The following is a 576,716-nucleotide window of genomic DNA, read 5'->3' on the forward strand; positions in this document are numbered from 1 at the left end:
AAGGAATGAAATATGTCCAGTAATACCTGAATGTTTTCTACCTCTGAGATGGCACTCTTTCTGAAGCATTTTGCCAATTCCCTTCAAAATCCTGTGGTTGGCCTCTGATGGTCGACCTAGGATGTTCACATCTTAGAATGATAAGTGATGTGCTTGCAACCATCTCTGGGAATTTTGTAGTGTGGTTGATAGGCTCTGATCTCCCCCATCACTGAGTCCTGGAGAGAGACCCTGATGGTCCTTAGACAGGTGATAAGATAGTGTGATCATTTTAAGAAGAGACCAAAGTCGTTAAAGCATGTGGTCCTCATTTTTTCTTTACCATAAATTTCATTTTCTGGGACCTGCCTGGGTCTGCATGTCAGTCAGAAGCACACACATGCATCAATCAGCATCACAGGAGCGTGAGCGCAGAGATCAGACCATCACTCTCTCTCTAGTTAGCACGATTACTCTGTACCCCTTGGATTCATTTCTATCATTCTTCTTTCGGTAAAGGAACATCAGTGCCTAATTTCCCCATTAATATTGATGTGTTCAAGTCCTTGAAGCCAATTACTTTAGACAGTTAAAGCATTTAACCAATGCTTAGAGAAAGCTCAAGGACGTGAGCATGAAGATCTGTGAGAGTGATTGCAGGATGCATGGTGTGAGGGTCTTGTTCATTTACCAACTAGAAGGAGAGCGATGGGTCATCTATTATTATTACACTTTGAGGAAATTGATTCAAGAAATGTCATCTGAGTTTATATGGCATGAAGACCCACAAACACGCAAATAGTACTGTCTCCCTTTCAAGATAAGGGTCAGTGACTGGATCTGTTTTTGTCCTGCACAACATCTGCTTCAACCAGGCTGTTCTGAATGCACTCAATTACTAAGTCGCTCGGATCTCACTTAGTAACGACTCGTATATCTTGGCTCCATATCAGCGCTTCATTTCTATTACCTCTATCCTCATCCAGCCTACATTACTTTTCACCTAATATTAGCAACAACTTTACAGCTAACTTCTTATCTTCAGTCTAGATCCACATCAAGCATTCCCTACAGAAAGTCAAAGAACTAGCATGCATTCTTCCCTTGCCTAGAGTCCTTCAATAACTTTTCATTTTAGTGGGGAAAATATGAGTCTTGCACAGCTGCCCTTCCTTCTACTCCATTCTTATCCTGTCACTGTTCATACTGCCTTTACTGCTCAGCAGAAAATCAATGCTTAAGATAAAATCAAGGCGAACGTTTGGTATAATCTCACCATTAGAAAATATAGCTGTGCTAGCCACTGTCACTCAATTTGTTGAGCATTGAGTATTGTCCCATGCACCGAGAGGTCACTGGTTTGATTCCCAATCTGGGCACATGCCCAGGCTGAAGTTCATTTCCCATAAGGAGGCATGCAGGAGGCATGTAATCTATGGTTATCTCTCATAGATGTTCCTCTCCCTCTCCCTTCCTTTTTCTCCTTCTCCCTACCTCTCTCTTTAAAAATAATTTTTTAAAAAAACTTTTTAAAAAGAGAGAGAGGAAAAAAGAAATGTAGCTAAATTGTAGAGGTATGTTCAGGCTGAGAGAGCAGCTTAGATCCTGAAACAGCAGAACATCTTCAGGAAACAAGAAGAGATTTTGTGGTACTGTGGAATGATGACAGAGGAAGTGAGGAGTAAAGCCAGAGACTTAACTTGGTAAAAATGATGAATTGTTTTAGAGGGCATATGAAGGCATATGTGATAAGGTAGGGTGATCACTGAAATGATTGTTCTGCATAACCATTCCATGCCTGTAAACCAATTCCAAGAGAAGACCTATCATTATCAGAAACCTCCTTGGTATGCTTGGGATCAGGACACAGGCTGTTGGTTGCATCAGACTCTCAGAATGGTATCTTAAATCTCCACTAGGAGACAGGTCTGCAGCCTGGACTCCACAACTTACTCCTCTGGAACTCCATGCATCATATGTTGGCCCATTCTTCCCTTAGATACAATGATACAATTTATGCTTCAGGAGCACTTGTCAAGCCAAACCAGCAAAACATATCTTAAAAAATAATTTTAAAATCAGCTGTTTTATGGGCGAATGTTCCTTAGTTCTCCCCTAAAAATGTTTCCTGAAATAATGTGACCTGATATTATGTTAAAGTGAGCCCCTTTTTCATGTACAACCTTCCTACTCTCATGTCAATATGTCACTCAGTCCTTGCCACCCCACAGGGATAGATTCCCTGTAATGATTGAGGGAAGGGTAAGACATCAGCATTCTGATAGTTAAAAAAAAATAATGTAGAATATAAACTAACCGGTGGAGAAAATGGCAGAATAGATACCTCTAGACAGCTCCTGATGGATTGCTATGTGAGTGGCAGTGACAATAATTAAAATAGGACTTAGCAGGGGTCAGAGAAAGCTTTCAAAAGGGGGGTGGGAGATTGGAGGTGGGTGTGAAAATACAAGCAGACAGAAAAGAGGGGACATTCTTGTAAGTGGAGCTGTGCACTGACCTAGTTTAAGCAGATGGTAAATTACATCTAATATACAATGAGATTTTCCCTCCACCAAATTATGCAGCCCATCCTACCAATGGGACTTCCCTGGATGTCAGGGGGATTCCACACACTGAATGAGTGATGGGCAGATTAGAGGAGACAATGGTGAGAAGTGAGAGGCCCGTTCTCTTGTTAAACTCAAGAAAGGCATCAGGCTGGAAATTGTCAAGGGGAAGATGTCATTAGAAGAGGGATAAGCTATGTATGAGGCTGCCTGACATGGTCTTCTCACTTCCCACATTCATTTAGTGTGTAGCAAATACTTACCAAGTAACTACTCTGTGCTAAATTGGGGCATCCTTCTTCAGTGCATCTGAACATCCTCTGTATCCTTAGTACCGAACATAGACATGTTTTCTTACATCACGTTCAAGTAGGTTTTTAATCTTAATTGAAGCACAATGAGAAAGAATAAAAGCAAAGTATTTGTAAATAGTTGTTGACTTGAATCCTAGCCTTTCCTCTATTGCCTATGTTACCGCTATCAATTTTTTGTCACCTCTCTGAATTTGTTTCCTCATGTCTAAAACAGAAATTATATTAAAAACAAAACTAATTTCAGTCATCCTACCAACAACTCTGATATGTAAGGAGGGTCCTCAACCTTCTCAATCATGAGTGTACATAACAATGCCTGAGTAATTAAAAAAAAAAAAAGACATAGGCTCACATCCCATCTTTAGAGATTCTAACTGAATTTAACTGAATGGGTATTGAGCATTGGTACTTTTGATATTTTATCCAGGTGGTTGGAATTTTTCACCAGAGATGAGGATTGAGATGAAGGATTGAGTGCAGTGCTTGAGCACGGGACCTTAGGAAATGTTAGCGCCTCTTACTTTTCCTTTGGTTTTGATATAATGACTAGGAAAAAAGAGAACATTTGAAGGATATTTATTCATAAAAGAGTTGTACATCTGGACTGTATAAACAATACTTATAATTCAGTGAGGCAAACATCCTAATTGAAAATGGTTAAATATTTGAATAGTTATAAGGACATGGATATGAAAACAAAATATATGGATAGAAGGCAAATGCAATGAATGCACAAAGTGATGGGCAATTACAGAAATGGAAGGTAAAACCACTATGCACTGTCTGAAGTGGCTGAAATTAAGACAACTGACCATTCTGACTGTTGATGAGAATAGGGAACAATGGAAACTCTCACACACAGTTGGTTGGAATGTATAATGGAACAACTATTTTGGCAGTTTCTCAAACTGTTAACCATTTATCTACTAAATAACTTAGCTGCTTTAATTCTAGGTATTTACCCAAAACTAACAAAAGTATATGTTTACATAAAGAAATGATAACACTGGAGTGGTCATTTGGAGATTTTTCTTAGAGAAAGAGGAGAGCACACAGGGAATCCCAACTATTCCAGTTTCAGTCATTGTGTCATTCTGGACCAGCAGCACATATGTTGGTGAGAAAGTCTTCTGATGGTCCCCTCCCTAATCCCCACCCCAGCCGTGTAGCTGACATGGCTGATGTCTAATAGAGAAGAGATGAACTATCTCTGCTAACTCTGGTCCCAATTAGAGATTATTGAGCAAAAAAATAATGGATTCTATTTTAAGCCACCACATCTCATGGTAATTCATTACACAACAGCAGGTAACAGGTAGATATTTGGGTACCTGGCAGCAGGATGTCACCAAAACAAAACTTACAACGTGTGGTTTGGGAACTAGATGGTGAGTAGAAGCTAAAGGAACCTTGAGGAAGCATAGGGGATATATAAAAGGCCTAGAAAATACTGTTAGTTGATTTCTGAAGGCGTGTTAAAAGGCCTAGGAATGGAACAAAGAACATTCATTAGGTCAAGAGCTGCATACTAGCATGTGCCCATGTACTCCAGATTGGATCAATTAATAATAGACCTTAATTGGGGTTACAGATTTTATTCTTAAGTTCCACGTGAAGCCAATCACTAGTTTAATTAATAACTGATGGGGGGGGGAGAGGATGTGGTATAAGTCATATTCTAGAAGGAGTACACTGGCTTTTATGTGGAGAATAGATTTCATTAATTCAGATTGAAAGAGACCTTGTTAGGAGACTATTGTGGTATTCCAGGTGAGCCCTGATGGAGCTTTGACTAAGGTGGCATTAAAGAGAACACAAAGGGACTGGACACCCATCAGGATGTATTTTGAAGACAGAGATAGCAGTTAGGACTCGATGATAAAATGAACGTGGAGCAAAGAAAAGCACTCACTTTTATCTGAGCGAATCTTAAGAAGGTCAAATGAAATAATGGGTGTATAAACGCTTTATAAATATAAAGCTTTTCAAACCTCGTCATGAAATTTCATGCCTATTGATATATCAAGAGCGCCAAGCAAATTTGCTTGACTCTGCTCCCAACTCTGTCCTCCACAGCACAATGCATCTTGTTCAACGGCATTAACGCATGCATGAATACCGTACAGCGCTTGCCCCACTTTATGGATGAATACTGACTCTATCTAAATGGTATCTAGATTTCCTTTGAGTACTGCAAACTGGTATTTGATCATTTCATTTTCCTACAGAAGATGAAACATTATGATTTTCAATAATCCATAAAGACCGACATTTGTTTCCTTTGTGAAACGGTACCCTTCGATGATTATGCCTCACATTAATCATAGTAAAAGCAATGCTTAAGGTAATCTCTTTCTTTCTGCCGATAATAAATGTCTGCTGTTGACAGCCCGAGTGTGGGAAGATGAAAGGCAGGGTGAGCTCTGTGTGTGTGTATGAGATAAACAACCGCCAGCCTCTCCTAAGAGTGTTGTGATCCTGGGAGGCCAAAGTTGCCTCTTTATCGAACAAGGACATTTAAACTAATTTTCCTCTGACTGGTGATTCAAAAGATTTCACTGAGGATAGCTACACTCTCATTTCTGTCCAGAAACCTAACTTTATTAAATGCCTGTAATTTCATATTTTATATTGTTACTCACTGAAGACATTAGCATCTGGAATTGCCTTTGTAGCTACTCTCCTTAAAATCCTTAGTGTGTCCTAGCTGGTCTGGCTCAGTGGATGGAACATCGGCCTGTGGACCAAAGGGTCCCACATTTGATCATGGTCAAGGGCATGTACAGTGGTTGAAAGGCTCCTCCTCGGCCCGGGCCCTGGCTGGGACACGTGCAGGAGGCAACCAATCAAGATCTTTCTCTCACATCAATGTTTCTCTCTGTCTTTCCCTCTCTTTCCCACTTTCTCTACAAGATCAATAGGAAAATATCCTTAGGTGAGGAACATCATGCTGAGTGAAACAAGCCAGTCAATGAAAGAGAGACACCACATGACCTCACTTATTTATGGATGATAAAGCACATTATAAACTGAAGAACCAAAAGATAGATATAGAGACAGTAAAGCAACAAGCAGACTGTCAAATTACAGCGGAGAGGTTGGGGAGATCTGGGGGAGATAAGAGATCAACCAAAGGACTTGTATACATGCATATAAGTACAACCAATGGACACAAAACTCTGGGGAGGGAGGGTATGTACAGGAGGGGGGGCATTGGTATATGTACAAAAATAATAATTTAATAAAAAATATATTATTTAAAAAATCACAATGGAAAAAAGAAATATATAAATAAATAAATAATCCATGGTAGTATATTGGTTCACCGACATCTCAGATAACTCAGTAGTTTATTTACCAGAAACTATCAAGACCTTAACTAAATGTGAGATCTTGAATGTGAGCTTAACCTGGGATGCAAAAGGCCAATGATCCATTTGAGTAAGAAAATAGGTGTTTTCCAGTTACCTTCTTGGAGACACACCTGAATGGCTCTGTAGCAATAAATTCCACTTGGTACTGCTTGCAAGCAATGAGGAGAAGGGGACTGACATTTATTTCATGCTCATTTTGACATTGAACTTCATGAATGGTTTCTGTGGGTTGCCTCATTTAATTCCAATAAAAGCTAAGCTAGTTAGGTGTCATTACAGAGCTTTTCATCTGATTTTTAAAATGAGCTTTAGATGAGGACATGTGATTCACTTAGGTCATGAAAGTTCTGGATCTTATGAATGTTGCCATTATTAAAAACAGATATGTATTTTTTAAAATATATATACTTTATTGATTTTTTTACAGAGAGGAAGGGAGAGGGATAGAGAGTTAGAAACATTGATGAGAAAGAAACATTGATCAGCTGCCTCCTGCACACCTCCTTCTGGGGATGTGCCTGCAACCAAGGTACATGCCCTTGACCGAAATCGAACCCAGGAACCCAGTCCATAGGCCAATGCTCTATCCACTGAGCCAAACCAGTTAGGGCCAGATATGTCTTTTTTTTAAAATATGTTTTTATTCATGTCAGAGAGGAAGAAAGAGGGAAAAGGCATAGAAACCTCAGTGATGAGAGAGAATCATTGATCTGCTGCCTCCTGCATGCCCCACAATGAGGATTGAGCCTGTAACCTGGGGACTTTTATTATTGCTGACAAATTTGCAATGAAAGGGGAAGAGATGAGGAAAAAAAAGCTTATGATCTCTATGCTCTCATGAAGCAGCTCTCAGCAAGCGATCATACCAGATTGATCAGTCTTTAACACTAACTTATGTTTCCCATTATATGTCCACTGATAGCCATTGGCTGGGAAGTTATACATTTGGGCATAGCCATGTCCTTTGCTTCTTTTATTTTTTAAATACTTTATGGTAAATACACCTGGTTGCTTGCTCAGGGATTTGAGTGTGTTTGCTGCTTTAGGTTTGGGTTTGATTGTGCCCCTACAATCAATAGTTTTCTTGAAGTAGGGCACTTTTAGGTTGAATTCTTAGAACTTGGTGGATGGAGATGTAGGAGGTAGCTTTCAACTGTCACACTTTATGAAACATCCAGGGATATTAATTAAAACTCTCACACATTATACTTCATTTTGTGTAAAATATACAAATGTTCTTTACAACTTTGACATTTTAGTAATCACTTAGAAAAAAAAATTCTTGGGCAAATCATACGGGAAGATAGTTATCTCCCATCCTTAACAAATCTGACTGCTTTGGAAATAATCAACTCATAAATATTTAGCTAATATACACCCAGAGCAATGGATTGTGCAAAATTAAATGCCTCATTGAAACAATTAATTTCAAATGCTGTGATTTATTAAGCATACTTTACTGGAAATTTAATAGAAATATGGACTCAAAGTAATTTGAGCAGAGGATGTTTGCTCTGTCTTTGGTTTCTGGCCAACACACATTCTTATTCACCATGCAGGTGAAGCTCCAAAAAAAAGCACAAACTTCCAGTAAATCTCTCTAATTGAATGCGTAGGTCAGAGTTTGATGGGAGGAGGCGCTGGTCAGAGGTTGTTTAAAAAAAAAAAAAGACTAAATAAATAATAAACAAAGTGAAGTAATCCCTCATATTTCACATACCTCCTGCACTTAAGCCCTCGGGGAAGGAAATGCCACTTCAGTAAAAGCTTGTTGTCATCATCAGTCTATTTCCAAAGAATACAGCTCATGCTCCTCTGAGCATCAATAACCAAACATCCCCCAGGCATCTTGGAAATACTCAGTCCTGCAATTTCCAGTAAGTGGTCTCTGCTTGGGCTTGAAGCTAGCGTTGCATAGGGCAGTGGAGGCAGAATGAGTCATCCTGGGGGAAACTTGATGGACAGGTGAAAGGGTGAGGATGGAGTGGGGGTGAGGGGGCAGCAGAGGGTGATGTGGAGGAGACTATTAGTGTCTGGAGTCAGTCCAGCTTATTTGGTGTAACAGAATAAGTGGGATTCTGCAGACCTGAGTCCTAGTCCCTATCTAGCTACCGTTGACCTTGAGAAAGTCACTCTGTTAGACTTGTGTTTTGACCTCACAGGGTGACCTGATTATGAATTCTTAACTGGGAAGGTCATGGCCCCAGGCCTATAACTTCTTTAGTGAAAGGTTTTAAACCAGCCCTGTCCATTGTCCTTGTGCATCTAGGTCAGTGGTCGGCAAACTCATTAGTCCACAGAGCCAAATATCAACAACAATGATTGAAATTTCTTTTGGGAGCCAAATATTTTAATTTTATTTTATTAATTTTTTACAGAGAGGAAGAGAGAGGGATTAGAGAACTAGAAATATTGATGAGAGAGAAACATCAATCAGCTGCCTCCTGCACACCTCCTACTGGGGTTATGCCCACAACCAAGGTTCATGCCCTTGACCGGAATCGAACCTTGAACCCTTCAGTCTGAAGGCCGACTCTCTATCCACTGAGCCAAACCAGTTTTGGCAAGCCTTGATTTCTTAGCCTCCCCCACTCCGCCAATAAAGCATTCTTGAGTGAGGGCTTTGTTTTATGTATTGTAGATTATTCTTTGAGAAGTGATTCAAAGGAACAACAGCAGAGAACAAAAATGAGCTGAAAATGAAGGAAGAAAATCTAATGCAAAGATGTGTTATAAGTTGGTCCACACTGTTTGCAACAAGGGCTCAATTTTGAAGGGTAAGCTCTGAGAAACAGAGCAGAATATGCCTCAGAATTGTCAGCTCAAGAGATAGAAAACAGGAGTTTAACCTAATGGCACCTATTCTCTATTACTCAAGGTCCTCCAAGGTTTATTTATTTATTTATTTATTTATTGGTACTTTTAGATTGGGCTACTGGCCATATCCAAGGCTGGAATGGAGTTCACTGGTAGGATGAGAGTCAGGCACAAGAAGCGTTCAACACATTGGATCTTAAATGACCTCAAGTTTATGCTCAAAAAGCATTCATTATTTTTATTAGCCAGAAACTATGTTCTGAATTTTAATGATGTTCTGAGGACTGAGCATTATTATTCCCATTTTACAGATCATAATCCTGAGGCAAAAATATAGGTAAGGAGGAGGAGGAAAGGGAGAAGATAGATGATGAGTCATAAAATTAGTAAGCAGTGGAATCAAGCCTTCTGATCCACAGCTCGCCTGCTTACTCACAGCACTGCCTATGGAAGAAAACATGGCTGACAGTCAGAAGTGTGTGTTGCTGTGTTGCATCTTGGATAAGGCATAAGCCATTAAACTAGAAAGTAGATACATGTTATGACTCCAGGACTTGTCTATATTTTTGATCAACTCATTTAAGCTCTCACAATACAGTCTTAATTCTTATGTCATGTTCCTTCAGAGGCACTCAAATCATTTTATTCAATAAGTATTGTCTTCATGTCTATTTTGTGTAATACAAAAACCACAGTTTTCCACCTCAGAACTCTTGACATTCAGGGCCAGGTGATTGTGTGGCTGGGGGCTATCTTGTGCACTGTAGAATGCTGAACACCATCCCTGGTTTCTGTCTACTCGATGCCAATAGAACTCCCATCTTTAGTTGTGACAACCAAAAATATCTTTAGAAATTGCCTTGTGTCTCCAGGAGGCAAATACCATCCTCCCATTCTCATTAAGAACTGCTAACCATTGAGCTAGGTGATACTCAAGACACAACTTTCACTTACATATTTCTCATGAAGTTTGCTCTTAGGAAAATTAGTATTTTGGGAAGGAAGTCTACAACCAGAGTTTTGGATGAAAGTTTATCTTATAAAATAGTAAAAATTAAACAGCTTTCCAGAGGTCACTTAACACTAAGTATTGATTAGGCACAAACATGAATTTGCTTTGCTGCATTCAGATCTTTGGAATTTGATTACTTAGTTTTCCCACCCAAAGCTGCATGAGTTTGAGCCTGTCATTTTACTTTCATGACTAAACAAGTGGAGAAAATAATATTTTTTTCAATTGCCTATCATGACAAAACCCATCAAAGAAAATCCTTAACTCTGTGAAGAACACACTGCTCAATAAGCTATGACCATTGTCAATAATAATTACTATGCTTCTTAAGAGAATAATATATGATTGTGAAAGCAATGTCTTTATATAAGAACTAGAGGCCTGGAGCACAAATTCATGTACCAGTGGGGTCCCTCAGCCTGGCCTGCAGGATCTGGCCAAAACTGGCTCTCCAACATTCCCCAAGAGGTCACAGACAACAAGAGGGTGTAGGCCACACTGAGGGACTTCCACTAGTGCCCGATCATGGCAGGGAGGGATGCAAGAGGTTGGCCAGCTAGGCAGGGACCTCAGGAGGGCTTCAGGGTGTGTCTGGCCCAATTGACCAGACCCCAGCAGCAAGTTAACCTACCAGTCGGAGCATCTGCCCCCTGGTGGTCAGTGAACATCACAATGAGCAGTTGAATGGCCTTAGCATATCGTTAGCATATTACACTGTGATTGGTTGAACAGCTGACAAGACAACCAGACACTTAGCATACTAGGCTTTTATTATATAGGATTTTAGATATCTTCTACCTCCTCTAGAATGTTGATGGCATGCTTGCAATTTGCTTTTATTCCAGAATAAACTCAAGCAAAGTCAATTTGATTTGATACAACAAGTAATCATTAGTTGCTTTCTGTTGTAAAGATTAAATGAGCTTGTGTCAGGCACTAAGTAAATCTTGACAAATCATAGCAGTGATTTTTTTACCCGCTTCTTCTCCTTTTCCTTCCACCCCACGGCGAGGCACTTTGCTAGGCATTTTAGGACATTCACAGCTGAATAATACCTGGATGTTTATGTAAAGGAGTTCATAGTATAGTAATGCAATTCTTCTCAAGTTAGAATTTGCATAGGAATCAACTAGGATCTTAATAAAATGTAGATTCAGATATAGTAGGTCTGAGGTAGGGACTGAGATTACATTTCCAAGTGAAACCAATGATGCTGGTGTAAGGATAACCATCAATATTAGGATCAGGTGATATATTGCAAAGATACATGATTTAGAGATGGGGAAAGGCTAAAGAACCAAACTAAAGAAATGGATTTTGGAGAGATCAAATGCAAACATTAGCCCAAATCCAGGAAGATGGAAGTGAAATCAGAGAAAGGCTGAAAATAATTGATCGTGATTAAAACAAAAAATTGATACAGAATGGCCAAGAGAGGAGGACTCTTCCTGACCTTCAAGGGACCTTAAGTTGTTGAAGGACAACAGTAGGCACTGTAATACCCACCTCAGATGTCAGGATTTTCTCTCTATGTCAAATTTGTCACCAAAGAACTCAATGAATTCTCTATTGACGGACAATAAAATACTGTTATTGTATTGTTAAGTGTAAATGGGGGCTTTTTGTTGTTCAATTTTGAATAATGTCTTTAATAAAAGCTTAAGACAAGAGAGTGCTAATATTTAAATTATTCACACACATAAACACAAAAGGCCTCCCAAACTCAGCAGATGGCTGGAGTGGCTATTTTCCAAAGAGCTAGTGAGGAGAGAGGGAGGAAAGGTCTAGGGATGGTGGAGTGGAAGGAGCCCCATTTCAAGTAATAGAAACACAGAGGGGTAGCCCCAGGTCTGCCTTGTCTGTGACTTGGGTGAGATGATTTCCTGGCTTTCAGCTTCTGTTTCCTTTCATTACAATGCAGGCCCATCCTTTTCTGCCAAGCCTCGGTGTTGAATACAATGACCCTGGAGAGAGTTATTTTAAGATTGCAAAGGCCTGGGGACAGTTTTATTGACAAAACTATCTGAAACCAATCTTGCCTTTTTCCCTCCCCTAGCTCTTCAGTTCTCTGATCCTCTGGGTTTTTTCCAAAAGTGCATAACAGCCATTCAGAAATGCACACTTATTATCATTTTCTTTTGCAGTTATTCCCTCTGAAATAGCTAATTTTACTCAAAGATTTTAGGCCACTGCAATCATTAATATTATCAGATAAAATGTAAAATCTCTATCCGTCTGGGAGAAAGGTATGACTTATTGATGAAACTGCAGGCTCGATTTGATTTTGTCTTATTTATTTAAATATCCTGTGCCTTTATTATGTATTGATAAGTAAATAAAAGAGCAAGCATTGCTAACTTTATTACATAATATTTGCCTTAAAAGAAGACACTGAAATTCCATTTCTTAATTTACAGTAGAAATAAATGATTTCTTATAAAAAGCCAATTTGATGAATGCCTACTGTGTGCACTTACTTACATTTATTGAAATATTTCTCCAAACTCACTAGATGGTTGACACAGGCACTTTCCAAATAGCTTGACCGATTAAATCATCCAGGTGCTTTGCCTGGATTATTTTATCTCTTCCTCATAGCACTACTAAGCACTCCTCTGATCCCATTTCTGAAGAAGAGTTTGAGCTTAGAAGTATTCAAGCACTCCCGCACTCAGTTGTCTGACTCCAGAGCTCTTACTCTTATCCCTACCCTATGATCTATATGGAATTAATTTTATTATGACTCCTGTTTATCAGTATTTGTTGCTTTCTTTCTATAGAATGATCCTTGTTTTCTCCAGAATTCAGCAGACTTAGTTCCTAATATTCAGTAGGGATTCAGTAAATGAGTATTGAATAGAAGTATTAAGTGCCTATGACTGTCTCTGGATTCAAGGGGAGTGACAAATTAAGAAACAGAAAATGTGAGATGATTTCTATGATAGAGAGTAGTACTCTAGAATCACAATGAAAAAAAAATTGATTATGGGAGAAAGCATAAACTTCCCATTCTCTTCATAGTTTGGCCCAGAAAAATAAGAGACTTGATATTAAATAATTCAATGCCAACACAAAAATATGATCCTTCACTCAATTAGCATACATCTGAGTTTTTTTTTATTACATATATTTTTTTTATTGATTTCAGAGAGGAAGGGAAAGGGAGAGAGAGATAGAAACATCAATGATGAGAGGATCATGGATTGACTGCCTCCTGACGCCCCCTTCTGGGGATTGAGCCTGTAACCTGGGTATGTGCCCTGACCAAGAATAAAACCTTATCCTCTTGGTTCATACGTCGAGGCTCCACTGGGCCACATTGGCCAGGCTACATCTGAGTTTTAAATGATGGGTTAGAGTTAAATAGGAAAGGGAAGAGAAGGTCTAAGCAGACACTTGGAAGTTCTTGATACTTTGAGAATTTCATCTAACAGTCTGGTTTGGTGAGTGATGGGGGGAAAAGTGAAGCATGAGATTGCAGGGGAAGCAGGAAGATGTTGCCTGTCATTGGTAAAGAATTTGGACTGTATTCTAGAGATGAAGTGTGCCGGGAGAGGAATGACAAGCTCATCATTTGGATGTGTGAAAAATCACTCTGGTGTCTGCGTGCAGAATGGATGGAAGAGGCTACCTTCCACATGTAGAATATGAGGAGAAGGCTATTGATTGAACTCAGGTGAGATATGACAAAGTTGGAATTAAGGCAGCAGCATCAGTGAGAATGGAGAGAAAGGGTAGAAGTGAAAAGGACAAATACATATTTTAGTAAAGGTATTATCTCATGTCCAGAGGTAGAGTAGAAGGAAAATGGTTGACCAAAGTGTAAGAGATATCCCCCAAGATGCTAACTAAGCCCAGTCGAAGATTCATTGGCTTGACTCCAAATTACATTGTGTAGTCTCTTTTATTGCCTTGTTAATTGTCCCTACTCTCTTTTAGCAGCATAAGGCAGAATGAATTTCAAAATCCAGATGTGTGGAAGAAGTATCGCTAACTAGAGCTCCAACAAGTATTAAACTCCTACTAAACATATTTAATTTAGAATTAATAAGGTGGTGGTATGGAAATTAAATCCCCCGTGATTGTCGGGGAAGAACACCTATTGAGGTACAAATATATGAAAGATAAATCTACTTGCAGTGTAATTAATTCAAATCTGCAGAACCAATAAGTGTGTGACGATGTTCCTATTATTACATTACACTTGTGAGGAATGCTCAGGAATTTAATTAGCATTTACCCATACAACTAAAGAAAATGAGATATTAAGCATGCTATCTAATTAACTAGCTATAGATTGCCTGTTAAATAAATATTAAATGTATAAACACTTGAGATCAGGCTGACAATATGGCAGTTACCCATTTTCTCACGAGTCTTTTTCTTTTTTTAACAAGTGTAGTTAATTCCAAGAACAAAAAATAAATACGGGGATCTGTTTGCTCTGTTCCCATGGTTATTTTTTATTTTTAGCTCAATTAGACCTTGCTCTCACCTCTACCTCCAAAATTAGACTAGAACTTGAACTATGAGATCACATGCATTGTCAACACTCTGGTCAATTATGCTAGGATGCCAGTATCCCCATTTTACAGATAGAGCCACTGCAATATAGACATGTTAATTTGTCCAACATCACACAGCAAGGAATGGTACATGCATTGTCATTGCATCATTGCTAAATATCCTTTGCTCCAACAAAGCAACCATGATGATCTTTCTGTAAATCATATGCCACTCCTCTCTTCAAAATTCCCCAATTAGTTCCCATACCATCAGGGCATTTGCTCATACTGCTTTATCTCTCCTTCTGTTCCTTATATGTCTACTAGAGGCCCAGTGCCTGGAATTCATGTATGTGGGGAGGGTTCCCTCAGCCCAGTCTGCACCCTCTCTAATCCAGGACCCTTTGGAGGATGTGTAGCTGTTGGACATCCCTCTCGCAATCCAAGACCTGTGGTTCCTAACCACTCACTTGCCAGCCTGCCTGCCTGATCACCCCTAACCACTTTTTCTGCCTGCCTGATTTCCTAACCATCTCTGCCTGCTGGCCTGGTCGCCCCTAACTGCTCTCCCTTGTCAGCCTGATCACCCCTAACTGCCTCTGCCTTGGCCCCTACCACTTTGCCTTTGCCCAGAAGGATGTCCAAATAGATGTCCAGAAGACATGTGGTCTAATTAGCATATTACCATTTTATTGTATAGATATATCTGTATAAATGTTACTGTATCAATGAGGGCTTCCCTAATCACTCTTTACAAAAGAGTGGTCTCATTCCCACCACTCCCCATCACCTTGAGCATGCATGGGTGAACATACACTACACACACAGACACATACACAGGTGGGTTTTGGTTACTGTTTAGGCTGATAAAACTCACAAGCCACACACACACACACTCACACTCTGATTTCTTGTGGTGTGAAGTTAAGATCTTTTATTCACAATAATGATGTATAAGGTAGAGGACTGAGGTCAGAGATGAAAGTTTATTTCATTATTGAGTAACATGACCACTATTGCCACCCATTTTGGGACTATTAATGGCACTTACATTGATGTGGCCTACATATTTACAGGCTGTCCATGCTATACCAGAATTATTGATAGGGTCTCTGTTGTGTTCCATTCCACCTGTATTTAGTGGTGGTGCTAAATGTTTGACACTTATTATCTCATTTAATTGTGACATTTAATGATAAGAATGTGCATCTGTCTAGTTATTATTATCACCACTTGATGATAAGTATGCATCAGACCAAATACATTGAACACCTTGCTTAAGACTGAGGAGGTAGTAACTGTTGGGATAGGAACTCAAACTCAGGTCTGCCTTCCTCACATGTGACCTATGTGTGACTGCAGAGGCTGTGGGATAGCCCCCTGTCCCTGAGAGGCCCTCCACACTGGGGCATTGCTACATCAATGAAGCAAGCATTCCACCAGGCCACTCATGCTGCCCGCTCTCAGTGTCAGCCCCCTCAGGACTGGAGGACTCCAGCAAGGCTGAGGGGACTGGGAGCCGCCATCTTGTGGCTATGGGCACCATCATCTTTGTGATGGAGTGATGGTTAATTTGCATATTACCCTTTTATTAGATAGCATGTCTTACCATGTGGGTCCCCTATTGGATTGAAGGTTCTAACAGAATATTTGTTCACCACATGAGCCTAATGCCTAATGTGATGCCCCAAACAGAGAATGCACTCAGTAAGTAAATCCTTGTATGATTTGGAAGGATTATCACAAGGAAGTACATAGAGTTGAAATTTTTAGAGATGACATAGTAGTGATGGATCTTCACTTGCTGTGGGGCAGTGGGAAAAGCTTATCAAAGCAGGCGGCATTGGAAATGAGCCTTTGAAGAACGGATAACGACAACAACAGTAATTTGTAATGGAAGGTGAAAAGGTGGTTTGATGGAAGAGAAGTAGCCTACATTGCAAAGGGCATTCCTGGGCCCATTTGAACCAACAGGCAAACAAAAATACGCTCTCAATGCTGAATGTACCAGGATATCCGTTCCCTGACTTCAGGTCTTTGCAAGTTAGTGTTTCTAAAATGTAAAGCTGGAAATCAGAGAGCTGTCAGGAGTGAGGCAGAGAAGCAGTGACATCTCTCCTGACCCAGCCTACACGGGAGCACGCAGATGGGACCAGGGACATGCTGGCTGTTGGCTTGAATGGTGTGCAGTGAGCCAGACAAAAGGACTCAGCGTGCCGGCCTGGAAGGTGTCAGAATGGATTAGGGACTCAGGTCAAAGGTGGCTACAGAGCGTCGCTCTAGCTGACAGATCCAGAGCGCAAGTCCAGTGGGACAGCCTCAGGAGACGCAGGGAAGGCAGTGGGCACCACAGGCTGGCCTGTCACTGCTGGAGCAGATGGGGATGCCCTGGCAGCATAGTCCCAAATAGGCCTGGTGTGTCTGCCTGAGGACAGAGGCATTTTATTATCAGAGGTCTTTTTTATTTTGTTTTTAAGAAGGCGGGATATCAGGTATTCTAATTAACTAGACCTATTTACACTTTTCTAAGTCGTGAAGCTAGACTCCTAATAAGAAAACCTGGTGCCTTTTCGATTGCCTTTTTAAATGTCATTCACAGTTTCCAATACTCATCATCTCACTTTTTAAGCTGTTTATAAAGGGGGGGGGTTGAGAAAGGGTGCTGGAGGAGGACATGAGAATATTAGCAAATTCTGGGGGCAGCAAATGGTGCCTTTGGGTTGAATGCTATCTTGTACCCTGTCTCCATGTGGCTACTCCCCAGGGAATCATTTTCAGCATATTTGCATGGGCCCTCCTCCTTCCTTCCCTCCAGCATCCCTAGGTACCATGCTTCCCTCCACCTTCTGCAAGGGATGCAGAATTTATGGAGTTATTAATGCTCGTTGGGCTTCTTTTTCTGAGCCAGTGAGGGTCGGGATTTGCAAAATCAAGAAAACAAAAATGAAGCAGCCACCAAAACAAAGAGTATAGAGGAGTATGCCTCCTCACACAGGAAGCCTGAACCCCCAGGAAGACGTGGTACCTCAGCCTCATGGGTTCTCGGTGACACGTGGCCACAGACAAGTGTCAGGCTCTGCCCTTCCTGCCTAATGCAGTTTGGTCACAGCAGTAGCTATAATATGTCAGAGGACTTTTGCCTTGATGGCTCCTATTTTTGTAGAATGTCTATTTTTTGTTTGTTGTTCTCTTTGCTGTGTGTGTGTGTGTGTGTGTGTGTGTGTGTGTGTGTGTGTGTTGTTTTGTTTTTTCTTTGTTTGTTTTTAACAAGGAAGAAAGGAGAACAGACACTCAATCTGACGATTAAGTATGGAAGACCTCCACTGTTAAGCACTGTGTTTTTATGTAGACGCTGTCTGATTTGTGTGACCTGGTTCTGGTACTGCACTACAGATGAGTTGCATAAAATGTTTTATGTGAGTAGTGGATTAAACAATGCAATGTCAAGATCATACACCTCCATAACTATTTAGACTTTTTGCATTGCCCATGTATATACAACTTGGCCATGTTGTGGGCCATTTGGCCACTCATGATGCCAAGCATTTGACTTAATAATCATCTTTGACAGAGCTCTTTATCTACCTGTGTTGCACGTTCATGTGTAAACAAAATGAGAATTGTGCAACTTAAGGCAACTGGTAGTCTAAAACGAAAGCCCCAAACTTTCAAGGCATGCATTTTTGGTTTGCAGTGATAATGGAGTTAGGATATAGGCAAACAATCACAGCAACGGCATTTGTGGAAGTGAGAACAGGGAGATGGGAAATAGAGGGGTGAACCCTCTGAGCATTCACATCTGAGTCAGGTGCCATGGGCTCTTACCATATTAGTGTTTTCTTTAAAAAAAATGTTCTTATTGATTTTAGAGACAGAGGAAAGGAGAGGGATAGAGAGATAAGAAACATTATCAGCTGTTTCCTGCAGGCCCCATACTAGTGATCACACCCACAACCCGGGCATGTGCACTGATGTGGAATCAATCCAACCAGTGACCTCTGGGTTCATGGGTTGATGCTCAGCCCCTGAGACACACCAGCTGGGCCATATTTGTTTTTTCTAATCTTCATCATGTCTCCGTTTTCATATGTTTCTTATACACAAACATTCTGAAACTTGGGGATTTACACTAACTTGACCACACCCCAAGTTTGTAGTTAATTCAAATCGCTATATTTGTGGCCTACGGGTCAGTATCATGTGATTATTCACCCAGGCCATCGTTCTAGTCATTGCCAAAGTACTTGGGATACTATGCTAGTGAGAATTAGTCCTTGTCCCTGAGAATTGTAATATTTATCACCCTGTCGCAGCAATCGTTGATACGTGCTTCTCTTATGAGACCTGGGCAGGGAAAGTTCAAGGAACATTCAAATAACATAGGAATCACTTTGGGGGGAAGAGATCCATGTGAAGAGGCAATGAACTTGGTGAGAGCGACAGATGGCATGAAGACATCCCCAGGGACAGAGCATAGAGCCTTCTGCCTTGGCCGTGGAGTCATATTTCTGTGGATTCGCTAACTCACGGGAGAGGACGAGAGAGTTATTTTTCTCACATGACGTGGCATCTCTTCTTTCTCATTCTGCCAAACTCTAACGAAATAATTAAGCCCTCAGAGCCCTACAGTGTGTTACACAGGCATCCCTTCCGACAGGATAGAGAGTGTTGCATTCCAGGGAGCCAGTGGCTCTGGACTCAAGGAAAAGGGTCTCTGTTGTGTTGCCTTGAGCACAGAAAAAGGCCCAGCACAATGCACACCCTGGTGTATAATGGATTCTGTTACATATATCAAATTACGGAATGCACAATTCTTTTTCAATTTCTTTAAAGGGCGCCCTCTTATCATTTGTAATGCATTTGCGGGCGAGGGTAGATATACATTTATCATTTGCAATTCAAATAGTTACAGTCATAAAGCTGCTGACTTGGAGAAACAGGAAATTCAGCATCTATCAGGATCTGAACGCTACGCATGATTTGCTGAACATTTATGATCATTTCAATAAATTATTGAATTAGCTCTGTAATTTTACAAATAGGCCTGAAAAATGTTCAAATGATTACGGCCAGGAATAACGCCTTTTCTGTCTTTTGCCCTACTTGAGAAAAAAATTTCAGCTGACAGGCAAGTTTGAGACACAGAATTCACTCATCAAAGAACAATAAAATCCCATTATTTAAATTTTGCAAGATCCACATGGAAAAAATGAATTTAAAGTCTTATTACCAATCTGGCTCTTATCGCTCTTCAGTATTCAAAGTGTTTATTGATTTCAGCATTTTTCCACCCCTCAAAAAATCTTTAACATTAAATCTAAAGTTCATGCAAAATAGTTCAGGCAGATAGAATTTTAAAGGATTTAATTATGACCAGACCCGGGATTCTAGTGACACTGCAATAGAACTGCATGTCAGAGATGATATAATATTTTGCTGACATCTGCATCATCCATTGGTTCTATTAATGTAAATATGGACCAGTTGGATCAGAACACAAAGATGATTTGAATCTGTCAGTTCCCTCTCATCTTAATGTGTAAGCAATGTGCTAGCTTTTGCTAACACTTCTGTGTTTGGAAGACTCGGGAGCCTCAAATTGACTGATTTTGTTTTCTAAATTACTGTCCTTTAGTAGAAATGCTGACTTAATTCAGCATATCTGGTTCAGAAACCACTATTTTTTCACTTTGTCTACAGGCTTGAATACACCAGGTAACTGCTAAAGCCACATCATGGAATAACTATCTCCCATGATCTCTCTTAGGTGATGCATTTATTTTTTCACCGATATGACTGCACATCACAGAACAAACTCCTACAAAGCACCTCCTCTGAGCAAGAAACTTTGTTACAAATCAGAGATAGTTGGACCTGTCATTACCCCCTTTAGACTCCTTGGCACTTGCTATAGCTAAAGAGTATTTTCCCAGCCTCATCTTTATCCTTTTATACATTTTGATGCATCTAAGAATAATATGTGAGTGAATGATGTGGAAACATTTATCCCAATTAAATGGAAGGTTATATCAGCTGGACAAAGAATGTCATACTCAAGAGCAAGCATTATTTAAGGTGTTATTTAATGCAATGGTTTGCTTTAAATCTTTTCAAAGTGGTTGACAATGCCACGGACATGACTGTTGAAAGTTGATCCATTACTTAATCTGTGAGGTAGGCAACAATTATTTGTCTCCTTTATTTAGTTGAAGACATCTTAGTCCAGGAATTTTCTCAAACTCCCATTTGGCAAACAAAAACAGAGGATGCCCATTTAAGATTAAATTTCAGGTAATAATAAGTTATTTCTTATATAATCCTGTCCCATACCGTATTTTAAATATTCTTATACAAAAACAAAGAAAAAATGCTATCTAATGTTTATTGAAGGTTGAAATTTAATTGGGATTTTGTATTGTATCAGGAAATTATACACATAGTCAAAGTAGAGTGATAAAATTTCAAATCCATAATAATTTCTACAATACCATACTAGCTTAAGATGGTTACCTTAAGCCATTTCCACCCACAAAGTTATAGCAACTGAATATCTATAATTTAGATAATTAGCAAAGCGGAGGCCATTGGCATAGTTACCCAACCAATACTACCTGTGTCCAATGAAGAAGAATTATAAACATTCAGAGCAGACTCACATTCAATATTGCTTCCAGCCATAATCAGATTATATTTTTCATCTCTTTTGATCTTGAGTATATATAATACTCCATTGTTATTAACTAATTCAGTTTATTAAATTAGTGCTGGATTTGACTAAAAGACATTACAATTTTGGGGGGTGGAGGAGGGGACAATAGCCTTGAACCCGCAATGTGTTGATCATTAATTTATTATGATATATAATATAATCCATTCATTTTTAAGAAACCATGTTCTCTCCTGAAATAAGATATTGTATCCCTGACTATTCAGCCAAAGTATTCTCTTCTATTAACATGCTATTTTAAAGATACTTTACCACTATTTCTCATTTGTGAAGGAAAAAAAAAGTATAATTTTTTCCACAAATATTCAATGCCCTGTTAATGGCATACAATTTTGATTATGTAGTAAAGCCTTCTGCTTCATCTTGTATAAAGCTTCCTCATCTTTATCTGTCATTAACTTTAATATCAAGTCCTAACCCATTGTATCCTTAAAACATTCCTGGATAAGAAACATCAGCACTTCATATGTGTCAGTATTGTTGAGTGATTAAGATAATGGCTGATAAGTCAAACTCCTTGGCAAATCTATGTCCCTTTGATTTCTCATTGTGTGCCTTTGGGAAGTTATTTAGCTTCTCATAACCTTAGATGCTTCATTTGTGAATTAGATGTAAAGACACTACTTAAGCCAGGTTATACCTTACAGTCCTTGCGAACAACCCTAATGGGAAAGTACCTATCACATAGTGAGTGCTAGGATTGTGGTTTTTACTACCTACACGCTACACAACTGGGTTCATTCTTTTTCCTGGAACTCCTCTGTCAAATTCACTCATGAACAGAACACTTTTATTTATCCTTTCATGTTACTGACATAGTTTCCTCTTGGTTTTATTTTTTTTATTACTTTCTCTGTTCTGACTTTACCCTTGCTAATTAATAATAATAAATAATAATAACCAGACATAGTAAGCAGGGTTTTGTGTTGGGGATTAGGAAAAGTAAAACTATTAATATTTTATTATTTTTTTTAAATCCTCCCTCAAAGATATTTTTCCATTGAGTTTTAGAGAGAGAGGGAAAGACAGAGAGAAATATCAATGTGAGAGAAGCACACCAGTTGGTTGCCTCCTACAGATGCCCTGATCAGGACCCGGGCTGGGGAGGAGCCTGCAACTGAGGTAGGTGCCCTTGACTGGAATCGAACCCAGGACCCTTTGCTCCACAGGCCGACATTCTATCCACTAAGCTAACCTGGCTAGGCCAGAAAAACGTGTCCTTAGAACAACCGATTGTCTTTGACTTTGGGACATTTATCTGAATCCTTGTGTTCATTTTGTAGACAGAGAAATGATATGTTATCTGAAAGAGCTGATGTGAGAACTGGAGATAAAGTCTCCAGGACTAGTGAGGTACCAATGACTTACAGCTATTACCCCGCTCAGAGACAAGAGAAGTCTGTGTTAAAGGGCAGCCTGGGGATCACAGCCCTCCCACTAACTTTCCTCAAGGCCCTTCCCAACAGCAGTCACTCAATATGCTACACCCCCAAGTACCCATTTTGGTAAAGCTCCCTTAGCAGCTAAACCAAATTACATATAGGAAGGCAAATTGGGCCCCTCATAACCCAAGTAGAATTTATAGGTATTCTTTGAAATTGCAATTTTTAAGGGGTTCTCAGGCCTTGAAAAGAAGTAAATGATCAATGAGTTTTGCATTAGGACAAATAAGTTGACCACTTCTTATCATCTCTTAAAGGGAAAGAAGGAAAATAAAACTTGCCTTGAGTACACATGTATGTTGGCACAGTGTGGTGCACTGTTAACATTTCACAGGACCCAGGAAAATAGTAATAAATGGGGTTATTTCTTCCCACCTTAGAGATGAGTCATTTAAACTTAAATCAGTCCTTACATGGAAAAGTGACTCTCTCATTGGGACAAGGTAGTGAAGTAAACCTCACAAACTTTGTCAGGCGGATATTAAATAAACTAATGTATCATGAGTACCAAGAGCACATAGAAAGGGACTCAAAAAATACCAGTTCCAACCCAAGATACTTTCCAAATTCATAACATGCACAATCTGCATGGGATGACTTTCTCCAAAAGGGTGCCCGTGGCTGCAAATCAGGGGAACAGGCTCCCAATGACACAAATCAGCAGCAGATGGGGGCGGGGGTGGGGGCTCAGGAAGCAGAGGCGGTGCACAGAGTGTGTGCACAGTAGAAGCCTACAGCCTGGCAGTGACAACAATCACTCCCGCATTGGCATTCAGAGAGAAAAGTGCTTGTCAAGATCAAAATGCTAATCAGGGCTTGCTGGGAAAGTTAGTCGTTCCCAGCTGCTGCCCAGGCAGCAGGTTGCTCGAAGCAGCTGTACAGCCTATTAGCACCTCGTCTTAACTGGATTGTCTGTGTGATCAGAAAAACGGTCAGAAATAAAACCAAGGACATAGGTGTTCACAGCCCTCGGAACCACCGCTGTTAGCTGTGGAGGAGCCTACATTCCCAGCAGGCTAAAGGGTGTCATGGAAAGAATTATAATAGGAGCCAGACTGGGTGGGGCTGGCATGAATCTCAATCATAGTTTTGCCTCTGTGGGTCTCACTCACTTCTGTACAATGGGAATGTTCATATCTCTAACGGACTTTTATGAGCATACAATGAATGCATTCATGTGTATTAGAAATTTACTGCTGCTTAGCAAATGATTCCAAGACATAGTTGTTGAAACAGCTGCAAACATTTATTTCATCTTGTGTCAGAAATCCAGGACTTGCTTAGATGAGCGATTCTGGTTCAGGATCACTTATGAAGTTGGGGGTAAGCTGTGGGTGGTGGTTACAATTGTCTTAGGACTGAGAGTCCTCTGTACATTTGTGGCTGTTGGCAAGACACCTTACCTTGCTGACTGTTAGAATCCAAACCCAGATTTTCCTCAGATGGATTTCACCAGAGAGCAGCTCACAACAGGGCCACTCATTTCTTCCAGAGTGAATAATCCAAAGGAGGAAGGTGGGCCCAAAGAGTGAGGAAGGGCATGCATGGAGCGCCCTCAGTAGAAGAAACTGTCTTCATATACTACACTGAGTGGCCAGATTATTATGATCCCTGAATGCATAATAATCTGGCCACTCAGTGTGTGTGTGTGTGTGTGTGTGTGTGTGTGTGTGTGTGTGTGCGTGCGTATGAGGCCTGGTGCATGAATTTGTGCATGGGTGGGGTCCAGCCAGCCTGGCCAGGGGGAGGGGACATGGGTGGTTGGCCAGCCTGCCTGCTGGTCAAACTCTGGATCGAGGGGGCAATTTGCATATTAGCCTTTTATTATATATGATATCCACTGATTGGAGAGATTATTATGCATTCATAGATCATAATAATCTGCCCACTCAGTATAGTAACCCAATCTCAGGTTTGATATAACACCACTTCCTCTATATTCAATTCACTGGAACAATCACTAACTCTGGGTCCCACTCATGGGGAGACCACAGAGAGCATGCATTCCATAGGGATGGGGATTACTGTTCTATTTCAGAGGCTGCCTATCATAGCACATAAAATACCCAACAGGAAAAACATAACAAATGTCAGTTAAACTCTGAAAGCACTTTAAAAATGGTTTCTACAGTTTTGTTTAAATGTGTAAAATGAGCATAATAATTTTTAGTAAGTGCTTTTTGAATTTAGGTGAGTTTTCTGTATGATATTGAAGATCTACAGGGGTACCTAATAAATATTAGCTGTCCTTCATCTTCTCCCCCTTGCATTTCAATATCTCCTTGATCATGAAATATTTTATAATGCATTTGTTAGATTTTCCACCCATCTTTCCAACAGACTAAACAAACCCACTCATTCTCTACAGCCAAAGGGAAAAATATTTCTTTATTTTAAATGATAAGAAAGAAGTCAATTTTATTCTAATGCACAGGTTTAAGTTCCAAAGAATGAGTATTATTTCAATGGTGATTATTTCAGCTCACATTTATTTTAATCTATAAATAAATCCTTACCTTACTACATACTAGTAGATTCTTTTGATCCATGAAAAATAGTGTTATGTAATGAACTCTACAATCATAAGATTCAATTCTAGATAGATGTCTCTGTCCAGTATGATTCCTTTGTGGGAGAGTTGTGGGTATGGGAAACAGGGTCCCAGGATGTTGATGCTAAAGACCTCAATGGCATCACCTTGTCAGCACACTGGCTCTTCGTTCCAAAAACAACCCACCCCAACCATGTATTTCTCACCTCAAGGAACCACAGTACATTTTGCTGAGTCACTCCAACCAGGCCAGAGCTTTATACAGGGGTCTTCAAACTATGGCCCACGGGCCACATGCGGCTCGCAGAGGAGTCTGATCCGGCCCGCCAGGTTTTTTGGGCAGTGAGCGCAGCCGAGGTGTTACAGTAGGAATTAGTAGTTCATATAGTCTGGCCCTCCAGCTCTCTGAGGGACCGTGATCTGGCCCCCACTTTAAAAAGTTTGAGGACCCCTGATCTAGGACTTCTCTCTTGTTTTTATTCTTATAACCAATCACATCAAGCTCTGCTGATGTTACTTTCTGCAGATTCCTTAAACCCATTTATTTTTACTGCCCATCTCCATTATTTCTTCCCCAGGAAAGTAATGGTAGAGTGAATTATATGCAAGCAATCTGTAATGATTCCTTCTTTCTCTAACTCCTTTACTCTTTAACCCAGCCTCCACAGAGCTGCCTATTAGACCATTCTGTTGAATAAAATCTCTATCTTCATTAATATACTTTTCTAGCCCAAACTAAACTAAGCTCCAGGATATGGCATAGGAAACATTACAAAATAAGGACCTAGATGGTTTCTCCAGCTTTATATTCCTCTATTCTACACTGTGCATACACACACACACACACACACACTCCTGCCCATTTTGTTATAGCAAAACTAAACTGCTCTTTGTTTGCTGATTTCACCTCACTGCCATTTATGCTTTAATTCATTTGTATATGCAGTTTACTTTGCTGTCTCCCTAGTAAACTTATATTCTTTCTTCAAAACCTAATATGTGGCTATTCTTGTTAAGCATTCTGGACAGCCTTCCCAAAGCTGAGAGAGTAAACAGCTCCTTCCTCCCTCTCACTCTACACCTTTAAACATTACATTGCTGTTCTTATAAGTCTACTCAATGGTAATGTAATGGCTGAAATAGAATCTTTTATATAAAAAATAAGCATCTTGAAATTAATAGCACATTTAGCCTGCTTTCAATATTTGACTGTAATAGATGGCTGTACATGTTACCAATAATTCTTTGAACCATATACAATTATTGTGTTTGAAAGTGAAAAGGTCAATTGGCAACTTCATATGACTTAAAATATTTGAGAGACCCTTTTCTTCTGCACTGGGGGTGTAGTCTAAAGCCCAAGAGGAACATCGGTTGGTAAAGAGTTAAGAGGTGTTGTTAGCATCTAATGTATCATTTTGTGGAAGAAAACTTAACTTCTTTTAAAATTGAAAAATGAACCACTAAGATCAATAGACATGGGTTATATAAAGATAGATTTTTGCTAAATATATATAAGTTGAAGTCTTCAAAGGAAATTAATAGAACAACTGAAGATATGGGATGTGTGTGTGTGTGTGTGTGTGTGTGTGTGTGTGTGTGTGTGTTGCATTGATGGAAGTGTGTCTTGTGATTAAGAAGAGATTAGGCCAGGTGGTGTAGCTCAGTGGTTGAGTGTCTACCCATAAACCAGGATGTCACAGTTCAATTCTCGGTCATAGCACATGCTCAGGTTGTGGGCTTAATCCCCAATAGAGGGGGTGCTGGAGGCAGCCAATTGATGATTCTTTGTCATCACTGATGTTTCTATCTCTCTCTCCCTCTCCCTTCCTCTAAGAAGAGATTAATTAGTTAGGTACATGAAAGGCATATTTAAGGACTATAACAAGTAAAGGTTACCATGAATTGTAATATTTATGCTCTAAAAAGGTATTAAACATTTATGTAAGATGCCTCTTCAGAATGCTTATTTTATGGACTGCATATATCCATTATTCATATGATATCCGTATTGAAAACTCCAAATGATTCTAGCAAACTCCAGTGTATGTATATCACTGGTCTACAGATAGCCTATAATATCAATATCATATTTATAGCTATACCAATCTACATCTATATTTATAATTGAATCAATATATTCAATGTAATTCTAGTCTTAGCATGCATACCTTTTCCATTCAGTAATCAAGTCTGGTAAACCAAGCTCCTGGACAGCAGCCCGGCCCTGTCACGTGGGTGGGAAACTTTACTTGAGGTGAGGAGGTGGGTGGCCACAGAACTATCCCTTCTTATCTCATCAAACCATTTCACTGCCCATCTATTCATACTCTGCCTAACGACATCATCCAACAAACGTCATCTCCTCCCCGTTTCCCTTCCTGAGGTGACTCTCATGCTGATCAAAAGTCTTCCCAAAGCTCCCCCTACTGCTGGGATGCCCCCACTTGGCCAGGGATTCTAATCAATTTGCCTTTTTGCTTAATCCTTCTGGGGAGATAGCATACCAGGAGCACCTTCCTTGATGCGTGAAATTTATCCAAATTTGTGACCCAGATTCAATATTCCTGAAAGTGCAGCATGTGTTTCGGCCACAGTGGATTTGAGCTGTTCATTTCCTGTCAAGAGGTTTCTTGGGTTGCTTCTGGCTCAAGATTCCCTTTGAAGTTGATGGATCATGCTTTTGTTTACTTAATAAACATTGAGCTCCTAATACGTTTATGGAACGGCACTAGAAGCTGTGGGCAATAAAAAAAAAGAATGAGTTAGATGTGCTCCATGACCTTAAGGAGCTTAGAAGCTCCTATGGGTAAACCATTGCTTATTGGTAACTCCAAGGCTTAATAACATATGAATCTTACACATAGTAGGCATTCAATAACTATTGAATAATTTAACGAGTACTAGAATGGAGCTGTCATCATACTATTGTAGAGAATTAGAGAAAGTCTAATTTTCATGTGCGTGATAGAACACACCTCTCTTCCATTTCTCTAAAGGTTGACATTTAACATTCCCTTTCAGGCTCACCTTAACCATAACTGTGGGAACAAATAATCTAAGCAGAAGGTTTTGCCTGGATAAAGTAGAGAAGTGGAAATGTGTATAATATATTTGGGGAATGATGAGTAGATTGTGAAATTAAGGGTGTGGGGACCTTCAGGCAGAGTTAGTCCAAACATAGGATCATCAGATAAATCAAGTTGGGGAGGATAGTTTGTGACAGAAAAAAAACATCTCCCAAGAACAACAACAACAACCCTCCCCCCCAAAAAAACAAAACAAACAAACAAACAAAAAAATGAGAGAGAGAAAGAGAGAGAGAGAGAGTGAGTACTACCAGCACCTTCATTTCTTCTCCAGCATGTGTTTGCTCTCCATTGCTCTGGCTGCCTCCTGTGGCCCTTGCATGTTTTTGCAAAGTTTGAGGCATTACCTTTGTGACCTTATAAAGCTAAAGCTCCCTTAGGAGAAAAGGTAGCAGAATTTATTTCTGTTTCTAACTCGCCTGGTCAGACCATCTGTTTCTTCTTCCACCTGTGGCCAGTTCCGTCCTATGTCATGTTAGAGTTTGATGGACCAATGAAATTGCCTTTTTCTCTTTAGAATGTAGTCCTTAAAGAAGGATGGCTTGTTTAGTGAATAGGGATGGCTTGTTAATAAATCAAGCCAATGGTATAAAAATGAACTCCCTTCATTCATAAAATCATCAGAGAGTGAAAACTGAACATTCAGCAGCTTAGGTGAGTGGGTCTTTGTATTATGCATGTGAAAATTAGATCTATAAGTCATTCATTATTTCACAACATGTTTATGTTCTCCTTAGAAAACATTTTGGGTCTTCTTGCTGTATCTTATATGTATAAATGGTGAAACATGGGTATTTTTTGTATTAAAACTATTTAAGTATATCTTATAGTCTATCTACTGAGCTTGGTTATCACAGTTGTGGCTATAAACTAACACATATAAAGTTTTCTGTGACTCAAAAAGGTGAAGTTGCTGATCCAACAAATTAGAGTTTTTAGTACATAACCATATAGAAGGAAGCCTTTATGAGGAGAGAGTCCTATAGAAAATGTCAACCAATTTCTCATCTTGTATTGTTAGCCCTACGGTGTTGTCCATATCATAGTTCTCATTAGGACCTCAACATTCAACTTACTCTTGTGAATAAGCTTCATGATCAACTTGGCTGGGCTTCAATTGTTCAACTCAGGATACATCTGGGTCAAGTATGTGAAAGGAGGAGCCATGTAGGTATGACATAGACAGATGAAATAAAAGCTACGTGTAAACAATTCATGTCAAGGAGATATTAACATTTGTTCTATTTCTACTTCCTTAGCAATGGCCAGATTTAATGTTTCATCAAGTTTCCAACAGCTGCATTGGGTAGGGAGCCAGGGAACTTGCTTTGTACTGGCACTTATTAAACATGTAGAGTGCTAAATGCTGTCTAAGAACCTTCCTCATCTATAAAACAAAGGTGTTATTTTTATTTTATTTATTGTTTTAAAATATATTTTATTGATTTATTTTACAGAGAGGAATAGAGAGTTAGAAACATCAATGAGACAGAAACATCGATCAACTCCTCCTGCACACCCCCTACTGGAGAAGTACCCACAACCAAGGTACCTGTCCTTGACCATAATGGAATTGAGTCTCTTCAGTATGCAGGCCAATGCTCTATCCACTGAGCCAAACCAGTTAGGGCAAGATGCTATTTTTTTCTTTATTTTTAATTGATTAGGGTATTACATGTGTCCATATCTCTCTATTGCCCCCACCCTACTCCCATACATGTCCTCACCACCACCACCCCCAGTGTCTTGCATCCATTAGTTTTGCTCATATACATGCATACAAGTCCTTTGGTTGATCTCTTACCTCCTTTAACCCTGTCAGAAGAAAATTATGAGAATAATCTAATGCATCTACCATTTTTAGTGGCTGAGAGAGGTATTCTGCATTTAAAATTTCATCATTTAAAATGAGAATTTACTAGGCAATTGAGGTTTTCACATAGAATAAAAGATTCAGGAACTCTGCTTTTATTGGGATTAGACTATAGTGGATAAAGACAAACAATAATTATGAAAATAAGAGAATAATCAAAATTAACAAGTTAATTGTAATGCCTATATAAAGAAAATCTTGTCAGAATGTAAGAAAGGGGTCATGCGAGGTCTTCCAGGAGAAATTAACCCTAATTTAATATATATGAATGAACACAAGAAGTAAATGATAAAGACCACAGAGAGCAAGAGCATTCATGGTAATGGGAGTGTCTAGGCAAAAACACTTAGTGTTGGAGCATTCAAAGACCAGAAAGAAGCCATTGTAGCTTACAAGTAATAAGATGTGGGGGTGTGGAGTGTTTGAATGAAGTGGTAGGAGGTAAGAAAGATATATATGGCCGAAACTGATTTGGCTCAGTGGATAGAGCATCAACCTGCAGACTGAAAGGTCCCGGGTTCGATTCCTGTCAAGGGCATGTACCTTGGTTGCGAGCACATCCCCAGTAGGGATTGTGCAAGAGGCAGCTGATCGATATTTCTCTCTCATTGATGTTTATAGCTCTCTATCCCTCTCTCTTCCACTCTGTAAAAAATCAATAAAAATATATATTTTTAAAAAAGAGAAAGAAAGATGTATATGAACCATGTTATGTGAGGTTTCATAGGCCATTGTAATAAGCACGGATTTTATTCTGATTTAAAGACTCTGGGAGAGGGTAGCGTGGTAGGACTTAAATTTGAAAATGCTGTCCCTGGCTTCTGAGTAAAGAAGAAATTATAGCAGAGCAAAGTGGAGGAAGAAAGGTTGGTGTCTTCCTCCCACCCAAAGATGGGGTTGAATTAGAATGTCAGTAATGGACATAAAAAAAAAAGATGATGATCAATAGAACTTTCTTGGACTACAGAAAGGTTCCATATCTGAGCACTTGAAATGTGACTCAACTGTCTGTGGATCTCACTTTCAGATTTTTCTTTTCATTAATTTACCTTTAAATAACCATCCATGCCAGCAGTTTCTCCAGTGAGCAGTGAAGCTCTGGAAAGGGATCCCTTAGAATCCGACTCATGCACCTTCAAAAGTCCATGCTCTTAATCACTGCCCCATGGGCCATCCTTTAAATGCTGGGAGGCAGTGATTTCTGAGCTGCTCCATTTGTAACTTCTCCTGTGCTCTCTGACACGGCCAGGGCTATTACCAGCACAGAAGGAGCTCAGATAGCATCACCCAGCCCTTTCCCAGTGTGAGTGCCGCTGCCCGGGCCACGCTGCCTGGCAATCCCTGCTTTGATACTGGTGTGTAGTGGGGAGTGGGGAGGAAAGTGACGTTTACTTTCCAAGAATACTCAGTTGTCCCAGTAATGTGTTTGGGACCAAAGACTGTGAAGAGGTTGCATTTAAAACTGTCTCTTTCCAGTTGATGGATAATTTATGGCATCATTACTAGGGACAACAAATAGCTTCTCTGGGATGACAGAAATGCAATTAGATTGTCACGGGCTGTCACTGGTTGTATTTGGGTGTAATTTTTTTAATGCTTTCTTTATATAAGCCTCTGCTGATAATACTAACAGAAACAGAACTCTTAAGAAAGGGGTGGAGGATGAGAAGGAAATTAGGAGCACATTCTGTTATATTCAGAGTAAGAGTTGCCGAAAGGGAGTAGCAGGGAATATTGGGGTTTGCAAGATTCTCCTTGCTTAACACCCACACTTAGTAAGAGCTCAATAAATTTTTTTTTAAAAAAATGAATAATGTAATAAAATAAAGGCCTTTGAAAATAAAATTCCAGAATGTATATATCCAACTTGTGCTCCTTTTCTCAAGTAACCCCATTGGTTGGTGTATACTTATTTCAGTATCTCTCCTGAAACGTGCTTAATCTACTTTTGGAAATGTCCCAGTGTCTTCTAGATGGTTAGGGAAGGGCAGACACAATTGCTCACCCAGAGGAGGTTCATAGGAGCTCTGGAAACTTAGAACATCAGAACTGGGAGACCTCAGACTGTCCATGGGTATAAATCACTCCTGTGCAGGTGAGCAAAATGAGTGTCATAAGGATCAGTGCAAATGTCTTTGGAGTACCATACCATATTCAGTGGTTGGCAAACTGCGGCTCACGAGCCACATGTGGCTCTTTGGCCCCTTGAGTGTGGCTCTTCCACAAAATACCACTGCCTGGGCAAGTCTATTGTGAAGAAGCGGCGTTAGAAAAAGTTTAAGTTTAAAAAATGTGGCTCTCAAAAAAAATGTCAATTGTTGTACAATTGATATTTGGCTCTGTGGACTAATGAATTTGCCGACCACTACCCTATCTTAACAGTCGTCCTCTCTGATGATCAGAAGTAACTTCTGGAAACAGCACAAACCTAGCTCCATCATGTGGGTAAATAGTGTAGTTGATCAAATTTGGATTTTTTTGATCAAATGTGCAAAAGGGTTATAAACACATACAAGAAGCTCATAAACTGGAATAACAGGAGATTCTCCATGTATCCTCTGATTCTGTACTAAATTAGTGGTCGGCAAACTCATTAGTCAACAGAGCCAAATATCAGCAGTACAACGATTGAAATTTATTTTGAGAGCCAAATTTTTTAAACTTCTTCTAACGCTACTTCTTCGAAATAGACTCGCCCAGGCCATGATATTTTGTGGAAGAGCCACACTAAAGGGGCCAAAGAGCCGCATGTGGCTCATGAGCCACAATTTGCAGACCACTGGACTACAGAACATCTATTGGAAAATACTCAAAAGGGGGAAAATACCTTTGGTTTCTGAAAATGAATCACATTGAGGAAATGGAAACATCTTGGAGAAACTCAGCAGTAACCAGCAATATTTCAGTCTTCTGAGGAGGTACATGCTAACAGAAGCCAAGTCCACTCAGTGCTTCTTTTCATATTTTTGTTGATTTATGGATTTCAGAGAGGAAAGGAGAGGGAGAGACATCAATGATGAGAGAGTATTATTGATTGGTTGCCTCCTGCACACCGCCCACTGAGGATCCAGTCTGCAACCTGGGCATGTGCCCTGCCTGGGAATTGACCCATGGCCTCCTGGTTCATAGGTCAATGTTCAGCTACTGAGCCATGCCAGCCTGGCTCCACTCAGTGCTTCTTTTCTTAGTTATTTTCAGGAACCTCTACCTCCTCAGTCCAGGCTTTAGGTGATATTAGGGTATAACCAGCAATGTCCATCTTATTGATTTATTTTACAGACCCTTGGATGTTACTTCAAATCAGGAGGATGAGAAATACATAATTTAATTTATTTAGGCTTTGACACCAAATTTTTCTAAAGACAAAGGGAGAAACTTGATGGTTCGAATATCACTCTCTGAGTAGCCTGCCTTCATATAACTTATCCCATGAATACGCTGAACAGCTATGAGGCTCCAGGTTCTGAGCCAGGCCTTGATATAGCATCAGTGCCTTGGAGAGATGTAGTACTCACCCACATATAGATTTTAATAGATATATTGCTTGTAAGGGGAAATTCTACTTCATATTCAATATTGTCCCTGGAAAGTATTGCACTAAAAACGTCTGTTGTCTATAAATAATCCAGTATTTATTAAGCACGCAGGACTCATCACACACTGAATTCTACCCCTACAGGTGCCAATAGTCAGGTAACACTGACTACCAAGAAATGTGTTTTTCTCTCGTAAACATGAAACATCTCCAAGTCCTGAATCTCTGATGCCTGCCTCCTTTCCTGAACTTCACACTTATATATCCAGTAAGAAGCTGAACATAAAATAGTTATCTCAAAATTAATATCACTACAATAATATTTGATTTCTATTCTCCAAGACTCATCTTCCTACAGTCTTCGCCCAATATACGCTGTTGCCACTTGTTCAGTTGCTCATCACAATGCCCTAGCGTTATTCCAATGTCCTTTTCTTTTGCCCTCCATTTCTGAATTTTTATCTCTTTGCTGCAACCACATTTTGAAGCATCTAGTCTGCTGCATCTTCATTGCTACTACCCTCGTTCAAACTGCCACTGTCACCAATCTGAATCACTGCAATAGGCAACTTGCTGGTCTATCTCTTCCAATGTTCTCACCAGAAGCCATTCACCACATGGTAGGTAGAAGGATGCTACTAAAAGCCAACTTCTCAGAAAAAAACAATCATTTAATTACCACCTATTGGATTTTCATTTAAATTTCCACTTCAAACCCTGAAGTGATCATCTCTCATCTGATTAGCAAGTACACAAAGCTCTTTCTGACCTCAGTGAACTTGTAAGTCTCCGGTGGTAACCCTGTCTCTGGCTTCAAAGATGATTGCCTGGTTTCTTAATAACATTGACATTTCTTCAGCAAAATCTTAATTGACTAACCCTTTCAAACCTAAAAAGCCCTCAGTAAAATAAGCCAGTTACAGAAGGGCAGAGAGTCTATGGTTTCACTTATATGAGGTTCCTAAAAAAAAATAAAAGGTCAAACTCATAGAAAGTGATATCAGGTTGGTGGTTACCAGGGACTAGAGAGAGGAAAAAATGGGAAATTGATGTTCAATGGTATACACTTTCAGTTATGCAAGATGAATATGTTCTAGAGACCTATCATACAATATTGTGCCTTTGGTTAGCAATACTGTAGTACTTAGTTTATATTTTGTTGATGGTAGATTTCATATTAAGTGTTCTTTGCACCATCCATAATAATAAAATCATAATATACTAATTAGATCAGACAACCGAACAACCTTCTAGACATCCTTCCAGACAACCTTTCAGATGAAACTAGGGCTGCGAGGGCCAAACCCCTTGCACGAATTTCATGCATCAGGCCTCTAGTAAAAATTAAAAAGGAATAGAACTTTCCACATTACTCGGTTGCATTACCTGTTGATTTCCTTCTTTGCAATTCTCACTATCAAAGATTATTGTATTCACTTGAATATCTATGAAAATACAGATTCATGAGATATTTTGATTCTGCTCTTTTCCCAGAGTCAGGCATATGAGTCAGCACATGAAGGATACATACTAAGTATTTATTAAAGGAATCAATGAGGAATCTTGGACTCTGCCTGTGAAAACCACGTTAGGACCACTCTGAATTACCACTGAGGATGTGCCATTATTCCTCAGGGACCTTCTCACTTCTTTTTGTGATGGAATCCCACTAGGAGGCAGTCCTCACTTCGGAAATTGGCCCATCCCAGCTGCTGAGATTTCAGACACACCTCGTCTCAACAGAGTGCCTTCTGTTCAGTGATTTTTCAAACCAGCTCTCCTGAGGGCGTTCAAAGGCCTTCACTCCAACTAATCACCTCACAAATTAATTTGCTAGTTCTCAATCTTTATTAATGCAAATTGACTCAATGCTGCCAACATATGCAAAACTCAGGTTTCCCCTCATTCTCTCTGCACACTGAGGCAGGGTTAACAGAAAGCTTTGCAAATACACACAACTTCAATAAAGAAGACAGTTGAGCCCTCAGTGGCAGGCTGCACAATTTCCCTTTGCTAAGGGAATCTCACACTGGCTTTAAAAGGTGATGTGATAATACCCTTCATACATTTGCCCCGCACGAAGACAGAAATGGACATGATATTCTGGCGACAAGAAACTTTGGAATAATCTGGCCTTAGCAATGATCAGCCTTGGGAAACGTGGTAGTCAAGTTGTGTAGTGTCAGCTGCTGGCAAATGTAAACACTCCCACCTTCTCGCGGTTCTCTTTGGGTGAAATACACACAGTACTTCCTAGTTTGGGGTGTCTGATTGGAAGGCAAACTAGGGACAAAGACAGAAGGGTGAACACATTTTCTTGGTCTCCAAACTGTGGAACACATCTCTTACAGAAATAATCTGCTCATTTGCATAGCATCGTGCATGTCCAAAAGAGTTTCCCATGGCATCTTATTAAATCCTCACAATGAATGCGTCTAGCCATGTGTCAGGAGAAAGTCTCATTCTTTTTTTAAAATATATTTTACTTAAAATATATTAAAATATATATTTTATTGATTTTTATTTTTACAGAGAGGAAGGGAGGGGATAGAGAGTTAGAAACACCAATGAGAGAGATGCTGATCCAGCTGCCTCATGCACATTCCCTACTAGGGATGTGCCCACAACCAAGGTACATGCCCTTGACTGGAATTGAACCTGGGACCCTTCACTCCACAGGCTGACTCTCTATCCACTGAGCCAAACCGGTTAGGGCTCCTCTTATTGTTTATATTTATAAACAAGTATAGGTTTATTTTTCACATTATCTACACTCAAGATGCATTCATTTTGTCCATAAATATTTCCTTTAGTAAAACACAAAGTATTTTCTTTACTAATTGGCTACAAGGCTCTTAATGACAGTCAGCAGCCAGCAGAACTTGCAATGACTTCATTCCAAGAGCCCAGAATCATCAAGGGTATAGTTTCCCAGTGAATGCGGCCAAGGTAAATCCCTGTTCAAGTGTTCTCTGTAATTACATGCATGGTGCAGCCTGCACAGCACAGCCAGACTGGAGGAGCCTGAGGCCGTGGCCACAAAATCTGGCTCCCAGGTAATTTTTCTATCGTTTTCCCAGTTTCATGCCTGTACATACCACAGGGACATCCTAAGTGTCAGCTCCCCTGGGGAAGCTACGTCTAAAACTCTCTGAATTGGACCTTGATGCTTTAGGATATTTCCCCCACATGAAGACAAACATAATCCTTTTAACTTAAAATGCAAAAGTGGTCCAGGTCAATTTCAGCAAGAACAGACCCAAGAAGGGTTAAGAATGTCTTTTTGTTGCTAGATAAAATGAATCTTTATGCTTTTTATTTTTTTTGGAAAAAAGATTCAAGGCAAAGAAAAAAAAAAACACCTTCAAAAGCAGAATAAAAGGAAATGTGGGGCTTTCTATGGGAGATACGAGAAGGAATTTTTTAATCTAAATGGATAAAATATATTTCAAATAGAAAAAGTATAGATTTCCCTGAGCATTTGTGCCAGAAAATTGAAAGAGTAAATGAGGAGTCAAAGTCATCACAAATAAGCAGAAGATATTTCGCTTGAAAAAATATTAACGGAAGAAAATATATGGAATATATCAGAAATTGGCAAGCAGACAGACAGAAAGAATCCACAAAAAGATAGGCAGGTGCCTTTTAAGGTTTCAAACATTGAAAGCATTGGAAAAAGAACCTATTAGGGGACCGAGATGCTTTTCAATGAAGTTAAAATGAAAGCATCCAAGAGGCACTTACAATGCAAAAATCTCTTCTATTTTTTCGCAGTAGAAAAGTATTTTATCAATACAGAGTTTGTTTGGACAGTTGGCTTCTGAATCCTCAAGCCTTCAGGATCTATGCATGCCTCTCTAATCTAAGATTGAAATTGTTTTAGATCATTCCTGCTAACCAGTATACCCACCTCTATGTTTGGTCATTGCAAATGTTTCTAAAGCATCTACTATGTGTCAGTTGTTAGGCTGGCTCTGAAAATATAGTGATCAGTGGAAGACAATCTTGTCTTTCTTTATAGAGTCTGTAAGAAAAATCTCTTCCTAAGACTGCCAGGATTGCTTCCTTAGTAATTACTGGTAGGATGATCTGAAGACATGCACAATGATTGTCGTGTGGTCAAGTGCTGAGGTTTAGAGACCTCCCCAAGAAGGCAGACATGGAGTGGAGGCTGGAAGTATGACAAGAATTAACCAGGCAGTCCCGACTGGTTTGGCTCAGTGGACAGAGCGTCGGTCTGTGGACTGAAAGGTCCTGGGTTCGATCCCAGTCAAGGGCATGTACCTTGTTTGCAGGCAGCGAATCTATGTTTCTTTCTCATCGATGTTCCTAACTCTCTATCCCTTTCCCTTTCTCTCTGTAAAAAAAAATCAACTATATACATATATATATATATATATATATATATATATATATATATATATATATATATATATAAAAGATTTAACCAGGCAAAGAGAGAATGTGGGATTACAGGATGCTTTTAGGGTAAAAAAAGCAGTACACGTGAAAACCCTGAATCAAGAATAAATGGGAATTTTGTAGGGATTCAAAGAAATGTTTGTGAATAAAAAGAAGACAAGAAGGAAGGGGAGGCAAAAGGGGATAGAGGGCTGTGCTATCAAACCATAGGTAAGGATTATACTTTTTATGCCATGGACAATGAAATCAGAATGATTAAACCTGTTTCTGAAAAACAAAGGGCAAAGAGGTCTATCATTTTATAATAACTGATCATTGTTGAGCATTTAAATTTTTTGCATATATCTCAGTAAGCTGATGACTCATTAAACTGACTAGAATAAACTGTGACAATATCTTTGGGGTATAAGACTTGAACACTTAGTCCTACAAAGCTTTGATTAATGTGAAGTGATTCCTATGTGTATCTCATCTCTTTCCTCTTGGATGTTCACAAGGTATATTACTGTATTACAAATTCTGAGAAGCTCCTGTAAACTCTTTAACTTTGTTAGTCCAATGTCTCCCAAATATGGATTTGACATTCGGAGAAACAGTCTTTCTTTGTTTTATTCTTATTTCAATGCTTTCAAGATTGATTTTATTGTTCAAAGTTTCGATAGCTATTCTTTTTTAAAATTTAAATTTTTTATTGTTTAAAGTATTGTATATGTCTTCCTTTTGCCCCATTGGCCTCTTTCCCTACAATCTCACCCTCAGTGCATGCCTTCACCCTACTATTATCTGTGTCCATGGGTTATGCTTATATGCAAGAGTGCAAGACCTTTGGTTGATCTCTGAGAAATATTCTGTCTGAAGTGGTGAGTTTATAAGAAATCCTAAAAATATCTGCCTCAAATATTATATAGGCTGTCCCCAGACCGATAGCTTATAAAGAAACTTTGACAATGTTGAGAGGATGACTGGATGCAAATGATTGACCCGGTTAAAATACAGTATTATTATAGGCAACAGGGATTCTTGAAAACACAACTAAAATGCCACACTCTGCAATCCAAGGTTTTAGAAGCACCATCCTTCCTTTCCTCTAAACATCAGATTAAGAAGTCTTAAACAAAACTCTGGTCTCTGCATGACAGATTCTATATTTATGTCAAATCACTTATTCATGTAATCTCACCAGTGGTGGAAATGAGGATCCATTTCCAATCCCTCTTGACACGTGGTAGGGGGCTCATTCATCTGCCCAGGCTCTGGCCACAGGCCCTGGAGCTTATTAGTTCCAGAAGCCTCTTGGGAGAAAGAGCCTTCCCCCTTCTGCCAAAACGCAGCTCGTTGTTGGAGAATCTGCAAGCACACATGGCTACTAGCCTTATTTCCACAGCGGACCCATTTGAGGAGTGAAATTCATGGCCCCTCAGGGAACGCCATAGAACACTAACTCATTGTGGTTCCTCGGGCTCCCGGTATGCCCCAGATTCTCATGAGTGAGCACCTTAAATTATGTCATGAAGGGACGTGTGATTAAATGAAGGAGCCCCCGAGTTGGACAACAGTAAATCAGCAAATAATCACAGGCACGGGGAGATATATGAATGCAATTTCACAATGTCTCATATATCTGCATTCGCCTTGGCAGGCTCCGACACTCCCTACATTGGGCTGGAAGGCAACTTTTCTATCTGAGTCATGAGAACAGGAATGTTTACTTTTGTTTATTCATGTACCCACTTGCGCCATAGGACCCCCAACTTTCTATGTCAGATGCTTCTGATGTGCTCTGAGAGCCCTAAGTATATAATTGGTATAAGGTTCTATTCTATGTCATTTTATCTGAAATTTTAATACTTAGATAATATTTTTCAGATACTATAAAATATCATGTTATATATATATGTAATTTCAGAGAAGAAGGGAACAAGAGACAGAAACATCAATGATGAGAGAGAATCGTTGATCGGCTGCCTCCCTACTGGGGATCAAGCCCGCAACCTGGGCATGTGCCCTTGCTCGGAATCAAACCCGGGACCCTTCAGTCTGCAAGCTGATGCTCTATCTTCTGAGCCAAACCAGCTGGGGCCCATGTAATATTTTTTTCAGTAACTATGTGAATTTTAATAAAACAAATGTATGCAAGCAGGACAATCAACCATGTAAATATATATGGTTTTCCATTGATTTTTAGGGAGAGTTGAAGAGAGAGGGAAAGACAGAAACATCGATGTGAAAGAAATACATCAATTGGTTGCCTTCTGCAGGAGCCCTGACTAGGGCCCTGGCGGGGAAGAGACTGCAACAAAGTTACGTGCCTTGAGCGGAATCAAACCAGGGACCCTTTGGTCCGCTGGCCAACTGAGCCAAACCGGCTAGGGCACTAACTACCATTTTATACAAATTTAGGCCTAAGTTATATGTGAAGGATGCCATTGCCATGAGGATGGTTTCTGCAAATGACATCACTTCAATTTTCCATAACTGTACTTAATTGTGATATTTTATTTAACCATGACAAAAAGATTTACAACATGTGCTAACATATGAGCAATGGACTAGTTCGCCAACAATAACTAGTTCCCACTGCTTCCAGGAGCATCTCTGATCATAAACTCACAGATACGCTCATGTGTCATTCACCCAACTTGAATAAACAGAATTCAAACAGATTCCAAATTCAGGCTGCACCTCTCAGAAGTTGTTTGAGAATATTACCAAGGTGTGTTTTCTCTTTCACTTCTGTCCCGAGCAATGGGCCAGGAAGCCTGCTCACCTCGCTGACACATCCTTCTAGAGTCAATGTTATTCAGACAAGTTAATGAGAAAATCGCAGACCATGGTTTTAGTCATGCTATGCTCTTTAATAAGCTTGCTGCTGTCCTCCAAGAATTCCTGAAACTGCATTTATTCTTCATATCAAGAGATATTCTTTGAAGGCTTTTAACACTATTTTGCAGTTTATAGATATATATTTTTCTCCTCTGTAATGCCACTCCTAAAAATATATTTTCTTCTATAGACTTGATTATGTTTCTAGACAAATGGTCACCATGAACACCTTCAGATATCTGACATCATAGGAGGCTTAAAAATAACTAAACAGCCGAAACCTGTATGGCTCAGTGGATAGAGCATCAGCCTGTGGACTGAAAGGTCCCAGGTTCGATTCCAGTCAAGGGCATGTACCTTGGTTGCAGGCACATCCCCAGTAGGGGGTGTGCAAGAGGCAGCTGATCAATGATTCTCTCTCATCTATGTTTCTTGTTTGTTGTTGTCTTGTTTTTATTGTTGTCTCTTTATTTCAGCTGGAATACTTACTATTTGTTACTATTCATGATGTCAAATTTAATTTTAAATTTATAAAGGTGTAATTTTATTCTGTAACTTATTTATTTCTCAAAAATGTTTTGAGTGGGTACAAAGTGCACTGAGGATGCTACAGAGGTGAGGCAGGTGTAATTATAATATGAAATAGGAGACCTAAAATCCTTACTTTCAAGGAGCTTCATGAGATTAGCAGAAAAAAGACTAGCCACAGCCTGACCAGTGTGGCTCAGTGGATGAGCATCAACCTATGGACCAGGAGGTCACAGTTCCATTCGCAGTCAGTGCCCAGGTTGCAGGCTCCAATCCCCAGTGTGGGGCGTGCAGGAGGCACCGATCAGTGATTCTCTCATCATTGATGTTTCTCTCTCTTTTCCACTCCCTTCCTCTCTGAAATCAAAAAAATATGTTTGTTTGTTTTTTAAATCTTAGTTGTCCCTTTTTAATGTTTTGAGGCAGGAGAGGGTTGATGGAGGTCAGAGAGGGGATAAGGCGGGGGGGGGGGGGAATAAACGGTGATGAAAAAAGAGCTTAGAGTTGTCATTTCTGTCCTTACAGCAAGAAAAAGAAGGTCATATTGAAAAGCAAGAATTTCTTCACCAACCAGAGCCCCGACAATGCCAGTCAAGCTGCCCAGTGGAAACCTAAAGAGACAGGTGGACCCAGAGACACCCCAAGAGACCTGTTTACCCTGAGCCGAAGTCAGGGGGCCATACACCGGTAGGTGCACTGCAATGCTGCCTTTTGACAAACTGCTGCAGGAGCTTGAGGATGAGAAACACTTGGGGTCACAGTCTTAGGAGTTTCCACCTTTTTATAGCTTTTATGTTCGGGAAGCTCACCAGCTTCTCCCGGTGAAGAGCCAAGGAAGAGCCCTGGTGACTGCAATGATGGGAGGGATGGAAGGGATGGGAGTAGAGGTGGAGGTAGCGGGGAGGACAAGGGACAAGAAAATTATAGAGATATATGTTGAGACCCTTCTTCACATCGAAGCTTTACTGTCCAGGGGAAAATGAAGCAAAACAAAAGTTGGCCACAGCCTTTTTGAAATGAGAATGAAAGGGCTTCTGACTCCACTGCAGCCAGCACTGTGCTATTCATCGTAGGGTGTAAGAGGAAAAATAAAGCATAATCAGCCCAGTCGGCATGGCTCAGTGGTTGAGCATTGACCTATGAATCAGGAGGTCACAGTTCGATTCTTGATCAAGGCATATACCCGGGTTGCGTGCTCTATCCTCAATGTAGAGGCAGCTGATGAGTGATTCTCTCTCATCATTGATGTTTCTCCCTTCTTCTCCTCCTCCTCCTCCTCCTCCTCCTCCTCCTCCTCCTCCTCCTCCTCCTCTTCCTCTTCCTCCTCTGAGATCAATAAAAATGTATTTAAAAAACCATAATCAATAGGAGTAAGGAAGTAAAACAAACAAACAAATAGATAGATAGATAGGGAATGCTGCATCCAGGAAAGGGATTAAAAGTCAGAAGAAAAACAAAAAGCTTTGCTAACATGGAAACACTGAAGGTCACAACCTTGAGACACAGGTCTGCTGAAAGAAAGGGATTTAATTAGACAAGGATGGAGCGCTCCCCTCCCCAGCACCTTCCAGCTACAGCAGCAGAGATCCAGCATTAACAGCGGATTGAAGAAGAAAGGTCTGCAAGACATGGGCTTTCTCTGAGGAGAAGTCCATAGGGGAGCCCAGAACTAACAGAAGAAACCAACAAACAAAACCCCAAGTCATTAGAGGACCTTGAGGCCTCTGGCCCTGACAGCTACAGAACTCATTCTCACCCCAGTTTCCGGCCAGAAGAACAGCAAAATACTAACGGTCCATGTGCCTCATTTCCAATTACTTGAGACAACATGTCATCTTGGAACAGAACCATTTAAAGAGAGGCTAAAGGAATGAAAGAAAAAGAAAATCTGACCAGACATAGCCATTATCATAAGCAGGCTTCCCTATGATACAATGTTGGGAGTTATCAGAGAAGGAACTGAAAATGTCTTTACAATGTTAAGAGTGCTAATGAATACAATAAACTCTTAAAACTCAAAAATAAGAAAACAAACACTCATGTTTTTAGAAGGGGGAAACTCAGAAAAGGCATCTTACTGAAGAGAATACAAAGGTTGCAAATAAGCATGAAAAAGATGCTCCAGTTTCATATTTCAGCAGAGAATTTTGCAAATGAGCCCGGCCCAATGGCTCAGTGGTTGAGCCTCAACCCATGAACCAAGAGGTCACAATTCCCTTCCCAGTCAGGGCATATGCCCCATTTATGGGCTTGATCCCCAGGAGTGGGTGTGCAGGAGACAGCCTGTCCCTTCTTCTCTCTGAAATCAACTCCAACATTTTCTTTAAATGGCAGTGCCAATTGCTGAGGGTGTGAGCGACAGGAGCTCTCGTTCATTCCTGGTGGAAATACAAAATGGCACAGTCACTTTGGGACACAGCGTGGTAGCTTTCTGCCAAATTGGGCCTGGTTTTCACACCCTTGAGTCTTTCCTCGTCTATGTGAAAAGTTATGTTCATGTGAAATCTACATGTGGATATTTTCCCATCATCTCCAGAAAGTGGAAGCCATAAGAAATCTGTGAATAGGTGAATGGATGGACAAAACTTCGGTGCACCCAGACAATGCAACAATATCCAAGGGTAAAAAGAAAAGGGCTTCGGTCCACGTCAAGACAAGAATGATCTGAATTGCACGCTGCCCTTGCAAAAGAAGTCAGTCTGAAAAGGCAGCCAGCTGCAGAACCTCGTTATCTTTAATATTCCAGGAAAAGTGGCACTTTAGAGACAGTAAACAAATTGCTGGTGCAATAGGTTTGGGGAGTTTGTTGAATTTGTGATGCACAGGTGACTGTTAGGGTATTGAAATATTTTATGCTATGGTACAGGTGGAAACATAACACATTATGGTGTGTTTTTTGTTTTTTTTTTTAAATCAAAACTCATAGAACTTCCTAGTACAAAAGTTGATCCTGGATGTATGCAAATTTTTAAAAAATCATTTAAGAGGTACAGGTCTCCTGATTAGGTCCAAATGAAAATATCTGGGGGATAAAAAATCATCATGTTTATCTACACTAATAAAAGAGTAACATGCTAGTTGACCATACCTTTGTGATGCCGAACAGCCAATAAGGAGTGAGTATGCCAATTAACCCAACAAAGATAGTGGGTTAATTTGCATACCCCAGCCACTCTGGACCTCTGAGCAGCTTGGGAAGGTGGAAAGGCAGCTCTGGGCCAGAGAAAAGGTGGCTCCTGCCTGAGAGAAGGCAGTGCTGGCAGTCAGGGGAAGGAAGGTCTATTCTTGTACAAATCTTCATGCATTGGGCCTCTAGTGTAATAATAATAATGTGTCAATGTTGCTCCATTAATTATGACAAATGTACCATGTTAATATAAGATGTTAACCAACAAAGAAATGGGGTGTCAGGTATATGGGAAATCTCTCTTTACAGTCTTCTCAAATTTCCTCTAATTTTTTAAAAGATTTTTTAAATTGGCTTTTGAGAGAGAGAGAGAGAGAGAGAGGTGAGACTGAATCAGCAATTGGCTGCCTCCTGTACATCCCCTACCAGAGATCAAGCCTGTAACCCAGGCATGTGCCCTGACTGAGAATTGAACAGGCACACAGGACAAAGCCCAACTAACGGAGCAATTTTTCTCTAAATTCAGAACTATTGTAAAATAAAAAAGAGACATAAAGTGAAGCAGAGTTTATAAAATTAGAAAAAAAAATTCTAGAAAGTACAGAGGAGAAAACATTGAAGGAAAAGGTAAGCAACTGCGTCAAACACTGCAGAAGAATGAGTACTGCTTTGGGCAACATCACTGATAAAAAATCAACAGCAAGCAAGCAGAGAAAACCTTGTTCCTGTGGAACTTCGGAATGGCTGGGGACCAGGTCCGTTTTCCTGGAGAGCAAACCACTCCGTGGGAGCTGCTTAAATACATGAATACCCCTTCCATCCAATATGTTGCTTTTAACTATTTTCAACACATTGCATTATTGATTTCTTGCAACCCAGGCGAGGTTCATTTGTGGGAGTTTGTCGGGGAGTCCAATCATGGAGCTGGTTTTATCACTCGGGGGAAAGCAATAAGACAGCACACCCATGGTGTCCAGCTGGCAGCATCCTCAGGAACAGAGGGAGAGCATTGCTGGCAGTGGCCATGGGCAGCCCCTGCCAAGTCTTTGGTGGCACCATTGAAAGCTCCATGTGCTTCCCGTCACACAGCAATATTTTCACACCTCTCATGTCGTTAATTAAGTTCTCTTTATCCTCCTGGATTCATGAAAGAGACCCACGTCCCTGGATGTGGAGATCTATTTTTAATGGGGGCGAGCCATGAGATGGATTTGATCTTGGCCGCTGTTCCCATCTCCATGTTTGCGCAGTGTTGCTGAGTGAGGCTTGAAGCACCATATATATTTGCTGTGGCAATTGATCTTGTCACGGAATGGGACCATTTGGGAATAATCATTCAGACCATCTGTCGGAGATGGGGTCATAAATTGCGTGTTTTTCTCCATAGATTTTTATTCGGGAGCATTAGTATGCATTGAATAGTTATTAGCGGACTGTGACTTGAATAAATGAGTGCTACGCCATGTCAACAGCACTGGGGGAATTTCAAAAATGATAGCATGGGTAGGGTTTCGTATAATGGTTTAATTTATGTCCAAAAGGGGCATGGTCTGTAATCATCCTCACAGTAAGTTGCCTGGTCAGAGGGTCACAAATAACAAGGAGGCTTTGTTTTAAATATTTTTTTGCTTTATTATTTGTTGCTCTTTCTGAAATGAGTATTTTTGTATGGTTTTTAACTTCTTGTTTTGGAATAATTATTGATTTATGGAAAATCATAAGAAAATGCACAAGAGATCTCAGGTACTCTTTACCCAGGGGAAGCGGATCTTAGTATTGTGATACAGTATCAAACTCAGGAAATAATTATTAGTACAGTTCAGGAAACGTGTTCAGATTTCACCAGTTTTGCTTGTATGTGTGTGTGAGAAAGAGAAAGAGAGAGAGATAAATGGCTTGTCCATATTTCTACACAATTTTATTTAACTGTTAAATCTTTTATTGTTGATAGTATTACAGATATGTCCTATTTTCACCCCCTTCTTCTAATACCTTACCCCACCCCCAAGGTCTTCACTACACTATTGCCCATTTCCATGGTCTATGCATATGGTATTTAAATTCTTCAGTTTATCTCTTCTCATCTCCACAACCACACATCAAGGTATGTCATTCTGTTCTATGCCTCTATGCTTAGGGTCTTATTTTGTTGGTCAAATCATTTTGTTCATTAGATGTTCACAAATAAGTGAGATAATGTGATATTTGTCTCTCTCAGATTGGCTTAGTTCACTTAGCATATTTTCCAAGTCCATCCATGCTATCCCAAAGGAAAAGAGATCCCTCTTTTTCACAGCTGCATAGTATCCCATAGTGTTATTTAACTTTTAATTTTGATTTTTTATTGAATTTATTGGGGGTGCCCTTGATTCACAAAACCATACAATTTCATCCCACATGTTGATTCATGTCAAAACAATCCATATGCAGAACTATTCCCTTACCAGTTGGTGCCAGAAATACCCTATATGTATAATCATTAGGTGCCAGAGATACCCTATATGTAAAATCATTAGAGTGTATACATCATGAGTCAGGGACAATATCAATTTTATAACACAAATCCAGCCTAGAGACTATCACCTGTGCCTGAAACATACAGAGTGCTAATAACATGTCAAATACACAACACTCTAGTTTAGGGGTGTCGAACTCAATCAGAGAAGGGGCCAAAATCTAAAATCCAGCCTAAATTGCGGGCCGAATGGTTTACTGAACAGTCATAAACTGACAATGTCATAAACTGACAGCGGAGTGCAGTGATGACAGCGCGGTGCGGGCCACATTGCAAGGCCTGGCGGGCTGGATTTGGCCCGCGGGCCTTGTGTTTGACACATGTGCTCTAGTTAGTCATTATCTCCATTTTAGGGTAGAGGGACAAAATATTACCATATGAAACAATATCACAGTTTCTAGTCATGAACTAAATGTAGAATGGAGAGATTGAGAACTTGATCCTGATATATTCAGAAATTGATCAGTGACTGTGCATCTGAGTGGTTTCCTTAGCTATCCTCCAGACTCATTTGAAATCCATAAAGAGCAAGCAGAGGGTTTGGAAATGCTGTTGGTACAGTTATTACAGTTGTCACCAAATTCAAGACATGTGGTATTTAGAGAAATACTGGAATAGCTTTCAAGAACATTGTCTGTGCATGGCTTACTAGAATAATGGGGGTTATTTAAAAAACAAAGTACTTCTTATACTTTTTGGTAACCTTACTAATTCATACACGGTCTGGCATGTAGTAGATTATAAATCAGAGCGCTGTCCCAAATTGTTCTAAGCAGAGCCAATCATGGGGATCTGATGGGAATGGCCTTTAACACCACATCAAATAAATTAAAGGTGTTCTTTGTAGGGAGCCGATATTTTTGTTGTTGCTGTATTAAGTGTTTTCTTAAGTAACATGATCAAAGGCGGTAACTTCACTGATCTATCTTCCTCCTTCATACTGGGACTTGATACTGGGGCAGCCTTAAAGATCTTTCCAGAGAACCACTTTTCCATTAATTATGTACCAATCCTATATCAGGAAATCAAAACTCAAATCTATTTGTATGGATATCTGTTCATTATCCCCATCCCCATCCCCAGCGTTACAAATTAGAAAAGTGGTAGGAGTCTGGACTCAAATTCTTGTAGTACTAGTGACAATGTTTTCCTATACACTAGAGAGATAAAATGTTTTATGTTTAGGTGTCTTAGCCACTGTCGTTCCCACTAAAATTATAACTGCTATTTTCTTGACTAAGGGGCAAATACTCATTAACATACTGAAATATTTTTGAGTGATTATTTAATGAAATTATAGATGGTTATAAGAATATAAATGCCATGTTAAAGAGAGGGGGCTAATTGTTATGAAGAGGAACATGAATGCAAGGAGAATTTTAATATCAGGGAGGCTACAGAGACCTCTACTAACCAAATCCCTCACAGATACCACCTAATAAACATCCTAACAACTTCCACTGCTCTTTATGAGCATATGAGTGCATAATTGGATGAGACCACTTCCTTGCACATTAATTTTCTTTCTTTTTCATTGAATTTATTTGGGTGACATTGATTAACATCATTATACAGGTTTAAGGTGCACAATTCAGCAATACACTGTATTGTGTGTTCATCACCCTAAGTCAAGTCTCCTTCCATAACCATTTATCCCCCCTTTACTCTCCTCCACTTCCCCCTCTCCATTCATTAAAATGGAATTTTGAATAGAGAAATATTTTTTTAGCCATTGTATAATGCATAGCATAGCCCATGAATCCAAAATAGCAAAGCTTATGTTATTCCTCCTCGAGGAATTAATAAAGAATTTTAACTTAAGATTTTAGTTAGTAACTTGGCATCCATCCCTGCACCCAGGCATATTTTTTTAAGGCAGAAACCATGTATATTTTTGTCTTTTCAAAAGCACTTTTGAAGACAAGGGCAAAATGAAATGGATTCATTATTTAAGAGATCACAAGTGAGTTCTTTATGATTAGTCATTTTGTAGTATGAAGGAAAACTCATCCAGTTGATGTTGAAGATTATTGATCTAATTCCTTAGGGGGGAAAAAGGTAAGAGAAGTCCACAAGTCATCTTTAGTAAATAGTACTTAAGGGAGGACGAGTTTGTAGCAGTTACACGTGAAAGAGGACCAGTGGATTGATCGTGTAAGATTCTCCAAATAAAAAGTCCGGAACCTAATCTATGCATGAATAATAGATGAGCTGCATTACCCAGTGAGGCTGGGGATGGCAAGGGGTCAGTTCTGTTAGGTCTGAGTCAGATGTTAACATTCTGCTATCACAAGCTGGGGGCCTCCATTTAATTGGACGCTTCGTGTTCAGAAAAGAGCACTGCATGTTGGCTTTTGGCCATAACTGTCAAGTTCCTAGATGAAAAAATTGAAAGGTATTGGTTTTATTCATGAATAGTGTGGTACCTAGTAAATAAGTCCTCCCGCCCATCTCTGATTCTCCACACTTGAAAATAAAAGGCATATTGGTCTCTACAAAATAATCCTATTTCTCCCTACACTTTCCGTAGGAGATTCTCCCTGTTTCTCCAACTCATTTAGGTAGTAATACCGAGGAATTTGTTCTCATTCTACCTCCAACCCATCTTGATGCTTGCAAGCATCTTCTCATGTGAGCATGAGTAGGGTAGGTGAAAATGATACTGATAAGGGATTTGCAAGGACCTGGTTCACTTTGCCCTATGTTTTCCTCCTTTCATGAGTTCTCTCCTCATCCTCCCAGGTGAATGCAATTTTCTTGCTTTATTCCTAAAAATAATATGATAATACTGTTATATCCAATGGTGGGAAATAAGTTCTATGATTATGTCAATGCATTCTCAGTCTCTAGCATAGGACCTTGACCACAGCATTAAAATATAAGATGACTCATGTGAAATCAAGCATTTATGGTGTGTTTTCTTAGATTGATTTAAATTTTACATCATCCTTTTGTGTTCTTCCAGATGCCAAAATTGGAAATGTGGAGATTTGGATATTTAAGAGTGTTTATTTATGTATATGAAGGGAATTATTTTATTCTGCTTGTCTTTGCTTTTCTAGCTAAAATATCTTCTATGTCTCATTAGCAATATTAGCTCAAATACAAAGGTTTAAGAAATGTTAACTCCAGGTCATGTCCTGTCTTCAGCATCTTTTTATGCTTTATTTTGCTTAATCTTTAAAAAATCCATAAAATAAGTGTGATTATTATTGACCTTTCTAAGTAGTAGATTGTTTGCAAACATGGTCACAATAAGCCCTTCCCCTCCCCCCTTACATCTTCAACTGTTGGAAATGATTCACATTACTCATCACTTTCCCCTTCTTTTTAGTGAGTCCTCACTGCATCAAGAGGTAGACTTAATTAAGAGAACCTAAAAACAAACAAACAAAATAACCATTGTGTTTGCTAAGTAAATTTCTTTTTCTTTTTTTCAATATATTTTATTGATTTTGTACAGAGAGGAAGGGAGAGAAATAGAGAGTTAGAAACATCGATGAGAGAGAATCATCGATCAGCTGCCTCTTGCACACCCCCTACTGGGGATATGCCTGCAACCAAGGTACATGCCCTTGACCGGAATCGAACCCGGACCCTTCAGTCCCCAAGCTGACGCTCTATCCATTGAGCCAAACTGGTTTCAGCCTAAGTAAATTTCTAATTAGAGCATTTCAGACATGAAACTGTGGGACCATGATGACATACTTGAGTTTGTGGATCTCTTTTTGAGCTTGAACCCCAGAGCCCCCAATCCTGGCTTCTGCTTGCACAGCTCCGGGTCACTTCACCCTCCCTCTGCTGGAGCACAAGGTGGGTGGCTCCATGGGGAATGTTGTGCTTTGGCCCTTTAAGAGGATGTCTGAATTTTCGGCCATCACTCCTTGGAAGACAGCAACCCTGCTGCTTTTCCCAGCCAGATGTCTTGTGGGTACCCTTCTCCATTGTGGTGTTTGTTGGCGGCCCAGCTTGAAGATTAGACCACAGAGTTCTCAGTGGCAAACACCCACAGCTGAGATATCGCTACACAACTTCAGTTGCTGTGAGTGGGCACTTGGCCAGCCCTTTCACGTCTCCACCCCTCCTTCCAGCCTCTATGTGGTCTCCACTTTCAGACCTCAAGTGTCAGGGTTCTCTCCTGAGAGATTTCCATTGATTATTTGGGAAGTTTTTCTGTTTTTTAGTTGTAATTATAGTTTGTTCCTGGGAGAGTGTCCATGACTGAGAATTGAACCAGCATCCACTGCCATTTCTTGAGTTTGTGGATCTCAACTCAAAGAACCCGAGGATGTCAAGAGTTCAAATATCATTTCCTCACAATATAAAGGCATAATAGGTGATGCACCATCATGCATATGAATATAAAGTATTATTGTTTTATATGATCTCAAGGTGGCTCATGGATTTCTGTTAGCCTTTTGATGGCTGTGGTAGTATAGAAAGGAAAGCTCTGTGAAGGCAGGGAAAAGTCCTGAAGAGCTTTGCTCTAAAACCCACAGCACAGAGACAAATAGGTATGTAATGCATACTCAATAAATACAGATGGGTGAATTAATAAGTCACTTGTTTTTTTAGCTAGATTTGATTGAAGCCCAGTGACAAAAAATTTAATCCTCAAAATTGTCCCATTTGGTAATACACTCACTCTATAAATGAGATAATTGTCAAGTTGAAGAGGCATCATTTGAACAGTTGCTTCTATCTCTAAAGCATGTTATAAAAACCTTCAATTCAACTAGACCATATTCATTATACTGTACTATGCTTAGACTATCCAAAAGCTTACCATTCATTCATTCATATGAATCTGTTGCATAATCAGAATGTGCTTTGTTTCTTGATAATTGCTGAAACACATTGGTGAGTAGAAATAGACATAGTCTAATGGGGGAGATATTTTAATCAAATAGTCACACAACATACAAAGTTATCATTCTGACCGCTTCAAATGAGGTACACATAGATATCAGAGGTTAATAATAAGAAATCTGGAATTCTATAAGTGGTCAAAGGTGATTTTTACTTTGAAAGGATGAGTAAAACGACTCAGGTCAGGGATTTCCAGGCAAAAGCAGCATTAATACAAATGCCCTATGGCCAAAGGAGTGCTGTTGTGAATGAGGGACTGGAAGAATCTGTAACGAGAAGGCAGAGAGAGAGCATTAATGTAGAGAGATAAGCGGGGACTAGACTAGGCAGAGCCTTCGATGGTAACTAAGCATTTTCAATTTCATCTTTGGTGCAATGGCAACACATTCCAATGGTGTAAGCAAAGGAAAAACATGAGCAGTTACATGCTTTGAAAAGAAAATAATGGGCCTGGAAGGTGTGGCTAGGAGGTTGAAAGTTGACCTATGAACCAGTAGGTCATGGTTTGATTCCTGGTTAAGACACATACCCAGGTTTTGGGCTTGATCCCCAGCAGGAGGCAGCCATGATTCACATCATTGATGTTTCTCTCTCCCTCTCTCTCTCTCTCTCTCTCTCTCTCTCTCTCTCTCTCTCTCTCTCTCTCTCTCTCTCTCTTTCTCTCTCTCTTCTTTATCTGAAATAAATAAAGAAAAAAATTTTTTAAAAGAAAGAAAACAAGGGTTGTCAGTCCCTCCTCTCAGATATCAGATATAAACTTACTTAGTAGAGGCATCTAATTAACGGTTAGGAACACTCTTAGACTGTAATTATCTTTGTTCTCTCTTTTATCCATCAGAGGAGGAAGGAATAGAGAATTATCTTCACTGATGCTTTAATCACTGGAGAAGTATTCCACTTGATCAATGCACAGAGTTCTTTGAATACTATCTACTTTACAATAACTGAAAATCCCCCAAGGGTCACTTTTGTGCTGTGGGTACAAATTTCATAACTATTAACCAACAACAAAATCCAATCCAGAGTTTGTTTCCCAAAACTGAAAGTTGCTTTAAAAATACTTTAACAACATGGAGTTATCAATGGAATCATTAATTAAATTACCTGATGACAAAATTTAGGAATCAATTACAAAAATAATTAAAGTAATGAGACTAACACCATTTAAAAGATAGTATAAGGAGAGTAATTCTGTGAAATGGCAATTGTCCCTGGACACATTTAATAATTACAAACACTTAAATGCATTATTGGTTCCCAAATGGCCCCATGTGGGGTACAGAGGAGAGGAAATAGTTATTCTCCAGATACTAATCTGAATTCCTTTCCAGAAATAAGTTATGTGTATTAATTTATATTAAAGTTGGAACATTCAGATAAACTTTTTTTATTGAAATTAGGGAGAGAAGAGAGAGAGAGAGAGAGAGAGAGAGAGAGAGAGAGAGAGAGAGAGAGAGAGAGGAACAAAGATGTGAGAGAGCTACATTGATCAATTGCCTTCTGTTGAACCTGCTACCCGGTCATGTGCCTGCCTGAGAATTGAACCAGTGACCTTTTGGTGCATGGGACAACACTCAACCTACTGAACTGCACCAGCCAGCATGATAAACTTGTTATTTTTAAAATGTAAAAGAGTTTTGAAACAAAGGCAGGTAATTTCTTGGTCTTTGAACTTACCTTTAAACTGTGTCTACTCACTGGATTGGTTTAAAAAAATCTCCAACCTTTCAAATCACCTTTTTTCCTTATGAGTAAAGATGAGTATTTTTTAAACTTGGACACATGGGAGTGTGTAAAGTCCTTAAACTTTGGCATGACCTATGCTTAGGTTCAAATTTCAGCTCTGCACACTCAGATAGAAGGTGACCGTAGGTAAAATCCTTTACTTCACCTTTAAAAGTGGTGCTATCCTCCACATCTGTCACGGAACCTTATTTGAGAATTAAATGGAATAATACATGGAAGGTGCCTAGACCATAAAAATCATGATCGATGCTTATTAGTGTATTAAGTACTTTTTGATATGCAAAAAGGGTATTTTTAAAGTTTCTATAGTGTATTGTTTGATAAGGTATTTTTTACCTTGGAATTCGTTTTTTAAAATAATTCAAAGTTTAAAAGTGTCTCCATCTAGCCCTAGCTGGTTGTTTTCTCAGTGGTTAGAGCATTGGCCCTCAGACTGAAGGGCTGAAGAGTCACTGGTTTAATGCCTGTCAAGGGCATCACATAGGTTGGTTGTAGGCTTGATCCCTGGCCCCATGTGCTGGAGGCAACCAATTGATGTGTCTCTCTTGCATTGTGGTTTCTCTTTCTCTGTCTCTTCCTGTCCCTTCCACTCTTTCTCTCTCTCTCTATCTCAAAAAAAAATAATAATAATAATTATATATATATATATATATATATATATATATATATATATATATATATTCCAAATATATATATATTTGGATAAAGAGTAACAACAACAACAAAAGTGGCTCCAATTATTCCCTTTCTTTCAGGACAAAAGCTCCAGGTAACATGATGTTTCCCTTTTCAGTCTTACTGGCCAGTGGCCTCAAGGCCATGTATGCCACATCCGAGCTACCATACTTAGTCTTTTCCCCTTTAGCATTGGAATCCTCCTGCTTCCAGGGCTGGAAATGAATGAGGTCTATAGTTTGATTCTCATTTTGAATATATTTCATTACTATTTCCAGAAAGATTTTTATATGGAGTAAAATGACATACATAAATACAAGCAGACATATCCTCCCAGAGCGATAATTCTCAGCTGTATCTATTGATTTTTTACAGAGAGGAAGGGAGAGAGATAGAGAGCTAGAAACGTCAATGAGAGAGAAACATCGACCAGCTGCCTCCTGCACACCCCCCACTGGGGATGTGCCCGCAACCAAGGTACATGCCCTTGACCGGAATTGAACCCGGGACCTTTCAGTCCGTAGTCCAACGCTCTACCACTGAGCCAAACCGGTTTCGGCCTCAGCTGTATCTTTAAATGCCTCTTGGTATAATCTACTCCAGCGGCCATAAAGTCTGTATAAATATGTGTGAGATCCTGGAGGCCCTGGTCATTTCAATGGTCAGCTCTCTTGCCAGTCTGGGATGGACACACTTGTTATCACTGGTCCTTCCTAAAATGTGGTAACTGATTTCAAGCAATCTTACCTGTTTGCACTGAAAACTAGTTGTTTTCACTTCTCTGAGTTGGGTATCTCTGTAGTTGACCTGGGCTTACCGATGGGAAGTAGGCTTACCTTAAATGAGGGTAACTTGTACGTGAGTCAACCCATCACTTCTGCACATTGAATTCTGAAAGAGTTCCATGTCAAGCTCAGGGGCTAGCCACCTGCTGCATGGAGTTATCTGTCTCTTCTTATTCTTGCCCATCATGTAGTCAGAACAGACACTCGTCTACATTGATGTTTTACAGAATGAGAGTCCTGAAAAGTTGAAAAATCATTTCCCATTTCTACCACCCACCAGTTAACTCTTTTGGGTATTATAAACTCCATAATTTAGAATGCTCAGATAATAGAAATCTATCCCAATACCAGAGTCACCCAGTTATTTGGAAAGACAAAAGGGATGCAATCCGTAAATAAAGATGTGACAGGATTGGCAACCAATGGGGAGCAGAAATGTGAGGGGGAAATTTTATTTTTTCCCTTTCAGTTAGCAATTAGACAGCTATATTTTGGACAAGCTAAAATGGATACCAGAGATATTGTGCTCAAGTTGCTTGAGCAAAAATAGAATGAAATATAAGCTTACGAGGAAACATCTCTTTCTGAAAGTCCATTAAGACTATTTCACCCATGTCTGGCCTGTGTTTCTAGATTCATGACTAAGTGAATTTTTTTCCCTTTTGCTTATCTACTTTCTCTATTCTTCCTTCCTCTCTCTCTCTCTCTCTCTCTCTCTCTCTCTCTCTCTCTCTCTCTCTCTCCCTCCCTCCCTCCCTCCCCCCTCTTCCCACCCTCCCTATCTCTTTTTCTTCTTTCCTTCCTTTCTTTATCTTTATTTTTGTCTTCAACAAGATAAAATGTCAACAATAGCTAAAAAGAAAACCTAACAGTAAATACTAAAAGCAATAAAAATAATGAGTAGAGAAATGAATTGGGGAAAGTGAGGTGCACAATTAAAATCTGGAATCTTCTCATATCTATGGAGCCATCCATCCATCTACCGAACTTCTTATCATGTATGTATCCATTTTCTCTATATAAAACAAATACAAACTAATTTGACGGAAATAATAGCCCTTTTAACACATTGAAGTAGTCTAGCTCATGCTTTACAAACTCCATTGAAAGAACATATTTATTTATTTTTGGAATTAATTAGTAAAATACAGAAATGTTTGTGGCAGGCTACTGGAGCTAACACTTGATGTTACTCTCTGCTCAGAAACAGGTATCCGGGCCATTTTATTTAACCCATGTAGTGCCTATTTAGAAAAGTAAAGGATAATTATGAGTGCTTAGCCTATTGTCTGCCTTTCATTTCATGAAAGGCTTTTAAAAAGGAATGAATGAGTAGAGAAATAATGGCATCTTCTGCCTTCTGATGTGGCTCATATTTAGGGGAAAGCTGAGACTAATGAGAGAACTGGGGGTCCGTATCATGCATTAATACAAAACCACTCTTTCTAATATCCCACAGGAAAAAAAAAATACACAGCATGTTGCATGAAAAATTTCCATTAGCATTTTATTGTACTAATTATATTGCAATTACTCCTATGTTCACAGTCCTTTGAGTCACTCCATTTTGAGTGAGATCTTAATAATATATGTAAGAGCGTTCTACCTGTGTTCGTAGTGTTATTGATCTGACACCATTTATGTCTGCAGCATTTTGAAGACCCATTACCCGCTGTATAGTAGCCCTGCCTGGCAAAAGCACACCGCTTTCTCCTTTAAAGTTTGTCAGACAACAACACACAAAGAAGCAATTTTACCTGCTCCAGTACATGTCTGACTGCCTGATAATGTCAATCAATAAGGGAATTCACTTCCCTTGTTCTCTGGTAAATAAGATGTCTGCCCCAGTTCAGATGCAAACAAAGAGAAAGGAGCCAAGATATGGGTAGATCAAAACAAAGTGTTTTGGATGATATTGAATGGGCATTTGGAGAAGATTGGGGCTTTAGGGGTAGAGACACTGAAAATTATATCCCCCACAGAAAACACTGACTGAATAACCCCCGTCAACAGCAGGATAGTGGCCTGGAGAAACGTTTGGACAGATATAGGTCCCTTCCTTCCTTCCTTCCTTCCTCCCTCCCTCCCTCCCTCCCTCCCTCTCTCCCTCTCTCCCTCCCTTCCTTTCTTCCTTCCTTCCTCCCTTTCTTTCTTTCCTCCCTCCCTCCTTCCCTCCCTCCCTTTCTCTCTCTCTCTCTCTCTCTCTCTCTCTCTCTCTCTCTCTCTCTCTCTCTCTCTCTCTCTTAAAGATATGTTTTTATTGATTTTAGGGAGAGGAAGAGCAAGGGAGAAAGAGATAGAAACATCAGTGATGATAGAGAATCATTGATGAGCCACCTCCTGCATGGCTCACACTGGGGATTGAGCCCAAACCATGCATGTGTCCTGACTGGGAATCGAACTGTGACCTCCTGGTTTATGGGTCATCCCTCAATCACTGAGTGACACAGCAGGCTCATTTTTTTCTTCATAGTGTTGTGATAGAAAGCCATTTGAACTGAGTTAAATTTTAAAATAGGGAACAATACACCATGTTATCATAATCTTATTTATCTTACTATCTAATAAGCTTGGTAGCTAAATATGGAATATTTATGGAATATTTTTGTCTATCTGTTATCTAAATTTCTATTTCTACCTGCATAATGGGGTAGGGGAATTATAAAGACAGTTACTACTCTATATAATAAAAGGATAATATGCATATTGTCTTCTTGGGAGTTCGACTGACCAGGAGTTCGACTGCTCACTATGACGTGTGCTGACCATGTGGGAGGTGTGGAATGAAGGAAGGCCCTGGCCAGCAGCCAACAGCTAGGGTAAGGAAGGCTCTGATTGGCCATGATCGCCAGCCAGGCCTAGGGACCCTACCTGTGCACGATTTTGTGCCCAGGGCCTCTAGTTCTTTAATAAGCCTTTGGATGATTTAGGGCACTTCAAAAGGAGCTCAAAGATATGGAAAGCATTTTAATAGTGAGCCAGGGAGTTACATGTGTAGTTAAACCTCACTGGTCACGTTCACTAGGTTGGCCTCTGAACAGACAGTGCTTAGCTCATGATAAGTCCCTGGTCAGATCCCTAGTTGAATGTTGATATGGATCAAGAGGAAATGTAGGCTTGGGGTCAAACTGTTCCAATAGTGCATGTTTATGAGAGTCATACATATATATTAGTCACACCAATCACCTGAGCTGCCCTGAGATCAATATCTCTGCCTAGTTTTTTAAAGACAAATGCTCTTCCCTGATTTCTTTCTTACTAGGTTGTATGTATTACACAAATCGAGGCCTCTGTTTTGTTCTTATTGTTTTTCTAATGATGTCATGTATCTGATATACTCCCCCTTCTTTAAAAAAAATAGCAATATAAATCATTAGAAAACAAAGAAATATAAGGTTATGTTCATAAAAGTCAGAGTACTTTTTTGTACTGAAGTTATTGTGTTTGCTATAATAATATATCCTAACATCTTTTAGGTATTAGTATAGGATGGGCACTTTGGAGTCTTGCCAGGGAAAGAGATGAAAAAGGTTTACAAAGAAATTATTTCCAAAATAAAAATAATTTAAAGAGTTGAAAGAACCTCCCTAACTGGTTTGGCTCAGTGGATAGAGCGTCGGCCTGCAGACTCAAGAGTCCCAAGTTCCATTCCAGCCAAGGGCATGTACCTTGCTTGCAGGCACATCCCCAGTACGGGGTGTGCATGAGGCAGCTGATCGATGTTTCTCTCTCATCGATGTTTCTAACTCTCTATCCCTCTCGCTTCCTCTCTGTAAAAAAATTAATAAAATATATTTTAAAAAAAGAATTGAAGGAACCAAGAAGGGATGATGAGGCAGTGAGAAGTCCTTCACCCCTGCAAAGTCTGGGAAGCAAAGGAGAGACTCAGGCCAGTGAGAGCTGGAACAGTGGGGAAGGACTTCTGGTGTGAGCCAGCCTTGGAGGAATTCAGGCATCACCACCAGGAAAACAAGGAAAAACCTGATCTCACTTTCCTTCTCTCCTACAAACCTGTGTAAGTGATTCTATTAACATAACAAGAAGCCAATTGACATGTGCAGGGAAGGTAGGCTACTGGAAGCATAGAGGTCAACTGCTGGAGAAATTCTTGCATAATGCTTTACCTCAGTTAAGTCCCACCACAGCCTTAAAATTATCCCATGTTTAAGTTCAGAAAATCCAAAGTCAAGTGTGGGACTTGGGTTCAACTGGGGATCAACTAGTGTTGCTCAGGTTCATGTCCAGCACTGCCTTTCACCCCCCCTCCCAAGACACACACACACACACACACACACACACACACACACACACACACAGTCTTTGAAAAAAGATTAAAAAGGAACAACAACAAAAAAAAGATTGGGATACTACCAGTTGAACAAAAACCATTCATAAGTTTTGGGCAAGCTTTGAAATAAAGAATCTTGCAGTTCATAAACACTTTGAGCAGTATTGCAATTGATTTTCACAGCCTTATATTTATTGTTAGGCATGGAAAGGAGATTTATTCCCACACGTGGACAAAGGAAATTAAACTCAAGGAGGCCACGTAGTTTTTTTCCAATCATGGGCTGAATGTTAGGCCTTGCATTCTGATTCAGATAGCCTGAACTTTACTCCCACATCTTTCAACATATCCCATCTCTCAATATGGCTTATGCATCAAAAGAGGGAGCATTTTATTTATTTTTAAAAATATATTTGTATTGATTTCAGAGGAAGGGAGAGGAGAAAAATAGAAACATCAATGATGAGAGAGTCATTGATTGGCTGCTTCCTGCACACTCCACACTGGGGATCAAGCCCAAAACCCAGGCATATGCTCTGACCGGGAATCAAACTGTGACTTTCTGGTTCATAGGTCAATGCTCAATCACTGAGCCATGCTGTCCAAGCAAGGCAGCATTTTATACTCATATATTTATTCTCCAGTAGTTACTGGCAGGCAAAAAAAAAAAAATCTATGAGTTGCTTCACGTAGCTGTAAACTCCATTTTCATAATGTTTATGCGTTATGATTTATGGATAATTCCTTGGCCTACAAAGCAAATATGAGTATATTATTAGTTGATCCCATAGTACAACTAATGATGACCTTTTCAAGAACTGAGATAAGCTAATGAGAGCAACCCCATGCAAAATAATAAAGGTCACTAAGATTTTATCATTTAATTTTCATAATGCAGATGTCAAATAAAGCCTACTTAATAAAGTATATATTTTGAAAAAGAGAAGATGACACCACCACAAATTATATTAGTTTTACTGCCACAACAAATTTTTGTAAATATCCCCTACATTATACAAAGTCTGAGAATTATTTAGAGAGAGAGAGAGAGAGAGAGAAAGAGAGAGAGAGAGAGAGAGAGGGAGAGAGAAAGTGTTTTAGTAAAGAAAATTGGCCATCAGGGTCTCAGATTCCATATGGGAAATGCCTCTGTTCCCATCCTTACTCCCATCCTGCATCTGACCCAGCTGCACCCTGAAGTCTGAAGGGCTCCACTGTCTCTGTTATTTATTGCTTCACACTAAATCAGAATAACGATGCTTTCTTAATTCTCTTAATTCTCTAGGTTGGCTGAATCCAGATAGATTTTTCCATTTTGTTTGCACTACACTTGGGGGGCTTCATCCATCTGTGAACTTGGCAAGGGCTCTACTGTCCAAGATAGCCTCACTCACATGGCTGAGACTCAGGTGCTGACAGCCACCTGGAGAGCTGTACCTGTTGTCCATGTGACCTCTCTCACCCCCTTTGCACATGGCCTCATCATTCAGTGGACTGCCTGGTGATTGCTTCCAAGAGAGCAAAATAGGAAGCTCCCGAACTCAGATGGGCTGGGACAGAATTGGGGCAATGCTAGTTACTGTGGCCATACTCTACTGGTCAACAACTGATAAAGCCAGACATAGATTCCACCCCTTGAAGAATACAGTGGAGTGCCCATACACGGATGGGAGGACTGTTGGTGGTTGTCTTGGGAGATCAACTTCTGTATTTATTCTCGCCTAAATCCCAGGTGTAGACAAATTATAGAGCTTCTAACAGAGCTCACATTCTGAGAAACAAATCTTTTTGGCAAAAGAATAAGAAATCGTGTTGTCCAGGGCAAAATTTCGTGTGATTGGAGAAAGATGTAGGGAGATGCCAAGATCAGATTTGCAAGATGACACATGACTTGAGATATTCTGGTCTCTTTGACCTTGATATCTTTGAGTCAGAAAAGGGATTGATCATGTTCTGCCTGATATTTTTATTAACTACTTATGACTTATGTTTCTCATCCTTATCTACTCAAGTATTTGTACCCTAGAAGAGAGGAACGGCTATTCATTTATTGTACTGCTATTTTATATCAGGGAATTTCATATATATTAACTCATGTAACTATCATGACAACACAATAAAGTAGATAGCAATCCTATGCTTCATTTGTTACTATTTTTTATAAAGACTTTCATATGTTCTGGGCATTATTGGGGCCATGAAGATAGTGTAGGTAACAAAATAGGTACACACTTTATTCTCAAGCTCACCTAGTGGTGAAGAGCGATGTTCACTTTTGTTTGTTCATTGTCTATTTATTGGCAATAAGTTCTGTGAAGAAAATTAAAACATTGGAAGAGGCTAGAGATTTGCTATTTTAGGTGGATCAGAGAAAACTTTCAAATAATGTAACATTTTATTATCATTTTAATCAATACAGTCAAATGCCTGCAGATTACCCATGTATCCTCTTTGCCCAATATTTATTCTTTTTTTGAGAGATAAGTAGATCATTAGTGTCTCATTATGTCTCTGAAATAGTTATTTAATATTTATGTAGAAGCTACTAAGATTAGTAACCCAATTTAAAAAAAAAAAGTTAGAATACTACATGCTAGGGACCTTTCTATATTAGTACCCATATCATACAGAAATGTTCCTCACTATTTTAAACAAATATGTAGTGTGCCATGGTATGTCTCATGAATACTTTCACTGGCTGATAAAGTTACTTTTTCAAATGAAACTAAGGAAGTGAGAGAACACACTATGTGGATGTCTGAGGGATAGCAATAAACAAGAGAAACAGCAACTGCAATGCTCTGAGTCAGGATTATGCCTGATGGTAATAAGACTACCAAGCAGATCCATGGGGCTAATACAGAACATTATGGAAGGGCCCATAGGATATGTGATTATAGAAGAAACTAGAAGAAGAACTGGCAGATAATAACTCATATAAATAATAACCTAATTAAAAACGGGCAATAGGATAAAATAGACATTTTATTCCCAAGGAAGGTATACAAATGGCCAACAGGTATATGAAAATATACGTAATATTAATCATCAGAAAAAAATGCAAATCAACCATAAAAAGGTACCACCTCAAACCTCTTAGGATGCTCATGATCAATAATAATAATGAACAACAATAATAATAAGTATTGGTGAGGATGTGGAAATAATGGAACCCTTGTTGCCTGTGGGTTAGAATGTAAAATTGTACCATTGCTATGGAAACAGTATGGAGATCCTTCAAAAAATTAAAAATAAAAGTACCATAATATCCAGCATCCTACTTCTGAGTATCTAAAATAATTTCACTCAGAATCTTAGATATTTGCACTATTGTGTTCATTGCAGCTTTATTTACAGTAACTCAGGTGGAAATAATCTCAATGCATATATATATATATATATATATATATATATATATATATATATATATATATATAATGGGATGTTGTTTATACATAAAAAAATAAGGAAATCCTGTCACATATTACAACATGGGCAAAGCTTGAGAACATTATGTCAAGTGAAATAAGCCAGTCACTGCAGTACAAATACTGCAGGGTTCCACTGTTATGAGGTATCTAAAATAGTGAAATTCATAGAAACAGGAAGTAGAATACTGGTAGCCAAGAGCTGGAGGAAGGGAGAAGAGGGAGGAGGGAGAGTTGTTTTTCAAGGTGTACAATGTTTGTCATGTAAAAGAAAAGGAGAGATCTGTTGTATTACTTGTTTTTATAATTAAAACCACTCTACTATACACTAAAAAATTAAGATACTCCATATCATGTTATGTGCTTTCATCATAACAAAAAATAAGTTATTATTTACTATTATTATTGGTGGGGGTGTGATGTGTGGTAGGGTCTTTTCAGTTTCATATGCCTTTCTCTCTGTTAATCGTCACATCAGCACCAAGAAACTAGAGATGAGAAATTAATCTTAGAAAGGTTAGTATGTTGTTGTTTTGAAGTTAGAGATGTAATCAGAAAACAATTCATCTGCCCCAATTCTTTACAACAGTGTTCTGTTGTGCCAGCCATATTTTCCAATATGGAAGTAGAGTATGTTCCTTTGAAAATGAAAGAAATAGTACATTCACTGAGCATGTGGCTCAGTCAGGACTTTATCTGGAGCAGGGGTCCTCAAACTTTTTAAAGTGGGGGCCAGATCACCGTCCCTCAGAGAGCTGGAGGGCCGGACTATATGAACTACTAATTCCTACTGTAACACCTTGGCTGCGCTCACTGCCCAAAAAACCTGGCGGGCAGGATCAGACTCCCCTGGGGGCTGCATGTGGCCCGCGGGCCGTAGTTTGAAGACCCCTGATCTGGAGCATACTTCCGGAGCCTTGATCTCAATTTACTGTTACCTTGGTGACTGGTGTTTACAGGTGGTTGATTTGCGTGTTGTTTTCCTCAACTAGATGTTAAGGTTACAAGAGCACAGCTTTAGCTATTTTATCCCTATGTTCCTAGTACCTAACCAAGTGTCACTCACTGGTCAGAACTTGAGAAGCTTCTTACCACCCTATATTGATCAAGAATTCCTGATTATAAGACCACATGTCTGATCTGGTCATCTAATTTCTAAACCAGTTCTGGGAAGACAGAGCTCTTGCCAAGTATCTGACTGCAGTAGGCACAGACATAGAAGCCCTCTTGCTCAACCTCAACTCAATGTCTGGTGCCCTGCTATTTGGGATAAACTTTCTAGAGACTCAAAACCTACATGCTGCAGTCTCAATATTTTAAACTCTGTTATTCCCCATTGGTGCAATTTATAAACCTATTGAATCTAAGATAATTCTCAGTGCTTCTCTAAAATTTGACTTGGACACAGTGTCATATATTAAAATCTTTCGTTAAACTTAATTTGTTGAAAAGACTACCGAGATGGTAAATGGTGAAAATGGATTTGAATGAGCAAAGCAAGAAGAGGTAGGCACTTGTAATGGGCATGAATGGTTTAAGCATCTTTGGTCAAGATAACATTAACTTAAACATCTACTGCATGTTGGGGGAAATGCTGTTATATTCACTAATCTTTTATAACAAGTATTAGGTATTCAAGGGAATGTTGATTCCCATGTATTTTATTAAATATTTAAACCACAATGTTGTATGAATATGTTTACCCCATAAGAAAATTATTGTAAATCAACTAAACTAGGGAATTACTTTATATATAAGTCTTAGATGATTTAAGGACATTTATTTACATCAGATTCAACTCTCATTTTGGGAAAGTCTGTAAGTACCTAACTATTTACCCAAACATTAATTCAAGCTCTGTAATAAATATTCTATATCAATATTCTGAAATAATACTGTAGTTGGTTGTTCTATGAGTTTTTTGTTTTGTTATTAAGAAATTTTGGTTTTAGAAAATAAGCTCATATATAGATCTTTCCTTAGAAATGCAGATGATTCCTTCTTGAATCCAAAGTGTGAGAGAAAGAGAGGGGGAGGGAGAGAACATGTCTAAGTATTTTAATTGATATCACATTGTGTTTAACTAGTGTGTTTATAATGAGCAATAGTCACAACTCAGAGTCAAAATGAGAGAAATAAATCCACTGGCATATTTTGATAGACAGTTGCTTCAGGATGACAACATCCTCATATTTCTAATATTAGCTTATTAGTCTTGGATGAGAATAGATTGAACCAATATAACAATAATATCTATGTCTCTCTCTCTTTTTTTTTCCTTTTCTTTGTGTGTTTCTGTCCCTCTCTCCTCTTCCAACACTTCTGAACTACTTGTTGCACCTAAAAAATAAAACTTGACTATTAACTTTATCCGTGACTATAGTTTCCCTTGACATAGCTAAGGTGTTTCTAAGTCACAGATCAATATGCTCCCCCTAATCAAATACTCTTTACTTTTATAACTGCAAGTCAGCAAACACAGATGCTCCTACCTGGTGCCTTATTATTTTCAATAAGATACTGATCACTACTTTTTAAACACATTAGTCAAAGAGCATTTTTTTTCGTTTAATTGTGAAATATCAAGTCAACAGGAAGGGCTTATATTAAAACATTAGCGCCGAAACCGGTTTGGCTCAGTGGATAGAGCGTCGGCCTGTGGACTGAAAGGTCCCAGGTTCGATTCCGGTCAAGGGCATGTACCTTGTTTGCAGGCACATTCCCAGTAGGCAGTGTGCAAAAGGCAACTGATCGATGATTCTCTCTCATTGATGTTTCTAACTCTCTATCCCTCTCTCTTCCACTCTGTAAAAAAAAAATCAATAAAACATATATTTAAAAAAAAAAATTTAGACAAAACATTAGCATGGACTCTAAACTTCTCAAGGAGATGACCACTCAGAGCCATTAAAGAGAAAGTGCCCCCATCAATTAGAACGACAATAATAGCTTGGCACATCCATTAGTGCATTAATAGTACATGAATCCATTACATTATTTCCACATATTTTTAATACCCTGCATTCACATATCTATTAATATAACTTAGTGATAATATGGAAAGCATTCAATATTTTCAAAACCTTAAAAAAGAGGACATTGAAAAAGGATTATATTTGAGAGATGACATGGTATTTTTTGCCTCTTTTCCTGTCCAATAACAATAAAAAGATTTTAACATAGAATTACCATCTTACAGATACACATAATGATTTTCTGCACAATCCAGAAAATGTCCTGGAAGATGAGCTGATAAAATGATTTCCCTAGGATTAAAGTTTTAGTTTTAGCAAATCAACATTTGAGTTAGATTTGTATACAGTCGCAATCCCTTATTTTCCATTGTGACCCAAGTTAAGTCACTTCAAAAACTCCTTGAGCTATCATTTCTTCACTTATAAAATGAGGATGTTAACATCTACCTCACGGAGTAATTATTTCCATGGTCAACACCATTTCGGAGTTAGCACATTTCTGGGAACACTGGAAGCTCTTCTTAAATATCAGCTCTTTGAAGTATTATCATCTCTCAAATCCTCACAATGATCTCCCCTGAGACAGACTTAGCTCCATGTTTCAGAAAAAATACAAAACAAAACAAAACTGAATTTGGCCCATGAATACACAAGCAATGAGGGCTGGGTTTTACAAAGGGTGGGTATCTAGGAGTTGACATATTGTGGGAGTTAAGTGCAAAGCGTAGCACCTGACAGTATAAACACACAGCAACTTCAACACCAATAAAAATAGCATCGTATTTTCCTGTCAACGTGTCTTTTCTTCCTCTGACTCCTCCCTTTCGTAATGGTTGTGTCAGACCATATAGAAAGGCAGCCAGCAAGACTAGTAAAGTTATCAAAGGCGCTGTAGCCAGGGCACATATACCATGTGGCTGGGATGTGACAATGTTTGACTTTCGCATTTCAGTTGTATCCGGGATGTTAAAGCTGAAGAAGCCATGCTAGGTAGCAGACCTGTGAGGTACTTCTGTTGCTTTAAATCTAGAGTATGATCATCTCTCTCTCATTAGTTATTGATTTCATTAAGTGGATAAATACAAGAATGTAGGACTTTTCCTTTGTGCTCAATTTTGCCTCTTGTTCTTTTGTTGTTGTTGTTAATCCTCAACAGAGGATATTTTTTTCCATTGATTTTTAGAGAGAAACATCGATGTAAGAGAGACATGGATAGTTTGTCCCCCCCACACACACACATATGCGCTCCAACCAGGGCAGGGATCTGGCCACCCAAGTATGTGCCCTTGACTGGGAATGGAACCTCATACCTCTTGGTCCAAGGGCTGGTGCTCTAACCACTGAAGCCACACCAGTCAGAGGTTGGCTCTCATTCTTGACTCTGGCCCCTGCTACATACCCCACTGCAGTCTTAAAATTATTCCACTCTGATACTCAAGAGCATGGAAGGGCACATGGAGACTGAAGACCTTGTAAGTCACTCCAAGATAAAAGGGCATTTTGGCTACTGCTGCTGTAGTATCATCCTATTACAGGTGACTAGTTTTGATTTTTCTGTCTTACCCCAGAGCCAGTGTCCAGAAGTCAGTCTTTTTATTCATAACATGCTTTGACAAATGTCTCACAGTATTACATTCAACCAGAAATTGTTTATTTTACACAGACACACACACACATACACACACACACACAGCTTAAAATGCCTGAAGCTCATCTACGTGATTTATTTTCAAATCTAAAAAGGCTTAAAACAAATTAGAAACAAAATCATTATTCATTGCCACTGATAGTGGTTGACTTCATTAGGTATATTTTTTTCATTTTTAAGAAAAACATGTACATAATGTGATTCAGCAGGTGGCCTTAAAATTTAAAGAGTCAATATTGTTAAGGCATCTCCCCGTACAGTTAATATGTGGTAACTGACCTCTTAAATCGTGAGCTTTCCCATATTTATGAGGTACATACTGTATACTATATTAAGCTCTTTGGCACAAGACTTAAGGGAGAGTTTTGTGACATAATTGGATATCAATGTGAATGACAGGCATTATTTTTTCATACTTGCAATTTAAATGGATGGCTAGAAGCTGGTGATTTTTAGTTGTAAAGAGACTGTCTGGTGTCTTTCTGGCTTAGATGTGAACATGACCCCCGACCCTCCCCACGCTTTGGCAAGAATCCTTACTCTCTTATATGTCACCCTCTGGAGTGACATAAGAAGAAAATTCAGAGGAAAGGTCATAGTCTGGGCGGACAGCTTGTCTCTGTCTAAAAGGAAACCTCATTTGTTTCTGCTTTATGCTGTTTTATTTGAAAAGGGGTGTTTAGGTGATTTTTGCTTGCTTCTTGTTCTACTTCTGAGAAAAATTGCATACCACAGACAAACGTGTTGGTGGGAAGTCTCAGGAATTTGGAAATAGTTTCCAAGTCTGTTATTTAAAAACATTGCAAGGCACTTCCGTTGTTTTCGATGAAAAATTATGTATTGATAAAATTATTAAATCAATGCTTCAATTTGATTTTTTAAAGAAAGCTACCACTCTTCTACTTTTCCCAATGAAGCCAACAAATATGATAGGCGGAAGGTGGTTGGTATTTAATATCTAGTGTTGAAGCAGATATGCTGAAATGTACATTTTCGTACATCATTGCTGATGATGTCTCTTTATTCAATTTTTCAGAGGCTAATTGAGGAATAGGCATTAAACTTTTAGGGCACACAGCCTTTTTTTGCGAGTAAATCTTCAAATACAATTTTATCTTCCAGCATCTCTGCCCATTTCTGACAGTGTATGTTCTAACATTCATTGTTTGTAATTGTTACATATTGATAGACATTTCTATTGTGGTCAAGTTTTTCTCCTCTAAAAATATGGTACTTTATAAAATAGTGTAGTCTGCCCACTGTAGATCAGTGGTTGAGTGTCAACCTGTGAACCAGAAGGTCATGGTTAGATTCCCAGTCAGGGTGCATGCTCAGGTTTCAGACTCAATCCCCAGGGGGCATGTAGGAGGCAACCGATCAATGATTCTCATCAGGGATGTTTCTTTTCCTCTCTCCCTCTCCCTTTGTCTCTGAAATCAATAAAAACACCCACATATTTATAAATAACAGTATAATATAGCCTATAATAAATGAAGTCCTTGTGCTTTGACAGATTATTGCCTGCTCATAAAACTCATGAAAAGAAACTCATATAGGCTAATGTCTATGAGGGCAGTCCATTGAATTAAGCTTTTGAGGTCTAATGCTAGCTCCGTTTACTCAGTGTGTGATCATGTACAAGTTACCCAATGTCTTTGAACATCCGATTTCAGCTATGTCAATGTAACCCTCATAATGGTCACCCTATGTGGTTTTTATATATATTAAAAGAATTAATTCTGGTGTGTGGAAGGGTAAATGAAAGGAAATTTACTTTTTACTTATAGAACCATTAAAATATTAAATTATCACGGAATTGTAAAATGATGTTTATTATCCAAAACAAAACTTGCAAAAGGAATTCTCTGTAGCAGACATCAGTATTTGTCAAGTAAAATGTAATGAATGAATGAATGGATGAACCGCATTTCTAATGGCTTAGAACTGTGGTCAGCAAACTGCAGCTCTCGAGTCACAAGCAGCTCTTTGGCCCCTTGAGTGTTGCTCTTTCATAAAAATACCATGGCCTGGGAGCATCTATTTTGAAGAAGTGGCATTATAAGAAGTTTAGGTTTAAGAAATTTGGCTCTCAAAAGAACTTTCAATCGGTGTACTGTTGATATTTGGCTCTGTTGACTAATGAGTTTGCTGACCACTTGCTTAGAGCATCATATAGCTTCCATGTTCCAAGGACTGCATTTGGTGCTGAGGATACTAAGTGTAAAGCTCATACCAGATTTTTTTTCCTTTGAGGTTAAGAACTTGTTACTTTTTTTTTTTTTTAATAAATATGCTGGTTTCTCTCAACCCATTTAGTGCAGACTCTAGATGCCTGTAGGTAAATAAAAGTGAAAAATTTATAAAGGACAGAAGACATTTTATTTATTTTTTTAAATGACAAACTATGCTAATAAAAATAATGAGCTGGAAAACTTATCAACATGTTTTAACTAAAGTACTTTCCTCATTAGATCCTTACTAGTTTACACACAGGAAATCTTGTATTAAGTCACACAAATATCTGTACCCACCTGCATAAGGGTTGAATCTAGGCCTTCCATACTTTACTTGTGAGCTTCTACAGTTTTCCAGTGGTTTTTCTTACTCCGGTAGTTTATTCCAGTTAAATAACTCTGAATATTCGTTCTAAAAGAGTTATCTGTGTACCTAAATCCATATGTTGTGACATTTTTCCAAAGAAATTATTACATCTTTATAATTCAACATGTCTTACAGGCCAAGATTAAAACCACATTTAGGTAACCAGTAATAATAATGACCAAAAAAAAAAATGATGCATCCAACGTCAACACCAAACTTTACCTGCTAAAAATATACATATAACCTTAACTGGTCTGGCTCAGTGGATAAAGTGTCCGCCTGTGGATTGAAGGTCCTGGGTTCAATTCCAGTCAATGGTACATGCCCGGGTTGTGGCCTCAATCTCTAGTAGGGGGCATGCAGGAGGCAGCTGATCATTGATTCTCTCTCAACACTGATGTTTCTCTTTCCCTTTATTTTCCTCTTTAAAATCTATCTATTTCTATCTATCTATCTATCTATCTATCTATCTATCTATCTATCACTGCTTTTATCCAGTTGGAAGTTTGTAGCAATAATTGAAACCACCCTAATTTTAATTTCCTTTACATACATGCAGGCAGAAGGCATTTTCCCCTCCCCTATCATCTCCATCCCAACTTCAGGAAAGGGTATAACAAGCTAGTGTAATAAAAATGGAGGGAAAAGGTATTGTCATCATCTTTGAATTGCATTAGTAAACTTTAAATACAAACAAACAAACAAACAAACAGTTGTGGTTGTGATCCCTAATTGGAAAGGTTCATCTTTGTTTTGTTAAAGTTTCCACAGCATTTAATTCTTTATTTAATTCTTTATTAACACCTCTCACCTATTCATCCAGCTTGGTGCTTAACGGAAGAAAGCTGAAGAGAGAAAAGAGGAGAGGAGATAATGATATGAGAGAGAATGAGGAAAGGGAGAGACTCATTTCCTTTGGTTCAAGATGGTGGGGTTAGTAGTGGTCAACTAGTGATAAAGGCCCGAGAGAGTGACACAGTCTTGGTAAAAGAACACATGTCTATTGAGAAGATGAGGATCGATTGAATGTTAGAATGGAAACTTCTGTTCTTCCCTCATACAACATACTGTGAACCTATTCTAAAAAGGAGCATGCTAGACTCTTCTACATTCTGATGTTTTTCAATGTGTGCATGTGCTTGGGCACAAATGTGATTACTGAAAGTAAGACTCTGACTCCCATTAATAACAGTGTCATATTGGTGTTACATTTAAAATAGCTATATGGCCCTCACTGGTTTGGCTCAGTGGATAGAGCATCGGCCTGTGGACTGAAAGGTCCCGACACATCCCCAGTAAGAGGTGTGTGGGAGGCAGCTGATCAATGATTCTCTCTCATCATTGATGTTTCTATCTCTCTCTTCCTCTCTGTAAAAAATCATAAAATATATTTTAAAAAATAAAATAGCTATAATGTCGCCTGGCTGGCATGGCTCAGTGGTTGAGCATCAACCTAGGAACCAGGAGGTTACAGTTCAATTCCTCGTCAGAGCACATGGCCAGGTTGCAGGTTTGATCCCCGGTGTGGGGTATGCAGGAGGCAGCCAATCAATGATTCTCTCTCGTCATTGATGTTTCTCTCTCTCTCCTTCCTTCCTCTCTGAAATCAATAAAAAAATTAGTTATGTTAAAACAACCACGTTAGATGATATTTTTTTTTCAAATGTTAAGTAAGATAAAATATGCACTGCCTTTGTTAGGAACTGGTACCTACCAGCTACGTATGAAATATTAGGTTCTAAGTGGGCAGTAAGGAAAATAAACAAGTTCTTTTCTGTCCTCCCATAAACACATCTAATTGAACTTGGTCCATGTGCAAGCATTTTTAAGCCCTGAAGTCACAAATTAGTAACAGATGTCAAGCTATACTCTCTCACACACACACAGATACCCTTGTGAGACCAGAAAGCACGTTCATCTGATTTAAAGGGCAAACATTCTGCTTTAAGGAAAGGGCACTTAGGTGTAGAAACCACATTCTCTGGGTTTCTCCTAGCGGGGAAGGAGGGGGGCCTCTCGCACTGGCTCTTTAAAACACTTGAATGATGATGAAATTCAATATAGATATCTGACATGTCATTAAGATATCGACTTTGTGTTGAGACAGAGCTGAACTCAAATACCAGCTTCATCAATCATTAGTGTGTCACCGTGGGCAAGTCAATTAACATTTCTGAGTCAGCCGCCCCATCTATTGCATAAGTGCTTTTATTCTTACCATCTGGTGGGAAGTTGGAGATTGTGTTTATTCCTGTGCTCAGAGGCTTACATAGGTAATCATGGAATCGTTATCATGTTCCTCTTCGTTACAGCAGCTAGCCACATGTCATCTTCTGCAGCGTGTTTCCATGTGAGGACTGCATGAGCTAACGTGTGGGGCTAAAGCTCAGATTGGAAAGAAGGTCTGTCTGACCTGCCCGACAGCCTTAGTAATGACTTAGCAATTCAGTGACGAATGTTCCGCCTGCCTGACTCATGTTCCTGATGAAAACATCTCAGATAGCATTCCCCGCTGGCACTACTCTCTTGACTGCAGGTCTCATCACTGATATCCATGGCCATCCGAGCTCACTTTGGGACAGGGACTAAGTCAGAACCCACTCAAACAATCTTCCCGATGGCTGATTACCCAGGTCAGAGGGTGCAGCTAGGTCGGTATGAAGGGCAGGTGCAGCCCGTTCCACAAAAGGTAATTATGAAGAGAACCTGTAGCAGAGTTAGCACAGCTTCTGTTTTGAAGAGAAAGAAAACAACTTTCCATGTTGTTGAGATATAATTGACATATTACAAGTAAAGCTGCATAGTGTGATGCATTGATACACACATCTTGTGAAATGACACCCACAGTAGGGGTAAACACCTTCCACTCACTAACACAGGGGTCTTCAAACTACGGCCCTCGGGCCACATGCGGCCCGCAGAGGAGTCTGATCCTGCCCCCCAGGTTTTTTGGGCAGTGAGTGCAGCCGAGGTGTTACAGTAGGAATTAGTAGTTCATATAGTCCGGCCCTCAGCTCTCTGAGGGACCGTGATCTGGCCCCCAGTTTAAAAAGTTTGCAGAATTACAATTGCTTTTTCTTAAATATGTTTTGATTGATTTCAGAGAGGGATAGAGAGAGAGAAACATTCATGAGAGAGAAACACCATTGATCAGAGCTGCCTCCTGCACGCCCCCCACAGGGGATGGAGCTTGCAACTTGGGGATGTGCCCTGACCAGGAATCAAACCTGCAGCCTCTTTGTCCCTGGGTGGATGCTCAACCGCTGAGCTACACAGGCCAGGCTACAATTTCTTTTCTAGGGAAAGAACATTGAAGATCTACTCTCTTAGCAACTTTTTAGTGTATGACACAGTCTTGTTAACCATAATCACATTATTTCCCAGAACTTACCCATCTTGGAACTGGAAGCTTGTAACCTTGACCCATATCTCTTCTCTCTCCCCCTGAAAATAAGGCCTGGCAACTACCATTGTACTTGTTTCTATGAGTTTGGGTTTTGTAAATTTGACATAGAAAGGTGTCGTACATTATTAATCTTATTCTGACCTATTTCACTTAGGATAATGTTCTCAAGGTCTATCTATGTTGCAAAAGGGCAGGATTTTCTTCTTTCTCAAGGCTGAATACTATTATGAGTAGGGAAATATATAAATTTACATATTCAGTTATTTTGTTAATAGTGTGCAGAAGGCGATGCATTAGGCTGTATTCTGCAATGCACTAGACTAGGCTGAAGGCTGCTGGCGTCCTTTCTGCTTTCCAAGTGTGAAGCTAATCAACAGGTTTGAGCTCTGCCCCTGGCCCACAGATTGGGGCCAGCTTTCTGCATGCTCACTGGCCACGCCCCAAATCTCGCGATCACTGACGTGGGGAAGCACTTAAGGAGCTGGCCACAGGCTGTGGGTTGTGTGGGCGAGGTGAGGCGGAGGGAGTGCAGAGGTGCCAGTGGGCCAGTTAGAGGGATCAGTAGGCCAGATGTCCGGTGGAGTAGGTTCCATGCGCCTTTAATGCCCTCTAGGGGCCCTGTTGGCCACCTTTCCAGCCTCATCCTGCCCCCAATCAACGCCCCTGGGCCTCAGTACTTGGATGGGGCAGGAGGGAAGCCAGCCTCTTGGGCGGCATCCACGCAGCTGCCAGGTGCACGCTGTTAAGGCTCTTACTTCCCCTGGAGCAGCCGCCTGGCCCAGGAGTTCCCTCTCAGCGGCAGCGAGATGCGGGTAAGCCACGCGGCTCCTCTTACCTTCCCCACTGGGTCCAGCTTGTGTTTTGTTGGTTTGAACAGAAGTGTCTCCACTGGGGGCTTGGACGCCCACACAGGAGCTGTTCTCTGTAATTGTTTAAGATGCTCGCAGGGAGGGGAGGGTTGCACTGATGCCCACACAGGTGCCGTCCTCTGTGGCTAACTGTTTAAGATGCTCTCAGGGGAGGCCTGGACCCCCTCACAGGCGCCGTCCTCTTTGGGTAATTGTCTAAGATGCTCTCAGGGGTGCCAGACGCCCACATAGGTGCTGTCATCCGTGGGTAATTGTCTTAAGATGTTCTCTAGAGGCACCTGGACCCCCACACAGGCGCCATCCTCTGTGGGTAATTGTCAAGAGTTCTGGACTGCAGCCTGGAGTGGCTGTAGCTGGCATAGGGAGCTGGATCCCACAGTTCCCACAAATTTACTTTTGTCTGCGGATGGATGCCAAGTCGTTGTCAATTGGGGGATACAAGCGAGAGATGTCTTCTTTGGCCATCCTACTGATGTCACTCCGTTCAAAGAAAAGCATTTTATTGTTGAATAAGCATTACACGAAGATGTGACACATGCTTAAGAGATTGCTTAGACAGAAAGGAGATGTGTAGTCACAGAGATACAGCCGTTTTACATACCTGTTCTCAAGAGAACTTGAGGCCACCATTTATTACACAAAGTGTTGCCTAAATTCACCTGGTAATTGGGATGACCATCTGTATTAGCTAATTGGCTTTATCCAAAGGAGAAAGAAACTACATACATGTTTATGGCATGCGGTGGTTTTGCAACTTGGGTGGAGGGGACCACCAAAGGCAGGCTCCTACCCTTCCCCGGAAACTGGAGATCAAGAGGCTATCTTCCTTGATTAGATTTCAATTTTTTAAAAAATTGATAGAGAGCACCCATCTGTTGTTGTACTTATGTATGTGTTCATTGGTTGCTTTTTGTTTGTGCCCTCACTGGGGATTGAACCGGCAACCTTGGTGTATTGGGTTGATGCTCTAACTAACCGAGCTGTCTGACCAGGGCTGATGAGTACATTTCAAAGAAATTCTACCCACGTTCTTGAGAAAGGCATTTCTCGGTCATAAAGCTGAATTATCTTTTGATAATTTAGGGGTTTTTTTGGAATATTTATAGACATTTTAAAAATTTGCTATAGTAAATGCTCTTTTCAACCAAGAGAATTAATTTTTTTTCATTTGTACCCTATAATACACACACACACACACACACACACACACACACACACATTTTATTCTGAATCATTTGAAAGTAAATTTCAGATATCTATCTACATTTACTAATTTGCTTAATCTTAGAGTTTATAGAAAGTAGTGCCAGCCCTAACTGGTTTGGCTCATTGGGTAGAGCATCAGCCTGCTGACTAAAGGGTCCCAGGTTGGATTCTGGTCAAGGGCACATGCTCAGCTAGTGCCATCTTTCTCCCCTCCTTCTCTCCCCTTCTCCCTTCCTCTCTGAAATCAATAAAAAGATATATATTTTTAAAAAGTAATGTCAGAACTATTTACCTATATCACCGTGAAATAAGAAACGTAACTAGGATTTCCTATTTGTTTATAATTCTATTCTGTTTCCCCCTTTCAGTGTGGCTGTTATTTATTTGAATTATGGTTTGATTCACTTGGTCTTGTGATCTTAGGGTTTGCACCCAAACTTGTTGATACTGTGAAAATGCATTATCCTTGAGTGTGTATATCATTAACATGATACTAAAAGCTACAACTGGACAAGAGATCTATGCAGAGAAGTGCCTTTATTTCTTCCCCTACCCCACCCCCGGCATTTCTTCTACCATCTTCACTTTGTTCTCACCAACTTCCTTCCTGTAGGTCAGCAACCTCACCAGTCTCTCTTTATATTTCTTAATTTTTTATAAAAATAAGGATATACCTGTATATTTTTCTATTTCTTTTTCTTGAAAAGATACTCTTACATGCTTTGCTTCTTTACTCAACAATATAGCCTAGCAAGCTCTACATACTGGTTCATACGATCTCAATTACATAGTAGTGCCTTGTATGAATGTACCAACATTTTGTCAACTACTTCTGTGTGTGTGTGTGTGTGTGTGTGTGTGTGTGTGTGTGTGTTTGGTGGAGGATGCAGGTATTGGTGTCAACCATTTCTTAATATAAGGGTCTATACAGGATTATAAGCAATTCCAAATCCTGCTGCGATGAATTACTTTGTGGGCATATAGCATATAGCGCCCTATGGTTGGACATGATGTTCAGAGTAAATTTCTCCTTTTATAGCAAAAGTAAGCAAGCATGTTACTTGCACAGAGCAAGATCAGGTGCAGGGAAGGACCTCATAGTGCATTCCTGCTCTTGCAGAATGTACAGCTCCATAATGAATCCTGAGCACTGGTCTGAGTGAAAGAACCTGTGGGCTCAGGGCCTTCCAGTTTTGACATACTCGGCAAGATCTGTAGGCATGCCCAAGGTTCACTGGGACCCATCTCCCATCTCTTCTCTGTCAATACTCCATGGCTCTTTATAAGGCTTGGTTAGACCTCCTCTTCTGTTCCAATTCTCCCATCAAAACACTTGATATTCTGCATTATGATCTTTGAGTTTCTTGTCAGTCTCTCCTTCCATAAGAGAAGTAAGTACATCTTAGTGAACGCCTAACAAATGCCTGCAGCTGTCTTGTATGCTCAGGGGTACAGAGATCAGTAAGTGCAGGTGAGAGGACAGGTGACCTGCCCCTTCTTTGTCTGAGTTTTACTATCTCTGAACCAAGAAGCGTAATGCAAAGTGGTACGTGTTGAAATCCAAATCATTCCTCCCTTCTCCTCCCTGGATTTAAGGATGGTTATAATCTCCTTATTACCTATTCATCCAAGAGAATCTGAAACACATAGTTCAGAAACCTCATGTAGAGGCTGGTTTTCACCTACAGATTTCACCTTTCCATATCTTAAACTACACATTATAATAAGAAATATGTAAAGAGATCTTGAGGGTAGAAGCAAGATTTCTTGATATGGTTCTTATGGAAGGTTCGTCGATTGTGATATTATAGGTATCATTGATATCATCATTACATGAAAGAGCCAGCCAAACAAACCTCCATGGACTATATTAGAAAAAGAAATACATTGTAAATTCCAACTGCTTACGGATATAAAATATGTAGCCTTTGTTTTTAGAGGCAGTTTAAGCAAAATGTGGTTTACTGAGTAGAGACTCTACTGGGTTGGCGATTTGCATAATTTTTTCCAGACTGCCAATCACAGTGCCACCTGTGGTTGTAAGTGTAAACGAGTGACTTGGCAGATATGGTAACTTCTGTGTCCACAAATATTGATCTGGTGTGGTGAACAAGACAAGAGCAGTACTCTTCCAAATATACATTCTGCTAAATCTAGAAGGCAAGTTCCAAGAACCAGTGAAACTCAGTGCTGTTTTTGCTCATCTTCCAAACTACATGAATAAGGTCTGCTTATGAATGAATTCTACACAGAAGAAAGACCCCCCAACCCAAGAAATATAGAAGGGGGTGTGGAACTCTGAAACTTCATTAGAGAACTTGGGTCCAACTGAGCTGGTAGCAAACTATCCCTTAACGGTTGAGTTATATAAGACAATATATCTCCCACCCTCTTAGTTCTATTTTATTCTACATACCTTTCTAAATTTAGTACTCTTTAATTCATTATAGAAAGACATCTTATTTAAACTATCTAAAGCAAAATGAGTAAAAATTGAGGCTTTCCTTTGCTAGTTATAAACTTTTTCTAGCACTCTGACCTACTCTCCTAGATTTTCTACTAAGACTTTTTGAGAAAGAATAGATGTATAGAAGTAAGGTTAAAGAAGCAAATGGATATAATGTTAGAGAGTATTTGGGTCATGAATGAAGAGGCAAAGGGACAAAGTAATCGTGAGAAAAACTGTCTGAGGAGCAGAAGACATAGGTTTTAATTCTGGCTCTGCTCTAATTTGCCTTGTGGTATTTGGTGAAAATGAGATTTATTTACTCAAATAGAGGGTCAACCAGCCATTGGTTCCAAATTAATTTCCAGAATTCCTTTAGAAACAAACAAAAACATTATCTATAAAGATAATAACGTTTTTACTCTATTTTAAAAAATGGGTTTTCAGGCCTGGCCAATGTGGCTCAGTGGTTGAGCATTGACCCATGAACTGGAGGACAGGGTTCAATTCCCTATCAGGGACCATGCCCAGGTTGCAGGCTCCATTCCCAGTGGGGATTGTACAAAAGGCAGCAGATCAATGATTCTCTCTGATTGTTGATGTTTCTATCTCTCCCTCTCCCTTTTTTTCTGAAATCAATAAAAAATATATTTTTTTAAAAATTGATTTTCAGAATGATAGATGTAATTGGGAAAAATTCCTTCCCAAGCCAAAGCCTCCTCATATTTTTGTTAATATGGGTGTTCTTATTTGAAATACTAAGCCTGATAACTTTGGCTATGTCATGTCAACAAAAAGGTTATTATTTGTGGGTTGTGTATGCTTTTGATTAATAATACATTGGTAGCCAATTATTATTTAATAAACTCCGTGGGTTTGGAAGAGCAGAGCCAGATGGTCCTGTGGTTCCTGACCTTTATTTCCCCAACAAGGACCCTTTCATTATTTTCTTCTCTCGTCTGAAATAGTTTAAAACCACCTCAGAAAAAGTGTGTGCTGTGGTGACCTAGAGATTGAAGTTCTGCTTCTCTCTTTAGAAATAACCAGGTGAGTGTTCCTTTAAACCTTAGTTTTCTCACCTTTCAAATGGGGTTGTTGGTAACTACAGCACAGAATTGCTCTAAAGAACAAAGATTTCTCCTCAGTCCATGGTTGGTGTTGAATACATCTTAGCTTTTGCTCCAGCGCTAAGATTTTTTTTTTTTTTTGATATTTCATTTCTGCTTTGACTGTAATGCATTGCATATCATGAGAAGCCATGGGCAGCCACAGGACTCAAGAAAGAGTGCTGATTTATTGGAAAACGGGTTAATCAAAACTTGGGCAGATTTAGTAAAGAACCACTAATGGAATTTGAAATGCATCACAGACATGCTAGAAGACTAAGACACATCATTCACAGAACAAGTACACTGGAAGAGAATGTCATGGATTAAGTAGTGCTAAAATACCGAGCTGTCACAAAATGTCTAGGATGAGAACCTTAATTAAATGCCCTTTAATGAAGTGTTCACATGTGAAATTCAAGAAAGCAAAGAGGGTCGGATCTAGTTAAAACCTTCAGCATGTATAGCTAATCTGAAGTGGAAATTGCACAAGTGAAAGAGAGCTATGCTGTGAGTCTTCCTCCCCCCCACCCCACCCCCTAACCCTGTGAGGCCACCTGTATCAAAGTAAGACTTTTTCAGGGAGGGACAAGGAAAAATAGGGTTTTCTGAAAGGGAGATCCAATGGATGCTTCTTCTAAGATCTTAACAAGATGAAAAACATATTATCACCACCCTACACCTATGACTTTCCTTGAAATATGTCAGTCTTTGTATGTTTCACAAATTATTCATAAAACATAAAAATTTGCCCTAACTGGTTTGGCTCAGTGGATAGAGCATCATCCTATGGACTGACGGGTCCCAGGTTCGATTCCAGTCAAGGGCATGTACCTTGGTTGCAGGCACATCCTCAGTAGCGGGTGTGCAGGAGGCAGCTAATGTTTCTAACTCTCTATCCCTCTCCATTCCTCTCTGTAAAAAATCAATAAAATATATGTTAAAAAAAAAAAAGCTTTTGCAGCAAAATTTGAAAATGACTAAAAAGTCCCAAAAGGTAAACATTGGGCACTTTGCCTATATTGGTGGCTTGCAACCAGGGATGAAGTTGATGTTGCCTTCCAAACAGATGGACGCCTGTCAATGATATTGTTGTTTGCTATAATTAGGAGGAGAATGCTACTGATACCTAGTGTTTACACAGGGAAGCTGCTGAACAAATTAAGATGCATAGGATAGCCCTATCTGGTTTGGTTCAGTGGATAGAGCATCAGTCCAGTGGATAGAGCATCAGCCTACGGACTGAAAGGCCCCAGGTTTGATTTCAGTCAAGGACATGTACCTCAGTTGCAGGTTCCTCTCCGGCCCTGATCAGGCAACTGGTGGGAGGCAACCAATCGATGTGTTTCTTTCGCATTGATATTTCTCTCTGCCTTTTTCTCTCTTCTACTCTCTCTAAAAATCAATGGGAAAATATCTTTGAATGAAGACTTAAAAAATGCACAGGATAGCCTCTGACAACAAATAATTTTCTAGCTCCAAATGTTAATAATGGCCATTTTGCAAGACCCCATTGAGTGTTCATTATTTTCTGAAGATTGAGGGTGTCGGTATCTCCTTATGTCTGAAATGGGCATGCTAATTAAATCACTTAGATTGAAAACAAAAAGACAGGCTAAAATTCTCTACAAGGTCATTCTCACTGTGTACAGAGCTCCTCGTTTTTAGCTTTTTCTGTGTCTCATCTTACACGTCATAAAATGCATTTTATGAGCACAGCTTTCATCGTTCTGGGAGTTAATCTCTTGGTTCTGCCTTCCTACCACCAACCTCTCATCATCAAATTTTGAAACCTCCCCAACTCAGCCTACCTTTGTGCATACGTTTTGTTTTACATGTGGACTGAGGATTTAGTTTCTATGGTAGAATGGGGCCTTGCAGTGTCTTTTTGAATCCAGCGCTGAAGAAACCCCAGCTTTAATTAAAATGATAGTATCACCATTTAACGGCTCAAATACCTACCAGGACACAAGTAATAACCACCCTGTTTTATGTGGCTTAGCGGGCTGTTTTATTGCAAGAATGCCTCTTATGCACTCGGTTCGCTTGGAGAAAGAGGAACGCAGATTTTTCTAAAGATATGGATTCTGGATCTGACTGCTTCTGTGAAGAATAGTCAAAGAAGGTTAGGCACCTCTGGCTGGAAAAAAAAGAAATCACTTTGTGTTAAAAGTTTCAGAGAAGCATCGATTAGATGCTCAAACCTCAGAGGGAAGGTAAGGGAGGGTGGGGGTAAGGGGGAGAGATCAACCAAAAGACTTGTATGCATGCATATAAGCATAACCAATGGGCAGAGACAACAGGGGGGGGGGATGGCAGTTGGGGGATATGGACACATATGTAATATGTTAACCAATAAAAAAAATAGTTTCATAGTATGACTGCAATGTAAGTTCAATTGAGTTTTCCTGAGCAAACATCCAAATGCTTGCATCCTATGAGGAATGCAGATACCCATACCTAGAGCTGCAACAGGAACAGGGTAGGCAGGGTTTGCTGTGCATCCTGGGAAGTGTGGCCTGGGGGAGCTTGGACAAAGAAAGAGGGTTGGAAGCAAAACTCTAGGTGACCTCCCTAACCCTCATTCCCTGCTAATAATCTTGCTTCCTATGTCACCAGGAATGTGTATTTGTCTCTGGTTAAAGTCTGCATCCTCTCCTTCTAATTCGATTAATGCTCTTGCTTCACATAAGTCAATCCTCCCATCAATGTGTTAGATTCTCACCTTTCCCTTTTCTAGTTTTCATCATTGAAGTAAATCCCCAAACCAGCACCCCTCTCTGCTCTAGTGGATTTTCTCCAAGCTCACAGAATCACAATTTTAATTTCCCCACAATAAAAAACCCAAAACTTTTATTGCATCCCCTCCCCATCATATCTCCCACTTCATTTCTTTGTGGCCCATTGGTCAAAATCTTAAGAGTAAATGAGCCTGTTAAAGATGTAAGTGAAATCATGTAACTCCACTGTCCCATTGATTCTCCAAAGTCTTCTTTTTGTTTCAGAGTAAAAGCAATGCATTGGAAACGATCAAAGCCTGCCCCCCCACCCCCCTGCTGCTTTCTGACCTTCTTCTCCCACGCTTCCTCCTGGTCCCTTACCCACTTCTACTCATTGACACTTTTTCCCCATTTGCCAGAAATGTGCAAGCTTTTTCCCACCTCGGGGTCTCTGCATTGGCTGTTCCCTCTGCTTGAGACATTCTTTCTGCAACCTGTGAGCATAATGACTCCCTCCCTTTTTCAGTTCACTCTTTTTTTATGTTTTATTGATTTTTTATTTTATTATTATTATTTTATTTTTACAGAGAGGAAGAGAGAGGAATAGAGTTAGAAACATTGAGAGAGAATCATCAATCATCTGCCTCTTGCACACCCCCCACTGGGGATTTGCCCGCAACCAAGGTACATGCCCTTGACTGGAATCGAACCTGGGACCTTTCAGTCTGCAGGCCTATGCTCTATCCACTGAACCAAACTGGTTTCAGCTCAGTTTACTCTTAAAGTGCTCTCCTCACCCCCATTGGTGAAGTCTTCCTTGATGGCTAATGGCCCCTTGTCCCTCAGTGTTCTTAGAAGTATGTCATTGTTCTTGCTCTCCATTGTGTGTATTTCCAGGGACTGCCCAGAAATTCCTGGAACATGGACACCGCCCTCTTGGCCTGGCTTGAAAAGATGGGGACAGTCTTTGTCCACACAAACTTGACAAAGGCTGCCAGCACTCCCTCAAAAGAGGTCCAGCCTCACCCTCAGTAACACCATCATAAGCCAGACACCAATGCAGAAGCTTAGACCCTACATAGTCCATGACCCTGTGCAGAGAAACCTCCCTCATGCCATTCCCATTGATTTCTTCTTAGGCGTGTATCTTTTTTAAAATGCATGCATCCGTTATACTTCCCACAATAAATAATGAAAGGGATGGAATAGATAAATTCCTAATCAAAATTCTGCTGGAGGAAGGGATTATCAGAAAAAAGGGTCCGGGAGGACGCTGTGGGGGCCTTTGCCTTAGCAACAGTGACACCTCAGGGACTGGAGGGGAGGAGACGGTTCCCCCTGCGCTGGTGAGTGGCAGGAATATTCCTGGCATCCATCTCCGCAGACAGTGATTTTCTGTAAAAGGATGCTCCCTTCTCCCTCCTGGCTCCCCGAAGAGGGGCGACTTCTCCCGGTACACTTTGTTCCCTGTCTCCAAGTCACAGTTGCTGAAAATCTCTATTGAACGTGACATTTCTCCTCCCAATACTTCTGGGAACGCCTGCTATCTATAGACCTGATTATGAATCTACACCTTTGATGTGGGTCCCTTTCTTCACAAAAATGCATGAGGAGGAGGAGGCATGGAGGCCATAGACTCTTTTCTCACTGAAAGTGGGAATGCATGCCAAGAGGGGTGTGTGTGTGTGTGTGTGTGTGTGTGTGTGTGTGTATGTTTGTGTGTGTTTAAATGGAGAACTAGAACTAAAAGTTACTTCTGTTTATGTTTCCTTTTCTGACACTAGAAGCTTCTGTTTCCCTTTCTGCTGGCCGCCACCTGTCCCCTGCAGACGTCTTGTGTATTAATCCTTCCACAGTGACAGTTGCCAGTTCATTCCTGAGTGCTCAGGGTTCATAGCAGGAGAACTTCCCCCCTTCTTCCCTCCTTCCTTCCTTTTCTGCCATGTTAGCTCCTTTGGTGTAACCATTTTCCTTCCACAGACTACATTTTTATTTATTTTATTTATTAAAATGAGTTGGGGGGGGGCCATTGGTAAACATGAACATGTAGGTTTCAGGTGTGGGTTTCTGTTACAAGATCTGTCTATGGCACCTTGTGCCCACCACCCAGAGTCACGTCTTCTCCTGTCACCTCCTATTAGTATCCTTTCCCCCTCCACCCTCTTCCTCTGGCAAACACCATGCTGTGCTTTGTGTTCCTATGTTTCAGTTTGATGTCCCACATCTGAGTGAAGTCATATGGTTCTTAGCGCTTTTTCACAGACTACATTAGTGGGAGAGAAGAGGATTTCAAACTCTTGGGTAATCTGCACAGTTGGTTTACATGCTCGCAGGAAACACTGCCTCCTCTGTGATTGGTTTTCTGGCCTGGGGAAAAATAGAAAAATTGTTTGACAAAAGAAATGAGCTCAACTTTCCCTTTCATTCATGGGGGGAAAGGGGTAAGGAGACAAGTAAGAAAACTAAACTTGCTTATGTCCTATTATATTAAAATACATTTGCCTTTGTCATGACTTTTTCCAAGTGACATTGATTCCATGAAATAATCTCTGATCACCCCTCCTCCTTTTTGTCTGTCTTGGAAAATCGATGGTGTGATCATAAGAGCAAGAGAGTCTGTGCCAGGCTTCTATGAGAAAACTCTCCCTGTGTCCCCATGTCGCCAAGAAGGAATAGTCACCCCTAGATCAGCGATGTTCAACCTTTCCATCTCATGGCAGACATAAACTAATTGCTAAATTTTGGTGGCACATCCAAAATATATTTTGTGCCAATCTTACAAAAAAAAAGGTATACTTTTGATTCATTCCCATTGGATGGCTAATGTTATGTTGGCTGTAGTCATTTTTTTCTTTGACAATCTAAGGGAAAAGAGGTCAGTGCCCTGACTAAGTCAGGTTTGCATGCTTGAGAAATTCTTGTGGCACACCAATTGGAATTCTCTGCCCTAGGTGGAAGGCACTGGGAACCTGTGTCTATTTCTGAATTTGAAAATGCAAGAGAATCCTCACTACAACTCTTGAACCCAGTTCAGCTTCATTAACATATGACCTTGAGCTAATTCCTTAACTTCTCTGAATCTTACATTTCTAATTTAGAAAATGGAAACAAGTAATAATACACCTCTCAGGATTGCCTGAGATTTAGAAAGGTACATTAGGTCAAAGGTATCTTCATGCATAGTCTACATATAATATGTCCTCAGTGAGCTTTAGATCCTGTGTTCCCATATTTTAACACAGTATTGGTGCCTTTCTCTAAAGGTGGCTCTTGATTCAAAGGAACTCTCTGGACTTATTTCATTATGTCCTGTTTTGTTTTGAGAATTTGCCAAAGTAACAAAATTCCTGACGTAGGCTGTTTTCAATAAGAGACAGTTATTATATGTCATTTTCTTATTATATTTCCTTATATAGCCACACTGGTCACTCCTCTCCTGGATAAGCCTGTTTGAAGGGCCAAGTTTCCTTTTGGATTAGTGCATCCTTCAGGGAATGGAACTTCCAGTGTCACCATAGGAAGGTTAGGCCTATGAATGGCAGAAAATAGGAAATAGTTCATTGGCAGGAAGACAGGGAAAGTCAATTATGGAAATCAAAATTTGCCCCAATTTTCCTATCACAATCTCTATAGCTCATTGGGAACATTCTTGAAAGCCTGGTGTGAAATGCACAGATATTCTGCCTTTTCATTGAATTTCTGCTTAATTTTAGGCAGGGACTAACCATTTTTTCTTAAGTTATTTTTATTACAGTTTATACAAAGAAGAGCTCTTTTGAGTAATTACTTCATAAAACTTGAGGGAATAAATCACATAACTTCAGGGTTAATGGAAAGGAATGGTGTGAACTTTTCTTATGTGAAATTGGCATGATAAACAGGGACCCAAGTACAGTGAAATAATATCTTTTTCCCAGATGCCGTGTTTTGTCTCCTGGAAACACTGAACCCCAAATAAATGAAGTGAGCTACCAAGCCCACAGCTGATATAACTTATAAACATGTGTCATTCTTAGCACCAACTCTTCACAAAACCTCAATATAAATATCATTAGACTGCCAAAACCGGTTTGGCTCAGTGGATAGAGCGTCAGCCTGTGGACTGAAAGGTCCCAGGTTCGATTCTGGTCAAGGGCATGTACCTTGGTTGCGGGCATATCCCCAATAGGGGGTGTGCAAGAGGCAGCTGATCGATGATTCTCTCTCATTGATGTTTCTAACTCTCTATCCCTCTCTCTTTCTCTCTGTAAAAAATCAATAAAATATATTTAATATATTAAATATCATTAGACTCTGGGAATGGAAGTTCTGTAATGGAAGTTCTTGCCAATGGAGTGCAGTAGTCATTTGCTAACACGGAAGTAAAGATATAAAAGTAAGAAGAATAATGACAGTGATAAATATTAAATGATAACATTTATGCCCAACATTGTAGTATGTATGTTGAAAGCATTTTTTTATTATTTTATTTTTAACCACTGAAGGACCATTTCCTCTGCCTTCCTCCCCAAAGCATCAAAATACACCAGAATGAGAAGAGAAAGGCAGGGAGGGTCATAGTCATTAGATGCGAGCTCAGATACTTAGATTGACCCCTTGGGGAAACCAGGAAGAAGCAGGCAGTTGTTAGCTTATCTTGCCTGTTAAAACATGTTTTCTCCCGTTCAACATTTAGGATTTAGCTCTGTCTCTTGAGAGACTGGTGTTTCCCTTCTAAGATAATTTCCCTCAGGCATACGTGGGGGAAAGGAGTTTTTGAAAAGGCGTATCAGCTCAGTTATACATACTAGAGAATAAGTATTTGTCAAAAATAACTGAACTGTCAATACACTCGACAAGAGGGCTTTTAGGAATCAGAATACAAAGTTACATAGGTTGTCAAAAGCACAATAAATTGCACAGTAAACCTGATCGAATTTACTTAGGAGACCTTCCCACTTGGAGGACTCAACTTTTCTAGGTTAAAAAGGCAAAAGAACAATTAAAATATTTAGCCTAATAGGCCCTTCAAGTTGATCCAGTTCAGTATTAATTAAGCTCTACAGAGTTGGGCAAACGTAGGTTGACAGTTGGAAGTTTGCAAAAGTTTATTCTTGTATTATTTATTAGTTATTATATTATTTTCCATACCAACAACTGGAAACCTATATTTGTCCCACCCTGTATATTTACTAATACACAGAGACGTGATTCCCAGAGGTCTTATTTACTGGTTCAGGAATGATTAGAATGCATATCTTATCATCCTAAATCCAGTGGTACTTTCACCAAGCCATACTGTCTTGCAAGCTGCATGCATTTTTAAAAAATGGAACTTTAAAGAATGCCAATATTTAAGGATGTAATACCAGGATATAAGCAAGAAAAAAGATTAAGAACCAATTTCAGTTGTATATGGAAATTAGGAAGAAACTATGAAGTCAAGAGATCTAAGGGTAGTCAACTTTAGAAGAGGGACTAATGAATAATACTGAATTTTAATTTTATTAAACTTATGGGGTAGCATTGGTTTCAGGTTTACAATTCTAGAATGCATGGGTTGACCTGGAAAACATTATGCTAAGTGTCATAAGCTACTCAGAGAAAGATAAGTCTCTTATAATTTCATTTATATATGGAATCTAATGAGCAAAATAAACAAACAAAATAGAAGCAGATTTATAGATACAGAGAATAGACTGGCAGCTATCAGAGAAGTGGAGGTTTGTGGGGCTAGATGAAAAAGGTGAAGCATTAAGAAAAGACAAAAAAAAATCATAGGCATAGACAACAGTCTGATGAACAAGAATGTAATAGTAAAGGAAATTTTATATATAAAAGGCTAATATGCTTATGCTAAATGTCTGACCACCCAATCAGTTGCTATGACACACACTGACTACCAGGGGACAGATGCTCAATGTAGGAGCTGCCATGATGTGCACTGGCCATTTACAGAGAAACAGCACTGTGAACCTGGCACCAACAAAGCAGCTTTTCCCCAAGTGGGACACAAGCCCTGCCACCACCCTGGAGTGACACCCCACCAAATTGCAGCCGATGCTGTTGAGATCCCCATGGCACAAAATGTGGCCCACAGCCCAGCCCAACCTGGAAACAGTGGCTGTGGGTGCTGGACAATGACATTCCATAGCAATGCCCAGCTTCCTCTCCCTAGAGACTAGCCTCCTTGGAGTTTCTTCAGCCCAGGAACACAATTTGCTTTATAGCCAAGTGGAAACATTTTACACTTTAGACAAATGTCTGTGAAGCGTTTTCCAATGCCTCATCTCATTTGATCCTCACAGGAATCCTGGAGTAGATAGATAGGAGACTCGGTGGGAATCCTATTTTCTTTTCATTAGCTGTAAAGTGGAAATTTAGAAAGCTTAGAAACTTAACTTGATTTAAATGAAGTAAAAAAAAATTGGTGGACCTTGAAAATGACTTCAGGTTTTCTCACTGAGCAGAATATAGTCAAACACTGCTTCAGTTAAATATTTTACCCTTTGTTATCCCTGTGTGATCTACAATAATAATCTGCTTTGTGTTGATATTTACTGCTGTGTTGCTGATGATTACCTAAAAGAGAAGTGGGGGTGCTTCACTGGACTGGAAAAAGTGTGGCTAAATCAGAAAGCAGGTCTAATTAAGCAAGTTTATTCTATATATATAAAAGGCTATATGTATAAAAGGTAAGTTGACTCTCACATGCATGATACATATAAAGCTCTTGCTGGCGCCAGTTGCACATGTGTGTTTTGATCTGTCACTGTCAATCGTGAATTTGGCTGACATCTCTATTATAGAGAAAGTGAAAATAGCAGTATTAAAATATTTCTTCTAATTAGTTTCCTTTCAATGTGCACAGATTCATGCACCAGGCCACTCATAATAGAATAGACTGAAGAAGATATATTGAATAGAAGGTTGTCTTAATTTCTACTCATCATCAACCTATGAACCAGGAGGTCATGGTTTGACTCCAGGTCAGAGCACATGCCTGGGTTGCAGGTATAATCCCCAATGTGGGGCATACAGGAGAGAGCTGGTCAGTGATTCTCTCTCTTCATTGATATTTCTATACCTCTTGCCTTCTCCCTTCCTCTCTGAAATAAAATATATATTTAAGTTTGGAGAAGGTGGTAAGAAACGGATGGAAACCTACCTGGGTTGGGAAGTGGGTATGTATAATTATTTTAGAAGATTCGTGGCCTAAAGGTAGAAGGCAGTCACTTAGGCACAGCCAATTGTGTACAGAGATGCTGGCCTAGTTGCCAGGTTGTCTGATTTTTATTGAGAAACAAAGTATGTATTGTTTTGTGATATATTTTATTTTCTCTAGAAGCACATATGGATTTAAACACACACACACCCTTTTATTTGTGGATTCAGCTTGCAAGTGACTAGTTCAAGCACTTTGTGCACTATTGTCAGCAGGTGGCAGTTTACAATGGAATCTCCAAATAGTCCATAGACCAGATGATCTCTCCCTTCCCCATGTTTTTTCAGAAAGGACTTCCAGATAAGGACAGAGAGTCAAGGATGGAAACTTGGCCAACACTAATAGCAGGCTAAAGAGAGACATCTAAAAGAAAACAAAACAAGTGGTGAGAGAGAGAAAAAAAAAGACTCAGGCAGAGTAGAGTGCAGACTAGGGCACTTCAATAAAAGGGTAGATCCAACTGCATTAAATTCACCCAGCTATTCACAAAAGCAGGCATTGGAAATAACTATTGGGCTTGTCAATCTTTAGGTTACTGATAGGCTCTATGCTGGTAGTGTGGCATTAACAAAATGAGAAGCCTTGACTCATGAATATTGTCAAGGAGAAAGACTCTGGCCTTTTAATAAATTATTTTGGTCAGAGCAAAGATCACATCAAAGAGACTAGAAGGAGACAAGGGAGGGAAAGCAACTAACATTAGCCAGCAGAAGAATTTAAATGCTGTGCTCCAAACCCCAAACTTATCATGTTAACAAGTTTTTACTGAGCAGCCTGCATGTATTATTCATCCTGTGAACACTTGACACAAATCACTTCTAATTCTCACAGTGATACAGAGCTTCTTATTACCTTTACAATGGGTATAACATGAAGATCCACTGTAGCAGCCACATTTGATCATCTGCGCCACATTTCTCAAGCCAATCTCTGAATTCAAGTCACAACCATGGCAGATAGACCCAGGGACGACAAGAAAGCTGCATCAGAAGCTTCTGTCATCTCTTTCTGGTGTTCTGCTTTGTAATGTTTGCCTGTACTTCTTGGGAGCTTGCTCAACAGACTGAACATATAAGGAAACTGGCATGCTGAGTGGTCAGGCTCTACCAGTGGAAAATAGGAATCATGATGAAACAACTCTTATTACCGCATCCTTCTGAATGACCTACTCCTCATGGTACCTCAGAGGCAGCCAGTAGGATTGGGCCCCAGTTGTCTACAATGAGACCTAAGTCCCGGTTTTAGACTCTACTTTCAGAAAGGGTTCCAAGGCATCTGAGATAATTTTCTTTGTTCTTAGATTCATTAGATAAAATTACATCCAACCTTCAGGACTTACTCAGAGTTCTGTCTTCTTTGCACCACACCATCATCTCTTCACCCAAAGGCAAGGGAAGATTTTTAAGAAAGACAAGCTGAGGCTTTCTGACTTTTCATAGAAGAAATCACTGGCAGAATAGCCTGGAAACAGGGGTGGGGACTGGGGGGGGGGGGTGGCTAGAAGCAGGGACATTGTCACAAGACAGTGTGTTCTGGGAGTGTATTGTTTTTCACCACACCTGAGAAATCTGTAGACCTCACATGGAGGAGATGGCTTTCTAACTTTTGCCCTTTCAAAATTTCCTTCCCTCCTTACAGGAAAAGCAGGCTCCAAGGTCCTTCGGCTTCCTGTGTTTTTTTTTCCCAAGGTAGTCATTGTTTCCTTTGCGATTTCAGCAGGATTTTTGATGGCTTTGACAGCCGAATTTGCCTGACATTGCTAAAGCAGTACACGGCTGAGTGTTGGATTTTATAAGTGTTTTCAAAGCAAAGAAAGGCATTCTCTTCCAGCTTTGTCATTCCTTTTCTTAATGAGCCTTAAATTGATAGATTAACCAAGCCAAACTTGAGAGATTTTGCTGTTAAACTCAATAAAGGTTTTACAAATGGATTTGACATAGCATTGGAATGCCCATTGAAAGCACTGAATCATTTGAGATCAGGGAATAGGCTTATTAAAAGAAACACGGGGGCACTGCAGGGCAAAATACCTTTGGTAAATGATTTGAAAACAAAAACATTTAAATAATGAGTCACACAAAAGTGTACCTGCTGGAAACATGACCCGCATATAATGTGAGGAAGAGATCTGGGCAAAGAGGGACTCGTATGACAAAAAACGCTAAGTCAGCCGAAACCAGTTTGGCTCAGCGGTAGAGCATCGGTCTGCTGTCTGAAAGGTCCCAGGTTCGATTCTGGTCAAGGGCATGTACATTGGTTGTGGGCACATCCCAAGTAGGGGGTGTGCAAGAGGCAGCTGGTCGATGTTTCTCTCTAATCGATGTTTCTAGCTCTCTATCTCTCTCCCTTCCTCTCTGTAAAAAATCAATAAAATATATTTTTTTTTAAAAAAAAAAAAAAGCTAAGTCAAACACTGGATATGATAGAGAAGTTAAATGCAGTCAAGTCTGTAACTATGGTCAGTATCACAGACTCTATTTTCATTCTGTAACTTCCTTGTCTGTCCTTTTCCTATGAATGGGATGCTTTGGCCAGGAAGAAATTCCAGACTAACAACAGCTTTAACCAGTCCACGTTCATGGTTTTCTAGAAGTGGATCATATAACAATGCAAACAAGGAATATACACTTATTTGATCTTACAATTTAAAAAGAGAGGAGGGGATGGAGGGGGGAAGGAAGAGAGTTGATGGATACAGGAAAGAACATTACCCTGCTTGTCTTCTCATGCTCATGTGTGTGTGTGTGTGTGTGTGTGTGTGTGTGTGTGTGTGTGTGTGTGACAGAAAGAAGCATGGTAGACAGAAAGAAGACCTAATTAATTTACTGGTAATACTGAGATCCTCAAAATTTGATAATACCAACGTTTGTAAAATCCAAACATCATTAATCACTTGAATTGAACATCATGTTTAAAAGCATGCATGGGATGAAAGGTGAAAGAAATGAACTAGACACACGTGAGAGGCCAACAATGCAAACGCATCTATCAAGCACTGGGCCTTTTTGAAAGTAAAGAATGTGTTATGAACCTCATTTGTTAGATGAAAATATTGAGGCTTAGGTTTGTTCAGAAACTCTCTTGTGGAAAAGCTCAAGTAGTATTTGTGGCATTTACATGAATACATAGAAGTCTTCATTGCCTTGGATGAAACCCAACTGCTGCATAAGGCATTATGAAAATTGAGAGGAGTGACATCGCCATGAGTTATTTTTATAGATATTATGAGATGGGGTATAGTGTAATATCACTGACTTGTCCATGGCTGGTTTTTAATTCCTCTCAAAATGCCACAGGGAATTCTAGAACAATATTTGGAAGTGAGCTACCAACACAAAAGTTCAAATCTAAATTACTGAAGAAAATTAATCAATAAGACTCAGATTCTCTGTATATTCTCACAATTGCATCCAAATCTGTCTCTCTTGCCTTTGTCCTTATTCAACTAGAGCGATGCCATGATCATTTGAGAAGGTATCAATCATTCCTGTCTCTGGGTGATGGTGGCGTTGAATCCCAGTGTTTGATTTAAAAGTGGTGTCTAAATAATTAGGACAAGCACCGAACAGATTGAGGTGTGAATTTCAGCCCTTGAGAAGGCTCTCAACACCATGTTTTCCCCATTATCAGAGTTAATAAAGCCAATTTACATAGAGCAAAAGGCATCCTAGTGTGTGAAGGTAGACTATTAGGACATTTAGTCACCTCTCAAATTAGTAACTGTTTTTTGTTGTTTTTTTTTTCAGTTTTCTACATAACACCCATACCACTTTGTCCTTACAGTGGAGGTAGTTATTGCTTTTACACCCTGCTCCTGGGAGTGTAAATTGGCACATCCCTTCTGGGGGTGAGTTAGAAACATGAATTAAAGGCCTATGAAATGTTTGTACATCTTGACCTAGTATTGTAATTCTTCTCTTAACAATTTTTTTCCCCTGAGGGGAAAATCAGAATTATCAAACAACATTTATGTACAGTGGTATCATTACATCATGGTGGCTAGACAATCATATTCTTCACAGAGTGATCCCCCAATATTTCTTTTTTTATATATATATTTTATTGATTTTGTACAGTGAGGAAGGGAGAGAGATAGTTAGAAACATCGATGAGAGAATCATCGATCAGCTGCCTCTTGCACACCCCCTACTGGGGATATGCCCGCAACCAAGGTACATGCCCTTGACCGGAATCGAACCCGGGACCTTTCAGTCCCCAAGCCGACGCTCTATCCATTGCTCCAAACCGGTTTTGGCTGATCCCCCAATATTTCAAGTACCCACCTTGCCCCAAACATAGGAATTACTTTATTCCCTGCACTGTACTTTACATCTCTGTGACTATTCTATAACCAGTGGAGGATTATCAGGATGATCAGATCCAATATACTTTTTGCTTCCGTGGAAAGAGACTTATGAGGGCAGGAGCAGAGCCAGAGTCTTCAGTTAGGTACTGGCTTACCATCCAAAGCTAGAGAAAGATGTGTTCTTATATGAATTAGGAAGTCACACCTCCTTATGGGACTTAGAGAACACAGAGTTTGGCCTTGCTTCACTTTGGGAGTCAGGAAATCAATATTCATGAGTTAAGTATTTCTATAATTCTGTCCACGAGTAGAGGGGACTGGCAGTTGTATAACACATAACGAGGCTTAGGAAAATATTTGCCATAATTGACTATGCCGTCTTGTTCCTCCTGTTGGCATACCTCTTCGGTACAGAAATTCATATTTGACCATTTCCATTTGGAAAACAATTGGAATCAGTACCCTAAGGTATATTGTCTTTTTTCACCTTCATGAATTTCTCATGAATTCCATGCTGTGTTGGGGGGGGTGAGGCTGTGGGCTACAGCTGAGGGACAACTTGGGAGAGAAACTGAATTAGAGACCCCTGAAAACAAAACCTATATGGAGCTCCTGATTTCTTTTTTTTAGTTATTTTTTTTTCCAAGCTCAGCACAGATATGATTTAAAAAACACAGTATATGATTTACATATCTTTGGACAAAACTAATTCTAAAATCAAGCTCTGACATTTAAGCGTAAGTCAGCTTTGGAGGGACCTTCAAGAGAAGAATATCAGGGCTATTTTGGATTTCAAATCCCAGCTTCAATTGTCTTTTAAGCAATGTGTGCAGTAAGCCATGTCTTTCATCAGTCACTGCAGAATATTGACAAAACAACACGGGCATAGGAGGCAGTCAGGTTATTTGTAATCCTAGCTGTCATTCTTGAGCTTTATGAATTTAGATAATCTACTTAAACTGGCAGAGTCTTACTTTACTCACCTTAGTAATGAATGATGTACCTCCCTCTCAGAGTAGGTATCAACATTCTTTTCCCATGTTCCTCCTCCCTTCACTTTCTATGTGCAGGTATGTAGGAAAAGTTTGTGCTTATGAGATATGCATGAGAGATGTGCAAAGAGTTTTCCAAATATTCAGTTTTCAGTTGCCTCATGGAGAAGGCACCAAAAAGAAAGATCTTCAAGGACCTCACCAGGCAGGTGCTCATGGGATGAATTTGAGATGGGTCTAGAGATAGGATTGTAATGTTGATCCTGCCATCACTTCAACCTCAGAGGTGTCCATTCCCTTAGTTGGGGCCAAGTCCCTCTGGCTGTGAAACTGACCTTGGAAATCACTGACTCAGCTGAGATGTTTATATAAAAACTAGAGGCCCAGTGCACAAAATATGTGCACTTGGCATGGTGGGGGAGGGTCCCTTAGCCCGGCCTGTGCCCTCTTGCAGTCTGGGAGCCCTGCGAGGAATAGGCCTAAATGGTCAGTCGGACATCCTTAGCGCTGCTGCGGAGGTGGGAGAGGCTCCAAACATGGCCCCTGTGCTGTCCAGAGGGAGCATGCTGACCACCAGGGGGCAGCTCTTGCATTGACCATCTCCCCCCTGGTAGTCAATGAGCATCATAGCAACCTGTCATTTTGCCATTTGGTCAATTTGCATATTAGCCCTTTATTATATAGGATTGATTTGTATTGTATTCTCTCAGATTGCCTGCTATCAACTATCTCCTTCTTCCACAAATTCAGTTGCTTTGAAGAGAAGCCAGGAAATTAATCAATGAGAAAGAAACATCAACCTGCTGTCTCTTGCACACCCCCTATTGGGGATGTACCTACAACCAAAATACATGCCCTTGACTGGAATCGAACCTGGGACCCTTCAGTCTACAGCAGGGGTCCTCAAACTTTTTAAAGTGGGGGCCAGATCACGGTCCCTTAGAGAGCTGGAGGGCCAGACTATATGAACTACTAATTCCTACTGTAACACCTCAGCTACGCTCACTGCCCAAAAAACCTGGCGGGCCAGATCAGACTCCTCTGCAGGCCGCATGTGGCCCGGGGGCCGTAGTTTGAAGACCCCTGGTCTACAGGCTGACACTCTGTCCACTGAGTCAAACCGGTTAGGGCTCATCTGTGTGTGTGTTTTTGTTTTTTTGTGGGTTTTTTTTTATATATATATTTTATTGATTTTACACAGAGAGGAATTGAGAGGGATAGAGAGCTAGAAACGTCGATGAGAGAGAAACATCAACCAGCTGCCTCTTGCACACCTCCTACTGGGGATGTGCCCGCAACCAAGGTACATGCCCTTGACCGGAATCGAACCCAGGACCTTTCAGTCTGCAGGTTGATGCTCTATCCACTGAGCGAAACTGGTCTCGGCTCATCTGTGTTTTATGATTTGTATTTTGGTTTTGGTTTTGCTTAATCCCTTCATCTTTTCCCCAGTCCCCTCCCTTCTCTTTGTATTTTGTTAGTTTCTTTCGTTTATTAGAGTCCACTTTAAGTGAAATCATATGGTACTTGTCTTTCTTTGCTTTACACTTAGCATTTTGGTTATGCTGTCTCTTTTACTGTGGTAAATGCATGTAACACTTTTTATTGGAGAAAAAGTTGAGAACATTTGTATCAGTGAGTGTGGTAAGGATAAGGGTGCCTAATACATACTCTATCCACAGACTCCCCACCCCCCCATTCTCCATCCAATAAGGCAGGAATCTTTTATTTGTTTAGTGTTGTTGTTTTTATTAAGTATATTAGTTTTCTCGAGCATCTTACATCCTATTAATTAAAGACAGAAGAATGAATATTTTAGTAGCCTCTACTATGAGATAATATGGGCAACAATGCGGGAGGGGGAAGAGAATCAATCTATACCCAAGAGGAATTCAAAATTATTAATTTAAGATACAGTGCACTGTGGTGGGGAAAAAATGGAAGATTTATAGTTAGGTATGCCTTAAAATTTTATAAGTACTGAATTAGATAAAATTTGAGTATCTGTCTATTGACAAGACTCAAAGTAAATATAATTTATCCTCAGCACGGGAAAAAACCCACTATATCTTAAAGAAATTAAATAATGTGTCTATATTGCTCCTCCAGGGATCCCACTTGGAGAAGAAGGTTTGTGGGTACTCAGTGAGGATTGCTCTTTCCTCTTCTTTCAGATTTGAAACTTTTCTAGTATTTTGCCCCAAATGGTACTCAATGTTTCCTGATGATAAAACCAAAAGTCAGATCAGCTTTCATAATGTATACAGATGTAGATCATTAATTATTTCATCAGCATGGCAGGTGATGAACAATGCTCCCCAAGCCCCCATCCTATTAAACAGCATTGATTTTATTTACAGGGGGCTTACATATTTGATTCACAACCATAGACATGCGCCCTGCTCTGCGGACTTGGCCGGAGGTGAAGATGCATCAGAAATTTTATCCTCTGTCTCTTTAAGATCCCAGATAAAGACTTAAGCTGAGAAAGTTTTAACAACTCTTTTTGTCTTTGCAACACGTGTTTGTTTACGGTCGCCTCGCAGACCGAGTTGATGGGGAAAAATAAGGAACTAAAAATACACAAGGCCTTTCCTTCGCCGGGGTAATGCACATACATAAGTCAAAGTGGCAGGTCATATGAAACCTTCTGTGATTCTTTGAGGTTCCTGTCTTATTTCACTGGCTCGCAAACGGCGGAGCAGTAGGATATATATTTTTCAATTAGGTTGTCAATATTTTGACCAAACAACCTATTTGTAACATTCAGGATTACTGTTCTGTTCTTGGGAACCACTAGAAGTTGCTGTGTGCTGCAGGTCAGCCCAGATATGTGAGGCCACGTGACTGAGGAGATGCTAACTTGCTTCCCAGATTTCATCTGCCCATCAGTTACGCAGGCGTAAAACACTCTTCATTGTGTCTGGTTATTGTGAGAAAACATCCACCTCTTATTTATTATTAATTTTTTAAACTTTATTTTTATTGATTTCAGAGAAGAGGGGGGAGAGAGAGATAGAAACATCAATGATGAGAGAATCATTGATCGGCTGCCTCTTGCACACCCCCTACTGGGGATTGAGCCTTTGAACCTTGACCTCTTGGTTTATGGATCAATGCTTAACCACTGTGAGGCACACTGGCTGGGCAAAACACCCACCTTTTAATATCCATTTATCATGACAATAATAAGCATAGTAATAGGAATAAAGACAGTCAAGACAAAAATTAAGAGACCCGAGTCTATTTGAAATAAATATTTCTTGATGGAACAATCAAATCAGAGAACTACAAGTACAATGGATTAACTGTTTTAATGCAAAACAGCAATTTACTTTTTTCCAGAGTGGAAGGAGAGGAATTGGTTCACTGACCACTGTTTTTGGTCTCATAGAACCCTGATTTTCCTATGATTTGGGGGAAAAGAATGTGGACTTTGAGATCCTGCAGACATAGACTCAAATCCCTGCTCTCTCATTTGCTAACCACATGACCTTGGGCTAATTCTTTTAACTTCTGAACCTTATTTTCTTTGCCTGTAAAATGAATACATGGATAGCTAACACAGATTATAGCAGAGAATCAGGTGAGTGAATAGAAACAAATGCAAATTGTTAACCAAAACAACACTATGCAAATGTTGTTACTGATGTTGAAGGTCAATAATCTGCCATGTTACAATCACAAAGAGAGACACGGATATAAAGGAAAATATATCCAAGTGAAATTTTAGTGCCCAATAATATTTTTAAAATATATTTTGTTAGTATTTTTACAGAGAGAAAGGGAGAGGGATAGAAAATTAGAAACATCGATGAGAAAAAAGCATTGATCAGAAGCCTCCTGCACATCCCCCACCGGGGATGCACCCGCAACCAAGGTACATGCCCTTGACTGGAATCGAACCTGGGATCCTTCAGTCCCCAGGCTGATGCTCTATCCACTGAGCCAAACCGGTCAAGGGCAATATTAATAGCTTTAATGTGCTTAAACTACTCCTAGGATACACTTAAAAACTGAATAAAAATGTAAGAGGGGTAAATAAAAGGGAAAAGGGAAATCCATTGTTTCATAGATGTATAATTCAAGGAAACATTTTATTAGAGAATTGTTTTCTATTAAAAATCATCTTCTCAGTTACTAGACAGAGATCCTTACCCGCTTAATAATTCTGTTGCTTTGTTTTCATGCGATCCCAGTGGAGACAATTATATCCAAAAGTGCAATTATCCAGTGTAATGAAACTGCCTTTGTTCAACTGGGCTCTGCTTATATTAAATCCCTATCCAGAGAAGGGAGATATTAAATGTCAATAATCAATTGACCCAAATCATAGAGGCTCCTGGGAAACACGCACATGTCAAGCAGGAAAAGAGAACCTTGAGTTTGGTTCCAAGGAATCTCATTTTGATTGTGTAGCATGCATTTTTAGAGATGCAAAGGAGAGATCAATCCATACTTGGACTATTTAAAATGTAAATAGAATAACTTAGAAGAAATGTATGAAGAAGCAATATTATAATGGAAGAGGAAGCCAGTTTGGCTCAGTGGATAGAGTGTCAGCCTGGGGACTGAAGGGTTCCAGGTTCGATTCCAGCCAAGGGTATATGCCCAGGTTGTAGGCTCGATCCCCAGTAGGGGGTGTGTGGGAGGTAGCCAATCAATGATTCTCTCTCATAGTTGATGTTTCTCTCTGTACCTCTTTCCCTTCCTCTCTGAAATCAGTAAAAAATAAAATAAAATGGAAGAGTGCTACAAAACACAAACTGATCACAAGAACCTTCAAAAAAGATATTCTTTTAAAAAATATATATTTCTCTCTCTCTCTCTCTCTCTCTCTCTGTCTCTCTCTCTCTCTCTCTTTTTTTGCTTTAAAATTTTATTTCATCTGGCACAGTGCCTGGAGGTTACTGCCACACCTTCCTCTACCCATCACTTTACCCCCCTTTAAATAAATTTGGCTTGTCCACAACAACACAGACCCTACCTACCCTGTCTAAACATCTGCTGGAGCCATCGGAACGCCACTGACAAAACTCCACCAGTGGACCTGTTACTACAGCTCAGCCCTCCTGGTGCTTCTGTTGCTCTGCCTCCCCTGGAGCCCTTGCTACTATGTCCCTCACGTTGGATCAGGGCCCTATTTTAGTTCTTAGGAACAGAAACAATTCTCATAAGCTCCCTCAGATAAAGACATGCATGGAGAAGTTAGGGCACGTGAAGGAAGATGCTCTAGCTGAGGAAATCTCAGTGCACGTGTTTCTGCTGTGTTCACTTCCACCAAATGGTTGTCTTGTAAATGCCTTCTGCAACTGTGTTCTCCATCCAGATCTGCATTCCTAGGAGAGAAAATATGATTAAACTAACTAGTTAGATTAAACTAACTAGTCTGACAGGCTCACAGAGAGCCACTTACTGGGCCAAGAGGCCGGAGCCTCCATTCCCCCAAAGGCGTAGTAGGCATATGCAGCCAAACACAGCCCAATGTCATTACCACTCCTCACTCATCTAGTCCCCTTCACTGGTGATATATCAAATGGCGCACTTCTAGGATGTACCTTACACACCTACTCCAGTAATGTCATCAATATTTGACTATTCAGTATTTGCTAGGCATGATTAACCCTTGAACGCCAAATGCTTAGAAGATAGTAACATTTTCTGTTTTCAGAGATTGCTTTCTAGTGAAACAAAATATCATGATTTAAAAAAAAAAAAAAAAAGCATCTTTTGCCCTAGCTGACTTGGCTCAGCAGATAGAGCTTTGGACTGAGGACTGAAAGGTCCCAGGTTCCATTCTGGTCAAGAGCACATGCCTGGGTTGCGAGCTTGACCTCCCTTTTTTCCTCCCTATCACCCTCCCTTTCTCAAAATATGTCCTTGGGTAATGAGGATTTTAAAAATAATAATCACTTTTTAAAAAGCATTTGTGAAGCCTAGTTGGTGTAGCTCAGTGGTTGAGTGTCCACCTATGATCCAGGAGGTCTCGTTTTGATGCCCAATCAGGGCATATGCCTGGGTTGCAGGCTCAATCCCCAGTGTGAGGCGTATAGGAGTATAGGAGGCAGGCAGCCAATCAGTGACTCTCTCTCAATCTCTATCTCATATAGGTTTGTGAAGTTCTCAGGCACAGAATGCTCTCCTGAAAAGAAAATAATCAAAGCAAAATGTATTTTTATTCAAATAGCATTATTGATTGATTAACAATATAAAACACTGTAAAGTTAAAGAAATATTTTCTTAAAACAGTATTGGTTCCTTTGGAATCAGAACTTGAAAAATCCATTCAACATGTTTAATATGAGAGGAGGGGCATAGATAGTGAGGGCAGGTGGCTTAAGTGAACCCTAATAGAAGCTGATTAAAAGCATAGTTCCTAATATTAATCAGAATTGGACTGGGATCTGAGATTGGCAACTTCTAGAATCTGTGACCCTGGGGCAAGTAATTTAATCTTTCTTAATTTGTTTTCTTGTTTGGAAAATCAAATTAAATATGGTGCCTACATCATAAAATCGTAATGAGGATTAAATGTGACAACCGGAATGAGGGCTCATGCAAGTATTCAATATATTTTAGTGATTGTTGCTGTTACTGATTTCTAAATGGTACATAATGGCTATGAAACAGCCGCCCGGAGTGACTGAGGACAGGAATCCCGAGGCAGACTGTTGGGTTGACTGTTGGTTCCACCTTGGGATACCGCTGTAACATACACCCTAGATTTTCCTCCCTCTTCAGACTTCCAAGTACCAACTTCTGGGCAAAAACTCTTATTCCCTCTCATTCCCCTTTCTATTCCAAATTTCTAACCCAAAGTTATTTTTCCTGATTGTAATAGGGTGTCAGTGTAATCATGCTTGTTAGCTTCTTTTCTTCTCCTCTCATTAATTTTCAAAGTCTTTCAGCATTGTCTGTATTTTTGGTACTTGACACAATATCTGGCACATAATAGTAGCTCAATACGTGTTTGTTAATGAATGAAATACCAATTAAATGAACCTTTCAAACATGTAATGGCAGCAAACCTCCACTCTGATGTGGGATCATCATATTGCAACAGCCTGGGGTTCGCATGTATCTTGAAATTTTCTCCTCCTCTCTTCCCCCTCCTCTCCCATCCTGTGTCCATGTTGTGTTTTGGCATGAGAGAAAGAAGGGTTGGAGGTGCATTGCATTGTGGAAGCATCCTAAGACTGAATTGTAGTGTGTCTTTTCTCAATTCATTAGTGTCTTCAGCCTTGGCCAACTCAGCTGTATCTCTGTGTGTCTTTGCACTCTTTGAAATTTCTACTCCTCAGTGAAAATCCCATTGCTTAACAAATATTGTACATGTTCTAGTGCAGTAGGAAGGATTATATTTTCCTATAAACTTGGGGCTTGATGTTGATGTTGCATTAAAGCATGGGGTCCAATCCTGCCCAGACTGAGGGCAGAGTTTTTTCCAGAACATGACAAAACCTTTTAGCAGCACATTCTCTCCTGCATGACTAATGTGTCGTTTGCCAGACTCTTCGCCTTCATCTTTCCCCAGAGCTATCGCTCCTCTCTTGGATGGCATCAGTGAAGAGGTTTGCAACGTGTTTCTACACAAAAATAGACAAAGCAAAATGACACATCTGCGTTTCTGAAACTATTTACTCTAATCCTGACACTTTAAAGGACAGGAAATTGAGACTTAGAGGGGAAATTGATTTGTGCACCGCCAAATGGGAATGGGGAATCAGTAGTCATTGGAATCTAAGAACTGTCTAAGCAAATTAGTCCCTGTTAGGGTGCAAGACCAGATATCTTAGAAATCACTCTATCTTTGAGTTCGGCTTTGCTAAAGCTGAACAAATACATCTCTCAATTAAAAGAAGTAAGTAAATATTGATTAAACTCTCACTAAAAATATTTACGTTCTACCTTCAAAAGAAAATACCACCGATGCACATAAGCTTTGCCGCAAAACACATACCTTCTATCTGCCAGTGAATGTTCTAGAATGTTCGATTGGCTTAAAATATTGTGTTTTTTTAATGTCATTTTCCTTTACCATCAATCAGGGAGCAGAAGGAAATGTGTAGCTCAACCACTGTAAATAACAATTGTAATTGTTTTTCTATATTCTTTCAGATTGTCTGTTATGTATTATGTAAACACACATTCGCACCTTATATTTTTATATTGAATTTTAAGTAAAAACTTTGACCTCTCTTAACACAACAAGAATCGCTGTTTATTTTTACTCAGCACCATCAAAGGCCAGACACGCTGCTAAATATTTTATGAATCATTTTACTATATAGTCTGAGACAACATTTCAGGTATTACAGTTAACTTTAAATTAAAAAGAAATTAAACCACTTGAACTCATAATTTAAGAAACGGACTCAAGAGCATATACCTAATAGTGGCCTGAGTGGGACATAAATTTATTTCAATCCATTTGTCTTTTTTTTTTTAAATATATTTTATTGATTTTTTACAGAGAGGAAGGGAGAGGGATAGAGAGCTAGAAACGTCAATGAGAGAGAAACATCGACCAGCTGCCTCTTGCACACCCCCTACCGGGGATGTGCCCGCAACCAAGGTACATGCCTTTGACCGGAATCGAACCTGGGACCTTTCAGTCCGCAGACCGACGCTCTACCACTGAGCCAAACCGGTTTTGGACATTTGTCTTTTTTTTAGTGTTTATCTCTGTGTCATAATTTTTTTCATCCAAACATTCATCACCTTCTCTCTCTTCCAAAATGACGTATTCCTCAGCCGTGTTCATAGCCTTTCTCAGGATGGGCAATCATCTTTATTCTCCTTCCAAGTTTGAGGTTTGGAAGACAAAAATAATTGAGCTTAGAATGTTGCTGACTGAAACGACCCACCTATCCATCTCATCAGCAGATGGAACCTTAAACTTCAGGCTGCCCAGAATTTTCCCTTCAATCACCAAACCTAAACTAAAAGCTATTTTTTTTTAGAGAAGAGCCCACACTACTGATTGGGGTCTGCCCTGTGCCTCCATTGACTAAGGCCACGAAGATGGATAGACTTTGTTCATGCAAGAGCATTCAAGCTACTTGGGTTTGAGTTTGCTCTGTTATGAACTGTGGCGCCTTAGACATGATCATTCAGGGAACTGAGGTGATAATACCTAGGACACAGTGTTGCTATCAGAGTGATAGAGCATGTTCACAGACTATTGATTAAGCTGAAAAGGGAGTTCTTTTGATTCACTTGTCTTTTCTCAAGTCTACATGAGAGACTTACTCTCCACCCTCTCATAAGCCTACATGATGCTTGAGTTTCTATTTGGTGTAGAGCTAACATGACCAATTGTCCTGATTTGCCCAGAACTGAGGGTATTCTTAGGACACAGGGCATTCACTAGCAAACTGGGAAAATCCCAGTGAACCAGGGCAAGTCACTCCTTCTATTTGGAGCTTAATGACTTGATAGCTACATTGATAGCCTCCTTCCTATGATGTTAAACTTTTTTAAAACAAATTTTTATTGATTTCAGACAGGAAGGGAGAGGGAAAGAGAGAAACATCGATAATGAGAGAGAATGATTGATAGGCCGCCTACTGCACACCCCGTACTGGGGATTAAGCCCCCAACCTAGGCATGTGTCCTGACAGGGAATCGAACCCGGACTCTTCATTCCACGGGCCAATGCTTTATCCACTGAGCCAAACCAGCTAGGGCTATAATGTTAAACTTTAAGCTACGCATGCCTAGCTCTTCTGTGACACCTGATGGCTCAGTGCTTGTCTTATCAATGTGTCAAGAAGCATCATTCATGGTCATTTCCCCTTACAGTCAAACAACAGTACACATTGTGGGGAAATCTAAGTGAAATTTACTTATTCTTCTCTCACCAGCACTCTTGGAAGTAGTGAAAAGGAGTTGGTCTCTTCTATCAGCATTCTCAAATGAATTTTGACAGGCTATCTGAACACTGTATATTTTAAAGCATACAAAATAGTTGTCTTCTCCCTTGAGAAAAATGTAAAAAGAAAACTGGAGGAGAAACCAGTTAGAATCATAAACTGAATACTGAAGAGGCTTTCACATCATGTTCCAAGTATTGACAGATATCAGTGTTAAGAGCTGGGGTTTTTTTGAAAATCAACAAAGGGTAAGCATTTGAAATTCCCAGAATGCTCAAGAGCTTCTGAATTCATATTAGATCTGAATAATAATCAAGATGATACAATATTTTTTATAAAACCCTAATTTTCCATTTTCAGATGACAATTCTACCAAGTTATTCTATTCGACATCATTAAATTGTCAAGAGGCAATTTTCTGCTTATTATATTTGAGACACTTTAGAAATTAGTAATTGTGTTTTCCATTATATTCTTCAATGGAACATCAGATCTCTTTCTTTGCCCCCTTTCCTCTTTTCAGTTCTCAGTTCAGAGAATATGCACTACCTGGAATCTAGTCCACATCAAAAGTACAAAGAAGTACATCATGTTAGTTTCCAGGAATTCTAAAAATGGGAGAGAAATTGATGTTTTAGGACAGACATTTTACAACAAAAAAAATCTACCTTGGGGCATTTAATCATCAATTGTCAAATAGCATGGTCGCTGCAGAGAGAAGGAAAATAGGAGTGACATGTTCTTTAAGGAAACAGATAGATATATTCATGCCAGTACCATGCAGTGTTAATGAATGTAATTGTATTCCAAAATGCCCAATGATGGAGAAGTGAATAAGAAACATGTTGCATACACACAATAAGATATTACGCAGCCTTAAAAGAAGAAAGAAATCTGACACATGCTATAGCATGGATGAACCTTGAAGACATGGTGCTAAGTGAAATAAGCCAAACACCTACAGATTAACACTGCATGGTTTCACTACCATGAGGTATCTGAAAGAGTCCAAGTCATAGGAGCATAGAGTAGAAAGGTGGTTGCTTAGGGACAGAGGCAGTTGCTATTCAATGGTAAAGTTTCAGTTTTATAAAACTAGAGGCTCAGTATGCAAAACTCTAGTTTAACAGGTAGGTTATAGGATATCCTTATGAATTAATAAGTTAATGATAAAGGGAACACTACATGCAAATAAAGATATTCTGAAGCATATCTTCATGCATTACCAGAATCCCATGTTGCTGCTACATTTTTCAGAGAGCAGTTTGTTATTTTTATGAAATTGGGGGGAGGGGAAGTGTCTATATATTCACCCTAAAACTCTCATCTGCTGCTGGAGAATTCTTAGAAACACCCGAATTGCTCAGAATAAGGGGCACTGCCATGAGCATCTTCATCAAAAAAGAAAGGGAATAAACAAGGTTTCCTTCCAACATTCTTATTAGCGGTACATTTGTGACACATTAACCGCATTGAAAATCATACTATACCGATAAAAACGCTAGTAATGGAGATTATAAATCAAATAGAAACAGATTATTATCTATAAGAGAACAATTTATGATAAAAAGTATTTGATTACAATATTGTTAGAACGGGAATAATGAAATGAAGTGAAAAACGTAGAAACATAATTTATTAGAATGGTGCACTTGGGAACTAATATTTATCCCTGAGTTTCATTAGCATCTTTTCAGAATCACATTTAATTGAAAATTGTGATTGTTTCTGTATATATGAGAGAGAGAAATGGGGGTCTTGGTGGCAGACAGACCATTTAGACCATATTGTTCAAGATTTTAGTAAGAGCTGACAAGAATCCATATCAGAACAATGGCCATGAAGATGAGAAGAATAAGTGTGCCTCTTATTGGCCTATTTATCATATTTATCATGTTTTAGTGTCACTGGTATTCTTGTATTTCTGAGCTTTAGCACAGGCCAAGCATTATCTTCAGATGATACACTTCAACAACAAACTGACCAGTACCAGCCTAAAGGTCCCTTTAAATATAATCATTCTCACATCATTACCATGGTGACTTGGCTTCCTTCCAGTTGTCTTGTTGGGTCAAGGGCTCGTTTTCTGTTTTACTTATAAGGCTAGGAATGGCTTCCCTGTGGTTCTGCGATTTTGAGTTATGAAATATCTGTCTCTGGGTGTCATCTTCGCTGTCACAACATTCTCTGCCACACTGTACCTATGAGGTGTATAGCTTCTCCTTTGAATGGGCAGAGTCAGCTCCTGCCAGGGGCCTCAAATAGAAATAATATTTTCTTGCATTGGGCCATGACACTCAGGTGTCACACAATTAATTAACTTATTTGCAAAATAAGTTACCGGTGTAAATTAATTAACTTATTTGCAAAATAACTTACCGGTGTAAAATTACGTATTTCTCTTACATTTAAGTCATTTTATAATGCCAAATGAACACAAATCTGTTAGGTACTTGGAGACAAATCCATTCTGTTCTACAAAAACATTTTATACATTAAAAATCCTAGCCATTCTCGTTTTATTGCTAGAAGTTTTCAATAACCATCATTCAATTTAAAGAGGGGGAAAGATCTGCTTTTTCTTCTAGGATCAATTACAAAGATCTGACTGTGTGAGAAAAGATTTGATCAAAAAATAATTTGAGCGCTAGCTGCTTTGGCTCGATGGATAGAGTGTCAGCCTGTGGACTGAAGAGTCTTGGGTTTGATCCTGGTCAAGGGCATAGGCCAGGATTGAGGGCTCAATCCCCATTGTGGGGCGTGCAGAAGGAAATTTGGTATTTTATAAACTATATTATTTATTTTGAGGAATAGGCTAAGGCTTTCTCAATTATGCTTTCTGATCCTTTGTATGAATGGAACATAGGAAAATATGTCAAGTATAATGAGCAAACATCTAGACCATGTACATTTTATGTAAGTAGGTAAAATCAGATTCTGGAGCTTGGTCAGATAAGGTTTATTTCCTTTAAAATGCTGCTGCTTTACAAAATTTCAGGATGTGCCCTATCTCTTTATCAAATGCCTCACAACTTGCATCATGGATGTGCAATTTAAACATTCAGACTAAGATGAAGGAAGAGCAGTTGACATAATCGATCACCTTGCTCAAGTATAAAATTTGATTTTCATTACACTAATTAGAAAATAGGCTTTAAAAACTGTGCAAAAATTACTACAGGGTAGCAACATAACTTTTTTATGTTTCATAATCAGTGGCAGGGCTGTGAAATTCCCCATTGGTATCATTGCTAATTCATAAGCCTCATACTTAGAAATGTATGTTAGCTCTTATTTTAAAAAATGCACGCTTGCCTTTCTTTGCACTATAGAGATTAAGGGATGAGTGTTCAAATAGATTCTACCAGTCTGTGTTCACTCTGTAATGTGGCAGTGAGTCCACAAAACATGGGGTGTTGGAGAATACGACTACCTGTCTTTTCAGTATGATTACATATTGAGTCAAATCCACTTCTATAGAAAGTCTTTATAATATATATATATATAATATATATGTATATATATAATATGTATATATATTATTTATATATATATAGATAGATAGATAGATATAGATAGATAGATAGATTTTAGAGATGAAGGGAGAGGGAGCGAGAAACATCAATGAGAGAGAAATAAAATAAAATGTCATGTTGCTCACATCAATTGTTAGTTGACGTGTTTTGTTGTTTTCCCCCCCCCCCAAGTTATGAAACTCATCCAGAATTATCTTATTAATGTATTATAAAATATCTTATGCATTTATTAGTATTAAAATATCTTATGAAATTCAGGAGCAGGAATGTAGACAGGATAAGAATCAGAAACTAGAAATCATATGAATTTCTTCCTAACTCTGCCCACAAGAAAGAATATTTCACAAATAAAACCTGAGCTTTGATTGTCCAGGAGAATTCATAGTGTAATATCTCATAGCCCCAAATCTTAATATGTAGCTATAAAAATATCTTGGATCAGATATAAGTTGTCTAGAGCTTGTGTGTTAGGTTTCACATACAGTATGGCTAAGGAGACTCATTGACCGAGATGGAGAACATTGGTGAGAGAGAATGAAGTATTTCTATAGTCTGGGTATAGTCCTACAGTATTCATTACACAAAGTGTCACTAAAAGAATAACCTGCCACATGACCCAATTAATACTCTCATCTACTTGTCCAAGTGTTAATCCTTGTCTTTGTCTCCTACTGAGGGTGTTTCCTGCACAGGTGTGAGCTGCGGTATCAATTCTTTTTATTTTCTTTGGGCTGGTTCTTTTGAACTGTCCCCAGTCTGGTTCATACTACAGACCACTTACATTTGCAGGTACATTTCTGTACAGAACATTGAAATGTAATTCAAGATGAATCCAAGAGATTCTGGATATGGGTGTGACATAGCAGTGAGCATCTTTGTGTGACAGGGATGTTTGAAGCCAGACCCATGGCAGGCTGGCTGGCTGGGTGCAAGCAGGATCCCAGTCAGTGGCTGAAGATTTCAGGGACACGCCCTGGCTCTCAGAGAAACTGACAAGGCAAGCTGAGGTTCAAAATTAAGACTTCACCCCAGGGACACATGGAGTGGGCACTGTGCTATGGAGAAGCTGACCGGTGGATCATGCTGTCCACCTGAGCAAAATGCTGCCCACCTTGATAAGGAAGTGCTCACTGTAGAGCTGCCCCAGGCCTGGGACTTTCCAGCACCTAGCACCATGGCTAATGCTTAGTAGGGTCCGGTGGACATCTGTCAGTGAATGTGGGATTGGAGGCTGTGTCTGAGAGATGAACAGTTTCTGCCTCTCACTTTGGGCAACCAGAAGAGCTTAGACTCGCAGGGGTCCTCAAACTTTTTAAAGTAGGGGCCAGATCACGGTCCCTCAGAGAGCTGGAGGGCCGGACTATATGAACTACTAATTCCTACTGTAACACCTCGGCTGCGCTCACTGCCCAAAAAACCTGGCGGGCCGGATCAGACTCCTCTGCGGGCCGCATGTGGCCCATGGGCTGTAGTTTGAAGACCCCTGGAGCATCCGCTACCTTTGTCAGAAGCACACCCTCGCTTTGCATCTTGGTCTCTCTGGACCATAATGGATGGTTCCTAGGGTGACATTCTGGCATGACAGGAGTCACAAGAATGGGATGTTTCTTTATCTGTCATCAAATGAGCTGATTTAAGACAATCCTATCCTTTTCTGGCCTCTGGCTCCTCATTGTTGACTGCTTTAATGTGTCCCAAAGAGGAAACCCAAATTGTTTTCATGTGACCTTCTCCCATCGACTCAAGCAGTTACTCTGCAGGACCTCTTGAACCTGTTCAACTGGGCACACTTTTTTGTCTCAACTCTTCTTATTGTGCTCCCTTTCCATGGAGAAAAGTCTTCGCTATGTCAGGTATAAGATCGGGTATTGATTATGTGTCTTACTGGCTGTGTGGCCTTGGAAAAGTATTGTACACTCTTAAGGCTCAGATACCGTATCTGTGACATGGGCATGACAGTATCTATATTGTAGAGTTAAAGTAAAGATTAAATGAAATTATCCGTGTAAAAGAATCCATTTGGTGCCTGGTAGAACTGAGTCACCTCCCTCTCCCTCCCATGGATGTTAGCTGCTGCCACTGCTACTAATAATAGCACCATTACTATCATCGCCTCCACAGATGATGTTGCTACCACTATTGACTCTACTGGCTTATGATAATGTAAGAAACATTCAAACCTGTGGATATTTTGTGAGTTTATTCGAGCCAAACTGTCAACAATTGCCAGGAAGCAGAATCTCGGCAGACTGAGATAATGCTCTGGAGAAGGGCAGTTTTTCACCTTGTTTTATACGTTACAAGTGAAAGAGGAGAAGAAAGTGGGTTACATGAAATCCATTGGTGACAGATTAGCCAGATGGAAGAAAGCAAAGCGGGAAACCTCTGGGAATGGATGAAAAGTAAAATGGTAGGCATCTGCTTCTTTTATTTAAGTGGGTGCATGATAGTTAACAGTCAACAATTAATTCGGTAACAATGAGGAGATCTATGGTCTCTGTAGAGTTGTACCTGTGCTTGGAGGGCTCCAGAAAAAGGAAAATTACTTGGACATTCCAATGACATGTTATCATAGATGCAAAATAAAACAATAGACAGGCTCAGTTAAGGTCAAGATTGACCTTTGTCAGGGAAGATACCTACATAGGACATGACTACCCACCATAAACTGCTTTTAGTTAAAGCATTAATTTCAGACCATCCTTTGTGGTGACTTCAGGTCTCTGAGTTTGCAAGGCCACCATGCAGGCCTTCCCTAAACTGGTCAGGTTAGCATGTGGCCCTTTTCATCCACTTGAAAACTCTGATGATGTCCACTCTGGGAGTGAACTTTGATCACCCCGCCAGATTTTGATGGACATGAGACAGTCTACCTAAGAACTCAGTATCCCTGGTTAAGTGCATAGGGTTTTCCCCATCTACTATATTCTGATCTTTGGGAAATGGGAAGATAATTTGAATAACTATAAGCAAACACTAGCTGAAACCAGTTTGGCTCAGTGGATAGAGCGTCGGCCTGTGGGCTGAAAGGTCCCAGGTTCGATTCCGGTCAAGGGCATGTTCCTTGATTGCGGGCACATCCCCAGTAAGGATGTGCAAGAGGCAGCTGATTGAGGATTCTCTCTCATTGATGTTTCTAACCCTCTATCCCTCTCTCTTCCTCTCTGTGGAAAATCAATGTGTTTTTTTTTTTTTTTTAAAGAAGAAAAACTATAAACCTACTTTTAAAAAAAATATGCAAACACTAAAGTAAATGCCTAATTTTAAGTTTTCTTCAAGCAGAGCCTTTTGTTGGTCACTATGCACAAAAAGAGGGGAGCTGTTGCTGGGTCCCCAGTGTATGGACTCCCCTCTATGGGGGCGGCCCCTTGCTGACACTGATGGGCCTCTGTTACAGGAGGAAGGCCCGCCTCAATCTATTCCTTTAATTGGGAAGAACATGGTGCTGTGTATATTGTGAGAGGCAGAAGCCCGGGTGCCATAGTACTTCCTTTGGCTTTTGAAAGTCAGACTCTCTGGACAAACCCAGAGGGAAATTAGTTGTTCATTCCGTGCTTTATGAAAGTAACAATTGCCAAAACCAGTTTTGCTCAGTGGATAGAGCGCATCGGTCTGCAGACTGAAAGGTCCCAGGTTTGATTCTGGTCAAGAGCATGTACCTTGATTGCGGGCGCATCCCCAATAGGGGGCGTGCAGAAGGCAGCTGATCAATGATTCTCTCTCATTGATGTTTCTAACCTTCTATCCCTCTCTTTCTCTCTGTAAAAAATTAATAAAATATATTTTTTAAAAAGTAACAATGATCTGTCGATAATTCCTCAGTTTAACCACAGACAAGGTATTTTATGCACATAATCACATCCTGTTAGTTCCAAACCTCTGGTTTAACTGAAAAACTAATGTAACAGTACCAAGGACTTTTTAATTTTGATTTTTACTCCCAAGCCAGGGCAATTTTTATTCCATCATGCTAAAGAACAGTCAAGTTCTCATTTGTACGCAGTGAATTTAGGTTCACCATTTAAACTTATTACTAAGTATTAAAACAACAAAAATGTGTACCTATCCATAAAGTGCTAGACTAAAATTCAAACATTCCTTTTTATTTTTATTGTTTTAATCCTCACCTGAGGATATTTTTCCATTGATTTTTAGAGAGTGGAAGACAAAAGGAAAGACAAAAATATCCATGTGAGAGAAACACATTGATTGGTTACCTCCTAGACAGGCCCCAGCCAGGGTCCAGGCCAGAGAGGAGCCTAAAACCAAGGTACATGCCCTTGACAGGAATTGAAACTGGGACCCTTTGGTCCGCAGGCTGATGTTCTATCCATTGGGCCAAACATTCCTTTTAAAAAGAGTCACATATTGCCAAAACCGGTTTAGCTCAATGGATAGAGCATCGGCCTGCAGACTGAAGGGTCCCGGGTTCCATTCGGTCAGAGGCATGTACCTTGGTTGTGGGCACATCCCCAGTAGGGGGCATGCAGGAGGCAGCTGATCGATGACTCTCTCATCAATGTTTCTAACTCTATCTCTCTCCCTTCCTCTCTGTAAAAAAAAAAAAAAAACAATCAATAAAATATATTTAAAAATAAAAATAAAAAGAGTCACATATAAAAATGGATGGGACAGCCAAAACTACTGGTTTGGCTCAGTGGACTGAAAGGTCCCAGGTTCAATTTCAGTCAAGGGCATGTACCTTGGTTACAGGCATATCCCCAGTAGGGGGTGTGCAGGAGGCAGCTGGTCAATGTTTCTCTCTCATCAATGTTTCTAGCTCTCTATCCCTCTCCCTTAATCAAAAAAAATGTATTTTTTTAAAATGGATGGGACAATGACATAGCCCTCCGAGCAACAGAAACTACCTTGGTATTTTGTTTTGATGAAAATGAAGGGCATTTGCAGGTAGTTCTGCATAAATACCCGGAGTCTGTTGTCTACTCCAGTCTTTGTTTTAATTATCATGACTAAAGAGAAACATTGCATATATTAGGAATAATTTCTAACTGCAGAGAATGTTACCTTAAATTCCACAGTTAGCATAAGCTGAATTACTGGTTCAGCTCAAGGGAGGATATATTTAGGGTTGTTTGTAAAATGGAAATTAGAGTAAGTGTTAAGGTGTCATAAATTAGTTGGATTACCTGTCTTGGAATCTGACAGCAGCTCCTCTTCTGAATAATTAAGAAATCTAGTTAAAAAGTATGTGAGTGTGTGTGTGTGTGTATGTATGAATCTGTCATTCTGCATACATAAGCATCAATGTATGTGTACAGATGTACATGTTTAATAAATTCAAGCTTGCCCAGGTGATGTGGCTCAGTGGTTGAGCATTGACTTATGAATCAGGAGATCACAATTCCATTCCCAGTCAGGGTACATGCCTGTGTTGAGGGCCTACTCCCCAGTAGGGGGCATGCAGGAGGCAGATCAATGAATCCCTCTGATCATTGATGTTTCTCTCTCTCCCTCTCCAAAACCAATAAAAATATAGTAGTTTTAAAAATAAATAAATTGAAGCTTTAACTTCTTAAGGCCTCTTGAGATAATCTGATCTATCAGTCTTTCCTGATTATGATAGAATAATAATTAATAATAAACCCTCTTTCACCTTGTGAGCCTAGGAGGGGAAGGCAATTAGCACTAATTATAGTTATTTTTAAATAGACCTATTCCTATTAATTAGCATTGTTTCTGTAGGTAGTCATTTTTATGGAATGGAATTAGGGTACTTGAGAAGGAAAAGTAAAGGAAGGGAGTGACCTGATTCAAGCTCTATAACCTGCTGGTGCCTAGGAGTGGCGGTAGTGTTGCTGATAGCTGACAAGTGTCCTATGAAGAGTGCCATCTTTGAGCAACTTCTCTACATGGCTCATCGTCTTGCTTTCAAAGATCTTTATCTTGTGTGATTTCATCACAGATGAAAACTTGTCTCTTTAGCATCAGTAATTATTGAAAGAGTGTATGAAGTAATCTAGAGGATGTTCCAGCCATTTCTACAGGAAGCATGTTATAGAAATTCCTGCTTGCTTTTTCCACTGTGCCTGATTTGTATCACACCTGCCACTGGTTGACCCTCCAGCCCACCCATCGCCTTCCCATTCGGGAGGCAATTGCACCAGGGATTTTCCTGAGAACGGTGCCAGATGTCCCAGTTGCTCCTGTGCTGGAATGAATGAACATTTTGGGTACTAAGTAGTGGAAACATACAAATATCATCTGTAGTATCTGATTTGTAGCAAGACAATTAAATAGATATCCTCTACTTCAGTGTTTCCCAAACTTTTGACATATGTGTACCCCTTCTATAATTTTCGTAACACTGAGTATCCCTCGTACTCATGAGAAAGTAGAATTAGGCGCAGCTAAGCCTGGTGCAACGCGTATCCCCACCAAACTCTTCCCGTACCCCTGGAAGTACACGTACCACACTTTGGGAAATACTGCAAGGAAGTAGACTCAACATTTGCCAAGCGCCCAACCAGTTTGGCTCAGTGGTTGATCGTTGGCTTGTGAACACCATTGGTTCAATTCCTAGTCAGGGTACATAGCTGGGTTGTGGGCTCAATCCCCAGTAGGAGGCATGCAGGAGGCAGCCAATCAATGACTCATCATTGATCTTTCTATATCGTTCTCCCTCCTCCCTCTCCCTTCCTCTTTTTTTTGAGGGGAGGGGGGAGGAGGAATTTGGGCAAGCTAAGAAAAGTGTTGTGGGCCTAAGGCCAGCCTGAAGTGAACAGTTTGATGGTGTTCAATGGTTGTAACACCTGGAAAGCAGCCTTGGTTGTTGTGTCTCTGAATTCACTGGAAATGCAACATCCACACAAGTTGGTGAGCCCATTTTCTAGCTGAGAAGTGTCTTGACTTTTTGGTGATTGGAGCGCTCAACTCTGATAAAGTTTTGCTAAGTTCACCAACAGTTTGATATCTTGTTTAATGAACTACCTTTTAAGCATATTAGCTGAGAATCCAAAGTCAGTTAAAATGGTATCTTATAAAAAGGGCATGGGAGTTTAGAGCGAATTCAAATCATTGTGATGACACATGTGCTGATATGCAATATCTGCATCTTTAAAATCGTGGATAACACCAGGATTTCTTTTTTTTTCTTCTAGCCTTTTGGTATCACTTGTGTATGATCACTGCATCTGTGTGGTTAAAATCCTAAGTCAATGCACATTTTTTTAGTCTGTCCACTGAATGAAGGCTTTGGAAGGAGTATCTTACATTATTTCATTTTCTTTCCTGAAAGAAAATGAGTCCAAGATGGAGGCACAGGGAATCACAAGGAAAATGCTCTAATAGGTGCTGCCTGTAGTGAAAATGTTAAAAAAAAAAAAAAGAAAGAAAAGAAAAAAGGAAGCGTGTGTGTGTGTGTGTGTGTGTGTGTGTGTGTTGATAATATAGAAAGTGACATTCAAGCCTTCTAAGCCATCTCCCTCCTGTGCCCACAGCTAGAGGCCTACCTTCGTGCCGTACCTTGAAGGCCAGATTATTAAACAAATGGATTTCTTCTTTGTTGTTTACGTTGGTGTCAATCCCTGGGTCTCTTCCTTACAAATCTATCTGGAACTCCCATACTTAACACGGCATCCCAACACTAGTAAATACTCAACTGGAATACAGTCTTCCAACTCTCAGTCTAGCTAGCTTCCTATTTGATCATTCCACCTTGGGATTTAAAAAAAAAAAAAAAAAATATATATATATATATATATATATATATATATATATATATATATATATATTACCTATTTACAAATACTGAAGTGTGACCTTAAGGTACATTTAGGCCTCTTACTTATGTGTCAAAATTGTGTGTGTTTTTTTTAAATCAACGTAATATTGAGAAAACAACTTTTGAATTGCTAACTGAAAAAAACTCAACTGCAAAATATGTTGTCATATTAAGACTAAAGGATAAAAACGAATCATTGAAAGACAGTACCTAGAATTTGTGAGCTATTGATTTATGTTCCTCTTTCTCTCATGACCCTTTGCTCTATGATTTTATTGGTTGCCTGGCTTTAAATTAAACTGGAGAAGCAGCAGGCACAACGAGTGATTGAGAGTGATAAGCATTTGCCCTTATAAAACTGAAATGAAGCCCAGAGTCCACTCGCTGCCCAGAGCCAACTGGAGAAATCCTAGTCCCAGTAACATTTTGGAATTGGCACTTTCTGTTGATCTATTGAGCTAAATGTTTACTTTGAAACATTAATGAAAAATGTAAGCACTCAATAAAAATATATGTAGTTAGACTATAATAATGCTATCATTACATCAGATTTAATTTCATATCTGTTCTAACAAGTGTCAAAACATGAATACTCAAAAATTATGATACATAAAATCCCTTTCAATCAAAAGTCTTAATATTGTCTTCTACCTAATATTTGATCATAATTGCCATAGGATTGTAAAACAAAACAAGTGTGATCTCTTTTACCCATTTTTCTGTCTTCATGTAGGCACAGTACATATATTAGGTACTTGGAAATACAGATATGGTCCAAGTAGATATTCCAAAATACTTAATATACAGTTTCTTCATTGTTAGAGTTTTAGTAAGTCACAACTAGCAATTACACAATGAGCTATATGAATATTTGAGGAAATATATACAGAACACTATAGAAATGTATCGAATACATGGTTTTCACTAAGTAAAAGTGCTTGAGGTACATTATAGAGGGGTTGGTAATAGACAGATGATTATATATTTTAAATATGGAGATAGACATGCCTTATGCAAATGAGGAGCGAATAATTAGAATCCACTTGGAGGAAATTGAGTTCAGCAGCTGTGGCCAGACTCCAGGAGAAGTCGGGGTTAAGGTTGTGGATGGAAGTGGAGGGCAGAGCATGGGAGATACTGAATACCGGGCAGACTTGGCCATAATTGTGCTGGAAATAGAAATGACACTGAAGGGTCACCAAGAAAGGAATGACACGATTTAACCTGTGCCTCTTGGAAGAAATCAATTTAAGCAGAAGTACCTGAAGGGGACTTGAGGCAGGGAAACCTCAGAAGCCGTGCTCCTACCCAGGTGGGAAACAGTGAAAGCTCAGACCAAAGCATAGGCCGTGAAGCTGAGAGGAAGAGACAGCCTCAAAAGACACTCGGCCTCTCAACGACAGGATATTGAAACGGATGCTCTGTCCCTGGAGAGAAGGAAATTGATGATGGCTCTTGGGTTCTAAAATTATATGGCAGGACGATCGTACAGTTAACAGGCAGGGAAATAGCTAAGGCGTTTGGACCAGATGGGTCAACTCCAATAATAAGAGAGGGGCTTTCTGAGCCACTCTGAGGAGGATTGTGTGGTCGGATCTAAACCCTCAGGGAAGGAGTGCCATGATGGGTTAGTTTTGCCTGCAATGGGCATAGGGATGAGATTACATTTGTTGGTTCTCAGGTGCTTTCATCCTTGATGTCTTACATGGGGGCGGGGGGGGGGGGGGGGGAGGGAAGAAGAAACAGGCAGGACCTGATAGAGGATTTTCCTTGTGATTCCCTGTGCCCCCTCAACTATATATTAGAGGCCTGCTGCACGAAATTCATGCACAGAGGGTGGGGAGTGGGCGGGACCTCAGCCCAGCCTTGTTTATTCAATTTATTTCTAACTGGTTTAGTTCTCACTTTTTTTTTCTTTCTGGGTTGTTGTTATTTCAGAATAGAGTGCAGGAGCAAAGATGTTAAAATCCTAATGTACTCACTGGATAAGTAGGGTGCAGGCTTCAGTTGAAGGATCATTCAGTTACCAAAAAGAAAGTTGTATTTTCGTGTGTGTGTGTGTGTATGTGTGTGTGGTGTGTGTATGTGTGTGTGTTTTGAGTAAAACAAGTCCATATATGTAGCTCCAGAGTTCACCACATTGACTTTGCTTCATGAACCATATTTGCATTTTTGGGGACACTATACAGATCTAAGCAGGTAATACGTGGCAGCTGACACATATGTAAAAGGACACAGCTCATTCTCTGGCAAATGTATCCTTTATTAACACAATGTGTGCTCACAGTAACCCAGTGAACTTAGAGTTTAGTAGTATCACCAGCCCCATTTTGTTGATGAGGTAACTGAGGCAAGAGATGTTGAAAAGTTTGCTCATGCTCGCACAACAAGCAAGTAGTCCAACTCCCAAGCCCACGTTCATGGCCACTGACATACACTATGGTGCACCATATGCACAAGCATTGTGTGTGGAAAGGCACAGCGAGTCTTCTCGAAGGAACACCCCTGTGACAGGAGTTGTTAATAGGAAGCCTGCGGGAATATGAAATGTCAGTGAGCGACAAGTAACTGAAATGAATGGAGCGGGCTGGGAACAGAGGGGGATTGGGTCACGCATTTCCTGTCTAAAGGGAGTGGCTGCATCTCAACGGCGGCAATGCTGGCCCACGGTTGACAGTCCTCATTCATCTTCGTGAGACCAGAAATCCAGAATTTTATGGGCCATTTATCTATTTCCCAGTAATGGGGAGCAAAGAAAACTAGTTTAAAGACAGCTTGGGGCAACACAAACACAAACACAAACACACACACACACACACACACACACAGCAGAAACAAACGCGTAGTTGGACACGTTGACACACAGGTTTGTAATTGATCAGCTTTTGCTCTAGGCCTAGAGCTACTGACTGATAGATTAAACACTGCAGTCCAATGGCATCTGTGCTAGACATGAGGCTGGGCTTAGGCCGCGATGTGTCTTCTTATTAATCACACCATCAAACCAGATCCGAGGGACTTGAGATCTATTCAGTCATATAATTAGTGGTGTGACCCTGGGGACAACGCCTTTCATTCTCTCAGCCTTTGATCATTAGTGACATTTTTTAAGGGGAAAGGAAGATGTTTGAGAGTGTCTTAAGAGTCCTCAGGGTATTTCCAAGACTAGAGTTCTCCCTGCCACTCCCTACACACACACACACACACACACTCATTTTTTTTAGTTTTTCAAATTTTTTTTTGCATTTTTTTTCCCCTTGGAAATGCGATCGTAGGAGTGTTTCTTACTTTTCCAAACCATCCTGTTATCTGTGGGTGTAGACCCAGCAGGAATCAAAGGGCCTATTGCTGGGGGATGGATGGTCTAGATTTTCCAAAACTTCCCTTAGATTTTTTTAGATCCTGGCTACCCTGAAGATGGGGCTCCTAGCAACTTGGTTCTCTGATCTGGCCTTTGAGCATCTGTCAGAGCTTTTGAGCATTCACAATGGTCACAGGATGTTAGGTGACAGGACGGCCCTTTGAACCTATAGTCAAAGGCCTTCCTGCAAAGGGTGTGTATTCGGGAGTTTTGTTTAGGACATGACAAGGCTGCAGTGGGCAATAAATAAATAAACACATGAGTTCTGTGGGTTGAAAAAAAAAAGTCCTTGCAATCAATGACCAAAAATGACAGAAGGGAATCTCTGGATCCAATATTCCAGGAACAGAAGTCCCTTCTGTTTTGTGCTCAAGTGTCTACACTATGTATGTCTCTCCCCTTGTCCCCCACCTCCCTCCCCTGGGTTTCTATCGCCTCCTGTGGACTCTCCAAAAACCCAGGCATTTTTACAGGTGCAGTATTAAATTTTGTACACCCGGAATTTGGGACCCGAGAAAGTGTCAGATGGGGACATGGAGAACTTCTAGATCAGTCAAATCTATTTTCATATCAGAACTACAAACTCGCTGTAGCTCGCTCAATTATAAATGTGAGAATGTGGTTTCAGGGCAGAGCATGTTCTGTAGGACCAGCTACGACCCGGCTTTACAGGGACCAGACCCAGTCACTCAGTTAGCTCTCATTTTCCTCCTGTGTGACTGCCGGGGGAGGAGGGAGAACCCCTTCTCTCCTCCTCCCTCCCCACTGCTCAGCTGGTTTCTCTGTGTTCACACTGTCCACCCAGGGCCCAGGGCGGCAGACAGCCTTTGGTCTGTTTCAACACTTTCATCTCTTTCTCTCGTTTCTGATCCTGGTAAACTCTTTGTAAAGAGCAATTTTAATTCTCAAATAAGAGACACAGATTTTCTTAACCGAACCTCCTGAATTTTCTATGTGAGATGGTGGGGCTGGGTGGTAGCCGGAAGTTGTTTCAGCTCAATTATTCTTTAGTTTGTTGTTAATACCCCATCTGTCACCTGCTATTTGCTTGTGTCTATTTTTTAAAGAAAGCTTATGTTTTTATTCTGCTTTCTGGTGTGACCTGTTTATTTTTAACATAGAAAAACATACATATAGACACGCATATATCTGTACCCTTTTTATTGATTTCAGCGAGAGAAAAGAAGGGGAAAATAGAAACAATGAGATTGGCGGCCTCCTGCACGCCCCCTACTGGAGATTAATCCCGAAACCCGGCCATGTGCCCTGACCAGGTACCGAACCTGTGACCTCTGGTACATAGGACAAGGCACAACCATTTAACCCACACCAGGCAGGGCTATATGTACCCCTTCTTAAAGTTAAAGTATCTTTATTAAACTTTTTGGTGAAAACGTAATATTCTGTCCAAGAAATGAAGTATGTGAAGAACATTAGCCTCAGACAATAGTCTAAAACAATTCCACATATTTCTTTATATTTTATATATCACCACTGCATGCATTTAAAACAGACACAGATTGCTCTGAAAATAGGTATTCTGAAGGACTATTACAAAAAGAATGGCTATAAAAGCATAATTGCTCAGTCCTTTCTGTAAGACATGTCACAAATAGAGGAAGAGAGAGCTCAAACAGGGGGCGGGGGAAGATTGACCTCACTTATTTATTTAGTTTCAAGCCTTTTACCTTACTAGGTCTGTATTTTTACAAATCACTATTTTAGGTCAACACTTTTCCATTTAAAAAACAAAATGGTTGCTCTAGCTCAGTGGTCAGGAAACTCATTAGCCAACAGAGCCAAATATCAACATTACAACAATTGAAATTTCTTTGGAGAGCCACATTTTTTAAACTTAAACTTCTTCTAACACCACTTCTTCAAAATAGACTGCCCAGGCCCTGGTATTTTGTGGAAGAGCCACACTCAAGGGGCCAAAGAACCGCAGTTTGCGGACCATGGCCCTAGCTGGTTTGACTAGGTGACTAGAACATCAGCCTGCAGATGAAGGGTCCCAGGTGCAATTCTGGCCAAGGGCACATTCCCAGGGTTGTAGTGATGGGCTTGATTCCCAGTGGGAAATGTGCAGGAAGCTGCCAATTGATAGTTCCTAGCTCTCTGAAATAATTATTTTTTAATGAAGTGGTTAAAAGGTTTATCTCTCAGGGAACACAGAGACTATAGAAATCTCTAATCCTGTTCACTTTTTAACATTTATTGTTGAAAGTATTACAGATGTCACCTTTTTTCTCCCTTGACCCCTCCTAGCAAACACCCACCCCAGCCTTCACCACACTATTGTCTGGGTCCATGGGTTATGCATACAAGTTCTTTAGTTGCTCTCTTCCCACCCACCTACTCTTTCCCTCCCTCCCCCCATACACTCCTTCCCTCTGAGATTCAACCTTCTATGTCTTTGGATCTATTTTGTTCCATCAGACTCCATATATGAGTGAGATCATGTGATATCTTCCTCTGACTGGCTTATTGTGCTTAGCATAATACTCTCCAGCTCCCATTGCCTTCCACCATATTCCAACATAACACTTCTTATCCATCTGGGTCTGTTTCTTTTCTCAGAGAAGATCATGAATATCCCTGGTGGCATCAAAATGAGAACTTGACTATACAAATGTGTATTTTTTTAGGGGTGGGGGGCGGTCTCTCCAGATCTACTCTCTGACCTTCTCAAACCTTATTCTGTGCCTCAGCAAGCTCATCTGTACAGACTGTATTGGCTGGGCTGCCCAGCCCTCCATTCTTCAGTTGGTTCGGATAATGGAGATTGGTTTGGGGGTGAAGAGAGGACTCAGGCTCCTTCGTTGCATGTTGGTCTTGCTGTCCTCTACTCAAAGACCTGTGACAGGCTATACCCTCACCGAGGCTGACACACAGGAGGGCATGGATATGCACAACAATCAATCCTATTCAACTCTAGATACGTGTGCCGCAGGCTCTGGCAGACATGCTGGTGCCTTTAAAAGAGGTGATGGGCCCTGACTGTTTTGGCTTGTGATAGAACATCAGCCTGCGGACTGAAGGGTCCCAGGTTTGATTCCGGTTGAGGGCATGTACCTTGGTTGTGGGCACATCCAGTAGGAGGTGTGTAGGAGGCAGCTGATTGATGTTTCTAACTCTATCCTTCTCCCTTCCTCTCTGTAAAAAATTAATAAAATCTATTTTTTAAAAATTTAAAAGGTGATGGAAGAGAGTTTGATACAGCATCTGCCTGTTCCAGGAGCAGGACCAATACATGGGCATGTTATGTAGTTTCAAACAAATGTCCCTTGTTTCTTGTGCATGTCTGTACGTCCTGCATTTCAACCTTGGTCAGAAGTTGGTGGGAAAAGAGATTCCACTGGAAGAACAACGAATCTGTGCAATTTCCTTGCAGGCCAGTTCAAAAATAACTATTCAAAAGAAAAATGCACATACAATGCTTTGGGAGCAGAAACATTTGAATTTATTCTACAGATGTATTGTACAGGAGTTTCATACCTTTACACATAGTTGTAAGTAAAGGAAGATTTGCAACACGTTGGTAAGAGCTTAGCTGGCTGAACTAAGTTAAATACCCAGCACTAGAAGCCTGTTAAATAAAGCAGGAAAGGCTAATACAATAGAATATGTCTTATTTATAGAAAAAGAAGGGTGCCGCCCTAGTCAGCTTGACTCAGTGGGAAGAGTATCTGCCTGTGGACTGAAGGGTCCCAGGTTCAATTCCGGTCAAGGGCACATACTAGGCTGAGGGCTCAATCTCCCTATGTGAGATGTGCAGGAGGCAGCCAAGCAATGATTCTCTCTCATCATTGGTGTTTCTAGGTCTCTCCTTCTCCATTCCTCTCTGAAATCAATAAAAATATTTTTTAAAAGGGGTACCCATCTTCTGTAAAGGGGTGGTGGTGGTAAAAATCAAGTTTCTCTATGCTTGGAATAGGAATATAAAACATAGCAGTTAAGTCTAAAAGGAAACACTGGGTTTCTATTTGGGAAAACAGACTTTTGTAGTTCTTTTCATGTTTATTTGGGCATGTTTTCCTTCTGTTCTTTTTAAGAGCTCCTTGAAATGCATGGAAATAAGCTAGAAAGCACTAAGTGGGAGGTGGGTGTGCACTGTGACTGTTGAGGTGGCAGTGTTGGGTACCTAGCTCGGCCCCATAGAGCATGGTGAATTCTCTCCAGCTCATAGCAATTTCATTTCACTGGTAGGGCATCAACTTGATTCAAACTGGCTCTCTGTTATGCATCTTGAAGCCACATCCCTAAGTAGGAACGGTGACTAAGTGGATGCGTGTGAAAGATTTTCTATGTTCTCATGAGGAAGCGCTTACTGAAGCACCTTGGACACACAGTACACTTTTCTATCAAGAATTTGGCCATGTTCAGTCTTAAGTGCCAGATTCTCTATGGAAATGGAACTCTACTGTGACTCAAAGTCCTAGTTGGCATGTAAACTTCTCCCTTTCGTCTGCAATGAACATTAAAATTTCATCTACTGACCACTAAATCCATATTAGGTGTTCAACAATTCCTTCCAGAATGAATAATACCTCTTTTTTTTTTACAGTAGTTATTATTGTTTGTATTCATTTTGTTGTGCATATATTTATTACCTAGTTCTAAGGAGCCATTAATATGTTACTTCAAATTCTACCAGGCCTTTTGAGCACTTATATTTACAAACTAATGCGCCAGACATTAGGAGGATATAAAGATAAATAAGACACATTCCACTGTCATGAAATTTATGACCAGTATTGAGAGGATGGGAGAGACTGTAAAATCAAAGTGGCCAATGTTATAGAGTTCCTGGATTCTTTTAGTGCCTGGCATAGGATTGTGCTTATGAAATAAAAAAGGTCCTACAAAATCGTCTATAGCTTTTAAGTTAAAATTTTATATCAATGTTAAATGTAAGCAAATTTGAGATAATTCTGTATAACTTAGACCTTTTTTACTCTTAACATCTTACATTACTGTGACAAATTTGTCACAATTAATCAACCTAGATATATTATTACCAACCATAGTCCATAATTTATTCAAATTTGAATAATTTTTACTTAATGTTCTTTTTCAGTTCCAGCATCCTATTCAGGGCACCAGATTCCATTTATCAGGTCTCCTTAGGCTCCTCTGGGCTGCAAGTTTCTGAGATTTTTCCTATTTTTTAGAACCTTGAAAGCTTTGAGGAGAACTAAGCAGGTACTTTGTAGAATGTTCTAAGGCCAGAATCTCTCTTATTTCTTATCAATAAACTAAAGGCTGACTCGATGGAGGAGAATCATAGTGGTAAATTGAGTCTCATATCAAATACATGTACTAACATGTCTCATCATGGCTGATGTTGCATTGGTCCACCTGGCTGATGTAGTGCTTCTCAGGTATATCCAATGTAAAGTTACCATTTCCACATTGTCCTTTTTGGGTGGAGGGGAAAGGCATTAGGCAAAGTGGGCATTATGTTTTGTTCCCTTGGGGTTGAGATATCACTTATTAAGAATATTTCTACAGGAGAAGCTATTCTATGCTCTCCCATTTATTAATCTTTCTATCTTTTATTTATGAACTCCTGGATACTTATTTTATAGTTGGCTTATAATCCAAAACTTTTTACTTTGTTCAAAGTATTCCATTGTTGCCACTGGGAGCTCTTTGAGCTGGCTCCCAAGTTCCTTAAACATCCATCATCCTGCAGATCTTGTTTTGAGCACTTCCTTTCTGGCGCTACAAGATTCTTCAAGTTCATCTCGTGTATTTCCCTCCCTAGTCTTAGAATCAGCCATCTCCCCATGGGTGCTCTGGTTCCTCTTTTGGAAAATATATTAGAAACAAAGTTCTGTACACTAACCCTCATATATACACGTATCAACAACTATGTATATATCTTTCTTAAACTAGCCAGGAGTTTAGGCTGATGTCTCCAGTTCTAATCTCTTCCACCATGGATCATTGTAGCCTGCTTCCCTGGCTTATTGTAACCTCCACTTCCAATAGTCAGAAACCTGGATCTTACCATTCACCAGCCACTAATTGAATGGTTCAATCCAGTGTGAGTTCATGGTCTTTTCAGAAATATTAACTGGTACCACTGAAGAGTACAGTGCTCATGCTTGCCTTTAGTCTAACAGGCTACTATCTCTGAAGGTACTCAGGCTGGAATCCTTTCCCTCACTCCTTTAATGAAAGTGTTCAATACATTTCTACCACAGTTGCATTCTACCCGCATGTCCCCCAACCTCCTAATAGTTTTTGTTTTAATCTCATACATTAAAATATACCACAGATTTTACAAATACATTGTCATCTATTAACAATAAAGCATCAACCCTGTGGGTGTGACTCAGTGGTTGAGTGTCAGCCTAGGAACCAGGAGGTCACTGTTTGATTCCCAATCAGGGCACATGCCCAGGTTGAGGATCAATCCCCAGTAGGCAGTATGCAGGAGGTAGCTAAATTTAGAATTTGAAAAGCATTTACCTGATGATGATTCTATCTCATCATTGCTGTCTCTCTCTTCCTATCTTAAATCAATAAAAATTATTTTTAAAGAAAAACAGCATCATCTAGAATAGTTTCTCCACCCTACAAAAATTCCCCATGTGTTTCACCTAGGCCTATGGTCAGCAAACCGTGGCTCTCGAACCACATGCAACTCTGGCCCCTTGAGTGTGGCTCTTCCACAAAATACCATGGCCTGGTATTAGAAGTGGCATTAGGAGAAGTTTAAAAATGTTTGGTTCTCAAAAGAAATTTCAATCATTATACTGTTGATATTTGTTTGGCTCTGTTAACTAATGAGTTTGCTGACTACTGACCTATGTAATCTCTTCTTCCTCCTAATCCTTAGCAACTACTGATTAGTAGATCATCTTTACAACTGTGCCTTTTTCAGAATGCCATATCAATGGAATCATATAATCTGTAGCCTTTTCAGCCTTGCTTCTTTCACTTAGTTTTACGCAGCTAAGAGTCATTCATGGCTCTTTATCACTGAATAGGGTTCTGTTGACTGCATGGGTCAACGTTTGTTTTATACACATACCTACAAAAGGCATCTTCTTTGCTTCCATTTTTTTGGTGATCACAAATAGACCTTTGATCAATATTTGCATAGAGGGTTTTTTTTTTTTTTGTGTGTGTGTGTGTGTGTGTGTGTGTGTGGACATTGTTTGACTACTTCTTGTTCTTTTTATGCCTAAGGAAAACCTTGAACTTTAAGACATTTTCTTGGAATTTCATTGTATTTTACATTCTAATCCAGGGGAAATACATAAAAGTACATTTTAAATGCTTACCTGTCTGGCTACAAATGCATTTCAAATGCCAAATTCATCCTTCAGACGTGGTTGTTCTAATCCAATTCTTTCATCTGATCCCCCATTGGATGATAATTACCTTCTTTACTGTCTGTCAGTCAGTTTTATATAGACGGACACTGGGAGCTTCCATCAGACAGGATGCTTCTAATTTCTCTCTATTAGATTTCCCTGCCCAACTCTTTTGAATGGTTTACTAAACTCTAAATTAATTACACCTTCTGAATTGGTTTCCAGCTATAACAAGAGTCAAGGATGGCTATCAGTTGTGTCTGACATGCTTAAGTTTTATCATCGAATACTATGAGTCAGCATGCAGACACTTTGTCTCCAGAGAGAGTCCTAGGTACATTCACTGAGACAACCATGAACATTGATGTGTCCTTAGTAAAAGGATCATTTTTTAAATTTGTCTGGACAAACATTTGGGTATGAGTAATGCTGGCTTTATCTTCTCTCTTCTATGAAGAAGATTCTGGCTTTATATATCTATCATGTTTATTCTCATCCCCACTCTCGGCAAAGTATTTTGCCAGTTGTTTCTTGTTGGCATTTTGGCATAATTTGGAGACAGAGCAGATGTAGGAAGAGAAGAAATGTGATGGTGAGAGGGGCATGAACATGTGAGTTGTGCTGTGGATTGAAGGATGAAAAATTGTGATTTCTTTAAAAAATGTTTTTATTGATTTTAGAGCGAGAGAAATATGGATGAGAGAGAAACATTGATCAGCTGTCTCCTAAATGCCCCCTACTGGGACCCAGCCCAAAATCTGGGCCTATGTCCTGACAGGAAAGAAAACTGATGACCTCTTGGTACATGGGATGATGCTCAACCAAGTGAGCCATACTGGCCAGGGCCCAAGAGGTGATTTTTAAAAAGAATTCTCTACATCAGTGGTCAGCAAACTCATTAGTCAACAGAGCCAAATATCAACAGTACAATGATTGAAGTTTCTTTTGAGATCCAAATTTTTTTAACTTCAACTTCTTCTAATGCCACTTCTTCAAAATAGACTCGCCCAGACCCTGGTATTTTGTGGAAGAGCCACACTCAAGGGGCCAAAGAGCCACATGTGGCTCTCGAGCCTCAGTTTGCTGACCATGGCTCTACATCATACTCAAGAAATGCAAATAAAACACTGGAGTTAACTTACCACTTCTGCCTTTCTGGTTGTGTTTTCTAGAACATGGCTGTGCTGAGTGTGGATCAGGAGGTCTGCAGCTTCAAGGAGATGATGTAAGTGTGTCTATAGCTCATTCAATCAGGGCATGGACAAATGAGAACACACACACACACACACCAGTAGCCACAGCACAGACAACCATGACAGGGTCAACCTAGGTGAGTGTAAAATTCAAGTTCAATGAGCTAGAACACCGAGATATTTTCTGAGTGATTTGATTTAAGCACTAACAATCAAAGCAAAAATACTAGCAGCCTTAGCAATTTAATGTTTCCCTTTTCCTGAGATAACTCTTCATTTCCTCCCAAATATTTAAAGCACTGAAATCCCGAGCTGAGCTTTTACAGCACTTTAAGTAATTGTTCAGCTTCCTGCTTCCTATTGTCTTTTATGACAGTCTTTGGATTTCCTAATTATTGCATTTTGTCTTTCTCTGGAGCTCAGATAATAAAACTGGTGCATCTGGCTCCCCATCCTCCAGACAAGACAGAAAAGAGCAAAAGCTCACTGCGTTATTTTGTGACACTGCCACGTCACCATTTCTCTCTGTCTTTGGAAATAAATTGTTGGCTGATCGGCAATTTCTTCTGTCTGCTCCTTGGAACCCATGGCAACATGTCACCTGTTCCAGCAGATTTTGATATTCAGGGCACAATTCCGAAAGCAGGAAGAATTCTTCCCTGATTTCCTCCAGTCATTAATCACTGCCTCCTGCCTCACGACGAGGGAGCCATCTCAGTCTACACACGTGCTGTCAAAGAAGGGCTGATTGTTTACTGTATGGATTATCCAACTCTGTTTTGGTTTGGATTTTTTTCTCTGCATTCCTCCCCATTCCTTAGACCCTAATGCATTTTTTCATTTTTTTTTTTTTTCAAGACAGGAAAATGGGGAATGGAAAAGGCAAAGAAAAAATAAAGTCAGTAAATCTACTCAAAAATTTAGAACTGATCCAATTTGTTTGGTAATGAATAGATTACATAATTATGGCATTTTCCTGTTTGTCCTCCTAATTTCTGAGAAAAATGTATAGAGGAGTGGGAAAGTACAATAACCTGAGAGACACCTTGGCTTTGGATCCTGGCTCTCACATAGTCGTTGGGGGCTTAGCCACATAGCTGAGATTCAGTTTATGCGTCTGTGAAATCAATGAATGCCATGCCTTCTTGCCTGAGTCAAAGAAATACTGGTGGGTTGTAATGAGATCTGATTTGAAAGCTTTATGATATACATAAAAGAATGTTACTATATAGATTCACACAAGCTTCGCGGCATTAGCTTACTGTGCTACCCCAAAATCTATATTGCCACCCAAAAGTCTACCCCAAAGCTCCATCTCTTAACCATCATACATTATGGCTCGCTGGGCATGGCTAGAGAGGCGTGGCTAGTCTGAGCCTTGCTGGTGGCTCTAGTCCAGTGGTCGGCAAAGTCATTAGCCAACAGAGCCAAATGTCAACAGTACAATGATTGAAATTTCTTTTGAGAGCCACATTTTTTAAACTTAAACGTCTAACGCCACTTCTTCAAAATAGACTCGCCTAGGCCATGAGCCACACTCAAGGGGCCAAAAAGCCGCATGTGGCTCTCGAGCTGCAGTTTGCCGACCCCTGCTCTAGTCCTTGCATGTTTTTTCAGTGGCCCAGACTAAAGGGGCAGGAGCTAGTCTAAGAAAAGGCTTCTCATAATGATGGCAGAAGTCAAGAGGCCCCAAGTACCAAGTAAAACAGGGAAATACATCCTAGCTTTGGAGGGGGAGGGACTGCAAAACATTATAGCAAAGAGCATGGGTGCAGGGGAGAGTGAAGTACTGGGATAGCACTGTCTATTTTACTTCTAATTACTGACCCCGGATTTTGTCTATCCTTCGCAGCCTTCTTTCCCTGACCATCTACTATGCCACTCACACTTGAATGTTTTCCATCTGGGAGGACACTTATACTTTATTGGAATCTTCAGTCTATAATTTGAAGGTGAGCCTTATAAGTTACATATTACATAGAGTCACACATGAAATAATAATTAGGCCAGTCATTTTATATAAAATATCCAAAATCATGTCTGATTTTTCCTTGCCATTTAGACAGATATAACTTCCTATAACTTAATGGTCTATATAACAGGGCTATACGATTAAACAGACTTGAGGGGAAAATAGTACTTTTGCTTATAAATATTTCTAGAGTTATGGCATACTTATTTGTTTTCTTATATGTAGGACAACTCATAGGCACATATCTGAACTTTTTTGACTAAACCAAGTTAAATGCTGGACATTGTATATGCAAATATTCTAAAAAAAAGTTTAATAATTGTGGGTGCTAACATGTTTTTCTAGGGGGAGCTGATCATTTGTTTCTAGCTAGCAATTGGCCTGTGGATTCTAGTAATCCTGTTATTCTAATCCAATTAAGACTGTAGGTGACAAATCTGGTTGTCACATGTTTCCCAAACTGGTTTATCCCCATTGTCTTTTATGGTCAGGGTCCCCTTGAGTGGCCCAACTGCCATCATGATGGCACTGCCAGGCCCTCAACCTGATTCTTTCCCACCCATGCGAGGCTGGTGACAGCCTATCTTAGCTTAGCCTCTCAGCTGATGTTTGGAAATCCTCAGCACCCCAGTAAACAAAATGCTAGCCTTAGCTTTCAAGACCTGCTCTCCCATCTCAAAGTTGATTCCTTCCTTTCCCGACTTGGTATTTTCCCAATGACTTTGTTTAATTCAATTTGTCCAGTTACTGAGTGAAAGGGTTAGTCAGAATCACCTAGACCCACTGCCTTGAGCCTTTAAACCCTACCTTCCTCTACAAAATGTGGAGGAAGAAAAAAAATAATAATAGTTCCTCTCACACCACCACCCCATTTTGCCTACGGCTCAGAAGTAATCGAGTCTTAATAGGGAACAAATTAGGTGAATTATTTGTTCCTTGCCCAGGAGATAATGCTGAGTATTTTTCAAGGCTTGTTATACTGTTGAAGGCTATATAGGGTTTTAATTATGACTTCAGTTCAGTCTTAACAAAAACAACCACAGGCTTAATCACATTACTTTTGGCCTTTAGACCCTGCTGGACTTGACTGATCTAAATATTGAGAACGGGTGGCATCACTTATTCAACACAAAAGGAAGGAGAGACGTCATCACCCTGTGAGAAACATAAGCAAGTTAACATTTGGCTTTATTTTTGTAAGCTGATATACAGGTAGTAAAACTACCTATATGATATTGATTTCCTTTGGGATGGTCCATGGAATATAACCCTATTATTTTGATAGGGATTACTTCCACTTCCTCTTTGGGGAAATGTAAATTTCCCCTCTTCCCAGCAAAAGAATGAATGGTTCATGCTTCATTCAGCACTGTACCTGGAGTACTGGTATGTTTCTCTTTTTATTCTCCTCATCGAAGAATATATTGTTATAAAAATTGCTTCATTTCTGTTCTCTCTCACACATACTCTTTTTTTAATCCCCACATATTTTCAGGTAAATGGAAGATAATAAAATGTAATTTAATGGACACTGTATTTCCATTTGTTGAGATGTTGGAAAAATCAAGGAGAAACAATTAGCCAACTATTGAAGATCTTAAGCACTCACTAAAATAAGTCTTATGAATTTTAATTGCATCTTAGAGGCTATGTATTCTCATAGAACTTTTTGATTTCACTGTTGCCAGGGTTGTTTGCCTATAAACATTAACCTGGCAGAAGGAGAACCGAGAAGAAAGTGAAACATAAACCAATAGTGAGTATTACTTTCTTTGATATTTTCTAGTGGAAAACATTGACTTGCCACCTAAGGGGAAATTTTATCAGGTGCCTAAGACCCCAAGACAATTAAATGTGATGTTGGATCTGAAAAATATTTTTTCTATAAATATCATGCTCTTATAAAAGCTGGCGGCTAATGAGGTGATTGACTTAAATGTCATCTCAGTTGCTTCCTAATGTTTGCTCAAGCTTATTAGTTTGTAAGAGATAATTTGTCCGTGAATTTGAATGCTACATGGTCTGTTGACATAAATTCCAGGTGGAGACATAAACATGAGTCAGTCTTTCAGACAGTGTTGGATTTTATGGGCATACAATGTAAGAGGAGTGATTACGGCCCGTGTTGAATTACTGTTGTAGTCAAAAGACCAACAGCCCTCAGGTGGATATATAACACTTCAGCATGCTTTTAAGGGAAACTTTCAAAATATACTGGGATCCTGATAGTGCCCTTTTATAATGCCAATTACCAAGAGTTGGCATACACATGTTGTATTCTAATTAGAACACATAGTATGGAGTTGGAAAAAAAGAAAAAGTATGAGATTTTTTTAAGAGAAGATAGGACTTTCAAACATATTCATTTTATACTTATTTAGCTATTCATTCTAGATATGTGTATTGTCTCTACATGTTACATGTATAGTATCAGGTACAGGGAATCTCAAGATGAAATAGGCAGTTGCTGCCTTATTATAAGGGTTGTCAGCCTTACTGTAGGACTAATTGAGCACACAAAATGACAATCCACAAGGTGGCCTTTTCTTTTTTTCTTTTTTTTTTTTAATAAGTGTCCTACATTTTTATGTGATATATTATGGACTAAACACAGAGCAGGATTTCTTTGATATGAGACTTCAGGTTAGAATCATCTTATCTACAGAACCCTGTACCTCAGGATATAAAAAAGCATATATGATGGTTCCAAAATATTACAAAAGCCTGTATATGAGCAATAGAGACATGCAGGATATAGGGCTATGCAATAACTGAAAATGAAGAGCCATTGAAATTTAGACAGGAATACATAGCATGCCTGTAAATTGTCTCTATATTTTTGTTGGGTCCGAACCCCTCTGCCAGGGACTGGACCACCTTGAGAGAGAACTTGTGAGTATCCAAGAAAGTCTTGATTACAAGTCCAAGTAGTCACTGCTAACAAGGAGCTATAAGCTATTAAACAAAAAGGTTCTTTAAAGTGCCATACACTGGCTGGATAACAATACATCTTTTCTACAAAGCAGCAGCAGCCTATAATATAATAGGAGCTATCCTTAGAGCTACAGCCTTATATAACAGCATCCTCAAACTAAGCAGTCCAGCCTTATATAGGAACAGCCTCTTCCAACTAGTGGTCACATACTTATAAATACAAGCTCAGACAAAAGAGGCTTTCTGCCCAATAGTGACCTCAATACTTGCGTTATAGAAAGGTACATTTTTTGCCGTGTATAGCTTGTTGCATCCTTGCTTTACACCTGCAAATAGCAACTTAGCCTTGAACACTTTGATTATGAGTCCCACACTCAGAGTGGCCTTGAACATCCAGCGTACTCTAGACAGGGCCCCACATCTTTCCAACCTATTATCTCTCCTTTTATTGTTCTGTTCTCTTATTCAGGTAACTACATTTTCCAGAATCCTCTTTTCTCTGGCTTCTAGTATTCTTCATTCCATAGACACCTTGGTAGAAGTTTGACAGGGAAAGAGAGATTATGTATTTCTTATACCCATTAGGGAGCCCTTCCTTCTAGGATTGCTTTTCACACTGAAAATCCCCACCATTGCTCTAGCTGATTCTGCATTTTCTCACTATTCTGTTTAGATTTTCATTTTTTTTTACTACTCATGTGAACAAGTATCTATCATATAGACAGGGTGGGGCAAAATAGGTTTACAGTTGTTTGTATGGAACATAATACAATGATTACAAATAATAATACAAGAATAAACTTTCCTATACTAACAAATGTAAACCTACTTTTGCCCCACCCTATAAAATTTAAGTATCTATATATAATTAAATTTGTCTACAGTTTTCTATTTTTGTGCCTGAAATGCCACTGACATCTCTAAATCAGAATCTGTAGCAGCAGGCATACACGACATATCCTCTTTCATACTTATCCTCTTCCATACTTTGAAAGCCAAAAAAAAGTCTTCAAATATAGGTACAATATATCCAAATACTTTTTTTTTTTTCAAATGGTCAGATCTTTATATCTTAGGATGGACATTTAAACAATTATTGACTGCTCTGGCAAGTTTGTTGGAGTATTGTCCTGTACACCAAAGGGAGACAAGTTCGATTCCTGGTGAGGGCACATACCCAGATTGTGGAGCATAAGAGAGGCAACCAATCAATGAATGTTTCTCACACATTAATAGATTTCTTTCTAAAGTCAATTTTAACCTCAGGTGAGGATACAAAAAAAAATTGTAGGCAGACTGATGAGACCTCCAAAGTCAATGGTTCTGTCTAATGTGTTTGCTTTGCTGTTTTAAAATATATATTTTTATTGATTTCAGAAAGGAAGTAAGAGGTGGAAACTCAATAATGAGAGGCAATTTTTTATGGCTGCCTCCATACCCTCTACTGGGTATTGAGCCCATATTTCAGGCATGTGCCCTGACCGGGAATCGAATGGTGACCTCTTGGTTTATAGGTTCGTGCTCAACCACAGAGCCACCCCAGCTAGGCTCCTGCTTTTTGTTTTTAAATCCAGGATGTAGTTTCTTGAAAGCTAAGACAATTATAGTCTTCTCACCCCTATGGAGAATGACATTTGTTTAGGTTTCCTCTACTAGTTACATCATAATGATCCTTCCTCTGTGGACACGGATGTCTCAAAAGTGATTCAACTGCCAAATTTCAACTCCAGTTTCCTTTCTAAGTGCTTACAGTTTTGCTCAGAAGTAATCTCATTACATACAAGTATACACCTGCTCTATGAGAGGGTGAAGACCTCTCTTGATACATCTGTAGTCAGGGTCAGTGGAGCGATGGTCCCCCGTTAATACTTAGAGGGGATTAATTATAGTAATTATAGAGTACAAAATTAATGGTGTTTTTCATCTTATTTTCATAACGGTAAAATGAAGAGCTTTTGTAGTCATTCTAAATATGGCCTATCTATTTCACATTAGCCAGCAAATAACAGCAAAAATAAAGAGAAACAGTATTTATTAAGCACGTGCAACGTGCCAGATGTGAAACAATGTAAATACAATATTTCTAATTCTTCTTGTTTAATCTAAAGAACTGATGCTCAAGGGATTGAATCCATTTTCTTAAAGAAACATATGAATTCAGCTATCCTACATTTCAAAACCTGCACTTTCTTCTCTGAATACATATGGACTTTGTCTCATATTGAAATTGCTCTAAAATATTTGTTAAAGCTCTAAGTGAATATAGCCTAAAGCTTAGCCCCTTAAACCCTATACTTGCTAAACCCTTAGTGTCATCAAACCAGTCACATAAATTTTCTCAGTAACAGTGCTATACCTAACCTATGACCTACATAAGAATATATAGCTTAATTGAGAATAGAAAGAAGGACAATTCCTGAAAGAAATGGTCATATGGCCAGTCACATTGAAACCATAAACTCATTTCTTCATTCAGGAACAGTAGAGTAGATTATTAGGCCAATTAGGGAGTTAAATTTGTGTAGATTGGCTTCCAGCATTGGTTCTTACTACAATGCATATGAATGACAGGAAATTATGATGATTGAATACCTATATCTCAAGCACTGTACAAAGTGTGTGTTATAAATTACCTTTACTTAATCCATTGAGACAGTTGTTCTCAACCTTTCTAATGCTGTGACCCTTTATAATACAGTCCCTTATATTGTGGTGACCCCCAACCATAAAATTATTTTTGTTGTTACTTCATGACTGTAATATTGCTAGTGTTATGAATTGTAATGTAAATATGTTTTCCGATGGTCTTGGGCAACCCTGCTAGGGGTTCTTAACCTGTGACCCTGCTGTAGAGCCTAAGACCATTGGAAAACAGATATTAACATTGATTCATTAACAGTAGCAAAATTAGTTATGACGTAGCAACGAAAATAGTTTTATGGTTGGGGGTCACCAAAACATAAGGAGCTGTATTAAAGGGTCGCAGCATTAGAAAGGTTGAGAACCACTGCACTAAGAGCTATAAAATATCACCCTATTTCATAGATGAAACTAGGAGTCATAGTGATGTGTTCTAGGTCCCACTTCTAATGCCATAACTAGCGCATGCATTCTGATTTCCAAATATAAGCTCTCTCCATAATAGGATGTTCCTTAGCTAGGATAAGAACATAGGCAGCAGGGAGCTGTGCTGATGGTTGAATCAATCTAACCAACCTCCCCCCCCAAGGTTGGAAATTGGTTGCAGGCACCAGAGGAATAGAAAAAGACCATGATCAAGATAATTAGGAATTCTCTGATGAATGTTGATTCCAGAACTCTGGAAACATAGCAGTGTGAACCACCCCCCTTGCCTCAATGCATAGATTTATAGCATTTTTACTTAGAGAGACACAATATCAGTAGGGTATGGCAACAATAATAGAATAACACAATAAAATTCAAATCTTATTAAATCATCAAATAGTTACAACGCCCAATAAGTTGGAAATAGATGAAACTATGCACAAATATATAAACAGAATGTATCAGGTTCTAAGATTAGTAAAAAGATGGAGGAAGAGGGGGCATATATATAAGGCATCGGCAGCACCTGTTTTGTGTCTTCTTTGCCTTGTCCACATGAAAGTCTTGGAAATATCTTGTCTTCATGTCAGATATCCTCCCTTGGAGGAGAGAACACAGACTGTCTTACCCTGATATCTCTGAATAATCAATTCCTATAACTAACTCTTCTGGTTCAGAGTGCATGCCCATCAAGGAACAGTCTTATTACATTTTTAATTGAATATATTAAGCTAATAGGAAGGGGATGTGCAAGTTCTTTCAATGAACTTTCCAAAAAGCCAAAGGGACTATTTGTTGTCTGATTAATCATCACTCCCATGAGCCTATCTTAACAGATCCCAGAAATAGTAGGCAAGGGTCCAAGGCACGGAGACTGCAGTGTTGAAGTTCATCCCCTGGAGGAGGATGACCTAATAAATGGATGTCTCCCAGGGGAGACAGCCTGGCAGCTATTAAGAATACCCCTAAACGGGGCCAGAGATGCCCTGTGGTTGCATTTTGGTTTTGTTTTGTTTGTTTTTTTCTTCTCACAAAACAACATTAATAGATGTGACTCTCATTCTTAACTCCCAGTTCATAATACTTTTCATAACCTAGCCTTCATCTCCTTCATCTCCTCAATGACACAAAATGTTGTCTAGCATCCGTAACAATATTTTTGTAACCATATTTTAAAAGCTCCTTTGAGAAGCCCTGCATTAAAACAATGCGTGTGTCTAATTAAAACAGAGACAACATTTTCTCCTATCCATCCAGGCCTCTCATTTGCTAAAGGAGCTGGCCTATTTTTTTTCTGTAAGGACTTAATCTTAGGTTCCACTAAGGATTGACCCACAACTAGAGCCAAAAAAAAAAACAAACCAGAAATGCAAACTCTCAGGGTCCAAGTTGTGGAGACCACTGTTAGTTAGGGGCACCAACTAAATTGTCAAGTAAAAACAAATGATAACAGATAACAGTTCACACAACACTAATCATCCAGTGTGAATGAACCCAAATCATAACCTATCTTTTTAATAAGATTGCCAAAATTTTACTAAATTTATGTGTACCGTGAGATGGGAAAGGTTGAAAATCACTACCTGGGTCGTGTTAGAGTTCCCTTGGATAGAGATCAGAGAGAAAAATAAACGAGTGAACTTATTTCTACCAATTGGTGTCTTGTGACTTACTGCTCATTTGATCAATAATGCCAAATCCCAAAAAGGCTTGTGTGTGTAGAGAGGATATAACCCTAATTAGGGGAACTTTCTCTAAGTGTATAAGCCAAGATCCAATCAAGAAAATAACACTATACATTTCTCAAACAGAAAGAACAGAGGAAAGGACTCAGTTGGTGATCACGTGGAAAGCCAAACTGCTAACCATAAGGCACAACAGGTATTAGCAATAGAAGGAAGCTTCTACCATCACTAGCTTTAAAAGGAAAATGCCGTGTTACCTTATTTCAGAGGAGAAGGGAGACAGGTGTGTCATTCATGGGCCACTAGAGCGGAGGAGGAAACAGGCTTCTCTGGAGAGGCCTCCTGAGGAGGGCAGATAAGCATCCCGATGTTGCATTATTTTGGATAATTTTAGATTTACAGGAAAAAAGATCCAAGATGGCAGGTAGGGCTTTCTGCCCTACCAAGAAAACTTCACCAGTTTTCCCCTGAGGTTAATATAAGATTACCACTAACCCGTCTCCAGCTTTTGTTTGGGTCTCACCCTAAAGTCCTCTCCGGGGCCCAGAGTCCAATGGGAGATGACATATTGCCTTTGATTTTTGCCTTCCTTTTGTTTGTTGGGCCAGGATATTGTTTCCTTTCCTTTTTTTTTTTTAAGAGTGGGAGGTGTGTGGGGGAGGGGGGAGGAGAGAAAGATCCCTTAGTTGTCTCTTGCAAGTGTCCTGATCAGGGCATAGGGACTGAACTCCCAACCCAGGTGCATACCCTTGACCAAGAATTGAGCCCACGTCCCTTTGGTGTGCAGCCCGACACTCTAACCACTGAGTCACACCAACCAGGGGCATGTTTCCACTGCTTTTCATAGAGGTTTCTAAAGACTAAAATGGGGCTGAGGCCAACCCGTGGAGGAGAAAGGGAGGCTGTGGGGTAGGTCTGCCTGCAATGCAGAGCAGGGAAGAGTTTCATCGAGCTGGGAGGCCAGACAGCCGCCAGACTAGCACATGAAATTATACCCTCTCCTTTTATTCACCAATTCTTTAAAGTGTCAGGTATGCTGTATGCTGATCACTACATTAAAGCCTTGCATTATGAATTGTCTGTGCAGGAGCCCTAACAGTTAGATACCCCTGTCCTCACATCACGGAGCCACTAATAAAATAGTGAGAATGTAAACCCAAGTTTATCGGGCAATTTTCAGTTGCTGCATTGAAGCTCTGAAGTCTGCCATCACCTCTTGACACTGTACCCAGATATCAAGAGTCCACAGGCGAAATACTTTCCTGCTTTATAAATGTAATAGATTGGGCACTTCTCTTTGATTCCAAGTGAGAACGTGAATCTACAAAATGGGAGGAACATCATACGATCTGAAAGATCTCAGAGGTAAACCCAGTCCTAATTGTGTGTCTTTTGACAGTGTCCGAAGTCCAGCTAGGAACTGACCTACCACCTTCATTCATCCCTGCTGATTGATTATGGGCCAAGTTCAGACTGGGAATTAGTTTTAATGGCACAGTTTGGTCCTTCAAGGTGAAAACAACAAAACCCTTCTTCCTCCTCCAAGGAAGAGACAAAACTATAAACAGGTTCATGAAGCTGGATTTCTATGTAAAATCATTAAAACAAACAAACCAGCTGGCCTCCCATGGATGCTCTACATTCAATGGTCAGCTCCTGACTTGAGCTAACAGAGCAGCGATGGTCGAGAAGTTTGATGTCACCAGAGCTAAGCAGAAGGGACTGCACTGTCTATGGTCAATCACATACTGTAATTTGCTGCTCCATATCTATTTTTGTTGAATCCAATAAAGTTTTCCTTTTATGTGAACAAGCTTTGGACTTGTTATGTTTGCAGCAAACCACGAAGCATTGAAGTCAATTCACACAGCCTGAGAGGCATGACATTTTCATGTACGGATTTCTGAAATGTTTAATGGGCCAAGGTGGTGACTTAGAATTTCATAACCACATGCCCCTCCCCTCACACTTCCCTGTAAACCCTTGCTTGTAACCATCATGTGGAATGGAGAAAAACCACTGAGGAGAAAAATCCTAATGAAGGAGGCTAAATTACATGCGTGCAATTGCTATCTCTGTTTCTCTAGTTTCCATATATGCCATACTAGCATTAGACGCTCCACTTCATGAGTGTCAAAAGAATCGTTGATTCTACAATACACTGTCTGCTGCTTTCCCCCTTATTATAAAATCCCGTTACCCCCAAATATCTTCCCTCCCCCAAGAAGCCCCGCCTTTCTCTAAGGAACTTCACCTTGATTGGTTGAAGTCAATTATCACATTCTGACTTGTTTTGCCAATGATTGGTTCAATAACAAAGTTGTGCCACTCTCTCCAATGAGAAAAGATGCCAGAGCTTCCTTCCTGAGAAATACTTTATCCAGGGCAAGACTGCTTTTCCTGGATGCGACATTTAACATCCCTGCATTCTTAAAACCATGAAAGCAGCCAGCCCCAAATCAAGTCCACACTGAGTGTGGCAGACAGGAAAACCTTAAAAAGACTGCATCCTCACTCATGCTCAGAACAGGTAATTGCATATATTAAGTGCCCTGGAATTGGGTTTCTTAATTAGCAAACGGTGGGACACATAATGGGTGGTGGGCACACAGTGCCACATACAGATCTGGTAACATAGAAACCCACAGCTGAAACCTAAATGATCATATGAACCAGTGACACCCCAATAAATTAAATAACAAAAGCCCTAAAAGGGCTTTTAATAACAATAAAAGCCCCGCCCCAAAAGAGTTGGATAAAGGTGAATAAATACCTTTCATCTTTGTTTAAGCCTACATTCCAGGATTTGGAATCTCCTGTTGGTGGGGATTGATAAGATAAACAGATGACACCAGGAGCAGCATCTAGTACAGTGGCTGCTGCATGATGGGATTTAAGTAAGCCTTGGTTTTCTTTGCTATTTCCCCCCACGGAACATATGGGGACGGGACGCAAAGGCAAGTTGTATCATTGCAAGACCTAGGAGGGTGTGTCTGAATAAATTACCTGGGGATTTGTATTGCAGATACAAAAGAAACGAAACATGCATTTTAAAGGAGCTTTGTTCCTTCCTGCGGGGGGAAGGGGGTTACAGTTTCCAGGAGTGACTGTCTCTGTGAGCCTTCCCTGGGAAGGACAAGAGGGAAAATAAGACACATCTCAAAAAGCTCCAAAGGAGGCGATGACAAAGAGAAAGGGCACACCAGCCCACGGAGAGTGACAATCCCGAGCATCTATTATAGGCAATTACCTGTTCCCTGCTTACAAACACCGCCCCGAGAGCATCTTCATTTACTGCCACTTACTGATGTCAAAACTGTAATTTTCACTCATCGTCTTCTCTCCCTTCATGAATGACCCTTTTGGCCCAGCTGCTGGCTTCCTTCCCTCTGTTGTTCCACTAATGGCATTCTCTGGAATATCTTGACAGGGATACCTGGCATGACTCACAGGCTGGTAGATGCATTGTGATTTCCAGGCTCTTCTAGCAATTTTCTCCTCGGCTTTCTGGTGACACAATCCACCAAGGTCAACACTTACTGCTTTGCTGCTGTTTATTTGCCCGCTGTCATTACTGGAATTGGGTGTGTAATCTGGATGGTGGATCAGAATGGTCTGCCATAAGCAAGTACCCTCTTTCCTGGGAGAGCCCACTTTGTTGATAACGTATTCACCAGGGCAATTGTAAAGCAGGTAAGATCATCCCAAGCTTGCTTCCCCATGAGAATGTTAACTATGTCCTAGCACAGATACAGGAATGTGTGGTGGTTTTGATGTGAAACATGATGGAAATTAGTAAAAACTCCATTAGAACAGTATGACATTGTGTATTGAGAATCCTAAGCCTGGCCAGCTTGGTTCAATGGTTGAGCATCGATCTGTGAACCAAAAGGTCAGGGTTCCATTCCTGATCAGGGCATGATTGTGGGCTCCATCCCCAGTAGGGAGAATGTAGGAGCCATCCATTCAAGGATTCTCTCTCATTGATGTTTCTATCTCTCCCTCTTCCTGCCTCTCTCTGAAATCAACAAAGACATAATTTAAAGGGGGAGAGGGGAGGGAGAGAGAGAAGGAAGAGAAAGTATTTAGGACCCACAAGGGTGTGTTTGAACAAATTACCTGGCAACTTATATTGTGGGGAAGGTAAGTGCTGTGCTAGAGAATGCTGCCACAGAGAATCTGATGGCTAACAGCACTATGCTTCATTTATGATCTAAGAAAGGAGAGATTATAAGAGGGTGGGGGAATCCCCCTTATTTATCCGTGACAAATGTTGTGGTTAATGAGACTTTGGTTATTATTATATTTTGTTTGGGAAATAGAACATCTTTTGAAATAAGCGTGGAGGCCCAGAAGAACCTTGGTTTAAAAATAGGATTTCTGCTCCCTGGGCCATTTCTTATCTTTTACTCATCGTATGAAGCACAAGCAGCAAAATGCCTGCTGCGGCTCACTCTGAGGGCTGCTTTGCAAAGAAAATTAAATTATGGATGTGCGTTTCTGAAGTGTCAAGTGTCCCTAAGGCTGGGTTTTTCTGGACACCCCGATGCATAGCCTGTTTTAAGGGTGTGAAGATGAGGCCCCGTCATAGCAAAGAGTTGACAGAAACCTTTGTTCAGAAGGGGGCCTCCCAAGACCACAGAGAGGTTTCTAAAGGGGGTTTGAAGTTGCCCAATTACAGCCTTTCAGATGAATCAAAGGCAGGGCCTGGCCACCCCGGGGCCTGGACGGAGGCTCTCCTGCAGGAAGGCAAGAACAAAGAGCAACTGTTTCTCTTTATGCATTATTGAGTGCGCGGTGCAACCACCACATCACAGGCATGATGGCGGAGCTCTGCTCAGCCCCGTCTTCTGTTGTTGTGTGTTTTTCTCAAATGAATCCAGAAAATACACCAAGGCTTTGACTTCAAGGGAGTTGAAATCATGTCCTTTTTCTCTTTGTTGCATGTTGGCCTTTGTTCAATGGACAATCAAAGAGGAGAGAGAGAGAGAGAATGTGTGTGTGTGTGTGTGTGTGTGTGTGTGTGTGTTAGAGTTCATCTCTGTAAATTAATTAGTAAAAATGGAAACCTCTCAACATATGTCTAAGGAAGCTCACTTTCATTTTGTGCATGTGGTTGTAAATTCCAAGTATCTGTTTTAACAGCTTCAATTTATGGACAAACTCTCTCCAACTCCACAACAACAACAACAAAATGGGCAGCTTGTAAGCCATACCTCCAGTGTTGTAACTACCTGCTAAATTAGAAGGCCCACACAATTAACATACACACAAAGATTGGCTATCTGCTCACTCTCAGCCAGATCTCACATAAAATTTGTCTCCCAAAAAGGGTCACAAGTCCAGCAGAAGTGGCCTTACCCTCTGCTGGCGATCCCCATGGTCTGTCTGCTTCCCACTGAACCTCTCATCTGTTACTGGACCCAGAGCACAAATAACTATGATTTACTATCCATTCCTGAGACTCATAAGAAAAATAAGGATGAAATAAAGAGTATTGCTTCAGCATACATTCTCTGGTCCTCTTAATATATCTTCTTTTAATTCTCTTAAGACATGCATATCCTCTGAACTGTCAGACAACTCCTGAGGGTTTTATCACCCTCTTTTCAGCCATAACAACACCTTAGGATCACAGAATTCCACTCACACAAGATCACATAACTAATAGGTGACAAAGTTGGGATTCTGACCTAATGCTGTCTTCACCCACACCAATGACAGCAACCATGTGACTGAAAATGGAAGCCATGTCATATATTCTCAGACCAAATCACCCACATGCCAGCTCTGCCAGGATCTTTGCATCAGAAGAGGAAGGGTACCAGAGGAGGAGACATCCATACACTGAAAGCCACTAAAGAGGAGGATACTGGAAGACACACACATCAAGGTTAAGTGCATTGAAAGTCAACGAGCAAAAGCTGCACCATCCAATTTAAATAACGCTTCTTTCATCCAATAACTTAGTAAATCACTTTGAAAAATATTGTTGCTATTTGCTTTTTTTTTTTTTTTTTTTTTTTTTTTTAATGGTCCTTATCTTGTGTCCTACTGGGCAAAACTATGGCATAGTACAGCGAGCCAATGAGCTCAGGGTTTGCGGTACAGTTGATTTAGGTTGCAGGAAATCAGTCTCACACTTCATGTATTTTTGCAAAACTATTGTATCTTTTTTTGTTATTCATCTCATCTTTGTCATGAGAATAACTGCTTCAAATGAGAAATGAATGTGATAATGTACAGGGTGTGGCAAAAGTAGGTTTACAGTTATGAGTCTACAAAACCCAATGTTTATTCTTGTATTATCATTTATTAATGTATTATTTTTCATATTTTTCATATGAAAAATAATACATTCATTAATAAATGATAATACAAGAATAAACGTATTTATTGTGCTCAATAAATTTAAGTTTTTTCGTATTTATAAATTATGCTCAATAAAATTTTTTTCATATTTATAAATTATAAGGACAATATGTATTCACTGTAAGAAATATATAAAAATTCTAGTCTGTTTATTCTCAAATAAAATTTTCCCCTTTCAGTTTAAAAAAATTGTGTCTTGTACACCTCATTGCCTTTTACAATAAATATCACAGGAGACTTATTCAGTTATTACTAAGTACATTCAATAACTCTAGACTTCATTCAATATGGTCACAAAAGAGGAAATTTTTGAGATAATGCCTGTATTGTTACCAAAATAATTGCTTCCATTCTACATTCATTTTCTCCCTTCTACTTAGACAAATCCATGCTGGGGTCCATATCTATCTGAGTTTCCTGAAATTTAGGGGATTTGTCTCAGGTCAGATTTCCCTGAAGCACACCCAGAAATAAGGATCATTTAGAAAAACAGGTAAAATGGTGTGGGAAGCAGGACAAGAGAAGGAGAGGGAGGAATTTTGGCACATTCAGTGCACATGATGGAGGAAGGAAGAAGTGTTAGAGATTTGATAGCAAGGTCTGATCTATGATAGCACAGGCTAAGAGGAGCCCCAGGCAAAACCAGTTTGGGTGACCTTAAAGAACAAAACAACAACAACAAAACTTAACAATTGTAAATACACACAAAAACAGAATTTCAGGAACTCAAGTGCAATTATCAAAATAAGACCACTAATGTTTGATCAATGCACAAAAGCCTAAACAATGCTAAGATCCAAGACATCTTATCCATGTGTCTGTAAACTCTTCAATATTTATCTAAGAGATAACACCCTACCCCTTAATAAGATTTTCATCTCTTGAAATTGGGACACAGATTAGCCTAATTTTTTTTTTTTTTTTTTAAGAGTAGAACCTGGGGGTAACTTTTTCCTTCTCTCACCTGCGGACACACAGGACATCCAGGAACACATGATACATGACGTGTTTCACCTTCACATGAAAGAATTTTAAATCAGTATGCAAATCTCACATTCAAATTGTAATGATGGGGCCAGGAGAGATACATAGGAATTTACGTAGATATTTTTTTTCAGAATAATTTCAAAGGTTTTACAGAGCAAGCTTTTTCAGAAGTGAAAAATTAACCACAGTATATTGCCTTAAAATTGAAAACAAAATAAAACAAATTTTCAGTTCTCAAGACTGTTAGATTTCCTTCAGTCCAATATCACAAGCAGGATATTGCCTTTCTCACGGCTGGAAAATTAAAGTGGGTGAGGAGGAGGGACCTGTGGGGAGGTTAGCAGGGAAGAAGTAAAACTCAATAATGACTACCAGGCATTTAGCTCTGATTTTATTGATGACAGAGCAGATGTGGACAGAGGGCAACCCCGCGAAACATGGAACAGTGTCATTTTTCTGCCTACTTATGATAGGTCTACTTGGGAACAATTGAAACAGTTCTGAGAAATCATAGACATTATGTTGGCAATTCTCATAATCATTCTGGGGAACCCATTAACATTTTCTGCAGAACTGTAGAACATTAGAGTGTTTTTGTTTTTTTTTCATATTTGAAAATACATCTTTCATGACCAATTTAATAGTGACTGAGTGGATAGCTGCTGCCTTTTTACTGAGTTGAAATGTTCAACCTTCCATGGAGGGGCTGGTTGTACGATGCACAGTGTGTCCCTGCAGGACTTGAATGCCAATGAGACACGAATCCATTCTCCCTGATATCCATGAGAGAAGATGAACCTTCTTACATAGAACCGCCATTGTTGAGAACTACTACATGTGCCACCTCACTTATCCCATTCAACCCCAGGAGGTGGATTAAAAAAAAAAAATTAAAAAAAATATATATATATACATATATATATTTTTTTATTGTATAGAAATTTTATAGAAGAAGGGAGAGGGGTAGAAATATAGAAACATCAATGGTGATGCCGAGACCGGTTTGGCTCAATGGATAGAGCATCAGCTTGGGGACTGAAGGGTCCCGGGTTCGATTCCAGTCAAGGTCATGTACCTTGGTTGCGGGCATATCCCCAGTAGGGGGTGTGCAAGAGGCAGCTGATCGATGACTCTCTCTCATTGATGTTTCTAACTATCTCTCTCCCTTCCTCTCTGTACAAAATCAATAAAATATATTAAAAAAAAGAAAAAAAGAAAAAAAAGAAAGAAACATCAATGGTGAGAGAGAATCATTCATTGGCTGCCTTCTGCATACCCCCTACTGGAGATGGAGCCCACAACCTGGGACCTAGGTTCATGGGGCAATGCTCAACCACTGAGCCACACCAGCAAGGTGGATTTTGACTATATAATGGCAGAGGTGAAAACACAGGCCAAGGTGTATAATACTGTATATACAGACACAGACACAGACACAGACACACATACATACACACACACACACACACACACACACACACGTATATGTATTTTAAATCCTTATTGTTGAAATTGTTACATATGTTCCTTTTTTTCTTCATTGACCTCTTCTAGTCCACCCCCATCCCCTGCCCTGGGCCTTCACTACCCTATTGTCTGTGTCCATGGGTTAAGCATATCCGTATACAACTTCTTTGGTTGGTCTCTTCCCATTCATCTACTCTCTCCACCCTTCCTTTTGAGATTCTATAATCTGTGCCACACTTCTATGTCTCTGGATCTATTTTGCTCATCAGTTTATTTTGTTCATTAGACTCCACATATGGTATAATACCATATCCCATAGCGAATGCTGACTTCACGTCTCCACGGAACTTCCTCTCTTGCTCTAAATTTGGTGTTCCTTCAATATGTCAACATTGTTTGTTATTCTTTCTGGGGGGATGAGCTCTTGCTGCCTTAATAAAGCCTACTCCCCGGTCAGGTATGGATTAACTTTCATATTATTTCTTTTGAGAATGTTTCCTGGCTTCCCTCCCCCAGTCTCTTAGGCATACACTTTCATATTCTTAGTAATTTTATTTATAAATGTTCATGTGAAACAGTATAATTCCTATAATCCTCTTCTAATTAAACCAAAATATTGGTTTAACCGACACTATACATTTCCTGGGTGAAAACAGAGACACACAGCCAATAGGCTTCGCTACTGTTTGTTTATTCAGATGCGTGTGTTTCCAACCAGGTTGATTCCATTGGTGCTTTCCGTTACAATTATGTCTTGTGTTTGTGTGATGTTTATTTAGAGTGCAGAAAGAAAGAATGGCATTTATGAAAAAACAGACAGAATATTTTATAAAGAAGATAAAGAGCGTTGAAAAATAAAGCCTTCCTACTTAGGTGAGCGAGAAGCCATGGAAAAGAGTGGGAGGAATTTCAAATGGCTGCTCTGCTTACTTCACAAGAGTAACTTCTCATCTCCCTTTGATGAAATTGAAATCAGAAATTGGACAGGATGCATGAGATGAGAGACTCATGCGATGAAGGCAAGCTTCAATTCTAGTCAATGAGCACCTCGTCTGAGAAATAGATTCCCCTTCCATTGAAAGACTGAGGAGGGTCAATTTCCATGTTTAAATTAAAATTGCTGTTTAAGTTTGGACACTCATTTGATGCCCAGTTTAACTGTAGCATCCAGGTTCACCAGATGGAACAGTGGGATGATTTCACCCATAGGAGTTTCATGAGGGAAAATTTGAAGAGGTACAAGCCAGTTTAAGGAAACAAAACAATGGATGTGAAACTGCTCACTTCCTGAGGCTGGAGGGAATTCCCGCCCTCAGACCTAAAGAGGAAAAGGATGAAGGGATGTCACTAGAGTCAGTCTGCGGGAAACCAATCATTGAACCAGGAATAGAGATGTGGACAGGGAACCTGGAAGGCTGGTCAACCTTGAAGCCACTCCCTATCTAATTCAGACAATGGTAACTGAGACAACTTCCCCACCAAATAATCATGTAAATCCTTACTGATAAGATAATCTGCCTATTACTGAAATTACCTGCCTAAGGGCAATGGGTGTATCCCAAACCTGAATAGAAGGGATGGCAAGGCAGTAGTACCACCATTAGAGGTGGGCCTCTACCTGGCCCCCAATATTCCCAAATTAATACTTTTCCAATCTCTTTCATTTGTGTGCAGCCTTCTCCAGAACCTGACCCCTGAACCACTTGGGATGTGAAATGAGTTCCCACACCACGCACAGTCTGGAACCTTGAAAGAGAATTTGCTTCAGAGGAGCTATGGTTGTAAATTCGGTCCTTGGCAGAATAGCCAGGGAAGAAAAGAGATGAGAAAGAAATACCCTGAGACTTCTCTTTTTCTTGTCTCTCCAATCTCTGGCTGGTGCCTTCCATTTCCCCACACTCAGTTGGTATCCAAAGGAGCCTGGATACTGCACTCCAACAGTCATCACCTCCTACCCTTACCCGGGGTACACAGCAAGGCACAAAAAGGATACAAATGGTGGTGGGTGGTAGAATAATCTACCCACTGAACAAGTACAGTTCCTATCATGATGAGCAATGAGCAAGTGAGTTCTCCCTGATTCACCTACCATGTGCCTTCCCTATTAGCTTGTAAGTTCTGTAGAAGGAATAGCATGCCCACTTATGTGTGATAATCATTAGTAAATGCCTACACAGTATAGACTATGTTCATTACCATACGGGATGATTTAGAGCACATGTGTCAAACACAAGGCCCGCGGGCCAAATCCAGCCTGCCAGGCCTTGCAATGTGGCCCGCACCGCGCTGTCAACACTGCACTCCGCTGTCAGTTTATGACATTGTCAGTTTATGACTGTTCAGTAAACCATTTGGCCCGCGATTTAGGCTGGATTTTAGATTTTGGCCCCTTCTCTGATTGAGTTCGACACCCCTAATTTAGAGGAAAGAGAAGGTCAAGATTAAGATTGAGTTGACTTTCCTGTTTGGACTAAAAAAAAGGCCTCTATTTCCCTATGATAAGCTTTCCTAAGTTAAGTGAGGTGCCCGGTAATTAAACCCCAAGATTGTTAGCTCCTCAGATTTAAACATCCCCTCACTTCAAATTGCAAGACTTAGCCAGTTTGGCTCAGTGGAAGGATGTCGGCCTGTGGATGGAAGGATCCCAGTCAAGGGCATGTACCTCAGTTTCAGGCTCTTCCCTGGCCCAGCGGAGGCAACCAAACAATGTGTTTCTCTCACATCAATGCTTCTGTCTTTCCCTCTCTCTTCCACTCTTTTTTTTTTTTTTTTTTTTTTTTTTAGAAAGAGTCAATGGAAAAACTTTGTGAGGATTAATATAAACAAACAAACAAACTGCAAGCAGATAAGCTCCTCTCAAGGCCACATTCTTGCATCTCCCTCCTCCCTGGTGTTGTTACAACTCGGGGATAATTTGCACCAAGGACTCTCTAGTTCAAGGGTCTTCAAACTACAGCCCGCGGGCCACATGCAGCCCCCAGGGGAGTCTGATCCGGCCCGCCAGGTTTTTTGGGCAGTGAGCGCAGCCAAGGTGTTACAGTAGGAATTAGTAGTTCATATAGTCCGGCCCTCCAGCTCTCTGAGGGACCGTGATCTGGCCCCCACTTTAAAAAGTTTGAGGACCCCTGCTCTAGTTAATAGGACTGTTCCCTTCCCTAAACCCCTCCCTTCAAAGAAGCCTCTTTTGAACCCACAGCCTTAGCTCTTAGCTTGTCAGACAGGCTTGGAAAAAATACTGATGAGACACTTCTCTAGGACATCTGCCTGGACTGTCTCCTGAAAAACAAACTCCACTTCAGCTCCAATCCTGCTCCTTCCTGATCACCTAGCAACAGCAGCCATTACTCTTTAAAGGGGAAACCTCCTTTTGTTTCTTGCTCTGTACTGATTAGCCCCTTTCACTTTTTGGAAAATAAAATCAACTCTCTCTCTCTGCGTCTATCTTCTCTCAGTTGTGAATTCTTTCAGAGCCTCCATCACCGTCAAAGTCTAACATTTCCCTCTGGATTATTATTATTACTATTATTATTATTTTAATGAAAAGGCCAGTGTATAAATTGGTGACAGGCCCTGGCTTAAGAGATTAAAGTTTGCCCATGGATTTAGTTTCTGCAAACAGTGGAAGAGTGATCTTCTAGAATTGGTTTTGGTTGCTAGCAGCAAGTGCTGGATTTGTACCAGTTACCCAGATGGAAGAACTACAGCCAAGGAGCTCAGCTGTATGGTCCCTTTAGGAGGGAAGCTAACTTAATTAGTTTTCAAAACAACACTACATTTTTTATTGTTCATCCTCTTTTTTATTTCCTCTTCTACAACCTTATGCTAATTTTTTTCCTCCACACTCACAAAATAGCTTCAAAAGTAAATTATATACTCTCACTGTGCAGTTGATTTATAGTGCTTTTCTAAAAGAAAACAACTCATGTAAAACTCTGAGAATTAGATATGTCTATGTAGTCTCTCTCAATTTATTTGATTTTCTCCCCTCTGTAATAGCACTTTGCCCATTCACCTCCATATCTCTTTAAGCATTAAGAGTTAGGAGAGGTATTTTTTGTGTTTTTTTTTTTTTTTTTTACCCTCACCTGAGGATATTTTTTCCATTGATTTTTAGAGGAAGTGAGAGGGAGGGAGGACAGAGAGGAGAGAGAGAGAAACTTCAATGTGAGAGAGAGACATGCATACACTAGTTGCCTCCCACATGTTCCCCAACCAGGGCTGAAGACGGAACCTGCAACCCAGGTATATAACTTTGATTAGAAATCTAACCTGTGACCTTTTGGTCCTCAGACTGATGCTCTAACCATTGAATCACCCGCCATAAATTAAGTAGAAAGTTAACATGTCTGATAAATATGTCAGAAAAAAAAAATAGAACTGATTGGGAGACAGATTATAGTAGACATAGACTGTTAGACCTTAACATTATAGTCAAGTGTTATTTCCACAAAATTAAATAAGTCAAATTAATCATGGCTTCACTGAAAACAAATCCATTGTTTTTAAATGGAGTTTCTGAAGCCCAAAAAGGGGAATTAAATTGCTTATGAGGCCCTGGCCAGTTTAGCTCTGTAGATAAAGTGTCAGCTTGTGGACTGTAGGGTCCCAGGTTCAATTCCGGTCAAGGGCACATGCCCAGGTTGTGGGCTGGACCCCCAGTAGGGAGTGTGCAGGAAGCAGCCAATCAATGATTCTCTCTCATAATTGATGTTTCTCTCTCTCTCTCTCCCTCTCTCCCTTCCTCTCTGAGATCAATAAAAATATATATATTTAAAATTGCTTATGAGAACACAGAATTCATTCTCTCTCTGGCATATTCAATGGGCAGAATTTCCAAGTGTAGTCTTTCTATTTGGCCCCTTACATTTCCGGATCCAACTCCCAGGACACTAACCAAGCTCCTAGGGTAGGACTGCATTTGGCAACATGTTATCAGTCACATGAAAATTTAAAAGTCTTCGTTCCAGCCCTGAATTATTGTAAACACATCTTTCTGCATCCTCTTTCACTTCACATCTCCTATTTGAGTACCATTTATAATCTCCATGGGAGACTGTCTTTCTAATAAGCAGGGGTTGTAACATTCCATCTCAACAGCAGGCAAAGTACTTAGCACCAGGCACCAGATACATAGTCCTTTATGGGGGGAAAAAAACAACAACATACAAAAAACCAAAACCATATATTCTGGTTCCTTACCCAAGGCTCTTTTCACTATTTCACTGACTTGGTTTTCTGTTTGTTTTGTTTAGAGAGAGTGGAAGGGAGGGAGAGAGACAGAGAGAAACATCAATATGAGAGAGACACTTCGACCAGTTGCCTCCCCAAGAGTCCAGAACAGGGCTGGGGATCAAACCTGCAATGTGTCTTGTCCTTGACCAGAATCGAACCCGGGACCTTCAGTGCACAGGCCAATGTTCTAGCCACTAAACCAAACCAACTAGGGCCTTAGTTTTATTTTACACATCTTTCTACAAATTAATTGCTGTTTCACATCACATACTCTGAAGGAAAATACCGAAAACCGATATAAAGTCATTGTGTTCCCATCACTTAGTCTGTGCATTATTAAATGAGGAAAACGTTCAATCAATCAGCACATGGAAAATAAAACCTCAGTCACATCGCACTCAAGGGTTAGTTTCACCAATTTGAATGAGTCAAACTAGTCATGATTTCTTTACAATTCCAAAGATTAGCTAGGGGAATTCTGACTCCCCTTTGTTCCCCCACATTGTATTCAGAGCCACCGAAACATGTGTTTACAGATTGTTCTTTTGTGTTTCCTACTTATCTCAACACTCTCCTACTCCCCACCTCTGCCAAACACACACACACACACATACACACACACACACACACACACACACACACACACACACACACACACACACGGGAGTTTGAGCAAAAGAACTACAGGAAACCAACCTATTCTGGCAATTGAGCAGGCAGCCTCATTAGCTTGAAGGGAAGGCCTTTGAATGCAGTAAGGCAGTGTTTCTCAAAGTGTGGTACGGTTACCCCCAGGGGTACGGGAAGGGTTTGGTGGGGGTACGCGTTGCACCAGAGTTTGGTGGGGATATGCACTGCACTGTGCTTAGCTGCGCCTAATTCTACGTTCTCCTGAGTATGAGGGGTACTCGGTGTTACGAAAATTATAGAAGCGGTACACCTATGTCAAAAGTTTGGGAAACACTGCAGTAAGGGAAGAAGAGGCTGTTGCTATCACTGGTAACAGTCCTGAGTAGGGGGTGGTCATATAACAGAGAAAACTCAAGCAGACACCTTCATTCTAGGATGGATAAGGATAGGGTATGGCTGTGGGAGGTCAAGGGCCTCAACAGGAGATACCTGAATCCAGAGGAGTAGTATTTGTTATGGGGAGAACAGGTGAGGGTGAGTGGGGGCTGGGGAAGATCATTAGAGACCAAACTTCCCTATCTGAAGCTGTAAAAGGAATCAAGGTTCTCACCTGTGGCATTGGATTCTAGATAAATAACCGCTTAGAAGAGTTCACATACCAAGGTATTTTTTTTTCTTCATCATAATGCTGATGTGTTCTTAATTGAGGTGGTGTATGAGAGAAAGACAGTTCCCACAGAGATGGTTATTGAACACACTGCTTGGGTATCCTGCCTTCTGGCCTATGGTCTGAAAGGCTGGAAACACCTTTGTGATGAATTGGATGAGGGAAGGAGAATATATCTTTTTTTTTTTTTTTAAATATAGTTTTATTGATTTCAGAGAGAAAGGGAAAGGGAGAGAGAGAAACATCAATGATGAGAGAGAATCATGCTGCCTCCGCACGCCCCTTACCAGGGATCAAGCCTGCAACCTGGGTGTGTGCCTTGATCGGGAATCTAACCTTGAGCTCTTGATTCACAGGTCTATGCTCAATCTTTGAGCAACACCAGCTGAGCACAATGTATCTTAATAGAATCCAAGACAAATATTCGCCAGATGCAAAAATAAGACTAATAACCCCTTCCCCAACTACCGCACGGTATGCTAAGTGAAATAAGCCAGTCAGAGAAAGACAAATACCATATGATTTCACTTATATGTGGAGTCTCAAGAACAAAATAAGTAAACAAAACAGAAACAGACTCAGAGACACGGAGAACAGATTGATGGTGGCCAGAGGAGAGAGGCTTTGGGGGACTGGATGGAAAAGATGGAGGGACTGAGAAGTACAGATTGGTAGTTACAGAACAGTCATGGGGGCATCATGTACAGCAGAGGCAATATAGTCAATGATACTGTGATAACTATGCATGGTGCCATCTGGAAACACCACAGAGAACACTTTACATGTTCCATTGATTGGTTTTAGAGAGAAAGAAAGAGGTAGGGGAGAGATTTGTTGTTCCACCTACTTATGCATTCATTGGTTGATTCATGTATGTGACCAGGACCTTGTATTTGCCTTGTCATATCGAGGTGATGCTCTGTGAGCAACCTTGCTGGGGCAGGGAGAGCACTTTGAAGAATATGATTGAGCCGAAACCGGTTTGGCTCAGTGGAAAGAGCGTCGGCATGCAGAATGAGGGGTCCCAGGTTCGATTCCGGGCAAGGGCATGTGCCTTGGTTGTGGGCACATCCCCAGCAGGGGATGTGCAGGAGGAGGCTGATCAATGTTTCTCTCTCATTGATGTTTCTAACTCTGTCCCTTTCCCTTCCTCTCTGTAAAAAAAAAAAAATCAATAAAATATGTTAAAAAAAAGAATATGATTGACTAACCAATGTGTTGAGGGAGAGAGGGAGGGAAGAAGGGAGAGAGGAAAAGAGAGAAAGAAACATCAACACGAGAGACACACATAGATTAGATCCCTCCCAAATGCACCCTGACCAGGCTGGGGATTGAGGTCTGCACCCTTGATCAGGAATCAAACTGTCAACCCTTTGGTCAAGGGCCAATGCTCTAACCACTGAGCAAGACAGCCAGGGCGATGTTTACTTTTCTTTTTCATTGTTTCCAGATGGAAAGAAAGAGGATGGCAGAGTGGCATGGCCATTGAAAATGTACCTGGTTAGTATTAGCAAAAAAAGAAAGAAAGAGACAGGGGAGATAGGAACCTTCCCATCACAGGTTACAGCAATTTTAGTGTAATTATATTATCGAGATTATTTTTAGAGAACTGAGTGGGAGATTCTGGCCCCTAAACTGCAAGCTAATGCATCTACTTCCCCTATATCTCCTTTTAGTAAACATCTAGGGAACATAAACAACTTAAAACCTAAAAAATAAAATAAATAAATTGAGGGATGTTCTATTGCACATGAAAATCCTTTTATTAATAATTGGCTTATTTTGTGCTAAGATCATTAATGATAAGATATGGCTCCACTCATGGGAGACCCATGGGCTCACTGAACACCTTCAGCTTGCCCAAGGAGCTTTTATTTGCTGTCTTGCTCTCAGGCCTGCTCGAAGCTCTCTGTGTGAAGCACTTTGAGACCCTAAGGTAGGAAACGCAGGAGCAAACAGAAATCTCATTAGTGAAAGCTCTGTGCTTTGTTAAGATTTGGAAAATGTCAAGGTTTTTTTTTCTTCATCATAATGCTGATGTGTTCTTAATTGAGGTGGTGTATGAGAGAAAGACAGTTCTCATAGAGATTGTTACTGAACACACTGCTCGGGTATCCTGCCTTCTGGTCTATGGTCTGAAAGGCTGGAGGCACCTTTCTGATTAATTGGACGTATCTTTTTTTTTTTTTTTAATATAGTTTTATTGATTTCAGAGAGGAAGAGAAAAGGAGAGATAGAAACATCAATGATGAGAATCACGCTGCCTCTGCACGCCCCCTACTGGGCATCGAGCCTGCAACCTGGGTATGTGCCTTGACTGGGAATCTAACCTTGACCTCTTGGTTTATAGGTTGATGCTCAATCATTGAGCAAGGCCAGCTGAGCAGAATGTATCTTAATAGAACCCAAGGCAAATATTTGCCAGATGCAAAAATAAGGGATTAATACGTAACCCCTTCCCCAACCACCACAATGGGTGAAGTGAAGTTTGGCTGATTTGATAAAGGAAATGGAGATAATCACGATTCTAGGTACTTCCAAATATAAAAAAGTTCTCATTTCTTTTAAGAAATACCTGCGACACTTTCAAGCAAAAGTATAGTAAAGACTCAATTTTGCCTGGTATATTGTACCTTCTCGATAAATGGTGGTTATATAGGTGACCTCCTCATTCATAGGTGGGATGCTCAGCCACTGAGCCACACCGGCTGGCCTCCGCAGCTGTTTGAATGCCTGCCTGCCCATGTTCCCATCTGCGCTAAGCCCCGCCCCAGCCACGTGCAGTGTTTACTGGTGGTGATTGATAGTTATCAATCCTACATTATAAAATACATAAAAATACATAAAAGATGTATTTCCTAAGCCTTGAATACACTGATTTCCTGGATCTCTTCAATATAAACTTAAAATCACAGTCATACATGGAAAAAAACCTTTCTGTGAAATTAAAACTTTCCATTACATGCTTCATTTTAATTGCACAAAGGTGTCTACATAAGTAAACACAGGTAATCGAATTTGTTAATTTTTTTTAACATACCCATTTGGAAAACTTACTTTATTATAGAGGACTTGCACCTTTAAGGGACACTCCCCCTCCCCCACCCAAGTCAGTTGCTTATATTGAGGTTTTTAATGAGGTCACTTTGAATCACAGACAGGGAGGGAGAGAGGGAGAGAAAAAGAGCCTGAGAGATATTTAGCCAGTAAGCCTTCCTGTGAACCTGCGGAGGTATCTAGCCAGTCCTAAATTAGTAATAATTTCTATTAGACATTAATTCCCCTTTAACCAGCCTAAGGCACCTAGAAGAATTTTAGTATCTCACTCCCCTGTGTTTCACCGAGATGCCTGTGAATTCATTCTGCCTTATTATGGATAATATGTATGCCAGAGGGAGTTTATTTGCTTACTGTGGCTGGTCTCCCTTTGAAAATTATGAAGCCTTTCTGATTTTATGGGCCATGAAATATAGCTTCCACAGCCATCTCCTGCCTCTCTCAGCCTCTCACTTCTGGTCCATATTCTCTTGTGGATATGAAAAAGGATAGTTCTAAGCCATGAGTTTACCTTCTCTTAGATTTTTGAGAGAAAATGTTTAAAAAGATGTATTTCCTAAGCCTTGATTGCACACATCTTTCCTCCCTATTGTCCACGTATACAACTACCATTTATCGAAAACTTACACTATACCAGGCAGCATGCTGAATGTTTACCAAGTTATCTCTTTTTTGAAATATAGTTTTATCATTTTCAGAGAGGAAAGGAGATGGAGAGAGAGATAGGAACATCAATGATGAGAGAGAATCATTGGTTGGCTCCCTCCTGCACCTCCCACACTGGGGATCAAACTGGCAACCTGGGCATGTTACCTGACCAGGAATCAAACTGTGACCTCCTGGTTCATAGATTGATGCTCAACCACTGAGCCACGCTGACCAGGCCAAAGTCTCTCTTTAAATTGGTACATGTTAGGGCAAGTTATCAACCTTACATTATAAACAAGGAAGAAACCACGGGTGGGAGAATTAGAAGAGATAGGAAGTGGCAGATACTGGCTTCTACTTCAGGTCTGTCTTCACTTCCTTAACCTCCTCACTAAACTGCTTTCTCTTACAATCAACTCCCTTCTCTCTAGACTCCACAGTTTGAGAACAGCAGCTGTAGAGCCTAAGACCATGGAAAAACACAGATATTTCCATTACAATTCATTAACAGTAACAACATTACAGTATGAAGCAACAAAAATAATTTTATGGTTGGGAGTCACCACAACATGAGGAACTGTGTCAAAGGATCGCGGCATTAGAAAGGTTGAGAACCATTGCTCTAGAGTTTTAAAGGCAGATTTCTCAGTTGATCTAGATTTATGGTTACTGGAACTTAAGCTCAAAGACTTTCCTAAAAGAATGACCAAAGTAAAATTTTACATAAATGTATCTGTGTCTACAGAAGAATAATCAGTACTGAAAAGGTTCCCTGTAGACTGCAATCCACATAACCACCCATGAATTCTCTTTCTAATTAATGTAAAAATGCACTGTTACTGTTAATGGATGTAATTGCATACTGTAAGTAAGTGTCAACTCTATCGTTATACTAATGAAATGGAAAACATCCCTGAAGGAACCAGGAGCTCTGCAAGCAGCCCCGACATCAGGGTGCAGTATTTCACCAGGTACCCGAAACCAGAGTAATACTTGTCATATATTAGAGAGCAAGTTTTACAAAACAGACAGGCGATTTTTAAAATATTAAGATTATTGAAATGGAGTCTATCACACAGAGATTTACTCAAAATGCTCAGGAAAACAAAAACAAAAGGCATATTGGGGAATCTAAGGTCAAGAGTATGGGGCAGTAGTGGGCAAACTCTTTAGTCAACAGAGCCAAATATCAACAGGACAATGATTGAAATTTCTTTTGAGAGCCACATTTTTTAAACTTAAACTTCTTCTAATGCCACTTCAAAATAGTCTCACCCAGGCCATGGTATTTTGTGGAAGAGCTACACTCAAGGGACCAAAGAGTCACATGTGGCTCGAGAGCCACAGTTTGCCGACCATGGGTCTGGGGGGGATGGAGGCTGCGAGTAGATTTCTTCCTTAAATAAGCAGACACCAGAGTCTCCTTTAAAATGATGTTAAGCCCCAATGAGCTGTAACAGCAACTTTCCCTGCAGGAGTACAGACATGCCTTTGTTTCTGAATAGCATACTTGGGCTTACATCTCTATCATCTCCTTTCTTCCACATTTTTCCTTCCGATTTTGGCTCAGTTGACACTCTCACTCAGGTCTCTGAATGCCACCTCCTCAGAGAAGCTCCTTCCCCCTCCCCGCCATTGCTCTATCTAAACTCAGCTGTTTTGTCCCTCTTACTCCATTGAACCTGCCCCCCCCCTTTTTTTTGTCTTTAATATGTGTCATTTATCATTGTGTTGTCTATGTAGGGGAAGAAACATAATTTCCCCTCTGCTTGTCTAGGTTTGCCCATAAAAAGAGACATCCCAACCTGTAGAGATTTTTTATGAGTTCATTGAGCCCAACTGATGACATATCCCAGGGGGCAAGATCCCAAAGGCTCCAGAGCATAACCATCTGGAAGCTTCTCTTATGCATTTGAAATTGAGGGAACGTAAGGAAGATTATTTCTTATAAACATTCTCCACATGAATGTTGGGTTTCTTATATTGACAGTTTAATAGCATGTGTACCTCCAAACACATGGGAGACGCCCAGGAAAATTGAGTAACACCCCAAATGGCCCAAGCCATCATTTAAGTGCCATTTCAGCTAAAGACAAAAGAGGGGAGCAATGGGGTTACCAGGAAAAGCACAGGAAACAAGAATCTGGTTGTTATGCACATTTCCTCCATGCCTTCTCCACTGATAAGAGTTTCTAGAGATTTAGTCAATTTCTTCTCTTGGCACTAAGAGGAAGACAACCTTTGAGATCCCCTAATTAATGCAAATGTCTCTTCAAAATGGTACCTTGTATTCAGTTTTTAGAGCCTTTTTGGCTTCTGCTACAGCCTCACAAAATCCTCTTCCAAAGAGCCCTATTTTGGGGGTCAGGATCTGTTCCCCTTCACCTGCCTCCTGAGCTGAATAAAAGCTCCAGGAAGCAGTGCACACGTGGGTCTTGCTGACCTATGCATGCTCAGCATCCAGCACAGTGGCTATAACCGTAGTAAGATTTTAACAAATCCTTTTCTTTTTAGAATGAATGAATGCATAGGTCCTTGTGTTTCCTCTTACTTCAAATGAGAAAATGGTCAATGGAAAGTAGACCTCAGGACTTGATTCTGGCTTTAGAAAAATTCACTTTTTTTCCTTCAAAATATATTCCATTCCTTATACCACCCAATTTCTTTCCAATTGAATCTGAAATTTTAACTCTTAGAAACGTCAATTTCCAATAATAACAAAAACAAAACAAAACAAAACAAAAACAAAAAACTAACATTTCTTAGGTTGACTTTTAGGGACACATTTTAAACACTCACTTTCAAGAAACACACCTTCAACAAAGCACAATACATTGCATCAGCAGCTCCAGATCTATTTTCTAGCTTTTTGGTATTATAAGGCCCAAAGTAGGTAAGCTTAACACTTGCCTAGCAATCAATGTTTAACAGCTGAAGTGAGTTAACTGGATCTGCTCACATGGTTAAGATTTTTTTTTTTTTTCCTTGCAAGAAGGGTTACCTCCCAGAAGCTTGCATTTTAAAAGATGGCCTATGTTGTCAGTGGTCGGCAAACTCATTAGTCCACAGAGCCAAATATCAACAACGATTGAAATTTCTTTGGAGAGCCAATATTTTAAACTTAAACTTCTTTTAACGCCACTTCTTCAAAATAGACTCGCCCAGGCCATGGTATTTTGTGGAAGAGCCACACTCAAGGTCCCAAAGAGCTGCATGTGGCTTGAGAGCCGCAGTTTGCCAACCATGGGTCTAGGGTCTCTCCCTCCTTAACTCTTAGCTCCACCTTGAAGATTTCAGAAAAACTCCAAGAAAGGCCATCTGAATTTCACTCCAGGCACAAAGGAAGAGAGATTGCATCCTCCCGGGCAAAGGGCAAGGCTCTCTCCCTCAGCAGGAACTAATAACCAGGCAGAGGACAGCTGGGGGGAAGGGGAGAGCCTGGTGAGATTTTATAACGGGTGCAGGGACATTGTCTTGCAGTCGGAGGGGTGCCCAATGCCAATGTCCAGGTCCATGACTGACTCATTCTGCCCCAGGAGGAGTCTTCTAGAGGCAAGCACTTTAATGACTTCTATTTTTTATCTTTATTGTTGAAATATTACACATTCTCTTCTCCCCCTACCCCCATTGACTCCCTCCAACCCGCCCTGTCCCCTGTACCAGGCCTCCACCCTATTGTCTGTGTCCATGGGTTATGCATATATATATATACATACAAGGTCTTTGGTTGATCTCTTCCCACCCACCATCCCCCACCTTCCCTCCCAGATTCCACACTCTGTTCCCAGCTTTTAAATGCTCCACAGGTGCATTACAGCAATCCGAAGGTGGGAGGGAAAGAGAAAGAGAGCCCCATGGCTGCAGGAAAAGATGCAGGGAGAAAAGAGAACACAGTCACGTCCTTCAAGCCAAGGTGGTGAGGACAGCTGGCTTACCTGTGATGAAACAATCCTAGGAACAATCCTGGTCCTGGCACCATGACGTTGTAGGTGGCGGGAAGGGCACCAGGCGTCTGACGGACTGGGTAGGGCCGGACCAAACCTGGGGTCAGCAAGCTCGGTCCTTGAGTTCTGGCTAGGAAAGGATTTAGAGCCAAGACCCAAACTGGAAGACAACACTCACTTGGTAAATCTTATGCATAGAAAAAGTCATTCCTAAAAGAAACGGGCTTAGGAAACAAGTTCTACTGGGAAAGGGCCCTCGGAGCTAGGGAGTGGCTGGTGGGGAGGCAGATTTGGGCCCTGCATCCTATAGGTTTTAAGGGTGGAGATTTAGGGGCGGTGCCAGGTAATCTCAATAGAATATTCAGCAGCTTCCCAAGTGTGTCCTTTCAGGGTGGTGATCTGCACTGATTGAGTGGCCAGCACCAGGGCTGAGGTCGTTATTCAATGCAGCTGATGCTGAGGTCAGCCCTGGCTGCTTCTGTTGTTTATCTGGCTTTATGCAGGCCAGGAGCTGAAATGCCACTGAGGCCTGGATGTTATCTCCAGGGAGGAAAGGTCACCCCAAGACCAGGTCCCACCCTACAATTGATTGTCCTTTGCTAGACACCCGGGACTCTCCACCCTGGTGGCCCTTAGCTGGCTCCTTGTCCTTGACCTTGCTCTGCTCCTGTCGGCCTCAGTGCCTACCACACTTAAGCATAATATGCATCGGCATGCTAGCTGTGGGTGAATATGAGGAAGAAGTCTGTTCTGAGAAAACCCTATCCGGCAATGCAGTAACCCTGGGTTCCCAAAGCCACCTCTGTGAATTCGACCTCAACATCCATAAACCATCTGATGTGGATTTCAGCCTTCTCAGATAGGAAACATAAAATGGGTTAGATATGCCCCAGCTGGTTTGGCTCAATGGATAGAGTGTCGGCCTACAGGCCAAAGGATCCCAGGTTAGATTCCATCTTTGTTGCAGGCTCTGGCCCAGGCCCTGGTCGGGGATCCTGTAGGAGGCAACCAATTGATGTGTTTCTTTCACATTGATGTTTCTCTCCGTATTTCTGTCTCTCATCCACTCTCCTAAAAATCAGTGGAAAATATCCTCAGGTGAGGATTAACAACAAAAAAATAAAAAAACAAATAAATAAAATGGGTTAGATCCTGCAGCATCTGCTTGCCCAGAAAGCATAAGAACCTCCTTGTTGAAGGCAAATCTGAAACAATAGATCTAAGGCATGGAGACTCAAGCCTCACCTGCTATACTGATACAGAGACCCCAGGGCTGCATCCCCAAAGACAGGAATCATTCAATTATCATCGAAAATAAGAAACAATTGGTCTTTTTCTGTAACATGGCCTGGTCCCAATATAAACTAGAAGATGGGAACCATGTACATGACACTTCCGGAAATAATGGAGCAGAAGCACACACACACACACACACACACACACACACACACACACACTCACAGTGTCTTACCTTGATGGGGAACTGGAAGATCAGAGTTCAATTTCTGTCTCTCCCGTGTAAGGGATGTGTAATTGAACTCTGAAAAATTCCTTAAGACATCACTGAACATTACTATTGGTTTTCATCCACAAAACATGCTACAATTTAGGCAAACCTAGATGAGACATGGGAGTACCCATTTTCTAGTTCTTTCTGATGACTTGAAAAGGTGTCATTCATCTCTCTAAAGATTTTGCCTTTTCTCAGTTTCCTCTCTCAGTGTTGGTTGTTTGCCAAGCTCAGATTCCTATTGCACCCGTTCCTCGGTTCCCATCTTTGATGAAAATTCCATAAAGGCTTCTTGGGTCTTGGGTCTTTCCACTTAAAATCACTTACTTCCTCCTCAGTTCTGCATCACTGTGGACAATTGAGCTTCTAGCTTACCATGACAAACTTCACATCATAATTACAGAGCGTGTTCTGTTCTCACAAGCTATGGGGCTTTTAGATCAGGCCACTGTAAGTTTAAACCAAATTGGAATGCTATTTATTTAAGACCATTGATGAAGAATGTTTCAACGATTTGTTTTAGATAAAATATATTATCTCCATTTTGTAAATAAAGGAAATAGGTTTGGAGGTGTCATCCTACTGACTCTTTCTATATGACTCAGCTGGTGAATGCTCAATATATGTAGGAAACACAACTATTTCCTTTTAGATAATCCATCAAGTTGGGAAGGGGATTAAATTGCAATGAGCCCAAAATATAATAGTAGGATTGGGTCAAAAATATTTGAACTAATGTATCTTTAATAATCGAGTGTATTCATGTAAAAACCAGTATATCATGTGATATATAAATGTGTGTTGACTAAGAAGAAAATAATAAAAATTAACGTCTGGCTATGATAGAATCTCTGTCTTCTACAATCATAAAGAACAATGATTGCGCTGACAATATATGCAACACTGTGTGGCCAAATGAGTCACTTTGCTAAGAAACTTTTTACACAAATAAAACAGTACTATAATTGAGGAAAATAAAAATATTATGAAAACTATTTCCTACAAGATACATTCTACAATTATTTTCTCCAGAAAAAAAACAAAAAAACAAAAAAACAAAAAAACAACAACATCAGAAGGACATACAAACATCTAAGTCCTGTTTCACAATGTGATACATTTAATTCTAATCCCAGGTAACATGAACCACGATTTTGTTCTCAAATAGAAACCTGCATTAAAAACCCTCTACCCTCAATCCAATGGCTTTCAAATTCAAGGTTACAGCCAGAAAAATAAAAAGCCACCATTCCAGGTTTGGGATGGTGTATGAGATTGTGAGACAAAAAAAAAAAACAAAAAAAAAAAAACTACAAATTAATCCCTGGTAACTTAATTGAGTATATGTATATATATAAAGAGGGGTGTGTGTGTGTGTGTGTGTGTGTGTGTGTACACACACACACACACACACATATATTCAATGCAGATATTCCTGTTTAAATTGTGCATTTATATAGCTTTTATAGCGATGCCCACTGTTACCTTATCTTTTTGACTGACAATAATGGGATTTCAGTCATGCTCAGCCTTTCCTACAGTGCCAGTGATGGGAATTTTTGAAATCTTATTACTGCTTGCACTGTCCTGATCTCAGATGGAACTTTCAATCAAAAAGGCAATCAGAAGGTTATACATTCGTGAGATCCCCTGCAAAGCCCGTGATCGCATAATACAACTTGTTGGAAGGGCCCACTTGCCTCCAGTCCTTATGTGGCTATAAAGAGTAATTGGCTACTTAGCTCTCAGCACCCGCATTTCCTTCTCCAAAATGTAGCCCGGCCCAGAACTCCATTGAGACTCAGTGTGAAATCTGGCTGCTCCTAGGAGATTTCTAGGTCTCTCGCAGAGACCTGTCTTATTTTAAGCATCTGATTAAACAAACTCTCCCAAAGACACATTTGGCTCTTTCTCCTTTCACTGGTGATGCCAGTGAATCTACGTTTTCTTTTATTTTCTATGCACACAAACACTTACCCACACATTTTTCTCTCAGAACATTTTCATTGTTCATCATCTAGAAATCACAATTCTGTGTAGCAAGGTTAACACCCGAATTTAATTTATAGCATCGTTTAACCATCTGATGATAAATTATTTCTAATCTTAAAATAGCTATACTCATCCAAGATTATAGTAAAGAATGGGCCCTTAATACTCTAGACCAGTGGTTCTCAACCTTTCTAATGCCATGACCCTTTAATACAGTTCCTCATGTTGTGGTAACCACCAACCATAAAATTATTTTCGTTGCTACTTCATTACTGTAATTTTGCTACTGTTATGAATCATATTGTAAATATCTGTGTTTACTGATGGTCATAGGCGACTCTGCTAGCGCTTCTCAATCTGTGGGTAGAGAACCACTGCTCTAGACTGTACATGTATGGGTGGGTGTTTAAAAGATACTTTTGTAATTTTATTTGATCAATTAGTGGACAGGGTGGAGGCTGAATGGATCCATGTGATGTCCAATCACCCAGGGATGCAACATCTCCCCACATAGGTGCCTGGAATTGTGAGACAGGTAGAGGGAGATGATTTTGTCTCACTTGGCACCAAGACATTGGTTCTTCTCCATTTGGTGGAAGAATGGGAAAGGACTAGTGGTTGGGCCCAATAGACACATTAAAATGCCTATGCAACAGAAAGCGCACAGTGACAACAACAGTCACTTGGATAAAGTTAAAAATGAGTATTATTTAAAGCACATGTGTCAAACACAAGGCCCGCGGGCCAAATCCAGCCCGCCAGGCCTTGCAATGTGGCCCGCACAGCACTGTCATCACTGCACTCCGCTGTCAGTTTATGACATTGTCAGTTTACAACTGTTCAGTAAACCATTCGGCCCAAGATTTAGGCTGGATTTTAGATTTTGGCCCCTACTCTGATTGAGTTCGACACTCTTTAAATTTTAAAGAGTTGAGCATGGGGTTCTCAAATTCTAAAAGTTTTGGAACCCTCATGCCCTCTCTTGGTTAAAGAAATCCTGGCAAGTCCACTGATAAGTTAAAAGTAGTTAAGTCTAGGTGTGTGTGTGTTTGTGTGTGTGTGTGTGTGTGTGTGTGTGTGTGTGTGTGAGAGAGAGAGAGAGAGAGAGAGAGAGAGAGAGAGAGAGAGAGAGAGAGAGAGAAAATGCATGTGTGTTCCTTGGACCTTTATTTAAATTCAGAGTACACTAAAAATATAGTTCAGTCCTAGTAATAAACATACTTGATTCCATATTATAAAAACTTAAATGGGTTTATACTTGATTTCATATTGTAACAACTTAAATGGGTTTTTAAGCACAACTTGCTAGCATGGTGAGAGCAACAACAAAAAATCAGCAAGAGATCCACACTTTCATGCTGTTTCTATGGGCAAAGTGAATTTTTCAGTAGGCTTTGGGCAACTGGTATATCAGACATTATCTCCTGCTCATGGAAACCATCATATGGTGATTATCCTATTGATTCCTAAGATTGGAGGTATGGATTTTATATTCCTAAAATTAACATGACTTTTGTCAAACAGGTTTATAAATCTGTACTTTATGGCACTTCACTGAGAAATATGCTAGAAATGAGTCCAGTATGCAAGAGATAAATAAAGTAATCATCTCTCCTTAGTTTAGAATGTGTAAGGTAGTCAGAATAGTATTAGTGAATATTATTAGTAATACTACTATTAATAATTTACACTCACTAAATATTTGTGTCAGACACTGTTCCAAATCTTAGTATATTTTGAAATCATTTTGGGCACTCATTTTGATCTCCAAAAACACATTCAACAGCCATCATGATACACGTAAAGGACAAACTGGGTGATTCTCAGGCAACAAAAACTCAGAAAGGCCTCAGTTAAGTCACTGGTGAGTTGTCAAGTCTAAGGATAATATTTAAATATTTTGTTTCTATCATAGTAGAAGTAGCCTCCAAAAATTGGTACCTTCATTGTTCTAGCCCAAGTCATGTTCTTTTCAGGCAGCCCAAGCCAGTGCCTGAGGTGGTGTGATCAAGCCATTTCACATCCTTGGTTCTTTATATAAAAGCTCTTACAGACAAAGGTGATTCTTGCAATAATTTAGTTGCATGTTCTAGAATTCTAGTTAGACTCTCGCAGTAGGTCTTCATCTGATTGGGGAAAAGAAAAGTGAAGACAACAAAGGTATTTATAAAAATATATTTCACAAAGTAGGAAACAATACAGGAGTTTTCTCTGAATACAATACATGGAGTAAATAAACAATATTGCCTTAAAGCAAAGTAGAAAAGTAAAATGATCTGCATGTCGTCGTAGTTCGGTTGTATCATACATTTCTCTACTCCTAAACAGTCAGGTTGGTATTACAAATTGAATATGCTCACATCTGCTAGGGCTGTTGTCTTTTGGACTCTAAGATGTTCTGGGTCTCACCAGGAGGATCGGGGAGAGAAGTGCTGAAAACAGAAGCAGTAAAATTATGTACAAATCGGTTCCTGCTCTAAAACATTGTGGGGCGACTTGAAGCATGTCTCCTGGGTCATGTATGTAGGTATCTAAAAGTCTAGAGTTTAAATATTCACACGGATCGATATACTTTCAGATGTTTGTGCTTGTAGTAAAAACACCAAATACTAGGAGTATGAACAAAATAGAAAACAGTCTAAAAGTTTCTCTGGGAAAAAAAAGCTGTTCCTGCCATCACCAGTCACAATAACACTTTCTACACTAAAGAGACTATTTGCTCCCTGGTCAAGATATTGCCTGCCATACTCATCTCATCAAAATGTACATGTATTAAACATTCATTGTGTGTGTGTGTGTGTGTGTGTATATATATATATATATATATATATATTTATATAAAACAATCTAAAGGATTATTAATGGATATAATTTATCTTTTTTTCCCTCCATATAGTCCCTTTCCTCTATAGGTTACCAACCTTAATAAATAAACACATGAATGGACATCAATAAAATATTTATTTTGAGGCTTAAACAAATAAAACCATCTGTCCCTCACGTCGTCCATTGCATGACATAGTCTACCTCTGTGTCCTTGTGGAACGAGATGAAGTGGAGGGAAGGAGTAATCCTGCTTCTTAAAAGCAAGCCTGTTCCGTGGGATTTCTCGCCTCCCACCACTGCGCTGGCAAGCCCCACCTTGGAATGGATTCGGAACATGTGACTATTTTAAGGCTCGACACACTATTTAAAGATGCTATTCCGTCTCTGATGGGCGGGGCCAACCGTTATGTACATGTGTGGTCTCTGTACCATCTTAGGAGGCCTTCCCAAACTCCCAAAAGTCAGGATGTACAGCCGACCAAGTATTGCTTTAGTGTATGTGGCGGGATCCTTATTGGTGAAGGGGGGAAAAAACCATTCCCATTTATAAAAATCCTTGCAAGAAGACACATCTCAGCAGCAAATTCCTTGCAGGTCCATTTTGTCTAAGAAAGCACCTTTTTAATTTTGATATATATTTTTCCCCCCCTCTCTGAAAACTTTCCCTAAGCTTGAGGCAGGATCCCCATCTTTGTGGTGGTCACGTACATAGCAACTATCCAACGACTTCTAGACACTCCACATGGTTTAATTTACACTCCACAAGATGCATCACCTCCTAACATAGACTTTTTTATTATCCATTATTTTTTTTTTGGTTCCACATTAAAATGTAGTTGAAGTTTATAGATGATTGGTGCTACACTTGCCTCTAAAACAAATAGCCGCATTGGCCGCATCTAAGGGGAGTGGCCCTAGCATATTACAGAATGCTCAGTTCCCGTGAGTGGAGGGATCATCCACTGTCAAGTTTCTTTGTCACTTTCACCAACAGAGTACAGTTCGCCCAGTCTCTTAAAGCGGGGACCCCAGTCACTGAGGTAGTCAAAATTCTGGTCTGAGTCTGAGGTGGCCGACTCCAAGGAGCTGAGGGAGCCTGCCACGGAGCCCCGGCCTTCGTAGCCATAGATCTGAATGGAGTCATAGGGCGGGGCCGTGGGGTCATTATCTGCCTCGTGGAGCCGCACGTTTATAAACTCATCCACGTCCACACCATTGGGAACCGGCGCCAGCCCTTGCCTTGGCATAAATTGCAAATCTGGTTTAATATCCTTACGGGGTAGGAATCCATTAATCCCATCCGGGTTCTGCAGAGTGGCGATGTCAAAGGCCTCCGTGTCCTCCTCCCCGCCTCCTTCGTCATCGTAGCGAATGATGTTCTCTCGGACATCTTCATCGTCTTTGATGATCAATGGCTCGTTTTTGTGTCGCCGCAGGGTGACAAACAGCACCACGATGACTGTAGGAAAAACAAAACAATAAAACAAAACATGAAATAACAGCCAACTAGAGTATACTCTTATTAGCAACATACACACCTTGTAGGTTCAGAGGGAGGATCATTATTCTAAAACGTATGAGCCTAATGCTTTGATAATATTGCCTTGTGAATTAAGCAAAACACCTTTATGAAGGATGGGCTCTCGATCCTGAGAGAATGCTGTTTGATTTTAATATCAAGAAAAAGATCTCAGGAAGACAATGCAATCTTGAAGAAAAAAAATATATATATATTCTACTTTTTTGTTTGCTTATTTTTTTTCTTTTTATCTCACCAAACTTTGTGATCAGATGGACTCAGCAACCCAATTTATAAACTGTTTGGATAACAGAATGTTTGGGACACATATTTGTTGCAGCAAATGGGTGTGCATTAGATCTGGAGGTCTTATTTATAATTGACTAGAGGCCTGGTGCACAAAATTCATGCACGGGGTGGGAGGGTGTCCCTCAGCCTGGCGTGCACCCTCTCCAATTTGGGATCCCTTGGGGGACGTCTGACTGCTGGTTTAGGCTGGATCCCTCAGTTGGACATCCCTCTCACAATCCAAGACTGCTGTCTCCTACCCACTCGCCTATCTGTCTAATTGCCCCCAACTGCCCTCCCCTGCGGGCCTGATCTTGCCCCTAACTGCCTCTGCCCAACTCCCGCCACCCACCGTGGCTTTGTCTGGAATGAAGTAGGATGTCCGGAAGATGTCTGGTCAACCTGGTCTAATTAGCGTATTACTCTTTTATTAGTATAGATGCTTTTATAACCACATAAGGCCTATTCCCAGTTCCCCCAGCATTCAGCTTAGTCTATATTTTCACTGGTGATGGCACTGAAAAAGGCACCAAATAGTCATCTCCAATTGGACATTTACTATTTTTTTTTTTTTTACCATTGATTTTTGGAGTTGAAAGGGACAGAGAGAGACAGAGAGAGAAACATCAATGTGAGAGAGACACATCAATTGATTGCCTCCCACATGCCTGGACAGGGCCAACTGACTAGGGTCAAACATTTACCATCACAACCCTTTTTCTCCTCACCTCCTCTTAGTGATCTCAGAGCCAGGAGAAGTCCAAAAGACTTCCTCTTTCCAAAAGCATGCTGGATACCTGGCTTGGTCAGGGTTTGCTGTCCTTATGTACAGTCATTGATGAACCAGAAAAATGGGTACCATGAGGCTATGAAGGAAATACATACCTAGCAGCAAAATGATGCACGCTAATATGGCGATTAGGGCGCCCATACTGAGTCCAATCGGAAGGACGTAAGCTTCCACATTGCAGGACTGGACAACACCATCACTGCTGCAGCCACAGACCCGGATGGTCAGCGTGCTGGTGCTGCTCAGAGGAGGGTTCCCACTGTCACTGATGACAATTGGCAGAAGGTAGACTTCTTGCTTCTGGCGGTTGAATCCATTATGCTTGGCCAAAATGCTGAGGGAATTATCTGGAAAAGGTGGAAATCACAATCGTGTGCATCATTTCAAAAATGGCTGCCCAGGCAACACTTGTTTTTCTAGTTCATAAATCCTCTGCGAGCCTCCAGGCTACCCGACTCCACTGGACCACTCAGGTTCTTTGTCCCTCTCCTCTTCTAATGTTTTAAAGTATGTTTTCTTAAATTGATTTTTAGATAGAAAAGAAAGGAGAGGGAAAGAGAGAAAGACATAGATGAGAGTGATACATCAATCAGTTGCCTCCTGCACGCTCCCTTCTGGGGATCAAGCCCACAACCCGGGCATGTACCCTAATTGGGAATCAAACCTGGGACTTCCTGGTCCATGGGAAGATGCTCAACCCACTGAGCAATACCAGCTGGGTCTCTTCCCATTTTCCCAACTGCCATGGACCACAATATCCATACCCAAACAAGTCCAAAGAATGGGGCCCCATGATAAACTAATGGAGTTTTATCATCTTGTAGATGCAAACTATTTCTTTAATTTAAGAAAAAGTGTCCTTGCAGAAGATACAAATTATCCCAAGTCCCACCAATAAGCTTAATTTTCTCTCACTTATCCTGCAAAATTGGCGGGACAGAATCTCACAACAGTTGAAAGACATGTTTGAGAAGCTCTGGGTTAAAAATAGACTATGTGACACTATGGTATACAAAAGAATGCAATTTATTGACTCTCACAGGTAACTAAGAGGTTGTGCATGCATGGTCAAGTCCTATGTACTGCCAATTGGAGGAGATGGGCCACATATATTTAAAATGTGTAGAGAAGATCTGCAGTGATTACACAGGTAAGAATAAAATGAAAAGTCATAGGAAAAAGTGTTCCATTTCACATGTATCAATTAATTATCTAGAGATCCATATTGGTTATCTGAGTCAACACTTAAGGACATGTAGGCAACATTTAAAGACATCAGTTCAAAATAAAACTGGTCAATGAATAGGAATTGGTCCTACAGTTCTCAAAATTTCACCCCCCTAGATGATATTTTTTTTTGTCTTCATCCCTATCTCATGAACTATAATCATATTAGATATATTCATTATTAATATATTTTCTCATTTTGACTAATGAAAGAACTATCTATTCAAATTAGGAATACTTATTATCTCAGACTGGTTTTCCCGCCAAAAGCAAATGAACTTAATTTTAGTAAATGTGTGCTGTGTTTTCTGGGTAAAATGATGATTTCAGTTGGAATTTCTTTTCAGATATTGGCAAGTTTGGAAACATTTGGCTACCTCATTGTTGCATATTAAGGCAGGGATTCCAAACCATTGCTGTCCAACTCCTGGTCATCAGTGTCGTATTGTTTACAGAACAATCAAATACATGAACAAATAGTGCATGCATATGACTTCAAGTAACTATGTTAAATCTTTTGTACCACATAGTTCTATAACCAGATTCCAAAAAATGAGAGCCATTCCCTAAAACAGATGCATTAATTACACTTATTTTTTCTTTGTTTAGCAGGGGTGGGGAACCTTTTTGCTGCCAAGGGCCATTTGGACCATAATATCATTTGCAGGCCATATAGAATTCAAATTCTCACTTAAAAATTAGCATGCTATATTTAGTCAAGCATTTCACTAATTCACCCCTAATGCCTTGGCAGGGCCTAACCAAATGATTTTAAGGTCTTTATATGGCCCAGATGTTCCCTGTCCCTGATTTAAGCAGGCCCATAATGCCTTACTATTAAGCAGTCAGACAGAAAAAGACATTCTTAGTTAACTTTTTCCCCCTAAATTTCTTCTGGTTGTGCTTCATTGTCTAGTAATTTTAAGAGCCAAAAAACCCTACAATGTCTCTAATGGAGTTAAACAGTGATATAGAAAATGATCCAGTAATCTTCATTTCCATGACCTAGAAGGAAGTACCACTAAGCTAAAAGCAGGAGAGCATTATCTCACAACCCGATATACACTTAGTGGCCAGATTCTTATGATCTCTGAATGCATAATAATCTGGCCACTCAGTGTATATCCTATATATTAAAAGGCTAATATGCAAATCGTCCCCTCAACCAGGAGTTTGACCAACAGGCAGGCAGGCCAACTGCCCATGTCCCCTCCCCCTGGCCAGGCTGGCTGGACCCCACCCATGCATGAATTCATGTACTGGGCCTCTAATATATATATTAGGGGCCCAGTACATGAATATATATATATATATATATATATATATATATATATATATATATATTCATGTACGAATATATATATATATATATATATATATATATATATATATATATATATCCGGATTATTATGCATTCAGAGATCATAAGAATCTGGCCACTCAGTGTAGAATATAGAGCTGTGTGAAATTTTCAGAAAGTGTGTGACAAGTCTGAGTCCAGTTAATTAGTGCAAGGAACATTTGTAGATGGTTTCATATACCATTGTTCAAAACAGAAGATGGGAATTGCTCTTCAAGATGCAATTAATGAAATTACAAGGAGGCCTTTCTCCTTTTGCGGTTGACATTATTTATATAAGAAACCATCTTTGTATATTCTCTCTCTAAAACAATCTATAATGAAATTTAGAAAGTGCAGCAGGAATATTATTCTTACAAAGCCAAAGGCCTATCCTTTATTGCACAGAAAAAAAAGCATGGGTAGGTCTAACACTAAGCTCACAACCATATAATTTACTACTTCTGACATTTGTTCCCCTACATATAGAAAATTATTGACTGCTTAAAGGTAGTCTATGAGTCATTTTTACTAAATTTTACCTGCTACTCCCAGGCTATGACAATTTCTTATTTGCCAACTCACTTAAAAAAAAAAAAGTTATTTTGGTCCTAGCCAGTTTTTCTCAGTGGATAGAGAATCAGCCTGTGGAACAAAGGGTCCTGAGTTTGATTCTAGTCAAGGGCATATGCCCAGGTTGTGGGCTCAATTTCCAGTAGGGGGTGTGCAGGAGGTAGCCTAACAATGATTCTTTCTCACCACTGAGGTTTCTATCTTTCTCCCTTCCTTTCTGAAATCAATAAAAACATATAAAAAATAAATATTTTTTTAAAAAAATCATTTTTACTTGAGTTGGTTTGGCTCAGTGGATAGAGCATGGGCCCCGTGAACTGAAGGGTTCCTGGTTCAATTCGGGTCAAGGGTATACACCTTGGTTGCAGACTCAATCCCCAGCCATGGTTAGGGTACATGCAGGAAAGCAACCAATAGATGTGTCTCTCACATCAATGTTTCTGTTTCTTCCTCTCCTTTACTCTTTAAAAATCAATGGGGAAATATCCTCAGGTGAGGATTAACAGCAACAACAACAAAATTATTTTCCCTGGCCAATGTGGCTCAGTTGGTTGAGTGTTGTCTCTGTTGACTGGTGCCATTCCCAGTCAGGGCACATACCCTGGTTTCAGGCTCTATCCCCAGTAGGAGGTGTGCAGAAAACAGCCAGCCAACATCTCTCTCTCTCTCTCTCTCTCCCTCTCTCCCCCTCCCTCTCTTCCTCCCTTCCTCTCTCTATAAAAATCAACAAAAACAGTTTTTTAAAAAAAATTATTTTGATTGGTGTTTATATTTATTAATAATTGTGTTAAGTTATTTTATTAGACCAAATAAAACTGCCATTAACATAAAAACTCCATACACATAAAAATCATCGTGTATCAGCACATTTCCAATTTGTGTATTTAAAATACTTCTTTTTAAATCTACATGCCAGAAATATCTTTTATGAAGTTCTGGTTTGTTTCTTTAAAACATCCTCTTAGGGACTCTCTGTTATGACATAATGCTCTGTTTTTCTAATGGTGCATCGATACCATGCTTTTTATGTATATAAACTTGATAATGAACCTGGATGTTTTCCACTAGCCTGTTCTTCAAGAGCATCTTGGCTATTCTTGCTTGTTTACTAATCTCTAACAAATATAGAATCCGATTACCAAGTTTTGTGAAAATTCCCATAAGAACTTAAGTCGAAATCATATTACAATATAAATGAATTTTGAGAGAATTGATTTCTTTATGGTCTTTAGCCTTCTATATTAAGATTGTAGTTTTATTATTTTCTTTAATATACATCAACACAATGTTTTAATTTTAGCTGCAGGAGATTTTTACCTCTTCCATTAGATTTATTATTGGTGTGTACAATTTTTTGCTCTGGTAAATATAACCTGTTTGAAATTATATTTTCAAGTCATTGTTGCTGGTGGATGAAATGAAATTGTTTTAGACATCAATTTTAATTCCGGTAATCTTCTAAACCGTTCTTTTAACTTATGAAAATATCTCTCCTCACAAAGTTCCACTTCAGCATGATAGTTTGAGGAGCACTACGAATTGTTCCCCAGTGAAACTGGTGAACATTATAAAAGGAAAACATGTATCATCTCAGCAGCAAATGAAGAAACATTTACTCAAGGAAATCCACCAGCGCTTGGTAAGAATGGGGAGACTGGTGTGTGAGTCAGAACGCACTTCTTCATCCCTCCTTCCAGCTCTGTTAGATTGAAACTCCACTCCAAACCGAGTCAGCCAAGATCCCAGGGCTTCCACTCCTCCCAGCTAGCAGTTGGAGGGCTAGCTCTTTTAAAATATATTTTTACTGATTTCAGAGAGGAAGGGAGGGGAGAGAGATAGAAACACCAATGATGAGAGAGAATCATTGAGCAGCTGCCTCCTGCACATGCCCTACTGGGGACCAAGCCTGCAACCCGGGTATGTCCCCTGACCAGGAATCAAACTGTGATTTCCTGGTTCATGGGTGGATGCTCAACCATTGAATCACACCATCCTGGCTGTTTTTTCTTCTTCCTGATATCTCTCTATCCCTCTTTAGTCTAAATTTGAAATGTTCAGACACATGCATTCTTTATATCTTTGCTTAATATTGCTTCTTTGTGGCTAATTTCCTTCACTGGTTGTCCCTGATCTCCCCAGATACATTAGTTATGTATTCTTCTAAAATCCTTTCTTTTTCATTGCAGTTTTTATTACAAAGAAATAAAATATGGCAGTGGGGATAGGAGAGACACCAGGGACATGGAAATCAAGTAGGGAACTTCTAAGTAACAAAGAACCAATTGCAGATGCATAATGAGTACTCAGCCAATATTTGCCGAATAAATGACTACATCATCCATATTTTGTGGCACTCCTACTTATATCTCTTATGTTATTCTGTCATAGAGAATTATATGTGGTTCAAAATAAGTCATTGAGGAAGTTCAATTTCAAGCGATTGGAAACAACATACAGCCTAAAAAATATTGATAGTTTCCGAGTGTCTCCCCAGGCATGCCTCATATCATGTAACATAAGCAATAAACTGAGGATGATTAGATTCAAATAGAGAGGACTCAGAGAGGAAAAAAAATGTTCTAAAATAACTGCAAATGCCATCATATTCAGGAGGTGCACACTAGGATTCTCTGGAGCTGAAACTGAATGACTTACATTCAGAGGGCGGGAAGATAGAGTGTGAATAAGTCCCTCATATGGTTAGTCGAGGAGGAATTTCTTCTTTAATTATTGATATTCAGGTTTTTAATTCATTTAGAGTGGCAAATCAACATACAACATTCTTTCATACAACATTAATATCTTTTTTTAATAATATATTTTACTGATTTTTTACAGAGAGGAAGGGAAAGGGATAGAGAGCTAGAAACATCGATGAGAGAGAAACATCAACCAGATGCCTCCTGCATACCCCCTACCGGGGATGTGCCTGCAACCAATGAACATGCCCTTGACCGGAATCAAACCTGGGACCTTTCAGTCCACAGACCGATGCTCTATCCACTGAGCCAAACCAGTTTCGGCCAACATTAATATCTTTAATTAGAATGCTATTTGTACCCTGCCCCCCATTCCTCCCTTCCTCACATTTTCCTTCCTTCCTTTCTTCCTTCCTTCCTTCCCTCCCTTCCTCTCTCCCCGCCCTCCCTTCATTCCTCCCTTCCCTTCTTCTCTCTTTTCCTCTCTCCCTTTCCTCCTATTATTTGCTCTGTATTTTTAATGAAAAATAATTATCATTATTATTGTTATTATTGAAGTATCCCATGTTCTTTCCACATTGTCATTTTTTTTTCCCAGGTAAAAGAAAGCGGATTATGGCTGGCATGTTAAGCATCAACCTCTGAACCAGGAGATCACAGTTTGATTCCCCATCAGGGCATATGCCCAGGTTGTGGGCTTCATCCCCAGTGTGGGGTGTGCAGAAGGCCACCAATCAATGATTTTCTCTCATCAGTGATGTATTCATCCCTCTCTCCCTATCCCTTCTGCTCTGCTATCAATATATATATTGATATATTTATAATTAATATATTGATAATATATTTATTATCCTATATAATAAAACCCTAATATGCAAATTAACTGAACAGTAGAACCACAAGTTGCTATGATGTTCACTGACCACTAGGGGGCAGATGCTCAAGGCAAAAGCTGCCTGTTGGTGGTCAGTGCGCTCCCACTGGGGAGTACCATTCAGCCAGTAGCCAGGCTCACAGCTGGCAAGCACAGCAGCAGTGGCAGGAGCCTTTCCCCACCTCTGATACAGACACTTCTTAGGACCTCTCGGGGTGCCAGACTGTGAAAGGGTGCAGTCTGGGCTGAAGGACACCACTCCCCTGCAGTGCATGAATTTCTGCGTGGTCATCTGCACCATTGCCCTGCTGCAGAACCTTTCCTTTAGTCTCCATCCCATTTATTGGAAATCCTGGAGCTCTGGCTTTTGTTTAGCCTTTCAGATGGAAGCAGCAGCAACAAGGAGCCAGAGTTAATGAAGGCGGTTGGCAGACAAATATTTATGACAGAAAAAGAACAGATGAAGAGAAGATCAGTAGATAGTATGCCTTTTTTTTTTTTAGAAATGTCTTCTGGCATTTGACTTGCAAATTTAATTCAAATATTCTGGATCGATTCAAATGCAATGAACATGGCAAGGAGGTCAAAATAAAGGGAAAATGGCTCTCTGTTCAGTGGGCAAGAGATTTAATTAAGTTCTTATCATTGTTGTGTCTGTTGTTTATTTATAAAAAAAAAACTGGCAAGGCAACACAGATACTAACATCCAAGAGCTTTCTGCATATTGGAAACATGTATACACAGTATCCAATATCTACGGTATAAATATGAAGCCAAGTTCTTAACATCAACACTTTATTTATATATATATATATAATATCTATTACCATAGACACTAAGTCTTATCGGAAATAATCAGGCTGTAATGAATTAATAAAAATGAAGACTCGGCAAAGTTAGTTTCCTCCAGTGCCATTATAACTTCCTACATAATTCACTGGAAGTGTATTAACACTAAACCTGCAGCAAGTGACTGTCTATGCAGAGCCACCTAATTAGGCCATTTGTCACTCTTCCCTTTTTCCTCATGAGATTGTCCACCATACCGCCTGATGTCAAGAAGTGCAATGTTTACCTGAGTGTTGTCTCATTACCATATTGAATGTTTAATTAAAAAGTATAGCTAGCCATAAAATATTGACCAACGTTTACTTTGGCTTTAAAAAACATTATTGTGAATTCCTTCGGCAGTGTTTAGACTGACATCTGACTTCAGGTTTAGTCCAGCATTTATAAATACCCAAAATGAATTAGCATATTTTTAACACAAAACGTTATTTCACTATAGCCATGTCACACAGTAGTTCTATAAATATCTCAGTGATGGTCACTTGGTAGAAGAAATACACAGAGGGTAGGCTGTGCTTTTTAGTTTATGAAACTTAGGACTCATCTGTAAACTATGAAACATAAGCATTTTCTAACATTATTTAAGGAGCTACATATATCCTTACTAAGTTGATACTATAAAATAGAGTTGTTTTTTTTAAAAAATATATATTTTATTGATTTTTTTACAGAGAGGAAAGGAGAGGGATAGAGAGTCAGAAACATCGATGAGAGAGAAACATCAATCAGCTGCCTCCTGCACACCCCCCACTAGGGATGTGCCCATAACCAAGGTACATGCCCTTGACTGGAATCAAACCTGGGACCCTTCAGTCCTCAGGCTGACACTCTAGCCACTGAGCCAAACCATTTTTGGCTAAAATAGAGTTTTAAAAAATATTTAAAAATATGTTTTTATTGATGTCAAAGAGGAAGGGAGAGGGGGAAAGATACAGAAGCATCACTGATGAGAGAGAATCATTGATCAGCTGCCTCCTGCATGCCCCTCCCTGGGGATTGAGCCCACAACCTGGGCATGTGCCCTGATTGACCTTAGATCAAATGGTGACCTTCTGGTTCGTAGGTCGATGCTCACCCCTGAGCCAAGCAGGTTGGGCAAAATACATTTATTTTTAGAGCATATAAAAATAACATTTAGTGAAGTGATCTGAATGGTGACTGCCAAAAAGACATGTCCACCTCCTACTCATGAGAACCTGTGAAGGCTACCTTACATGGAAAGGGTCTTGCAGATGGAATTCAATTAAGAACCTAGAGATGAGGAGTTCATCTGAGAGTACCTGGTGGACCCTAAATGCAATAACAGGCGTCCTTGTGAGAGTGAAGCAGAGGGAGAGTGGACACAGGGTAAAGAAAAAGGAAATGGCCCTGATTGGTTTGGCTCAGTGGATAGAGCATAGGCCTTTGGAATCAAGGGTCCCAGGTTTCATTCTGATCAAGGGCATGTACATTGGTTGCGGGCACATCCCCAGTAGCAGGTGTGCAGGAGGCAGCTGATCGATGATTCTCTCTCATCGATGTTTCTAACTCTCTATTCCTCTCCCTTCTTCTCTGTAAAAAAAAATCAATAAAATATATATAATTTTAAAAAGAAAAGGAAATGTAACCACAGAGGCAGACCCTGGCATGATGTGACCATGCTATGATTGGCATGGGATGCCCACGGCCAACAGGAAGGGGAAGAGACAGAGAATGAACTCCCCTTTAGAGTCCCTGCAGGGGTGTGGTCCTGCCCACACCTGGATATCTGGCCTCCAGCACTGTGAGAGAATAGACTTGGATGGGTTTAAGCCTCCCAGTTTGTGATAATTTGTTATGGCAGCTCTAAGACCCTAAGACCGTCAGCAAATCTAGTGAGGTATGATTTGCAGAGGCAAGGAGGGCATCCTCACTCTCATTTACACGTGAGGAGCAGGGTGTGTGAAAGATAACGTGACTTGTTAGCTAGGAATGACAAGGAACTCTAAGGTATTTCCTATACTCTCTCCATCCTCTTTCAAAGGTCATCTCAGGAAACAAGGGAAAGTAAGCTCCAAAAGATTATTTTAAAACTCAAAGATAAGATAAACAAGAGGAAGGGTATGGAGGGAGTCTTTCCCAGTCTCTGACACTTTCTCAGAGGCAAGAGGAAAGCAAGGGAGGTTCAATTCCCAGTTGTTCAGGGCACATGGCTGGGTTGTAGGCTTGATCCAATGTGGGGTGCATATGAGACAGTTGATCAATGTTTCTCTCATTGCTGTTTCCATCTCTCCATCCATCTCCCTTCCTCTCTCTCTAAAATCAACAAAATAAGCCCAGCTTGAGTGGCTCAGTGCTTGAGCACTGACCTATGGACCAGGAGGTCAAGGTTCGATTCCTGGGCAGAGCACATGCCCAGGTTTCAGGCTTGATCCCCAATGTAGGATGTGTAGGAGGCAGCTGATCAATAATGCTCTCTCATCATTGATGTTTCTCTCTCTCTCTCCTTCTCCCTTCCTCTCTGAAATCAATAAAAATATTTAAAATAAAATAAAAACACACAACATAAAAAATATAGAAAAATATTCCTGGATTCTAGTCTATTCCATTACTTCCCTGAGGTGTTCACAGTGGTTAATGGCTTGGCCCAAGCCCTCAGAGGCACCCCTGGGACAGCTATTATGTTCTGGGTTCTGTAATCCAGCAGGGGTAGCAACTGATAGCAATTTTCCTGCATAATTCCTTCTCTTCTGGTTTAGTGGTAAAACAGGCGCCAAGAATAAAACATAAAAAAAAAGAGGGAAATGATGCAAGACTATGAGGCACCCTACAGCGAGCTGAAGTCCAGTGTTTGCCCTGGCATCATTTTAAAGTGTAATATGTTATATTAAAACAGCTTGGCTAAACATATATCTTCGGGCAAAAGTCTTACTCTACCTCGAAGGCAAGAGGATGGGAGGCATCTGTGTAGATAAAATTGTCATCCGAGCAGTGGCCGCATTGTCATTTGTCCCAGGTAGCTGAGAATGGCACATGCTTTTGAAACTTAAACCCCACATTTTTTTTCTTCTTTTTTAAAAAAAAAATATATATATTTGTATTCATTTAAGAGAAGAAGGGAGAGTGAGAGAAAGATAAAAACATCAAAGATGAGAGAACCATTGATTGGTGGCCTCCTGCATGCCCCCTACTGGGGATTGAGCCCACAATCCGGGCACGTGACCTTGACCGGAATCGAACCTGGGACCCTTCGGTTTGCAGGCCAACGCTCTATCCACTGAGCCAAACCAGCTAGGGCAAAAACCACATCTTTTTTTTTTTTTTTTTTTTTTTTTTTTAATATATTTTTATTGAGTTTTTACAGAGAGGAAAAGAGAGGGATAGAAAGCTAGAAACATCGACGAGAGAGAAACATCGATTAGCTGCCTCTTGCACACCCCCTACTCAGGATGTGCCTGCAAGCAAGGTACATGCCCTTGACTGGAATCGAACCTGGGACCTTTCAGTCCACAGGCAGACACTCTATCCAGTGAGCCAAACCGATTTCAACAAAACCCACATTCTTGATCACATTGGAAATAGTCCTGTTCTGATCATACAAAAAGGACTTAACATTGAAGGTCAAACTGGCTTGCTTTTCCTCCCATTCACCCACCTATTAACAGGTTAACATACAGATGGAGCGAGTAGACCTAAAATGCTCGAAGGAAAACATACCTGTGTGGGTCACCCTTACGATTGAAATAGCAATCACATCCACATCATTTAAACTCTTTTCTTACCGAAAATGTAATCTGATAAAACTCCCTATTGTTACACACTGTAGAGAAATCGGAATAAATTTTGAAGTCACGCATGATTTCACTTTAATACTTTCCTTTAAAATAAAAAAAGGATTCTTTTGATGAGTCTTTTAAAATAGTCTCAAGATAATATTTGATTTTCCAAGCTTGCCATTCCCCCTTGACAAGGAAAGTGCAGGGCTTCCCAGCAGGGGATGGGGACATAAAGAACCCTGCCACCCAAGTCTCCACATTTTGGAATCATTAGAGAGAAGTTTAGGGGAAGGTGTTCCCCTTTTCCCACATTGTAATTTCGGAATAGCTTATAGCAGGTGTAATTTCTTCACAATGTATGATTCAGAGTGCATCTGAATAGGATGTCAATGCATGTGCAGGCTCTGGGTCACCCCTAATTGTGTTTGCATCCCAATGTCATTACTTGGTGCATTTTCAAATAATTCCCTCAAGGTCATAGCAGGCATTCTTATTGTGCCAAATTACTCATTAGGGAACTGCGTGTCAGAAGGTGTTTGAGGAGTAACTATGTTTTTCCACCTCAAGTGTATTTTCAGGGTCTGTGATGTGCAAACTGTTCAATAGACTTAAAATAATAGTGATTATTATTAATTTGTGTAAACTTATCAGTTGCTTTAGCTTTGAAATAAAGCAGGGAGGGAGCTGTAATCTTTTTTGTTGTTATTGTTAATCCTCACCTGAGGATATTTTTTTTCCATTAATTTATTAGGGAGAATGGAAGGGAGGGGAGAGAGAGAGAGAGAGAGAGAGACAGAGAGAGAGAGAGAGAGAGAAAGAGAGAGAAAGAGACCTACAGATTGGTTGACTCTTGCACCCACCAGGACCAGGGCCCAAGACAGAGCCAGTGACCGGAAGTATGTGACCTTGACCAGAATCGATCCTGTGACCCTCCAATCCAAGGCTGACACTCTAACTACTGAACCAAATTGGCTAGGGCCAGAGAGAGCTGCAGTGTTTTATGAGTATTTGGATTTCATCCTTTCAGACTTTACAATGAATTTCTATTTGAAAGACTCAGGATTGAAATAATAAAAAGTAAATTATAAAGTTAAATATACAGGAGGAACTAAGAAAATATATGTTAACTATAATAAGACTCTGCAAGATGAATGCTGAGGAAGTTTGCAGAATGGAATATGAGGTTTTATAGTATCCACAAGCAATATACAGTGAATGCCAAGAAAATATTGTATCTAGGTCACTGTCAATCCATCAGTCAATGGTTTTGGGAATTCAGATCTTGATTTAAAACTTTATTTTTAATCAAAGGCAAGCTCATGGGAGCTTCTCGCTTCCTACATCCTCTAAGGAAAAGCCACGACCCACCATTCCAACTAAGCCAGGTTCAGAACCTCTCCATAAACATGCTGATGTATGTGCACATCTTCACATCTCCGGCGAATAATATTAGATTAGTGCACACAGCATGTAACGTTAAATTATCTAGACTTTCCATCCAACTTAGGGTAAGAGAGTAGAGAACTGGGTCCAAGAGAGTGAAAATTATTACAAAGGAAAATGAAGCAGGTGTGGGAATCGGAGGAGAAAAGGAGAGGACAGCCCACTCAGTGGAGGTCTGGCTGGACCATGTGAGCAGATTTGAGGCAGGTCCTGCATGAGTCAGTCTTGCAGACTGGGAGTGAGGGGACAGGAGAGTGTGGCGTAGTAGCTCAAAGGCCTTGAGGTGGGGATGCCTGTGATGAGTTCAATGAGCTCAACAAGAAAGAAGCCAGTGTGATGGGGGGGAGAAGAGAGAAGGGGTGCGGAGGAGGCAGGGGGCAGCCAGAGGGAAGTGGTTACGAAGCCAGCAAAAGGAGGTGAAGTCAAAGAGATAAAGAAGAGACCAGCCATCACAGAAAGACGAGTACCATATGATTTCATAATATGTAGACTCACATGAACAAAATAGACTAACAAACAAAATAGAAACAGACTCTATCTAAATCATAGATACAGAGAACAGACTGACAACTGTCAGAGGGCTGGGAAGCTGGGTGGAAAAAGTGAAGGGACTAAGCAAAGTACCCTCCTCCCCCCAAAGAAAATCACAGACACACACAAGAGTATGGCAATGACCAGAGGGAAAGAAGGGTGGGGGGAGGTAGAAGAGGTTAAAGGGGGGATAAATGGGGCTAAAAGAAGATCTGGGGTGGTGAGCACACGATGCAATATACGGATGATATATTATAGAATTGTCCACCTGAAATCTATACAATTTTATTAACCAATATCACCCCAATGAGTTCAATTAAAAAAAAAAACAACCAAAAAATGGTTTTATCTTTAGTTTTACATAGTTTTCATAAGACTATTTAGAACATTGAAACTGTTAGCACCGGCTAACAGTAAGGATGATATGATATAATGTATATATACTAAGTGGTTAACACAGGCCAGGCACATGGTAACGATGCAATATTTATTATTATTATTATTATTATTATTATTATTACTGCTTTTTTAGTGTTTTCTTTTTCATCAATAAAGAGAATGAGTTTGTCTCATTTCACATAGACATGGAAGATGACCGTTGGCTTTTAGGGCAGAATCAGTGGCTCTAAACCAAAGCTCAACTTGCTCTCTCACCTGACAGTGAAACTAACTTAATTAATTACTCCTGTATTCACTGGAGTTCAATGGTAACCTCCTCTGAGGGCAGGGGTCGTGCCTTGGATGACTTGACTGCTTCTGGAATGAAAGATGAATGTTTCAGTCTGCCCGGGCTGTCTGATCTGGGGAAATTGAAGTTGCCAGCCTTCCTTCATACATACTAGCAACCGAAACAAAACATCTTCTTTTTTTTTTCTTTTTTTTTTAAAATACATTTTATTGATTTCTTACAGAGAAGAAGGGAGAGAGATAGAGAGCTAGAAACGTCGATGAGAGAGAATCATCGATCAGCTGCCTCCTGCACACCCCCTACCGGGGACGCGCCCGCAACCAATGTACATGCCCCTGACTGGAATCGAACCCGGGACCTTTCAGTCCGCAGACCGACGCTCTACCACTGAGCCAAACCGGTTTCGGCACATCTTCTTCATATTCACGATATTTCTGCGTCAGCGAATCTGAATTCTCAAAACCACAGTGAAGCCACATCGACAAACAACAGAGATAATCTGGGTGTTTGGACAATTATTCAAATAATGATCAACCTTCATGGGAGAATGCTTCCCTTCTGTGTACTCCATTGCCTCGACAGGAGGGAAAAAAAAAAAAAATTCTTTGCCTGAATACTCATTTTTTTCAAATGTCTTAGTCACAACTCAGTGCAAGGCGCTGTCCATAGTACTTATTGCCTCAACTATCCCTTTGCTTCCCACCAGGGAAAACAAAGCCAAAGAGAGATGGCAAATCCACTTTCTCCTTGCAATAACCTTATTTTAAAAAAATCAGCAGGCGGGTTGTCTTCAAGTGTTGGCTTTTGTAAGTGCCCCTCATCTGGCCCCTTTCACTGTGGTCCACTCTCTGAATACATTCAGACCATTAGCTCTGCCCGCTCTGGAACCTTCCACCTACCTACCTCGGTCCGTCCCTGTCGCCCGGCTGTTAAGCTTGCTGCAGAAAGGTCAAATCCTCTAATGGTATTCAAGATGCTGCAGTGAAATGGTTATCTATGCTGGAGACGTTATTCGGGCAAAGCCAAGGAGAGGCTTCTAATGGGAAGTCGTACAGCTGGAAACCTTGACCGGGTGGGGGTCTGTGTGTCTCCACAGGCATTGGCATTAACGCACCGGAGGTTAGGTGGTGTGTGTTTGGAAACTACAAGGATGTTGCTATATCTTGGATGTGTCCTGTTGAGGTCAGAAGGTAGAATTCATGCCTAATCAAATGGCTGTGGAAACCAGGAGAAATACAGTTTTCCTAACAGTCACTAGGCGGTCTTGAAGAGAGCAGTGACTGGGTTTTAGGAAGGGTCCCATAGACCCACTCCCCAGCTTCCTAACCATAGAATTGTATGCAGATTACAAAATTTTTTTTCTCTCAGTTCCATAAGCTGATTTCAAATGGTACTGGCACTTTCCTCAAAGGCCGGCATAGATTAAATGAACCATTGAACAGTATGTCTGCACAATGTTGTTTGTTTTTTTTTAAATTATATATATTATCGCATAAAGGTTGATCATTATTTGAATAATTGTCTAAACACTCAAATATATATATTGGTTTCAGAGAGGAGGGGAGAGGGAGATGAGAGAGAATCTTTGATTGGCTGCCTCCTGCATACCCCCTCCTGGGGATCAAGTCTGTAACCTGGGCATGTGCCCTGACCAGGAATCGAACTGTGACCTCCTGGTTCATAGGTAGATGCTCAACCCCTGAGCAACACAGGCCCACGCAGTCTGCCCACTGTTTTGGCTTGTGTATTCTAGAATCAGGCTGCTTGGGTTTGACTCTGGCTTTGCCTTTATTAACTAAGTGCATGGAGCAAGTTAACCCCTTCATGCTTCAGTTTGTATCATCTGCAACAGGGAGAAAAGAACAGTACTTAGCCTAAGTAAATTCTATTGATTTTTATTGAAGATATGTAATCAATGCGGCTGTAGTGGGCTCTTTCTGGGTTTCCTCTCATTCAGTTATTATCACACTTGTGTTTGCTGTTTATCTCCATTATCCCAACCTCTCTGCTGGAGAAGCTCATCTGTATCTTGTTCATTCAGGCCAGACGCCAGCCAAGGATGTCATTACTGTCTATGTGCCCTTGAAAACTCTGATGAAAGACCCCGGCTTTCTTTAAACACACACACACTCTCTCTCTCACACACACACACACTCACACACACACTCACACAAACACACACACTCATACACACACTCTCACACTTACATACACACTCTCACACTCACATACACACACACAAAACAAAGTCATTTTATTTGGTTTTATTTTTATGAGTCTCTTGTAATCTAGAATAGTCTCCAACATACCTGTATTTTATTTTTGTTAATTCTCACCCAAGAACATGTTTTCCATTGATTTTTTTATTTTATTTATTTATTAATTTAGAGAGAGGGAGGAGGGAGGAGGGAAGAGAGAGAAAGCAAAAGAGAGAGGGAGGGAGGGAGAGAGAGAGAAAGCAAAAGAGAGAGGGAGGGAGGGAGGGAGAGAGAGAGAGAGAGAGAGAGAGAGAGAGAGAGAGAGAGAGAGAGAGAGAGACATCAATGTGAGAGAGACACACCCACTGGTGGCCTCTCACACAGGCCCCAACCAGGGGGCCAGGACCAAGCCTGCAACTAAAGTAGGTGCCCTTGACTGGAATCAAACCCAAGACCCTTTAGTCTCTGGGCCGATGCTCTAAAGACTGAGCCAAACCAGCTAGGTTTGACCCCAGCTTTCCTTACCTCTGAATCTAAGGACTCAAGTCATGTTCAGCAGAAACTCCCTCTGTGCCCCTGACCTCCTGCAGGGCGGGCTCAAGCGTCTCTGCAAAGCAGTTTGTTTTCAGAGGAGTTTCAAAAGGATGGATTTTGCTCCATTGCCAAGTGCTTCCTTTGTCATGCTGCTGGTGGGCCATGGGGCAGTGGGAGGAGAGATGCACTCACTGTCTGGGATAACCCCATACAGAGCACCCTGAGGTCTGAAGGTCACTGCTGCTCTCCCCTCGTGGCTTGGGCTTCTGCAGAATTATCCCGGAGATGACCGTGGGGATATGAAGATTTGATGGTACGAATTCCCTTCCATTCTCACTGGCTGGGGAATACTTTGTCCTGAGGGGCCTGGGGTTGATTGGCAGAGGAAATGAAACCTATTTTTGAAAAAGCATTTTCTCTCTTTCTGCCTTTGGTGGATGAGCCACCCTGAACATCAATTCGAATGGTCCTTATCATCTTCAAAGTGCAGTTTTCAAAGGCGTAAGAAGTCCCAAACCCATTCTATGCCTAAACATTTTTTTAAAATATACTTTCATTGATTTCAGAGAGGAAGGGGGAGGGGGAGAGAGATAGAAACATCAATGATGAGAATCATTGATTGGCTGCCTTTGGAAAGCCTCCTACTGGGGATCAAGCCCGCAACCCAGGCCTGGGCCCTGACCCTGACCAGGAATCAAACTGTGACCTGGTTCATAGGTTGATGCTCAACCCCTGAGCCACCAGCCAGGCTACACCTAAACATTTTTCAGCCAAAGTCCTGCAGTGGGTTTGGATGGGTTAAATGAGCAGGAGAACTGCTTTCTGTGAGCTTATGTTCACTTCTATAATAATTCTAAGTGTTGCCTGCAAGCCACACACTTGAAATGTCTGTAATATGTAACAGTCTAAAGCACAGAAACATATTGAGAGGTGGCAGGGGTGGTGGGGGGAAGTCTGATGGGGATGAAAGGAGTTTCATTGCCCAAAATATACAGGTATGGTCTTATGTACTATTCTACAGTTTAAGGAACCAGAATGCTCTCTGTTACCAAAACAAGATTTTACAATGAAATACTAAGGGCTTTCCATTCAAAGTAATTGGGGTACGAATCTTAGCTCTTCTCTGATTTGATGAAGCCCCTTCAAATGACTCAACTTAAATTTCTACATATGTAAAATGGAGCAAGTACTACCTCCCTTTTAGGACTGCCACGAGGCTAAAATGAAACAAGACCCATCAATGGTCCAGGTCTGTAAAGAGGCACACAACCTCTACCCCAAAAATCATTTTCTCCCTCAAACTCTCCCCTGCCCCCAATACCCACACTAGGAATTTCCACTTATTAGCTTTGTGATTTAGGGCAATCACTCAGTGTCAGGGCCACCTTGCCCAGCCTTAGATTCCACAGCTCTGAAATAAGGATCACAGTAATATCTCCTCGTGGATCTTTAAGGGAAAAACCAGTGAGGCAGAAAATGTGAAATCGGTGCTTTGGAAGCCAAGAAGCAATACTTATCGCGTGTTTACTATAACTGCAGATTCATTTTTGCTTCAATGATTATACTAATAGACAGGAATTTTTATAGAGAAAACATGTATAGAGTCCTTCAGAGGATTTTTATAGACACAAATCACAATTTGATGAATAAGGTTTCCCTAATATGCTTTTTCTTTTTTGAGATACAGTTTTAGAGCATTTAACTTGCTCAAGTTCACACCACTAATATATGTTATAGGCCAGTGGTCTGCAAACCCATTAGTCAACAGAGCCAAATACCAACAGTACAACAATTGAAATTTCTTTTGAGAGACAAATTTTTTAAACTTCAACTTCTTCTAATGCCACTTCTTCAAAATAGACTCACCCAGGACGTGGTATTTTGTGGAAAAGCCACACTCAAAGGGCCAAAGAGCCACATGTGGCTTGCGAGCTGCAGTTTGCTGGTTATAGGTTAACCGTGTCCTAGAAGCCACTGATCAACACTACCTTCCACTTTCTAGGAACTTGAATTTCATGTGTTATCCACCTAAACTGCAGCTGTCTATAAAGTTGACATTCTTCAGGATATATAGGAGCAAGGAAATGTGATGAATATATGCTGAATAAATAATGCATCAGCCCTGGCTGGTATAGCTCAGTGGTAGAGCATTGGCCCGTGGACCAAAAGGTCATGGGTTCAATTCCCAGTCAAGATCATGCAACTGGGTTGCAAGTTTGTTCCATGACCACAGATGGGGCACATGAAGGGGACAAGCAATTGATGTCTATCTCACATTTATGTTTCTACCTCTCTCTCTTTCTTTCTTTCCCTCCCTCCCTTCCACTCTCTCTGAGGATCAATGGAAAAAATATTATTGGTAAGGATTAATAAGAACAATAATAATACATCATAGGGGGCTTATACTGACATTTTGGCAGTACAATATCCATATTTTACTTTATTTATTATTTTTAAAATATATTTTATTGATTGTTTATAGAGAGGAAGGAAGAGGAATAGAGAGCTAGAAACACTGATGAGAGAGAAACATCAATCAGCTGCCTCCTGCACACCCCCCACTGGGGATGTGCCCACAACCAAGGCACATGCCCCTGACCAGAATTGAACCTAGGACCCTTCAACCCACATGCTGACATTCTATCCACTGAGCCAAACCGGTTTTGGCAGTACAATATCCATATTTTAAAGATGATCAAGTTGCCTGGGTCAGGAGAGTCTCTGACCTAACTACCTAACTCTTAGGGGCATCATTGAGAAGGAGCAATGAAGACGGATTGTCAAGGTTAATAATACTTCTCCCTCTTGTCTTGAACGTTGGATACTTTATTGATCCTTGCAATCCTGTCACTATCGGCTTTCTGAAACCTTGGAATAATTTGGCACAATGCGGCAGATTGCTAAATGAGTTTTCTCACACTGAGGTGATCCTAAAATGGTCTCTCTCATCTATATAAGCTCTCCTATTTCATAGGGGCAGAATGAGGTTTGGAAGAATGCCATCCCCATCAATATGGACGATATATTCTTCAGGGTTTGGTCTGTGTTTGCAGGAATGGGAATTGTGAAACACTTATGCTCCTTCTATAAGCGCATACACCTTTACAATTTATTGATTAAATGTTTGAAGTAAATCTCTCAGCTTTCTCATCTTTTTATTTTTATTTTTTATTTTTTGCCAGTTATAAAGGGGCCAACCAAGCTATACAATAACAAAAAAATATTTATAGCAACATAAAGATTTGTTTTAAGCCCTGAATTGATTTGTCAACTTTGGTGGGATATTTTCCAGGCAAAATGGTGGAAGTATCAATTGGCTTCTTGGAGTGGCATGGGATAAGGCAGAGGAAGAAAGAGATGAGCTAAAACAAAGCAATAACAACATAAATATTTATTTTATAAGCACAACTTAATGGAATTTTGGATATGGAGCTTACCGGGCTGGAAAATAAAAGTGTTTCTCAATTCCTGCCTCTCAAGTAGTAGAAGAGCCTCAGAGTAGAAAATGACCTAGAGTGGAAGTCAACAAACCATGACCTTGGACCACATCCAGCCTGCTCCTGTTTTGGTAAACAGTTTTATTGGAAATAGCCATGTCCATTGCTTTATGTATTGTTTATTTGATGATTTACCAATAGAAAGGCAAAGGCAACTAGATGTGCAAAGAGTTTATGATCCACAAAGTATTTTCTGCTCCTCTATAGGAAAAGCTTGCCAACCCCTCTCACGGTGTTAAGTTCAAATAAAGGATGTGACTGCCCTTTGTTAACATCTGAAGATTTAAGATGCTACTTCATAAAGCACCTTGACTAGGAAAACAAAATCTTTAGATCTTTAGGGCACTGTCTTAAAGGAGGCTGACAAACTGAAAGCAGAAGGAGATATTTCTCAAAATGAATAATAGATGTGGTGTTTTGAATTATGGACTGGATCTGAATTGGACTCACATGAAACCTATAAAGTATTAAAAGCATCATCAACATGACCAAAATTAACTGAAAAAAAAATTTGTTGTTAATCCTTACCCAAAGATATTTTTCTATTGATTTTTAGAGAGAGTGAAAGGGAGGGAGAGAGACACAGAGAAAGAAATAATGAGAGAGATATATTGATTGGTTGCCTCCCACACCAGGGATCCAGCCTGCAAATGAGGTGTGTTCCCTTGACTGGAGTAGAAACCATGACCCTTCCATCCAAGGGCCAATGCTCCATCCCCTGAGCCAAACTTGCTAGGGATGAAATAGTTTTAATTTAAAAAGAAATCTCAGACACCTGGCAGATGAAAATACTCATCTGACAACATGGAATATTTCTTGTATAAAACAAAGGATTTTGAAGGGATGGCCCAAGAACACAGAGGACAGAGTCAGGAGCCATAGGAAACAATGAACTTGAAGCCATACTCAGAGAGTAGAACCTGGCTCATTCCATTCCTTTGAAATAGGATTTGACAACAAGTAACTAGGTAGATTTTGAACCAGTGACCTCTATACACTGAGTGGCCAGATTATTAGGGTGTGTGTGTGTGTGTATGTGTGTGTGTGTGTGTGTGTGTGTGTGTGTGTGTATTGGAGGCCTGGTGCATGAATTTGTGCATGGGTGGTCCAGCCAGCCTGGCCAGTGGGAGGGGACATGGGCAGTTGGCTGGCCTGCCTGCTGGTTGAATTCCTGGTCGAGGGGACAATTTGCATATTAGCCTTTTATTATATAGTATATACACTGAATGGTCAGACTATTATGGATTCAGAGATCATAATAATCTGGCAACTCAGTGTATATCTCACATTCCTCCCCTATTAAAATGGGGATCTCTAGTCCAATTATCCATTTTGATTTTCACCATTTGCTTACCTTAGTTCAGTCATCCATTAAAGTAGAGACTGCAGCCAGGAAGTCAAACAAGAGAAGGCTGAGATTTGGAAGGCAGAAATTGAAGAATTGGGAAAAGATCAGCAAGAGCAAAGATGTGTCATTAGAGACTAATGGTAGGACCATTCACTCTGTCATATTGCCAATTACTCTGTACAGATATGAAAGCTAGACAGTGAAGAGGGATAAAAATTGATTCATTCGAAATATGGTGTTGCTGGAGGAGAGCTCCACAGATTCCCTGGCCCACCAGACAAGTGGGTCTTAGAGCCAATTAAACCTGAACCATCACTAGAGGCAAAAACGACAAAACTAAAGCTGTCCTACTTTGGGCAGGTCATGAGAAGGCATGTTTCTTTGGTAAAGACAATAATGTTGGAAAGATAGAAGGCAGCAGGGAAAGAGGAAGATGCCATTTGAGGTCAGTTGACTCCATGATAGAAGTGACAGGAGCTGAACAGGGCTGCTGAGGACATTGCTCATTCATAGGGTCACCAGAAGTTGATGCTAACTCAGTAACAGGTAACATATATGGGGACAGTTACAGTGTCTTTTCAGTTCACAGTCTCCTGATTGAGAGAAGCTAAACCTGAGAAATCTCATCTGCATTCAGACCTGTTTCAGAGTTTAATAAACTAATACCATGATTACAAGAGGCTCAGGAGGAATCCAGGGATAGGGTGAGCATATGCAAAAGATGAAAAGAATAAGGAGGTTTGTAGAGAGAAAGTAGGCAGTGGTAGGCTAGAGAAAATGGATATGAATATACACTGAGTAGCCAGATTATTATGATCTCTGAATGCATGATAATCTGGCCACTCCATGTATATCCTATATAATAAAAGGCTAATATGCAAATTGTCCCCTCAACTAGGAGTTTGACCAGCAGGCAGACCAGCCAACTGCCCTTGTCCCCTCCTGGCCAGGCTGGCTGGACCCCACCCATGCACAAATTCATGAAGTGGGCCTATAATACATATACCGAGTGGCCATATTGATATGCATTCAGAGATCATAAAAATCTGGCAACTCAGTGTATATTGCTCTTTCTATCAAAGGGTGGAGTCCTTTTCCCCCTTCCCTTATGTGGCCTGGCCTCATGGCTTGCTTGGACCAAAACAATGTGCTGAAAGAGACCATGTGAAAGGGAACATGTGATTCATAGGAATCACGAGAACCTGAAGAATTTGCTCTCAGTTGGGAAATTGAGTCCCATTTGAGTTCGGGTTAACTTTCCAGTGGAGGAGAAACGCTTTTGAAGTGAGGTCCCCGCTGTCTCTGCCAAAAGCCCACTCAGGAGAGTGAACCAAGGTACGTATAGCTGAGTCTAGCCCAGACCACAGCTACAAAGCTAAGCACAGAAGCACAACTTGAGGATACAGAGGATTGTGACTAAGTTAAAAGGGTTGTTGTTTTATGCCATCACAGGGTCTCATGAAGAGACATTCCACGAGGTATCCCTCAGTGACAAAGTTCTGAGCAGATGGCCTTGACCTGCATCTTGGATTCCTAAGTCCGATTTAGCTGAATATTTAAATAATATATTACCACAGCCTATCTTGAGGATGGGTGACTGGAAGTAATGAGCTCTAGATTTATTAAGTTTACTTTAGACCAGGTAATGACCATATATGGACCCATTCACTTAAATAATGACCTCTCGAATCAGAATCAATGCCAAGATACTAGACAGAATGATCTTGGTGTTTAATTGACATCCGCTGAGATCATAACCTCCCCCTGCCTCTGTCTCTCCATCTGAAAAATTGAGATACTCCCTGTAAAGAAATGCTAGACATTCAGATAGTGTTATTACTATGATGTTATGTGTAAGTTAAAATGTATTGAGTGTGTCCTGACCAGTTTGGCTAAGTGGTTAGAGTGTTGACCTATGGACTCAAGAGTCCCAGGTTAGATTCTGGTCAAGGGCATGTACCTTGGTTGTGGGCACATCTCCAGCAGGGAGTGTGCAGGAGGCAGTTGATCGATGTTTCTCTCTCATCGATATTTCTAACTCTCAATCCCTCTCCTTTTCTCTCTGTAAAAAAAAATCAATAAAAATATTTAAAAAATGTATTGGGTGTCAAAGCTGGACCATGAGGTCCCAAGAATAGACTAGAGATTCTGTGCCATAAAAACGGAAGAAAGAAAGATATGATGCAAGTAAGAAAATTAAACCACCTCCATTTTATAGATATTCCCAGGACTCTTTCTGGATGATAGTTCTAGCTGAGTAGTAACAGTCGCTACTATAGATACAGTATCATCTACACACATTATCTGTAATTCTTACAGTTACAGTGGCAAGCAGTCAATAAATGATAGCTATTATTAGGCATCACACTCTGTGGTAAATGCTTTCCATCATTATCACATTGAATCCTTAAAATCATTTCTAGATGAGGCATTATTAACCCAGCCTCTCACACACACACAAAAGGCCACAGAAGCCCCAAGACCTTAAATCAGGGGCCCACAGATTTAGTAAGTGGCACAGCAAGGAGTCCTACTTGGTTCTATCATAATCTAAAGCCTGTGTTCTTTTTGCCGGTACCCCTCTGTATCTTGGCAGATGGAAATCCTAGACAGAGAGAGTGCTTTGTCAGGTGCACACACTGACAATAGATTGCTGTCGGCTTTGTTCTTAAAGTGTCTTTATGCAAGCCAAGGGGAAGGTTGAAGAAGCTGTCCACACACCATAGCGGGTTCTATGTTGAACAATATTGAGTCTCCAATGTTTTCTCCTGGCAAAACCCATAATATCAAGGGAATTTATCCTGGAGAAAGCCTTTGGCATCATTGCTTTTTAAGGTATATCTTGGGTTCTCTCATAGTGGGAGTGATGGGGCCATAGGGAGTGGGCAGAGTTTTTGGTGCTAAGACAGTCAATAAATGATAGCATAATCACAGAAGCTTCATGTCATATATTATTAGAATTCACTGAAAACTATAGCTTCATAAGAGGATTCTTCTATTAAAAAAAAACACGCAAGTTGAATACTTTTGCTGTATGCAAATACTTTTGCTGTATGCAAATTCCTATAGTGTAGATGAGGCCATCATTTTCCAAAGGTCCTCAAAGACAAACGTACCCTAGAAATACAATTAGACCCCAGAAATCCTAAATCCTGATTTTGTCTTCTTGTTGGACCTGCAGTGTGGCTGTTAGTAGACTGAGTTTCCCATGGATTGTGATGTGCAAAGAGATTTGGGTAAGTGTCTCTAAGTCCAATTTAGCTGAATATTTAAATAACGTTTTACCATAGCCTGTTTGGATGATGGATGAATGGAAGTAACCAGCTCTAGATTTATTAAAAGTTTACTTGGACCACCTTTAGACCAGGTCATGAGCATATGTGGACCAATTCACTTAAAACAATGACCTCTGGAATCAGAGTTAATGCCAAGATACTAGACAGAATGATCTGTGGATACTCTCCTGCACAACACCCCTGTCCTTCACCCACCAGATGCCAGAAATACCCTGCCCCTTCCCCAGTGTGACATCCCCAGACATTGCTACCTATCTCCTGGACTGAAAAACCACCCTTTGTTATAACCACTGGTCTGATCTTGGAACTAAAGTTATTTATTTGATCATGAATTCTTAATTCTATCCAAAAACAAACTAAACTCACAATCTAAATTTTAAAAACGTATTTCTATTGATTTCATAAAGAGAGAGAGAGAGAGAGAGAGAGAGAGAGAGAGAGAGAGAGAGAGAGAGAGAGATCAATGATATCAATGATGAGAGAAAATCATTGATTGCCTCTTATACATCCCAACTGGCAATCAAGCTCCAAACCCAGGCATGTACCCTGTCTGGGAGTCAAACTGTGATGTCCTAGTTCATAAATGAATGCTCAACCACTGAGCCATGATGGCTGGGCTAAACTCACAATCTAAAAAACAATCACACTCATCTTAGAAAGGAAAAAGAATAGAGTTTGAGTTCAGATGCAGCTTTTAGAATGTTTGTTTTGTGTGTTGTCGTGTTCTTTTTTTTTTTTTTCCTTAAAAACTGATTTATGGTAATTGAGTTGTGCAGGCACTGAAGTGTTTGTGGATGTTTCAAAATGACCTGCTTTTCATGAACATCAAATTCTTGATCTATTTTCAGGAGAAAAAAAAGGATTGATAGCTGCTATCAAATTTGATAGCAGATTCTAGATATATATAAAAAAGTCTTCTTGCTGTAAAATTTTAGCTGCCTGTCACTTACATTATATTATGTCACAGCTCACAATGACATATTGCAATGTAATGCAATGTAAGTCACATAATAGACAACTACAATTCATAACTTTCTGAACTGAGAGAGTCATTCTTTACTGAGCAGCTTCCCCAGGGAAATAAAGGAATTCCTCTGCTTGAGGTCATTCCCAGCATTGATGTGACTGGCCTGTTTGTAGCTCATCTCATTCTGTCCATTCTCTATGTTTCCAACCCGCCTTCCTTCTACAACTAGCCTTCCTCCACTTCTTCTGATTGGGATAAAACTGTCAATCACATGGCTTGCCTCCATTGAGAGGACCATTTTATATTAACTGTGACAGACACCTCTACGCATCAACATGTGTCTTGTTTCTGCAAAACTGTATTCAAGCTCTACTTGGAGAGATCCTTCTGATAAATCAAAACTGAATCCAGTAATTAAATATCTTCCCAACATCCTTATATGTCATGTTCTTAATGGAAGCTTGAAGACATAAACAAGGCTTGCAAATCCTCAACAAATGGAACCACAAGTCCTATGTTCATTGAGTTTTTTTGGCGTGTAAGAATAATTTGTTTATTTTATATGTCCAGAATTCTGCTCAAATATACTAAGAAAGATAACCTATAATATTGTAGAAACATGCCCTTTAAAAAAACACATATGTTTTGATTGATTTCAGAGACAGGAAGGGATAGTGGGAGAGAGAGAGAAACATCAATGCATCAATGCGGAGAGATTCATTGATCAGCTGTCTCCTGCACGCCCTTTACTGGGGATTGATCCTGCAATCCAGACCTGTGTCCTGATTGGGAATTGAATAGTGACCACCTGGCTCACGATCTATTTGTAGCCACACTAGCTGGGATAAAAGCATATTTTTTAATATTACCAAATATTTTAATTTGGATGAGATTTTGGCACGATAATATCTAGTGTTCTGATCCCTCCCATAGGAATTATTTCCTTCAAAGATTGATAAAGAAGACAAAGTACATAGTGTGTCCTGTAACTTCCAGGTACTGCCTCTGGCATGCATCCTACCTTCTCGCCTTTGTTCATCACAGCAATTTTGTTTTCACATTGTCAAACACACTCTGTCCTAGACAGTTCAAAGCCTTGCCCAAAGTCACATCTTTATTAATCAGTGGGTGCAGGACTTGTCTGATTTCAAAGTCTGGGATTTTTCTCCGAATACCTCATGTTTGCCCACTCACTATGTCAGAATAGACGAGTTCTTATATCCCCAGCATGAACTCATTCATTTTGTACAAGAGGAAACTGAAGTCCAAGGGGAAGTCAATCACAGCATGACCTTGATGGAATTAGCAATGAATGTCTGGCCAAGGGAAAGCGTGAAACTTGGGGAAGGATGATTACACTCAGCATACCAGATACAGTATCACCTTCTTTCCCCAGACTGCCCTAAGATAAACAGCCTTCAAAAAGGCTGAGAATGTTATACTCAAGCAATAAAGGAAGAAAATTCTAGTAGGCAATCTTCTAGGATGAAAGCAAGGCAATGAGTATCCCAGAAAGGTCCAAGGACATCAATTACTACCTTCATCTGTAAAAGGACACCAGCACATTCATTCTGGTGGCACCTTAGACAACACTGAGAATAGAAATAGAATAGAAAACACTGAGAAAATGAACCCGCTGTCATGTCCAGACATCAGCATTCTCTATTTGCCAGGGACCCTCGGCAAACATTATACATTGAAAGTTAGCTAAAACCTGTTCCTTGACAGGTATCAGAGCCAAGGAAGCTTAGGGAATGGAAACAACATGAACTGTGTATAGTGAGACTTGAATAAAAATAATAATGGATCACCAGCCGCAGGTGCTGGGCAGTGCGAAAGCCCCAATGACTGAAATGTCTATGAATCTCTGTGAATCTAGACCTGTATTCAGAAATATGTTGAAGTGTATGGTTCAACATAGTTCGTCTAGCTTGGTTGGTATGGCTCAATTGGTTGAGTGTTGTCTTATGCACCAGGATGTAACCAATTCAATTCCCAGTCACGGCATGTGTCAAGGTTACAGGATCAATTCCCCAGTTGGGGCCATGCAGGAAGCAGCCAATAGATGATTCTCTATCATCATTGATGTTTCTATTTCTCTCTCCCTCTCCCTTGCTCTCTCCAAAATCAATAAAAATATATTAAAACTAGAGGCCTGAGGCATGAATAAGTGTATGGGTGGGGTCCCTAGGCCTGGACAGCAATCAAGGCCTATCAGAGAGCCAGCCAGCCAGGGGAAGGGACCTCAGGAAATTGGCCAGCCAGGGGGAAGGGCCTCAGGAAATTGGCCAGCCAGGGGGAGGGGCCTCAGGAGGTTGGCTGGCAGGGAGTGTGGGGCCATGGCAATTTGGCTGGCTGGTCCCCAGATGGGGGCCCATTAGGGGGCTGGCTGGAGGAAGAGACTGCGGGAGATTGACTGTGGGAGCATACTGACCACCCGAGGGCAGCTCCTGCATTGAGCATCTGCCCCCTGATGGTCAGTGTGTATCATAGTGACTGGTTGACCAGTCATTCTGGACATTCCACTGTTCAGTTGCTGAGCTTTTATAGATAGATAGATAGATAGATAGATAGATAGATAGATAGATAATTTGAAAAAACACGGTTTGTCTAAGCTCAGGCATAATGAGGACACCGATCTGAAACTCACACAAAGACTTTGTTGGCCATGACGCAATGTATATCACCACCCAGACCAGCCAAATGCTTTGTCAGAGCAGGAGCTATGAAACCCATGCAAGCCAGCTCTTTACACAGGACCAGTTTCACAAGCAAGGTCCAAGAGGAAACTGTTGCTAACAGTGTAGATGCCAGAATATATAATCATTCCAAAAATCATAGTTCTTTGCAGGCCAGCTTGTGAAGTTCTCCACTGTATAACCGAAACCCATTCTAAATTATAGCACTCTTCTTTGCAAATTCAAATTAGAACTGAGTCCCAGGAGAATAAAAATACACTGTACATGAGGGTATATATGTACACTGTCTGTTTGATTCACTGTTTTATTCCCAGTGTTCAGGGTATTGCCTGTCACATGATAGACACTATAAAAATATAGATGAGGAATGGTTGAATAGAGATACAACGTGTTACTAATAACCTCAAAGGACAGTGGAGGAGACATTCCTTGTGTCACGTGCCTGAATTAGCAGGTAGCATACTGTCCTGCAGGGCAAAGCAAAGCAAACAAATTAAACAGCATCTGATCAGCACTCTCCTGCTCTGCTCACCGATGAGGGGAACCTGACTTACTTTGAATGACAGTCAATTAGCTAGGTTGAAAAGGGTGGTAGAGGAGGATGTATATTCTAGACAAAGGAAGAGGAGGGGAGATTTAAAAAGCATTATTGGGTCCGGCTGGTGTGGGTCAGTGGTTGAGCATCAACCCATGAACCAGGAAGTCATGGTTCAGTACCCGGTTTGGGACACATGTCCAGGTTCAAACACCAGTAGGGGGCATGCAGGAGGCAGTTAGTCAATGATTCTCTGTCATCACTGAGGTTTCTATCTCTTTCTCCCTTTTCCTTCCTCTCATTATCATTGGTTTTGCATGTTCAAGCCAGAGGTTGCATAAGGAGCATATAAGAGGCTAACGAGGTATAAGGGAGAGAGTGATGGAAAATAATTTTGGGGAGAGAGACAGGCATCATCATTGCCCTTTTTAAAGTACATTGGCACTGGCTGCTTGTTTGTTTTTAATCTGTTTGAAATTCTGTATTCAGCATCGATGATCTTCATAACATGGCTATTTACCATGAGCAACTAGATCCTATCATTTTATCAACCCTTCAATATCCCATTTGTCAATAGACAGAAAGCTGAATGCAATAGGATCTAGATACAGAAAACCTCGTCTTATGGAACCTGTAATTTTTAGACACTATTTTACTCTTTGATCATACGATAATGAAGGTTACAATAAAAGAATGACTTAGATACACAGGTACTCTTCCTTCTCCTGTCTCCTTTCTCAGTGATTGGAGGCATATTCAATCATCACCCACTCAGGTAAGGCACCCAAGGAGCATATTGTTGGTTATTGCCCAAATGCCTTGTTTTAGATTCCTTATTACTATTTTTGTTTATTGAATTGGGTAGATGAGAGAGATTCTGAAGGCTCACAAAACTGTAGAAGAAAGATAAGGAGAGAGGAAAGAAACTAACATTTATTGGGTACCTTCAACTTACTAGAAACTGAGCTTAGCACGTGTTTATTTTTTAACTTCAATTAATCTTTTCTTATTAAAAACAACAGTATTTCTATTTTACAGATAAAGAGTCAAGATTATTCAGTTGTGTGTGCAAGCTCTCATAGATCATAATCAGAAGAGCGAGGACTCAAATCGAAATATTGCTACCGATGTAATCTGTGCAGTCCTCTATTGCATAGAGTTCTCTTTTATCACTCATTCTAATTCATCCCAAGTCAACCTTTTAAAATATATATATATATATATTTCAGGGATATATATATATATATATATATATATATATATATATATATATATTTCAGGGGGAGAGAGATAGAAGCATAGCCCCTACTGGGATCGAGCCCACAACTTAGGCATGTGACCTGACCAAGAATCAAATCATGACCTCTTGGTTCATAAGTTGATGCTCAACTACTGAGTCACACCCAGCTGAGCTGTAAAGGAAATTCTTAACTTCTGAAGGTACTCTTGAACTATCACTTTAAAAAGAATAAGACAGATACAGAAACTATTCAAAATAACAAGACTTTTGCAAAAAACAAAGAAAATCTGGTGTTCTGGACCAAACTGTACCATCAGAGGCAACTTGGGAAGGAGAAATAAAGATCTGTTATATGTTTTTATTAGCTTGCATGTCGTCCTTAATTACAATTTAGATGACAAAATGAAACATAAATGGTTTTTTATCAACAGAACATCGCTGGAAGCATAAACAATAAATTATGAATTACTGAAGCAGAAACTTTTTTGGACTGTGGATGCACAGTGCTATTCTGCATATTCAGGATCCCAGGTGGGTCTCCTGCTTCATGCACATGAATATTACCTCTTAGGATTCAACCTTGAGATCAAGCGCCTTGCTTCATATTCGTAAGTGCTGACACCTTAGATAAAAAAGGCCTCTGGTCACTGTTTGGTGCTTTGTATGGTGTGTGAAAAAGCCCACATGTGAGCAGAGTAGACGGCGTCAGCATGACTAGAAACATACATACATAGGTGTTCATTATCACAGGCATGCAAGCACACCGTGTTCACTTGTTGCTTGGGTATGGTTGCCTGGGAAACCCAGCAATAACGAATCTGCTTAGCTGAAGGATGGAGGCTTTTGTAAAGGCCACTGGGGGAAAGAAATGCTCTTTCAGCAAGTCCTCTGTTTGCTCCAAAGCACCCTGAGTGATGAGAGAACTCAAGGAGGTCCGAAGTGGCCAGAGAGAGGGCTAGGGGCTTACCAAGGTGGCCCTTTCAGCTTCAGTTCAGCCCAGATGGGGCACAGCTGGCTTTAGGTGAACACGAGAGGGACTCTGCCTATACCCCTACATGTTGAGCACGGGAGAGGTGCGCCTGAGGCTCAACCTGAGAGAGATGGAAGACGGAGGGGGCCAACTCCGGCTGGGTTGGAATCAGGGAAGCCCACCTGCATTACCAGGCAGCAAGTTTTAGTTTTGTGACAAGAGAACTCTGACATAAGCTGACATGATTCAAAAGAGCAAAGAAAGACCTGTCTAATTTCTCAGCTTATGCAAAAGAATTCCCACAGAGTATGTGTGTTGGAAGGTTGATATGCTAGAATGGAAAGTAACCTTAACCATGGGAAGTGGGGGTTAGCCCTGGTGTGAAGCAAGCCAAGCTTCATTTTGGCAAAGGAGAAAAAGAGAAAAAGAAAAAGCTTTCGTATTCAATCAGACCCAGAAACCCTGCAGCTATTTCCGTGACTGGCAAATATTGTCATTATTTCCCCACCTTCTCTTCCTCTTCCTTTTTTGTTTTTCCTTTTATCTTTCTATGATGAAACCCTTATGACGGCAGCACATCACTAAGCAGATTTCTTGCAATGCAACCTAGTGAGGACCTGAGTTTTCACTATCACCAGTGAGCCCACTTTCAGGGCATCCCAATGTCAATGGTGTTACAGCTGCCAAGAGACCTGGTTGTGGATAATAAGCTAGAGAAGATGGGCCATAGAATGGGAATCTAGGAATGAATGGTTTCATACCATGAACATCGTGTCCCATTTACTGATGTGTGCTCTTCTATATGCCAGGCATTGTGCTGAGGGCTATCTGAGCCCTGGGTTATGCATGCCCATGGCAGCATAGGCATACCCATGCATACCTAGGGGGCAGATTGGCATTGTTAGTACAGATGAGGAAACTGAGGCTTAAAATAACTCGCCTGTAGCCAGTGCTCTTACAAGGATGCTTCCAGAGGATAAAAAGACATAAAACACATATTTCTTGAAGTTGGCCAATCGGTTGAAATAGGAATCCTACAAAATCAAGCATGAATTGTATCTTCAAAAGGTGATCATATTATGGACATTGAGACAATCCAAGGTGTGTTTATTCCAATGCTCTGATCAACATTTATATTATTCAGACCAATGGCCATGATTACCTTTATAGTGAAATGTTTATCAATAGAATTTTGAAGAAGAAGAAGAAGAAGAAGAAGAAGAAGAAGAAGAAGAAGAAGAAGAAGAAGAAGAAGAAGAAGAGGAGGAGGAGGAGGAGGAGGAGGAGGAGGAGAAGGAGGAGGAGGAAACAGCCATTGAGAAGAGAGAAAAAAATTACTGTCATCAAGCACTCTAGTCCCCCTGCTGTTCTTTCTTAAGCCTAACCACCTATAATAAAGGCCAAGTACAACATCTACTTCTTTTCTTCCCATAGGTCCCTCCTTAGCAAGCAGAGCTTTCTCTACGTACCTGATTCAAATACTTCAGTATAAAACATGAAGACTCTACTTTCATTACTGCTTTCTGGCAATTCCAGTCAAGTCTTTTACCTACAATGTGCAGGATGGATAAGATCAGGTTTCTGCAGACCTCAAATTTTCAGCAAGATATTCCTGGGAAAATGTAAATGGTCCTGGAACTGCCCAGTGCGTTATATTTAATTGTTGACTATCTTCCATTTTCATGGTTGGAATGGGAACAAATTCTGAAATGTGGTCAGCAAAATTCCTTTTGTTTATATATACTCCCAACTGGAGAACGGATTTTGGGGTCATCTAACTTAGACAATTCAGGCGATATGATGGTTTGGTATGTACATGTAATAGAAATGACTCAACACATTTTGATCTTTGCTTTCACCTTTATTCCTATTAAAGGCTGCTTTCCTGTTCTGGCAGATATATGATTCTCATAAATTCAGAAAGAGAATTCTATGTGAAATCACTCAACTGTGTAGGAGATAAGAGACAGCTAATTTCTATCTCATTTCATCTTTGATTCTGAATTAGTCGGCTGAAAATTGCAGTAGGACCAATCTAGATGAGAGAAGGAGATCACAGTGGCTTCAAGTTAAAAGACACAGCTGTGAGTTTCTTAGAAAATTCCAAGTACTGCAACCATTTCCTTTAAAGATCTCATTTAAAAGGGGGGCCGCCACCCATCAATGATGAATTTGAAAACTTTGACTATCGCAAAATCTTAACCTTCATCAAGTGGGAAGGGTCTTGTAAATTATGATGTGCTCAATAGAGAAACATCAGCTATTGGTCACTTTAAAGTCTATCATGAAAAGAATAATTCTCACCATATTATACCATTTGATTCCTGCCATGTTTTAAACAGAAAATATGCCATAGTTTTAACATAAATAATGTCTATTATTTGGACTTTTGGTTGATTTTGTGTGTGTGTGTTCTCCCATCATTAATAACAAGGAATGAGTAATAAGTTCACAAGCTATCTATTTAGCTATGTGTCTCCAACATTTTAAATCTGACAATTTCTTTCTATTACTTTGTTTCTACATGTTAAGAAGAGACGGATTGCTTTTCTATTTCACAGTAACTATTCAGATACCAAGAAGAGTGGTCTATGGAGAAAAATTTATGAATTTCTAGTACAGAAAAATGGAGATATTCCAGAGACCTGTGGGTTCATAGCTTATTCTATGGAGATGTTACATATTTGGATCCTAAATCCATAATCGCAGTGAACATATGTCCCGGTTTCTACAAGATAGTCCTGGTTTATGGTTTTTACAGGCACTAATATAAATGCAAATAGCAACCCCTTTCACTTAAAAAAAAAGTCCCAGTTGAAATAATAACTTATATGGCCATTCTTTGCAAAATAAATAAACAATTTAAAAGACACAATTGTGGCACAAAGAGTGTTCTTTCTGTCCTGAGTAATTTTGCAGTAGCTGACATCATTTCCCCCCAATTATTTCACACACACACACACACACACACACACACCTCTGTAGTTTCCATTTTCTAGTTTCAAAATAAAACAGATAATCCATATGCCTTTAAATATTCTATTTCAGGGTTTGTTGATATGTCTGATGGAACTAAACTATGGGTATCTAAGTATAAAATCTTTTACTTCTACTAGTTCAAAAAATTAGAGAAAACATATGACATTCATTCATGGTAGGACTGAGGTATCCTCTTTCAAAGGTTTAGGGGATAATGAATACAGTACAAATCTATGCTTTCACGGATACTCAATAACAACCTCTCATCCATTCAAATATCTATTTAGTGCCTTCCATGGGCCCTACCTATAATGGGCATGTCTCTTGAAAGTACATGAAGCACAGAAAACTTCAGAAACTCAGAACCTTTGAGATAAAAAACAAAAAACAACAACAAAACAACAACAAAATTCTCCACAGGGAATTTTTTAATGTAGGACATTTTCTATGCAAAATTAATGGCTGGTACCTATTAGCTCACAATCAAAGTAAGTATGGAGTTCTAGCTGGTTTGCTTAGTGGTTAGAGTCAGCCTGGGACTAAAGGGTCCCAGGTTGGATTTTGGTCAGGGCCACATGCCTCAGTTGCAGGCTCAATCCCCAGCTTGGTTAGGGTGAGCGCAGGAGGCAAGAAATCCATGCCTCTCTCTCACATTGATGTTTCCCTCTCTCTGTCTCTCTTCCTCCCACCTTTCTACCTTCTCTAAAAACCAATGGAACACACTGCGAAAGCTCAGAGGGAAAGCAGGGAAGGGTGGGTGGGAAGAGACCAACCAATGAACTTGTATGCATATATGCATAACCCAGGGACACAGACAATAGGGTGGTGAAGGCCTGGTATGGGGGGAGGGGGTGGATTAGAAGGGATCAGTGGGGGGGAAAGAGGGACATATGTAATACTTTCAACAATAAAGATTAAAAAATAAAAATAAATCAATGGAAAAAACATCCTTGGGTGAGGATTAACAAAACAAACAAACTAAATAAGCATGGGTCCTTGGGCATAGACTTCCACCTCCGTTTGAAATTTCTGAGGGGATTTTCATGTTAGCCATATTTACATGGCTTCCAGAAAAAAAGAAGTCTTGGCAGTATTAACTAAAAAACAAAGGTGATGTACTTGGACTGGAGTTCTTAATTAGGGTAGTCCAACAAATGAGTGCTCTGTGACTGAGGAGAAAGCAGGATTTCGTGTCTGTAGAGTTTAGAATCATGGAAGCCAGATAAATGAGTAATAACTTTATAATGACTTCCTCATTTCCTTGTCTGTGATGCGCCCACATTTATCAAAGCGTGCCCAATGATAGCAATATGTTCAAAAATAAGGCCATACTATATTTAACAGGAGCCTAAAATGTTATTTTCTTTCATAAAGGAACTGTGCCAACATTCACTACCTCCTTGAAATAGGGACCTAGTGGATAATCCAAAAGATTGCCATGAACCAAATTTTACTCTTCTGATTGAGCACAGCTTTTACATAGACCATTCATAAATCTAAACAACAGCCTATCGTTAAGTCAGAAGACAGCCTGAGACAATACATTTATTTTGTTACTTATTCTAGAAGAGCTGAAATTTAGACTTAAACACATCCAAGTCAAAAGAAGCAGTTAAAAACTGCTTGTTAAATAGACAGCGGCTAGGGCAACAAAAATGTACAGAAAAATAGACTTTTTCTCCAGTACCCACCTGGCACCATATATAGTTACGACAATATTATTGATTTCATTCTCTATGCTGTACTTTACATCCCTGTGCGTATTTGCTAACTGCAAGTCAGTACCTCTCAATCCCTCCACCTTTCCCACCCCATCCCCCAAACCGCCTCCCCTCAGAGACTTTTTATAGTGATCTATGACCTTTATATGTAACAGGCAATCGTTAAGGGAAACACTTAATCCAAACTTGGTTCTCAGCAACTAATGACACACAGAGTGTCCCCCAAAAATGTATACATATTTTAACAGCTGCTAGCTCCATTTTGAAAATGAAGTACATTTTAATAAACACTGTCTTTATCATTATTCAAAGTGGGCATTTTTGGGGGGGGACATCCTATCCATTAAATGTCTTCTGTCAGTGAAAGACTTATAAATAAAATCGGATCATATTAGCTCCAAAATAACACTGATAAGGAGTGTCATTCAAGCAGGATTTTCTGTTGTAATTTCTATTATCAACATTGGTATACAGGTTTAAAACAAATGCCTCTAATGTGTACTCACAAACCAGGCACCATTGGAATAATAGACTTTCCCTAAAGCTTTTGTAAGAAACGATGGTATATTTCTTTCTGATGTGAGTGTATATAGTATGTTCAATTACATCTTAACAACTGAAAAGTATATGCCAGATCCTCCCCTAACACTCATGTCAGTATCTCAAAATTCCTGGAACTTCCATAAGGGTTAAAACTTACAGTGCATTTTCAAAAAGAAAGTGATTGAGGTATAAGCTGGGATGAAATTAACATGCACATGAATAATTTGCTTATCTACTGTTTCAATATTGGAAAGAGGAAGTGATGTAATTACCATGCCATGAGGCTAATAAGCTGGAGTTTTGACTGCTCAAAACTTACTGTATTGATATGTTCAGTCATAGTATGAACTCACACCTTATTTTCCAAGTTATAGGGCACCTCCTTCCGAAATGCTAATATATTTACCTTCATTTTTCTTGATGGTAAAATTCGGGTTGTTGACCATTTCTGGAAGAAGACTGTATAAGAAATAATGTCCGTTTTTGGGATCGTCTTTGTCCATGGCACTCACCGTTTGAATGACCTGAAACATAAAAGCTGACGTCAGCATTTCTGATGACATCGGTGCTTTTCTGATGACATAGATGGTTTGAACCACCTTTAATCCTTTTCAATTTTCTAAATGGTCATGGATGGCTTGAGCCAAGAATAAGGAAAAACACTCATCACTTTAAAACCTCAGCTTTGATGAGTTGATGAAAATTGAGGTCATTACCTTTGTGTCCATTGGGTGTCTGGGGCTGGAAATAGCATAGTTAAGGGTATTTGCAAATTTCCATTGGGCAGTTATATGTTTCTTTCCAATCTGAGAATATACAGGCATCTAGAATGAGATTTGGAATTGTCACAGCGATTGTAGTGTGGCCTTTGAGATGACGGTCTTGGAAGTAAAGGTCTTACATATTTTTTAAATTTCTTTATTGATTAAGGTATTACATATGTGTCTTTATCCCCCCATTGTCCCCCACCCCCACGCCTCCTCTCATGCCCTCACCTCCCTGTTGTCTGTATCCATTCGTTAGGCTTATATGCATGCATACAAGTCCTTTGGTTGATCTCTCCCTCTTACCCCCACCCTCCCCTGCCTTCCTTCTGAGGACTTAAATCTTGAATCCTCACAATGCTTCTTTAATATTTCTCATCAGGTTGCATGTGTTTGCCAACTAGAATGTTCCTTGGCACAAATGTCATTGCAACAAAGCTTTCTGAAGACTTGCATCTGTTCTCACCCAACAATGAATACTGTTGTCAAAGCCAGTGGCTAAGACATGCAAACAGCGCTTGGGAGTGTGTCCTGAGATGAATAAATTACAGGGATTAGAAGAATTACCACTACACAGAGAACTGTTTGCACAGATACGCGGACTCGGGTGCCGCTTGAATGTGCTCATTGCATTTGCAAAGCTGCATTAACTTTGGGTGAAGTTATTTCTCGGGATGTCAGAGAATTAGCTTAATAATCCTCATTTATGGTTCTGTGATATTAATCACTTCGATCGGAAACCCTGGGCAAACGCTACTGTAGAAAACAAATGGTAGCTTATGCTTCATGATGAATAACTACAACACTGTTTCTACAAGGGATGACTGTGCAGCATGACTGTCAAGATATCAGATTCGCCATCCAACATTTAACAGGGAAATGTTCTCACGTGGATGAAGTTTAGAGACCGCAATGATGATGCTTAAAATGTTATGTCTGTTAGAACAATCACACCCCATTCAACTCTGCCAATGTCACTAACGAGGGAAAAAAATAGATGGCTTCTTTTTAAGAAAGTCACATCGTTGCCTTGGAACTTCTCATCTAGACCAGAGGTTGGCAAACTGCCGCTCTGTTGACTAATGAGTTTGCAGACCACTGACCTAGACTCCCGATTCCAATAATTACAGGCTGTTGTTGTTCCTTGTGATTAAGCCCCTATCCCTGTGGTCTGCAAACTCATTAGTCAACAGAGCAGCAAACCGCGGCTCACAAGCTGCATGTGGCTCGTGAGCAGCAGTTTGCAGACCACTAATCTAGACAATTTGAGAAGCACACTTCAATTTGAGAAGCACACTTTCAGATCACTCTTAGCAGCTGCAGAAATTTGCATTGTGTGTGGCGCATGCTATGTGAAAAGCAATGCAGTACGGTTATCTGAGGCATAAGTGAAATAATCTCTCTATTCTACTTCTCTATTATTAAAATGGAACATATCTGACTTGGTAGATGTTTTACTTCTGTTAAGGACCTCATGCAATGTCAATAACAACCAAAAGTAGCCCAAGATCTAACTCAGGTTTCAGAAAGAGACACAGTCATTAAGGACATGGACTCTGAAATAAAGCCGTTTTGATAGAAGTCATCATTTCGCCTTTTGCTCATTGCCTGACACCAAACTCTGAGACTCAGTTTTTCTGCTTTCCTAAATGAAAAATCTGCTAGGGTTGCTTTGATTACTGATGTGAATTCCTGTCAGATGCTCAATGAAATTTAGTCACCATCATTATTATTGTTTTTGATTTTAGGGTCACTATTGGTTTTTGAATGGCATAGCACCTTGATAAGTGTTATCTAAGGAGGTCCCCAATCTCATCATACTAGAAGAAAATGCCATATGTCTGCTATATATAGTTGCCTAGCACCATGGTTGGCAAACTCATTCATCCACAGAGCCAAATATCAACAATACAACGATTGAAATTTCTTTTGAGAGCCAATTTTTTAATACTTAAACTTCTTCTAATGCCACTTCTTCAAAATAGACTTGCCCAGGCCATGGTATTTTGTGGAAGAGCCACACTCAAGGGGCCAAAGAGCCGCATGTGGCTCTAGAGCCGCAGTTTGCCGACCATGGGCCTAGCACATTGACATGTGTGGAGACATGCCCTGGGATTCATTCCACTTTTATAAAAATGAACAAATAAAAGGTACCAGGGGAGAAGCTGTGAAACACTCGTAACTATTTTTTTAATTGATTTTTTACAGAGAGGAAGAGAGAGGAATAGAGAGTTACAAACATCAATGAGAGAGAAACATCGACCAGCTGCCTCCTGCACACCCCCCACTGGGGATCTGCTGGCAACCAGGGTACATGCCCTCCACTGGAATCAAACCTGGGACCCTTCAGTCCTCAGGCTGATGCTCTATCCACTGAGCCAAACTGGCTAAAGCCACAGGTAACTCTTTTGGGGACAGCCTGCATATGCAAATATTGATCAGGAGAATGTGACAAGAGCCTTCTTTTAGGCAGCAGAGCGGGAAGGAGTTACTGGTGAGCAGGTGTGGCATCCCTTTACCCAATTTTGCTTCCAAAGGACTTCTATTCCTGGCTGCACTTTCCGAAGAAGCAACTCTGAAGCATGTGAGCACATATGAAGAATACAGGCAAATAGCCCTGGCTGGTGTGGCTCAGTTGGTTGGATGTCGTCCCATGGACTAAAAGGTTGCTGGTTTGAGTCCCAGTCAGGACACATGCCTAGGTTGAGGGCTCAATCCCTGGTAGGAGGCATGTAGGGGGCATGCAGGAGGCAGCCAATCAATGTTCCCCTCCCATCAATGTTTCTCTCTCTCTCCCCCCACTCCCTTCTCTCTCTTAAAATCAATAAAAATCATTTTTTTTAAAGAATAAAAGCAAATAGAAGATTTCTTGAAAATCTATGGTGGAAATCATTCATAAATAAATGATTCTAATAATATAGTTAGTAGGTAGAGCTGCTATAGATAATACCTTTCTTAATGATTATAAGTAATCTATATGAAAAAGACTCATACATGCTGGCTAGTACAGCTACAGAAGCTATTTGATTAAGCCACCACTTCCCAAACAATAAAAAACATAATAATTTAGCTTACCTCAAATAAAGGAGCATAATTGCCTATTATACCACATCTCAGAAGTTTGGTACAAACATTACACCTGCAATGGACATGTTTTTCCCACCCTTTATTTAAGCCAAGAATTCTGTGCACCTTTTTAAAGCCTACTCAACCACAAAGCATCAGGGCGGGATCTAGAAGTCTGTATCCTAGACATTCTTCTAGGAAGGACTGTGCTTCTGCTGCATGCATAGGTCTCAGAACTGTTTTGAGCACAGGGAGGGGGTTGGGGTTGAGAGCTCCCGCATTATTATTCATCAGGAGCCTTTGCATTGTCAACCTCACACCACGCTCAGCGCAGAATGTGCTGCGGGAAAAGGGATGAAACAGTAAATCTGTAAATCAACTTCCGAAGAGCCTGTGAACTGGAAATGGCTAACTCTTTGGCTGGAACCATTTTTGACACCTCGTTTTATTTTCATGCAGATGGCCACTGTCTGGTCATTTTATCCCTGAGTAGACGCCTGGTAGGACTTTCTGCCATTAAAATGCATTAGGTGCCCATCTTAAAAAGGCCAAGATTTTCAGTGATGTAAGAACATCTGAATACAGTCAGCTTTAATCAATAGAAGAAAAAGAACAGGTTTATGCAAGGAAGTGTCCCTCCACACAAGATATTTTTACAGGCACACAGAAGAGATGGCAAAGAAAGGCCGCACACATTTCCCGGGGAGAGCTATCGATACTATGACATCAATTAATCCTATATAATAAAAAGCTAATATGCAAATTATTCCCTCTACAGGTGTGTGTGTGGGGTTTGGGCCAGCTGGCCAACTGCCCACAGCCCCTCCCCCTAGCTTGCCCCACCCCTAATCACCCCCCCTCTCACTCGGATCAGAGTGGGCTGGCCGGTCCCCCCCCCCCCCATGCATGAATTTGTGCACTGGGCCTCTAGTTTATAAATAATTGGACAGGTATTTCATGAAAATGACAAAAACAATTCTGAAGAGTACACAGGTTTTTTAGAGTACATGTAAAGCATGTAGTTAAAATATTCTTCTTTCCACCAATAAAGTTAGAATGCAATTGAAAAATCTAATGTTTAGTAACTTGTTGTGGGATAATTTAAAAGGAAGCTGAAAGCTCATATACCTCTCTGTCAGAAAACCTAAGTATACATGGATGCTGGGAAAAGGAAGTGAATTCCAGGGCCCCGCTTGGGTTTCTATGGCAGCAGACGGCTCTGTTTGTCTGAGACTACTGATTTGAAATAACCTTTCGAAGGCATGACACAGAAAACAATGAGGATCATGGGGCCATATCATAATTCAGACTCTGTTTTTAAAAAAAAACCAAAAAACTATTCATTGTTTATCAATAACACTAAGCCTAAGTTTGATACTTATTAGCAGAATTTATTAAACTTTAGACTATTTTATATTTTCTAAAAAATATTTAATAGTGGTCAGAGTGGCTCAGTGGTTGAGCGTTGACCTATGAACCAGTAGGTTTTGGTTCAATTCCTGGTCAGGGCACATGCCAGGGTTTTGGGCTCCATCCCCAGTGTGGAGCGTGCAGGAGGCAGCCAATCAATGATTCTCTCTCGTTATTGATGTTTCTATCTATCGCCCCTTCTCCCATTCCTCTCTGAAATCAATAAAAATATATTACAAAATATTTAATAGCTGTAGGCCATTACTGTCAGTAACTTTTTAAAAGGCAAATAGTCAGCAAACAAATACATTTATGATTATCTGCTCTTTTAACAACAAAAAACTATCATGGGATCTATTAGAATATCTCCTATCAGTTCCTGTCTATACTATTCATTGATTTGTTTTGTTCTGAGGCGATGAGTTTCTATTTTGTTTTGTTTGTTTCTCCCTCTCTGCAATTGCAAAAGTGTCTGGCTATTTTTCCATTTATTTTTATTTTTTTTATTTTTTTTTTTTAGGGACAGTAGAAGAGAGAGGGAAAGACAGAGAGAAACATCAATGTGAGAGAAACACATGGATTGGTTGCCTCTTACATGCACATGCGCCCAGACCAGGGCCCTGGCGGGGAAGAGCCGATAACTAAGGTACCTGCCTGGAATTGAGCCCCGGACCCTTTGCTCCACAGGCTGACACTCTATCCACTGAGCCAAATCAGCTAGGGCAGCAGTCACTTTCTTAGGTAAAACTTAACTTTCTCTTTCTTATGAGATTTTTCTGTAGTGATTTGGAAGGTGGTGGGAAGGGGGTGAAGGAGAGAAGAGGAAGTCAAAGGTGGTGCAGAACAGACAGCAGTGATTTTAGGTTTTCTACTGCATTTCTGCCAATCATTTATTTCTGATTATCAATATGAACTTTCCTGAAATGTTAAGTTCTATTTCTTTTTCTTTTTATTGATTTCATAGAAAAATGGAAAAAGAGAGATAAAAACATTAATGATGACAGAGAATCAATGATAGGCTACCTCCTGAGCACTCCCTACTAGGGATCGAATCCCCAGATAGGGAATTTCACCATGACCTCCTGGTTCAGCAGTCAACGCTCAACTACTGAACCATGCATTCAATTATGCATACAAGATAAACCAGTTATAACACTGATGTTAAATTTACAAAAAGGAGAAAATAATGGGAATGTGAGAAATTATACTAAAATTCACACAATAGCCCAATTATTCTAAATTATTTCAATACTGTATAATCTAGTGCATATTAGCATCATTCATATCCATTTAATATATAGGGCCTGGATTTTTAAAAATATAATTGGGATAGTAGTCTGGTCTTTACCAAGACTAATTTTTCTACCAAAAGTGTTTCCCCATGTCCCATTTTTTTTCTGCATGAATAAATTATTTGCCTTTACAAAGCATTAGATGGCCACTCAGAGCATGTATCTGAGAGGTCTGGCCCAGAGACAACACAGCAGGGGAATGGATGGAGATGAGGCTGTATGTGAGTCGTCCAAACACGCAATGAAGCCCCCAGTCCTATGGGGGACATCCGGGCCTTTCTTGCATAAACTCACTGTAGCCCTTCCAACATTCTCTGCCGCTTCAGTTTCTTCTCACTCTCCCCTTCTTTACTAAAACTAAGTTGAGATCAAATGATACAGAGAAAGGGCTCCAGGAAAATGTGTTTATACAAAATTTAGATTTTCCAGCTCCTCCTGCCCTGTATTTTATTTTGTTGGACCCTGAATATTTTATGTATATTGTATACACCTCTGAAATGATCATTTTTTTCCTAAATCGCTCTACCACTCGCTTTGCTTTGAAAACCTCATTAGTAGGATAAAGCCCACAGTTATTAACACAGCTTTGAAGTCTCAACTGCCTCTTCACTCTTATCTTCTCTCTATCTTCTACTTTGTTACCTTGCAGCAATATTTCCCGATGCCTCCTGTACATTATAAACATCACTTCCTCCACTGAAACTGTATCCTGTTGTTTACTTTCCTGGAGCAGGATTTTCCCAACTGAGTTCCATTTACCACTAGTTCTATGGTTTTCTCTGAAGGAAATTTGAAAGATTTTTATAATCAGATCTCTTTGCTAGATGCCAATAGTCCTTTGGTGACTCTGATGTATTTATAAATGCAAAGGAATCTTATGGCTAAACAAAACCAACAAAGATAATAGTAATTAATTTTGTTTAACACAGTGGTTCCCAAACTTATTAGGTCAAACACACACACACACACACACACACACACACACACACATGCACACCACATCACACCATATATTGACATTCTATACCCTACAAGTGTTTCTCAGGCACTCAATTTAGGAAACACTATCATCACCCTGCCTGTGTGACTCAGTGGTTGTGCATCGACCTATGAACCAAGAGGTCATGTTTTGATTCCAGGTCAAGGCATATGCCTGGGTTGCAGGTTCGGTCCCCAGTAGAGGGTGTGCAGGATGCAGCCGATCAATGATTCTCTCCCATCATTGTTATTTCTGTCTCTCCCTTTCTCTTTCTCTCTAAATCAATGAATATATATATATTTATTTATTTATTAACAGAAACACTATCATCTAAAACTCCATCTGAGTTATAAAAGCCTAGAAAACCTTGTAAAGACCTTGGAAAGGTGCTGTGTCCAGATAGCTTGCTGGTTATCACACTTTCTTTTTGCTTCTCTGTCATTCAAATAACATGTCAGCTCCACTTGGTACCAGATCTTACCCAATTTATGTCACTAGCAGCAAGCCTAAAAGCTTCCACAATCTAGTGTCAATTCTACTTTCTTCCAAAAGGCATGCTCATAAGCATGACTTTCATGACCAAGTGGAAACAAACAAGCATACACATGTGCCCACCTCGCTCCCATCCTAAATTCTTCTTCAGTAATTTCTTGGTTGACAATAAAATGAGGGAACACATCAATCTGTAACAGCCCCCAAATTTAAAATAATCCTTTGCACCATTTTCTGTGGTCACCATTCTCATTTAGGTTAGGGCCAGAGTAAAAGATGTGGCATCTAGACTTACATAAGATGTTCAGCTATCACACACAGAAGCTGCAAGTGTGACCTCAAAAAAGATGTAGATGGTGTGTGTTCCTACAAGTTGATTCTAGTGGATTAAAAAATAATAATTCTATAAACTCACCAATTCATATGTGGAGGAATTAAATAGGGCCCTTTCCCTCACCCTTAACAAATAAAATACTTTACAAGAAACATTCTCCAAGAAAATGTTTGACCAAAGAGGAGTTATTCCAACATAGGGGACTAGCTTGTCCTGTTATATTAATCCACTTAGAGCTCATTTAAGGTGTTTTGCTCCAAATCAAAGCTCATGAAGACATAACAACAAGAAAAATTAAAACAACAAATACAATACTAATAAAGTAAGCAAAGAAAAAATAAGGAAAGACTCATGGACACAGACAACAGTATGGTGGCTATCAGAGGAAAAGGTGTGGGGAGGTAGGAGAGGATAAAGGAAGATAAATGGTGATGGAAGGAGATTGGACTTGGGGTGGTGAACACATAATACAATATACAGATGATATAATATAGAATTGTACACATGAAACCTATAAAAATGTTATTAGCCAATGTCATCCCAATAAATTCAATAAAAATAAATAATAAAACAAGGAGACAAAAAGACCAACAAATAACAATACTACTAAAATATATTTTGCTTTTAGACTATGAGACTAGTTGAAATAAATACTACTAATTAGAACAATTACTCATGGAGCACCTACAACATGAGATACCCTTAACACATGAGAGTTTAAACTAAGAGAGACTGAGGCCCAAAGATAAGAAACAAGTAAATGGTAGAGCTGTGACTCACACTTAGATGGTTCTAGTGTCAAATTTTCCACGATATTTTTTAAAGTTATGCTTTTCCTTCTGTCAAAGTTGTGCTCGAAAAGTCACACTTCCACTAATGGCTCTCTTGAAATATGCTTTGTTACAAATTATTTCCTCAAATATTGCTTTATGCATTCCACTAATTTACCATCTCCTTACTCCTGCCAAAATAAAATGAAAATAGTGCTTTATGTATTTGGTCAAGGCCATCAATTTCATCCGCTGTAAAACCAACCCTGTCTCCCTCTTGTGTATGCAGACAGGTCCTGAAAGGTGCCTGCTGGCAGGGAAGTTAAAATTACTTCCCCTCTATTTACTGTTTCATGATGGCGATAAAATGCCGTAATTGCATTTCATTGTTTTGCATTTATTAAAGACCAACAAGAGCTGAAAAATAAATAAATGAAGCAGCAAACTCATCCATTGCTGGTGTTTAGCAAGAGATAATTATCTTAACTTTTCTTATTAAGCTTTATTTATTTTCACTTAAGTTTTCATGGACTGATTTTGAATAAAGCATTATCGATCGCAGGAGTTGATTTTTGTTTTCTTTCAAAAATGCTCACACTGAGTCAGAATCTCATTCTCATTACTATCTTTCTAATGCCGGCAATGGAATTTCAAAATCTGTTCCCTTGGGAAGTAGTGTGAGACTGGAGAAAGTGCCGGGACCTGGGCACCTTCAAGAACCGACTTTGAAACCCCATTTCTGCCATGTTCCATGGTAGGGGTGTCGAACTCAATCAGAGAAGGGTCCAAAATCTAAAATCCAGCCTAAATCGCAGGCCGAATGGTTTACTGAACAGTCATAAACTGACAATGTCATTAACTGACAGCAGAGTGCAGTGAAGACAGCGCAGTGCGGGCCACATTGCAAGGCCTGGCGGGCTGGATTTGGCCCACGGGCCTTGTGTTTGACACATGTGTTCCATGGGCTTAGGGAGAGCCTTTCTCTTTGCTAACCTCAGCTCCCACATCTGGGACATGTGATGGCCATGCCAACTTCTCAGGGATAATGAGTACATGCTAGATACCAACACTAATAAAACAAATATGCAAATTGACCATACCTCTGTGACAACCATTAGCCAATCAGGAGTGGGTATGCAAATTAACCCAGCAAAGATGGTGGGTTAATTTGCATATGTAGGCATGAAGACTGCTATGGGGAGGGCAGGGGGCAGAGGGAGCAACAGGAGCAGTGCTCCAACCAGGAACGAAGACTTACAGGCTCCTGTGCAGCTGGGAGTGAAGCCAGGAGAAAGAAGGCCTATTCTTGTATGAATCTTTGTGCAATGGGCCTCTAGTCTGCATATGTTATTTTATTCATGCAGCTGTTGTAATCCCTCCTCTCCATCTCTGCTGCCTCCACCTAGACCAGACTAGTGTTCATCTTTGGCACATACAGTCTTCTGTTCTTACTGATTTCAGAAAGGGAGAGGGGGGAAGATTTAGAAACATCAATGATGAGAATCATTGATTGACTGCCTCTTGCACACCCCACACTGGGATCAAGCCCATAACTCAGGCATGTACCCTGATCAGGAATCAAACTATCACCTCCTGCTTTTTAGGCCAATACTCAACCACTAAGCCATGCCAGCTAGACAAGTAGTCTTCTTAATGCTCCTCCTGCTTAATTATGCATGTGTGTGTGTGTGTATTTAATTCAAATGTAAAACTCTTTTTGTCCAATCTCATTCTTGCTTATTCCATTCTTATTATTATACTTGCTTATTACACTTATTATGCTTAGCCACTGACGTCTTCAATTCTTCAGATAAACCCAGGTCTTTCTCCCTTCAGGGTCCTGGCACAGGCTTATCCTGTGGGCTAGCAGGTCTGCTCCACTCCTGGCATGCCTGGCCCTTTCTCATTGCTCAGTTTCAGCTTCAGTAATACCTGTTCACAAAGTCACTTTCTTGGACAACACTATATAAAATAGATCTTTGCTTTTTCAATGTTTTCTCAGACTAGTTGCATTACTGCTTCTTCAGCCCAGTTTTCAAAATGTAAGCATATCATTTATTCATTTTACTTTTGTTTAATCTCTCTTCCTTATTATGTTCCATGCCCAGCCAGTGTAGCTCAGTGGCTGAGCATCGACCTGTGAACCAGGAGGTCATGGTTCAATTCTCAGTCAGCGTACATGCCCAGGCTGCAGGCTCCATCCTCTGTGGGGAGCGTGCAGAAGGCAGCCAGTCAATGGTTCTCTGTCATTACTGATGTTTCCATCTCTTTCTTCCTCTCCCTTCCTCTCTAAAATCAGTTTTAAAAACAGTTCTAGAAGAGGGAACATTTTTGGTCCTTCTCATATTGTTTCTCCAGGTTCATATGAGAATATTTAGCCTCTTGAGGATGCACAATAAATACAGTTCAATAAATAGATGAATTATTTTTCATGTGAAGAGGGTTAGCTTGTGCGCTGCGTGTCTGTGAGTAGAATGAGTGTTTCCATGGTGATATCTGAGAAAATAATTATTGAATTATTTGTCACTGCCAAATGAAGTAAATGACAACCATGATTTTAAAATTCTGTGACTATGCATTACACGCCAAACATTGGCTAGATCCTATGTAGTAGTAATGGTTATTCTATTTTTTTAGGGGGGAGTGCCTGTGATATTCCTATGATAAACTAACTTTATATACTGCAGTATTGATCAGAGAAAGAAGAGATTAAAAGAGGTAAATCAGAATCTTTTTTTAACCCAGACATAATTAACTTGATTCCAAATAGTACATCTCAACTTCTATAGCTGGTGATGAAGCTTAAATTAGCCTCCACTAGCTTCATTTATAGTAACAGGGAAGCTCCTTCCTGGAGGAAAAAGAACTGAAGCCGTCTGTCGCCTACCGGATTCTCAAACAATAATTCTCCAATATTCTCTGAGCCTCAACATGAGACCTTGATTCACTCCTAGAAATACAACATTTTTGTTCAGTCCCTGTGTCAATGCACCATCTGGGACAGATTTCCCCAGTTCTCTCTGTATGAGATAGAAGAGGCTGGCATTGCAAATAAAATCCTAGAAAGCTCATATTGGAAGACCAAGATGGATAACAGAATGATGCAAGGCCCTCTGGCCAACACTGGCCACTGAAGTTCTGTTCTCTCATGTGTGGTTCCGAGTGAGGTGTTCTTGGGCAGAATGATGGTTTCTCCACATCTGTTGCCTGCTCCTGCACCTGCCCGGCCATGTGACCACTCTCTCCAGGCAGCATCAGGGCTATTCCCAGCTGATTCCTCTGGAATTCTTGGCAGATGTTGCCTGTCTCTGGTGGAGGTCTTGTTATTAAGATAGCTCCATTTCTTTTCTCTCTTCTGGCTCCTTTCTGCCACGAGGATTTGAGGTATTTTCATGCAATCCTATCATTTCTAATTCTAGTATGTGTTTGCCAGAGAGAATACCCCATGAGGGAAAAAGACTGATGGGTAGGGCATTGTTTGCCACTAGATCCCCAATACCAGGTCAAGTCCTGGCATATAGTTAGTATTCAATTCATACTGACTGGCTGTCAAAGCCTACCATCCCATTAGATAAAGGAAATAGCAGGCATATATTTTGCTTTCTAATTTTGAAATTAGTGATGTCAAGTAAGTGGAGAGCATCTTTTTATTTTTCCTGATAACTGAGGGCCAAGTAATGTGTAGACGACTCTATCAGACCATCATCAAATTAGAGGTTAAAGATGTGCACCATCTTCTATCTTTTTATTTAAGATAAATTACTTATAACTATTAGAATAAAAAACAACAACACTCATAATCAGAAAATACCGTGGAATTTGTATTTTTAACATTTAAATAATTGTATATTGGAGATTTAAAAGAATTCTAACCAGAAGGGATTTATGTTGGTTTTGTATAATATGGAATGGGAACAATTTCTCTGTGTCACAGGGTTGCTGTTATTCTTTTAAGGGAACAAATTCAAGAAAAAGTAATCTTCCATTTCAGAATTATGAGGAGGTTCTGGGGCTGATATGATTTACAGCTCTATGTTCAAAGTGAACATCTGCCAATTTTAGCACAGATATGCCATGAAATGGAAAGCTACACCTAGAGAAGATGAAACCGGCGTCCTTCCTCTCTTTTGGTCTTCTCTCTCCTCCCTCCCTCCCTCCCTGCTTTCCTTCCTTCCCTCCCTCCTTCCCTTCCTTCCTTCCTTCCTTCCTTCCTTCCTTCCTTCCTTCCTTCCTTCCTTCTTTCCTTTCTTCCTTCCTTCCTTTTTTCCTTCCTTCCTTCCTTCCTTCCTTCCTTCCTTCCTTCCTTCCTTCCTTCCTTCCTTCCTTCCTTCCTTCTTCCCTTCCTCCCTCCCTCTCTCCCTCCCTTCCTCCCCTCCCTCCCTTTTTTCCTTCCTTCCTCCATTTTTTCCTCCCTTCCTTTTTCCCTCCCTTCCTTCCTCTCTTTCATTCTTTCCCTCCATCTTTCCCTCCCTCCACCTCTTCCTCTCTCCTTCCTTTCTTTTCTTTCTTATTTGGTATTTTGTTGATGAGTTCAATCCACTATTCAAGCACAAAATAATTATCTACATTCATGTTGACATTGGCTTTGAGTTTATGAGATGTTTAAAAACCTCTTTGAGGTTCTCTCAGTCCAGAAGTCTTTGGACTGGGTATTCTGAATGGCTTGCCCTTGATTACTGCTAATGACCTCCAGTTGCACTATCTCCCCAGAAGCTGATCCCCTCAGAATTTAGCCTTAAATCCACACCTTCCAGGCAAACCAGATTTCAAAGTCACCTGCACTCCTTCCTCTGAGGCCGCTGTAAAGCAGACATCAATTGCTGAAAAATATTGAGTGACTACGAATCTGGTGCTAATTCAATGTTTGACATTTATTTTTGATCATTTGAGAATGGACATTATAATTGGAAAATGAGTCAGTGGTCTGTGGGGTGTGAGTAGAGATGATTGAAAGTTTTATCTGTGTTGAACTTATATAGGTGAACACTAGTGTAGGTAACAATAATGAATTTTTGGAAAAAGTTAAATATAAAAATGAGATTCTCGAGCTATTGAAAGTGACTGGGAGTGATGCAACGAACCAAATATGACTTGTGAATTGCACAAAGAAATCAGGAGATTCAGGAGGTGGATGATTGCATGTGTATAAACCAGTCCAAAAATTACGCTGAACAACCAAAGATCTCATCTTTCCATGTAAAAATGAACCTTTGACAGATCTGCCTAAACAGATGCATTTGAGGATGAGCTAGTACAGTAGACACACACACAACATAAACAGCTCTTGACAAAAGAGTCATTTTAACCTGCAAAAATTATAAAACAAAGAATTAACTTTTCTCTTTTATTTTGATCTTGCATAGGAAAGGTGATGAAATAACCTGATCCCACCCCCCGCCCCCCCCTCCGCCCTCCTGAGGATAAGAACTGCTAAGGAATCATTAAAACCTTGGAAACAGTTAAAATCCACTGGGTAAAACTCCAGATTCCTGGGGTTCAGAAGACATGCGTGTCAATGCCACAAGTGAAGGCAATGTTGGATTTCTGCAATGTTGATGCTGTTACTCTCTCAACTTGTGCCATAAGTTTTGCATGAACAATGGCGATTTATTTAAATTCTAATGCATTTGACAGATTCTGTATGATTGAAAGGGACAAGCTTATAAGTCTGTGAGTGGCTATATTATCCCAGCAATGATCTGGATCTCACAAACATGAGAGGGTCTTGAAAAGGGACCTGCATATATTTTGTATATTTTGATCAAACTCTCTGCCAATTCAATCCGCCATCTTCGCTAAATAAATATGACATACTTAGCTGGGTGGCATAAAAGTGGGTTTATAGTTGTGAGTATGTGAAACCCTGTTTATTCGTGTTATTTTATTCATTTCCATACGAACAACTATAAACCTATTTTTCCCCCCACCCTGTATATATAAACACACTCCATCTTTAGAGGATCACAAATGAAAATGTTCAAAACCTGCTAGAGAGCAGTTCCACATTATAAAATTAAGAAACATTGGAACAAATATTAGAATATTATTTTTTTTAAAAAGAGTATAGCACTGTAAAAGGTGAATGCTTTCATTAGAACACATTCATATTGTCTAGTTGCTTGAAATTAATCAGTTTTATAACAATTTCAGTGTATGTGTGTGTGTGTGTGTGTGTGTGTGTGTGTTATTTTGGTAAACAATGCTAATAGTTCAGATATATGAGAGTAGTCTAGGAGAAAATGTCCACTGTTTTTAAAGGATGGTAACACACTGATCTTTTGTAATAAATGAAAAATATAAAGCCAGTGTATTAATCCTTTCTTTTGACAGAAAAAAAAATCTGACTCCTGTCAGGTAAACTGCTCAGCAAATAGTAAGTTTAATTCCTAACACCCACGTGAGGCACAAGAATAGTTGGATTAACAACTCCAGTGTCATGCTGTCAGCTGCTGTTTATTTAAATTAAAATGTCACCATCCAGAAATAAATTAGTAAGTTGAAAAATGATAAATTTCTTAAACATACAGTACTTTGGTACCTTGTTCAGATAAATCCATTACATTTGTGTTTTTCAGAACTTTACATATACTATTTCCATTTGGACATTCAGAGTATAGCAGGTTTCATTTTGTTTTGTTCTTGCTTACAACTCTCTTCCTCCAACCTTCCCTCATAACTTCCCTTCCTCCCTATACCCTCTTCCTCTCACCCTCACCACTCCCTCCTTCTCTCCATTCCTCCCTTTTTTTCTCCCTCCCACCTCCTTACCTCTCTGCCCTCTACCTCATCCTTTCTTAATTGTTTCTATTTATACTAGATGAAACAGGTAAAAAAAATTTTAAAAAATTCCATCAACACACAATTATCAGATACTAGAGTTACATGTCTAAGACCCCTTGTCTATCTTATGTCAAAATGAATTAACTACATTTTTACAGATTTCAAAATTCACTTCCTACACCCTCAGAGAGCTGTTGACCCAGGTCCCACTGTTCTGTGTTATTTCTATGTTTGACGTGAGCCAAGCATTCACTCCCCATGAGCTTCCCCCTTGCTTCCTGTCATTTGAAGGTTACTCTGTGGGCCCCTTCCCTGCTCTCATCCAGACCCTAGAATAGTGTAAGTTAGTTCTTTGGCTCTGGGGTCACAGCACAGTAGGACCAGAGCCAATCTGGTCCTACTTAGCAAGGAAAGAAAAACACTCCCTCTCTTTTTCCACCCGGAGGTTTCTTGCCTGTGACTCTGCGGACCAAAAAGAAGGCAGGTGCACACTCTCACGCAGGTTAGTCAAATAGGAGACAGTCGCATACAAACATATCAGCATTAACAACATGGAGATATTTACTTGGCCGGGTTTTCCATTTTCACATAAAAATGCCTCATATTCGGATGCGAATTCAGGGGCGTTGTCATTGACATCCAGCACTTTAATAGCAACAGGTACTCGTGATATCTGACTGTGGTTCCCTATGGGAAGGAAAAGATAACATCAGCATTGAGGGCATTTCATTGTAACGTGCAACTCAACTGTTCTTGAAAGCATGAGTGTCTGTTTCAACTCCCCCCTTGTGGGGAGGGGGCGGGGGGAAGGGTGTGGTTTCAACATGGTGGGCTATGAAGTCTGACCGCTCAATGAAAAAAAACAGCCAGGGCTTCCCTGCTTAAAAAAAAAAAAAAAAAAAAAAAAAAAAAAAAAAAAAAAAGTGTAGATTATTCTTCCAAACACCATTTGCTGGAGCCTCGCTCTGAATCATTAAAAGGTTTCCCTGATAAAGAAAGCTTTATTTTATTAATAAAGTCCATTAGACAAAATAAAAAAAAGTGCTGTATGCAACAAAGATCTATCTCTTTGTTTATCGTGGGTGGAATAAAACCCAATTTTGTGCTATCCCTCCTTTGACAGGCTATCTGTTAAAGAAGAACAAAAACCCAGCATAAGGGCAGAACCAAATCAATTGTTAATTGGTCCTTTGCGGTGATTAAAAAATAATAATCTTAAAGATGGGGGATCATGTTTTTTTATAAATAATATTTTTATTAAAACTTGACCTTGGGATGGTTTTGGATAACATAAGCCCAAGTCATTTTAATATTTTCATTTTCATAAAGATTTTCATCAGTGTACACAGATAATAATCTTCTAATCTTTCCAGGTCAATCCCAATAGCAAATAATTTAATACATAATCCGTAATCCTCAAACCCTTAAATTTAAAAAGTTTCACACACACACACACACACACACACACACACACACACACAAACATCTGGTCCATTAATACATTGCTGACTTGGGCCATGTGATGATTTTTTTTATTTGTAGTAAATACAATAGTTTGACTCTGACTGTAGAGTCTTTTGATGTTGGTAAATTATGCCAAATGCATTGGGGATGGCCAATTATTTATTTGTGTTTCTGTAGCACTAAATATTTATCAAATATTTATCAGCAACCCATGAGGGGGGAAGCGTTTGACTTCTGAATGTAAAGAAATCAACTTGCTTTTGATATATCAAATCTGCTTTTGATAATTGATTACATTCCAATCTCTAAAACCTTCAAACACTCATCACTGTGTTTTGTTTTGTTTTTTCTTAAATATGATGGTATTTCTAAAGCACCACCACCAAATGACCAGAGCCATGTTACAAATCTATACTTGGTTAACCCCACTGGCAATGCTACAAGATTTACATTTGGTTAACTAGCATGACTACCCTCCAGTATTCCAATTTGATTACCTAAGGATGGATGACTATTCTCCTCTGAAATTCCAGCCACCTCAGTCATGAAACAATCTCACTTTCCCCAAATCAAGCCAATGGCCTCAAATATGTCACCTGATAAATCCCTTCTCTTTACTATCTTATATCTAATGGATTAATCCATTCTTTATTCAAAGAGGAAGCATGCACTCCCAACTTTTGATGAAAGAAAAGTTTTATTTAAAAGTATAGCACCAGACCTTGAGGTAAGGAACTTACATTTCATGCTTTATCTACTTGAGTAAATTCGATAAATAAGGTATAATTACTTAAAATAAGGTATGATTATATGCTTAAAGATTTATCTCTCTCTCTAGCCTGACCATGAGCTGAAGAGTAGCTACTGAAGAGTAAAGGGAATATATCGTGTTAGCAAGAAACATGATAGCTTGGAGCTCCATCCTTGCCTCCTACACCCTACATGATCCCAGTACCCCACACCCCCCAAATATCCTCAGAATGTGTTATTATTGTCTCTGTTAAATAAATGTGCATGATTAAAAACTTTGCAACTTATCATCATTTTCAACATGTCATCATTAAATGCCGAAAACTCACTTTTATCTAAATTAATGAAATGATGGCAGTTCAAATTTTCAATATATTGTAGAGCAACACAACTCATTAATTAAGCTTCTAAGAAAAATTATTCATGTCCTTTGTGACTGGCCCCAAAATGTTTGCCTTTCATCTGATACACAAACATTAAGATATTATAATTAGAAACTTGATTAGCATTCATTAAATATTACTTTCCCAAACACCAGAGATGCGACTAAGTGGTCTAGAAGGAAGGGCTCACTGCAGTGGGCCACCAGAGTCAGACAGTTTTTACATCCGATGAAAGAGAGACTGACATGGCAGCTAGGATAAACAACCCCTTGACTTCTGCCATTTGAATCACAGTGACTCCCCGTCACCTCTCTGTCACATAGCCTCATGAACTGCCCATTAATTTTGCCCTTTTATAATCAAGGGTAATGGAATGCTGCCAATTCTGTTACTTGGGAATTTGCTTCTAACTAGTTTCCATGAGCTGCTGTTTTCAGTCATCGATTGAGGTAAACAGCCTCTCCATTTCAGACTATAAGAGAGAGGGAAAAAATGTGACAAATTTAGATATACTAGTGAGGCTCAATAAATAATCCTTGAGCCTTCCATAAGCAGAAGGGTAGAAGCCGGGAGCAGTAAATTTCAGTCAATAGGGCAAGGCAAAATAAGAGAATTTATAATCGAGTGGGGGATAGAGGCACAGTGGAAGTTCACAAAGTAGGAAGATGTGAACTGAATATGTGATCGGGGAGCTGGCAACTTAGGAAATTTAAAATGAAACTGATGGGAATTTGAAACATCATGGAAAATCATTTCAGCAGTGGGAGTGAGCTCATTACTGACTAAAGTTAAAACGTTTTGAGGTATATTTTGCCCATAAATGGTTTGGTAATTTCTAAATCAGTAGTGATGATTTATCAGTTCATAGGATATTAGCATCCAAAAAAAGTTGGAATATAATAGCCAATAGACATTAGCAGAGTAGGAATACTACCAGGATTATTATTATTATTATTGTGTGTGTGTGTGTGTGTGTGTGTGTGTGTGTGTGTGTGTTTTGTTAATCCTTACTTAAGGATATTTTTTCATTAATTTTTATAGGGATAGACAAAAAAGGAGACATCAATGTAAGAGAGACATATCAATTGGTTGCCTCCCACATACTCTCGAGAAGGGCTGGGGAATCAAGCCTGCAAGAGAGTACATACCTTTGACAGGAATCCAATCTGGGACCCTTCAATCCATAGGCCATCACTCTAATCACTGAGCCAAACCAGGCTACCAAGATTTGACTGTTTTTTCTATTTACAATATATTTTTATGCTTTATCCTTTTACTCTTGTAGCAACTGTACTGATGCCCTGGTTCACACATAGTCCTGTGAGTGCCTCAAATACATACCAAGAAATCTCTGCCTTCTAGTGTGCATAGAAAGAATCACTGACCACCAGAATTTTAATAATTTTTATGACAGGATTGTGAAAATTCCAGCAAGCCAGACTTTAAAGAATAATCACACTATTTTACTCCTTAAATGCTGTCATATTTACATAGTGGTTGTGAATAAAATCAGAACTATAATCAGATGGTGGCTTTGTTGTCACAGGAACAAAGCTTATACTAGTACTAGAGGTCCAGTGCACAAAATTCATGCACTTGGGGGTGGGTTCTCTAAGCCTGGCCTGTGCCCTCTCAGTTTGGGAGCCCCATGATCAATCTCCCCTAAGAGGTAGGCCTTGCCCACCCAGCCGGGGCTCCTCCATGGATTGCCCCTGCAGCACCACCACAGGATAGCCTGGGCCTCCCCTTTGGGGGCGATCGTGGAGTCCCCCAATTGATCCATCACTCTGCTAGCCAGTGGCCTGGGCCTCCCTCTACAGGGCGATCATGTGGCAATGGCCTGACCCCTCACCAATCGCATCACACCCACCTTGGCTGGCCTGGTACCAGTGAGTGTCGTAGCGTGGTCATCTGGAAGGTTGTCCAGAAGGTCATTCTGCTGTTTGGTGATTTGATCGATTTGCATATTACGCTTTTATTATTATGGATGTCTTAGCTTTTTTATTCAAGGAGTAGCTCTCTCACGGAAAGGAGAACGGCGCTTCCTCTCACTGAGAAAATGGTGGATTTGCACATATTTGCAAATTCCTTGAACTCCCCGGAGAAATGGACTCTTAAACGGTGACTTTGGTTAGGTCCTCACTGTCCCTGTCTTTTTTCCTACCGACGAAAAAGCATGCTATCTGGCCACCCGACTTCCAGGTGCTTTCTAAATGGGGAGGACATGTGTGGGTCTCTGGTTTATTACCTTCATTGAAGTGAACCTGGAAATAGTGAGGTCACCCCCACCCTTTCCCTGTGTATCTACAGGGAGGCCTCAGTATCTTCCCTCCAGCTCACGGGAGTTCAAGGCCAGGAAACCACCTTCACGGCCTAACATTTTGATCCTCTGGGGAAATGCTGTAGAAGCCACTGAGGTGAGAAATGACTTTATAAACCTCTTAGATACTATGTATTTTATTAACTATAACAGTTATGTTCTAAATAAAGGCAACACATAACTGCATACACACATATAAAGAAAGACAGCTTATAAATGAAAAGGTGGTACTTGATGAGAATGAAAATGTTATATTTTTTATTTTTCTATTAATATGTTACTTAGCCTACTTTTAATTATTTACTTATGTTTACAACTTTTTTTCTCTGTTACCTCTATTCTTTTTTTAATATATATTTTTGTTGATTTCAGAGAGGAAGGAAGAGGGAGAGAGAGAGAAACATTAATGATGAGAATCATTGATTGGCTGCCTCCTGCACACCAACTCCTGGGGATCAAGCCTGCAAGATATCTAGCATGACCAGCACCCCAAAAGCCTCCCATGTACTTCTTCTTGGTAATTATGTCCATCAGGCATGTGCCCTGACCAGGAATCAAACTATGACCTCCTGGTTCATAGGTTCATGCTCAACCACTGAGCCATGCAGGCCAGATCTATTATTTATTGTTTGTTATTGTTGTATGTATATCCATTGGGGTTTTCATTTGCTTTGTTAAAGGTATGCCTCATCATTCAACTATATTGCTTCTGCTGAATTTGGAACTCAAAAATATCAATTCTCTCCTTTCACAGCCCTAAGTACATGTTTTTAATTTTCTTTTACATCTCCTCATTCTCCATACTATAAGAGATAAGGAAGTAAACTTCCATAATGAATTTATTATCTCCATGCCCCCAGTGGTGATCTAAGTCTTCTTTGCAGAATCTCTCATCCTGCCAACAAATTGCATTATGTTTCTATTACTAAATCCTTAGGTTTTATTTTCCCCTTAATTATTTCAAACAGGATTGATTCAAAAATACTGGAACTAAATTTCTGGAGATTATTTTTATAATGCAATTCCACTTAAACCCCTTATAAAACAGAATCATAATTATGGAGACATACTTTCAGAGGAATTATGTACAGATTTATTTAATATTTATTTCAAATGCTCACTCAGTATCAACTTACAATAACAACCGTGCCCTGGATTCATACATGTACACACAAACACACATGCACTTTATTAGAGAAGAGTATCAACATTGTAAACCACCCAGCACATATTGCATGATCTGTTACACACTATCTCTTTGAAGTCTATTGGCTTACTATAAAGATTTTTTTCTCAAATGGGAATATGATATCAGAGTATGGAAGGACTGAAATAAATTAATATGAGTTATATATCATAATAGATAGTAAAGAATTATCATTTTCTAAAATCTAATGAGCCTAAAAAAATCAAATTATATGGAATCTAGTCAGCCTGACCATATCTACTCAAAGCCTGAAAGAGATAAAAAAGTAGGAATCACAGGTAGTCTGACCAACAAGTAAAAAAAAATTTAAATAAATAAATGAAAACAAAATGTGTTTATTCTCCACAGGCTCTCTTTAGCATAGCACTTGTAAAACATAATCTAAAAAAAAAAAAAAAGAATAACCCCTCCCTAATTTGAATACAGATTACTTCCTAAACAATGCAATCCTATATAATAAAAGCCTAATATGCAAAGCAAACAGTAGAACCACAAGTTGGCAGGGGGTGGGGCTGGTGAGTGGATGGTGCCAGGCCAGCCAAGGAAGGTGGCAGCAAGAAGAGGGAGGAGATGGCTGGAGGCCAGGCAATTGGAGGTGGGGCCTGAGCTGACACTTGATGGTCAGTGTGCTCCCACAAAGGGAGTGCTGTTCAGCCACAAGCAGGGCTGAAGGCTGGCAAGTGGTGGTGGGAGCCTCTCCTGGCCTCTGCTCCCAATGTAGGCTGTCAGTTAGACATCCCCTGAGGGCCCAGGCCAGTCAGACATACCCTGAGGGCACGGGCCAGGCACAAGAGGGTACAGTCTGGGCTGAGGGAAAGCACTACACCATCATGCATGAATTTTTGGGCACCAGGCCTCTCATACAATAAACAACATCAAAAGAAAGGTTTGATGATTCTATTAACATGGAATTTTCTATTAATAAATTTATATTTAGAAAAATAATCATACTTAAAAATAATTTCTTGGGGCAACTCCCTTAAAGGTTTGTTTTTTTGTTTGTGTGTGTGTGTGTGTGTGTGTGTGTGTGTGTGTGTATGTGAGAGAGAGAGAGAGAGAGAGAGAGAGAGAGAGAGAGAGAGAGAGAGAGAGAAGAGAGAGAGATCAAGTTCTGCAGGGGAAGTAGGCCAAGTAAACAATAAACTGGATAAATCTTTAGGTGTATCCCTGTGTATTTTTATAAAATTATCATCCCTGTGTAACCACTCCCCAGATCAAGATATCTGGCATAAGCAGCATCCCAAAACCCTCCCATGAACCTCTTCTCAGTCATTGTCTGTCAAGCTAGCTCAATTCTGTTTCTCAACAATATATTAGTTTGCCTTGCACGGAACATTATAAAAAGTGAATTAATAGAGTCTACACACTTTTGTATCTGGCATCTTTAGCTCAATATTGTATTTGTAAATGCATTCGTATGTTTGCTTGTTGCTACAGTTCATTCTTTTCCATTGTTTGGAAAATAATTTGTATTGTACATATACCACAGTAACTGTATTATATATATATATAGTATTTGTAAATTCATTCATATGTTTGTGTGCAGCTGTACACTTCATTATTTTTTATTGTTTGAAAACTAACTGTATTGTATACACACTGTAATAACTGTATTGTGTATATACCCTAATTTATTGACTTATCCTCATACTGGCAGATACCTGAGTTGTTTCAGTTCATGCTATTCTGAAAAGTGCTATTATAAATAGTGTATTTCTCTAGGTGCACAAATATATGAACTTAGATATGTTATATTTAGGAGTCAAGTAAAAGATTGATTATAAGCTATATAACCATTCCATTTCAGTGTATTGTTCCATATATATATATATATATATATATATATATATATATATATATATTGATTTTTTACAGAGAGGAAGGGAGAGGGACAGAGAGTTAGAAACATCGATGAGAGAGAAACATCCGTGCTGCTTCCTGCACACCCCCCAATGGGGTGGTGCCAGCAACCAAGGTTCATGCCCTTGACCAGAATTGAACCTGGGACCCCCTCAGTCTGAAGGCCGACGCTCTATCCACTGAGCCAAACCGGTTTCGGCTATCAATAGGTTTTGTTGTCACATTTGGGTACTCAATCATATGATCGTGAAAAGTGACAACTTTACTTTTCCCTTCCCAATATTTATACTTTCATTTCTTACTGGGATCTGATTGTACCGGCGAAAAACCGTCAACATAATTGCGTACAAGTAACAACAGGAGACAACCTTATCTCATTTCCAATCTCAGTGAGACAGCTTTCAATATTTTACCATTAGGTCTCATATTTGCTATGGTTTTCTAGAGCTACCCTTTATCAGATTCAGTTCTCTTCGATTTCTAGTGTGCCAAGAACCTTTTTTTTTTTTTTTTTTTAATGAACAAGAGATGAGAATACTGCACATCTGTAGAGCTTGATCTTATGTGTTTTTTTTCCCCCTCTTAATATTTTAATTTATACTAATAGGTTTTCAAGTGTTATAATCTGTCTTTGTATTCCCTGGGTGCAATATTATATTTTTATATTAGTGGCTTTGAATTGCTAATGTGCTACCTCGGATAGCATGAAGCAGGCTGTTAATTCTTCTTTCTTGTATTATTCTTGTCAGGTCTGAACAGTAAAATCACGAAGGCTTCCTGACATGAGGTGGAAACGCTGCCTCGTTTACTTCTCTGATAAACTGTGTGTCAGATTCACTGGGGCGTGACAATTTCTGTGTTAAGAATTAGTAATCATGGATTTAATTTATTCAACACAGAAAGTGATAGACATATTTTTGTTTTTCGTATTTAAGGCAGTTTGAAAAGACTACGTTTTTCAACCCAGCCTATTTCACATGTATTTCCATATCTTAATGGATCAATATATTAGTGATATCCAATTACCATATTTTTTATGTCTATAGTCTGTAACGATGTTTTCTTCATCATTGCTGATATTGGTAATGTGTACCTTTTCTTTCTTTTTAAAAAAAATATATTTCATTGATTTTTTACAGAGAGGAAGAGAGAGGGATAGAAAGTTAGAAACATCAATGAGAGAGAATCATCGATCAGCTGCCTCTTGCACACCCCCTACTGGGGATGTGCCCGCAACCAAGGCACATGCCCTTGACTGGAATTGAACCTTGGACCTTTCAGTCCGCAGGCTGACGCTCTATCCACTGAGCCAACCAGTTTCAGCAGTAATGTGTAACTTTTCTACTTTTTTCTTGCATGATTTCTTTAACTTTATTCATCTTTGCAAAGAAGTAGCTTTTGGCTTTGTTGAATGTCACTACTGGACATGTCTTCGATTTCATTATATTCTATCCTAAATTTATCTTCAGCACTCTACTAGTTCTTAATTTTCTGTTCACCTCTAGTCTTTTTGAAGTGAATGCTTATAATGTTGATTTTCTAGCATTTTTTTTTTCATTTCTAGTAGACATTTAAGGCTAATTTTCCTTCAGGCACTGTGAGCGGTAGTCTATAAGTGGTATGCTGTCATTATTTTATCATTCATTTTTAAAATGTGCTCATTCCCTTGGTGATTTTAGTCTGTATTTCATGGATCATTTAGAAGTAAGTTTATAGCTTAATTTCCACTATTTGGGATAATGCCACTTTTTCATTATTTATTTCTAGTTTAATTCCATTGCATTAAGAAAATGTACTCTGCACATGTTGAGACTCACTTTATAGTTCCATTTTGACCATTTTGGGTAAATGTCTTAAGTGTGTTAGATACAATTTTTCTCTAGTTTGTGAAAATTATTTAAAAGTATTTTTATTGATGTCAGAGAGGAAGGGAGAGGGGGAGAGAGAGAGAAATATCTATGATGAGAGAGAATCATGGATCAGCTACCTCCTGCACTCCCCCCACTGGGATTGAACCCACAACTGGGGCAAATGCCCTGACCAGGAATCGAACTGTGACCTCCAGGTTCATAGGCCCATGCTTTACCACTGAGCAACACCAGCCAGGTCAATTTTTCTCTAATTTTTAAGTGCAGTGTATTTTACATTTCAGTTATATAACTTTACTAATCATGATATTCAAACTTTCTATCCTTACCATTTTTGTTTTCAACTTTTTGATTAGCAGAGGCTTATATTTGAAAATCTTTATCTACAAGCATTAACATGTCTATTTTTCCTTTACTTCAGTCAATTGTTTATATACTTGGCAAACAGTATCTTAGGTACATGAAAATTTAAAATTTTTATATTATCTCCCTGCTGAATTTAGTCATTTATCATTAGGAAATTTTTCTTTTTCCTTTTGGTAATATTTTTTCTCCTTCCTCTATAGCTGAACTACTCTCATTTGGCTTGAATTTCATATATCTTTGCCAATGCATTCAGTCCTCATGTGTTCTTATATTTAAATTTATCTCTAATTAGAAACATGACTTGAAAATCGGTATTGTTTTCCTAGTTTGACAGTTAATATCCATTCATTGAAGCATATAGTTTAATTACATTTAGTGTGAATGTTTATATATCTGGGTTTTAATTTCTTTTATTTTTTTGCTTCTTTTTTTAATTTTTTTATTAAATTATTATCTGTGTACATATTTTAACATTGCCCCCCCATACATACCCTCCCTCCCCAGAGTTTTGTGTCCATTGGTTGTACTTATATGCATGTATACAAGTCCTTCTGTTGATCTCTTATCTCCCCCAGAACTCCCTACTCTCCCCGCTGTAATTTTACAGTCTGCTTGTTGCTTTACTGTCTTTATATCTGACTTTTGGTTTGTCAGTTTATAATGTTCTTTAATATCCATAAATGAGTGAGGCCATGTGGTATTTCTCTTTCATTGACTGGCTTATTTCATTAATTTCTTATTGTATCTTTAAAATGTCTTTATCAGTTTCCTCTGTGTTCCCGCCTTTCTATCTTTTTGGGGAGTAATATGTTTTAATGATTCTATTTCCTTCATTAGCCTATTAGTTAGTCTCAAATGAATAGTATTTTAGTGGTAACCTTAAATGTCATATGTATATATGTGTCCTTGGTTTATTAGAATACGCCTTGAGTAATGTTTCAAACATTTTATGTGCCAAGCAAGAACCTTTACAATACATGGATTGTTTGTACCAGTTTGTTATACCCTTCCAGAATCTGAGCTTTAATTTTGGATATGAAGAAGGAAAATAGAGTATCTCCCTTTATATAGGATTGAATGATCTCTTCACAGGAGGATATGGATAGATGGATCTTTGATAACATCAAGACTGAATTTCAGATTATACAAGGGCTGATTTAATTTCTGGTTTTCCTTGACTTCTAGAGCCCATCCTGCCTGTTCAATTTCCAATTTGTTTCACTGTTTAGCCTCTTAGCACATTCTGTCTGATAGCTTTCAAATCCTCTTACTCCTACACATTTTAAGAATCACTACGTGCATCATGGGAAAAAGGTACCAGAATGCTCTGATACCTTCCCTTCAATGACCTCCTCCCTGAAGCTTTGGCCTCTCCATTGTTGGACACCTTGGGAGCCCCAAAGTACAACATGGAAGGTGTTCTACCTTCCCATGAGGCCATCATCCACTCCAGATTATCTATCTCAGCGTGGCTATTATGGCCTGTGAGTTCAATCAGTTAAAGCCTTGAAGGGCATAAACATGCTACATTTAGGAGTCACCACAATTTGCTTCCTTCCTATGGTGTCTTGGCTTAAGTACTGGAAGCCTTCAAACATTGTCCCCTGGCCCCCCAGTTTTATAATTTTTCCCAGTGGGAGAGTAAGCAATATAAAAGCTACCATCACAGACAAAAGAAAAATACTGAATTATTCCCCCATCACACTGTGGTGTAATATGCTCACTATTTCCCCAAGAAAATTAAACCATAAATCACCCCGTACTTGATGAACCATGGACACAATTATTACTATAAAATGACCCTAATCCTGCGTGAAGAATTCACGTATGGTATGAATAATTAAGCTTGTGTTATCTTTAGTTAATGCCCTGACTACTAAGCCAGACAGATTGCCGGAGACTGCTTTTTCTCTGTCTGTGCTTTGGCCACAATAAATTCTGCTTGTATTGTGACGGTGGACCAAGACATGGAATTAAAAAAACAAATACGTAATTCAAGATAAATGATTAGCAGAGGTGGCTGGAGTGATTGAAGGACAACCCGCCACCTCAGGGTCAAGGACATGGCAAGGAAAGGGATGATGCTAATTTATTCCCAGAAGTAAATATTAAAGGGCTTGACTACATGAGAATGTAAATATGGTTATATCGATACATTGCTACTTCTGCCAACCGCATTTGCATCCACAAAACCGTCTTTCAATGTGTATTAGAAACGTAAGTAGAATCAGAATATTACGTATTCCTTGACTAAAACAAAGAAGATATTTGAGATACATTGGGTAAAATATGTAAATCTCTAAGTAATAGGAAGCACTACTTATTTTAATAGTTGTGTTTACAGAGGCAAGAAAAACACTTGCTCAGAATGGCATTGTGCAACTTGGGATGGCTAAACTTCTCTCTCTCTTTCTCTCTGGTTGGAGGTAAAAATTAGTTGCTAGCTGTACTAAGCTCACTTTTAAAATATCTACCCTGTTAAAGAAAGGCTAAAGAATTCTTCCTGGACCCAGTAAATCTATCCAGCCAATTTGCAATGTAGAAGGAGGAGAAACTGATAAGGACACACAGTGTCAAGCTTATCTTAGAACCTTATGAGAAAGTGAGAGTTCACAGGCCCACACTGGGATCCTCAATGATGCTGGAAAAACAACTGCAAATAGCTGTGATAAAGAGGAACTGCTGGAGGCTTTTTGAATTTATGGAGATAGCAAAATGCTCTGTATGCCACCAGAAATTCCTTAATTAAAAAAACAACAACAACAAAACACAAACATGTCAAAGACAAAAGTGAAAAGTGATATTTCCTTCCTACCTCAAAACAAAGGATAAAAGATGAGCGAATTGGGCTGTAAGCAGAAGCTCAGTTCCATGGCTGCATCTGCATCTTTGTTTTTGCACACAATGCACTTGACTGTGCTCTCCACCCTGGCCTGGCCTGGCCTGCTTGGGGCACGGCTTTGAACAAAGAAAGATGTAACCTTATTTCTCTCCACATATTAGTCCTTCCCCTGAAAACAGTAGTAATTTTCATAGGTTTGCCCCATCAGGGTACTGGAATCCATCTGTGGAGAAGGAACCCCTTTAGTTGATGTTTCCCGCACTCTATTGGGTGATGAAGAAAATTGCATGATTGTGGTCTAAGCTCTGAGTATTTTTTTTTAAATATATTTTATTGATTTTTTATAGAGAGGAAGGAAGAGGGATAGAGAGCTAGAAACATCAATGAGAGAGAAACCTCAACCAGCTGCCTCCTGCACAACCCCCACTGGGGATGTGCCCACAACCAATGGACATGCCCTTGACCGGAATCGAACCTGGGACCCTCAGTCCACAGACCGATGCTCTATCCACTGAGCCAAACCAGTTTCGGCTCTGAAGATTCTTTATATAAGTCTCTCTGTACAATGCAATGGACAGTGAAATCCTACTTGCAAACCCAAACTTTACTCAATTAGCAATCCATGCTTACTGAGAGGGCAGGGTGGGGCGAGGACAGACTCCTGACTCCACTGTGGGGCAGGGCAGAGTTATCCTCCATTTTGTAACTGAACCCTAGCCCTCACCCAACCAATCAGGGTTTGCCGAGGCAATGACATCACCACCGACCTGAGTAAAACCCCAGGGCTTGGCGAAGTTCGCTCTCTTCCGCCATGCTGCCGGCGTGAGTGGGACAGAGCCCATGCTAACATGGAAGAGGCTCTTTTGTTTATTGCATCGGACTCGGCTCCCTGGTGGTCCTTGGGGATCACAAAGCCTGGACCACATTGAAATATCAGCAGCAGCATCAACAGCAGCTTAAAAAATATTTGCTGTTTACTAACCACTTACTTTCATGTGTTATAATGGCACCATGCTTTCATTTTTATTTTTTAAATAGATTTTGATTGATTTCAGAGAGAGGAGGAGAGAGAGAGAAACATCAATGATGAGAGATAATCATTGATCGGCTGCCTTCTGTACCCACTAACCCCCCTACTGGGGATTAAGCCTGGAATGGAATCCTGACTTCCTGATTCATAGGTCAACGCTCAACCACTGAGCCATACTGGCTGGGCTCACTTTTATGTAACACTATGGATAAAGTAACATGATTATTCCCTCCCATGAACATTCAACATACAACTGTAATTCTAAAAAGTCACTGTTCCAACTTTCATTCAATCAACAAATGTTGACCTCACACTGCCTGGGTGCCAGACCCTCTTATAGGACAGGAGATACCAGATAGCGAAACCAACCAAACAGCACCCACATTCACCACCACAGGGGTAGGGGTGGGGACTCTCGGGTTCAGTGAAACTAAGTGATGGACACAAAGAGAGAAATGTGGGGAGGTTCTAGGCCTACTGGGTGGGGGTGTGTGTGTGTCATTGCACCACCCGACTTTCTCTTTCCTCCCTCATGCATCCGAATGGCAAAAACAGGACGGCAGAATCAAGCTGCCCGTGTGTGGACCTTCTTTCTCTACAACCAACCCCCTCCTTTCGCGACGTAAAAGTCCGAGCATTCACCCCCATAAAGACACATGAACCCAATGCCTTTTTCTTGGTGTTTCCTGGAAACGGTCCCCACTCTCAGCAGAGGCCTGTTGGCAACCAGGGATGATCTGAGTCAGGGCTGGGGAAGTCAAAGATCAAACAGAGCCTGTGCTCCTGGAACCTGAGGCCACCAGGAGAACACACACAGTCCCTTTGAGGGGGCACGTGTCGCTTTCTTTGTAATTCCCTCTTAGGAAGGGAACACGTGTGTTTATGGCATCCCAGCTAATCAAGCTGGACCCTGTAATATGGACAGAGGGTCGAACCGGAAATGCATGCCATTTAAAAGAGCTGCAGTAAAAACGCAGGCAGTTTTTCTTGAATTCTTGGGACCAGCAGAATGTGTGGGGCAGTGAGACTCGATGGGTCTGGATTTTGAGCACAGAAACACTGATTGGGGAAAAACCACCACCATAAATGCAGGCTTGAGCAGGCTCCATCTGCTAAGAATCATAGTGAGAAGATCCCTTTAAGAGTCTTTCTCTGTCTACACCAGGGATCTTGTGAGGACTGGACAACAACTATACATTATTCCATGAATCTTTGATTCTAGAAAGAAACAGCCTGTCCTAGCATTGACCCTGGCAGTAGAAATTTAGACTTCAAGCCAACTAGTGAGCAGGTTTTATGGTTTAGCCAATCCAGGTTATCATTGGCAGTATGTAAATTCCACCTGGATATTTACTAGGGCTAGGGAGACTACAACAGAGGTATGAGCCTTGACCAGGAATGGAACCCATGACCTCTTTGGTCCGAGGGCCTCGACTCTGACCACTCAGCCAAACTGTCAAGAGCTTACCTACCAAATATAAATGGGCTAAGTTATAGTTTGAAGCGACTCAGTGAAACTCAATTAGGAGTTGTTATAATAATTTTCTTCCTCCTCTGGTTCCTGCATTGAAATTACAGGTCATGCAGTCACAGCATGACAAATTACTGTTTTTCCTGCAATCAGGTTTACTCTGATTTATTCTGTATCTTTCAGGATTTCTGCCCACTGAAGTCTGAATCTTTGGTGATGATGTGGCTCTCAGCATTCTCCCAACTCAAAAACAAACAAACAAAAAAACCCAAAACACCAAAAAAACAAAAAACAAAAAACAAAACACCAATAACAAAAAAATCTGCAAATGAGTTTCACTGTGCAGTTTCTCACCCCAATATCCATATTTATTTCCAATTAAATGCACGAGAGCAATTCAGAATTTTGTAATGTCAAATATTGCCTAACCCGGTGATTTTTCATAACCGTGAGAATAAAAAGATTCTCTAACTTTTAATTTCTTGCACATAAACCTTCATTATAATTTCTTCTCAGGAAATTGTTGGAATTTGCTCAACACTAAAAAGAATTAATTGCCTAATGTATGAAGGCAATTAAACAAATCATTTCATCATATGAATAACAATGATATAGTTTCACCCTAACAGGGGGGAAAGGAAGGCAAAGGAAGGGAAGAGAAAAAGGAAGCTAATAATGATGCATGCTGGCTTATTATTCAGTTAGTCTTCATATCCATTATACAGATGGCAGATCAAAGGAATAGAGAAACTATCTCACTTCCCTGGAGTAAAAACATTAGAAAAAAATTACAGATGAAGCTTAGGCTTGAAATTCATGTGTGACTCGTTCCAAAGAACAGCCAAATCCCTTGCAGTTTTAGAATATTTGCCTTAAGTTTTAAGTTGATGCAGACACCATCGGCATGGAGTTACAAAGCCACCTGTTAGCAGAAAGGATTTCTCCCAAGAAGCATATCCAGAGTAAAATAATTGGCCATAAATATTTTCTCACTTTCTTTCCAAAAAACAAACAACAAGACAAACAAAAGCAGTCCGAGAGATTAAAAAACACTCATTGGCATAAAGGAGACATATACTCATATGTCTAAGATAAAGACTGTCCAGTCACTTTTTGAGCCATCTTGACTAAAGGGTCCTTATGGGCAGAATTCATTAACTCAGTGAATCAGAAGAGCAAAGAGTTGGTTTATGTAGTAGCTGCACAAAAGCAGTATAGTGACAAAACCTCTGACCTAGAATGCAGGGCCAGGCTCAGATTAATAATGTGTGTGTGTGTGTGTGTGTGTGTGTGTGTATGTGTGTGTGTGTGTGTTTTAATAGTTTGCATGTAGCAGTAACTGTAAGTGCTCTTTCTGTGCTTCAAATGCCACTTTATGAAAACAGAAAGGTAATTATAGTACTTTGAGTTGTGCTGAACTTTCCTGCTCAAATATTTGAAGATGTCTATGGACACTAAGCATGTTCTTCTATGACTGGTTAATTACACAATGGCATTAGGTATCAGCCAAAGTTCTTTCAGACAAATGGTAACTGTTCATAGTCTAAGTCCTGGTTTATGTGTTCTTTCTCCATTCATTTATTCAATCAATCGTTCCTTCATTCAGTCAATACTTATTGAGTTGTAAAGAGTCATTCAGTGTTATTGAGTACTTATTACCAATATTGGAGCTGTTGGGATGGTATCGGTTTACAGCATTAAGACATTCTACCCATAGGGAGGAATTCATGAACAATATACATAACAATGAGCAAATTATATATGTCAGAAAGGATTAAATGCTAACAAACAAACAAAAAAGGCAGAGTAAGAAAAATCTAGTACTGGGGCTGGGGTGGTGGTGGTGGTGATGGTGGTGGTGGTGGTGGTAAGGGTAGGGCAAAGACTCAAAGATGAAGCCGATCTTAGCTATAGCAAGAGGCCCAGGGAACAGCTACTGTGAAGATTCGAAAGAGAGAACCTGACTAACATTTGGAATAGTCAATCACAGATTTCGGGATGGTTAGCAAAGAAAATTATTTTCTTGGGGGTAGCAACAGACTTGCACATAACAGTGACAGACTGCGAAGAGAATTAAGCAACATCTTTTGCTTGATTACCAAATTGCGATAATGTAAGACAAAACTACTCTAGGTTTTAACAAAGAATTAGGCTTGGGTTATTAACTTTAAAGTATGCAACCAACTGCTGTTCCTGGATGGAGGATGTTTTATTTCCATAGGAAACCTCTCCTCTGATCTAGCCCCACCTCAGAAGTTTTGCAAGAATTCGGTGCCCTTTCCTTTATATATATATATATATATATATATATATATATATATATATATATATATATATATATATATATATATATATTTCAGAGAGAAAGGGAAGGGAAAAGGAGACGGAGAGATATAAACATCAATGATGAGAGAGAATCATTGATCGGCCATTTCCTGCACGCCTCCTACTAGGGATTGAACCTGCAACCAGGCATGTGTTCTGACTAAGCATTGAATTATGACATTCAAGTTCATAGGCCAATGCTCAATCACTGAGCAACACCAGTCAGGCTTCTTTTCTCATATGGACTGATGTATTTTTATCTCTTTATGAAGAGTATTGAGCATATTATAAGCAGATGATTATAAGCACTGTAAGATACACAAAAAGGACCCAGTAAGATTATTTATTCATTCAGTGAATCTATGTCTACCATCCTATATAATAAAGATGTAATATGCAAAAGGTCATTATGCTGTAAAGCATAATGACTGACCGTGTAACGACCAAATCACAGATCAGCAGGAGGGTGGGGCAGCAAGCTACAAGCGGGTGGCAGAGAGCCACAGGAGGGTGGGGCAGCAGGTGGAGAGCTACAGGAGGCTGGCAGTGAGCTACTGGCTATAAGTGGGTAGTGGAGAGCTACAGGAGGGGGCATGGCAGCAAGCTATTAGGAGGCATTAGGGGAGCAAGTGATAATGATGACCAAGCATCTCCACAGTTACCAGCTCAACTGTCACATCAGCCTTAGTGCTTCTGTGCAATAACCCTTACTCTACTTAACATGGGCACCATGGGCATTCGCATAACATTCATTACAGTGTATTGTTAATTGTTCTATTTTATTATTAGTCATTGTTGTTCATCTCTTCCTGTGCCTAATTTAAAAATTAAACTTCACCATAGGTTATGTATGTATAGAAGAATCACAGTATTTATAGGGTTCGGTACTATCCACGGTTTCAGGCATCCACTGGGGAGTCTTGGAATTTATCCCCACTGGATAAGAGGGAGCTATTGTTATATAATTATTGAAAATAAACATTTAATAAAAAAACAACAAAAACTTCCTGTTGATCACCACCTACCTAATATTAAAAAAACAAATGTTTTTTTCAAAACTGTTAAGAGTTTTCGGATAGGGGAGGAGCTGGCCTAGGTCAATCAATCCTTAGCAATTGATGGCCTCAGTCTGAGTATCACTAGGAAGCTTGTTAAATATGCAAATGCTTGGGCTGCAAGTCACACCCACTGAATTAGAAACTCTGAGGGTGGGGCTCAGGAATCAGCTCTCCTGGTGATTGCAGGGCATGCTGAATTTTGGGAAACCTGGGCCTAGAGGTGTGTTTTATGATGACAATGAACTATAGGCTGAACAGAGCCTTGCTACTCAAAGTCAGTTCACTGGCCGGCAATGTCAGTGTCACCTGGGAACTAATGACCAATGCAGAATCAGTACTCCAGACTTACTAGTATTCCCAGAGTTTAACTTCAAGAAAATAACAAAATTCACATTGAATAGATATTTTAGGGATTTCAGGAGTATGGTTAGTTTTTTTTAAATTTTTACATTAAAATTAAGTATTTTTTTTTATTGAATACGTTGAATAAGTAGTGAGGTATGACTGGAAAATGCTTTAAAGCCTTTAGAAAAGACATCAGGATGCTGGGTAGTTCCTAAGCCCTCCAAAGTGAAATAGAAAATACATAAATAAGGCTCTATCTCCAACACAAAATAAATGGCTCATGGAGCAAAGGAGACCTTCATTAATAACACTTAATAATAGCCACTAATGTTAGTGAGCATCATGTTCTAGTGTCTGCGAGCCCCTGGAGCCCCAAAGATGAATCATTTAGGGTCAGCAATATGTAACAATCAAATGAATAAATATACCTAATAAAATTAATCACCCCTTGCAATGTGCCAGGCATGGCACTAAGTGCTAAAAGGGTGGTTTCTCTATGTTAGTCACACAACATTCCTATGATACTGATGCTTTCATTCACATGTCACGAGGAGGGAAATGGAAGCTCAGAAACATGCGGCGACTTTTCCACAGTCACATAATAAATACAAGGCCCAGACAGAATTCAAACAAAAGTCTATTTGCGCCAAACTCCTTCTCTGATGACAGAAGTGCGAAAAGGCATTGCGAGGCGGTCAGGAGGAGTCGGTTGAGAAAGAAATGGGTTTTAGACTCAACTCAAAGACTTTACCCAACATCATCACTTGCCCTATGTTTCTCCCACAAATGGTCCCAAATTAGCTTTTGGAAAGTAAAAGGAATTACTACCATTCATAACCAGTTACTGATGCGGCATAGGAACCATTATACATGACCACAGATGTGTCAGATAAATGTCATTTGTCTCAACACCAAAGTACACCAGACTATCTTCATAGTCTGTTGTTTCATGAACTCTGGGGGGGCGGGGTGGGGGGTGGGGGAGACTGACACATTTCTGGTGAATATAACCAGTGGCATGACGGAGACAAAAAGATTAACTGACCTAAAGTAATTCTTAGTTCTTCAATGTTCATTTTAATACAAGGAAACAGTTCCCTTCCCTCTTCACCTCACAACATAAATATAGGTACAGATCTATCTATCTATCTATCTATCTATCTATCTATCTATCTATCTACCTACCTACCTACCTACCTACCTATCTATCTATCTAAATACCTCATCCTGGTAAAAGTGTAACAAATAGTTTCCACGTGAATCAATCAACTAATATCTGTAATGTTTTTAAAGCAATAGGGTAACCACAAAAATAGAGAGGCTCTTATTGCCATCCTAGGAAAATGATTGTCTATATCTCATTTTATCTTGTTTTCTATATTTGAAAAATGGGCCCAATGATACTTGCTCTTTACAGACCTCAGAGCAATGCTGTAAGAATTAATGAAATATGTGTAGAGACTGGGGAGGGAGGGGATGTGTGGGAGGGAGGCAGGGGGGCAAAAAAAAAATCAATAAAATATGTAAAAATAAATAAATAAATAAATAAATAATAAATAAATAAATAAAAAAGAAATATGTGTAGAGAGCTGTAAGCTAGATGAATGAAGAGACCATCATTGTTATTCTACTGGATTCTTTACATAAAATCGCCAGTACAACCAGGACCCAACCTTTGTGAATAAGGCAGATATAAGTAATGTAATTTTTAAGGAGGTCTTTGTTGTTTAAATCAAGTACTTATATCAGCAGCTTGACTTGGTAAACCTGGAGACATTTAGCTGAGTAATTTTAGACTCAGCACTGGCATCAAGATTGAGCCTATGTAATTGTATTAACCAATATCACCTCAATAAATTAAAAAAAAAAAAACACCCAGAAATGAGGGGATGGTAGTTGGTGTTATTATTACTACTATACTACTATTATCTGGGTTAGCATATTTTATTGCAGTTATTACTTTTCTCAATTATTTTATTTAAAAAATTAGCCCTAACCAGTTTGGCTCAGTGGATAGAGCGTCGGCCTGCAGACCGAAGGGTCCTGGGTTCGATTCTTGTCAGGGGCATGTATCTTGGTTGTGGGCACATCCCTGGTGGGGGGTGTATAGGAGGCAGCCAATTGATGTTTCTAACTTTTTGTCCCTCTCCCTTCCTCTCTGTAAAAAATCAATAAAATATTTTAAAAAATTAAATTACAGTTCACATTCAATATTATTTTGTATTTGTTCCAGTTGTATAGCATAGTAGTTAGCCAATCATTTGCTTTACTAAGTGTTCCCCCTGATTTTTCCAGTACCCAACGGGCATCATAGATAGTTACTGCAATATTACTGAGTATCTTTTCTATGCTGTAATTGACACCCCGTGACTTCTGATCTGTACTTCTCAGATTGTGAACCTCTTTCACCCCGTCCTTCACCTCTCCTCCCCTCTGGCAACCCTCACTCTGTAAAGAACTCATACAACTCAACACCAAAACAAACAAACAAACAAGCAAACAAGCAATCCAATTTAAAAATGGGCAAAGGACCTAAGTAGACACTTTTCCAAAGAGGACATGCAGATGGCCCATGGACATATGAGAAGATGCTCAACATCACTGATCATCAGAGAGATGCAAGTGAAAACCACAGTAGGATATCACCTTCCACCTGTCAGATGGCTGTCACCCATAAATGAACAAACAAATGTTGGAAGGATGTGGAGGAAAGGCCACCCTTTTGCACTGTTGCTGGAAATGCAAATGATTACATATATTTCTAAAATGGAATGGGGCATCCCCAAAAGAGTGGCTTGAAAAATATGGAGTGAGAGCAATGGGCGTTAGATGTGTAATTACATCTCGGTGGCCTGATGCTCTGACCCTCTGCCTATTCCTGGAGGCAGGGCTGGTCCCTGGAAGGGCGCATCTGGCCTGGTCCTTCGAACAGCAGAGCATCTCTCTCTGGCAGTAACGGGATGGGTCCTCTCAGCCTGCATCCTCAGACACTCCCAGTGCCCTAGGCCTGCTCATCTCTCTCTCTGAAAGAGTAATCCCAGGGATTTGGCAAAAGGCAAGTCTTGGTCTGGCCTAAAACAATTTTGTCTCTTGAGAAGGCAACCTTATTTGATGAGCTTCTGAAAATGTATTGTACATGATCATGTCAAAATATTTCCTTTGGGGCTAACTTTGGTTTTACTCTGTTCTTAACAACCATATATATATATATATATATATATATATATATATATATATATATATACTCTATACTTACTTATATACACTATTCCATTAATCCTGCTAAAGATGTTATATGTATTACTTCTTTTAATATCCACCATACAGTTTATAAGTGATAAATTGTGTGTTTTTTTTAAATATGTGTTATTGATTTTTTACAGAGAGGAAGGGAGAAGGAGAGAGAGTTAGAAATATCAATGAGAGAGAAACATTAATCAATTGTTCCTGCACACCCCCCCGCCCCCCACTGGGGATGTGCCCGCAACCAAAGTACGGGCCCTTGACCGGAATCATACCTGGGACCCTTGAGTCCACAGGCTAACACTCTGAGCCAAACCAGTTAGGGCACATGTGTCAAACACAAGGCTCGCGGGCCAAATCCAGCCCGCCAGGCCTTGCAATGTGGCCCGCACCGCGCTGTCATCACTGCACTCCGCTGTCAGTTTATGACATTGTCAGTTTATGACTGTTCAGTAAACCATTCGGCCCGCGATTTAGGATGGATTTTAGATTTTGGCCCCTTCTCTGATTGAGTTCGACACCCCTAAGTTAGGGTGATAAATTGTTTATGGATGTGATAAAAAACTTACTATATCTCAACTAATTACTTCCAATTAATTAAGAAAATAAATGCCTTCCTAAGGCAATAATTTTTATAACAAATTTGGTCTCGGGGCCTCCTCGTACACCTGAAATTATTAAAAACCCCAAAAGATTTTATTTCCAAACACTTCTCTAATTGGGTTATATCTTTCGATATTTACCAATTAGAAATAACAATTGATTACTTAAAACATCACAATACACAAGCACACATTCCATTAGCCATTGAGCAATGGTGTATCAACACATCATGTAACCTTAGCAAAACTCCACTCTCACTTGTGAGAGGAAAAATTAAAAAAAAGATAGCACCTCAGTATTATTATCAACACATTTTGACCCCATGGAACCCATGAAAAAAATCTCAAAGACGTTATGTCTCTCTGGACCAAACTTTGAATTTGCCGTCTTAAAGGATCAAAGCCTTTTACTGCCCTAATCCTGCCCCATATATCCCAATCATTCTCTTTTTATTATTTATTTTCTTTTAAGACGAGGCACTGTGTTAGGTCAGCGATTTTCAGCCAGTGTGCTGCCAGAATTTCTAAAACATGCACTACCTGACCTTTTAGTCAGGGGCGCCGACCTCTTTCCCCTTAGATTGTCAAATAAAAACATGGCAACCGCCAACACAACAATAGCCAACTGGTGTGAATGAGGCAAAATTATACCTATTTCATTTTTGTCAGATAGGCAAAAAAATAGAACATACTTTTCGGTGTGCTGCAGAATTTTAGTAATTGGTTTAACTGTGGTGTGAGATGAAATAGGTTGAAAATTGCTGTTAGGTGCAGTATACAACAATAGAGAAAAATGCCATTATTCACACCTTAATAAATGGTAAAATCCAGGCTTAGGAAGGGTGATTGCTTTGCCTAAAATCAGTTCACAATCCCATATCTGTCTGTCCCCAAAACTGTGCTCTTCGTTACCATGCTTTCAATCAGCCACTGAAGACCCACCATGCAGAGATAATGAGACTGTCTCATCTCACCCCCATTCTAAAGCAAACCCGGAAGTCCAGGGTTACAAATATGACAGCCCAAGAATTGAGCCTAAATTTCCCAAAATGTACCTCTTAAAATCAGATGTTCCTATTGCACTGAATAAAATCAACATGTTACTTTATTCTATTATTTATTTTTATGATTTTTACCCCCTGATTTTATAGGATAGATAGAGCATCGGTCTGTGGTCTGAAAGGTACCAGGTTTGATTCCAGTCAAGGGCATGTACCTTGGTTGCAGGCACATCCCAAGAAGGGGCTGTGCAAGAGGCAGCTGATCGATGATTTTCTCTCTATCCCTCTCTCTTCCTCTCTGTAAAAAATCAATAAAATATATATTAAAAAAATAAAGACTATAAGATCTGTCAGCTTTGGGCACATGAGAAAAATTGTACAAAAATTCATGTTTTTCAAATAATATTTGCCCTCTTCATTTATCTGTCACACAAGAAACAAGGAGCAGAAAGAGTTAAGGGTTTGGCATTAAACCTGGTGGATTCAAGACTCAGTTGATCAGATCTCTGACATTACACATATTGTCCTCTCATTTCCCCGAATTTTGCTTCACACATTCCTGAAACAACGTTCAGGATCCGTCCATCACAAAGTTGTTATGAGGACTGAATGAGACAAGTGTTGGCAGACAGTGACAAGCATTCTGCCTGGAATTAGGTAGAATTTCAAATTTCACTTTCTTTTATCTCTTTGATTGTCATGCCAGACAGTTAGTCAGTTTTGCAGACAATAGGGATCATCAGAGAGTAAGCAAAGAGCCCGCAGCTCTTTTTGCATTCATGCAACTTTCTTAACTCATGATTCTCATATACCCAAAACACAGGGAGCTTATGGGGCCTATCTGAAACCAGAAGATTACCGCAGGCACTCAGTCATGTGTTCCTGCTGTCTACTGCATGTTGCTAAAGCAACAACAGAAAGGTTCTCATGGAAATAGCTGCTCATACAATGGAGGCTACCATAACAGACTCAGATCAATTCCCTTCCTTTTTTAACTAACTTCCTTCCTTCCTTCCTTCCTTCCTTCCTTCCTTCCTTCCTTCCTTCCTTCCTTCCTTCCTTCCTTCCTTCTTTCTTTCTTTCTTTCTTTCTTTCTTTCTTTCTTTCTTTCTTTCTTTCTTTCTTTCTTTCTATTTGTTTTGTTGTTGTTTTGTAAATCCTCACCCAAGGATTTTTTTGTTGTCGATTTTTACACAGAATGGAAGGGAGGGGGAAAGAAAGAGAGAGAAACATCAATGTGAGAGAGACACATTGATTGGTTGTCTCCTGCGTGCACCCCAACTGGGGCTGGTATTGAGCCTGCAACTTGGGTAACTGATTGGAATTGAAGCTGGGGCCCTTCAGTCTGCAGGCTGATGCTCCAACCACTGAGCAAAACTGGCCCAGGCTCAAGTCCCTTTTTTTCATCACAAAATTCCCAAAACATCCTGGGTGGATCCATGCTATTCCCTTTCTTGTAACATCCTTGCTTTCCTTCTTCACTGGTCACAAGGTAGCATTGAACCTGGCTGTGAAGAGTCCTGGAGAAGGTGTTTCACAGAACTCACATCTTCCCCATGTGTGTTTGGTTGCTTTCCCCTTTAATTAGGCAATGTGACAGTAGTCTAGCCTCCACTCCAGAAGCCCGCCTCCAGTCCTTTCACAACCTGTGACCCGAGAGCCCAGGAGAGGTGAGCAGAAATGATGAACTCACTAATGCTTTGTCTGTTTCATCAACAATTACTTGTACTTCACACTAGTACAGTAGTGACTACTGTATTAGATCTTAAGTTTCTTTAAGATGGACATCACTACCCGGGACAAAATCAATCATTCCAAAGACAAAGGCAAAATAAAGACCCTAATCTGGCACCTCCCATCTTCACAAAGGTCTCTTATTTATATGCTAGTGATCATCAGTGGCCTCTCTAACTGCCTTGTTAAACCCATGTCTGCCCGATCACTTCTGATGAATATCCAGATAGTTTCAGATTCATTTTAGGTATCAGGTTCCCTGAGAAGTCACCAGTTTCTGTCTTAGATGCTTTTTATACATCTTCTCGAATAAACAAATGTCGGTTTCTATGGTATTCTTTGGAGTTCAGGCTTCCTTTGTAACTGCTACATAATTATATTGGAAATGTGAAAAACAGTTCAGCAGGAAATCAAATGCTGGCTCAGTGTGGGTATTTTTATACCCAGAGATTCTCAAATAGGCGCGAGCGAGGACATGTGGGTACTGTGCCTAATACACAATCTAATGACAAGCCTTATTTCAGAGCCAGAAAAGGATTCCTGCAGATTTTCTTTACAGTGTGCTCGAGTGGTTTATTTGTTTGTGCTGCACAAACCAGTTAAATGAAGCCGAAGACGGGAAGGGTTCTAAATGTCAGTGTCTCTTAAACAGCAAGCTCATCGCAGTCCATCTGAAAAAAACAGATGACGAGGCTTGTATCGTTATTTCTATTGTTGAAAACAGATATGGAGAATATATGTGTATGCATCATGTTATTATTCTAATAAAATAATGGTATCTGATATAAATGATAATGTAGTAATCAATATATTAATATAATCTATTATAATGTATATTAAAATATATACCTATATGCATTTCATATATGCATATGTATTACATATATATACTAAGAGCCCGTTTGCAGGAAGATTCCTGAAAGCTGCTGCCACGGCTTTCCCTCTGGCAGCCACCTTGCTTTCTGCTTTCCCTCCCTCTTCCTTCTAAGCTGTCTTCAGTCTTCACTCCGCCCTCTCTTGGCATATGCAAATTAACCACCATCTTTGTTGGGTTAATTTGCATACTCACTCTGATTGGCTGTGAAGGTACGGTCAATTAGCATTTTTCTCTTTTATTAGTGTAGATATATGTGCATGTTCACATTCCCTACATTATCCAAGTAAGTTTTAGCTCCCTATTGGTTATTATAGTTTCCTTTTAACTAATAAATAAATATATTAGATTGGCCAAGGAAACTGTTGACTTTCAAGCAGATAGTTGTTGATGAAATCTGGACTGGGATTCATCTATGTTTGACTACAAACTTGAAGCTTTTCCCTCCCACACTTGCCATCCATGGTTTTATTCCAGGTCTTCCTTCTCCAGACTACTATTAAGCATTCACTGTCAAATTATATCAGCGGGTGTGTGGAGCAGACCTCAGCACATCTCAGGATTATCTCAGCGGAGAGCAGGAGCATTCAAACTTCAATATCAGCGCTCCATTTAGACTTTCATTTCTTTTTAATTTAGGACCTGGAGATTCTCACAAGTCCAAATGCCTCTGGAACAGGTCATTCAAGAATGCAAATTTTCAATAAATTGCCCCATTTGGACCTCCCTACATTCACCACGTTCAGTGGCTTCAGTGGGACGAAAGTTTACCAATCATAACTCATTGCGTTTGAACGTCTTCTCTAAAGCATTAGTTGAAGAAAAACCATCAACACTTCAACTGTGGAAGTGATGGGTAACCTTTTTGTGAATCAGGGCATGTCTCAATAGGAACTAGACCCTCATTCGAAAGAGAATAGAGGCTAAATGCTCAGAAATGGAGCTGAAGAGTCAGACAAATCTAGGATGTGATCCAAAACTCATCCTCCTAGATCTGGTGAGCTTGAATATTGGCATTTTTGTGTGTTTTTAAAAATATATATTTTATTGATTTTTTTTTTTTAAAGAGAGGAAGGGAGAGGGATTGAGAGTTAAAAACATCAATGAGAGAGAAATATTGATCAGTTGCCTCCTGCACACCCCCTACTGGGGATGTGCCTGCAACCAAGGTACATACCCTTGATGGGAATCAAACCTGGGACCCTTCAGTTTGCAGGCCAACGCTCTATCCACTGAGCCAAACCAGTCAGGGAGGCATATTTGCTTGATTAGATGAAAGAACTAATGGTCCCCACATCTGGAACTGTTGTATGAAATATGATAAAGGGCATCATCCATCAGGGTGCAGACTAACTAACGCCCTGCCCCCACAAGTGAGATGGCAGCAAGTTACATAGTTTGCATTTCAACCACCTGGCTGGAGGGCCACCTGACCTGGCCCTGGCATGCCTGGTGGGTGGGGGTGGCTAACAAAATTGAGACCTATTTTCAGCCGCCGGTTCTAAGCTAGGGATTAGGGATCCCTGTAATGAGAAAGCACGCTGCATTTTCAATCTCCAGGCTTCGCTGCTTTGTAACCTGCCTCCGCGTGTTCAATACAGATGAGATTAAATGACAAACGGGCTTGTTGGGTCATGAAGTGTGCGCTGGCATGATTCAGGGCTCGCCTCCAGACTCGCAGAAGTGGAGAGAAATAAAGGTTTTTTGATCAGAAGCCTGGCTCCTTGGGAAAAGACAGAGGGGACCTGAGGCTCCATTCTACCAACACCTTCCGCGTGGTCTCTGACTCCCAGAGCTGGTTAATATTCTATGGGCATCCTCCCCGGGAAGCACAGCCAGTGCCCCACAATTCCCCTACAAGGAGCGGGCCGTCGCTCCTGCCCTTTCTGTGCCAGCTTCAGTCACTCGGGAAAGAATGGCTTAAAACCAGGGAGCCGTAAGCCCATGTGCCTGTCTGTCTGAGACTTTTAACACAGAGCTGAGTGGGGTGCATAAAAGCAAAGACCCTTTCAGCCCACCCACTAACAGAGTCTGTTTGGAGTCAGAAGTCATCAGGGCATTGTTTACTGGGATTAACACATGATATCCTTTATTCATTCCTTCATTTAGCAAATATATGCTGTATTGGGAGCCCTAAGCACTGGGCTAGGCTCCCAGGATAAAACGGGGATCAATCAATAATAAAGCAATAATAAAATGTTTCATAAAGGCAAAGACTTTACCTATTTTTCCCCCTTAGAAATCTTTAGAAATGGATTCTCTTATCCACTCGGCTCTATTGTTATACAACTATTAAAAAGCAGAAATGTATTTTCAAAACCACAAGCAAATAAATGGTTATTATGAGTCTCAACCAGTCATCTGAAAGAAAAGAACAAGGGTTTGTGAGCACCTATATAACAAAGGAACCCAACCCAGCATGGGTGTCAGGAAATAATATAAGTTGAAACAGTTACATTAATACTTATGTAATGGAAGTTGTTGTGGCATTATAAGTGAATTAGTAATGCAACACAAAATGGTACTTAATCTGACATTCTAAGGAATCCACAGTTAACCAGTTGATGGCTGCTAGATAGATCACATCTAGTCCTTTCTTCCAAACAGGTAAGATACTGAAGCACAGAATTCTGATGCACATGTACCATCTTAAAAATAAGATTCTGGAAGAATGGCTGTGAGGTACCTATGTGTAGGCTACAGATTGCTATTTACTTCTTGGCCATGCAACTGAGGGTTAGCATCCCTGTTGGAAATAAATTTTAAAAAAGAAAAGGGTGGCCATAATATTTCCAACTCCTCCCATGGAGAGGTGACGCTTATTTCTCCACGCCTTGAACCTGGTCTTGTTAGTGTCACTTGTTCTAGCCAATCTGAGATAGCCAACGTGGTGTCATTGGCATCTTAGAAAGTGCATCTCAACAGTCTTTGGCTGCTCCTAGCAAGGTGAGCCCAGCTTCCTCATAGAACCAAGAGAAATGCATGTTTATTATTTTTTCAGCCACTACATGCTGACATGGTTTGTTATGCTACATGAGGGAACTCATACAACATAGAGCAAAATATGAGTACTGTGGTCCCCTTTCTGGAAAAAATAGTGAGAAATGAATGACAAGTAGAAAGTTTAGCTGTTGGACAAAACTGGGGATGTGAGAGAGAGGAGGCACCAGGTTTGGCCTGGAGGAGGACAGAGAGGGGGGCGGGGGAAGAGGAAGGACTAATGACTCCTTACTATAAGCCAGGCTCTGTGTCATGTACACTGCCCGGATGATCTCTTTGAACTCTCACAACCAACTTCAAATACAGCAACTGAGACTTAGAGATGATGTAACTTACTCAAGTCACACAGACAGCATATGTTGGACCCAATACTCTGGCTGTGACATGTTGACTCATAGCTTATATTTTTAACTAATAGTCACTGCTGCTTATTGAGAGCATGGCGATAACAGTGCCTGTGACCTTGACTTTGGGTAAGAAGGGAGCTCTTGAAAATTATGAATGTGGCCAAGATATTGAGGACCAATAGAAGAAAGAAGTCTATTCTACTGGATACGTATCATCGTAGAAAATTATACTCCCAAAATAATCTCAAGATGATGCTTCCTAAACAAACCCATCATTTGGAAGATCCTCAGAATGAAGTTGGGTGATTCTGCTGATAACAAGGAAGTCCCTGTGGGGCATATCTCCTTTACTTACATAAAAGTGATAAAAAAATAATGTTTACTATATAATTATTATTACAATAATATTGCATTAGATTTATTATCCAAACATTTACTCTACATTAGGCATGATATTAGCACTTACGTAGATTCCCTCTTCATCATATGTCTCTAAAGGAGTATCCGAATTTTACAAATAGGGAAAATGAGTCACAGAGAGAAGTTAAGCAATTTACCAATGGAATGAGTGTGGATAAGTGGAAAAGATAATGATTCAATCCAAGCGATCTGACTAACTTAAGTCATTCACTTAACTTCTATCTTACTCTCTGACTTCTAGACTGATCATCTGCATATCCCCCCCCCCTAAGTCTTTATAATAATTTCTCTGTCCCTTAAGAAAGAAAAGCCTGAAGATAAATCAACCTAATATTATCTGATCTTTTAAAAAATATATTTTATGGATTTCAGAGAGGAGGAGGGAGAGGAGAGGAGAGGAGAAGAAGGTGGAGGAGAAGAAGGAGGAGGAAAAGGAGGAAGAGAGAAAAACATCAATGATGAAAGAGAATCATTGATCAGCTGCCTCCTACACACCCCACACTGGGAATCAAGCCCACAACAGGGCATATGCTATAACCAAGAATTGAACCATGACCTCCTGTTTTATTGGTTGATGCTCAACCACGGAGCCACTCCAGAGCTGGGCTAATTTTTATAATCTTTTCAAACATTGAAAGCCTCCCCCCCCCCCCACTTTTATCTGGTACCCTCAAAACCTGGAGATGAACATTTGTTATGAGTGGCCAGTTTTTTGCAACTTGCACCTGGAAACTTTGAATTACTGTTTGCTGCTTACCTCCTTTCTATGCTTTGTCTACTGTCATCTAGAATAACAGTTATTGTTGAGGTTTTGGGGACAGTGGTTTAAAAACAGAATACGAGACAAGGTGTGGGGATAGAAGCCTCTTACCTTCTGTCTTTTTCTGGTTAGAACCAGGGGCTATTAGTCATAATGACATCCTAAAGGAATTCCTGGTTACAATCTATATCTCCGATCTAAATCTGCACGCTTTTTCTGAGATTTAAAGGTGATATAAGTAGATTACAACAAAAGGGGGGCAAAAAGAGAAAAAATGGAGAAGTTGTGTGTGTGGGGGGGATATTAGTAGAATGGTTGCAGAATGAAGAGACAATAAGGAAGAAACCCCCAAGTCAAGATACAAAGGACTAGAGCAGCTGTGCAGGAAGTAGGCACTACCAATGTTCTAAGATAGGGGTGTCGAACTCAATCAGAGAAGGGGCCAAAATCTAAAATCCATCCTAAATCGCGGGCCGAATGGTTTACTGAACAGTCATAAACTGACAATGTCATAAACTGACAGCGGAGTGCAGTGAGGACAGCGCGGTGCGGGCCACATTGCAAGGCCTGGCCGGCCGGATTTGGCCCGCGGGCCTTGTGTTTGACACATGTGTTCTAAGAACTCCCATCTGGGTCACCCCCAGAATGACATTCATCTGGGGCCTGCAGAGTCATCTCTTTGGATATGGAATGGCACTGGCTCTAATTCCTCACAGTGGGAGCTGTGCACTGGATTCTAATCCCTTTGTCAGGAACTGGGAGCTTCCCTTTCACTTCCCCATATTTTACTTTCCATTTCTCATTATACTGAGTGGCCAGATTATTAGATGATTATGCGTTCAGAGATCATAATAACCTGGCCACTCAGAATACTTCTCTTGATTACCTCATTTATTTGATATCAAAGATACTATAAATCACACACCTGATCAGTTTTCCCCTTTGCACTGGCTGTTAGAAAGCTCAAGGCAAATAGGTGGTTGATCTCCAGCAAAAGTCTAGAATACTTTTGGTACCCATCTGAGATACAAATACACTGAGTGGCCAGATTATTATGCGCTCAGATATCATAACAACCTGGCCACTCAGTGCATATCCCTTATTGTTAAAAATATTGATCTTTTTCTTCTCTGAGGTAGGGGGCTCTTGATAGGAATTTGCCACATGCCTATATTTCCAAGAAAGTCCTATGGGTCCTATTACCACAGCCTCTCTGATATTTGGGAACCCCTTAACCATTCCTGGCCCTACATCTCACTGTTTGCCTTAAGCTTTTATGACCCTTTCTCTTCTGTGAGAGTTAGCTAGCAGTTCCCTTCATGTGCCTCTACTCAGTCTTACACAGGGGAATGGAATTGATCTTAATGGAACTCCAGTCCTGATGATGCCATAGGCAACAAAGAGAAACAGGATCTCGATATAAAATTTAAAGTCCTCAGTTTACTCGGGCTCTTCAAGAATGTGCCTGCTTCATCTGAGGGCCTTGGTCAATCTACGTGTCTGCACTAAGGCCAAGAGGAAGGTCATTGAACAGACATATCAGCTATGCAATGAAAAAACGTAACTATCCCTAGCAATTACACACGGGCCACGAGTGCCAATTTTGCTGAGGAGAGGATAAGGAGTAACATATAATATAGGCCAAATCAATAGTATTAAACTAAGCTGTTAGTTAAAGCCCAGGGTCAAGGCTGTATTTACAACAACATCCGCAATTTATTCATCCATTTCTAAAGGTATGGATGACATTTGAGCTACAGGATATAGCACCGTCACTGTTAATTCCCAGGACACCCAAATTGCACAGAACAATTCTAACTCCCATTACACAGATGATAAGACAGAGCAAGGAAGGAGAAACTGACTGCCCAAAGTTATTTGGCCAAGACACGGCTAACGGAGGCCAACTCTAGAACCTAAGCTTTCTCTAAATAACGAATGAACCATAAAGAGGTGCTTTTCTGGAGTGTCCTGGGCTGGACAGAACATTTATTCTGGCAACCGGGCCCTATGCCAGGAAGAAACATTCCTTAAGTGCCATCAAACTGCCGTTTTCCCTGGGAGAGTTAACCATCATTAGCAAATAGCTTCATTTGCAGCGTTGTGTGCAGCCCACGGTGGTGGGTCAGAGCAATGCATTATCACTAACTGAAAGAGATTAATTGAGTGGAGAGTTACATGCTTCCTGCTTTAAAACACTTGCAGGTAACCAAGAGTACTGTGCTTTCTGTAAACGCCATTTGTCTGCTTCAGGTACCCCGTGTCAGTGGGTTTCTCCACCTCCCATCACACAATTTCTCTGGGAAGAACACCCCGGAATTGGCAGTCAGTGCCTCCACAATGCCCCTGCAGAGACTATTCTAGGCAAATTGACTCCCCAACTCCCCCCTCCTCCCATCTCCTTTCTCTCTCCTAAGCTTGTGCTTGTTGACTCCTGGAAGTATCTCTTAGCAGGTCTTACCACCTGCTCCACCTAAAGGAATCCTGAGTGCTGTCTTAGTTTGAATCTCAGCTCCATGAAATGTCACCTTGTCAAGAAGCATCACAAAAATTACAGATAAAAAAGAACAGCTTACCTCTGCCTCCCTTCCCAGTGTTGTTCTAATATACATCTGACTGGGGGTGGGGCTTGGAGAGGAGGTGGGAGGAGCCTGTGAAACGTGGATTCTAGAATCCCTCCCTGCCTTGAGAGTGCTATTCTGAGAACAGCTGAAACTCATTTGTGTTGGTTTTTGATAGTCTTCCAGATGATGTGAATAAGCTGGGTAAGGTAACGTCTCTGTGATCTTCACTGAAAAATGCTATCCCCTCCAATGCACGGCCCTGAGCTTTCTTTTCCCTGTTGCTCAGTTTCCTCATCTCTAAAATGAGAACAGAATTTCAGCCTGACCTGTTCCACAGCTCAGCTCTGTCCACTAGGCCAGTGGTCGGCAAACTGTGGCCTACGAGGCATATGCAGATTTTTGGCCCCTTGAGTGTGGCTCTTCTACAAAATACCATGTGTGGGCGCGCACGTACAGTGTGATTGAAACTTCATGGCCCATGAGCAGAAGTCAGTTTTTGGGTCTCAAATGAAATTTCAATCATTGTATTGTTGATATTTGGCTCTGCTGACGAATGAGTTTGCCGACCACTGCACTAGGCAACATCCCTACCCTGGGTCACAAACATCAGAACAGAAGAGCCAGATTGAATGCACATCTGTTCTTTCCTCCAGGGCATGCTTGACACTGTCCCTCCCCCTCCCCCTTCTGCTTAGCACAGAACTGCTTTCTTCACTTGCTTCTGGAAGGGGTGTGAGTGTCAGATATTCACTTGAAGCGGGAGAGGGCAAGGGAAGAAGATACATAGAAGAGAGGTTTCTTCCGGGGAAGGCAGCTAAGAGCACGGGATCTGCAGTTAATCAGTATGCGTACCCATCCTGCACCCCAACCCAACTCTTGCTCTCTATAAAAATGGGGTACCTTACCTAACCTGTGGCTGAGTTCCCTCGTCTGAAAAATGCATATAACACTTCCACCCTATCTGGTTTGACTCAGTGGATAGTGCAGGGGTCTTCAAACTACGGCCCGCGGGCCACATGCGGCCCGCAGAGGAGTCTGATCCGGCCCGCCAGGTTTTTTGGGCAGTGAGCGCAGCCGAGGTGTTACAGTAGGAATTAGTAGTTCATATAGTCCGGCCCTCCAGCTCTCTGAGGGACCATGATCTGGCCCCCACTTTAAAAAGTTTGAGGACCCCTGGAGAGGGATTGGCTTGTGGACTGGAGGGTCCCGGGTTCGATTCTGGTCAAGGGTTCAATTCCCCAGTAGCGGGTGTGTAGGAGGCGGCAGATCAATGATTCTCTCTCATCATTAATGTTTCTGTCTCTCTCTCTCCCTCTCCCTTCCTCTCTGAAATATATATATATATATATATATATATATATATATATATATATATATATATATTAGTACCTACTTTCACAGAGTGGTGTGAGAATTCAATGCATCATAGGGCTTCTCTTCTGCTTTTTTGGTGGTAAGTTAGTCAGCTAAATGTACCTTAAACCTTCACCACTGAGGTAAACAGCAACGGCCCTACACCACAGCTGCAGAGGATGGGGTTGCTAGAGCAGAGACACTTAGCAGAGATATGCTAGCTGTGCTCAACCTCTTGTTAACACGTGGGCTTCGAACCGCCAGCTCCTGTAATGAGATGTGCCGGTTGGCTGTGACGGCAGGCTAGATCTATTGCCAATGAAACACTTGGGCAATGCACACAGCGGAGCATCTTGCCTTGGTTAAGTGACTCTGACACAAGAGGATAAAAGACAATATCTTCATCCTCATTAAGAGATAACAGATGGACTTCCCTAATATCCATTTTTTTAGCCTAATTTCATTTGTTTAAATCTTTGCCTGATGAGATGGCGTTCTGAGAGTAATTTTAAATTGTTCTGCCTGGAACAAATATTTCTTTAACTTTATTAGACCCTCTCCCTAAGGGGTTCTGTTGTCCTGGGTGGTTTTAAATATTCATCTCATCCAAATACAATAAATCTTTCTTTAATAATTTTTTTCCCCAAGACCTGGTCTGTGGCTTTGCAAGGTAAATATTATGTGACGAGCTAAATAATAAAACCAAGTCAAAACAAGTTATAAGCTGTTTTCTTAGTAATTACAATTTTTCTCAAGTTCCCTGTGGTTGTATTAATTCTACTTCTTTTCATGATTTAGACAAAGATGACTTCATTGTACATTTAAAGCTTCTAAATTTATGCCCACCTCAGCTAATACTTCATAGCTAAAATATAATATAAAGTTCTCTTTTGTACGCTTATTTTTCCCTTTTCCAAGGAAGTTACATGCAAACATTTTTTTTAAAAAGCAGATTGCTATCTAAGTTTATAGTTTCACATTTCTTGAGACGTCAACCTCCTGAATTAACCTTGCTTCTTGGCCAACTCAAGTAGGGTGTGTTCAATATACAGGACAGTGCTTAAAAGTAATTACTGCCTGCCTCCAGTAGAGAAAACGGCGATCCCTCTGAGCATTTCTAGAAAGCTCTAGACCAGTCTAAACACACAGGGGTTTTTCTCAGAGGCTGAAGGTGACAATGCAGTGTTTGTAAATGACAAACCTTGGTCACCTGTGCCTCTCTAGATGGGTGAACACGGCTAGTGAGTCAAAGCCACCAGTGGTACACTGTGTCTGCTTCATCCCTTCAGGTCACAAGGGGACACGAGGGCACTCAAAAGCCAGGATAAACACCCAAGGGTCCAAAGCTCATGCCTCTCCAGGCCCATCAACTTGGTATTGTCAAAGCAACATATCAACCTGATGGCAGGTTTAGCGCCTGCACTTGAGGTTGCTGTAAGAAACACATCCTTCTCTCTTGAATCTTCACTTTTTCACCCAGTGATGTATTTTATTTTTTATTTTATTTTTTTAATATTATTTTGTTAATCTTCATCTGAGGATATTTTCCATTGATTTTTAGAGAGAGTGGAAGGGATGGAGTGAGACACAGAGAGAAACACTGATGTGAGAGAGACACATTGGTTGCCTCTTGCACATGCCCAGACCAGGGCTGGGGGATGAGCCTGCAAATGAGGAACATGCCCTTCAGTCCACGGGCGGATACCCTATCCACTGAGCCAAACTGGCTAGGGGTTGTGTGTGTGTGTGTGCGTGTGTGTGTGCGTGTGTGTGTACGTGTGTTTTAATGTTCCATGGAGAACATTTCCCCACATCTCAGAACAAGAAACCCCATGCCCTTCCTAAAGGTCTAGATTACTTTTATCTGCATGAACAAACTGATCGTGTACTTCAGAGATATTTCCCCTGCCTTCACATTGACTGTGAAAACAAAGAGCAGATTGTAGAGAGAGCAAAAGTTAGGTCCCATCCCTGCAAGTGTCATCGACACACATGTTGTATGTTTGCCCGTGAATTTCGCTTCCTGTCAGTTTTCATTTCCCTATTCAGATTCCCAGCTCCCTCAAGATTTTAATGCTGCCTTGAATTTCTGTGACCAGCCCCTTTATGGGAAGAAGAGATTTGGATAATATGCAGGATATGCTTTCTTTAGAAATGAAATGAACTGCATGTCCCTTTTGCATGTTTTTGCATAATAATAAAAATGTAAGACAGAGTGCAAGTTCTCAAAGACACTAATGTCACCAGATAGCTGTTCTTTGGAGACTCAATAGTAGTGACATTAAGTGCAATCAAAGAAGCGTTAGGCACAAAAAAATGGACAGAAAGACCAACATAGGTTATTTTAACAAATCTGGAATGTTTACATTTTTGCATGTTATTTATGAAAAAAATTGTATTGAACATATAGTTTTAGACAGTCTATAATTAATGTGTAAAATACATTGAACTCTAAAAAGCAAAATAAAAAAACCATCTATAAATTCATCTCTCCAAATTAACATGTATTGATAGGATGAGGTCTCTGTCTATATTTTCTGCCTATATGTGTGTATGTGCATGTGTGAGGCTCAAATATGTGAGCGATAGTTTCTATATTGTATATAACCGTGGTTGGCAAACTGCAGCTCAAGAGCCACATGCGGCTCTTTGGCCCTTTGAATGTAGCTCTTTCACAAAATGCAACGGCCTGTGCAAGTCTACTTTGAAGAAGTGGCGTTAGAATAAGTTTAAAAATGTGGCTCTCAAAAGAAATTTCAATCGTACGTAGTACTGTTGATATTTGGCTCTGTTGACTAATGAGTTTGCCGACCACTGGTATATAACATACGTTAGTGTCTGTTTTAATTATAGTGTATAGTTCCTGAGTTCTATTTATTACCCACCCTTTCATACTAAATCTTCCCTCATATTTTAACATGCACAACATTGTTTCTTAATGGTGAATAACGGGTATAGGTTATAATAATATTTGGATATAAGAATGTTGCAACCTTTGGTAAGTTAACCCAATGTAAGTTATTTCTTGCTGAGGCGATTCATCAAAGGCTCCTTGGGAAAAATAAGAGAGTTTCCAATGCCATGCTCTCTAATCCAAACAGGGACCCTTGATCACGTGATCACGAGGCATAAAGCGCACCCAGTCACACAAGGAAAATAACGAAACCCAGGCACTTACTAATTTCAGTAGCAATGATCGTGATGTTGTGCCATACACTTAACTCTCTGTCAAGCGGCGTGGCCAGCGTGATCTTGCCATCATCTGCATTAATGTTGAATTGCCTCTCCAGGTCAGTGTGCCGGTCGATGGAAAACCTACAAAACAGATAGACCTGTAATCCACTTCCATGCTCACGTGATCCAGGCAGCCCCCAGCAGACCTTTAGTCATCCTCGGAGAGCCATCATCCTGAAGCCAAATGAATTGGGAGACTCGGTGGCATCATTATTTGCAAAACAAAACGACTGGACGAGGCACTAGGAACTTGATAATCACCTTCCAAGGAGTAATTAGCTACCTATGCAGCAAGGAGGTCAGACATCCCGCCACCGGTTTCAACGGGTAGCATCTTCAGAAGTGGATGTTGATGAAGAGTTAATTGGGCAATCCATCACATTTATTGGACAGCTTATGGTAATTAGCAGTTGCCACAAAATATCATCTAAGAGGATAAACTCAAGCTCAGCGCAGGATGGGGCCGGGCAGTGGGTAGATTATGGCAGTTCAGAGGAAATGGGTGTTTGTGTTAAACTTCCATTGGATCAGAGACAACATGTGTGGATTCATTTTTGCTGGTTTGTTTTGTTTTTATTTTAGGTAAAGTATATATTTAGGCTTTCTATCAGTCTCTCTCCATCTGATTTATCACTGATTCTCCAGTAATAAATTTTAAAAGTTGGAAGAGCTATTTTAACTGATTTATACTACTAGATTCCATGAAATTAAATATTTTAAATGGACTTGTTATTGAAAAAACTTTTGGATAAGACAGTATTATGTCTAGAGCTAACTGCTTCTCTGGTGTGCTAAGTATTAAAATTACATAGCAATTAGTTTTCCATAGTATTTATCAATATCCACATTATAAATCAAGATCTGTGCTTTCCCTATGAAATGTCAGATATCAGAAACACAAGGTATAACTAGAAAAATTGGCCATAAGTCAGCAGTGGAATGAACTAAAACAGGATAGAATAAAAGCCAAAAGAAGGGCATTGTGAACTGAATTTCTGTGTCTCCCTGCAACTCATATGCTAAAATCCTAATTCCCAATGTGGTAGAATTTCCAAGTAAGTCCTTTGGGTGATAATTATAATTACATTAGGTCCTGGGTGTGGGACCCTCATGATGGAATTAATGCCCTTATTTTTTTTAAAATAAAGAGTTGACACAGGGTTCCTCTCTTCCTGCCAGTGAGATGGCAGGAAGACAACCACCTGCAAAGCAGGAATCTGGTTTGGAGCCCTGGTCTTGGACTTCCAGCATCTGGAACTGTGAGAAATACACTGAGTGGCCAGATTATTATGATCTCTGAAAACATAATAATCTGGCCACTCAGTATATATATATATATATATATATATATGGCCCAGTGCATGAATTCGTGCATGGGTGGGGTCCAGCCAGCCTGGCCAGGAGAAAGGGACATGGGCGGTTGGCCGGCCTGCCTGCTTGCTGGTTAACCTCCTGGTCGAGGGGCCAATTGGCATATTAGCCTTTTATTATATAGGATATACACTGAGGAGCCATATTATTATGCATTCAGAGATCATAATCATCTGGCCACTCAGTGTACATTGCTGTGGTTTGGGCCACCAGTCTATGCTATTCCATAACCACAACAGCCCAAACTAAAACAAAGGTCATGTACAATCCCATTTTAGGAGGAAGGACAGCCGGAAGCCTTTATGGTTAAGGTGGCCTCCTAAGAAATGCCCATGACATCTCTCCATTCATTGCTACCCTTGGACCCTAATAAGAAACCTGGTTTGCAGGTACTGGTGCTGGGCATATTTCATTTTTTATATATTTTTATGAACATTTATTATATAAACAAGTTTAAACTAAGAATCTAAGGGAAAAAATAAATTTCCCACAATTTTACAGGTACAGTTTTGTATTTTTAATATTTTAGTGGATTTCATTTCAATCAGAGCTCATTATGCATCTTTTCTTATTTCTGTATATCTAGTACTTACTTGTTTCTATATCTAATTGTGACAACAGATGGATGACAAGATAGATAGATGGATAGATGAGTAGGCAGATACATAGATAGATTCATAGATAGATAGGTAGATAGATGACAGATAGATTATTCCTTTCCCCCTTTAACGAATTCTTTTTTGTTAAAAATAGTATCCTTATCCTTTATATCAGATGCAAACACCAGGGAAAAAGGCATCTATGTTAAATCCTTCACACCAAAGACAAGCATCATTTAACAGTTTGGAATAATATTAAAAAGCACTTAATTTTATTGGCGATAATTTATTGCTAAATTCCTTGAGAAAATATTGTAAAATGAAATTATAACTCCTGATTCAGTGAAGAGCTACAAAAGAACACTAAGAAGCTGACTTACATCTATATACCAGGCATTATACACCTACCCACACCTTACCCCAAGATGCTTAGAGAAATTCAGAAAGGACTTAAGAACCCAGAGGCATATATATATATATATATGAATTAACAGTGTTCTGGACTGAATCCTGAGCCTGAGAAAGTGCTCACTGCAAAGCACCTCCATCTGTTGTATTACAAAAAGGAGACCAAAAGCCATTTTTTCTGGGGGGTCATTGATGAGACCAATGAGGTCCCAAGTTCAACTGTAAAATAACGTGACACATATAATGTGGACTCTGACTCTTAAAATGGCTACAAAATGTCTGGAGGATTAATTATCACTTTTGCATCATAAATAAACTTTGCAGGTATCGCTGGACTGTAGTAATTTTATTATCTCACTGCTGATATTTCACACATTCATGCATCAACCCATTTCCCTGAGGTCATAGCAAAGGAGAATCAGCCTAATCACTGGTCTTCATGGAACCCAAATCCGAAATAGGCTCCTTGGCGATTTGATGGATGTGCAGTAATTGTCTAGAACTTATGGCCCCGAGGAAGCACTGGGACAGTGACAGGGTTGCGGATGGTGTTTGTTTTTTTTAAGTTGTTTGCTGAATTTCTTATTTAAATTTGTATCATGCATACTTCAAATTTGGAATAAACTCTATCTCCATTATTTATTTATTTCTATTTCTGGGATAATTAATACATTCACTGAGCTTGAATATCCTTTTTCTTTAATAGATTTTTATCGCTTTCAAAGAGGAAGGGAGAGAAAGAGAGAGATAGAAACATCAATGATGAGGGAGAATCATGGATTGGCTGCCTTCGGCATGCCCCCTACTGGGGATAGAGTCTGAAATCTGGGCATGTGACCTGACTAGGAAATGAACCATGACCTCCAGGTTCATAGGCCAATGCTCAACTACTGATCTATACCTGCCGGGCTGAGCCTCAGTTTCTTTGCTGGTCAAATATGAAATACCCATATACTGGGGCGAGTGGAGGGATTGTGAAGACTAAAAATAAAGCACAAATCAGTCCCTGGTACTTAGCAGGCAATGAAGACATGTTCATCATCATCATCACCATCATCACCATGGTTCCATTACATGGAACTTTCACGAACTTCTCTACCTGAGAGGGCACCTTCCTTAACATTTTATAACTAGCATAACACTGGGAAAACATTTGGGTATTACTTAACTCCCATAACTCTAACAGAGGCATTGTCGTTTTTTAAAAGTTCTAGCTCATGACAGACTTTATGGGGTGAGTCACAAGAATTTATAAAATCGGCTATAAATACAGCCCTTTGGTGAGATCAGAGGTAAGAATGTCATAATATTGTAAGATTACATAATGGGAGGAACCTGATGGGGGGAAAAATGACTTTGTTTAAAATTCAATTTAAAACCTACCTCAACTGTTTCACAGAGCCCCTTGCTGCCTGAGTAGACAATGCACACATTTTATTGCCTAATAGACTTTAGGACGAAGGCTCCCAAGAATTGCTAAGCATGAAATTCAGTGTTTATCAATAAATTGGCTGCCTCCTAAGCAATCACTACTGGGGATCAAGCCTGCAACCTGGGCATGTGCCCTGACCGGGAAACGAACCATGACCATAAAATCTTAATGAAGTCAACAAGCATGACTTAAGCATGCATTAAGCACCAAATATGTATCAAGCACAGTGCCTTTTCCTTCTGCCAGGTAACATTTGTTAAAAAAATTATATAGGTTTCATATGTATTCTATACAACAGCATCTGTACAGTGTGTTGTGTGTCCACCAGCCCAAGTCAAGTCTCCTTCCATCACCATTAATCCCTTCTCTACCCTCTTCTCCCTGCTACCATCCTCTTCCATTTCCCTCTGGTAATCACCGTGCTGTTGTCTGTGTCTATAATTCCCCCCCTAATCTCTTAGGGCAGTGGTCGGCAAACTCATTAGTCCACAGAGCCAAATAGCAACAGTTCAATGATTGAAATTTCTTTGGAGAGCCAACTTTTCGAAACTTAAACTTCTTCTAATGCCACTTCTTCAAAATAGACTTGCCCAGGCCATGGTATTCTGTGGAAGAGCCACACTCAAGGGGCCAAAGAGTCGCATGTGGCTCAAGAATCGCAGTTTGCCAACCATGGTCTTAGGGGAAAGACATAATTTGGCAAGTGACACTAGAAAAATATCCCCGAACTCTTTGTGGTGTGTGTCTATCCAGTCTTCACCCCTTTCAACATTATCTGTGACTATGAGTATCTTCACAGAGCATAGATTCCAAGCTGAGAAGATGATAGGCAATATAGGATTTCATAGTTCCCTTCTCTCTACTTCTTAGCTCTTGGCTCTTGGCTCCTCTTCCCTTCCTTAATTAAGGATGTCCTTTCTATTAGTCTAGTGTTAAGCATTTGCCAGAGTTTTGAACTTTTAAGAAAAGGACAGAATGTTTGGTTTAGATATCATAATATCACATTAGATAGCATTTTGTACTATAGTTACTCAGTAACGGATTAGTGGAATGTGCACACATTTGTTAAGCACGGATTGTTATTATGTGTGAAACACAATGCAAAAGAAATATGACGAAAAGGATTACATGGGATAGAACAGGAGTAAAACAGGAAAAAACTAATCATTATTTCGATTCCTAATGTATCTGCTGAAAAGCTCAATGCCTTCTAATTTATATCTTACAAGTCATTGCATTTATAGCTCCTGTATTGATGTTTGCATTCTAATTCCTTCAAAATATGCATATCTTGGATTTGACATTCCTTTGCAGAATTACTTAAGATGCATGAGAGGAAAGATCTTGTTTGGAGAAAAGCTGAATTCACTTTGGAGGGTGATCTTCCAGCCACAGCAAGAAGAAACTTCTTATTAACACAGTGGGAGGTGGCATGTGAAAAAAGTGGGCTTCCTGGGTCATGCTAACATCAATGCTAATGATGGAAGTTTTGGAAACAGACATTCTTGGTCTAGCACAAAAAGTATATTCTTTAGAAACCGCAGAGTCCTTGATAACTAATGTTCACAGAAGCCCTATTTCAACTTTCTCATTGTATCGCAACAAATATCCAGGTTTGCTTTAATCCGACTGTTCCTCTTACATTAAGTGGTATGTCTCAGAAGTAAATGGTGAGGACTTCACCATTTTACTCTGTGAAGTAAAGGCCACAGATGCAAGGAAATCTCCCACCTAGATGCTTAGCCCCTTATGTGGAGGCTCCAATGGAGCCTACAGTACTCTGACGGTGAACTCAAGCTGTTGGCACCGCTTGCTCATGGAGGGTAACTTGCAGAAACCAGAAGTACATTTAAGAACATGTCACTGGTGCAGTGGCTGAGAATACATAGAAATGCACAATTGGATTTTGTTGTATTGGGCGAGAGCACCCTATTCTGTATTGCTGCTGCTACTGTTGATAGTAATGGCAACTTTTATTGAAAAAATATATTTATTGATTTTTTTTGCAGAGAGGAAGGGAGATAGAGAGCTAGAAACATCGATGAGAGAGACATCGACCAACTGCATCCTGCACACCCCCTACTGAGGATGTGCCCACAACCAAGGTACATGCCCTTGACCGGAATCAACCTGGGACCTTTCAGTCCACAGGCCAATGCTCTATTCACTGAGCCAAACCGGTTTTGGCAGTTATGGCAACTTCTTACCTGATTAATAGGTGTCCTCAAATAACACAGCCCAACTATTTATATTTCATATCAAAATATGGCTCAAAATCTCACCCTATGTGTTTATGAGTTATATTTTGTTATCAACATCCAAATGTGATAAGTACATTCATTCATTTGTCCATTCATTCATTCATTCATTCATATCATCTTCTACCTCTCCTCTTTCTACTCTCACCCCCAACACTACCTATGTACAGAGGACTTCTGACTCCTGCTCAATTAGTCTTTCTTGGTTGAGATAAAGAACATTCATTGTGATGATGTAAAGAACATTTTTAAAGAGTTCTCATGTCATTTTAAGTTTCCAATGTCAAGTAGTATCCTGTTTTCACTGCCAATGTCTTCCCTGGCACACTATATAAGTTAAGATCTGGAGCAGACACAAGCAGCCCCACTGGTTATCTTAATAATCAGATAAAAAACAAGACAGGGTTTAAAAAAAGTGATTCTGAACTATATTTTTGCCATGGAAATATTTGTGAAACATCTAATAATTTTTTTCCAGAGAATGATACTTCTTAACGCTGTGGAGGCTCTGAGCAGATGCTGTGTGTGTGTATGTGTGTCTGTGTGTGTGTATGTCCCGTCCCTCCCCATGCTGCGGTTTGGAGCATGCAACCCATTAACTTCTATTGAAATCATTTTATATGCCTCACTTTCCTCATCTAAAAAATTCTAAGAAAAATTAAATTGCCTTTCTTGGAAGGTTAAGGTGAATCCCATTTTAAATAAAACATTGAAAATGTCCCTACAATTTTTAAAGTAGCTTTACTCAGGGCAATGTATTTTTTTCTAAAGGAAACTCTGCTAAATAATCTAAGTAATTTTTAACAACAAGAAAATAGTATTTGAATGATTTTGGTAGTGTTTGGTGTCCATGAGAAAAGAGACATAATATGGTACTTCAATTTGCTGTTTTCACCCAAAGGTAAGTGGATTCACCCAATAGAATCAAACTCAGGTACCTTTTACTTCATAGAAATCAGATTACAAACCTGTCTGTTCCTATGAGGTCCATTGTTTTAGTGTGCAGTATGTTTTATAGTTTGTTCCACACAGACCTCAGAAAAATATCACAAATGTTCATAGGTAGCATTGTGCAGCCATGGAACCCAAAAATATTTGTTTAGAGTGATTCCCAAATAAAACTGGACTCACGATAAATTCTTTAATATTTACATAATACATACTATTTTTCCCCCGAGTCCTCAAAATAATAATTTGTAACCAATAATTCTACATATAATATGATGCAAAAAATGAAATGCAGTTTTAGATACTGTGAAAAGATTAAATTTAAAGATTAATTTTAATTAATATCAATAATTCTATTTTACTTAATTTCATTTTTTTAAATTTTCTCTTTATTGTTGAAAGTATTATAGGTGTCTCTTTTTCAACCTTCTCCATTGACCCCCTCATCTACTCCCTCTCCCTTCCCAGGCCTTCCCAGCAGTACTGTCTGTCCTACTGTCTGTCCATGGGCCATGCACACATGCATATAAATTCATTGGTTAGTAATCTCTTACCGCCCACTGCCCCTTCCACCTGAAATACAGCAATCTCTTGCATGCTTCAATGTCTCTAGATCTCTTTTGTTCATCAGTTTATTTTGTTCATGAGATTCCACATATGAGATCTCGTGATGCTAGTCTTCCTCTGACTGGCTTATTTTGCTTAGTGTAATACTCTCCAGGTCCCTCTTGGTTAATTATGATGCTCAGTGATTGAATAAAACCTGCTCTCTTGGACAGATGGGTGTTCTTTCTCATTGTATACAACAATGGCAAGTGGCAAGCCCTGTAATGAGATCACACTTTGCAATGGGTCAGGGTCTACAAACTGGGAAAGGGTGAGGGGTGGTCAGAAGTGGCACCAAGAAGATGTAGCATCTGTTTTGGGAAAGAAAAAAGGAGTAGGATTTCTCCAGGTGGAATATGTAGAGATAGAAATTCACAGAGAGTTTGGGTATAATTAGAAAAGCATACTAGTAAATTAGATGTGGTGACAGCTAAGATCTGACAGATGAGTATCCTATCATTTATTTTTTCATCCTCTCTTTCCACCTCAGCTCTTCTCGCCTTCCTTCATTCACTCTTTGGGCATTGTGTTAGGTGCCAACACAAATATGGCTTTGCGGTCCTATCACTGAGTCCATTTGAGGAGAACGACAATGAAAATTAATAAGGCTTCACAAAACTTCCGGTGATGTATTAGTGATTAAAAAAAAAAAAAAGTCTGAGATGTATAACATATTCCAATAAAAAGAAACAACAAATATAATATTAAAAAAAAGAGTCTGAGTGAGAAAGCTGTTCAAGGCCCTTGAAGACCTTAACAAAGGAGAGGTGGTTGAAGTTCAACATTCAACTGGGGAAGGGCGCTAAGAAATACAGCATGAAGGACTTTTAGCACTGTGCTGAGGAATGTAGCTCTTCCACTTATAGGAAGTGGAGAGCCACTTGAGGAAAACAGAGCAGGAAAGTGATATGATCCGAACCACAGCTGAATGCCACAGAACTTCCCGCCCTACAGAAAGATGCTCTGTGCTGATCAGTATGGTAACTGTTAGCTACATGTGGCTATTTTGCCCTTAAAAGCTGCTATCTTAAAGAAACTGAAATTTTTATTTTAGCTGATTTAAATTAATTTGCTTCCCATTCAAAGAGCCCAAATGTGGCCAGTGGCTACTGTATTAGATGGCACAGATCTAAACTGAGTTAGAGATGGCTTTGGCAGCTGTGTGTGTTAAAGGGTAGGAGACATAAGAATGGGGCTACTGTAACTTAGAAACCAAACAAAACAGGACACCAGGTGATGTGGATATGGGAGGGAAAGGAGATGGAGGAATCTTGGAGCATAACCCTGGAACAAGACCTTTTATTAACCTATATTGCTTTCAAATAAACACATTTCCTCTCTTTTCTCTCCTTAAAGCCATTTGTGTTAATAATTTAATAAAATATAATACCAAACTGGTCACATAAAACAGTGCAAACAAATATTTTTTCCAGGAATACATGGCATCTGGAACTTGCAGTAGCTAAGTGACCTTTAGCTCTGTGTATGCTTTCCTATATAGGAGATTAAAAGTTGTGAGGATAAAGTCTTTTATACTGAAGATCCCATGGTGACCTTGATCCTCACTGTCCACCTAGGATCACAGGAATCCCAACTAATTCCCATAAACCCATGGTGACCTAAGGATGTCAGAAGAAATCTAGGATGAAGAGAATCCTTTAAGTCCCTAAACATCTTTATGGAACTGTCAATCATGTAGATGATGACTTCCATTTACACCCCACCATTATATAGTAGTCTGGACCATAAGACCACATCCGGAACTGAGATTTAGGAATATACTTAATGTATTTACTGTAACCTTCCTAAGTTTCAGCCTCTCTGCTAAGCCTTGAGTAGCCCAGATAAACTGTCCTGACTCTCAATGTCTGTGGTTATAAAATTAGGAACATATGCATATTTCAGTCACAAAGTCCATGAAATAAGTGTAAAATCCTGACCACGAAATCTAAAACAGAATGAACTCTTACTAAATGCTGGCGAGCTATGAGGGTAGTGCTATTTATTTATATGTTTTCTAATTTTGGTCTAAATAATTTACTGTAGATGAAAAAAAAAGTGTATATGAAAAGCATGCACACCCAAGGAATAAAAAGGATTGCATACGTATATTAAAGCAGGGTTTTTGATGATGTCATAAAGTTATATATAATTTGACATTTTAATTGGATACTTAGGCTCATTTAGTACACACTAAAGACATAGAGTAACTGCTAGGAATTAATAGGTGAACAAGATCTGGCCTATTAAGTCTTTAGGGCTGGAGATACACTTATATTAAAATACAAAAATAATTTGTTTACCTGTCTAATATGCAATAGGATGGACATAAGCACACCATGCCAATGTGCAAGCAAATGTAATTTTTTTTCCAAGGAGACAAAAGCATTTTATTCCAAAAACATTCATAGCTGAACACAATGCCTGCTCACATAGGGTCTAACCTAGTCATGTACATTTAAGCGAGTGTATAGCCCGATAGTATGCACTTGGTATTTAATAAAGGTGAGCCAGGCATGCTTCCTCTTTTGCCAATAAACAGAACCCCCACCTTCACGTGCTGGGCCCTGCTCCCTCCCCAAACCTGTTCAGTCCAGTTCCAGACCTTTATCTTTGGAAGGAGATTTGGATCTTTTGCTGTCCTTCGCACCATTAAATATGTCTTCCATAACTTCGGTCCTTCTCAAGGACGTTTATAAATCTTATTCTCATTTACTGGGAAGCTACATACCCTAGCAGACATCCCAGGCTTGATTTGTGTCCTGAGACCCATCTGAAAGGCATTTCAACCGGCCCAGTTCCACCCCCACCCCCCAAACCCCAGCAAATGGACTTGAAGCTGAGAGGACCAGGCTAGTAAACATGTGATAGATGGATGGAAATGGCATTTCTCCATATTTTTAACAAGCTCTCTTCTTAAAATATGCAATATTATGTTTGCCTTTATAACAGGAAGTCAAATCTGATCGTCCTTTATCAAAAGCAAGGTTGTATAATACAGCCTGTCAAGCCAGAGTGTAGAAATGGAAGGGAAAAGAAAGGGTTGGCCAGAATGACTCCCATAAATATTTGAACATCTGATAAGGATGTCAATCTCCCTTTGTTGAGATGCAAAAGAGGGGATTTATGTTGCTTTGTGAGTCTAATAATGTTAGATAACACAGCTCAGCCTATGCTAGCATCTTTGTTTCTCTCAGAATACAAACACTGTTAAGTTTTCCTTTAGGGAAGAGTGCAGAGACTTCACCAAGTCAATGCAAAAACAACACACACACACAAACACCAAACTTTTCAAAACCAGATCAGTACTTTTCAAAAATAGTTTCTTTCTCAAGATTCTCAGGCTATGTTTGCCTCCCTAAATTACTTATTTTTAAATGTTTTATTAATCCATGTAGTTTGATAGTCTTTTTATTTTTATTTTTAGATTTCAGAGAGAAAGGGAGAGTGAGAGATAGAAACATCAATGAAGATAGAGAATCATTGATCTGCTGCCTCCTGCACACCCCCTACCTGGGATCGAGCCCGCAACCCAGGTAAGTACCCTTGACCAGAATCAAACTAGGACCCTTCATCCCACAGGCTGATGCTCTGTCTTCTGAACCAAACCAGCTAGGGCCAGTTTGATAGTCTATGATCATTACTAGCCAGGTCTGCCATGCTGCACAAATACATTTCAGCTAAATCAATTAGCCACTCCAGCATCTGCCTCACCAATTGTAGGATAGATATGTGTACAGGAAGACACCCACGTGTGGTGGTAACATGTGGACCTGGGAGCTGGATGGCTAGCAGTGTGAATTCAGTCAGATTCCCTGGCACAGAGGGTCAGTGTGCTTAGCCATGATAGACAGGAAATCAGCTGTGCAGACAGCTCTCCCCGCAAAGAGGATGTCAGAGTCGTGCGAGCAGTCAGCAGACAGCCTCCAGCTATCTCTCCCTGGAATCGCCTCATTTACAGAGAGCGTCCTCTCCAGGGGGACTCTGAAACTTATGCAAGCATACAAATAAAGGCCCTATAGTTTGGGCACGATGCAGGACCCACTGATCATCGATATTCACTCCAGAGAGACACACTGGGCCGGGCCAAGGTGTGGCTGAGGCTGCATTTCGATTGGACGTCTGGCCCTGCCCATCCGGCTTCTGTCCCCCTCCAGTCACAGGTGCTGATTCTTGACAAACACCTTGTATTTCAGACACCACTCATCTCTGGGGAAAACCACCTGTAGCACCCCGCTGTTTAACTGGAATAGAATCCTCTGTGTGATTCACGAAGTCAATGTAATAATATGTGAAATGAGATCAAGGTGAAGGGCACGGTACTACAGCAGCACATACACACGAGTAAAGACCCGCAGACTGTCTCTGGTACCCTTCATTAAGTAACTCCTCCCGATGAGAGACCGGCAGGGGAGTTTGCTGAACGTCCTCCAGCAAGTCTATGCCAAGTGGGATTCTAGGTCAGAGAGAGGAAGGCTGTGGGACTCGCCCACACACTGAGATGCTGAGACCAGAGTTTGGCTGAGGCAGTCACCAGCCTCCACTCTAGGACACCTGTGCTGTGTCATCCCTGAGGTCTAGAAACACAGTAATTCCTCGCTCCCTGTGGGTGGTTATGGGGATTTCCCCAAAGCTACACACTAACTAAGCACAGGGTTTTCTGGCAACACTCAACACACCTGTCACGGGCCCCAGGAGGACGAAGGTCTCAAGGCGCTAAGGTGAGAGTGGGGAAGATCAGGACACAGCACCTACAGCAGAATTCTAATACTAAGAACTGCTTTGATGGTAACAGGTTTAAATATATATATATTTAAGGTCTGGGCCCCAGGATGGAGATCTGGGAATTGGAAGGTGGTCTGGGTCCTGGGATGGAGGTCTGGGTCCTGGATAGAGGACTAGATTCTGGGCTGGAAGTCTGGGCCCTGGAAAAGATGCATAGGTGATGACACATATTCAAATCAGAATCATGATATCTGCAATGCTCAATGCATTAGAATCTGGAACACAGACCAGTTCAGGAGCCTGAGTGATCCTCCTTCTATCCTATACTTCAGATGCTCTGCACAATGGCACGCAATCAGTGCTTAACCGTGCTGCTTACATTCTCTTCTTATTTAAAAAAAATATATTGATCTTTCACAGAGAGGAAGGGAGAGGGATAGAGAGTTAGAAACATCAATCAGCCACCTTCTGCACACTCCCTACTGGGGATGTGCCCAAAACCAAAGTACATGCCCTTGACTGGAATCGAACCTGGGACCCTTGAGTCCACAGGCTGATGCTCTATCCACTGAGCCAAACCAGTTAGGGCCATTCTCTTCTTCTTAAAGAGCACCTGCACCTTCTTGGGGAGGTCCTACTGCAAAGAAACTTGAGTTTCAATGGATCTGGCCACGCGTGTCTGCAGTCCCTGTAAAGTTCCTTAGAATGCAGATAGGGAGATGCTCCTCTTGGAGAGAGGCAGCGTGTATCCATTTTTCAAATTTAACAGGCATAAATGCACTTTTATATTATAACAAATGTTTTGCCAAACATTGCTTCACAGCCTCTATATGGAAAATTTATAGGGAGATACAATTTTGAGCCGGCTGCAAGTGAAGAAGCTATTTAGAGCCACATGTAATGAAATAAACCCCTTAGTTATGAATCAGTTATTATATTTCACTGAACTCCAACTGTTTCTTTCTCCCTGGTTAATTTCATTCGAGCCTTTGTTATTATGCCTAAAGAAACCATTTTAACATTTTCTCGCATGCACTTTGAGTATCAAAAATTCCATCTACAAGTTTTCAGCTTTTTGCCTCTAATTGCTCGACTGGTTGCTCTAACTGCTTTAATAAATAATATTATTTGAGTTCTGCTGGTCCCAGAATTCAAAGGTCCCTGCATCACACATTATTATTCCTCTGAGGAGAAAAAGGAGACTTTTTCTACCCAAAACACTTCTTTTTAGTGAGAAAGGAATTAAAAAAAAAAAAAAAAAGGGCGGAAGGATTATAAACACGAAGCCCATCCTCCAAATGAATACTAGGTCCTCTATATATTTTTCACTTTAAGATAATTGGATAGCTATACTTGCTTTCATTGAAATTCATTAAGAAACTATGCCTGGCTGATGTGGTTCAGTGGTTAAGCATTGACCTATGAACCAGGAGGTCATGGTTTAATTCTGGTTGGGGCACATGCTAGGTTGTGGGCTCCATCCCCACAAATGGACATGCAGGAGGCAGCCCATCAATGATTCTCTCTCATCATTGACATTTCTCTCTCTATCAATAAACATATTAAAAAAACAAAACAAAACAAAAACCTAGGAAATCTCTTCCTCCATTTGACCCTAAAGCTCTAGAATCTAGTTTTAGTCATCATTTTCAGATGGCATGGATTAAAGGCTAGATTGATAAAATGAGAAGGGCTTGGGCTTCCCATAGCTATTCAGCCAGCCTCCTTGGTAGAGAATAAGGTCCCTGAGAGCAGAGGCTCTGTCTTTATAGAAATCTCCTGGGGAAATGTGGGCTCTACTGATACTACTTACATAACTAAATAAAAGAATTAAAATTATATATATGTACCCATATATAGTGAATAAATAAAGAGACAGATATGTGACTAAGTGGATAAATAAATAAATAACTTAGTTAATTAATTAATGGTAGTTGAACTAACTAGCAGGTATAGAGTTTTTCAAAAACAATTACTGGGAAGAGTTGGTAATTCTGAATCAGGAGCCAAACTTTTATGTGGCTAACGGTGTGCAGGAACTACATGACCAACTTTTAATTGTCTTAAACAGGCTTGCTCCTCGTATTCAACCCTTCTACATTGTTGGTGGGAGTGCAAAGTGGTATAAAAGAAGATCAGAAAGTTCTAAAAAAAAATAATAGAACTCACATACGATCCAGAAATCCTAACCAATTTTATCCAAAACAATTCAAGTTGAGATCCTGAAGAGATATTAGAGTTCCCAGGCTAATGACAGCATTATTTCCAAAAGCCAAGATGCATGAACAATCTAAATGCCCATCAACATGAATGGATGAAGAATATGTTATTATTCAGCCTTAGAAAAAGAAAATTCTATAGTATGTGACAACAGAGATGAACCTGGAGGATATTGTGCTAAGTAAAAGAAGCCAGTCACAAAAAGAGAAATCCTAATTTCGTGCACTTGGTGGGGGAGAAGGAGGTCAATCAGCCCAACCTGTGCCCTCTGGCAGTCGGGCATCTCCCTCACAATCTGGGATCCCTCGCTCCTTACACTCGGTCCGCTGGTCCTTAGCCCTGTTGCGGAGGCAGGAGAGGCTCCTGCCACTACCCCTGCACTTGCCAGTTGTGATCCGGCTGCTGGCTGAGCGGCAGGTCCCGCCCCCCCCTCCCCCCCCCCCGTGGGAGTGCACTACCACCAGGGAGCAGCTTCTGCATTGATCATCTGTCTCTGGTGGTCAGTATGCATCATAGCAACCAGCTGTTCCAGTCATTCTGCCATAATGTTCTCTTAGGCTTTTATTATATAGATAGAATAGCAGATGCCAGGAGCAGGGGGAGGGCAGAATGGGCAGTTGCTATTCTGTGGTTATGAAGTTTCAGTTATGTAAGGTGAGTCTACTCTGGAGCTGTGCCATGCACCACTGTGTCTGTGGCTAACCATACTGTGTTGTGTACTGAACATGATATTGACCCTCTCAACTGATTTCTAAGTGTTCTCATCACACAAAGAAAACAACGAGGTCCTTACCAAAACTGGGAGGGATTGTAAAATGGAGAGAGTCGATCAATACACCATCAGTCCTCCCAATGAATGCCAGGTTCTCCACAGTGTAAAATACTTCCACAGTGGCATCATTCTTTAGCAGGCTTGAAGGAGTGTTTTCAGGAAAAGAGGTCATTAACGGCAAGCCTGGTGACTGAGGTAAACTATTAAAAGGCCATAATGTAGGTGGGGGTGGGGGGGCGGGGAAGCAGCGCTCTTGTGCTAAGTGGGCACTTCAATTCAAGAGAGGAATTAGGACAACAGAGCGCTGTGGCCACCACGATCATGTGTCCGCCTACGCCGCCTGCCGAATGGCCATCCTCCCCACTTTTAATTTAAGCAGCTCACAGAGACACTCAAGGTGAATGCTCTGAGAGAAATACAAAGCAAGTATCTGCAGAACAGTCTCATGCCAGCTCAACGCCATGGTAACACCAAATACACACTTGAAAGGAAAAAAAATGAGCCATAGCAGGTTTGTAGGAAAGAGTTGACTTAGAGTCAATGCCTACACTGTGCTAGCAGGTTTACTTCCAATATAAACAATCTGATGCATATAAGACTGTTTCTGAGTGTCTGTTACAAAGTATGGGCTCAGTAAACAGCAGCTGCCATCATCCTACATCTCATGCATCCTGCATCTACATCATCCATAGCCAGGACCCAGGAAGACATGCACAGACATAGTGGTTTCAATGGTAAAGGGATTTGGTTCTGAACCCTAGTCTCACACCCTCTGCTTTAGCACCACACACAGGAAGTGTATCCTTCTAGGCTTCCTCATTCATTAAATTGGAATCATATCATAACATATGTTCTTTTGTAAGAAATAATCCTATATAATAAAAGGCTAATAAGCAAATGAACTGAATGGTGGAACGACCAGTCGCTATGATGTGCACTGACCACAAGGGGGCAGACACTTAATGCAGGAGCTGCCCCCTGGTGGTCAGTGCACTCCCATAGGGGGAGTGCCACTCAACCAGAAGCTGGGCTCACAGCTGGCATGCACAGCAGCAGTGGCAGGAGCCTCTCCCACTTCTGCTATAGTGCTAAGGATGTCCCACTGATAGCTTAGGCCCACTCCTTGTGAGGAGAAGGCCTAAGTTGTCAGTTGGACATCCCCTGAGGGCTTCTGGACTATATAAGGTGCAGACTGAGATGAGGGGACCCCCGAGTACATGAATTTCATGCACCAGGCCTCTAGTATATAATACATATGTCTGATGCATTAAATAACAATAACATTGTTTTTTTCTTTTACTTTCCTATTCACGATGCAGTTCATAGTCAAGAATAACAAACCTATACTGAGGGGCCAGAAGGATGAGCAAAGAACATTCCACTTACACACTGATTCATTCCTCAGACCTGGTATACTTTCCTTCTTTCTAGCAATGCAGCCTGGATTGAATGAGGCCATTTAGAGAATGAATAATTTATTCTTTCAATTATAAGTGGTTCCTGGGAAGCCATCCCAACATGCAGAGATATGGTTGGAGTCACAGAGGTCGCAGGGAATGGGAGTGCAGCATAGGAACTGAAGTCAGGCACTGTGTTGTCAGAAAAACACAGCTATGCATCACAGGAATGCATTGACACTAGGCTCTTGAGTCTTTTTTGTTTTTGCTGTTAAATTAATCTTCATCCAAGGACATTTTTCCCATTGATTTTTAGAGAGAGTGGAAGGGAGGGAGGGAGGGAAGAAGAGGGAGAGAGAGAGAGAGAAAGATAGAGAGAGAGATGGATGTGAGAGAGATGTGTCAATTGGTTGCCTCCCACATGGGATCAGACTGGGGCCAGAGATCAAGCCTGCAACCAAGGTACATGTCCTTGACTGAAACTAAACCCAGGACCCTTCAGTTCTCTTGCCAACAATCTAGCTACTGACCAGCTAGGGCAGTGGTCGACAAACCGAGGTTCGCTAACCACATACGGCACTTTGGCCCCTTGAGTGTGGCTCTTCCACAAAATATCACTTGTGGGCGCACACGTACAGTGCTATTGAAACTTCGTGGCCCATGCGCAGAAGTCGGTTTTCTGCCTGGGCGAGTCTATTTTGAAGAAGTTTAAGTTTAAAAAATTTGGCTCTCAAGAGAAATTTCAATCGTTGTACTGTTGATATTTGGCTCTGTTGACTAATGAGTTTGCAGACCACTCAACTAGGGCAAATGGATATTTTTATCCTCAGTTTCTGCGTCTGTTAAATGAGGATAATGAGCATATATGTCATTTCACAGAGGTATTAGGGAATAAAATGAGTATATTTAGCATCTCCCGGCCACATATTAATAAGCACTCACTAGTGATAATATTCACAGCAGTAGCAGGGGAAAATGAGATTAAATGAGGTTAGACTATTTAGCCTAGAACTATCAAAAAAACAACAGGTCATTCTGTGTCCATTAAGCAACCTTTAGTAGAAGAATCTTTGCTGAAATAAATACTAGGTTTTTCAATCTGCATTTACCATATGACATCGATGGTGTCTTTATTAACTGGTAATACTAATTGCTACAATCTATTTTATTGAATGGCTTCACTTAATTATCTCAGTTACCCTGTGAGGAAGATGATATTATTCCAATACACAGGTGAGGAAACTGAGTCTCAGAGAATTCCAGAGACCAGCTGACCAACAGGGAAGAATCAGTGATAGGATTTAAACCTCAGTCTCAGTTCAAGTGAGGTAATCTTTCAAATTGTTTACAGAACTTCATGCTCTATTACTGGGAAGCATCTGGTATTGAAGAAAGTAGCAAATGTTTAATTAATTTTCCTAGCAGGGAGATGGGAAGACCATGGATTTGCCTATAATTACCTGGAAGGAAGTATACGAACATAGACATAGACATAGACATAGATACAGATATAAATATAGATGATGTAGATGTAGGTATCAATATAGATATAGGTAGAGATATAGATGTAGACATAGATAAATAGAGATAGGTGTATATATATATATGTATATATATATATGGATATAGATATAGATATAGATATAGATATAAAGAGAGAGAGATAGGTAGATATAGATATAGACAGATAGATATAGAGATTGGTAGATACAGATAGAGAGGTATATATAGATAGAGATAGGTAGATATAGAGGTAGGTAGAATAGCTATAGATATAGATGATATATATATACATAAATAAATGTAGATATATAGATGTGGATATAGCTCTAGATAGATATAGGTACATATAGGTATATATATGTATGTGTGTACGTGTGTGTGTGTGTATACTTATATGTATAGGTTTAAGTATAAAAATTTCAAAATACATAATATTTCCTGCTTGACAATGTGCTTGAAAAAGTTATTTAGTCTTTGGACATAGAGTCAACCAACCAATAAATGACCGCATGTTTTAACACAGCAGATGACACAATAAATGCCTATTTCCTGCCAGATGGCCACGTAAACGTTCCCCCAAAAGATGCATACGTTCTTGTCAGTATATAAAACGCAACAGTCCTAAAGAGGCAGCAGTGCTTTGCTCTTTATTTCTCAGTAATTCCCCGAATACCCACGTCCTCTAGTTCTGTTTTAAAAGGTTACATGGCTCTGAATCTGTCTGCTAGGCTCATAAGGAGCTATGCAGTGCCCTGGCTCACCAGGAAATTTAATTTTCTACTCAAATCCACTGATTGTGCATTAGGGGAAAAAAAAAAAAAAAAAAAAAAAAAAGCTTCTCTCTAGGACTTGGATGGTGGGGGTTGGGGTGCAACTACCAAAATGCAGACCAGATGCTGAAAAATGCCCTTGGTGATTCCATGTCCAATCAGACCTGTGTGAGGCTCACCTTGGGAAGAACACATCCCAGCCCTGTTGGAGATGCTCAGACACAGCATCCGCCCCTTCTTGGGGAAGGACCATAGATGTCAAGAAACCAGCACCTGCCTAACATCTATCAGAAGTATAGATCCATCGTGTCATAAAATGGTACTTTATCTGTTCATCTCTTCCGGGTAATATCATCCCAAATTCCCTTTGATTTGTCCCAAAACAAAATACTCTCAAGTTGGGCAGTTGTTACTAAGCAGGTTCACGCCTTCTCTATGCCCGTCATTCATACCAGTGACGATAATAAAAATAACAGCGAAATCCAACCCATGTGTCTCAGTGGCTGAGTGTCTACCTGTGAACCAGAAGGCCACGGTTTGATTCCCAGTCAGGGCACACACCTGGGTTGTGGGCTCCATCCCCAGTGTGGGGGCATGCAGGAGGCAGCTGATCAATGATTCTCTCTCATCAATGATTCTATCTCTCTTGCCCCTCCCCCTTCTTCTCTGAAATCAATAAAATTATATTTAAAAAAATAACTATCAACTACAACGATAATTATCCCTCAATTTCCTGTGAACTGAAATTGTTACCAGTGACTGGCCATTTGAACATCAGTAAAGGGATAGGTTATAAAATGTGCAAAAATTGGTGGGGTGACAGTGAACCTGGATTTGTACCCAGATCTGCCAATTGGAGCTAACTGTCACTATGGTATGAAATGTCCCTCCAACCCCATCGCTAGCTGATTAAGACCATGCCTCCGCGCAGGAAGTCAGTTCCTGCTGGGACCAAGGATTTCATGTTTGGAGTTGATTGCCCTGATATTTGAACTCCTCATGTCCCCAAGGGCCCTTGGCTTGGCATACTCCAGAGCCCCCTGTGTGTTCCCTCTAACAAGAGCAGAAATCTTGTCAAATCAAGTGCCAAACAGGCCCCATGACAGGCCTCTCAGTTGGACCAATCTTGCTTATTTCCTTCACATGCTGTCACTTACACTTGGAGATGTGCAGACACTGACCATTGCCCCTTTCTCTGTCATATTTTCTTTTTCTTTTCTTTTTTTTCCAGAGGAAATGAAGTGACATGAAAATGGGAAAGATTCATTCATTCAAAAAAAAAAATCCTAATTTATAACAGGATTTATATATATATTGATTTCAGAGAGGAAGGGGGAGGGGCGAGAGAGATAGAAACATCAATGATGAGAGAGAATCATTGCATTGGTCGGCTGCCTCCTGCACACCCCCAAATGGGGGTCGTGTCCTTGAGTGGAATCAAACCCATGTCCCTTCACTCGCAGGCCAATGCTCTATTCACCAAGCAAACTATTATAGCTAGGGCTATCACAGGATCTCAAGATGAAGTCATTTCAGGACTTGGTCAGAAAATGGATATCCATAGTAATGTATTTTTTGGATACCTCCTGCTGCTGTATTCAACCCTTGGCCCTTTGAAAGATGTAAGTCTCTTAGCTAAATGCAGGCCATTCTGTATGTCTATAGCTGAATGGACAACTGAACTGACCATTCCTCAAATCCCCAGGTGAAGTTTAACCTTCTTAGAATTTGGGCTCTTTTGAAGAAAACATTGGGTGTTTTTTTTGTATCCTTATGGGATACACTCTATATTATCCTGAATTTAGAAATGGTTTGCGTTAAAAATATCTTTTCTGGATCAAAAAAAAAAAATTATTTTGTGCCCAAACTCAAATTATTTGGGGCACTGACTGGCTATTTTGCTGGGTTGCCCTTCCAACCTTATCATGTCAGCACTCTTGTGAGGGATGAGGATGTAATAAATAAATTAACTCATTTGTCTAGAGTTTCTCTGAATAAAGAAATTAGAAGGACATGAATGCCCGTAACCCAAGGGAACACGTTGGGTGTGAGCTGACTTACAGAATAACTGGACAATTCTCTAGAACTGTATTCCTCCATTAAGTTTCCTGTCTCTTTTTACAGCAAACATTTCTAAGACGATATTTGAAATCCACTCTCAAACACATCATTAGCCAACACTTCACCCTTGGAGACCAGTGTACAAGTTATAGATTTGCAGTGTGCTATTGGGGAAAAAATGCTATTTAGCTTGAGCATTGTACTGTCATTGGGGTGACTGGCCAAAGAGAAAAGTTGTGCACAGTTCAATAGAAAAAAATAGGTTTGAGTCTCATTTCAGAAAAAAAGGCAGAAAAACTTTAATAAAGGATCGGTTCTCATCTCAGGAAATAATTCTGAGCAGGGAAAGTATAAACAAAAGGTATTTTTGAAATGGCAGAGAAAGATTTTATCTAAGAGTCTCCAGTCCAGATATGCTGACCAACCAGAAATGCTCAGATAATTGCAAAGCCAAACGCCAGATACAGAAATAAAAGAGGGGTCTCTTAATATGTTGAGACAGTGGTCTCATGCCTCTAAATTCTCATATATAATTTACTGTAACTGTCAATGGAGAGAGAAGAAAATCCAGCAATGCTAGAAAAAAAAAGGAAATGTATAAACAAGCAAAAACAAAATAATATAAAAGATCCACCCAAATGCATCCGAAAACGGATGCAATTTTGCATTCTCACTGAGCTCTCTGCACGTGGGAAGAGCTGTGTTCACCCTGATTTCACCCTGATATCCTTGACTTTAGGCATTGTAGGTAGCTCTGGGTTGATGTGTGTGCATGTGTGTACACATGTATGCATGCACCCATGTTCACATGCATATGCACACACAATAGGCATTGACCAAAATTCTTTGATCACGTGAGGTTAGTCCCTAAGGCAACCATGTAGGATGCACATGTCATTGCATCTTATACGGATGTGCTTGTCATCTGAGATAGCCAGGAAAAGACATGTACCTGATAGGGCTGGCAGTGATATCAGGGTCCCGCGCAGTCACTTGCCCAATCACGGAGTTCAGGGCGGCGTTTTCATGAACTTCGAGGAGATAGGTGGGTGAAGAGAAGACAGGAGGCTCATCAGCATCCTCCACGACAATTTTGACCGTGGCCGTGTCTTTGAAGGGCCCCCGGCCACTGAACCGCGGGTCCACGTGGACATTGGCGGCCTCCACCTTCAGCGTATAGGATTTTTTGGTCTCAAAGTCCAGAGGCTGTTAAGAAATGACAAAGACGAATGTGGCTCACTAATGACCACAGCAGCAAGAACAAATGAGTATAATGCTGATGGATGATCACTATGTGCACGGAAGCCCATGTGTGAGGCGTAATGGGATCCCTCTCCGTTCCCCCAGATCCAACCTGTAAATTGTGCGGGCATTTATGGATGTCTGTGTATTATCCAAGCTCGGTGGAAACCTAGCCTCCTATTGTTGCGTTTTTGTTTTGCTCATTTCACTTGGAAATGCACAGAATAGTCACAGTCATGAATTGTGCCATCAAAATTTCACTTCGGCGTCCTAATAAAATTTTACTAGGGATACCACGACCTGCATACCAATCAGCCGAGTTAATTGAGCCTCTGCTGGGAGGAGATAAGGTGGCATCAAAAACTATCTCGATCTGGGAAGAATATTTTAGCATTTCTGCAACAGCATGTGAAATGTGAAGTACGAGGAATAATCATTGTTTAGGGCGAGGAGACATTATAAAGCATAATTTAGCACTAATCTCAACAAAGAGCGCTTTCTTATTTCACTTGCAAAGCATTGCCACTTGACTGATCATGGGGCTAAAAATGAGATTTATCATTTATTTTTTATTTTTTAAAATATGTTTTTATTGGTTTCAGAGAGGAAAGGAGAGGGGGAGAGAGAGAGATAGAAACATCAATGAGATGAGAAAGAATCATTGATTGGCTGCCTTCTGCACTCCCCCCCCACTGCCATTTCCAACTGGGGGATCGAGCCCACAACCAGGGCACACCCTGACTGGAATCAAACTGTCACCTCAACCCAAACATGATCGGGAATTGAACCATGACCTCTTGGTTCAGAGGTCAACGCTCAACCACTGAGCCATGCAGGCCTGCAAGGTTTACTTTTTTGGGGGGTATTCTTAGAGACCTATGATGAGTCCTGTGCTATGAAGCAAGTGGGCGTGTAAAGAAATATATATGCAGACACATATGTATTTGTGTTTATATTTAGAAGATGGAAAGATGAGTAGCTATAGCTCCCTAGGTCTCAACCAAGCACTAAAAGCAAATTGAAATGACCTCATTGCACCATTACTGACAATAGTTTTGACATATTAATAACTCATTCCTTAAAAGTCCCAGAGACTGTGGTTAATGACCTAGGTAAATATAGCTGGGTGAAAGAACATAATCCCCTTAAATAATCGGAGGGCATCTGCTTGGCAACCCTATGGTCCAATTCCCGGCAACGCAGAACACTTCAGACTTCAAGAAAGTACATCTGTCAAGGTTCAAAGACACAATTTAGGTTTCTTTGCAATTTCCTCTGAGAAACAGAACTTTCAATCTGCAATGCAGATTTAAAAAAAAAAAAAAAGAAGAAGAAGAAGAAGAAGACGAAGAAGAAGAAGAAGAAGAAGCAGCAGCAGCTGCGGAAACCGGTTTGGCTCAGTGGTAGAGCATCGGTCTGGTCTGCGGACTGGGGGTTCCTGGGTTTGATTCTGGTCCAGGGCATGTACATTGGTTGCGAGCACATCCCCGGTAAGCGGTATGCAGGAGGCAGCTGGTCGATGGTTCTCTCTCATCGATGTTTCTAGCGCTCTCTCTCTCTCTCTCTCTCTCTCTCTCTCTCTCTCTCTCTCTCTCTCTCTCCCTCCTTTCCTCCCTCCCTTCCTCTCTGTAAAAAATCAATAAAAAATATATTTTAAAAAAAGAGAGAAAAAAAAAGAGAAGAAGCTGAGGGAAGGTAGGGGAGGGTGGGGGTAATGGGGAGAGATCAACCAAAGGACTTGTATGCATGCATATAAGCCTAACCAATAGACAGACAACAGGGGGTAAGGACATAAATGGGGGGGTTGGGAGCATAATGGGGGAATAAGGACACATGTAATACCTCAATTAATAAAGAAATTTTAAAAAAAAGCTGGAACTCAAGCCAGCATTCATGAACTCTTTCACAACTCCTGTATAAGTTTAGATATCATTTCAAATTTTGTATTGATTTTTATAGTTGAATTCAGATCTAATGGGACTTGACTTTTTCTGAAATATTTTCTAGGAAACTTCCCTGTCTATTCTAAAATGACTAGGTGCATGTACCTGTGAGTAGAGGACTCAACATCAGCATTTTGCGAACCATCCCTACTGTAACGCATTTGCAATTTCAAGTTCTTCAGAAACACTGATAAGAGTGACAGATTGTGTTCAGTTTAATTCTTAGCTTAATAGAGTGACAGTGTCCCCCCAAATCCTAATGTCCTTAGGGTTTTATCCGACAAAAAAGAGGTCCCATGAATGGTGAAAATATGACCCCCTCCACAATGTTCTCTAGAGAAAAATACATGTGTTTTCTTGGTGTTAAAATGTGTAGTATATGCTTCTAAGTTTATGAATAATTGTGAATAAAAATACAGCCAATGGCTAATTGCTTCAGCTTATAAAAGCACCTTGTGGCAACAACGGATGGCAGTTAGTAATAACAATAAAAATGACATTAGGAATCATTAGCCAAGAGAAATGTGGCTTTGGGTTATTCAATAATTGACTCGAGCATAATTATACTGTACTCTATTTTTAAACACTTTGCAATGCTGAATCCTAAACTATAGCTGTGTATAAAGGTAGGGTTGCTCAAAAAGACAGTTGAAATAAATGCATTGTTTTTCTCAAAATTGATCTTAAATTGTATTTTGTATATAAAGGTGAATCCAGAACATGCCACTATCTCTTCAACAGGGGATTTTAAGAGCATGAGCAGTGGATTGCAGATCCCTATGCAATATAACACAGAATTACAGAGTACATTTGGAGCTATTTCGGTGTAATACTGATCAGGACAGAGGGAAAAATTATGGGCTCCCAATGGTGTGGTTCACCATCTATCTTCTTATTCATGAACAAGCAAAACTACTTAAAAACTAGAGGCCTGGTGCACAAAATTCATGTATGGAGGGGAGGTCTCCCTCAGTCCGTCCTGCATCCTTTGGCAATCTGGGACCCCTCTCACAATCCGGGACTGCTGGCTCCTAACCGCTGGCCTGCCTGCCTACCTGATTGCCTGCCTGCCCAATCACCCCTAACCACTCACCTGCCCGCCTGATTGCCCCTAACTGCTCACCTGCCTGCCTGATTGGCCCTAATCTCCTCTGCCTCGCCTCCACCACAGTGGCTTTGTCCAGAAGGATGTCCAGTTTGAAGTCCAGAAGGTCTGTCCAGTCTAATTAGCATATTATGCTTTTATTATTACAGATTAATTTGGACTATTTCATGACAGAGATATGAAGGATAACATTAAACTAAATACCCATGATGAGCCTGGCTGGTGTGGCTTAGTGATTGAGCATTGACCTATGCATAGGAGGTAATGGTTCGATTTAAGGTCAAGTCACAAACCCAGGTTGTGGGCTCGAATCCCAGTCTAGGGATGTGCAGGAGGCAGCCGATCAATGATACTCTCTCCTCATTGATATTTCTCTCTCTTTCCCCCTCTCCCTTCCTCTCTGAAATCAATAAAAACATATTAAAAAGAAAGACTTCAGTGTGATTTGTGGAGACATACCAGGAAGCAGGAGGGCAGCCATGGGGAGAATTAATATAGCGAAACATTAAAAGCCATTGAACTCGCCAACTCTGTGGGCAAGTGAGGCTTCTTCCCACTCGAAGTCCTCTTCGGAACCATAGACAATATGCCTCAAAATAATTTCTTCAAAGAATAGGAGCTGTCCCCCAATCTGCACCCCTCATTGCTTGAGAGTTGCCTTTCAAGTATTGAGTTCCCTACACATTCCTGCAGTTTTGGAAAAGGCAGTGTGATGTAGATGGGAGAGAAGATGAAATTGGTGGCCAGCATCACCATGGCAACTCTTTCCCAGAGCTTTGGCTGATAATGCAAAGTGGGGCCAAGGGGTATGAGGTGTAAAATTAGCTCCACTTTGTCTGCAGCTAAAGAAGAGACACCTCTACCTGCTCTAAGACTTTACCAGAGAGTCCACCCAACTCCCACAAACCCTGAAACTCAAGTTCCCAAGAGGTATTCTGAATGTGAACAAAATCTCAGCTTACCTTTCTTAGTCTTATAATGCCATCCTGAGCCTGGGCATCAGAGGTGATTTCAAAGATTGCTGTGCCATCCCCATCAATGATGTCATACGACGACTGTGCATTTTCACCAATATCCTGATCATTGGCTTTTACCCTGCCTATGGCAGTGCCAAGAACCACATCTTCAGGTACTGAGAAGTGATACAGACCTTAGGAAAGAGGACAAACACTGAGCACCGTGCAGATTCCATTCATTCATTCATTCATTCATTCATTTAGCAAATACCCTGTTTCCCCGAAAATAAGACAGTGTCTTATATTAATTTTTTCTCCCAAAGTTGCGCTAGGTCTTATTTTCGGAGGATGTCTTATTTTCGGGGAAACACGGTATTTATTGGGCACCTCCGTTCTTCTGGGTACTTGTGCAAATGCTACCACTACAATGTGGAAAAGATGTTTCAAAATTATTTTTGTTGTGGAATGCACAATATTTTCAATGAGTCAGAGACAGAGTTCCCAGAAGGCGTGAAGTCTTGTTGAGACTCTTCTGAGATATGGAATTTATCCCATCACACGTGCACCAAGAGTGTAGTTGGATAGCAGGATGTTAGCGAATCTATGTGAGAGTTCTTTCCAATGGATTGTACAATCACATCGGTTGCCTGTGGGGCTATTCGTTGTTGCCCACCATAAAACAGTAAGCTAATTTCGGCACAGGAAGATTCAACGTGTAATGCACAGAAAGTCACTTTTGCGGTGACCTCTGTATTTACAGACTTGCAGACCGTGTTTGATAAAACCCAATTACTAAACTTCCACTGTGCCCTGCAGCAAGCTGTTCCAACACACAAAACACTCCTCTGGTTTGTTACCCAAGTCCCTCCTCGCTGCTCTGAACAACCGGAAATCCTACTTTCCAAACTCTCCAGGCAAAATACAATTACAGTGTGTGTTGCTTCTCCTGTGGGCGCAGTAAAACATGGCTAATTAGTGGCATCTTCATTCAGATCGCTTTGGCTGCTGCCTTAGTGTGCCTCCTCCTCTTTGGTGGAGGGGAAGCTTTTGGAAACATGACCCCTGGCTCTTACCACTTCAGTGCCTATGTGCCCTGCATTTCATTTGCCAATTCCTGCCTTTCTTTGCCTGAGGGTTTTCTCTGGCTTTCAGAATCCACTGTGGCCCTGCCTGTCAGACCAGAACAGGAGAGAAATGAATGCCCCACAGAAGCAGCCTTCAAACCGCTCACTAGCGTTCCCATCCCAGCTTCCTCCCTTCTCTGTTAGGGTAACATTCCTACTCTCCCCCCCCCCCCCCTTTTGCTTGTTTATTTAATTTACAGTGTTCCAGAGTTTTCCCCAGTGGACTAAGCTCCAGGCCCGCACAGCGGTAGCTGGCTCGGTAATGTGTATCTTTGGCTCCCTGTCTTTCTCTCTCGCATCCTCACCTCCCTCCTGGCATTCCTTGGCCTCATCTCCGAGATAAACTACTTATAATCAAATTCTTGTCTCAGTGCCGGTTTCTGGGGAATCCAAAGGCAGACAACCAGGACGTGTTAGTCCCATTGCAACAAAAACAAGGGGAGAATGAACACTGGATGAACTATAAACCCAAAAGGAAAAATTACATCTAGGGAACATGGCTTAATTGTGGTTTGAACTCAATCACTGGGTCCCTGGGAAAAACTCGGGCTCATTTTACCCACTGTAACAAGATTAGCTGAGATGATGGGGAAGGGTTCCTTCTAGCACAGACTCCCTTTTATTTAATGGCAACAGAAGGATGTCCCTTAGCGTCATGAAATGATGGGACTGGGCCAGTGGTGGGCAAACTTATTAGTCAACAGAGCCCAATATCAACAGTACAGCGACTGAAATTTCTTTTTGAGAGCCAAATCTTTTAAAACTTAAAACTTCTTCTAACACCACTTCTTCAAAATAGACTCGCCCAGGCCGTGGTGTTTTGTGGAAGAGCCACACTCAAGGTGCCAAAGAGCCGCATGTGGCTCGAGAGCCACAGTTTGCCGACCACGGGACTGGGGAACAAAATGTTTTCCTAATAGTTTTGCCATAAGGCATGCACTGAAAATCATACTGTTGAGTATAAGTTTCCCAATTCTCTCATAATTGGTGCAACGATTCCATTTCCCTCAGACTGCTTATTCCAGGTAAGGTTTGAGATGCTCCATTCAGGAATAGTTATTAAGTAAATAAGGCAGCAAGGGACCTCACCTCGATGCCTGTCCTGATGCAGAAAGTCTTGGGAAACCAAGCAAATGGAACAATTCTTTAGCTATCTCTATTCTGTGAACTCCCATCATCTCTAACAATGTGATCATGTGTAATGGTTATTACCTTTAAGAAAGTTATTAACACTTCTGAAACTCATCTGCCACCGCTGAAGTGAAACAATCCTTTTTGCAAGAAAGAAGAGTTGCAACTTAGAGCATTAACTCTAATGGCAACTGACAAAGAAAGACAAGGTTGGGGGAAGGATGGGATAAATGGTATTTCTCCATTCCAAGAACCTTGTTAAAGGGGGTTGCCTTGTTGTCTGGTTTATGAATGATGTGAAATTTCTCAGTGAAAATGCAGTTTTCATGTTCCTTCTACCTTGAAATTTTGGAAGATAAATTCTCAAAGGTACCTCAACTGTGTCATTTGCAATCCCACCTCTGTCTCTCTCCCTGTCTTTCTCTCTGTCCTCTCATCGCTCTCTTACTTCAACAACTGGTTCTCCTGTAGGTATTTCCTATCCCAGCAAAATGTACCAGTATGCATCTAATAGTCTTTCATGTCAGAAATGTGATAATTCACCTCCTCAACTAAAAATGCAATCTCTCCTTAGATTTTTGTTATCATAAGCTCTCAAATATCTATTGCAACTATGCACCCTTCTCCACTTCCACTGAGACACCCTGGCTTGCCAAGACTACCATCACTTTGACATGAATGACTACAACCACCTGTTAACCGGCTGCCCTGTGGGGAAGACACTGGGCAAAGGGCAGCTTTCATTTTCTCTGATTTCCCTGAAATCAAATCCTATTACTCAAGCTACCATTTAAAATCTTTTCTCTCATTTTTTCAACTTATTTTTTAATATATATTTTTATTGATTTGATAGAGGAAGGGAAAGGGAGAGAGATAGAAACATTGATAGAGAGAATCATTGATCAGCTGCCTCCTGCACACCACCTACTGGGAAATAAGGCCACAACCTGGGCATGTGCCCTCGCCTGGAATCGAACCGTGACCTACTGGTTTACAGGTCACTGCTCAACCACTGAACCACACTGGCCTAGCTCAACTTTAAATCTTTTAATGCTTCCCAGTGCTGTTAGGGTAAAACTCATGGTACTTACAAAGGACTACAAATCCAATACATCTAATTCTTGCCTAAACTAACTCTCCAGCGTCTGTGCTTTCCCTGCTGTGAAATTCTATCCATTCCCATGCAGGGCCCTACCCGCTCTTCTACAGGATGTTTGGACTGCTTTTTCCTCTAGGTGCAATGCCCATCCCCCAATCTCTTGATCTGACCTTGTCTCAGCTAATTCCTAATCATCATTCATACCTCAACTCAAGAGTCTCCATGCCAGAAAGACCTTCCCCAATCATCTCTCGAGATCCAGTTACTCTGACCAATACTCAAAAGAAAAGGGGTTCAATGAGAGTACAAAAATCTTGGCAAATGATGATGGTCTCCCTGATTCATTGATGGCGGCAGCCTAGAAGGCTGTGGAGAGTTTTCTGAGGCTGATCATGTCCTTAGCAGGGAAGAGTCCAGTCAGTGATCACTGGTGTTCCCTCAGCTGAGGAAAAGTATTTATTTTGCAGCAATTGTATATGCCTTTCTCACCTCAGATGCTGAAGATATAGTTTAGTTTATATGACAAGTAGGACTATCAATAGAACAATATCGGAGGTGCATTTAATCACTTTATCAAAATTTCTTAATGGAAGGAACCATGGAATAGAGAAATATGCTCACATCTTGCAGTTGCAGCTCCAAGACTTTAACTACATACATACTCAATATTTGGAAACTATTACAATTTATTTAAACTTTGTAAAAGGAGGGTGCATTTAGTACCAAATGACAAGAGGGTTGCCATACTTTGTATATAAACCACACTAAATGATGGCAATTGGCTTTTTGGGTGTTTATCATATAAATCTGAACTTTATAGAATAATTATAACATATACTAATTATAATATAAATATAAATAATGAAAATTATAAATTCGAATGACAACATCATACTTAGATTCTCATCCAGTGCAGGAAATTCACTTACTCTGGGAAAATTTTGGAGGATTGTCGTTAACATCACTAAGAGTCACTGTCAGTGTCGTGGTCCCAGACAGGCCCCCGGAGTGTCCACCCATATCTTTGGCTTGGATGACGACCAGGTATTCCTCCTTGGCTTCTCTGTCCATGTTGGGAAGGGCAGTTTTTATAATTGCTGATGGAGAGAGAAATGGAAGAATGATTTTCAAGCAGACAGTTCATTCAAAAATAAATGTATAAATACCTCTCTCTCTCTCACACACTCTCTGTCTCTCTCTCACACACCACACACACACACACACATACACACACACACACACACACACACCACAAATACACAAACACACAGAAGTCCCCACTCACACAATTTTCAGTTTTCTTTTGACATTTCGCTGGAATGTGTTTGTGATGCCAACACTAAGAAAGATTAGACTCATAGACAGCAGTAGATAACTTGCAAAAATCTATTTTATCACGTCTTTTTTAAAACTTGCAAAAATATACATTCCAAAGTAAACTGAATGGCATGCTCTTGCCTACCAAATTAAAGTATAAATCATAACACAGCCTCAACTACCCAGGGAAACCCTGCAAGTAAAAGAATCCTACAATTTATCATGGGCTCCAATTCCCCTACAAGAGGAGTAAATACACAAATAGCTGGAAGGCTCTGAGGTCAAAGATAAATTATTCTGAAGCTCACAAGTACATTTGAAATGAAAGAAGTAAATGCATTTTTGGAATCAATTCAGATGAATAAGATACCCATCAGAATTAACATAGGCAAGTGTCTAAATCCCAAGGTACTATTTTTTCAACTACATTTATACTTTAATTGTTTACTTACACCTCTATTGTAAAAGAAGTAAATACTTAAGAAAAACAGAAAGATCACGAAAACAGGGTAATGTTTTAAACATTTTAAAAATCATGTGGAATAACCTAAAATCATCTGTGCTAAAATAAGTGGTTTTTTCTTCTGATTTATTTTCAGGGCTTTATCTATCTGCCTCTTTGTCAATTGTACTAATAATTTAATTTTCTTGTTAAAGATTCAACATTTGCATAGGGCCTGAACTTATTCTGAAAATCTATATTTTGTCCTCTCTTTACCCTTATAATTTTTTTCCTAGATAAACATATGTGAATAATTCTAAAGCCATTACTTGAATATGCATACAAATATGCATATGTATATAAACATTTAACCACAAATGTGATCATGATATAGGCATTAATTCACACAATGGATGTCTTTGTGATATTTTCTTCTAAATATATTTTTATTGATTTCAGAGAGGAAGGAAGAGGAAGAGAGAAACATCGATGATGAGAGAGAATCATGGACTGGCTGCCTCCTGCATGCCTCACAATGGGGATCAAGCCAGAAATCCAGGCATGTGCCTGACCAGGAATTGAACCATGACCTTCTGATCCATAGGTCAATGCTCAACCACTGAGCCATGCTGGTCAGACTGAGATATTTTCTTGTTAGCACATAGAAGTTTAATTTATTACTTCTTATAGGTGCATCCTTGTTCATTTATGAGTGTATTATGGGTAACTTAGTTCCATATTAATTGATATTGCAATTATTTCCATTTCAAAGATTAGCCATCTATCTTACTATAAGAATATTATATATTTTTCTGTGCCCTGCATTTTTATTGAAGTCTGTATCATAGGATTCCCCTCCCCATAAAAAAAATGATCATGACTAGCCTAGTATATTCCTATTGAATGGATATGTATTGTACGTCTGGCCCAAATGAAAGAGAACTATTCAGATTAAAGATAATTCCTCCTTACTTCTAACCCAGGGACATCAGAGAGGTTCAGTTCAAACTGAGGATGAGCTACACTCTTATCCACTCAAGTTGTAATTCTGTTTTGTTTTGTTTTTAAACTCCTATAGTCTAATTCAATCATCTGTCTGTAAAAGGTGAGAAGTTCAAGTCTCTGCATCATTTGAGTAGCTGGCAAGGCCCAAGAGTATTCTGGGAAATCTAATCTACCCAGGCAGTGGGCAGGCTCAGGAGAGAGCTGAGTTCTTATATACTTTATTTAACCTTGACATAACTTTCATATCAAAGCCTCCCATCTGGGGAACACTCAATTGGATATCTATGCTTATTTGAAAACACTGATGGCAACATTATTATATTTCATTACAATTGTTTGTCTCAGGATTTGATCATATCATACTATAACTCAATACATCACACTTCTAGGGCTATAAAGCAAAACAGAAAGAAAAGGGGGAAAAAAAGAAATAATAGGCATTACTCAAACTTAGATCACTATCCCTTGATTGTCTCTCTTAACCTGGCCATTTCGTGGTCAATAGTTTCTTTGTTAAACTCTTCTCAATCACTCCATTCCTGCCAGAATTCTCTAAGATATGGTTAGAATACCTGCTCCTTACCCAAGTGTCAAATGTGGTTCCAGCATGACATTGTTACACAGACATCTACTGGTAAAACGTATGTCAATGAATAACATACAACTGTCCCAAGCATGCCATTCCTACATGCATATCTACAATTACAAAGTATGTCAATGAATAACATGCCTGTTGCTTATCTGTAAAACTGAGAAGACTACCTAATCACTTAGATTAGTTGCTCAAAATGACCCCACTGGAAGCTGCACATCTGGGAGACTTCACACTTCCTCTTTGCTTCTGAAACATCTGGAGGAGTTTTCCTGATTTCTAAGGCAAGCAGGAGTCTCCCCGAGGTTTCATGAGGGCATGGGGGACATATAATTTATTATATCAGTACAAACTGTATAATAAACAGTGCTTGCTCTGTCTGAGTCTCCCCCCAACCCCCCCTCTCTAGTCTCAACCTCACAAGCAGTAACTCACTAGAAAACCCAAGATTGAATTTCTGGAACATTTTTCTGCTACTTGGTGACGGTAAAGGCAGGCTAGGAAGAACACACAAGTGCCCTTTGCTCTCCTATTTATTCCCCATTGGGTTGGGACATGTTAACATTTTTTAAAATTCCTATTCAAAAGGCAACTCAATCCACTCGCATAAATATTGCAAAATATTTATAAGCTCCTAAAACATACATTTAAAACTGCCTAAAAAAATGTCCTTCTGCTTCTCCCTAAATTATTTGCATTGGTTCACATATTACCCCAAGCCCTAGGAGCCTCAGGCTGTGTCTTCTGTGGGTGAGAGAACTTCCATATTTATATATACATAAAAATGCATACATATATATGTTGTTTGGTATTATATACCAACCTACCCAGAGCAGAAAATACAGTCATCAGGCTGTTTTTCCTCTGAGGTTTGAGAAATAAAAAAAATTGACCCGTGAATATGCCCCCCAAAAATTGCTAAAATGCTCAGTTAAGAAGTGTTTTTATTCATTTTCAACTTTGATTTTTAAAAGATAGATAGGAACTCCCTATATATTCTTTTCACCAGTATAAAAAAACTTAAAACACCTTGTGATGGTGCTAATTTTATATTTTCAATTTTTAATGTATTAGTTTGAGAGAGACACACACATTGGTTTGCTGTTCCACTTATTTATACATTCACTGATTGATTCTTTTATGTACCATGACTGGCGATTGAATCTATTGTACAACCTTGGCATATCAGAACAATGCTCTAACAACTGAACTACCCATCCAGGGCATGATGGTTCTAATTAAAAAAAAAAAAAAAAAAAAAAAAAAAATATATATATATATATATATATATATATATATATATATATATATATATATATATATAATTGATTTTAGAGAGGAAGGAAGAGGGAGAGAGTGATAGAAACATCAATGATGAGAGAGAATCATTGATTGGTTGCCTCCTGCAAGCCCCCTACTGGGAGATCAAGCCCACAACCCAGGCATGTGCCCCTGGCTGGAATCAAACCAGGAACTCCTCAATCTGCAGGCCAAGGCTCTATTCACTAAGCTACACCAGCTAGGGCTGATGGTACTAATTTTAAATAACTTCCCATTGCCCAAAATATGAATTGTGTCTCCTTCTGTCACAGTCATGCTCAACCCCACATGCCTATGTCTCCCACATGCCTATGATCACACGTTCTCAAGGCTAAGAAATGTGTTCATAAACTTCAACGTGATGTTGAAACTCCCATTACATCCATTTGGCAACAGATTCAGGTGTTCAACTTATGGCCATCAGCGTGACAACATTCTTTCTTCTGGGACAATTAGTAAAACTCCTTGATGTGCGTATTTGCTAAATAACCTCACAGAAAATAAAACCAACTTCTTTTTTCCCAATGGAAATTTCAGGGTTATGACTTGGAGTTGATCTGATATAAAATACTACCCCTGGTAGCTCTGACTTTTGTAACTTTCCAACTCAACAGTTGTTCTAGGGTTTAGAGTTAGACCCCCTTCCCTAATCCCCCTTGAGTAAATCACAGAATATCCTGGGACACACCTTTTCCTTGAAAACAGAGGCACTAATGTGTTGAGAAGGAAAAACACACACACAATTGGTGTTCAGGAGGATAAGCAGGTCCCGCTGGATGCTCGATAACACTCAGTGAGATTCAATTCAGACAAGAAATGTAAACAAATACATTTTAGAAGTTTTTCCCTGGAACTTCATTTTGAAAATCTAATCAGAAAAATCAATTAATGAAAAACAGTCCACCCTCCAAGAATTTAATTCAATGCAGGTATTGAAGCTGGCGCTGGGGAGCAGGAATGGGAAGGTATGGGAATGGAGATGAACCCTGGCAGGAGGATTAAAACAGGGAAGGGGACCATCTGGCTCTGAAACTGGCATTCACTACCCTCCAGTGAACACACTGACTGTGAGTATAGCTATGAATTAGATTGATGGGTGCTGTTTGATTATAGATGGATGGATAGATGGATAGATGGATGGATAGATAGATAGATAGATACATACATACATACATACATACATATAGTGGTAGATGATAGATAGATATAGATAGATAGAGAGAGAGAGAGAGAGAGAGAGAGAGAGAGAGAGAGAGAGAGAGAGAGAGATAATGGTAGAAAGATACATACATAGATATAGATGGTAGATGATAGATAGATAGATAGATAGATAGATAGATAGACAGATAGATATAGATAGATAGATGATAGATGGTGATAGAAGATCTGCATTTGGAGAAACTAATTTCCTCATATATTTCTGGTGCTTCATTCTCCAGTGCTTAAAAGACACGGTCTTATCTTACATTTGTTCAATCAAATGGAGATTTCTCCGGTGCGGCACTTGAAGAATTTAAATCCTAGACCGGCCTAAGTTCCTCTACGTGCTAAGCAGCTGCTCTTCGTGCCTCATCATTCAGAGAGTGCTTCTGATTAGAATCCAGTCTCAGACATCTCAAAAATTTAAAACATGTGTATGTGTGTGCGTGTGTGTTTTCTTCCCATTGTCTTCGGCATTATCATTTGGGAAGCATTCCTTACCCGTCAGGAAGACTTCTTTTTATAATTTCTGTGCTATCAGAGATGGAGAGGCTGCCCGAGAAAGGCAAGGAGATGCTGATTAACTCCTTTGTCATCGTGAAGGCTGATTACTGTCATTCAGTCTTTGTGGGCCCCCCAGATCCTGCCGCTCAGAGATTGCAGTCCATGAGAAATGCTGTGCTCGACTCCTCTTTGGAATGCCACTTGTTGAACACGATATCCTGTTATGAAACCACTGGCTTTGTCACATCCCCGCAACTCTTGCCATTTCAATGTGCGGTTGTTATCTTACTATCTGTAAAAGGGGGGCTTTGTTGATAAGATTAAGTGGCACAAACTCACTTAGCAATAAGACTTTTAGGGTGGGGGGGGGTCACAGGCTGCACCCATACTTTCCGCAATCATGGGATCTGTGCCACATGCCACCTAGGATGTGGGTAAAAGATATATACCCAGAGCTACCTCAACACATGCCCACATTGTCGCTGAAGAATAGCTTCGGTGTAATCACTTCAATCATGCCCAACCTGCATGAATATGTCACAAAGGAGAAAGTGACACATGAGAAAACTTCGCCTCCACAAGGTACAAAACCTCCTGCGTCTCCCTTTCTTCGTGACTAGAACTATGAATTAGCGAGATGGGTGGTGACTGATGATAGACAGATAGACAGACCAAATATCAGACAGACACAGGAAGATACATACATATAGATGGGTGATAAAATAGTTGCTATCTGGAGAAACTACTACATTTCTTATCTATTTCTGGTTCTTTTGTCAAACAGAACAATATAACTGGAAAGCTAATTGATGAAATGTATCAGTAATCAAAGGGTTGCTGACAGCATTTGACTTTATACTTTTAAAATCAGAACTTATTCCAAGAAAATTTAAAATTCCCTTTCTCGCTTTTGTGTTAGAGTGTGTTCGCTTTTTGCTTGATATTTTGTAAAGGCAACCAATTTAAATAAATATGTAGCAAGGCAAATATTAACTTAGTGGTTGAGGTTACATAGCTTAAAAGTATACATAGGTTTAGAACCGCTAGCAGGGTTGCCTAAGACTATCGGAAAACACTGATATTTACATTATGATTCCTAACAGCAGCAAAATTACAGTTATGAAGTAGCAACAACAACAAAAAATTTATGGTTGGGGTCCCCACAACATGAGGAACTGTATTAAAGGGTCGCGGCATTAGAAAGGTTGAGAACCACTGCTTTAGACGTTCCTTAATAACTCCTCACACTTCAACCACTGCTATAGAAGTTTGGTGCCTGCACGACTTTGTGGAGAGTCAGTCCAGACCACTCTCGGCCTTCACTCGGCCTCTTAGAACTCCATTCATGTCGTCAGGTCCAGCTCTGATGTTGCAGAGACAAGGATGCCCTCCCAGGTAGAACTAAGGACTCTCTTCCTTTCCATCTTCATGCATCTCTGCTAGGACCTTCCTCATGGCATTTACCTTTATGTCTTTTCTCCATTTCACCGCGTCCTCTATGATTTCAACCTGTTGTGAGAGCAAAGTACTGTGGGCAGGAACCATGTCTTATCCATCTTCCGATGCCCAGAACCAAATATAATCTCTTGCACATGAAGGGTGCTCAACCAATGAAGTAAAGAATAAAATAATACCAAGGAAAATAATGAAGGTAGGAGGGATGAAGGAGGGAAAAGAAAGGCAGAAAACATGGTAACAGAGTTTCTCCTAGCTGCCAGGGGGACTCAGTATTGGAGTATGCAAACATGGGATAAATGTCAGTAATTGTCCTGTCTATAGGGTCCAGAGATCTTTAGATACAAAGATAACAAAGCAGAACTACCAAGTGGGGAGGAGGGTATCAAGATTTGAGCCTAAGTCTTGCAACCTTCAAGGCTCAAAAAATGCCCAGGGCTATTCCAGACCATCTCCTGAGTCACATCTTAAGGTCATGCCAGTTTTCCAGAGGAAGGTCATAAGGTCATGACATTTCAGCGAATGCAAGTGAGGTGACTATATTTTGAGATTAAAGAACCCAGGGGTTCTCCTTATTTCTCTGGATATTTTACCCATTTCATAATTGACATTTGAGTTGTTTATTGTACTAAGTGCCTAAGTATATGTTTATGGTTTAGTGTTCTAATATTTCAGATAATCTCAGGATTACTAAAAAAAAAAAAAAAAAAAAAAAAAAAAAAAAAAAAAAAAAAGGGCGGGGAGGGGCAATGCTGAGGAACTATGTATCCTAGTAACATTTCATGAATTTAATTAATTGAAGGTGAATTCATGAAAAAAATAATTGCTTTTTTCTTACATGCTTTACCAATAATGCCCTAGTCTTTCTTGTCATTTTCAAGTGCCATTATTATTTGTTTCTCTTGGCATATAGACAGACATACATGACATTCACATTTTCCTAAAATTATTTATAGGTAAAATGAGTTAGCTGAAAATGTGTTATTAGATGACTATTAATGCTTGGAATATGATCCAGCAACGAGAAAGGTCTCAGGCCATGTCACATAGACTGATTCCAAATCCGGGCCTCAAGAATTTTAGTTATAAATAAATTAGTGAAATTACCCACTCCCCTTTGGCCAAAAAAAAATCTCCATATCATGCTTACTAAGATACTTTTCCAACAATCCCCTCCTATGTTATCACAGCATCTTAACACGAGTCTGGCAGACATGACTTCTTTCATTGACTTACAGAATCTTGACTTATAGAGTTCAAATATATTTATGAATATATATGCGACTCAAACTCTACATGATCCTCCCCATTTATGCTTGAAAACTGGTGCTAGAGAACAGTAGGCTTGCAAGCTGTAAATTAGACCACGAGGATCCATCCAGTATCTCAATGTATACAAATTACTTACTTGCATGGGAATTTCCTGTCTCGGGAGGCAGTATATTCTCTGACTACATAACTATAGCTTCTTCTTCCCTGTCCTGTGTGGTTCACATGCATGTCCAGATCCATATCCACAGGCAATGGCACGGGAAATCGTTGGAAGCGAATTGACAATGATGCCTTGTCTCTATAGTTTTACACTCTGGGCGGAGTGATGTGTGTGTGGACTGTCTCCTCTGCAGCTCCTGGATTCCCCTATTAAGCAATTCTGCACAGGCCACCCCTTTCCAGCATCAACACAGGACTAGCCAATAACTGATGTGACTCAAACTGCCAATTTCATGTTCCATTGAAATCCTTGCAATTATTCCTATTCACAATTGATGACTCCTCAATCAAGTGGAATTATTTCTGTGAAGAGTATGATGGCTCTATTCTTTCCTTTAAGCTGTAATTCCAATAACTAATTAGACATACAAGAAATATGGGTGGCTTAAAGAAGCAAAGTGAACGTCGCTAAAGCTTGGATGCTTCTCTCCATGGCAGAGTTGTGGAAAAGCTAAAGCAGGGGGTTGGCAGTGTCCACTGGGAAATGGACCTGGTATGGAGACCTGAGTCTAAATAAAGGTAAGAAACTTGTTTCAGCTCTTAGCCCTGAGTCTCCTCATCTGGACAACAGATGTTTTACACACCTACCTCACATTGTATGAAACAGCATTGTTCACAGAGCATAACAGAGATTCAAATATGAAGTGAATTGATATTATCTCCCAATGCTGGGTGGTAGTGATTCCTCTCCTGCCCCACTGAAACTCTGGCCCCATACCTCAGTCAGGTCCAGCATGTCATATGGATTGAAGCCTACAAAGTTTGAGGAGCCTGGGTGTTTTTTGTTGTTGTTTTTTTAAATATATTTTTATTGATGTCAGAGAGAAAGGGAGACAGAGAGATAGAAACAGCAAAGATGAGAGAGAATCATTGATGGGCTGCCTCCCACACTGGGGATCAAGCCTGCAATCGGGCATGTGCCCTGACTGGGAATTGAACCATGACCTCTAGGTTCATAGGTTGAGGCTCAACCCTGAGCCACTCAGTCTAGGCCTGGAGTTTCAGATCACACATTGGGTTTGATTGGCCCTTCCATTTCCAAGAGCTATCATTAACATGGACAGTTTTCTTAATGTCTCTGAGCACCTGTTTTCTTTTCTGCTTCATAGAGATAGTTCTTATCTCACAATTTTTCTTTTTTTTTTTTTGGGGGGGGTGTTCTTAAGATGATTATTAAGACAGATAATGCATATTATTATGTTATTTAACATGTGTTAGGAACACACACACATAGATATAGATATAGATATAGGAATAGATATAGTTGCTTTTTAGCCAATAATAAAATAGTCATTAGATGATAACTATTACTATGACTGTAACTACCACTAATACCACGTTATTGCTGGTTGATTGTGAAGACCAATCATGATAAAAATAATAATAATACTCCATATCTTATAGAACCTCCTTTGGGCCAGGCCCTATACAGGTACAAAGTCTATATGCATATAAGGTGCTGCTTAGGGTAGTGGTTGGCATGGAGTAGATATTCACCTATGTAGCTATTATAATTATTATTACTGTTACCTCATCTTTCCACATCACAACTATCCAGGTAGGTAGCAATGACAGTTCCTGCTAAACAATGAAGGAATAGGAACTTCTGTGACCTTGGTTAATTGATACATATTCTGTGAGCTTCAACATGGTTGAGAAAGTCATAGACCTAATGATCTTAGAACTTCCTATTTCATCAACTTGTCTCTCCTACACCTTGGAGGTTCTAGCTGATTGTGGATCGCTAACTCCAGAGGATTCTGCTTGGTAAGTTTGCATGTTAGCCACCAATGATAGTCATTGCTCTTCCTTGTTGAGTAATCTCTACCCCAGAGATGCAAAACCAATTCAGGAACTCGTCACTCAGGAAAGTCCCACTAACCCTGATAGCAAATATCTACAAAATGCAGAGAGTAAGTGAGACTCTAGCAAAGAGACTGCCTCTGCTGATGAAATGTTTCCAATGAACTAATTCTTCAACCTCAAATCCTTAGAGAAATTTCCAGCTAATAAGTCATGCATTAGCCCCATGGGTCACTGAGCATTGCAACAAATGATTACCACATAACTTCTACGTGTGGCTGGGCAGGCTCCTCACCCAAAAAAGCACAGCCCAAGGCTCAGAGATGAGGGGCAACACTGTGCTTCCAATTGCTTTAACCCGGATCAGAAGGGCATGTCTACTTCAATGAGAGGGCTTGGCCAAAAAGGGGAGGGTATTCCTTTAACGATGGCAGCTGCCACAAAGCACATGGACACGTGCTGAAAACTTGCCTCAGTTCCCTTCCAAGTCAGCTCAGCAACCAGACCGGGCCTGACAATATTCTAGGATTTCCATGCTTACATTGCTTTCTTCCTTCTCTGCCAAATATGCTTATAAAACATTGAGGCGTACAAAAGTGCACAGTGTTCAGATATTGAGAGCAGTTGCATATCAGAAGCACCTATAATAATTCTGATGCATCTATAATAATTCAAGGGCACAGAGCTCCCAACTACCCCCGGATAATCTTCTCACCATTCCTCTGGTGCCTTTCCACCCAATGTCCTCCTCCACTTCTTCTTTGCCTTCTGCAAGGTCTGCTTTTGAAATCCTCCAACATTCTGCTTTGGCGCTGCGGGCTCTCTTTCTTCCCAGCAGAGTAACTTTTCTCCTTTCCTCCACATTCTCTCTCAAAAGAGAATTTTCCTCCTCCTCCATTCCTCTTGCCACCTCTCAATTCTGCTGAGAGAGAGCCCTCAATCCTACCAGTGTACCATCAATTACCTTCCGCTGGCCCAGAACTCACGCCTCCTTTCCACTCTTTCTTATTATCATGTGTTTTAGCCCCCACCCCTCCTTTTTATTAAAAACAAAATCCACCAAATTACTTGTACCCATTAGTCCATGCTCCTGTTTGTGGACCAAAGAGGGCAGGTGGCACAAAATGCCCTGAGGTTTATTTTGAATAGACAAAGAAGTCATGTTGCAAAACAGCTGGCGAGGAATAAACCTGCCATTCCACCCATGTGTGCTGAGGACCTACTGCACATCAAACGCTGAGTCAGGTACGAAGGATACAGGAGAGGAGACAGGCAAGGAGGTGAACTTCACATCCTTACATTCTAAGAATTTATGATCCACATGACCCAGAGCAACTAGGCTCACACCTCATGGGGTTTCTGGGCTCCAGCTTTTTCATTTGTAAACTGGGAGAGTAATATTTACCTTGCAGGGAAGAGAGAGAGAAAAAGAGAGAAAGAGAGGAAGGGAGAGAGAGAGAGAAAGAGAGAGAGAGAGAGAGAGAGAGAGAGAGAGAGAGAGAGAGAGAGAGAGATCATCAGCAAGAGCTATTATTACAAGTGGTTCTCAGGTACACTAGTCAATGTTAACTATGACTATGAGCATAGGTCATTGTGAATATTGACATCCAGATATGACTATGCCCCATAATAGAGAGGCAAGCTCAGGGGACTGCATGTCTATGTCCCCCCAGGAAAGAGATAATTAGACGTGTATAAACAAGAGGCCTGCTGACCTTCCTAGGAGGCAAGCCAGAGGCAAAACCACTGGGAAGGGGAAGTGAGGGAGCTGTTTAGTTAACAGAGAGTTAACCTACAGAGGGTTAGGAAGAGCGGATCTGTATGGATCTATTGTTCCCTCATGACAGTTGTCACAATACATCAGAGCTCGGTTTCTTCAAATATTGTGCATCAAGTGGCTGATGATTCTTATTCTCTATATTAAAATTAAAAACTGTACAAATAAATATAGCTTCCTTCTCCTGCTCTGTATTTTTAAAATGATGACTCCCCCTTCTCTTTCTCTTCCTTGATTCTTTTTTTTTTTTTTAATGTTTCTATTGATTTCAGAGAAGAAGGGAGAGGGAGAGAGAGATAGAAACATCCATGATGAGGGAGAATCATGGATCGGCTACCTCCTGTACATCCCACACTGGGGACTGAGCCTGTAACCTGGGCATGTGCCCTGACCTGGAATTCAACTGTGACCTTCTGGTTCATAGGTCGGTCAATGCTCAACCCAGAAGCTGGGCTTTTCCAAATTCTTCATAACTCCTCACACTGCATTTACTCTGTAGTATTCTTTTTAATGTCTTTGTTCCAACAAATCTAAGCGAATGTACACATATTGGGTATGTGTGTTTGGTGTGTGAATGCAAGAATGAATTTATGATGAAGCTCTACCTCCTCTCTTTCTGCTTCCTCCAATCTGAGTCAGTGGCCACTCACTAATGACCTCTCGTTCGCTAAGGATTGGGCGTGGTGGTGGGGATGGTGTGAGATCCCCTGTGGCTGAGACCCCCACCAGAGTGGAAAGACTGCTTCCTTCAAACTCTCCGCTGCTCCTAGTAATTATAGAACCGGAGGCTTATGTGTGTGTCTGTTTTTGACCTTTTCACAATAATAATGTGCACCGTTGATTCTGACAATTTACAGTCCCTACTCGCACATGTCATTTCAGGCAGTGGAATGCTGAATAACATTCCATTTCTGCCAGGAACTTGTATGAGTGCACATGAGTGCAACATAGTTAAGAGAAATTATGTAAATCAGAGAAAACATTATGGACTCGGACAAAGGAATAGATTTACCTTGAAGTCTGACCATTGGGTTTTGGGTAAAAAGTCCACCTGCTGTCATCATGCTTTCCCTGTATTAAATATAGAACTCTAAACCTTTTTATCTAAGATGAGCAAAGTGTTAAATCAGGGAAATGTGTGTGAGGTTGCCTAGAAAACACATTTTTCCTTCGCTTCAAAGTATAGCATAATAAGTGAATTATTCAAGGTCACAGTACTAGGAAATCTGTTGGAATTCAGAATTTTTTGACTCCAATTCCAGCATTTCACTGGGTAAGCACATACATCAGCAATAGTTTTCTTGTTTTTTTTTGTTTGTTTTTGTTTTTTTTATCCAACCCTATAAAGAACATACATTTGCTAAAAAAAACTTATAGAGCAAATCAAAATATACTGTGTAAGCCCTCGCTGGTTTGGCTCAGTGGATAGAGCATTGGGCTGAAGGGTCCCGGGGTTCAGTTACTATTGGTAAGGGCACATGGCCAATTTGTGGGCTTGATCCCCAGTGGGGGACATGCAGGAGGGAGGCAGCTGATCAGTGATTCTCTTTTATCATTGATGTTTCTCTCTCTCTCCCTCTCCCTTCCTCTCTGAAATCAATAAAAATATATTTAAAACAAACAAAAATAAAACACAAAAACACACACATTTACTGTATAATAAATGGAGGCATATTATATTGAAAATTTCTAAGATCTTTATTTTTTTCCTCTCTCTTTTCCCCCACAGGAATAATTGTTAAGGCAATGCTGTTGATTCTTTTTTTATAACCTATTATGCATTATTTCTATAGCTACTTGCCTGATCATATCATATTCCCAAAGTATGAAATCATTTTTATTGTTTTTGATACTTAGAGGCAAATGAAATTCCATAAGACCCACTATTTTCATGCATGCAAATGATCTTTAATTATGAAGGAATTAGATGGGTTCATTTCTGATGTAAGTAAACTTAATTTTCAAAGAACTCTTTTCTAATAAATATATTTTTCTTGATTTCAGAGAGAAAGAGAGAGGGAAAGATAGAAACATCAATGAGAGAAAATCATTGATCGACTGCCCCCTACTGGGGATCCAGCTTGCAATTGGGGCATGTGCCCTGACCCGGAATCAAACTGTGACCTCTTGGTTCATAAATTGATTCTCAATCACACTGAGCTACACTGGTTGGGTTCAAAGAATTGTTACGTGAAGGAATCAGGACAATATATTTTTTAAAAATCAACCTTTCTTTCTTACTGGTCTTTCATACATATGATAACTTTGTCAGAATACTTCAGATTTAACTCTAACTTCTTATCAGAGCAGAGCAAGGAAAAAGGGGCCATGTCACCATCTCCCACCATCTTTAGTTTCTCATCATTCAAATCAGTGACCATTGAGAGAGCACCACCAATGTAATAGGCACTGTGCTAGGAGTTGGAGATACAAGACCCAATGAGGTATAGTTCTCGTTTGTGGGTGGAATCGCTCACAGTGCAAAAGATGAGGCAGGCATGATCGATTGCCTGCTCCAACGAAAACCCGCCCCTCCTGGTCTGAACCCTGCTCTCATTGTGTGCATCGTTCTATCATGACACTTCACCCCAGATTTGTTTCCTGTGTGTGCTTTGGTTCTTATTTTAGCCTCTAACTGGCCTGGCCCTCTCTGTCAAAATTAAGTGTTCCTGCTCCAGTCTTTTTCACCCCAGAATATATGGCTAGCTCCTCACTTAGTCACCCAAACACGTTGGTAAATACCCTGAGACCATAGAGAAGTGATTTCCATGACTCTGTGTTATAAAAGGCAGCCCCATACTTAGCATCTGGACACCCATCGGATCCCCGGAGCACCACAGATGGTGTGACAGCACAGTGACATCTCTACTCAAATGTCAAATTATTAGTGAGGCTTCCCTGACCAGCCTTTCCAAAATAATAACCACTCTCACGGGCCCCCTGTTCTTCCTTGCCCAGCTGCCGACAGGCATCCTAGAGGCAGCACACGGACAAGAAACCAATGGTTTTGCTTGTTCCCTAGTGTTACCTATTCCCAGAATAATACCTGACACACAGTAGGTTTTCAATGCATTTTAGTATTTTTCAGTGACACCATGCATGAATGAACATCTCCCCCTCCCCCATTTGAGCGTAGGGGGAATCTGATATAAAAGTAAACACATACAGCTTGACCACTGGGGCTCAGTGGTTGAGCGTTGACCTATGAACCTAGAGGTCACAGTTTGATTCCTGGTTAGTGCACATGCCCAGATTTCGAGCTTAATCCCCAGTGGGAAGCATGCAGGAGGCAGCCAATCAATGATTCTCTCTCATCACTGATATTTCTATCTCACTCTTTCTCTCCCTTCCTCTATGAAATCTATATATATATATATATATATATATATATATATATATATATATATATATATATATATATTTTTTTTTTTTTTTTTTTTTTTTTTTTTAGGAAACACATGTAAGTCAATACCCATCTGCACCCCTATTGAAAAATTGTATGGAGGTCTATTACAGCCAACTCCCCCAAATTTTCCATCCCTTCAGAGAGACCTTCTGGCTCCAGAAAGCTCAAGAGCTGGGGCAATACCCTTTACTCCAACAGAGGGCTTGGAGGTGCAACTGCTGTATGCCTGTGAACCATGCTGAATAGCTCAGGATCAAATTACTGTTGTTCTTCTTCTCACTCTTACATAAAACTCTGTGCTTGTAAAACTTGAGTACCTTGACATTTATTAAAATGGTTGCATGGAAAAATGAGACAGATTGACTTGGCGACAGCTGTTGGCAGCCAGCAAGGAGAGAGATGGTTCTTTGTCAAGGCGACAACCAGGACTGGTGTAGCAAAAATGCAGACGTTGGGACCTAATGTGGGTGGGCTGGGAGCTGACAAGGCTACTCCCCACTCACTTTCTCATGGACCTGAACATCCATGGGCCTGCTGGCCTTCATTCTAGTGCTGCTCCCCCTAGATAATAGGGCAGGGTTGTGTGTGTGTGTGTGTGTGTGTGTGTGTGTGTGTGTGTATTCAACATGAAGAAACCTCGTTTTCCCACCCAAATTTATTTTGAAGTCAATGATCTATAATGTCAACGATTTCAGTTGGTGGGACCCAGTAATAAAAAATGCAAAATTCACCCACACCCGACCGGTATGGCTCAGTGATTGAACACTGACCTATGAATCAGGAGGTCACAGTTCAATTCCTGATCAGGGCACATGCCCGGGTTGTGGGCTTGATCCCCAGTGCAGGGTGTGCAGGAGGCAATTGATCAATGACTGTGTAATGTGTCTCTCTCTCCTTTCTTACTTTTGGAAACAAATAAAAACACATTTTAATGAAAGAAATACAAGATTCAAAAGGGTGGTATTTGGGTTAATGCCTTTCAATGAAAATTCTAATTTTGTTAGGTAAGGGAACTCCAGTACCTGTGTTGAAATTACATACCAAGCACACTAAATATGTTATCAAAATCTGAACTTCTAGGGCCCTTTTTTAAAGAGCCCTAAAATTAGCTATGATCATCAATCCTTTGAATAAAGAATAGGGTCTCCAGTATATGAAATATCTTAGCGATGGGCATACACTAGAGAAGGTCATATGAGTCACGTGAAACCTAATTCTTCCTCCACAGCTCACATTCAGGACTTCCCTGGCTGGCTGTCTTCTCCGACATTCTTTATATTTTATTGTTTTTTACAGAGAGGAAGGGAGAGAGATAGAGAGCTAGAAACATCAATGAGAGAGAAACATCGGCCAGCTGCCTTCTGCACACCTTCTACCGGGGATGTGCCTGCAACCAATGTACATTCCCTTGACCAGAATCGAATCTGGGAACCTTCAGTCTGCAGACCAACGCTCTATCCACTGAGCCAAACCAGTTTGGCTCCTCCGACATTCTAAGCCACATTGTCACCCCCTTTGGTCTCTTTCTCAGAAACCTGGTGACCATTCTGAAGCTTAACTTTGTTATAAATAAAAGTTTATGTACAGCACAGAGCTCCTGTTTATCTTTTTGCTTCCTTCAGCACATTTTTCAGTTACTGTTGATGACAGTCTTCAATAACTACCTGCCAGAGTGTAGGAGGTGCCTTACTTTAGAGTTCATATGAAATCTAAATAAGACAAATGCTGTTTTTAAGCTTGTTTTTCTGCATATCTATTTTCAAACAGAAATTGATGCCATTTTAGAACAGATTCCATTATGACAATTCTGATGTTTTATAACTACAATCTGGTATATGCCTGGTGAATAGGAAATGGAACATGGTGTGTGTTGAGGGGTGGAGGAGAAAAAAACCTTAAATGAAGGTGTGTTTTTTTTTATATGTTTATTAATTTTAGAGAGGTGGGGAGAGGGACGGAGAGATAGAAACATTAATGATGAGAGTGAATCACTGTTTGGCTGCCTCCTGCACTCCTTCTATTGGAGATCAAGCCAGCAACCCAGGCATGTGCCCTGACCTGGAACCAAACCGTGACCTCCTGGTTCATAAATCAACATTCGACCACTGACCTCTGCCAGCCAGGCCAAGAGCAAGGTTTAAAAATACAGTGGTCCCCCCTTACCCATGGTTCCCCTTTTTGCATTTTCAGCTACCTAAAGTCAACCCTGGCCCCAAAAATATTAAATAAAAAATTCCAGAAACATACCATTCATAAATTTTCAATTGGGCATCATTTTGAGTAGCATGATAAAATCACACACCATCTTGACCAATCCCCCCCAGGACCTGAATCACCCCTTTGTCCAGTGCATCTATATTGGCATCTACATTATTTATTGTTACCTGCCCTTTTGTCACTTAGCCATTTGTTTAGCAGATCAGCTGCTGTGGTATCACAGTGACTGTTCAAGAAACCCTTCTTTTACTTTTGGAGGGCTTCGAAACCATTTACATCACTTTAGTTAAAGCAAATTGTTTTGGTTAGCTATTGATGTTAAGGCCTAATTTATAAATTAAACTTTATCCTTGGTAACGCATAGTATTAACAGGGCATAGGACTCTCAGGGTTTTGAGGCATCCACTGTGGGTCTTGCAACTGATTTATCAGATTGGGGGGGGGGGGGCGGGGAGAGGGCTATTTTATGACTTTGGGAAGTTACTAGAACATAGCTGATCATCTTACTCTGATATCAAGGCATCCCTGAAGTCAAAGAGAGAGCAAAGGTAATCCTATAAGGACTAGATGGGACTCTATGATTACTTGGCCATGATTTGCAATGGAGGAAATCAGGACCAATGAGATTTGATCCCAGATCTTTGAAACGACAGAATGCCTTAGCGTTATTGTCCAAGGACTGGTACCCAATAGGGTTTCCTCTTATTACTATTTGTGTGCAGGGTTGCTAATTTATACTCTGCTGAGAACTAGAGTGAGGGCATCAAATTTGCATCTTGTTTCATCATGTAAATTCAGTCATTACTGTTTTCCTTGATAGCGCCTGAATGGATTTGTTATTTAATAACACCATTAGGCAATCTCAATTCCTGTCCTACTAAGATTCCCCAGATGTCAGAGTGCAAAGGTAGCTTTTAAGGTGGATAATAAATACCGAAGCCACGTTACCAGAGTTAATGGGATGAAAAAGGAAGTTCCAGCAGTAGTCTGTCACACGCAATAATATTTTACCACTCGTGGATACTACTTTTAAAGCAACTCTCCAGATATATCTACGTGGAAAAAAAAATCTATGTAATTACGGCTAAGCTTACATTTACCCACCAGTTCAATCCTGTTAACCTCATGAACACTAAAATTACTCATTTACTGAAGTCCACGTTCGTGCTCCTCCTGGTCATATAAAAGAGCCTCACTTGTAATAAAATAATCCCATTTCGGATTTTGAATGGGATATTACACATAATCACAAATTGTAAAGCGACTCTAGTACAATTCTTAAATCATTTTTAAAAAGGTGTTATTTCTATACCCACACACTCCTTGGTCCCTCCCTGCCTCTGAGACATCCTGACTTGTGTCTGTTTCACTTGTTCTAAGCACAGTACCAGGAACATAGGAATCTGAAAAATCCACGTATTCTATACATTTTGATTAAACCTGTATGGTTAGGAATACCCATTTACTTCCATATTATAACCACATCATTTTCTAACTGTAAGGGAATACAGGCTGGTTCTTATACTCCAGATTTCTTAAGAACCAGGGTTTTATCCTAAGTGGGAAGCCTACCAGGTTTTTGAAAAACGAAGGACTGATTCTCTTGAGACAAATGATTTTTTTCAAGTAACTATATTTGAGACCCCCCTCATCCAATATTCATAATTCACCCATATTTGTATGTATGACTAATATTCAAGAATGTTCTGTTACTTTATCACTCTCCTTCCACAAGATTCAATATAATCCTTCAAACAATAGCAATATTGATTGTAACAATAAAAACCAAACATCTCATTCCCTGACAGGTTTTTTTTTTTTTTTATCACACTTTGACAATAAACCAGGAAATGTAGAATGTGTGCGTTTATAACATGATTTAGGCAGACATCCTTCTAGTTGCTCTGTACAGCTAGCTCCATGAAGTTAGGACCATGTCCATCCCCAGCATTCTCTTTCTGAGAGTGGAAGTGATCAATAAACATCTATTTACTGAACTGAAAATAAACATCGATCTAAAAAGAGGACATTAGAGTGTTTAGAGACTCTCTTTTCTTCCCTCCCACTCTTCTGCTGAACTCATTGGCTTGTGTTTTTATTTTCTCCCCCTAACCACCCTCTCTATTAGGAGATAGGAAACTAATGCAGGAGAGCTTGAATTCAGACAGGTCTGATCCAGAAACCAGCTCTGAGTTTTACTGCCTGAGTAGCTCCAGTAATTAATTTGTGCGTAGCCTTTATTTTCCCCAGGCACAGTGATGATCACAGACCCATTTACCCACTCACGTGGTATATACTAAGATATATGTAATGAAATGGCACATGTAGGTGATCAATACATGGTAGCTTCCTTCCTCGATTTTCTGAACAGAACATAATATCCAAAGGTGTGCGCCATGAGTGAGAAGTCACTGCTTCCAGATGGAGAAACCGAACTCAAGAAGATACATTTGTGTTGTGGACTATTCTTCGGTAGCATTCTTTTGTCCCTGGTCTGTTATCAGCAACGCCATAGTTACTGTTCCCAAATAATCAGATGATTAAATGCTATACAAATTGACTATGAGGAGAGACCTAAAAGATATAGACTAAGCAGCTTAAAAGCATCCCTTTTGGAAATCCCAAATCCTCCGAGATCTGAAATTGACAGCATCTAAGTTCTTCCAAATAAGCTCATTTTCTAAACATGTGCATCTTGGAGGTTACTGCCTACCTTTATTGGTTCATTTATAATGTGGTTCTTCTACTTCTTTTTTTTTTATTTGGAGTCTATTATCTGTAATTTTTATTCATTCATTCATTTTTTATTAAAATATTACATATGTGTCCTTATCCCCCCATTGAACCCCCAACCCCTCCACCCCCCACAGGCTCTCACCCCCAAGCATCTGTGTCCATTGGTTAGGCTTATATGCATGCATATAAGTCCTTTGGTTGATCTCTCCCCCTTACCCACAACCTTCCCCTCTGAGGTTTGACGGTCTAATAGATGCTTCTCTGTCTCTAGATCTGTTTTTGTTATTCAATTTATGTTGTTCATTATGAGTGAGATCATGTGATATTTATCTTTCTCTGATTGGCTTCACTTAATATAATGCTCTCCAGTTCCATCCATGCTGTTGCAAATGGTAAGAATTCCTTCTTTTTTTATAGCAGCGTAGATATACCACAGTTTTTTAACTCACTCTTCTGCTGATGGGCACTTAGGTTGTTTCCAAATTTTAACTACGGTAAATTGTGCCACTATGAACATAGCGGTGCATATATCCTTTCTGATTGGTATTTCTATTATAGTTTCTTGGGATATATTCCTAGAAGTGGGATCACTGGGTCAAATGGGAGTTCTAGTTTTAGTTTTTTGAGGAAACTCCATACTGTTCTCCACAGCGGCTGCACCAGTCTGCACTCCCACCAGCAGTGAAAAAGGGTTCCTTTTTCTCCGCATCCTCGCTAATACTTGTTTGTTGATGTGTTGATGATAGCCATTCTGACAGGTGTGGGATGGTACCACATTGTTGTTTTGATTTGCATCTCTTGGATGATTAGTGACTTTGAGCATGTTTTCATATGTCTCTTGGCCTTCCTTATGTCTTCTTTCGAAAAATATCTATTTAGGTCCGTTGCCCATTTTTTGATTGGGTTGTTTATCTTCCTTTTGTTAAGTTTTTTGAGTTCCCTGTTATAATGTGGTTCTTGACTAACACAAGACAGCACAGTGCTAGGCGCTGCTGTCTATGGTGAGAACTAGATAAGATACCTGTGCGTAGAGTTATAACTCTTTTTTATTTTTTAAAAATATATTTTATTGATTTTTTTATAGAGAGAAAAGGATAGAGAGTTAGAAACATTGATAAGAGAGAAGCATCAATCAACTGCTTCCTGCACACTCCCTACTGGGGATGTACCCACAACCAAGGTATATATGCCCTTGACCATAATTGAACCTGGGATCCTTGAGTCCTCAGGCCAACACTCTATCCACTGAGCCAAACCAGTTAGGGCTGGAACTCTTTTTTAAATTGTATTTTTTAATAAGAGGCATCATGATCTTTTATGCTTTGGCCCAGAGGAGATGATTTCACAGAGATGTTTGTGAAATGTGACTTCCAAGGAAACAGATGGAGTATTTGTATATTCCTCCTACCAGCCTCTCAGTGGGTTGGTATCTGTGCACCAGAACTACCTTTGTTTCCATGAGAGTGGTGCCCAGGATTAAGTAATCCCCTCCTCTGAGCTCCCATAATTATATAGACAATCACAGACAACACTGGTTTTAACTCTCTGTTTTCCAAACTAGAATGTTAAAAACTTAGAATCCTTTTTTTTTTTTTTTTTTTTTAAATATATCTACAGCCACATTTGCCAAAACATCTAAAAACAATCACTGAGCACCAGCGGGTTATGTTCTATAAAGTCTTAGGTAATCTTGAGTGTTGGGAAGGCAGAGTTAGGCATAAGGACGGAGGAGGGATGGAACTATACAAAGAAAACCTGCTGTCCTTAAGTAAAAACACCAAAGGTTGCATTTTTGAGTAGATAAGGAGCAGGAAAGGGGTTGTCAAAAATATACTCCTCTTGTTTGCTGGTTAACCTTCAATATTCTTAGATAAACCACCTTTCTCTATAAAATCAATGAGGATGCATCTTTGGCCTTCTTCACCAAGTCATTGTGAACTCATGCAAATGGAAACCAAAGCTATATGTCCAAGGAGAGAAGTATCAGCATAGAAATGACAAGTAAATTCTACATAAGCATGATACATGGTAGGTGGGGAAAAGTTCCTGACCCCAGCTGGTCTGCTCAGGTTGGAGGGGTGGCATTTGATTGAGGATCAAGCATTTGATTTTTCTTCCACATGAACCCATCCCCAAGCACCCCGGTGTGACAGCAGGTCTTCCATGCTGAGAAGTCTGTGTGGTTCACAGTCTTTCAATTCATCACGCACATCCAAAGACCTTTGGTTTCTCTAAAAATACACTGAGTGGCCAGATTATTATGGTCTCTGAACACATAATAATATGGCCATCCAGTGTATATTCTATATAATAAAAGGCTAATATGCAAATTGTCCCCTGGACCAGGAGTTCAACCAGCAAGCAGGCCAGCCAACTGCCCATTTCCCCTCCCCCTGGCCCTGCTGGCTGGACCCCACCCATGTATGAATTCATGAACTGGGCCTCTAATTATATATATATATATATATATATATATATATATATATATATATATATATATATATACTGAGTGGCCAGATTATTATGCATTCAGAGATCATAATAATCTGGCCACTCATATATATTTTAGACTCCAGCTATGACCAGCATTGCTAGCTTGCTCTGGGCTTAAGAAATTATGTGTCCCAAGGTGTAAGTAAGATGATAGTCACACTACATTCAGCTTACCCAAGTATATTTAATTATTCTATGTGCGTGGGGTGGGGGGATTATTTTTAGTAATCATCAAACAATTAATGTGAACACAACGCTTACTCATCCCCACTTTACCTCCCACAGGAGATTCCAAGCAGGGAAATAAATGATGGCTAAGTCAGTGCGCGCAAGCAGCCAGCTGTTATGCTCACTGAGATAGGAGGATCCAACCATCAGCAGAACTGGGGAGGGATAGCATGTGTGGGGAACACTATGTATAAATGCAGAGCAGATTAGAATACTGCTGTATTAGACATTAAAAATTAAGTTTGTCATCATCATCATCACCTTCATTATCTAGTTTGGACTAAACAGCACAGTGAGGTGTAAATATGGGTCCAGGTGGAATTAGATTCTCATTATTCACTCATTAATTCATTCACTCATTCATTGGTTCAACCAGTATTTATTGTGAGCTCTATGTACTGAACATTTGTCAGCTGTCTGACTTTGGCCATATCATGAAACCTTAAGGATCCTTATAATCCTTATCTTTAATAAGATCTTTAAAAACAGCTACTGTGCAGGAAATGGGATTAAATGTACTTTGGTTGTGGGCATGTTCCCAGTGGAGGGGGTGTGCAGGAGGCAGCTGATAGATTTTTCTGTCTCATCGATGTTTCTAACTCTCTATCACTGTTCCTTCATCTTTGTAAAAAATTCAATAAAATATATTTATAAAAAATAAAGACCCTGTGTGTATGCAATTTATCACTTTGACTTAATTCCATGAAGACATTCATGAAGACCCCATGTACTAACTTAATTTTTCTAAAAGGAAACCATTCATTACATAGATTTTTTTTCCCAACGAGTATCTTTTTCTGTAGCTTACTTTCACAGGTTCCCACAGAGACAAATGTTATTTGTATCCAATGAAGAAAGATGGTCTGAGTTTCACAAAAAAAAAGGTCAATGAATTAAGTTAGTTTATTTTTAAGCAAGTCATTTTTCATACTCTTGCTTTCCTGGGGCAAAGTTTAGACTGTCCTGCAACTTCACTGCGGTTCCTCTAGATAATTAAGCATTTATTATTCACTTGCCTTGCATTTCATTTCCTCTTGCCATCTTCAATCACTTACAATGGACTGCAACTGTTTTCTCCAGGACTGTCCTCAAATTAGTGCTTTTCAAATAAATGCCACATCTCTCCCTATCCAAATGCCCAAAATGTCACAGACAAACATATGGTAAGGAAAGGAAAACAACAACAAAAAAGGGTACACTTATAGAATACAAATGAGCTATTGTTAGCCTTTTGAAGCTATTCACCAAAAAAAAAAAAAGACCATTTATTTTACAATTAGTATCTCCTAACACCTTCTCGTCACCAAAATGCCCCCTAGGTCTCTGCAGAACAGAGACCTGGGCCTGCTGCCAAGTTTTACCGGTCCCGGTATAAACCAATGACAGCCTCAAGCATGAGCTACACCGCCTGGCAGTCACACCGGGTCACAGAAGCATGGTGAAAAATGCGAGTTTGAAATCACACAGACTTATCTGCGTCTTGCCTCAAACATGTTGGGCAAGAAGTGTATCAATTCAGACCGTCTTGTACTCTCATCAGTAAAACTAAGATGATATTAATATCTATCTTAAAATATCATGCGGAATAAATTACAGTGTATTTGATAATGCATGCAAACCCATTAGCACAATGCCAGGAGCATAATGTGTCCAATAAATGAGATGGTGGTTGTTTATATGCTTGTTTTTATTCTTCCTCTTGTTGCTATAATTTGCCAGGGAGTTTGATTTAAAGTAAGGCATTTTGCCTTACTCTTTCCGAAACACAGTTTTGTCATTTGCAACTTAGAGACAATATTTCTTCTCTCCACAGTATGGTTTAGTGTTCTGTTAAACCTAGAGGACTATAGGAACACAATGATATATTCCTGGTGTTTGTCATAGTTATTATTATTATGATCACAGTGACCTCTGAAATAAGGAGATATGTGAATAACCATTCCTCTGTGTAGTGGCCTTTTTATCTCAACGTGTGATCCAGAACTAAATCTAGGCCAGAGCTTATCAAAATCTAAAGGCTCGTTTTTGCAAGTACAAGAATAGCATCATGTTGGCTAGATCAGTGATTGGCAAACTGTGGCTCGCGAGCCACACCCAGCTCTTTGGCCCCTTAAGTGAGACTCTTCCACAAAATACCACGGTCTGGGCTAGTCTATTTTAAAGAAGTGGCGTTAGAAGAAGTTTAAGTTTAAAATATTTGGCTCTCCAAAGAAATGTCAATAGTTGTACTGTTGATATTTGGCTCTTTTGACTAATGAGTTTGCCAACCACTGGGCTAGACACATAAGACATAGTTTGAGACTTAGAAATGGCAGATATGCCAAAACCGGTTTGGCTCAGTGGATAGCGCATCAGCCTGCGGGCTGAAGGGTCTGGGATTCAATTCTGGTCAAGAGCATGTACCTTGGTTGCGGGCACATCCCCAGTAGGAGGTGTGCAGGAGGCCGCTGATTGATGTTTCTCTTTCATCAATGTTTTTAACTCTCTATCCCTCACCTTTCCTGTCTATGAAAAATCAATAAAATATTTAAAAAAGAAAAGAAATGGCAGACATTTTAGTTCTAAGTGAATCTCAACAACAATAGAAATGGCATCTGAGGTTAAAAGGATGTTCTTCCCACCAGAGGAAAAAGCAAAGGGATATAAGCTAGAAACCAAGTTGCATTCCTAGTGGGTTCACGATACATCTTCTGTCTGAGTTGGGGCAAGCTTTTGTCTATTATATATTAATCCATGCTCCCTTTCCTCCCCTTTCCTGTCCTCCCTTTGCATCTCTTTTTCATCCTGCTTTCCTTTCTGAAGCACACGTGAAAGGGCTTCTTGGTGCCAAACACTCGGTGAGGCATAGGGATATAAAATGAACAAATAAGACAAACCCCCATTCTTTCATAGACTGTCTATTCTAGCTTGGGAAGTGACTTAAACATATAAATAAGTCATTTGGCGAGTTCATCACTGATCATGAACTCAAAGAAGCCAATTCATAGGACAAATGGCAAATCTTTCTACTGTCTTAAGTTGATACCTGAAACAGAGAAGGATTCTGTGTGGTAGAGAGATTGATAGCTCATAGCAACGGAAAAAGAATTCTATAAATTTGAATTATAGCATACAAGAGGACAGCAAAACTTGTCTGTTCTGAAGTCCAGAGTTCTGCTCTAGCATTCCTGTGAGGATAAAACAAGAAGTAGAAAGGGTTTCTTATCTCCTATGCTCTGTCTTTTTCTTATTGAAAATGTTCTGGCATCAAGAACTTGATGACTTTGCTCCATGAGCAATCTTCTTCTTCTTCTTCTTCTTCTTCTTCTTCTTCTTTTTTTTTTTTTTTTTTTTTTTTTTATAAATATCTTGACTGTGTTCATGTCCCATAGTCTGTTAAGTGAATGATCTCTGTCATAACATTTATCATTAAAACTAGAAGTCTGATCCTCATGGGTAAGACCAGAATCCTGATATGCAATGGAAATGGGTCCGGCTGGTATGGCTCAGTGGTTGAGCAGTAACCCATGAACCAAGAGGTCACCAGATCAACTACCTGTCAGGGCACATGCCAAGGTTGCAGGCTCCATCCCCAGTAGGGGGCGTGTAGGAAGCTGCCAATTGATGTTTCCCTCTCATCCATGTTTCATTTTCTATATCCCTCTCCCTTCCCCTCTCTCACAAAATGTGTGTGTGTGTGTGTGTGTTCAAGAAAGAAAAAGATAAGGAAATGTGGTCAGGCTCAGATAGGTTCACTGGGAAATTCTACCAAATATTTAATGAAGAAATTATACTAAGTATGTGCAATCGCTTTTAGAGGATAGAAACAGAGGAAACACTTCCAAAATCATTCTAGGGGGCCAGCCTTACCCTAACATCACTAATTTTCAACACTGTACTAGAAGCTCTTATTATTGCAATAAGACAAGAAAAGGAAATAAAAGATATGCAGATTGGGAAGGAAGACATAAAACCTTTCACTGTATTCTTTTTGGCAGATGACAGAGTTGTCTATGTAGAAAGTCCAAAAGCAACACACACACACACACACACACACACACACACACACACACAAAACACATCCTCAGAATATAAGGTCAATTGTTTTTCTACATAATGACAATTAATTTAAAATTACAGCGCAATGTCTTTTACATTAGCACCCAAAATGAAATACTTAGGCATAAATCTATCAAAACATATACAAAAGCTATATGACAAAGCTATAAACCTTTAATCAATGAAATCAAAGAGTAAATAAATGGAGAGATATCCCATATTCATGGATAGGAAATCTCAACATTGTTAAGATATCCATTTTCCCTATAGACTGAGTGCAATCAAAATCAAAATCTTAGCAAATTATTGTTTGTATATCAACAAACAAATTAAAAAATGAAAATGGAGAGGAAAAAGACCCAGAATAACCAGCATACTATTGAAAGAGAGGAAGAAACAGCTAACATTCTGCTTTCATTAGAGCACACACAAGTGTAACTGCGCCAGCATTTATACAAAAATATCTCCATTTCACTCCTACCCATTTATGTTTCAGCAAAAGAACCCAGGTTGGCCCTTTATTGATTATCTAATTGAGACTCTATTTCTTTCTGCATTGTGACAGCTTTAGTTTTTAAAAACTCAACTCCACTAAACTGGTATTTCTTGAGCAACTACTGTATACATGCTTCAAATACTGTATGCATTTCTCTCCATTCCATTTTTTTTTTTTACAACAGTCCCAGAATACACTTTCTAAAATACAAATCAGATAAATTTGTATCTGTCAACTTGGAAATGATAGAACTAAAATGAATGCATGTAGAGGCAGACATTCAGATGCTGGGTAAAATGTCAATATTAAGTGTTGCCGAGAACACTTCATTAAGCAAATGGCCATCTATGTCAATGAGACTTAAACGTACCGAAATCCCAGATCTCACGATAATTTATTCTTAAGGTAGAAATTCCTGACATGACATCCCCATGCTTTCTTTTAATTAGGTTGAAAATAAAAAATCTGTCTTCTAAAATGAATTGTGAAATACTTTCACTCTGAGATTAGTCCCTGTGACTTTTTCTCCTGTATGTAGCTCAGTGCCTGGCACAGAGTGACTGCAGAGTGGATGTTGGCTCAACTAATGTCTCTGTGACATTGGGACTGGTGGACTAAAGATCCCAGTGAATAGTCAGTCAAGGAACAAAAGAGAACGTGATTCAGCTCCATCTAAACAGTCAACACGTTTCTGTTTTATGGAAGCCCTTATGCCATAATTATTGCCATTGAACAAAGTAAAAGATTCACTGTATCTGACAATGGCTTTGAGATTGAGGTCCAATTCTGACCCTGTGACTGTGACTTTGGCCAAGTAATAGGACATCTTATTTTTTCTTTCTTTTTCCTTAAAAGGCCAGCATTCTGCCATTTCTCCAGGGTCATCAGGAGACCAGAGGAGATGAAGGTTATGGCAGGCTCCCTTCTTCACTGGGGAAGAATATGCAATGATGCCCTAATTAGTGCATCTTAGAAGCGTTCTTTCTTATTTCCAAGTCTAAATTTAATTTCAAGCTCATGACCTATTTATGTGTAAATACATGACTTTCCTCACTTTTAAATGTGTGAGGATTTTACTCTTTGGATCCCAAGAAAGCAAAGAGGGGCTTTAAATGTTTAATTTAATTAATAATTGACTTAATGGCACAGCATGGACATTTATCTCAATAGCGCTAAAAACTCATGAATCAAGATACTATATGTGCATGTAGCTGCATATTAAAATTTTTCTACCTGGAAATTTGCAGGCTAAAACCACCAGGTACAGAAACATACACACAAATGATATTGATTTTTGTGTGTGGTAATTTTCAAGTGTGCTACCCAACTAGCCTGTGGATTATAAAAAGTAACTAACAAAATGGCTTTACTCTATAAGGACATTATTAAAATTAAAAAACAAAAAAGATTTATCTTCATTTGCAAAAACTATTATTTAATGAAATTATGGTTCAAAAATCCATACTACCAGACCCAGAGTTATTAGTGGTAATAATAAGAAGTCGTATTACATATAATATGACAATGTATTATATTAAAATACATAATAATATCTTTGTAATGAACTCTAGTGGGTAAATGTCAGTATCTGTTTTACAAATGAGGAATCTAATAGCAACTATAATAATATCCATCCATTAAATTCTTACCATGTGTCATACACTGCATGGCTGGTATTTATTGCTTCAGCGGATTTTAACCCTAGGAGGTAGATTCTGTACCCATTTTATAGATGCGCAAGTTGAAATTTAGACGGATGGATAAACCAAGAATCTTACAGTGAATACATAGTAGCTAAATTTATTCTTAAATTTGATATTGCAATTGGCTGAATGCATAGGCACTCATCACCCCAACCCCAGGATAAAAGCAGGAAGCAGACCCTGGCTAGTTTGACTCTGTAGATAGAGTGTCCACCTGCAGACTAAATGGTCCCAGCTTCGATTCCAGTCAAGGGCACATATGCAGGTTGCGGGCTCCATCCCCAGTAGGGGGCGTGCAGGAGCCAGCCAATCAATGATTCTCTCTCATCATTGATGTTCCCCTCTCTGTTTCCCTCTCCCTTCCTCTCTGAAATCAATAAAAATACATTAAAAAAAAAGGCAGGTGGCAGGCCAGCTGTTAAATAGGTGATGCTGTACAAAGGGGCTGCAATTTGTTTTAATCAACATCAACATCACAGCCGTGCTTGCCATGTACCTCGCACGGCACAGAAAGAACACATTCAAATATTATTGATACAGGCAGTAAAGTACTTAACCGTAACATTTCATACTCCAAATCCCAAGAAAAGTGTTCCCCTGAAGCAATAACATGGTGAAGAGAATTCAAAATGTAGTTCACAAACCTGTTTCGGGCTCAATGGAAAAATAAGGCTGTCCCTCCAAGATACTGTACACCAACTTGGCACTGTTGCCATAAACTGGGTCATCAGCATCGGTGGCTGTTACATTAGTGACAGATGTACCTAAAAAAGAGAGAGAGAGAGAGTGAAAAAGATAATAATTAACACATGGTTCTTGTCAAGAGCTAAAATTTGCTAAGCATACAGAAATCCATGTTTGGGACTAAGGAAGAAAAGAAATCTTTTTTAGGATAAGGAGATAACTACTCCATCATAACTTCAACAGTATCCAAGTTTTTCAAAAGAAAAAAAGCACTGCGGGATTGAAGTACTATATAAAGATAGCCCTTTTAAATCCATATTCTTGAAGATGTCTTTGTAGTGTTCATTTGAAAGCTACCCATCTGACTCACAAAGGCATGGAGACTATTGAAAAGGAAGCATACCAAAGAAATAGGAGACATAAGCTTAATAATACAATAGCGCATGCAGCATTGAAGTTTTGCAAAAAGTACAACTGAAAATATTTTTACAATGGCTGCTGGGAAAAGCTGTAGAGAGATATCAAAGGGAGAGTTTATCCATCTTATCCCATCCCTCAGAATATAAAATTAGATCGGGACCACCAATTCATCAGTGTGCTTAGGGAATGAGGCCTTCTAGATAACAGAAGCACACCTTTTAATTTTTTCAGGATACATTATCTTTTACTCTTGTCATTCATTCAGCAAGTAAGCACATATGGCCTGCCTGATATAAAGCATATATTAGGTGTCTCTGGCCAGGCTACAGTCCAAATGGGAAGACACCAGTCAGTCACAAAGTCATGAGAATGCCACACAAGCCTGGATGGAGGCCCAGGAATCATATAGGAACCTGAGGCAGGTCCCTTGAGCATATATATATATATAAAATCGACAGGCAAGAAGCTAATAGTTTGGTGGGGGAGGAAAAAGTAGGGGCAGATAGCTATCCAGAGGAATTCAGCTGAAAACAATAGCACCAGGTTTTGACCCCACACTTAGTCCAGAAGAAGGAGTGGCCAAGGACATAGCCTTTGAGTTAAATTATTCAAGACAGGCAGAGTTTAACCAGAAGTAGAGGGGCTTGGGAGACATTCTGAGCAATCCATTAAACACAAGTGAAGGCAAAAGACTGAAGAGAGACAGATGGTGGGTGATTCTGCGAATGGCTGAAACTGGGGAGAAACTGGAGATGTCTGGTGAGATCACAGCATCATGTTCTACAAGGGCAGGGTCGGGGTCTTCCTGATCCAGGAAGTGCAGGACAGATAGTCGTTAGCAAACGTATATTGGCTCATGGAATGAGCGGATGGATGAATAAGTCATGTGCCGATTTCATGAGGGAAGCATCACCGATGAATGAAAAGTCTAGATGGAAGAGATCTCTTGCAGAATTTGTATTGGGGAATCCTCTTTGATCAGTATCTTGGGGAGGCAAAAGGGTGATATTGAGCTGATCGTCATTCCGTCACGTGGGTTGTGATGCCATCACATCCAAGGTCTCTGTGGACTTCCCTGGGGACTCTAGAGCTAGGATGTCATTGAGGAAATGGGGCCAAGCTTTTGGACCCCAGTACTGACCAGCTGTTGGCGGCGGCAATGCCCCTGGAGAATCAGCCCTGAGCTATCAATATGACCGCTCCCAGCTGTGAGGGCAAGAGTGTTTCCAACCAGACGGAAGTCATAGGCGGATCTCAGCAGCATCCGTCTGTGTTTACTGAAATAAGGCAGAGCTTTTCCAAGATTGTGTCAAGTCAAAACCTTTTTGGAAGCATTTTTGATGACGGACGCTACCCAGGAAAATGTAACAATAATATTTGTTGAGCAGTTGATAGGCCTGTCAAATTGGAATTTCTACTCAGAAGGATGGTTCGGAAGTTCTACAAAATCTACAGTTAGAAAAAAAAAATGCACTGAATGTCTTTCTGCCTGACACTGGGAACCATATAGAAAAGCAAACTTAAGACTCATGTTCAAAAGCAACTCATCAACTAGCTAGTTAAAGTAAGCACGTGAAAGTACAATGGGTAGACTGTACTTATTATATTTGAATACTGTGTGGGATGGAGAAGAATTAGAGGAAAAACTTTCCAGGTGAGAGGAGGATAGTGAGATAAAAGTCCCAAAATACTTTTTTAAGAGCAGATATGACTGGAAGAGTCAGAGCCATCAAAGCTAAATTTGGAGACGCACACTGGGAATAAGATGCAGGGGGCATTTTTTGTTGCTGTTAATCATCACCTGAGGATATTTTCCCACTGAATTTTAGAGAGAGAGGAAGGGAGCAGGAGAGACAGAGAGAGAAATGTCAATGTGAGAGAGATGCATATATAGATTGCCTCCCATATGCACCCCCACCATCTGGGCACCAGTCTTCACTCTTCACCATATAAGTGTTACTTTCTACGGTGATTACTTGGAGGAACTCTTACGCAGATGTGTTAGTAAAATGAAGTGTGTGTGTGTGTGTGTGTGTGTGTGTGTGTGTGTGTGGACATCACACATCATAAAGAAGCATGGAGATGATTTCTTGTTACATGAGAGTTGGAGAAAGTCCCTTGGGAGTTGACCACTGCGAGACTGGTCATCAGCATGTCTGTTTTCGCTGATTATTGTAATGGGATGCTGTCTTACGGTGAGAGGCATGCCCTGGTTACATCAGCAAACGCTGAGGTGGGAGGAAGGAGATAAATCTCTGTCATTTGCATGATTGGTGAGTCAGTCTTTTTCATGCGTGAAGAAGGTAATTTTTATTTGCAAGTCTCAAAAGAGTTGTGCGGGGATCAAATGAGATAATATTAAGTGTAAGAAAGTGGCTGAGGAGATCATTGGGAGGCAAACTGTCTTGAACCAGATCATTTGCTTTATATTCCACTCCCCACTCTCATTCACCCTGCGTCCTTGGCCAGGTCAGACAACATGTCTGAGCTTCAGGGCCTTCGTTTCTAAAAAAGGAAGGTGGTAGTCACAGCCTAAAATGAAATGATTTATGCAAAAGATACAGAAGAGTTATCAATAGGATATTACTGAGACCTTCCTATCACTATTATTATAAGTACATTATATGTGGGAGATTAAATAATAAACTAATTTTATTCCAGGCCTGTGTGGCTCAGTGAGCATTCACAGTTCAATTTGCAGTCAGGGCACAACACTGGGTTTCAAGCTCGATTCCCTGTGGGGGAGTGCAGGAGGCAGCCAATCAATGATTGGCTCTTGTCATTAATGTTTCTATTTCTCTCCCCCTCTCCCTTATTCTCTGAAATCACCAAATATGTCTTTTTAAGAACAAACCAACCTTAATTGGTGGTGATGTCATTTATAACTAAGTATAGTCCTGCTTAATTATTTTCATAGTAGGACATTTTCTTACATTTTGGGGTGGAAATACAAAAAGACATTCCCAAAGGTAACGATATGTTCCTGTCCTATTACAAAAGAAGACACACACACAAACACAATCTCACACACTGTCCCATCCCTCCCAGCTCCTGTCAGCTTCCTCTGCCGTAAAAGGGCTGTGGGCTCCAAAGTCAAATGCGTTTTGACATCCTGAGCACAAAGTCAGGCACCCGGCACAAGGTCAATGTCAGTTTTTCCAAGTTATCTGGATGGAGGCCATGGCCATCTCTCAGCCCGTGCAAATCCCACACTCACACGTGCTGAGATGAACCACTGGGCTGGGGACCGCAACAGAAGGCAGGCACGCTTCTCCCCGCCTCCTCACCCAGGCTGTTCCTGCCTGACGCCCGGCTTCTCGGGAAACACGCATCTTTCAACCGTAGACATCTGAAAAGGCAGAGTGACTTCCCTTCCAGGATGATATTCCTCCTAATAGGAGCTCAGGACTGTCCACGCACCTGCACGCGGGCAGAGTCGATGCGTGTGGAGGTTTTGTGGATGCATTTGTCAGGGGATTACCCTGGAGGTGGGGAGAATGCATGCTTTGAGGTTAATCTTGCGGCCGAAACGATTCAAGCAGCGGTGTAGGCTTCTCCCTGGGAAATGGATGCAGAATGCAGACCACAGAGGCAAATTGAAAAGTGGAAACCTTGCAGGATCGTGTGTCTTCAAAGCGGCGAGTGTTGGTGCGTGATAAATGGGACCCTGGGTAAGGCCCGCCACACAGAACAGGATTCTCTGTTTGTGTTTTCATTGGGAACTGCTTCTGTCCCTTTGTCGGGGATACAAGAGGCTCATTTAGCGGCTGACGATGAATTTGACACCGTGCCATCGCTCCGAGAAAGCCCCTATTATAATCCAACTCGATCCTGATCCTATTATAATAATCTCGCTGTTGTGTTTCCAGCTGCTGTCAACCAAAATGATCCCCGTCACCACCATTCATCCTGCCAGCAACAAGTCAAGTAGGAACAGGTCAATGCCAAGGTGGATTCTGCTTTTCATAGACCCGATTTTTCTGCATTTAGTTTCTTTTAAAAAATATATATATTTTTTATTGATCCCTTAGAGCACATGTGTCAAACACAAGGCCCGCGGGCCAAATCCAGCCCGCCAGGCCTTGCAATGTGGCCCGCACTGCGCTGTCATCACTGCACTCCGCTGTCAGTTTATGACATTGTCAGTTTATGACTGTTCAGTAAACCATTCGGCCCGCGATTTAGGCTGGATTTTAGATTTTGGCCCCTTCTCTGATTGAGTTCGACACCCCTACCTTAGAGAGAGGAAGGGAGAAGGATAGAGAGCTAGAAACATTGATGAGAGAGAGAAACACCGACCAGCTGCCACCTGCATGCCCCCCACTGGGGATGTGCCCGCCACCAAGGTACATGCCCTTGACTGGGAATCGAACCCGGGACCCTCCAGTTCACAGGCCAATGCTCTATCCACTGAGCTAACCCAGTTTGGGCTGCATTTCGTTTCTTGGTTAAATGAGATCAGCCAGCGTGCTGCTCAGACTGCAATGAACACAAGGCTTATGGCATCAGCTGCTTCTTGCAACACCTTCAAGTTTGCTCCCTTTAACGGCAGGACCCTCCCATTCCCTCCCCCACACCCCCCACTCCCACCTAAAAATGAAAGCCAACGCTACAAGCCACATTAACCATCAACATTTTTACAGTGTCTGGTTAGACATTCCGGTCGGCTGACACACTAAGGCAAAGGGTCTCGGAGAAAATAAGACATTGGGTTTGGGGAGCGCCGCTCCACCAGCGAGGCCCTTCTTTCTGTATGGCCATGTCAGCACACCGATTCTGCACATTATTCAGAAAGAAAGATGCTGCTGCAGGCACCCTGAGCGGGGAAACAAAGGTTTGGCGCGGTGTGAAAATGCGCGCATTGGAGAAGTTAAGGTTCCAGCCCTGTCTGCAAAGAGGGCCTTCTGGTCTGTGTTCATTGGGAGAATAAGCAATCCGGTGGCAGGCAGGGACTCAGAGCAGCAGAGCCTTCACCAGTAGCTAACATTCCTGGGCTCTTAATGCCATCTGTAAACTTTTTAAAAATATATGTTTTTATTGATTTTTAAAAAATATATTTTATTGATTTTTTACAGAGAAGAAGGGAGAGGGAGAGTTAGAAACATCTATGAGAGAGAAACATGGATCAGCTGCTTCCTGCACACCTTCTATTGGGGATGTGCCTGCAACCAAGGTACATGCCCTTGACCGGAATCAAACCTGGGACCCTTCAGTCCGCAGGCCAATTCTCTATCCACTGAGCCAAACCATTAGGGCTTATGATTTTATTTTTTTATATTTATTTATTTTTTTTAGAGGGAGGGATAGATGGAAATATCAATGAGAGAAAAACATCGATCGGCTACCTCCTGCATGCTCCCTACTGGGGATCTAGTCCGAAACCCAGGCATGTGCCCTGACTGGGAATCGAACTGGAGACTTCTTGGTGGATGGGACCCAGCTTAACTAACTGAGCAACACCGGCCAGGAGATCTTCATACTTTTATGTGACCTTCTAGCTGCCCTGAGCCAGGCTCAGCATGTACCATCTAGGGCCAGACAGGCTATCTGGCACTACCATCTGGAGCTGCTCACTTAAGCAGCCACATGTACCAAAGACCACAGGTCACAGCCACAGCACAACCGCCTTCATTATTTCACTAAAACTTAACCCTGTCCGCCTGCTTAATGTTCCCAAGGATTAGGTGATGCGAGAGGTAACTAATCACAGGCATCTCCATGGAAACCCGTTTGGGTTGTTGTTGGATACCAGGGCAATCATTTCCCGGGACCTGCAGTACTTGTTGACATTTAAGTTATCGCTTACTAGAAGCAGATGCCTCTGGCCCCGAGTTTTGTTTTTGTTTTTTCTAAATCTGTCAGTTCAAAGGCATGATTTTTTAATTTATGTAACAATGCTCTGAGATGCCTGTGCACCTGACTGGCGTGTACTTCTAGAGCTTTATGTGTTTATTGGGGTTCCCTCCAGCACCCCTATCCCCAGTAAGAACATACATCTGAAAGTCAGAAATAAATCCGAGCAGCCAATGCGTTTTTCTTCACGTCTCCCTAACGGATACCATCATCTTCAACCTCCATGTGTCCCTCAGGGCCTCATGCAGACACCCCCAGGGGGAAAGATGGCCTAAATCATCAGTTTAGTTTTTATTTTATTTTTTTGGCTATTTAATTATAGAACACAGATGACACATATCCAACCCTCCCAGGGCCACCTTAGGGGATTTATGAGAGATGAGGGGGGTTTCGACATGGATCAGTACAAATCAAGGCTTGTCTCTTTAACCCTGTGCATGGAGAATTCCTCTCTAGCCAGGCTGGCGAAATGACAGCGGTCTGCACCTTCCCCTGTGGGCAGCGAGACAAGGACCCCCTTCCGTCTAGGAACCTCTCCCCTGAATGGCTGTGGGCTAACTTGGAAACTTAGGCCAGGGGGGTTTATAGGAGATCAAACCCTTCCCTTTTGTTGGGGAGCAATCTTGTGATTTATAAAAGCCACCTGAGCAGGAGGCGGAGGTAGCAAGTGCCTGCCATTGACCGAAGAAACCTCTCTTGTCAGACACATGTCACACAGGGAAATCCTACACCGTGTCCCCTTCCTTCACCATTTGCAAATGCCTCCCCATCGTTCCTGGACGCTCTCTTCATGCGCCAACACGCAGCATGCAGCGAAATGCTGCTGCCAGCTTCTACAGGTGTCACATGAATTTATTACAGAAACGAGGACAGATTCTTAAAGGCACTCAGGTGAACGGACAGAGCTGAGACACATCCTCTGGCTTCTCTGGCTCTGTGATTTGGGGCATAAACTAGGGAAATAACACTCCATTTCCGCTCTAGCCTGTTTGGCTCAGTGGATAGAGCACCAGCCTGTGGAATGAAGGGTCCCAGGTTCGATTCTGATCAAGGACACGTGCCTGGCTGAAACCGGTTTGGCTCAGTGGTAGAGCGTTGGCCTGTGGACTGTAAGGTCCCAGGTTCGATTCCGGTCAAGGGCATGTACCTTGGTTGCGGGCACATGCTCAGTAGGGGGAGTGCAAGAGGCAGCTGGTCGATGTTTCTCTCTCATCGACGTTTCTATCTCTCTCCCTCTCTCCCTTCCTCTCTGTAAAAAATCAATAAAATATATTAAAAAAAAAAAAAAAAAAAAAAAGGACACGTGCCTGGGTTGTGGGCTCAATCCCCAGTAGGGGACGTGCAGGAGGCAGCCGATCAATGATTCCCTGTCATCACTGATGTTTCTATCTCTCTCTTCCTTCCTTTCTGACATTAATAAAAGTGTATTTTTTTAAAATTCCATTTCCATATTCTATTTTGTCTCTTAGTGGAACATCCATGCACCCTTAACATGCTGTTTTTTGAGGAGTCTGAAACTTTCTGGAACAATTAAGACACTTCAGCAAATGCGTGTGAGCACACAAGTGCCTTCTCCTCACCCGAGCATCATTGCCTCAGACATCTGGAATATGCACCGGGTGAGAGAAATGAAAAATATTGTAGGAAAACATGTAACGGTGCCGTGTCAGCCAGGCTTACCGGGCACAGGAGAAAGGACCCTCCACGTCCCTCGCTAACAGCACTGGGATGGTGGCTCCCCATGGTCTTTGCAAACAGTTAATGAGGCTGAGAAAATGAATAAGCTGTCTGCTTTACACTCCCTGTGTATAAATAAACCCTTCACCATCGGAATGGCTCTTTTAGTTTTTTTTTTTAATTTTTTTTTATTGATTTCAGAAAGGAGAGGGAAAGAGATGTGGAAATATCAATGATGAGAGACAATCACTGATGGGCTGCCTGCCCCCTACTGGGATTGAGACCGCATCCTGGACATGTGCCTTTGACCAGAATCGAAACCACCCTTCTGTCCGCAGGTCAACCCTCTATCCACTGAGCCAAACTGGCTTGGGCTGGAATGACTCCTTTAGAACACAAAAGGAAAATGTTGTATTTCCTTTCTCTTAGGGAAGCTCTTCCCAATCATCAAGGCTTTGCCAATCTGTTACCTCAGGAATGAAATCCTATAAGTGTTCAAGAAATAAGTAGCATCATTTTGTCTCTAGACAGGCGGCTATTCCATCCTGAACCCACACAATCACGCTGCCCCTGGCTCCGCCGGTGCCTTCCAAAGGTGTCAGGATGGCAGTAGGTGCAAGCTCCACTCATCCTATCTGACTGCAGGAACTCGCTCATTCAGGCACGGGAAGGCTACCTGCACAGAACTAGCAAGCACTGGGCTCGGCTTAGACGTGGAGGGTACAAGACTGAGCGGCAGAGTCTGTGCCCTGACTGTGCTTGAAATTGAAGTGAGCCATGCTGTCAACAGCTCTTCCGCACCAAGCCCAGGGGCCCCTCATCTTCCCGCCATTTCTCTTCCCCACAAACTGGCTCAAGCCAGTGCATTCCCAGGCTTGCCCACCCCATGCCCGGATCTTGTTGGGACCCGGATTAAGATGTAGTCATTCCTAACCTAAATAGCTCTGTCTTCTGAACTCTAAAAATACTTTGTTTGACTGTCTCCAGGGCCCCTTTTGCTCCCTATATAAATTGCAGTGCATGGAGATTTTTCCCTTGCGGAGGGAAGGTTTTTTGAAAACATTATCCTTCCTTAGTCTCTTGACTTTGCCATGGAATCCTCCTCTCCAGAATTAACCCATTCCTCCCCAGTATGGCCCCACCCCCTTTTTTTTTGCACATCATAAGCATAGCTCTACATCCCCCCCCCCCTTGCACAAATGCTAAGAACAATGCCAGCTATGAAATATTTGCTCACTTAATCTTTGCACCAAGCCTCTGGGCATCGGCTGTGATGATGTCTAGTGGAACAGGAAGGAATAGACCTGCATCCAAAGCCAGTTACCGAGGTTCCCGCCCTGATCTGTGGAACCACCATACAAACACTACACTGACTCTGAACTTCACATCTTCAAGCGCAGAGAACATGGCCCAGTGTTTTTCTACTTCTCTCCAGCATCTCACCCAGAGAGTGCCGCGCATGTGAGTATTTGTTAAGTAAGTGAATAAATATATGAATGGACACAGTTATTTGCTCTAGGAAGACACATTCAGAAATTAATATGGCAAGTTGTTCCATTGATATTTTTAAAAATATATGTTTTCATTTATTTATTACTTTTTCTTTTTAGAGAGAGAGGGGAAATTTAATTGGAAAGACTTCATACATGAAATTTATCTTTAATATGAGAAGATATTAAAATTAAATAAAGGAAATCTTAAAACCTCCCAAAAATAATTTTAAAAATAAAAATAAAAATACATGAAATGATCAAATAAAGTACCTCAATCATTTCAGTTATGGCTCCAATTTCTAATAGAATCATAGTTGAAATAGGATAAAAGATTCCATACGTTTTCCAACAAAGGTGCGCTCCCAGCTATATTTTATAACATCTGTGAGATTTTCCCTTTTAACACTCTCACTACCTTTGTGTTTACCCTTTGTGCTAATGTGTAGTTGACCCCAGTAATGGAGACCTTTTAGCCAACATTTGTAACCGGCGGCCACTGACCTAGCGGTCTCTCAGAATGCCTTCAGATCAGCGCATCCAAAGGAAGGAGCTGGCGGGACTGCATCATATCACATCTCGTTTTTATCACAAATTTCCAATTTACCAAGTTCCTGTCTCATTATTTATCCCAGACAGGGCCTGCTGATGAGATGCACAGCCCGCTCAGTCCCTTTCGGCAATCCATTTATAACTGAAGCACAATTAATATCTTCGCAGCTGTTCTCCAGGCAGAAAGAAAAAGTGGCAGCAAGGATTTTGTACACGTTCGAGTATAAATGTGTGAAATGAGGAGCAACAGGTATGTATCCCCCAAAACCAGTGGAATCCAGGCTTTTCTTTCTTTTTTTTTAATTCCCCAGAGAAATGTTTCCAAAACACACTTCCTGCGGGAAGGGAAGACGCCTTTACTAGCTCTTCAGGTTTCCTAAGAAAATAATCAGGGGTCAGGACAAACATTACATGCAAACTTCACGTGTGAGCTTCTTCACAGGAAAAATAAAAGGGAAAGAGCCACACATGTCTAGAGTTCCAGGGCATCCCAACTTCCAAGTTTTCAATCTGTTGTTAATTTCTGGTTTTACGTTCAAATATCAGTCTTGCCTTTTTCACTGGATACTGATCATCACCATCAAATACAGGAAAGCCAGGATGTTTCTGGCCCAAGTACTTACTTGCTATAACTATCTCATTGAGATCTCACACAAACCCCCCAAATTAGATTGATATCGTTTTCAGATTCCCCAAAAAGTGATCACAATAAATAGGTTTTCAGTACGTGTTTTTATATTTTACTTTTTATCTTTTTATCGCGTTTACTGGGACGACATTGGTTAACAAAACCATACAGGTTTCACCTCATTAAAACATCATCTGCACTCTGCAGCATCCCAAGGAAAATCTCTTTCCACCCCGACTTACCCCCCTTTGCCCATCTCTTCCCCCTCCCCTCCCCTTTCCCTCTGGCTAGCAATACACTGTTGTCTGAGTCTGTGTGTTATATATATATATTTGCTTAATCTGTTCACCAACTCAATAACAGATGTGTTTTCCATGTGGATATCTATAGCCTGATTATATAGCAAGCACACTGATAGTACCGCCAGAAAACAAAAACAAAAACAGATAGGTAGATAAATAGGTAGGTAGATAGATAGATAGATAGATAGATAGATAGAAAGATGATATTAGATTTAGTCATTTCATCATTTGGAAGTTATCCTAAAGAAAACATTCAAAGAATGAACAAACTATTTTTTTCTGCTGTGTTCTGACAGAATAAATAAATATTAAGATCATTTAGCATATCATTAGTAATATTTATCATAATGATAAATATTTAAATGGTTAAAAAAAAGCTGGAGATAAAATATAATGCACAAAATGAAGAGAGAGAGAGAGAGAGAGAGAGAGAGAGAGAGAGAGAGAGGGAACATATTAACTGTAAAAATAACAATGACAAAACTAAAATATTTGGGTCACAAGCCTGGGCTCCCACAACGAACAGATGTGGTGCTTGCAGCCAGAGGCTGGTTCTGACAAACAGCAGCATGCGATGCAGGCCTGTGCCATGCTATATGCCGTGGACCATGTAGCACAAGCATGTCAGACTCAGAGGCTAACATGGGCCAAATAAAAAAGGTTAAGTTTGTATGGACCACAAAACACACGCACAAAAGTTTCCATTTTCATAGAAACATAAGTTCATTTTGATGGAGATGTGCTGAAAACAAAGATCTTTTGTAGAAGAACTTAAATAAGCATAAATTTGCAGACATAGGATTTCACAAACTCCTTAACAGTTGACAATTGCTGTTTCCCTAGCTCCCACATTAGACTGGAAGACCTCAGGTGGCTTTCGTGTTTGTTTTTGTTTGGTTAACCCTCACTCAGGGATATTTTCCCATTGATTTTTAGAGAGAATAGAAGGGAAGGGGAGAGACACAGAGAAAAACGTCAATGTGTGAGAGATGCATCGATTGATTACCTCCTGCACATGCCCTTACCAGGGCCAGGGATTGAGCCTGCAACTGAGATACTTGCCCTTGACTGGAATCGAACCTTGGACCCTACAGTCACTGAGCCAAACTGACTACGGCCTCAGGTTTGTTTATATCAATGTCCTGCTTCCCTATTTATTTTACAAGGCACTACATACTTTAGGGCTTCAGAATCACTAAAACCAAAACACTGGACGTTTTGCTTATATGACAGTTTTAATATATATATATATATATATATATATATATATATATATATATATATATATATTACTGATTTTTTTAAGAGAGGAAGGGAGAGGGATAGAGAGTTAAAAACATGAATGAGAGAGAAACATTGATCCAGCTACCTCCTGCACGTCCCTCTACTGGGGATTGAGCTCGAAACCAATGTACATGCTCTATCCACTGAGCGAAACCGGTCAGGGCTGCATGACAATTTTCAAATAATCTTCAAAATTAGGGTGTAGCATGTTTTAATCTGTTACCAAGGAGGTTTTCTCTACTTGCATGGGCTTAACTCATTTCCTTCTAAATGCAGTGCAGGGGACAGAAGCAGCAGCAAGACCATGAGAGGGTGATCATAAAAGAATCCCCTTGGAAGTACATTGTCACATAAAGACGGTCTCCTTCTCTCCACTCAATGAATATCTATGGATCCATCACCAAGAACAAGTCAATCTTAACTCTCCATTGTGTCTGCCTGTCCCCATCCCCTTATTTCGGACCCGAGCATTATCCTAGATGGTGGAAAGTACGTTTGGCACAGGGATCAGTATATGTGGGGCTTAGAGGAACTAAGAGCTGGAACAGACAGACTTAGAGCAACTCACTAAAGCTCTGAGTCTTCCTTATTTACTTTGCCCACTGGACCGCAACATCATGAAGAACCAATGGGATAATACACAACGTGGTTTCACGACATGCAAATCTCGTGTGAACATAAAGAAATCCACACAGATCATTGTAATAATTATATTTACACAGGTCCCTTCCAACTAAACCTCTATCTCTGTTACCAATACTGTATAATTCCCCTTAAAAAATTAAATCCTCACCCAAGGATATTTTTCCATTGATTTTCAGAGAGAGTGGAAGAGAGAGGGGAAGACAAAGAGAAACATCAATATGAGAGATTGGTTGCCTCCTGCATGCACCCTGACCAGGGCCCAGGCCAGGGAGGGACCTACAACCAAGGTACATGCCCTTGACCGGAACCCAACAGGTGACCCTTTGGTCCACAGGCCGATGCTCTAGCCACTGGGAAAACTGGGTAGGCCTGTCATGTCCCTTTTTAGATATATTTTTACTACATTTCTAAAACCTATTGAAGTCAAACACAATCACTTTAAGCACCACCATAAAGAGATATTATAATTTCATTATCTTAGAACAAAACAACCCAATGCTGTATATTATGGTTGGAATGGACAAACTTATAAAGAAAAATTCAATGGCATAACATGGAATTATTAAAACGAAGGCCTCATGGGCATTTGCTGAAACTCAATCCTTTGGAACTCGCATGGCCCTGAATGAGATCCCGCAATATAAAAAAATTTTCATCTGAATTTTTTGCCAAAATAATACAAAATTAATGATCGCTCGTGCTTCTATGAAGACTTTAGAATTTACACATCTTTCCCCATGTGCTATGTGTGGAGAGAAGACTATATTCGCCAGAAAAGAGAATTCCCTCTGGGACAGAATTTATATTTCAGAGCAGAGAGAATGTGAGGCAAGCCAGATATTTTTTGTTAGACTCCACACATTTTTCTCTTTGATTTGGAAAGAAGGCATCATTTCCTGTCCAACTTGCACAGTGTATATCACACAAATTCACATACCACTGCAATGTGTAGAAATAAGAGAGAATGGAGGGAGTGAACATGTGTGTGTGTGTGTGTGTGTGTGTGTGTGTGAGAGAGAGAGAGAGAGAGAGAGAGAGAGAGAGAGAGAGAGAGAGGGAGAGAGGGAGAGAGGGAGAGAGGGAGAGAGGGAGAGAGAGAGAGAGAGAGAGAGAGAGAGAGAGAGAGAGAGAGAGAGGGAGAGAGGGAGAGAGGGAGAGAGGGAGAGAGGGAGAGAGAGAGAGAGAGAGAGAGAGAGAGAGAGAGAGAGAGAGAGAGAGAGAGAGAGAGAAGATACGAGGAGAAGGAAGACAAAGAGAGGGAAGGGGAGGGGAAGATGTGTCTAAGAAAAAAAATATTAGAGAATTTTGCTTCCTTCAAGAACAAAGATAAATACTTTGGGAAACTACATTAACCTTGTTACAAAAGACCGGAGAAGAACCAAGCAATGCTTAGAGAGATGGAGTTACACTTTATTATGTCGTGCTGGCCGAGAGAAACTGGACCCAACATGGAGGAACTTTCCCTATTTATATGTTTTTACCTTCTTTGTTTCCCAAATATGGGATGTTTCTGGTCCCCTTTGTAAGTTCTTAAAGAGCCCTAAGTGCTGGGGCTTTGAAAACTCAACCAAAGGCCTGGCCTGATAACGAAGCCAGCACTGATAACTTCATCCAGGGAAGGTTTAATGGTCTCTCTGAAGTGGGAGTAGTCTTATTTTCCTTATTATTTAAGCAAGCAAGCATTTACAGAAGCCAAAATAGAAGAGTTAAAATTTCAAACAGCGATTTTTATATAAGATGGATGTTTCAACTTATGGTTCATAAATAACATTTAAAACTAAGAGGAAAAAGGACTCTAAAGAAGCTCTTCCATGTTTTTCTTTGTCACAGTTAAAAAAATATATAGGAATACAAACACACTGTGTGCCACAGACATGGAAGCAATGGTCCTGCCTCCTCAGAGCTGACCATCTAGTCAGATGTCAGGTGAACTTGAAGTTGTCTTTGAACATTATTGTATGTTTCTTAGTGAAGGGTGGTAAATTGAGTAATGAATTCTACTTTCTTTCCCTAGGGAAGGTATCCTGAAGACCATGGTTCAAGGAGCACTTTGAGAAAGTTATATCCAAATGGAAGGACCTTGAAATTCATCTGGCTTTAGGAATCCTATATAATAAAAGCCTGATATGCAAATCAACCGAATGGCAGGATGACCAGTGGAACAACCACCAGGGGGCAGATGCGCACTGACCATGAGGGGGCAGATACTCAATGCAGAAGCTGCCCCCAACCCACAGGCCCCAGGCCAGCCAAGGCGGGTGCCAGTGGGGACCCCCTGATCGCCCCACAGGTCACCCCACAGATCAGTCCTCATTGCCTAGCCAGGCCTTGGGATCCTACCTATGCACAAATTTCATGCACTGGGCCTCTAGTTTCAACATAACTACAAAGGCTTTAGTGTGGGGATAATGAAATGAAAAGTGACTGGTGCCATATTTACCTTTAAAGCAGTGGTGATTTTTTATGATAATAAGATGCACATATTAAATATGCAATGGTGTACTGTATCTGGAGGGATAGAACTATGCTTTAGTTACACAAAGAGTTGGTGATAAGATGGAGAGAGTTAAATTCCAGGTCCACTGCATACTTTGCTGTAAGAGTTTGAGTCCATTTCTGAATTGCAATTTCTTAATACAAAAAGGAAGGAAGGAAGGAAGGAAGGAAGGAAGGAAGGAAGGAAGGAAGGGAGGGAGGGAGGGAGGGAGGGAGGGAGGGAGGGAGGGAGGGAGGGAGGGAGGGAGGACAGAAAAGAAAAACCAGTCAGACAGAGTCGTGGACATCAGATCAGAGGGAACTGCCCAGTGCAGTGATGGTTCACAGTAATATTAATGATGTTGATAATGATGACATTCATGGTGAGGATTTACTAAGCACAGACCGTAAGACACTAACCCAGGTATCTCATGTGCTATTACTTCTTACTTACCAGTTACTGAATATCTCCTAAATGTCACTCATGCATGCTCATTAGTTCCAGAAATAACAATGAAAGAATACCATGCCTTTACAAATTAAATTGGATGCACAGAGAAGAGAAACGGCCTATCCAAGTTTGCACGTTTAACGAGAGGCTCCATAATCCATAAGTCACTGCCCGGAGTCCACATCCCTCTGCTGCCCCGGAGGAGTACCCATTTAGCATCTCCCGTTAGGCATTAAATCCCACTTTATCCCGTGCTGTCTAAATTACTGCCTGAAGGTTCTGATCCCTTACATCTGAATAAGAATAATGTATTCATCCCCATGCCCTGCCCACATTTCTAAAGCCACTGGAAAATAAAAGACCAGAGAGTGAGTCTCCTATTCCATTGCCCTAATCCTACACAAATGAGTTTCTTCCAACACAGGCTGAGGAATGGTTATCTTACCTCTGGTGACCACAAATTAAAAGATAATAATCATCAACTTCATGTATATTGAGTCTCAAGAAAAAGAATATAAAGGCATAAGGTGGATTTCTTTTCAACAAGAGGGAGAAATCTGAACATCCAAAGAAAAAACAAATGTTCTCACTTGGACGGGGAGCGCTTTCCTCATTGCCCCATCAGCCTGATGCATGCAGGATGACTGAAGACACGGCCTCCGCTAAGAGAAATCCCCTCTGTGTCACTTTTCAGGATCGGCAGCCTTGTCACTCTGAGAGGCAATGCAGATCTCGATAACATTTCAACACCAACATGCCTCCCGCTTCCATCAGACAGAGAAGTTTCCTTGGCTGTTGGATTTCTCCGATGCTATCACTGCACCAGCTCCTTGTTAGCATCCTTGCAAATAGCTCTGTGCCCCAGTCATTGCTGGACCTTTCTCTGTCTCTTCCTCTGCCCTGGTGAGGACCATACACTGTGAGCAAGAGTTCCCCTGCATTGAGGATAACTCCAAAGCCCTCTGCAGAGAGGTTTTCTGTCTGCTTCCCAAACTGCAACTGGAATCTTGAGTGAGAACATTGCTCATTACCTTAGGCCTCCCTTCCTTACTCTGTTTGTTTCATACACATTTTCTGAGCTACCTGCTATGCGTTTGGATCCGTTACAGGCACTTGAAGACAATAAGGGACAAAAGCAGCACAGGCTCCATTCTCAGGGAGTTTACAGTCAAGCACAGATTAATCCATTATAATGTGTACGCAGGAAAAGGCAGAAGGAGATGGAATCTTTAACAGACTTAAAAATTAGCCTGCAGCCCGGTTGGTGTGGCTCAGTGGTTGAGCATCGCTCTATGAACCAGGAGGTCAAGGTTCAATTTTCGGTCAGGGCACATGCCTGGGTGGTGGGCTTGATCCCAAGTTGGGGGTGTGCAGGAGGCAGCTGATTGATGATTCTCTCTCATCGTGGATGTCTCTACCTCTCCCTCTCCCTTCCTCTCTGAAATCAATAAAAATATATTTAAAAACTAATGGTCCGGTGCATGAAATTCATGCATGGGGGGAAGGGAGGAAGGTGTCCCTCAGTCCAGCCTGGACCCTTTCCAATCTGGGACCCATCAAGAGATGTCTGACTGCCCATTTAGCCCCCAATCCCTGTGGGATCAGGGCCTAAACCAGCAGTCAGACATCCCTCTCACAATCCAGGAATGCTGGATCTTAACCACTCACCTGCCTGCCTGCCTGATTACCCCTATCCACTCTGCCTGCTAGCCTGCTCACCTAATGAAAGGAAAAACCAAATCCCATTCTTAGTATCCAAGTCACCTTCCAGATCCAGGATGAAAACAGGGAAGAGGGAAGCAAAGAGAGGAACAGAATGAATGAATAGAATGATCAATCTATTCGCTGATTCATTCACAGACCTAATCCATCTATCTGGTAGACCTGGTTTCAAGCTCATTGGAGATACTGGGAGAACGCGACCAGACACAGAAACAAAAGCAGCAGGTCAGTCAATGCTCTCAGAAGTGAGGATGCTGGTTACAGTCTACGGGAGTAGGCAGGAGGTAGGCACAGGAATGAATTGTGCAGGTTGGCACAATTCAGATTTTCTATCTGGGTGCTGATTACACTAGTCTGTTCGACATGGGGGTTGGTGCTCTCACATGCATCTTACTGTTCAGGTGTTAGACTTCAATGCATAATCTAAAAAATACGTTGGGAGGGGGGGGGGCAAGAAAAGGTGAAAATGCAGTCAAGCCTGAGCAGGGCCAGGCATGGCTGTCTATACTTATGAAAAATCTGCCGCACCAACGTCCTTCGTGCAAAATCAAGCAGTGGAGACAATGCCGGATTCGCATCACGTGGTCTGGCTTTCCTTGTGTGCAGTCCTCTTAATAGGCCCTGACTGTGCACTCACGCAGTGTTTATCGGAGCTGGGAGACACCACAAGAGCAGCTCTTAAGATGGATACTGGCACTTCACCTCCCCTTTAATGTTGACGTCGGAACTTGTTACATATACATAAAAGTGTGTGGGGATTGTTTGGTGTTATTTCATTGCCACCTGATGGTAGCAGCAGCCCTGATAACCACTTAGGAAGAGCAATACAGCAGCAACAGCAAACAATGCAGGGGTGAGCATCATTACTCAGATGACTGTCAAGGTGAGAAAAAGGACAATGAAAGCATGCTCAGGTATGAATTTTGCCCTGTTTTCAGTCTTAATCAACTGTGTTTCCGCCCCCCCCCACCTCTAATAGACATTTAAAAAGGACAAAGCAGGGAGGACTGTAGGTTACCTCACATCCATGAATAGATCTGGTATCTAAAAGAATGGAAGAGGGACACTGCACTCAGCATGAAGAGGCTGTGTTTCAGATTGAACGGAGAATATTCCTTTTTTCTTTCTCTCCCAGTTCAGAGAGATGTGTGATCCTTTTATAAGCCCTGAGGAAGGGGTATTCCAGCCCCCATTCGGGTTCTAACTTTCCCAGGAATCTGACATTTCAGTTCATTGATTTTATATGGGCAGTAGTCAATGGCAGATAAAGGGGAAAATGACTTCCTCATCTAATCTTATTATATTATGAAGATACTAGAGGCCCGATGCAGGAAGATTTGTGCAAGAATAGGCTTTCCTTTCCCTGGCTGCCAGCACCGCCTTCACTCTGGCCCAGGGGGGCACCTTTCTGCCTTCGCTCCAGCCTGGAGCCGCTTTTCTGCCTCTGGTTTTGTCACATCAATTTGCATATTCCCTCCTTATTGGCTGTGGGTGCGGCCATCTTTGTCACAGAGTTATGATCAATTTGCATATTCCATCTTTATTATATAGGATGCACTACATCTTACTAAATTCACACCATGCCTTGCCGTGAGGAGCCGATATCTTTCATAAGAAAGATAGAGGAAGAATCATCTATTCTCTAGGCCCATATAAGGAGAAACTGCACAGAATTTGAGTGGGAATAGGTATCATCTTTATATATCATTTACATAGCGAAGGAGAAATATATTGTTATAGTCCCTTTCTAATAAAAATTCCTTTGAATGACTCCTTTTCACTGGTACCTGCAGCATTCAATAGAAATGTTTTGCTTAAAAGAAGCAGTATGCTCGTTCCCTTTTTGAGTTGTTATGTATGGACAGATGGAAGTATCATAGGAGCCAGAGATGGGGATTCTCTGAGACTCAGTAAGTTTCTAGTAAGCTTAATAAGGACATTTCATAGGATTGTTTTTAAGACATTAAAACGACAATACTGGAATAATGGATACATGGCACAATTTACCTGTCAGAACCATTAGAACTGCAAAGAACAATGAGTGATATATATGCAAATTTTTAAAAAATTAGGATGTTGGGATTTCCTAGGATGGAATGCAAGCTGTGACAAAATAATATAACCATATTAAAATATACTTTTAAAATTTACAGAAGGGAGTAAAAGGATTACACCTAGAATACACACACACACACACACACACACACACACACACACGTTTATGTATATATGCAAGTATTCCCGCATATATTTGTTTTCTCTCTGTCAACTGGAAGGGCTAGAAGCAAAAGTCCTATAGCAGCAAGTACACTTAACACTTAGATCTTGGTTTCCAACACCCCAATAAAAGTACGAGGACTCCTTGGAGAAATATCTAATTCTAGAATTGGGGTGATAAATATGCAAGAAGAATGCAGAGTATCATGCAGTGAAAGTCACTAATAAAGTAAGTTCTAAACAACAAACTAAAAAAAAAATGTCAAAGGAACACAGAAGACAACTAAAAAATCTCCCAATGATCAAAGCTGGGGGTGGGGAAATTGAGAAAAATGAAGTTGTATTGGATTATAACCTGAAATGTAAAGTCACTCTGAATACATAATGATTAAATGAGAGAAAGAAATGAATGAATGAGTGAATGAATGAATGAATGAAGAAGGAAGGAAGGAAGGAAAGGATGAAGGGAGGGAGGGAGGGAAGGAAAGAGGGAGTAAGAGAAGGAAGGAAGAAAAGAAGGAATGTACATAGTGAATTCCTTCCTTCCAAAGGGTACAGTTGGAAAGGGGAGAAAAAGAGTAACTTCATACTAGAGAAATCTGGCAAACAGCACCTCAGCCAGGTGGTCAAGGTTAATGTCAACATGTATAAACCTATTCATAATATGCACGTGAGAAAAGGTAATTAAATGTCACTTCCCACTGTATGGTCTTCCTCCCCCAACACATCGCCCCAATATCAATAGGAACAGAACATTACACAAATCCAAAATGAGGGAAACCCTACAAGAAATAGCTAACCAGTACTCATGAAGACTGTTAAATGGCCTATGTTAAAACTGGTTCATTCATCTTGACAAATGTACCATGCCAATGTAAAATGCTAGTAATGGTGGCAAAGTACATGGGAACTCTGCAATTTTATAACTTTTCATGTTAAACGTTACTAACATAAAGTATTTATTAAAAAAAATAGAGGCTCCACATACTTGAACATACAGTTTCTTTTTTAAAAATCCCATATTCAGGAACAGATGTTTACTCAATCTGTTTGTGGAGCTATGACCCTCCCTCATGGCTGATAGAGGGACCCAGCAGTTACTGATTTCATAAATCTCTGGTTTTTGGATTTTGACTCTGAAGCAACCTAATTAAGTAAATTTGGCCCCACAAACTGTATCGGTTTGCTGCGGTGGCCATAACAAACTACCACAGATTGGGTGATTCATAAAACAGAAATGTGTTTTCTCACAGTCTGGAGGCTGGAAGTCCAAGAGCCAAGTGACAGCAGAGTTGATTTCTCCTGAGGTCTCTTTCCTTGACTTTGCAGATGGCTGTTCTCTTACTGCTGCTTCACGTTGTCATCCCTCTGTTCATATGTGTCCTTCTGTGCTTCCAAATCCCCTCTTCTTGTAAGGAAACAAGTCAGATTGAATCAGGGCTTTCCCATATGTCCTCACTTAACTGTAGTTACCTCTTGAAAAGCACTACCTTCAAATAGAGTCTCATTCTGAGGTCATGGTGGGCGAGAGCTTCAATATATGAATTTTGGGGACCACAATTCAATCCATAACACACATCCATTCTAGTATTTATATTTTTACAGTAAATATTTGATAACACTTGACCTATGTGCTATATAATTTTCATGTCATATGTAATGTGCAACAATTACACTTGACATTATGTACTCGACATGTATAATGCATCCTTATAAAAATCTGTATGGTGTTTGACATAATACCTAGCCTATAGTACAAGCTAAATAAACAGGTTCTGTCTTGGCTCTGTTCTCTGGTTAGATAGCTTGGGACTGCATTTCCAGAATTCCCTTCCTTATACCGTTGGCCCTCTGTATCCTCGGATTATGCATCTGAGGATCTGCTGTTTGTTGAATCCATAAATGAAGGGCCCATGAACACAGAGGCACAACTAAGGGATGTGAGCATCCATGGATTTTGATATCCTTGGCGGGTCCTGGAACCAGACCCTGGATCCCAAGGGATGACTTTATTGTCCTGGTTAGGTTTTGCCTGAGATTTCAAAAGCAGGCATGGAGAAGATACGTGGGAAGTTGGCATAGGGCATCATGCATGGGGGCAGCACTCGGAGGTTTCAGATTTTCAAATGCACGATGTTGGCATAGAGCACAATTCAAGTCCACAGCTCCTTCAACAACTATCAAATCTGCTCCTTCAGTTCAAATCCTGGGCGGGATACATGCACAGCCATGTGAGAAAAGGCATCGTCTTCTCCTGCAGGTTTCCCAGCACATGGAAAACGGAGGAGGAGAGGCAGGTGCAGGCTTCCATTGTCTTCTTATTCTGCTGTGTGCCTGGTCTCTCCCACTTCACGTTCAGCTCTCTTGCCCATCACCAGAAGCAATGACAAGAGCTCTGCAGAGACGTCTCTACCAGCTCCACAGTGGCAAATGCTCTGGCCCCTGCAATAACTCCCTTCTCCTAGTCTGATGAGGAGCTCCCATGTTCACCAACCATATGACCTGGAGTAAGCTATGTTGTAGCTGTGTGCCTCAGTTTCCTCTTTTTAAAAATGAGAGTAACGGCCCTCGCCAGTGTGGCTCAGTTGGTTGAGCACTGTCCCATGAAACAAGAGGTTGCTGTTTGGATTCCCAGTCGGGGGGTATGGGGGAGACAGCCAATGGATGCACCTCTCCCTCTTCCTCTCCCTTTTTCTTTCTAAAATCAATAAAAATGTCTTTAAAACAAAAATAAAAATGAGAGTAACGATAAGGCTGTTCAGATTAAATGAATTTATATGAACAGTGTTGGGCATAAACACTTATGAAATACTACATTCTATGTAGGAATAAAGTAATTATTCATTATGCTAGCCTTAAGTGATTAACATTGGATTTCAGAAGGCATACATATGGCCACTTCAACACCTATTAAAAAAACTTTTATTTGATTAGCTCCCTCCTCTCTCCTCCTCCAGCAGTTTTTGAACTCAAACCACTGTTGTGGTTTGCAAAGATTCGTAATTGGAAGATAATGATGAGATCTGAAAAGTATAACATGGTTGTAAAGAGAAGATTCCTTGGTGGCATGCTCTCTGTCAAAAAGAAAATGAATGAAATCATCTTTAAAGTGCCACAAATGTGATTTTTCTGACTTTAAACTCTATGAGCACGGTCACATGGAATGAAACCTCATTCCCTTAGAATGAAAAATATATCTGAGACGATCCGCATGGTCTCAGCTACAGACTCACAGTGTAACTATTTTTTTTTTTTTTAGGATATCTAACTAATACCAAAGACACACTCACACACAATTTACATCTTCTTTTCCTACATAAGTTTTTATTCATACCTTTATCCTTTCGTTCTTTTAACAGTTTGCATATTTTCCCTACCATTTTCTACATATTGGTCTATATTCTTATCTATGCATGTAGCTGCCTTGATATGTAGATTTCATCATATTTTTATCTATGTGAAAATACTGGTAAGAATGGGGCAGGATGTGGGGAGGCACTTACATAACTATGATTGCTAACCCACCAAAAAAATAAAAGCATTTGAGTCTAAAATTCAAATGGCAATTTTTTAAAGTTCAGTGAATCCAGGAAGCCCAATAATTAAGCTCATGATACACAAATATTGAAGTTAAAAAATAGTATTAATACATGCATAGAGTCTCTAGGAAACCCCTCTACCAGCTCTGAGGGGCAAGCATCTGAGAAGAGCATGCCATACACCAGTGATTGTCAACCAATGTGCTATAGGAATTTTTACAACATGCAATACGTGACTATTCAGTCAGGGACAATGATCTCTTTTCCCTTAGATTGTCAAATAAAAACATAACAATAGCCAACACAACAATAAATAAAAAGTATACCTAGCTTAACCAGTTTGGCTCAGTAGATAGAGTGTTGGCCTACAGACTGAAGGGTCCCAAGTTCAATTCCGGTCAAGGACATGTACCTTGGTTGCGGGCACATCCTCAGTATGGGGTGTGCAGGAGGCAACTGATCGATATTTCTCTCTCATCAATGTTTCTAACTCTCGATCCTTCTCCCTTCCTCTCTGCAAAAAAATCAATAAAATTTTTTTTTTAAATATACCTATTTTTTTTTTGCCCAATCAGCAAAAAATGTACTTCTTGGAGTGCCACAGAATTTCAGTATTTAGTTTATATGTGCCACGAGATGAACAGGGTTGAAGATCACTGCCACACTCTAAAAATGTACTGACAAAGGTGTCCCACATTCATTTTCGGCCAAGACTTCAGAATTTCACAAACGCGCGTGTTGGATGTGCTCTGACATGCTGTGGGCTCATTTCTCTGACAGGCGACTGTGGGCAAAAGCTGACCTCCATGGGCATTACTCTGCAGCCCCTTCTAATCCATGGTTTCCTGAGGAGACTGAGTAAGAAAGAACTTATAACACCATGAGTGTTGATGCTAATTCACAGAGTGCTACACACAGACATGGCTTGAATAATTTAAGAACAATTTGCACTCTGTCTGTAGAATCAATAAATATGTTGAATCTGAAAATATCAATTCTCATAGGAGTCTACCCAGATGACCCCATGATCCTGAGGTATCTCTTGGGGTTTCCTTATGATGAGTGCAGATTTTCTGCTATGAGAACACCTCTCAGCATTTGAAGTACCACAAAATTGTTTGAGTAGGAATCAGTAGATCTGACTTTCCTCAGAAGGGCTCAGGATAGGCCCAGATGAAGTGTTGGCCATAGAGCATTTCTCTGAGTTACATGGAAGTGAGGTCTACTTTTCAGAGAGGCTAACCATTATACACAGAAACAGGAAGAGCCAACAAACAAATGAATAAAAAATAGATTTCTGAAAAACTTTATGAGCTAGCACCAGGATAACCAAATTGATGATCAAATTGTTATTCAATTAAATTGAGTTTCATTCTAATGAGCAAGCACAAGGACACAGTGGAAGAAAAATTAAAATGGAAACACACAGAACTTCAGCGGTTGTTCTTGCTATGAATAGGCCCCTAAACCATTGTTTAATTGGTATATTGATTGGCTGACCTGGTTTAAAAGCACACGTAGAGATATAGAGTCAAGGTTGCCTTTTTACTTAGATATTATTAACGCTCAGTCAATGTTCTAATTGGAAACATCAATTTAAATTATGAGATACCTATGCATGGGACCTATAGGTTTCTAAATTAGACTAAAACATCAATTTAAATTATGAGATACCCATGAATGGGGATAACATTGACTGAAATGATGAGATACCTACGAATGGGACCTAGAGGTATCTGAATTAATCTGTGACAACAGTCCCCATTCCACAAGGAGCGACTGTTCACCTGCAGGGGGGGTAAGGTTAGGGACAGAGATTGTAAAATTTGTTTTCAGTGGATTCAAGTTTCCTACAAGTATGTAACTTACTGAAATTCAGTTTTACATAATATTCTGTTATACTGATACAAGTGATGCCCTACATTACAACTTGAAAAATCAAATGCGATATTTCACTACATTTTCTGGTGATTTATCCATTCTAAAGAATTTTTTCTGGATAGTGATTGAGAATTCATCATCTGAAAAGAATTCAACGATTTCAACTACTTACTTGGAATTTGTAAATTCACAGACAAATATATAACCTAGCATACTTCATTGAAAATACTTAGATTTTTAATCTTGCTAATGGAATCCCAAAGCAGAAGCAGATCTGAGGCTCCTATGCCCAACCTACACTGAATAGCTCTAGAATTTTAACTCTTTTCAAATCACAGAAAGCTGACTTTCGATAAAATTTGAGCTTCATAGAAGCAGGAACATAGGTACAATTTCTAATAAAATTTTCTAAGCTAGTCTACATTTGTTAGCATATTTTTTATGAGTTGCTATTTGGATTAAAAAACAACAGCAACACAACCCTTATATTTGAAGAAACCAGGGATATGAGTTGACAATGATAAGGAACTAAAAATAGAGTTCACTAGGGAAAATACAATCGATTAATTATATTACTGTGCTATCAGTCATAGATTCATGAAATAGCCTCTTATCATTTAGGGAGAACATGAGAGTAAGCGTCAAAGCAAAATTTGGTGGAAGGAGTTTTCTCATCCCAAAAGGCTCTCAAATGAACCTCAAATGATTATTTCTATCATTATACACCAAACTTGTTCTAAGCCATAATGTAGATACCACACAATGCCTCTTAGAAGACTAATGCATTTTAGGCACCTCTCACAGTTCATTGCCAATAACTTTCACATTGGAATACTCTAGACATTTCTGTTTGTATTCATTTGTTTATAGAGGCGTTATTCATAATTGCCAAAATGGAAAAGCAACCAAGATGTTCCTCAGCAGGTGAACAGACAAAATGTGGTAAATGCAGGCAAAGGGATATCACTCTGTATAAAAAGAAATAAGCTATCAAGCCAACTGTCTATGCATCCTTATGAAGGTTTAGCTTCTTAATGCAGAACAGAAACTACACCATCCTCATCCCATCTTAGAGTTTTGAAACCTCAGCTGTTACAGGCATTCATATCAGGTCGAACAGCTGGGTTTCTTATGAGGGTGTTTATTTCAATCTTCGTGATTTCCTTCCCATGTTTTCCTAAAGAATTTCAATTTTGTTCATCACTCTGAATCAAATAAGGCAAAAAATATAATCAAACCCATCAATATGTTTCTTTCTTTTTTACTATGCATCTTTTCTATAAAACAGAGAAATGCTGATGAATTGCCTTAATATCTAGCTGAGAGAGAGAAAGCAAGCCACAACCTCAACATTATCAGAAAGAAGTATGCTAGGTTTAAGATCCACATACAATTTCTTTAATCTTTTAAGTGTATGTGACAAACACTGTCTCTTGAATAATAAAAAAGAATATAAAAATGAATCTATTTTAAAAAATATATTTTATTGATTGTTTACAGAGAGAGGAAGGAAGAGGGATAGAGAGTCAGAAACTTCAAGGAGAGAGAAACATTGATCATCTGCCTCCTACACACCCCCTACTGGGGATATGTCAGCAGACAAGGTACATTCCCTTGACCAAAATTGAACCTGGGACCCTTCAGTCTGCAGGCCGGCACTCTATCCACTGAGCCAAACTGGTCAGGGCTAAAAAATTAATCTCTTTAATTATTACTTTGGGAATCTTTTTTTTTATAGAGGATTGGTCAATGACAAGAATACAAAGCTAAGCCATGTAAGCTATAGCCATTGTGATTTTCAATTCACGCCTTAGAAATGGGAGATTTCACTATTTAACTGCTTGCCGAATTAGCACGTGGCCTGGCATAGAGACAGGTTCCAGGGAAGGGAGAAGGTCTGTAGGTTGAATCAACTGCCAAAGGCCAATAATTTACTCATTCATAACTATGGAATGAAGTCTTCCCAAAAGACAGCTTCAGAGAGCACTGGAGAGGTGAACACTTGGAGGTTTGGGGAGACTGGTGCCCCGAAGGGGGCATGGAAGCTCTGTGCCCGTTCCCATGTACCTTGTCCTTGCATCCCTTCCATCTAGCTGTTTCTAAATTATATCCTTTTATAATAATGCACGGGCACTCTAGTCTGTGAGCCACTCTGGCCAATGAATGGAACCCAAGAAAAGGGGCCATGGGGACCTCTGATATATAGCATGTTGGTCAGAAGCACAGGTGACAACAGGACTTATGACTGGCCTCTGGAGTGGGGGTGGTGGGCTCACAGTCTGGTAGGACCACGTCAACCTTTGGAAAGCGATGCTACTTCCCTGAAGATAGAGTCAGAGTTGAGTTGAATTACAGGACACCCTGATGGTGTTCAAGGATTGCTTGGTAGTGTGAGGGAAGCACTTCCTACTGCATACACACACCCACAAACCACAACTGGGTGCAGGAACCTAATTTATTGTTACATTAGGATACATACCAGTATACACCGAATGTCCAGATTATTATGATCTTTGAATGCATTATAATCTGGCTACTCAGTGTGTGTGTGTGTGTGTGTGTGTGTGTGTGTGTGTGTGTTTTAGAGGCTCGGTGCATGAATTAGTGTATGGGTGGGATGTGGCAAGCCTGGCCAGGGGGAGGGGAACATGGGCGGTTGGCAGGCCTGCCTGCTGGTGCAACACCTGGTCAAGGGAGCAATTTGCATATTAGCCTTTTATTATATAGGATAGACACTGAGTGGCCAGATTATTATGTGTTCAGAGATCATAATAATCTGTCCACTCAGTGGATACTTCAAAGACCAGTATAAAAAGTACGGTACTTTTCTTTCTTTAATTCAGTGTTTATCAATTAAATTTGACTTTTTTTTCAATAAACCTATTTTGAGTACAGATTGGAAGCAGTTGCCATAAGTCTATTACATATTAAGAAATGACTAGATAGATAAGATGAGAAAAGCAGAGAGCATTATGTAGTTTCCTGTCTCCGTACCTGCCTATCTGCCTGCCTCCTGGATTGTTCATTTTAAAAGCCATGAGGTGTGGTGGGCAAGGCAGTTGGTTCCAATGACCTGCAGTCAACTGCGGTCTGATAATTTAAAGAGAACATTCCAGCTACTTTGAGAGAGAAAGTCCATATTTACATGACTTTTATTAAAATATTTTGTTATAATTATTCCATTTTACTGTTAGTTATTGAGGTGAATCTCTCATTATGCCAAATTTATAAGTTAAACTTTATCCTAGATGCATATATATGTGTGTGTGTGTGTGTGTGTGTGTGTGTGTGTGTGTGTGAAAAATAGCATACATAGGGTCTATTTTTGGTATTCAGTGGGCATCTTGAAATGTATACCCTTCGGATAAGGAGGGACTACTGTACTTGGTCTTCTCATCCCTTGATTTGACCTTCACTAATATGCTCTTTTGAACAAAACAGAGTTCATTCCAATATGCATATTTGTGAAACATAAAGTTAAGGCTGTTGAGATTCATATCATATAGGCGTTTTTTTAAATCATGTTGATAAAACTCACAAGTGGATAACTGTAAAGAACTACTATCTGTAGTTCAACTCTAAGCCGTGCCAAATGCTTTAAAAATAATCGCTGAATTTTCCCAAACACGGGTTTGTAGGTAGAGAGCATTGCACACAAGACAGAAAGTGAGATTACCTGGCTTCTGCCCCTTATGCAGGCAGAAGGCAGATGTGCAGCTGAACAACCTGGAATTCTAGGTTAAAAAAGCTGATTTTACCCAAATCCAGGTGTCGACATAAAATCAGGGTTAAACGCATCCCCCCCACCCCCACTTGCAACAGCATGAAAAATACCTATGTAGAGTATTTGGAAATCCATAAACATGGGTGCATTTGCATGGAAACACCAACTTCAACAAAGCTAGTTTGGTATCCAGAGTAAGACCCAAACTTGCTCGCACGTCGCCCTTTCTGCTGTATTTGCTATAAAAGCGAATTGTCATCAAGTTCTGCAATTCACAGGCGAATAGAAAAGAGCTGTATCCCGGGCTCCCAAATAAGATCTTTCTAAAATAATGCGGCTGCCATTTGGGCAAATATATATGTGCGTTTTGTCTTGACAGCTTGTCGACTGGCAGACGGTCCCTGAACATCCGATTCATTTCCATTTCATCGTGGCCAATTTCTCAATTAGAATTTTATTTTTCACTTTCTGCCCAACGAGATTCCCCTCCCTAGCCCACACTGGCATTCCTGGGGATGCACAGGTGCAGGTGCTGGCCTTTGTGTGGTAGCAAAGGAAGAAAAATGAAAGGAGGAAGGAGGGGAGAGGAGAGGCCGGCTGAGGGAGGAGGGTGGTAATGGGGAGAGAGAGATGGTAGTGACCTTCCTCCTGATATTCACCTTCGTGAGAAATGAAGGGAATAACTCACACCTGACAATAAAATAGTGCGGCTGCCTCTGCCTCCTGTACCCAGAGAGGCTGGAGTCATACAGTAACCAGACACGCGATTACATGGGATCGATCCATGGGGAAAAGTTCCAACGTAAAGTAGGAAATAGATGAATAAAAGTAATTTTTTAAAAAATATGTTTTTTTTTTTATGTCACAGAGGAAGGAAAGGGAGGGAGGGAGAGATAGAAACATCCATGATGAGAGAGAATCATTGACAGGCTGCCTCCTGCACGCCCCACACTGGGGATCGAGCCTGCAACCCAGGCTTGTGCCCTGACCTTGAATCGAACTGTGACCTCTTGGTTCAAAAGTCAACCCTCAACCACTGAGCCACACCAACTGGGCAATAAAAACAATTTTTGGAAACCACCACAACAATCAATTATCGGATGCCTGTTTACTTTAAGGTACACCTTAATCTTGTACGCGATCACACAATTCTCATACAATGAAAGCAAGATGGAAATGTCGATATTTGCATTGTAGCTAAGGAAAATGAGTGATCATGTAACCTCCCTGAACTTCAAGGTCAACCAGATCATCAGGGATGGTACCAGGATTCAGAATTCTATGTAACGTCAGACCCACATGTGGAACTACGGCAGCACGCTTCATGTAGTTTTTGAAAAAGATGTGAGAGAGAAGGCATTTTTTAAAAGAAAAACAACAACTGTGCCTGTTAACGAACATTAATTTTTCTTAGTCTACACTGTCTCAGAAAGAAAAATCTTTTCGATAGAAAAACATCATGTACTGTATATTTACAGGTGCACACGCACGTTGCATAATGTAGCTAATAATATCTCTACAACCCCTTTCTTAGCTGAAATTGACCTTGGAGTCAGCAGAAGTTGGAGGAGGGAACTTCTTTCTCAAAATATTTATCAGGCACATGACTCATATACACAGAAATGGAAGCCTCTGACACATTTACAATAAATAGATAGAGGCTTGGCCATTAAGATGTAGAAATCGCAACGGTGAGGCAAAAATAACCACTTCCCTCTTCATCATTGGTTAGCAAGTTAAGGAAAGGGGTGTCTGTGTATTGAAGGTGACCATCCTCCCTTAAAACCGAATTACTCTCGCCTGGATGAGAAGGTGAACGAAAGAAACAAGTCTCTCCCCCAAACAAGAAAATAAGAAAGAAAAAGTGTTTCTCAAATTCTGTTTCCATGTCAGGATTTAAAAGAAGTAGGCACATGGAGATATTTTTGCTTATGGGTGGGTTTGTTTTTGTGGGAATAGTAATGGGAGAGAGAGAATTTCCTACCAGAAAGCCATACAAGTTTCCCTAGAAAAAGTGTCATTTCAGCCAATCCAAGAGGAGCGATGTGATTCTGATAAGATGAAAATCAAAACAAAACAAAATAAAGGTAGACTTCCTTGCACAAAAAATGGACCAAGTAGAGTGTTGGTAGGAGTCATACTTGGAGGAGAGGTGAAGACCTGCCATCCATTCTGAGTTGCTGCTGCAGTGGGCGCTTCTGACAACGTTATAGGGTAAGACGTGACATATCAGCTAAAGCTAGGCTGCTCACCTCATTCTGTCCTTCCATTTATGTCTGTGTGTGTGTGTCTGTGTGTGTGTGTGTGTGTGTGTTTAATTTGTGTCATCATGTCTACCTGCATGGAATGTATGTGATTTTGTTGTATTTTGATTTTGATGTATGTATTCTTATATGTAATTTTAAACTAAGTAGTGCGTATATTCCATACATAAGAATGACTTTTGGGCCCGGCCAGTGTGTCTCAGTGGTTAAGTGTCAATCTATGAACCAGAGATCACAGATTCCTGGTCAGGGCACATGCCCAGGTTGCGGGCTTGATCACCAATGTGGGATGTGCAGGAGGCAGCCAATCAATGATTCTCTCTGATCATTGATGTTTCTATCTCTCTCCCTCTCCCTTCCTCTCTGAAATCAGTAATTTTTTTTAAAGAAAGATTTTTGGTATTTCACATTCTCATTTTTGGATCTTGCCTATTAATTTTGTCAGATAAGAAAGAGCTCTATATTATAAAGTCTGGGACCAGGGGAATTTCCAGGATCAAGGCAAGGGTTTGGGGAGAGACAAGAAGATCCCCCCCAAAAAAGGAAAAAAAATAGAAATCATGTTTTGACATATATGCTGCTCTGAAAAATGTAATGAGTCCTTCAATGGCTCAGAAAAATTGAGAGTGAGGTTTTTGGTGATGGCTGCACTTCTAAAACAAAGTTCAGCCTGGCTGGCATGGCTCAGTGGTTGAGCATCAACCTATGAACCAGGAGGTCAGGGTTCGATTCCCATCCGGGGTACCTGCCCAGGTTACAGGCTCCATCCCCAGTAGAGAGAGGGTAGGAGGCATCCAATCAATTATTCTCTCACATCATTTGAGGTTTATTTCTCTCTTCCCCTCTCCCTTTCTCTCTGAAAGAAAATATATAAAGAACTAATATGCTAATTAGACTGGACAGAGGAATGACCTTCCAGAACAACCAGTGGGCGGGGCCATGAGGCAGCAGAGGCTGCAAGGGCCGAGCCCCTTAAATGAATTTCATGTATTGGGCCTCTAGTTGTGTGTGGGGTTTTTTTTGTTTGTTTGTTTGTTTGTTTTTGTTTTTGTTTGTTTTTTGGTGTTGTTTTTTTTGTTTTTTTTTAAGTTCAGTTAGGGTCAGACACCACTGCATAGAAGTCTCCAGTAACTGTGATTCCTAATCCTCCCTGCTTTCAGCCTACCAGCTCTATTCAGAATCTGGCTGCCTACAGACCTCAACGGCTCCCTATTTCTCGACGCACTGCAATTGCATGCGAATGTGCACAAATAATTAACCATCAAGCAAATATCCGCTGGATTAGTCTGGCGTGTTGGAACAAATCTTGATAAATCCGCCTCAGTCACAAATACTCCAAGTACAAGTGCAAGAGAAGAATACAAATTCGGCCTATTGAAGTACTGTCATGGAAGGAGAGATATTTTAATAAAACCGCTTCGTCGGTTCCTATTACTAAGGGACTAAAGCTACCGAGCTGTGGCACCGAGGCCAAAAGAAAGGGGGGAGGGGGGGAGATTTGGAAATGCAAATGAGAGCCAAGACAGTCACCGATGCCTTTTCTTCAGCCACACACTATCTCTGAGGCCAGGAGCTATGTTAAAAGTGACTCTTAATAGTTCCGTGTACATACCCAAAATGGACATCTCCGGCACAGTCGCATGATAGGGTCCATTAAGAAACTCCGGCGCGTTGTCGTTGATGTCCTGAACTTTAATAATGAATTCGGAAGGAGGTTCCAGGGGCTTGTTGGTCTCAAAATCCACTGCCTGGGCTGTGAGGGTGTACTCCGCCTTTTCCTCCCGGTCCAGTCTCTTTATGGCATGGATATCTCCCGTTATGTCATTTATTTGGAAGATGGTCCCAGCTCCATCGCCTGACAGGATATACTTGATTTTTTTGCTCCCAGGATCCAGGTCTGTGTGCAGCTAAAACGAAAGGGGACATTGCTTAGCGACGCACCATTGTTTTCTCTTTAACTCCCTCCTGCTTCAATACCACCGTTGGTTCTTTTTGCATTCTTTGGAACTATACTAATCTCTGCAATCAGAAGCTGCACACAGAGTCTGTGTGGCTGTATCCTTTTTTAAAATGTTATCTTTATTGTTGGAAGTATTACCTATGTCCCCCTTTTTTCCCCATTGTCCCTTTCTACACTGCCCCTATCACCCACAGGCATTCACTGAACTATGGTCTATGTCCATGGATTATGCATACACTGAGTGGCTAGATTATGATGATTTCTGAATGCATAATAATCAGGCCATTCGGTGCATATCCTATATAATAAAAGGCTAATATGCAAATTGTCCCCTCAACCAGGAGTTCGACCCGCAGGCAGGACTGTCAACTGCCCATGTCCTCTCCCCCTGGCCAGTCTGGCTGTAGCTGTATTCCACCCATGCACAAATTCATGCACCAGAGAGAGAGAGAGAGAGAAAGAGAGAGAGAGAGAGAGAGAGAGAGAGAGAGAGAGAGAGAGAGAGAGAGCAGATTATTATGTATTCAGAGATCATAATAATCTGGCCACTGAGTGTATATGCATACAGGTTCACAAATGTATTCTTATAAATCAAAATAAAACATAATGAAATTCAAACAGATAAGTTGGAATGGTAAGTAAAATAGTGTCAGACTCATAGACAGAGAGGAAGATGAAGCTGTTGGCTGGGGTGGAGTGAGGGTAAGGGGGGACAGGGGGTGTGTCAAGCGATTGAACAGAAGAAAAAACCTCATTCATGGACATGGGCAGCAGTGTGGTGATTGCCAAGCAGGGCCAGGGTGGGGCTAGGGGCCTGGAGAGTGAGGGCTGGAGAGAGGTAGAGGAGGGTATGGTGGGGATAAATGGTGATGGAAGGAGACTTCACTTGGGGTGGTGAACATACAATACAGTGTACAGAGGAAGTGTTGTAGAACTGTGTACCTTAAACCTGCGTAATTTTGTTAGTGGGTGCCACCCCAATAAACTCAATTTAAAAAGATTTTCACCAGTTTAGTATAATATAGAATGATAAAAAGATCAAGGAGAATATAACAAAAAAATGTATGGATTCTTTTCAGTTTATTAATACATGAATTTAAAGTTTTTATCACTAGCTACCTTTTAGGGTTCTCTATTATATGCCAAGAACCATGCCAATCACTTCTCACATAATTCCCATAATTTTTATCCAAAACTAAATGAAATAAAATGCCCTATAAAATAAAAGCCTAATATACTAATTGACCAAACAATGAAACGACCAGCAGAACGACCAGTCCCTATGATGCGCACTGACCACCAGGGGGTAGATGATTAATGCAGAAGCTGCCCCCAGCCCATAGGCCCCAGGCCAGCCAAAGCAGGTGCCAGTGGGAGCCCCTGGATTGCCCCACTGGTAGCCCCCCAGACCTCAGATCAACCCTGATCATCGGCCAAGCCTAAGGACCCTATCAATGTACAAATTCCATGCACTGAGCCTCTAGTTTCATATAAAACATCAGAAAAATGAGGATTGACAAGGCACACAATAACCTCCCTGAAGTTTATATTTTTGAATGAAGTATAGTAGACCCAGAATCCAACTCAGTTTTGCCTGCAGTATTTACAAAAACAAAAATAATTCTAATAATCTGATGCATATTAAAATCTTACGTTTGTGGTTGGCCAGCATGGCTCAATGGTTGAGCATGAACTATAAACCAACAGGTGTTAGATTCCCAGTCAGGGCACATGTCCAGATAGTGGGCTCAACCCCCAGTGTGAGGTGTGCAGGAGGCAGCTGATCAATGGTTCTCTCATCATTTTTATTTCTTTCTCTCTCTCCCTCTCACTTCTTCTCTGACATCAATAAAAATATATTTTTAAAAATCTTATGGTTGTCTAGGATGTTTTTTACTTTGTTCTATACAATTCTTCTGGTCTAGGAAAAATCATTCCCATTTTATGAAGAACACTGAGGCCAGAACCAGAACGGGGGAGCGCATTTTCTAAAATTGGAATGTTGAAAAATAACGACTTTGCATCAGGGATCCAGCTTCATCTCAGGTCATGGCAACACATACTGAACACCTATCCCACCTGAAATGTGATGAAAAGTACAGGATCCCTGGCTTTCAACTGTTAAGTTTACTGTCAAGGGGGAGACAGGTGTGTTCTGACACCTGGTGCTTCTTTTAATATTATGTTGACTCCTGCTTTAAAAAAAAAAAAAACTAAAATAAAATAAGAATTTATATTTTTGGCTTGCTTCAAAAAAAGGGAGGGTGCATTGAATTATAGTTGGAAAATATACCACTCAAGTGCATGTTTTCAGTTTAATGTAGTTATTTAAATACCAATGTAGTTCCTAAAAATATTAAACACACACACACACACACACACACACACACACACATACACACAAAACTTCTTCAAAGAAACTCTTAGGAACTCAAAAGATTGTGTTCTCTTGGGATCACTTTTCTTCAGAACAATCTCCGTCGCTTTCTTTGCCAATTTAAATTGTGTTTAGCACTTCAATAAATGAAAAGAAAAGATTTGCTTAAAAAGACATAAAGCAGCAACAAAGAGTTCAAATGCATCTAGATCTCCTACTTTGCTTTTGAATATTTTAAAAAGTTAAAGCCTATGATTACATCAAATATTTATTGAATCTCCAAATGTATCCCTTTCATTTATTGTATTAAATTTATTAACAAGAGCAAATATTGAAATGCCACTTTGTCTTAATGAATGTGGGATTATAATTCATTAATGTGATATTAATCCTAATTTATGATTGCTTTAATTTATGTGCATTTTAACATTCCAATTAGCATTTTTATTAAAAAAAAAAGAACATTTGAATAATATATCATTCTTGGAGGTTTCCATTCACATACAAAGCATTCCTCAGACACAGAAGGTATTGGTATAATTTGCATTTAGCCACTATATATATATATATATATATATATATATATATATATATATATATATATTTTTTTTTTTTTGCTATTAAATTTAAGCCCTTTTCCTGGCCGATGTGGCTCAGTTGGTTGGAACATCACCCTGTACACCAAAAGGTTTTGGGTCCAATTCCCAGTCAGGGCCCATACTTAGGTTTCAGGTTAAATCCCAGTTGGGCATGCATGGGGGCAACTGATTGATGTTTCTTTCTCACATCTATGTTTCTCTCCCTCTCTTCTCCTCTCTAAAAAGAAATCAATAAAAACATATCCTTGGGTTAGGATTTAAAATAATTTTTTTAAAGTTAAGCCCTTAATGGTGTTATCATTATTATGTTGGAATTTATCTGTGCCATATTTTTCTTACATTTATCAATTAGTAAATTAGTATTACAACCTTAACCAAGGTTTTAATGGTCCCTTGTCTTTGGAAATAACTGAGGGAGAAGAAGAGAAAAACAGTGTTGGAAAGAGAAAAAAACAAAGTTAAGATTCCGGTCTCTCTAACTACATGAACCGGAAAAATTAATACACTTGTTTGTGATTCTGTGGCTCTGCCTGTAGTATGAGGATGAGACATCTACCCCAAACAATTGATTTTAGAATCTGATCTAACCTATTTGGAAAACAGGGGAAAAGGGAAGCAGACGTGGTAAATGTGCAATTAGTAAAATCGCTCTACTTCATACCATATTCCACCATAAACAACTATCTGGAAACACTCTGCTCAACCTCAGGGAAAGCAAGTTCCCAAGACTTCATGCTGGAAAAGCAGAGAAAAGACAAAAAAAAAAACAAAATCAAAAAAAAACAACAACACCAAAAACATGATAGGATTTCTCTTACTTCTAAAAATTCATTTTTAGCAAGTTTCAGTAAAATCCAGATCCATGGGCTAATGGAAATCTTGAAACATAGGATGCTGCGTGTCTCTAGTCATTAGTTTTATGTTGTTATTTGTTTCATACACGCACTTTTGCATGTTGCTTGTTCAAGGAACCAGTTTGGCATTACAAATAAAAGAGTTGTGGGTGTGTAAGAACAGCCATGTACAGGCTTCAAATGCTTGTGAGAGCCCGGGTCTGGACCTCAGAAGGATTTGGGGTACATGTGACAAGCGGCTACATCTGTTTTCCTCACAGAAGTCTGGGAGCATCTGCTCACTGCAATGCAATCGCCCTGCTCCTACCAATGCATCCACCTCAAAACTCACTCTGAGACTAAGGGGCCAAAGGCATCCCAACTCACAAAATGTTCACACATCATACATCCTGCAGAGGTGTGAGGACCGCCTCTCCCAAGGGCTGCTCCTGTTAATGAGAGCAGGATAAAGGCCACCTGCAAATTGGCGTGGGGTGGTAAGACTGCTTGGTCTGGCTGTGATACAAAAAGACCTCTTCCATTCATTTATTAAACACTAGAGGCCACAGAGGCGTGTGGGTTGAAGGGGGGGGGGGTGTCCCTCAGCCCAGCCTGCACCCTCTCCAATTTGGGACCCTTCGAGGGATGTCTGACTGCCTGTTTAGGCCCTATCCCAGGCAGTCAGATATCCCTCTCACAATCCAGGACTGCTGGCTCCCAACTGCTCGCCTGCCTGCCTTCCTGATTGCCCATAACTACTTCAGCCTGCCAGCCTGATCACTCCCTAACCACTCTCCTGCCAGCCTGATTGATGCCTAACTGCTCTCCTGCCAGCCTGTTTGCTCCTAACTGCCCTCTCTTGCAGGCCTGTCACCCCTGACTGTTCTCCCATACAGGCCTGGTCCCCCCCAACTGCCCTTCCCTGCAGGCCCAGTCGCCCCCTACATCCCTCCTCTGCCAGCCTGGTCACCCCTAACTGCCCTCCCTTGCAGGCTTTTTCGCCTTCAACTGCTCTCCCTTGCAGGCCTGGTGCCTCCCAACTGCCCTTCCCTGCTGGCTATCTTGTGGTGGCCATCTTGTGTCCACATGGAAGCAGGATCTTTGACCACATGGGGGCAGCCATATTGTGTGTTAGAATGACGGTCAATCTGCATATTACTCTTTTATTAGATAGGATACTTATTGTCTGATAAACATTTTATATGTGCACATATCATGGTATCCTCACAGCACACCAGAGACCATTTCTCCATTTGCCAATGAAATGATTGAGATTCAGAGATTTTTAGGAAAGTTTTCTGCTTAATGCACTATCAGCAGGTGGCTATCTAAGTGGTACATGCTTTAGAGTAAATTTCCTGGACATGGATGCACGCCCTAGAGATGATGCTATGGAAAGAATGGAGGGGTGTGAGAGTGTATAGAAATTTCCCCTCACCCAGAAAGTGTCCTGTGGAGGGGCAGAAACAGCCTCCATGGAGAAGCAATGATTAAATCATCAGGTCTCAGAGAGGGAGGAAATGCATGGCAGGGCCAGGTAACAATATGGGTGAGGATCCGGAGATGGGGGAGAGCATGCTGAATTGGAGAAACTAAAGACAATTTTCTATGCCCAGGGCACTGCGCTAAGGAGAAGAGAGGCGGAGAGAAAGGATAGAACACAAGGCAGGGGACACAGGAGGTAGAGTTTTGAAACCAAGACACGGAGTTCGGCTCTGACTATAAAAAAGCAACAAGAGTCCATGAACACAAGGTTTCAGTAAGGACCCTGATAAAATCATTTTGTTTCCATAACATCAACCATGGTGGGCAGGCATAAAGACAATGGTCTCAGAATCAGAGGGGAGAAGGAGCTCAGAAGGAAAATGTAAGACACCAATTCACAAAGCTGCCTTGACATTGAGTAAGCTTCTGCCTGCTCCCATGACATCACATCTACAACTGGGTACAATGGCAGTAGATGGGCAGGGTGGGTGAGGGTGTCCTGATGGGCTATGTAACTGGAAGGTGGCTTTATACTTCGCAGTGTGATGCTACTACAGAAAAACTGAGTAATTCAAAGACAGTTATCTTTCATGCAGACACCCTGTTCTTAGTAAGTTACAGAGACAAATCATATCATAGCACTAAAGCTAGGTAGAGGGCATCATAGCACTTCACCATTTTGGTGAGGTCACGTTGGGAATATGCAATTACTCTTGTCATCACACGTTATCAAAAATAACAACTCTTTGAAATAATAATAGTTATCAAAGTAATTGGTATATAAACCACGTTGCCCTCAAATACATTGTAAGAGGTGAAAGGCTAACAAAGACAATGACCTCTGATTAAAAGAATAAAAAACACCACCACACATTGAAAATGACCTCTGTTTCTTTCACACACACACACACACACACACACACACACACACACACTTTCTGATATTTTCCAGCAGGAAATGCATAGCATCTTGATATCTTAGACCAGTGTTCTTGGCATTCAGTGTCTGCTGCTGGTGTGAGTACTGAACCAATTGATCTGGCCACAGGTTCAAGGGTATAGAGAAACAAAAGATTGGAAAGCCAGTCCAAGTGAAATACTGCTTTGGACTGCAAGGACTTGAAAACAGTTACTGCTTCTGCTTCGTTTTTTAAATGCTAAGTTCCACAAGAGCAGAACTTCGATGTCCATTATTCAACACTATCTCCAATAAGCATTGGGCCTGGCTCATAGTAAATGCTCATTTAAGTTCAAATATACCCCACGTACATACTATTTGCACAGGATCTATCTTATTGCTCTACACTTTGTCCAAGATTTCACACGGCTGAGGGGCTCAGGTTCAGCAAATACTGTACTTGACTTTCTCAAGATGAACAAATGATGGAACCAGATACAACCTAGTAAATCAGATTCGAGAGCCTACATTTTTTTGAAAAACAAAACAAAACAAGGAACCTTGGAATTGAAGAGCGGATGACACAATTCCTCAGGGGATTCAGGGAAGTTGTTGTTGTTTCAAGTATATTTTTATTTTAGAAATAAAAGGAGAAGGAGAAATAGAAACATCATTGATGAGAGAGAATCATTGACCAGCTGCCTCCTGCACACCCCCACTGGGGATCAAGCCTGCAACCTGGTATGAGCCCTGTCTGGGAATCAAACAATGACCTCCTGGTTAACAGATTGACTTTCAACAACAGAGCAACATCAGCAGAGCAGAGAGCCTACACATATTAGCATAATTCTATAAAGACCATCCCACTAGTTAGTCTGGGGGCCTCCTGTTTCCCTAGATGAGGACCACAGAATGGGGAAGACTCTAGTTTGTCCCTAAATAGCAACAGAGATTTTATATATATTTGAGAGACCATGTGTACAAAACCATACAGGACAGATGCTTCTATCATCTGATGGAAGTCTGAAATGGAATCAACGTAGGAATAAAAATGCAGAATGGCCAGCTAACAGGAATGCAAAGAGAGAAATCTTGTCAGGAAGAGGCTGGCAGGATGTTTCCCAAGACACTTCCCTGGCTGACATTCATGATTTTGGCAAACTCCCTACTATCTGTGCCAATGACAGCTTCACAGGTTGGGAAACGTGATGTATCAGCCCCATAGCAAAGCCATCTTTCTCAGCCAGACTGCATGAAAGGAAGTTACTTGTCTACTTTTTGTAAGATGATGTATTGATGGTAAATAGCGTTTCAAATATTTAAGTTAGCAGAAGGAGCACAATTTCTCCTTCTGTAAAGATCTACCATCGAGTGAAGCCAAGCCATCCTAGTTGATAGGATTCAGAGAAAGGAGAACTAAATGGGTTAATTTTATAATGATGCCCTAGAAAAAATAGTTTAAGTCTGCCCATCTTACCAAAAAAATGGTCTTAAAAAAAGAATGCATTCATTACATATTCTCTGATTTTCTCTTTCCCTTTATGTACTAAGACGGAGCCCCCTTATTTAACCAAGCAATCATCTACACTAATAAAAGAGAAAGATGCAAATTGACCCCTACCTCCACCACACCCACATCCATTCAAGAGTGAGTATGCAAATTAACCCAACAAAGATGGCGGGTTAATTTGCATACACAGGCACCAAATGTCCCGCCCTATCTCAACTGCTCTGGATGTCTGGACAATGTGGGAAGGTGGAAAGGCAGCTCCGGGCCAGAACAAAGTCAGTGCCAATAGCCAGGGGAAGGAAGGCTCATTCTTGCACAAATCTTCATGCATTGGGCCTCTAGTTAAAATAATAATAATAATAGTAAGAAAGGCAATGGCTTTCTATAGCTTTTCCTATGTGTGCTGCTTACAGCCCAGTATGTGAAATTTTCCAGGCTTGGAAGTCAATATGATTCCCTAAGGCAACCAAGTAGTAGGTCAGATATGGTATCTAGAATGAAAGTATAGGAAATAGAGCTAGCCCTGGCCAAGTAGCTCAGTTGGTTAGAGCATTGTCCTGATACACCAAGGTTGCAGGTTTGATCCCCAGTCAGACACATACAAGATCAACCAATCAATACACAAATAAGTGGAATAACAAATCGATGCCCCCCCCCCTCTTTCTTCCCCCTTTCTTTCTTCCTCTCTCTCAAATCAATAAATAGAGTTAAACATAAACAAACTATAATAATATACCAAGGAATATACTTCACCTCTCCAAAACCCGGTTTCCTTATTTGTAAAAGATTTCAATAGCCTTACCTGTTTGATTTTTGTAATAGTTACAATGTGACAATAGATAATAAAGGCCCAATATCTCCAGGAACTAAGATATTCAAATAAAAATGTGTGGACTCTTCTGGCGAATGAATTTTATAATGAAAGTTTCTGCCAAACCTGGAAATGCTTTCCAAAAAGTATATACCTAACAGCATATTCTGGCTGAAACTTCCACATGGTGTATTGATTGGAGGAAATGGGGATGGGTAGATGTGGAAGAGAGAATAAGGGAGATACATGGGGAAAAATAAGATCTAACAACAACAAAATAAAAAAAATTAGCATACAACAGGGATTTGTAGTAAAAACAGGAAGGTCACTTCTTGAGTAAATGATCTGGGTACAATGCGGGCTTTAAACTCTTACACTGGGCATGCCACTAATCACCTATTTGGTATTTATTCACCAAATGAATAATGATAGCAGATATATCCAGAAGTTTTTATTTCTCTTTATTCAGCTTTATTAAGATGAAATTGTAAGTTATGCAAAGTCAGATTATTTTTGTAAGTCTACAAGTACAGGGGAGGTCATGGGTCATTGAATAAATGCTTGTGGGGCAAGAGTGGGGATGAATAGTAAAAGCAATTACTAAAAAGTGACTTAGGTAAATGGATCAAGGAGTGGATGGACAGACAGATGGATAAATTACTTGATAAAAAGATTAAGGGGAGGATGATGACAAAGTAGAAGGAAAATAATACATAAAGGGATTAAATAAGATTTCTGACTAAATAAGATTTCTCAGCCATCCTTCCATTTAGGTTCCAACGCATATTAAATACTATGAATCAATGGACGAATGAACAGATGGGCATGTGGTGAGTGGGTGGGCTGGAAAGACCACAGAGTGTCTCACTGAAAGATTCATTTTGGAAAAACAAATTATTCTGTCTCAGAGCACTATTCTCTGCCTTCCACTACAGCAGACATAGTCCTTGGGAGTTCAACAGTAAATTACAAGAGATTATTATATGAAGATTTTGGTGCATGTTTAATTTTCAGCAAAATAATCTCTCCACAAATTTCCTGGGGTGAGGTCTCCTCTCCATCTCTCTTTTTAAAAATATTTTTATTGATTTCAGAGAGAGGAAGGGAGAAAAGAGAGAAAGAAACATCAGTGATGAGAGAGAATCATTGATCGGCTTCCTCCGGCACGACCCTTCTGGGGATCAAGTCTGCAACCCAGGCATGTGCCCTTGACTGGCATCGAACCTGGAACCCCTCATTCCACAGGCTGTATCCATTGAGCAAAACCATCTAGGGCTCTATCTCTCTTAGTATGTAGATATGCAGATAGACAAAAAAATAAGATATATAGGAGTGGGGGATATTTTGTGCCAAGTAAATCCACAATGTGGTAACACAGAATGTAAGCAAGGTAAATAGGACTGAAGAAAAACACCCAGAATTATTATGCAAACAAAAGAAGTGGATTTTAAACAAATAGGGGTATTTAAAACATATTAGGGATCTTTTCTGAAGGTCAATAAACAGTGGAAAATTTAGTTGTACTGTGGAAAAGGGGGGAAAATGTCAAGACAATGCTTTGCCAAGGTTCTTCAGGTTTCTAAAGAACTTTCATCAGAGGACTGGTAGGAGTTAAAAAATAAGAGATAGATTTCTGAGTTGGTACCCAAAATTACTTGCTAATCAGGATGCATCTTGTTATCCAAATAACTGACAAGGGCACAGTGGGAAAGACCACAGTGGATAAGCAAATGTCAGGCATGTACTCTCTCTGAAATTCTATATTTATGAAGAGACTGTGGGATAGCAAAAAATGCCATGAACTTGGACGGATATTGTAACTGAAGTGAAATGCATAAACCTGATGTTTAATTTGGCCCATGGAATGGGTTGTGACTTTGGCAAATTATCCTCCTTCTGTGATCAAATAAAGGCCTAATAATAATAATTTAGGGGTGCTGCCTGCTCCTATCCCTTGAGCACTGTAAACTGATTCATTCCCATTCTTGTAAGAAAAAATGAATAAAGTTTGGGTTTATCAGAAATAATCTCGTTTTCATGTACCATGAATACTCAGTAAGGTAGATGTATGGATGGGTGAGTGGGTGGGTGGATGGATGGATGGACAGGTAGATACATGGGGGGTTGGATGTGCTGATAAGAGAATTAAAAAGAGGAATGGGAGGCAAATTGTTTTATTTGAGAATGCATGGGTACACTTTAAGAGTGGATGAGATGAATGGCTAACTAACCAGAATCACAAGCCTCCTTCCTTTTAGGTAAATGAGAATCAGAAGTCTCAATCTGCATTGCAACGATTATATATAATCTTAAACAAGTTACTTAAATTCTCCCTATTTTAGTTTCCACTTGTTAAATGATACTGATAAGGCCATCAGCAGCATTATACAAAATACTAGAGGCCCTATGCATGAAATTCATACAAGAGTAGGCCTTCCTTCCCTCGGCTGCTGGCACCAGCTTCCCGCTGGCACCAGCTACCCTCTGGCACTAGAGACCTGGGTTTCCCACTGGCACCCGGGACTGGCTTCCCTTACAGGCAATCTGGAAGGTTGTCCCATCTAATTAGCATATTGTGCTTTTATTATTATAGATTATCTCAGACTATTGTAAGGACACCATAGGCGTGGAAGTCATTTTTGTTTTGTTTTGTTTTGAACTCCTACTCTCCCAGATATCATTATCCCTACAGTTAATATTTGGAAATAAAACCTAACATATCATCAATTTATCAGAATTACCTGCTGGTAACATAGCTCACAAGGCTGTAAGTGTGCATGTGTGTGTTTAAGTGTGTGTGTGTGTTTATGTGTATTTCTCTACTTCAATTCCCTTCTGCCAACAAAACCTGGAAGAAAATACCAAAGAACAGCAGGAGCAATCATGACAACACAACCTCAAGGGAAACGTGAAATCTGGAGCTGCCCTGAATTCACACCATGAACAGACCAGATCTATAGATTTGCTGGGCATCTGAATGCCCACTGCTTTAGTACTAATATCAACACTCCATGAAAATACGAAGATATTTTATTTCATTTATAAACTGAAAAAAAGATAATCCTCCCAGGTCCTCTGTTATGAGCTGAATTCTTTCCCCTTTAAAATTCATAAATTGAAGCCCATACCCCTGTCTCTCAGAAGGTGACCATATTCAGAGACAGATGATTATGTTAAAATGAAGCTAAAATGGGCCTTAATCCCATCTGACAGGTGTCCTTATAAGGAGAGATGTTTAGCCCAGCCAGTGTGGTTCAGTGGTTGACCATTAACCTATGAAGCAGGAGGTCAGGGTTCAATTCCCAGTCAAGGCACATGCCTGGGTTATGGGCTCAATCCCCAATCGGGGACATGCAGGAGGCAGCCAATCAATGCTTTTATCTCATTGATGTTTGTCTCCTTTCTCTGAAATAAATTCTATTAAAAAAGAGGAAGTTTGGACACTCAGAGGGACACCAGGGACACAAGGGCACAGTGAGGACACAGAGAGAAGACAGCCATCCACAAGCCAAGGTGAGGGGCCTCACAAGAAACCAATCCTGCAGACACCTTGACCATGGACTTCTAGACTCAATGACTATGAGACAAAATATATTTTAAGAACATTGAGTTTCCTTACACTAGATACATTCATCTTCTATTTCATTTAAATATCACAACAATTCTATGAGGCACACACTAAACTCCTCATTTTACATATAAAGAAACTGATTATATGGAATCTAAAAAGCAAAGAAAAAGCAGACACAAAGAAACAGAGATCAAACTGATGGTTGCTAGGGCAGGGTGGGGGGTGAAAAGGGAGAAGGGGAATATAGTCTCTAATATTGTTTAAGTTTGTACAATGACAAGTGATTACTAGATTTACTGTGGTGATTCCATTGTAAGTTATAAATACAGAATCATTATATTGTACACCTGAAACTGATAAGATGTTGTATGCCATCTATGCTTACATTAAGGGAATATTGGCAATAAATAAATACAGTTTTAAAAAGCATACATTTCTCATATTACCTGTTTGGTTAACTTGAATCTCTTGAGAATCAAAGTCAAGGTCAAAGTTTTCATCTCACTGGCACAGAACAGGAAGCAGAGTCCCACATCTAATGAGCTCTGGAAATCTAACACCCAATTAACACCTCAGAGGGGTTCCAGATGCCCCCCTATCCCCCGTGGGGAGGAGCCTAATGATAGACACCTCCCTGGAGAAAAGGGAAGGGGGAAGGGGAGAACTTGCCCTTGGCAGTAGAAAAAGCTTTGGGGGAAATCTAGCAAGGCTAGGAGGCAGAGGCTGGAAGGTGATCCCGGTGGGGAAGTTACAGAAAACAATGTCAAGCTAGAGAATTATTCAATGCACTTTGCAAATTAGGCTCTATGGATGGGAAATGGCCACTCAAATGACCATGCATCCAATACCTTCCCTAAAAAAAAAACAAAAAAAACACACACACTCACACATACACACACACAAAAAAACAACTAATACACACTTCTGCACACTCAAATAAGTAATATGACATCACTGATTGGGTGCATAATGGATGCTCCTTATGTAGTTTGGAATGTAGGACAGAGGTCGACTCTGCATAATTTCTTCCTCCCATGCATTGTGATAAAAAAGAAAAGAAAAGAAAAGAAAAGAAAAGAAAAGAAAAGAAAAGAAAAGAAAAGAAAAGAAAAGAAAAGAAAAGAAAAGAAAAAACCTTTGTGGACAAGTACATTCATAACTTCACCCACTCAGATGGTAGAGAAAATTTTATGTGGCCCTGTGGATTCTTAGGCCAATCAAAAATAGATTGAATGGCCGGGACCGGTTTGGCTCAACGGATAGAGCGTCGGCTTGGGGACTGAAAGGTCCCGGGTTCAATTCCGGTCAAGGGCATGTACCTTGGTTGTGGGCATATCCCCAGTAGGGGGTGTTCAAGAGGCAGCTGATCGATGACTCTCTCATCGATGTTTCTAACTCTCTGTCTCTCTCCCTTCCTCTCTGTACAAAATCAATAAAATATATTTAAAAAAAATAGATTGAATGATCTCTTTAATCTTCTTCCTGTCAATCAGAATATCCCACCTTTATGTGCACAGACATATTTAAGAGTTATTACTACAGAAATATAATAGAAGTGGGAAGGAGAGGAGATGAAATAAGTGTTTGCATGGGTGGGAGTTAGGGGAGAAGATTTGCTTTTTCTGTATACTATTTGTTTCCTCTCAATGGCAGCGTGTTTGAGAACAGAGACAAAACTTAGTGAAATTGATCACTAACATGAAAGAATTTCAGAGATTCAAGAGGGAAACCAGGTTTCTCAAAGGTTTCAGTGAACAATAAAAATATCGATTTCACTTCCTCATATTATGGAGTGATTACATTAAAAGAAGTAAATTGCTTTTCAATTGTCTTTGATTGTGAGATCCAGGGTTCTTTGAAAGAGACCATCTACTGAGAGAGAGAGAGAGAGAGAGAGAGAGAGAGAGAGAGAGAGAGAGAGAGAGAGAGAGAGAGAGGGAGAGAGGGAGAGAGGGAGAGAGAGAGAGAATATGAATCATCTGGCAGTTGGGGGGGGGGGCACTGGGGGAGTACTGGGGAGAATAGATGGGATACTGATGGAGTTGTGGTGGTTAACTTGAATCACCTATCATTACATTTTTTAAATGGCCAGTCTTGGTTATCAGGTATGGGAAAAATTCTGGCAAGAAGCAAAGCTACAAGCAAAGCTATGGATCTGTCTTCTGTTTATAGCAGGGTAGGGAATGTCTGGCCCTCGGGCCATATAAGAACCACAAAATCATTTGGTCTGGCTCTTGCCAAGGCACTAGGGTGAGTTCATTGTTTGACCTAACATAACAGGCTAATTTTCAAGTTGCTAATTTTGTATGGCCCGAAAATGATGCTATAAATTTCCAAGTGGCCCTTGGCACCAAAAAGGTTTCCCACCCCTGGTTTATAGGAACCACCTTAGTCAGGACTGGGACTCTGGAGAAACAGGTTTTGAGCAGCAGTTCTGCAAGTCTGGATCCACAGACCTCTGGGAACCTCTGAGCACCTTCAAGGGCACCAGAAGGTCAAAGTCATGTCCCTTCTCTTCTGTGCTCACATTGGTTTGTCTATAAAATAAGTTATGGATGTGCAATGCACTGATACTTTATAACTAGAAGTTTTATCTCTTAATAAACTTTAAAGAGTAAAAGGTTTCCCATGACAGAACCACTTATCTGTATTTAATACAATTTATATCATAATAAAGTTTATTTTTAAAAACAAATGCAATTTCAGTAATGTACATTTTAGCTGCTGGTCTGGTAAAGAAATTATAGGATTCGTATCACAAAACCCAGGTTCGGGGGTTTCTATGTATAAACAGGATCAAGTCAAATGCATCTGGTTTCTATTTGAGGCTGTTTTTCCAAATAGGGAAACGCATTCCTTTTCCTCGGAAACTTCGTAAATATTAAATGCAATACCGTATGCCAAACAGGAGCACAAAGCTAGCACATTCAAGTTGTCTTCCCCAAAAGTCCTTCTTTGAAGCCAACATAATCATTTGCACATGAAAGCCATTCTTCTGAGATGCTGAGCATTCACCTCACATCGCAGGTAAATATTATCTCAGGTTATTATAAAGCCCTGGAAATCGTGCAAGATGACTGGAGGGAAAAGGCACACACACACATTCATATGTATGCTTAGCAGCGTGTAAACTTAATGACCAGCAGAATCATGTGTAAAAGCACAGATTTCTGGGCCCAAGTAGCTATTTGGGGGTGGAGTCCAAGCAACTGCATGTCAAAAAGTCCCCACGTTGATGCTCATATTTTTGGCTCAGCCACCATGTTTTAGAATCATTCATATATATATATATATATATATATATATATATATATATATATATATATATATATTAAATGCTTAATTATTCTTCATGGAAATGTTTTACTTGATAACAGAAAATGGTTATAATAGTTTATATTAGGAATAATCAATTTGAGGCTCCCGAGATTTTATAGGGACTTTCAAGCATTCATATCCAAATACCAAGGCATTTAATTTATGTAAAGTCCAGCTGGTGTGGCTCAGTGGTTGAGCGTCAACCTATGAACTAGGAGGTCACAGTTGAATTCCCAGTCAGGGCACATGCCCAGGTTGTGGGCTCGATCCCCAGCGTGGTGTATACAGGAGACAGTGATGATTCTCTCTCATCATTGATGTGTTCTCTCTCTCTCCTCTCTCTCTCTCTCTCTCTCTCTCTCTCTCTCTCTCTCTCTCTCTCTCTCCCTCCCTCCCTCCCTCCCTCCCTCCCTCTCTCTTTCTCTCTCTCCCTCCCTCCCTCCCTCCTTCCCTCCCTCCCTCTCTCTCTCCCTCTCTCTCTCCCTCTCTCTACTCTCTCTCTCTCCCCACTTCCTTTCTGAAGTCAATAAAAATATTTTTTTAAAAGAAAATTCTTATCTTTAAAAATATTATGTTGAAATGGAGTCATTCATGTTTGTCTACATAGATCATTGTGTAATCTAGTCAACAACTGTTTAGAGTGTTTCCACTGTGAGCCCAGCACACAGTCTCTCATCCCATGCTCTTGTAAGGGACAGAGCAGATTTCCACACAAGCAGAAAGGCTGTTCTTACAGAGTTAAACATCAAGCCACAGTTACCTGCTCATCTAGATCCCAGGTCCCTGGGATATTCGATGACAAAGACCCTTCCCCACCCCTAACTTCTACTCTCGCTACTGAAAGTTGCTGAAAATACTTATCTGCCCCAGGCACCATCATTGTGTGCTCACTCGAAGGTTAAAGAGAATCAGAGTCAAAAATGGCACTCATACATATACAGGATCTCGGTGATTGATACAAAAATATAATCAGGATAAATGATTATTAGCCTCTATGTTTTTTAAAAGGCCTATCAACACTTAAAAATATTCTTAGCATGTCGTTATTTTAGTTGCTATAACTTCAACTAAAATCCAGCCTTCTATTTTTGACAACTTAGCCTGTTTTGGCAAAGAAAGCGTTGAACATAAAGAGCTATTAGCTGTCTTGCTGAGGTTGATTTGGAAGCCACTCTGAATATACAATTTCCATAGAGTTGCTAATTGTTCTTCACTTGAAAACTCATTCTGAGAATGAGAGGCACAGGGTAGTAAACATCACCCAGGCATGGGCTACCGCTCTGCTTAGCATCCACATTATTATTCAGTCATAATGAACACACTTCGAAAATAAAGTGTTGACAGCACTCTTGTTCAAACATATAGCATATGTTTATAGTCTCACACATTGAGGTACACACATAATCATAATATGAGCATGAGAGAAATTGCCGGGGCCATCCAGGGAGCCATGCTCATTCTCATTGAAAAGTGCTACTGTCCAACTCGGGCAGGTGAGACCATGGGTTGGCAACATGGTCAAATGCCTATCAAACATGGCCAGGATGATTAAATACCAAGGCAAAAAAAAAAATGCTTTTGTTGCTCTTTGGATAGAACTTCGAGCAGCTAGTGGAAATCAGGACACTCACTGGTTTTCCTTATCCCAGCCAAAGGAATAATGCATTACTGTAGGCAATGTTGAATAGCTCAAAAGCACAAGGCCACCTTTTACCAAAGCCAAGTGACCATTGGGGGGAAAATTATTTCTACTTGTTTAAGATGTGCTTTTAGGTGGATTTAGAGAAAGATAATGATGTGATGTTAGGTTACTTTTTTCCCCCTCCATTTGTGTGTGTTAGGAAATAATTCCTGCATCATGTGTAAATATAAAGGAATCACACTATTTCTAAGCATCGTGTAACATGAATTTCAAGGGGCATTTAAATGAGGGTCCTTTGTCTGCTAAAGCACAGCGTGCCATTCCTTAGAGGAAATGTATGTCCTGACATGTTAAAATCAAGAGTCACAGTAAATAAGTGTTCACCCTATACATGATATGACTTTCAAAGTATTCATTTTAGTTGGAGAAGGTGGTAAACACAGAGAAAATAACACTCTAACATTCGTCTTTCAATGATGACTTGTATGAGTTCAGGTCAGAAGTTTGCTGGAAAAGTTGAAAGAGTCAGAGAAAGAGATGGAGGAGAAAGAAAGCAGGAAACCTATAGAACCATCCTATGCTATGTGCTGGTTTAGTTAATTAAATGCACTTCTTCATCCTCACACTCCCAAGACCGTTTTCCTTATCCTGATCTTTAAATTTTTTAAAACTAAATTTACTGGGGGTGAGATTGGCCAATGTGATCATATAGGTTTCAGGTCCTTATTTTCATGTTATCATTGAGAAATATGGGGCACACAGTAACTTGTTCAGGACACATAAGTTAATAAAAAGCAGAACCATGTAGTTTTGGTCCTGGACTCCAAAATTGTGTGTGTGTGTGTGTGTGTGTGTGTGTACATTTCTTTATAATTATTTTTTTTCTCCATTTCAAATAAATAATTATTCTCTTTTTCTCCTGAATTTTGTTGGTGACTCCTTGGAAGTGAGGGGAAAAAATCTATGCTCTAAGTATGCCGAAAAGGAAACAGAAGCAACCCTGTTGAGAACCAATCCGTTGGCAGCTTCCTGACATCATGGGACAACAGACGAACAGGTACGTAGACCCATGGATGCCTGACAGCAGCCCATTCATTTCCAATACCTCACATTCCTTTCCAAAGTCCCTGGTCTATTTATAGACAGCTTTGCTTCCTGTCTTCATAACACCTTCCAAATTAACACCCTGATCTGTGTCCTTGTGAGTTATTCCTTCTAAAGAGTCAACTCGTGTATTTGCCAAACAGATGAACACCGTTGGGTGGTACAAGGACGTTTTTATATCCCTAGGTTTCCGTGACACCTGACAGATGGAGCATATGCCCACAGATGACCCAGCGTTTAAACAATTGTTGGCTCTGCAACAGGAACCTCCAGGATGCAGTGCACTCATTCACAAAGAAGAACTATTCAAGGATTCATAATTTGGATTCAATCGGATCCATTATGTCTTTTGTGAGCCCACATAAGCCTCATTAATAGTAATGGCTATTATATGTAGACACACACTGGAGATTGGAAGCTAGGGGGTGCCCAGATAATGCTGTGGTTTGGAACGGGAAGATGCTACAAAGGTATTATGTACTTTTCATTTCAAAGGCTAATTACTGCCATTGAACTCTGCCATTAATACCTTCTATGACAATTTCAAGGATAAAGAGGGAGAAACAACAGATGCATTAGGTCAGAAGGCATTGCATGAGCTTTCGCTCATGGCCAGCAGGCTCCCCGTGTTAGTCTTGCCAGGCCATTCAACATTAAGGTACCGTGGACAGAACACGGATTTCGAAGTCACTTAGTTCTCAATCTCAACACCAGTTTTAAGGTTTAAACATCATGTGCCATTAGGCAAATAACTTTACTTCTCTTAGCTTCCATTTCTACAGCACCACAGAAATAAGACTATTTCATGGAGTCAGTGTGAGAAGTACATTAACTAGAAGTACGTCTGTTAACTGACAATAGTAGGTATGCAAGGCGCAGGTATAAGTCTAGGTCGAGTCGATGTAGGTCTTGGTTCAATGAACATCATTTTATTTCTACATGCACTGAGTTCTTAGGAAACACACACAGGCACACGTTAAGTCACAGGCACAACCTCTACATAAATACATGGCACGGCTCTGTCTATGCCAGGAGCAGGGTATGTGAGGCTGCCTCGGGACATGCCTCCGGAGATGGAGCACATGGGGCCACGTGGACCTGCATGGCCCGCAGCACAATGCCGAAGCTTCACAGTTATCAACTTGAACTGTTTGTACCTAAGACACTGCTTGACAGGAGGGCTAGGCTATTTTAAAATATTTGAAACTCATTGTTCTGCATACCCTCAATATGCAGGTGTGAGCCGTACAGGAATACCTGAGCCCCACGTGCCATGTCATTTATAAATCGAGTCCTTGCCTTCCGGAGAGTTGGTAGAGTTAGTTTCACTGAAACTTTGCACTCAATAGTTGCACTTCTGTGACCTACATTAAGGAATGTCAGGAGCTAAAAAGCCCTATGGAAGGCCTTGCTGTGATATTCCACGGCTAAGCCCAGGATGCTGCTCACAGCGCTGCCTGGTGCACTGCAGAGAGAGGATGTCAAGGTGAAAACACTCCTCACACGAAGGCAGCAGCCAAGTTCCTCACGATGAGTTAGTTTATCTTATCTGATGGATACCCGATGTGTACCATTAATCAGCTTTTAAACTTCACAAGCTGAGCGTCATATTGTAGGCATTTAAACTCATGGGAAGGTAGGGGTAAAGGAGAGAGATCAACCAAAGAACTTGTGTGGATGCATATAAGCCTAACCAGTGGTTAAGGACAACAGGGGGGTGAGGGCATCCATGGGGAAGGGCTTGGAATGGGAATGGGGGAATGAGGACAAATATGTGATGCCTTAATTAATAAAGAAATAAAAAAAAACAAAATAAACTCATGGGAATTCTATAATTACAAATGTACAGGAATTCTACTGTGTGACTTGTATTTAGCTAAAGGACCGGCTCTTGTTGGTTTTCCATTTTCACAACTTTGTGCCAGACTACTCCTCATTTATGGAGTCCCGTCATTGTTCCCATGTTGTATTTTCATTTACCTTTTTTAAAAAAAAATGCGTATTTTCATCTGGGGCAAGCTTGAACATGCTGATGTAAATATGGGAATCTTGCTTCGGAGATATGCAAACGCATGCCCACCATATGTATATGGTAATTGCACACTGCAAATGTTTTATTTATAATTCTACCTCTTTCATCAGGGAACCTGGTCAACTCTAAAAGTGATAAGAAAGCTTGTGCTTACCACCACTCTTGACTGCCCTGGGTAATTGCATGCATTGTGTGCCCGCACTCTACTTCCCCTCTATTTCTTCTTGCGACCTCTCCTCCGAGTCCAATGGAGACAAAGGCTGAGACCCAAACACTGGTTGGCCTCAATCTCTGGTTCCAACAGTGGGCCCTATATTAATGAACCTACTAACCATCAACAGAAGAGGTTAGCCTCCTTTCAAATGAACAAGTGGGAATAGCAGTGTATCTTACAGATCCTGTGACAGTGAGTGATGGGAGGACATTTTTGAAGATGTACAAGGTACAGATACTATTGTATAAGCCACGTTGTCAAAATATCCTTTCTCTGCCTAAACTCTAAGAGGCCAATATATTTGGTACCAAGGTGGCACCTGATAGATTTAGAAAAGGGATATGTGTGAAGAAGCAGGGGTACAGAGAAGAGGAGAGAGGGAAGAGGGGAGATGGAGAGGAACATCAATTGGTTGCCTTCTGCATGCATGACTACCTGGTATCAGGTACTGTACTATATACCTTCTATGTATAAACTCATTAAACCCCTTGAGCCCTTGTTTTCCATGTCTGCAGTGGTGCTATGGTTACATACCCAGCTGCCTGAGATCAGACAGGCCAATCTGAGTCCAAAAATCCTGCTCTTAACCATGTACTACAACCACAGCTGGGTGTTTTCATTCTCATCTATCTCACCAGGACTGGCTGTTCATCCTTGTGAATCAGAGATGCTTGGGGGGAAAAATCTATTGTGCTGAGCTTGCCAGCAAGGATTTCCAATAAGTCCACTAATGGAAATATCTAAACAAAAACATGCTTTATTTTTTAATGAGAAGGGAACCAATTAATGAATTAATTAATTCAAAACTTATATGCCAATTACACGACTAACTAAGGCAAAAGCCAAAATGGCAATAAGTAGAATCATTGGTCATTTTAACATCTACAAAACACTTCTATGAATCTGTTCCATAACAAATACATAGTAGCTCCCTCTCTCTATATATATATATATTATTGACTTTTTACAGAAAGGAAGAGAGAGGGATAGAGAGTTAGAAACATCAATGAGAGAGAATCATTGATCAGCTGCTTCCTGCACACCCCCCACTGGGGATGTGCCCACAACCAAGGTACATCCCCTTGACCGGAATCGAACCTAGGACCTTTCAGTCCGCAGGCCGATGCTCTATCCACTGAGCCAAACCAGATTCGGCAGTAGCTCCCTCTTTCTGCAAGGAATCTGTTCTAACACTTTCAATGGAGGCATAAAACAATGAATAACAGCAAACCCTACAAGTACTACGCTTTTTCTTATACCTAAATCCCTATGACAAAGAGTAACTTATAAAGGAAGGCACTTTCTCAGATAGAATATTTGTTCTTACCATTGGTCCTATTCATCATATATTTTTTTTCTTCCCTTATTTACACATTTCGGACCAGTAGTTTTATTGCTAGCTTTAATCAATGGCCAGATAAGTTTCTATTGAATGAATACAAAAAAACTTTTTATATCAATGTGAAAGGCGAGCTTTAAAATTAAATACCCATTGCATTTTGAAGTGATGTATTGCATGTCCTCACAAGCTAATATCTTTTTAAAGTATGATACTTTGCAAAACACTGTGTAATAACAGAAAACATGAGAATTCTCGTGATCTGCAGCCCACAATGTGTTAATAACTAGAACCTTTTCATGTAAAAGAAGTACCTTATGGCTTCTCTTTGGCATATCCAAATGACCAGCATCACCATCCTTGCACTTGGGGGCTTTATTAAGCCCAGTAAGGATGACTTGAACATAAGTGCTGTGATACTGCAACAGTCGTTCTGATAACTGATATGAGTACTGATTAAGGACCGGCTGCATATACAGAGAGCAGATACGCTGGACAAAGGGACAGTTCATGCCCTGAAAGGGACTCAGTAGCACAGGACTTCCTTACACTACACAGAATTGTGCCATTTAGGACTGAAAGCGGTTTATTTCTGGAACTTTCCATTTAATATTTTGGGACCATGCTTGACTGCAGGTAGCCGTAACCTTGGAAAATGAAACCATCAAAAAGCAGGACTACTGTACACAAGGGCTAGGAACTACACCAAAGGGTGGTAAGGAATCATTTTGCAATTCACAGTGGTGATTACAAAAGACTGCTTAAAGACAATGCTTAGTTAAATTTGGATTATGCAGAACCACGAGCAAAGAGGGATGTTTAAGAAAAAGAAGTGTGAATAGTAAAAGTAAAAATTGTATTAGCACGGAGTATTTGTCCAGGTGATTCCTGTTTAAATTAGCTAAAATCAGAGGGGGGAAAATGCACACAACTATATATATTTATATTTGTGTGTGTGTGTGTGTGTGTGTGTGTGTGTATTTTCAAATGAGAAATACAATTTATCACATTCAAAGGCATATAATCTTTAGACGCAAGTTAACCAACTATTACTAAGGCACACGGCCAATTTGAGTACAGGACGAAAATTCTTTGTAATTGGCACATTCCGTCATTGACCTTCGCAAACACCAACACCGCAACTCTATCACCTATTTGTCAATGCTCTCTTGAAAAGTGTTTGAAGCTAGCTTATTTCCCTTATGCCGATCCGGATTCATCACTCACAAACCTTCAGAGACACTTGCTTTGGGCTTCGAATGTGTATTGAGAACCGAGTGAACCTTTTATTCCATAACAATAAACCATAAGCCCTTTCTTGGTCCCGGTAAAATAGTGTCCACATTTAAAATAGCAACTGAAGTAAGAGTTGGTACTATATCATTCCTTTCTCCACGGACCATTAAGAGTTTTCTGGCTACAATTTTGTCTAGTTAAGAAAAGTAGTCTCTAGGTATTGAAAGGCAAGGAAACAAAACAAAATGCTAAAAGTCTCTCTATTGAAATTCCTAATGTTATTCTTTTTAAAAAAATTATTTTGTTATTGAAAGTATTACAACTGTCCCCTCGCCCCTCTCCTCTTTACCCCTCTCACCTTCCACCCCAATGCAGGCCCTCACTGCACTGTCTGTATCCATGGGTTATGAATGTATATATACAAGTTATTTGGTTAATCATAACAAAGCTTGAGTAACCTTGCCGCATCAAAGACATCATTTAATGAAGCATGTTTTGTATGTGTGTGTATTTGATCATACCAATTAGGAATAAAAAGATATATAGATTAGTAATGTCTCACTTAAAATTAAAAAAAAGGTTGAAATATATATATTGATTTCAGAGAAAAGGGGGAAAGGTAGAGAGAGATACAGAAACATCAATGATGAGAGGGAATCATTGATCGGCTGTCTCCTGCACACTCCATACTGGGAATCAAGCCTGCAATCCAGGCATGTGCCCTGATGGGGAATCAAACCGTGACCTCCTGGTTCCTAGGTCAATGCTCCACTACTAAGCCACCCAGGCCGGCCTGCAGTTATTATTATTTTATTCTGAGTTGCACGTTTCTTGCCCTCCCCCTAAGGGATCTGAACTCCTGACCGTCTTGTATTCCCTGGAACCGAACACAAGACTTAGCTTATTATTGGTATTCAAGACGTGCTCGTAGAATTATCAGATGATCGCATGCACTAAAATCACAGAATTTAAGCCTCATTGTCACCCGAGGCTTTTCAGAGATAAAAATGTGAGCTTTCAGCTTCTAGTGCAAAAACCGTAATGTCAGGACACAGCTCCAAAGTTAAATCCCACACCAAGCCCAGAGGGAGCAGTCCAGAGAGGGAACAGTGAAGAAAGGATGCCTTCTGAAAATATTTTGAATTTCTTAACATTAATATTAACCATCCAGCCATCTTTTGCATTAAACCCCGTGGCCATGGGGGAGGAGATAATTATGGGTGGATGGGGCATGAGATGACATTATTGATGAGGATGCTCCAATATTCTGCAGGCTAACTTGGGAAGAATCAAAAGCAGAGCCATTGCGCCTTGAACAACCATGACAAATGGGAAAGCAGGATATAGTTCTGCTATTTGGAATGCACGAGCAAGCTTTAAGATGTTTATGTGTGACACTGAACTAGAAAAGTACAGTCATCATATGCTTTCATATGAAATAAATGAACCTGCACATTTTCATTAAATTTCCGTTAAACCCAAGTACAGCTTTATGTAGATGAGTTCTGAGTGGGGAAGTTTAGTAGTGATGAATGGCTGTGGCATGTCACTGAAAATACACAGGGTGAGGCAAAAGTAGGCTTACAGTTGTTCATATGGAAAATAATAAAATGATTTATAAATAATAATACAAGAATAAATCCTGTGTTTTTACATACTCATAACTGTAAACCTACTTTTGCCCCACCCTGTATAATAGAAGATCCACGGATACAAGTATATACTAATAGTCAGATAGGCTATACCACAGTAAACAAATATTCAGATTGATAATTTTATTCTTCCATATCTATCTTATTTTGATTTATTTTTAAAATATATATTTTTTATTATTTCAGAGAGGAAGGGCAAGGGACAAAGAGATAAAACATCAATGATGAGAATTGATGCGCCCCCTACTGGGGATTGAGCCTGCAACCTGGATGTGTGCCTTGACTGGGAATTAAACCAGGACCTCCTATTTCATAGGTTCATAGATAGATGCTCAACCACTGAAACACACTGGGCTTCGATATATACTTTAAAAGCTGTTTCTGGATTTTAGCAATGTAGCATCAAGACTGGAAATAGACATTTAAATGTCCTCACCTTCATGTTTTCCCAGATCAGAGAATTCATAGTTGGATACCTTTGATCAGAGAGGAAATAAAGACACTAATTTTTCTTAAACACAGACATAATTTTCTTTCTAGATCAATTTCCTATGAGTTCAACTCTTTCTTTTTCTCTTTGGTTCTATTGTTAACATCTATTAGTCACTGTGGACTAAAGCCACATAAGTAAGCAAGACATATCTTTACTCCTCCAGTGGACTGTGTGGATCAATGTATAAAATACAGCATCATAGATACATGTTACTCTGTATAGGAGACAGTGGAGAAAATAGATTATTGTTCTTTTGAGGGGTGAGACAGTAGGTGTTGTGATGGTTCTTAGCACAAGCTTTGGAATCACACTTCCTGGGTTCAAATCCTAGACCCACCACATAATCGCTGCATCCTCCCAAAGGTACAAATCCTCCTAGTGACTCAGTGCCTTCATCTCTAAACTGAGGGCAATAGTAAAACTTACCTCATAGGTATATGATGTAAAGAAATTATATATATATATATATATATATATATATATATATATATATATATATATATATGAATGACTTAAAGCAGTGTCCATTGCATTATAAATGCTTAAAATAGGTTAGCTCTGATTTTGTCAATTTCCCTGATAAGAGAAGAAAACGGAACTTCTGAATTATAAGCAATGAGCGAACCATGGATTTATAAGGTATTCAGGTAAACAGTTTAGTGCTGGAAATTAAAACAATAACTGCCAGCACATATTGAACATTTAACACTGTCACACGCCATGCTGTGTTCCACTGCTTTATTTAATTCTCACAACTAGGGCTAGTAGAGCAGGTTTGCCAAAACACCACTGACTTTTTAACAAGAGGGAAAACACTACATTTCTCACAATTCTGTCAGGGATTGGATTGTGTGGTTGGCAAGAGTAATGTGAGAAATCATTTAAAATGGGAAAGGTGGCTGCCTCCCAAATAGGCATGTTCAAGTATGAATGGATCATCACTCTCTTGGTGTTAAATGAAGATGGGGACAGTTCATTAGAAGGCTATTGTCTTGCTGGTGGGCTGAGCCAGTGTGAAGTCCAGAGCTCACCTGCTCAGGGCAAAAGACAAATGAGGACTGCCACCAGGGGTCCTACTTTGCTGATCATTTTCCACGTCCTGCTCTGTCTCTAAATAAAGATTGAATTAAAAATTCATTTAGGGCCTACCCAGTTGGATCAGTAGCTAGAGCTAGAGCCTCAGCCTGCAGACTGAAGAGTCTTGGGTTCGATTCCAGTCAAGGACATGTACTTCGGTTTTAGGGTCAATCCCCAGCTCTGTGTAAGAGGCAGCCAATCGATATGTCTCTCTCACATAGATGTTTCTCTACCCCCCCCCCCTTTTTTCCACTCTCTCTAAAAATCTACAGAAAAAAAATACTTGGGTGAGGATTAACAACCACCACAAAAATTCATGTAGAAACATATTAAGAACTGCAGGGTTGTCTAATTCCCTTGCCCATGCTCTTAACTACTAACTATTATTATTTTTTATGCACTGAGGCCTAGTGCATGAAATTCATTGGGGGGGGGGGGGTCCTCAGCCTGGCCTGCACTCTTGCAATCCAGGACCACTGGCTCCTAACCACTCGCCTGCCTGCCTGATGCCCCTAACTGCCTATGCCTTGGTCACTACACCAAGGACCCAGGCTTTCCTCCCTCTGATTGGCTGCAGGTAACCAGGACCCAGATTTTTCTGCCTTTGGCCCAGGCCACAGGCACCCGGGATTGGGACTGCAGGTGGCCTCCCTGCCTCCAGGTGGCTCTTCCCCCCCCCCCGCCCCCCCTTCCCCCCCCATCCCCCCCCTTCCCCCCCCCCCCCCGCCAGGCCCTGGTTTTATCTGAAGACATCCAGTCAATCCAGTCTAATTAGCATATTACCCTTTTATTAGTATAGATATTATTTTAAAGTGAGTTTAAAATTTGGATGCAGACTGGGGTCACCTTCTCTGGAAGATTCTGTAACCTACCAATGCCCAGGTGCCATTTCCCTATATTCTGAATTAGTAGTTGTTGGTGGGGCCCAGGAACTGGTGTTTATAAAGTCTTTTGGGTAATTGTAATGTTGACTCAAAATAAAACCATTGTTATGCTGTTTTTCTGTGGAGTGGTGATTTTCCAAGTACAATCAATGATTTGTCTCCATGAAATTTGAATTTTCAGCTAGCATATTTATGCAGGTATAACTTCATAAATTTTTAAATGGATTTAAGAGAGAGGAAAAGAGAGATAGAAACATCAATGATGAGCGAGGATCACTGATCTGCTGTCTCTTGCATGCCTCCTACTGGGGATGGAGTCCACAACCCGGATATGTGCCCTGATGGGGAATCAAACCATTAGCTCCATTGGTTCATGGGTCCATGCTCAACCACTTAGCCACACTGGCCAAACGACACAGGTTTAACTTTAAAACGTGGTTCTGGACTTACAGTTCTCAAAGACTTGGGGCTAAAGAACAAGAAGGAGCTATATACCATGGCATGTTTTGTGTGTGGAAAAGAGTTTGGATTTGTTCCTGAGGACAAATGGAAAGTTTTGAAGGACACTAGGACATGCTCAGGTTCATGTTTTAGAAAGAATCAAATTGGCCAATTTGATAGACAGTTCAACTGAGAGATGAGATGTCTCAAAGTGGGACATCAGCGAACAAAAACCATCTTTCGGTTTAGTGTCTGCTGCTGCAGTATCTGATTCCCCCACCCCCATGGCCCTCAATGCACAAACCATTTCTCAGCCCCTGGACAATCCATCTACTAGTAAGCTGCAGAAGACAGTGACAAGCAAACACCTTATGGTCAAATGTTTCAAGAATAAAATTTGTAAAAAAATCACAGCATTTCAGTGTGGAAACAGAGCCCACAATATCATCTATTTTCAAACCTTCCATAAAGGTAGAGCTTTCTTCACAACACCTGTAGGGCAAGCATGTCAAACTTGCAGCCCACGGGCCGCATGCTTCATTTGGCCTATGTTGGCCTTTGAGTTTGACATGGTTGCTGTACAGGGACCTAGATATTCTCTCCCAACTAATCAAGCATTGGGTGTCAGTTGCAATTTCTATGCTGTGAACTGCTTACCTCCCTAAGTAAAAATGCTTCCTTGGACATTGAACCCAGGAGTCCTGAGAAGGAGACTGAACATCTAATTGTGTTTCCTTTTATCAAGGATATACCTGTTCCTAATTGCTTTCTTTATTTCTATTTATTTGTAGCCTGGAGAAGTGCAGGGAGGATTCATTACAGCAGTTAATGTTTCCACTTGAAAGGAGATGATACCTTGTAAGTACTAAATATTATTAAATTTAATGGAATTAAATTGGTCTAAAAGAGACAAATGGTACAATTCCCTATTTCATTGATGCCCTGGAAAACCACAACGCCCCATTGCATTGCATTATTGAGATGAAGTAATGGAGTTTTTTCTTTTTTAATTCTCCAAGCACATATAAGAGAATTTCGTTGAGTGTATTTCTCACGGATACCTACTGAAACACAGTTCCATATATACATCAGTAGCTGTAGACAAGGTGATGAGGAATGAATTCATTGCTGTTATCCCAAATGGCACTTATTTTACAATATGCATGATTTCCGTATTCTTACCAATCATTTCAGAGCTGAGGTAGTTATTTCTTTCGGGGAGAAGAATGCCTTAAAATTGCAAGTATTTACTCCGCGAAGTGAGGTATTAATGAGGTGCCTCCCCCACTTCTGTTGGCATCTCTTTGACTGAAGGAGGGAGGTATATACCCCTGTGTTCTGTGCTGCTCTACTTTACAGAACCAGAGGCGCTGGGCCTTGGCCACTTCTCTAAGAACTGAGCCTCCTCATGCCAGTGTTAGTGGACAATACATATGCAGAATAATATTAAAATACCAGGTGGCCAGCCAGCTTGGCTCAGAGGTTGAATACCAACTTATGAACCAGGAGGTCACAGTTCAATTCCGGGTCAGGGCACATGCCTGGGTTGCAGGCTCCATCCCTGTGCAAGAGACAGCCAATCAATGATTCTCTCTCATCATTGATGTTTCTCTCTCTCTCCCTTCCTCTCTAAAGTCAATAAATAAATAAATAAATAAATAAATAAATAAATAAAAATAAGGTAATAGCCAATCCATCGTTAAGCTTGGAATCTACACTAATACAAGAGGAATATGCAAACTACTGTGCCTCTTTGACAACCACCAGCCAATCAGGAGTGAGTATGCAAATTAACCCAACAAAGATGATGGGTTAATTTGCATATGCAGGAGTGGAGCAAAGACTAAAGACTGAAGACTGAAGAGGCTTGGCTTCTCCATTGTGGCCAGAGCAAAGGCCTGGGTCCTGGGTGTCAGAGGAAAACTTGTGCCAACAGCCAGGGGAAGGATGGATGGCCTATTGCACCATGCAAATCTTCATGCAACGGGCCTCTAGTAAAATCATAAAATGCATTTGCTTGGTGTTCTCTTTTTGACAATCACAGGTGAACAAAATCCTTCAACTTGTCTAAAGATCATCATCCCCAAGGGGTTTTCGTCCCACACGGTGTTTTCATTTTTAAGGGATTTTGTAGAAAAGAGGCAGGACTACTGAATCAAGGTGAAGCATGAAGTAGGTTGTTTGTGTATTGGGTTCTGAGGTCTATGTACCATCACATGTATGACCTTAAGCCATTTGCTCACCTGAAAATAGGATAATGCTAGTTCAGTTCTCCTTGGGGTTGTTGGTGAAGACTGAATGAGATAATATGCGTAGAATGTTTAGCATTGTGCCAGCTACTAAGTAAGCAGCGAGTAAATGTTAGTCATTAGAGTATTACATGCAGCGTAACCATATAAACATTTCCTCCGTCACTCGGGAAAAAGGAAGCCAAGAAAGAGGAGAGGTTCAGGGTCAACAAAGGTCTCGTGCAGGATGAAGACTGATCGACTCTTCAGATTCTGGTTTCTCTCTTCCTGGAAGTGAGCTTTGGAATCTTTCTTTAAGATGTTGTATTGGTATTGAATGCTGAAGGGTTAAAAAAAAATGTTCCCATTCATCATGACAATTTAACTTGTTTCTAATAACAGTTAAGTCACACATGTGAATTCAGGGAATGTTAGCCAACAAAATATGGCTTCCCCATCTCAAGGAGAAAAAGCATTTTTGGTTTGTGGGTTATTGTTTTTTTAATATTTAAAAGTATGTTTTATTGACTTTTTAGAAAGGGAAGAAGGGAGAGGGAGAGAGAGATAGAAATATTGATGAAAGAGAACATAGATTGGCTGCCTCTTACACGCCCCTCCCTGGGGATTGATTCTGAAACCTGGACATATGCCCTGACTGGGAATGGAACTGGTGACCTCTTGGTACATGGGTCCATGCTCAACCACTGAGCCACACTGGCAAGGAGAAAAAGTGGTTGTTTTTTTTTGGGGAAAAAAGTTTATGGTTACCTCATTCCCCTCTCCTCTACAAAAAAAGATTTCTGAGTCTTCTAGATTTATGAAGGTATAGATGTGTAGACATCATTCTAAATTCAAACAAACTATCTTTGGAGATGGGGAAGTATTCTTTTCCCTCCTTTGCATATATGATTCTGACAGCTAAATTTAATTCAGGCCACCATTGGGTACATTTTCATCAGGTGATTTTTATGGGGATGTTTGAAGAATCCAGCTACTTATTTCATAATGTGACATTATAATTTATTAGCATTCCAATTAAACACATAATTTGTCTATAACCTTCAAGCTTACTATTTATATTGCACCTTCCTAGTAGCGAATAAATCATTTGTAATTGACTTTAATACCAAAAAGCTAAATACCAAGCCCCACCATAATCAGAAAATAATGGGCTAGGCAAACAGATTGCCTCTCCTGCTACACAGAAAGTGAAAGAAAGAGGCTAGAGGTTGAGCAATTTGGAGGAAAATGTAAAACCACGTCATAAATACCTGTCACTCACCAAATATCTGCCATTCCCAGGGACATCCACATGAGAAACATGAGTTGTTACAATGCATAGATAAGAAGCTGAGGCACAAGAGACTTTGAGAAGCTTGGGCAAGAGCAAGAGACTCAAGTGATGAGATCGGGATTCAAACAGATCTTCTCTTCCAACCGGAAATAGAAGAGGCCTATTCCCTTGCTTGACATATAGCCCCCTATTAATTCACTAATTTTACCACATCACAATAATAAGCATTAAAGCCAAAACACAAGTCAGCCTCTAAGTTCGATTTCCTGGGAATGCATAGATTGTTGGTGTTTTGTTTTTTGTTTTGTTTTTCAAATGAGGACTATGTTAAAAATAAGACCCTTAACTCTTCTCTCCTTTTACATCTTTCTCATGCCCAACAGTGCACACCAGCTTAAATGAGTCACCGCAGGATCACTCATACTGTTCTCCCTACACCATCTAATATTTATTTGCACATGAAAGATCTCATTACTGGCTTGAATTGGCTTCTGAATAGGCGTGCTCCTCACCGGGGCCAGAGTTTATATCCTTGCTGGGGCGAGCTGTGCTAATGGCTTGTTTTACCTTAAAAACCAGGCCCAGAGCTGGGGCTGGAATGCCTACAATCTCCGCGGGGCTGATGTAACACGGCGGGTTCAACATCAACTTCTGGGCAAGAAGGTGCCACATGGAACACACCCAGAGAGGCTCTCTGCCCTGTCTGTGCCTAGCTTTCAGGAATTACAAAGTCAAGCTTTCAGGAGTCTCGGATCTTAAGGACGAGCGAAACCCACACGTGCAAAATGGTGATCAGAAAAATATTATCGACAACAACACGAATAATGAGAAAAATGTTGGAAGATATGGGAATCACAGCTAAGTATATTAATAGTGTATCATTTTACAGGTGCACAGAATTCAATCACGTTGACCTTGACAAAGAAAAATATATAGTAATTTTACAGTAATGGGACACTGTTTTCAAGTAGTTATGTCGTAACCTACAAGAAAAATAAGCCATGGAGGCAGACTGCATTCATCTTTGCTTCTCATTTTATTCATGTGCACAAGATGGTTTGGTTGTATGGTGACTTTTCAGAGAGGTGACCTAGAAATATGGCTCATGCCTTTTATTATTATTTTTTTTTTCAAAAAGTTAATATTTCTTCAAAGAGTGCCTTCAAATAGCTCCTGCTTTGACTCAAAGTGATTTTAATTAAAGTAAGAGAAATGAAAACAAAGAGTCATATTCTCCTTGAAACGCTTCCTTGTTCTTCTTTTTTAAAACTTAATTTAAAATTTTTAGAGAGAGAGAGAAAGGGAGAGGGAGAGAGAGATAGAAACATTGATGAGAGAGCAACATCTATCAGCCGCCTCCTGCATACCCACTTACTGGGGATTGAGCCTGCAACCCAGACACATGCCCTGACGGGGAATTAAACAAGTGACCTTTAGTTTCATGGTTGATGATCAACCATTGAACCACACTGGCCGGGCACTTCCTTTTTCTTGATGCCCAGACTATTTCACTTTCCAGGCTCTTACACTTCAACTGCTCTGCTGACATGCCCTCCTTTTCTAGAATCCAAAAGGGTAGAGTTACATATCAGTGTTCTTAATCTTTTCTATATACACTTCTTTTTAAATGTCATCTCATCTTACCTTCAATGTCAATAACCCAAAAAGTAGGTATTTAATGAATGGGCCTCTCCTAGACCCAATACTCAGATATCCAGCATTGTGCTCAGCACTCGCACATGGATATTTCTGAGAAACCTCACTGCTGATATGACCTAAGCACAACTCTCAGTCCCTTGAACTCTCTCTTACTTATAACGTGCTCCTCATTTAATAGGTGGTAACACCATTTACCTAACTGTCCAAAGCAAAACCCTAAAGTCCTCCTTCAGCCCTTTTTCTCAGAAGTCCTACATCCAGACTACTCTGAGTCAACACTAGTTGCTCACATGAACACCAAAATGGATTTATTCACACACACAAGGTACTCATTAGATGTTTCCTGAAAGGCTGCTTATTTTATTTTCTATGTTCTGTGTTGAGTTTGGAAAAACATCAATATAATCAAGACATAGCCCCCTTTTTCTCCTATCTCATTATCTAATGGAGATGGTAGAACCATAAATAACACTATTTAAGTAAGATTATAACATGTGGTGTATTATGGAGCCCCTGGCTGAACATCAGAGAAGGTTTCCTTTACAGAAGTAAATGCCTGATCTGATTCTCCAAGCAACAGAAGAGTTAGGTGAGAACCGCAAAAGATGGAATAGATGACGGTACCAACTAAAGAAGTGTGTTAAGCGACCAAAGCATGGGGAGGAAGATTCATAGACAGAAGGAGACACTCAACATAAGCAGCGCAGCACCACGGGAAGGAGCAGGGGCTCTGACATCAGGCAGTCTGGGCTTGCATCCCTGTGTCACTGTGCATGAACTGTGTGTCTTTGGGAACTCACCGTCTCCTTCTGCAGAGGAGAACAAGGAAGGCTTTGAGAACATCGCTCATCAGCTCACAAAAGCCCTGTGAGGTCTCATGGAGACAATAAGTGCAAAGCATGAAATGCCACATATCCCAGCACCGGAGTGCCTGGGAGATGCTTGCAGCACTCAGCTGAAAGGCAAAGAGTAACAAGAAAGGAGTTACAGAGGCTGACTGTGGAGGAGCATAGACTCTGTAATTCTTGCTGGCTTTGCATTAAAATATTAAATAAACAAAACACCTCTCCTCTTAGGGTTCTCGATTCCTTCTGAAACACTGTTGGAAGAGGGGCCATGGATATGCAAATCAGCAGCTTGAGTACCATCTTATTAGTCCTGTCACCTTTTCCAAATTATTGAAGTCTGCCCTCCTCCTTTTAAAACAGGAGTAATGTCGGTGATTAATTTATTAGGTGTTGTGAGGATGAAATTAATTAATTAAAGGCATGTGAAAAACTTATTAAAAGACACTGTTAGCTACAAATGCACAATAAATCGGAGCAATGTGCCACAGTGGCTCTGATTTCCTCATCTCCTAAACAAGACTTCTCAGATTCAAGGAGTCTGTCAATAACACCAAAACAGATACTAAAGTGAAAAGTAAAAATATACATATATTGTATATAACATATAGAATTGAAGTCCTATCCACAATGAAGGAAGACAAAAGAAAATGTGGTCCACCCAAGCTGGTTTGGCTCAGTGTATAGAGCGTCGGCCTGCAGACTGAAGAGTTCCAGGTTCGATGCAGGTCAAGGGCACATGCCCAGGTTATGGTCTTGGTCCCCAGTGAGGGGCTTGCAGGAGGCAGCCAATCAGTGATTCTCTCTCATCACTGAAGTTTCTATTTCTCTATCTCTCTCCCTTCCTCTGTGAAATCAATAAAAATATATTTAAAAGAGAAAGAAAATGTGGTCCAAAATCTAAGAAAATAGATTCAAAGAAACTACAACTTCATCGGATTTATTACAATGGATGATGAGATATTAGGGAGAAATTTGGCTGTTGAGTCTGACAATCTGGGTTTGAATTGAGTTTTTATGCCTGTACACTGTGTGATATTAGCAATTGTTTAAGCTTGCTGAGCCTCTTTCAGATTGTTTTTAAAGAAGGCATGCGAACACCCCTGCTGGGAGGATCCTTGTAGAGATGAAATGCAAGAGGACATGAGAAATGTGCTCTGTGGCTGCTGATAAAATTTGCATCTAAGTGGTCACCAAGTCAATTTCTCCATTAAAATGCGCCCCTGCTTGGAGAGAGGCAGCAGGTGGCAGGGATCGCAGGCTTCCATCGGTCCTGTCAAAAAGCCAGTTTCATTGTGTGCCTAGATGCATGCTAAAAGTCAGGGATTCACATTTATCAGCCCTGACATGCCATCAGTCTACCCCCAAAGGTCACCTAAAGGCATCGGCAATGTCGGGCTTTGGGGAGCTCTCCTCTCAAAGGTAGCTGTGAAGTCTGTTTGTTCAAGGGTTGAGCACTGGAGCCTAAACCTGTTTGGCTCAGTGGATAGAGCTTCTGCCTGCAGACTGAAGGGTCCCAGATTCGATTCCGGTCAAGGGCATGTACCTTGGTTGCGGGCACATCCCCAGTAAGGGGTGTGCAAGAGGCAGCTGTCGATGACTCTCTCGCTCATTGATGTTTCTAACATTCTATCCCTCTCTCTTCCTCTCTGTAAAAAATCAATTAAAAATATATATTAAATAAAAAAATAAATAAATAAAGAGTTGAGCACTGAAGCCCTGGCTGGTTTGGCTCACTGGTTAGAACATCAGCCTGTGGACTGAAGGATCACGGATTTGACTTTGGTCAAGGGCATGTGCCTGGGTTTCAGGCTCCACCCACAACTCTGGTAGGGTACATGCGGGGGGGGGGGGGGGGGGACACCACGACGACTACGACGACGAATCAATGTTTCTCTCTCACATCAATGTTTCTCTCTCCCTCTCACTCTCTGAAAATCAATGGTAAAAATATCCTCAGGTGAGGATTGACCAAAGAAAAAATAAGAAAGAAAGAAACCAGTTAACTGGAAGAGGAGGGCCAGAGAGAAGCAGGAAGTTGAGGAGGCCTCGCACCTTCTTCTTTTTTTTTTTTTTTTATAATATATTTTATTGATTTTTTACAGAGAGGAAGAGAGAGGGAGAGTTAGAAACATCAATAAGAGAGAATCATCGATCAACTGCCTCTTTCACACTCCCTACTGAGAATATGCCTGCAACCAAGATACATGCCCTTGATGGGAATTGAACCAGGGACCTTTCAGTCTGCAGGCTGACACTCTATCCACTGAGCCAAACTGGTTTCGGCTTGCCCCTTCTTTAGGAAACCCTAAAGTCCTCTGTGAAGGCAGAGACACTCGCTTCAGGGAAAAGAGCTATTCCGGGACACTGAGGAGAAATTAGCAACAACCAGCTGGCGTGGAAGGAAGGGAAAGATGCTGTTCAAAGGTGGAGGGGCAAGCTGTTTACAGAGAGCCGGCTTCCCAGCAGCTTTCTCAGGCTCCGCGGATGCTTTTGTTTTGTTTTGTTGTTTCATTACTTTCTCCGATTTGTCTCCCGAACCCTCTGGAAGGCTGCAGAGTGAATGGCTGTAAAATGTGAAAAGAAATGTGTCTGAAGCAAAGGAGGCTTTGTGATTTCACTTCATTTTAATAAATCACAGGCGGAATGGATTTCAGCGTCTTCAAAATTACTGTCAGAGGCATCTGCAAATTTGAGACCATTTCCCTACTTTAAAGCGTCTACCACCTACAGGGCGGGCCCGGGAAAGACGAATCTTCCTCCCATACAAATGGCTGCCCCACTGTATGGGGGACCATGGTAAGAGGTTCCCTCTGTTAACAAGCAGAAACTTCATCTATTTGCCATCACATGACCTTTCCTTCTTCCTTTTTGTCTTCAAACTGGCCTCATCCAGCATCCTGACTCACCTGCCTCTCTCTCCCTTGCATGTCCATGCTCTTAATCATTGATCCCTGAGAACAATGAGGTCCCGATCAGCAACAAATAATCATAGGAACCAGGTCTCAGCTCTCTGGAGCACAGAGACAGTTTTGGGCAAACCAGAAATAACATCCAGACTTCAGTTGTGTTTCATCTCCAGACCAGCCTCACCTATGATGGCCTTGTGATCCTAGAGGAAGCGACCCCATGGCTGACATCAGGACCAGACTCAATGATCAATGACCGCCTATCCCAGCACTGGCCAGTCAGTAGAGACCACGACCCTGACCCTGACCATGGCGAATGATTTTCCTCCTACATAACCATCCCCTAGAAGCCATCAGGAGCCAGATCCTTGGCATTAGTTCACCTGTCTCCAAGAGGGGACCACTTTCTCAACCTCTAACACTGTCTTTCTTTGCTACAAGTTCAAGTTCATGTCTTTTTTAATTTTGTTTTACAATTTATGTCTCTTTTATCCATTCCTGTGTTGTACAGTGCTTGGAATAGAATAGACATTCAGTAAATACATAGTTGAATGAATGAACATATTTCAATATGTAATGCTAGGGATTCGGTATATTAGCAGATGTCATGAGGCAATCAGATGCTTGTAGTGGTCTCAGCCCAGGATACTCATGGAAAATACCTGCTAGGCTGTCTAGACTTTGATGCTGTAGGCAAATGGACTCTGCTAGTATGGTAACAACTCTAGTGATACCTTTGCTTCTTCTGGTCTAACATCTATCCAAAAAATAAACTGCTGAAGATCCTGCAAAAAGTTTGAACATGATTAGAAATTCTTTATTTAATCTTTGGTAAGTGAAAATTGTGGAAAACACTAGAATAGTGTAACTACAAGAAATTGTGGAAAACACTAGAATAGGAAATTGTACCCTTCATGGTGCCTAGTAGAATCCTAAAGAAAGCACTGCTTTCAATATTTTTATTGGTAGTATTCCTAGACAGGCAATTTAGGGAGAAAAAAAAGATAAATTTCAGAATCAGGTACATCAGTAGTTGAGTTCAAGTTTCAATAGCTGATGCTTTTTCAAGCTTCTATTGTCTCCCCTGAGGTAGCTCAGGATCAATATACTCATTGATAGATTAGGAAACTGAGGTTTGAAACTCATTGGCATACAATTAGCCTATAATACATAGTAGCTTTCTTTCATATTTTCCCCTCACACACATTAGCCCTTTTAATCCTGAAGGCAGGTAAAATTTAGGGGGAACAAGAATTATTCAGTGCCACTAAGTAACTTGTCCATGGAGGCCCAGCTTATAAAACTATACGCAAATTCTAAATCTCCACAATTTGGCCTCTTAAGAAATATTTGCTAAACCAAATCACAACACTTCTTATCTTGGCTGGTGCAGAACAGATGTGTGTGAAGAAGTGAGAGAGAAGTGATTGATGATTTACGTGAAATCTGCAATCAGATTGTAGGGTGACGGAGATTGAGCCGATCTGATTACCTGTTCTCCAGGTAAGCGCTCAACTCTCCTATTTACTGGGCAGAAGATTCCACTGAGGTTGAAGCAGAATGTTTCTGCTAGTTTATCAAGTATTCTCTAGCCGAGGGATTTGAAACAGCTCTTTGCATCTCCAAGTGGAGAATTTCAAGACTGCTCATAAACGGTATCACGCACGGCATCAAAACAACTCCAAACTGTTATTGATTCTCTATACATGAATACTCCTGTAGATATTACTTCTAAATTGAACTATATATGGCTTGAATATGATTATTATTTCCTGGTTTATAAGAAAATAGGGCAAGTATGACTTCTCTGGAAGATTCTGAAGTGCTATTTTTAATACTTCAATGGTTGGAATGTAAATTGTATTGAATGTTTCATGGAAAAATGCTGATCATTCTCCGGGCACATATTTTTGTAACGGTACCACTCAGAGAGAGATTCCACTGCACGAGAGTTAGCCATATCAAACAAAAAGTTATTGGGCTTCTATTATTGTCCAGAGAAGTCACACACAGGGGCGATGGAGGAAATACAACCCCTGTCTTCAAGGCGTTCTTATTCTAGGCTGAATTCTCTCATCCTGGGATAGACAAGTCCATGGGAAATAAAAACAAAATGGAACTCAAGTGTAAATCTGAGAGCAAGTGTATACCTTTCCTCTAAATTAAGGGTGTCGAACTCAATCAGAGAAGGGGCCAAAATCTAAAACCCAGCCTAAATCGCGGGCCGAATGGTTTACTGAACAGTCATAAACTGACAATGTCATAAACTGACAGCGGAGTGCAGTGATGACAGCGCGGTGCGGGCCACATTGCAAGGCCTGGAGGGCTGGATTTGGCCCTCGGGCCTTGTGTTTGACATATGTGCTCTAAATGAACTAACACACTCGTTGCAGACAATATATGAATGTATGTTTTTTCTCATTCTACATATTTGCTCCCATTCATTCTCTGCAAAAGCTTTATTCGTGACTCTAGAATACTGTAAGTTATCTCTATGATTAAAATAAATGCCAAACAGTGTTACAAATGTGCTTAAATTTCAATATGGGCTTGCTGTTGGTCAATTTACAAGGCTGTTATGTCTCTGTTATGAAATAATAGATGCTACAGAGAAATAAAAATCATCCAAGGACATGTCCAGCCGATGGAATTTATACTTAGAAGGCGAACTACGTAGCTGAGAGCACGGGGCTCCTGATCACATGTAGTTATTGGTCTCCATTCAATCTTCCGTGACCACACATCCATCCTGGTGATCCAGTCATTAAGGACCCCAGGCTCATGATGACAGCATCATAGAAAATCGAAAGCACATCAATCGGTTGGTAATTACCAACTAAACTAGACCTGATGACACCAAATTGGAGGAGGATCTGAGAAGATGTTTGCAGACACTATAAAGACTAACGTAAAATGGGAAGATGATAATAAATGTATTAATAGATTGGCAGAAACCTGCCTATAAGAATCACCTTCAGGACATTTCTGATCTCTTGCTTCCCTGATGATCCTGATAAAACCATTTTAGGTTTTAAAAAATTCATGATATTGGGAGAAACATCCCCAATGACATAGCACACAGTTAAAACTTAGTATCTCATACAATCTCTCTCCACCCTAGTCATCCATTATTCAGTATGTATTCCCAGTATGTAACCAGAATATAACTGGGGCTCCCAGTGGCTGAGAAACAGTGCAGCGCTGACTGAAAGAATCAGCAGTCACCTAATGTCTATGGTTAAGCCCTCTCAAGAATACTCTGAAGACAAGCATATGTTCTAATTGTTCAGTACTGTATATTTTTAAAGTTCTCTTTCACCTCTCAATATTATTGACAAAAAAGTGGGCAAAAGTGTACGTTCCTCCCTTGGGAGAAGTTGAAGAAGGAGTGAACATTTTCAAAAATAATCTTCTGTACAAAGTGATATAATGCATGTTGGAAAAATCATCGGCTGTGTTGACTTTATAGAATATCTCTAATTTGGAGACAAGCAAACTAGGTCAGCATGTTAAAAGTTCTCATTCCTGAACTAGCCAGTTCGGCTCAGTGCACAGAACACCAGCCTGCAGACCGAAGGGTCTCAGATTTGATTCTGGTCAAGGGCACATGCCCAGGATGTGGGTTCTATCCCCTTTAGGGGGTGTGCAGGAGGCAGCCGATCAATGATTCTCTCTCTCATCACTGATGTTCCTCTCTCTCTCTCCCTCTCACTTCCTGTCTGAAATCAACAACAACAATATATATATATATATATATAAATTCTCATTCCTCCCAGCAAAGGAAAATGTAAGTAACCATTGGCTTCCGTGGTCAACACTGGGAAACTGTTTCATGGGGCACCTACCAATACCTCACAGGATGAGGCACTTGGGTACCTGCTGGAGTTAAGACACATTAAGGCCCCATAAGTCACAGCTTCACCCTGGAACTTCCTGTGCCATGGTTTCCTGCAGCAGGTGTAGCCTGAATCATCCTGAAATCTAGACAGCTAGGACCTGTAAATGCCGGTGTAGCATAATGACTGAGAGAGCGCCCTCTGTCTGTAGAAGGTGAGCCCAGCACCCTCCCTGGGAAGTGATCAGGCTGTAGTTTAAGGCAAGACCTTTTGATTCCAAATGGATTTTCTCCCTCCTTTCTGACTTCTGTGTGAAGAGAAGTTTCCAGCGATAAGACAGGCGTAGAATTATTATTATTATTATTATTATTATTATTATTATTATTATTATTATTTTAGCTGAGAAGCAATACTTCATAAGAAAAATCCCTTTTGGGAGATACTGCAGGCGGGTAGCAGATTTTGCTCTATTTAGTAAATGTGCGTAGAAGTTCAATGCTCGTTTCTTGAGCGAATCAATGTTGAAATGTTGAAATGACCCGAGTGCAGAGTACCATGGGGATTGTGACTGGGTGTCTATTTTCCCCTATTACTTTTTATTCTAATGGCATTAGTGCCAAAAAATGACAATATAAAGAAATATACATTGAGATGTAAGACTAGTTTTTTTCCTTATTTCCCTCCCTAACCCCATTCAACTCTCCATTATTGTTCTTTAAATCTTGAAGCCACTAACACTCCACACTCTACTCTTTGGCTAATAAGAATGATAAATATTTGAAAGAGATCTTCCTTTATACAAGACAGTTTGCTAAGCAAAACACATACAGTTTGTTCAATCCTCTCAATAGACCTATGAGAGTTCCCATATTGTCTTCTTTACATATTTAAGAAATATGGACCTCGAAGAAGTCAATTGTCTTTGTAGAAACACTGGGATTCAATAGCAAGGGTCCTGCTTACTTTCCTCTCGGAGTCTCACAATTTATTATACTAAAGCTAAAAGCTCAAAAAAGCTCCTAAACCACCATTATTCTTTAACCATGGCAGCTTTATAGGATGCTAGCAATTCCAATCATGCCTCTGGCTCCTCCTTTTCTCTTGACTCATTTAAAGGGATATGACTTCCCAATGAGCCACTGCGCTAAGCAATAGAATACTGCGGGTCCCCTCACCAAAAGGAAATGCAATTCCAATTTCATAATGGAAGTCAATGGGAAAATGGGATTTGCTTCGCAGGAATTTGCCAGCTTTGCTGGGCTGCATGCACTGCATCGGCTGGTGGAACACTTTGATGTGGAGAGAAATAGAATAAACCCTAAATCAGTTCCTGGATATTGTTAGATGCCCAGAAGGCATTGGCCATGTTTTCTTGTTCATCCTTGTAGCTTCTAAAGCAGAGTTCTTTAGAACTGATGTTTAATAACTGCCTAAGGAAATAAAACTTTTTATTGAGATTTGTAGAAAGTATTCTCATTATTCATATGAGTTAAATAATAAATACATAAACTATAATTTATTGTATGAGTATATTGCAAGAAATTATAGTTTATGTAATTTCTATAGGAAGAAAATACCCAGACCACAGAGGAAGAATATCACAGGAGAATTCCATTAGTTAATTAAAAAATAAATAGATTTGGAGCTCTCTCACTGTGGTAAGAGCTGAAGAGATAATGGTGAACACCAAGAAAATAATGTAGTTTGCTTTTCCACATTTATTTTATTTACTTATTTTCAAAATGTATTTTATTGATTTTTTTCAGAGAAGAAGGGAGAGGGATAGAGAGTTAGAAACATCGATGATTGAGAAACATTGATCAGCTGCCTCCTGCATGCCCCCCTACTGAGGATGTGCCCGCAACCAAGGTACATGCCCTTGGCTGGAATCAAACCCAGGACCCTTCAGTCTGCAGGCTGATGCTCTAGTCACTGAGCCAAACCGGTCAGGGCTGCTTTTCCACATTTAAACCAGATAAAAGAGTTCTGTTTTAAGAGAAGTTAAATCCCTTCATTTATACTAACATCATTAAGCTTAAGAATAATTATATCCAGCCCTAGCTGGTTTTGCTCAGTGGTTAGAGTGTCAGCCTAAGGACTGAAGAGTCCCAGATTCAATTCCAGTCAGGGGCTCCATCCCCAAGTGTGTGGGGGGAGGGGCATACAGAAGGCAGCCAATCAGTGATTCTCTCTCATCATTGATGTTTCTATCTCTCTCTTTCCCTCTTCTTCCCTCTCTGAAATCAATAAAAATATATTTTTTAAAAATAATAATTTTATCCAATCACTTAAGTTTAATTTTATTAGGATTCAAAAAAACACTAATAAACTTTAAGAAATGATTAAAATGTGTTTAACTTTCTCTCATATAAATGTCCACATGCACCTTAATAACTAGCTTATCAATAATAGTACTAACCTTCTCAATCAGTTGTCAAGAAACGTATGCATGCAAACGCACATCCTTTAACGATAAACATCTATACACTGAAAGTTACAAAAAAACACACACAGATCGGATTTGATCCCATGCATTGAAAGTCTGCATTGCACCACAGAAGTATTGTCTGTTTGTTTTTAAAACAGGCAATATAGTCTTTGGAAAAACAGAAGTCTCACAGAGCAAAATCTTAAGGTAAACTCAGAGAAAGTGTCTGGAATTGACCCAAATAATCACCAGACTCCAAATAAAAATTCGCGTTGGAAAAAGGAGAGAGAGGAGGTAAATTTGCATGGTGTTTTATTATATTCTTTAATGTTTTCCAATTTCCAAACAGCAGGCCCAAGGTAATGCAAATTCTCCTTTATGGGGGCAAATTAAGCCTCGTTTGCATGAGCACAAAGCCGTATCTATTTTTACAGGAAAAATACCAACTCCCGGAACAGTGTTTTTATGATGCTTCTTAACAAGTTTGTACTTCCTTGGCAAGAAGAAGTTCTTTTACTTCTCAAGGATAAAACAGAGAGAGAAAAAAGAATTAAAAAGATAAGTAAAATGGTCCATTCTGTGTGCAACGCATTCCAATTTCAATAGCGCTTTTATGGGTATTGATTTTCTTTACCCTGTACCCACAGAGAGGAACTTAAGTGCTCAAGGTGGGAGGTCCAGACTGCCAGGGGTTTGAAGGGCCCTTAAAGCTGAACGCGGCATGATTATCCACATTGTGTCTCTAATCCGCTTTCAGCCTCCTTGTGGTCCAAACAATCCCTCTTCTTAGGTCAGTCCTCATGTGAATGTGTGTGAAGCAGGCGAAGCATCCCTTTAACATAATGTGGATGCTCTGTTGAAAACAGCAGGTGTACCTGGGTGACAGTATCTCTCACTGATCTGCCAGGCAGATTATATGTTAATGTAATATTTCTTGGCAAATCATTTCAGCAGAAGCAAGTTAGTGGCAGTGGTTATATATTCAAAATTAGGTTTAAGCCAATTGATTCTTAATTACACAATCAGACACTCAAGAGATCAAAGTTAATAGTCCTTTCTCCTCCCCCCTAGACACACACACACACACACACACACACACACGTGTGTGTGTGCCCTTTGAAAGGTTCTAGCTGCTCTCAGGAATCAAAGCGTAGCCCAGCAGTATTTGTCTAAGAATAAAGCTTCAAATGTCTAAGCAAGACCACCTACAGTCTATCTGATTGTTCCCTTCAAGGAAGCCAGGAAGAATGTCGATTGAAGAGCCAGAAGCAGCCACAACGTGCAGTGAAAAAGAAACACATTGAAAACCCTCCCTATCTGTCAGGTTCTCATCTCTGTGAAAAGGACACCAGTTCATGTGCCTTCCCAAGACTCCAAACTATGTAAGTAGCCATTCAGCTCAGGTACAAAAGACACGCGTGTAGGTTTGAAAAATAGAAAACACTTCAGCCCATTTGGCTCAGTGGATAGAGTGCTGGCCTGTGCACCAAAGGGTCCTGGGTTCAATTCCGGTCAAGGGCAGGTACCTTGGTTGCAGGCTCCTCCCCGCCCGGGTCCCTGGTCAGGGTTCATGCATGAGGCAACCAATCCATGTGTTTCTCTCACATCAATATTTCTCTCTGTCTTCCCTCTTTCTAAAAATCAAGAGAAAAATATCCTGGGGTGGGGATTAAAAAGAAAAAAGAATGGAAATGACATTACCAATATAAATATGTATGAAGAACTTTATATAGGTGGTATATGAATACACACACGTTTAATTGCTCTGTTTCAGATACAGGGACTTTCTGAACATGACAACTTTTCTTATAACTCAGATCCTTTGCAACTGGTCTTTTCTCAATGCCTGTAAGACTCTGCCCACGAACTTCACATGGCTGGTTCTCACTCTTCAGATTACAGATGGCACGTCAACCCACCTCTGTAGACACACACACATACACACACACACACACAAACACACTGAGTGGCCAGATTATTATGATCTCTGAACGCATAATAATCTGGGCACTCAGTGTATATCCTATATAATAAAAGGCTAATATGCAAATTGTCCCCTCAACCAGGAGTTCAACCAGCAGGAGGTGGGCCAACTGCCCATATGTCCCTCCCCCTGACCAGGCTGGCCGGACCCCACCCATGCATGAATTCATGCACGGGGCCTCTAATACACACACACACACACACACACACACACACACACACACACACACTGAGTGGCCACATTATTATACATTCAGAGATCATTATAATCTGGCCACTCAGTGTATATATAGTTTATTTCAGAGAGGAAGGGAGAGGGAGAGAAAGATAGAAACATCAATGATGAGAGAGGACCATTTATCAGCTGCCTTCCGCATGCCCCATACTGGGGATTGAGCCCACAACCTGGGCATATGCTCTGACCTCCTGGTTTATAGGTTAATGCTCAACCACTGAGCCATACCAGCTGGGCCTGACCACTATATTGAAAGGTATTTCCTCTCCCATCTCCCATCCATCCTTATCATAGCTTTTCCTCATTATTATAATCCCAGAATCTAGAACAGTGTCCACCTGATAGTAGACACTCAATACAATGGGTTGTTGATATAGTTGCTCTACTCAATGGGGAATTCTACTTGGGTAATTGATAGTAACACATGCTAGAACATAATTATGCACTGACTATATTACAGGTTGTTCCAGGGATTGAGTGTGGTGTGCAGGAATAAAACAATCTCTGTCCTCAAAAACCTCATGTCTTGTGGGAAAGAAAGATAAGAAAACTGCGCAGACTATGTGGTTCTAGATAGGAAGGCACAGGGGATTAGGAAAAGCAAGCTAGTCTGCATGAGCAGGGGACCTTACGGAGGCTGGCGATAGCTCAGGCGGACCCTCAGAGATTGAGCTGAAGACAAGAGTGCTTGGTAATGCTCTCGCATTCAAAGAGAAGCGCATGCGCAGGTCCGAAGTTACAGGAGTTCTTTGATCTATTTGAAAATTCAATTTATCTATCTGAGTACAGTGATAGATGGGAAAGCAGCTAATCAAAGCTGAGCTATATCAGTATAAAAAAATGATATTGTACTATCCATCCATAACAGCAACACAATACAATTGTAGGTCCTTAGCATTTAAGTCAAAGACCATTGCTGTGAACTGGCCACTCCACAGAGATAGATGCAAAGCAAAATAATAATAATAATAATAATAATAATAATAATAATAATACAAAAAGAGCATGGAGGGTAAGAGCATGAGCTCTGGCCTGGCTGGTGTGGCTTAGTGGTTGAGTGCAGACCTGTGAACAAAAAGGTCTAAGTTTGATTCCCAGTAGGGGACATGCAGGAGGAACCCAATCAATGATTCTTTATCATCATTGATGTTTCTCTCTCTCTCTCTCCCTCCCCCTTCCTCTCTGAAATCAATAAAAATATTTTTTTAAAAAGAGCCTGAGCTCTGGAGTCAAAGACTTGACACAAATCTAAATTTTCCATTCAATCTCTCTAAGGTCACCCCTCTGGAGAGTAACCGGCTCAACCTCAGCTCCTTCATCCGTGATATAGACTGTCAGTAATCTTCAAAGCAACCTTAGGAAGTAAGGTAATACAATAAAACGATCTGCACAAGCAAGTGTCATATCATACTCAGAAATACTCCTCGTCCTTCTCCTGCAAACCTTCAGTGCTGTCTGCACATCGGAGGTTATCTGCTAAGATCAGTACTTCCCAGGCAATTGGCCTCTCTCCTCAGGAGTGTGACACAGAAGGCCCTGCCTAATCCGAGTGTGACCATGTCTCTCCATCTCTAGTCTCAAGAACCCCCAGGCCATTCCTTGGGCCACGGCCAGAACTGCAGCTTGAAATCCCCAGGCACAACCTCTTCACAGCTTTTCACATTCACCCACATCCGCTCCTTCTGTCTGAAGTCCTTTCTCACATTTGTTCTGCTCTTGATTTTCCTTCAAAAACCCACTCCATTCTCACGTGCTCCTGACATCCCTCTATGTCCCCTGCTCCTGCCACTTCAGTCTGACACAGCTGCCTGGACTCTGTGCCTGGCCAGGAGATTCTCCCACATGGGAAAAGCCAGGGTATGCTGTAATGATTGGTGTCTATTTCCACCTGCCTGGCTGCAAGACCACCTACAGAATTGGGAATGCCCAGTACATAATGAAAATACAGGGGGAAAGGGAGGAAAAATGTGTCCTGTAGGTACCAACCCATAAATCATGTCCTGTCTTCCATGTATCTCTCTGCTTATGTGCGTATTCCTTTGCCTCATGGGACTTTAATGATAAAAAAAAATCACAACTTAAAGGCAGTGACAGCAGATCATTCATGCAGGTATGTGGCCCTTCAAGCAACAGGGACGATGTGAGCCCATAGGCTGCAAGTGCAAGAAGCCAGCCCAGACTCTCTAGGACCCAGATTCTTAGGGCAAGCTGGCCACAGGACCTATCTTGGCTTTCTGTAGTCAGCACAGAGCCTGTCGCATTATAACACTCAATAAATGTTGATTGAAGATTTTTCTGGATAGTGCAGCATGGAGTATTGACCCCATAACCTCCTGCTCAAAAACAGTGTTGGAAGAAACACAGACTAAATAATGGAAAGAATGAATGAATTTCTGCAAGTCCAAAGCTGTTACCCCTTTTTTATTCAACATACTTGCCTGTTTCCCTCCCTTTTTTCTTCCTTCCTTCCTTCCTTCCTTCCTTCCTTCCTTCCTTCCTTCCTTTCTCTGTCATTCATTATCAATCACCACCTTGACTGGCTGAATCCCCTTGGTCAAGCTGAGCAGTATCCTTCATACTTGTCAAAAAATATTGCCAGAGCTCTCTCGCTAGTTTTGAGATCACTCACGTCACTTTCCTCTCTCTTTCCTCTCTTTCCCTCCACCATGTTCTCTGAGGATCTGCGTTCCTTAAATTTCTAAGACAAAAGTTCTAAGAAAATCAGAGCAGCACTTCTGACAGGCTCCAGCTTCACTACAGTTCCTTCTCCTCAAAGAAGACAGAATGATCTCTTAAAAAGATGAATTGGCCCAGTCAATATGGCTCAGTGGTTGAGCATCAACTTATGAACGAGAAGGCCATGGTTCGATTCCTGGGCAGGCACATGCTGGGGTTGTTGGCTGGATCCCCAGTGTGGGGCATGCAGGAGGCAGCTGATTAATGATTCTCTCTCATCATTGATGTTCTCTCTCTCTCTCTCTCTCCCTCCCTCTCTGAAATCAATAAAAATATATTTCTTAAAAAGATGAATTGGATCATGTTACTCTGGCACTCAAAATCTCCAGGAGCAGCCAATCCCCATCACATTTCCTAGTGGAATCCCTTTGGAGGTATACGAGGGTCCATTCCTGCAGCATCCCCTGCTAGATCTCAAAAAGCCCTCTGTCTCACTCAATATGATCACGCCACAATTATCCCTTCCTTTTCCTTAGACCTGTCTAGCCCCACCCCTATTGGGGAAAGAGTTTTCATTCTTCTGATATTACCTCTTCACAGAGGAATCCTCTACTTACATTAATTTCATATCTTAAACCCTGCCTCCCTACACATAGCACTTTCACATTTAAGTATAGTTCTCTTTCATTAAATAATGTTAGGCAAGACCATCTGGTGCACTTGTGCATCCCTATGCCTAGAATGTGCCTATCAAAGAGCAGACACTCACTAAACATGGGCTAAAGTGGTTAAAAATAGGGAAGATGAGAATACTAAGAAGGCATGTCTGTATGAGTGGGCTCGGCCTGGAGTCTTCACTAAGATATCACCATGATTGTGCCCACTCAGCACTTCTGTTCCCCCCACGTGATGCCCATGAACCCGCTGTTGGAAGAGTGCTGAGTGCGTCCCCATAAGCCCCATCAGCCCTGGGCTCCCTGCCTAAATCACTGTTCCTAATACCGTTGGACTTAATGGGCTTCCACTTAAAATTGGTACTTCACTCCTTTCCTTCTAAACTGGAACGTGTGCTGTTTCTCATGTTTTTGTGAGAAAAGTATGGCATCGGAGGGCAAAAGGGAACACTGGTATAAAACATAAAAATTGTGTAAAATAAAAGTTAGCTTTCCTCCACGTCCATCTCCCAACCCTGCCAGAGGCAGTCATTGATAACTTCCCCATGTGCATTTCCCCAGACATTTTCTATAGACAGCGATGCTAGCACGAATATAGCATTTCCTATCTTAGTAGCAATGGAAGAAAGCGAGCCTTGCGGCTTACTACAACGGAAACAATTCCTCCCCTGGAATAAAAAACACAGTAGAGACTGGGAAGGGAATTGGGGTTGGGGGAGGCAGCCCCAAGTGGCTGGGCCCTAGCACACATCTCCCTCCATGTCACTGCTAAGCCATCATGACCCTCAGTGAGAAATTGACACCAGCATCTAAAATGCTGAATTATGTTGGTTATATATCCCCACCATCTATTATATTTTTTATCTTTCAATTGATTTTTCACTTAAATTTACTTCAAAAGAAAACTTTATATCACTGCTATAACAGAAAACCTATATCATATGCCATAAATAAATGTAATCATAAAAATGAATTAAAGGAAAGCAAAGCCATGTTATTACATTCTGTCTAGATTCAGTAGTTTGCCAAAGGCTCTGAGAAAGACTGGGGGGAGGGGGGGGGAGCCCAGGGAGGTGTTAATCTCTCTCTTTAACACTAAAGACTAACAATAAACTTAGACTCCCTCCTCCATTGTGATAAGGACTGAAAGAAAAAGGAAGAAGGAATGAATTGGGAAATAATGGACTACCCAATTTTTTAAAGTTTCCCCCAAGCTCCCACAGTTTCTGAAATTCAAGGAACCAAATATTCCAGTGATGTTAATTGATTCTTTTGTTGTTATTTCCTTGAGAGCCTTCTAACAAATCAGATGTAAATAAATGCTTAGAAACCCACTTCTGAACTGGCTTAAAATCTTTCCGTCTTGCTTATCTGTACCAAACAAGAGGCAGCCAATGTCAACACAATTAAGCCCTTGGACATTTTCTCTCTAGAAAGTCCTTCAAACCTCACCCACTTACAATGAGCTAGGCCTCTCCCTCTTCCTCTCCCTTTCCCTCTCACTCTTGCTCAGTAACATGTGCTTGCCCTATTCACTCATGTGTTCTCTTTATATGCCAGCCATGTGGCTCTAGCAGCTGCTTTGGGTCCAGTGGACATGCAGATTCCAGGTGTAGAACTGAGTACAGCAATGAGGAGCATCAAGAAACTGAAGGAAAAGGCAGCCAGTTGGGGATAAAGACTATATTGGACTAAGCTTTGATATGAACTAATCCAATGACACAGAACTGCTGGACCCCAGGAGGCTACTAAACTCCTATGTTTGCTATGAAGAGAGAACGCATGTGTGCATAGGTAAGCACATGTTACCTAGCAAGAAAGAGAGAGAGAGATAGAGCTTGTTTACTTGGATGATGCTACCTTGGGCTTGAGAAGACCAGTTGCTTTTTCAAAATAACCAATCAACTTGCCAATCTTTCTTGCGCTATTCTCGGCCCTTTCCTAACCAATCCGTTTCCTTGATCTTCTGGAGTTTTGTGTCCCTTGTCCAATCCAAGCCTTTTCCCAGGCTAGGCTCCGCCCTTATGGTCATCATGTTGGCAGCCATTGCACATGCCCCATAGTAGAAGCACCTCTCCCAGTGCTATCTTGGCCTCTATGGGGCATGCTCCCAGCAGAGGAATTTCTCCTGCTGTTTTCATTCCTCTCTGGGTAATGACCAGTAATGATCCCTCCTGCCAGCTTCTAGGAGTAGGTCCCAGGGGCAGAGGCTGCAGGGGTTCCCTGGGGAGTGTGAGAAGCTGTAGCTTCCTAATGAAGCAGGCTTACTGTCCCATTCAGTACCCTAGTTTATTATGCGTAATAATGTCTGATTCCCTTTGCTCCCTTCCATTATTAACATCTAGCTCCGTATGCTAACAGATGGATTGATTCTTTTTAATGTGTAAATTACTTCATATCCCTTTTCACTTAAAATCCTGTACACAAACAATAAAATCCAAATGCCTTGGAGTGGTCTATCTGGCTTGCATAGTCTGGCTTCTACCACAGAAGGAAGTCTTTCGGTTCCTCTTTTTAAAAAAATAATATATTTTTATTGATTTTTCACAGAGAGGAAGGGAGAGGGATAGATAGCTAGAAATATCAATGAGAGAGAAACATCGATCAGCTGCCCCCTGCACACCCCCCCACTAGAGATGTGCCCGCAACCAAGGTACATGCCCTTGACTGGAATCAAACCTAGGACCCCTTCAGTCCACAGGCTGAGGCTCTATCCACTGAGCCAAACCGGCTTTGGCTCTTTCGGTTCCTCTTACACATCTCCTTCCTCCCCACCTGTCTACCTCACAGCCTTTGCTTCCTTCTGTTCTTTATGTATAAACACCCCCACCCCTAACTCCTCACTTCTGTTGCTCTTTATATGACCTTTCAAGTTAAGAATGTTCAAAACATAAATATATATATATATATATATATATATATAGATATATATATAGATATAGATATAGATATAGATATAGATATATATAGATATATATAGATATATATAGATATAGATATATAGATAGATATAGATATAGATATAGATATATATATATGAAAGAAACACGTTCAAATGGCCATCACAGTCTAATTGAATGTTCAAAATGGTCCATTGATGGCCTGATCATCTAAAGTAGACATCCCCCTCCCTAGAATTTGCTATTTTCCCATCACCACCTTGTTTGCTTCAATCTCAGGCAACTTCCCATTCTGACGCTTAGTTTATTAATGTGCTTGCATTCTCATAGGAGAGGCAAGATCAAAAGCAAGCAGCCATCTTTCCCTCAAGGCTAGAACCACTTCGCTATGAGGCTTATGGGGTCCCTGGCACCAGCACGAGAACTGGCACAGCCTAGCCCACTCAGGTTTATTAACTGTCTCCGGGAAAAGACACATGGGTGACTCCTAAAGTCCCTAACAGCACAGGTATCCCACGTCCAGCATCTGCTACCCGATTTTTGAAAAGCCTTGGTTCTTAAAGACCTAAACAAAAAAATTACAACCCGAGCTCACATCCTGTGAATGCCTCGAAAAGGAACTCCTCTCTCCTGCGCCCAAATAAACTTGATTCTGAGCAAAAAGCACAAAAGTAAGGACTAAACAAATATAGACACAGAATCATCTTACAGCTGACGGGCTGGCTGACAAAACCTGCTGACAAGGACAGAGCTGAGGTTAGTGTACTTCGGGGAGCACCGTGACTACACATTCCCAACCAGGCACCCTCATTTGCAAGGCGGGCACTTTCATGAAAATGGGCCATCAGGCATGTTAATTCTTTCGTCTGCACTGCCTCTTTAGCATAACATGTATGGAGAACGCAAACTTGTGAATTCGCCTTCTGTTTACACCTGAATCCTAAGGGCTAATTGTGCTGGGAACACCTTATGTCTCCATCACAAATATGGCACCATGAGAGGGGGAGCAAAATTGGCTTCTTGCTACAAAAAGTTATGGTTTTGAGATGATCAAGAAAAATGATCAATTAAAAGTCATGTTCATCCCTGACCGGTTTGGCTCAGTGGGTAGGGTGTCTGCCTGTGGACTGAAAGGTCCCAGGTTTGATTCTAGTCAAGGGCATGTACCCTGGTTGCAGGCACATCCCCAGTAGGGGGTGTGCAGGAGGCAGCTGATTGATGTTTATCTCTCATCAATATTTCTGACTCTCTATCCCTCTCTCTTCCTCTCTGTAAAAAATCAATAAAATATATATATTTTTTAAAAAAGTTGAGAGACCTGCCTGGCAGGTGTGGTCCAATGGTTGAGTGTCGACCTATGAGCCAGGAGGTCAAGGTTTGATTCTTATCAGGACACATGCCGAGGCTGTGGGCTAAATCCCTAGTGTGGGGCATGCAGGAGGCAGCCAATCAATGATTCTCACCACTGATGTTTCTAGCTCTCTCCCCCTCTCCCTTCCTCTCTGAAATTTATATATATGCTGAGAGACCTGGAGCAGGTAAAGGTCTTAGTTGCATTTCAAGTCCTGTTGTATTAGGCTGCAGTCATGGCAAACTCCATCCCGAAACCTTGACTCTCCTTTCTGTTTGAAGCAGAATGTGAAATAAAATAACACCGTCCAATGAGCAGACACACCGGCAGAGGAGCCTCGCTTTTGGAGTAAAAAACGATCATTTAGCATTATCTGAACAGAATTTCTGCAGCTTAATTCAATAAATGAGGCATCGCTGCAGACTCCGAGCATGAGAAACTCTCATTTGCACTGACTGGATTCATAAATTCACGCTGTTAAAAACCTGTTTCTGTCAGGAGTCTCCCTCATTCCAATTCTGAGCAGCAGGAGGGAGTTTGCCCCTCACAGGCATCAACTATCATTAGTGCCTCTCCTTGAGCGCCGCTCCAGAAGACAGCATGAAGCCTGTGGAGCTACCTACTCACCTCAAACAAGTTCTCCGCTTCACAAAAGGTGGGCGCACTTCCCCTGTCCCTGTGCCACCAATTGATGATTTTTCTTGGCTGAATATCACAGGAGAATGTTAAGAGTCCAAGGTTCATTTTTGAAAATAAATACATTTTATTGTATTTACTTTTTTTGTTGTTGTTGTTAATCCTCACCCAAGGATGTTTTCCCATTTATTTTATTTTATTTTATTTATTTTTTAAAAAATGTTACTCAATGTATGCCATTTATTTATTTTTTTATTTAATATATTTTATTGATTTTTTTAGAGAGAGGAAGGGAGAGGGATAGAAAGTTAGAAACATCGATGAAAGAGAAACATCGATCAGCTGCCTCTTGCACACCCCCTACTGGGGATGTGCCTGCAACCAAGGTACATGCCCCTGACTGGAATCAAACCTGGGACCCTTCTGCAGGTTGAAGTTCTATCCACTGAGCCAAACTGGTTTTGGCTCCCATTGATTTTAAGAGAGAATGGAAGGGAGGGAGGGAGGAGAGAGGGAGAGAGAGAGAAACATCAATGTGAGAGAAGCACATTGATTGGTTGCCTTCCACAAATCCCCAAGCAGGGCAAGAGATTGAGCCTGCGACTGAGGTCCTTGCCTTTGACCAGAACAGAACCCAGGTATATGGAAGTACCATCCTAGCTTCAGATGTAAGGATGTGAGTGGTGTGGTTTGGGATAGGATAGTATTGGCATCTTGTGTTATTCTGAAGGCAATGGCAAGTTGTGGAAAAGGTGAAGAGAGTGATCCCAAGCACGACCAGATAGCTATAGTGTATGTGCTTCCTCTACCTGTTAGCAAGAAAAAGTGTCCTTTTCCTGAGAACACATGTCAGGAAATGCGTGTGTCTGTGTGTTTCATTCATGTCTGTTTGTTTGTTTGTGTTTAATTGGGCCTGGTTCTTCCAATATTCCCTATATAAAATATATCCCTCAATATAAAATATAATTGAACTGTGAGCCAAACCACCACCCAATCAGAACTAATCAAAATCTTCCCAGGAATGACATAGAGTGTGAGGGGATAATGCACGGAGCTCTTCTTACTGACTTTTGAGTTTGAAGAAAAAGTTAAGCCTGGCCCTAACCAGTTTGGCTCAGTGGATAGAGCGTCGGCCTGCGGACTGAAAGGTCCCAGGTTCAATTCCAATCAAGCGCATGTACCTTGGTTGTGGGCACATCCCCAGTGGGAGGTATGCAGGAGGCAACTGATTGATGTTTCTCTCTCATGGATGTTTCTGACTCTCTATCCCTCTCCCTTCCTCTCTGTAAAAAAATCAATAAAATATATTTTAAAAAAGAAGAAAAAAAAAAGTTAAGCCTGCAAGTGTCCTCAACCACCTGACCTAGGTGCTTAGCAAAAGCAATCTACACAATAACCTCCTCTCTGAGGAAAGCAGACATGGCACCTGGCAAAGGACACATAGCTCTGTCAAGATCATATGGAACTGATTTAGGAAATGCCCACACTAGCTTATGCCAAATAGGTGACTATATATCTCTTCAGACCCCTGAATAATATGCATGTGACTCCTTGGAGCTCTGCCCACCTGGCCTTCTCATCACAGCGCCCAGGGCCCAGGGAAGCCACATGCACAGAGACACAGAGGAATTATCCACAGGTTGCTAAGAAACCTGGTGTGGGGTACATTCAAATTGTATCAGGAAACTAAATAAATCCGGAGACATAATTCCCTGCAGAATGGTCTTGAAAAAAGACACACAGCTTCTCAGTCTCCAGTTAGACACTAAATTGCCCTCAGATTTGTCATTTGTAAGTTGATGTCCAACTGTTCTACAGTGAACACTTTCCCTGATGCGCTCATCGCAAATATTGGAGCTGGGCCTTAGCTCCCATTTCCTTTCTTAGTCTTGTCTCTCAGGTTTGTCTAATTCTCAGACTTGCCCTTTGTGAGTCACTAACCCGGTGTTGAAACCAAAGTAAGCAATTTGCACGTATTAACCATCACAAGCGTTTTATGGTGTCAGTATAATTAGTCTCATTTTGGAGGAAATAATTGAAGGTGGAGAGAGAGTAAGTGACAGTGCAGCTAGTGGTGTGCCTAGCTGGAACTCCCTACACTGAGTGGCCAGATTATTATGATCTCTGAATAGCATAATAATCTGGCCACTCAGTGTATATCCTATAAAAAAAAAAAAAAAGGCTACTATACAAATTGTCCCCTCGACCAGGAGTTCAACCAGCAGGTAGGCCGGCACCCCTGTCTCCTCCCCCCGTCCAGGCTGGTCAGATCCCACCCATGCATGAATTCATGCACTGGGCCTCTAATATATATTAGAGATCAAATATCATAATAATCTGGCCACTCAGTGTATATCACAGTTCAAGAGGCTATGAGCAACACAACTCCAGAAAGAAATGCATTCATGAAATGAGAAAAATCTATTCTGCTTTCAATAAGAGAGAGTTTGGAAAAAAGGATGAGGAGGTATGCTGTGTTCAAAATAGCCACCCATTGGATAGCTGACCATTTTACTAAGTGGACACAGACACAGGCATCCCTCTCTTAACCAGGCTGGATCTACCAGGAGAATAAGGGTGGGTACCAACCTATGTCAAGATGAGGGGGGGTCTCAGTATGTAACGGCATCAGCTACATTCTGTTAAATCTGGCAATCCACGGTACACATGGCTCACAAAATTCAAGAACTCATGTGGGAAAGAGTTATAACAAGGACCAGGAAGTCCACAACACCCAGTCCTGAAAGTTGCCAACCACTCAGGACATGATGTGGCACTACCATGGTTGGCATCACAGCTTTTGGGAAGTCTGAAAGCATACTCAAAAGAAAGGAAATTGTATGATATTCTCAGTGCTTTCCTTTTAAACTTCCAAAGCTCACAAAATAATTTAAATAGTACGGAAAAGTAGAAGCCATGTCACAGCAAAGAATTCTCTGCACCTTATTGTTCAATGTTTTAAGTGGTACCTTTTTTAAAAATAATAATATATATATATATATATTTTTAAATATATTTTATTGATTTTGTACAGAGAGGAAGGGAGAGAGATAGAGAGTTAGAAACATCGATGAGAGTCATCGATCAGCTGCCTCTTGCACACCCCCCTACTGGGGATATGCCCGCAACCAAGGTACATGCCCTTGACCGGAATCGAACCCAGGTCCCTTCAGTCCCCAAGCCAACGCTCTATCCATTGAGCCAAACCGGTTTCGGCAAAAATAATAATATATTTTTAATAGAGGCCTGGTGCATGAAATTCATGCACAGTTAGGGTCCCTAGACCTGGCCAGTGATCAGGGCTGATCAGAGCCTTCCTTCATTCCGCGCCACCCCCTGGTGGTCAGTGCATGTCATAGTGAGAGATCGAACTCCGTCTCCTGGTTGAACTCCTGGTTGAACTTTGCATATTAGCCTTTTATAAATATATAGATTGGTTTCAGAGAGGAAAGGAGACACAGAGAGAGAGAGAGAAACATCAACGATGAGAAAGAATATTGATTGGCTGCCTCCTATACTCCCCACACTGGAGATTGAGTCCACAACCTGGGCATGTGCCCTGACCAGGAATCGAACTGTGACCTTCTGGTTTATAGGATGATACTGAACCATTGAGCCACACTGGCCAGGCTTAAGAGGTACCTTTTTAAGGGTGGTGATTCTAAGAATGATGCCATCCAAGATGATAATGTCCATCAGAGCTGAGATGGGAGAGAGAACACTCAATCCCAAGTCCATTTGCTTGGGCAGTTGGCAAAGTGACCGAATTTCTCCAAGTCTCCCAGTCCTCAGTGCCCCATCAGCACAATGATTTCATGGTAAGAACATATGGAAGGTTTTCTTTGGGGGAAAAAGTTCTGTCTTTTTACCTTGGATGTGTTGACAAAAAGGCTATGATTGTTTCTGACATGACCTTAAGAGTAATGAATGGATGCTCGCAGGATGACTCTCTTTATAGGAAGAAAGATGTGTATGACCTGAAAATAATAAAAGATGTCAAGTATATTGAAGTGTGCTACAAAGAATTCCATTTCATTCTCAGAGGAACAGGAGGCAATCTCAGGAAGCCATAAATCTTTTTGTCTTCCTTTAGATCATCAAGGTGTTGTGATGGTCTCTGAAGTTGCATAGAAAGTGTTATTGATAAGAAAGAAAGGAAGGAAGGAAGGAAGGAAGGAAGGAAGGAAGGAAGGAAGGAAGGAAGGAAGGAAGGAAAGAAAGAAAGAAAGAAAGAAAGAAAGAAAGAAAGAAAGAAAGAAAGAAAGAAAGAAAGAAAAGGCTGCTCAGCATTTTGACTCTGGAAATCCCAAGTAGAAAAGGCATACTCGTGGGGTGTTTATTGTCAGACATAAACATGCCGGGGGAGGGAAAATAATGGGGCTATGAACATGAGACTGGGCTCAAGTTCAAGTGCAACCTGAAATTCAGGTAAATGTGTCCTCTGCTCCTCAGCATCCCTGTCCATCAAACAATGACAATGACCATCTCCCTTGTTAGGTCTGGAGTGTTCCATAAGCCAAGAATAGGGACTGGTCTGTAGCAGGGGACTGGTAAGGATCACTAAGAGTGAAAATAATGACTGGGACAACATTAAGAAAAATGATCAACTAGCATGAATACAGTAGATTTGAGACAATACCCATCATTTGTTTAATACAGAAAATTTTTTTTAAATGCAGGGAAGGGTGGTATTAGCAATAACTGAATTAAAATTCATTCATTCATTCATTCACTCACTCATTCATTCAGTGTTCCAAATTGGCAGGGAAAATAGATCTGGCCCTGCACAGATGAAGATTTCCATTACCGGAATTTCTGCCTACAGGGGAAATGATTGGCTCTGGGAGGCTGGTTTCCTGAAGGTCACAAAGCTGATAAGTGGAACAATGAGAACATCGTGACTCCCATAAGTCCATGTGTTTACCCAGTTCCACTGGGCATGTGACTGTAAAATGAAGGAGAGAGAGAGAGAGAGAGAGAGAGAGAGAGAGAGAGAGAGAGAGAGAGAGAGAGAGATCTGGATCTACTATAAAACCAAAACCCAATCTATTGAAATAGACTACCTACTACAGAAATATAGCCACGATACCAGAGGACTTACTATGCATGTCTTGCTACAGAACTATTTGCAGAATGATTTTCATCCCTGTTTTGCAACCTAAGAACCTCCCGAGTTGGCAGAGCTAGTAGAAGGCTGAACCAGGTTTTGAAGGGCGAATGTTCCGGTATAACGTTCTCTCTGCAGTGCTTTTCCCAGTCTTAAAGCACAAGGTGAGCAGGGCCGCCCCAGGAGGCAACTTGGACAAGGGAGTGCCTCTATCAGACCCTGGAGTAGACTGACTCACTTCCTTCAGTGATGGTTACATAACTTCTCATCTGCATTCATTCAGAGGTTAGAGCATTGGCCTGCGGACTGAAGGGACTCTGGTTTGATTCAGGGGACATACCTTGGTTGCAGGCTTGATCCCTGGCATTAGTCAGGGAGGCTATGGGAGGCAACAAATAGGTGATTCTCTCACACATGGATATTTCTCTCTCCATCTTTCCCTTGCCTTCTACTCTCTCTCAAAATCATGGGAAAAAATATCCTGAGATAAAGATTAAGAAGAAAAAAAAAAAGAGAAACCAACAGCTCTTAGAACCCATGTGTCAAATATCCATTCCATCTATACAGCACAGATATTCGCTGGAAACACTTAATTTCTTTTAATTTAAATTATTTATTGTTTAAAGTGTCACAAGAGTCTCCTATTGCTCAAGTTAATCCCATAATATTAGATAAACCCATCAATTTGTTAATTCCATCAACTTGGATAATCTCATCAATTTTGTTAATCCCATCCTAGGTTTGTGCTCTTTGACTCCAGTGCTTGGAGGGTACCTGACTTGGGGTGGGGTTGTCTGGTGGTCATTCTTGGGCTAGGGGAGCTCCCTGATCACATATCGTTGGTTAGTTCAGGGGGTTTCTGCTTTGGCTGCCCATGACAGCAACCCAGAGGACAAGGACAATATCCATCCCAGACCAGTAACATTCAGTGAGACTCTGGTTGCAGAAAAGGGGGAGTCCATGGTTTGGCTCATAGATAGAGCGTCGGTCTGCGGACTGAAGGGTCCCGGGTTCGATTCCGGTCAAGGGCATGTACCTTGGTTGCGGGCACATCCCCAGTAGGGGTTGTGCAAGAGGCAGCTGATCAATGATTCTCTCTCACCGATGTTTCTAACTCTCTATTCCTCTCTCTTCCTCTCTGTAAAAAATAAAATATATTTAAAAAAGGGGGGAGGGATTCCTGATTTCTAAGGCTCCCCAAGTGGCAAGGTTGGATGTCTTAGATTGGCCTTTTTTTTTTTCCCCCTTATTCTTTGTTTATCCTCACCCAAGGATATGTTTTTATGGATTTTGAAATGAGAGAGAGAGAAAGAGAGAAACACAGATGTAGAAGAAAAACATCCATCGGTTGCTCCCCGTATATGTCCCACCTGGGGACCAAATCTGAAACCTAGGTAATTGCCCTGACCAGGAATGGAACCTGCAGCCTTTTTGGTGCAGAGGGTGACCCTCCAGCCAGATGAGCCACATGGGCAGAGTCATAGCTTGGTCCCTTCATGTGAATGAGGAGACTGGAACCTAAATCTATGTGTGTGTTTTTTCTACCTTCAAGGAGTTAAGTGGGAGGCTAGAGCATCCATTTGGACCTGGTGCTCCCCCATTCCCAGGTTTCTGAATCCCTAAATGGGGGTGAGGAGAGAGAATGATAAAAGCCGCCTTCCAGGATAAATGCACTGACAAAAGCAGCAGGCCACTGCGGGATATGGCTCTCAGAAGGCGCACACAGGCCTGGCCTGCCAGCCATTCCGAGTTTGCACACCAGACCTCAGTGGGTTTTCCCTATGCTAGCCCTAGACCCTAAACCGTAATAACTAATCCCAAATCCCTAATCTGACACTAAATCCCTAAAAATGACGCTAATGATAAATTTAGATAAACCCATCAACTTGGTTAATCCCATAAATTAGATAAACCCATCCACTCGTACACTCATCATATATTTGTGCTCCTTGAGGCCAGTGCTTGGAGGGTACCAGGGTCCAGGTTGGGGTGTCTGATGGTCATTCTGGGGCAGTGGAGGGCTCCCTGATCACCTTTCTTTGGTTAGTTCTCTGGATTTCAGCCTTTGCTGCTTATGACAGAGACCAGGGAAAACAAGGAACAATATGATGGGTTTATTGTGATGGGATTAAATTTGATTGGTTTATGGTGATGGGATTAGGTTGATTGGTTTGCCGGTTCTATCCCCAGTCAGGTTGCCTACAGGAGGCAAGTGATCAATGTGCTGTTCTCACATCAATGCTTCTCTGTTACATCAATGTTTTTCTCCCTCTGCCTTCCTCTGTCTCAAAAATTAATAAAAGCATGTCCTAGCGTAAGGATTAAAAGAAAAAACATGATGTCATAAATTGTCCATGAGAAATTCTTATGTATAAAAAAGGCAAGTTTGAGATTAAGGGCAAATGAAATCAGTTCATATGTAATACATGTTATGAAATATTTCAAAGTCTGAGACTGTATAATACAACTTTGGAGAAAAATACCCCAGAAATGCTCATAAATATATATATATATTGCACTAGCCAGTTTATCTCAGTGAGTAGAGCATCAACCTGTGGAATGAAGGGTCCCAGGTTTGATTCTGGTGAAGGGCACATGCCTGAGTTGTGGGCTCAATACCCAGTTTGGGGGGAAGGGAGGAGTGCAGGAGGCAGCCGATCAATGTTTCTCTCTCATCACTGATGTTTCTCTCTTTCTTTCCCTCTTCTTTCCTCTCTGAATATATATATATATATATATATATATATATATATATATATATATATATATATATATATATATTTAAATTGGGTGGAGGAATGAATAGATCTGCAAGTTTCCTTACATGTAAGTTAAGGGTGTGGAAATGAAGAGCAATTTTTAAGACCCTGCCTATCCATAACAATGCCTTTGGGCCTCTGAACTCTTAGCTCCCAATACTGGATTCACCATGTCTGAGCTGTGGGTTTATGGACAAACTGCATTTGTTAACTCATCTTTTTTCTTCATAACACAACACGTAGGTTCTTATATTCTTAGCAAAAAGGTGGCCACATGCCTGACTCCCGTAAGCATTCGGTACTTGTGATTCACTCCAGCAGCTCTTGGTTATCTTTCTTATTATATTTGTTATTGCTTTCATTGTCATTGCAGCACAGAATTACGTCAATTGTGCCCACTACATGAAACAGAATCTCCCACGGACATCCAAGCTCTGTTCAAGTCCAGAATCAATAGGATGCGAATGTCTTTCTCCTTTGGCAAGGAAGCCATTCTGTCTTTACAAAGCCAACATTTTCTTCTCATCGTCTATTCAAATCTGAAGACAACTTCTCAAGATAGGCCAACATTTCAGCGAGCATATCAGCCCTGTAGTTCTGGAGCACAATGTTCTCATTATATATGTGTGTGTGAGAATTTCTCTCAGCACCAATCACACCTCCCTCGACCCACATAGCAAAAAGGCTAAGACTATTGTGCAGAGGGAGGTTACCCATTGATAGTTTGTTGCTGCTATTACTGCTATTGCTGCTGAAGGTGGAAGTTATGTTTTTACATGGCAAACACATTAGACAAATAAAAATACTTAAAGATGTTGCTTCAGCCCTGACTGGTTGGGCTCAGTGGATAGAGCGTCATGAAGGGTCCCGGGAGTAAAGGGTCCCAGATTCGATTCTGGTCAAGGGCATGTACCTTGGTTGTGGGCAGATACCCAGTAGGGAGTGTGCAGGAGGTGGCTGATGGATGTTTCTCTCTCGTCAATGTTTCTCACTCTCTATCTCTCTCCCTTCCTCTCTGCAAAAAATCAATAAAATATATATATTTTTAAAAAGATATTCAGAACATTAGTGTTCTGAAATGGAGTAGTTCTGATTGGCTTGGAATCAGCCATCTCCTTTCAATTTTTAATTTTTCCTCATGGCAAAATTAGGAGACCCGAGCTTCCTGCCGATTACAGCACAGCAGGCTCTGGGCAGGGTCTTTTACATGCACTGGTCCCATTTTACAGAGGAAGAAACTGACATTAGGAGACCTCAAGCTACCTGAACAAGCTCAGCCCTCTTGTAAGTGAACCAAATTCAAGATATTTTTGGCTCAAAGCCTGTGCTTTTCCCACTAGACTGCCCCTTTGCAGTGGCAGCTACAAAGGGTTACTTAGAGCTGATTTTACTTTTAACAAGGAAAGGAAATTGCATTCCCTGTGTGTGGAGCTGCAACACACACGCTGCTTTTTCCCCTAAAAGCCTCCTCACCTCCCTCCTGCCAATCTTTACCTTTTAATCCTTGTTTGAGTCTGCAGAGCAGAGAACTGCAGGCAAATATTTATTCATGAAATGAGCCATTTCCCCCATTTCCAACCCACATGAAACTGTTCTACTTTCTCCCTGAACTTTTGAAAGCAATTTGCTTTTGGACTGGGAAAGAAAAAAAAATTAAAAGCAGAGACAAAGAAAGAATCCCAGCCCAGAACCAGAGCCAGAAAGGATAGGCCCACTGCCATGATTCTCAGCTACTGACAACACAAAGTAACTTGCCTGACAACACACCTTTCAGATATTCAAGATGAGACATCAGGTAGGACTTTCAGCATTGGGGTGAAGGTCTTCCCTCGTCCCCTGGGGGTGAAGGAACATATGCAGTGTGATAGTGACATCGAGAAGTATGAGAAAGGCCCCTGTACCAGGTAGTGTGCCATTGAATGAAATGTTTTTCTATTGACTAGGAAAATGAAAACCTTTACTTAACAGAACAACATCCACTCTAGATAATGATCAACAAATACTTCCCATGGTGCCTCTGCTCTGCCATCATGCACACGTGCCAGACATCACATCCGGGCATTGATTTTTCAGAGAGGAAGGGAAAGGGATAGGGAGCTAGAAACATCGATGAGAGAGATACATCCATCAGCTGTCTCCTGCACACACCCCACTGGGGATGTGCCCGCAACCAATGCACATGCCCTTGACCGGAATCAAACCTGGGACCCTTGAGTCCACAGACCGACGCTCTATCCACTGAGCCAAACTGGTCTCGGCACATCCGGGCACTTGTTCTTGCTGGGTCAGGATTCCTTTAAGCATCCTTAGGTCCATGAATGACATTCCAACCAGCCTCTATTGACCAATTGGAGCAGGCACAAAGAATGAAAACCTTGGCACCAACATAAACATTAAAAGACAGGGAATCCCGTTGGCTTTTTATGTTTGTTTGTTTTTTTCTTTTTCTTTTTTCATTTACCCTCAGGTTTGTCTGTAATCTCGGCCGCTGTCCTTTGTTGTTGTGTAGGTGATGGAAGATTCACCAAAACGCAGGTAGGATACTGATCATGTAATGTCAGGCAAGTTACTTTAACCCTTTTTCACTTCAGTTTCCTCATGTGTTCAATTGTTACCATCATAACAGTAATATCCAGCCTCAGTGTAATTTTTAGCTGATGGTTCCTTTGGTTATTTCTTTTTAAAGATAATGGGAGTATCTATAAAAACCCTCAAAACCAGGATCTACAATCTACAATCCCCAAGTATGGCCAATAGGGTTTTTTATAATAAATAAAGATTAATTGGAACATAGGTACCCCATTCATTGGCATGATGTCCATGGTTACTTTCACTCTACAGTGGCAAAGGCTGCCTGGCCCACCGAGCCTGCGATCTTTATTACAGAGCCTTTTCTAGAAAAAAAAATATATATTGCCAGCTCCTGGCTCACACCTAGATGACAGGCATGCCTGTTTAAAGCAGCATATCAGAAAAATCATGCAGTGTAGACGTTCTCTCCTTTCACCTATAAAACATCTAAAAGAACATCATCGACAACCACAAGTTAGAATCAGGAAGATCTAAGTTCAAAGCCAAGTCCTGCCATTTACCAGCAAGGTGACCTTGAACAGGATACTTGGTCTGTCTGTGGCTCAGCCCCTCCTCTGCACAGTAAGCAGGGATAACAATGCTGCCGATGCCAAAGATTAAATGAGAGAGCACTTCCAAAGTAGGAAAGAGTCCCTGGCATATGGCAAGCAGTAAAGAAGTATTAGCTGTTATGATTGATGCCTTCTCGCAACAGAACCAAACGGATCTACACTTTTTCAAAACCTTTTTTATTGATTTTTTTTACAGAGAGGAAGAGAAAGGAACAGAGAGCCAGAAACATCCATGAGAGAGAAACATGGACCAGCTGCCTCTTGCACACCCCCTACTGGGATGTGCCCGCAACCAAGGTACATGCCCTTGACCAGAACTGAACCTGGGACCTTTCAGTCTGTAGGCCCACGCTCTATCCACTGAGCCAAACCTGTTTCGGTGGATCTACACTTATTTAACAGTGAAATAGAAAATCCTGAAAATTGTCTAATGAGGAATGCAAATCAAAACCAATAGTATCATGTCCCCTATGATTATATCAACATGTGATCACAGTCAAGGACATTGCCTTTATTGATTAGCTGTCACAGCCTTTTCTTTTTTAATTTTATTTTTTATTGTTTACACTGTTATAGATGTCCCCATTTGATCCAGCTTTGCCCTGTAACTGTAACACAAAGGTACTCCATATTGCTCTTCTCCACCTATATATTCTCAAGAAGGTTAATATTTCTCAGTTCCATGGCTTCTATGTTGCTGGTCCCCAGGAATCTAAAGCTGAACATAAGAGCTCAAAACTCATCCTCACTTAAGGGATACAGAGAGAGACTTCAAATAATACAGATTTTGAGCTGAACCTTTAAAAGGATGTATATTATGATGGTGGCGTGTGTGTGGGGTGGGGACAGAGATGAGAAAGCAATCCAGGCAGAAGTGGCAGCATAAAGACAGCCTGAGAAGGAATTCAGGGGTCCTCAAACTTTTTAAAGTGGGGGCCAGATCATGGTCCGTCAGAGAGCTGGAGGGCCGGACTATATGAACTACTAATTCCTACTGTAACACCTCGGCTGCGCTCACTGCCGAAAAAACCTGGCGGGCCGGAACAGACTCCTCTGCGGGCCGCATGTGGCCCGTGGGCCGTAGTTTGAAGACCCCTGGAATAGATAAAGCATCTCAGGTTGTGAAATAATTTGGAATCAGGAAACGAAAGACCTGCCTGTGCTGTGAGGCTCAGTGGTTGTGTCTGCCTATGAGATCTATCAACCAGGAGGTTAAGGTTCAGTTCCTGGTCAGGGCACATGCCCAGGTTGCAGGCTAGATCCCAGGGTGGAGCGTGCAAGAGGTGGCCAATCAGTGGTTCTCTCTCATCATTGATGTTTCTCTCTCCCTCCCTCTCCCTTCCACTCTGAAGTCAATAAAAATATGTTTAAAAAAGAAAGAAAAGAAAATGAAAAACCTTGTCTGTCTTATTAAGGTTGTTTGATTACCTTGCTTGGTACCAAGAGCATAAAATCCCTTCAAACTCCCTTTTTCCCTTTCATTCCCTTTCTTTCTCCTTCTCTTCTCCTCTCCCTCCTCCTCCTGTCTGAGCATGCTGCTGGCTTTTTTTTTTTTTTTCCTTTTCTTGTCAATGTGCCCTCATCTTGTAGACTAATGATGGGTACATGGTAAGTGCTTAACAATATCTGCTGAATAACTACATTTCCAAATTCACTTCTTATACAAAAATTACATGGAGCATTTATAGTAAATCACCACAATGTAACAGCAGAAGCACTTCCTGGGAAGTCAAGCTGCCTGAAGGATAGTCCTCTCTCCTCCTCTGCTGGGGGAGGTCAGGCAATCTTTACACTCTGGACTTTACCTTCCCCACCAGCAGAAAGAGGACAGATAATAATAATAATAATAATAATAATAATAATACCCTGTTCTTGAACTTGTGGTAAAGACTTGATAAATTCAGGGGCGCTGAGCATAGCAAAATGCCAAATCCACTGTGATCACTCAATAGACACGAGCCATCCTTATTTGCAGAATAGAACACCAGCAATTTTAACTATCCCGACATGATCCTAAAAGGCTGCTTACATAATAGGAATGAATGAATGTGTGAAGACAGAGTCGCAGAAACTCTGAATCTGAGCTGAGAGAGAGAGAGAGAGAGAGAGAGAGAGAGAGAGAGAGAGAGAGAGAGTGCGACTAAACTAGCTTATGAGTGAGCCCAGACCTTCTCTGTTAGTGAAGGACATTTCTATGAAGCGATTTACATGTTGTCATAAAAGTATTGCCTCTGTGTTTTTAACATTCACTTTTATTGTCCAATAAATCCTCTACATGAAAATATACATGTAACCCGTAAAAAGTTAAAGAAGAATGCTAAAAGAAACATTGATTAATCAATCAGAAAAGAAAATAGAAAAATCTTAATTTGAAGCTTCAAATTTGACCCTAGCTCACCTAGTGTGGCTCAGTGGTTGAGTATTGACCTATGAACCAGGAGGTCATGGTTCAATTCCCAGCCAGGGCACATGCCTGGGTCGCGGCGGGTTCAATGCTGAGTGTGGGGCATGCAGGAGGCAGCCAATCAATGATTCACTCTCATCATTGATGTTTCTATCTCTCTTCTTTTCCCTCTCTGAAATCGATAAAAAATATTAAAAAAAATATGACCCTATCCTACAGCATCCCCCTCTTTCATCAGCAATGGTAACCAGTACCTTACTTCAGTGTTGAATATACTGTTCTTTTCATTGGAGTTCAGCCCTACATGTACTTCTGTGACTGGCTTTTTGCTCAATGATATTTTTGAGATTCACCCATGCTATTGCTTAAGTTGCAGTTCATTCATTTTTAGCGAATTCTAAAAAGATGATGCCAAACCTACCCATTCTAAATTAGATGAAAAATTGGGTAACTTTCACTTGAAGTTAGCATTTAATACGATGCTGATTTGTGTTTTTTATTTGAACTCTAGTGGCCATGACTAAGAGACAGTTTATAGTGCACTTGGCTCAGAGTAAAATTGCAAGGTAATAGATATAGCTACTGCATCAATTTCCCTGTTTTCCAAGATAATAGTATTGAATTGTTTTATGAACGTTTTATGAGTCACACACTACCTGTAAGTTATAAGCACTTATTTTTCTCAACAACTTCAATACTTGATATTGTTCAACTCCTAAATTTTGCAATTTTTTGGGTGGGTGCATAATCACAAAACCACTTAACTGTATTTTTAATTTGCATGATAATTCGTGGGCTCAGTATCTTTTCATATGTTAAAGGCAATATATGTGTTTCTTTCACTGCATATTTGGCCCATTGTATTTGTCTTTTACTTATTAATTTTAATTCATTGTTATATTCTTTTTTAAGATAAGTTTTAATTAAATTATTATCTGTGTACATATCTTACCATTCGCCCCCCTCCCATTCATACCCTCCCTCCCCAGAGTTTTGTATCCATTGGTTGTACTTGTATGCATATATACAAGTCCTTTGGTTGATCTATTATCTCCCCCAGATCTCCCTACCCACCCCGCTGTAATTTGATAGTTTGCTTGTTGCTTTACTATCTCTATATCTATCTTTTGGTTCATCCGTTTATAATGTTCTTAATTATCCATAAATGAGTGAGGTTATGTGGTATTTCTCTTTCATTGATGGGCTTATTTCACTCAGCATGATGTTCTCCAATTCCATCCAGGTTGTTGCAACTTTGTTATATTCTTATAAAAATCCTTGGACAGTGATATGTATCCTCCACCCCTTCACCAACTCCCTCACCATTCACTACTTTTTATAATTCCTAAACCAAAATTCTTGATTTATGTAGTAAAAATTAGTGAACTTTCCCTTTAAAGTTTATATTACTTATTTCTTGCTTAATAAATACTTTCTTACCAAAATTATATAAAGACATTCTCTTATATCCATTCAAAAATGTATATCTTGCCCTAGCTGGTATGGCTCAATGGATAGAACATCAGCCTGCAGTTTGAGAGGTCCTGGGTTCGATTCTGGTCAAGGGCACATGTCTGGGTTGCAGGCTTGATCCCAATTGGGGGTGGTGCAGGAGGCAGCCAATCAATGATCATTGATGTTTCTATCTCTCTTTCCCTCTCCCTTCCTCTCTGAAATTAAAAAAAAAAAGTATACCTTTCATACTTAAGAGCTTCATCCATCTGAAGTTGATTCTTTTTGGTATATGGTAGAGAACAGAAAAGCAGTTTTATATGTATAATTAATTGTCCCTGAGACACTTATTGCTAGACAATCATTCATCACTGACCTGTAATGCTATTTCTGTTGTACATCGTTACAGTGTATACACAGTATCTCTTTGGACCATTTAATCCACTTCTCCTGTCTACCTGGCCATCACTAAGCCAGTATTACAATGGCTATTCCTTTTACAATGTGTCTTGAAATACAGTAGTGCAACCACCCACACCTTCATTTCAAGAATGCTACTCTTCAAATGCATAGTTTCTTCATGATTTCTGTTCTATCCCCTGTGAATGAGAAGCCCTAAGCCCCTTTGCAGGGGAGGTCTGCAAAATGTAACTGTTTGGGAGTTAAAGCCATAAGACATTCTAGATCTGTACTGACTAATACTATAGCTACTGCACACATGTAGTCAATTAAATATATATTCATCAAAGTTACATACAAGTAAGTATTCAGTTAGTCGCACCATCTATATTTCAAGAGGGCAATGACCACAGTGGCTCTGGGCACTTGAACACCCCAAAGTAAGTGTTCTGGGGCTACCATATTGGGAAAAAAAAGATATAGAATACCCCCATCACCACGGAGGGTTTTATCAGAGAGGATTATTTTAGACTGTCAATCCAGAACCATCCAAGAAAGTTAGTTTATTCCCTTTTGAAGAAAACATTGAAGTGACCAATCCAATAGGGTATGATATTCAGTATTTTTCTTCCTCATCTTCTCTATAACCTTCCATTTGCATTTCTTGAAAAGCTCCACATCTAAGGTCTTTGTTGTTGAATGTGGTTACCCTCAGCCCACCAGATGAAGAGCTGAAAAAGAAAGGTGCCCTGAGTAGAAATATCACAATGGCCCCAAGAGCGTAATGGACCACAGCATTCCCCTTCGTGACTTTCTCTCTCATTTTCACCCTTTTCTCATTCGAATCTCCTGGGTTCAACTTGCATGAAGAGATGTGTCTTCTAGTATGTGCCTGATCATAAGAAAATCATTATCTTCTTAGACTCTTGACTGCCTTGAAACAGCTATACAAGGCAGCATGCTCTACTATATACTTACTGTCAAAAACGACAGAAAGAACATACCCTTTTTGGGGCGTGCAAGTTGTCAGATTCGGTCCAACATGGAGTCACTCACACTGAGCCCCATGTCAGCAAACAAAAGCCTCACTAACTGCCTATGTTCCGTTCTCTCAGAAAAGGAATTGAGGAAGGTCTAAGTCAGCCAGAAGCACTTGCCTAACCAACACAAGTTGCCTAACTGGCTCCAAGACCTCCCGGTCCTCCATGTAGGAAAAGTAATTTTGCTTTAGCCAATGAACAAAGACCCAGCATAAACTCCCTGCTCACCTAAGTGTATAAAAGCCTCTCGCATTGTACAGCTCCTCAGGGCTCCTGTCTCCCTGCTAAGACTGGATGCTGCCTGGTTGATGAATCACTGAATAAGCCAATAAGATCTTTAAAATAGACTCAGTTGAATTTTGTTCTTTAACAGGGGCTTAAAGAAGTGTTTTCTGACATATCCCTGGAGTGATGAGAGCAGAATCTGAGTAAGAATAAGAGACATGTTCGAAATGAGCCCTCATAGTAACAAGGTGAGGATATGATTCTACAGAGCAGAGGTGGTGCATCTGTGTGGGCAGGAGGCAGGGGGCCCAGGTCTGTGAGAAAGTAGCTGAGAGACTCAGCATAGATCCTGTAGAACAGTGGTTGGCAAACTCATTAGTCAACAGAGCCAAATATCAACAGTACAAAGATAGAAATTTCTTTTGAGAGCCAAATGTTTTAAACTTAAACTTATTCTAATGCCACTTCTTCAAAATAGACTTGCCCAGGCCTGGGTATTTTGTGGAAGAGCCACACTCAAGGGGCCAAAGAGCCACATGCGGCTCTCGACCCACGGTTTGCTGACCACTGCCTTAGGAGGGCCTGGATTCTGTGGGCCACATATTGAATGCTTTTGCCTAGGATGGCCATTGATAATTAAAAGGGTCAAGAAGAGGCATCCATATAAAAAATACTGGGAATTTGCCTAAGCATCTTTTTTTTTTAAATATATTTTATTGATTTTTTACAGAGAGGAAGAGAGAGGGATAGAGAGTTAGAAACATCAATGAGAGAATCATCGATCAGCTGCCTCTTGCATGCCCCCTACCAGGGATATGCCCGCAACCAAGGTATATTCCCTTGACCGGAATGGAACCTGGGACCTGTCAGTCTGTAGGTCAACGCTCTAGACACTGAGCCAAACTGGTTTCGGCAGCACCTAAGCATCTTTTTAAAAAATTTTATCTAGACTAATAAAAGAGAAAGATACAAATTGATCAGACCTTTGCAACATCCACCAGCCAATCAAGAGTATGCAAATTAACTGAACAAAGATGGTGGGTTAATTTGCATATGCAGGAGCCGAGTGGCCAGGGGCAGGGAGGGATGCCCCAGCCATTCCGGGCCTCTGGGCAGCATGGGAAGGCAGAAAGGTGGCCCCGGGCCGGAGCGAAGACAGTGCTGGCAGCCCGGGGAAGGAAGGCCTGTTGCACGGATCGTTGAGCATCTGTCCTCTAGTTTATTTAATAGTAGTTGACATTCGATATTATATTGTATTAGGTTCACATGTACCACACAGTGGTTAGACAATCACATACTTTACCAAGTGTTCCCCTTCGGTATTTCAAGTACCCACCTGGCACCATGCATAGTTATTACAATATTATTGGCTACATTCCCAGTGCTGTGCTTCACAATCCTGGCGACTGTCTTGTGAGTTCAGATTTGTAGTTCTGAATCCCTTCAACTTTCTCGCCCGGCCTCCCGACCCCCTTCCCACCCAGCATCTTTTCTAACTCCTATTTTGCGACTGAATCTTCAGGGACAAAGCTCAGGTAGGCTGGCCTATCATTCTCAACTACAATGGAAAAGCAATAAGACCGGGGGGGGGGGGGGACCCCTTTTTTTTTCTGCCAAAGGCCATTTGGATATTTGTAGCATCATTGGTGGGCCATACAAAATTATCAACTTAAGGAATTAGCCTGGAATATTTGGTCAAACATTTTTTAAATGTATTGTTATTATTGATTTCAGGGAGGAAGGGGGCCGAGGGAGGGAGGAAGGGATAGAAAGGGGGGGTGGAGAGAGAGAGACAGAGAGAAAGAAACATACATCAAGAATATCAAGGGTGATCCACACTGGGGATCGAACCCACAACCAAGGCATGTACCCTGACCAGGAATTGAAGCTTTACCAAAGGTTCATAGGTTGATACTCTGAGCCATGCAGGCCGGGATGATCAAACATTAATTAACTCACCCCTAATGTCTTGGCAGGGCCAGACCAATTGGCCAAATGATTTTGAGGGCCTTATACAGCCGAGAGCCAAATATTCCCCACCTCTGTTATAAGGAAGGATGCCCTAAGACTGGGCTTTTAAACAAGTACCTCCTGCTCCCAGCTCCCAGGGAGTTAAACAAAATGCGTTCCATAGGAGGAAGAAGGTGTGCCCATTGTATTAATCTACTCCTGGGACTAATGTCCAATGGAGAGTTTAAAGGAGAGTGTGTAACGGGTTAAAAAGGCATTGGGTTTTCACCACGAGTCCACACTGCAGGGAGGTGTCTTTACTTAACCCTCACAATATCCTCAGAGGTAAGGATGAGTTCCACCATTCAAAAGGGAGGAGACGGAAACTTAGCCAGTACACAGCAGAGGGCAGGTTCAAATACGGGTCAGGCCCTGTCTGTTGCCCCATGCTTCTCTCTTTACGATCTGATGACAAAAACAGGAATCTCCCTACTATGATCATTATAATCAGTCCGGTATTCAGGACTGGCAAAAAGACTCAATCTCTGACAACTGTTCACCCTTGTCTAGTTTTTGTTTGGATACTAATACTCATACTAATGGCTACTATTTAAGAAGTGTTCAGGCACTTTTTTATAGATTGTCTCATTTAATTTCCTCAATTATCTTATGAGGGATGCAATCACCCCATACTTTTCAAGTAGGAAAGTCCAGTTCAGTAAATCTCCTAGGCTGGCATTTGCGGTCAATGGCCCAAGCTTGTCTAACTTCATCCTGTGAAGAGCCCAGTTTGTGATCAACTTAGTTTATATTTATTCTTGGAGTACAAGACTGTTCAATTAAAACAATGCTCAGGAGATTTGGGCCATTGCTGTTCTGGATTCCTTGTTTCTCAGAAATTTTATTTGTAAAGGAAAAGGAGAATTTAAACATAAGAAGTTATAGTCAAAAGCAAAACAAAACACCTAACTCCCAAACACCTAACTCGCATAACACCTCCTGTGCCCCCAGCACAGAAACATCTGTGCTAATTTTTTCCAAATATATGTTTACTTATTTTAGAGGGGAAGGGAGAAGGAGGAGAGAGAGAGATAGAAACATCAATATTGAGAGAGACTCACTGACCGCCTGCCTCCTGCATGCCTCCTACTGGGGATCAAACCCACAACCCTATGCCCTGGTTGGGAATGGAACTGTGACCTCCTGGTTCATAGGTTGATGCTCAACCACTGAGCCACACCTGCTGGTTCCAGAAAAACTTTTCTTCCAAAGAGAGAGAACTCCGCAAAGCAGAGCCATAGAGAGTCAGGGATTAGGATTGATATGCAAGGCAACTAATTACCTAGTGACATATATATACAAAATGTGACTTTTAGCCTTGATTAAGCAGGTGTTTTTTACACCAAGCCATGCATTTTAATTGAAAGTCTATTTAGTGCCGGTATAAAACCATTTCTGATAACAGGCAGCAGTTACTGACAATCTAGCTGCGTTCCTTGGTTGTCTTAATGAGCTCCAAATACAAACAAACAAAAGTCCTTCATGTTCGGATGATAGAGTCTCTGCTATTAAATAAACACAGCCCGGCTGGTGTGGCTCAGTGGTTGAGTGTCGACCTATGAACAAGGAGGTCATGGTTCAATTCCCGGTCGGGGCACATGCCCAGCTTTTGGGCTCAATCCCCAGTGTGAGACATGCAAGAGGCGGCTGATCAATGATTCTCTCTCATCATTGATGTTTCTCTCTCTCTTCACCTCTCCCTTCCTCTCTGAAATCAATCAATCAATCAATCAATCAATCAATCCAAAGACTGAATTACAGGTAGAAACCAGTTTATTGTGTTTGTTTTAACATTTAGATGGGAAGTTTTCGGTTCAGATTGGATTATTTTAGAAATATTTTGCTGTTAATCCAACTATGTAACAAAAGACTGCCAGGAGAATGTGTGCTGGCCATGTTTTAAAGCTGTGGCTCAAGCCCCTTTAAAACTGTGCAATGTTATCCAGGAAATCCCAATTTTAGGCTGAGTAGCGACAAAGAAAAGCTGCTGAGGCCAGTAATATTCACATTTGAGATCACTGCATCAATATAATTAAATTCCAAAAGGAATTGCCCCTTTTTTTTGGCAAGAGAAAGAATAAAAGGGTCAGAGTTCAAATAAGACTTGGAGAGAGCTCCTAAGAACACTCTAGCAATTTTGCTTCCGTCGGTATCTGGGCTCACAGACAAGTTCCTTTGGTTGCGAGAGCCCTGTAAGAACCCACACCCTTCTGCAAACCCTGGGGAGCAGACTGGAACAGACACTAATCCTAACACCAAAGTCAGGAAGAATGATACATCAGACAGGAGAAAAATGAGAGGGACCCCGAAACCATAACTTCACACATTCATACTCTTCCAACAGGGGTTGCTACCTGCTATTGATGCATGGTTGTTTTTATTTATTTAATGTTTTATTTATTTTGAGAGTATGTTTATTGATGCTGGGGACAGTGAAACAAGGTCTAGGATGGGGAAGCAACAGGAAAGCCATGGGAAGCTGCTCTGGCTCACTGAAATCAGAGAGAAGGGGGTCTAGGAGTCAGGTTCAGGGGGTTAAGCTGGCATCAGCTGCCCAGTTGCAAGTCCTGTGGAGTCCCTTAGAGTTTAGGAGCTGCATCTCTGTGGGGGGAGCAGAGGAGGAAGAAGAGGGGGAAGGGAGAGAGTGCTCTGATGCATTCCTGTTTTTGGACAAAGATGATTCCAAATATTCCATCCATCAGTACCATGATGGATTGAAATGGATTTGCTGACACAGGGAGGATAATGGGTGGCAGATGCTGCTGCTGGGGTCTGGGCGGCCAGCTTTGATGGGAAGGTGAACTCATTCCCAAGATGTGACGAGACGCTGAGATCCCCAGCAAATTCACCCGATGCCTTAGAGAAGGCAGAGCCTTTCACCCGGGGAGAGCCATAGATGCATCCAAAGAGAACACCAGTGCCAAGGGCCCCATTCCAACCTCTTGGAACATCCTGTTCAGAGATGGGCTAGTGGGGCCCAAGTTCTAGTTCCTATAGCTACTCATCAATCGTGAGTTCAGACCCCCATCCTCAGCTCCTAGGACTGATTCTGCAGGGGATGGAAATGACTGGACTGAATGGCATGAGAGCCCAGGGAATGAAAAGCACGGGCTTGCACCCATTTTTGTATTCCTGGGCACACCAATAAGCGCTCTGTAAACGTTAACTGAGACTTTCCCACAATCCTTTGAGGTTCTGCGAAGGGTACACTTTTCTTTGCTGCCTGGATTAACCTTAGGACCCTAATGATACCACGTGATCTGTCCAAAGAAATGTGCTTTGCCTTTGGGACAACCCAGAATACAGGCCTCTGCATTCTTCTTCTCATGCCCTGAGAAAAGTCAATGGCACGTGCCATGTACAAGCCAGCTCTCCAGAGACAGGCAGAGTAGTGCATGCAACCTCTTTATTAGAAGATTAACTGGTAGGTAATATTATGTTCCCATTTTAAAGATAAGGACACACAAGTTCGATGGTTAGCACGGTGTTTGGCACAGCCCGGAAGTTGTCATTAAGTTCCCACAATGTGGGTGTTGTTGCTAGTTCTTGTTATCACAGATTAGGCGGAGGGCCACAAACCACGAATGCCATGCATTATGTTTATGAATTTACCTATCATTTGCTAAATCCTTTAGCAATTAATTCACCTATTTTAGCTCTATTTCCCTTAACATCCTGATAACGTGGAAGGTATGCCCATTTTACAGACAAGAAAAGCTGAGTCCGGAGTGAAGGTGCACAGTAGCTGAATAATCTTAAACAAAGTCAGGATTTGCCGCCTGGTCTCAGACTTCACCAATAATATGCCTTCACGAACAGGACTCCTATATTATCCCATGTGCAAAGCCTAAAGCGATTTGGCAGGTTCAGGTTGCCAATTTCCCACGACCAGCCAGAGTTAGCATCTCTGAGTCGCTTTGGGGCGGGAGGGAAGGGAACACACACCCATTAAGGCACAGCCATCTGCCTGGCGGAAGGTGAGGACTTCCGTGGGCTCGTCAGTACTACAGATTGTGTTAACGTCTGCGCTCATCTCCCCACAGAGACCCGGTGGAGCAGGAGTGCTGGTGATCACAGCCTCCCACGTGCTCAGAGCACCTCATGCAAATGAGGGAAGCCTCGATTTAGATGGGCAATGGCATGACTTCGAACTCCTGTGAGCACTGGGGAAGTGCACAAGATGCTTCACATATTGCACTTGCTTGCTACTTATAACACTTGCAGGCAGATGGAGGATGTAGCGTCATCTATTTTGAAGATGAGCATGATAGAGTTTCTGAGAGACTAAGAATTCCACCCAAAGCAACACACATTAGAGACTAAGATGGTGATGGAGCCCATTCAACGTTTTACCTAAGTCAGAATACTTGGGAGTTTTGCTTCCTTAGTATCTCCCTCCCTCCTTCACTTCCTCCCTCTGTCCATCCTCCCTCCGTTTGTCCCTCCTTTTGATCTGCACTTGGAACCATCCATAGGGAAAAGCAGCAGGATATCACAGTCCCGTCCTATTTCCTTCCACAGTCTCAGGGAAGCCCTACTTGACTTGCAGCAAACAGATCTATTGGCAGGCTAACTCCAGGTCCAAGAGCAGATTTAAGAAATGAATCAAGCTTCACAAAAGGTGATGACTTGTATGAAATCACACCAGCTCTTCTGTTCCTAGTCAAGGCACCGTGGGTGAAGTTTATCAAAGGGGCAGAAGGCCTAGCAGTCATACCCAGAAGAGACTCTGCTCTGTAAGACACAGCAAGCACTTCCTGTGAAAGACGATCATGAATGACATCACGTCCCAGCCTTGAGCCTGCCCACAGCTCTACTGAAGGAGGAAAGAACAAAACACAACAAGAAAACTACTCAAAACACTTTTTAAAAAGAGATTATGCAAAACAACTCCTTCTTCCCCTCCCCCCCCCCCCCCCCGCCCCGACAAAAGATCATCTAACTCTAAGAACGAAGGTGGGCTTGGGCTGTGGTTTTGGTATTCCTTTTACCTTATCATTGTCTCAGGCATCATTCAGATAAATTGAAACAGAACAGCTTCTCCTAGGCAGACAGGATATTTAAAATAAATACAATATTTAATAGTATGTTTTCTCATTCTTGTTCAATCAAAATGAACAGATGTGTGAAAAAGAAAGATTGCCTGGCTCAGTGGTTGAGCATCAACCCACTAACCAGGCGGTCACGGTGCAATTCCTGGTCAGGACACATGCTTCGGTGTGGACTCCATCACCAGTGGGGGGCATGCAGGAGGCTGTCAATCAATAATTCTCATCATTGATGTTTCTCTCTCTCTCCCTCTCCTCTCTGAACTCAATAAAAATATATTTTAAAAAGAAGGAAAGATGGAGGTAAAAGTGCTTTCAATCTCACAAGCTTTCATCTCTCCTGCCCAACGTGGTAGATATAATCCATTCATGCTCGGTCCTCTCATCCACTAAACCTCTAAAACGAAGTCAGAAAATCTTCAGATGGCTCCGACTGATCCTAATCCTACGTGAAAGTTTCCTGTGTACTTTAATCATGCTGAAAAGATAGGCCAGCCAGGCAGCTTTAAAGACATGTGTCTCCTTCTCCTGGAGACAAAGGAAAATAAACCTAATCCACCCTTGCGGATAAATTCATCAAAACGCCAAGGCCTCTGGAAATGTTGACCAGTGTGTTCTCTATTTCTTAGTTCAGAATATCTGAGCAAGAAAAGACCTGGAAGATCATGCAACCCAATCCCCAGAAGCAGAGAAAAAATAAGAGCATCGGGGCTGCGGTGGAATCCAGAGTGGAAGAACCAGGCCTGCTAATGGCACGGCAGAGTTCTTTGCTGCCACCGCAGGGAGAGGCAAATACGGCACATGGGGGCAATTTGTGCCTCCATCAGAGGATGGCTGTGCTATAAATGCCTGGCAACCTGGCTCACCGAGCGCGCAGAGGCGTGCTCTAGCATTTTCCTTTCTTAAAGGAGCATTCGCACAGTCCTGGGGGACAGAACGCAGCCCATTTCAGAATGCTTATCTGCAATAGGTTTTACTTGGGAAAATATGAAGTCATGGAATACTAACCTGTTACTGTATCTCCTAAAGCCGTAGCAGCTTTCATTCTAAAATCTGAAATTATCCCACAGTCACGGAACTAGATACGATGATGGCCAGGAAGTAGGGACATTATTTTAAACCTGAATGTATAGTACGGTGGTAATTTCATTTCCAAAATAACTTTCAAAAGACAAAGGCAGCTGTAAAAAAAAAAAAAAAGGAGGATTTCCTGCCCTTTGTGGCAGCATGCATGGACCTGGAGGGTAGTGTGCTGAGTGAAACAAGCCAGTCAGAGAAAGATAGATTATCACATGATCTCACTTGCAAGTGAAACCTAATGAACATAATAAACTGATGAATAAAAGGGATCCAGAGGTATGGAGATGTGGAACAGACTGACAGATCTCAAAGATGGGGGAGGGAAGTAGGAAGAGATTAACCAAAGAACTCATATATCTACTAGTGACCTGGTGCATGGATTTGTGCACACTGAAAGGAAATTAATTAGGAAGGTGGCAGGTGGGGCAGGATGGGCCAACCTCCTGAGGCCCCTCCCTGGTGTCTAAAAGTGGCTCTCTGACATCCCCTGAGATACACCTGTCGCTGTCATACAAGGTGTGGAACGCAAACGCAAATGTGCAGTAAATCAGACTCGGGGTAGTCAGTGCCCCAGCAACAACATAACCCACAGCTGAAGCTGAAATCGCATGGCCCCATGAGGAATCAGGCTCCTTCCTCTCTGGTTTTGGGTGCATCACCTGAGAACCTCTGCTGCCACGTCACTGCAGCTCAGCAGCTCCTGCTTTGAACATCTGCCCCCTGGTGGTCAGTGCACATCACAATGACAGGTCTGTCAGTGGGACACTTAGCATTAGCCTTTTATATACACTAAGTGGCCAGAGTATTATAATCTCTGAATGCAAATTAATCTGGCCACTCAGTGTGTGTGAGTGAATGTGTGTGTGTGTGTGTGTGTGTGTATTTGTGCCCGTTGCATGAATTTGTGCAGGGGCATGGGTGGGGTCTGGCCAGCCTGGCCAGGGATAGGGGACATGGTGATTGGCCAGCCTGCTTGCTAGTCGAACTCCTGGTTTAGGGGACAATTTGCATATTAGTCTGCTATTATATAGAATATACACTGAGTGGCCATATTATTATGCGTTCAGAGATCATAATAATCTGGCCACTCAGTGTTTATAGATAAGCATAACCCACGGACACAGACATGGTGTGGTGAAGGCTTTGGATGGTCCAGGGGCTGGTGAATGACAATGATTATTTTTATAATCGTTGTTATAGTTAACAATTGCGTGGCACCACTGTGCACTATTCTAAGTGCAGTCTATTTCCTATCAACTCATTTAATGTTTTCAATGACCTTGAAAGGTTAAATGACTCCCCCAAGGTCATGTAATGGTAACTGCTGTTCACTGAGACTAGGCAATGATTTTGGAGTCATCAACAAAAGCAATGAAGAAACACACACATTTTACATGCAGGAGAATAGGTCCAGTTTTAAAATTTAGAATAATGACTTAGATCAAACAGAGAATGTTAGATTTGACAACAGAGGTGACCATCTACACGGAGAAGATTAACTCAGTTACCTGGCCCCAACCCTATGCTTAAAGAATAGACTTAGGCCCTCGCCAGTTTTGCTCAGTGGACAATGTGTCAGCCTATGGATTGTACGGTCCCAGGTTCGATTCTGGTCAAGGGCACATGCCCAGATTGCAGGCTTGATCCTCAGTAGGGGGTGTGCAGGAGGCAGCCCGATCAATGATGCTCTCTCATCATTGCTGTTTCTTTCTCTCCTTCTCCCTTCCTCTCTGAAATCAATAAAAGAAAATTTTAAAAAGAAAATACTTAGGCCTTATCAAATAACAATATTTAACAAAGTCTGGATGGAATTTTCACTTCATCTTGTTGAATTGGAATTTCTGGGTTAGGATGGAGAGTTGGCTATCAACATTTTTGAGGATAATTTAAACCTTGGAATTCAGTTAAATCCATGGTGACAGGAGCAAAAATACTGTGCGTGTGTTTGTGTGGATGTGTGTGAGCATCAACCTGCTGCAAAGATTTCTTTTCAAAAAGTTGCCCCGTGGAGACAAATAGCCCGAGGTAAACACACAAGCTATACATTCTGCTTTTGACTGCAGGCTTACCTTGTCAGTGATAATGATTTACATAGTGATGCTCTCTCTGGCTGTCTGGGAAGTTGCACTAGCTTCCAGCTATGTGTTCTGTTAAGAATCATGAGGAGAGAAACCCTTCCTGTGTCAAGCTGGTTTTATTGTCAGTTCTGTTCCAGGGGTGATGTGAAATCTGGGTAATACAGGTGATCTGGAAGCAATGTTGCTGCGAAGATGAGTGGATATTATATTTTACAAAATAGGCAAACTTACTGCCCAACTGGGGTGGCTCAGTGATTGAGCATCGACCTATGAACCAGGAAGTCATGGTTTGATTCTCGGTCAGGGCACCTGCTCAGGTTTTGGGCTTAATCCCCAGTGTGGGGTGTGCAGGAGGCAGCCGATCAGTAATTCTCTGTCTTCAATGATGTTTCCATCTCTCCCGCTCCTTCCCTCTCTGAAATAAAAATATATATATATTTAAAAGTAAAATAATAAAATAGATCAATTTATTTTAAGGAGTGAATGCCACCTCACAGTGGCATATTTATACCTTGTTTCTTCACGGTGAATGTTTATGTCACCCAGAGTTCTTGCTTATCTCAGCAAAGGCCCTGGCACACAGTATGTCCCCCAATAAATCCTGCTGCATAAATATATTCATCTACTTTTGTCCAATAATTTGTCAGCTTTTCAGAATAACAAGTTAATTGTATTGATTTTGAAAGTAAAAGAGTGATTCATCTGAAGAATGTCCTATTGGTTTCCAAATTCTCTCGAGTGTGGGTATTTGATAAAATATTATAATGTGAACACTTTACCCATAAACTTCAACTCTTTTATGAGACACCATATGTTAGGTAAGTTTAGGGGCAAAATTTAATGGCAACTGTATTGATGTTTGAGATCTGATTCAGCAACTTTGAGCTGGCTGACCTTAGGCAACTTACATAGCATCATTAAATCTGTGTATGTCTATAAATTGATATATATCACAGTGTGCATTTCATATGCATTATTGTGAGCATTAAATAAGCTATGCCAGCCCTGGCCGGGTAGCTCAGTTGGTTAGAGTGTCATCCAGATAAGTCAAGGTTGCAGGTTCGATCTCTGGTTAGCGTACATACAGAAAGCAATCAATGAATGTACAGGTAAGTGGAATGACAAGTTGATGTTTCTCTCTCCCTTCCTTTCTCTCTCTAAAATAAAGAAATAAACAGTTTTAAAAGAAAATAAGACTTGCCATGGTATTCACCCAAGAACATACCCATAGGCGAAGAACAGAAGGAAGAACCAAATAAAGTAAGAGAGAAGGCAGAAAGCAGAGGAGGTTTTGAAATGATCTTCTGCGTTAGTCCCTATTCCTGTCCTGGCCATTCTGGGACAGTGACTGACTCTCTGTACCTGACTTTAGCTGTTAAGGGGACCTAGAGGTGATGTTAGTAGCCCTATCTCATGTCTCAAGTAAAGGCTAAGTAAGATTTTTAATAACCTGAAAAGCACTAGGTATTCAGAAAGTCTTAATTCCCTTGGTCCTGCCTATACATACTGCCAACTCTTACTTAGAATTAGAATATAGACGAATTCAAAGGACAAAAACAGAAAACAACCTGGAGCCTTCTGTATGGCCAATTTAAATTAAACTTAATTGCATAGACTACATTTTTCAGACTAGAAATGTAAATTCTAATAACGTGGTTTGTTTCTTCCACTGTTTCAAAAGCCCACTCCCTAATTTTTACAGAGTTCGAGAGGACGTAAATTGTCCAAGCGCTTACCCATAATCCTTTCCCACTTTGCCACCTCCTCAGCAAACTAACAGTTTACTAAGTAAGTTTAGTGCCGTGGCACATAGTATGAACTGTGTGATGATTTCATTTAAAGCATCATTAGTAACTCTAGCCCATGTGGCTCAGTTGGTTGAGTGTCGTCCCATGCACCAGGAGATTGCTGGTTTGATTCCCAGTCAGGGCACATAAGATTGTAGGCTAAATTATTATGCCCCATATATGATTGGAAGGAAAAGGACTGTGATCTAGTTTCCAGCACTAGTTGCAAGACACGTATATAACTTTAACAGCCAAACTGTGTTTCTGGGAAAATTTAGAAAGAAGAAAGGTCATCATGGTTGTTGGTTCTCTCAAATTGTCCTGACTGCCGGCCTGGCCCTGCCAGCCACATTTGTTCAGCAAAGACCATCTGTCAGAATCGGATACACCCACTTTCAAAAAAGCAGGTCTGTGTGATCAGAAATGTCCACAACATGTACATCGGCCCATCCATCCAGGCCTAAAACAAATGAATCTGGGGCTCATGAAAATCTCTTCATGGATCCCAAATCCACTCCACGTGGCTTTTCTGGTGTGTGTGTGTGTGTGTGTGTGTGTGTGTGTGTGTGTGTGTGTTTTCTCTCTCTCTCTCATGGCTTCTGATCCTTGGTGTGCTTTTTTAATTCTGTGATCCTATGAAAGCCTAGCACTTGCTATGTTTTCTGGGTCATGGCTCCTTTCTTATGTTGTATAATATCATTTGTAACGTGACTATCATTTGTAACATGGATTTCTGTCTTACTCTCTACTCATTGCTCGGCCCTATCATTCGTGTCTCTTCCATCTTGTCTCATCATCTCATTCTTTTGTTTGTTTGGCATTAGGGGTTGGGAGTGAGCATGCCTGTCTTTTTTTTTTTTTAATATATTTTATTGATCTTTTTACAGAGAGGAAGAGAGAGGGATAGAGAGTTAAAAACATCAACGAGAGAGAATTATCAATCAGCTGCCTCCTGCACACCCCCTACTGGGGATGTGCCCGCAACCAAGGTACATGCCCTTGACCACAATCGAACCCGGGACCTTTCAGTCTGCAGGCTGACGCTCTATCCCCTGAGCCAAACTGGTTTTGGCAGCATGCCTGACTTTTATCTTTTTTAAATATATTTTTTTATTGATTTCAAAGAGGGAGAGAAAGATAGAACCATCAATGATGAGAGAGTATCATGGATTGACTGCCTCCTGCATGCCCCTCACTGGGGATCAAGCCCACAACTCGGGAATGTGCCTTGACTGGGAATCGAACCATGACCTCCTGGTTCATAGGTAAACACTAGGCCACTTAGCCATGCCTGCTAGGCTCTCAGTGTTTTTATCTGGACTCCCAGCTTCTTTCTGCTTGTTTCCTCTAACCTGTGGGATGGAGGAGAAGCTGGGATCCTTGCAATGCTTTCCCCAAGGACTAGTCAGAATGTGGACGATGGTTTCAGCTGTAAAAAAAAAAAAAACACAAGACCTTTACAGGAGGAGTCTGATGACAGGGAGAACAGAGGCGATAAGAGAAACAGTGGCCGTGATCAATAGGACCAGCCATTGCAAATGTCTAATGATTTCGGAAAACACCTCTTGAGGCTGATTATAAATGTTCCTGCAAAGGCAGGGACATAATCAGAGGATGAGTCCTGTCAAAACAACACTGCTCTACGGGAGAAATAATAGAACACACACACACACACACACACACACACACACACGCACAGGCCCACAAGAGCAAGACAAAAAGGCAAGCCACAAAGAGACATGTATTTATACTTTCAGGTTCCCAGAAGCGCATTCAAAAATATAAAAGCAAAGAAAACTCTGCTATAAATAGCCCTGCCACATCCCAAATCGAGGCTCTGAGGGGCTGGGGAATCGGACTTGTTTTGAGGGGTTACAGGACTTAGCCGTTGGTCAAGGCCATGTTCACTAATTCACCAAATCACATTTCCCAGGAGAACCTGCTCCAGAAAGGAGCTGCGGGTTATTCTCTGTGGCAAAGGGCATGACCAGCACTGTCCCAGGAAGGTCACATGGTAAGGGCTAGGAAGAAGGAGAGGCAGCAGAGAGGCAGGTATCCATTTGGAAAGGGGACGCTGGGGGTTGGCAGAGGCACAGGGAAGGCAATGCAGGGAGTGGAGTGACATTGAGACATTGTCCCCTACCTCAGTTGCCCCGTGTCCTGGGACCAGGCCTAAATAAGTCAGGATTAACACGATGAGTTCAAGACACCGGGCATTGCCAGCTTTCTGCCTTCTTTATGTTCCTGTGTGTGTGCAGGGGACTTTTGGTTCATTTCAACAACTCTGCCACCCTCCTTCCTGCTGTTCTGGTGATTCTCCATTTAAGGGGAACCCACAAAACTGCCCAGGTGTGGCCAAAGCTCCCAGAGCTAAGGGAATGCCACTGCTCAGAGTAAAGAATTCTACTTAACTGGGAGAAAAGCCAGGACCGTCTGCCCCTTGTCACCTATAACCAATGAGCATTTACTTGGATCTAACATGTTCGTTTTCCTGTCTGCAAAAGGGAGATGATAATGCTGTGAATGTGTGGGAAGCACAGAGCATGGTGCCTGGAGTGCTCCATAACGATATTCTCCTCGCCTTGGCCTGTTTGGTTCAGTGGTTATAGCGTCTGCCCACAGATCAGAGAGTCTTGGGTTCAATTCTTGGTCAAGGGCTCTTACCTTGGTTACAAGTCCACCAGCTCAGTTTCCACATGTTCAGGTTCCCCAGCCCCGGGAGGAAGTAACTAATTGATGTCTCTCTCTCATATAGATGTTTCTCTCTCTCTCAACCCTTCCCGCTCTCCTCCCCCCCCCCCCCCAACCTTTCCACTTTCTCCTTTCTCTAGAAATCAATGGAAAAAATATACTGAATTTAAAAAATTCTCCTCCTGCTGTCCCTTCTTAGGTGTCAGTTTTCTCATACCTCATCATCAGATTCATTTTAAATATGTTCTTTAAAATGAGAGAGCAAAGGAGACAGATACTGTGCTAGCCCCTGGATTTAGAGAACACTTCCCAAATAATCACTTTGTCCATGGCACTGGCCTGCTCAGGCCCAGACTGTGAGTCTCATCCCCCAGAAGAGTCACCACAGGCAGATGTCTGAGACCTTTTCCTTCTGTCAAAGGGATTCCGTCCGCCTCTGACTCCGAGGAGCATGGGGAGAAATCGCCTCAGTGGCCTCGCTATTAGACAGGCAGCTTGAGTGATCTCACCGGACCATAGACACTCTCCTCAAAGACCAGGCCCTGGGTCACTACGGGGATTCCTACTTCTCTCATCTGCAAGTTGGGGTGGCAGCCCAGCTCACTGTGCCCCGCCCACATGGGGTTCCAAGGAGTTGTTGCCATGGTTACTGGAACTGGTTCTGGGATTCCCCATGCCCAGGTTTGACCCCTGGCTTCACCTCTTATGCAGTTTTTCCTGTGGCTTCTAATGCAAATGACTCCCTCCTGATCTGGCTAAGGGAATAGCACTAATCAGAGGATTGCTAGGAGAACTGAACGAGCAAACGTGATCAGGTATCTACTGTGTAGTAAACATGCAATGGATCTAATCAGTTTATTTTGGTTACTTAAGACCTCCTTCTCCCCCCACCCATCCCTTTCATGTCCCTGGAAAATGTCATCAATTTCATGGTCTTCACCATACATTCAAGGCAATAAAGATCTAGCCCAGTTGTCCACAAACTCATTAGTCCACAGAGCCAAATATCAACAGTACAATGATTGAGATTTCTTTTGAGAGTATAATTTTTTAAACTTCAACTTCTTCTAATGCCATTTCTTCAAAACAGACTCGCCCAGGCCGTGGTATTTTGTGGAAGAGTCACACTCATGGGGCCAAAGAGCTGCATGTGGCTCAAGAGCCACAGTTTGCCGACCAAGGATCTAGGCTATGCAAGTGGGCTTTTTAGGATTAGAGAAAAACAAATATATGCAACTCGTGTTTTATTTCCTACTGCTCCCCCAGTGTCCCTCAGCCCTCTGCTCAGTCTCCACTACTGTCTCCACTACTGTCTCCTCCAGAAGCCCAGTGACATTTTTAAATAAATAAATAAGTAAATATATATATTTCAGAGAGGAAGGGAGAAGGAGATAGAGGTAGAAACATAAATGAGGAGAGAATAATTGATTGGCTGCCTCCTGCACGCCCCATTTTGACTGGAATCTAACCTTGGACCCTTCAATCCACAGGCCGACACTCTATCCACTGAGCGAAACCAGCCAGGGCACCAGTGACATTTGATTCTTTGCAAATTTTAGAGCATATCTGCCCCTTGTGCTAAATGCATACAGGAGAAACAACAACAAGAAAAAGGAAGGTCATGGAGCTGAGCAGGGAACAGTTCCCATGAGCTAAGGTGCCTCCACCATCGCCGGCAATAGACGGGAATTCCCTCTGCAAATGGATGTCACAGCCTGTGGTGCCCTGCACCTGCCACACCGGCTTCCAAGGAGATAAGCAGCTTGGCATCTGCCACAAACCTTGCCCAGGGCTCTTCCAAACACCAGGGCCCATGGCCCTTTCCTTTGAGTGCTTTTCAAAACACACTCAGCCCAGATCTAGAGAACAAGAAGCAGGATTCAAGCTCTCCTGGGATTCACTGGCAATAGATTGGTTTCTTAAAAAAAAAAAAAATGTACACTTTTATTTCAATGCTTTAATAAATTCTGCATTTCTTTTTTTAAATATATTTTATTGATTTTTTACAGAGAGGCAAGAAAGAGGAATAGAGAGATAGAAACATAGTTGAGAGAGAAACATTGATCAGCTGCCTCCTGCACACCCCCTTCTGGGGATATGCCTGCAACCAAGGTACATGCCCTTGACCGGAATCGAACCTGGGACCCTTCAGTTCACAGGCCGACACTCTATTCGCTGAGCCAAACCAGTTAGGGTGAAATTCTGCATTTCTAACAGCTTGCCATGTGCTGCTGCTGATGATGTGCAGGCCTACCCTTTGAATAGTACACAGAGTGTACTGTACTTCTCCTGGAGAGTAGCATTGACACATTCTGAAATGTGAGGTGAGGAAGCCAGTGCTGATGAGAAGAGAGGTCACATCTTTACTGAAGATCTAGATCTTTGAATGTTGACAAGAACGTTGCCTGCACTGTATGCAAAATACACACAGATTTAGCTGGAGAGGCTACATGATCACGTGATGCCAAGGTGTGGGTGTGTGGGTATGTACAGGGGTAAATTTAAGTAAAATGGAGCTCTAGCTGGCTTGACTCAGTGGATAGAGTGTCGACCTGTGCACTGAAGGATCCTGGATTCCATTCTGGTCAGGGCACATGCCCAGGTTACGGGCTTGATCCCAGTAGGTGGCTTGCAGGAGGCAGCCCAATGATTCTCTTAACACTGATCTCTGCCCCCCTCTCTCTCTCTTTTCCTCTCTGAAATCAATAACAATATATATTAAAAAAATAAGTGCAACAGAAATAATATGTATAGATAAAAACTGCTGACATGTAGAAGACATGACTGTTTTGAAAACACTCATAGCCCAGTCAACACTGTAAAACTTGTGTCTTTCTACAATAATGTAATTCCATAAATAACCTTTCTAGGTTATTCTCAGGTATTGAAATGTTACAAGCAACATGCAGCATGACAAGATTACTTCAAGTTTCCAAAGATAATTTCCAGGCAGAAACTAAAATCTTCACTTCTGATTACTATGTGGCCAACCCCATGATGACGAAAGTCGTTCAACATGCCTTTAGCAGTGCAGCAGGGCTGTAGCCATTCTTTCCCTCTTCATAATCTCATAGAAATGATGAAACGTTCTAGCACTTTAATTTATTAATTGATGGGGCTGGCCTTCCAACTGCATATTACAGGTGTTTTTTTGTTTTTTTTTTAGATTCTATTTGTCAAATGAATTTGCCATGTAGATGGCATTGATTTTAAGAAAATTGAACAATATACCACTGTCATTTATTTTACTCTCATCTTATAATGTTTTTGAATGAAATTACAGCCTATTCTAGAAAATAAATGGCAAAAAAAAGATCAAGAGAAAGGACCTGCTAATCTAATCACATATATTGGAAAAAGGTTTTAATAGATTCATGTATTTTCTTACAGGTTCCCCTTTATTGATTTGTGGTACAGTTATTAATATGAATCGATATCAGGAATTAACTCCTTATTTTGTTTTTAATGCAGGTTAAGTGAATATCATTTATTCATTAGATATAATCACACCTTTGAGGTTTTTATGATCTTTGTTCTTTTCAATTGGGGTTATTTTTATACCAAAATCAGTATGTAGTGGTTATGGATATCATTAAGGATTCTGCTTACATTAATTTTTAAGAATTAGGAGATTTGGCACTGCATGTGTATGGGGGTAATTATAAAATAGCAGAATAGTGAAAATTGTTGAATATGGACGATCATGGTGAGGGGTACATGGAAGTTCATTATTTCTGTAAATATTTGAACATATATATTTTTTTTTCATGCGTACATACATATCTTAATAGATATGTGCCAGGTACTCGGTCCATATCTTTCTTGCATTTTTAAATCATATCGATATACATTTTATAACTTGCTTCTGATACTTATTCAGCTTCTATCTGAATTATCATAAATCTTTAAAAAATATTTTATTGATTTTTTACAGAGAGGAAGGGAGAGGGATAGAGAGTTAGAAACATTGATCAGCTGCCTCCTGTACACCTCCAACTGGGGATGTGCCTGCAACCAAGGTACATGCCCTTGACCGGAATTGAACCCGGGACCCTTCAGCCAGCAGGCTGACTCTCTATCCACTGAACCAAACTGGTTAGGGCTAATTATCATAAATTTTAATAATGTGTAACGATTCACACCAATCTGTCACGTGACTTCGCCAGAGACGTCTTTCAAGATCTGCAGCACTGGCCTGTCCAGTTTCCCCGCGAGCTTCGGCTTCCAATTTGTGATGGAAAGCAGTTCTCTATTTCCCTTTGCCTTTTTCCTACTGACTACCTTATTGCCACTGATCCCTAAAATAAGGTTATATCATCCCCCATAAACACAGCACTCTCATTTTGCTCACATTGGAGAAACATCTGCCTCAAGGAGATGACCCTAAGAGACCTGGCCAAAAAAAAAAAAAAAAAAAAAAAAAAAAAAAAAGTAAGGCTTCTTCCAAGAAGTCTGCCTGGATTTAGTTCTCAGATATCTACACTCCCCTGGTCCCTGGTAGGGAATAAGGTGAACAGGGAGAGGGTCTGAGCTGCAGAAAGACCTGATCAGGCGATCACTGGGGAGGTACTTACGTAGAAACTCAGCTAACAGACTGAGTATGTGCACGCATACATGTGTGCGTGTGTGTGTGTATTTCCGCTGACTTACAAGACTAATATTATTCCATTTATTTATATCAGCATCAAAAGATTTCCAGCAGCTCTGGGATGCCTGCTGTTTTAAGTGGGGACGTCGGCAAGAGGCAGACAACCCCAGTTGCCGGGCCAGATTGAGACACACGATGCTGACTTGCATTCCTGCCAAACTGTTGGTGCACGAGGCTCCATCGGAGCAGGCAGAAGCCTCACAAACCCAACAGTGAGTTGTGCTCGCATGGCCGAAGGTGCAATTTGGCTGTAGCTGCATTGCCCGGTGCTCTTCACATGCAAACGGCCAGCAAAAATAATGGCATGTCAAGTGCAATTTTCTCACCGGCTGCTGACACCGAAAACGGTAATAGAGTGTAATTATTTGGCATCCCGTGTCCTTCATACTAAGCACCACCCAGACGATTTCCAAGTTACAGGCAAGAGGGGAGGTTAGAAGGTCACATTTAAAGAGAGAAAAATGAGTCAGTGCCTTGGAGGGAGAGGATTATAAATAGATGTGGCATCACCAGCGAGAAAGTAATATCCAAATAAGGAACTGCTCAGGCCCAGGTAGGAGGGAAGACGAGGGGAATGGAGCGGAGGAGTTTTTGTAAGAGAGAGAGAGGATTTGTGATTTGTGACAGATCTCTGACCACCTGGACAGCGAACCGGTTTTCCCCACATTCAGCTGTCAGGGGAGCTGAGGATCACACACAACTACAGAGCGAGAGAAAAGGAACCCGGACCGAAAACTGAGAGATGTTACGTGCATTGTTAAATATGGCTTTTCCCCACCCCTATTCCATAGGGATTTGTGTCTTCAATATACACTGTGTGGCCAGATTATTATGACCTCTGAACGCATAATAATCTGGCCACTCAGAGAGTATCCTATATAAAATATCCTATATAATAAAAGGCTAATATGCAAATTGTCCCCTGGACTAGGAGTTCAACCAGTAGACAGGCCAGCCAAAACCACCCATGTCCCCTCCCCCTGGCCAGGCTGGCCGGGCCCCACCCATGCACGAATTCATGCCCTGGGCCTCTAATACACACACACACACACACACACACACACACACACACACAGAGTGGCCAGATTATTATGCATTCAGAGATCATAATTCGGCCACTCAGTGTAGTTCTCCAACTCACTATAGTAGTAGTAAGTGAAGACGTGTGGCCAAGAGAAGCCACGTGACTTTCTCTTTGGGCCACTTAGTAGCAGAGACGGAAGAAACCAGATCTCGGGGGGAGCCTTGCCTAGCTCCCACTGTCACTCAAAGATTCCACCCCTAGTTCTCCGTCTTCAGGTTACCTGCCTCCCTCCGTTGCTCTGATCGCCTCCAGCACATGGGATTTCCTCTGTTGGGAATGCTCTCTCTTTTCCTCCCTACACCCTGGTTCACCTGGTGATGGCTTCTCGGCTCACAGGTATTACCTTAGGGAAGAGTCCACCACTGCACAGGACAGCTCCCTCCACATACGTGCGCCCAGAGAACCATGTTCCTTCGTTGCAGAGGACTTAGTTCTGTTTTCACCTGATGTTTTTTCTCCTTATTCTTAAAATATGATTTTATTGATTTCAGAGAGGAAGGGTGAGGGAGAGAGAGATAGAAAACATCGATTGGTTGCCTCCTGCACACCCCTACTGGAGATGGAGCCCCTACCCGGGAATCGAACGGCAACCTCCTGGTGCATAGGATGATGCTCAACCACTGAGCCTCACCAGCCAGGCTTGTGATTATTTTTTTTTTAATCTGTCTCCCCTTGTAGCTCCTTAGTTCCAAGACTCAGAGCATGCATTTATTTGCTCTGACCTACAAATCCATAGGTAACAGTGCTTAGCAAACAGTAGGTGCTCAATAAATATCAGTGGAATGACTGGATGCTGATACTATAAACGGTAATAGAGAGCAATTATGTGGCATCCTGTGTCCCAGTGAAGGGCTCTCAGATGGCACTGAGATGTCCCTATTAAAGAGCCCAGGCACATTTTATCCCAGTGAAACTATTTTTGGTCTTGGTTGCAAGATTTATAAAAAACTATATTGGTTTTCTCTGTGTGACTTTTCTAAGAGCAGAACAAATATGCACCTAGGGTCAGGGGTCCATGCACCATCGTCTCTACCAGTGTTGGCAGAGACAGTCAGCACTGGAGGTCTGGGGCCACGTGGAATGCTAAGCATTGAAGTGTTTCTGAACAGGCTCTGGACCACCTCGGTACAGAGACCTGGAGGCAGGAATGGAGTCTGTTTGGCTGGCATCTGTTTTGCAGAAATTTACAAAAAAAGATCCCAGGTGCACTGTGGGCCATAAGGATGAGCTTAAGTTTGCAACTGGATTAGAAGCTCACAGAATCCCCATTTTTCACTGCTTCCTGCCACTGAAGGGGAAGCCTCCATAGAGTGGAGCCTGCAGCCTCCACACAGAGTTGTTTCAATATTTTTAAAAAATATTCCTATTGATTTCAGAGGAAGGAAGAGGGGGAGAGAGAGAGAGAACCATCAATGATGAGAGAGAGTCATTGATGGGCTGCCTCCTGCACACCCCCTACTGGGGATCAAGCCTGCAACCCGGGCATGTGCCCTGACAGGGAATCAAACCATGACTTCCTGGTTCACAGGTCAATGCTCAACCCCTGAGCCACACCGGCCAGGCCAGAGAGTGTTTTAATAAATTCACTTGTCCACCATCACTGACTCAGATGTACATCTTTTACATTCAGTACATTAAAACAATGCTTGAGCTACCTAGCTGATCTATGATCTACAAAATACCATCATGAAAGAGAGCAGGAAAGCAATGCATTGGCCTCTTTATTGAAAAATGCTGTTTGTACTAAATCTGGCAGAATTAATATTTCGTTTGTAAATTCCTCCATTACTTAGGTGAATTATTAATTCATTTGTTCACACAAAATATTTACTGAGCACTTCCCGTATGCAGTCTGTCATCTAAGACCTGGGGATATATAGTGAAGAAGACAGGAAACCAAAAATAATTATTCTCAGTAGAGTTTGCAGTCTAATAAAAGACAAGTCATAAATGAGATAAAGAATAGTGCATGTGAGATAATGGTAATCTTGAAGGGCAAAAGGCATAGTCCAAGGACATGAAATATTAGAGAAGGGACAGTTATATTTCAAACAGAATGGGAAAGAGAAGGCCCTTTTGAATATGGTTTTCAACTTCATTTTATTTTTTCTCCTTTGTTTTATTTATTTTGTTTTATTTTTTTCATTTTCAAATCAACTTTTATTGTTGATAATACTACAGATATCTCCCATTTCCCGCTCCTCCCAGCCCCTATCCACCCACCCCTAGGTCTTCATCACCCTATTGCCTGTGTCCATGGTCTATGCATAGCCTATATAATAAAAGGCGAATATGCAAATCATCTGAACAGCAGAACGACCTGTTGCTATGATGTCCATTGACCACCAGGGGGGCAAAAGCTCAACTGCAGGAGCTGCCCCCTGGTGGTCAGTGCATTCCCACAGGGGGAGTGCTGCTCAGCCAGAAGCCAGGCTCATGGCTGGCAAGTGCAGCAATGACAGCAAGAGCCTCTCCCACCTCTGTGGCAGAACTAAGGATGTCTGACTGCCAGCTTAGGCCCGTTCCCTGCCATTAGTCAGATATCCCCCAAAGGCACAGATAGGGGTTAGGGACCCATCCAAGTGCATGAATTTCATGCACTGGGCCTCAAGTAAGTATATAAGTTATTTATCTCTTCTCCTCCTCTCAACCCCACATTGAGGTATGTCAGTCTATTACATGCCTCCCTGCTTCAGATCTTATTTGGTTGGTCTATTCGTTTTGTTCATTAGATTCCAATTTAAAAATGGGCTGAAGACCTGAATAGACATTTCTCCAAAGAGGACATACAAATGTCTAAGAAATAGATGAAAAAAATGCTCAAAGTCACTATTCTTAAGAAAAATGAGATTAAAACCACAATGAGGTATCACATCACACCTGTCAGAAAGGCTATCATCAAAAAAAAAAAATAAACAAAGAACAAGTGCTGGTGAGGATGTGGAGAAAAGGGAACATTAGTTCCCTGCTGGTGTGAATACAGACTGGTGCAGCCACTATGAAAATAGTATAGAGTTTCCTTAAAAATTAAAAATGGAACTTTCGTTTGACATAGTGATCCCTCTTCTAGGAATATATCCTAGCAACCCCAAAACACCAATCAGAAAGAATATATGTACCCCTATGTTCATAACAGCGTTATTTACAACTAGTGGCCTGGTGCACAAATTCATGCACAGGTGGGGTTCCTTGGCTAGCTGGTTATCAGGGCCAATCAGGGCCAAGAGAAGTTGGCCACAGGGAGGGCCTGCAGGAGGTTGGCCAGCGGGGGTAGGAGCCGCAAGAGGTTGGCTGTGGAAGCACACTGATCACCAGCGGACAGCTCCTGCATTGAGCATCTGCCCCCTGATGATCAGTGTGCATCAAAGCGACAGGTGGACCAATGGTTTGGTCGCTTAGGTTTTTTTATATATACATAGCTAAGATTTGAAAATAGCCCAAGTGCCATCAGTAGAAGAATGGATAAAAAAAAAAAAAAAGCTGTTGGGTATTTACATCGTGGAATACTATGCAGCCATGAAAAAGAGGGGTCTCTTATGCTTTGGCACTGCATGGACAGACCTGGGAAATGTAATGCTCAGTGTCACATGACCTCACTGATTTGTGGAATCAACTTCATTCTAATTCAACAGTAAATCTATGGGCTCATATCATTTCTGACCCAGGGGATCCTCATTAGTCCTACCCTTCCCTGTGATGTTTCTGTCCAACTAGGGCCCCTAACTTCCCACTGCAGCCCACCCCACCAAGCTGACTTCACCCTTCAGTACCCTCCTAAAAATCCCTTCACCTAAGCCACCTAACAGGGCTCTTTGTGGGCTCCCAGAGCCTTGGGCTCACCCAGTGCTGTCATTGTCAGTTTGCCCACCACTCCAACCACAACACACACTTGAATAATTAATACAATCATGGCGGCAATGATTACTTGTAAGCACTATGCATACATTCTTTTATTTATCCTGATATACCCTTATTTATCCAGTTTGGATAACTCTTTTTTTATAAATATATTTTATTGATTTCAGAAAGGAAGGAGGAGGGAGAGACAGATAGAAACATCAGTGATGAGAGAGAATGACTGATCAGCTGCCTCCTACACATTCCCTATTGGGGATGGAGTCCACAACCCAGGCATGTGCCCTTGACTAGAATGGAATCTAGGACCCTTCAGTCTGCAGTCCAATGCTCTATCCACTGAGCAAAACTGGCTAGGGCCAAGTTGGACAACTCTTAAAGAGATTTAGTGATTTTCCTTAAGGTTAAGAGCCAGAAAGTGGCCAAGCCAATATCCAAATCTCTAGAGAGTATATCTCTAAGGCCAAGCTCTACCTCTGCATCCAGCTGCGTACTGATACAGTAAACATAGACAATGGTGGTGTAAGGCAAGCATGTCAAACTCAAAGGCTAACACAGGCCAAATAAATGAGGCAAGGGCCGCGAGTTTGACGTGCTTGGTGTAAGGGGACAGTGGTGAGTCAATCACTCTAACGCTGCTCTGCCCTTGAGCTTGAACTCAGTCTGCTGGGCCCAAGGCCCTCACCATGGTGACTGGCAGGTGGGTTTTTCAAAGAGCAGGTGTGCTGAGGAGTAACAACGGCTCCTCAGCCAGCTCCAGGGGAGAGGCTCGGCGATGCAGTGGTTTGGGGTGGCATGTGGAAGCGTGTGCACAGAGATAAAACGCCACAAAGCCCCAGCGGGCATCCTGATATGGATCATCCCCACACTCAGCCTGCCTTGTCATCAGAAGCGGTCCCCCCGATGTGTATTTTTGGCTTTGCTGCAATCCAAGATCCTTAAGGGCTAACCTGGAATAATTCGGAGCAATTTCCCTTAAAGGGGAAACAGGTGTGATTGGAAACGTTGGCGGAGACGTTCTTCAGAAAATAGATTTAACTCGGAATTTGCAATCTTTTGGGAAGTGGCCGGGGAAGGGAGCAGGACAAGGTAATTAATAAAAAGTCATCCAGGCTCAGGGGCATGCCAGTTATTTCAAAGTCCTAGGCGTTCATTAGCCACATTTCTGTCACTCAGAGAAACATGACATTCTTTCTTTTTTTTTTTTAATTTTTAAAATATATTTTATGGATTTTTTTTTTTTTACAGAGAGAAAAAGAGAGGGATAGAGAGTTAGAAACATCGATGAGAGAGAATCATCGACCAGCTGCCTCTTGCACACCCCCTCCTGGGGATGTGCCCGCAACCAAGGCACATGCCCTTGACCACAATCGAACCCAGGACCTTTCAGTCTGCAGGCCGACGCTCTAGCCACTGAGCCAAACCGGTTTTGGGAGAACATGACTTTCTTGAGTGTTACTGAGTCACGAGGGTGCCGAAATCCTCTACTATTTCATTTCCAGAAAGGAGGTGAGATTAGTAGCCAGATTCTATGAGTCCAAAACAAAATCCAATGTAATTGCTTTGTCTATTCAGATCCAAGTGGAAAGTTCTCTGGGCAGGGCTGTTTGTTTATTTACAATATACAAGATGCCATCAGTGTGATACACCTCCATGAAGAGTTAACTAACAGAAACAGGCAGACGGATATCTCTCAATGATGCAGGTACGAAATGACCCAGGATTTCACATGGTTTGAAACAGTTTGCCGTACAGCTGGCTAAAGCAGTTCTGAACAACCCAAAAATAAGAATGTGAGGGCTCTGCATTCTATGTTTAGTCTTTTTTTTTAAATTAATTTTAGAGACAGAGGAAGGGGGAAGGAAGGAGAGAGAGAAACATCGATGTGAGAGTAAAACATTGATCTGCTGCCTCCTGTATGGCCCCTACTGGGGATGAAGCCAGCACCCCAGGCATGTGCTCTGACTGGGAATGGAACAGGCAACCTTTAGGTGCATGGATGGTGCCCAATGGACTGAACCACACAGGCCAGGTCTATGGCTCAATAACTCTTAAGTACAAATTACAGTTTAAAAGCGTGGCAGCTAGTTACTAAGCTAGAATAGAATAGGGTGGGTAAAATCCTGGCCTTGGGAATCTCCAACCAGATTCAAACTCAGATCACTCACTAGCTCTGTGTTCTTGGTTTGCTTTATGAATCCATATAGGTCTAGGGTCCTGCACTTAGAAAAAAAATAATAAAATTAAAAAACACACACACACACACACACACAAAAAAAAAACGATGCTGGACAAGAAGCCCATAGTCAAAACCCACTGGGAAGAAGTGTTTCAGAACTCAGGATTTTTCACATGTATAACCATGTTAAGATGTAAAACCTGTACAGTAAGTAACACCCTCAGCAGGGTCTGGGGCACACCCTGTTATCAAACACATTAACATTTCTGCTGGGGAATACATGAGCAGTCACATTAATGGCATGCATTATAACTCTAAATTGCTCCCAGTCCATTCTGCTACCTGAGTTTATACCAAGCAGCAAAAAAAGTCTTCTCGTGATTTCTGTCTTATGGACTTAGTAAATAAAGGTATACACATGAACACATGCACATAGAAAGAGGGGGAAGGAATTACTGTTAGAATAATAGGCTTATGCCCACAAAGGGTTTTTCTAAGAGCACTCAACACTGGTAGAGAAAACACCCAATACCGGCCAGAAGGGGAGGTACTGCTTTGCTCACTGATCCTACCACCATGGAGATGCCTAAGACCGTGGTCGGCAAACTGCGGCTCATGAGCCACATGCGACTCTTTGGCCCCTTGAGTGTGGCTCTTCCCCCAAATACCACAGCCTGGGTGAGTCCATTTTGAAGAAGTGGTGTTAGAAGAACTTTAAGTTTAAAATTTTTTTTAAAAATATATTTTAGTGATTTTTTTACAGAGAGGAAGAGAGAGGAATAGAGAGTTAGAAACATCGATGAGAGAGAAACATTGATCAGCTGCCTCCTGCACACCCCCTACTGGGGATGTGCCAACAACCAAGGTACAATACATGCCCGTGACCAGAATCGAACCTGGGACCTTTCAGGCTGACACTCTATCCACTGAGCCAAACCGGTTTCAAACCGGTTTCAGCTAAGTTTAAAAAAATGTGGCTCTCAAAAGAAATGTCAATCATTGTACTGTTGATAGTTGGCTCTGTTGACTAATGAGTTTGCCGACCACTGGCCTAACAGAACTCTGGCTGCATAGAGAGGACTCAGTCAATAGTCTTTGAATGATTCGAAGCTCCTCGTCCAGGTTTCCTCGGTCCACATGGAGCTATAGGAAACGAGACAGCAGTCCCACAGAGGCTCACCTCGCTTTGCAAGGCAGAAGCAGGAGAGCCACCAGAAGTCCCCAGCAGAACACAGAGAGTTAACGGTACGTTTCAAAGATCAACATCGACTTCCCTTCCTGTTTTTTACCTTTCAATCATCGCATTTGGGAAATGAGTAACATCGGCATGATTCACTTCCAAATCTGAGTTATCAGGGAAATCAGCCAGTGCCAAGCTCATAATTGGCATTTTATCTACATGAGTGTGATGGTGTGTGTCAAAATGAACAGGAGCTTGTGAACAGTTCTGAGGAATAAAACGTGTTTGGTCTTCAGCCACCCCCCGGGTGACCATGGTAAGCAGGCAGCCCTGATCTGCACCAGAAACACTTGCCTAACTTGCCAACAGCAGCACCCACGTACGCCCCGTCTAACACATGCAGGCACACATGCCATCATTTCCAAGTTTGCTTCTATACATTTCATCCCATCTGACGATGCATGAACTAGGTTCCCATTGCCAAGTTTGCTGCATCACAGTATAGAAATCTGTGCGAGGAGTTTCCCTTTGTTCATCATAGGCTAATGACTGACATAACTGACAAACAGACAAAATGAGAAAATTCTACCTGAAATTGGTGAAACATGGCCTCCAAAGAAAATGAAACAAAAAAAAATGCAATATTGTAGGAATCAAGGTGATAGACATTCAAACTGAGCAAAGCAGGCATACCTCTTTGCATTGGAAGTTCGAGGTTTGGCTTACAGACACCTTGTATGAAACGAGAAAGAAAATCTTGTGTGTGTGTGTGTGTGTGTGTGTGTGTGTGTAAGAGAGAGAGAGAGAGAGAGAGAGAGAGAGAGAGAGAGAGAGAGAGAAGGATTATTGTATCCATGGTGGGATGGAAGGCATGGGAGAGAAGAACTCCCCCGAGAAAAGCAGCGTGTCTACTTTTCAAAGTGTTGCCAGGAGTTCGATCTTTCCTATTCCCAAAGAAACCAAGAGATGAACTAACCAACCATCAGGCAACCTCGACACATCAGACCCTTAAGATCTAAAGACAAGGAACCGACCGTGAACGTGAGACCTTAAAAAACGAAGCTTACCCGGCCTACAAGAATCGGTTCGGGTCCGGAGAACTCCTCCAGGACAAACATCTGGTTCCACACCCAGCCTCGCTTGGAGCGGTTCAGGACCCGCTGCTCTTCGCTCAGCCTGCTGAGTTCCAGACGGGATCCACTCATCAGAGCCGGGGCCGGAGTGGTGGGCGCAGAGTAAACGCAGGGCGGGAGAAGCGTAATCCATAGTATGAGTAACGGAGTCCAGAGATCCCAGAGCGCTTCCCAGAGCCGTTCTGGCATGGTCCCACCGGTGAGGCAAAGGAGCACAAGAAGACAGTTATTTGTTCGGCCTCCGGTCCGCAGCCATCCAATGCATCATGCAGGGCACGGCGCTGGCTGTGGTCACAGCACGGAAGGCAGGCACCAGCTACGCGGGGTTCCTAAGACCAGCATCCATCGGCTCCCGTTTTCATTGGAATTTCCTGCAGGAAGCAAAGAGAGAGGGAGAGAGAGACAAGACCACTGAGACGGGTTTCCCAACAAGATCACTGCTATATTTTATTAGGGGAAGGGAGAGGGATAGAGAGTTTAGAAACATCAATGAGAGAGAGACATCTATAAGTTGCCTCCTGCACACCTACTAGGAAAGTGCCCGCAACCAAGGTACATGCCTCTGACCAGAATCGAACCCTGGACCTTCCAGTCTGCAGGCCGACGCTCTATCCACTGAGCCAAACCAGTTTCGGCAAGATCACTGCTTTCAAACAAGATCAGCTAAATAGCTCCTGAAACTTCCACATTAAGAAAGTCCATCTGAGGAATGGAAGCAAGTAGGCTAACAGGTCCTTTCATTGTTTTAAAGATTTGTTTAGCTTTAGTGTTAATAGTTTATGTGTGTTACTTATAAAAAAAAAAATAACTGCTTCATGGACAGTAATAGAAATGTGCTTTTCCTACCCTTTCTTCTTTCCTCCCTCCCTCCTTCCCACTCTTTCTTAAATTAAAAAAAAAAAAATTCTAATGCAAGCTGGGGTGCATGCTATTGAAGGCCACTTATATTCTTATGGAGGTTGCAAACCTCTATTTTTTCTTTCTTTCTTCTTCTCCTCTGTCTTTCCATCTTTTTTCCTTTCTTTTTCTCATTTTCTCTTTCTTTCTTTCTTTCTTTTTTTCTTTCTTTCTTTCTTTCTTTCAAGGTGGGTTCTAGTTCATTTGATGCTGAACTATGTGAAGAAACTAGCCTTCACTGGTTGTTTTGTTCTGTTCTTTAATTTATGAATAAGAATGGGAAGGGAAATTTCCCCAATTTTCACCATCTTAGCTGCCACAACCCATCAGAAGGGACCGTCTAGTAGGGGCACAGAATGCAGTTCTCCACCAGGACGCTAATAACCAGGGAATGGAATTAGAATGGTCCCACAGAGAAAGCCGGCAACATCCAGCGCGTACTCCACAATCAGGGCAGTGCCAGGACGCCCGTTCTGAATGCACAGTCCAACAGGCGATTTCAATTATGCAAAGCTCTTGGGGAGTAGGATATGGTAGAAACACAATTTTCAGTGGAAGTCAGAAAGGGATGGGCGAAAAAAATTCCCATTACTTCAGGTGTCAAATGCATTTTTTTTGCTTACCTTTAGCGTGGCCAAACATATTTCTTCCCTCTCAATAAATACATATATGTATGTGTGTGTGTGTGTATATATACATATGTGTGTGTATATACCCATATACGTGTGTGTGTGTGTGTGTGTGTGCATATATATATATATATATATATATATATATATATATATATATGTTTTTTTCTTTTTAAAGGAATAATGTTCACTGCATTCCCCAGACAGGAGCCTTGCTGAATTCAATTAAGTGGGGAAATGATTTCTCAGGATGCCACTGGGAACAATTCAGTAGGCAGCCCTCCAACCTCTAGGCCCCTGGTTCTCCTCTGCCTCCCAATGGAAAAGCAAGCCTGCTGTTGCCACGAGCTGGGCTGGCTGTGGGCTCCGGAGCAGACCCGGCTCCTGCTGCCCAGGCAGGCCACATCCAATCCCACAGGACAGCCAGCGGCATCGCCCGGCCTGTCCCATTTGCCAGGGCTCAGCTCTGTCCCTGGCACTCTGTCCCTCAAAGCGGCTCCACTTGGGAAACTGATGAAAAGCTTGCAACGGGGAACCAGCTCAGAGCAATGTCCACCACCTTCCCTAGAGCTGCAGCAATCAGGAACACTCAGCCCTCCTTTCATTTTATTTTTAATATATTTTAAATATATTTTTATTGATTTCAGAGAGAGGAAGGGAAAGGGAGAGAGATAGGAACATCAATGATGAGAGAAAATCATTGATCTGCTGCCTCCTGTATGCCCCCTACTGGAGATGAAGCCCACAACATGGGCATGTGTCCTGACAGGAAATCAAAATGTAACCTCCTGGTTCATAGGTCAATGCTCAGCCACTGGCGAGTTCAGGAAGGACACAGCAATAGTACCTACCCAGAGGATGAAAAGATTACAATCCTTATAAAACTATTAGGAATAGCTGGAATGAACCATTATTTTTAAATTGTGTCCAATACTCTGGCAATGTACTCTGGCATCTTCATGCATTGTTCATGATGCAGGGACAGGGACATTCCATCCCACTGAAACTCAGGACAGACGCTTCGTTGATGGAAACCACCAAGCAGCCCTTGGGATGAACTTGGACATGACCAGTGTGCTTCCTGAACTCGCCAGGCTCCAGTAACAAATAGTAATAGACCTGGAACAATTCCATAGGATGGCATGGCTACCTTAGTATGAATGGAAGGATTAATACATACTTGTAGATGCAAAGTCCCAAATACTATCCATGAACACAGTACGTTAGAGTTAAGAGTAAGCTCAGGAGGGTTTGTACTGTTTTGTTCAAAACTGAGGCACAGAATAAGTACGTGACTTGCCCAAAAAATACCTCTGATAAGAAGCGGCTCACTATTGCAATCTAGGTAATTGAACTCCAAAATTCTCTTTCCTACCACAGCCCCTCCTCTGTCCTTATATAAACATCTGAGGAGCATAAACTGAGTGTCCAATACTGGGAATGAAAAGGCAAATAGGTAAGAAAGCTTAGCATCAGGGAATGAAGAGTCTGAAGGGTAAATACTAAGAAATAAATACAACATCCAGGGAAACAGAGTCTGAGAACAGTTAGCCCAGTGGTTGGCAAACTCATTAGTCAACAGAGCCAAATACCAACAGTACAACGATCGAAATTTCTTTGGAGAGCCAAATTTTTTAAACTTAAACTTCTCCTAATGCCACTTCTTCAAAATAGACTCACCCAGGCCGTGGTATTTTGTGGAAGAGCCACACTCATGGGGCCAAAGAGCCACATGTGGCTTGCGAGCCCCAGATTGCTGACCACTGAGAATAGAGTGATGAGTATGCCTCTCATCTTGGCAGCATCATGGAGGGCTTCCTGGGGGCAGTGTCCTCTACGTGTTGAGAAGAGATTTCCCAACTGGGGAGAGGTAGGTATGAAAGGACATTTAAGTCAAGCCATTAACAGGCCAGACTCCTGACGAGTCCAGGATTTCTGAATGAGCCAGAACCTAGGGTAGTTTCCCAATCATGACTCCCTAGCTCACCCAGTCCATGATCATGGCATCATCTCCCCACCCCCCAAGTTCATCCCAGTCCCAGCTGCTACAGTGTCCACGTCTGTAGGGGCCCTTCTCCTCTGCCAGTTCTCTGTGGAGAGAAAGGCATGTTTGATTTCCCCTAAGCTTTGAGAGTAAAAATACATACCCTCCCACGGAGAGGGAGTGGGAGACAGACGAGTGCTATTCCAATGCAGGCCCTCCTTTTTCAGAGAAGGGGGGGAGGGACTTGGCCAACACCCGCAGGGGTGGCAGAGCCCTGGCCCAGCTCCAGGAAGAAAGAGCCCAATTCTTTCTGCAGAAACCCTCCTTCTTCTCTGTTATTCATCCCCACTATCCCTCTGAAGCACTCCTACTCCCCTCCTCCAGTGCTGCCACATTCTCCAGTCACTGGTACCGTTACTTTAAATTCTATTAAAAGGCTTTCAGTTGCCGAAACCAGTTTGGCTCAGTGGATAGAGCATCGGCCCGCAGACCGAAAGGTCCCGGGTTCGATTCCGGTCAAGGGCATGTACCTTGGCTGCAGGCACATCCCCAGTGGGAGGTGTGCAGGAGGCAGCTGATCAATGTTTCTCTCTCATTGATGTTTCTAACTCTCTATCCCTCTCTTTTCCTCTCTGTAAAAAATCAATAAAATATATTTAAAAAATAAATAAATAAAATAAAATGCTTTCAGTTTTTAAAGTATTTACTTAAAGCCCACCCAGCCTGGCTCACTGGTTGAGGTTCAACCTATGAGCCAGGAGGTCACGGTTCAATTCTTGATCAGGGCACATGCCAGGGTCGAGGGCTTGCTACCCAGTAGGAGGCGTGCAGGAGGCAGCTGATTGGTGAGTCTCATCACTGATTGTTTTTACCTCTCATTCCCTCTCTCTTCCTCTCTGAAATCAATACAAATATTCTTAAAATTTACTTAAAAATGGAAAGCCAGTATTATTTTCTACAAAATAATTAAAGTGGACACTTAGAAAACATTTGGCGAATATTCCAGTCACGCAAGCACACTTTATGTATGGATATGGTAAGTCATCAATACAGACTATACACAAATGTATAGCTACACACATTAGATGTAACACACATGTATGTATTTATGCCTACTCTTCAAAATAGCCCTAGTATTATTATGACTTTATTATCATTCCCATTTTAGAGAAAAGCAGACTGAAGCCCAGAGAAATTGCTATGTTAAGTAGTATTTTGTGTTCCCTGAACTAGACAATGTCAAAGTCTCAGTCATCCTCTCTTTGTTAAAAGGCAAGACCAGCAGCAGTAGAGGCAACAGTGTGCTGTTCAATATGTAACATGTAGCTCTAGAAAAGGAAACTAAGAGAATGCCAATGTCTGAGTCCCATGCTACCAATATCTCCGTCATGATCAAAGTCAAGGTTAGCGTGACCGTTAACCAGCTCTAGGGCAGTTCCTGATCTGTTCACCAATCAGCTCTGAGGCATCCAGTAAGAACTACCCCAGGACACCATTGTGGGGGTGAATCTCAAACTTCAGTCTACATCCAAGGCACCTGTAACTCTAGCTAAAATGCAGATTCTGAACCAGTGAAGAGAAGGCAGAGGGCAGGGCCTGCGATTCTGCACTTCAACCATCTCTCCTGGGATGCAGATGTGACTCTGTGGGATTTGAGGACCACCATCTGCAAAGCCAAGGGTTTCCAAGAATAAGACAGCTCCCCATTCAGACCACCTCCTTGACATGACTTGAAGGAGTCCATGGTGATGGGGTGGGAAATTCACTTCCTGCTCCGTGTCATTTGAAGCCATGCTCATAACCTACTACTAACTATCACTCTGCATAGGGGACCACACACACATATCAGAAACCCTGCACTGAAACATATGAATACACAGGGATTTGTCTGATGTCATAATATTCCTCCCCTACTTGATATCAGCATTGGGAGTGACAAGAGAATCCTAACCCTCTAGCGGGTATGTCCATATGCACATGCATTATTTTTTCTTTTTTTTAAATGTATTTTCATTGATTTCAAAGCAAAAGGGAGAAGGAGAGGGAAATAGAAACATCAATGATAAGAGAGAATCATTGGTTGGCTGCCTCCTACACACCCCCTACTGGGGATCGAGCACACAACCCGGGCATATGCCTTGACTGGACATCAAACCATGACCTTCTGGTTCATAGGTGGATGCTCAACCACTGAACCACACCGGCCAGACTGCATATACAGTTTATAGGAGGTGGTGAGACTTAGCTTTTCCTTCAGTGAAGTCTGCCACTTGGAGAGAAATGGGATTCTACGGTGACAATGAGAGCCACACTGTTTATATGCCTGCACCTCTGCCACGGGCAGGGTTAATAGTGTTCTCTCTGATGATCAGAAAACAGCTGTATAAGAAATCTTGATATACCACCTAATGTGATGGCACTGTTATCAAAATGAATAAACATTCTGAACAGCAACTGCCACACCAACTGCTGAATTCTATGCAAGGATCCAGAGACTGTGGAAGGTTGTAAAGCTTGGGGGGGAAAAAAATCAATTTATTTTTAGATTTTCTAACCACAATCTGTATGTCTGGCCAAGCAATCCACTTTATTATAATGCTGCTACATTGATTTACACCCAGAGAGTGAGATGAAGAGATTTCACAGTCTCTCTGGGATTCCTATAAATCTAAAGGGGCTTGGAATTCCCCCATAAGATAGCTCTCCTATTAGGTAAACTACCTGCAATCCAACGTTTCTATTTTTTTATTTTTTTAATTAAGGTATCATATGTGTATATATCTTACCATTATCCCCCCTCCCCCCTGCACCCCATGCAATCCAACTTTTCATTCACACTTCCAGTTGCAACATAGTTCTAATTACAACCAGGATCTTGGTCTCCTGACCCCAACATCCGACCAAGGTGAACTTGGCCAATCCTCCCTCACATACATTGAGTCATTACCCAGAAACATACTGCACCATCGATTTTGTAAACAGCCTAAAGTTCCAAACGCCGAGCCACACACTGAGAGGTGACGTCTGCAATAAAAATGGGCTTTTACAGACACTTTAGGATTCAATCCAGCAGATGATTGTGGTTGACAGGAAATTATGCTTTTATGATCCACTGGGCTTAGTGGCCACAATATTTCACGGAGGCAACAAATGACACACAGGACCGGCGAGTTTCTATTAAAAAATGTTTCTGACCTTGAATTTAGAGCCATTAGCAGGCTGTTTCAAAACAGGTAAATGCACACTGAATTCAAAGTGGTATTTCAGGAACGCGGGGGATGCCAGTCAGCGTGTGGCCCAGTGCAATTCACGCCAGGCGCTGGAGGACTGCCTCTGAAAGGGTAAAAATGGTTCTGGGATGTTGGAGAGGAGTGATACATGCATGTGTCCAAATAGAAGTCATTTGAGAGAATCGCCTTCCGTAAAACCTTCAGAATTCCCCGGATTCCCTGGGCAGAATAGCATTCGCAATGTTTTTTGTACACACCCATAAACATGTATTTGTTGGTTTGCTTATCTCTCCCCTCAGCCACAACCTTTCTGATCACCTCTTCTTGGCATTAGACCATCTACTAGTACTTATCCAGCTGTGCCAATCCACCCAAAGGCGTATCGTTTGCCAAAATAAGACCTGCCAAATCCATTTTGCTCTCTTGGTGACAGGCTCCTATTTTTCTACAGGAGGCTTTAGTTTCTTTAAGTTCTCTAACGATTGCTTATTTTTGGCAAAAATAAATGAATGAATAAATAAATGCCTTCTCCTTTTTTTTCCCAAGAAGGAGTCAGAGCTTCTCTGTCAGTTACAGACATTTCAGAAGGGGGAGACGAGGCCCATGATAAAGTCAACGGGGTCAAAATAAGACCCCCTTTATAGAGTTACTAGAGACTCAGTGCACAAATTCATGCACCTTCAGGGTCCGGCCAGCCCGCCCCAATCAGGGCCAGTAGAACTGGGTGGGCTGGGGGAGGGGCTACAGGCAGTAGCCCCGCCCCCCATCAAACTCCCTGTCAAGAGGACAATTTGCATATTAGACTTTTATTATATAGGAGGATAGAGCCAGGCCTTAATTTATAAAACTTTCTTAAATGATAAGGTTAGTTAAGCTATTGAAGATAAATCGATGGTGTTGGACTTGCTTAAAGCAGAGCTGCATGGAGATAATCTCAGAAAGATGAGTGGAGGCCCTGGCAGGGTAGCTCAGTTGGTTAAAGCATCATCATCCGATCCATCAAAGTTGTGGATTCAATTCCCACTAAGGACACATACAAGAATCAAGAATCAACCAATGGATGCATAAATAGGGGAACAACAGATCTCTCTCTCTCTTCCTCTCTCTCTTTCTCTCTCTCTTTTCCCCTCCTTCCTCCCCCCCTTCCCTTTCTCTCTCTGAAAATTAATCAATAAGTAAAAAGATGAGTGGAAGTGTGGAAGTTCCGACACTCATTCAAGACAGGTAGTGCCAGGAAGCTATTTCTCAAGTCGCATTTCAATCCCTCCTTCATGTCAAGGCCACATCCTTTGCTGTCTCTGTATCACTTGCTCAGAATGCAGTAGTCGGTGATGGGATGCATGGAAGCAATCTGTACTGGCCATTTGTTGGAGGAGGTCATGGAGAGGACGTGACCACCGGGGGACCCTTCAGCTGGCCTGGGGCAGTCGGAGGAGGCTCTTTCCCCTCCTGGCCCTTGGAATGTAGGTTCTGCCCACTCTTCCTCCACTAGGAGCTACTTCAAGAACGCGGCTTGGTGAGAGCCATGTATGATTGGTGGGGGCATGTGGACTGAATATGGGACCGAACCTATGGAGGCCTCTATGTAAACATTTAAGATTCTCTCAGGAGGGTGCAGAGAGCAATTTGTCTGTGGTTGCCCAAGTCAAGGCTCCTATGTAAGTTCCCTGGCTTATTAAAACACCACGTACCATGGTGAAACCGGTTTGGCTCAGTGGATAAAGCATTGGCCTGCGAACTGGAGGGTCCAGCCAGGGTTCGATTCCAGTCAGGGGAATATGCCTTGGTTGTGGGCACATCCTCAGTGTGGGGTGTGCAGGAGGCAACAGATTGATGTTTCTCTCTCATCAATGTTTCTAGCTCTCTAGCTCTCTCCCTTCCTCTCTGTGGAAAATCAATAAAATATATTAAAATAAAAAACAATCATTGGCCCCTTTCTCCAGTCCCTCCTTGCCCTTGAATTTCACCTGGAGAACTGCCAAGGTTGCAATGATGCAAGCCAGCAAGACCCTTTAAATCACAGCAACCAATAGGAATCAATCTTATGCCAACCACCTTTATAACACAGATGACCTGTGGGGAGCTCCAACGCACAAGTGGTTAAGAGCATTGACACTGGAGTAATTTGAATCACAGTTCTATCATTCACAATGTAAATAGCAAATTAATTTCAAATTGTGGCAGACAAGGAAACTGATGCTCTGTGTTTGATAATGCCTAACTGGAAGGGTTAAAGGAGGAAAAAAAAATTATACAAGAGAAGATAGGTAAAACTCGTTGTCAATGCAGCAATAATGGTTTTTATGGAATGCTTCGTGTGCTTAACAACGAATTTTAACTGATTTCATGAAATTATTTTATGTCCATTTCTTGTTGTGTACATCGCTGGGGGAAATTGCAGTGTTCTATGTAGACAGGGAATAAATAAAATAACCTTTTTTTCCCCAACCCCTGATTTTAAAATAAATGGCATGAGCCCAGTTGGATATAAATAAAACACCATTTCATAAATAAGCTTTCCCTACCTGCAGCTAACATGCAATTAACGCCTCCAAGTGGTTTTATTAGGCCTCTAAAGGGTGGTAGTTTTACCCCCCTACCCTGTCTCCCTTTGCAATAGATGCCATGGCATTGTTTACCGTTATTTTCTCCCGAGAGGGCAGAGCTCAAGAAAGACACTTCCACACCAGAGAGATTCCCTTTCGGCCGAGCTGCCACCACTCATTAAAACACATGAGCCAGCCCTTGCCTTCCACAAGAAAAACCCCACTAGTCATCTTTACGTTCCTGAGATTGGGGCAAGCAGGGCGTCCCTGGTAACACAGAGAGGAGGCCAAAGTGGTATCTAACCACTTCTCACTGGGGAGTTCAGAGAAGCTAATGCCAGTCAGAGATCTGGTTCAGACAGTGTCTGCTTCCAAAAATACCCAACCAACTCTCACTGTGCACGTCAAGGAACTTTAGCACCACTGAGAAGAGAAACTAGAAGCTCTCCCTTCTTGCCTAAGAGAAGTGGAAATGGTTAAAATCTGCTCCATCACACAACCAGGCCCAAGGAGTCTGCAATCCCGAGACTGAAAAGCAGCCAAGTTATAAGAAGTCAAGATCCTGCCAATTAGAGCATGCTGCATGGTAACTACCTTACAAGGGTGCCTTCCTGTCATTCTCTGAAGTCTCAGACTTTAGAAGCTTAAACGCCACCCACGGACACTCTTCCCGTGAACTACGGACACAGAAGGTGGGGTAGACGGTCGGATAGAGAGCGAGCAAGCAATCATTTAACAGAAATAGCATCGAGATGTCACAGGGAATGTGCAGTTCATGGAAATTAACTAAATTGCTAGATTCTAGAAAGAGCAGACTAACTTCAGCTACCAAAGGGAAGTGAAACTCAAAGACAAGTATGTCTTACTACAATAAACACATATAGAACTTTTGTCCTATTCATGCGCATCCTCATTTTGAAGAAGGGCCTCTTTGGATACAGAAAAGTTTCATTCTGTTGGTCAAGCTGAAATGGCAAAAAACTAGTAGAGAATGGCATGTGCCCTGGTAATTGTTATATCGAATTTGGGAGAGAAGGTTGCATATACGATAAAGAAAGCATACCCTGGTGATATTTCTATCACTCCCCATCTACATATTTTGTTATTCATGTCACACCGGGAATCAAATAATCATATTTTATGCATTAATCTACCTAGAAAGAAACAATGCCTGGAAAATATTGTTCTTCCCGATAATGAATCATGAATATCCTTTGATGATATTCTCACTTAGTTCTATACATAGCAAGGATTAAAAAGGTTCTGTTTTCTATTCCTTTGTGAGATATTCAATTTGCTTAAGATATCAGTAAACACATCCATGAAAGCATCTTACAATGGAATATACATGCTCACACACACACACACACACACACACACACACATACACATTTTCCTGTGTGTATAGGTAAAATCCTGCTGATTCAAAGCAATATACAGAAGGACAGAGTAACTGTCTTCTAAGACACTCAGACTTGTTCACGAGGGGAAAATAAACTGTTCCATTTAAATTAAAAAATACATATATTAAAGAGAGAAGGAGATGAATACGTTTTTCTGGGTGATTTTTCTATACTTTCCCAGGAGAGGTAGGTACCCACACTAGCACATGTAACACTTCCATAACCAGAGCATTTTCCCCCCCAATAAAATATCACTTTGTATCACATGCAGTTGAATAGCACGCTTGATGCCAGTCTCGTGTTGGAGGCTTTCTCATTTTTACAAAGCTGACTTATGTCACTTTTATATCCCGTAGCATTTAAAAATGATTCAAAGGGGAAAAAGTACGCTTTGTGCAAGGAGAATAAAACTGCTTTCAAGAGAGACTCTAAAAATAAACTCAGGACAATTTATGAAACTTGTATAGAGAAAACGGAGGTAGATCATCACAATATTGGACTTTGGATATGACTCCGTCCTGCCCTCCCCGTTATTGGGAAGGCACCCTTTTTGCTCACTGTGAATGCATCAAATTAATGTTAACTCTGTGCTAAGCCCTCAACCAACCATCACTCTACCGTTTGCAGTTGTCTTTGGCAGTGAAGGTAAGGAAGGCTAGAAGATTCTTTTATAATGTGTAATTCTTTTATAATGCTTTCCCAAAGAGGCACCCGGAAATCACAACTCTGTACTAACAGGACCTACTAACAGGACTTAAAAGAAAAGACTTATAAAGCTAAAAGGGGAGGGAGGTGATATTTACTTAGAGAACAGCACTTGTAAGTAGGAACAGGATCCTGTAGGTCCAGGTGATTTGTCATGAAGTGGTGATGGAGATCCAGGTCATAGCAACGCAGGGGAGACACAGTTACCTGGCATCTCCTGAACTTCTTTCTTTTCTGACCTTTTGGAGTTGCCAGGTTCAACTCATTTTCTGCTCACAGTTACACCTGAAGCCAGTTCCCTCCAGCAGAAATCAACTATTTAGCAACTTCCAGGGGAATGGAATCAGAGGGGATGAATAGCTCTTGGGTGAACTCAACCCCACTAAATCGGACCCATCAAAACACTATTCTATTTCACAAGCACATACATGAGCGAGATCTCGCCACACCACACACACATGTACTGCTTCTAAAAGACTGGCTTACACACACATTCAAGAGCCAGTGGCAAATCCAATGACTGAAGGCAGGTGAAACAGCCAAAGGAACATGATAAAAATCTCACACTTGAACGAATAAATGAGTTCATTTATAGGGACCTGTTTTCAAGGTTTTCTGGAAAGTGTGTGTGAGTGTGTGTGTGTGTGTGTGTGTGTGCACAAGAACCAGCTGAGACTTCATTCTATGCTCTGTAGCAGGTGTAGAATATACCCAAGTTCGGAGCCGCTTCCCAAACTAAAAATCAGAGTTAATCCATTTCAGCTGTGAATGCCAACAGTGCCGAAAACACAGGAAAAACTGCCTCTCTTCCTGCCTCTCTGCACAGCAGCGTAAGAAATAGCAAATGACTGAAGCCAGCAGCACCACTGGCGGCAGGAGCCTTGGGACCTTCTAGTGCGTCTCTAATTAAAAGGCTGCTCTGTCTCGGCTCGTTCCTGAGTTTGTCAAACCCACAACGGCTGATGGGCCGGCAAAGTGTGGTGGAAAATATAAATAAATGCCATGTCCTTCTCCCCGTGAGAAGCTTCTGGTTTGGCGTGCACAGTTCGCACCATAGGAATGCGGAGGAAGCTAGAAGGAGTGCCACCTTGAGTAGAAAAATAAAGATGCTCCTTTTCCTTCGGAGCGTGAAGTACTTGGGTTTCTCTGAACAGCTCAAGTATGGAGTCCAACTTTCCTGTCTGTGCCTGTTCCCGTTCCCTCACCGATACACAAAGCCCAGAGGCACCGTGTCTTGGATAGAATCATTATACCCTCATGCTGCCGAGTTTCCTAGTTTTGTTCCGACAATCCGATGCTCTCTCTGGGAACCAGGCGTGCCAGACCTTAAACACTTCACAAGGGAATGCTGCATCGGTGCATGCATATAACAGCCTTTAAAAATACTTTCTCCAGTGGTGTATTCCATTCTGCGGAGCACATGTAGGGGCTGTTTTTTTTATATCCAGCATATTTCCCAGGTTAAACGCTCCCTTCCCTTTAGAGCTGATGGGTGCAGAGCAGGCACCCGGAGCTAGCTGCTCTTCGAGTGAGGGCTGCTGGCAAAATGTTCCGCAGCTCAATGATACGACCCTCAAGAGCTCCCGAAACCCATGCCAGGTACCCACACTGTACCCCCCAAAAGCTAGCGTCTTGAGTGGAGAGAGGTACCTATTTGGAACCTTGAGAGTTTTAGGAGATTGTACATTGAGAATCGAATTAAACCAAAGCATTTCATTTTAATAGGAACCCTGATGGCATGAGAGAGAGAGAAAAGAGATTGAAAAGTTGGAATGACAGCGTCACTGCACCAATGTCAGCAAGCATGAGCCCGTGTCCCCCCCGAACATCCAGCCCCTGGGTGATGGTCAGGGGGTACCCTGCCACTTCTTTGGGCATGTGGGGAACAGAGGGAGCCCCCGAGTTGCTGGCAAGCTCGTCTCTTTTCACAACAGATTTTTTCCCCCCCTCAACTCGGAGCCCTTTGCGGACCAGACAAGCACACATCACAGGTGATTTAAGAGCCCGCAACTGCTCCCGCGCAGAATGGCTACGTGACGGGGCCACTTCCAATCCTCTAGCAGATTTACAAAATATTATGATTCTCGGTCTAATTTAACAAGAGGGACAGCCCTCGGGTTTCTTCCAGCCACGGAGCTCGGGGAAGTGGAAAAACATGTCTGGACAGGATCATTACAGAGAACTCCCTTGGAGTGGAAAAGAAAATGTGACCCTCAGAGAGCATTCTTCAGTGGCACTAGGTGTCTCCGGAGGGAAACCTCTCTCTCTCTCTCTCTCTCTCTCTCTCTCTCTCTCTCTCTCTCTCTCTCTCTGACACACAGGCACACAGACACACTCCAGATGAACCCCCTGCAAAAGTGGCCACAGCTGGCGGAGGCAGCGGCAGCAGCCAGGCAGGGATCTCTGTGGGTTGTGTCTGGCTGAAGGATGGGGCTCATTTTGCATGCAGTGAGGTGCAGCCAGGAGGCTTGGGGGAACGGAGGGAAAATCCCACACCCCAATCTTACATAAACATCTCTTCCCCAGTCTCCTTCCCAGCTGGAAAGCTCCTATAATAAGGAACCTCCCTGGGCTGGGGCAGCTACCCATGAAGATGGCCTTCCGGGACCGGCTCTTCCCAAGGGCTGAGACCAAACCCGGTCTCTCCTCCTGCAGCCCCAGGGCAGTGCCCTTGCCTACCTCCTGGGCGGGGGTCCCCTCCTTCCCAGGGCCAGCCCACAAGTCCCGGGAGCAGGGCAGACAGCAGCCCAGCCTGCTGAGCTGATCAGCAGCTCTGGCAGCTCCAGGAGTGAGGGCTCCTGCCTCTTCCAGGGGAAGGAACTCTTGTGGAATCTTCAGGAAAAGGGGTGGCAAAGTTGCAAGGACCCTGCCTCCCTCCAGCTCGCTCCATGCCAAGCTCCAGCCTCTCACGGGAGCCGAAGGGAGCAGCTGCCAGCACCCGGGTTGCCATCACAGACCCGTGTTTGTGCGCGTGCAACAATCGACAATTAATGTTGTTGGGTTTCTTACCTTTAGCAAAACCCAAGCAAACAGCTGCTCGCTCTGCTCGCGGAGGCACTGGGGCTAGTCCATCCCTTGCCACCGGCCTCCGTGCCCACGGGGAAGGGTCCGGGAGAAGGAAACTTTGAGATTTCAGCCACATTGCGGGGATGGGGGGACAGGGTTGGTCTTGGGGAGGGCCAAAGCGGAGGAAAATGCAGATACCTGTTGGCATCACGGTTGGCGGGGGCAGGTCTTTGCCTTCTCCAGCCTCGGCTAGCGCCAGGGAGAGCCGGGCCGGGTCTCTTGGGAACCTGTTATGCACAACCCAGGCGAGGGGTGCGGCCCGGCCCCCCAAGGAAGGGATGGTGGGTGGCAAGCATGAGATGACAGAAAGCTCAGCTCCAGGATCTGCAGGCATGGGAGGGGGTGGGGGCACCGAGCCATCCCCAGCTCCCGGGGGGGCCTCGGGGAGCTCAGTTTGAGACAGGACGCTGCCTGGGGGGTCCTGCCGGGGTGCGGGGCCGCGTCTCGGAGCCCGCAGAGCCGCGGGGCGGCGCAGGATCCCGCAAGTTTGCAGCCGGCGCCGCGCTCGGGGCCGGAGCTGCCACTTGTGGGAAAGCCCGGGGCGCGGGGGGTGTCTGGGCTGCAGAGTCGCGATCCGAATCCCTACCGAGGGCTCGCCCTTCCTCTCTCGGCGGGGAAGGGGGTGCAGCAAGCCGCCGAGAGGGCACCCCGGCTCCGTTGCCTCCTTCCCGGGCGCCGGCGGGCAGCCGCCGGGTCCTCAGCGGCAGGTGCTCCCCATCCGCGCGGCCGCAGCCCGGGTCCGGAAGGCAGCGGCGGAATTCGCCCCGGAGACCTCGATCGGGGGGACCCGCAGGGAAACCGGGGGGCCCTCCGCCTGCTGGCTATCCCCTCCAGCACCTACGGTCGCGGCGGTTTGCAAAAATCGTCGCGCACGATTCGGGATCCCGAGGCGCCCCGCGGGCTGGGCATCGCGGGGGAAGGAGCCGCGGCTCAGCCCGGCGCCGGGGCTGGAACCCGCATCCCGCCTCTGAGCGGAGGGAGGCGCGCAGGGTGGCCAGGGTTTGGGCAGGGGCAGGGGGATCCGGAAAGAAACGTCCCTCCTGGGTCCTCGGGGCGTGGAGAGAAAGAGAAAAAGGTGGGGATTGGGGTACTTACTCGGGCTGGCTCTCCGCGCTGGCAAATCAAGCTTCCCGGTGGGTTCACAAACGGCCGGAGGGGCTCGGCGCGGGCTCCCGAAGGCGGCGGGCAGCGGGCAGTCCCCGCGCGCTGGGCAGGCGCCTCCGGGGGCCGGTCATGCCTGTCGGGGCCGCGGGGCGGGCGCGCTGGGCTCCGGTGTCCGCAGCCCCGGGTGCTCCGGTCGGTGCGCAAAGCCGCTGCGGGTCGGGTCGGCGGCGCTTCCAGGAGGCAGGGAGGTTCCCAGGAGCTTCCCAGGCAAATCCGAATCCAAGAATGCGGGGCCGAGCGCTCCTCGGCGGCTGCGATCGCGCCCGCCCGGCGCTCGGAACTGCGAAGTGATGGGGAAAGTGAGCGGGCGCCTCCCCGGATGGATCTCATTGGGCAGCGCGCGGAGGCAGGGCCGCCACTTGGAAATCCGTGGGAGCGGCCCCCTCCCCGCCGCCCTGCCTCCCCCCTCCTCCCCCTCCTCCCCGGCTCTCCCCCTCGCCAAGTGGGCGCACAACTTTGAGCTCCGAGCCACCCAGCGCGCCCCACGCGCCTCCGCAGCAGGAGGAGGTGGCGGGCGGGGATGCGCCCTTGGGTGCGGGGCGCAGGGCCGGCCGAGGGCCAGGCTCCCAGGGCAGAGGGCCAGCGGGAAGGGAAAGGATGCAGAGGAGGTGCCCGCGGGCCTCCCCTCTCCTGGCTCACCGGGGTTCGGGGGCTGGCGGGGGTCCGGGGGAGCGTGGCAGCGGGTCCAAGGCTGCTTTCCCTGGAGCGAGAGGGCGCGCGGGGCAACGGGCAGCCCACCTCTGCGCTATGCCAAGAGCCTCTTGCTGACGGAGCGGTGTGTTTGCAAGACAGCTGATTTCTGCTCAGACTGTAGGGGTTTAGAGGCTGCGATTTGTGATCCTGAGGGTGGAGCGCATTCCTCGTACCCCAGGCTTCTGCTTCTACTCCTTTGGATGGAGATGAGATGGGGAGGAGAGGGAGGGTGTGCAGTAAGATGTGCAAAGGAGCCGAAACCGGTTTGGCTCAGTGGATAGAGCATCGGCCTGCTGACTGAGGGGCCCCGGGTTCGATTCCGGGCAGGGGCATGTACCTTGATTGCGGGCACATCCCCAGTGTGGGGGGGGGGGGTGTAGGAGGCAGCTGATCAATGATTCTCTCTCATGGATGTTTCTAACTCTCTGTTCCTCTCTGTAAAAATCAATAAAATAAAATAAAAAAAGAAGTGCAAAGGAGAGAGGATCTCGCTTGGGTGTAAGGGGGGCGTTGCTAGAGGTCTTCTCAGTGTGTCCTGGTCTCCAGTTCTCCGCTGAGGCACCATGCATTCTGCCCCCCACCCCTGACCCCCCCACCGCAGCCTCCACCAAGACATGCCTGATCTGCGGCCCCCTTAGAGGCTCCTGGTGGACCCCATTCTGATCTTGAGGAAGAGCCACCCATGGGAGAGCCAGTGTAAGGAGGGGTATGAACTAGGAGGTTCGGTTTCTGTCCTTCTCATCACGGAGGCTGACACCTAGAAACCCATCCTCCGCTGGGATCATCTTTTCATAAAATTGGTGAATCATTGGATGCATTGATTCTTACTTTTTTGTTCAACTCCCTGTATAGAATAGCACTAGAAGTGCGCTCCTCCAAGGAAGGCTTCTGCCATCTGGGGACAGAGCCCTAACAGATGGAGCAAAGCAGGCAGAGGACCAGACGTGAGGTCCACAGAGCTTGCACTGTCTGACCCAAATGGAGGAGAGTGAGTGAGCAGCAGCATGAGAACACAGACACGGGATGCTTATGATGTAGATGCAGATTTGACATTTTGTGTGTGTGTGTGTGTGTGTGTGTGTGTGTTCCGCATCTAGCATCCCAACGTGAAATGTTGAGAAGGATATTGACTGGAGGTCTAAATAGCTGTCTGTTTGACATTCTAGCTGTCACGGGCAAGACACTCTGCTATTTGAGAGGAAGAACTGAGGACAACCAGGAGGTACCCCACCACCAGCACCAGGCCGTCACTGTGGAACTGTTTTTTGCTCAGACTCTGTGTGCTTATAGGGGGTTCAGGACTTGGATGATTCTGTCTTGGAAGAAAAAAAACAAAAGAAAAAAAAAACAAACTGCAGTCACACCTCAGTCTCGATATGACTGCTGCTAGAGCAGGCAGCCCCAAGTGGACAAAGAGACAGATCCCACCTTGGGTTGGATTTTATTTTCACGTTAAACAAATGGTCTGGCCCTGACGGGTTTGGCTCAGTGGATAGAGCGTCGGCCTTCGGACTGAAGGGTCCCAGGTTCGATTCCGGTCAAGGGCATGTACCTTGGTTGCAGGCACATCCCCAGTAGGGGGTGTGCAGGAGGCAGCTGATCAATGTTTCTCTCTCATTGATGTTTCTAGCTCTCTATCCCTCTCCCTTCCTCTCTGTAAAAAAGTAATAAAAAATATATATATTTTAAATAATGGTCTGAACCTTCCAAGGTACCTTCTTCCACCAGTGAGAACTAAAGAAAAGCTGGCATGTTCCTGAAGTCTAGGCCCTGTCACAAATAGCAAACTCCCCCTACATTCAGGTAAGCCAGAATGGTAGAGATAGACATGATAGCAAATCTTATTTTCTTAAAGGCAAAACAACAACAACAACAACAACACTATTTGGGCAGAGTGAGGAGAGTGAGCCTCCAGTGGCTTGGGTACCTGGGGTTAGGATCAACATGGATCGACTCACCTTGTCCACATCTACTCCCAGGGCAGATCTAGCCATTGTCGGTGGACCTTGGCCACATGGAATTCGTGGTAGCCCTCTCTCCACTGTTCATCTCTGCTCTGAAAGCTGCAGTAGGAGTTTCCTCCGCATTTCCTCCTGATTCTTCAGAGAGGTCTGGGTGATTAAGCAGTGTGGAAGAGGATTAGGATAATGTTATCAGGCCCTAGGAGGATATTTCTAGAAGAATCGGGGATGCCGCAAGACAAGGCATTGGCCTCTTTCACAGTCCCACCCACTCTTGATAGGATGCAGTGTCATGTCACAGCGGTGAGAAGATAACTCCTTAGGAAGTGTTTTGTCAAAAGCCAATCCTTGCCGGGACCGGTTTGGCTCAATGGATAGAGCGTCGGCTTGGGGACTGAACCGCCCCGGGTTTGATTCCGGTCAAGGGCATGTACCTTGGTTGCGGGCATATGCCCAATAGTGGGTGTGCAAGAGGCAGCTGATTGATGACTCTCTCTCATTGATGTTTCTAACTCTCTATCTCTCTCCCTTCCTCTCTGTACAAAAATCAATAAAATATATTAAAAAAAAAAAAAAAAAAAAAAAAAAACAATCCTTTCCAGGGTTGGTTACTGACCTCCAGCAGGAAGAGGGGTATGTGACAGAGGCACTGACATTGTATGCGTCATGGAGCACTTAGGGAAGGGGGGGGGGGGGTAATGGCTGATAGGGCAGGAGTATCATCAGAGAAGGGATGGGGGCACGTGGGTAGAGAGGACTACTTTCAGAATGCCCCTGCACAGGGCTTCCTCAGCCTGGGTTTCGGTGATGAACAGACAATTCTGCAGAGGAATCTACAGCAAATGAACAAAATAGAGAGAGAATCCATGTAGTCAAAGACACTTCGCTTGTTCACTGTGGGTGGGACTTTTGATTTTGGCTGAAGGAGACAGCAAACCAAGTGTCTGGCTAGTGGAAGAGGAAGAATCACATGGCTTACAGGAAGCAGCACCCTGGGAGATGTAAAAAAGCTAGGAGGAGGCCAACTTCTACAGGTTGAGCAGGGACTGAAGGTAGAAGAGAACGGATCAATTATTTGCAACATTAAATTTAAAGGTATTTTCATTCTTCAGTGTATAGGTCCTTAAAAACTAAAACCATCTAACTAAAAAAAAGTTCCTCAAACAAAATTAAAATGTGTTTGCTGTTGTGTGATTGTTGAGAACTTTAAGATTTATTAGTTGCTTTTAAATGTAGATGAACTCATTTACTCATTCATTCATTCATTCACTCACTGAATGCCTTCTAAAGGTAAAAAGTTGAGGACTTTGGATTCTGCGAATGAAGGGATTTCATGTGATACTTGCCAAGGGTATTTGAAAATAAGAGTGAAAATAAAAGCCTTAAGAATCTAAACTATGAAGATGGCCAACACATAAATGTTACACCAATGAATATGTACTTTTTTTCCAGAAATTAACAGTTCTTTTTTTCACACTTTATGTTATAGAATCCTAATGAAGAAATCTAAGAACCATCATGTCCTTTTTTATTTTTTTGGAGGAGAGTAAGTAATATATAACAACTTGTGCATTAGGCAAAAGAAACTTTAAATTTTTTATCTTCAATTCCTATATTGAAGCATAAATTATAGGGATAAAAAATTGGGAAAGCAGTTTAAAGACGCCTGTCAATGCTTAAGTAAATTTAGGAGCTTTTTTTTTAAGTTTATGAATTTTTTAAAACCAGAACCCTCTCCTTCCCCCAAAATCATGAAACTATATGATGGTGCTCAAGTTACATGAATGTGAGCGATCACAGTGGCTGCCAAGCTGTGGGCTCTGGACCAGGACCTGCCTCTCTGTTCTCAGGAGATTGGCTAAACATTCAAATCCTCATGCCTTGAATTGGGGCGGGGCTCAGAAATCTGAGTTATTCATACATGATCCAGGGGACCCTGTGGCTCAAGTTTAAGAACTACTGCCATAGGTATTTTTTTCCCTTTTGCTTTTTTTTCCAGGTGCTATCTATATATATATCTATGAGAAAAATAAAAATAAAAATAAAGTATATGCTATATTACATTAATACTAGAGGTCGGTGCACAACATTCATGCACTGGACAGGCAGGGGGTGGGGGAGGAAGGGGGGGAGTCCCGCACCCTCTTGCAATCCAGGGGCCCTCTCAGGATGTCAGACTGATGGCTTAGCGGGGAGCTGGCCTAAGCTGTCAGTCTGACATCCTTAGCCCTGCCACATTCACTGCATGTGGCTGAGAGATGCTCCCGCTGTGGGAAGCTCTTGCATTGAGCGTTTGCCCCCTGGTGGTCAGTGCGTGTCATAGCAACCAGTCATCTCTCCGTTCAGTCAATTTGCATATTACCCTTTTATTATACAGGATTTGTTTTTGTCCTGGAATATTCTGAAATAGATTACTATATTTAATAAAAAAGAAAAGCCTATGCATACTAAACTTCACCAATTTTACTGATGGGATTTGAAAACTAAACTGATTCTTGAGAAGTGGTTATAGATTCCTGGGTTGAAATCACCACTGAGCTTGCCCTTCTGAGGTGTATTTCCCTACATCTCTTGGCTTCGGGTTGGGCCTGTCCCTGAAATGAGGGCCTGGATCTCTTAATATTGACTGCAATTACTAATCTCGAGCCGGCCATTATATTTCCAGTAAATGGAGGTGTAAACACTTTTGTGCAAACCACATCTGTGCCGAGAGCCTTTTGGAGAAGGTTTTCAAAATGGCATTATCTCCCATCTTCCCAGGTGCTGGGAGAGAGATAAGCTCCGATTCGGCTTCTGAACAGATACTGAGGCGTGGAGCGGGGTGGGCAGCAGATACATGGAAGGGAACTGGTACAAAGCTATCAAATATGCCAGCCCCCTGGTTTATCTTGTGGACTACCCACTTAGCATTTCCTTTTTTCTCTTCTTTTTTATTTTTTTCCGAAAGAGAAGAGCAGCTTGATTAAAATTCCAGACCTCTCTTGGTTTAACATGGGAGCCAAGAAGAGGGGGGGGAAATAAAATAAAATAGTTCAGAGCACATGCCTGGGATGGGGACTTGATCCCCAGTAGGGGGGTGTAGGAGGCAGCCGTTAAATGACTCTCAGCATTGATGTCTCTATTGCTCCCTTCCTTCCTGAAATGAATAAAAATATATTTTTGTAAAAGAGGAATAAAGGGGAGCCTCTCCCCCCATCCCCCCACCCCTGAAATATACTACAAGTTTCATCTATCCGGTTGTATCCAATAGGAACACATAATAATGCCATTTAATTGATCTAAGTCTGGTTTAGAAGGTGGCCAGCACTTGCTATTTGCATACTTGCACTATGGTATCATCACACGGGTAATAGGGGCATCCAGAGGCCTTGGGGGAAAGACCCATCAGCGCCCCCTCTGATGCCTAAACTAGAGTGTAGCCTCTGATCAGCTGCTATCAAGTGGGTGATTCCAGGGAAGGCTGCTTCTAGGCGCATCCGACCAAGGCTCCAGGAAGTCCAAAGGCGATCCCCTCGCTGAGAAGGGGAGCAGAACGTCCTCATCAGCTCGGGCTGCAGGATGCTGTCGAATGAGGTTTTTGTTTGTTTGTTTGTTCCGTTATCAGAGAGATGCGCCGCGCGGGGACCAGGCAGGATGCTCTGGATGCAGGCTGCAGCCTTGCACAGCCAGCCAGTCTCCCTCAGATGCGAATGTCAGGGTGTTTTTTCTTCTACCTCAAGTGCCCTCTAGCGTGCAATCTGGGCGCAGGTTGCTAGGCAGAAGGAGGAGGGAAGGAAAGAAAAAAAAAAGAAAAAAAAAAAAGGAAAAGGAAAAAAAGAAAGAGCGAGTCTACCAATCGCCACCCTGATTCCTGCAATCGCTGGGTGGTTTTTCCTTCTCTTCCTTCATCGGAGGGGTCATTGCCACAAAAGTGTTTGGCAAAACAAACAAACAAAAAAAGGGGCCGCTGCTTTTGCAAGGAAAACAGATCCCTCCTTGGCTAAACGGGGAAACGCGCGCTGATCCTTTCTCCGGGGCTTCTGCGCCGCATGCATCATCTTTTTCCCGAAGTTGCACGCACGCTAGGAATCAGGCAAATCCAAAGAAGGTGAGTCGCTCCCTGGGAGGAAATTCCGTTTTGTTCCTCAGTCATTGGCAGCCCCGGTGAGAAGGCACTGGATGCGAATTGAAACCTCTCTGGGTTTTCAGCGTGTGTCTCCCTAAAACTGCCTAATACTTTTTTTTTCTTTTTTCTTTTCTTTTTTTTTTCTTTTTTCTTTTCCCTCAGTGGGTTGATATGAGGCCTAATGGAGGTTTAGAAAAAACAATTTTTCTCTGATGCCATCTGATACACAGCTGAACCTGCCTTTCCTCATATCCAGGAACAGGGGCTCAGATTTTTGGGGGAATCCAGAGGGGAAAGGGAACCAGGATCTGTGTTTTCCTACTCCTGCCATTGAAACAGCTTTCTTGAAAAGAACAGGTATGCTCCAGAGACATAGACTGGAAGGGAACGGGAAAGAAAAACTGTGCTTGCCTTCGCAAACATGTCTGGGTGCCAATAAATCGAGCTAAATGGTAAGGTGAAATTCCTACAAGGCGTCTCTCCTTAAATTTTGAAACAAGCTAATAATAACAGAAGGCGATTTTTCTCCCCCAAACACCACCTGCGAAGCAGTCTCCGAGAGAGAAGCAGATACCTGTAAATACACTCCTATATCAGCATCCATCCCTTCAGGGGTGGGATGGCGAAACACCTGTTATGCAACTGAGAGGTATATTTACTAACGATCTAGTTAGTACACAGCATTGTGCTTTGCCAACACCCCCTAGCTAGGAAGTTTTAAAGGGCAAGTAAAGAGGGAGGCGAGCTAAACTTATAATATGCCCCATTCGTTTCTTTTCATACAGTGTCCCTTTAATTATTAAGGCACTATGGATGGAAAGGCTGTGTATTGTTAGCGTCCTCTTTTTAAAAAAAAAAATACTTTATTGATTTTTTACAGAAGAAGAGAGAGGGATAGAGAGTTAGAAACATCGATGAGAGAGAATCATCAATCAGCTGCCTCTTGCACACCCTCTACTGGGGATGTTCCCGCAACCAAGGTACATGCCCTTGACCGGAATCGAATCCGGGACCTTCCAGTCCCCAGGCCAAAGCTCTATCCACTGAGCCAAACCGGTTTTGGCTTGTTTGTGTCCTTTAAAATAGGAGAAACCTGAGGCTCAGAGAATTTCAGTGATTTGCTCAAGGATACACAGTTCATAAGTTCAAGTGAGATTGAGGCTCAGCATTTGCAACATCAACTATAATCTAGTGACTGTCTCTCAAAATTAAAATACTACTAACTATTATGACCTAGTTTTATTATTTTTTTATTTTTTTTAAAAAAATCTTCATTGTTGAAAGTATTACAGATGTCCCCCATTCCACCCCCATTGGCCATCTTCTAGCCTGCACCTGCCTCCTGCCCCAGGCCTTCCCCACACTTGTCTGTGTAGCAGGGTTATGCATACATACATACAAGTTCTTTGGTTGATCTCTTCCCACCCACCCTCTCCTTCATCATCTCACTGTAGGAGAGACTCACTCATACATTGCAATTCAAAACATCAAACCTCAGGGAAGGGAGGGAACAGTTCGGGTGAGGGGGAGAGATCAACCAAAGGACTTATATGCGTGCATATATAAGCCTAATCAATGGACACAGACAACAGTGGGGTGGGGCATGAATGGGAGGTGGGGACAATGGGGGAATGAGGACACATATGTAATACTTTAATCAATAAAGAAATAATTAAAAAAGAAATAAACATGATGTGTTTCAAAACAGAATCAGAATCCTTTAATTGCACATGGTTTTATAAATACTGACCCAATTGCATGGCTAACCAACCAAATCAAACTCTCCAAGGAGCGCCTGTATTTCTTCAAAGCAAACAAGGTGATGGAGACTCAGTGTAACGAGCCCCATTCTGGAAACCCTGTGAGGCCATGGAAACCAGTCGGACCCCAAGGCCTTGTTTCATTCGTCTGTGCTGGAGGCCAAGGTTGAGGGTCCCTTCTGCTGTTACCATTTAGATCTCTCTAGCCCTTCAACTACTTCCAAGTACACCCGCTCTCTCGTTTGAACCTTGCAATCATCTTGTGAGGTGAGAAGAAGATACAATATTTCCTCGGGGTTATTGAGTTAGAAGCTTTAAGAGCCAAAAGGGTCCTTAGAGATTGTCTAGTTCAACCTCTTCATTTTATGGGAAAGGATTTGGGTGAGGCCCTTGACCCCTGAGCCTAAGGTTCCAGAACTAACTGCTGGCCAGGTTGTCACTTGTCCCTGCAAATACGGCCCCGGGACAACTCATTTAGCTCAGACCCTGAGCAGTCTTCAAAATAGGAATCCAGAAGAACGGGGGAGGGGGTGGTGTTGGGGTGAGGGAAGAGATGACAAAACAGGGTTCAGGTCCTCAGATACAAATGAATGCAGTCTAGAAAAACATTCTTTCCTTTGCTGCTGAGATTACATTTGCTCCCTGAACCTAGCATCTACTCAGTCTAATAATATGTCTTGTCTTGGTTGAATTATCTCAGGCCTCTGGAGTTTGACTCACTAATGCAGCCCCAGAGACTCTGTCAAAGCAGATCCGGTGTGCTATATATTTTTGAAGTGAGGCTTATTGGGAAATCGTAGGAAGACAACAACATCAGAAAAAAAAAAAAAATTATGCTAACGTACCCCGCCCTGCCCTGTTATCTTTTTAAAACATATATATATTTATATTTATATTTATATTTATATTTATATTTATATTTATATTTATATTTATATTTATATTTATATTTATATTTATATTTATATTTATATATCATTGCATCCTACCTAACTGGTTTGGCTCAGTGGATAGAGCATTGGCCTGTGGAATGAAGGGTCCCAGGTTTGATTCCGGTCAAGGGCATGTACCTTGGTTGCATGTAAAAAAAATCAATAAAATATATGAAAATATACTAACATATATATATGATACACACACACACACACACACACACACACATATATATATATATATGTATATATGTATATATATGTATATATAAAATTATTGCTTTTTTACAGAGAGGAAGGGAGAGGGATAGAAAGCTAGAAACATCAATGAGAGAGAAACATCAATCAGCTACCTCCTGCACGCCTCCTATTGGGGATGTGCCCGCAACCAAGGTACATGCCCTTGATCAGAATCGAACCTGGGACCCTTCAGTCCGCAGGCAAACGCTTCATCCAATGAGCCAAACCAGCCAGGGCGAGGCTTGCTCCTCTTAATCATATAAGCCTATCTGGTGGCCACCCAGGGCATTAGGTCAGCCCTCTAAATGGCATCAGCCACTGTTCTCCAGCACATGCTGAGCTCCAGGTAAACCAGCCTTCCACCTTCTAACATCCCTTTCTCAACAGGTTACACCGGTACACTCAATTGTATTCCTTCCTGAAGATGAAATCTGTGTGTTTTTTTTCTTGTTTTGTTTGCCCCACAACCCCCCCACCTTAATAAAAGGCTGAAAGCAGCTTATGTTTAAAGGAAGCTGGCTTCAGTCTCACGATCTGATATTAAAATGTAAATATTGTGCATTTAATGACCTAAAGGAAAAATAATGGGATCTCAGGGCATACATGAGAGAATAAAGGGCCAGCGCCAAGATCCTTCTGGAAGAAGCACTCTCCCACATCTCTGGGGAAGTGGACTCAGGCATCAGTTGTACATGAGGAGGGTGGTAGGATGCAGACGGGGTAAGGACCTGCCTCTAGGATTCACACTAGTATTCAAAACATGTGGGAGGTGAGCCCTTGGCCAGTTGAGGGCTTCAAAGAAGAAGCAACCTGCCAACAGTAGGTCAGGTCCATGCTCACGCCCCTGGCATTGAACTCTGCTGGGAATGTTCCTTTTTTCCCAATTATCTGGAAGCCATGGTCCCTGGAGACTAGAGCTTGGCCAGCCCTACAATGGGAAGATTTCAGGAGAAGAAATCTGGACCCAGAAATGCCTGGGTAGAAGCTCAGTAAGAGGGTGTGGCTCCTCCTGGGACTTGCCTAAAACCTACATTTGCATAGAAAGAGTACAGTTTATGGCCTTCTTGGAGATGCCTTGTCCTCAAGACCCCTGAGACACTCCTTGGAATTGCCAGTACATTTGGCTCCTGCTCTGGGGATGCAGTTGCGATCAGTTTGCTGAACAGACCCTCTCAGGATGCTTCTCAATGGATACTGGACATGGTTGCTCTCATTCCAGATGGATCACGGGTATTGAAGTATGGTAGCAACCATACGTGTGTCAAAATTGCTGTTTAATATTTTCACCTTACTGTTTTGGGTTCTGTGCTCATGTAAAAGTTACTTTGATTTTCTGAACTTATGTATGCCATCCCAATACTCCATTGATGATGGTTTGAATATTCCATGGATTGTGATCTCACTGGTCACCGAAGCACATTCCTGAGGACCAAGACAGATCAATGATCCTAAATTGCCTCAGTAGCTACAGATAACAGAGTTTCCATTGACTCAGTGGTCCCGGCAGTAGCTACAGAGAGTGCATTCCCGTGGACTCAGTGATCCCAGAATCTGGACAGCACGGTTATTCTAAATTGTCCAGGTGGTCCCAGACAATGATAATGTGTCCCAGTTGATTCAGTGATTCGTAGGTAACTAAGTTGCTCAGTTTCACTTCATAAAATCATGAAACAGCTTCCTCATCCCAGACCCAAAGATGTAACCGATACCTTTGTGACTTTCTGCCCATATAAGCCAGGCATGGCAAGCTGTTTGGGGCTGCGAGGTCTTACACCACCAGCCTTTAGTAAATGACTCCATCATTCGACTTTTTTTGAGGCATCCTTTGTAAGATGGGAATTACATCACACACAACAGTATGACTTACGCTCTTCAGTCTTTATGCCTGTCCCCACTTATACCTCTGCTATTTCTGCACACATCTGTAGCATGAGGCTGAACACACCGCTTGATCACTTGAAGTTCATTTGTGTATCATCCTTGCTAGAGTCTGTATCATCCAGACTCGAAAGTAGAGACTGTATCATCCAGACCTGTGTATCCCAAACCTCACCCCAAACCTGAGAGAGTCAACATTCAGGAACTGTATGCTTTAAGGTAATGAACAAACGACAGGGCTGCAAAGATAACCACAGTATTGTTGTCAACAATTCGCTAGAAATAGACCCAGATTTAGAGTTAGAAAAATCAGATGGCCCAGCAGATTGGTGTGGGGCACTCAACAAGCAGAACAGATTTCACTGGAACAAAGAGATGGAGAAAAGAGGATGGCAAAGCAAAGTAAAAAAGAAGCAAAACCAAGAAACTCCATCTTTTAGAGCAGAGAGAGGACAGTGAAGATAACTCACAAAAAAAAAAAAAAAAAAAAAAAAAAAAAAAAAAAAAAAAAGCCTGAAGGATTGATCTCTGGCCTATGGCTTAGTAGGTTGGAGTATCATTCTTCACACCCAAAGGTTGTGGGGTCAATTCCCAGATAAATTGCAGTTTCAATCCTGGTTGGGGCACCCTCTCTCTCTTTCTTAAAAAAATAAATCCCTAAAAATATATCCTTGGGTTAGGATTTTTATTTTTATTTAAGGGTGGAGAACAAACAATTGAAAAGAAGTTAAAAATTACTCCAGCACAATTAGGGAGTGAACATCAAGAAACAATTCAGATTCTCAAGAGGCGATTTGCATAACAATAGTGGAAATGATCATTCTAATGACACCACCAGGAATAAATGAGGACTCTGGCCCTTTAGTGCCTCCTCATTCAGCACCTGACTGTTTACAAAGCAATTTCCCCTCCAGAAAGTAAGCCACCCCTGAGGCAGAGGGCACTGTCTCTGTGGCCTTTAGACTCACCCAGGTCTCCCCATCCCCTATCAGTGCTTCCCAAAGTGTGGTATGCGTACCCCCAGGGGTACAAGAAGAGTTTGGTGGGGGTACACATTGCACCGGAGTTTGGTGGGGATAGGCACTGCACCGTGCTTAGCTGCGCCTAATTCTACGTTCTTATGAGTACGAGGGGTACTAAGCGTTATGAAAGTTATAGAAGGGGTACACATATGTCAAAAGTTTGGGAAACACTGCTAGGTGAAGCTCAGACACAGATTCCCAGAGAGCCAGCCAGGCTGCCTTCCCCCTCCAGAGCCAGACCCGGGAGTTTCCTCCAAGACCAGAGAGCACTGCTTCCTTCATTTATCTTTGAATCCCCAGGAGCACCAAAGGGTGCTCCATAAACTTCTGTGGATTTATCATCTCCTATCTGTGGCACAGCAAACCGCAAGATAAGTAGATGGTGTCCAGCACCCCGATTATTCAAATGGGGAAACCAGAAACAGCTAATCAAAGTAGAAGCCAGGAAACCAGAAGTCTGGGATCTTTGAACGAAGTGGCTTTTCCTGCTGTGCCTCACTGTGGTCTGAAAAGATCCACAATGTAGCATTGCTTATTAATGACTCCTTTTCTGCACTGGCCGTGTAGCTAAGTGGTTAGGGCTTTGGCCCATAGATGGAAGGGTTGAAGGTTTGAGTCCTGGTCAAGGGCATGTATCTTGGTTGCAGGCTCCATCCCTGGGCCAGAGGTTGGGGTGCGTGTAAGAGGCAACCAATTCATGTATCTCTTTCACATCAATGTTTCTCTCTCCCTCCCCAACCCCTCCTCCCCTGCATGCTCCCTATGAATGAATGAATGAATGAATGAATGAATAAATAAATAAATAAATAAATAAATGGAAAAACTATCTTCAGGTGAGAATTTAAAATAACAATGATTGCTCTTTTTCTGTCAGGAATTCTAAGAATGCACATTCCTTTAGTATTCCTTGAGAGGACCAAAGAGATCTCCTGCCAAAGTCACCACTTGTCATGCTTTGCCAAAATCCAGGGCCAGGCTGAGGGCTTTGGGTGGGCTGGAGGACCTAACACGCCCTTTCCCGTTTGGAAGTGATGGGAAACAGGAGGGGCGTTTAGAATTGGGAGGTAAAAGGCCATGCGTGTTCTCAGGGAGATGGAGACCATGCCTTTCGGATTAATTTACCCTGAAATCAACGAAGTGTTTTGGAAAAGATATATGATGTTTGAGAAGCCTTTTAAAAGGAGCCTGATGAGACTTAAAAGCTTTTTCCCAGGGAATTTACACCCAAATGATGCCTCATTTATGAACAGAATCACATGGCTCTCAACCTCTCCTCCCCCATGCCCCCTACCCAGAGGTAGTTAACCTGTGCTCTTTTACATATTAGTGTGTGTTTTTTTCACCCATCTATTTTACCAGTGTAGCTTTTTAAAATTGATTTCAGAGATAGGAATGGAAAGAGATAAAAACATCAATGATGAGAGAGAATCATTGACCGGCTGCCTACTGCACGCCCCCTACTGGGGATCAAGCCTTCAACCCAGGCATGTGCCCTAAGGGGAATGGAACCATGACCTCCTGGAACCATGACCTCCTGGTTCCTAGGTCAGCTTTCAACCACTGAAACACACCATCTGAGCTGTTTATTTATTTTGCCAGAGTAGCTCTTAACAGAACAGGCGGATATACTTGTGGAGGTTGTCAGAATATTGGATGAGATTTCTGCAGGACTACAAACACCTCAGAATGTTCTAGAACAATGAGGGGTAACTTACAGAAGTTAAAGAAGAATTTTTTGTGTGTGAAGAAAGGATATGTGAAGGGTGAGGGCAGGGGCTTGAATGAGTCTTAACGTTGGTAGACCAGGCAGGATGCAAAGACAAACTGGACAGAGAGCTGAAGGTATCCAGAATTAATTGAACAACAAGGATACACTGGCATTTATATAGAATGCTATTCCATGGAACCCTCCCAATTATTCAGAGTTTCAGGTGCCATTCCCTCCATTTTTCCGTTGAAGGAGGGGAAAGGAAGAGGAAGTCCACCTTTGGCTGGCTAACTAGTCAGGAGACCCCAGCGTTTGCCACCCTGCAGGTGGGGCACCCCTGCGGTGATTCCTGGTGGAACACACACTTGGAAAAGAAATACCATCGGATCTCACGGTGGGAAAGTTACTTGCTTTCCGATTCTCTTTCAACCTCCTGGTGATGTCAACTGAGAACATTCCAGGTGCTGACCTCTCTAAGCTGAACACTGGCCTGGGGCTCAGAGCCGAAGCATATACTTCAAGTGCCTTGTTAGAAGGTTAAGCACGTTGCATTTATTCATTTTATTTCCAAGCTTACCTTGGTGTTTTGTTTTTTTTTTGTTTTGTTTTTGGCAAGTGAAAAATAATTGTTTTTAATTTTTAGGTCTCTGTTAAAAAAAGTGAGTTGATTAAAAAGATGATATTACACAGATTACTTAAAAAAGAAAGCCATACACTCTACTACACAAATGATCGTAGTTAGGAAAGAAAAAAAAGAACATATTAAATCAGCATCCTGTCAATGTACTATTACCAAGTCAACTGTCTCCTTAAACTTGAAGATTATATATATGTATATATATATATATATATATATATATATATACATATATATATATATATGTAAAATATTATTCCTGAGATCAAAGTTTTTCCGCACTATCAAAAGTTCCAGGTTTCTTGAGTTTGATTTCCAATAAAAACTAACTCTTAAAATTATAAATGTCAGGTCTGGGAGTTATAAAAATTTAAATATAACCTGGTAGACATTGCAGAAATGCATTTAGTCTTCAGGTACAAAGAGTCTTACACTTTTGTATCTCTATCTGCCACCCCCCTCTAATATTTTGAAATCATAATTATCACCTTTCGTTAACATTGTCGACACCAGTTGGTGACAATCCCACTGTAGTTTCCAGTGTTTTTCCCCTCAGGAAAGACTAAACAAAATAAATAAATAAAATTTCCTAGTGTACAGATTTGGAGCAAAGTGTGTGGGAGAAAAACAACAACAACAACAACAAAAAAAACGAACAGCCCATGTGGCTTAGTGGTTGAGCATTGACCCATGAACCAAGAGGTCAAGGTTCCATTCAGGGCACATGCCCGGGTGGTGGCTCCAGCCCCAGGAGGGACATGCAGGGGTGGCAGATCAATGATTCTCTCTCATTATTGATGTTTCCATCTCCCCTTTCCCTCTTTGAAATCAATACAAATAAATTTTAAAAAACTAGAACCCACTTCCGTTTTTTGTTCCTATTTTATTTGGTTTATTACCCAGTTTCATATGGGGAGACATTGTAGTCCTCTTCAATGAGAGTTTATTTTTATTTTTTCCTTTCCAGTGTAAAAGGAAGTCAACATATTGCTCATAAAATGTTAAAGTCTTTATGAACTGCTGATAGATATCAAGGAAAAGCTCTAAGGATTAAGAGGTGAAATTGGGGCAAAATATCCACTTCCTCTAAATATTATCTTCAGTAGCTTTATAGCAAATATTGCTGAAGAAAGAGAATATAAATCACTTTAGTCCCCCAGGACTTAATACTGAAGTACCATTTATGTGTTCCTTTTGTTTGAATTACTGTCTAGCACTCTACTGCAGGAGGCAAAGAGAAAAAAGAAAGAAAGGCTTAAAAAAAAAGGGGGGGGGGGAGAGAAAAAGAGATTAGAAAAATAGAAAAGAAAATTACTGCCCTAACCGGGTTGGATCAGTGGAGAGCGTAGGCCTGCGGACTGAAGGGTCCCGGGTTAGATTCCGGTCAAGGGCATGTACCTTGGTTGCGGGCACATCCCCCATGGGGGATGTGCAGGAGGCAGCTGATAGATGTCTCTCTCTCATCAATATTTCTAACTCTCCATTCCTCTCTTTCCTCTCTGTAAAAAAATCAATAAAATATATTTTTTAAAAAGAATCAACTAATGAATGCATACATAAGTGGAACAACAAACCATTGTTTCTCTCTCTCTTCTCTCTTCTCTCACCCCCTCATCTTTCTCTCTCTTTCTCTTTTTCTCTCTCAAATAAGTAAATACTTTTTTTAAAGGAAGAAAATCTGGGACATATTCTGGGCCCAGGCCCTTACTGGATACAGGACCTTTAAAAAGTAAAATAGCAGGTGCTCCAGCGTTGTTTTGATTTGCTCGTTTTTGAACAATGAGGTTCTGGTAGTCATCACTTGATAAATCGTAACAGGACCCTCCCATGCTCTTCTCTCCCTGCCCTGTGCATTTGTTCCTGCTGATTGAGCCAGTCACGGTGGGAATGCTCATCCATCACTGCGGTCTTTTGTCAGTGTCACTTGGCTACCTATACGAAGCTTTCACAGTTTTCCTTCGACTGTAATCACAGTTACCTGCCTCCCTCCCCCTCTCTTAACTCCCTGAACCTCAGGCTCTTCTTCGGGAATTTGGCAGAAAAAACCTTCGCCCCACCTTTCTCATTAGACTGTAGTAAAAGCTGATTATGTGAAACACAGGTGACAAAAGTGTGTTCCCGACACCCACATGCACCGTTATGATGTATTATGTGAATATGTAAGATCCAAAGCAAGAAACTCTTCCTGTTTTTCTGAAATTCGGATGCTAACATGTTACCTGCCACTTTTCATAGTGATACTGCAAGTAGAGAGGCTAGAGTCCATGTGGGGGGGCTGACATAAGACTTAAGTTCCTGCCGATTTAAAAAAAAATCAATAAAATATATATTAAAAAAAAAAAGTTAAGTCCTTGTCTGGTTTGCCATTCCCTTTAAAAAGCTCAGCATGAGCATTTCTCATTAATAGCAAAGGCATAACATGGGCGCTTAGCAATAATTATAGTTAGTGTGTTTGATTAACCCACCACGAGCCGGGTCTTATTAACGTAAAAATAAGTGCACGTACCAATATGCCTACATGACTGATCAGTTTCCTCTAGCATGCATTGATTCTCACGGTGTTACCCCACGTAGTACCAGGCGCAGCTAATTCAGAGATGAATGAGACTAGATGTCCTCAAAAGCTCAGTCAAGTGGCAGAGACAGACAATGTGAACCCCGGCTACACTGGCTCTTGGTACAATAAAAGCTCTCAAGGGCGGCAGCAGAATGGATGAATAGGAACGGTGGGGGCTGAGGAGTCAAGGAGTATCCTTAGAGGTGTCACCTAATTTCCCTGAACATCCTCGTAGCCTTCCAACCTCGGGAGCCATTTACCTTCTCTGACAGGTAGTCAGCTGGTTGGCTAGCCTGCCTGCTGGTTGAACTGGTCAAGAGGATAATTTGCATATTAGCCTTTTATTATATAGGACATACACCGAGTGTCCAGATTATTATGTGTTCAGAGATCATAATAATCTGGCCACTCAGTATGTGTGTGTTGTATGTGTGTTTGTGTGTGTATATATATTATATATGTATATGAGATACATTATACGTGAGCACACATGATGGGGAAAAGTAGGTTTGCAGTTGAGAGTATGTGAAACAGTCTATTTTTGTATTACTGTGTATTAATTATTGCATTATTTTCCACAGGAACAACTGTAAGCCTACTTTTGCTCCATCCTGTGTGTGTGTGTATGTATGTATGTATGTATATATATATATATATATATATATATATATATATTGTGTATATATATATATATTAATATATATTATTGATTTTTTACAGAGAGGAAGGTAGAGAGATAGAGAGCTAGAAATGTCGATGAGAGAGAAACATCGACCAGCTGCCTCCTGCACACCCCCTACCGGGGATGTGCCCGCAACCAACATACATGCCCTTGACCGGAATCGAACCTGGGACCTTTCGGTCCGCAGACCGACGCTCTACCACTGAGCCAAACCGGTTTCGGCAAGAGAGTTAGAAACATGGATGAGAGAGAATCATCGATCAGCTGCCTCCTGCACACCCCTCACTGGGGATGTGCCTGCAACCAACGTACATGTCCTTGACCAGAATTGAACCCAGGACCTTTCAGTCCACAGGCTAACACTCTATCCACTGAGCCAAACCAGTTTTGGTGCTACCAATTTTTAAAAAATATATTTTTATTGATGAGAGAAAGAGAGAGAGAGAGAGAGAGAGAGAGAGAGAGAGAGAGAGAGAGAGAGATAGATAAAGAGGGAGAAACACCAGTGATGAGAAAGAATCACTGATTGGCTGCCTCCTACATGTCCCACACTGGGGATGGGTCTGCAACCTGAACATGTGCCCTGACCAGGAATTGAACTGTGACCTCCTGGTTTATAGGTCGACACTCAACCACTGAGCCACACCCGCCAGGCAATGCTACCAACTCTTAAAAATGTATCAGGCTAATATGCATCTTAGCTTCTACAAATCAACACAACCAAATAATCGGTCCTTGACAGTAAAATTATTTCAATTTTGCTTCTGATTAAAGACAAAGAGTATTTTACTACGTCGCTGATTTATATTGCAGATGTTTTAGAAACAGCAACTCTGAAAGAGTAATTTTTATGCGTTAAGATAATGTTTAGTGGGAGACATTTTATTCAAAAGTGTAGTTATATATAATCCTGTGTAAGTTCCCAAGTTAGCACCTTTTGCAAAACTATGGTAATTACGGCTATTAATAATATAATGGGTTCATTGTGATAAATGTGAACCTTGGTTGTATATAAAGAAGAGTTTATTTTTCCCATAATACTTGTTTTCATAATAACTCAAAACGACACCCTAAACATTAAAGGGATTTTTATATTATTACTTGCCCTAGATAAGGAAGAATATGTTTAATGTCTAAAGTCTTCCGAGGAGAATGTGTCTAAAGACACAGACAAACCATTTATTAGTTTGGGGGTTCAAAAATAGGAATTTCCCAAGTGTCTGAGTTTGTGATCCCAAAGCTCTCTCCCACTTCCCAGTACTCTGTGCACTCAGACGCAGGGGGGCTGTTACATTCCAGACTGGGAGGCAATCATCATAACTTTGATAACGCCAACTTCACTGCAGCAGAACAAAGTATTCTGTTGCCAATATACGCATCTAGGTTCTTTATTATAATCTTACCCTCCAGTAGTTCATGTCAGAAAGGAAGGGATAGTTAGTTGCCATACAACAAGTCTCCAAGAAAATTCTTTCTTGAATATTTTAATAGAAGATATCCTGTGAAGTTTTGCTTGAACTGTCTGAAGAATTTTCAGAACACCCTAAACACTTTCTTGGCCTCTGTTAACTGCACATAAGCCAGGGAGCGTGGGAAATGAATGCATCTATTAATAGATTACGAGTCATCTGAGCACCTCGAGAAGTTGTATTTCTCTACAATTTTTACAAGAAAGCTTTCACTAGAATTCCAGTGGGCAGCAAAACCTACTCAAAGTATGGGGTTTGCTGGTTTAAAGAGAAAGACCGTTACTTATTCATCACTTTGGCATGCCATGCTCTTTATGTTCATGTATCCACCTAATTTTCAGTGTGCTATAATGAGATTATTGGTATTATTTCTGTTCTACAATTAGACATTTTCAATTTTGAGGAGTTATGGAGTTTAAGTCATATAGCTAATAAGTGACAGATTAGGCTTTCAAACGCTTAACCATCTTTCTCCAAAAGGCATACATTTTCTGCTAAAATCTACTGTCACCTGCAGACAAATATTTATTGAAAACAGTTGCTTGTCCTGTGGATTTTTCCCCCTCCCATTGTTGATGCAAATATATTCTGTAAAGAGAACTCTGTGTTGCCCTGGTGCTTTAAGAGGCACACTCTTTACATTTTGACCTTTACTATTTGCAAGTATTTGGTCAATCAACACCATGATTGCCCAATGGCCATGCCATCTTCTATGTCCAATGGCCATGCCATCTTCTCTGGACATTATTTAGGCCAGAGATGAATAAATCCATTCCACATATGCTTTTCCGAATCTCTGGCATTTCACTGAAATGGCTTACCCAGGGTGGCAATGGATTCATGTGACAATTATATTGCTGATTGGGAGACTAAATAAAAGCAACAGCCTCAGAATCTGGGACCTACCAGCCGTATTCCAAGAACAAATATGAATATTGCTGCACCTTATTTTGACACAGAACAAGCACCAGGGATCAAAGTTTAATTTCTAATAGGACCAGCTTTGTAATATTTAATCTCTATTAAGCTGCCCATTGACCCCTGAGAGACAGATAAAGCCACTCCTAGGTCCCGTCATGACAATTTGTGAGTTTCAGGAATAGTGTCCTTCATCTTGTCTCAGCAGGTCTTAGGGATTTTCCATCTGCTAGGCAAGTAAAGTGAGAATATTCCTCTGCCTTAGGTCATGACAAAGGGTGTCTTAAGTGATACAGTATCTCAGAAGTTGATTTCACCTTCATTTGAGCTTTCCGTTCTCGAACAGAGTGGCTCATTTTCCTAGTGTGGACTAATATCATTAAACACTGTAATTGCAAACCAAGTGACTTCTGGCAGTCACTGATCTCCCCATCAGTTACACATAAAAAGAGCAGATGGAAGCAGTTGCTGTGCTCGCAGGCCCCTGTAGTTTTCTCTGTTAGCATAAGCACCCATGGAATTTATGCTGCCTTATTTCACCACCTCCTGGATCTCACCCAAAGACACAGCTGTATTGCCATACCAGGGTCAGAGGTATCTGTCATTTGCACAGGAACTGTCTCCAGGTGAAGTGGGATCTGAACCTCAGGACAGGGTAGATCAGGGGGGCGTGTGGTTGGCTGTGGCAATGCCTACTACCTTTGCTGTTACTCTTTCTAACTTTCTATATTTCCCATAGCCTTTTTTTATTGATGAGAGAGAGAGAGAGAGAGAGAGAGAGAGAGAGAGAGAGAGAGAGAGGTTGGTTAGTTTTTAGGAACTAGCTTACATGATTGTGAAGGCTTAGTGAATTAAAAGATTTAAAAGATGCAGTATTTGCCAACAGGGAAGAGTGAGGTTTGCACCCAAAGGCAATCTGCTGACAGAATTCCTTCTTTTCTTCTTGTTCAGGGGCGGTCTGTCTTTGTGCTACTATGACATTCAACTGATTACATGAGGCCTACCCACATTGTGGAGAGCAATCTGCCTAAGGTCCACTGATTTAAATATTAATCTCATTAAAAAAAAACAACACATACTCTTACAGAAACATCTGGAAAAACGTTTGACCAAATATCTGGGCACTGTGGTCCAGTCAAGTTGACAGATACAATGAACTATTACACCATCTAAATTTCTTCCTATGAGCTGAGGATCAGTTACCATAAGAAAGAAAGGCTAGGTAGTGGTGGTTGGTATTTTAATTATTTTTCATTTTAAATAAAAAAGGGTCATTTTAGAGACTATATAACTTTTTTTTAGGAAGATGTTTAAGCTCAACCTCTTAAATTAAGTCACAGTTGTATTGTTGCATTCCAACTATACTTTTGTGTTTCTGAGTTCCAGGGCTCATATGCAGTATAAGAGCTCTATTGGTAAAGAGGAAACTATTTGGGTTTCTAGAGATAATAAGAGTAAGAAAATAGAAACTGAGGTCTTGAGAGGGACTCCCTGGGTCTAGAACAGCGGTTCTCAAACCTGTGGGTCGCTACCCCTTTGGGGGTCAAATGACCCTTTCTTAGGGGTCACCTAAGACCATTGGAAAGCACAGATATTTACATTACAATTCATTTACAGTAGAAAAATTACAGTTATAAAGTATCAATGAAAATAATTTTATATTTGGGGCCACCACAACACGAGGAACTGTATGAAAGGGTTGCGGCAATAGGAAGGTTGAGAACACTGGTCTAGAAGTATGGATATTGATTATGCAGTCACTCAAGGCAGGTAGCCTTGCTAGTCTAAACCTAAAATCACCAGTCTTCAACTATGTAAAACCACCAGTTGAAGGAGCCTTCAACTATGTAAGCCCAGGGTCATCCTATTCAAAGAGAGCAAAGATGAAAGGACTTTACCTGCAGAGTAAATTCCAACTTGTTCCAAGAAACCATCTTCCCTGGATTTGGGTTACAGAGACTTCACCAGACTCAGATGAACCACAGTGGGTAACGGTGTAAGACCCCATACAAGAGCCTATCACACGGCCTTGCATAGTAAGGACAACATCTGCTGTCCTATCAGCTGATGGCCCCAGAATCCTTCCTCTCACTACTCACTGAGCTTTAGTTAGGAGCCTGCCTGACCTTTCAACTCCTAGGGTTCTCAAAGGATCCTTAGGCTCTAAGGACAAAGAAGGGATGTAGAGGTAAGACAGTGAAACTATATTTTTATCAACTTAGCAGGTGGTCAATGTAATATAATTTTTTGGGGAAAATATTATAGCTTCCCTTGTTCCAGTGATATGGAGAAGTTCTGAACCATGGCATCATTTCACCCACACAATAGCTGGCTAAACATTTTTTAACTTCTCTCATTTTACAGATAAAACGGTAGGCTTCGGTGCTAAAGAACTGAGTTTCAATTACTCAGGAAGTAGGTGGAAAAGTGTAGATTTAGATTTTGCATCGGTTTCAACATCTGAGTGACTTCGTCTGCCTTCATTCAAAATAAGTCAAAATTATGCACAAATTTGAACATGTGGTTTTGTTATATTGTCGGAGGTGTTACTTATCAGGGAAGGAGATTTTTTTTTTTCTTTCCTTATCACTGTAAAAGAGTTTTACACTAGCCTCTTGTACCTGATAGTCTTATTTTCACTCAGCTTTTCTCCACATCCTCTGATAAGACAGTAAACGTGCTTCAGGTCGAACATTATGTGTCATCAGCACTCTTTTGTTCCTGTGGGAGCTCTCATTGTATTCATCAACATCCCTTGCAGTTAAAAGGTTGTCAACATGTGTAGAACAATCCTGGAAACCAAGGCCAAAAATATACATGTAGAAAAGATCTCCATATAACCAACAAAAACATGTGCATCCAGGAGTCACATCAATTTCGATGTTCAACCACTGGTCCATGGTTTATTGGGAGCACTTTGAGGACTTGATAAGATGACAAGGGGATAGAAATTCCACAAAGAGGGATGACATTCCACTATGACTACAAAGAGATGGGATCCATTCTTCTGAGAGAGACAGCTTCTATAAAGAGGAAGTGACACAGACTCTAAATACATGTTTGCATTAGTAAGTACATTTTTAAGAATGCAATTGAGCCCAGCTTGTGTGGTGCAGCAGTTGAGTGTCGGCCTATGAACTGGGTCATGGTTCCATTCCTGGTCAGGGCACATGCCAGGTTTTCAGGCTCAATCCCCAGTGTGGGTTGCTCAGGAGGCCACCAATCAATGATTCTCTCTCCTCATTGACCTCTCTCTCCCTCTCTGAAATCTGTAAAAATATATTTTTTAAAAAGAATGTAACGGAGTGGGTAGGTGGTAGACCATTTATTGTAGCTGGTGCTCCTCATCAGCATGCAGCACAGCCTCAGAGCACCTTTCAGAGATTTCTGTCTGGAATAATGATGCTCCTTAGGAATGCACTGGCATACTCCATCTTAGATAAGAAACAAACAAACAAAAAAAAGCTTTCATGTCCTTCTCCAAATGGGTTTTGATGCTGTGTTCTATCATTACAGGAGAAAAAAGGTGGCTTCTTGGCTGTTCCGGATCATGAAGTTACAGTGCTTGCTTTCATTCCAAAAGATGACATGCAAAGGATTGTTTGCTTTAATTACAATGGATTATCTGCTTTATTTGTAAAAGAGGGCATTCAAAAGATTGTCCTTTATAGTATCAGGGGGCCTGGCAGTGGTAATCCATTTAGCCAAGAAGGCTGAGTCTTGACCCAGTGGTCAGTAGGGAGATATTAAGATGGGGAAGAGGGAGCCAGGAGAGATTAAGTTCTTCTTCCTCGTATTAGTTATTTATCCTCCATTCACCTTAAAGCCACAGGACACCTGGGCAGGAGATCCAGAGGTGTGGAAGGACTCAAAGGCCAGGTTACTTTAAAACACATCTTCTGTGGAGGCTCGGTGTGTGTAGAATAGATAACCCTTAAATGTAAGAAATCCAACATAGATTTTTGTTGTTGGCTCATCACATTTTTAGCAGCAACTCTGGGCAAGGTTTATTGGAGAATTTTTTAAATTTCATTTTACAGCCCAGGTCATTACTACCATGTGAGAGATTAGGCTTTGAGAGATGAAATAATTAAATTATTCTTCCAAAGTCAGCTGTTAACCCAAAATGTTATTGTTCCAAAGTGTATATTGGTTACTTGGTATTGCTGCTTGTTTCCTTCTTTTATCATTAATTGTTTTAAATTTGAATTGAAAGGAATTATAGATGCACAGAAATGTTCACAAATAGTACATAGAGTTCCCTCAGCTCTCCCAATGGTAACATCTTATGTAACTTATCAATATGCAAGCCAGGAAGTTGGCATTGGTATGATACTGTTAACTAGACTGTAGACATCTTGTCAGTTACTATTTTTTAAATTAATTTATATTGGCATATATTTAAGTAAACAACATTGCAACATTAGGGCTTTATATTAAGGAACAAGCCTAGCAAAAGAAAATTACAGGTAATTTACAGTGAAATCCTGCTTTTTAAAGCATATACCAAACACTAAAAATGAATTTTCATTGTAAGTGTCATTTCAGAGCCTTAAGAAAAGCAGGTCTTAACAAGTGTGGCCATGTGACATTAAATAGAAACAGTCACATCACGGATCCAATTTTCTCTTAAGAGCAAGTGTTCAATACATTCTTTAATATCCAGGGGTCAGTGTCAAGCTTGCTTTATCCCCATGTTATGAAGTCCAGAAAGAAATATAAGAATCAATCCAAATGAAAACATAGTGAAATACAAGATGTATAGACGGATGGAAGGATTCTGAGCAGATTCTCAGAGCCACGCCCAGCAGAATAACGAACACTCAGGGCTCTGTGCTCTGTGGCAGAAGCCTTGGGTGGATTAAAGGAAGTTGAATTTCTACTTTTTCTATCTCTTTCAATTGCCCCACCCAACAGGAATAACCAGCAAAACATTTTTCCTCCAATGGAAAAAAAAAAAAAAAAAAAAAAAAAAGAGAGAGAGAGAGAGAGAGAGAGAGAGAGAGAGAGAGAGAGAGAGAGAGAGAGAGAGAGAGAGAGCTATTTGATTGATCTGGAAAAAAAAAAGTGTATAAATTCACCCTGTTATCTTTCAAAAAATATCATGCACACCATAAACAAACAACAAACAAACAAACAAAAGGGCTCAGGCATTCTACGCTGGCAGCACTGGTAAATATTTGCTATAGGATTTTTGCTATTGACTGAGAGAGCCCTGTTAGTCAGTGGGTAATGTTTTTTAGGAAACACTTTCAAATAAATCGGCCATAGTAACGGCACTAAGAGGAGAATGGGGGCGGGGGGGTTCTAAAGCACTCCTCACCCATTGGGAATTTTTTGAAGGATTGAGTGGATGTGTGGAGAAGTGAAGTTTCAGTATATTGTCATCAATAAGGCTTAACAAGCTATTGACTTTTTTTTTTTTTTCAGGAAAAACAAGTCAAAAGGAAATGGGGGAGGGTGGGTTCTCAGTAGGGAGTACAATATTTCAGGCACCTAGTTTTCAGTTTTCAGTTTTTTGTTTTATTTTTTTCCCCATGGAGCTCTTTCATAAAATTATTTTTTTTTCCTTTTTTGCTTTTTTCCTTTCTTCCTTCCTTTATTTTGTCATCAATGATTTTGCTCACAGCCCTTAACATAGATACTCCTTTGCTGTAATGTACTGGTCAATTTCTCCTGGTTATGGAGGTTCTTTGAGGGTACATTGCACTGTATGTTCTCAGGACGTAGCCCAGTGGTCCACACACAGTTAAAGTGGAAAAGCAACTTATGAGCAGATGAATCTAGAACAGAAATAAAGCAAAGGTCTCCTCCATGCCCTCTTGGCATCTGGATTCCAATGGCATGGGTGCATCCCAGGGAGTGTGAGTGGGGGGCAGTGAGTGTGCCATATGAGCTTCCGTGGTCTTGTTTTATGGCCTTCACAACTCTGTGGTTAGTCCTTTCCCATCACATGGGTCCCTGTGAATTTCTTCCTCTCACCTGGAATCTCAGAGCCCGCACATGGATGAGTCCCACACATTCATCTGGGAAGAGTGTGCAATAACAGTGTCTTGTAATAGGAAGACCACTGACCCAACATCACCGGTCTTCGGCTCTCATCCCCATGGGCCACTTTATGTTCTCTCGAGTATGGGAAGTTTTCTTAGCTGTAACATGTATTCAATGACGTTGCACATGTTACAGTCTTATTGCAAAGATTAAATAATGTGATTCATGTTTACTGCCTCGCACTGAACCTGAGAAAATGTAAGATGTCATCAAATATCACAACTATGATCTCTTCCAAATGTCTCCCTTTTTTCCTTCATTTTCTAACCTCTTTGGACAATCTCCCTTTCTTTGCAGCTCATTTTCTCTGTTTCCTTTTAGCGAAAATAAATAAATAAATAAATAAATAAATAAATAAATAAATAAATAAAATCCTAGAGTTCTGTAACTTTTTGCATCATAGGAACTTTAACAAACACTCCAAAAATTTATATGGAATAATAAAAAAACAAACAAACTCTGAATAGCTTCAGTGATCTTGAGAAAGAACCAACTTGGAGGGATGATAATACTAGATATCAAGCTATACTACAAAGCCACTATTCTCAAAACAGCCTGGTACTTGCACAAGAACAGGCATGTAGACCAGTGGAGGAGAACAGAGACCCCCAAAACTGACTCAAGTCTTTATGCTCAATTAATATTTGACAAAGGAGGCAAGAGCATACAATGGAGTAAAGACAGTCTCTTCAATAAATGGTGCTGGGAAATTTAAAAAATACATGTATATTTCATTGATTTTTTACAGAGAGGAAGGAAGAGGGATAGAGAGTTAGAAACACTGATGAGAGAAAAAGAAATATCGATCAGCTGCCTCCCACACACTCCCTACCGGGGCATGCAACCAAGGTACATGCCCTTGACTAGAATTGAACCTGGGACTCCTGAGTCCACTGACTGATCCTCTAGAAACTGAGGCAAATCGGTCAGGGCATGGTGCTGGGAAAATTGGACAGGAACTTGCAAAAAAAAAAAAAAAAAAAAGAGTAGAAAAGAAACTAAACCATCAACTTACACCATACACGAGAATAAACTCAAAATGGATAAAAGACTTAAATGTAGGATGAGAAAACATAAAAATCTTAAAAGAAACCATAGGGATTTTAAACTGATATTTTTAAGTATCATATTTTGGAGATGTTATGTCATCATGAATCTCATGCACCGGGCCTCTAGTATTTAAATAAGCATCTTGGCTGGTTCATATGCACCATGTAGTTTGATAGTCTAAAAATTCTGAAATTTGCAGACTCTGTTGAATTTGTGACAAGCAACTTCTTTTTTAAAAAATACATAGTTAAAAAAAATGATTTCAGAAAGAAAAGGAGAGGGAGAAAGAGATTAAAACATCAACAATGAGAGAGAATCATTGACTGGCTGCCTCCTGTACTCCATCCAGGCAGATCAGGAATTGAGCCGTGACCTCCTGCTTCATAGGTCAACAGTCAACCACTGTTAAAGTGATTTTTTTTTAAACATTGCTGACGGGTAGTTTATGTAATGTAGCGCTCCCTTTTCATTCTAGGGTCTGACTGCCCTTCTGTCTTCAGGAAAGACTGGCACAGGACGGTGTGTCAGGGGCTTTGAAAGGTCTTGTCCACCACAGGTGTGCTGGGAACCAACTTTCAGAAAGTCCCCAACTTTGGATCTCATGGGAGACTTTCTAAATATCAGTGAAATGCTCTGATTTGTTCCTTAACCTCTGCAGGGATCTGTTTTCTTATCTGTAAGGTGCTGCTCCCCTAAGACTTGAAGGGAGGGTGGAACCAAATAAATGTTCAAGAATTTTGGCACCTAGAAAACCCTTAATAAATCTTAGTGAAGGTGTTCTTTTAGAATAACTGAAGTTGTTCATTAATTGTGCCTTTCATTGAAAAGCACGCATAAGATTCCCCGGAAAGAACAACGTCTGCACGGTGAAAAAAAAAATTAGTCATTTTACAAAGCAGCTAATGCTTTTATGTACACACATGTGCCTATATGTATATTACATCACCACATGTTTAAATATATATGCATTCATAACTTTATGTACATTGGGATGTTTGTAATTTATTCTTAAGTAGTTTTACATATATTAATATCAACTACAAAAAAGGTTGAGTCTCACACACATGGCATTGACTAGAAATCTCACATTATTGGGGTATTTGTAAAGCTCATGTAAAGAGGTCAATTACCATCTAGTTTTATAGGTATGCAATGATGAATGAGATCCTACATTTGGGATTGATTTCAGAGAGAAGGGAGAGGGATAGAAACATCAGTGATAAGAATCATTGATCATCCGCCTCCTGTATGCCCCCTACTGGGGGTTGAACCTGCAGCAGGCAATCAAATTACTTCTTAACAGTGGGATCTGAGAAAATTTACCTAAATTCTCTGGTTAGTTGATTACCTAAATATGTCATGGGATTCAAGTGACATAACTGACATAACACATGCAAAGTATTTGGCCATATATTACTGCAAACATCATAGGCACCCAGCACACTGCTTTCATTAGGAAAACACTTAGCCAATGCCATGGAATAAAGAAAGCACATACTGGTAATAATAGCATGCTCCGGGCTGAACTGTGTTCCCACAGATTTCACATATTGAAATACTATCTCTCACCAACTCAGAATGTGGCTATATTTGGAGACAGTGCTTTTGAAGAGGTGATTTAGATAAAAAGAGGCCCTTACAGTGATCCTGACCCGATCCGACAGGTATCCTTATAAGAAGCAAAAATTTGGATGTGCAAAAAGACACCAGCAATGTGGGTTTCTTCTTACAGAGAAAAGGCCATATGAGGACACAGTGAGAAGGTGTGTCCAAGCCAAGGGGAATCATCATCAGAAGAAACCAAATCAGCATACATCTTGACCTTGGACTTCTAACCTCCAGAACTATGAACAAGTCTGTCTTTCACTTCATCATGTTCTCATTTATATATTGTAAAGAATGCTACTTAAAAATGATCTGCTAGCTTTGAATCACAGTGAATTCAAAGCAATAACTTTTCTTGCAGACACCATGGACTTAAAATGTAATCTCCGAAGAAGGTACTATGAGTGATGCCCCTTATCAGGTAGTTGCTCAGACTCTTGTATTCTGTATAACCACATCCGATGACTGGCCAGACCTTTCCCCACAGAAGACTAAGCCTTGCCCAGCTGGCTTGGGTCAGTGGTTGAGTGCCCATTTATGAAGCAGGAGGTCATGGTTCAATTCCCAATCAGGGCACATGCCCGAGTTGTGTGCTCCATCCCTAGTTTGGGGCGTGTAGGAGGCAGCCATTCAATGATTCTCTCTCATCATTGATGTTTTTATCTCTCTCTCCCTCTCCATTCCTCTCTGAAATAAATAAAAATACATATTTTAAAACAAATGTATAGTCAGCATCAACTGTATAACCTACACTGTATTTGCCATGTAGCAGGGAATGACAAATTTCAGAGTATTAAATGGGATGTTATTAATTCCTTCACGATAACTGTGAATTTCCCATCTAATTCCAGCATCTTCAGCTGTCTCCAACACAAGATACACATCCAAAACCTGTTGTTAATAAAGTGAAGGAAGATATTCAGAGCAACATAGAATTTTCTAGAAAACAATCTTCTCAAGGTCTATACAATACAGGGATGGGAGCCCATCCTGAAGGCAGCTTCCTTGGGTTTAACACCTACCTCTGTCACTTACTGCAAGACCTTGGGGAAATTATGTAACTTCCTTTACAATGGGAATAATGATGGCTATTCCTCATAGCATTTCAGGGGGATCAAATTCGATGACAGGTGGCAGGTGAATGAAAGAGTATATGACACATTGTGAACACTTGATACATTTCAACTTTTTCTAGGATAAAGTACTTTGCTGCCTCTTTTTTTATACTGTCTTTTCACATCAGCCTCACAGAGCAATTCTATTGAGCCCAGTCCTAATCCTTTAGCGACAGAGTATGGACAACCCTTTTTTTTGGCTACAGATAAAATCTGTGCGCAGCAGGACAAGAACACAAATGCTACCCTATCAGTTTAGTTTAAAATGTTATCAAAAAGAGATGCCATTTTCAAAGAGGGCAATATTATGATGGTTATAACCCATTTGTTTATTTATTTTTAAATTTATTTTTATTGATTTCAGAGAGGAAGGGAGAGGAAGAGAGAAATAGAAACATCAATGATGAGAGAGAATCATTGATTGGCTGCCTCCTGCACACCCTCCACTGAGGATCAAGCCCGCAACCTGGGCATATGTCCTGACCGAGAATTAAACCGGTGACCTCTTAGTTCCAGGCCAAGGCACCCCACAGGTGCATGATCGAGGTCGGGAAGGTACTCAAGAGGTTGGCCAGCCACGGAGGTACTGCAGGATGGTTCAGGGTGTTTCCAGCATGTCTCATTCGTTCTATGCAGTCCTGATTGGCCAGACCCCTGCAGCAAGCTAACCTACCAGTCAGAGTATCTGCCTCCTGGTGGTCAGTGCACGTCATTGTGACTGGTCAGCCAGTTGACTCTCTGCCTCTTGATGGTTAGTGCTTATCATAGCAAGCGGCTGAGCAGCCTTAATGTATCATTAGCATATTATGCTTTGATTGCTTGAACGGCCGACCAGATGACCAGACACTTAGCATATTAGGCTTTTATTATATAGGATGCAATATGTGATGTCGTATTTTAAAATATACATGAGCAAGTAATCTTAGTTTCATATTCAAGTAAAGTATAATACAGACAGTATTTTAAATACATTGAGCCAATATGTAAGGGGGTGTTTGGGGAAAAACAGGGCTTGCTTTTCTAATTATTGAGTTGTTATGGAACAAAATAGCTTTCCTTTTAAGCAGAGGGGTGGGGAGTGTCATGCATTGATTTAGTCAATCAGAGACACAAAGTGAGCAAATACACACACGAGAGTGATATACAGATAGAGTGTCAGAAACAGCTTCCATTCCAAGAGACTCATTTTTCTAATGTGATAATTGCTATTTGTTTTATAGACTTGCACATGACATATCACCCCTGAAACTGCTTCTCATTCTGCTTTTATATTAACCTCACTCTTCAATTCTTTATCGACCCTGAGCAAGACTATTTTCCTCTTCATAACATCCATACAAAAGCGAGTTTAAATTTGCTTTAAAAGAAATTAAACTCAGAGCGATTCCCATGTTTTAAAAGGACCCTGGATGAGGTTGTTAATAGCTGCTGTTAAGCCTAGAATCAGCCCTTCCCAAGGAGAGAAACAAAAGTACAGGTTTCGTGTCATTTGATCAGAGAGACTAATAAGATGGCCAAGGAGTGCAGTGATAGAGCTGCTCAGCGGAGGAGAAAGACCAGAGAGAACGGATATACCCAGATCGGCCATTTTCCCAGCTGAGTAAACTTGCATAAATTCCGAAACCTATATCTGTCTCAGGTTCTGCATCTGCAAAATGTAAATACCAATGCATATATTGCATTATGTCAATCCCCTGAACATATTTTCTGAAGCACTCACACGAAAGAAAGGAAGGAATGGACAAAGGAAAGGAAAGGGAGGGAGGGAGAAAGGGAGAGAATATGAATGGCAAATGTAGTTGGTCAAGGAAGCATATTATGTGGAGACAACAAATAGATTGTTTTGAAGGACTTGATGGCAGCATCCAGGAATTCTCCTTACCACACCCATGACTTGAACTTGGAGTTTCATGCTTTGGGATTCCCACGAGATGCCCCTTAACGTCATCCCATAGACAGCCCTCAAAGTAAGGGAAGTGGCCCTTGATTGAGTGCCTACAATATTCCAAGGATGAAGTCCAAATGCACTTCACCAACACAGCAACCTTATAAGTTAGGCACTTTTTAAAAAATATATATATTTTATCGATTTTTTACAGAGAGGAAGGGAGAGAGATAGAGAGTTAGAAACAACGATGAGAGAGAAACATTGATCAGCTGCCTCTTGCACACCTCCTACTGGGGATGTGCCCTGCAACCAAGGTACATGCCCTTGACAGGAATCGAACCTGAGACCTTTCAGTCTGCAGGCTGATGCTCTATCCACTGCACCAAACCGGTTTTGGCTGTTAGGCACTTTTGACCTCCAGTTTTACCAAGGGCAACTGAGTTCATAGGAAGTACCTGGGGTCACAGGACTGATGAAAGGAAAATGCATGATTGTAAACCAAACTGGCTCCAACGTCTGTGTAGTGACTACCATCGTTCTCTGTGCTGCACCTGCCAAGCCTGGAATATCAAAAAAAAAAAAAAAAAAAAAAAAAAAAACAATTCTGCAGACCATGGCAATAGGTTGCCTCCATATCTCATAACAATGTGTACCTGGCAAGATGTTAGAACGGGTGACATTCTAGGCAATTAAGGCCTCAAAGAGCCCAGTAAGGATGCAGACGCTTTCAGAAATAATTTCCACTGTGGCAGAAATGCAAATTGGTCGAAGTTACAGTGTCACTCAGAAAGTTGGTGAGTCTTTTTAAGAATGACATTAAGCAGTGACAGACAATTGACAGGGACAGCCACTTGAACGGAGGTTGATGGAAGGACTGGGAAGTCTTAAAGAAGAGGGGGGAGAATCCAGTGGGAGACACGGATAATGAGGGATTGTTTTCTCTCTGTTCTTTCTCTCCTATATTTTTAGAGATAAGTGTCAATAGAGTTCCTTTTCCAGTTTTTAATACAATAACCTGCTTTTATATTTATCCTTTAAGATCTCAGAGAGTAATTACTGCTTTGCATTTCAACAAAACACCTTACCTAAATAAAATAGAGTTTATAAAATAGACCAGATGGTGCCATCTGCAGAATAGTGCAGGGAATTTGGAGAAAAAAGTGGAGGTGACTGCATATTTTTTGCATCCATAACATGCTCAAAATAAAGAACTTTGGGAGTATTTTTTTTTTCTTGAAAGTTCTGAAGTCAGGAAATGTGCAATTGGTTTCTCATCGTAAAGCTAAATGAGTGTGGGTTGGCATTTGACCAGATAATACTGGGACCTTAGATCTGGAAATAACGTTCTGCTGGTGAATTTTATCAGCATGGCACCTGGCACACACAGGGGCACATAAATAAAGAACTATGGTCTGAAAACACTATAAAAGTGTTTGAAGCTAAGGCTATTTTGGAAAATCTAAGAAAGGTTATTGTACACATACTACACACGGCTACAATATTTGTAAAATTAACAATCACATGGGTATCCATTAACATATCAATAGGTTCTAATTAATAAAAAAATAAAATCATAAAGGCAATGCATTTTGCTAAAACTCAGAATTGCACTTAGAAGCATAGACTTTCACTGTGGACTCCATCAGTTGCAAATGATGTGACCTTGGATAAATACACATACTAAGTCTGCTATATAACTTAATATTTAAAATTTGAATAGCCTTCATACTTACTTTGTAAGATTATTGGGATTATTAATAAAAACCATGTATATTTGTGTATTTACTTATCTACAATGCCTGACAGATAATCAGTAAAAAATACATAAAGTTTATTGTTATTGCTATTCCTGGTCTTTGCTCACATTCTAATATTCAATAATTGGTGATTTATTGGTGAACATCAAGTTTACTATTTTATGGAAAAACTATTGCTAAATTTTTCCCTTTGACACTTAACAATGTCCTTAGCAAACAATTGGATCTCAATAAGCATTAGTTTAGTGATTAAATGATATGTTTTTGATAATGGGAACAATATTTGACCTCCTTTTACTATCAGTAAATTTTCAATGAGTTTGCATTACTATATTCAGAATGCCTATTCTATATTGAAAGCATAATGCTAGCCGAGTACCCGTGAGTACCTCATTTTCTCTTTAACTGCTTTCATTTACTGGGGCAAATGAATGCCGTGGACAAATACTATGATTTATTTGAGAAACCCCTGAAGAATACTCGGTCATAAATCATCGGGCTTTATTTTTATTTAAATGTTTGTATTTTGAACGTTAAAACTTCTTTATGAAAATCATTCCCTTTTAAGACCTTTTAAATATAATACCATTTAAAAAGATGGATTTCATAGTTTCATTGTAAAGGGGGGAAAAAACGCTATTATTCATTTTTACATATAATCAAATTTCAGTAAAATATCTTTTAAAAAGATTAGGTAAAGTACATTGAATCTACTTTTCTTAATTGCAGCGTATCACCTCAACATTGCCTGAAGATATTAAAAGCTCATTTTAGGTACAGAACACAATTCTTGCTGTATATGAAGTTGATATAATACGTTACTCCAGGTCCAACATGCTGTAGTCCCAAACGAAGCCCCATTAGTGTGACCAACATTCCCAGTTAGCCTGGGCCTTCCCCAGGGTTGGCTCCGAATATTATGCTAAATGCAATTATCACAACCAGGAAACCTCTCAGCCCTGGGCACACTGGGATCCATGGTAACCCTCACTGGGCGTGCCAACCAATAATTCTTAGTGGGGGCAGTTTTGTCTCCCCAGGGGATACTTTATAAGGTCTATCGACATTTTTGATGGCTAAGACTTTGGGAGGTGGGGGTTGCCACTGGTATCTATGAAGTAGAGGCCAAGGATACTGCTGAACAGCCTACAAAGCACAGCACGGGCCACACAGCAAGTAATTGTCTGGTCCACAAGGTCAATAGCGCTAATCCTGGGAAACCTTGATTCCAATCCCTTAACAGGGGTGGGGAACCTTTATGGCTGCCAAGGGCCATTTGGATATTTATAACATAATTTGCGGGCCATACGAAAGTATCAACATGAAAATCAGCCTGCTATATTTGGTCAAACATTTAGTTAACTCACTCCTAATGCCTTGGATAGGCCAAATGATTTTGGGGGCCCACAGGCCAGATGTTTCCCACCTTTGCTTTAAAATGTTTCTTTGATGCACTAGGTTTTGTGCCTCCCTAACCAAAGTTTATCTCCATTCATTTTTTTTTCTCTTTTGGAACATTTCTGTTTCAACATGGGGATACTTATTTGTGAGGGGAAGGGAGGGGAGGGGGATCTTTTGTGTTTTGATACTTCCGTACATGAAATCAGTCTTCACTGTTTTAGTACTGAAACATCTGATTTTACTCCAGCTTCTTTTCATTAAACTAGTATCCCCTATGAGCCCAATAATTTCAGGAAATGGGTATATTAAAGCATTGCAATCACCCAGCTCTCTTTGCCCTGATAAAGACCTCCTAGTCTTATCACCCTTATGGTATTCCAAAAGGTTGGCTTTCACTCTCCCTGCAGGAGATCCATCTTGGCTCCCTAACTCACTCAGACATTTATATTCCATGTTGGAAACTAATTAGAAGAAATCCAAAACATGAATTTGAAAGACTATACATACGCCTATGTTCATGGTGGTGTTATTTACAATAGCCAAGATACTGAAGCAGCCCAAGCATCCATCAATAGGTATATACAATGGAATATTACATGGTCATAAAACAGAACAAATCTTGCCAGTTGTGACAATATACGTGGACCCAGAGGGTATTATGCTAAGTGAAATAAGTCAGTCAGAGAAAGAAAAGTACCACATAATTTTACTTATTCGTGGAATCTGAAGAACAATATAAATGAACACACAAAACAGAAAGAGACTCACAGATACAGAAGAAAAATTGATAGTTGCTATAGGGGAGGGGCATTGCATGACTGGGTAAAATAGGTAAAATCATTGTGAAGTACAGATTGGTAGTAACAAAATAGTCATGGGGATGTAAACTACCATAGAGGGAATATAGTCAATAATATTATAATAACTGTGTATGGTGCCAGTTGGGTACTGGAAATATCAGGAAGAACACTGTAAAGTATCTGATTGTCTAACCACTATGTTGTACACCTGAAACTAATACAAAATAATATTGAATGCAAACTATAATTGGAAAAAAATAATTTAAAAAACACACAACTAATTATTCTATACTAGAGGCCCAGTGCATGAAATTTGTGCACAGGGGGTTGTCCCTCAGCCTGGCTTGTACCCTCTCCAATCTGGGACCCCTTGGAAGATGTCCAATTGCCAGTTTAGGCCCAATCCCTGCTGAATAAGGCCTAAACCGGCAGTTGGACATCCCTCTCACAATCTGGGACCACTGGCTCCTAACCGCTTACCTGCCTGCCTGCCTGATGCCCCTACCTGCTCCCCTGCCTTCCTGATCATTCCTCACTGTCTCTGCTTGCAGGCTTGATTCCCCCTAACCACCTCTGCCTGGGCCCCCACCACTGTGGCTTTGTTGGGAAGGACGTTGGTATGAATGTCCGGAAGACGTCCTGTCTAATTAACATATTATCTTTTTATTAGTGTAGATGTATTCTATTTCCACTTAGTCCTAAATTTCCAGATCCAGGCTGAGTATGGCAGATATTATGACACCCTGCCCAGATTCCTCTTCAGAATCGTTGCATCCATTTCCCATCTTCTGGGGACAATGACTACCTCAGCTCACACAGTTCTGTTCCCACTGGGCATTGTCTCTGCCACAGGTTATTCTTGGCTGATTTGGAGGTACACACACCTCCACTCAACATGGTTAAATCTAAAGTGAAATCTTGGTTCTGAGCTTCCTGTAGGACCTTCTGACAACTCAGTTGCAACTTGATTATCAGTCAGCTTCTCTCTCTGCCCAATTCAGCCTTCATCACTTTGTTATGGGTTGAGAAATTCCCCAACAAATCTCTGCAGTCTCTTTGGATGAATTATTTTCTAAGTTGCCCATGGATCCAGCCCCATGGTCATGCAATTTGTCCCTTTTGGCTGAGCCTTAAATCTCACCTCCTCTCGCCCCATTGTCAAGAAGACTGAGTTTCACCTAGCACCTCTGCACCACATGTTCACAATGAGGAGGAAGACAAAGTGCCTGAAAGTCTTAAATAAAATTGGGTCTGTCTCGCAGTGAAACCCACGCCATGCCTGGATATGAAAATGTAGGATATCAGTCACACAGAACTGCGTTTGCATTCATCCCAAACAGCAACGACAACAAAACCCAGAATGTAACGTCACATCCATCTCTATTAGCACATCTGTCAAGCTTGAGTGCCATGCAGTTCTTTGAGAGCTAATAGGAAGCATCAGCAATAGAAGAAAATGCTCAGTGCCATCCAGACATGGCTCCTCCTATGTAATCAAACTCTACTTCTCTTAAATTACCAGAGAGCCAGGAAAACAGTCTGGTTAACAGAAGTCCAATACTATATGCAGTAACAGTAAGTTTCATCCATACTGACTTTTAAAAAATATTTTTTATTGATTTCATAGAGGAAGGGAGAGGTAGGGAAAGATAAAAACATCAATGATGAGAGAAAAAATCATTGATCAGCTGTCTCCTGCATACCCCCTACTGGGAAACAAGCCCACAAGCCTGGCATGTGCCCTGACCAGGAATCAAACTGTGACCTCCTGGTTCATAGTTAGATGTTCAACCACTGAAACACACGTGGGCCTGGCCACACTGACCTTTTAAGAATATTCTTGTAAGTGGTTAGTCTTTAAAGTTGCTACAATACCCCTGTGGCCAACTCCATGTTTTCCCACTTTTTTACCACCCATCCAAGGCCTATCGCCCTTGGCTATGAATCACAAGGCCCTCCCTGCCTTTCAATCTCCTGACTCTTGAAGCACCAACCTGATTTCTGCCGGGCACATACCAACAGTTCTGTCTGTCCTTCCATCCATCATCTGGGAGACTCGATGACTAGGCAGGAAAACCAAGTGCATGATTTTCCTTCCTTTATCTTATTCTAAGGTGTCAAAAGTGGAATTAATGGGCCACAGACAGGTGATACTAAAAGAAAAATAAAAGTAAATAGAGGAAATGAACTTCATGTTCCAGAGACCAGGGATTTGCACCTGAGAAAGGTAACAGTGGCTCAAATGACCTACATGCTTGAGGAAGAAAACACTTCTGAAAACCAAAGTTGTGAATTATGTGTGACCATCCCCCCCATTATTTCCTCTCTTGAAAAGTGGTTTTCCTTCCTGGGTACCACAGAAGGGGCATACATCCCACTTACATCAGAGCAGCGATATTATAATTTCCAGTGATATTACAAGTCATGGACCAGTCTTGCTTGTACAGGAACTAAGTCATTAAAGAACCCCTTCCAATGTGCTCTGGACTGGTCACTATAATCAAGACCGACCCCACATTAAAATGGGAATGTTTTTTAATCCTGAGGATATTTTTTTCCCACTGATTTTTAGAGAATGTGAAAGGGAGAGAGAGGGAGAGAGAGAAACATCAATGTGAGAGAGAAACATATCAATTGGTTGCCTCCTGCATGCACCCCGAACAGGCAGGAAGTGAACCCACAACCCAAGTGAATTGCACCTGCAATCCTTCAGTCTAGGGGCCGACATTCTAACTACTTAGCAACACCAGCCAGGGCATACGGGGGATTTTAAGTTATCGAGGTGACTGAAGGTCGGCACAGAGAAGTCAATGCCATTGAAGGAAGTATTTATTTCTTTTGTCTCCCAGTAGAAGAGGATAGGCCACACCAGGTAGGGCCACAGGGGAAATGGCAGTTTGTGTGAGGCAGAAGGGATGCTGAATACTTCATATTTATCAATCCACCAAATGTATAGTGAGTTCTACAATGTGCTAGAAAGCGATCTAGTTATTGGGGAGGATAAAAATGAATAAGTTAGACCAAGATCCTTGTCCCTGTCTCTTCATATGTACTGAGAGAGAGATACATTATAAATCTATCTACACATTATGCCTTATTGGCTTGTTTTATTTTACATATGCACTTATTTTATTCTATATGAGATAATGTCTTGCACCTTTTTGACTTTTTTTAAAAGATCATATTGCCTGCTGGATTTAGGGATGCAACAGAAAAAGTAGGAATACCCAAAGAAGAACTATCTCAATAATGCAGGTGAAAGATTAAGGTGGCATGAAATAGGTTGCTATGAGTGAATGTGGTGAGTGGCGGGTAGATAGAGAATATTTTGGAAGTTGGAACTTGCAGGTCTTATACTCTAAGGAGTTACTGAATTCTAAACACAAGGCAGATTTTTGAAGAAAAAAAAGTAGACAGGCAGTAAAGGGAAGCATGACTTTTTCTCACACTCAGTTCTCTGCTCATTTCTGGGCAGGAGATGCAGGATTCTATCAATGTCACAGTTCTGTAGATGCTAAACAGTTACTGACAGTGAAACGCATCCGTTAGTAAGAGGAGGCAGGAGCCCGAAAAGCAGCTGCAGGGTGGGTGAATTGGGGGATCAAAAAGATAAACCCACCTCTCCTCCAATAGAAGCTCAAGAGAGGTGATTTTGGAAATGTGGGAGAGATAGGGAGACTGACTCCTGAGACAAGAGCTGCATAAATTACCCAGGAAAAAAAATACAGACTCTGATTAACGGAAACTAGAAGCCTGGTGCATGACAATTCATGCACTTGGGGGGACCCTCAGTCCAGCCTCCACTCTTTGGCATCCTGGGAGCCCTCAGAGGGGGATCAGGCCTAAGCTGGCAGTCAGACATCCCTTAGCCCTGCAGAGGAGGTGGGAGATGCTCCTGTTACCACCGCTGTGATTGCAGCCCTCAGCCCAGCTTGTGACTGAGTGGAACTCCCCATGTGGGAGCACACTGACCACCAGGGGGCAGCACCTGCATTAAGCATCTGCCCTCTGGTGGTCAGTGCACATCATAGTGACCAGTCATTCCTGGTGGTTCCACCATTAGGGCCAATTTGCATGTTATCCTTTTATTATATTGGATGGCTCCTACTCTGCCCTGTTCACTGTGTTTTCTTCTGTTTAATTCCTTGTCTGGTACACTGATGAGACTATTTAAGCACCTTTTACAGGTGGCCAGGTAGAAGTAGAGGGCTGTCCTGTGACATAAGAGCATGGAACAGAGCTAATCAAAACATACACACACTGACGAACTCCACTGGCCGTTTCTTTGAAACTGGGCAGAGACACAATGAGAAAGACCAAAGCACATTGTGGTGCTAAAAGCTAAGATAATATTATTGCAAAGAACAGACTTCCTGGCATAAGAATGGAGGGACATGTCCCCATAACTGGCTTGTCCCTCTCCACGTTCGATCTTCAGCTTGCTATTATATAACAAGGTAACGTTTTTATGAGCAAGTTGAGTGTCTGTGACCAGCCTTCCTATGAAATTAGTTTTGTCCCAGATGCCTGTTATTCCAGTTGTTAAATTACTTCACGTCATGCTCCAAGGCTTGTGTAGTATACAACCATCAAGCAGGAGCAACCTGTGCATAGCATTAAATGCCAGATCTACTCTGAACTTTGATAACTGAATGAATGCCAAAAAAACCTGTGTTTGCTAAGGTCCTGAGCTGTCTCGATGGCCAAGTGGACCCAGCTTGGGACAGGTTGGCTTGCCAAGTGTCAGAACGGCGTTAACATCATTGTTCTTCTGAGTAAAGTATATAATGCTGTTTCCTCTAAACGTATTATTGCCATTACAATTTGTATAATGATTGCAGCACCAATAACCAAGTCCCCTTCATCAAATATTTATATCATCACTCTGCAAGCTCTTTCAGCAAGGCTGAGTTTATTTATTTAATATATTTTACTGATTTTTTACAGAGAGGAAGGGAGAGAGATAGAGCGTTAGAAACATCGATCAGTTGCCTCCTGCACACCTCCCCCACTGGGGATGTGCCCGCAACCAAGGTGCATGCCTTTGACCAGAATCAAACCCGGGACCTTCTGTCCACAGGCCAATGCTCTATCCACTGAGCAAAACCGGTTTCGGCTCAGCAAGGCTGATTTTAAAGGTGTTTCCTGGGCTGTTTCATAGGATCTTTGCTACTCAGCTGAATGGCAAGTTCCTAGATGGGATTTCTAAGCACACAGGAGTGAGGGAGAGCAGGGGACCCGGGAAGGTTTTGCTCACAGGTCCACAGGGTGAGCCGGAGGGTGCTCGCCTGGATGATAAGGCCTCCTGCTACTTCGATCAGCTGATCTGCCTACATCATAGACTCACCTGGGGTAGTTGCTCCTCAGTTTTACATCCAGATGCATATCAAAATAGAAAGGTAGTACTCCATGACAGGGGAAAAGGGCATTGCAAAAATATGTGGTCGTGCCCTGGTGGGTGTGGATCAGTTGGTGGGGCATTGTCCCATGCACCGCAAGGTGGCCAGTTCGATTCCTAGTCAGGACACCTGCCGGGGTTGCAGGCTTATCCTCAGTGGGGGGCATCCAGAAGGAAGATGATCAATGTGCTCTCACATCAGTATTTTTCTCTCTCTCTTTCTTCCTCATCCATCCTCTCTCTCTCTTCTTTTCTCTCTCTAAAATAGATAACTATATTTAAAATATTTCCATAGGATGGTCCAAATGGAAATAGCTCTCTACCTCTGATACCACAAAGGATTTGAAAAATCCACTTGGAAGTTTGGAGCTCACTATCTCGGCCATCTTGGAATTTAGGCAGTGAAACCTGATTTGTGCTCTCACTTCACCAATAGCATCACAGATTGTCATAGATTTACTGCTCTGGGGATTACAGGTAGAAGGAGAGGGAAGTAAAGACTTATCAGAAGAGGGTATATGTGAGATGGGAAGGGTATGCTGTAGTGGGTGTCTGAGACAGGTTATAATAGAACTGAGAGAAGCAGAGCCAAACTAGGAAACATTTCTAATCTTCACAGAGTCAGTAAGAGTGCCATATTATCGCCACATCGCATTAAGTGAGGATCTGGAGCAAATCTCTCTTGAGGAGAGTAATGCTTAAATATCTTTAGTGTTATCCAGCTGGTTGGTTCAGTGGTTGAGCACTGACCTATGAACCAGGAGGTCATGGTTCAATTCCTGGTCAGGGAATATGCCTGGGTTGAGGGCTTGATCCCTAGTGTGGGGCGTGCAGGAGGCAATCAGTGGATGATTCTTTCTCATCCTTGATGTTTCTATCTCACTCTTCTTCTCCCTTCCTCTCTTGAAATCAATAAAAGTATATTTTTAAAAATCTTAAGTATTTACTTTAGAAAGGGCAAGAGGTTTATGTGCATTCTTAGCATTAAATTAAAGTAGTGCTTATTGTAATATTAAAAAGTCCCCATCACAATTGTACCGTGAAGGCGACAGGCCATTAGCCTTCATTAGCAAACCAGGGCCTGAGCTAACCCTGCTTTCTGTCTGAATAGAAAGCCTGTGATACAGTCCATGCCACTTAATCTGGACCCAGGTAATAAGCACATCTTAATTAAGATGCCCCACTGGGGACCAATTTAATGCAATATATATAATAGGATTTCAATTCTCCTTTAGCGTCTTTGTGCTAGATAATAGGGTTGGCTGCAGAAGCTTTATGTCACTAATTTAACAAACTGAATACAATCTCAGTATCTCAGCATGCGTAGTTTGAAAGCTCAGAGGAGGGAAAAAGGAAGGAACATCAACTATTTTAGAATGGTGTAAAGGGAATGGCTTTTAAATTCCTTTTCATCAGTGTCTCCTTTTTAGAAGCAACATTTGAGTGCCCTGTTGATGGTGCCAATTGATTTTGCCTCTCTTTGGGTAGGATATCTGTTGTTCAGTTTTTCTTGAATTAAAGAGTGTTTTTCCACAAATTCCTTTGTGATCATTTTAAGGAAAAAGATTTTCCCTAGTATCCCGATTTAAAGAATAATAAAGTATGCAACTAAGAAGTCTTTTATACTTCTTATTTTAGAAGTATAACAAAGTCTCAAACACCCAAGTCTTGTTAATACTTTATGTTTTGATTTTTCTGACAACAGAATTATTCAGTTTGACCAAAAGTCAGGCAACCATATGCTTATTCATCCATCCATTCATCTCCCCATTTGTCAATCTATCCATTCACCCATTTAAGTGTCCATTAATTTGTTTATTCAGTCATTCATTTATATCACAGTCTTTATTGAGCATCTATAAGATCACAGACCCTTTAGTAAATGCTAGATATTAACTAAATTAATATGTCAGGATGATACCCTCTCTACAGGCTGTGAGCCCTTAAGAGAATGTCTATGGATGTGAAGAGCATTAGGATAGGAGAGGGGGAGGTATGAGGAGAGTTGACACCTAATCCCAAAGGTAGAATTGGTTGATAAAGTAAATGGCTGGGAGGTGACTTGACCCATTGAGAAGACATGGGGGGTGGGGGGGGGAAGGTGTATTGCAATTTAGAATTTGAAATAAAATATTTTCAGAATCTCTCTCCTCAAGTTAGCTTTAGTTTGGAATGATGTTATCTGTTTCTCTAAGCTGCTGAGTTTTAGCTACAAAATAAAATATTCCCAATCTCCCATTCTCTCTCTCTCTCTCTCTCTCTCTCTCTCTCTCTCTCTCTCTCTCTCTTTCTCTTTCTTTCTCCCCTCCCTCTCTCTATCATCTATCCACCCATTCATTATATCTTATCTTTCCTATCTTATCTCTATCTATCTATCTATCTATCTATCTATCTATCTATCTATTTCTCATCTATATATTATCTCATCTATCTGTTATCTTTTTTCTGCAACACCTTAAGCTTTCTGCCATGTTTCTTTGTCTCTTATCTCCCCTCCCCATTGCTACCCTGAACAGATTTTCAGGTTATCATCTTTTGGGGAGGGTAAGATCAAGAGCATCCACAAGGAACTTTCATGGAAGTCACTAGAAGATAATTGTCCCCCCCCACATTGAAGGCCCAGTGTATTAACTGAAAAAGCCAACTCCCCAGGGGTTTGCATATTGATGAGCCTTAAAGAGACTAAGCAACCTCTATCCCCTTCATTTTGTTTGGCAGAGCAGCGAACTGTAACAAATGGGAGCCTTGATTTCAATTGCATCACATTCTTGGGGATCATGGTTGGTGAGTTAGATGGCTGTGCTTCATTTCATTACATATTTGACAATCAGTTGCATGTGTCTGGTAGTCTAACAACATGTAACAGCATATCTACCAATTATTGTATCATATTTTTAAAAACCATTATATATTTTGAACTGAATCAGTGCATTATGATTTCTTACCCCAAACTCTTACATTACACAGGTTTCCTTTGGCTAGTCAGAAAAGAACTATTTAAGAAATATAACTAATTTGTATTCTTACTTCTGCTAGTGCAGATTATTATGACGCAAACCAAATAATTCCTGGGAAGTTATATTTTGCAAACAAATGTGGAAGGAAGGTATTAGCTTGTCAGAATGACTTTCAATTCTTTTCCAATATCTTAGGGAGCCAAAAATTATAAATGATAATCACATGTATTTATATAGTATTTAAAACTTTGTAAATAATTTAATGTGCATTTTTTCTATTCATCCCAAATATCCATTTCTGAGGGCTGAATCAGTCCTTTTCTTTTGTACATTAATAACTTCATAACTAAGAAAAACTGGCACAGAGCAAATCACTAACTGCTCAACTGTGAACCTGTAAAATGTTGAACTTGGGCTTTGTTCCCCCTAAAATGTGACTTCAAGTGACGAAGTAAACTTGTGCATTTGGTTGTCCATTTGTGAAATTTTCAAAAATACATTTTTATTGATTTCAGAGAGGAAGGGAGATGGAGCGAGAGACAGAGACATCAACGATGGGAGAGAATCACTGATCAGCTGCCTCCTGCACACCCCACACTGAGGACTGACCGAGCCTGCAACCTGAGTTGTACACTGACCGGAAATTGAACTGTGGCCTCCTGGGTAATGGGTGGGCGCTCAACCATTGAGACACACCGGTCCGGCCATTTGTGAAATTTTAACAAATGACACTTTAAGGTCTCCGTCTGTGGACATTCTTTGAAACCTTTCCAAATGACAGATAACAAATATTAAAACAAACTATATCACCATTGCTAGAGCTCTTTTGAATGTTCAGCACACCATTCAGAGGCTATGCTGGGTGCCCATCATTACAGCTATCCTGTGGAAGAGTATTGCTATTACCTCCATTTAACTAAGTAGAGGTTGAAGAGGTTAAGTGACTTGCCCAGGGTGACTGAATCTGGAGCCCATGTCCCGCCCTGGTCAGGGAGACTCAAATGCACATAAAACTCCCACTCTTGCTCATCTCCATTAAGTACTGGCTGTTATTGCCTCATATATGCCACCTCAGACTTCTAAATTTAACTCCAAGTCTAGGTCTCCTTGCCTCCTGAGATTGCCTGCAAAACGGCTCTTCTATCACAGTCTGCACAGGAACCTACAGGCCTTGTCCTGGGAACCTGAAATTCTAGCAAACCTCAGCTCACTGCTTCAAATTTTAGTTGGCTGAATTGTTTGTGACTTGTGTATCCGTCCTTTTTAAAAAAAAATGCATTTTTATTGATTTCAGAGAGGATGGGATAGGGAGAGAGAAATAGAGACATCGATGATGGGAGAGAATCATAGATTGGTTGCCTCCTGCAAGCCACACACCGGGGATTGAGCTTGTGATCTAGGCATGTGCCCTGACTGGGAATCAAATCATGACCTCCTGGTTCCTAGATCGACACTCAACCACGCTCAATGAGCTATAGTGGCCAGGATGCATCTGACTTTTTAAGTGGTTGCTGATAGCTCAGGACAATAGTAACATCAATAGGAAGACACCCTGTATAATTTACCTCAAAGATATAATGAATTAACTGAAGGAATGAGGAGACTCTAGAAGCAACTGGAATTTATATAAATTAAAGCTCTCTCTCTCTCTCTCTCTCTCTCTCTCTCTCTCTCTCTCTCTCTTTCTCTCTCTTCTTCCTCTCTCATCTCTCCCCAAATAGTCTTTGGTCTACCTTCTTTCTGCTTTCCATAACTCTGGCCTCGATGCTTAAATAAGGACATGATTGCTCCATTCCTGACTTTCCTTCTTCAAATCTATGACCACCATCATGTGATTGAGTCAGGAACATTTTTTTTTCTTTTGATACAAATTATTAAGAGAGTATGTGCCTATTTCTGTGTTCTCCATTCTATTCCACTGATTTCTGTTTATCCCTCCAGCAATTCCACAGTCTTGTCTGATGGAGTGATATAATAATCCTTGAAAGTGGGTAGGCTGATTTCCTCCTACTTTCCTGCTTCCTTTAAAACAAATGTTGGAGCTATTCCAGATCTTTTGCCTTTCCATATAAGTTTTAGAACAATTGTGTCTATATCCACAAAACAATCATTTACAACTGGCCACTTTATTAGATTTCAGTGAGTTAGGGTGAAAAGAAAGAGCTAGATATCAAAATCTCTAGTTTTCTAAAATAGCCAATGAGATCATGGTCTCTGATGAGACTGTGTATGTTTCAGAGACTCTGGCCTTCTCTCCTGAAGATCACATACTATTATTACAACATTCTGGGGGAGCCATAAAGTCGTATTGATTTTCTGGGCACTGATCTTCATTGAGTCAATCTTGCGATTTTGAAATACACTACAAAAGTGGCTTGAATCACCATGTGAAGTGCGAGAGATGGAGTTATTCAGACCAGACACTCATCAGCTTATTGCTGAATGCAAATTTACAGCAAGGCACAAAACTGGCTGACGTAGCTGCTGCCACACTATCTCAGACCTTAAAAAGCTGATTTTCTTAAATGTGTATCACTGAGCAATGCTAATGTAAAAGTCTTTGGCATTCTGGACACAATAGAATTCTCTCCACTTTCCAGTCTTTTTACCAATGACTGACCATCCTCCATGAATGCCTATTTCCTCCACCAAGCATTTACTTGGTAACTAAAATGCCATTCAACCTTGTATGCTCTCCTATTGACATTGACCTGTGGGCTGGCTCAAGAACCTATTCCTGGGAGGAGGGACTGTAGCTGTCCTTGAGTTGCAGGAGTCAAGGGGAAGTACCGATAGAAATGAAGACCATTAAGCATTGTTGACTCGAGATCATTGAAAAGAGGTTTTAGGCTCCTGGGTTGAGGAAGGGGAGTGAGAAAAGGCATCAATACTGTGAACCAGAGAGAAGGGCCAGGGCAGGAGGCTCCTGCAAGTCAACTGGGGATATGCTGGACCCGGTGTATCTAATTAGCTCCTGGTGCCAGATTCTTGGACAGAGCTGGCTTGGGCATCTTGTCACTCTGCTGATATGGAAAATCCCCTATAATCTAAGATTTTGGTTTGGGGAGGTTGAGATTCCTCAGTACATCAGAGAGCTGCATTTGTTGGGAGTCTCACTTCCTATGGATATGTTTAGCAAAGGGAAAAATCAATTTTTTTATTTCACTCTTTAAGTAACAGTAGATAAGGTTACTATTTTCTACCCTAAAATTATATATAACTATTTTCTTCTATGTTTGTTCGTTATAGATTAGAAAACTTGATGGTCAAAGAATTTGAGTGGCTTATTCAAAATCCCAGGATTAGCTTGGGTAGTTCAAAACTATGAGTTTTATTGATTTATTTCTCCATGCTTTTCCCTTTAGGCATACCACCTAAAATTTGAAAAGAAAATGCAAACAAAAAAACAACTAACTTTCAATTTTGAAAAAAAGAAATACAACAGGGAGTTCACAGACAATAATCTAAACATGTTCAAGAGATGGTCTATTGAAAAATTTAATCGTTCAAGCCTCAAAATGGTTTATATAATTTTTATTACATTTCCCACTGTGTCTGTGTTTGGTTGTCTCAAAATGGAACACAGGAAAAAGAATTTTCATTTTGTGTCTCTCTTTTTTTGTATTCCCTCTCTACCAATAAGACTCTGATATTTCGTGATTTTTTAAAAAAAGTTGGATTGGGTTATATCACTTTTTTTTTTTTTTTTACAGGAAACATGAGAACTGAAATTCCTTTAATATATCACTAGTTGGGGAAAACAGGAAGAATATGCCTCTCTGATGACTGAGCCAATCATCACAACTTTAGTCAGAGTTGACAGGACTAGGGGTGATGAGGTTTGACATTCAAAGTTGAGCTTATAGCTATTATGAGGGGCACTTACTATCCATAATCTGCTTGAATAAAGAATGCTTTTTTTTTCTTTTTTGGTTTCACCTTTGAATCAATTTATATTGCTTTTTGATTCCAGAGATATTAGAATATTCATGTATTGAAAAAGTAATTCAAAGTTTCCATGTCTAAGGAACTTATGGGTTATACAGAATTGAATGAAAAGGGAAGGAAGACCATTCTAAGGGGCCCAGGATTCCTGTGTCTGGCCCCAAAGTATCTTTCTATTTTAAGTTCTACACGCCAACCTCAATTTCTGCTATGTCCATCAATGATCTTATTTCTACCACATGAAGTTTTATCCAGATGCAAATCAAAATTTACTGACATGTATAGCAGAGCTTTGCCCCACATCTCCCTCTTAATAAGTTTCCTCACATTGAAATTCCTCCTTAGCCTGGCTAGTGTGGCTCAGTGGTTGAGCCTTGAGCTATGAACTAGGAGGTCATGGTTAGATTCTGGTCAAGGAACATGCCTGGTGTGTGTGCTCGATTTCCAGATAGGGCGTGCAGGAAACAGCTGATCAATGATTCTCTCTCATCATTGGTGCTTATATCCCTCTCTCCCTCTCCCCTCCCCTCTCTGAAATCAATAAATATAAATATTAAAAAAAAGAAATTGTTCCTTCATCTAAGCTTCTAAAACTTTCTAATTCTTTTGTATATTCTTTTGGTTCTGGAAATATTTTCTGATTCTACTTGCTTCTTCTCTTGGAAAGCTTGTCACAAAGAGGTCTCATCTCTTGTCCTAATCTTTGTTTTCTCTGCATAAAGAAGTATGGTCCAATCTTTAATTTTTATAGATTTCACTTTCAAAGCACCTGCCATTTGTAGGTTACATGTTCACCCTCTGAACTCCCTCCCTCTTCTTAGGCTAGATTTTGGCTTTGGCTCTTGTTAACTGACATTTCATTTTTTCACACAGTGTTTCTACCTGCTGCTACCTTCCATATTAGTAGCTTGCCTGTTTGTGCAACTACTTGAATATTCATCAATTTTGCCCGATGTATAAAAACAGTGGGCAACTGGAGAAAATAACTACAGGAGTGATAAAGTGAAGTATCATGAAAGTGTAATGAAATGAAAAAAAAAAACATGATAGAAAATATTAACATATATGTCAAAAGCAGTACATGTCTAGAGTTAGCTGGACATGGATGAACTTAAGCCAGGTATTAATCTGTTTGATTTTGGAACAAAGGAGCAAAATTAGGGAATTATATAAAAAGCTGGTATTATAGTATTGAAAATAGCATGTAAAGTAAAAGGTAAAATCAGTGATATGTTTTAGTTTTCTAGAAATAGATTACCATAATTATTTGCAATTCTAATATTTACAATTTGCATTTTTGAATTTTGGCTGCATCTTTATAAAATTATTATTTACAAGGTGGGCAAATTCCTGCATTATTTAGCTGAGTTGATGAACATCATGATGACCCATTGCCAGAATTTCTCACGTTGCTAGTCTTTTGGATGTAGAACAAAGATACTCTTCTTCTTTCGTGTGTGTGTGTGTGTGTGTGTGTGTGTGTGTGTGTGTGTGAGAGAGAGAGAGAGAGAGAGAGAGCGAGAGAGCGAGAGAGAGAGAGCGAGAGAGAGAGAGAGGCAGGGAGAGAGAGAGAGAGAGAGAGAGGGAGAGAGAGAGGCAGGGAGAGAGAGAGAGAGAGAGAGGCAGGGAGAGAAATGAGGCTCTGAGGTTAAGGTAGCTTTAATATCACATAATATAAAAATATATAGACAACCTGAATTAAAATTTAATTTTACCTTTAGATCTAAAGGCTTTTTTTCTTATTTCTTTATTCTGTCTTGTATGACTATACTTAATGCAACCCTCCAAATTTGTGAACATCTTTCCATAAGATGCTGAAGAAGTACTAATACAGCATGAAAAAGAGTTTAAGTGATATACAGTAACCTCTGATTATTAAAATGTATTGATAATTTACTTTCCCATCTCACAATATTTCCTTCACTCTGAACCCTTTCCCTCCCCTCACTCCAAACACCGAAAATATCATGAAATCCATTTCACAGAGTTCTCCTCTCTCCTCCTTCCCTTTCTGGCTCAGCATGTTATTATGTAGATGACTTGAGTTGCTAAGTTTATTTCCACTTTCTCATCCCAAGCATACATTAATATTTGAATTCACTACAATTGAAGAGGACAAGGTAGTTGATATATGAAGGAAGGGTCATTCTTCCTTAGACACAAGGGAGGGGGATATTTCAAACATTCTTAAGGCATCTGTGAAAGTCTCCTACAAATATTTGGATTTTGATTGAGGAGCCCTGCAAATGGAGAGTGTGGATATGCCCACTGTATCTTTATAAAAAATATATATTTTATTGATTTTTTACAGAGAGGAAGGGAGAGAGATAGAGAGCCAGAAACGTCGATGAGAGAGAAACATCGACCAGCCACCTCTTGCACACCCCCTACCGGGGATGTGCCCGTAACCAACATACATGCCCTTGACTGGAATCGAACCCGGGACCTTTCAGTCCACAGACTGGCGCTCTATCCACTGAGCCAAACCTGTTTCAGCTCCCACTGTATTTTGCAGAACAAAATATAATGATTATCTTAGGATATATTAGTGAAATGAATCAGGACAATGGACATTCGCCCTAATGTGATCATTTCATCTCCGGCAGTTCTTTACTCTGTTGATATATAACGCCTGCATGATGTGATGGCATAGCTGAAAGCAAGGGGCAGACACACGTACAATGAGTTTTAAATATCTTCCCAGAGGGAAACAGAAAAGGAAGCAATATTTTATCTCCTCACAGGACTGAGGTACATTTCCTGAGTTGTGGCATGTTTAATAGGTATTTAACTTCATTAAACATGATTACCTTTTTCTTAAAAATCTGGGAAATAATGTTAACCTTGCAGTGTGAGTTGGGAGAATACATGGTTATGGAAGCATAGAGTAGATCCTCAAGAACTCATATCCTTCACTTTTATCTTCAAATCTTAATGAAGCTTGTGCCTCCGATTTTCAAAGCCACTCAAGAAAAAGGTCTTTGCACAGAAAATTTAATTTAAACATGTATGTAATATGTCGACAGGTAAATACAATGTCTTCCAGTGTATAGACTAATGCCTAATGAACGTCAGGAAACTGTTGCATAAGAAGTTTCTGGTGACAGATAGAATCCCACCAGACTAACAGACATCATCAAGGGCGAGGAACAGGAGGACACATACTAAGAAAAGGATAAAAGGGAGTTTTCTTATCCACAGAGATCATTCGCCAATAAGATTTAGGTGCTAAGAAAAGGCAAAAATGTGCTTCTAGAGGATTGGCTATTGCTGTTACTGTGGCTTTGTGTTTTGCATCCCCTGAGCATTCAATATGGTAGACCGCCTTATAGATTTAAAGGTAGGTCCATAACCCATTGAGTAGAAATCAGTACTTGGATAAACTGTGCCTTATCCATTATATATTTTAAAAAAGTGTGTGTGTGTGTGGGGGGGGGAGGGTGGAAGGGATGTTGAATTATAATGCTGAATCATCAACCACTGTTCATTTGAGACATAAGCAAGAGATCCTCATCATTCTTCTTCTGCCTGCCTCCCAACCACTCCGCACCAACACTAGAGCCTCTCTCTCACCAGGTCACCTGAGTTAGAAATGCCAAGTCTCAGCACTCCTTCCTTGCCATCATTGGTCCACATCCCATCAGGTGTTCCTTAAGCTCCTCCTACCTTTGCACCCCATTGCCATCCCCTTAGTTAATAACCCCCTTCCTGCACAGGTCAACAGCCTTTTCCTTGGGATGCCCATTTTCAGGTTCTGTCTCTCGCCCTTCATCACTCTGAAGAGCCACCTTTCTGAAACCTAAACCCACACAACTGTATTGCTTGAACATCTTCCATGGCACCCAAGGTCAATGTACAAACTATGATAGTTAGCTCCATCACATGGCAACCTTCTGGGATTAATACAAGGCCACCCACTCTTGCAGCCTGCTTCCAGCCACAGGGTCTGTCTGTCTCCTCCAGTTACAATTTTTCAAGCTTCTGCACCTGCGCCTGAGACGCATCTTCCTGGAATTCTCCATGTCAGCTTGGGAGACAGATTTATTCCTATTTTTAAATCAGCTTGCTTAATAGCTTACTCTTTTGTGAATTCTGTTTTCATTTGTTTAATCATATTTATTGGCGTGACAATGGTTAATAAAATGATATAGATCTCTTTTTAAAAATATCTATTTTATTGTTGTTGTGGTTTTTTTTTATAGAGAGGAAGAGAGAGGGATAGAGAGTTAGAAACATCGACGAGAGAGAATCATCAACCAGTTGCCTCTTGCACACCCCCTGTGGGGGATGTGCCTACAACCAAGGTACATGCCCTTGACCTTTCAGTCCACAGGCTGATGCTCTATCCACTGAGCCAAACCAGTTTCGGCATGAAATAATATAGATCTTATGTGTACATGTCTATGATACATCATCTGTATATTGCATCTCGGGCCCACCACCCAAAATCGAATCTTCTTCTAGCTCCATGTATTACTTTAAAAAATGAGTTTACTCAATATCTGACTCTTTTGTCAATTCTTGAATGTTATCTCCTTCCATCAGCTCTCCCCTCCCCACAATGGGACACTATACCCCTCCTTTGGATGACACAGCAGAGCATTGAGGCCCCCGAACTCCAGTCAGCTCAGTTTCTGATCGAGCCAAGCCCTTTTCACATTATTTCAGGCAGGAAAGTCAACCCTCTGACCCCAGGTAGCCATCAGGAAAATAAGAATGATCCCAGTACACTTCCCACATTAGGCTGATGGGAGCATCTGATGACATGGTATTTGTAAAAGTTGGTTCAGGGTGAGGCACACATGATGTGCTTAATAAACGATTGCTCTTTTCACTATGATAGTAAGACAACCTGGGTCAGTGTGACAAAGGTTGGTAAGCACTCTATGATAATGACTTGCTTGCAGGCTATTTCTTCTGTAGGTCTTCAAGTTCCTTTGAGGGAAGGAACTCCATTCCATGCATGTCTTTATTTCTGTACCCCTGGTCTCGGCACTGGTCTAGGACGCAAAGCTTTTTGAATGCATAAATACATTTTTCTAAAATAAGACTTTTTGTTTTTTCTTATGAGCTTCTTCTTCATTGGCATTTGCATCCCCCGTGGGAAGGTATTTCAGGCAGTGGTATTTTGGAAGAACACAAAGGTGCTGTCCTTCACAAAGACATTTCTTGGCTGCCACATGGAGGTGAGAATACCTCAGGAACCTATTTCCACAGCAGGTTGTTGGATTACACAGGGATGCTCTTGGTTCTGGTGGAAGGCCCAGGCAGAAGTCAGTTCATTGCCTGAGAAGCTCTGTGAAGTGTACTTTCCTAATGATTACCCACAGGAATATCCAAATACAATAAAACCCAATTACCTTGACAACATCTACTAGTAAAAGGAGAATGACTAGTAACTTTTTTTTCCATCAAATACTTTGACAAAGACTCCTCACTACCTAGAAGTGAAACATATTTTAGTTTATAAAAATAACACTTTGAAATAAAGAGGCCTGGAAAACCTAACTCACGTTAGAAATACTTCTTCGATGTTTTCTTTATGAGAGTTACTAAAATTGAATTATTGCATTCAAGAACCGTAGAGGTATTCTTATGCTTTGAACCAGGAAGCTCAGCATGGAAATTAATTAATTAGGATGTTGATTATTTAATAATAAACAAATTAATATGGCATTTATCTCATAGTTTTGGCAGAGTCATTAAGTGAGAAAATATGTGCAATTTGATCTAAAAGCACCCGCTATACTATTTAGCACATGTTAGGAGTCTGTATTTCCATGTTTACTTTTGTCTTCTCTCCCCAAAGAGCAGCTTATTATCCCTTTGAACCCAGTTTATTGGCCAATTGTAGATGCTCAATATTTTCTCTTGAACTGATATACATAAATACATACATACATCCATAAAACTTTCCTATGATCCTTCCCTCCAGGAACTTGCAATCTTAGAACTTGCAATCTTAGAAATAGCATGGGAGCAAGTCATTATCTTGTGATAACCATTTATTAAGCACACACACATTTGTTATATATAACTTACACATAATTTATACTTGTAATAACTAATTACATATTTATATATTACTTTCTCTCTCTCTCTCTCTCTCTCTCTCTCTCTCTCTCTCTCTCTCCTCTCTCTCTCTCTCTCTCTCTCTCTCTCTCTCTCTCTCTCTCTCTCTATATATATATATATATATATATATATATATATATATATATAAAAGCCAAGTGATCAGAATGATGGAACTAGTGAAACAACCGGTCTCTATGATATGCACTGCAGTGGCCAACTGGCCTGATCAGGGCTCTGAATGGCCAGCCCCAACCTCCCATGAACCCTCCCCCTGGCTGGCCCCACTCCCACTTGGCCCCTCCACCCCAATTGGGGACAGGGCCAGCCAGCCAATCTCCCACAGCCCCTCCCCCCAGCTCGCCCCAACTCCCATCATCCCCTCTTTCCCCCCCAAATCAGGGGTTGTGGCCACAGCTGCTCTGGCCAAGATTGGCCTCAATTGGGGCAGGGCCAGCCAGACCGCACCTATGCACCAATTTGTGCACTGGGCCTCTAGTATATAATGTATATACTACATTGTTTATATATCATTGCTGATCATATCCATATATGTGGTCCTCTTATAGGTGTATAATTTATATACCTTTACTAATAATTATAAATATAATCTCACACACACACACACACACACACACACTCATACAATTGGTGGTGAGGCCAACTGAGAGAGTATGTATATATTCCCCAGAGTTGTAAAATGTTTCCACAGATCCAGGCCAGGCACCAAGATGTTGTTTTTCTCCCTCTTTCAGTGTGCTGGGTTTAGGGTTTGGCATTGTAATTATATTTTGAATGAAACTTTCCAGATTAAAAACTATTTCTATTTAACAAGCCGAGTTCCAGTACAGCACACATTTCATTATCATTGTCAAACATCAAATTACATTAAATCCCAGCTAATCTTCCATGACCTTGCCCGCCACATTGTTAGTGATCACAAAGTACACAAATGCAGAACATTCCTTTTAAAATATAGATAACACATTAATAGATAGGAGGGGCAAGGCACGGCTCTCTCAGATGCCGCTAACTAAGGGCTCACGGGTGGCTGCTTCTCACAAAAGCACTGGTAAACCCAGTGGTAATGACTCAGGTATTGGGATGGCACTTAGCTAGCTGCACATTTTTCAGACCAAATTGCATTTTGCAATCATTCTTATTATAGTAATTGGAACACTAATATTACTTAACGAGTGACCTGAGAGATGGAAATGTGTCAGTCAAAGGGTTTTAAATGCTTTCAAAATTCTTTGCTCTTTGAACGGGGAAGGTCAGGAAGCACTAAATCATGGAGCTTTCTAATTTAATGGACCGATGCTCCATGAGGTAAGAATAATTATAACCACTTTACAGACTAAGAAAATCAAAGCATATAATGGACTGAATCAAAAATAACACTTCCTTTGTCTTGATTCCAAAACCTGTGTTTGAAATGGGGGTAAAGCAAGAGGAAACTCACGTTTACTGAGCACTTATAATTTTTATAAAATATATTTTTATTTATTTCAGAGAGGAAGGGAGAGGGATAGAAATAGAGACATAAATCATGAGAGAGAACCATTGATAAACTGCCTCTTGCATACCCCCTACTGGTTATGTGCCCTGACTGGGAATTGAACAGTGACCTCCTGGTTGATAAGTTGACAATCACTGAGCCACACCAACAGGATTGCCCATTTATTATTGATACCACCATATCATTCTTATCTTTCTTCTTCATGTTTGTGGGTATTATTATGCCCATTTCATAGCTGAAAATTCTTATGACTGAGATGAGATTTGACAGGGTCACTTGGAAAATCAATGATGGAGTCTATGTGTATAGCCTTGCTTGTTTATTAAAACACCTTTTTCTTTAGTGACATATCTGAACTGAGAAGTCTAAAATAAGAGCCTTACTCAAATTCTTAATATGCATCACAACTCGAATCATCCCAGTGATTTAAATCTACACACTTGCCCTCAAAATGTAAGCTCTCCTCTCTAGTCTTTATAAGATGACCGAATAAGGCAAATCTACTCAGGCATCAGATTTTCTATGGACTCATCAGCAGCGATGTCAGCTATTATTTATGGAGATGTTATTATGTGTCAACACTACACAAAGCAATCTATGTCTATGTCTATTCTATGTCTATGTCTAGTCTATGTGTATGTCTATCTCTAGTCTATGTCTATGTCTATGTCTATGTCTATGTCTATGTCTATGTCTATGTCTATGTCTATGTCTATGTCTATGTCTGTCTATATATTTTATTTAATCCCCAGAAGAACCCTGTGAGGGAGGCAGTGCAGAAGACAGAATCTAAAGATCCTCTGTTCTTCTATTTGAGAAACACATTCTTAGACACTAACCTTGCTACTGCTATGAAAGGACTTTGTAAATAGAATGATGTTACGAGCTGTAAATGGAATTAAGTTTCCTAGTTATCAGATTTTGATGAAATTAAGTTTACTAATCATCAGATTTTAAAATAGGGATATATTCTTGACCCTCTGGGTGGCCCCAATGTAATCAGATAAATGTGTAAAAGCAGAAGAGGAAGGCAGAGGAGACAAAACCAAAGGGGAGATGAAACACTCAAGGCCTGAGAAGAGTTGGACCTGCTGTTGCTGACTTTGAAGGTAGAGACCAGAAACCACCTTATTATACACTGCAGTGAACTGCTCACCCCCTGCCACCAATTCAACCTTTTTGAAGACTTCTTATATAAATCATATGATTAAAACTGTATTAACAGTATCCAGATACAACCTATTTCAAAATCTCTCTAAAAAAAAAAAAAAAAAAAAAAAAAAAAAAGGCTTTATTATCTACACTAATAAAAGAGTTACCTGCGAATTGACTGTACCTTTGGGATGCTCACCAGCCAACCAGGAGTGAATATGCAAATTAACCCCCCAAAATGGTGGGTTAATTTGCATATGCAGGCGCTGAGCAGGGAGGCAGGGCTGGATGCTTGCCTTGTGATGATGCAGGAGTTCCACACCACCCCAGCTGCTCCGGGCCTCTAGGCAGCATGGAAAGGCAAAAAGGTGGCTTCTGGCCAGAGTGAAGCCAGTGCTGGTTGCTAGGGGAAGGAAGGCCCATTCTTTTATGAATCTTTGTGCATCGGGCCTCTAGTTATGAATAAAGAACCTTTGGGCAATAACAATAATGTATGATTCTATTTCAAATATTAATTTAATTTGAGTACAAATATTTTGATGTTCCATTTAAAGAAAACTCTTACAGGGTCATGTTTACTGCTCAAACAGACTCAAATAGTTAATATTTCCTTTCCTTCCTGTTAACAGTACTATGAATACAATTTTCTCCACAGGTTGGTACACTTGAATTTTCATTTGAGAGATACAGAGGAAGAGATACTGATGCAAATTGGAAATGGAATGTAACAGGATATTTATACTGGTTTAAAATATTTCAACATTCATCCTGTGTCATTTTTAGCCAACCGATGAAAGGTAAAGATGTTGGAATTTTTCATTTCATAAAGCAGCATGCAGTGTTTGCTGTACTAGAAACTGTTAGTTCCTCTAAATTCTAAATATTCTGCTTCATCCCATTTCCAATTTATGTCTGTGTTCCTCATGGCATTTCATAGGGTACAGATCGTTACGCAGAATTCTTCATTAATAATGATTTCAATGCTAACTAGGATGTGGCAAGGATTCACCATCTACTAAAATTTTTCAATTCATTCTGTTTCCTGCATGTTACACTCATGAATAAGACAATAAGGATTAGTTGGAATTATGGGTAAGAGATGACAAACAATAAATAAAAAGAAAATGTGTTCGATCATTAAACAAATATTAATTCAAAAATAAATTAAATGTTTATTTTTGGGGAAAAATAACTCAGATTCTTCATCATTTGCCAATGTCCCCTATGCCCCTCTAACCCAAGGTAATTACTACAGGTTCCTTATAATAACATTTGTATATGTATACTTTAATATATTTTTATAATTTAAATACTTAGTATGTTATATATTAGATATTTGTAAAAATAACTCTGGCCCATACAATTCCATCAGCTGCAAATACACTGGTAGATTGAATCATTTATTCCCAATTCTCCATTTCCTTCCTAAATTAGAATTACACATTCTATTTTTCATGAACTTTTCAATATCATCCAGCAGAATGGGATGAGTTTACCACGCTATTGATAATAGACTGCCCATATGCCTACAATATTATTTTATCTTATAATTAGTATTTATAGCTATCGTATATATATTTATCTACATGTTATTTTTCTTTTGCTCTTTAAGTGTTTAATTTATCTAGTATTTAGGAAGCTTTGTCATTTTGTGTTAGCAGATACCATCTTACTTATGTCTATTTAAATGCCCTTTGCCCCAGGTTTTGACGTTTACATTATTTCTATTTGGTTTGTCATTCATTAATGACATTCTTTTACTCACACTTATTAACTGTCAATCTTATGTGAACTCTGACCGTTGCCTACTGTGCAGCTACCTTTGGGGTTTCTGGAATTATCTCCAATGCATGTGAGCTCTGTGCACAATCACAGACTCATGGGGCCCTTGATATCTCTGTATCTCTTCCTTATTTCCAGGAGTCTGCATTTAGTAGCCAACTTGGACTTCTGCTTCCTAATCTCAATATTACTGCCTTGCATTTCTGAAGAGCTTTCTCCTAGTACCAGGTCTAGAATGGTTCTTCATGCTGAAAGGTGGGGAAATTGTAAGGGTTACCTCATTTATTTCCTTCTCTCAGGTATTATTACTCTATGCTGCCTGCTATACAATGTCTGACTGTGTTTTTAATCACAATGTTTTGACTGTGTGTGTGTGTGTGTGTGTGTGTGTGTGTGTTCCCTCACCTCAACCAATTCTATACCTCTGCACACCAGCTAGGTGTAAAGCATTCCGTTCACTTCTGACGCTAACCATCCGGAATTTGCACAGTCTCCTCAGGTGAAGGGTTCCGCCTCACATGACTGCCCCACATCAGACATCGGCTAAAAGTCCAGGGTTACCACCTGTACATCTGACCAACCAGCTATCAATCAAAGGTTCCAAAAAGCCTCTCCTCAGGTTTGATCACTTCAAAAAGGCCCCCATAAAGCACTTTAGTTTCTCTTGCTGGTTAATTATGAAGGATGCAACTCAGGAATAGGTATGGGGGAGGGGCACAGAGCTATCTGAATCCTGTGGTTTATGGGTATGGAGAGATGTCATTAAGGTAGGCATGGTTGATTTATATGTCTTGTGTAGTTTCAGAGTTACATATATTGAAGACCTGAATCAGTTGCTCCATTACAGCGGACATGGAAAATATGGGCTGTATTAATAACAGCCTAAAGTTTTATAGGCGATACTAATGTGCAACCAGCTTTTAGAACCACCGCTTTGGTTTTATGAGATAAGATACAAGAACATAATGATTATCTTGATAATTAAGAATGCTATGAATAGCAAATAGTCATTGAATATTTGTTATGCTGTATCTCTGAAACATAAATATAAATTAATCAATATTAGTCTTTCAGGTCCCCTTTAGTGAAACCTAATTCAACCTAGTTCAAGTGAAAGAGAAAGCTGGGAGTGTATTGGGGAAATATGAAAGGCTTCCTTAGGGACCAAGGCTAGGAAATCAAGGTATCAAAGTAGAAGCTGGGACACATATTTTCTCTTCTCTCTTTCCCCTCCTCCAAAAACACACACACACACACACACACACACACACACACACACACACACACACACACACTGCATCTGTTAGCCCGCTTTTGATTACACATAAGAGGAGAAAAGTTGAATCAACTTTGCATCAACTCAGTAAATGATGACCATAGTAGGAATTCCAGTGGTAGGAAAGTCTCCAGAATATTTGATTTAGGTACTCACCTACGTTACAAAGCACCTTCACTTTGTGGGTGTTTCTGTCTGCTCAGGCAACTTCAATGTTTGTTTCATGAAGTACATGGAAATAACATACACATGATGAAAAAGTAAAAGGCCTCTTCCTAATGTAATAGAAAAGTTCCCAGTAGATAACTTTCCTAATTCTTTGGTCAGAATTGGGAAGCATGCCCACTGCACAATGAATTCTGACTGACTTGAGTTGAGGGTGAGCCACCTCCCAGGTACTTGGGTAAACCTCATCAGCCACAGGGAAGAATCTGAAGGAAAGAGCAGGTGTGTGCTATGCACAATGATACCTGGAGCAGTGGGATGAGTTTGCTGCCATAAATGTGGGGGGTGGACAGAATGCCAAAAAACACACTCCCTATTAAAACTCCTCCTTAGCAAATGGCTTATTGAGGTTCGGAGTATTTAATTAACCTGCTCAAAATTGCGCAGATGGGGTTAGAAGAGGTAAAATCGGGGGTCACAGTGTCTGCCAAGTGGAAGCTTCTAATCAATAAATCAATAGGATGGTTTCAAACATAAAATGTTGGCTAATCTATAATACTGTCAATGATAATTCACCCCAACACATTTCCCAGAAGACTTTAATTACCAAAGATTAGTTGAATCTCTATGCTGGTCAACTGTGCAGGGCCGTGCCAGGAACCTGGGGAGGCCTACCCCATGCCTTTTCTCACATTTTGGAAGCCCATTGGGTAACTTGAAAGAGTCTGAGAGGGATCCATCTGTCCAAGGGATAATTTGAGAAGGAAGGCATCCTTCTTGAAGTGCAGAGAGTTGGTTCCAGGGGGGCAGGATTAAGTGACAGCAGCATGAAAAGGTCACGTGGATCCCGGCAATGATTCATCGTTCCTGCTAAGTCAGCTCTCCATGGTCAGACTGTGCTTTGATGTTGGCAAACGTTTGCCTGGTGGGAGAGGCAGAGGGAAAGGACAGGAGAATAAAGGGATAGCTTCCATTCCAGGCCTAAGGAAGAAGGGAACAGAGCACTCCCTGTTATGTAGTTCTCTTCCTGGGAGCTGGACATACATGTGTTTGTTGAATGTGCATAAGCAGCTGGGAGACAGCCTCCCAAATAGACAGGGAGGAATGCAGGAGCAGCAGCCAGCTCAGGGGAGCTCTGGGACGCTCGGGGAGAGCCAGGCTGCAGCTAGAACCCAGGCAGAGCTGAGGGAGTTGCCCAGGGCTTGTTTGCAGAATTGCTAGAGGAAGCTGGAGGGCATGGCCCAATTCCCTGGTTCCCAAGGCACTCATTTCCCCAGCAGCTGAGAATAGGATCAGGTGATAACTCTCCAGACTGCTTCCCAGTTCACCTTCCCTCTTTCCCGCATCCCATCCCTTTCAATCTTTCACCATCATTCTTCCCAGCAACTCACCAATGAATCCATTGACATGCAGATCTCCTTACCCAAGTTTGTCTCCTGGGGAATCTAACCCAAGAAACACTATCCCCAGTGGAACTCAGAGTAACTATTTGCCTGGTACAGAGGTTTTTCCCCCCCAGATTTGGGACTTTCTATGCTTAGACAGAAGGGTACCAGGGCGGGTGTTCATTGCATCTTAAGAACACACTTATACAATAGTTTTTGTAAATCCTGTCCACAGGTAGGGAGTTCAATAGTAACACAGGCTGTATTTTTCTACCTCCAGTGACTATATTTCTCTATTCCATATCCTATTCCACTAGGACTCTCCTTTATCTACTTTGATAATGTAGTAGATACAAAAATTCACTGAGGGTATATGCCAATCCCAAACAACAGTGATGCAATAGTCTATACCTTTCCTACTTTTCCTACACTTTTTCAATTGCGTGGACATATTGGTCTTGCTCGTACTTTCTTTCCAATGGTATTATATTTCATTTCATTACAGGTACAAGTTTTAATAATGTCTCCACTACAGTAAGGGTGGTGGTGGTTTCCAAACTAAGAACTGTGACTCTCATTGATTTATGCCAGTCCTAGAAAGACACAAGTAGAGTTATCACTTCACAGATGCAGCTGTAACATGGCACAACCTTTGTCAGCCGGGGTCCCTGGGTGACAGGGTTGAGCAGAGCCCTGTGCTATAGGGATAAAATGAACACGGGCATTCACATGTGGGAAAGAGCTGAGAAGGTAATATTTTAATAAGACAGTTTAGTGGGAAGCAGTCTTTCTGACATTGACAGCAAGAGCCATATTAGTTGAAAAACCACAGAAATGAGTCATACAAGAGGGAAGTCTACAATAAAAAGAGGCTGCTAGATAAAATGGCTATAAATTTTAAAGGGTTGTATCTGTCTGTCTGTCTGTCTATCTGTCTATCTATTCATTCATTCCCTCAAACCCAAATATAATACTGACAGTGGTGGACTTGTCCCCAATCTATGCTCACCATTCCCCTGTACCTGCTTCTTCAAAGAGTTTTCATGTGCTCTTATAAGATTTCATGGATGCAGAGGGTAAAATCCACTCCGAAAATGCAAAGCAAGTCATGACTTGCCATGGCTTCTAAAGAATCATCTGACATAAAACACCTTTCAGTTATTCCTGTCTGAGCGATACCTTTCCAAAATAAGGAACAAATGCAGTCTGTACCACAGAGTGGAGCTGAGTGGAAACACACGGATTACCTAGCCCAGCCACCCAATTATTGATGTTGCAGAATTCAAGTGTGATGCTGCCGGAATTAAAGTCGTCAAGCCGTAGTTAACATTTTTCAAGGACTTAGGAAATCCTTTTAACTTCTGTCATGGTTCTAGTCATTAGCAGGGGCCTGAATTTGACTTTGAGCTTCACATTTGGAGAATCAAGGAATTCAAAGCAACTCTCAGCCAGAGTCCCTTCGCCTCCTGTGGCGCTCTTCCTCCGACTATAAATGGATCCTGTTTTTGAAAGCAAGCCCAGATTTCCTTAAAACATGTTCCAGTCTCTTGAAATTCACCCAGGGTATATTTCAAATGAAGGCTGTGCTTTTTTTCTCTGCACCCTCTTTCTGGAGTGTCCTCTTTGTAAGCCTTGCCGTTTCCGTGTGTGGGTTCACACCACCCATGCTGAGTACATGCCATGCCAATGGAATACATTTCAACCAGGCTCCCCAGATGAGTGGCAGTCAGACTTTCCACTGGCCACATGTCAAAAGCAAGCTATTCAGGGTCAGCCTCCTTGAAAAAATCTGCCAACTGGTCTACTGGCCTCCTTAACATACCAGTGGAATTACAGTAATCAAAAGAAAGCATAGCCCAGCCAGTTTATCTCAGTGGTTGAGCATTGACCTATGAACCAAAAGGTCATGGTTTGATTCCTGGTGACACATGCCTATGTTGGGTCTCCATCCCCAGTAGGGGGCATGCAGAAGGCAGCTAATTGATGACTCTCTCTCATTGATGTTTCCATCCCTCTCTCCCTCCCCCTTCCTCTCTCTAAAACCAATAAAAACATATTAAAAACAAAAGAAAGCATAAAGGTCAGTATTCTGGGCTGCATTTCCTTTCATTCCCTGTTTATCACACCTTTAGAGGATCTTTCATACCTTCCATTCTAAATGGCCACTAACTAGAGATGGGTTTTCAGAATTAATACACTGTCCACTTCAGTCTTTAGTTTCAAAGATGCAATCATTCAAACCATCTATGAATACCAACCATTTTCTGGCAACTACGATACATTTCTTTGGTTTTATTGAAATGAGATGATTACTTCCTTATATCAGACACATACCTCCATAAATGCTTCTAAAATACCATTGCCTTTGGATTTGGGGCAAAAATATCACATTTTTAACTCATATTGAGTATGCATTCTCCTCCCAAATGCCCTTGGATGCTTTATATGAATGGTTTTCACCCACATCTGGCTCATCTCAAAGAGATATATTTTATTTTTCTGGCTGGAACTTGGGGCTATACATTAATCTGTGTTAAAATTTAAGCACTTCAGCCTATCAAGATCTGTGTTTTGCTACTCGGTTTACTAACTATCCATTCCAACTTGAATAATCTCAAAATTCAGATCTCATTCAAGTCATTCATCAAAATGTAGAACGGGAAAGATAGGAGCATAGAGTCCTTTGGCTTTTCACAGGCGTGAGCTTAGAGAGGCATCGGCCCTCTAATCAGCACCCTTTAGATAGCCAGCTCTATACCTAATATTTTTAAAACTTGTTTTGCATTGGTCTCTGCCAAATAAAGGTGATTTTGTGCTGCCACCCTAAGAATGCTATGAATGAAGTGATGTTGCTCCTTTTTATACACGGAAACACTGGGTTCTTCCCTCAAAGAAGTGAAGTTACTTTGAGCAAATCACAAACACTAAGTGAGTTGAGAATCATTTCTGTAGGTTTTTCTCCTCCTGCTGTTTGCACCTAACACACCAGCCATGTCTGATTGTTTACAGTCACTCTCCTCTCCAGGATTTTGGACAACTGAGCTTTGCACATTTTGCTACCATTTTCTGGAGGGCTTGTCCCCTCCATCATGTTTTATTCACCAACATCCTCCTTCTCTGCCTTGAACTCAGACTCTTAACTCTTTTCTCCATGATGGAAGAAGAAATACAGCCTACGTTTCTGAGGATTAAGAGATATAATGCATGGAATGCTCTAACTACAGTTTTATTAAATAACACTCGTTAGCATCACCACGTGTAATCCTTACAACATGGAGGCCTATGTTGCTACCCATTTTACAGCTTAAGGCATGGATGCGTGTCTTAAGGCCACATGCGTAACAGTGGAGAGAGGCAATGCCTGCTGACAAATTAGACAGTGTATTGAGAGCTGTGAGAGAGCACTGGAATAAAACACAACACTGCACCATGGCCCACTAGAGTGACCACAGCAGCCTCCTCTAGCTCATCAAAGATCTACCTTTTCCGTTGCTCACACACCATAAGCACCAGCTTTCCTATGGTTCCTCAAGAAGCCCAGCATGTTCCCAGATCAGAGTACATGCCCTTGCTGCTTCCTTAGCCTAGCTGTTATGATTTTTTCTTTTCATATATGTCAATATGAGGCTCAGTTGTCAGCCTCCATGACCACCCGAGTTGGACCCTTCCCTGAATTCCTATGTAGCATTCCCATCACGACACCCTGACCTCTGGTTAATTTCCTTCCCAGCAACCACAAATATCTCACTCATTAATGGGCATGCACTGCATTCTCTGTGTCCCCCTCCCCACTCCTCTCCCCCAAAATCAGCATTGGCTCAATTCAACCAACTCAGCAGTTCATGAGATTCAAGAGGCTTTCTTTTTGTCTGCTGATTAGACTTGGAGGAAGCCAACTTCAATGAGATGTTATAGTCTCTTGAAACCTGGGGACTTCCCCCCACCCCCTCTTTTGTCTTGTAAAAACCCCCAAGAAAAGTGTGTAACAAAAATTGATGAATTTCCACCAATTTGAATATCTTCATTTATAGCAGCCTGGTAGAAGATGCTGGGCACATTTCATTTCTAATGATTTAATGCTAATTAGTATTTATAACTACAGTCTATTTCCAATAAGCTCGCTGTTAAATGAGTAGAGAAATGTATTTATTGATTCACCCATGAACAGCAGAACATCATGCATAAGGTGGTAGTTGAGATAGCTAGATAGATATGTGTCCACTCATTTTCTACATTTTTCTCACGTTCTTTGATCATGATCCTTCCTTTTTTTTTGTTTCATACTGTGATAATGACTCTTTTAAATTGCTTTTTGTAATATATTTTGGGTAAGATTATTCACTTTTCTTTGTATTTTTTTAATGTTATGCTCTGAGTGTTAGATCCTACAGAGAGCTACAAATTGAGAGAAACAAACATTTCAGAGAAAACAGAACTCCAGAGCTTTGGAGGGAGTGAAGGATTGACAATTTGAAGGGCTTCAAGTATGCCAAGTGGCCATCAGAGCTCACTCCACATTTCAAAACGGAAGAAACAAATCAGGAACTGAAGACTTTACAGAGTCTTTTGTTTGCAGAGAATGCTTTCATTGTGTGCTGACTATAATTATTGTGAAGATGCATTTTAACTCCTCTCCCATCTCTCATTTATAAGGAGAAAGATAATTTGAAGGTATCTTGGTTTTCCAATGACAGTTGGTGGAATTAGGGGAGCTATGTGATAGCATGGGCTTGTCAGCGACAACGCTGAGCTGTGAGCCCTGAAGTCCTGGCACCTATACACCTATTCCAGGGCATTTTACACCACACCGCCCTTCCAGAGGTCACATCATGAGAATAAAGAACTATCAGTAGCTCAAAATCAAAACCATTTCATTATTCTTCTGGACAGTTTCTTTGAGAGCCTGGCTTGATACAGAATGTGAGACTATCAAAATGCAAAGGCTCTTAGAGAATACCTGCTTATGTCACTTGGTTTTCTCAATTAGCAAATGATGTCTGGGATTCAGAAAAGCATTCAGATGCCACAGGGATGCTCTTTCCCCATCTCACACTACTTGAATAGCATGAGGAAAGTACCTTTTACATGAGGAAAGTATTTCAAAAGGAATATGGGTGGTGAGCAAAAATTAAAACTATAAGATGAGCAACGGTGAATTATGCTTGTTTGTGGACAGGTATGGATCTCTGATCTAAGAGTTTCTTCTCACTAGTTTTGTCTAGATTCAATAGGAAAAAAAAACTTTTCTGCTATTTGTGGCTTCTTTTTGTGTTAAAATTTAGCGCCTACAGTCTTATTGTGGCAGGACAGCAAGAAGCTATAATAGAAGTCCTGGGCAAGTGGAGTAGGGAAACTGAGACAAGAGAATTAAACTAGGCCAGTGGTTCGCAAACTCATTAGTCCACAGAGCCAAATATCAACAGTATGATTGGAATTTCTTTTGAGGGCCAAATTTTTTAAACTTAAACTTCTTCTAATGCCAATTCTTCAAAATTGACTCTCCCAGGCCATGGTATTTTGTGGAAGAGCCACAGTTAAGGGGCCAACGAGCCGCATGTGGCTCTCAAGCTGCAGTTTCCCCACCATGGAACTAGGCCAAACAGTTTCAACAACTTACAGCCAACTAGTGAATTACAAGACCTTATCGTCCCAACTAAGGAAACTAATTAGTAAGAACAAATGAAATATGCCTTTCCTCCCTAACCAGAGAATACATACCTTAACTCACCCTGATCAGGGAAAATAAAGAACAGAGACCCAATTAATGCCATTTGTCCCAGTTAAACCCAAAGACAGACGGAGTCAGGGAAAAAATAACAAAACACCATTCAAGCCAGACAACCCAAGATAAAACTGTAAAGAGACCAAAAAACAATCCCAATCTCCACTATATGCTTATTTTGATGCATTTTTAAAATATTTAAAATGCACCTGGAAAGATGATGAATACTCTGCTGAAACCCTCCCCTAAGATTCTCCTGCACAAAAATAAATAAATAAAAAATCCTGAAGACAAAGACCTGGGCGAGGGGCTCACTCTAGAGTGAGCCCCCCCAACCTCCCAAACACACACCCAGATCTTTGTCTAGAGCAGTGGTGTTTTTCTCCCATCTTCTGATGTTGCTTGCACTCAGGTGGAAACGTGTATATTATGCATGGGAAAAACACAAGCAACAGAAATTTAAATACCTGGAACAGTTGACAAGTGTTGTTCAGCTGCTTTCAGGTTTTAGTTTCAGAGAAACAAAAATAACTCACCATCCTGGCCCCAGGGACAAGTGTCACTGACTCTTTCAAGCACGAGTTCATCTCCAGAGGGAACATCAATAGATGGATGCCTTTCCTTCCTACTCATTCTAATTAAGCTTGGGGGAAAATGTACATGAGCTAGTTTTAAATACATGTAAGAGCTTGTACAAGATGCTTTTTCTGGAAAAGAATCTTGAACAATGGTTTTTGGTGCGGGAGGGAAGAGTGTAAATTTTAGTAAGTCAGGTGGCGCCGGCAGCTGAACAAACTATCAAGTTAGTCATGTAAACCATGGTATGTGTCTGTCACAGCGGAACAGTTTGGGTTCCTTCCCTCGCATGGTGAACAATTTACATCTAAATATAACATAGCTCTTCCTTATGTTGATGTCCTTTAAGGGCTGTCGCTGGCTGCGTGGCACAGGGAGGAACAGAAACCAAAGCAAGACAAAGGGAAAGGATTCTTTCTCTTGATCAAGTTCTTCTTGTGCATCATTAAGCTTGACTTAGTGATAATGAATAAATGAATGAATGAATGTCAATGCTGTTTCCTTTCATTTTGGGAAACAATGTTTCAGTAGTTTAAAAATGGGGACAAACAAGTTCTTTGCAGTCTCTTCTGTCCCTTCCCTGTTTTGGTTTTACCCAACGAAATCAATCTTATGCTTCTAATAACCCATGACATAGTTAAAAAAATAGTCTAGAAAGACAAATGCAAGTTGATTTATTAAACCAGCAGCTAATATCCATGTCTTTCTTTGACTTATAGCATAGCCCATGCCACACAGAAAACACGATTGAATTTATTTTGTTGATACCTTTGATGTAGATACGATGAAAAATAAAATAGTGAACTTACCGTGTTCTGACTAATCTATACTTATAGCTCTTGACCATTTTTTGCTCCACTTCATGGGCTACCCAACCATTTGCATATTAAATCTGGGTAAGCATGTCCTGACCTCTACATGTGCATGTACTTTCCCCCTATTAGAAAGCCCTCTTTTAACTTCTCTTCCCCCCTCCCTTAAACACGTCTACACTTTGACTTTTGAATAAACCTACGGTGAAAGAAATTGAATGAATAATGAACGGTCTGCTCACAAAGCGAAGCCCATGCCAGATGGCTTCACTGGTGAGTTCTTCTTAACATTTATTTAAAAATGTTTTCATTTACATGAAAATGAAGAAAATATTTCTTTAGAAGAAAAAAAAAACAATAAGAAATAATCATCTTCCCAATTTTTTTTAGGAAATAATATTTTCCTACCCCTTATGAGGCCAATATTACTGTAAAACAAAAATCAGACAAATCCATCACATCTAAACTACAAATCCACATTTCTAATGACATAAATGCAAACATCTATAACAGATATAGGCAAAAACTGACAAGTGTCGGTAAGGAGGTGAATAGACAAGAGCCCTCATGCATTGCAGTTGAGAATGGTAAATGGTGCAGCCACTTTAAAAAATAGTTTGATACTTTCTCAAAAAGTTAAACATGAATTTACCTATGATTCAACAAATCTTCACTCTTAGGCTATAAGGAAGAGAAATAAAAACATACGTTCATGTCCAGCGGCATGGCTCAGTGGTTGAGCATCAACCTATGAACCAGGAGGTCATGGTTTGATTCCCATCAGGGAAACAGATTGCAGGTTTGATCCCCAGTAGGGGGCTTGCAGGAGGCAGCAGATCAATGATTCACTTTCATCATTGATGTTTCTATCTCTCTCTCTCCCTCTCCCTTCCTCTTTGAAATCAATATGAATATATTTTTTAAATGTTGAAAAAAGCACATGTTCATACAAACACATGTATGCAAGTGTTCATAGCAGTGTTATTTATGACAGCAGAGAAGTAGAAATAACCCAAATGTCTACCAATTTATAACCAGACAGACAAAATGTGATATATTCATAATATGTATTATAATTTGGCAATACAAATAAATAAACTACTGATCTATCCCATAACCTGGAAGTACTTTAGAGACTAGCTAACTAAAAAAGTTGGATAATAAAAGACTACATATTATATGATTTTATTACAAGAAAAGTCCAGGAAACACATCAATGTTTATCAGCAGTTGGGGGAGGGAGTGTTTATAGACAGCAAAGAAGCATGCATTACTGGTGGGGTGATGGAAATATTCTAAAACTAGATTATTGTGAGAGTTGCACAGTTCTATAAATGTGTACCAAAATTCAATTAATTATACATTTACAATGACTTAATTTTATGGTATTTTAATTACACCTCAGAAAGAAGCTAGAAATAGTCTTTCTTGTAATGAAAATGTACTGTGAATGAAACACACAAATGCATTTTCAGCATGGCAAAAATGTATGCTTTTTCATGAGAATTATTCATTAGAACTTTAAAGAAAAAAAATGGATGTATTAAAAACAGAAGAATGCCCTAGCTGGCATGGTTCAGTGGTTAGAGTGTCAGTCATGTACCAAAGGGTTGCAGGCTTGATTCTAGGCCAAAGGCATGTACCTGGGTTTAGAGTTCCATTCTTGCCTGATCTCTCTCTCTCTCTCTCTCTCTCTCTCTCTCTCTCTCTCCTCTCTTCCCCTTCCTCCTTTCAACTCTCTAAAACATTCAATGGAAAGAATATCCTTGGGTAAGATTTAGCAACAACAACAACAAAATAAAAGAATGGATATACACTCCCAGCTCTCTATTACCTTATATTTTTTGTTTTAATCTGTTTCTGGGCCATCACACCTTGTTATTTCTTGCCTACCTTCAATGATGGGGATGGATATACTTAGAATTGTGACTTACTTTAATAAAACAATCACCAGGAGAGGCAGGTGACAGATAGTAAAGGATGTGTACATTTTCTGATCTCAGCACCTCGAGCTCTGTCCTGTTAGAAAGTGGCTCCGCATGAATGTACTACACTTGATGATTTGAAAAGACATGTCTCTCAGGTTGCCATTATGTATAAATCTCCTGGTTATAGGTACAGTGGAAAAGTTGTGGGTAAGTTGACAGAATAGGTTTAAGCTTTGAAGGACCACAGTTATTCAATGCGTTTGGATCCAAATGCTTAACTTCCCTGAGATTTGGTTGATACACTAGTATTTGCCAGTGGAGATGATAATGATGACTCCAAAGATTGTGGTGAGAGATCATGTAAATTGCAACCAGTGCCTATTATACATTGGAAACTCAATAAGTGGTTACATGCTTCCTTTCTTTTTGTTCTCTCTCTCTCTCTCTCTCTGTCTGTCTCTCTCTCTCTCTCTCTCTCTCTCTCTCTCTCTCTCTCTCTCCCCCCTCTCTCATATATCAATATAATCATTATTCTAATCATAAAGTGAAAAATATGAATAGTGTTCTGGAGGATGGTAGGTAAGTTTTTAAGTTTTTATAAAATCCATTCTTAGATTGCAAGTTAAAATTTATACATACATGCAATCTAAGATCATTACAGAAATTAAATATGTAAATAATCAAGGGTGACATTTAAAAATCATCTAAATGTTAATAGTGCTTATTATTTATTTATTCATTCATGTATTTGTTTGGTTATTATATTATCGACTTTGCTGGAGTAATGGAAGTCTTAAAAAAACTTGGTGACTTATAACAACAAATATTTATTTCATATTCATGTGTTTGTGTGTGTGTGTGTGTGTGTGTGTGTGTGTGTGTGTGTTTGTCTGAAATAGACATGGGCTCAAGAAGCAGTCTGTATCTCAAATCTGCTCACACTTCATTGGCCAAAGCATGTTCTGTGGGCAGGGCAGCCCTGTCCATCTAAAAGACCATGGCAATGAAAGGGGAGAAAGAGTGCCCTTCTAGAAATCAGAAATGAACAGTTAGAATAGTTGGAAACAAAACTGTAATCTACAACATTGACTGTTATTTTTAATGATATATTTTTTAAAAGTATAGTTCTTACACTATACTTAGCACTGTTCAAAGGACTTTGAAATATTTCGCCTTCACGACAGTCCTATGAGGTAGATACTATTATTATAGCCAGTTTACAAGTAAGACAGTTCCGATAGGGTGAGGATTAGTGACATTGCCCAAGCTTGATAATTTTGCAAGTGGTTGAGCTTCCCCTCTCTCCTGGGCATCATGACTCCAAAACCTATGCTCTTTAGAGACAGTCACAGAGCCAGTGCACTGGGGTAGTAAGAAGGGGTTTCTCTTTTCTTCTTTATAATTTTCTGTAGTTTCAGAATTCTTTATAGAGTTTTGTGTGCATTTTTTATTTCATTACCGTTCCCAAATACTAAATGAAACAGTGAATAGCATGAGAACATACAACATGTTAAAATTTCTTATTTCTTGTCTCCAGGAGAAAACATTTTCATTTGATCCAATGTTCTGATCACATCACACAATCCCTTCTTTCCCTCAGAGCCTTGCATTATACAATATCCAAGTCAGCCTTGCCTTTTCCCCTTCTCTCACCAGCATGGAAATTAACAAAGCCCTCATTCTCATTGTCCAGAACAGATCCTGGAGCTTAACTTCCTCTCACCAAGACCTGATACACATACAATGACATTGTGACAGGCCAGAGGCTTACAAAGGGTTAAGATAAATTCATTAAATAAGAAGCTGTCTCTATGAGACACGGTGCAGCTCAATTCAAGAAATTGGGACTTCACCCTGTGTTTGCTAATCTATATAGTCTTCCTGCTATTGTAGGAAGAATGTGTTATTATATACCTCTTCTTTTCTAGGAATATTACCACTTCACTCTCATCACTCTGACTCTTTGAAGGCGGAGCACTACGACGTTTAAATTAAAGTCATTTCACTCAGTGATATATTGGCTTCATTTTTATTTGTAGCGAGAAACCTAAATCAAGCATGATTATTTCCAAGTAGTGTCTCAGCCAATCAGTGGTTTGATCCAGGTGCTTTCTACAAGAATGCTAGTATTTGGCCATCTAGAGCACATGTGTCAAATACAAGGCCCGCGGGCCAAATCCAGCCCGCCAGGCCTTGCAATGTGGCCTGCACCACGCTGTCATCACTGCACTCCGCTGTCAGTTTATGACATTGTCAGTTTATGACTGTTCAGTAAACCATTCGGCCCGCGAGTTAGGCTGGATTTTAGATTTTGGCCCCTTCTCTGATTGAGTTCAACACCCCTAATCTAGAGGGACATGCTTCTCCCAATTAAATAATGCCCTTGGAGAAATTAGATAAGTCATCACTGTTCTCTTCCTGTGTCCTCTGTGAAATGGAGATAAACATGGGTGCTCAGTTCACTTCACAGATTTCTGTGTTGCTATAATGTCGATGCAAGCATACTGTATATAATTAAGCTAAAAAAATGACTGGAATACTGATGCTAATAGAAAAATAATAACACTTTTTTTTAATACTCACCTGAGGATATTTTTTCTGTTGCTTTTTAGAGAGTGAAAGGGAGGGAGGAGAGAGAGAGAGAGAGAAACATTGATGTGAGAGATACACATTGATTGGTTGCCAGGAATTGAACCTGCAACTGAGGCCTATGCCCTTGACCAGGAATTGAAAATGAGACCCTTCAGTTGGAGGGCTGATGCTCTACCCTGAGCCAAACCATCCAGAGCAATAATTATATTGTTAATATTCATGGATTCCCTTACAAGGTAATATGGGATCACTGGTTCAATGTCTTGACATTGCAACACATATTAACCGCATGCAACTGTCCTCTTAAAAACTTCTAGCTTTCTAAAACTAAACTATTTTGGCAACTCCTCTGTGCAATGTTCTTCGGGAGACACTGTGATAGAAATAATTATACATGTTCATTTCAGTGGTTGACTTTGCCCTCTCATCATACCGCCAATTTCAGGTTTGCTTAGGACATGAATTAAAATTCAACAGGAGGAATAACTCAGCCTTTGCTCACTATACCAACCAATTTTCTCAGAATTTGATTATGCTTGAAATAAATGGATCGGAATAGTAGTCAAGAATCTGGTTGAGGCTGTATAGAAAAGACATTTAAATTATAATGAAGGTTCACTTTCTCTAGAAACCACAGCATGCTAAAAGGCAGGCTGACATTAAAATGTTGTTATTAACGGTAACTCTGACTTGAATTCGCCGTTACATTACATAGGAACAATTGGAGGAGGATTAGAGGACGGAGTCCGGGCCCAGCTTAATGACCACTAAGTGGGGTATGGGAACTTGTCCTCTGAGCAGCATTGGGCTAGGCGGACGTTAATTTTTTCACATCATCAAACTTTTTGAATTTTCCATTATTCTCATTTATGGCAATATTCTATACAGTTTTTATTTAAAAGGGGCTTGGCAAATTGAAGTCTATATAAACTATTCTTTTCCTTTTATGAACCAGAGAACCATGAAACATTTTAAAAAGAGTATTTCTCTGGTTCTAATCTTCAAATTTATACCTGCTTTTTCACTTTATAGTTTGAGTGTGTGAGCAGGCAAAAATGTCCCTGTTCCTTTTATAGAGGTAAGAATATCTATTAGTACTCAACTGATGAGTGAAATATAACTAATGATAACAACGCCTAATTATCAAGTCCCTTTGTAAATATTATTTCATCCTTTGAAATATGTTTAAGCCCTAACTGGTTTGGCTCGGTGGATAGAGTGTTGGCCTGCAGACTCAAGGGTCCCAGGTTCGATTCTGGTCAAGGGCATGTACCTTGGTTGCGGGCACATGGCCAGTAGAAGGTGTGCAGGAGGTAGCTGATTGATGTCTCTCTCTCATTGATGTTTCTAACTCTCTATCCTTCTCCCTTCCTCTCTATAATATATATATATATATATTATAAATCTTCATTTACTTGTCTATAAAATAAACTCGTGTTAAAAGATTATTTGAACTTCCCAAGGTCATCGAGTCAGTAGAAATAAATGAATCGAATTTGATCTTCCAGCTTTTTCTAGAACAATACACATTTCTTGTAAGAAAAGTAGCATATCTCCACTGTGTTTATTTTGTTCATCAGACTCATCGATACAGAGAATAGACTGATAGCTGTCAGAGGGGAGGGTGTTGGGGGCTGGCTGAGAAGGGAGAAGGGATTAAGCAAAGAAGAAAATAAAGACTCATGGGCATTGATGACAGAGGGGAGGAGTTGAGGGGAGCTAGAAGAAAGTAAAGGGAGGACAAATGGTGATGAAAAGAGACTTGACTTGGGGTGGTGAACACACAATCCATTATACAGATATATTATAGAATTGTACAGCTGAAACTTGTATATTTTTATTAACCCACTAGAGGCCCAGTGCACGAAATTCTGCATGGGTATGGTGCCTAGGCCTAGCCAGTGATTAGGGCCCATTGGGACCTTCTGGCTGCCAGCCAGGGCCTTCCAGCTTGCTACTAGCTGTGGCCTGCTGGATGGGTGTGTTTTTGTTTGTGTGTGTGTGTGGGGGGGGGGGGGGATGTGTGGAGGAAGGAGATTGGCTGTGGGAGCGCACTGACCACCAAGGGGAAGCTCCTGCATTGAGTGTCTGCCCCCCTGGTGATCAGTATGTGTCATAGCAATGGTCATTCTGGTTGTATCAGTGGCATTTCTTAATTTAATACTCAATACCCTGTGGTATCCCACTCAGTTTACTGTAGGAATTGTACGCATTTAAAAATCAATTTCCCCAATATATTTCCAACAAGCATAGGGGGTCATGTTTCCTTTTTCAGTGAACATAACGATGTAAATTGTGCGGAGTGCCCTCAAAGAAAGCCAGAGAGCAAATACTCATGTTGAACTCCTCTTGGAAATAAAAGGGAAAAGAAGGTTACGTCTACAATGGGTAGGTCTGTATTGAGTAGTCCCTATTGCATATCAGATTAGGTAAATAAAAACCACGGCTAACCTCCTGAGGAGCTGAGAGACAAGGCAAGGATGTTCATGAAAGGGAAATATGTGTTGAATATCAGACTGGAAAAATTTTGAAGGGACAAAGAGGGTTGACTGGACATGAAAATGAGTAAGATAGAAAATTCAAGGCAACACATACAACTTCTGATATTCTTACTATGGCTAGGAAGCCTTTGGACCCTGTTAGACACAGAGCCAATCAAAGTCTAAAGCCAACTAAATTTTTAAGAATGGGAGAAAGTAAGTGATTTTACTTGGACATGAAATCATAAAAATCTTTAGAATTAATATGTGCAGACTAAGTTATAATATTATCTAATGCTGCCTGATATTCATCAAAGGATTCTTGTTATGTTGGAGATAAAGCTCAGGAACCCCAAAAGGCCTACAGAATGATACAGCATTTGTCCCAAGCTAACTCCCCCTACAGGTCTTCCTGCATACATGCCACTCCCTAAGACCATTAAGCTGTCCCTTCACCATAAGTTTAAAAAATATATATTTCAGAAAGGAAGTGCGAGAGGGAGACAGAAACACCTTTAATGAGAGAGAATCATTGATCAGCTGCCTTCTACATTTCCCACACTGGGGATCAAGCCGGGCATGTGCTCTGACTGAGAATCGAATCATGACCTCCTGGTTCCATAGGTCAATACTCAACCACTGAACTATGCCAGCCAGGCCACAATTTTTTAAAATAACTATTTTGTTTACCGTTGTCCTATCTTTCCTTTCCTACACTATCCACTGCCTCATTTCTGACACAAAAATACTACTTGTTCTTCAAGCCACAGATCAAGTATTACCTTTTTTGCTGACACTTCTGCTGATGTTTCCCACCTGCAACACCCTGAGTATTGTCCACATGACCCATCCTGTCCCCCAAAGGACCTTGAGTATCTCTCTAGTGTGATCCTGATGGTCCCTCTCTTGCCTTACTCCTTTGCTTACCTCCGTCTCCCAGGTCACAGTGAAGTCATTGAAGACACAGTCTGTATTTTATAAAGTACTAAGCTCCAAGCCCTTGGGGATATATCTTAAAAGATGTGCCGTGTTTGTGGGCTCATGTAATGCCCACACGTCATTATTCCATAAGTGAGGAATCGAAGGCATAAGCTTGTTAAAAGAGTAATGCCAGCCGGAACCGGTTTGGCTCAGCAGTAGAGCGTCGGTCTGCGGACTGAAAGGTCCCAGGTTCGATTCTGGTCAAGGGCATGTACGTTGGTTGCGGGCACATCCCCAGTGGGGTGTGTGCAAGAGGCGGCTGGTCGATGTTTCTCTCTCATCGATATTTCTAGCTCTCTATCTCTCTCCCTTCCTCTCTGTAAAAAATCAATAAAATATATATTAAAAAAAATAAGAGTAATGCCAGGGTTACAAGGCTGGGTTAAGATACCTAACGGATGTGAAATAGAAAGTTCTCAAAGATAATACACAAGTCTGTATTAAGAAAAATGATCTGTATAGGTGCAAACCAAGGAAGGGATTCTGAAAAGCAGTGGCTTCTATGTGGAACAGAAGGATAATCATCATTTGCAGAGCAAGCCACAAAACCATTGAGAAGCAACCAGTTCTTTCTCACAGAAAACTCCCTTAAGTATGGAAACAAACACAGAAACACCTGCACTGTGGTCATTGTTTCTGGGTTCCTTCTTCAAATGAAATCTCTCCCAATGAGCTCACTAGGAAATCACAAAACAAATCGAGTTCAAAATTGCTACGGAAGATGCTACTTCATCGAAATATGATGATGAGCTCTGTTCTTTTTGACACAATATGAACACTACCGAGAAATACAATTCATTCGGTGAAATAAATCACAAAAATAGGTTGATTGGTGCTATCAAAGCAGTCTTTTCTTTACGGCGAAAGGTGAATTATGCTGAGTTGATTCAGCTTTGCTCATCTTTGATTCTCAGGATGGGCATATATTTCAGATGTATTGGATTTGTCTCAGCTACACTGGTTTTCTCTCTAGAAACCACTGAAAAATCGGAGTGTCTGCTAAATGGTTGACATTTCTTGGGGGCTGACATCCCTGAACTTGAGGGCAGGGCATGTGGGAAGCACATGAGAGATGCGAATAGAAATTCTGCTGACTCCCTCTGTCTTTTCTACTTAAGTAAATGTGGAAAGGAACATATCTCTCTCATCACAGCAGGATAACAATCTGCAGAGAACACAGACTAGCCATTGCTGCAATCGAAAGCTTCCTGATTGAGAAATTGATTAATAAATCGTATTGCACAACAGAAGAGGGGAGCCGTCTAACTGTCCATGTAGATCGGGACAATCGTCTTAGACGCAGTCCATCTGGCTTTGCCAAGAGGACTGATTTAAATAGGAGGGAAGGACCAGGTTTACACAGTTAACCCAATTCCATTCATATATCATTTTACTCTGAACATAAAGCATTTCTGTGTCCCCAGCTTTCACTTGCATTGGCTGCCTGAGTCCATCATCAAAACATTTGTGTCACGTCAATGCTATGGTCACCATTTGACAGACCAAAGCAGGCTAGAGAAGCATTGATTACTGGCCAGACTTCTGGCCACAGAGCTTTGTTCATTTTTTTATCTTGTTTATACAGCAGATAATGAACTTGGGAGGCAAAAAACAAACAAAAATTACACAAATCAAAACCAAAACAATGCCTGACACCAGCTTGAGCCACTTGTTCACTGACCATAAGCATATCATTTTTTCCTCTTTGAGCTTCAGTTTCTGCTCTTAGGAATGAAGACCAATTGTTTTAAGGCTTAAGTGAACTAAGATCTCTAAGAAAAATCTTACTATAAAACAGACAAGGCTCCATCCATGCAAATTTCCTTTCTATTCCAGCTCTACAGCAGCTGGAGATGTTTGTTATCTTCAGTGCACTAGAAAATACAGTACGGGGCTCACAAAGTTTGTGGAAACTCGAGAATTATTTAGCAGCGAGGCGCTTTGAAATTTGCAAGCCAGATTTCCCAGCGGTAACTGACTTGATGTGAAAAAGAGCAAAAAAGATTCCAAATAAACATACGAGTGCACTTGGCACCACTTTTCTCCGAAGAAAACAAACTGTGAGATGTGAACAGTCAACATCTCCGCGAGTTTTGGGACATCTACCAACCACAGCACAGACATACCTGGATCTGTCGGGTAGAATTAGCTCTCAAAAGGGAATTTGCTTTGCACATACTTGACAGAAATTGTGCAGATATAAAACACGGCGCGCGCATCTCCACACTGGCTCATTCAAAATGCCATCTGACTACATTTAAAGAAGCAGGTAAATTAATTCATTTCCAGCCCCACCGACAACTTGCGATCTTGTTTTCCCTGGATCTTTCTATTTGAAAACCCTCTGAGATTTCCAGCGGAAGAAAGCCTATTAATTTTCCGTTGATGCGAAAGCCGTCAGGATTATGGGTTGAGTGTTGCTAGTGTAGGGAAAGGCAGGGACACAATTAATCTCCGTGAACTAAAATATGCCTCTTTTCATTAATCTTTCATTGTAAATGAGCAAAGCAATTGAACCAGCACCACACTGTCAGAGTGAATGCAGTGCCAGTGGGATATGCTTGAGAGAGTACATACTGATTGAGTATTAAATATCTAAAGGCAATAATTTATGGTTCATTAATTCTTTTGGAGTTTCTTAGTTGCGGAGGGTTTGAATTCTAAGCAGTCAGATGTGGAGGAGAAAATGGCTTTCCAATGCTGAAGGCAGAGTGCTCGCCACACACATTCTCCTTCACGCGGGTCCTCAGTGGAACCGAACTCTAAGAACATTTACAAATAGGGCTGATTGTTTCAAAGACAGAAAGATGCTCTCCCCTCATTCCAAAATGCCCTGCTGCATTGGCTGGGATGAAGCGTTTATGAAAATGCAAGGTGGGCCCGACTAGTGTGGCTCAGTGGTTGAGCATTGACCTATGAACCAGGTTCCATCCTGGGTCAGGGCACATGCCTGGGTTGCGGGCTTGATCCCCAGTGGGAGGCATGCAGGATTCTCTCATCACTGATGTTTCTCTCTCTCTTCCTTTCCCTTCCTCTCTGAAACCAATAAAAACATAATTTAAAAGAAAATGCAAGGTGACATGGACACAGCTGTGAATAGGAATATCACCTAAGCATCCATTCTGCAGCTGCCTGCATCCTATGAAAATCCCCATCCAGTTACCTGGTGGGCCAGACATCTCGGCTTTGGGTTGCAACCGACACTCGCCTCCTTAATTGCATTCCGCCATTCCGGGTGGCACAACTCTATTGCCCCTGGAAATAGAAGCTCTTTTTCCCCCCTGCTGATAGCAAAATGCGCTCCACCTGAAGCAGTGTTATAAAATATGTGTTTTGGGTTTGAAGATCGCGTCTGTGCAGACCTCACGCAGCTTAAAGACAAACACTGCCAAAGGAAAACAATAGGAGCCGATGTGGATGGCCAAGAGGTACCGCGGCTCTTTGTTCAGTTGTTGGGTTGAAACAAATTCCTTTATTCCAGTTTACCCCAGTGTCCAGAGCAGCCACTGATAGTGCAGTGGAATTTCTTTCTCTCTGTCAGAGCGAACGTGCGTTTCCTTTGATTTATAGTATTTGCTCAGTATATAATGTCTCTAAATGTAATTTCACCTAGAGTAATATTGACTTTTGATAGGATTCGGACATGTGTATAATCGTGTATGGAAATGCCTACAAACTTCTTTAGGTCCCGCTTTACCCCAATCATATCTTAAATCAAAGAAGGAGTTTTGAAAGAATTGGATACTCTCATTTCTCCTGAAACTCCCCCCTCCCCTCTCTTTCTCTTTCTCTCTTTTTCTTGATCATATTATAGTTTTTACTAGGGTAAGGTATATATTTTATTGCATTGTTTTTAAAAAATTCTGTAACTTCTTTTAAAGTAGTCTTAGGCAAAACACAAATGAGAGACAAGAAAAAAGCATGCCAGTAGAAAAGATAAATCTCTTAAATAATCATCAAAGGTCAAATCCAGCAAAGATCAGAAAGCCTTTAAAAACTAATATCTTGGAAAACGCCTAAGGACTCTAGATCCAGATAACATTTTATCAGGCAACGAAACATAGCAAATACCGTCCGAGCTTTCTCACATGGTGGTGGCATGAATTAGCTTTGTGCTCGAATACATGTGAATGTTTTGACAAAGGACAATGACACAATGTTAAGTGAGAATAAATCAATTGTATTTTTGGTGGGTAATAGCAGCCTTGATCTCAACAAGGTAGACAGAGTTAAAATGATATAGCTAAGTTGCCAAAACCGATTTGGCTCAGTGGATAGAGCGTCGGCCTGTGGACTGAAGGGTCCTGGGTTCAATTCCAGTCAAGGGCATGTACCTTGGTTGGGGGTATATCCCAGTAGGGGGTGTGCAAGAGGCAGCTGATCAATGATTCTCTCTCATCGATGTTTTTAACTATCACTCTCCCTTCTTCTCTGTAAAAAATCAATAATATATATATATATATATATATATATATATATATATATATATATATTTTTTTTTTTTTTTTTTTAAATGATATAGCTAAGCAATGTCCCTATTTCAGGCAGAAAGTGGTGGTGAATAAACCCTGCCTTCCACAATAGCCTGTGAGAAAGGGGGACAGTGAGGAAGGAAATGACTTGAAGGGTGTTATGGAGCCAATGGACTAGGAATGAAAGGAAGAGAAAAAAACATGATTGTATGCCCACCCCACCTCCTCAAATGCCATACAATCTTCTAGGTCAGTGGTCGGCAAACTCATTAGTCAACTCATTAGCCAAATATCAACAGTATTTCTCAAAATTTCTTTTGAGAGCCAATTTTTTTTAAACTTAAACTTCTAATGCCACTTCTTCAAAATAGACTCGCCCAGGCTGTGGTATTTTGGGGAAGAGCCACACTCAAGGGGCCAAAGAGCCGCATGTGGCTCACTAGCCACAGTTTGCTGACCATGGGTCTGGGTGGTAAAGAGGACCAATAGTGAAAAGCAATGAAGAACTGCAGCAGTGACCAGACCCGGAGCAGCTGGTTGTGGAATGAACCAGAGCAACAGAGGCCAGGCCCGGAGCAGCCAGGCCCAGAACAGCTCGCTCCTCGCCTGCCCCTGCCCCACAGCTGCCTCTCAGACATGGCTGGAAACTTTTGTGGGAACTTGAGGGTCTGCTGAATCAAGTGATGAAGGCTTAGATCTGGATGTGTTGAGTTAGTATAGGGCTGGGGTGTTGATCTGTGAATACCTTGGGTGGGGCCTGGATGAGGCTGGTTGACCTATTTGGAAATGTCTTTTGTGTGAAATGTATCATTGGGCATGTGGAGGTATTATTGATATGAGAAAATGCTAAGTAACTGATTTACTATCTGAAAAGGGATTTACTATCGGGGAAAGTGAGGGAGGAAGAGACTGAACATAAACTGCACCTATGGATGAGGACAATGGGGGATGGGGAGGGGGCGGAGGGTGGGGTGGGAACCTGGTGGAGGCGGGAAGAAATGAGGAACCTTTGTAATAATATGAACAATAAAGATTGATTAAAAAAAAAAAAAAGAAATAGGAAAAGATTGGTGACAGCTTGCCACAGAGTTAAATCGCAGGGCAGTATACATTTGAGGAAAATGCTGGTAACTAATAAAAGAACATTTAGGCATTGATCAGGAGGGTGTTGCTAACTGAAATGGTAGTCAGCAGTACATTCACTACACAGAGGTCACAGTCTAGCCAGAAAGACGTCTTCAAAGAAATATGAGCTTCTCAAGACACGAGATTCAACATGTGGCTAGTTAACTAACTTATGGTATATATCTTCTAATTAAAAACCTACACAGCTGTGTCCTGGCCACTGTGTATTTGTTGGTTGGGGTGCTATCCATGCACTGAGAAGGTGCGGGTTCGATCCCCAGGGAGGGTACATGCCTGAGTTAAGTTTTCAATTCCTGGTTGTGGCATATATGGAGGCAACCAACTGATGTTTTTCTCTCACATGGATGTTTCTCTCTTTCTCTCTTTTCCCCTCTGTCTAAAATCAATAAGCATGTACTCAAGTGAAGATTTAAAAAAAAATAAAAAAAATACATAATACTACAGCTGTGAAAAAGAATAAGGAATTTTTTTTTAATGTAGCAACATGGGGAAATCAAAAATCCAATAGTAAGTGGGGGGAAAAAAGGCAAAATGCAGAGCTACAAATATAGTGTGATGTTTCATTATAAAAATAAAACTCTGTGTGTGTGTGTGTGTACATGAAACATCGTGGTAAATAGAATAATAGATCCAAAGTTGTTCATCCCTAATACTTCTGGAAACTTGTGCTTATGTTACTTTACAGAGAAAATGAACTTCTCAGCTGTGATTAAGATTAAGGAGCTTGATTTGCATTTCTCTGATGATCAGTGACATTGAGCATCTTTTCACATGTCTATGGGCCATCTGTGTGTGCTCTTCAGAGACGTGTGTATTCAGGCTCTTTCCCCATTTTTAAATTGGGTTGTCTGGGTCTTTTTATTTTGGTGTTTTAATCAGTGGCATATAAAATTATTGGATATGAACATTTTACCAGATGTGAAAATGTAGTTTATATATTGCAAGTAAGGTCAGATCTTCATTCCTCCGTCTCCCTACATGTTGGCTTTCCCAAGAGAAGTGGACTCAGAATTAATTACACAGATAAGAATCTCATGGCTGGTTTCACTCATTTTGCAAGATTTACCATTTGGTCTGATTGCATTTATATGAAATGCCCGGAAAAGGCAAATCCATAGATGCAAAGCAGACTGGTGATGGCCAGGACTGGAGGGAAGGGTGAATGGCCAGTGACTGCTGGTGAGGCATGAGGTTTCTTTTGGGGACAAAAATGTTCTAAAGTTAGCCCTAGCTGGTTTGGCTCAGCGGGTAGAGTGTCGGCCTGAGGACTGAAGGGTCCAGGGTTGGATTCCACTCAAGGGCACATACCTGGGCTGTGGGCTCAATTCCCAGTAGGGGTCATGCAGGAGGCAGCAGATCAATGATTCTCTCTCATCATTGATGTTTCTATCTCTCCCTCTCTCTCCCTTCCTCTCTGAAATCAATTAAAAAAATATTAAAACAAAAAAAATGTTCTAAAGTTAGATTGTTGTGATAGTTTCACAACTTTAGGAGATCCTCAGAAACATGGTAAAGGGGTGACTTTATGGTATGTGAATGATAATAAAGCTTTTATTTAAAAAAATAATCTCTCAATACTTCTCTCTCTCCCCTCCCCTCCCCTCTCCTCTCCTCTCCATTATAGGCAGCAATATCCCTAAGGGATTTCCTCATTACAAATCTGTATTATAAACTCATCTTTTCTGCAGCTCTTAGAATTTCCTTCCCTAGACTCCACCCGACACTATTCATAAATCCGCCTGAATAACGGATTAAGCCAGGTAATAGCGCTACACAGACATCCACTGAAAACCTATCTATCCGCTGAGTCTCCACCGCGTGCAGGGCAAAGGGCTGCTGCTTAGGCGGCGGGATGCTGACTGCTGATAAGACACCAAAGTGAGTCTGGCTTCAGGTCCGGCCCCTGCTCTCCAGAAGAAGCAGTTTTCTCCCTTTGAAAACGGGGAAAAGAGGAGGACAAACGCCTGGCTTTCTGAGAGTAGGCATATCATCCTGCACACCACCCAGCAAAAGGTAAATACCTGGTTTTCATCCCATACTTCCTATCTATAATTGGTGCTGCGGGATTTGGGATGAGAAAGGAATTAACTCCCTGCTCAAAATCAAGGGCCTGTGCCTCTTTCGATACCGCTTTGTCCGCAGATTATGGGATCCTGAATGGATAGATGCCTTCATGTATATGAGAGTGAGATTTAAAATTCATCCATTTCCGCCTGGGGTCGGGGTGGCCAAGGAAGTGACTTCGGGATGATTCTGAAATGTCAGCTTCACCCCTGGACCTCACATGTGGGAAGGTGCTTCTGATTCCGTTTAACAGAGAGAGACCTTGTCTGTGGATTTAATGAGAAAATTATACATGCTGTACTTTGCCATGGAACAAAGGTTTTGCACGGGAGGTATATCAAAAGAGCACATCACCAGGAGGAGTTGGGCGCAGCTCAGCCATATGGCAGAGAGAAAGGTCACAGTCATAGAGCAGGTGTCCTCTAGTGTCTCAGACGTGGTGTTATTAAGGGCATTGTGGGAAGTGGCAAAGGAGGTTAGCCACTAGGCAGCAGACACGTGTCCAGTCAATGGTGGCCTTGATACCTCAAATCCATTTTCAGCGCCCATTCATTGACACTGTTAAAAAATCCAGGGAACGTGTTAGGCATTGATTGAGCTGAGATGAAAATGAGGGAAAGCAAAAGGAGGAACTATTAGCGTAATCGCAGAGACCGGTTTGATCTATGCTCCGTGTGTCCATATGGCTGGGTGTGCGATGGACTCCGGCTGTCGCTGCTCTCCTAATAAGCCCTGTTAATTAGGTAAAGAGGAACATTCTCTCATTGTCACAACAGTTTCCTCACTCACTCAAAGGAAGCCAAGCCAATCTCGTTAAGCGTTGAGGTACCAGATGGCCCCCAAGGTACACTCTGGTACGCAGGCAGAGGATTCGGTGCTTTGGTGATGTGTAATCGACTATTTTGGGGCTGGAAAAACAGTTTCTGGGAAAGTCTTTTGGAAATCAAGAAACTGACAACTACCTCCTTGTTTTGTAGCCAACAAAATTAGATAATTGGATATTTGTATGCATGCGTAGATGCATGTATGTTTGCGTGCCCATGTTACTTTGAAATATGTGGAAAGGAGCTTAAATTGCTTGCTAAAAAGCGAGGTCCAGGTTTTGGAGCAACAGGAAGATAAAATACTCATCTTGCCTTCTTTGCTCTCCCTCTCTGCAGAAGTTTATTGTTCCAAAAGTTGGGATATTAGAACTGGAGGGGATTTTAGAATGTCAGGTAATTGACACATTAAATCTGTATATGGAAGACTAAGAATGAGCGAGAAATGACTTATATAAGATCACAAAGTGAGTTAGAATCACAACCAGTGCTTAAAGTTTTTTCTCCCTCAGAAGAGCTAACCATCTACTCTCTCTCTTTTTGTATATAAATATATTTTATTGATATTTACAGAGAGGAAGGGAGAGGGAGAGAGAGCTATAAACATCCATGAGAGAGAAACATTAATCAGGTGCCTCCTGCACACCCCCCACTGGGTGCCCGCAACCAAGGTACATGCCCCTGACCGGAATCCAACTGGGACCCTTGAATCTGCAGGCTGACGTTCTATCCACTGAGCCTAACCAGTTCTGGCCCATCTGCTCTTTAAAATAACAGCTTTATTTACACTAATCAGAGGAAGATGCAAATTGACCATATCTTTATGGCACTCACCAGCTAATCAGGAATGAGTATGCAAATTAACCCAACAATGATGGCGGACTAATTTGTATACTCAGGCACCAAGAGGCTGAGGCTGGATGCTTCCATCTTTGCCATGGCAATGATGCAGGTGTTCCACACTGCTCCAGCCACTCCGGGCCTCTGGGCAGCATGGGAAGGCGGAAAGGTGGCTCCAGGCCCAGAGAGAAGGTGGTGCCAGCAGCCAGGGGAAGGAAGGCCCATTCTTGCACAAATCATCGTGCTTCGGGCATCTACTTGAGATATAATAGATAAACCCTAAAATTTACCTATTTAAAGTGAGCAATTCAGAAATTTAACTGTCCCTTCCCAGCAATATTCGAAGCCAGGATACCTACTGACTAGCACTTTTCTTACCCACAAGCCATGTTTAACATCTGAGGACAAGGCTTCCAGCAGAACCTGATGATAATAAAGACCCTTCAGATGTGAGCTGTCATTATGTGCCAACAACTATGCTCAGTTCTTGTTCATGCATCCAACAGACACCTTTTGGCACCTGTTATGTGCAAGAGCTATTTCAGATTTTTGTAACAAACCAATGAACCAACCAAACAAATATCTTCACATTCCACCAAGGGTAGCAAGAAAATTTAAGATGAGATGATGGCAAGTGCTATAGGGAAAAAAAGAAACCAGAATCAGGGAGATGGATTTCTGAGCTACACGTTGTGTAGTCATCCTAGCAAGACTATCTTAAAAACTTTTCAGAATACTTAGTATAGCCTAAACATATGATGTAAAATCATGCATGTGATATTTAGGTACATATGGAAGCCCCAAGTAAGAGGATTAATTACATGAAGACATATATAGAAATCTAATTCAGAAGGAATTGTCAGTTTACAGTCATTTTCCTCATTGCGACTTGACACATCTTTGCAGTAATCTTTTTTTCCCGTTGGAATGACTGTCAATGATCAATTTGCAAGTGACAATACTAGTATTGCTAATAAAACAACAACAGCACTATAGCAATAACAACCTGCAATAAGTAACTGTATCTGAAACTCCATCTGAGAAAACAAGACAGAGCTGCATACTAAAAATTTTCTGGGGGAATGCAGATCACAATGAATATTTTCCAAAAAGAAATAAAATGAAAGATGAAAAAATGAAAAGAAAGGAAAGAGAGAAGGGAACATCCTATATAATAAAGAGCAAATATGCTAATTAGACTGGATGGCGCAATGACCTTCCAGAATGACCAATGGGTGGGGGGGGGGGGTACGGGGCCACAGGGCAGCCTGGGCTGTGAGGGCTGAGCCCCTTGCACAGATTTTATGCATCGGGCCTCTAGTATTAAGATAAAGTAAAAACATTCCATGTTTTGAACAGGAGAATGACTGAATCCATGTATCCTAGTAAATCATTCAATCTGATGTTGATGAATAGTGAAAACTATTTTAAAACAGGCATGACAACTATCTTTGTCTATGCAAAGATACTCTGAGAAAAAAAGGCATACCTATTTTCTATGTACTTGATGACAAAATCAAGGGCATTGTTTACTTTCTCACACACCTCTTAAGAATTTTCAAGTTTTCTATACTGAACACTACCTTCCCAGACAAAACTCCAACATGTATTGAACACATAGGTATTTTTCATAATAAAACCCTTTAAAAAGGGGGCATTTTATTGTCCTCGATATTTATTGTAAACCAACTTGCCATTTACAACTTAAATGCAGGGGAAAGGCTCCGTCCGTTGAGTTCAGCGTGGCTCAGTTCACCCGTCTGATATAAAATGCACTTTCTATTAGTGTGTGTGGCTATAGAGTCAATAAAAGGAACAGCGGTTCTCCCCATAGAATGCTCACCTACTGTCGTTTCTTCGGCTTATTATATAGCACAGAGGAACAAAATACTCAGAGTAACAATGCGTTTTTAATAGGCTCTCAAGCTGTCCCTTTCACAAAAGCGTCTGCGGCTGAATTCAGAGGTGGCTGCTGAGAGGTTTTATATAGGTGGGCAGGCTGAACAAAAACCAGGTGGGGAGACGTTTATCTGACACACATACCCGGGCTTCTCAGGCAGAAAGCCCACTGGTACTTGCCACTAGGTGACTAGCTCTGTTTTCCCATGAATGTGACTCAAAGTTCCCGGGCATAATCCTTTCTGGAAAGCAATACCAAGATGGATCAAACGTAAGGGTTAAAAATGCAGGAGGGTATGTAGGGGAATTAACTAGTTCACAGAGAAACACCCAGAGACAAACGATAAGCATCTTCATAGACTCGGATGAGCAAGTGCTCATCGGTTTAAATTTAACATTGAAATGTAAAAATGCGTTTAAAATTAGATGTACAGAATAAGACACAATTAACGCTTGGAGACTTTTCTCCTCCTCCTGGTGGCTGGATAAACATGTCCTTTGTTTCACGCCAGCCCTACAATTTCAAGGTGCATTCCAGTATTTTCTTTGACTTGAAAGGGTAGAGTTTCGAAATCCAATTAAAGGATGACCTTTAGGAAGAGCGAAAGGTTACCAACAAATGTAACTGTCTAGGATTGCCAGGCAATTAACAAAATTAAGGAAGGGCTTAATGTTTGCCTTATGCAATTACTAGTTTACCTTCTGATCCCCGGCTGATGATAGTGAAAAAAAAAAAGTCTCTATTGTAAGAAAATACAACAGTGTGAGTGGGGTATTTAATGGTGACGGACTATCGCTTGTAAAATATGGAAGACAATAGGGAGTGGCAGGGTCTTTGGCCAATTAGGCTTTCTACCTAAGGGCAGGTGGGGAGAATACTATTCTACTCCAGGGGTTTGCTTCTAGGAAAGATGGTGAGCCCAGTGTGTCTATCAGAGCTTCAGACATCTCAGAATCTCAAATCTAAGTCCACATTGAGGAAAAGGAACTTTCAAATGGAAATATAACATAAAGATGGATTTTTTTTTTACATTGCAAAACGAATGCAGCATGTTGTGTGGAACATCCATTGTCCTTTTCTGATCTGACACCTAAATATAGTTTGAATGTTGGGATTATAACAGTAGGTATCTCATAGGGTTATTGTGACATTTAAAGGAATTAACACAGGTAAAGCCTTTCAGAGGGCACATGGTAAATATTAAGAATTATTTAGTTATTGGTTGGGTAAAGAGGGACCTGTTATTTCTTTCTTCCCTCATAAAGGACAAGGAAAATCATTAACTTCCTTAGCCCTAGACCATAGTACAGAATAGATATCCATATCTGTTTGGTTGATTGCACCATTGTGGGGGAAATGCAGCAACTTTAGAATCAGAAAGACTGAGGTTTAAAACATGGCTGTGGTCCTTGATTCTATGACTTTGGATCACAAACTGTCTGAAAATTGGGAATAGTGAAACCTAATTGAATAGAGCAGTAATGAAAATTAGAGTTCAGCTATGTGTAGTAGGTAGTAATTTGTATAGCTTCTATTCTCTGGGGTTCCCCCTGTCATTATGTTATCTTAAATGGCAAAGGGATTTTGCTGATGTAATTAAGGTTACTAAGAAGTTGTCTTTTTTTTTTTTTTTTAGTATTTTTGTTGATCTCAGAGAGGAAGGGAGAGAAATAGAAAAATCGATAATGAGAGAGAATCATTGGTAGGCTGCTTCCTGCAGGCCCCACGCTTGGATCAAGCCTGCAACCCAGGTATGTGCCAGACATAAATAACTGTGAATCTAACCGTGACCTCCTGGGTCCCAGATCAACACTCAGTCACGGAGCCACACCATCCGGGCAGGAATTGTTCTTAAAACAGGAAGGTGATTTCAGGGGTTGGGGCGATGTCTAAGCTGCACACAGGAGCTCTTTAAAAGCAGAGGTTTCTCCTTCTGGTGGCAGACAGATCAGCAAAGATTTAAAACATGAGACAGGCTTGACAAACCTAATGCTGGTTTTGAAGATTGGTGAGATGAGGGATCCCGGGAGGGAGGAATTCCAGAGCAGAGAGCAGCCTCCCACTATAAGCCAGGGGGCGGAAAGGGAACTCAGATTTACAGCCAGGTAGGAAGAACTGACTTTGGCCACACATAAATTGGAAGGAGATCTGCTCCAGAGGCTGGAGGGAAGAACCCACCCCGTATGAAACCTTGATTTCCACTGTGAGAAGCTGGAGTCAAGGATCCACTGAGTCTGCCCAGACTTCTGACCTTCAGAACTGTCCCCTGATAAATGAGGCTCTTTAGGCCATGACATGTACAGTCATCTTCTACACAGCAATAGAAATTAGTTTAGCATGGACCTTGTGTGACAGTAGACATATTACCTGTTAGCTATTATTATTAAACTAGAGGCCAGCTGCATGACATTTGTGCATGTGTAGGTTCTCTAGGCCTGGCTGGCAATCAGGACCAATCTGTGGGGCGACAGGTGGGGCTCACAGATCAGGCTGCCCACCACCACCAGTTGGCCCCCTCTGTTGCATGACCAGTAGGGCAATCAGGCCTCCCCCCGCGCCCCTCCCCCCAATTGGCAAACGCCTTGGCTGGCCTGGGGCCTGTGGGCTGGGGCAGCTCCTACTTTGAGCATCTTCGCCCTGGTGGTCAGTGCATGTTATAGCGATGAGTTGTTCCACCCATCATTCCGTCATCCGGTAGGCTTGCATATTAGGCTTTTATTATATAGGATATTTGTTCAGTGAATCCAGGTTGAGAGTTTGGTGTTAACATTCTTCCACCAGGCAAAATGAGCCTAATAGAGTCTCAGATATCTTTTTTCCCTCTTAACCTTTTGCATGCTGAGATCAAACCTAGATACTTTACAGAGTCAAGAACTTCTAGGCAGTGGGAAGGAGTGTGGCAAAAGGAAAGGGAAGCTGGACCAAATAGTTGGGCACCTCCAACTTCATGTAAGTTGACACAAACAAACCAATCATCAAAGAATGTTTTTCTCTAATTAACATTTAAAACATCTGTTGAAATATTCACATGACCCATGTACATGTTTTCTCACTTGGCCTACTCTTTGTACAACTGTCTTCTTTCCCTTTCTCACTTCTGTACTCCTTCCTTCTCTTATAATCACATACAAATAATTTTAAGTATGAACTTACTTGATTAATCAAAAAACTAAATTAGGTAGAATTTGAGAAAAATTAGGTGTTTGGAGAGCATGTTTCAAAGAATACTTGTAGACTTCTTTGTGTTAGGTGAAGTAAAATTCATTCAAAAATATATTTCAGGAAATCTTACTGTGGGTAGTTAAACATAATAATATAAGTAATAGAGTTATGGGTAGCTTTTTAAAATCAAGTTGTTCTAATGTATCTAAAATGAAAAGAAAAACAACCTAGCACAATTTAAACATTTCTATTAGGTTTATAAATACAAGTTTATTTTTAGTGACCTCCACATAACTTGACATTGTTAGAAACATACAATGTTAACTAAGGACATGTCCATCTTAAGAAAATATCACAAAAAAGAAAACAATGAGCTTTTGGTCTTGTACATGTTTAGTTCCATATAAACCCAGGTCTTGAATCTTAACCAAACCCTGACAAATTCCCATTAAAATATTATTACATGGTACTAAAATTATTTGCTCCAAGAGTTGAGCTATCCTTTCCTATTTGAATCTAGTTGATTATATAGAAGCATCTGCAATACATAATTTTACCAAAAAGTAATAATATAATAAAATAAATAAGTTGACACTTTGTTAAAATTTTATTATTCTTTTCTCCCAATGTATTTAATTTGCTTGGGAGAAAAGTACCAGATAAAGCTTTTCTATACTTTTGTTATAACAATTCCTATGGATCTACTTCTTGTACTCAATGTGTTATACAGAGCAGGAGAAACCATACATGTCCTGGGCATTGTTTTAAATTCAAATGGCAATATTTCTTGGGTAAACAGCCTTCCTCCTGCATTACACTTGGCCAGACCTACCCTTGTCCCAAGAAGCACCTACACAAATACTCACTTTCAAGTATTTATCAGCTAGTATTTAATTGAGTGGGTCTGTTTTAAATAGTTTAATAGCCACTGGGTAGTGTTTAGAACAGTGTTTTGCTACACTGAGCACACTCTGAAATAACTTGGGAAGATGAAAAGAAGCAATGACTGGGTCCCACACCACACTGAGTGCATTAGAATTTCTCCAGTGGGATGTGTGCATCAGAAATCTTTTTTTTTTATATGAGTGATTTAATGTGGAGTCAAGTTGAGAATCACTGCTTTATAGAAGCACTTTATGATGTAGCCTTTGGAAGTCCCAAGAAGTTGGAATGTTTGACTTGTGTGGATTTTTTGCTACTCGAAAATAGCCAAAAGCACTTCAGAGCCACTATTGATGAAGAAATAAAGTACAGAATGAGGTAGTGAATTTGGTTTTTATATCACACAAAAATGTGATGGCTTTCAGAGAGGAAACCAAAGGCACTCTTCTCTCTACAATTTTATTTTGAAAATTCTCAAACATACAGAAATAAAGAATGGTAAATAAACACCCCTGTAAGCCTACCAACTAAATTCAAAATTTAATATTTCTTTACATATGCTTTTTAATCTATCTATTATCTATCTTTCTTTCCTTCTTTCTTTCTTTCTTTCTTTCTTTCTTTCTTTCTTTCTTTCTTTCTTTCTTTCTTTCTTTCTTTCTTTCTTTCTTTCTTTCTACCTAAATAGCTGTCTCAGGATCTAGGGTATTTGGGTAATATAATTAAAATAGAAAAGTGTGTGGCCTTGGTTAAAGAACAAACGTTCAATCTGGTATATTTAAAGAGCTAATTGGTTTTAGTAGGCAATAAATGAATCAGGAAGCACCTGATATAGGAAGGAAAGGCTGCATAAAAGGAAAGGATTTTATAGGTAGAAGGCATGGAGACAGACTAGCGAAAGAAAAGTTTGCATCAGGCCAGGATGGTTTCTTGTTTGAGGAAGAAAATGGCAGAGATTTTAACTTGCAGATGAACTTAACTGTGGTATAGTGATTCATAATAAGAAATCTATATTTGGTCTTCATCCACTTTCTGGCACAGAGCACCTAAAACTGTAATTTTCTGAATTATGAGAGCAATAAAGATGTCTTTTGTGATGTTAATGAGGTGAGTTTTGAAATGTATCTAAGGTTGTCCCTGGAGTCTACTACGGGATTTGAGGGCCACTGCACAACCTCCCAGGGCAAGAGATTGAGTTTCATCATCTATGACCAACAATTAAATCAACCATGTCTTTGTAAGGACACTTCCATAAAAATCCAGAAGGATGGGTTTCAGATGGCTTCTGGTTGGCCAACACCTGGAGATTTGGGGAGAATGGCACTCTCAGAGGGCATGGAGGTGCAGTGCTCTTTCCTACACTCTGCTCTGTGCCTCACTTCCATCTGATGGGGGGCAGTTCATAATCCTATCCTTTGATAATAAATTTATAATCTAGTAGGTAAAATGTTTCTGTCAGTTATATGAACCACTGTAGCAAATTAATTCAATCTGAGGAGGAGGTTATGAGGACCTCTGATTGATAGACAGTTGATCAAAAAGGTCAGATACAGGCATTAAATATTGGTTAGATTTGACCATGTCTCAACATAGTGACTGAAAGTAAGGAATGTCAGTGACTATTTTATGGTGAAGAGACAATTGAAAGCCTATAAAGACTCCTCTTGAAATGCTCCCTGCTCTTTCAAAATATCTTTAAAATAGGGTATATACTTCAGGACTTCAGGGACAGATCCTCCAAAAGTTGTGTGGGAGAAACAAAAATGATAGCCTAGCTTAAGAGCAAGATAAGAAAGGTGGAAAACAGTCACAACACAAAGCATGCAAGTTGTTGATATCTCAAGAGGGTCAACATCTACTTACAACAGGGATGGTGGAGATCACCAACTACTCTGGATTTCAAGTAAAATCTCCTGTAAATTGGGGATTATAGTACCAACAGCCTCGGAATTTTGTTGTGACGCTAGGGATAATGAATCCAAAGCGCTTCAAAATGCTCTGAGATTTCAGGGAAGGGTCTGTAATACTCTTATACAGGACATAACATTTATCATATACTTAATAGGGATCCAATTTTATTGTCCCAAGGAACTGCTCCTGAAAATATCTGCCAAGTTCAAAGACTAGAGACAGTTGCCCTCTGCAGGCCCTTTAGATCTTTCCTACTCTCCACTTGGATGTTGTGAACCAATTGGGCCCATTTATCATCCTTGCAAATTGACACTATTATGTGTAAAATTGTTTCTTGGGTCTAGTGCGAGACATGAAAGATTCAGGCTTGATATATTCTTTTAAAAGACTGCCTGTGGCAGTTTCAAATGGCTATTCCATGCTAACATTTCCAAAAGGTAGAAGATTAAAAAAAATGCAAGCACCTGTGTACCAATGAAGAACAGGTAAGACATGGAAATAGTGGAAAGCAGATCTTAATATATCTTCCTTACCTCTGGATATCATTTATTTATTACTTTTAAATTCTTTTGAAGGAAAAGCAAAAATAGGTGAATCATTGATATAAACATATCTAGGCAAACTCCCAAGTCTCCCTGGGAAATAGAAAGTTACCAGTACTTCAATTTTACCAGATAACACTAAAAACTTACTCCATGCCTAAGAAAACATTGTTTTATCATGTCCCACCATGCTTCCATGACAAGTTTCCAGGCAGTGAGTAAACCCTTGTTTTTAAGGTATCATTCTTTTAATTAAGCTCAATGACCTCAAATAAGTCACTTAGCCTCTTAGAACATCAATTTTCTTTTTCTGGAAAACAGGGATTATGATCTTGTCCTTCCTCCAAGAGCAATTTCAAGGATCAAAGCACTTTTGATGAAAGAGGCATTACATATATGATCCTGATATTCTAGCTCTCAGAAATGTTACAGAGTAAAGTATACCATTTATTCTTAAATATTCTTAAATCTATGAATCTGGGTTACTAAATTCTGAATATTTGATACTAAGACTGTGGTTTCCTTTTATTTTTAAAATTTTTTATATTTTTATTGATTTCAGAAAGGGAGAGAGGAGAAAGAGATGGATACATCAATGATGAGAGAGAATCATTGATTGGCTGCCTCCTACACCCACACTGGGGATGGAGCCCGTAACCTAGGCATGTGCCCTGACCGGGAATCGAACCTTAACCTCCTGGTTCACAGGTTGATGCTCAACCTCTGAGCCAAGTTGGCTGGGCTATGGTTTCTTTTTAAAAAGAGCTATAGTGATACTCATCCCTATCACAATCAAGTGAAAAGCAAGTTTATGTCACTAATAGTTACAACACATAGCATATTGTCCAGCTGATGTAAATCACATTTTAAAGTCAAGTGCAAGGATAAGAATGAAAGAGCTGGGACCACATGTGTTAGACTGAAAAGAAGGCCATACTGAAATGTCATAGATAAGACTCAGACTTTTTCTGAACCAAGGTTCCTGATATAACCCATTAACATATACAAAGCAATAGATGTCTTATATTGAGAAAAATAAAGCTGCTAGATTCTACCATCTATCTATTGTTTGTATTCCATTATTTCTCTTTGGCATATGCAGCGCCATGACATTGCCAAGTGTACCTGTACATGGCCTTGGGACTTTCTCCAGGCCATTTACTTTCCAATTTCAGATGCTATGTTCTTTGACCCCCTCCCCCACCATCCCAGTGGGCTATTTCAGACACTTCCTGATGGCCCTGTGCACAACCACAAAAAAGAGATGCTCCATTCGAATCTTCAGAATTCATCTCAGCAGGGTGGGGTTGCTGGCCCCTCCAAACCAAGACATTTAAGAAGAGTGATAAATATGTCTAGTTGCGCACCCAATTCTACCTTCTAGACATTGTTCTCCTTAGTACCAAGATATTGGTGACAGGAACCAATTCAATATGCAAGTTCTATGTTGAGATTTCTAATTCTGCCATTGACTGTGTGAACAATTCTCTTCATCTATTCAATGGGAAGGAACATCGTTCCTTGTTCCTCGTAAGATTGGAAGTTTTAACAGGAACACACACAGTACCTTGTACAGATAATAATAATATCAACAACAGCAAAGTTAATATTATAAATTGGTTTCTACTACATTCTTAGGATGTTATTGGGCATCTTAGAATGTCATCTTTATCAAGGAAAGTTTCAAATTCCCTCATAAGGCAAATGCATTTAGAGATCAATAGGAAAAACAAACTAATATTTATGAAAATTTCATATTAAAAGTGCTCTTATAATACATCATGCTATTTTTTTATAGCCACTTTAGGTTGTAACAATTACTGTTCCCATTTCACAGATGAGAAAACAGACATGAAGAAGGCACTCAAGATCATAAGGCAAGACATAAGACTAGGATAACAATAACATCACCAATACCAGGAGCAGCAACAAAAATGACAACCAGAACAGCGACAACAAACTAACATTTGATGTGGGTGATAAGCCCAGATCTCTGGCTAAAATACTTACACACATCAATTATTTAGTTGCTTCCCTACAAGAACAACAATGACATTTTGAGTGGTGGCTCTCAACCCTGGCTGCACATTACAATGACCAGGAAATAGTCAAAGAATACTGACACTCTGCACCGTCCCCTGAGATCCTGACTCCATTGGTCTACAGTGGGGCCCTGATATTGGTATTCTCATGGAAAGCTATTCCAATGCACAGAACTTAAGTCCTTCTCCAAAGCTGCCACTTAAAAACCCTTACTCCTGCACAGCAAGTATGGCTAGTTGGTTGAGCATTGATCCATGCACCAATAGGTCACCGGTTCGATTCCTGGACAGGACACATGCCTGGGTTTCGGGCTCAGTCCCCAGTGTGGGGCATGTAGGGGGCAGCCAATCCATGATTATCTCTCATCACTGATGTTTCCATCTCTCTCCTCCTCTCCCTTCCTTTCTCCCTAAAAAAAAAAATCAATGAAAACATGTTTTTAAAACCCTGAAACTCTTACACGTAAAATCTCTGTAATTCTCACTCAGTGTCCCTTTTCACTGTGGCAGTGGCTGTCCCTTTTTCTGGGCACATATTGTCTTGTCTTTAAGGCAGACTTTGGCTTCACACCGAATTCTTTTAACACCTATTTCCACTCTCCCCTCCCCACTGGGCACCAAGAACAGGGAAGAAATCTGAGTTTCAAAGGACTTATTAGCACCTCCTTGTCAGACCAAGGCTCATGCATCCTTGCTTATAACATGTCTCTGCTCCTCAGCTGCACGGGTGCTAGTCTAACACGGGGCTGGCTGAGAACATGACAAGAGGCAGAATCAGCATGGAGAGTGCTGATGGCCACAGCTGTCTGTAAGCTGATTTCTTTCTGCCTCTTCACTTCCTAGGTCATGGAATGGGGCAGGGCAATTATAGCAGAAGGGTTTCTATCTGATGCGGGGCCTGTGAGCTCACCCACCTCAGGATACTTGAAGGTGGAAGTTGTGGGAAGTGTCGATTTCTAGGATGAACTCAATCTTTAACATCAAAGTCCCTGATGGCATTCTGTGTGAATAAAATTTTAAGGTGATGCTGATGAACTAAAACTTTGATAATAACTTTCCTTTAATGCTATGCCTAGGCTAGCATGACAAATTACATTTAGAAGATGACATACATCAGAGTTTCTCCACAGCGACACTATTGATTTGTTTTTCCGATGAAGGTTGATGGCTACTATGCGCACTGTAGGATAATGTGTAGTACCCCTGGTCTCTGCCCATTATAGGTTAATAGCACGTCTCTCATCATGATTTTCAAAATTATTGGGAAATTGCCAAATGTCGCCTGGAGGGGAAGGCAACATTGCTCCCATGCGAGAACCACTGACATAGATAAGAAGAGTGATCTATGGTATAACTGAACTCCAAACCAGTATTTTACTATGACTAGAGAGGCCCAATGCACAAATAGCCAAGGAATAGCCCTCTAGGTCAGTGGTTCTCAACCTTTCTAATGCCTTGGCCCTTTAATACAATTTCCCATGTTGTGGTGACCCCCAATCATAAAATTATTTTCATTGCTACTTCATAACTGTAATTTTGCTACTGTTATGAATCATAATGTAACTATCTGTGTTTTCCGATGGTCTTAGGCGACCCTGCTAGCGGTTCTCAACCTGTGAGTCATGAGAACCACTGCGGTAGTCCTGATGCATTTTAGTCCCTTGAATACATCCTGCATAGAGTATTTACTCTGTAAATACCTTTAAAGAATGAATAAGTGACTTGGTTAAAATCAGATATTTTCCACAGCAGATCTTCCAAAGTTGACAATTTTTTTTTCTCATTCCAGAGTGTACATGCTCACATATTTTGGTATCTAAACTTAAGTAACTGATAAAAAAGACCCTTTAAATATTTTTGAACCGTGTACACAAATTTTATTTAGGAAATAATTTTCTCTTGTGCAACATAATGAATTTGAATGTACTTTCTTTTCACAGGGTTAATTTCAGCTCCCTGCAGAAGAGAGGGGAAAAAGTACTTATTCCAGAAGATAAATAAATTTGGTGACTTTGAGGTTTGGAATTTATTGCTTTACCTCCTGGGGAAGTACAGCAAACAGGGACACACATTATTCTGTCTGAATAATTTGTCCGCCCGGTGAAATCCCGTCAACAATTAATATTGTGGTTTCTTTGCGAGTTAATGTATTTATAGATAATTTGTAAGCACTGAATTTTTAAGTGGTTTTAAATATCCAGGTAAGGAATGTGAGCCCAGAATAATCTGCACATTCATTTGCTAAACAGTTTATGACAGAACATATTGCTGCTTTCTGAGCCCATGGTTTATTTTATCCTTTAGGTCTATAAATCGCTGTTCAGCATAATAGGGGGATTTCAACCTGTTAATGTCAGTAAATCTCTAAGGATTATAAAACAATGGCTATCACTTCTGAAGTAAAATAATTTCCTGATGAACCAGGGCTCAATGAGAAGGACCGTTAACTTTCGTAGTATTAATGGGACTCCCCATCACCATCACTTTAAGTGCCCATGCATGCTTATTGATTAATTGACTAGAAAGAAGAGGTGGTGCATACATCAACCTGTATTCACGGAGGGAAAGCATTATCGAACTGGAGTCATTGCTATCTTCATGAGACTCTGATTTGGCGAACAGATGGGAATACCAGAATAGATTTGATTAATATTTTTAAATGTTGAAAAAGTTCTGATTCTAAAATAAAACCCACCAAAAACCAAAGCCAAAGCATTAATTTATTCAGTTCTCTGTTGAAAACAAGTAGCATTCCAGATGCCCCCAAAATTGCATTTATACAATGAGAATGGGGCTACCATAGTTTTATTAAGACGTGTTCTCTTTGATGATGTATAAGACACACTATTCCCTTTTGGAAGTCATAAAACAAACAGAGGGTCCTGCTAGTAATAACTCATTTAGTAATAATTTCTGATTAGGCACTACATTTTGACAGAAGGACTGTCTTAGCAGCAGAATGAGCATGGGTCACTGAGACAGATCACCCTGAGTTAGCTTGTTGGCTCTACCATTCCTCTTGGTGTGTCTTTCGGTGAGATCTTTATTTATTTATTCATTGAAACTGAAATTCATATACAGTAAAATTTACTCATTTTGATGTTCATATCTATGAATTCTGAGAATTGCTAAAAAAAAAAAAAAAAAAAAATCAACACCAAAAAAACTAAATGTCAACTGGTGGATAAACAGGCTCTAGTTATTCTCATGGAAAAATACTCAGTGAACAAATTACTACTATGTAAAACAATGTGGATTAATTTTAAGTATTTTTGCAAATGTTTAACCTTTGGGATCCTCAGACTTTTTAGGTGATAAATGAAGATAATCCTCCCCATTGCAAGTTTATGTCCAGAGCTGGAATATTTAATGTAAAATACCTTGTTTTGTGTTCAACTCATGGAAGTTGCTCACAATATTTTTTGCACCATTAGCATAATTTATCTATGAGGTGAGATGATTGAGTGAACTAAATAACAGTGGTAAAAAATGAGTACACATCCAATCGAAGTCACATCAATGGCATATTTGCGAGTGTCCTGGTTATGAAATGAAGGAATGGTATAAGAATTCAGGCTATAAATGCTATTTCCCTGCTCCTAGGGAGGACAGACAATGCCCACAGCCCAAGAGTGTTTTCTTACCAGTTATTGTTGCTGTGTTTCTAAAATAGTAATAAAATATAATAATGGCAAAACAAATTAATATAAACAATACACTACACTCTTATACAGCACAGACTCTGTGCCAAGCACTATTTTTTTCAAATAAAGGCTTCCATTTGCACATCTCCATATTTTTTTAGTTACTATTATCGTTATTGCCATTATTGTTAATGGCTGTTACTATAAGACACTAAGCGTTGTCAAGGTACTATGCTAAACTGCTTCCATACATTATTTTATTTAATATTCATAACAATCTAACAGGCAGATAATCATATCCCAAATTTAACAGACGAGGACAGTGAGATTAGAGAGGCTAAACAATTAAAGCCACTAGATTTAGAACCAAAATGGATGGCATCAGAACCAAGGTATGAATATACTATTGCCTCCTAAAAGGAAATGCTTATTAAACACAAACATTTTCAGCACTTTCATATAAAGGGTTCTAGAAATTATATTGAAACAACATCCCCCATGTAACATGGGTTTACATCTTCAATTTGTAGAATCCATGTTATACAGACACAGAAATTTAGACCTATCAAAGCTAAATTATCAGTTACCTGAGGGTACAGAATAGATTTCATCAATTTCCAACTTTTTCAAAAAATATATTTAGCAGAATAAATAATTTCAGCTTCTTCTTTATAAATTATCAATTTAAATTTATTTGTCAAGTTTATTTAATTTATAGTTGCTATTGTGACATAAATTTATTTGTTTTTACTTCTTAGGATATGAGTAGAAGGAACTAGGATTTAGAAGGAAAGTAAGGTAGAATTTACTCCATGTTGGCAATTTACTGGTTTAAAATTACTGGGCAATGCTTTTACCTGCCTGCCGCAATAGAGCCTTTCCTTCAACATGATGGAAGGTGACTTCCAACCAGCTGCCCCTCCCTGCATGCTTTCAAGCACGTTTTTGAAGTTCAATTGCAGGAAGACTCAAGTAGTTGATATTTACAGAGTTTTCCACCTGTCTGTAGGGACACAGCTCAGCATGCAATTCTGTGGTTTACCTAGCAAGCTGTATTCCCCACTGAGGCGTAGTCACTGCCTACCAGCCAAGAATAAAGGTACAAGGGATTCTGGGAAATAAGTGGATATTATTTTAAAACCAAACCAGCCTAATTTAACAAACAAGCTATTTCCAGTCTTTCTGCTTTTTTTTTTTTTTTTTTTGCTCAGCCATACAATGCCTTCCATGCGCTCTCCATGACTGGGAGAAAGGAGAAATTCTTTATACATACATCAAAGTAATACCAGCAAAATACTCAAAGGTGTAGGATGCAATGAGACTGAAATCTTTCTGAAAGTGTAAAACTTATGAACGTGGCCAAGCAGGAAATGAATTGTGTACTACTGAGAGGCATTATGTTAGAAAAAAGGCATTGCATTCAAAGCAGGAAGGGATGGAAAATATGTCTAGTCTTCACACAACAAAGATCAATACCAAAGAAAGTAATTTACAGTAGCCACTAAAATTTAACATCTGCTCACTTTGTGATATAGCAATTCCACTCCTTAGTAACCACCTGGTAGAAATGTGCAGATACATTTATTTAAAAATATGTTCTAGAATGCTCACAACAATCCTATATAATAAAAGGATAATATGAGAATTGACTGAACGGTGGAACCACCAGTCACTATGACATGCACTGACCACCAGGAGGCAGATGCTCGATGCAGGAGATGCCCCCTGGTGGTCATTGTGCTCCCACAGGAGGAGCACCACTTAGCCAGAAGCTGGGCTGACAGCTGACCAGTACAACAGCGGTGACAGGAGCCTCTCCCGCCTCTGCAGCAGCACTAAGGATATGGGGAGCACCAGTGCAGAATGGGCCTAAGCCGTCAGTTGGACATCCCCCAAGGGCTTCCAGACTGTGAAAGGGTGCAGGCCTGGCTGAGGGACTCCCCCCACCTTCCACTACCTTCCACCACCAGTGCATGAATGGCATGCCTCTGGTACTTCATAATACCTAAAGGTTGGAAATTACCAAAATGCCCATCATCTCCACTGGATAAATAAATTGATATCTATGCCTAGCTGAATGCAACACAACAATGAGTATAAACTTTATATAACTATGCAACAATATGAATGATTGTTGAAATTATAATGCTAAGTAAAAGGAACTAGGCACTATAGGATTCCAAGAAGATGACATATAAATAAGTCACACACCCACACACACACACACACACACACACACACACATACACACAACTAATCAATGCTGTTAGAAGTCAGGAAATGCTTACTCTGAGGGTCTTGGGGAAATGATGGGAGAGTGTATGAGGAAGTTTTAATGAAGACTAGTAATACCTTTTTTTTCTGAATCTGGGTGTTGGGCACACACGTGTGTTAAGTTTATGAAGATTCACTAATCTGTAGCTGCCTGACATACACTTTTCTACCAAGATTTTGTACTTGAATTAACATTAAAATAGCAACCAAGTCCAATGTTATTAGTGAAGAGGAGATAATATATAGTTCGGCCTTATCACAGCAGAAAACAAAACAACACAAAACAGAATCTTGATGAAAAGAAGCTCCATACATAAGAGCAGAGATTACTCTGCTCTGGACATAATGCTGCTCATATGGATATATAATTCCTGGGGCTCATGGTAAAGCTTTCTATTTAATTGTTTAATTCAAGCTGTCTCAGAGCGGGATGGCAGGAGAAACACAGGCTGGCGTGTCAGTCAAAACTGGAGTCCAATCTGGGCTCTACGACTCTCTAGCTAAGTAAACTTGGGTGATGTTTTGAAAGATAGTCAATGCTCTTAGGCACACTGTGAGGCTGCCTCTGGTACGATGGATTTAGTAGATGCAAATTACCCAGTCATTGGAAGTATGTCTCCCTTTCCTCTTCATATACACATATAAACAGGAGAGAGAAAGATATATTAATATTCATATAGTCTATAAAATATATATATATATATATATATATATATATATATATATATATATAGTCTATTAAGGGCTTCTTCTTAAGTTGAAATGAACTTGTTTCATTGTCCTGGAATATAACAAAGCACAAGAAGTTTAGAACTGCATTGAACCCTTCATACAAAAGAAGAAGGCCAAGTGCAATCACTTTACTGCACAGGTCATAACAGATGCGCAAGTGAATGCCCGCCGTACAAGAATACGATGCAGCCATCCTTCTCCAAGAGGTTTTAAGTCTTATGAGAAGCTTTTGAGATTTGAGAGATAGTTGAGTGCTTTCCCAGAATAAGATATCAAAACTTATTAATTGCTTTCAGGTAATTAATAGTGACTAGGAGAGATCGTATTCCACTGGATTCAGGTATAGAATGAAGAACAAGAGTAAGGATGAATCATTCAGAACTCTGTATCACATTGAAACAAAAATAAAATACCAAGAGCTCTTTAAAATTGACCAAGATAGTCCTGGCCAGGAGACTCAGTAGGTTCCAGAATCGTCCATAAAACAAAAATTTGTGGCTTTGACTCCTGCTCAGAGTACACAACTAGGTTGTGGGTTCCATCCCTTGTAGGGGCACAAACGGGAGGCAACTGATGGATGCTTCTCTCTTATATTGGTGTTTCTTTCTCTCTCTCTCCCTTTCTTTCTCTCTTAAAAAATCAATTAAAAAATATCGTCAAATGAGGATTTTAAAAACAAACAACTTTCTAGCTAAAAGCACGCCCTGCTATTATTGTTGTGCTAATTGTTAACTATCCTATAGCCACCAATGTAAGAGAAATACGTGACTATATATTTCACTTTTTATTCAATCCCAGAGATGCCTCTCTAATCTATCACCAATAGGTTTTATGATATGGCCTTAAGTCTTCCCTTTTGATTCTGATGCAGAAAATACGTTAAAACTGCCATTTCTCAGAGCATTTCCTCAATCTGTTGAGTTTTTGCTTCCCCACAGTTGTCTTCGGTTTGGCTCAAATAAACTCACAATTCTCTACAGGTTTGGACAGCAGGAAGCCTTTGCCACCTGGGTGTTCCTGTGGCTTAGCCATGACCGAATCCCGGAAGGTACTGCCATTACTTCTTGCTCATCACCATTGGTGTGGAGTCACCCAGCTTCAGAGCCCAGAAATGTCTTCAGCTGGGAGAGTGTCCAAAGTGTCCTTGCTTCTCTCAGATTCACTACTAAAGGTCACCTTGCACTGAATCTGAATGGTAGAAAAAGAATGAGACTTGGAACAAACCTGAATGTTCCAGGGAACACACAAAACATTTCAAAGCTCTCTCCTTTGATGTTTGAATTCTTTAAGCAAAGGATTTAGGCTTGAAAGCACCATGGAAGTAAGTTGTTTGGGGACAAAACTTGATTATGTAAAATCTGGCAGAATCCCTCTCTCTAGCCTCTCCTGAGATTTTAGAGCAGAGTGGTGTACAAAAGGAAGCACACACAGATCTCCAAGGTAGCCGTACTGACTTGCCACTTAGAAACATTTCAGGTTCATTTCTTTGGTTGATAGTTTTTTGCATCAGCATTATAATACAATTACTTCCCCAGTTGGAGGTTAACATCTCTTTCACTAGTTAATTTTTTTTAAACCATAATCTACATCTTGTCTCTCTTTTTTGCCCACGGAAACTTTGCCTACAGCTACCCTCTCTTTCATGAATTAATTCCCTTCTTTCCAAATGAGCCGGAGAATCTGTGTTAATATTCTGTCCAACGGCAAAGAAGTTCATCAATGCCATCAGTCTTTGCCAAAATAAGGACACATCATCATATTACCTCTTTTCGGTGGTCACGTCTGCTATCGCTCACCATCTGTGAAGAGTAGGCCTGGTGAGTGTCAAACACCTATGCGAGCACGGGTATTGATAGCTTTAAAAACAAATAGAATATTGGGGTACTGTCATAGTATTAACATTCTGAGTACAATTCAACAGATATGAATACTGTTGTAAATGACCTGGTTATGAATAATAGGGAAGGAGCAAAAGGGAAGGTCAAATGGTATAGGCAGCCCAATAAAGTCTGGGTGACATAGGGAAGGTATTCCTCTGTCAGTCACATCTGGGAAGAGATCAGTGGCTGGAATAGGTGTGGCCACTGCAAGCACAGGAAGTTCTAAGACATAGAAGCTCCTAAACAAAGGAATTCTTTCTCTTGTCTCTTGGGACTCTTGGGGCTCCCTTGCCTTTGCCCACATGGCCCAGGGACGTGGGCCCCACACACAATGGACTAATGCACTGCAACTAGCCCAATGCTAAACTGAACCCCACTCCCCCACAGAATGGAAACTCTGGGCCTTACTTCTAGTTCTACTGAATACCCACCTGCACATCTTCCAGGCCTGGATTACGGGAAATGGGACTTTGTAACCAAGGGATATAAATCCATGCAAATAAAGCTTTCTACCACATCTCATCCTCCAGTGGGGTCCTCAGGAAATTTTTATTCCAGATGCAACCCAAGAACCCCATTCCCACTAGCAATGAAGGAAGACCACCCATGTATTTCTCCAATAACAATATCACTAAAAAATTTTAAGCATCCATGGTTAAACCCAACTCCACAGACACACTAAGAAAGTAGGAATAGCCAATGATTTGTTTTTTCCTAATTTAATTTTTCTGTATTTATTTTAAATTTCTATCTTTTTATTGTGAAGGATCTTCAATGAAAAGTTTTTGTTTTTTGTCCTTCCCTTACTCTCCGATCACCAGGCATCTCCATTTATCTTCCTTTATTCCATTTTTCCTCATTAAATATTAGACAGCTTTTTTCTAGAACACTCTCTGATGCCATAAAGTCTCCTTTAAAAATCCATGCCATGAATAAAATCAGACTCCGAGTCCCTTTGTGGTTCTGAACTGCCTGGCATAACATGTCACCCTCTAGCAATCTTGAATATTTTGCCAATCTGTTTGTGCTCTTTTTTTTTTTTTTTTAATTTTTATTAAGTTTTGAGCATTTGTCCACATGCTGCTTCCGCTTCCCTGATCTGCCTGGAGGTCGCTCACATTCCCCTAAGCTTCGCCCTTCCTGGAATCTTTTGAAAGAGTTCATGATATGTTGCTTTGTATCCTCCCAAAGCTGGGCTCTCTCAGCCTCTCCTTTAAAAATATATATATATATTTTATTGATTTTTTACAGAGAGGAAGAGAGAGTGATAGGGAGTCAGAAACATCAGTGAGAGAGAATCATCAATCAGCTGCCTCTAGCACACCCTCTACTGGGGATGTGCCCGCAACCAAGGTACATGCCTTTGACTGGAATCGAACCTGGGACCTTTCAGTCCGCAGGCTAACGCTCTATCCACGGAGCCAAACCGATTGTGGCTCAGCCTCTCCTTTGATAGGATGAGTTTTAGAAGACACCAACAGCAATATGGCATAATTCGATAACATTCTAGCCTTCCCCCATGAATAAAATGCAGGAAGACAAAGAAGGTGTGTCCATGGTAACAGGGGCCACAGCAGAGCTTCCCATTTTAAGTCAGTCCTCCGGGTGGTAGCCTCCTGACTTGTCCAGAGCACTCACAAGACCCTCTTCTACGTATTGAAGGATTTGAAATGTTCTGATTTTCTGCTCCCTACCCCCTTTTTATTGGTATGAACTGCTTAAACCAAAGGGCTGGGATTAAAGAGATAGCAAGGCGGTTTCTGAAACTTAGTAAGGACTAAATAGATTTCACTTTATTTTTAATAGCTAATTAACTAATACTCTGAAGGATACTAACCAATGGCCCTTGATTATGAATACCAGCATTCTATAGTGATCGGAGTTAGGATCCGTGCTATGTTTCCAGTTTTTTGTTCATCAGAAAAATACTTCCAAATAAGTAATGGAATTAGTTTACGCCAGTGGTCGGCAAACTCATTAGTCGACAGAATCAAATATCAACAATACAACAATTGAAATTTCTTTTGAGAGCCAAATTTTTAAAACTTAAACTTCTTTTAATGCCACTTCTTCTAAATAGACTTGCCCAGGCCGTGTGGTATTTTGTGGAAGAGCCACACTCAAGGGGCCAAAAGCCACATGTGGCTTGCGAGCCGTAGTTTGCTGACCACTGGTTTAGGCAGATGACCTAGAAAAATAAATATTGTTCCTACTACAAAAACATAAGGTGAAGACAAGATAGAAGTTAATATATATTTTTTTGTTGCAGATGAGCCAGTATTTAGATTTGTGGTTTTCCAGATCAGGATTGCTCAACCTCAGCAATATGGACATTTGGGACTCAATAATTCTTTACTGTGAAGGGCTGTCTACTCATTCTAGGATGTTTAGCAGCAGCTCTTGCTTCTAATTACAAGATAGTAGTTCCACTCCACAGACCTCAGTGTTGACAGCAAGAAATCTCTCCAGAAATTTTCAAATGTCCCCAATGGGGCAAAATCTCCCTCAGTTGATAACCCCTATGCCAGTTTAAAGAATTTTGTTTGAATAAAATGAGGTAAGGCGTTTGAAAACTCTTTGATGGTTTTCAAACTTGGAGTATTAGTTTTTATTTAATTTAATCCAGAAATAAAGAACAAATCTCATTTACCAAAAAAAGAGTTTTCTTTCTAATTGGAGCCTTTTTTTTTCTGCTTTCAAAAACTTCAATAGGATAGGCATGTTCTAATCCTGTGCCCTGGGAAGAGATACCCAGAGCTTTGCAATGTCAAATAAGTTGCCCAAGGCCATGAACTTTTAAGTGCAAATGTGGGATATTAATCCAGGTTACAGAGACTTCAAAGGCCCTGTTTCTTACAGCTGCCCTAGATCTCTTTGTCTGACATAGTCTACGTTTCATGAATGAACTTAAGCTCCTTTTCTCAGCAGTTTTCTTAATTCTTGTATTGAAATCAGTTTCCACTTTTTGTCTGCATTGTGTTTAATAAAGTACCGGGGCTTTGTGAGCATTAGGGTTGAACTGGGGAATTCCTGCTCAAGAGGAAACTAGGATTTGCATTTTCTCTCCATCCTTCCTTTTCAGATGTGGGTGAGAGGACCTCCAGGACTTGTTCCTCTTCCTCTTTCTTTCAAGACATTCCAGGATTCATGGCAGGTCACTGTCATCTTAAAAATGGCAACACATATATGAGCGCTCTTCAAAACTACCTCACGGGGCAGTGCTTTTAGTATCCCTAATGTATTACTGCCTGCAATGCTGAGAGTTAAATACAAGTCATTCAGTTCACTTGTAGGAGCCAGGATTCAAATCTATATGTGTTTTATGGGGGAAAAAAACACCCATGTGCTAAACTACCTATACCAATATTTATACAAAGTCAACAAATATACTGATAAAGGTCATTGGGGAAATTTCAGATTCATAATAGGAAAACAAAACAAGTAAACACCGGTGATGACTTTATCAGATGGTGTTACCGAAGGTATGACATTGTCCTATAAGTCTCTATTTTGTTCTAGCGTTTGATAGATATTAATTTACCTATATCATACATAGGGCTCTTCCTTGGGTTGAAGCTCCGCTAAGTATTCCCCGATGTGTGCAAGTGTGATATATATCTTTGCTTGGAACAAAAAAGTAAAAATGAAAAAAAAAAAAAAGGGAGGTGGGGAAGAGGAAGGTTCACAGAATTGCCAACAAACACAATTACAATTATGACCCAAAAGAGCAGTGGTTCAAAGGAGCACTTTTGAGAAGAAGCTGAACAACAGAGATCTGAATATTTTTCAA

General features: G+C 40.8%; 1 protein-coding gene across 6 annotated transcripts; it reads right to left on the reverse strand.

Moving 5' to 3' along the window:
• Window positions 1-164,988: 164,988 nt before the first annotated feature.
• On the reverse strand, window positions 164,989-468,389 carry CDH8 (cadherin 8). 6 transcript variants are annotated; one of them, XM_084860690.1, is made up of 15 exons: window positions 468,283-468,389; window positions 467,575-467,923; window positions 451,954-452,390; window positions 353,200-353,494; window positions 320,424-320,543; window positions 290,486-290,653; window positions 286,209-286,396; window positions 281,909-282,162; window positions 259,831-259,967; window positions 222,031-222,152; window positions 205,985-206,102; window positions 169,189-169,440; window positions 167,773-167,955; window positions 166,031-166,102; window positions 164,989-165,796 (listed from the first exon to the last, which is right to left on the reverse strand). In XM_084860690.1, the coding sequence occupies exons 3-14, from the start codon at window positions 452,206-452,208 to the stop codon at window positions 166,059-166,061; spliced, it is 2,136 nt and encodes a 711-aa protein (XP_084716816.1). In that variant the 5' UTR covers window positions 452,209-452,390; window positions 467,575-467,923; window positions 468,283-468,389; the 3' UTR covers window positions 164,989-165,796; window positions 166,031-166,058. The 6 variants fall into 6 exon arrangements, 5 of the variants coding, with proteins under 5 accessions (XP_084716816.1, XP_084716817.1, XP_084716813.1 ...); XR_014792854.1 differs by having other exon boundaries at window positions 166,031-167,955; XM_084860691.1 differs by lacking the exon at window positions 166,031-166,102.
• Between the last annotated feature and the right edge of the window lie 108,327 nt (window positions 468,390-576,716).

Source organism: Pipistrellus hanaki (assembly GCF_964339955.1).
Source record: "Pipistrellus hanaki genome assembly, chromosome: 15".
Lineage (NCBI taxonomy): Eukaryota > Metazoa > Chordata > Mammalia > Chiroptera > Vespertilionidae > Pipistrellus > Pipistrellus hanaki.

Excerpts from the sequence above, each read along its gene's own strand:
- CDH8 (XM_084860687.1), bottom strand. The coding sequence starts at position 452,208 with ATGCCAGAACGGCTCTGGGAAGCGCTCTGGGATCTCTGGACTCCGTTA. Across the intron at positions 222,153-259,830 it reads GATCATTGCTACTGAAATTA|GGAACCACAGTCAGATATCA; the intron begins GTAAGTGCCTGG and ends TCCTTCCCATAG. Across the intron at positions 167,956-169,188 it reads GTGCATCATTTTGCTGCTAG|TCATCGTGGTGCTGTTTGTC; the intron begins GTATGTATTTCC and ends TTTTTCCTACAG.